Genomic DNA, 576,716 nt, shown 5'->3' on the forward strand with positions numbered 1-576,716 from the left:
GGGTGAGAAGTATACTTCAGCACTATACCTCTTGAATTCATAATATGTGCGAAATGGCTACTTTAGAGTAAAATATTACTGATGCATCCCTTTGACAGAGTTCCAGCGGATACACAACACTTGAGTGGCAAAATGCAAATCCGGAGACAATTCGCGACTTACAGTAGTACTCACTGGTCTTAGCATGGGGCGAGTGATATATTGGTTATGTTGCATAAAACGGTGATTGAAGAGACAAAGAATACTAAGTATTACATTCATAGAGCTTAAAACTACATCGAAATCTATGGTTTGTGGTAGAGGATACTTTTTTGGCACTAGTATCATTTCCAACTGAGCATTTAAGAGCACCTATCGATGAAGCTGCGTGTGAGCTCCTGTTCCTAAAATTTCGTTAATTTTTTTCTTTTGTGAGACGAATTTCTCAAGAAATAGTAAGTTGTTGGACATTTTTGAGAATCTCAATACTAAAATTCATCATAATTCACAACGTCTGCTACTGGAGTTTCTTGAGTACACATTTTTGTGTACCTCAAACATCTTATCTCATTTAACACTATCAAAGGCTTTCCCTACATCTAGGAAAGCTATGTATGTTTTCAGGTTCTTATCTAGTCGTTTCTCTATTATTAGAGCTTGGGGCTCTAGTTCTCACTAAACGAATGTATGACGAAATTCTCTCTCCTCTATTGGACAACTTCGTAAGGATCCAAGAGTGGGGAGGAGTACTCAAGTATCTGTGAAATCAGTGTCTTGTAGCCGTTTCCCGCATTGATGAGTTACATTACCTCAAAGTTATTAGCGTATTAACAGCCGTTATGGGGTCATTCTACTTTTGTCACCCTGCGCTATTACTTCAACTTATTTAACTACTGTTGCTGCTCTTAGTTTCTTAGCAGTGATAATGTTATCGAAAAATAAAGGATCTCGTCACCCATTTTACGCTGTACGTTACATTTACTTGCGTGCAATGTCAGTTGCCTTTTCTGACAGTGGATCCTCAATATATGTTCTTCCACTTGGCTACAGTTCACAAGTTTCGCAATTTTTTCACAGGTAACAGTGTGGAACGCTAATAGCTTCAAGGAATTCCGACGTTATGCACTAAAATAATTATATGTGTTCCTAATAGTATCCGTCCTCTAAACAGCCTTGACGCCCCCAGAAATTGTTTTTAGATTCCGACTTTGTCCTCTCAAGAAATAAGTTTTGAGTTCTGTCTATCAGGACGTCTTGAACCCACATTATTCGATACTCGGAACACTCATACTTAGTGCAGTAAACGTCAATGAGAAATTGTATCAAATGCCTTTGGAAAATCAAGGAAAAGGATATCCACCACTGTGTTCTGATTCTTATGGACAAATAGAGTGAACTGTGCTTCACAAAATCTGTATCCGCCTTAGTGAAACCCTTGTTGATTTTGTAGGTGAAAGACTCGTCCTCACCAAAAGTCATAAGTCATCAGCTAAACACGTGTTTCATAATCCTATAATACATCGATCGCTTGATAACCTTCGTTGCTTCAGTGCGTTACGATAAACTATCTGCCAGAGATTGACGATGATAATTCTTCAGTCTTAGTTAGAAGCGTGAAAGGAAGAATATTCCGTAGTGAAGCAGTTTCGGAAGACGAAACACGGTAATTTCGCCTTTTCTCTGTTAATTTACCATTCAGTGAAAATATAATCACTCAAAGCCTGAACAGTGTTGAAGATCCACTGAATGATTCATCTCTAAATGTGATAAAATTTGTTACAAATAAGTTTTGCACCTGACCAATGGATTGGGCGCTCAGTGCATAAGAATAGCGCTTGGAAAATTGCTCAGCCAAAAAACAACAACAGAAATAAAGATCTCTCAAGAAACACGTTTTAAAGAATAATCCTCTTTAGTCTAAAGATGGTGCTGTGTTTCGTAAGATGAGTGTCGTAATACGCTCCAGCCCCTACACGTACTTCGATGTTAGTTCACGGACTAACAATTAATTGACATGAGCTGTATTAGACATATGTCTACTACATATGAAAATCTGTGCCACGTCGGTACTCGAACCCGGATATCCCACCTATCGTAAGCGGTCGCCTTGCCTTATTGACCTCGTCTCCCCGTTCTTGCCCCTGCCGCCCCTCTTTCCCCTGTCACCAGTGCGAGCGCGACTTCAATATGTCAAAGTGTCTCCATCCTTTTATTGTAGTCCACTAAATTCATCACCTAATGCTCGCAGCATTATATGGATTCCCTCGACAGAAAAATGAAACAACGAGGATTCGAGACCAATATTGTTATCCTCGTGTGCCTACTTAGGCTTGCTGTACATGTATGCACGGCTGAAAGACAAGACACTGTTAGCGTACCACAGCGTTACGAAATAATTAGAATTTAATTCGCTGACAGTGAATTCTTTGATATCAGCTGTATTAGATGTATAACTAACACCCAACATTGATGTTCGAAAACTCGTGCCGGACTGGGATACAAACCCCTATTTCCGCGCCGACCGCAGTGACCGAGCGGTTCTAGGCGCTACCGTCTGGAACCGCGCGACCGCTACGGTCGCAGATTCGAATCCTGCCTCGGGAATGGATGTGTGTGATGTCCTTTGGTTAGTTAGGTTTAAGTAGTTCTAAGTTCTAGGGGACTGATGACATCAGAAGTTAAGTCCCATAGTGCTCAGAGCCATTTGAACCTATTTCTCCCTTATCACGAGTTTAGACTTAAATACTTGGACATTCCCAACGCGTTCTCGACACCGGTCCTAACTTCCTTATGCCATACTATCTAGCACATCTATACCTAAGACATTTGATGACTATAAAACGGCAGTGATCGAATTACCCGCGACGAAAAGCGGCCCCACACAGGCTCGATTACTCGACGGAGGAAACTTGCCGTAACAGATTCAAGGCGATGCCCCTGCGGCCAGAGAGCAGCAGAGTAATGTTTCTTTCAGTCTGGACATACTACAGCGGAATCTGACATGGGAGCCTGACATAATTCTCTGTCATTAATCCGTCGAACTTTGATTCCAGAAGGATAGAGGAACCAGAGAAGCAATATTTGCTCTAAAACTAATAATAGAGAAACGACTAGATAAGAATCTGAAAACATACATAGCTTTCCTAGATGTAGAGAAAGCCTTTGATAATATTAAATGGGATAAGATGTTTGAGGTACACAAAAACGTAGGAATAGACCATGAAGATAGAAAAATGATATGGAACCTGTACAAGAACGAGACAGCAGTTATCCGTGGACGGACAAAACAAGAAGAGGTGCAGATACGGAAAGGTGTCCGAGAAGGTTGCACACTATCCTCTGTTATCTTTAACGTATACATTGAAGAGGCGCTGAAAAAAAGTCAGGCAAAATTCACAGGCAGGTGTAGTAATTTATGGCCAACGAATAGATATGATAAGATATGCCGATGATATAGCTGTCCGGGCTGAAAGTGAAGAAGATCTTGTAGTCCTACTGAATAGAATGGATAAATTTATGGGTGAAGAATATAATATGAGAATTAATAAAGCAAAAACAAAAGTAATGGCATGCGACAAAGAAGATCAAGTGAAAGTCCAAGTTCATATAGGCAATGAACTGCTTGAACAAGTTGATAAATTTACTTATCTGGGCAGTAATATTATCAGGGATGGAAGGAGAAAGGCAGAAGTGAGAAGTAGAATAGCTCAAACAAAGGCTGCTTTTAACAATAAGAAAAACATATTAACATCTAAGAGCATCACTCTTGAAATCAGGAAAAGATTTTTGAAAACATATGTGTGGAGTGTGGCATCCTATGGGTGTGAAACATGGACTCTCGGGTCAGAGGAAGACCAGAAGCTAAATTCTTTTGAAATGTGTTGCTATAGACGCATGCTCAAAATAAAATGTATCGACAAGGTCACAAACGAAGTGGTTCTGGAAAGAGCAGGTGAGAAGGGAAGCTTTTGGAGTTTCATTGTTAAAAGAAGAGTGTAATTTACAGGCCATCTATTAAGACATAAAGGACTCCTGAACAAGGTCATAGAGGGAGATGTCGAGGGAAAAATACCAAGAGGAAGACCACGACTGAGGTACATAGATCAAATCGTGAAAGATGTGGGATCTAACACCTATAAAGGAATGAAGAGAAAAGCTGAAAGACGCACAGAATGGAGACAAGCTGCCATTGTAGCTGTTGCAAACCAATCCTTGGATTGACCACTACAGAAGAAGAACGGTCCGTCGAATAAAGTCGTCTCACAAAGGAGATAAATACTACTATTTGTAGGATAACTTGTACAAAGTGTGAGATAACCATTCATTTCAAGACTAAATACATTAGGACTGCAGTCCGAAGTAGTAAGTTTCGATAAGTACTGTAGAAATCGGAAATGGATACGTGGTGTCGATTTCAAAAGATACAAGCACGGTGCACATCCTGCACAGATTCCGCAGCTCCATCTATGCGAGAAAAGATTTTCCATTTACTTTAGAATGACCAGTGAATGTTTTGATCAGTTCTTAAATATCATTGAAGATAAAATGGGAAGAGAGGGCACAGGTTTTCATCTAGCAATCGCCCGTGCAGAATGCTTTGTAGTTTCTGAACAGTATGTAACACTACAGTCACATATGCAATGAAGCAATTGTTTATTTATACAGCTACAAATGAACTGTACATAACACAAAAGCAATAAAGTAATTTTCTTAAATATCAGAGAGACAGTGCGAAAGGTTCTGATTTATTGTGAATGACTGCACATGCGGTGCTACTTGGTTCTGTGACTTCAAGTCCTTGATGGATTACATCGATAGCATTCGCAAGCCTATTCTTTGCATTCTTGTCTTAGGTTGATTGAGTGGGGATGTTACTGTTATGTGTTGCTATTGCCTCCGTTTCTTTCTAACCTAAGAACTCTTGTTCAGATATTAGCTGTACCATTTTTACTTCAACCAAAGATTCTGTTCTCGGTGAAAACGACTTCACTGTTTAGGAATCTGCTGATAAAACGCTGTTTATTTCATGTGGCTACTTAGTAGTACGTTTTGTTTATTGACACGCTATGGTGTGTTTTATGGAGGAGGGCACTTTTGAGGAGACCCTTGAAATCCTTTTCCGGGCGGTATGTCGATGGAACCTATCGCATTTGTTTCTGCGGTGGTGATTCTATTGTCGTTGAGTGTGCCGGTATAGTAGGCATTTCATTTCTGCTCTCTTCCGCATCACAGACATCTAATTCCCTTTGCGGGGAAAAGCTTTCACATTACTTTGTTCCTTCTTCAAATATATCAACAGCTGCAGTGGCAGATATACAGTCCTTCGAGTCTACAAGAACTGACAGCGTTTCAAGTCGAGGTTAACGGATTTGACAAAGAGTAGCAGAATGTCCCTGTTCGTTTAGAATTTACTTACCTCTTGTTGTCAACAGACCACCTTGTTTCACTTTTGCAGTTTCTTAAAAATTTTATGTGGCTGTTATGAAGATTTTTCTATCTCTTTTTAACGTCTACCCCAGAAAGTAAATACGAGGCATATATTACGAAACATAAATCTTCCAGATAAGCTATTCATTTTGCAGCATCAGTTATGATACCAGTAATATATATCACTAATATTAATTTCTGTTAATGCTTTTTTCTAAGTATCTCGCTACAGGTGACACGTTTTATTTCTTAGGCCACAGTTTCCAAGTGCAAATTTTCTTCAAATGCTACAAAGCAGATATAAAAAAAGAAGCCCATACGTTTTCAGGAATCTATCGTTGAAACCTCGAAAAATTGTGCTGCAGGCTTTAGCAGTTCGTGGGGATTTTCGCATTGTATAGTTAATATTCACCAGAAACTTGTTTCTATCTACAGTCCTTAAAAATCGGGCCAAATTATTGTGCAATCTGAAGACATTTTCTTTCGTGTCCATGGCAGTTCTTGGGCCAGATTTCAAATTCGTTTACGTCGATACTGATGTTAATGCAATAAAACGAAGATGGGATTTCTGAAGTATCTAACTTGGGTCAGAGATCAGAAGAGAAATCATTTAGCGTTCCAGCTCCTGAAAACGTCCCAGACAGAGTACATCCTCCCTTAATGTACTGACTGGTGACGAAGATTTAGTTCTTACGCTACACCTTACGCACCCTTTTCCACGGAAGCAGTTTAAAAATTATCCTTCAAAAGAAAATTAAAATATAAGACAGATGTCACTAGAAGGACAGTTGAAAATTGCTTTAGCATGTTGACTCGTAAGTGGTGAATATTATGTTAACCAATAGAAATAAAGGTATCGACTGCAATTCAGATTGTAAGGGCAGTATGTACCGGGTGATCAAAAAGTCAGTATAAATTTGAAAACTGAATAAATCACGGAATAATGTAGATAGAGAGGCACAAATTGACACACATGCTTGGAGTGACATGGGGTTTTATTAGAACCAAAAAAATACAAACGTTCAAAAAGTGTCCGACAGATGGCGCTTCATGTGATCAGAATAGCAATAACGAAGTAAGACAATGCAAAGATGATGTTCTGTACAGGAAATGCTCAATATGTCCACCATCATTCCTCAACAATAATTGTAGTCGAGAAATAATGTTGCGAACAGCACTGTAAAGCATGTCCGGAATTATGGTGAGCCATTGGCGCGGATGTTGTCTTTCAGCATCCCTAGAGATATCGGTCGATCACGATACACTTTCGACTCCAGGTAACCCCAAAGCCAATAATCGCACGGACAGAGGTCAGGGGACCTGGGAGGCCAAGCATGACGAAAGTGGCGGCTGGGCACACGATCAACACCAAACGACGCGCGCAAGAGATCTTTCACGCGTCTAGCATTAGGAGGTGTTTTTTTTTTTTTTTGTTCTAATAAAATCCCTTGTCATTCCAAGCATGTGTGTCAATTTTTACCTCTCAATCTACATTATTCCGTGGTTCAATAACTTTTCAAATATATACTGACTTTTTGATCACCCGGTTTATTACACAATTTGGTAAGATCAAAACTCTTAGACTCGCCATACAAAGAACACTAAGTCTTCAGAAATCATCTCTGCAACAGACGACAGACTAGCATGTCAGCATTCGGTTCTAGAGAAAATTTTGGGAATAAAAACAATGTAGACTGAGGGAACTAAAAGGGCAACAAGCAGCTCACAGAATCTATTTCATCCCGTCTATACAATTCTTACTGTTATTGATACATCATAAACTAACATACTACTCTTTATGTTACACAAATTATTTATGCTACATTTTAAAATTTAACTACTACAGTGTTCCAAATAGTGCTGGTTTTAAAATAAAAGCTTGTTCACGCAACCAAGGATCTTCGAATCAGAATATTACTTTTTGGACGTAAAATTTGCTTTTGTTTTTTAATTATTGACGATTTTTGTAGACTAATATTGCACTCATTTCAAGCACTTACCGCTGTTGCTATAACATTCCAGATGTCATCTTTCTCTCTGGTGTTTTTCTAGTCATTGTGCGACATAGCGAACAGAATAGCAAAACGCTTCACCGCTTCAATAAGCTGATCTGTAGACATCGTGAGCCGTGGGCATATGTACTACCTGGCGCGTTTCTGAGGCTGTGCGGTAGAAAAAGCGGTTTGCAGCAAACAGGCAGCATCGCCTGGCAGACAGCCACGTCAGTGTGGGCAGCACCTTTAAGTGACACAGGTCACAAAAATCTCAGATTTTCCTGCAGCATTGGTGTGGGTAATACGTCATCGAGTTGAGATTTACTTTTCTATGGACTTCAGAATGACATGCGAAGATTAACCTTCAACTTGGAATGTTGTTAGAAACATTGTGTAACAGAAGGCAAATTGTCGTGAAATCGTAGCCTCAAAAAAGACACAATCCATTACATTGTGTATACGTTTTCCTATCTCTTAATGTCAGTTTCCCTTTTTAGATTAGACAGTGGCTGTATCCAACAGTATGTAGCACTGGTACGCCTGCCCTATTACGGTTAGGCCCCCCAAGAGCACGCCGAAGTGCCGCAACGTGACGTGGCATGGACTCGACTAATGTCAGAAGTAATGCTGGAGGAAAATGACACCATGAATCCTTCAGGGCTTCCCATAAGGCTTTCCGAGGGGATTGGAGACCTCTTCTGAATTGCATGCTCCGTGACATTACAGATATGCTCAATAAGGCACATGTCCGGGAATCTGGAGACGAGTTTTCCTGGAGCCACTCTTTAGTAATTCTGGACGTGTGGAGTGTCACAGTTTCCTGCTGGAATTGTCCAAGTCCATCGGAAAGCACAATGGACATGAATGGATGCAGCTGAACACACGTATGTGTCACCTGTCAGAGCCGTGTCTAGACCTACCACGGGTCCCGTATCACTCAACTGTCACGCCCCGCAGCATTAGAGAGCCTCCAACAGCTTGAACAGTCTCCTTCTGACATGCAGGGTCCATGGATTCATTAGGTTTCCTCCATACCTGTACACGTCCATCCTCTCTATACAATTGGAAACGAGACTCTTCCAACCAGGCAACATGTTTCCAATCATAAACAGTCCAATATCGATGTTGACGGGCCCAGGCTAGCCGTAAAGCTTTGTGTCATGCAGTCATCCAGGGTACACGAGTGGGCCTTCGGGTCCGAAAGCCCATATCGATGATGTCTCGTTGAATGGTTTCCATGCTGACACTTATTGATGGCCCAGTATCGAAATCAACAAAAATTTGCCGAAGGGTAGCAATACTGTCACGTTGAACGATTTTCTTGAGTCGTCGTTGGCCCCGTTCTTGCAGTATCTTTCTCCGACAGTAGAGATGTTGGGGATTTGATGTTTTTGAATTCCTGAAATTCACGGTGCGGGAACATCGCCACTCCATCATTACCTTAGAGATGCTGTGTCCCATCGCCCGTGTACCGACCATAATAGCACGTTCAGTCACTAAAATCTCGATAACCTGTAATTGTAGCATTAGTAACTGATCTAATAACTGCGTCAGACACTTGGTGTCTTACATAGGTGTTACTGAACATAGCGCCGTATTCTGCCTATTTACATACGTCTGTATTTTAATACGCATGCCTATATCAGTTCCTTTGGCAGTTCAGTGTACGTTTCGCAGAAGTACTCCATAACCACAGGAACCGGGGCTGGTTATTTACGGACCGCATGCCTAAACCCCTCATACCTTTTATTCCTGCGGCGGTTGCTCTTCTCTCCTTGCGCTGGCTGCTTCGATGTGTTCGTCAATATTTATTCTCGAATAGGGGGGAGAGGCACGCACACAACAACGCTAGGTTAGTCGGGTGGAGATCAATACTTTCTGTTAAATACACAATCAGGATTTGTCTGCACTGTTCACAGTTAACAAATGGCTCTGAGCACTATGGGATTTAACATCTGTGGTCATCAGTCGCCTAGAACTTAGAACTACTGAAACCTAACTAACCTAAGGACATCACACACATCCATGCCCGAGGCACAGTTAACATTATTCCACACCCTATGTAGTCGGTATTTACATTGAAACCTCGTAATCCGTTGTTGTTGTACCAGTATTATTGAATTTAAGTACGTGCGACACATAACACATATGTCGAAATCACGGTTCTTCCAGTAAGTATGAAACATTTCCTTTGCTGGTCACAGAGCGTGCGCGTGATCGAAAAGCGACGCACATGTTTAAAAAGGTAGGAAACGAAAATATACCTACGCTCGTGTTGTTCAAACAATCCAACCATACATGTTGCTTTCACGTGGAACTTGTAATTAGACTGAAAACAGTCCACGTTATCCTCCAGTTACCGTCCGGATGCGGTTGATTACTGACATCCTATCACGAGACAATAGATCGAAGGTAGCCACCATTAGATAAACATAAATACTAAATCGTAAAGACTGATATGAACTGTACAACTTGCGTCCCACATTTTTTAAATTACATCAGAATGAGTGGAGAAATGCGCACTACAGCCTCGGCATCAACACTGCTCATTGAATGCGTCCCTCGGTAATTAAGCTACGACTACTAATGCTCTCTACCGTCACCAGAGAGGAGGCAATAGATAGGTCAGCGATGCAACAGCATGCTCACAAGTGATAACCTCTTTCTTGAAGTTGCTGCTCATATCTCGCTACCAGTAACAGTTACTCAAAAAATGGCCCTGAGCGCTATGGGACAACATCTGAGGTCATCAGTCCCCTATAACTTAGAACTACTTAAACCTAACTTACCTAAGGACATCACACACGTCCATCCCCGAGGCAGGTTTCGAACCTGCGACCGGAGCAGTTGCTGGGTTCCGGTCTGTAGCGCCTAGAACCGCCCGGCCACAGCGGCCGGCAGTAGCAGTTACAAAAAATTATTTTGGTAAGAAGTCTTGCAAACACCAGACTATAACATACAATACCAGTCTTACAGACAAATGTATCACACTATGTTGGTTTCTGCAGCGCTATTGCAGAGCGCAGTGGTATGCCTCAACAACTGGAAATGCGTTCCGCCTGAACAGGAAATACAGTCACGTGACAAATGTCGTGGAAGTCCCCGCAGAAATATTGATCCATGCTCCCTCTATAGATGTTAGTAACTGCGAAAATGTTACCAGTGCAGGATTTTCTGCACGAACTGAATTCTCAATTTTGTGGCATAAAGGTTCGATGGGATACTTATCGGACCACATAGGTGACCAAACCATCCTCTCGAATTGTCTACAATGTTCTTCAAACCAGTAGCGAATAGTTGTGGCTCGGTGATATGGCACATTGTCATCCAAAAAACTCCATCGTTGTTTGCGTACATGAAGTCCATTGAAGGCTGCAGATGGTTTCCAAAGAGCCTAAATTAACCACTTGCAGTCAATGATCGGTTCATTCGTTTCAGAGGACGCAGTCCATTCGGCTGGCCTGGGTGGCCGAGCGGTTCTAGGCGCTACAGTCTTGCAACGCGCAATCGCTTCGGTCGCAGGTTCGAATCCTGCCTCGGGCATGGATGTGTGTGATGTCCTTAGGTTAGTTAGGTTTAAGTAGTTCTAAGTTCTAGGGTACTGATGACCTCAGATGTTGAGTCCCATAGTGCTCAGAGCCAATTTTGAACAACCGCGTCTTGACTTCGCTCTCCGGTTCCCCGCAAGGACTGAATATGACGAGGCCTGCCGTTGGACCATGCTACGGACAGTTGAAGCTCATTTTACTTTCGCAGCTGAGGTGAACACATGGCATTGCCATGTGTGGGGACCTCACCTCCAGTCACTGTCATGAAGTTTCTCTGTATAGCGAACGTGTCACCGTACGGTATGGCTTCACGGCCAAATTCATCACTGGCCCATTCTATTTTGAACAGGTTGGAACCGAAGAACTAAACACGTGCAGTGTGAGTGGTCAGAGTTGCTGCGATATGGTTTGCCAGCATGTCACACCCGCCCTACTGCAGAAAGACGCATTGACATCCACAGTTTTCATGCAAGTGGGGGCCCCACCGCACATCGTCCATGAAATTCACCAGCTCTTCCGAAACGCATTGCAAAGATCGAATTATCATCCGATCGTTTTCAGATGCTTGGCCGGGGCGATCATCTGATCTCACTCCCTGTGAATTCTGGTTGTGGGGCTATCTGATCTCCCAGGAGAACACTTTCGCACATATGCTGATCTGAAGCACAGTGTATTAAGAGAGGCAGACAGCATACCTGCGGACATGTTTTGTTCTGCTGTGCAGAATGCAATCTTGCGATTTCAGACTGTTCTGGTCACTGATGGGCACCATACTGAGCCTCTTTTGTAGCTGTAATGCTACCGGTATGTAAACGTATAATGCATCCTCTCTCTCGATGTTTGGCGGAAACACTCCTAGAGCGAGTACAAGCTGCTTTGCCCGTATACTGAACGCTTTCGTCCCTCGCGGACGAGAGCGATAGGGACGTTCTAGGGATTCGCAGATATTAATAGCTACAGGGATAGCGGTGAAGTCGGTAAAGACTGGAGCTTGAGTGCCTATTTTTTCATCAGTCTTCTGACTGGTTTGATGCGGCCCGCCACGAATTCCTCTCCTGTGCTAACCTCTTCATCTCAGAGTAGTACTTGCAACCTACTTCCTCAGTTATTTGCTGGATGTGTTCCCATCTCTGTCTTCCTCTACAGTTTGTGCCTTCTGTAATGCCACTTGCTCGGATGAAAATTGAAAAAAGAAGAAATAGCAACCAATACTACAAAAATTTTCCCAAAACAACTTCGAAATTCCATGAAAAGTGAACAAGTAACCAAAGTTCCATTTAACATTGTTATTTGGATAATAACCAGTAATTGAAACAAGAAACGTATACTTAGTAATTTATCAACTTACAAAAGAAAGATACAATCGCAGTAAACTCAAACTTAAAATCTTAATAAATCGCAAAATCATTATAATTAAAATTAGCAAAGTAGAATCAACGATCTCAAAGAGTACTTCGTGTGAGTACTCTTCGAAAATCGTCAGTAATGGCTAAGGAAAATTTGATCCATTGTCACTACGTTACGAGATTTAGCCGAAGCTGGTCAGACTTGCTTGAATACTCGTATATGTAGCCGCGGTTAGATTGTTTTTCGAGGATTGATAATTGCTATCTACTATGACGCAGTGAAACGAAACATTGACTTCAACTATAAAATCGTTTAGAATTCAGATAGAGGACTACCTTATATTACACCGAAGTGAACTTTTTAGTTAGATAACTCAAACTCAACTCTAGTTAGGCATTGAACAGTGATAGACAGTTAACTTCATTCGTAACTGCAAATGGACTCTGGAATTTGGCAATAGCTTTAAAGAAGCCAATTTATAAATTAACCCCCCCCCCCCACCACCACCACCACCACCGTCACCTTGGAAAGCTTCTTCCTCACGGCCCTGTTAGGAAGTTATTGTAATTGAGAAATAAACCACTCTTTCGTGCCAATTTACGCATTTGTGATTCCAAATTACAAAATTGTTTAGAGACATAACTGTAATCTTTTGCGTGCTGCGATAGTATTTGACTGAAATGCTCGGCGCCTATATAGAAACTCTTGGACGTTGGGAAGCAATTGCAGTCTTACGACCAATTAGAGATTTGAAATTACAACCAAACTATCGGGAAGTTGGTGTCAGTGGAACTGATTTGAATTTATCATTAATATTTTAACAGCAGCTATTAAACCATCGAATATAAACGAGGTTAGTTACGACGAGTAGCGTAATATTGGTCACAATTGGAAAAGTAAATACCACGAACACGTCGAGAGTTCAGTTCAGCATCGTTTTTTATAACGTCGTCTCTACCTAATAACAGTATCATCGCTCTACCGACTATCGCCGATTTTAGCCAGGGCCGATCGATACTAATCTATCAACTACCAACTAGAAAAACCGGTGACGCTACACTTCTTCATCTCCATCTGGTAACATGAAAGTCATTTCCTCATGTCTCCACAGATGTACTACCACCCTGTCCATTTTCCTTATCAGTATTTTATGCTTATCCTTTCCTCTCCGATTCTGTGCAGAAACTCCTCATTCCTTATCTTATCAGTCCACCTAATTTTCAGCATTCGTCCACAGCACCACATCTCAGATACTTCGATTCTCCCTAGTTCCGGTTTTCCCACAATCCATGTTTCACTATCATACAATACTGTACTCCAGAATATCATTCTCAGAAATTTCTTCCTCATATTAAGGCTGATATTTGATATTAGTAGACTTCTCTTGGCCAGGAATGCCCTTTTTGCCAGTGGTAGACTGCTTTTGACGTCCTCATTCCTCCGTCCGTAATTGGTTATTTTAATGCCTAGGTAATTCCGTAACTTCATCCACTTTTTGACCATCAATCCTATGTTTAGTTTCTCGCTGTTCTCATTTCTACTACTTCTCATTACCTTCATATTTCTTCTATTTACTCTCAGTCTATACCTTGTACCCTTTAGGCAGTTCATTCCGTTCAGCAGATCATGTAATTCTCCTTCACTTTCAATGAGAATAGCAATGTCATCATGGAATCGTATCACTGATATCCATTCAGCTTGAACTTTAATTCCACTTCTGAACCTTTCTTTTATTTCCGTCATTGCTTCCTCGATGTACAGATTGAACAGTGTTAGCGAAAGGCTACATCCTTGTCTCGCACCCTTTTTAATACGATTACGTCGTTCTTGATCGTCCACTTTTATTATTCCCTCTCGGCTCTTGTACATATTGTGTATGACCTGACTTTTCCTATAGCTTACCGGTACCTTTCTCAGAATTTCGAACATCTTGCACCGTTTTGCATTGTCGAATGCTTTTTCCAGGTCGAAAAATCCTATGATCGTGTCTTGATTTTTTTTAGTCTTGCTTCCATTATTAACCGCAACCTCAGAATTGCCTTTCTTGTGCCTTTACCTTTCCTAAAATCAAACTGATCGTCATCTAGCGCATCCTCAGTTTTCTTTTCCATTCGTCTGTATGTTGTTCTTGTAAGCAACTTGGATGCATGAGCTGTTAAACTGATTGTGCGGTAATTCTCGTACTTGTCAGCGCTAGCCGTCTTCGGAAATGTGTGGAGGATACTTTTCAGAAAATCAGGTGGTATAACGCCAGACTCATACATTCTGCGCAACAACGTGGTTAGTCGTTTCGTTGCCACTTCCCCAAAAGATTTTGTAAATTCTGATGGAATGTTTTATATCCCTTCTGTCTTATTTGATCTTAAGTTCTCTAAAGGTCTGTTAAAATCTGATTCAAATACTGGATCGCATGGGTCTTCTAAATCGACTCCTGTTTCTTCTATCACATCAGACAAGTCTTTCCCCTCATAGACGCTTTCAATGTATTCTTTCCACCTATCCGCGCTCTTCTTTGCAGCTAACAATGGAATTACAGTTGCGGTCTTAATGTAATCCCATTGCTTTTAATGTCACCGAAGGTTGTTTTGACTTTCCTGTAAGCTGAGTCTGCACTCCCGACACTCATATCTTTTTTTATCTCTTCAAATTTTTCCTGCAGCCATTTCGTCTTAGCGTCATTGCACTTCCTATTTAATTCATTACTCAGCGACTTGTATTTCTGTATTCCTGAGTTTCCAGAAACATTTTGTACTTCTTCCTTTCATAGATCATTAGAAACATTTCTTCTGTTACCCATGGTTTCTTCGCAGTTACGTTCTTTGTACCTATGTTTTCGTTACCAACTTCTGTGATGGCTCTTGTTAAAGATGTGCATTCCTTTTCAACTGTACTGCTCACTGAGCTATTCCATATTGCTGTATCTATAAACTTAGAGAACTTCCATCGTATCTCGTCATTCCTTAGTACTTCCATATCCCACTTCTTTGCGTATTGATTCATCCGGACTAATATCTTAAACTTCAGCCTACTTTCTAGACTACTGTATTGGGATCTGAGTCTATGTCTGCTCCAGGGTACGTCTTACAATCCAGTATCTGATTTCGGAATCTCTGTCTGACCATGATGTAATCTAACTGAAATCCTCCCATATCACCCGAACTTTTCCAAGTATACCTCCTCCACTTGTGATTCTTGAACAGAGTATTCGCTGTTACTAGCTGAAACTAGTTTCAGAACTCAATAGTCTTTCTCCTCTTTCATTCCTTGTCCCAAGCCCATATTCTCCTGTAACCTTTTCTCCTACTCATTCCTTTAAAATTGCATTCCAGTCTCTCATGACTATTAGACAATCATATCCCTTTACATACTGTATTACCCTTTTGAATATCCTCATACACTTTCTCCACTTCTTCATCTTCAGCTAGCGACGTCGGCATGTATACCTGAACCATCGTTGTCGGTGTTGGTTTTCTGTCGTTTCTGATAAGAGCAACCCTATCACTGAACAGTTCATAGTAACAATCTCTCTGCCCTAACGTCCTATTCATAACGAATCTTATTTCCCTAATACAATTTTCTGCTACTATTGATATTACCCGATACTCATCTGACCACAAATCCTTGTCTTCTTTCCACTTCACTTCACTGACCTCTACTATGTCTGGACCTATATTTTGAATTTCCCTTTCCTGATTTTCTAGTTTTCCCACCACATTCAAGCTTCAGACATTTCACGCCTCGACTCGTAGAATGTTATCCTTCCGTTGATTATCCAATCTTTTTCTCAACATAACCTCCTCCTTAGCAGACCCCTCCCGGAGATCCGAATGGGGGACTATTCCGAAATCTTTTGCCAATGGAGAGATCTTTATGACACTTATTCAACTACAGGCCACATATCCTGTGGGCACACATTACGTGCCTTTAATACAATGATTTCCATTGCGTTCTGCATCCTCATGCCGTTGACCATTGCTGATTCTTCCGCCTTTAGAGGCAATTTCCCACCCCTAGGATAAGAGAGTGGCCTGAATCTCTGTCCGCTCCTCCGCCTTCTTTGGTAAGGCCGTTGCAGCAAGAGGGATTACTTCCTATACCGGAAGTCCTCGGCCGCCAACGCTGATCATTAATCAAAATTTAAGCAGCAGTGGTATTCGAACCCGGGACCAGAGACGTTTTGATTATGCATCGTAGACCCTACCCATATTATTGTTTATTACTATCTGAATGACTTGGTTCTATCATGAAACCTCAGTAGACCATAGTCAAATCATCATGTAATATAAGCTGCTAGTGGGAGAAAACATTAATTATGATGGCAGAATAATACAGTAAAGAAAATGAGAGGAAAAAAGTAACAAGAAACCGAGAACTTAGCCAGGAAACCACCACCAAGCTCACATGATATGCATCAACATCTATTTTTATTTGTTTTTTTTCGCAATTTTTAATATTTTCATTTTTTTCTTAAATATTTTTATGGTTTGTAATAAAATCTAAAAGTAGAAAAAACACGAAACAAGATTACATTTGAAATAGCAAACTAAGAAAATCCCATGTTGATTGCAAGGATTGTACACCCTCAGGTGTATCTATACTTCAACTATACACATTTTACAATAGAACTTGTGCGTTGCTGAGTCAAAACAAAAAACAAAACAAACAGGGAACCAGGAGAGGGCAAGCCGAAGCAAATGAGATGCGAATATATACACTCCTGGAAATGGAAACAAGAACACATTGACACCGGTGTGTCAGACCCACCATACTTGCTCCGGACACTGCGAGAGGGCTGTACAAGCAATGATCACACGCACGGCACAGCGGACACACCAGGAACCGCGGTGTTGGCCGTCGAATGGCGCTAGCTGCGCAGCATTTGTGCACCGCCGCCGTCAGTGTCAACCAGTTTGCCGTGGCATACGGAGCTCCATCGCAGTCTTTAACACTGGTAGCATGCCGCGACAGCGTGGACGTGAACCGTATGTGCAGTTGACGGACTTTGAGCGAGGGCGTATAGTGGGCATGCGGGAGGCCGGGTGGACGTACCGCCGAATTGCTCAACACGTAGGGCGTGAGGTCTCCACAGTACTTCGATGTTGACGCCAGTGGTCGGCGGAAGGTGCACGTGCCCGTCGACCTGGGACCGGACCGCAGCGACGCACGGATGCACGCCAAGACCGTAGGATCCTACGCAGTGCCGTAGGGGACCGCACCGCCACTTCCCAGCAAATTAGGGACACTGTTGCTCCTGGGGTATCGGCGAGGACCATTCGCAACCGTCTCCATGAAGCTGGGCTACGGTCCCGCACACCGTTAGGCCGTCTTCCGCTCAAGCCCCAACATCGTGCAGCCCGCCTCCAGTGCTGTCGCGACAGGCGTGAATGGAGGGACGAATGGAGACGTGTCGTCTTCTGCGATGAGAGTCGCTTCTGCCTTGGTGCCAATGATGGTCGTATGCGTGTTTGGCGACGTGCAGGTGAGCGCCACAATCAGGACTGCATACGACCGAGGCACACAGGGCCAACACCCGGCATCATGATGTGGGGAGCGATCTCCTACACTGGCCGTACACCACTGGTGATCGTCGAGGGGACACTGAATAGTGCACGGTACATCCAAACCGTCATCGAACACATCGTTCTACCATTCCTAGACCGGCAAGGGAACTTGCTGTTCCAACAGGACAATGCACGTCCGCATGTATCCCGTGCCACCCAACGTGCTCTAGAAGGTGTAAGTCAACTACCCTGGCCAGCAAGATCTCCGGATCTGTCCCCCATTGAGCATGTGTGGGACTGGATGAAGCGTCGTCTCACGCGGTCTGCACGTCCAGCACGAACGCTGGTCCAACTGAGGCGCCAGGTGGAAATGGCATGGCAAGCCGTTCCACAGGACTACATCCAGCATCCCTACGATCGTCTCCATGGGAGAATAGCAGCCTGCATTGCTGCGAAAGGTGGATATACACTGTACTAGTGCCGACATTGTGCATGCTCCGTTGCCTGTGTCTATGTGCCTGTGGTTCTGTCAGTGTGATCATGTGATGTATCTGACCCCAGGAATGTGTCAATAAAGTTTCCCCTTCCTGGGACAATGAATTCACGGTGTTCTTATTTCAATTTCCAGTAGTGTATAAGAAAGAAACACACCTATCATCTGAAAAATTTACTTAACCAACAACTTACCGACAGAAAACAAGTGACACACTCAGTGGTTACGGTTACTACTAGCCACTACACAAGTTGGGAAACGGGGCCAACTTTCTAGTAGTTTACTGTCGAGTTGGGATTTTCACCAATGTTTTATTCGTATCTTACAGAAACTGGCTCTAGGGGAATAAACAGCCTTTTAAACACGCTGCTAACAGCAATCAAGTGATTTATAGCAATACAACAGTTTAAAAAATTTAAAAAAACACAAAGAAGCTAGCAGTACGGCAATAAACTACCTTTTAAAACACGCCGCTAACGCCAATCAAAGTAATTTATAACAATACAAAAATTTAAAAAAATTAAGTACATTAGTAAACAGGCTACTAAAGTAAATATAGAACTTTTATAATAAAGTACGGTGACATAGTGAAGCTATCAACACCGCCATTAAAAAAATTTAACAGGTCTCAGCAAACACACGATTAATGGCAAAAAAAGGAATTTACAAACTTCAAGGAATTTAAAAAAATTTTAAGCAAATGTGCCCTGGTATATCATTAGAATATAACAAATATGACGGACCCGTGTAAGGCGGCCACAAATCCACAAATCACTCACTCAGGGATGTTCTGGCTAGACAGAATACTGACCAATTTAAATACGACCGTAAACATAATTGCCACTCTCAGGCTGGTCACTGCACCGACTTTTAGCCAACGAAAACTTGTTATAAGGTGGCTTAACTTGCTGGCAGAATTAGAGCTAACCTCGCGGAAGGAAACATTACACCACACAGTCATGAATGAGCGACCACATGATCAACCAAAAAGAAGCATGAATTTACTCATAACCCACGACAGAATACCGAAACAATAAAACTGCCAAAACTACACCTCCCATCGGACAGTAACGAGAGGAGGAGGAAATGTCACTGTCTTCAACTTCACCGGTGCCAGGGACAGGAAACCCGGTCGCCGGAGGCCACAAGGCGGAAGAGACGGAGGTTACACAAAATTATTACCTAATGATTAAACCTTCCACGAACGTAACTTGCAATTATGCTCGAACAGGCAGTACACGACCTCCGATGGCAAGGATCCACACATCCGACCGCGCACCCGTCGCCAGCGTACCCAACACGCCACGGTCTCGTGACAACATTCTCTGTCACCGGAGTTCACGTCTTCTCTGCAACGTTGACGGGTAGTAACCACTCCTTCATGTGAGGTGTCTCCTTTTAAACTCCATTGTTGAAACGGAGAACTTAAAGAAGCTTGTTAACGTCCCACCAAGGGAAAATGAACAACAACTACTCGTGGTGCGATTCTGTATACAACCAACACGCGGAGAGCTCTTCCGTCAACTTGACCCGCTCGTTACACACAAGCGACATACATCACATGGCGACTCGGTACAACCGACCACGCCTGCTTCGCGCTGGAGAGCCACACTGTCCTCCTATGTCCACCACACTCTCTCCCGGCAACGCCCCTGCTTCCGTGCCACCACACGAGGTTACAACCGGTCAAAGATCTCACTTCCTCCATAGCAGTTTCCCGGAAGCAAAAACGCAGATATCGATAGCAGAGGGTAAAGACAACCAAGCAGCCACTTAATCACAGACAGCATATCAAACGAACATGTCAGGGGAAGAAAAGGAAAACCAATGCAATCTAAACACAAGGTGTAGCACGAGTCGATACACGGCTCAACAAGATTCAACATGTTGGCGAAGAGGTCTCGTTATCGGGGCATTCTCAAGCATGTTCAACAGGCCGTGATCATGTACTGCATTAAGTTCATGTGATATTCTCCCTCGCCTTCTACAACATAATGAACGAAGTGTTTCAGCAACCACAAAGAGGTATGGGTTTTCGACCGTGGAAATAAAGAAGAATCTGGGCGCAATATGATGTTCGTAATATATGCAGTCTCAGAAGATTGAGTAAGGAAAGCCAATTGTGTCCTCATCCAAGACCAGTTTGCCATATGACCTCCACAAGTAAAGCGATGTTGTATCGTATCGGGAGACGTACAACGACTACATAAATCGGAGTCACTAAGCCCACTACGTAAAAGGCGCTCTTTCGTTAGAATCAAGTTATTTACTACAGTATACCATGGGGACGCTACTCGCATCGGCAAAATCGGAAGACTTATATTGAACCAAACTGTCGTCCAGGTTGTTTGCGACGATTCTCTTTCAACGAGGTTCGGGCAAGGGACTGCTTCTGCACGAGTCGATAGGAATTTCATGGTAAGGACAGATCTCCAAAACAAGTCAGCCCCTAAATAGCTCAAAACAATACAGAAGTCACGAATGTTTTATAATGTATGCGACCAACATCAGTAGAGGGTTCATGACAAGCAGGAGGGTCACACAGAAATAAATTAGACGTTGATGGGTGAGCTTCTAGAGTCATCGTCATAATAGTACGACGCCCATACAGCATCTGCGACTTGCTTCGTATGTCAGGTCCAGTCCCCCCAAAGGAGCCAGGCTTCGTGATCACTTCATACCGTAAGCGAAATACAGGGTGAGTCACCTAACGTTATCGCTGGATATAATTCGTAAACTACATCAAATACGGAAGAACCGATTCCACAGACCGAACGTGAGGACAGGGGCTAGAGTAATTGTTTAATACAAACCATACAAAAATGCACGGAAGTATGTTTTTTAACACAAACATACTTTTTTAAATGGAACCACGTGAGTTTTGTTAGCACATCTGAACATATAAACAAATACGTAATCAGTGCCGTTTGTTGAATTGTAAAATGTTAATTACATCCGGAGATATTGTAACCTAAAGTTGACGCTTGAAACCTCCGACGTTCAGTTGCGTGTTGTAACAAACACGGGCCACGGTCGGCGAGTAGCATCTGCAGGGACATGTTTACGATGACGACCGTGTTTACGAGTGTGGCTGTAGTGCACTGTTGTGGATTGGTCTAGCTGTCGCAGTGTCCGCATGTAGCGCTTGCTGCTATTGTTATTCTGCATTCGTCTCCGCACGCAGACCAACTGTAGTACACCGTGTTACCAGACGTCTGCGATTGTGTAGGGTTGTAGGAACTGTGACCATGGTGTATTCGAACTCTGAAAAGGCTGAGATGATACTCATGTATGGCGAGTGTCGACGAAATGCAGCTGAAGCCTGCAGGGTGTATGCAGAACGGTACCCGGACAGAGAGCATCCAACGTGCCGCACATTACGAAACATCTACCGCCAACTGTATGCAACAGGTATGGTCGTAGCACGCAAACGGGTCCGTAACAGGCCCGTCACAGGAGAAGCGGGTGCAGTTGGTGTGTTAGCTGCTGTTGCCATGAACCCACACATGAGTATACGGGACATTGCGAGAGCCGGTGGACTGAGTCAAAGTAGTCTCATGCGCATACTGCATCGTCACCGCTTTCACCCGTTTCATGTGTCGCTACATCAGCAATTACATGGTGAATCATCGAGTGCAATTCTGTCAATGGCATTAACAGAGAATTCGTTGCAGTTCTACCTGTTTACCGATGAAGCGGGTTTCACAATCCACGGGGTAGTGAACTACGGAACATGCATTACTGGTCCGTGGACAATCCTCGCTGGCTCAGACAGGTAGAGCGACAGCGACCGTCGACTGCATATGCATGGTGCGGAAACATTGGCGACCACGTCATTGGTCCTCACTTCATTGCAGGGGCCCAAACAGCTGCAACATACATCGCGTTTCAACAGAATGATCTGCCAACGTTGCTCGAAAACGTCCCACTGGAAACGCGTCGACGTATGTGGAATCAGCATGATGGTGCACCTGCACATTCCGCAATTAACACTAGGCCGACCCTTGACAGGATGTTCGACCGGCGATTCATAGGACGTGGAGGACGCATAAATTGACCAGCCCGTTCTCCTCATCTCCTTCGTTAAAGGAGAATGTGTACCGTGATGTGCCTACAACCCCAGAGGATATGAAACAACGTATTGTGGCAGCCTGCGGCGACATTACACCAGATGTACTGCGGCGTGTACGATATTCATTACGCCAGAGATTGCAATTGTGTGCAGCAAATGATGGCCACCACATTGAACATATATTGGCCCACACTCTATTCCACTCCGTAATTGAAAACGGAAACCACGTGTGTACGTGTACCTCACCCCTCATGGTAATGTACATTTGCGTCAGTGAAAAAGACCAATAAAAAGGTGTTAGCATGTGGGCGTAATGTGCTGTTCCAGTCTCTTCTGCAACTAAGGACCATCACCGTTCCCTCTGGATCCCTACGTTATTCGGTGCCCTCCGATACACACGATCAAACAGCGGAGGAGTGGTATTCAAGCGTCAACTTTAGGTTACATTATCTCCGGATGTAATCAACATTTTAAAATGCAACAAACGGCACTGATTACGTATTTGTTTATATGTTCAGATGTGCTAACAAAACTAACGGGGTTCCATTTAAAAAACGTAGGTTTGTGTTAAAAAACGTACTTCCGTGCATTTTTTTAAGGTTTGTATTAACCAGTTACACTAGCCCCTCTCCTCACGTTCGGTCTGTGGAATCGATTCGTCAGTATTTGATGTGGTTTACGAAATATATCCAGTGATAATGTTAGGTGACTCACCCTGTATGTGTCTTTTCCATAAGAAGCGTCCAGGCAATTGTTGTAACTTCTTCGTCACCATAGAGGGAAGCGGATACCCTTGGGCCACGTAATAAACTTTGCATAAGACATATGTATCCACTATTCGGACTCTCTGGAGCAGAGTAAAAGAACGCATTTCATGCTCTAGTATCACTCCCTGAATTTCTTATGCAACGGACTCCCAGTTGAGCGCCACCATTTTGAGTGGACAACGATCAATGGTGATACCGAGAGACGTATTCCGATTCACCGCAGTAGTCCATGGAACAACCACGTCATCAAAACTTCGCAAGGCAAAAAGCTTGCACTTACCTTCATTACGTTTTGTACCTGAACTCCTACAAAAATTATCGATTACAGCCTCTAGTCGAGGTATCTCAGCAGGATTTCAAAGTAGAACAATCACGTACGCGAGGGCTTCCTTGAGGCACTCCTCTACGGATAGTTATTGGGGGCGTCAGTTGGCCATTAACAACCACCGAAGCCAAAATACCCTTAAACAGATTTCAGAAAACTCGCACTGTCTCAACAGAGAAACCAAATGCCTCCAGAATCCGAAGCAGAAACTGTTAATTAACAATGCGTTATCGAAGTCTAGAAAAGCAAGGGCACGACGTATGGACGTTACAGCAGCAACCGAAGCCACTTCACGACACTCGACTATAGGTTTAAGAATGGTACGACTAGGTACTCAGCTTTGATGTTTTGCAAAAACCATCCCCATCAGAGCCGACATCATACTATTAATTGCCCTCGCCCCAGTCTGATAATCAATGTTTATCAAAGTAAGTGAGCGTAAGCTATCAGGGGCAGCTGTTTTTCCCACTTCGAACGAGGTCGGCACTAATCTACCCTGTAACACTTCCATCAAAAGGGAGGTAAAGGTCTCACACAACAACGGCCAAAAGCGAGCGTAAAATTCCTTTGGAAGTCCACCCAGATCCGTAGACTTTTGAGAAGGCGATCCCACAAAAATTTTGTAAACTTCCTCAGGATGAAAGGCAGCTAAGGACATTGCATTATGTTCAGGTGTAATTGTCGTATCGAAGATGCTGATAAGTGGGTCGTAATAGGTTTCATTGAACGCATCGATATGGTACAAGTCTACATAGTACTGGTGTAAGACACGCACTACATCAGCTTGCGCCATTACGATACGTCCATCATTTGTCGCGAGAGAATGGATACAAGCGCATCAGTGACGGGTCTGATGCCGAAGCAAATGATAAAAGGAAGTCAGTTCTTCCGTCACCAATGAACGCGGCTTCGATCGGATTTACAAACCTTCCATTTGTATTGTCTACAAGGTTAACGATTTTGCCTTTATACGTCTAACATCTGCAATTTGCAGAGGGGCGTGATCCGAAGCAGCATAAACTTCACGCACGATGGAACAGTAATATTCATAAATTCTCCGAAAGCCTCGCGCTATGGCAGCACAGAAACGTATCAAAGTTTTCCTAGCTGTGTCCACGAGTCAAGGGTGGAAGAGTACTTCCCAGCGGACCGTAGAGTACGCTCCCACACAACTCGCATCACGTCATCGAGACAGGGTCAGCTAGGTGAGCGACGTTTAGACCCACGGAGGGCCAAAAACTGTGACTGGTTGCCGTTCTAGATTGAGAGTAGTGGTCACAGCATAGTGATCCGTAAGGGAAGCCGTGATGACTTCAACATTAAGAATACTACCGCTCAGGCAGTCTGATGAGTAAAATTTATCTAGTCTGCTACTAGACGTTGCAGTAAAGTGGGTAAATTTAACTAACTTCGGGGATATACATGTCCTGAAGTGTATTAGGCGCAAGGAGCGCACCAATTGATTTAATTTGCGGTAGCAATTGAAATTGGGAGATTGATCGGCTGAACGCAATACACAGTTAAAGCCCCACCCAACAGACTATCCAGAGGACTCTTACGCAACAGATAAACAATTACCTCTTTATAAAAACGAGAACGATCAACTGTGTGAACAGTGCCAGAAGGGGCATATAAAAGAACCAAGGTAAGAGTAAAAAGTTGACAACCTGTACCCCTGCCAGAATCCAACATTTACACCTCAGCAACAGGAATGCCTTCTCGAAAGAATAAGGCGGTCCCCGTAGAATATTCGGGTGCAACATTAAAGAACATACGAAAACCAGCTAAGGAGAAATTACTAAATAACACTTCCTGTAAGAAGACTATGTCCGCACATGAGTCATAACTGAACTGACGCAGCGAAGCCAACCGCAATTCTGATTTCACACGATTAACATTTAAGGAAAGGAACGTGTAGGCTTGGGTCGTTGATAACAGTTACACAGGGATATACAGAACGTATTGAGCAGGATTAGGTAAGAAGCTGAGCGTCAAGGTCCATTGCGGAGTCCACAGATGAATCAGACGTCGGGGGTCCATAATTCCCATCATCACAACCCTTTTTCTTAGATTTCGTACGTGTCACCGCACGGTCAGGTTGCATACGCTGTTTCCATCGGCTACGTGGCACGGCAACCTCTGCAGACGGAGGTTTGGGAGGGTCATAGGCACAGCCTTCTGCTCCTCAGAACAAGGGTCATGTACTTCAGCTCCAGTCAGTGAGGCGGAAGCATTCTGTGGAACTACCAACTCAACTGGTGATACTTGGTCGCTAATTTTATTCTCCTGAGGAGTTGGTATAGGCGGAAAATTCGAGAAATCGTCGGCGTCTGACGAAGGAGCAGGAGGACATTCCGTTGTCTCATACTGTACCGGTGGACACGAAGGGGGGGGACTCGGCTCTCCCTCCACATGCAGGCATCTCAGGTGAATCCACTTCGCGAGCAGGAGGGATGCTGGAGATAAATTCTTCCCCACTCACTGTACCACGGATGGTAGGTGGTATCGAGAGGAGCAGGGTATACAACTGATGCGGAGGAGTTTGGGACAGAAGGCACAGCCAAATCCTCACTCTCACCATCTTGAGTGCGACGTCGCTCATTTGTCACTGTTACGGGTTGTATCCTGGGGACAATAGGAATCTGAACCTGTCGCGGAGGTAAAGACGGAAATTGAGTTACACGATTATCAGAACTGACTTTTCGTTCATTTTAATCTGAAGGAGAAGTTAACCCGATGTCGGAAGTGGAAGGAACAGGATCAGCAACCACCAATTTGCGACGCATCATTTACTATGGCTTTAATACAAAAACCCTCCGCGTTAAATTAGACGGAACGTGTCCACTTTCATTCCATAGGAAGCAGGTTCCTTCTTGGCCAGTATTCATGACAAGAACAAGATAATCACACACCAGTAAATGTGATGAAATATTGCGTTTGACATGCATTTCCAGGGAACGAATTCCACTATCACTGTCATCTGTGCTGAGTAGACCACCGTTCAAGACGGGTGGTTTTGGCGTTACTATAAGGATCAATATGTCCTTGAGAAAGTTGTCATCAACCTCCCGCCTAGGGGTGAACACTCGAACATTGGAATAGTTAATTCAAGCATCTGAGAATGACACCATACAAACGGAATTACAGCAATGCTAGAACGGGACTTAAGAACGATGTCGCGACAATAAACTTTCAAGGTGAAGGGGATCCATATATTTCACGTCAAACACGTACTCGTCTGCGTCAAAATAAGCGGTGTGCACCTGATCAGCGTTCACATGAATTGTATAGACAAGCCAACCGTGTATTTCTAGAGACCCTGACTGCACGTGTCGCGTTGTTTTATCGAAAGTGAAGCCCACAGTACCTTTTCGTGAAATACTCGTGGAAACCATGGTAGCCATAGCTAAGCGGCCGACGCCGCTGCAAGGAGACGAACACAAACAGGCAGCAAGGCGGAGCGGAGTCGCTACGACTCACTCGGCAGACAGAGCAACACTAACGAGGAAAACATCACACAAGCAATGCTGCGGCAAGTGAAATTAACAAAAACCTTCCCACTCGGTGCTCGAAGGGGAACTACCCCTAGACCACTGGTGCCTATTTACCACAAAGTACCTCCACCGAGCAACTAATGGCGGCTTCCCTGCCTCTGCACGTAAGCTCGGTATGAGGCCGTCCTATAGACTCCTGGGGCCAATATTATGCCCTCGTGATGTACAGTGTCCAGCATCTTTAAATATGTTGGTCGTGCCGAGCCATAGACCGAACAACCACAGTCAAGACGTGATCGCACGAAACTCTTGTACAACTGCAGCAATCAAGATCTAACTGCACGCCAGTTCTTCCCATTCTAGCACTTCTTGATATACAGCACTTTAAGGGATCGTGTTTTGGGCTCCTTGAGATGTGGCAGCCAAGTAAATTTGCTATCAAATAAGAGGCCTTAAAGCGACACCGTCTCCATAAAGTGTAAAACAGTATCCCACACACAGCCTTAGTGCTGCAAATGTAAATAGACAACGATCACAATTAAGATCAATTCATATTGTTTTCTCTGGAGAGAAATTAAGACCTGTCCGAGCAGACCATTCCTGCAGCCGCTTAAGTATCAAATGGTTCAAATGGCTCTGAGCACTATGCGACTTAACTTCTCAGGTCATCAGTCGCCTAGAAATTAGAACTAATTAAACCAACTAACCTAAGAACATCACACAAATCCATGCCCGAGGCAGAATTCGAACCTGCGACCGCAGCGGTCGCTCGGTTCCAGACTGTAGCGCCTAGAACCGAACGGCCACTCCGGCCGGTGCTCAAGTATCAACTGTAACTGATGGGAGGAAGGTATGAGACTAGAAGTGGAACATAATATTGAAAAAATCATCCAAAACTGTGAGCACTGTACAGGACCCTCACTGCAGACGATACAGCATCGATACTAACTGCGAACGAAGTCACACTTAAAATGCTCATCCTGTGGGATAGCATGAAGTCGAGCGAATCGATCAGAAATTTTCGCAGCCTCTGGTAAAGTTTCATGGGACCAAACTGCTGAGATCCACCGGTCCCTAAGCTTCTCCACTACTTAATCCAACTCAACCTAACTTACGCTAATAACAAGACACACACCCATGCCCGAGGGAGGACTGGAATTACCGACGGGGGGAGCCGCGAGGACCGTTACAAGCCGCCCTAGACATAGCGGCGTAGCAAATCGATCATAAAGAGTATTCCTGACTCTGTACCGAAAACAAAGATCACAAAGAAAGGACTACAGGAAAATGGGGAGGCGGCCACGAAAGCCCCGTTCATGTTGCTGACAAAGTGTACTGTGTCTCCTTGTAGTATCGCTTGCCATTTAAGTGTTCATTACGGTGGCTGAGGAAACTTCTTTGTGATAAGTTATTTATTCTAATACTCTAGCACTGTTTATTTCTCATTTCATAAATTCTTTAATTATTTTCTTCATAAACTTGGTCGTTGGTATTGTGTAAATTACGTTCTGGCTTTTTCCATGATGAAGTACGTGTGGCCTGCATGGTCTCACAGAATGCGAAACCTAAGCTGAGCTATGAAGAGGTCTGCGATATCTGTGGCTAAAGTCCTGGTTCAAACCGTGATGTTGTGGAATGTGGCTTAAGTCCTAGTATGGTGTAGCCTGTCACGTCGGGTTCAAGAGATAAGCCGTGCTTACGTGGAGTCTGTTTTCTCACCTCTCACTCGTTGGTCGTAGCATTCAATATGGTGACTCTGTTTTCCGTGGCGTCAGATTATCTAGAACTGAGAGATACGGACTCCATTTCAGGGTGACGTCAGCTGCCGTTATTAGTCTTTAGTGAGGAGCCACGGCGGAGAAAGTTCGTGGCGTGAGGCAGAATTATATTGATTTTTATTGTCGATAATACTGCTTTCATTCCATTTACGGCCATATTGTACACTTTTAGTATGCTTCACAAAACAGTCCTCTATGGTCACCCCCCCATGAACCATGGACCTGGCCGTTGGTGGGGAGGCTTGCGTGCCTCAGCGATACAGATGGCCGTACCGTAGGTGCAACCACAACGGAGGGGTATCTGTTGAGAGGCCAGACAAACATGTGGTTCCTGAAGAGGGGCAGAAGCCTTTTCAGTAGTTGCAGGGGCAACAGTCTGGATGATTGACTGATCTGGCCTTGTAACATTAACCAAAACGGCCTTGCTGTGCTGGTACTGCGAACGGCTGAAAGCAAGGGGAAACTACAGCCGTAATTTTTCCCGAGGACATGCAGCTCTACTGTATGATTAAATGATGATGGCGTCCTCTTGGGTAAAATATTCCGGAGGTGAAATAGTCCCCCATTCGGATCTCCGGGCGGGGACTACTCAGGAGGACGTCGTTATCAGGAGAAAGACAACTGGCGTTCTACGGATCGGAGCGTGCAATGTCAGATCCCTTAATCGGGCAGGTAGGTTAGAAAATTTAAAAAGGGAAATGGATGGGTTAAAGTTAGATATAGTGGGAATTAGTGAAGTTCGGTGGCAGGAGGAACAAGACTTTTGGTCAGGTGATTACAGGGTTATAAATACAAAATCAAATAGGGGTAATGCAGGCGTAGGTTTAATAATGAATAAAAAAAGAGGAGTGCGGGTTAGCTACTACAAACAGCATAGTGAACGCATTATTGTGGCCAAGATAGACACAAATCCCATGCCTACTACAGTAGTACAAGTTTATATGCCGACTACCTCTGCAGATGATGAAGAAATAGTTGAAATGTATGACGAGATGAAAGAAACTATTCAGGTAGTGAAGGGAGACGAAAATTTAATAGTCATGGGTGACTGGAATTCGTCAGTAGGAAAAGGGAGAGAAGGAAACATAGTAGGTGAATATGGATTGGGGGGAAGGAATGAAACAGGAAGCCGCCTTGTAGAATTTTGCACAGAGCATAACTTAATCATAGCCAACACTTGGTTCAAGAATCATGAAAGAAGGTTGTATACCTGGAAGAATCCTGGAGATACTAAAAGGTATCAGATAGATTATATAATGGTAAGACAGAGATTTAGGAACCAGGTTTTAAATTGTAAGACATTTCCTGGGGCAGATGTGGATTCTGACCACAATCTATTGGTTATGAACTGCAGATTGAAACTGAAGAAACTGCAGAAAGGTGGGAATTTAAGGAGATGGGACCTGGATAAACTGAAAGAACCAGAGGTTGTAGAGTGTTTCAGGGAGAGCATAAGGGAACAATTGACAGGAGTGGGGGAAGGAAATACAGTAGAAGTAGAATGGGTAGCTCTGAGGGATGAAGTAGTGAAGGCAGCAGAGGATCAAGTAGGTAAAAAGACGAGGGCTAATAGAAATCCTTGGGTAACAGAAGAAATATTGAATTTAATTGATGAAAGGAGAAAATATAAAAATGCAGTAAATGAAGTAGGCAAAAAGGAATACAAACGTCTCAAAAATGATATCGACAGGAAGTGCAAAATGGCTAAGCAGGGATGGCTAGAGGACAAATGTAAGGATGTAGAGGCTTGTCTCACTAGGGGTAAGATAGATACTGCCTACAGGAAAATTAAAGAGACCTTTGGAGAGAAGAGAACCACTTGTATGTATATCAAGAGCTCAGATGGCAACCCAGTTCTAAGCAAAGAAGGGAAGGCAGAAAGGTGGAAGGAGTATATAGAGGGTTTATACAAGGGCGATGTACTTGAGGACAATATTATGGAAATGGAAGAAAATGTAGATGAAGACGAAATGGGAGATAAGATACTGCGTGAAGAGTTTGACAGAGCACTGAAAGACCTGAGTCGAAACAAGGCCCCCGGAGTAGACAACATTCCATTTGAACTACTGATGGCCTCGGGAGAGCCAGTCATGACAAAACTCTACCATCTGGTGAGCACGATGTATGAGACAGGCGAAATACCCTCAGACTTCAAGAAGAATATAATAATTCCAATCCCAAAGAAAGCAGGTGTTGACAGATGTGAAAATTACCGAACTATCAGTTTAATAAGTCACAGCTGCAAAATACTTACGCGAATTCTTTACAGACGAATGGAAAAACTGGTAGAAGCCGACCTCGGGGAAGATCAGTTTGGATTCCGTAGAAATGTTGGAACACGTGAGGCAATACTGACCTTACGACTTATCTTAGAAGAAAGATTAAGAAAAGGCAAACCTACGTTTCTAGCATTTGTAGACTTAGAGAAATCTTTTGACAATGTTAACTGGAATACTCTCTTTCAAATTCTGAAGGTGGCAGGGGTAAAATACAGGGAGTGAAAGGCTATTTACAGTTTGTACAGAAACCAGATGGCAGTTATAAGAGTCGAGGGGCATGAAAGGGAAGCAGTGGTTGGGAAAGGAGTAAGACAGGGTTGTAGCCTCTCCCCGATGTTATTCAATCTGTATATTGAGCAAGCAGTAAAGGAAACAAAAGAAAAATTCGGAGTAGGTATTAAAATTCATGGAGAAGAAGTAAAAACTTTGAGGTTCGCCGATGACATTGTAATTCTGTCAGAGACAGCAAAGGACTTGGAAGAGCAGTTGAACCGAATGGACAGTGTCTCGAAAGGAGGATATAAGATGAACATCAACAAAAGCAAAACGAGGATAATGGAATGTAGTCAAATTAAGTCGGGTGATGCTGAGGGAATTAGATTAAGAAATGAGACACTTAAAGTAGTAAAGGAGTTTTGCTATTTAGGCAGTAAAATAACCGATGATGTTCGTAGTAGAGAGGATATAAAATGTAGACTGGCAATGGCAAGGAAAGCGTTTCTCAAGAAGAGGAATTTGTTAACATCGGGTATAGATTTAAGTGTCAGGAAGTCGTTTCTGAAAGTATTTGTATGGAGTGTAGCCATGTATGGAAGTGAAACATGGACGATAACTAATATGGACAAGAAGAGAATAGGAGCTTTCGAAATGTGGTGCTACAGAAGAATGCTGAAGATAAGGTGGGTAGATCACGTAACTAATGAGGAGGTATTGAATAGGATTGGGGAGAAGAGAAGTTTGTGGCACAACTTGACTAGAAGAAGGGATCGGTTGGTAGGACATGTTTTGAGGCATCAAGGGATCACAAATTTAGCATTGGAGGGCAGTGTGGAGGGTAAAAATCGTAGAGGGAGACCAAGAGATGAATACACTAAGCAGATTCAGAAGGATGTAGGTTGAAGTAGATACTGGGAGATGAAGAAGCTTGCACAGGATACAGTAGCATGGAGAGCTGCATCAAACCAGTCTCAGGACTGAAGACCACAACAACAACATGGTCACTAGTAACTGGTTCCGTCTTGTTGTTGAGATTTTGAGTATCACGGAGAGATTGAGATTATGTTAACTTCCTCTCAAATACATTTACTCGTTTGGTGGGGGGGCGAGGGGGGGGTGGAATCTGAACTGCTGTGCTACAGTGATATCCGTTAAAAGCCTCTACTTGTGTCCTCGGAAGCAAAAATTAATTTAATACGAAGGAACGAAAAGTACCAAGTTTACGTTTGAGCAATGCTTTGAAGTTATAAAATCAGTGATTTCGTAAGTATATTTTCATGCCTTGAGATTCTACGCCGCGCGGGATTAGCCGAGCGGTCCAAGGCGCTGCAGTCATGGACTGTGTGGCTGGTCCCGGTGGAGGTTCGAGTCCTCCCTCTGGCATGGGTGTATGTGTTTGTCATTAGAATAATTTAAGTTAATTAGTGTGTAATCTTAGGGACTGATGACCTTAGCAGTTCAGTCCCATAATATTTCACATACATTGTATCATTGTGTAATTGAGATTCTACCTTTAATGAAGGTTTACTTTCTGTTAATTAAATGCTGTCTACTTAGAAGTAAATTGTTACCCTTTTTTAAAAATATAAACACAGTAACATTAAGCATCCAATCGAGGAAATGGTGAGCTTTCCCCTCTAAGTTTTGATAAAAGAAGTGAAGAATCAAGCTTGTGAAGCGAAAAGCTTTAAAAATTTTTGGGGTTTCAGTGAACTGTAATTATAATCAAATTGTGCTGTATTCGCTACTGACACCGTTCGCCATTTTGCCGGACTTTCGGATATCTTGTCGGTAATTCTCATGCAAGATATCTATGTGCACGAAACGTACCTAGACGATTTGGCGTTATTTCCTTGTCTTCAAGTAAGAACGGTGCTCAATAAGTTGTGCTACATACATTTTTTCCATATCCCAACTCCCCCGAATGGGGCCTCCCAGCTAACAGTGCCATACGATCATTTAATTTCATTTCTACTGACAAAATGCGGAATTTTTTGTGGAACTTGATGAATTATTCCTGCTACAGTCCGTGTAGTTTCATGAAGTTCCGATGGGTGACGGCGCTGTAAGTGGCCTTGAAAGTCGCGTCTGTACCAGAGGTGCATTCCCAGCAGACAGCTGTTATGAGTTTCTATTGGCGGAAACCAATATAATAGCAGATATAAATGGGCAATTGTGCGTTCCCAAAAGACAGCTGTTACGAGTTTCTATTGGCCAAAAACAATAGAATTGAAGAAATAAATGGGCAATTGTGCGTTCCCAACAGACAGCTGTTATTAGTTTCTATTGGCCGAAAACAATAGAATAGCAGATATAAATGGGCAATTGTACGTTCACAAAAGACAGCAGTTATGAGTTTCTATTGGCCAACAACAATAGAATTGCAGATATAAATGGGCAATTGTGCATTCCCAACAGACAGCTGTTATGAGTTTTTAGTGACCGAAAACAATAGATTAGCAGATATAGATGGGCAATTGTGCATTTCCAACAGACAGCTGTTATGAATTTCTATTGGCCGAAAACAATAGAATTTCAGATATAAAAGGGCAGTTGTGCGTTCCCAACAGACAGCTGTTATCAGTTTCAATTGGCCGAAAACAGTAGAATTGCAGGTATAAATGGGCAATTGTGCGATCCCAACAGACAGCTGTTATGAGTTTCTATTGGCCGAAAACAATAGAATTACAGATATAAATGGGCAATTGTGCGTTCCCAGCAGACAGCTGTTATAAGTTTCTATTGGCCGAAAACAATAGAATTGCAGATAGAAATGGGCAATTGTGTGTTCCCAAAAGACAGCTGTTATGAGTTTCTATTGGCCGAAAACAATAGAATTGCAGATATAAATGGGCAATTGTGCATTTCCAACAGACAGCTGTTATGAGTTTTTAGTGGCCGAAAACTATAGAATTGCAGATATAGATGGGCAATTGTGCGTTCCCAACAAACATCTCCTATGAATATCTATTGGCCGAAAACAATAGAATTGCAGACATAAATGGGCAATTGTGCGATTCCAACAGACAGCTGTTATGAGTTTCTATTGGCCAAAACCAATAAAATTGCAGACATAGATCGGCTATTGTGCTTTCCCAATAGACAGCTGTTATAAGTGTGTTTTGGCCGAAAACAATAAAATTGCAGACATGGATGGGCATTTGTGCGTTCCCAACAGACAGCTGTTATGAATTTCTAATGGCCGAAAACAATAGCATTGCTGACAGAAATGGGCAATTGTGCGTTCCCAACTGACAGCTGTTATGAGTTTCTATTGGCCGAAAACAATAGAATTGCAGATATAAATGGGCAATTGTGCATTCCCAACAGACAGCTGTTATGAGTTTTTAGTGGCCGAAAACAATAGAATTGCAGGTATGGATGGGAAATTGTGCATTCCGAACAGACAGCTGTTATAAGTGTGTGTTAGCCTAAAACAATAAATTTGCAGACATAGATGGGCATTTGTATGTTCCCAACAGACAGCTGTTATGAGTTTCCATTGGCCAAGAACAACTGAATTGCAGATAAAAATGGGCAATTGTGCGCTCCCAATAGACAGCTGTTATGAGTTTCTATTGGTGGAAAACAGTACAATTGCAGATATAAATGGGCAATTGTGGATTCCCAACAGAAAGCTGTTATGAATTTCTATTGGCCAAAAAAAATAGAATTGCAGATAGAAATGGGCAATTGTGCGTTCCCAAACGACAGCTGTTATGAGTTTCTATTGGCCGAAAACAATAGAATTGCAGATACAAATGGGCAATTGTGCGTTCCTAACAGACAGCTGTTACGTGTTTCTATTGGCCGAAAACAATAGAATTGTAGATATAAGTGGGCAACTGTGCATTCCCAACAGACAACTGTTATGAGTTTCCATTAGCTGAAAACAATTGAATTGCAGATATAAATGGGCAATAGCGCGTTCCCAACTGACAGCTGTTATGAGTATCTTTTGGCCGAAAACAATAGAATCGCAGATACGTATAACTGGGCAATTGTGCGTTCCCAGCAGACAGCTGTTATGAGTTTCTATTGGCCAAAAACAATTGAGTTGCAAATATAGAAGGGCAATTGTGCATTCCCAACACACAGCTGTTATGAGTTATTAGTAGCTGAAAACAATAGAATTTCAGGTATAGATGGGAAATTGGGCGTTCACAACAGACAGCAGTTATAAGTGTGTGTTGGCGAAAACAATAAATTTGCAGACACAGATGGGCATTTGTGCGTTTCCTACAGACAGCTGTTATGAGTTTCCATTGGTCGAAAACAACTGAGTTGCAGATATAAATGGGCAATTGTGCATTCCCAACTGACAGCTGTTATGAGTCTCTTTGGGCCAAAAACAATAGAATTGCACATATAAATGGGCAATTGTGTGATCCCAACAAACAGCTGTTATGAGTTTCTATTGGCCGAAAACAGTAGAATTGCAGATATAAATTGGCAATTGTGCGTTCCCAACTGACAGCTGTTATGAGTTTCTTTTTGCTGAAAACATTAGAATTGCAGATATAAATGGGCAATTGTGCGTTTCCAACAGACAGCTGTTATGAGTTTCTATTGGTCGAAAACAGTAGAATTGCAGATATAAATGGGCAATTGTGGGTTCCCAACAGACAACTGTTATGAATTGCTATTGGCCAAATACAATAGAATTGCAGACATAATTAGACAATTGTGCGTTCCCAAAAGACAGCTGTTATGAATTGCTATTGGCCGAAACAATAGAATTGCAGATATAAATGGGCAATTGTGTGTTCCCAAAAGACAGCTGTTATGAGTTTCTATTGGCCAAAAACAATAGAATTGCAGATATAAATGGGCAAATGTGCGTTCCCAACAGACAGCTGTCATGAGTTTCTATTGGCCGAAATCAATGGAGTTGCAGATATAAATGGGCAATTGTGCATTCCCAACAGACAGCTGTTATGAGTTTTTAGTGGCCGAAAACAATAGGATTACAGATATAAATAGGCAATTGTGGGTTCCTAACAGACAGCTGTTATGAATTGCTATTGGCCAAAAGCAATAGAATTGCAGATATAAACGGGCAATTGTGCATTCCCAAAAGACAGTTGTTATGAAATTCTATTGGTAGAAAGCAATGGAATTGCAGATATAACTGAGCAATTGTGCGTTCCCAACAGACAGCTGTTATGAGTTTCTATTACCCGAAATCAATGGATTTGCAGATATAGATGGGCAATTGTGCATTCCCAACAGACAGCTGATATGAGCTTTTAGTGGCCGAAAACAATAGAATTGCAGGTATAGATGGGGAATTGTGCGTTCCGAACAGACTGCTGTTATAAGTGTGTGTTGGCCGAAAACAATAAATTTGCAGACATAGTTGGGCATTTGTGCATCCCCAACAGACAGCTGTTATGAGTTTCCATTGGCCGAAAACAACTGAATTGCAGTTATGAATGGGAAATTATGCCTTCCCAACTGACAGCTGTTATGAGTTTCTTTTGGCCGAAAACAATAGAATTGCACATATAAACGGGCAATTGTGCATTCCAACAGACAGCTGTTATGAGTTTCTATTGGTCGAAAACAGTACAATTTCAAATATAAATGGGCAATTGTGGATTCCCAACATACAGCTGTTATGAATTTCTATCGGCCAAAAACAATAGAATTGCAGATAGAAATGGGCAATTGTGCATTCCCAACAGACAGCTGTTTTGAGATTCTATTGGCCGAAAACAATAGAATTGCAGATATAAATGCGCAATTGTGCATTTTCGACAGACAGCTGTTACGAGTTCCTATTGGCCGAAAACAATAGAATTGCAGATATAAATGGGCAATTGTGCATTCCCAACAGACAGCTGTAATGAGTTTCCATTGGCCGAAAACAATTGAATTGCAGATATAAGTGGGCAATTATGTGTTCCCAAAAGACAGCTGTTACGTGTTTCTCTTGCCCGAAAACTATAGAATTGGAGATATAAATGGGCAATTGTGCATTCCCAACAGACAGCTGTTATGAGTTTCCGTTGGCTGAAAACAATTGAATTGCAGATATAAATGGGCAATTGTGCGTTCCCAACTGACAGCTGTTATGAGTTTCTTTTGGCCGAAAACAATAGAATCGCAGATATAACTGAACAATTGTGCGTTCCGAACAGACAGCTGTTATGGGTTTCTATTGGCCGAAAACAATGGAGTGGCAGATATAGAGGGTCAATTGTGCATTCCCAACAGACAGCTGTTATGAGTTATTAGTGGCCGAAATCAATTGAATTGCGTGTATAGATGGGAAATTGTGCATTCCGAACAGACAGCTGTTATAAGTGTGTGTTGGCCGAAAACAATAAATTTTCAGACATAGATGGGCATTTGTGCGTTCCCAACAGACAGCTGTTATGAGTTTTTTTGGGCCGAAAACAATAGAATTGCACATATAAATGGACAATTGTGCGTTCACAACTGACAGCTGTTATGAGTTTTTTTTGGCCGAAAACAACTGAATTCCAGATATAAATGTGCAATTGTGCGTTCCCAACTGACAGCTGTTATGAGTTTCTTTGGGCCGAAAACAATAGAATTGCGCATATAAATGGGCAATTGTTCGTTCCCAACAAACAGCTGTTATGAGTTTCTATTTGCCGAAAACAGTAGAATTGCTGATATAAATGGGCAGTTGAGGATTCCCAACAGACAGCTGTTATGAATTTCTATTGGCCAAAAACAATAGAATTGCAGATAGAAATGGGCAATTGTGCGTTCCCAAAAGACAGCTGTTATGAGCTTCTATTGGCCGAAAACAATAGAATAGCAGATATAAATGTGCAATTGTGCGTTCCCAAAAGACAGCTGTTATGAGTTTCTATTGGCTGAAAACAATAGAATTGCAGATATAAATGGGCAATTGTGCATTTCCAACAGACAGCTGTTATGCGTTTTTAGTGGCCGAAAACAACAGAATTGCAGATATATATGGGCAATTTTGCATTCCCAACAAACGTCTCCTATGAATATCTATTGGCCATAAACAATAGAATTGCAGAAATAAATGGGCAATTGTGCGATCTCAACAGACAGCTGTTATGAGTTTATAGTGGCCGAAAACAATAGAATTGCAGGTATAGATGGGAAATTGTGCGTTCCCAACAGACAGCTGTTATAAGTGTGTGTTGGCCGAAAACAATAAATTTGCGGACATAGATGGGCATTTGTGCGTTCCCAACAGACAGCTGTTATGAGTTTCCATTGGCCGAAAACAAATGAATTGCAGATATAAAAGGGCAACTGTGCGTTCCCAACTGACAGCTGTTATGAGTTTCTTTTGGCCAAAAACAATAGAATTGCACATATAAATTGGCAATTGTGCGTTCCCAACAGACAGCTGTTATGAATTTCTATCGGCCAAAAACAATAGAATTGCAGATAGAAATGGGCAATTGTGCGTTCCCAAAAGTCAGCTGTTATGAGTTTCTATTGGCCAAAAACAATAGAATTGCAGATATAAATGGGCAATTGATCATTCCCAACAGTCAGCTGTTATGAGTTTATAGTTTCCAAAAACAACAGAATTCCAGATATAGATGGGCAATTGTGCGTTCCTAACAGACAGCTGTTATGAGTTTCTAGTGGTCTAAATCAATACAATTGCAGATATAATTAGGGTATTGTGCGTTCCCAACAGACAGCTGTTATGAGCTTCTAGTGGCCGAAAACAATAGAATTGCAGATATAAATGGGCAATTGCAGAATGGCAATGGAGACCTGGTAGTGAACAAAACCACGGTGAGTCTTTGGCAAAGCCGTATGTCAGCAGCGAAACAAGCTCGAGCACAGCTTTTCGATCTGCCGTATGCCAGCCGGCCGCACTTAGTTCAGACTCCTGCAACGTTGGAGCGTTAGGACACTCTCATTAGAGGTGAGTGACGGATCACAGTGAAACACATCGATACACAACAGGACGTCACTGCTGGTAGTAGCGACACACTCGTCCACAAGTTGGGGTATTGAAAGTACTGTGCCTACTGTGCGCAGCGTAGCAGAGGGTCATAAAAAGGAACAAACCACCATCGTTGTGGAACTGCCTGCCCGTAAGAAGTATGGTCATGGAAATGTTTCATCCTACATTGAACAGGCGATGAACCATGGGTACATCATTTCTAACCGCAAATAAAGCAGCAACAGTTGGAGAAAAACCATACCACCACTCCTCTGAAGAGAAAGTTCAAAAGCGCTCCCTCCGCCGGTAAAGTAATGATCTACGACGTATATTTCAGTAATTATTTTCGTTTATTTGTCAAGGGAATACATCAGCCCATTGTTTCTCGTGTGATGTAAGTTACGGCAGCGAATGTTTTCAACGATTTATGGATTTGTTCTGAACCACGAACGGTATGTTAGACATCCGTACTCTTCTAACTCCTACTCAAGTAATAGCAGCAACCTCATTACTGATAAAGCTATTAATGTCTATGAACTTCAAATTGCGTATCAGTTTTCCGGATTCCACAACAAAAAGTGTATTAGGGTCTGTTAGATTTGTACTCAGTTTATCTACAGTCATTTGTTAAATTCGTATGGTGAAGACTTCACGAACACTCCGTCAGCAGCAAATATTGTAGCATTTTCTTTTTGGAGTATGGCTGTCACAGCATCTCTTAGTTTCCTCGGATGTAGGGAGGATGTCGCTTGTAATTCCCGGTAGATATCTTGTACAGGAGAAGTACTAAGCCCCTTACTGCAAAGCTGAAAAGACGTGGTGGAAGCATGAATCTCGCTGTGCCCAGGAACACAGAAACACACACGTACGCACACATAAACACAGACACACGCAGAACAACGCACACTCACACATACTCTCTCCCTCGCAAACACACACGTACACATACACACTCACAGACACGCCACATACACTCAGAGACACACAGAAACGCAGGCGCCCTCTCGAGTACACACACACTCACACACAGTCCCTACCGCCCTCCCTCCATCCCTATCCGCCCCCCCCCCTCTCTCTCTCTCTCTCTTTCTCTCTCTCTCGGAGAATATGTGGAGAGCCACAGAGCTAAGTGACACTACCGAAGTCAGGTAGTTTCAGTTTTCAAGACGGGTCGTCGAGCATATGCTCAAAATTATAGGACTTCACGAACACTCCGTCAGAAGCAAATCTCTAACATCGATCTGTTGTAGAATTTTAGAACATGTTTCTCGCTCGCGTATCATGTCATTTCTGGAAACCCAGAATCTACTCTGTAGGAATCAACATGGATTCCGGAAACAGCATTCGTGTGAGACCCAGTACGATTTATTTGTTTATGAGACCCAGAAAATAATAGATACAGGCTCCCAGGTAGATGCCATTTTACTTGACTTCCGGAAGGCGTTCGATACAGCTCTTCGCTGTCTCCTGATAAACAAAGTAAGGGCCTACGGAATATGAGACCAGCTGCAGCTGTGTGGCTGGATTGAGGAGTTTTTAGCAAACAGAACACAGCATGTTTTTCTCAGTGGAGAGACGTCTACTGACGTTAAAGTAACCTCTGGCATGCCAGAGGATAGTTTTATGGGACCACCTCATATATATATATATATATATATATATATATATATATATATATATATATATATATTTGCTGATGATGCTGTAGTATACAGAGAATTTGCAGCATTAGAAAATTGCATCGAAATGCTGGAAGATCTGCAGCGGATCGGCACTTGGTGCAGGGAGTGGCAACTGACCATTAACATAGACAGATGAAATGTATTGCGAATGCATAAAAAGAAGGGTCCTTTATTGTATGATTATATGATAGCGGACAAAGACTAGTAACAGTTACTTCTGTAAAATATCTGGGAGTATGTGTACGGAACAATTTGAAGTGAAGCGATCATATAAAATTAATTGTTGGTAAGTTGGGTGTCAGGTTGAGATTCATTGGGACAGTCCTTAGAAAGTGTAGTTGATACGTCAGCCACAGACGGCCCCTGCCAGGTAGACTACACTCAGGACACCCCTGTGTACCATATAACATGCACAATTACTTGCAGGCGCAACCAAGAGAAAAATAATTCTTCAAAATTAAACAGAAATTGCTAAAGACTAATGTGAACCTCTTTCTGCAGAGGTCGCGTCACAGACACAGGGAAGTTGGAGTACTCCGCCGACCTCAGCCGGCTTTATAAGGCCAGCACAGCAGCAATACAGCCAGTTCCTCGCCGAGCTAGGACCAGCTCCGGCGGACCTCACCGACGCTCTTGATGAATAGTCGTCTACTTGTTATTTGTTTTATTTGTGTGTATATTGTTCGAGAAGTGTAATTCAGTTTCAATAAAGGACATTGTACTGAGTGTTCTATAATACTGAGTATTCTTCAGTAGTCGATCAACAAAGAAGGTGGCTTGCAAAACACTCGTTCGTCCTATACTTGAGTATTGCTCATCAGTGTGGGATCCGTACCAGGTCGGGTTGACAGAGGAGATAGAGAGGATCAAAAGAAGAGCGACGCGTATCGTCGCAGGGTTATTTGGTAATCGTGATAGCGTTACGGAGATGTTTAGCAAACTCAAGTGGCAGACTCTGCGAGAGAGGCGCTCTGCATCGCGGTGTAACTTGCTGTCCAGGTTTCGAGGGGGTGCGTTTCTGGATGAGGTATCGAATATATTGCTTCCCCCTACTAATACCTACTGAGGAGATCACTAATGTAAAATTAGAAAGATTCGAGCGGGCACGGAGGCTTTCAGGCAGTCGTTCTTCCCGCGGACCATACGCGACTAGAACAGGAAAGGGAGGTAATGACAGTGGCACGTAAAGTGCTCTCCGCCACACACCGTTGGGTGGATTGCGGAGTATAGATGTAGATGTAGATGTAGATGTAGTGGTAATTTGTTTCAACTGAGCAATCCATGCACCACTGGAGAGTGGTTTGTGCAGATCTCAGTCAGTGCTGACACGCTCATTTTCTGAAGGGGTCTTTCTCTATAAACTTTAGGCCGCTGTGAAACTTCTTGAAAGAGTAAAACCCAGACTAACGTGGGCAACGATAATTCCAACTGAGTTATTCATGCGCACCTCAGATTTCTGATGCTCGTTTGACACACCTGAACATGATCCTGACTTGCATGCTACGACTCCATGTTGTAACCGTCACGTTGATGGTATCTACGTTACGTCATGTAATGAGTGATATTTGATATTCTGGGATAGGAGAGGTACTCTATCGGTGGTCCACATAGGGAGTTGTCCATACTGAATCTAGTCGAACCTAGTTTTCCCAACATTAAGAATGGAATTATAGTTCATTTAGAAAACTTGTTAATTGGTAGCTCATATACATCTAGACAAGTAATGAATTATTTTAAGAACTAATCTAAATCTAATAAAAGGAACACATGTCCATTGATGGCAGCCCCCTCCTATTAATTTACCGCTATAAAGCCATGAACGGACCGCATGCTTATTAACATAAACACATTCGTCTCAGGACAAAATATCGCTATATTGTTACCCACTAAAGCTGAATAGAGTTATACTTCTGCATATTTTATATGCTGAAATTTAGTTTACTGTATAAGAATTTATTTTCAGCATGAACAAAACGAGAACCATTTAATGTACGTTACTGAAACGTTCAGTATATAGCACAACCTTGTATAGTCTCTTTGCTGGAATAACAGAAAAAACGTTTCTATCCCTTCTTCACTCCTGCACAGATCTCACGAAACCATTTAGGGCAAGACATACAATGAATCATACCTTCTACTGAGTATACATTGCACATCTTTGAAAACCAGCATTCCGCCTCTTCGTATCGTTATCCACAATGGAAAATCTTGAGTCTAGTCATACCCTGAGTTTCCTCTTCCCCTGATTCTTGAGAACTGAACTCTGTTGTGACTGCTTGTCAAGACCTGCGGCTGTAGCATTCAACTACATTCCACATTTTTCACGGTGGAAGAAGCCTTTCGCTAAGGTGAAATTTGGCTAACCGGAACACAGGAGATGGCTCATTTGTGGGAACGTCTATTCATGGCTTGCAGATAGAATGGCGTCAAGAACTACGAGAACAAAGTGAGGAACTGAGGAAAGACGATCGCTGAAGACTTCGTAAGTCACTGTCCAAACGTCAATTCCTGCAAATCAGCAGATAATTGTTGAAATGATAGCTGCTTTCCCGTAGGCCTGACCAAAGATCTGTACAATTTGAAACTGTGTGATACATATTTCAGTGTTCTCCAGTCACCGTAACCAAGTCTATATGCCAATGATGTAGTAAGACCTCAATGTCATGAAAAATGCGACGTTTAATGTTTGGAGCCTGTGAGTCGTATGACGTGGCAGTGCGAAGAGAATAACAGTCATGTGGTTCCATATTTTTAATGATCGTTGAATGGCCATCTAAGATAGGAAGCCCACGGTAGAAGTTACTCGATGAAATGCTTTAACCACAATACAGAAAATCCTCCTTAGCGCACCCGCCTTCTGGATTGAAGGCAAACATGGTATCTAGTGAGATTTTAATTCTGAGTGCATCATTTTCTCTATCACGTGTGTATTTCATCACTGATGACACCTAGTCACCTGCTGCACTGACACAGAAGACAACTATTGTATTTGTTCCCCTTCCGCCACGTGATACACAGCCGATTTGTTCTTTACCTTTCTGTGCTAACACTTCCCTTAGTTTCTTTTGAACATTTTATAGCCCTTACACACGGGAAGCATCCACATGATTCTCTTGGTCAAATTTCTCATAGATGACAAGAGTTCAAAGAACCTCGTTTTATTAAAATCCTTACCTCTAGCAAGAGGAGTAGCCTCAGGTTGCCTTAAGCTGAGTGAGATATGCCTTTTCATGAGTCGGGAATACAGATCTTTACCCGGTAACTATTTCTTCCCCTTGAAATTTGTCGGTATGTTATTTTCAATAGCAGCTTGATGAGCAGGAGATCGCAAATGACTCTCCAGCTCTAAAATTTGCTTCTCCATCTCCTGCCCTGAGTGACAGATCACTGAGGCTTTCTACTACCCTCTTTCCATAGTGGCGAATAGGCGTTGCTTGGGGAAAGTTGTAGGTTCTTGAAGCTGCGTTTAGGGGCGTGCCACCATTCCGAAGTGCACATATATTATTCTTCCCATTTACGATACAGCTGCCTTCGGTATTTTGAAAAAATACGTAGGTCTAAGGTGGAAGAGAATAGAACATTTTATAACGAAACCACCGAGACACATTGTCCAAACTTATCTCAAGAAATATGTTTAGGTTCCACATTCAAAACACTGTTATGGAATGAAAGAAAAAATACACTGATTAGAAACACACATCAATTATGTTTTTATAAGAATGTACGCCACTTAGGGCTAATCAGCGTTATTATTATATAATTATTTTGAAATTCTCTTTGCAGGGAATTGCGATTATATGTTGAAATTCGTTAAAATGCGCGGTAAATAACCTGAAATTAATCGGATACATTATAATAACGAAAAATATAATAAAAATATTGTAACTGAACGTACTCTAAATGCCTTGCCGATTCGGGGTCAATTTGACATTTATTTACAATAATATGTGGTGTCTTCTCGTTTAGATATGTCCGAAAGAACAGGAGCAATTTTGATTCATCTGACAAATTAATTACGGTACAAATGAATTACAGACATTGCTGAGCGGTCATAGGATATTTTTAGGCCATATGTGTATAAAATATATACTGGTATAATGAATCAGTAAATAGATTTAAATGTGATGAGATTAACGATTCGTTGTATTTTTTTAATATAAATTGTAAATTTTGAACTTATAGACAATTTAACATCTTATTGTATTATGGAATGTGTTTATACACTCCTGGAAATGGAAAAAAGAACACATTGACACCGGTGTGTCAGACCCACCATACTTGCTCCGGACACTGCGAGAGGGCTGTACAAGCAATGATCACACGCACGGCACAGCGGACACACCAGGAACCGCGGTGTTGGCCGTCGAATGGCGCTAGCTGCGCAGCATTTGTGCACCGCCGCCGTCAGTGTCAGCCAGTTTGCCGTGGCATACGGAGCTCCATCGCAGTCTTTAACACTGGTAGCATGCCGCGACAGTGTGGACGTGAACCGTATGTGCATTTGACGGACTTTGAGCGAGGGCGTATAGTGGGCATGCGGGAGGCCGGGTGGACGTACCGCCGAATTGCTCAACACGTGGGGCGTGAGGTCTCCACAGTACATCGATGTTGTCGCCAGTGGTCGGCGGAAGGTGCACGTGCCCGTCGACCTGGGACCGGACCGCAGCGACGCACGGATGCACGCCAAGACCGTAGGATCCTACGCAGTGCCGTAGGGGACCGCACCGCCACTTCCCAGCAAATTAGGGACACTGTTGCTCCTGGGGTATCGGCGAGCACCATTCGCAACCGTCTCCATGAAGCTGGTGGGCTACGGTCCCGCACACCGTTAGGCCGTCTTCCGCTCACGCCCCAACATCGTGCAGCCCGCCTCCAGTGGTGTCGCGACAGGCGTGAATGGAGGGACGAATGGAGACGTGTCGTCTTCAGCGATGAGAGTCGCTTCTGCCTTGGTGCCAATGATGGTCGTATGCGTGTTTGGCGCCGTGCAGGTGAGCGCCACAATCAGGACTGCATACGACCGAGGCACACAGGGCCAACACCTGGCATCATGGTGTGGGGAGCGATCTCCTATACTGGCCGTACACCACTGGTGATCGTCGAGGGGACACTGAATAGTGCACGGTACATCCAAACCGTCATCGAACCCATCGTTCTACCATTCCTAGACCGGCAAGGGAACTTGCTGTTCCAACAGGACAATGCACGTCCGCATGTATCCCGTGCCACCCAACGTGCTCTAGAAGGTGTAAGTCAACTACCCTGGCCAGCAAGATCTCCGGATCTGTCCCCATTGAGCATGTTTGGGACTGGATGAAGCGTCGTCTCACGCGGTCTGCACGTCCAGCACGAACGCTGGTCCAACTGAGGCGCCAGGTGGAAATGGCATGGCAAGCCGTTCCACAGGACTACATCCAGCATCTCTACGATCGTCTCCATGGGAGAATAGCAGCCTGCATTGCTGCGAAAGGTGGATATACACTGTACTAGTGCCGACATTGTGCATGCTCTGTTGCCTGTGTCTATGTGCCTGTGGTTCTGTCAGTGTGATCATGTGATGTATCTGACCCCAGGAATGTGTCAATAAAGTCCCCTTCCTGGGACAATGAATTCACGGTGTTCTTATTTCAATTTCCAGGAGTGTATGTCAAATAAATTACTGAAAGTAAATATGTAATATAATAAAAATTTACCTTTGTTTGTTAACTGTTATTGGTGTTACCTCAGACGACGAATACCATTTACACACATAAAAGTAAAATGGAAAATTTTACAGGTTCCATGAAATTAAACACACACAACATGTCCTCGAAAGCGAAGAAGAAATAAATCACCACGAGCAAGCACGTAATATATTACACTTTGAAGCAGAATAGGTGAAAATAGGTGTTGGAAACATTCATAACTTGCAGTAAAAATGCAAAAACACTTACCTTGTCGTAATATATTACACTTTGAAGCAGAATAGGTGAAAATAGGTGTTGAAAACATTCATAACTTGCAGGAAAAATGCAAAAACCCTTACCTTGTCGTTCCTCGTCATTATGGTGCATCCAGAGCTACGCAGATAAACTTGGCTAATCTGTTTCATGAAACTATCACCAAATGTCAGATCACTATAACACAGTTCTCAATAAGCTAATGATCTATCGAAAGCAACTGTCCATTGATAGCGCATCTCACCTATATGACCTTGTAGGTAACAACCATGATGCTGTCCGCAAGTAATTTCGTTCTGTGTAGAGGAGGTGTAACTGTAGAAAAATCTAGCGAAATGCACTATCGACCCTTCACGCAGAGTTCTGGAGGAAACCGACATAAACAAATATAGCCTTTTGCGCATTGAAAGATGGAAATACTATTAATTGTAGGATATAATGATTGCCAGACAGTTACTGGAAGCAGCCATATTAAATTACATCTGGGATTAGGACTAACGGGGAGATTTAAAGTGGAGCGACTACACGAAAATAATCGCAGGGAAAGCAGATGCCAGTCTCAGATACGTAGAAAGAACCTTCGGGAAGTTTAGTCCACAAGCAAAGAAGGTCGCTTACAAAACCCTAGTTCGCCAAAATTAATACTGCTCGTCAGTATAAGGCACCTGCCAGAGGGGACTGACAGACATAGCGTCGATGAGAAGAGCAGATGTTTTGTTATAGATTCTTTTAATAAGCACAGCATCAAAATGATACTCATCCAACTCCTGCGGCAGACACTTCAGGATGTTGTACATGCGCTGTTAAAATTCCCATTGCATACCTTATTACAGGACGTAAAACAGTAAACGCATTACCGTGAAAAGTCCACGGAGGTAAAATTAGAGAAAGTCGAGCTCAAATGGAAGTTTATCGCCGACTGTCCTTTCCAAACATCATTAGCCGAGTGAAATCGAAAACAGTGAAAGTAAAGTGGCACGAAAGATACACACCACTACACGCCATAAAATGACATGCTGGGTGGAGATGTACGAGTGGGTGGAAATGTAATTTCAGCAACTAGTGTTTCATTAACTAATTGTATGTCAGGAAACTGCTTACATAAATACATTCGGCTCATCATGACGACGCAAGATGGTAGTTTTGCGAACGGTGTATGTTGTTGCAGTTGCGGATTGAACCATGACATCATTCCGAAGTGCACAAAAAGCTTGCCGCATATTCTCGTGTTACAATTTACAAGAAGGGAGTGAGTCTAAGTGAGATTTGCTGCCATAGAAGCACCAGAGAGCGAGCTCTTTAATTGTTCTTCAAATTCATTGAGATTAGAAATATCATCAGATAGTCTTACTATGAATTTAAATATCAATCTTCAGCCTTTCCGTCACTGTCTCCTAGATGTAGGAACAGTATAGGAGGACGGCTTCGTCGCTGTTTTACTCTCTTTATATTGCTTCGTTCTTGACCTTCGTTTCTTATTGCTCCACCTTGGTTCTTGTATCTATCGTTCATTACACATCTTTCCTTGTAGCTTCCTCCTATTTTCTTAGACTTTCGAAAATGTTCCACTGTTTTTCATAGTCGACTGAGTTTACGACGTCGATAAAAACCTTTGCATGTGTATTCACTTTACTTAAGTCTTGGTTCATCTCCTGTGCTAAACGATCCATTTCAGAGTAGCACTTGCGGCCTACACTCTCAGTTATTTGTTTCTGTATTACGATCTCCGTCTTCTTGTATTATTTTAGCCTGTAGTGCCCCCGCTGTTTTGTGGGCGCTACTGTGAAAATAGCAGCTTAGCTACGGCTGTGTTAAGAGATATGGCAGCTCACGGGCTCTAAGGCACTGGTGTGCCGATTTCATCAACGGGCTTGTTTACCCATAACGAGACGGGAAAGGCCGCGTGTCATTAACCTGGCTGTATAGCAGAAGTCTGGTGCAGCTACACAACGATCCCCTACATCTCCCTCCCGTGGTTCAAATGGCTCTGAGCACTATGGGACTTAACTTCTGAGGACATCAGTCCTCTAGAACTTAGAACTACTTAAAGCTAACTAACCTAAGGACATCACACACATCCATGCCCGAGGCAGGATTCGAACCTGCGACCGTAGCGGTCGCGCGGTTCTACACTGTAGCGCCTAGAACAGCTCGGCCACTGCGGCCGGCAATAGGAGTTATTCCCTAACGTCTTAAGGGGCTCCGGAAAGGCTCAAAATCATGAAAAGTTGAATTTTTACTTTTTTGCGTTTTCTGAATCTGCAGACTATTACCTTTTAATAGATATATAATTTATTCAATTCCGAAGACTACAACTATTTTTAAATTTTTTTAAAATGTGTTCTACATGGGCGTGACCCACTGTGGCGCTGTTAAACTGCTGTCAAATGGTGTTATTATTAATGTCTGTGTTCATCAGGTACATTTTAGTGATGTGAGATAAAGTATGTGTTGTGGCTAACCTGTGATGTTTCAATATATATCGCTGGTGTGATTGTCGATAGTTTCATGTTTATTTACTCTGTCGTTATCTCGAAAATATTCGTAATTAATGCTGTTTCTTGAGTCTCTGTTTTGTTGAAGTATAATAATGAGTAAAAGAAAAGTTATTAGAAATCCCCTGAAGGCTTTTAAGAAAAGGAGAAATGTTGGAAAACCAAAGGTATTTAGAAATATGGGAATGAAGATAGGTTCTAACAAGGTATGAGCGATGCTTGCTTCAGACAAGGAACGCCTTCGGGCTGCAGACAGGGCTGTAAAGAGTCTAGAAATACAAGCAAGAGTAAACAGGAGGAGGAACAAGAAGAAGCTAGAGGAGGAGTTTGCAGAGGATGAAGATAATCCATCCTATGGACCTGGAATGCGCTAAAAAGTTAATCCAATCTTTGTCACTCGATTCCCAAAACTTTTATTTTCTCATACTAATTACATGTTTTCTAAGGATCTTCCAAACATATTTGTTTCAAACTTTCAATAAATGTTACACAGTACCTTCTGCATAATTTAACACAGCCATTTTCCAAAAAACTGTATATTTTTGAATATATAAATAAAAAATTGCAAAAAAATGTTGTGAATTTTCATTACAATTGATAAAAAATCATGTTTAATAACTGAACAAAATTTTTGTAAAATCCCTGTGCTAAGTTGTAGGCCATATTCCAATAAATAATCTGTAAAAAGTTCTACTTCCTACCTCAAATACTTTGTGAGGAAAGATGTAATTTATAAGCGTTATTTTAACATTGCAAGTATAGGGCGTTCCGGAGCCCCTTAAATCATGTACTACCATCCTGTCTGTTCTTTTTGTCGTTGTTTTTTATATGTTCTTTTCTTCTCCATTTCTGTGGCCGGACGAAGTGGCCGCGCGGTTCTGGCGCTGCAGTCTGGAACCGCGAGACCACTACGGTCGCAGGTTCGACTCCTGCCTCGGGCATGGATGTGTGTGATGTCCTTAGGTTAGTTAGGTTTAACTAGTTCTACGTTCTAGGGGACTAATGGCCTCAGCAGTTGAGTCCTATAGTGCTCAGAGCCATTTGAGCCATGTCTGTGAAGAACTTGCTTCTTCCTTATCAGACGATTGTGTTTTCAACACCCTTGTACAGCAGCAGATCTCAGACACGTAGATTCTCTTCTCTCCCAGTTTTCCCACGGTCCCCTAATCACTTCTTTACAATGGCCTATTCTGTACGTACTTTCCTAGAAAATTCACCGACCTATTATCGACCAAATCCCGTACAGGGGATAGCAGCGTCACCTGGCGAGGAATGACTGCAGGTCAGACACATGCACGGTGCCTTAGTACCAGTGAGCGTGCTGTCCGTGAGTAGAATAGGGAAGACGCGAGGTCTATCTGTTTGACCGACAGCAGATAGTGATGTAATGGAGGCGGGGTACGAGCATTTCGGGAACTGTACTTACCAGGGGTGTTTGGAGTGCCGTGGTGTGTTCAAGTAGCGAAACCAAAGTGAAAGCACGTCCCCGGGGTTATTCGGCCACCCCTCATTACAAATTACAGATGACGGACGTCGTAAGATGGACAGACTGATAAAACAGGACAGCCCGCGAAGAGTGGCGGAATTAACCCTAAGAGTTTAATGCTGGACAGAGTGCAACTGTATAAGAACACATAGTGCATGGAACACTCCTAACGACGGTTATCCGCAGCCGACAACCCCGGGTATGTGCCAATGCTAACACCACGACGTCGGTGACAGCGACTGAAACGGGCACGTGACCATCAGCATTGGACGTTGGCGCAGTGGCAGAGCTTTGTATGATCTGACGAATCTCAATACCTTCTTCATCACGCCGACGGGAGGGCGCGATTCCGTCTTGTTCCAGGGAAAAAGCTCGTTGACACCTGTACTGGAGGGATACAAGGTGAATATTCACTTAGGCACCTATGGGTCCACTGGAGCTCGTGCGAGGCACCATGACGGCCAAGGAGTACCGCACACCACTTGGTGACAGTCATGTTTCCGGACGGCATTGGCATTTTTCAACAAGATAATGCGTTATATCAAATACAAGTCGCCTAATTCCCGTACATGCTGGGAAGGGGGCGATGAGCTCTGAACCCTCATTCAATCACATCTCAGATGTTTTCGATCGTGTTCCGATCCGTCGAGTTGTGGAGCACGCACATCAACTGGGATTCGCCACTGTGTTCGTCGAACCAATCCATTACACTCCCGGCTTTGTGACATGGCGCATTACCTTGCTGGAAAACGTCACTACCGTCGGGAAACATGATTGTCATGAAGGGGTGTACGTGGTCTGCAACCAATTTACGATACTCCTTGGCCGTCATGGTGCCTTGCACTATTTTCGAAGGTCCTCGCATTTATCCCCGGAATTCTGTCGGTGATAGTTGTCAGAAAATCCGACGGTGTTGTGACGGACATTCTCTGCACCCCAACTAACACAGAGTGCTTTCAGTGATAAACAGTATACGTTTTGATGACGTTATGTAATTTGTACACTACTGAAACAATTTTTATTAGAAAGTAAGTGAAACCAGTGTTATATCTAAACGTGTTATGTACCACATAATTCTGTATGTAATTCATACCTACAAGTGTATGCCTTAGTCCGGTAGAAGAAACTTAATCTGAGCAGACTGAGCATGCGGAGACAGGAAAGGCGAAGAAGTAGTCAGCAAATTATCATATCAGCAGTGTTCCAGTAAAGTATTCCAAGTAACGAGTGAGACGTGCAGGCTCCTATCTATTTTATTTACCGCCAATGGTCGTTATCTTTGACTGAGTGTCATACAGGAGATACTAGAGTGGAGAGCTCAGGGGAGCGGGGTATGAGACAGTCACGGACCGGCCTGCGGGGTACTCGTGGACTGACGGCTCTGCTAAGTGCCAGGAAGTAAGGCGCCATATCGAGTGCGTGTGCAGCGAGCCGGTCAAGTTGTTGAGTGTGGCCGTGCGAGTGGATTTTGTACAGTTAGCGGCCGCAGATCGTTTACCAAGAGCCACAAGCATGGTTACTGGGAAGTCCCACGTAGCTCTGGCCAATGGAATGCGTTGGTCTGAGTTTCACGCACTTTTATGTCCGTTACCCGTGTCGGGACTGTGCGTGTAATAACCTACGTGGCCTTTTTGTCAAGGCTAGAGTTATTTTGTCTGTTATAGTGATCTCATTTAATTGCCCTTCTACACACGTCTTTGGGTCCTTCTGGATGATCTTGTTGTGGTGGCTGGTTCGACTGTGTTGTGGCCGTCTGTGTTGATGTCTGTTGATATATTCGTGTCCGGAATTTAATATTGTATTCCATTCAAAACTGTTACAGTCAAGGTGCAACTATTTTGATAACAAAGAACGTGTACGAGGGACGTTTGAAAAGTCTGTGATAAAAATACCACTTACGTGTTTGGGGTATACCTTTTTTTCGAAAGAGTCTCCGTTTAGACCTGTGCACTTCGTCCAACGCTATTCTAATTTGTTGATCCCTTCAGAATAAAAAGGAATTGTCGAAGTCTGCCAAATAGCTGTTAGCTGCTGCAATCACATCCTCATTTGAATAAAATCTTTGTCCCACCAGCCATTTCTTCGAATTAGGGAACTAATAGTAGTCCGAGGGAGCCAAGTGTGGAGAATAGAAGGATCGTAAACTAGTTGGAGTCCTATTTCCATTAATTTTGTGACCACACCGGCTGAGGTGTGTGCGGGTGCACTGTCGTGATGGAAAAGGACGTTTTTGCGGTCCAATCGCTGGCGTTTTTCTTGCAGCTCGGTTTTAGATGGTCCGGTAACGATGAATAATATGCACCTGTTATAGTTTTACCCTTTACCAGACAGTTGATGAGGATTATTCCTCACGAATTCCAAAGACAGTCGCCATAAACTTTCCGGCCGGAGGAATGGCCTTTACTTTTTTGGTGCAGATTCTCCCTTGGTAAACCATTGTTGACATTGTTGTTTGGTCTCAGGAGTATACTAATGTATCCATGTTTCACCCACAGTGACAAAACGACGTTTACAGTCCTGCGGATTCTTCCTGAACAGCTGCAAACCATCCTTGCAACACTTCACACGATTCCGTTTTTGGTCAAGCGCGAGCAGTCGCGGAACCCACCTTGCGGATAGCTTTCTCATGTCCAAATGTTTATGCAAAATATTACGTACCCGAACATTCGAGATGCACACAGCACTAGCAATCTCACGCACCTTAACTCTTCTGTCATCCATCACCATATCAAGGATTTTATCAATGATTTCTGGAGTCGTAACCCCCGCAGGACGTCCAGAACGTTCAGCATCACTTGTGCCCATAAGGCCACTCTGAAAATTTTGAAACCACTTATAAACTGTTCTAATCTGAGGTGCACAGACCCGTAATGTTTATCAAGCTTCTCTTTACTCTCGTGAGGCGTTTTGCCTTTCATAAGGTAATGTTTAAACACCACACGAATTTCTTTTCCGTCAATTTCTTCACAAACACTTAACTTCCTTGTTTCTCACGAATGCCAAACACAAAGGAATAGACCGTTACGGCTGAAACTTGGTGTGCGTTTTTCCCAAAGATAATACTAAGTAAACATGACCTCGATACTCACCAGAGGTCATTCTCCCGAACTTTGAACGGACATTTCAAACGCCCCTCGTAGAAAAACCTTTTATATGTTGCGGCCTGACTCTCCCACCCGGCAGCTAATTTTGCCGGCGCCAAGGTGGCGAACCATACCAAAGAGGCGACCACAGTTTTCCATATTATGGACGAAGAAGTAGACAGAAGAGGGAAACGGCGCAAGAGTCAAAATGAAGAAAAATTTAGTGGAACATCTACAGAGAAGAACAGAAAATTACCAAGAGGAAGAATGAAGGCATAGAAAGTATGATAACGGTCCCGCCGACACTTTTAAAACGCGAGTATGAGCTGAACTAACAGAATAGGTGAGGGCGTTATTTTGACTGCGACAAGTGGCGAAACAGTGAATTGTAATGCAGGCCGTATTTGAGGAGATGGACTGTGTACGGAGCAAGATTTACAAATATTTTTATTCTGAGGGCCATGTCAACTGCTAAATTTAACAGTGAAATTTTAATAAACTAACGACACGCTTATCAAATATATTGTTACATCGTCGTCAATTGTTGTGCTTCAAACAGTGTCCTCTATATATCAACCCAGCACGTTCCATACCCATTTTCCTTCAAGTACAAAGCAGGTTTATCAAGGAAGCTCATCAGTTGTAGCGGCCTGGTGAGCGATCGATACTGTGAGTGGTAACGATGGGTATGGTAGTTCTAAAGTTTTCCTCACCCTGTGGAGTGGCTGTAGTGGTGTGCGACAGGTGCCAGGCGGTGATCCGCCATGGAATCGGCAATGATTGAAAGACACCTTCGCTTCATAACAAGCTACAGCATAGGAGTTGCTACTGGAAAGGCAGTCAGTGCGCTCCGTGCTGTAGGCTGCCATTGGTCCGCCGGTGTCAGCTGCGGTCCGGCAGACGAACAACATGTGGAGTCTTCCCTCAAACCGCGCTAGCTGTTGCTGTGAACAAGAGACACAGCTGCCAGCATCGATAATGAAGGTGGTTGGTGCCTGTATAAGCTTCGCAGTTAAGTCGCATAAGATTTCTCACACATTTTTTTGACTTATTCCTGTTTCTCTTCGAAGCGATATGTACATTACAGGAAAGTCCCAACACTTCCCACACGTCGAGTTTGAGCGACGTACTCTACAGTCACCGCTAACACGATAGACGTAGTTCTCCGATATCTTAACACACGTTATATCACCACATACCTACTTCTAGTCAGTTTTCCAAATTAAACTCACCAGCTCCGGTATTCCATTCTATTTACCTTGTATGCAGCTACCACAGTACACAGAACCAAGTCTGAATTGCATTTAAATTCTTTTATTTTCTGAACAGTGTTAGGCTTTGTCACAGGTTGTGTAAGTAGAGAAACCCTTTCTCAGTTAGAAAATCTTTAGCAACTTTATTAATGCACAACTTAGAAAAAAACTCATCATAAAAAGAAAGACTTAATAAGTCTACATAGCATCTTAGAATAATGGCTGTCACATCAGTGTGATATTAGCGAAAACAAGAGCAATGTGGGAAAATAGGACTGGTGGTACCCAACACGCAATGCAACAATGCCGCAACCAAATCAAATTATCCATTGGAGCACCAAAAGCACCATATATAATGCTTAAAGTATCACTAGAAAGAGACAGAGCAATTATAAAAAAACACAAACATAAAACGTGAAATAGTAACTATATATCTTGAGGTACACATTGACGATCGACGTTGCTTCAACGAACACATGCACTACTCACAAAAAAAGGCCAAAGGCTTACTGCACAAAAGAGCGTCATTAAATTCGGCGCGGTAGAGACTTCCACACACACACACAAGAATGTAGTAATGTGCACGTTTCGAGTAGATTTTGAGCTTTGCAGCTTGTCCGTGAGCACACAGCTCTCATCATTACCAGGATCATTGTTATGTGGGAGCAGTGGAGTGTGATACATAGATTACCTAGGGCGTTCGGCACCGCATCAGTCGTTTCGATATACGTGGTGCTTGGAATATGCCCGACTCATATAACCATCGGATACCTTGCTGCAACATACCATCTGAGAATAGGTAGACCTGAGAGAGTGTTGCATGAGAGATTGTTGCATTATTACTGGCAACACACAGAACCTAGGAGCCAACTAAAAAATAGGCGTGTGGACACTTAGTAAAACGAGTGGGACAAGAGTGATAAGAGCTGTCGAGTCTATTCACTTTTCCCCAGTATCAGGGAACGGTTACGTTTGCGCCATGTCAACCCCGACCGAGGTATCGTTCATTTTGCGACTGGACATGGCCCTTACACCAAGCACTTGCAGCTCATGTCACTTTCAGAAAGCATTCGTCGCACATGCTGGGAAAATGGTTCTCCAGAACAATAGTAACGAATTATGTATAGGTACTTACATAATAACACACAACATATAACGGTATCAAGACTAAATGTTGCACTGAGGAACCCAGATACAGGGACCCACTTGGACGCAATCGCGAACAACATCTCAAAAGCGGAAGATGCCATAAACTAACAGACTCATGAACGTAGAAGGCGAGGAGGATGAAGAGAGGCCGATATACACCCTAGATATCTCGAGTAGCTCTAGTACCGACGGTGAAATGAAGAGCAATGACAACACGACGTAACATAGACACACGAAGTATATGTAACACAAACCATGTGAAACATGCACAACTGCTCATGTGAACATTAATCAATGATTGCAATTTATGTCTTACTATGAATGAATCTAATTTAAAGTACAAGTAATTAGAATATCCAGTGGATAGATATTGCTAAAAAATTCACAGTATGTCAGTATTAAAATGGCTATTAGCTCTATGGGACTCAACATCTGAGGTCACCAGTCCCCTAGAACTTAGAACTAAATAAACCTAATTAACCTAAGGATTTCACACACATCCATGCCCGAGGTAGGATTCGAACCTGCAACCGTAGCAGTCGCTCAGTTCCGGACTGAAGCGCCTAGAACCGCTCGGCCATCGCGGCCGGCTATGTCAGTATCCTACATTGTTAAGTTGTTACATAAATGAACATATCATTTAAATGTAATATATGAATTCAATATGAATTTAAATACAGAAAGCAAGCGGAGTAAATACAGAACAGAAACAGATCACGCAAATTACACATTTACACAAAATTAATCGGTCCACTACCCAAAAAAACTAGTTTTATTCTACAAAAATATTTTCACAAGATTAATGACAGGTTAGTGGTGGTTTGTTGTATCACCTACAGCTACGTAGGAACAGTACATAACGTGATTAGAATACAGCGAGGCAGTATATTGTTCCAGAACCTAGTTCTAGTAGTTGTTGTTATTTAACCTAACAAACATCAGCTCACACAGAACTCTAACAAACAACACCGACATAGATTAGATCCCCATGAACTGAAGAAATTGAGTTTTTCAGAAGAGGGATTTTAATTTGTAAAATACTAAAAATAGTATTACTGCATGTGAACGCTGGACTTGAAGCTAAGTACCAAGTCCCCATCCTCACGTGGTTTTGGTGAAAGAATATCTTTATATATTCTTCCCTATCTTATTTTATTCTCTTCTTAAATTATTCCAAACTTTTATAATTTCCTTTTCCAAAATTCCAGTATTTTTCCTTAAATATTGCTTGTAGTTTCCTGTAACAAATAAATCAAAGTTCAGACGAAAGTACCACACGCAGTCCCCCCCTCCACGTGGAGCTGCATGGTCAACAGTGCCCTTGGCCTCAACCGCGTAGCACAATTTTGTTGCGCATTCGTGGCCATGGGTACTGGCTAAGAGGTCTGTGTGGAGCACTACCGGCCCGCATGAAGTAATACGATGGCAGGCCCTAGTAGTCATAATGCTGCTTAAAAAAAAATGCAGCTGATTCCATCAGCGAATCTTTGCACTTGTCTTACTTTCCCTTGAACTTTCGTTCCTATTCTGAAATCTTCTTGAGCTTCATGAATTGATTCTTTGATGTATAAATAACCACAACGTTACCCTACACTAGAGTTGTACTCACATTCGTCACCTGTACAACAAAATACATGCACGTTTGCATGCTGTCATTCGACATTCTGGTGGATACTCCGCTCATTCACGTGCCGTAGCTCATATCGCGCTTAGAATAACCAGTGACGTAGCAGTTCTATTCACTTAAACATGTCACCAATGCAAATATTGTCACGAAATTTCTTTCCTCAACATGTTTTTTTTTTTCTTTCAGTGTATAAAGGGCGGCGTAACGTATGGGATAGGCTCGTTCTACATAGTTATCCTTCGGCCTGTAACCTAAAAATAAAAATCATTTATAGCAAAATTTCAAATGTATATGATCAATTCAGTTTTTATTCTGAAATTGTTGATTTGTAACTGAAACAGAGGAATGATGTTGCACAAATTAAAAATTCCTCAAAAATGGTAAATTATAAAAAGAAAATATCTAAACAAAAATATTTCCGATATCGTTAGAACAATTCATCGAGTTTCTTTAAACCATGTTTCTCCTGTTAATTAGAAAATATCGTACTTATCAATAATAACAGAAAACTCTTGCCTTTGATCGTGGTGAAGGTCGTTCTGCTAAGTAGCATAAAAAACAATAATTACAAGTTTGTAGGTATTTGTAGGTTTGAACATGTAATCAGTACCAGTAAGAAAAATAATTACTTTAGTTACATAAAAGCGCAGAATTAATGCAATGAGCAAATGTTTATTACTTACAGAATCCAAAATTTTTTGTAATGATATACAGTGCACATTGAAGTAACAATAAACAATGTGCGTTTGCCGTTATGTGCAAAACAAACATCCAGAAAACAAAGAAAATTCGTCGCCTCCCAGTTTGCCTCTCACACATTCATTTACTTGTCCTTCCCTGCCAACACTACCAACAAAACAGGTAATCGTACCTTTTACTACCTCATTTATGTGCTGTGCCAACTGCCGAACCGTAGTTAAGGCAGAGCGCCACTCTACTCTATACTCTTCGTAACACGAACGTGTCTTCCTTAAACTTCCACTTTCGTTTGCCGGTGCAGCAGATTATATGTCTGTACCTGCACTTTCGACGCAGACGTCTCAGGGCATCCTGAAATGAGGAATCGCGGTCAACATGGAGTCACGGTCATTGCTCATATAATCAACCCATGACCACATCTAACAGTACGGGTTCTTACTAAATTGGCAATACACCGACAACGTTACTCCTGTGAAAGGACTTGGAAATGACCGTGATTGTGCTCAATGAATAAGGCGTCGTTTCTTGAAAAGATCACTATTGAAAGGAGGCAATAGCAGAACAAACGAGAATATAACTAAGGTGCTATTAGTAATGAAGTACACTGTCATTATGTAAAAGATAACGGTTGCCGGCCTCATTAGGCAAAACTGTAACAATTACTAGCTAGCACTGTTCTTAAAGAAAGTTAAGTATTGTTATTTACTTTACATGATAGTGAAATTATACTTTAGCGTATATGACAAGAGACGGGAGCATACTTCAGCAAGCAGTGTAACAGGATTCTGATGTTAAGGAGTATTAACATGTTTTTGTCACAATTGGCTCTAAGTAATACATACTGCCTGTAAATCAAACTTCAAAATTAATTATTGTCACAGATAAATGATTATTAATGGTGGAGTGAAAGTCATGCAGACGAGAACTTCTTATTTTATCAGCCACATTATTGTGGAATACTGTTACGAAATGGTTCCTTAATAACTCAGTCTCTATTCAGATTATTATTTGTATCCTCAAAGACCATTCTCTTCCTTATCTATACAGTGGAAATGAGACATGTGGTTCTTGGATCTAACACAGTTTGAATAGTTGTAGCCAGCTGCTAATTATAGGACACGTATGCTATAGAATTGGCTAGTTCGTTTCAAATGGTTCACATGGCTCTGAGTACTACGGGACTTAATATCTGAGGTCGTCGGTCCACTAGAACCTAGAACTACTTAAACCTAACCTAGCGGCCGCGCGGTTTCAGACTGAATCGCCTAGAAGCGCTCGGCCACAGCGGCCGGTAAAGTTCGTTTCATTAATGTTGTACACGTAATACGAAATTAAAGTCTGGTTCAATAGTCAACATGGGGACAGAGAAATTAATCTATCAGTAGGCTCAGGTCTAACATATCAGTAAAAACACAGTATGAGAAACACTATTAATTATATAGACATGGAATTATAAACATTGTTACCTCCAATCCTACACATTAATTAATCATCCTGCTGGCACTTCAAGTCAACTAGCTAGTCACTAAAATCAGATTTTCACTCTGCAGCCTAGTGTGCGCTGATATGAAACTTCTTGACTGATTACAACTGTGTACCGGACCGAGACTCGAACTCGGGACCTTTGCCTTTCGCGGGCAAGTGCTCTACCAACTGAGCAACCGAAGCACGACTCACGCCACCTCTTCGCAGCTTTAATTCCGCAAGTTTTAATCTACCAGGAAGTTTCCGCTAGTCACTGTTATGAATAATCGCAGTTTTTGCAAGTAACTGTGTTACCTTACTGAGATTTCAATGAGAATTGACTTTAAGCAAAATGGTTTATATCATATGTTTGAAATTTTTCTTTGGTGAAACTCTATCTTCTTACAAAAAATATGTGGAGTATTTCAAAGATACGGCCCACTGAATAATTATGGAATTTGCAATTCCAAGTAGTTTATTAACTATAGTGAGAGAAGTTCATTAGAACTGGACGCTCAGAAATATCGTAGCATTCGTGATAGGACCCTATGTAGGTAAATTATTAAGAAAAAAATATAATTGCTCATGACACAGTTTAAAGACCACAAAGGTGTTATTGGATAATAAAAGTTGTAACTTATCCATGCAGCTATACGTTACTCAACTGGTTCTTTGAAACGAATGTGATGGCACTGTCGATCTGTTCTGGCTATTCAAAAATGGTGGCAAAGTATCAACTGCTCTTGCTGAATAACAGGCTCTGTAAATAATCTTCGTAGCGTCGTTTTTTCGTATTTCAGAGATAACCAATGCATGCTTTGAGTAATGAGCTTAATTTCTTCCACCCCTGAGACCACCCATAATAATCCTGCAAAACTTCTTGCAACATTCTCCCCACAAGGTGAGAACGCTTTGGATGCTAGTAACCGATTGAGTCTTGCTAAAACCAGGCGTTAGAATGCTAAATGCACTGTGACTGAAACAGTGTTACAAGGAAAGTTTTAACATTTCCATTGGTTTAGAGAACATTACTTTTAAAACTGCGCCCATATACTAATTACCTTGACGTAATTGCTCGTAATATCGATAACTGTGTTACACATGCACCAGGTTTCAGTGATGTTTCCTGTTAGGGATACACCAGTGAAACATTCAGAACACCTCTAACAGCGTTGGTAGGAAATGAAAAAAAATTGCAAATGCATCAAAACAGCATACACTTTGTATTAACTGCATTACATTAAACTTTGATTTATTATACTTACATAAGAATATCCTTAGTTACATCGTAGAAAACTAATTAGACCACATCATAGGAATGAAATCTTCATCTACACATTGTGTTGAATAACATTGGGAACAATCACGTTAGTATGAGACGTATATAAGAGGACACATAGTTTTATCGTTAAGAATCTGAAACTTATATACATATATTAGCAATATTATAAAAGCGAGTCTTAACGAGAGTTCTCCATCTGTTACAAAACACATTTCGTACGAATAACATTTTATGAAACAGTACAAATTATTCAGATCATATTTTAATGCACTACTTCTTTTCATTCTACTCTGTGGGAAAAAGTTTCATGTCAACTGTATTAAGAACATGTAGCAGCTACTTTGATGTTAGATTCACCGGATAGTATGAGTTAGTGCGAGGAGTTTCTTGCAATGGGCCATTGTATACGTAAGTTTGGAAACATCGTTAATTAATTCACTAGATATTTTCATGGTATTTGACAAGAAAAAATCTCAGTTTTGAAGATAATTTCGATAGTGATTTTACTTTTATTATTTCGCCGAATTTATTCTGGTGTGAAGCCTGTTAATTCATGGTGTAGGGCACTGATGATCAAATTCTGAAACAAATCTGACACTTGCCCTATGTCTGTGGTGAGAGTATGTTTTGCATAATCTAATTAGATCACACATGTAGCAGTCAATCGAAATATTTGCTGGGTTGTAGGCCGAAATATATTTTACTAGGAATACGTACTGTTCCAAACCCTCTTTCCGAATCTTTAGCACACTATCTAGTAGCACTTATTTAGGTTTTCCTATAGCATGAAACTTTTCTACCATCCTATTGAATACTGTTAAATTATCTCTTTTTTATATGGAAAAGTCTAATATATTTTGAAACTACTTCTAATATTTCCTGAATGTTTTCGTAAGTGTGCTGTACAAATCCACAGACTGTATGCCCATTGTATCCTGTATTTCTTTGCTGCCTTTATTCTTTGGCAAATATCAAGAGTCTTTCTACGTTCGGTTACCTTCTTTGTCACATTACTGATTATATTTGAAAGCTCTTCGACAATATTTCCTTTACACTTCGGCCTAAAACAAGGTAAACTGGTGTATCATCTCAGATTCAGATTGAGATGGCCAACATCCTTTCCATTCGTATCCATATTTTTCTATTTATATAAAATGCTTTAAAACATCATGTAGTATTTAGCAATTTGAAGATAATTAACACTATAAAAACTAGCTTTTCAAACTTTGACTCGATTTTGGTAACGCCTCATTCTTTACATATTTCTCCAATTTCAGTTTTCTGGATTAATTCTTTAATGAACCTCATTTTGAACTTTCTGACTTCATTACTTTCTTTTCGCGCACAGTTTAGATATTCTGGTAATCTCCATGGGTTATCTGCTACATAATTGCCAGTAACTTTGATGTAACGTATATCTTAATCGAACTGTCGAAAATACAATGCCCAAAGGATTAATCTGTCGGTTAATAGGCTACAATTTTTCAGAAATTTTAATGTCATGTAGTCTGTATGGATTACACTTTTATGCCCCTATAGATACTATCGGAATTAATACCACATGATAGCAAAGGCTTCTTTCTCCATTATTGTTTATTCAGAAAAAGTGCTACTTGCGAAGGCTATCATTTTGTGACCTGATTCTTCGGCAATAATGTTTTCTTGAAAAATTCTGACCCTGATCGCATAGGCACTGCATTCTGCACTCATGTGAAGGAGTTCTATTTCAGCGTGGTGGTGCAAAACAGTATTTCTCGCTAGCTCACTTTTATATCTTCTGAAGTTATACTGACATTCTTCGGTCCTAGTAAAAACACTATTTTTTCTACGTGCGTTGTTGAAAATACGACTGTTAAATGCTTGCCCCATAGCAAACTTGCATTATAGCGCATAAAGGCCAAGCACTCTTTAAGATGCTTTTTGTTCTTTAGTAGTGGGCATTTTTATATAGCATTTAATTTTTGTGTGTCTCTGCCAGAACTTGAAGCAATAATGATAAGTCCCATAAATTTCTTCTTTCTTTTAATGAATTCACATTATTCAATTTTGATGACAATTCTCTTGCTAGAAGAGCAGAGAAAACATTTTAAATAATCACATTGTTCTTGTCATTCTCCTATGGTGATAAACAAATCGACTACATATACTGTCAATCTAGCACTTAGTTCCCAGATGTCCAAAAAGGACAAGTCTCTACTGGTAAGATTAACTGGCAAATGTAATGCTGCATATTTGCGAGATTCTGCATTCAATAGAATGTGCCCGTATACAGTCATTAAATGAAGTCTGGTTAAGTACTGCATATCATGAAATATTTGCATCTCATCTAAATTTTCGGGATGGTGTATTTCGCTTGTGACAATCTTGTGTAAAGTTTGTTCACCACTCGTGAAACCTCATTCTTATCTACAATAAACCATTTCCTCTGTTTCTTGCTGTACAGCTTTTTTTTTAGCCAACTAAACAGAATAAGTTCTCACGATAAACGATTCGTGAGCCAGTGCTTCGATACGGTACTCAAAGATCTTAACCATCCCAGTTGTCACCGAAAATACATCCCCAGTTATTTCTAATACGTTAAAGAGTTCACATTTTCTTTTGGTGCAATTTTCTTTGAGTTCTCAACGAGGTCTTTAAAATCATCCTCCTTCAGATCGTCATAAATTAAACATTTAATAAGGTACATTTCGAAACTGTTAGAAAACCTTCATTCTCGTTTGTAATTGCATACATTCAAACTTAATTTCTCGTGAGGCTTCAATATCTCCAAACCTTACCTCCAAACTACCACATGTACCTGTAATTTTGACAACGTCTTTACTACAGTCCATAATTACTTCTTCTTTATCCTGCCAATCGGTCCGCAAAATCGTTTCGGCGCTAAAATATGGAACGATCAGGAAACCAAGTTCGAATTCTCGTCCTTTAATTCTGAGTTCTGCCGATACTAGACTTTTCATTGCCTTACAGGTTTTACCAGTAACCGCTACGACCTCGACGACAATTATGGACATCATTATTATTCCGGATTAGTCTGAAATGTACTCAAAAATGACTGTGAGATGGCACTGATTTGTGATCCATTCTCTAAAAGGACTTGTAATTTAATACTGTAAATATTGAAATAAATTGACATAAATAATTAATCATATATTTACACAGATGTTGCATGTAAGAGCTTGATGATGCAGAGTGTAAGAGCTTGATGACGCAGAGAGCCCATTAAGTAAAAACAGACAAAGAAGTTAGATAAGATAAATACATGTGATATAGGTAACAGTGTTACACATCAACACTTTTTTTGCCAGTAAGTTCGTTAGAGAGGAGTGACGTGCAAAGATAAATTGAAATGTACACCACCATCCTTTGTTCAGATTTCTCTTTCAGGGAAAAGGATGCTCGGCTAAATAGAACCATTCAGAGTACTGACCTGAGACAATGGATGTTGAGAACAATGCGTTAATACAGGGGCTCGCTTATATGCGTGCAGTTCCCAAGAGATGAGTTGTGTGGAGGACGCTACAAACTCAGATCGCTAAATTGAATTGGGGAAGGAAGCCACGTCACAACATTGTCTAAACCAAATGACGATATTGCATTGCCCTCAATGGTGAAAATACTGATTTTCTGAACAAATGGGAACTTGTGGTAATGACAATACCACACTATATTTTGATCATGGTGTAAAGTTGTTTTCATTTATTCTTCAAAGTAAATCACTCTCTCTCTTTTTTCGTTTTTGACGGAAAAATCGTAATTGAGGCTGTATGTGAAGAAATTTTTCGCTTCAGTAATCATCTGTAAAATTGTATGTTCGTAACTGATATATTTCTTTGGACCAGGCTGATGTTGTCAACGAATTTAGACACATGTTTTTGTACACCAAATAAGAAATAATACTTCAAACTGTGGAATATGTGCAAAATCGTACTCCTAAAATTTAATTAGCAATTTAAAACGATTCATTAGTGAGTTCAGTGAACAGCACTGGGTTAGTTTGGAGTTTATTATTAAATCGTTACGTCCTCAGTCAACAAATGATGAATAAAATACTTTGTACTAAAGGCAATATACCCATGTTTGTGTAATCTTTCATGCAAGTATCCTACATGGTGCATTTTTAATGCCACCACTTTCTTCTGTCTCTTGTCGTTGTTCGTTTTAGTTTGATGTAACTGTCACATCCTACCATTTTCTTGATGCCTTGCATATACACCTTAAGACAAAAAGAAAGAGCCATATACACCATGAAGAAATTATTCGGATGTGACGGAAATCAGCATATGTGATGAACATGTAGTGCCAAACATTTTAACAGAGTTTCAGAAAAATTCTATGATTTATTCAGGAGCGGGAGCTTAATAAAGTAAATGACAAAGTGGTCCACCTCTGACCCTGATGCAAGCAGTTTTTCCGGCAAGCCATTGATCGATAAGTTGTTGCATGTCCTCCAGAGAAAGATCGTGCCAGATTCTGTGGAATTCTCACGTTATGTCGTCAAATTACCGAGCTGATCGGAGGGCACTGCCCATAATGTTCCGAACGTTCTCATCTGGCTTGAGATTCTGCGACCTTCCTCGCCAAGGTAGCGTTTGGCAAGCACGAAGAGAAGCAGCAGAAAATAACATGACGTTTGGGTGAGCACTATACTACTGAAATGTAAGCCCAGGATGGCGTACCGTGAAGGGAAACAAAAGAGCGGTACAATACCATCGACGTACCGCTGTGCTGATAAGGTGCTGTGGATGAAAACGGAAGAAATTCTGTTATGAAAAGAGATAGCTGCTTAGAGCATTACTCCTACGGCGGGCGACATTCCGTCAGGTGTCACGCCACTGTATCAAGACATGTCTTCGCTGGTCATCGGAGAACTGTTCAAAGCGAGACTCGTCACTGGAGACCATTCTATCCCAATCAATTTAATTCGAGGCTTGATGTGTTCGAAGCACTGTAAACGGACTTGTTGGCGTACAGATGCCTGCAGTAGCCGACGCAAGGTGGACCGTGTGATCAGCCCCCTTTCTGTGAGCCGTCTATTAATGGTCTTCGTAGTTATTGAAATACCAGTTGTAAGCATGATCGACAGTAATGATGAATGTTGGGCTCTGAGTGTCTCTCTGACGATTTCTCGATCCTCACATTCTGTCGCCAGTCGCTTCCTCGTCGACACTGTGTCCACCAATGATCCACCCATTCTGGCCGGCATCATCGAATAATATCGCTCCGATTCAAATGTCGATCGATTCGTCGATAACTCCAGCCGGCTTGCTTTAGCCCAACTACACGTCCTCTCAGAAATGCCGACATCTGCGTTTATTGTTCACGTGCCGTCAGTGAGGCATAATTGCTGATCAGCTGAGTACACAGAAATGAATTCACAAAGACCTCGTGCCCTGGTATCGATATATCTCCTGTCAGCAGTTCTTGCCATCTGCAATGTTATGCATTAATCCATCGGCCGCCAAAGTTGACCCTTTCTTCATTTTCCTCCGTGGAGCATCTTTTTCTCTTTCATAGAGTGTACTTCATCTAAGCCGTCCTCTTCGATTACTTCCCAACACTTTCCTTTAATGATGAAGTTATTGAGCCTGATGACATTTACAAAAAATTCTGTTTTTCTCTTCGTCATTTTCTTCAATAATCTTCTCTCTCCGTTAACTTCCCTCAAGAATTCCAGGTCTATTTTTCCTTCTGGGCAGCTCGTCCTTGTCGGTTTTCGCCGTATAAACATTTCAGTATATTCAAAACGGTTCCTTTCCAGTTCACTCACAGTCAACTTCTACTTTCAAAGAGCAATGTGTTCCATTCAGATCATTTTACAAAGGAAAGGTTAAAATATTTTTCTTCATAAATGACTGCATTACCTGTACTATCCTTCTTTTCCCTTCTATTAGGCATATGTTGTCCTCAGTTGTTAAACTACCGCTTCTGACACCATCTAATATTATACTGGGTTTAGTATCTCCCATACTTTTTCGTATAACCATTACTTTTGTTATCCTATAGTTTCCACAGTCGAAGAGCGTGTGGTAAGGTTTGCAATATTCTGTTCATTGCTTTTATCGGAGTCTGCAACTATCACGGTGTCATCAGCAAATCTAACACAATTTATGCTCTCACCATAGGCCATAGTTCCCTTTGTCTTCTCCTTCGTGATCTGAACATGTTCCTCAATCAACACCTTAATAAAATTTAGGGATATGGGACAACCTTACGTAATTCCTTATCTACTCGTCGCCCCTTCCTCTACGTTACTGATGTTTATTTTTGCTAATAATCTAAGTTTCCCCTTAGAGAAGTTTTATTTTCACGGATTGCATTAATTATATATATGGACTACTCGTTTCCACAAATTTCAATTCTGACCTGCAGACCATCTACACTATCTAACATTGTGCCAATCTGTGTAGTACACTTTCACCTAATCATGAACATACAGGAGCTCAACTAGCGTCATACGTCAAATAATAAAAATATAACTGAGATAAACACAAAGACGCCACAAAAATTGCAGACGAACTTCTTCTTCTCCATGACAACGCAAGGCATCACACAGGTATGCGGTCTCGAAAAACTCAAAAGATTTTAGTGGACTCCCAATCCTCATCCAACCTACAGCCCGGCTACAGCACATTCCAACTCCCACCTATTTGGCCCACGGATGCACTCCGCGGGGAGCAGTACGTGGAGGACGGGATAGTTATTGATGCAGCGAGATGTTGGCTCCGATGTCGACTAGTAGAGTGGTACCATGCGGTCATACAGGCCCCCGCTGTATAGTGGCGTACGGCCGTCACACTGAACTGAGATTATGTTGCAGACCAGGATTTAGCAGCCAGATGAATTGGGAACAATATGGTTTGCTGGAACCCTGAATAAAAGCAACAGCTTTTAGAAAACTAATGTGTTGCAGTACATATTGAACGTCTCAGGTACTATGAAGTCGCTTAGACCGGTAGTTGCTGAGAGAACGGTGTATAATTTGTATTGCGAACTCCGTACTTAACACAAAATCACCAACACATTCAGCCGTAACAAGCTCTGCACACATAAAAGCAAAATGTCTTCGTTTCTTTCCTGATGCTGTAGCTTGAATGGCCTTCAGTATATGATATGGACCCCGGAAGCTTATGTGCCAGTTTGACGATAAAATCGTTCCCTTTACCAGTTGTTAGTGGGAATACAGTGTGGGTCTACCATAAAGAAAGAAAACTACATGTAGTGAGTTGTCTCGGAACACAGAGATGAGCGGGAGTGGTTACGCTGATCTACACTGCTGGAAATGGAAAAAAGAACACATTGACACCGGTGTGTCAGACCCACCATACTTGCTCCGGACACTGCGAGAGGGCTGTACAAGCAATGATCACACGCACAGCACAGCGGACACACCAGGAACCGTGGTGTTGGCCGTCGAATGGCTCTAGCTGCGCAGCATTTGTGCACCGCCGCCGTCAGTGTCAGCCAGTTTGCCGTGGCATACGGAGCTACATCGCAGTCTTTAACACTGGTAGCATGCCGCGACAGCGTGGACGTGAACCGTATGTGCAGTTGACGGACTTTGAGCAAGGGCAAATAGTGGGCATGCGGGAGGCCGGGTGGACGTACCGCCGAATTGCTCAACACGTGGGGCGTGAGGTCTCCACAGTACATCGATGTTGTCGCCAGTGGTCGGCGGAAGGTGCACGTGCCCGTCGACCTGGGACCGGACCGCAGCGACGCACGGATGCACGCCAAGACCGTAGGATCCTACGCAGTGCCCTAGGTGACCGCACCGCCACTTCCCAGCAAATTAGGGACACTGTTGCTCCTGGGGTATCGGCGAGGACCATTCGCAACCGTCTCCATGAAGCTGGGCTACGGTCCCGCACACCGTTAGGCCGTTTTCCGCTCACGCCCCAACATCGTGCAGCCCGCCTCCAGTGGTGTCGCGACAGGCGTGAATGGAGGGACGAATGGAGACGTGTCGTCTTCAGCGATGAGAGTCGCTTCTGCCTTGGTGCCAATGATGGTCGTATGCGTGTTTGGCGCCGTGCAGGTGAGCGCCACAATCAGGACTGCATACGACCGAGGCACACAGGGCCAACACCCGGCATCATGGTGTGGGGAGCGATCTCCTACACTGGCCGTACACCACTGGTGATCGTCGAGGGGACACTGAATAGTGCACGGTACATCCAAACCGTCATCGAACCCATCGTTCTACCATTCCTAGACCGGCAAGGGAACCTGCTGTTCCAACAGTACAATGCACGTCCGCATGTATCCCGTGCCACCCAACGTGCTCTAGAAGGTGTAAGTCAACTACCCTGGCCAGCAAGAGCTCCGGATCTGTCCCCCATTGAGCATGTTTGGGACTGGATAAAGCGTCGTCTCAAGCGGTCTGCACGTCCAGCACGACCGCTGGTCCAACTGAGGCGCCAGGTGGAAATGGCATGGCAAGCCGTTCCACAGGACTACATCCAGCATCTCTACGATCGTCTCCATGGGAGAATAGCAGCCTGCATTGCTGCGAAAGGTGGATATACACTGTACTAGTGCCGACATTGTGCATGCTCTGTTGCCTGTGTCTATGTGCCTGTGGTTCTGTCAGTGTGATCATGTGATGTATCTGACCCCAGGAATGTGTCAATAAAGTTTCCCCTTCCTGGGACAATGAATTCACGGTGTTCTTATTTCAATTTCCAGGAGTGTATTTGTACGCAAATGTGGTCAATATTAAGTACTAAAGTTCGCGAAAGACAAATCGCTACTAGATTTTAATTTACGGTTTGAAACGTAATCGTAATATGTGTTATTCTCTGTAGGTTTCCTGTTCCAACGAGATAGTGCACTGTACGCATGGCCAGCGATGACGAATTAGGCAGTCACATGCTAGGAGAGTGATTTTTCTGTTTGCGGTGTAATAATTTTATGCTGGATATACATTAGATATTAATACTTTGTGTTTTCTGTCCGTTAACGTAGTATTCCTAGTCACCAACAAAACAGAAATACCCTACTCTAGTGCTCATGTGAGCGCCAATCCCTTGCGTTCCCCAATTTGGAATTTAAATGGGTACACTTTTGTACTGAACATCGTTTTGTTATCTCAGTTGATTTGGTGTCTTCAATCCGAAGAATGGTTTTCTAAAGCTCTTAGCGCTTGTCCGTCACGTGTAAGCGTCTTTCTCTCTAAATCCGTATGAATCTGCTTACTGTAGTCATTCCTTGGTCTCCCTTTAGAATTTGTACCCAGCAGCTTTTCCTCCAGTACTATACCTATTAATGATTCTTGACTGCTACATAATTTGTCCTATCAACCGATCCATTTCATATGCACAAATCTTTATCCCCGCAATTCTTACCTCCTCACTAGTTATTCGACCTATACATCTAATATTCAGTATACCTGTAAAGCACTAAACTTAAAAACCTTTAATTCTCTTATTGTCTGAACTGGTTGTCGATAGGGTCTCAACAATATACAGCTGTACACTAGACAAATACCTTCAGAAAATATTTCGTAAAAGTTACATTTTGTTTCCAGGTTCGATTCAGTACTTCCTCATTCATTATCTGATTGACTCATGTGATCTTTAGCACTCACCTTTATCAACAAATTCCAAAAGCTTGTTCCCTCTTCTTGTCTGAACAGTTTGTTCTCCACGTATCTCTTTCAACAAGGCTGCAGTGGAAACAATTGCCTTTAAAGAAAGACATCTCAACACTAAAATTTGTAGTCGATGTTTAGTAATTTCTCGTTTTGAAAAACCTTTCATTGCTATTGACAACCAGCATTTTATTTCATCTCTACTTTTGACATCGTCACCTACTTTGCGAAAATCATCCATTTATTTTATCATTATCAAATATAATTTATTCTGCGTAGCCTGATTTAATGACACTACATTCGATTTATTTTGCTTTACTTTCGTTAATATTCGCCTTTTCATCTGCGTTCATTACGCCATCCACTCTTTCCAGTCGCCTTTCCCAATTCTTTGCGGTCTCTAATAGAATTACGAAGTAATTAACAAACATTACAGATTTAATTTCGTCTTCGTGGACCTTAATTCCCTTTTGTAGATTTAGCCTCAGGTTTCTTAACAGCTAGCACCAATGTAAGGACTTAGTAACGTTTGGGATAGGCTACATCACACTCTCTTCTCAACTACTGCTTCCTCTCTATATGCTTGGCGTCACAACTGCAGTCTTGCTTCTATTTAACTTAACAGAAAGACTTTTCCTCCCTACCGAGTGAGCTGGTGCAGTGGTTAGCACATTCGGGAGGACGACGGTTCAAACCCGTCTACAGCCATCCTGATTTAGGATTTCCCTGATTTTCCTAAATCGTTCCAGGCGAATGCCGGCATGGTTCATTTGAAAGGGCACGGCTGACATCCTTCTCCATCCTTCCCTAATCCGAGCTTGTGTTCTGCCTCTAATGACCTCGTTGTCGACGGGACGTTAAACACTAACCTCCCCCCCCCCTCGTCCTCTCCCTATCCTTAGGTCGTTTTATTTTTCCCCAAACTTTTTTATTTCAAGATATACCTCATAATCGCTTGGTATGGGAACTGCTTTTTCTGCCTTCTATCATACATTAAGGTCATTCACGTAGATGGTTCGTGTAATGTAACATAGGTAGCAGGAATCAATGACGAGCGTATAAATGGAATTCACGTAACATTTATCTAATATAGTGTGGATGTTTCGACATGGAAGAGATCCGTGTACTTTTAAAAGCATCAACATGTGATGCCGAACAAGCATACAGTCTAAATAATGGTGTTAGATTTATTTAAAGTATTCTCCAGGCAAAATCTCAGATATGGGTCCGAAATTTTACTTGTCAAGTGAAAAATGAAATTGGCGGTAATGTGACAGCTCTGTTTTCGGCTGCTAGAGGAATGTCAGTTAATGTTGTCATTTTCGGAGCCTAATTTCCCGTGCACCACACACACTGCGTCTAATTGATGTTGTCGCTCTGATGGTATTTATTTTACATTTAAATTTCGAGAGCTCTTCTGAAACCAACTTCTGTCGAATTATAAATGCATCATTAATCTAAACAGTCTCTCTGTCTCTCTCTCTCTCTCTGTCTCTCTCTCTCTCTCTCTCTCTGCGCTCGCGCGCACGCCCCTTTGTGTGTATGTGTCTATGTGTCTGTGTTTGTGTGTGCATGTGTTTGTGTGTGTGTGTGTGTGTGTGTGTGTGTGTGTGTGTGTGTGTGTGTGTGTATGTTTCTTGCGAAACTAAGCCAGGTGAATTCATTGAGAGACAGTGAATTCATTTTACTGAGGCAGCACTGAGAATGACTTTGAAATTCCTGCCTGACCATCAAGATATAGAATTACCTTAGGTTTTCATGTGGAAATGTTGTTACTCAAAGAACGACATAGTTTTCATCAAGGATTTACTCTGAAATAGTGGCCTATGAAGCACTGCTTGCTAATTTTAAGACTTTATCATGTGCATAATAGACGAGTATAAATATTCCTCGTAAACTGCATAAAACTATATCGTGCTCAAAGCCGCCATTACCTCACTAACATCTATCCTGTGAATACAATGCATGTCCTGTTCCCGATTTTAATGCCTTCTAACTGTTCATAGTTATACAAAATTTTAGCCCCAAGTGAACAACAACACAGTCAGGGTATTTTCATTGAAAGAAGAGTTAATGTACAAACTTTTAAAACTCAATGGAACGTAAAGGGGCCTTTACAATATGCTAAATCAAGATATATTGCAAACATGATCTTGTAACAGTTCCAACCCAATCTATTAGTATCAATGTATCCTTCCTTTATGGGAGAAATAAGCGCACTGCAGACTTAACAGCACACGGTGTGCTGTAATGCCCAAGAATGGTAAATAAATCATTTATAAGCAAAGTGTCCAATTGAATTTTCTCATTTTGAGAGAAATGATGGGCGATCTGTTTACTTATTTAATGCCATGCAACAGCCAAGGTCGCATAAAATATTTATTTTAGACAACCAATTTCAACAGACTATGGTGTGATTTTCAGGTCTTAAAATATTAAAACATTTTCTTACAACAAAAGTATTTTGAGATCTGAAGATGACAGCATAGTCTGGTGAAACCAATCTTAGATATAGAAATATTTTTAGCGATCTTGGCTGTAGAATGTTTCCTCCAAAAACGGTTCAAATGGCCCTAAGCACAATGTACTTACCATCTTAGGTCATCAGTCACCTAGACTTAGAACTACTTAAACCTAACTAATAAGGACATCACACACATCCACGCCTGAGGCAGGATTCGAACCTGCGACCGTAGCAGCAGCACAGTTCTGGACTGAAGCGCCTAGAACCCCTTTGCCACATGGCGGCAGAATGTTTCTTTAAACAGAATGTCAATACATTCTTCGTTCCTGCACATCCTTTGAGTATGACAGCAACTTCCTGTTCAGTTACCTGAAAACTGAGTATAAGTCAAGAAAATATCACTGCACATTCTAGCAATGTTTTGTGTGTTGCAGACAGCTCAGCTGAAGAACATTTGAAATACATTCTACACTTAAGGGCCTTACAGTGGTGAAAAAGCTGAACTGAGCTATTGTATTAATAAGCATTAAATATCGAAGGATTAGAAAATGATATCGCGAAGAAAAGGATGCGTGAGAGACATGCTTTTAAGTTGAGTTATCCTTCAGAAAATACACACAGAAGCTCATAATTAACACTTTCATGGGAGCACTTATGACATACTTACAAAATATCTATATTCACAGTAAACCCTTAGTATTACCTAAAGAGCAAGAAAATAATGAGTGAAGTGACATACGCTCGGTGACTCATCGAAAAATAGATATTATCATGGGATTCTAACAAAGAATCATCATCCCGCAAGAGAAACTACAATTCACTAGTAGTGGAACGGAGCTGGTTGTCCAGTTCCATATTTTTCTCAATAAATTCCGGTACTGGAGAATTCTAGTGAGAGTGTTTTTACTCTGCAGAAGTAAGTCTGTGAGTAACAAGCAGAAGAGAATGGATCAAGCGGTGTTTATTTATTTATAAATTTTTTATTTCGTGTGTGCCACGTTTCCTTGCCTCCTTTCCCTTGTGACCCCGGACTGCATGAAAAAAATTATTCAAATTGCTCTGAGCACTATGGGACTTCTGAGGTCATCAGTCCCGTAGAACTTAGAACTACTTAAACCTAACTAACCTAAGGACATCATACACATACATGCCCGAGGCTGGATTCGAACCTGCGACCGTAGCGGTCGCACGGTTCCTGACTGTAGCGCCTAGAACCGCTTGGCCACCCCGGCCGGCGGACTGTAGGAATGAGATATTATGTGAAGTAGCAGAAAACTTTGGTCAGAGTTCGTAGCATAGCATGATGAGAGTGGTTCTGTGGTGGGATAGTACCAACCCCTAAATACGAACAAGTTTGTCAAAGATAGTGTGCAGATCAGGTCGGAGAGGTGGCGAAGGCACGAGAATGGGCTCTGTCAGGTTGTCGAACCATCCCCTCCACCACGTTTTGAGCGAACAACGGTTAAGCGACGTATTCGCAGGCCCACTTGTTCCTGGGTAGCGGCGCTGGACAGACGTGGAGACGCAGCTCTCGATTCTGGTAATTTTAACAAAGGTATCAAAATATCTCAGAACTGCTAATAATAAAGTCCAGACGTTGAAATTAGATGTGAGATTACCACCAAACGCCCATAAGGGAGTTTAATTTCATAATTTAGTCACATTTCAGTAAGAACTTTGCATTTGTGCTATGGTCAGCCCACGCACCTTGAGCCTTAAGCTCACGGTCGTATTATTGCTCGGTGTTTAACGGAAGTTCACTCATTTAACATATTTTAATGTGGTCTTTCTTTTACAGTATTATTTTGAGGGATTTTATTTTTCATATGTTCGCTTTGTGTACTTGCTTTCCCACCACGTGGTTGGTTGGAGCAACCATCACTTTAGTGAAGGGCAGTTTCGGTCTGAAAATGTATAGTAGTCGAGTGAATGAACATACAGTAGTGGGTGGGTGCAAGATAGGGAAGGAATAATCACGTATGTCTGTACTTTTTTGTATTTCTGTTGGCTAGCGCAACTGGTCCACATATGAGGATTAGTACTAATCTGATAATTATTTAATGTTTATTGTGCCCACCGCCCCCCAAAACTATTTCATTTGCTGGCAATGTTGCGCGTTATATAAAATATACGGGTTAAACTCTTGTACCCAGAAAAGTTCAGATTTTAATGCCTATTGATGGAATAAAGACTTGCAAAGCTTTCCGGCCATATGGTAGTAACTATTCTTCCCCCAGCTCAGGAATGGTGTTATTTCTCAAAGTCAGATTCATTCATAGTTAAGCGCACCACTTGCTACCGATTCTTCAGCGTACGTTTAAACGAAAATTGAAATATTTATGCAAATACTCTTCCACCCTGACCAAGTTCGCTGGTAGTGTCTTTGCTGAACTTGCTCTGTATTACCTTTAGTAATTGGTTGTAATAAGCATGCGTTTAGTTATAATTGTGTCTGCATAAAATTACATGGAAGTCAGGTCTGAGCTCCCCTCCCCCTTTACATAAATACGTGACGAAAGTGAATCATGTTAACCGGAGAGACCAGTTGTGATGATGTGTATTCCAATAGATACACGGCTGTTTATTGAAATGCCGTCGGTATTGAATAAATATCAATTAACCTATACCCTATGACTGATTAATTCCTCCCTCTATCGTAAAGAATAGGTGAGAGTCACTACCACAGTTCAATACTGGGTCATGAAAGTAAATAATAGCTCTATGCTTCCTGTTAAGCCACGCTTAGGTGCCTTCTATAGTGATTCAAAAAAAAATTGTGTTATCCGTTGCGTTCAAATTTTTACCGGCTGGTTAAACCCACTCGCTAGAAGTTACTTTTTCCCCTTCAGTAACTCGCAGGGGCATGTAATTCCATGGACCACACAAATTTGTTTAACCATTACTACATGGGTAGCTTGCAGGAGCTGTAGGATGCTATTCAATCTGTATATTGAGCAAGTAGTAAAGGAAACAAAAGAAAAGTTCGGAGTAGGAATTAAAATCCATGGAGAAGAAATAAAAACTTTGAGGTTTGCCGATGACATTGTAATTCACTCAGAGACAGCAAAAGACTTGGAAGAGCAGCTGAACGGAATGGACAATGTCTTGAAAGGAGGGTATAAGATGAAAATCAAGAAAGCAAAACAAAAATAATGGAATGTAGTCAAATTAAGTCGGGTGACGCTGAGGGAATTAGATTAGGAAATGAGACACTTAAAGTAGTAAAGGGGTTTGGATATTTGGGGAGCAAATTAACTGAAGATGGTTGAAGTAGAGAGGATATAAAATGTAGACTGGCAATGGCAAGGAAAGCGTTTCTGAAGAAGAGAAATTTGTTAACATCGAGTATAGATTTAAGTGTCAGGAAGTCGTTTCTGAAAGTATTTCTATCGAGTGTAGCCATGTATGGAAGTGAAACATGGACGATAAAGCGTTTAGACAAGAAGGGAATAGAAGCTTTCGAAATGTGGTGCTACTGCAGAATGCAGAAGATTAGATAGATCACATAAGTAATGAGGAGGTATTGAATAGAATTGGGGAGAAGAGGAGGTTGTGGCACAACCTGACCAGAAGAAGGGATCGATTGGTAGGACATGTTCTGAGACATCGAGGGATCACCAATTTAGTACTGGAGGTCACCGTGTAGGGTAAAAATCGTAGAGGGAGACCAAGAGATGAATACACTAAGCAGATTCAGAAGGATGTAGGTTGCAGTAGGTACTGGGAGATGAAGAAGCTTGCACAGGATAGAGGAACATGGAGAGAAGCATCAAACCAGCCTCAATACTGAAGCCAAGAACCACAACAACAACAACCTACAGACCCTGTGGCCAGGGTATACATTACGGTTGCCGCAGAGGAGGAGGTCGAGGGACCAAATAAAGAACGTATTCTCAACGTATCGACAGAAAGAACTAGTCTTTAATTGCTCCGTGTCTATGGCAATATCCTCAAAATTCTCCACAAAGACAACCGCAGACGTGCTTTAAAAGGTATTTGCTTTCTTGCGCTTCTGTGGATCTATGTAGCACAATATAGAACTTATGCTGAAATGACACGTTAAACTGATCTTCGTGCTCCGATGGAAATTCAATACTTATTGAGTCCAGTTAAAGATGCAGGAGGTTTCAGAACACCTGGTATTTAGAAGATACCCAAAGAATGTGGCTAGTCTTACGTCGGACCAACAGTACCCGCTGTAGCGCAACGACAGGAAGGAGCATGAGAGGTTTTATCGACCATGCTTCCCAAGGAAACCCGCTTCCTTGAGTAGGTTTTAAATAATTGTTACAGGATAAAATTCGGCGGAACATCCGTCGTGGCTCTCACTAACGGCTTCTGTGTAATGAATGAAGCGATTGAAATAAAATCGTCGATGTTAATCGAAACAGAGACTTTTGTCTGCAGCTCAGCTTGGTTTCGGATCCAGCGATCGTGCGGTTGAAACGGGCACATGAGACACTCAGTCAACGTGTGTGTGCCCATGTATAACGATGCCGCGAGAACCAGTGTTGCCACAGCCGGTGGATAAGGTACATAAGGGGTGTACCAGCAACTCAATGGGAGTTCTACAACTTGACAATTGCCAAGGAGTGCTTGCCTGAAAACTAGTGTAATTTTAATTGCTTGATGCACCTGAAAACCCGATAACGTTATATTTATATTGCCACCTCGAGACTCTTCATTCTTAATTTGTGATTTTACTTACTGGATGTGCAGGTGAGTGAAATGTTAACGTGGGAACCTTAGGATTATTTTCCTGTCCTGTCGGAACAATCCAAAGTCACATGTGACAGTTTCAGTACAAACAGAACTAAATTAAGGGATTACTTATCATTACTGTTCCTCTTTAATTTTCTTAATAGAAGTATGCCTAACATTAATTTTTTTCTCGGTCCTTGTCCACCTACATTTTTTGGAAGCATGGTTACTCTAAATCCTGTTAACCTGCGCAGGGAAAGTAGACGTATCAGATCAACTTTTTTGGTGCACTCGCAAGTCTGGTTTTAAATATGTCTGTAATTAGAAAGTTATTACATTGATGTACTTCAGATTTTGAGAGACTGCGCGACTGACAAGTGAAGACCCAAGATATTTGTTAAATCGCAGTGCCACCATTCTATCATTCTACAGTTAAACATTACCTTTCCGAAACCAGTAATTTGCAGTGATTTTCAATAAAAATACAATTACAGCACATTATAGTAGACTTGGTCTGTGGGGCTAATCTCAGTGCATTTTTGCTGTTTTCTTGAGTCGTCAGTCTTCCAACTGGTTCGATTAAGCCTGTCACGAATTCCTCTTGCAACTAACTACTTCTTCAATTATTTTCTGGATTTAATCGTATCTCTGTTTTCCTTTGCAGTCTTTACCCTCTACAGCGCTCTGTTGTACCATGGAAATTACTCCGTGATGTCGCAAAATATGCATTACCTCTATGCCTACATTAACGATAAGAGCTAATCTGTCGTTGTTAAGGCCCTCACAGAATTCTGAGTAGAATGTTGAGTCCATAGGAATGCAACCGACACTAAGGGTACAGGTAGCAAGGCACTAAAGTATCCTCTGACACGGAACCAGATTTCAAGGTAACTTCCAGTCGTGTTAATAGGATGTACGATAATTAGCATTACTACTGACATGCAGATGTTCCACACTCGGTTCGTTAACTAACATACAATATATGCAGAATAACCCTGTGAGCATCATTGTTTGCTAGTTCAGAGCGTGAGAAAGTCTGCCTAAACAACTGCCTCGATGTGTCATTAATAGTGATTTAGCGTTCGTATCAGTGGTCCACGCGTGCATGCAAGTGAACTCTGTTTCCTGGTCATGGCACTTCGTTTACCCATCGTCCGTGCTGAGTGGAATTTTGTTGGTAAATAACGCATAGTCGTCTGCAAACTCGATGCTTGCTTGAATGTATGCGCAAATAGCCCCCGAGTGTGTGTACTTTCTGAGCAGTCTAACACTGTTTGCGTTTCAATGCACGTTACGCATTCTGGTGTTGGAACAAGTCACTGCTTATCTTTGAATGTGTACAGCTGTCAGGAGTTTTCCTGGCGCCACCGCCGAATAATTGCGTAGAACGAGCGGAAGCCAAATATTTTTCATGAACTGTTGTTTCGGAAGGTCGTAGTTATGACCAGTTTATGAATATCACATCATCTACACTTATTTCTAATAGTGAATCCTTACGCTGGAGAAGCACCTTTACTCAGTATCACTTATCATAGCCTGTAATTGCTGTTAAACCGAAAGTGTTTCGCAGAAAGTTTATTACGTAGGCCAATAAAATAATGAATTCTTTTGTAGAACTCTTTTTAAGGTCAAATGCTGCTTCTCTGTTACCCAATGCGATTGGTTTACTAGAAACATGAATGGATTCGCAGATTGCGAAAGCTATTACACATCAGCTGTACCATTTCTACATCTACATCTACATCCATACTCCGCAAGCCACCTGACGGTGTGTGGCGGAGGGTACCTTCAGTACCTCTATCGGTTCTCCCTTCTATTCCAGTCTCGTATTGTTCGTGGAAAGAAGGATTGTCGGTATGCCTCTGTGTGGGCTCTAATCTCTCTGATTTTATCCTCATGGTCTCTTCGCGAGATATACGTAGGAGGGAGCAATATACTGCTTGACTCTTCGGTGAAGGTATGTTCTCGAAACTTCAATAAAAGCCCGTACCGAGCTACTGAGCGTCTCTCCTGCAGAGTCTTCCACTGGAGTTTATCTATCATCTCCGTAACGCTTTCGCGATTACTAAATGATCCTGTAACGAAGCGCGCTGCTCTCCGTTGGATCTTCTCTATGTCTTGTATCAACCCTATCTGGTACGGATCCCACACTGCTGAGCAGTATTCAAGCAGTGGGCGAACAAGCGTACTGTAACCTACTTCCTTTGTTTTCGGATTGCATTTCCTTAGGATTCTTCCAATGAATCTCAGTCTGGCATCTGCTTTACCGACGATCAACATTATATGATCATTCCATTTTAAATCACTCCTAATGCGTACTCCCAGATAATTTATGGTATTAACTGCTTCCAGTTGCTGACCTGCTATTTTGTATTTACTACAAATACTTGAAAATTTGTGCCGAACCGGAACTCTAACACGGATTTCCACTTATCAACAGCAGTCGCCTTAACCACTTCGGCTATCTGGGCACGCCTGGACCGATTGGACCATCCAGTAGGAGCCGACCGAGACAGACGCAGCAACAGCGAAGTACCCACATTTGTCATTTACGAGTTCCTAACCAGGCGCGAATTTTATTATATCATCTGTGTGCTTTAAAATTTCAGTGTATTTTGCTTCTGCGTGTAAATTTTAATATGTGATAGCCACAGTTGTCGAGTTTTCATTTTGCGTCGGAAAGTAAACCGATTTTGTGACATATTAAAAGTTCCTAATCAGAGGCAAATTATTTACTTTCACTTGAGTGCTTCGATAGATAGGTTTTTGAATACCTGCGTATTACTAGAAACTGTTGCGCAGCACGTGCCGATAGTCCGTTTATATGCGTAGTATAGTTTTCCACGGCCTTTAGTATGGACACGGACTGCGATTGTTGAGTGAGGATGCGAGCCGCCGAGTTGATGACACTTCGCTCTCAGCTTCAGGCTGTGATGGCGTCGGTTGCACAGCTGGAGGCTGCAGTGGATGGGCCACTGTTGCGGGCTGGCCATCGGGATCCAACAGACATCCACCACGTCCGAGTCCTCCGATCGGTCCTCACCGGTGGCGAACCCAGTTACTGCTGGCGCTGAGGCTGACCCCTCACCTGTGGGGGAGTGGGAGGTCGCCCCAGGGCAAAGCAGGCGGCGAAAGATTTCCCAGGCGGCCGCACGTAAGGCCTACCCTCTTTGTCTGACAAACAGGTTCCAAGTGCTATCTGTGGCTGACACTGTCACTGAGCCAGATGCTGTCATGTTTCAGAGGAAACCACTCAGCCTGCAATCGTAGATGGTGGGATTATTGGTAGTTGGGGGCTCCAACGTTAGGCGCGTTATGGCGCCCTTAGGACTTGGCTGACAAGGAGGGTAAGAAATCCAATGTGCACTCCGTGTGCATACCGGGTGGAGTCATTCCAGATGTGCAAAAGGATCTTCCAGGATGCCTTGAAGAGCACAGGGTGCAGTCAACTCCCGGTGGTGGCTCACGTCGGTACCAGTGATGTGTGTCACTTTGTATCAGAAGACATTGTCTCTGGTTTCGAGCGGCTAACAGAAGTGGTAAAGGCTGCCAGTCTTCTTGCCAGGTGAAGCTGACAATTTGCAACATAGTGGACAGGACCGATTGCGGACCTCTGGTACAGAGATGAGTGGAGGGTCTGAATCAGAGGATCGGACTGTTCTGCGACCGTGTAGGCTGCAGATTTCCCGACTTGCACCATAGCGTGGTTGGGTTTCTGGTTCCGCTGAATAGGTCAGGTGTCCACAATACGCAGGAGGTGGCTACACTGGTAGCAGGAGCTGTGTGGCGTGGACTGGGTGGTTTTTTAGGTTAGAGGGTGTCTGGAAAACATAAAAAGGGCTTCAGTCACAAAGGGTTCAGCTTGAACAAGGGAAAAACGTAGATACAGGAACCATTGGTATAACAATTGTAAACTGTAGTAGCTGTACTTATTTTGCAAATCAAACTGCTTTTCCTGCTGCTAGTTATTTTATTTATCCCATACGCGTTTCGCCTTCACCTGTTCTAAGGCATCATCAGTGGGATCTATAACGATACAGTTTTGTTAGTTACATATTATCAAAGAGTTCACTTCACGATTTTTTGTAAAAAAAGTAATTACTTACGATTTTTTGATTGCGTTTTCTCACATCTGGTATGGAGGTCGCACTACCACTTTTATCACTGCCATGGCAGAGAATGATACAGGTGTTCATTCTTTCCACATATTGTACAAGATTTGAAAAATAGAGAATTGTGAAGGTAGTTCGATGAACCCTCCTCCTGGCACATAAATATGATTTGCAGAGTATCCATATAGATGTAGATGTACACTCACATCCTATGTTACTAATATTGTCAAGAGAGTACTGGCTCAAAGAGTAATTCTGGGTTAAATTTCCAGGAAGCTGACCAAAAATTCAATTTTTTCAGTTTGCTGCAACCAAAAACTCACTTTGTCTGTATCGAAAAAACTAATTTCTGCATACATATAACTGAAACAAACGGAGTTGAGCTATTTTAAAAAAAACATAGAAAGTCATAGTAAAGGAAATCTCAATTTGAGTAAAGAAAAATATCAAATTTAATAATGTGAATAAGTGTTCCTCATTTGATCTTTCCTCAGTAAGCAAAATGTAGATTCGCAATGTTGTCTAATTTATCATGAACATATATAAAGATTTTCATATATTGACCTGGATGAGTAATTTTAGATTTTTGATATTAAAGTAATAAAATTTTCCCCCAAAAGTAGTAGATAAAAGTTCAGCTTTTCAAATTACTTAAAATTTGTGTTTTCTAAGTTCTGTTAATTTATTGAACACTTCTGAGCAACCATTAATGTAATTTTTAAGTTCGGTTAATAGATTTTCATTGCTAATGTTCATGGATATTATTATTCACATAGAAAAAAATTAAATAACATTTTCATATTTCAAAAACATAATTTTCAATTTCTATCTTCCATAGTTTTATGAAAATATTTCAAAAGGAAATGAAAACAGGATGTTAAATGATATTAATTTTTTTTAATTTGTAATTTATTTACTTAAACAATAATTTTGAGTGGGCACTCCATGTGGTGAATCATAAGTTAAATTCTTTTTACCATACCTAATTACTTAAGCAATTGTATCATTTGGAATGTTTCCTTCAGGAAATTTCATTGCTGTTCTTTAAGTAGTTAAATCATTCATTCTTCTTGTCATATTAATTAGTGGAGGAGATAATTTTTAATAAAATTAAGCGGACCTACATTAACACATGTACTTAACTCAGTTATTCTTTTAAAATTTCTAAAAGAACTATAAGATATTAAGAAAATAGTTGGTGGATCAACATTCCATAATTCTTGCGAAAAGACTTCAATTCATCCATTTTTAACATGGATATTTTATAATTTAACATGATCGAATAATGAAAAACCAAGCAGCTGATTATTTTTTCAATTAGTTAGAAAAACAATATAAAGAAAGGCATATGAAATTGTGAATGAAATTGGTAAATGTCTTTGGTATTCAATAATGTGAGATATTTCATGGTTTGGTTCACAAGTTTGAATATCTTTTAATAAAATTTCGAAGTGGGGATGAATTACAAAAGGTACATGCAATTAATGATTATAAATTTGAAATTCTATTTTCTGAACATTAAAAGACATATTTGTATTTACTTCGTTTTGTTATTTACAGTCCTTTTCTAGAGTGCTTAATTTTTCCTGCAAATCAAAATATCTTAATCATTTGTCACAGAGATAAATCGTTCAATTGTGTTTGTTTGTGTACTAATAATCTAAAAACATATTTTATCCAACAATAATGTGAATTATTTTCACTTCAAATAAAACAAGATTAACATGTTTTTTTGCTTATTTTGTGTATAGTAAAGATAATATATATTTTTTTTCCTCAGGTCCTTCTTATACATATATATTAATTGAAATATTTGATTTCTTTACCTTTTTTTGGAATACCTGTTACCAGAAGAAAAAATTAATTTTCTCTTTTTCAGAAAGTTCAACTAATTACAGAACAATAATGTTATAATTACTAACTCTTTTTAAAGGATATAATGCAGATTTCATAGACAGATAATTTCTTTCTCTATTTCTTACATTAACTACAGATCTTTTGTCTTTAATAACTTTTGGTAAATCGATATAAGAATAACCAAAAATTGCATTGTGTCTATTAACATTTAATTCTAAACACTTGAATAAAGAAAGGAACAACCTGATTTTTTCCTCTGCAAGTCTTCCATTTCAGTTAATAGTTTACTCATTGATTTTTGATAATATCTTCTAAATCTGTTATTTTTATTAATACTTTATTACCAGTTTTGTAATTAAATTATTATATTTCATGTTTTCTTTTAAAATTATAATAAAAATTCAATTAATTTTAATTGCTCTTCTTTGAATTAAATATTCTGGTGAGTATTTCTTCTTAAATTTGATTAAAAAATTCTTGTTGTTCAAGATATTAACAATATCATTAATGCCATAGGTTATTAAAGTTAATGTGAAAGCAGAAGCTTTTCTATAAATGTGTTTAGCTGATTTGAGAATTCTTCGACTTGTAGAAAATCGAAACCAGGTAAATTTTGCTGACAGATTTTCGTTTATTTTCTTGATATTTATCTACATGAAGTCTCTGATATTAAGCTACATTATCATTATTGTTTTAATTATTTTTCTCAGATTTATGGATTAGATAAATGGTTTATTAAGATTAGAATAATTTTTAATATATTTAGATTTACAGTTTTTATGAAGTTCACTTAAACAATTTTTACTCAGATCGTCTTCATTATTAATTTTACCTTCAGATTTTTAATGAGATCAAATTAATTGAGTTTTTCTAAATTTAAAAGAATTTTTTTTCCTTTCAGATTTCATGAAGTTCTTTTACAAATTATTTACTCCATTCATTATCATTACCACCATTGTTAACATTGTCAAGAGCTTTTACAATAAGATCAATTAATTTTTGTTTGTAAAGTCATGAATAATACTCCTATTTTTTCTGTTTTAGTAATTGCTCATTATTCATTTCCTTCCTATCAAATGAATCAATAAATTCAAACAGATTTTACTTTTGTTACATATGACTAAATATTTTCTTTATAATTATTATGTAAATCTTCATAACTCAAACCAAATTTTTTGCAATAATCTAGTAAGCTTTTAAATAGTACAGCATTGTTTGTAATTTTTGTCCATTGTGATTATAGAGACTGACATTACATTTTTTCTTATTTTAAACATTTTTGGTTAAATGTACCTTTTGATATATTACATTTGGAGGTTCTTACTTATAATGATTAAATTGTGATATACTTGAAAATTTTATAATGAGAAAATTAGAATTTGATTTTTCGATGTGGGCAAATGAGATTTTTTGTTATTATTTCTAAAGAATAACTGTCATTACATTTGAATTTTGTTAAATGAGAAAATGAGAATTAAGTTTCTACAAAACAGGCAAATCCGATTTTTTGGGTTCTTATTTATAAAGAATAAGCTTCATTAGATATGAAAATTTTAAAATGAAAAACTGAGATTTAGATTTTTACGAAATAGGTTAATGAGATATTTGGCTTGTGGAAACTGAGAAATTGGATTCTTGGTCAGCATCTGCAAAATTTATCCCAGAAATACTCTTTGTACAAGAGCTCTCTTAATTAAGCTGGTCGTACTTTTGACATTGTGTTGTCATTATATACAACTGTTGTGGTGCCTGCATAGTTAGATGCAAATGTCCTTCAGAGATGCCACCAATTAAAGGGTATGGAATGTGGTGAACAAGTAATTTCTACTAGAAGATATTTTTATTAGAATGGTCTCTCCATATGTAAAGGAAGTCGCATAAAGATCATTTCCAAGGGATTTCTCCAGTCCTCAGTGTTATGTGGTAGAAAAGACATCACAGGAATTCAGAGGTGTGCTGCCAGAATCTCACCAGGTGGTTAAAGTTGATTGTAAGTCTGTCAGATATATTGGTGGAATATCTTCAAAGGAGCAGAGACAAATTTTGCGTGAAAGACAGGTGGATATGTTTACGGTATTTAGGGAGTACTGCATGACAGTTCTACTGCCATCGACTTGTTTTCTGTGGAGGTTCATGTGAACAAGATATGAATAGTTAGAGCGTATACAAGGAAATGGAGTAAGTCAGTTTTCCCCATCTCCTATAAACGATTGGAACAGAAGATACTATTACGAAGTACCCCCTGCGACGCACTGTCCTGTGGCTTGTGGTGTATACACGTAGATGTGGATGTAGTCTTTACTAGTTCAGTAGTTGGTAGTTCAATTACGTTTCAGAAATCAAACATTTTAGTGTTTAAAACTATTATTGATGAGATGTAAGTGTTCGTATAGAAAACGAAATAGCAGATACCCAACAGATGACTCTATGGGATCCAAAATTCTTGTTCGTATCAAAGACATTTGTGGATGCTAATGACTAGATTTTTAGACACCAATAAATGAAAAAGACCTATTAGACGGCAAGTCACAATAGATAAACCCAACATTACGACCCTTGCACTAAATGTCCCCACTATTGTGACATCATTACCTCGCTATAAGCGACTTTGGAACAGCCATTGTGCTTTGAACAGTGGCTTTGCAGTGTAAAAGAGAACCAACTGATATGACGCGTATGGGGAATACAGCACGACTTCTCAAGCTTTTCCTCTGTGGCCCACTTCTGAAACAATTTATATTACCCCCCCCCCCCCCCCAGGGGCACTTCTCATGCCTGGCACCAATATGGCACATGATATCAATTTATTTCTCTCTAATTAATGCCACTATCATTTTTAATAGTATGTATGTGGAGTAAATCTGGGAGAGTTGTACTACTAGGTGAGACAAAATGGTTCAAATGGCTCTGAGCACTATGGCACTTAACATCTGAGGTCCCCTAGAACTTTGAACTACTTAAACCTAACTAACCTAAGGGCTTCACACACATCCATGCCCGAGGCAGGATTCAAACCGGCGACTGTAGCGGTCGCGCAGCCCGAGATTGAAGCGCATAGAACCGCTCGGCCACAACAGCCGGCTAGGTGAGACAAACCAGTGGCGTAATTCACAAAGCACATCCATTAATTCCAGATCCTAACGACGAAGCTCTTTCGTGGACAAACGTCTATCAAAAGTGTTGCTGTTATTTCCACATTAATTCTGGAGCAAATCGTATTCGTCGTTGTGGTAAGCCAAAAAGTTTTATTATGTTGATACGTAATTTTAAGTTTTAACTGTTAGTTTACTCTGTATTGTTGCAGTCCTTTTTTTGTACTGCGAGACTGACAAATATGTAAGCGTGATACTAACTTAAAATGGCCAATGATTTCGGTAGGTGTAGACGGAAGTCATGGTTTTCAATCTCTCCCAGACAATCAGGACAGATGTACATATGTTATTTGCGACATATGGACCACGTGTCTCTATTAGATGATAATGGAAGTTTAATGTATATTTTGAAAGAAGGGCTGAATAACATCTGTTTCTTTCGTGGATGGTACTGGTATTGTTTAAAAACCGATTTCACGCCCAGAAGCCAACTGGGAAATTAGTGCTTGTGCTTGTTAACACACGTCTTACACAAGCTGTTTGAAAATATTAGTCTGCAGAGGAACGAGGAGTCATTTTAATTTAACACCCTTCACATATACATTCGACTGCTTGCACCACACTGGACCGCTGATTTTTCAAATAATTGAAAAGCTATTGTTACAACGCCTGTAGCACTTTCATAATAAATAACAAACCTGGAATTTTATTTTATTTTATCTTTTTTTATTTGCTCTTCCCCTGTGCTAACCTCTTCACCTCAGAGGAGCCCTGGCAACCTGCGTCCTCAACTATTTAATGGATATATTCCAACCTCTGTCTTTCTCTACAAAGTTAGCCCTCTACAGCTCCCTCTAGTACTGCAGAAGTCATTCTCTGGTGTCTTAACACATGTCCTATCGTCCTGCACTTTCACATTGTCAGAGTTTTCACATCTTGCTTTCCTCTCTCTTATTCTCCACAGAACTTCTAATGCCGTACTTTATCGGTCAACCGAATTTTCACCACTCGCCTCTACCACAACATCTCAAACGCTGTGTGTTCTGGGTTTCCCTCAATCCAAGCTTCACTGCCACACCAAGCCATGCCCCGTACGCTCATCCTCAAAAATTTCTTCCATAAATTAAGGCCTATGTTTGATACTAGTAGACTTCTATCGTACCTATCGCTGGTGCCCGTCTGATTTTGATGTCTTCCTTTCGCTGTTTTTCATCGTTGTTTTGCAGCATAGGCAGTAGAATTCCTTAACTTCATCTATTTCGTGACCATCAATCTTGAAATTCAGTTTCCTGCTTTTCATTTGTGCTACTTCTCATTACTTTCTTCTTTCGTCGATTTACTCTCAATCCATATTCTGTATGCAGATCATGTAATTCTTCTTCACTTTCACACAGCATACCAACGCGAATCGTATCATTGATATACTTTCGCCTTGAATTTTAATTCCAGTTTAGAATTTGCACTTCATCCTTGGTTGTCGACTCGTATAGTACCGTCTTGGCTGTTATACATGTTGTATATTAGCCCTCTCTCCGCATAGCTTACTGCCATTTTTGTCTGAGATCCGAACAACTAGCACCATTTTATATTGTAGAACGCTTTTTCCAGGTTGACAAATCCTACGAACGTGTCTTGATTTTTCTATAGTCTAGCTTACTTTATCAACTGCCTCTCTCGTGCCTTTGTCTTTCCTAAGGACGAACTGATAGTCATCTAACACATCCTTCATTTCCTATTCCATTTTTCTGTATATTTTTCTTGTCAGCAATTTGGATGCATGAGCTGTTAAGTTAATTGTGCAGTAATTGTCAATTACTTCGGAATTTTGTGGATGATATTCTTCCGAATGTCGGACTCATACACTCAGCACACTAAGGTGAATAATCGTTTTGTTACCACTTCCCCCAATGATTTTGGAAATTCTGATGTAATTTTATCTACTCCTTCTGCCTTATTTGACGTTAAGTGCTTTAAAGGTATCTAAAATTCAAATACTTGATTCCCTATCTCTTCTCAATCGACTCCTGTTTCTTCTTTTACCACATCAGACAAAACTTCCCCTTCATTGAGGCCTTCAGTGTACTCTTTCTACCTATCCGCTCTTTCCTCTACATTTAAGAGTGGAATTACCGCTGCACTCTTAATGGTACCAGCGCATTTAATGTCACCGAAGGTTATTTAGAATTTCCTATGTGCTGAATCAGTCCTTCTGATAATCATTTCCTTTTCGATTTCTTCACATTTACCATACAGAGATTTCGTCTTAGCTTCCTTACTCTTCCTACTTATTTCATTTCTCAGAGACGTATATTTCTGTATTCTTGGATTTTCGTGAACGTTTCTGTACTTCTTTCTTTGAGAGGTCAACTTCTTCTGTTACCCACTGTTCCTTCGCAGTTACCTTCTTTGAGACTACGTTTTTCCTTCCAACTTTTGTGATTACCCTTTTTAAAGATGTTCATTCCTCTTCAATTGTCCTGCCTACTGAGGTATTCCTCATTGTTGCATCTATAGCCTCGGATAACTTCAATCGGATCTCTTCGTTCCGTAGCACCTCCATTCCCTCTTCTTTGCGAATAGATGCTTGCTGATTAATCTCTTAAACTTCAAGAAATTAACCGCCTTAAATTTTGGAAACCACTGAACTTAGAGTGGGATAGGCAAGTGGCCAGTGGAATGATAATACCGAAAATGGCCGCTGTCACACATCATGCCCATTTGCCAGAAGATTTGTACGAGACGGCAAATGGAACAGCTGTATCTCACACACAGCCAACTAACCATTCCAAAGCTGATCAAAACATCTAGTGAATTCAAGCACATCATTAGAGCACAGTAACCTGCAAAAGTTAAGTTGCTTCACTGACACAACTTCGGTTTCGCCTCCTATTAAACCTAAAAGTTCCAAGACTACACTTCTAAACTGACTGTCCTTAGCCCAACATCTACGAAAAGTTTGGGAGACATATAACCTGTTCCTTCTATTGACACAATCATGAATTTTAAGACGAAGGCAACAACTGTATCCAGAGAGCCAAACTCTGCTGAAAACATTGAAACGGTAAGGAAACGGAGGTATTAGAAAGGAAAGGAAGCGCTAAGCAGACGCTAAGAACATGACCAAAGAAAATTACTGGAGAAGAGGAAAAGAAAGCGAAGAAGTTTAGAAAAGAAAAATGCCACAAATAATTCATCATGATCATAAAATGTGGAACACTAAAAACATTGTGGAAGATAACTAATGTAGTCATGATGAGTGGAGTGAAAACGAATGTGTTGGGTGTGGTGACATCTATTACTGAACTTATAAAAGGGTTGACTGGATTCCCTGAGTATCCTGTTCACGATGGTCGCATGAGTATTGTTCAATATTTGGTAATAAACGTAATTGCTGTGGCAAGAGAAAGATAGGCTACTGCTTGAACAAAATCAGAAATTCATTACAAAAGCCAATATTCACTCAAGCTTTACAACAAACTGATAAAACTGTTTGGGGATAAAATATTTGATAGTATAATTCAGCACTCATTGCAATGAATTCCAAATAGGAATATGTAATTTTAATTTGCTCATTTCTTCATGTATTATTTTTAAAAAAAACTACAAAATTCCACCTGAACTGGCCATGAACGCCCCAACGGCACCGACCGGCCGCCGTGTCGTCCACAGCCCACAGGCGTCACTGGATGCGCATATGAAGGGGCATGTGGTCAACACTCCGCTCTCCCGACCTATGGCTGAGATTGAAAGCTGAATTGTATTTACATTTTGTCACATCTCTCGTATTTCAAACGGCTGTTCATCAATAACGTATTGTACATAACTTTAAATGACTCTCAATACCAACATGCTGCCCGAAGTTCAGAAATTCCCAGGGCGTTAGGTTATCTGAGAGAAGCACCACTAAGGAATTATCAGAATGGGGCAGATGTACGTGGATGTGATAAACATGTGCAAACAAACAAATGGTTACCGTGTGACTATGTAGGCTTTCCTCGAGTAATAAGTCTAGGAAGTCTCTTCAGGTTTGCTACCCGATATTAAATACTATTTCACTCGATATTTCGACGATCCAACAGGTCGCCATCTTCAGGAGAATGCTGCTTCTGCTGATGAGTCCCTCTGAGAACCGACACCAGGCTGCAAATCGACGTCCTATATAGCCCACTGTTCAGTAGACGGCGCATGCGCCGTCCACCACGGTTGTTGCCCTGTTGCCCTCCAAGAGAGGAAGGTGGCGCCGCCCTTAGTACAACACTGCTGGCAACGAGGTATCGCACACAGGGCCTCACCGAAGAACGTTCAATTTCGATGCGAGATAATACAGAATTCCACGTCTTCCTAAGAGGAAAACCATTGTCTCCATTGATCAAATTACCCGGCAACCTGATTACAATCGCCTTTTATAGACACTGTTCCAAAAACCGGAAATTTTGGCAACTACCACAGTGTCATTAAATTTCATACCTTGTCCCTCATTTAAGCAGTGTTCTGCTATTGCCGATATTTCCGGCTGTTGTAGCCTCGTATGACGGCGATGATCGAACTGTACGATTCGAACGGCCAATGTGAGCCTCCCCACATTTACACGAAATTTTATGTACACCGGGTTTCCTAAGCCCCAAATAATCTTTCACAGAGCCGAGCAGCGCCCTAATCTAAGAAGGTGGACGTCTCTTCATGTTAAAATTCCTTAAAATTCATCCAATCTTAAACGATATGCCTCCAGCACAAGGAAGAAAGAGATGGGGCTATGGAATTGAACCATCTCTGGAGGTGCATGAATAGGAACATAGATCGGTGGCTTTTCTTCCTTATGATGGAGGCATATCCTTTAAGATTGGACATATTTTAAGGAATTTTTACATTAAAAGTGTGTTCCGTCCACCTTGTAAGATCAGGGCACTACTCGGTTCTGTGAAATATGATTTCAGGCTTAGGAAACCCGGTGTATACAAAATTCCGTGTCAATGTAGAAAGGCTTACATTGGCCGTTCGATTCGCACAGCTCATGACAGGTGTGCGGAATATAATCGTCATACGAGGATACAACAGCCGGAAAAATCGGCAGTAGCAGAACACTGCTTAAATGAGGGACACTGTATGAAATCTGATGAAACTGTGGTAGTTGCCAACATTTCCGGTTTTCGGAACAGTGTCTATAAATAATCGTTTGTAATTATGTTGGCGGATAATTTAATCGACAGAGACATTGGGTTTCCTCTTAACAGGACGTAGAATCCTGTATTATCTCGCATCGAAATTGAACGTTCTTCGGTGCGGCCCTATGTGCGATACCTCGTTGCCAGCAGTGTTGTACTAAGGGCGGCGCCACCTTCCTCTCTTGGAGGGCAATAGGGCAACAACCGTGGTGGGCGGCGCATGCGCCGTCTACTGAACAGTGGGCTATATAGGACGTCGATTTGCAGCCTGGTGTCGGTTCTCAGAGGGACTCATCAGCAGAAGCAGCATTCTCCTGAAGATGGCGACCTGTTGGATCGTCGAAATATCGAGTGAAATAGTATTTAAAATCGGGTAGCAAACCTGAAGAGACTTCCTAGACTTATTACTCGAGGAAAGCCTACATAGTCACACGGTAACCATTTGTTTGTTTGCACATGTTTATCACATCCACGTACATCTGCCCCATTCTGATAATTCCTTCGTGGTGCGTCGGTTTTTTGTTACATTTGGTTCTATTATAAAGATTCATCACGTAGAAAGTGTTGCCAAGTAACCGCATATTCTAGGTCCACCACTGGACTCTCTATCTCGTTAGAAAAGAAATCTGCATTGGTATTGAACCATACACGTCTGATGCTGTCCCATACATGGGGCTCTACTGTGCGTTCACTTTTGGCTCGGGCCCGACATTTATACCTCGGTGTACAACGCCACATATAAAAAGAGATTACATTAATATTTTTCCCTTACATATTTGAACCTTAGGGAGGGTCGAATCGGATTAATAGTGTCTGTAATGTAATCCCACTTATAGACAATCAATACGCGAACCGCAGCCCAAAATCTTTGACTGTGTTCAAGTGTATGCAATTTCGACCATTCGACCCGACGAATTTTCGGAACCGTACTGATGCCAGTCTTCAGTATTTCCCGCTAAACACGTTGAGAATTATTTGACTGACCACTAAAGTTGCTAAGTAACATATCTGAATCTGATGCTTAATCGTGCGTGATTTCAAGGTCAACTGCTAGCGTGTCAACCTCCAACAATGCGTTCACCGCCTGTAGAGTGAGACCCTGAAGCTAACACGAACTCCACGTTAATCAAAGCGAATGTCTGACAGCAACGCAATTGTTAGCCGAGTTTTACAGTAAACCGACCAGGTCTTCTGCTGATGGCATAACACTCAACAGCGATATTAGAAGTCCACTCCTTGATGTGGACGTATCTCGAGCTGAGTACTAAAATGTACATAAAAAGTACTTATGGGAAGTGATTGTTGCACTACTGAACAAGAGTTTCAGTTAACGCTCTCATATCTCAGTAGTTAAGAGTTACTATAATGCTGATACAGCACTATGTAACCACGATGGAAATCTGTATAGTAAGTTACAGTACAGCACGCTGATCAGGGAACTGTAGAGTTCGCAATACAGTAATTTAGAATCTAAATACGTACGATAACCATGAAATTAGGTGTAAATGTTAACTGACGTCTCCAGTAAAGAATCGCGAAAGAACATTTAAATCAATTTAAAATTACAACTCTTCCATCATTATACTGTATATGAATGCCCTTTGTTATATAGATACATGGAATTTTGGACATTGGGGAGCCAAGTTTCCAGTTACGGGACTACTGAATTACAATTAATTCTAGAGGGAAATCCTAACCAAGATCGTATGTCACAAAATCATGCTGCTACTCCAATGTAAACTAAGATTAATTTCACTGTCTGCAGAAGAAAATAACATAGAACCAGTCGGTTTGTTTAAAAAATTATTGAAAAAGTTAGGAACATCTAATAGTTTCCATGACACTGAAGAATACGTAAATCATTCACATTGTTACTGGTCAGCCATATAGAGTGAGAATATATGTGATGTGTTCGCTGTGTCCTCCGCTTGTAGAAGAAGATCTAACTACTTCCTACAACACGACAGATAGTGGGACTTGCTTAGAACTGAACACATTATCGTCTATGATGTTTCCCCTTTGAAGCTTACCTTCGTTTGTTGTTCTTAACACATATACCAATCTGGAGCAATAGCTGTCACACGATCTTCAAGCAAGCATGTAATGAATGACGCAAAGGTCGCAGTAGCAGGGAAGTCGTAAGAATATACAGAGGCAAGTTTCAAGTTTGGCGTGACGTATTAGGTTAAGATATACTGCGCCATTCCTAACCACAGAGAACAGGCCAAGAGCTGCAACAAAATACGAGAGTTATCCCAAAAGAAAGGCCTCCTATTTTTTTATAAGCACAGAGACCTGTTTATTTCTACAATAGCTTACATGAGTTTACACCTTGATCATTTAGCTATTTTTCGACATAATCACCATTTCTGTCGATGCATTTTTATAAACGCTGGGGCAGTTTTTGTATGCCCATGTCATACGAGCTTGCCACCATGCTGTTCAGAAAGTTATGAATCTGTTTCTCACTTCGACGTCGGAGCTGAATCACTTTCCGGCCAAATGTTCTTTTAACCAGTCCAGAAATTTGTCCCGTGCGGCTGCTAGAAGGTGGAGAAACGCGCGGGAAGCATCAACTCGTTGCCGCATGTGGTCTTCAGTCAGCATGCGTGGCACCCATGTACCGCATACTTTCCGGTAGTACAATGTTTCCGTTAAAATTCTGTGAGCAGTGCTTCGGGAAACCTCAGGAACCAACGTGCAGAGATCATCCAGGGTGATCCGCCGATGTTTATTACAACAAGTCTTCCAAACTAATTTGTATAATGTTCGAATATAACTTTAGTTTACTATATGTGCAATTATGTTACCACTCTATGCACAGTACTTTACGTTTCATTTTCAACTTCCTTCTCAACTTCCACTGTTGCTCTAGCTGAGCAGCAAGTTCCCAAGTCAGCTCTTCCTTCGCTTTTTCTTAGTTTAACACATAAACCCCAAGCCTGTTTTCGTATTCAAGAGGTACTGTATCGCGTTTCAGTAACTGTAAACTGTAGATCTGCGCAGTCGGTAGCAGAGATGTCATTTCTTCTGACGGTCGACTTAACAGCTCTGTAAGACGTTAGCGCCCGTTGGCGACATATCAAGGGAGCCAAAGTTAAATATTTAGCTTTCCCTGTGTGATTTTACAGTTTCTTCTTAAGTTAGTGGTACTAATGTCAATATCATGCGTGAATGTGGCCTGCGTACGCAGAAGCAAATGGACGCAATCCGCTAACAGCTGAGACGCTTTGGACCCCAGTCACCCGGTGTAGCGGTGGTGGAGAATCTGGCACATCGTATGGCACACTTCAGGTATCACCCACAGGGTCTGTTTCAAAGGCGCTTGCTGTTGCACCCGACGGGGTTGGTCCGCCTTCACGGCGTGGTGAACAGCGGGTGGTAACGCGTTCGCCTTGCAAGAGGCTGTGGGCCGATGTGGAGGCTGGCCGATTGACCTTGCCCATTCACTCTGAGTGGGCAAGTGGCCCTCCTTCTGCGAGGTCCTAGCAGGAACACTGGGGGAGGAGTTTGCTAGAAGTCGCGAATTCCGATGTTATGGAGCCCATTCTGGAAATAGCGTCCAGGGCGGGAAAGAAATCCATTGTGCGTTCGATACGTCTGCGAGGGGCCATCACGCTGGATGAAGAGTGGGCCCCGCCTGCGGCTATCGGGTGTACAGAATGTAACAGTCTGCAAGTAGTGGCTTATATCGGCACCAATGATGTCTTTTTCTTGTGTACTAAGGTATTCTCATTCGTACGTGCCAATGGCACACGTACCGCTGGTCTAGATCATGGGGTCCAGGCAGAGATCACAAGTTGCTGCATTGTTCCAAGACATGATGGGGGTCTTTTAGTCTGGATCCAACTGGAGGGTCTTAACCAACCTGCAATGTGAGATGGAGAACTTTACGACTCCTCTTGGTAGTTCAGGGAACTCTACACAAAGGAAGAAACTACTCAAGCAGTAGAATGGTTGTGGAGTACACAAGGTTTTTCTTTTAGCCTAGACGTTAGTCTGAGGTCCTCAGATGAACGTCCGCTAGTTACTTCGCAGAGATCAAAATTAAAGTTAAAACACTTTCGTCCTCAAAATTTTAACGCATAATATCTAAGTATTCGTGAAAAGGTTCGTGAACGTACTGCCCTTCAGGAACGCTGTCGTGCTCAATTACCTTCGGAGCTGCGAGTTGCCTGAAACCCAAAGTAGAACATCTGAGATTCTTAGTGAGGTATTGAAGGTATATCGGAAAGACAGATTCGACGTCACAGGAGGGAAAGCGTTCATTGCAGTCGACAAAAATACTGCGTCTATCGAGGTTGAGACTGTGCCTGAGTGTGAAGTTAACTGGACGAGTGCAAAACTCGCACGTCAAAAGAACTTATTATTCGGATGCTTTTACTGGCCACCCAATTCTGCCGTGAAGGTCTTACAATCAAAGGAAATCTACGGTTAATAGCGCGGAAATACCCACATGATGCGGTATCATCTGGAGGCGGCTTTAACCTGTGGAATACAGACTGGGACGTCTATGGACTCATTGGAGGCTGCTTGTGAAGTACTTTTGAATGCACGCTCCGAAAACTGTCCTGAGCAGAAATTTCGACAGCCCTCAAGCAACAAATGTATTTGAGGCCTAGCACTATGTAGCGTGAAGCAGTGTAAGTATAGAGTCGTGGATTGGCGACCATGACATCATCTTAGTGTCGATGGCACAAAATGTAATAAATCCATCCAGAAGGCAAGGAGAATATTGTTGCTAGAAAGAGCAGACACACAGTTGTTAGCATCCCGTGTAGACAATGAATGGAAATCATGTAGTCGCAGTTTGATAGTCGTAAAGGAATTACTGGCAAAGTTTAATAGGATTATAAATCACGCTAAGCAACTGAATTAACGATGGGAAAAATACCCGTCGTTGGTTAATAACAAACATGGAAAATTCGGAGGAAACAGAGACGATCTACTCTTGGTTCAAAAGAGAACACGCAATTGACGACAGACTAATTTTAGTAGAAACACGTGCGGCCGTATAAAAATTGTTACGCTAAGCTTACAACAGCTATCACAATCATATCTTAGGAAAAGGTCTAGCCGAGGACGTGAGAAAATTCAGAATCGCCAAGGGCGTCGAAGGTTTCGTTGACGAGTCTGGTGTGAAAATGGAAGTGAGAAAAGGAAGGCTGAAGATTTAAATTTCCCATTTCGGAAATCATTGACGCAGGGCGATAGTGCAGACATAATGTCGTTTGACTGTCCCACTGACTCCTGTGTTGAGTACATAGTAGCAGGCATCTCTGTCTCTGAGAAGCAACTGAAAAAGTTGAAAACAAAGTAGTCGCTCGGTTACGCAGAGATCACATTTCGGTTTTACCACTTCTGAATATAAGACGGACCAAATCTTTGTCATAGGTTTGATGCAGAATTGATGACCGTATTCCCAGTTCGTTATTAGAAATTTCCTTTTGTCTGGACGGTTTTTCTCTTAGAATCAGCATGGAATTCGAAAACTTAGCTCGTGCGAAACTCAGCTTGTCCTTTTCTCGGACTATATTCTTAGAAACTTGTGCAAAATAACAGGCACTTTCCAAATTCCCTGATTTTCAGAACGCGTTTGACATGGTTTCCCAAAGCACACTTTTGACGTAGGTACTGACGTGCGGTGTAAGTTCCCAGATATGTGAGGGTCTCGAAGATTTCTTAAGTAACAGAACGCAGTACGTTACCCTCGATGGCGAGTTTTCATTAAGGACGAGGTTATGTCAGGAGCATTGCTCTAATTCTTTGCATACATAAATATGGCGACAGACAATGTGAACAGCAATCTGCGGTTGTTTGATGTAGAGTGTGCAGTGTGCGTGAAGACGTCGTTGTTGAGACTGTAGGAGGATGCAACATGACTTAGGCGTAATTTCTTGTTCCTGTGATGAATTGCAGCTTCCTCTAAATGTAGGAAAAATGTAAGTTATTGCAGAAGAGTAGAAAACACAATCCCACAATCTCCCAATACAGCATTGTTAGTGTGTGAGTTGCTGAGTCACGTCAATAACGTATCTTTGCGTAACGTGACAAAGCGTTATGAAATGGAACGAGAACGTAAGGACTGTTGTAACGAAGGGGAATTTTCGACTTCGCTTTATTGGTAGAATTTGAGGAAAGTGTGGTTCATCCGTAAAGGAGACAGCGCACATGGCAGTAATGCGACACATTCTTGAGTACTGGTCGCGTGTTTGGGATCCCCATTAGCTTGGATTAAAGGAAGTCATCGAAGCGATTCAGACGTGGGTTGATAGATTTTGTCCCGCTGATTCTATAACGATTCTACTGCTGCCAATTTACATTTAGCGTAAGCACCACAAAAGTAAGATAAGAGCAATTAAGTCTCGTCCTGAGGCGTATAGACAGCCGTTTCTTTCTCGCTGTGTTTGCGAGTGGAACAGGAAAGGAACTGACTAGTGGTAGCAGAAGTTACTCTTTCCCATGCACCATACGATTGCTTGTGGAAAACGTATGTTGAAAGCTGTAACGGCACACAGTACGTTCTAATTTTCATCAGCTTTCTTGTCAACGTCCGTAGCAGTTTGTGACAACACACAGAACATTTTAATATATCCTCTGTCTGGTCAGAATGACTGAAATCGTCAGGTACTTTTGGTAATACAATAAGGGAAATTTATAGATTACGTTCACCAAATCACTCCAGTTCATCAACACATAATTACTGTTAAAAATAAGAACTTCGGAGTAGCTGATGACTTTCTGTCTGGGTCCATCGTTCAGTAACAGTACTAACATCATTGTCGAATGGTACTCAGCCATTCACATTTAGTACTTTCGTTATGAAGCGGGAAAATCCTGTTTGTTGCCTGTATACTTGTAAGCTTTACTGTCAAATCCGTGCGGCCTGAGAAACAATTTCAGTTGTGCGCATTATTATTCAGTTGCTACAACAGTAGTTGATGTACAAAAACACTTTCATAGTCTCCTCACACATAATTATTTGTGTCACGTAATTAATCTAGAAAGGAGATAAGCCCTTTTAGAATGGTAATCGCTTCTGCAGGGAACAGATATTTTCAAGAGTATTTACTGTGTACTGTTAGCGAGAAGAGACTGTTTACTATGAAAGACTATGGTATCGTAGGCATCCCTTCAGATGTACACATGATGCCTCGTTGATATTTGTCAACGAAGAGTTCACACATTCACATTCGTTACAGTTCAGTATTGCGAGATTCCAGCACCTGCCGAGCGAGTGATTGTGCAACAAACAGATGCTGTTATCATCGACGTAAATCAATAACACTGTCAAATACAATTAGCATGTGCTACGACGACATACTGATGCTTCGTGTGGTGCTTCAGAGTATATTAAAAGCGGAAACTGTGTACAACACAAACTCAAATCAGAGATACTTGTTCATGTCCCTTGTTTACTCGTGTATGACGTTATGCACGATGAACCACGCAGCCTGAGCACACACAATATTTAGTAAACGATTCTAAATATGGAAACAAGGTGTTCGGGATATCATAGTACGCAATATGGCAAGAGATTTTATTTTACTAACATTTCCTTTCTTCTTTATTTAATGAAATACTGAATGGCTGAAAATGGAAATTTTGTGTTGTTGGAATTAGCCTATTCATCTCAGAGACGTACAGTCACCCAATATCATCAATTATGTCTTGTATATGTTACAAATTTTATCCTCTAAACTGCCCTAAAGTACCAAAGAAGTGATTTTTTCATGTTTTGTCAACCCATCCGCAACTGTTTTCAATGTTTACTATGATTTCCTCTTTTCACGATTAGAGAAGCTCATTATTTTTGTCAGTCAGACTAATTTTCAGCATGATTTCATAGTATCGCATTTCAGACGCTTCGATTCTCCGTTTTTTCAGTTTCCTCATAACCCATGATTCATCTGCACCCAATACTATAGTCCAAAGGTACGTTTTCAGAACTTTTTGCCTCAGCTTAAAAACGATTTTACATACATGTAAACTTTTTTTTCCGGTGAAATGCTCTTTTCTCCTGTAATATTTTGATTTTAATGTCCTCATTCCTTCTTAAGCCATGTGTCATTTTAGTTCGAAGGTAACGGTACTCATTCACTTATTCTAACTCGTAGTACCAAATTTTGATGCTAAGTTTGTCGGTAACTGATTTCTACTATTGTGCATTATTTTCATCTTAATTCGGTTCACTCTTGATCCGTTTCATGTGCTAATCACTCCATTTAACTCGTAGTATGTCTACGGCGAAACCTATCACTAATACTTTTTCCCACTGAATTTTCATCACATTGCTGAACTTTTCCTTTGTTTCCTTGTCGTATTGATTGAACAACAGAGATGAAACACTACATCCGTGTTGCACAACCTTTTAATTCAGATATGCAGTATTGCATTCATATGTTTTCGTCTTGTTTCTTATAAATATTATGTATTACCACTATTTTCGTATAGTGCACAGCTATTTCTCTGAAAAATTCAAACATCTTCACATTGTTAACAGATTTTTTTCAATTCTACAAATCCTATGAAAGTATCTTTATTTTTCTTAAGTCTTGCTCTCAATATCAAGTGAAACGTCAAAACTACCTCCCTGCTGCGTTTACTTTCCCTGAAAACAAAGATATCAAACTGATCCTCTTTTGTTCCCTTTCTTTTGTGTATTATTCTAGCCATCAAGTTAGATGTATGAAACGTTAAAGAGATCGTTCGAGAATTCTCGGAGTTCCCTCCTCTTCCTATTTTCAGGTTTGTTTGGACGCGGTTTCTTGTGTCTGGTGGCATGTTTCCAGATTAACTGACTACACAAAACAGCTTGAAATGTCGCTTGGGTAACATTTTCCCCAAAGTTTCTCTTAAGTACCGGCAAACTTGTCCGTCTCCCAAACTGACTGTCTGCGTCTCTGTCATGTGGAAATACGAAGTTTAATTTCCGGTACAGCCAGGCTGTATTAAAGGATGAGAGAACTTACCGAGGCGTTCTCAGTCACGTGTGGCCACTTAAGAAGCCAGCTGAAATTGAAGTAGGGCCACTTAACAAGCCAGCCGAGATTGAAGTGTCTGTAAGGTACAGGACATTGATGACGTTTGTGAGAGCTGTGTCCCACTTACGTGCAACACGACACCACACCCAAATCAGGATATTGGCAGAGGACGACACGAGCGGCATAGTGAGATCTCCAGCACCATATTATATAGCTATTTTCTGCCAGTAATCTTTGATATCAGAGGAAATGAGTGCGCAAAAGAAGCAATAGAAGTCGCCTGCAAGACCCATTCTGCAGCACAGTGTATACATGTCATTTACCGTCTTGTTTTTGAGGTAGTCAATCATCCGTAAGAGGAAAAGTGGTAATAGGTGAGAAGGAATTAGGTGCAGCCTCGGCATACATTTCTTAAACCACTGGACTGAAATGAGGTTACATTGTCCTTCGAACTGAGCGCAGCATTATTTTTCGTGGAATCCTTCTCCGTAGAAACGTCCTACCAGTATACGTGTAGAATACAGAATTCATTAGGCATATCGTAACTACACATGTTTTGCAGCATGATCCAAGGCGGCAGCCGGGTTAATCAGCTGATATGCTCGTATTTTGGTTACACCGAGAGAATTTAGTGGGCGTTTAATACTGTCTGTTGTGTGTGAGACGTCCTTTCAGAAGTGTTACGTAGAAAAGTGTAGTGTTTTCTCAGGGCGAATGGATCATACAGTTTTTATAATAGTAATTATAACCCTCTGTTGACTCTTCTTGCTGTGCATTTGCAGTTAAAAATATACTTTATGACAAATAACTCTTTACTGTTTTGAAGCTTGTAAGCTAGAACGTAATGAAGTGCGAACGAGACGACATTTAAAATTTTTTTTTGTTCGTGGATTGAACTTGTTGTTGGCTTCTTATAACAGAAATGTCGGAAGATGTTTTGCTCAGTCTACTGCATTCCGTTCGATATAAATGTCCGAAAAATGGAGTCTTCTTCGTCTAGTTTCTTTGGATATGTTTTCTATGTTTGATGAAATTCATCATTACACGTAATTGCCATTTTCCATAGTTTCCTGAGCACCTAATATTTTCCTAAAAAGTCGGCATTTTACTATTCTTAATTTATATAAATTATATTTTCATGCTAGACATTCGCTTGTATATTTTTACTTTAGCAGTTTAGACAGGCATGTTTTGTTGTAAAAGTTTTTCGTTACAATATCTGAAAATTCCTATTTTATGTATCCTTTCTTCTACAGCAGCTTTTCTAAATCATTCTCCTCGATTATCTCCCCAAATATTTAATTTTATGAAGCTTGTAAATGTAGACAATATCGTCTTGGAAGAGTGGGTGCATTCTTAATGTTTGTGTATTACTTGGTATTTTTCTGCAGATCTTAAGCAGGTCCTACTGGCATCCTACTGGCTATTTCTTCTAAAAGATTAATTAGAATAACAGCGGATGCAGGTGCCACGTTTTCAGAAGATTCACGAAAGTCGTCTGCGGATGGGAGACAGTTGCTTACGGTTCCTTCATATCTCCTTCCCAGCCATATTAGTGAAACCTTACATTCATTCAGGTTTTAAGTCCTATTTATCGCTATTTTTTCTAGAATACAGTTAAAAAGAATCGGTATAGGCTGTACACCTGGCCATACACCTCTCTTTATTTCAAAGTGCTTAGGATTTCCCCGATTAATTTCACTTAAGATACTAAGCCCTTACTTGTTTCACGAAACGGATTTGCTAGTAGCGACTTTCCTCCAACTTATTTTATCTATATTCTGTCGAAAGACTCAATTAATATTTGTGATATCATCATGTTACTGTGATAAGTTTTGAATTCAGCACCCTATGGCGAATTATTGGTGTGAGACGAAACATCTGATCAGAATATGACCTGCCCTTCGAAGAAATACCTTGGTATTCACCTGAATGATGGGTCAGCGTAGTTTCTCCTCTGTTTAACAAATTCATGGGAAATGTTTTATATGTTATTGTTTGCAAATTGCTACGCAATTAATGAGCTAATGAACTAGGCTGAAGAATGTGTGATACTTTTCTTCGAAATTCATAATACTTTCATTTCAAAAAATTCACATTACAACAAAACAATTTACCTCCTAACTCGGATCAAATAAATTTAAAAGAACATATAATTTTAAACAGTTGAATATATATACTTCCACGACTTCCTCGGCAGTTACGACAATAGTTTTGGATAAGGCTACATAATAAAAGAAATTTATAAACCCCCCCTCATCCGTGCACGGAATAAACTTGTGCGACATGAATAGCATCAATCCTTACAACAGCAAAATATTTTTCTTATCGCACAGTACCAAAGGTGGGGTGGGGGGGGGGGGGGTATTTTGCGCCCACCATAAAATATTCATAATTAAAATTTCTTTAATTTCTGTTGACCATTATTAACAAATTATTGTGTAAAGAGCTACTTATATGTTATGAATATCCAGAAACTGTAAATTTCTTTTAGTACTATCTACAAAAACGCATCTAGTATTATTGACTGTTTTCAGTTTAAGTTTATTTAGCCATATTTTTCTTGAGCAGTATCCCTTCACATCGACGGTAAAAGTCATTACAAAGTTACTGAAGATGATTTTATTATAAATAAAAAATATTACATTTTGATCGATCGTGTAAACGCCACCTTTCGTCTCATTCTGATAGAAGTTTATGACTTAACAGTGTCAGTAAGCGAACCAATTGCATCGTCACAATGTTGCGTCGACAGCAACAGAAGGATTTCACTGAAAGCAAATTTGTTGGAATACAATTCTCTTCTTGAGAAATCTTTCATTTCTTGAAGTGTATCCTACTATTATATTTCAGAGTTATCGCCAGAGTTAGCCTGTGTCAATCCAAAAATCTTCGGCCAAATCAACTTAAGTTTCATATTTCTCCAAGATGGCATTACGTTCTGAATTATGCACACGAAAAACCAAGCGTTTCACTACAGCTGTTGCGCAATTTGATTGTTGGGCACTGTAATTTTTCTTCCCTGAATAGGGCCCTATGCTGAGGACACAGCTATTTTTAGAGACTGTGTGCTTTCTTATAAGTATACCATATATTCCATGTGCGTACAACATGAAGACTTTGAACGGGCACCATCCACGGAACACTGACAACGTTTCACCAGTAGCAGTGGGCATCCCAGCAGAATAAATCGTTCTGTCAGTAATTAATTTATTTCGTCAAATACTTTTCGTATTGCAGAAAACATGCCATGTTCCCTGCGCTGATTTCGCGTCTTTCTGACATCCAATCTTTTTAGTTTTAGTGAGCTGATGGAATCTAGCTCTACTCACAGTTTCAGTATAAACAAACCTTCCTGAAGCGTTAGACCATAAATGAGGGATAGGTGACTTATTACCGCCCTCCATCCCCATAATAGTGAGTAACCCTTTACATGCCATGAATTCAAGACTGTTTTGGGCAATAGCATGCTGTCCTTTAATCCAGTTTTATACTTTACTTCTTTAACCTCAAATAGTCTGCTAATTAGCACATCCTTTAGTTCTTCACATATGTTCCCAACCTGTTTCTTTAGATTGGCTTGTAAGTGTTGAAGATAATAAATTGGAACATTATTACCAACTGAACTAGTATCTTCATTCTGACGCCATGATCTTCCATTCGCTACATGCTTATAAAACTTCATCCTTTCAATCTCATAGTAAAACTTTCCCTCATTCAATTGCCTAACTATCCCAACGTTGTAGATGAAGTCAGAACCCGCAATGGCCAACAAATACAGATTATGTGTCACCTTAAAAACTTGAAATTTCCACGTAAACACAGTAATTTGAGTCTTTAGTTGTACCCAAAAATCCGCATCTTTGTGAAAGTGGGCAGCTTGCAACACTCAGCCCCACTGTACAATCCCAGGATATTACAATGCTGTCGCCAAGTGGATGCTCAGTGATCTCTGATCATAAAACAGAACGTCCATTGTCGAGAAGACCACGAACGGGCTTGTCACCTATTGCCAACACATACAAACGAGACTGCATAACTAGGAATAGCAATAATCCTTCTGCAATGAGTCCTCCGCCCGGATTCCCCTTAATTCACCGTGAGATATCGCTTAAGCTTCTCAGACCTGTAAACTTCCTTTGTGTGTGCCCAACCCCTTTGCACCTGAAACATTTTTTTCTTAATGAATTCTGACGCCGGCTTACGTTACTACCTTCTGCTGTGTGCTACTTAAGATCGAAATCTTCCTACGGCTTGTAAACGAATCGCCAACTCTTGTAAGTGGCCGAAGCTTCGCGGCTGATCACAAAAAAACACCCTGGAGCTTTCACAAGGACGCGTTTGTTCAAGGATATTTTCGACTGTTTTCCTTTACTATAATCCTAACACAATCTTCTAGAGCTTTCTTTGATTCTTTAATTTACTTTTCTTATTGTTCGTCATATCGTAACATCCCATAACAGCCCGTGGCGATTAGCTAATGTCGTGCACCGGCGCTCAGATGATATCGACAAATTAGCTTACAGAATTCATTAAAAGAACCCACTGCATGGCTCAAATATAGACTGCTCTAGCTACCGGCCCACGATTGCGCTCAAAAAGTGATAGATGTTCAGTACTTACGCCAAAATATTACCCTCAATCCCGTAATAAAAGAAACATTGATAAAAAGTACAAGATCTTACACTAATGAAATGACACAGTTTCGGAGAGCGTACTGCGTTCATACAGATATCATTTTATGTATATAGACTGAAACGGAGAGTGAAAATTTGTACCAACGCCGGGACTCGTACTCGCGTCTTCTGCGTACTATGCGTGCAGCGGTTCACAGCTTGCGCTGAGTATGTTGGTACTCCTCGCTCCACGATCCAAATTCTCACTGCCGCACCATCAGACTGGGAGGCCGAATGCATCGAAACAGTAGCGACTTTTGACCTTTGTAGTTTCTTACGTCTTATTTATTGCCTTTCTTTTGCAGTGGATGTATCAACGCTACGTATCACTATCCTGGGAATTATTGTGTTTTCCCAATTTCCTCAAAGATTAATCAGAGCTCACTTTCTATTTTTGTTAGACACCAGTTCAAAAATCTCTCCACTATTCTCCACTAGCTTAATTGATTATCAAGGTTCTTATTTTAGTTTTTTGTTTCAAGTTTATTGAATTATATTTAATTTCCGGACTGAATTTGGGATTACAGTTTTCCTGTTTGTAGTTATCATCTAACGGAAATGTTTTTGAGCTGGATATGCAAAATATTCCTTGCTATATTTCTACTGAATTGCGACCCAAAATGGATGAATGATAACAGTTTGCCGGCCGGAGTGGCCGTGCGGTTCTGGGCTCAACAGTCAGGAACCGAGCGACCGCTACGGTCCCAGGTTCGAATCCTGCCTCGGGCATTGACGTGAGTGATGTCCTTAGGTTTGTTAGGTTTAATTAGTTCTAAGTTCTAGGCGACTGATGACCTCAGAAGTTAAGTCGCATAGTGCTGAGAGCCATTTGAACCATTTTTGATAACAGTTTGTCACAACGGCCTCCACTGAACGGATTAAAATATCCATTTTCTTTCCGTTAGTTCACAGTTTCATCTGTGCAGCCATTGTAGATATAGCTAGTGTGGAAGTAGATCGGGGATGTTTAGCATCTACTGTATGTGGTGGAACTGATCAAATGTCAGTCGCCTGCCTATATTATGTAATAGTGGAGAGCGTGAGTGTGCTTGCTTGTCGTCCAACATTTGATCACGAAGAAAACAGCACTTTTAAAACAACCAGGTGGTCCTTAGCAAATTTCAGCAATCGTGAAATTGTTGCGAGAAGCTAACGCCCACAAGGTGAGAGCTATACATGGTTGGTGGGGAAATCCTGTAGCCAGCATGCGTCTCGATTTCTCTGGCCACCAGAGGCGTCGCATGGGCGGGGAAATGTTTCTGAAAGTGAATCAACAAAGACGTTGATTTCGGCAGCAGATGGCAGCTCACGATTGCGCACCGAGGGGGGGGGGGGGGCGGATGGGGAAAGGGGTTTGAAGAATCACCATCGGCCCCATGTGGCTCTCAGTGCCTGTCCACGCAAACGAAGGCGGACAACAAGGTGTTTGAACGCACTGGCGATAACGACTGAGCAGCTGCGATATACCGAACTGATGCCACTTGTGGCTAAAGTAAGCCTTCCACTGGCCCATTTGTAGGAGAGCATGAAGTCAGAAGCAATGGGCTCAGTGTGAATGGCAGGGCCGGAGCTAGCAGTGGCAGAGCCTTGGGATGGTGGCTAGCTGATCGATGCACACACTTAAACCATCGTTGCTCCCCATTCGGAGCTGGTGGCTGTCAGACTGCATGCTTCTATATTGAAATTTGGTGGGTTCTTGTTTTTCCGCGGCATCGATTTGTATCACTTAAGCCACAACAGATCTATGGCTAGAACGTGAAGAAATCAGGTCACCTAGCGATCGTGACTCTACCTTTCAGCTTCATCCCACTGGTCCCTTTGCTGGGCCGAGCTGTGTGGTAACTGCTTAACGCATGCTGACAATATCTGCTGAGTCAGCAGATGTATGCATCTGGACATGCCCGATCTGGCCCGCTTCCATTACCTGTAGTGGTTTGTTTATTATATTCAGCCGTACCAGGTAAGTTAGCCGTGGCGAAACACTATATCCAAATGCGTGTACAGCTGTTTTTCAATGAAAAGGGTATTAACCTGTTCACTTCCTTAATACGCATTACGTCGACAGCGGCAGCTTGAGAAGGCAGCATGTACACCTCACCCACAGGCGTTGGCATTGATTCTGTTTTCATTATTACGATAATACCTTTCTACTCATAACGAATCACACTTGCGTCTCACTTACTCTTCCTACTTTTGATATTCCCCTACATTAGTCTATCCAGAAATCTTCATCTTCTTCCCCTTTCTAGCTTGTCGAATGAGTTGTTATTGGCCACATTTGGGTTTTTTGATGAAGACCTCGATAGGGAAGATTTAGAGACGAGCCATAAGCAAAACGTCGATGCAGCGCAATTGAGGGGAAATCGGCCGCTGTGGCCGAGTGGTTCTAGGCACTTCACTCCGGAACCGCACTGCGCCTATGGTAGCGGGTTCGAATCCTGCCTCGGGCATGGATGTGTATGGTGTCCTTAGGTTAGTTAGGTTTAAATAGTTCTAAGTCTAGGGGACTGACGACTTCAGATGTTAAGTTGGTTGGTTGATTGGTTTGGGGAAGGAGACCAGACAGCGAGGTCATCGGTCTCATCGGATGAGGGAAGGACGGGGAAGGAAGTCGGCCGTGCCCTTTGAAATGAACCATCCCGGCATTTGCCTGGAGCGATTTAGGAAAATCACGGAAAACCCAAATCAGGATGGCCGGACGCGGGATTGAACCGTCAGATGTTAAGTCCTTTAGTGCTCAGAGCCATTTGAACCACCTTCCCATTTCAGTTCACTGACTTAGCCTTTGCATTTCGTTTTTCAGGTTTTCTAGCTACTGTGCCACATGCTTATTAAAATACAGACACATGCACACGAACATAATATGGTGATGCGGTTGGCAACGCCTAACAGTGTCTGGCGCAGTTGTTACAGCGGTTACTGTTGCATTAATGGCAGGTTACCTAGATTTACTAGGTGTAGAAGTAGGAAACCGGAATTTGGTTGCAATAATTCCACGCCTGTTGTCAGAAACTGATAAGTAATATTTAATTCAAAATAATCTCTAATGCCATGTACTCATTTTTCCGACCTCTCCGGCAGGTTATGAATGCCACGCCAAAACTCGGTTCTTGTTTTCAAGCGAATCAGTCAGCGAGCCATTTACTTACATATTGAATTGAAGCATTGTTCAGCGAGAGCGTATCCCAGTGACGAAAACAGATGAAAATCGGACAGAGCCAAATCAGGAGAACAAGCCGCATGCCCTAGTATTTTCCACCTGAACGCCTCGATCGTTTCCCTGACTCGTTTTGGTGTGTCTGATGCGGCTTTATCATGGAGAAATAAGACTTTTTGTTCCCTTTTTCGATAGGTTTTCACGTAATGCTCGATTTAAATCGGCCATTTGCTTGTGGTAGCGATCGGAGTTAACGGTTTCACCACGTTCTGGAGCTCCACTAAACACAGAGCATTGTCTTCTTTTAAAAGCGGATTGTTCTTGCAGTGGATGTCAATGGTTGTCCTAGATTCACCCATGATTTATGACGCTTAGGATTCTCAAAATATATCCATTTTTCAGCACCTATCACTATTCGATGGAGAGAAGAATTTATTTAGTACCTGGGGAGCAGCATTTCACAATTGGTCCTTCGATTTGCTTGCTGTCTTTCATTCAGTTCATGCGGAACCCACTTTTTCACTTTCTGTACTTTTCCCATAATAGCTTTCGACCGAAGAGAAACGGCTTTCTGTGTCACATTCAGTTGTTCCCCGAGTTCCTGTTGAGTTTGAGTATCATCTTCATCCAACAGTTCCTCCAACGCGTTGTTTTCGAACTTTTCGTTGGTTTTCCGTGCGCGTCGTCTCTCACGTAAAAATCAGAACTTTTTAATTTTTTTAACCACTCGAAAGACTGTGTTTTCCCAATAGCATATTCGCTGAAAGCTTCGACAAGTGTTTGATATGATTCTGGAGCAGTTTTGTGCTAATGATAACGGAAAACGAATGCTGTCCACAAAACGTAGTTTGTAGGCACAAAATTCTACTTGTTAACGGGTTTGGAACAGATACCGATATAAAGAACTTGCGTTACTGTTTGTTGACATTCGTCGTCAGCCGTTATAGGAAGCAGATGGCGTTGCAGACGGGCCCGACACTGACGGGTAGCACCATCTATAGGAAAATTCCGGTTTCATACTTCTACTCGTCCTAAGTGAGCTTGAACGTGATGTTATAGTCGGAACACGAGAAATGGGACACAGCATCTCCGAGGTAACGAGGACGTGGGGATTTCACGAGTTTACCGTGAATATCAGGAATTCTGAAGAACATCTAATCTGCAACATCGCTGCCGCCTGAAAAAGATCCCGCAAGAACGGGGCCAACGACGAATGAAAATCGTTCAGTGTGACAGAAATGTAACCCATCCGCCAATTTCTGCAGATTTCAAAGCAGGGCCATATACAAGTGTCAGCTTGTGAACCATTCAACATAACATCAATATTGGCTTTGGGAGCTTAAGGCCCACACATATACCATTGATGACTGCACGAAACAAAGCTTTACGCCTCGTCTGGGCCCATCAGCACCGACATGGGACTGTTGATGAATGGAAACATGTTGTCTGGTCTCGGTTGAAATTGTATCGAGTGTGTACGAATACGGAGACAACCTCATTAATCCATGGAACCTGAATTTCAGTACGGGAGTGTTGAAGCTGGTGGAGGATCTTTAATGGAGTGGGGCGTGTGCAGTTTGATTGATATGGAACCCCTGATAAGTCTAGATACGACTCTGACAGATGACAAGTACGTGAGAATTCTGTCTGTCCATCTGCATCCATTCATGTCCATTGTACATTCCGACGGACTTGGGCAATTCCAGCAGAACAATGCGACAACCCATACCTTCAGAATTGCTACAGAGTAGCTCCAGGAATACTCTTCTGAGTTTAAACACTTCCGCTCGCCACCAAACTCCCCAAACATGAACATAATTGAGCGTATCTGGGATGCCTTGCAATGTGCTGTTCAGAAGGGATCACCACCTCCCTCGTACTCTTACGGATTTATGGACAGCCCTGCAAGATTCAGCACTACTTCAGACATTAGTTGAGTCCATGCCACGTCATGCTGCGGTACTTCAGCGTGCTCGCGAGGGCCCTACACGGTATCACGCAGGTGGACCAATTTCATTGAATTTCCAGTGTATTTAACCATCGATTGATGTTGAAAGGTCTTTCCTTGGAGCCAGTACCGGCTGGAATATGAAGCACAACACGTGCCACATGATGAACTTTAGGGAGTTTGCATTTAGGTAACCCAAAACATTGTCGTTACATTCAAAATTACACTAACACGGTTTAATATGAACGACTTATTCCACATATCTTCCACTTGTATCTTCTCCTCGCGGGTCTAAAATTTCTAAAAGGAATAAATTATATTTAGAACAAAAAACTCGCCATTCAGTTTTATGAGATGAAACTTACGGGAACATTGATAAGGCACAGGGAGGGATTAATTTCCGTATCGCTTGCAGTTGTGGAGACTAAAAGCTTCAGGAGAAGAGCTCTGAATATATCAAATAAATTAGTACTTTGGACGTTCAGATGAGGCACAGGAGAAGAATCCGTGATGGGTCCCGAGGAATTACTGAAAACTGATGTCTCCTCATTGAAAAACACACTTCAGTTTTCTGGGATAAAGCCAACCGAAAGCTTCTAATTGAAAATAGCAACGTTTTTAAAGCATTCCAAATCTACCTCTGTTCTCCGAAAGTCGCCTCAAGATGTATGATGGAGGGTCTTTTCTCTTTCCTTTCCTATTCCATTCATCAAGGCACGTGGGAAGAACGATTTTTCGCATATGATTGGCGGCGAAGATACATATGACGTCTAAGTTGTTAGATTTTCTCATTTCGCAAGGCGTACATGGAAGGATGTAATGGATTTCAAGACTTCTTCTAATTTGCTCGGTTAGAATTACAGTTGTAAGCCACTCCGTATAACAAGCCCTGTATCATTTGCCGCTGCAGTATCTTAACATCTCCGTAGCACTCACGCTTACTAATCGAACCCGGTTCTGCACTCTAGGCTCTTCGTTTGATCTCCTGTATTTCTTCTGGTGATACTACTTGTAAGGGTCGAAGACGACTCAACAGTACACAAGAATCAGTCTAAGAAGATCTTTTGAAGCCCGTTTTCCGTGGGTTAGTTAAATTTTCTTGATTATCCCAACGAATTTTTCTTAAAATTTTTTCCAGGTTAAGAGCAACGTGTTTTCAGTGTCCTACGATGTCTTGAATCCAGTCACAAATCTAGACAGACACTCTTTAGCTCCGGTTTACTGAACGGAAATGTGGAACTGTGTCTAATGCCTTCCGGAATTCTAAGAATACGAAATCAACTTGGGTGTCACTGTCTACCGCACTGGATCTTACTGACAAATAGAGTGAGATGAGTTTCTCTTGATCTGTTTGCGTAATGCATGTTGCTTTTTATTGTTTTAACATCAGTGTGTAACCATCAACAATGGTCCATAATTATCGAACAGATTAACGTCAGTAGTCCGATCATGAGCAAATGTCCGAATAACCTTCAAAGCGGCAGCAACCTACGATGTTTTCAAATGTAGGTACCGCTTCTTACTCTAGCGACCTACAATAAACGAGTGACAGGAGGGGAACAAGTTATTTCACGTAACCTCTGTAGAATCCCAGGTAGTATCTCATCTATGTGGCTTTCTACTTTCAATTATTTGTTTTCCTATTCCGCGACAGCTTATCTCATTGTAAAATAGTTTCACAGACTTTCGGACTTCTACTGTGACCATAGTACCCACTGAAAACCGAGGTAAGACGGTGCAAACTATCTTAGACCCTACCTAAGCTTATGAGCTACTGTCTATCGTTTCCCCAGATCACAAACAAGTGAGTTAAGTATATGGGAGTATACTGGCGGCATCACATGCATGCGTTTAATTCCGCAATGCAGTTTTTATGTTTTCACGATATAATCCACGTTGACTTGGGACAACGTTCATCTATCCCTTTCGGCTCTCTAATCCAGAAAATTTAATCAAGACAATGGGACATCCCGAAACCCATGGAAGTAGTGCCGGTACCTATTAGAAAGGGCGGAAACCGACCTCTTCTCTCTTGCTGGCAATATGAAACACGACGTGACCTGAACACAAAATCAGTGACATTGGCGTACCTGTCAAAATAATACGCCGACGCATTGCATGTTACTCTGAAAGTAAGCCGATATTATAGAATTCTGTATGTCTGATTTCTCAGAAGTTATAGTGATTACCCGAGCTCCTACGTAAATTACGTTTTGAACAAAAAACTCGACATTCAGTTTTATGTGTTTTCCCTCTTATCTAATATTTATTCTAGTTCAGTCTACTGATACACTCGCTTCGTGATTCGAGCGAGCCTTACTGTCCTGCTCCACAGGATTCGAGATTTTATATATATATATATATATATATATATATATATATATATATCGCTTTGTTCCTAATTTCTTTATTCATAGGCACGGACCGTTTCACAGCATTTTAGCTGCAACATCAGTTGCAATAAAATCAAGCCATGTTCCGATCGAGAAGAGAGACTGGGATGACCCAGCGTTCACAGGCAGTTATTTTCGCTAAGTACGTGACGTCAAACAGAAAATAACATAGAACACTCCCGTAATACCGTGAGTAACAGCATCCCGGAAGCTAATGGGGTCCCCATGTACTGAAATAGTGATCAAAGCACTGACTGTATTGATCATCTACTGGATAATGTGAAATCTGAGCGGATAACGGTCGCTCATTTGCCCACAGCCAGCGCGGGCACTGGATTTGGTTCTTACAGCCTGCGTGTCAAGAATTATATATATTTCACTGAAAATACTCATACGAACGCATTCCACTGCGTGGGTTCCAAATCTGATATTCGTCTTCCTTATCCCTAGCATTCTTCTTCTACTAATTGAAAACGACTGGTGGGCTACGCAGTAGAAGCAAACGAAGCGTGAAGTACTGAAAGCATGCAGAGCCCTTGATTGCATTTGATACATCATCTGCGATAAAATTCACAATTTTAATAATGCAACGTCGCAGGCTATTATTAAGTTATTTTTTAAAAAAATTGCACGTTATGAATATATTTGCAAGAATAGTTACATCACACGGAAATTTAGTACTCATAAAACCCAAATCAGAGGCTTTAGCTTGTAAATACCTTAACCAGCGCGTATAATGTCATTCATAACCTGTTTAAAATGTTACTCTGCTTTCTGTCAATATTGTCGAAAGTAGTACCAATTTTTTTATTATTACTGTTGCTGCGTACGAGGCAATGTACTAGACACTAGTAGTTCCGCACGAAATATTCACTAACATTTATTGCAGCTGTCGTCAATATTCTGTTCCTATTCATATGAATGTTAGCAAATTCGACCCACAGTACTCGAAAACAGTTTCGTTCATACATTATAATCTTTGTTCGGCACCACGAAAAATGTATGGATGATGTGGATTGTAGGATATTTTCATTTTACCGACAGGCAATTGATTTGAACGCACTGCTATATAGGGTGGTCAATTGATAGTGACCGGGCCAAATATCTCACGAAATTAGCATCAAACGAAAAAACGACAAAGAACGAAACTCGTCTAGCTTGAAGGGGGAAACCAGATGGCGCTATGGTTGGTCCGCTAGATGGCGCTGCCATAGGCAAACGGATATCAACTGCGTTTTCTTTCTTTTTTTTATAGGAACCCCCATTTTTTATAATTGATCTCTATTTCCAGGTTCCTAAACTCTCGCAACCGAGGTGACGGAAACCTTTTTCTGATGTGTGTAAAATAATAACTTATCATACGGTAGTTCTAAATATTTGTAGTTAATGTCTTTCTTTAAATTTGTAACCTTCTTTCTTATAGATTTTTAAGTCTATGAGACCGCCTACGTCAGAAACTTCCGTCCCAGCTGGGTCCCCAATATCTAGGCAGTGACAAAGGCTTAAAACCTTCTCTCATGTAGTCATGCTTCTCTCTTGAAGTCCCAAAATATTGTCTGTTTTTCTTGTTAGAAATAACTGGATCCAGATCACTTACTGTATGCAGTGATGAGAGGAAGTACGTATCTGCACTTGCATAGTAAATATTTTTCCACTCCTCGATTATTTGCACTTGACAGACTATGATCGTCTTCATATTATCAGTCAGGCGTTTCAGATGGAAAGACGTGACGCATAACTGTTCCTCGTTTAGCACAGTAACGAGTGGAAGAATTCAAACTTCCAGAGTGTCAGAAGAGGTTGCAGATTTGATTATTTCGCCCAATTTCTGTACATTTCCCCAAACTGCGTTTTTTTTGTTTTGTTTTGTTTAGTAGTTAGACGACGTGCCTTAGACAACAGCGGATACAAATTCATCATCACATCGTTTTACGTGCAAAGTGAACCAGATTGATATTATTCGTTGGATGAATAAAACATTTATGAGTGTAATGATAAAGTCCGTAAATGTAAAATTTTCGGAAGACTATGTGCGCCACTCACAATTCGTACGAAATCGACAACTGGGTTTATCAGAGAGGAATTCTACAAATTACGACTGAAGTAACCGCAGAGGAGTTCCGACTGAAGCAAATGCTTGCCCAAACACTTGAAGAAGATGTGCTTATCAGCATGCTGAAGCCAACGGCCTCGCCGCAGTGGTAACACCGGTCCCCGTCAGATCACCGAAGTTAAGCGCTTGTCCGCTGGGCTACCTATCATGTGGACCATCCGGTCTGCCGAGAGCTGTTAGCAAGCGGGGTCATTCAGGCACTGTGAGACAAATTGAGAACCATTTGATTCAGAAGGGCCGACGGCTGTGGCCGAGCGGTTCTAGGTGCTTCAGTTCGGAACAACGCAGCTGCTGCGGTCGCAGGTTCGAATCCTGCCTCGAGCTTGGATGTGTGTGATGTCCTTAGGTTAATTAGGTTAAGTAGTTATAAGTATAGGGACTGTTGACCTCAGATATTAAGTCCCATAGTGCATAGAGCCATTTGAACCATTGATTGAGAAGTAGCGGCTCCAGTCTCGTAAACTGATATACGGCCGGGAGAGCGGTGTGTTGATAGCATGCCCCTGCATATGAGCATCCAGTGCCGTCTATGGGCTAAGGAGGACATGGCTACCGAACCTTCATGGCCTGTTAGAAAGCTTTGTAAGTAACAGCCGCTGCGGCACTTTAGTTACAAAATAAAGAATAAACCCACAGATAGATGTGAACTGAAACGCGTATTGGGAATGAATCAAACCTTAGACTGCCATCGAAGCAAAATACTATCAACGAACCAGAGTACACTCCAGAAGGTTGAGTTACTCACAGAAAAATCAGAGAGTGGGCTCCCTTCTTCATAGAATTTGCATTAGTTCCTTTGGGTCTGGGATATATTCCTTGCGATTTGAAAAGAGCAGAGGTCAGACCCATCAACACAAATAAAACCGAAAGTGACCAACAAGCTACCGACTTATACGTCACATTTACTTGTGAGAGAATATTCGAATATACTCATAGTTCAAACACTATGTATAATGTGAAACAAACAACTTTCGCCATGAAAATCACTATAGGTTTTTGAAACATAAATCATATGAAACTCAGACGAGCACGCAGCACCCATACTAATATCAGTACTACAGCACAAGGCATCAGGTTGGTGTAATGTTTCTCGGCTACCGAAAAGTTTTCGATGCAGTACACACGATACATTGTGAAGAAATCTGTATCCAGGTTTGCGACTAGACCAATAGTTACTGACAGGTAGGACGCACATCGTTGTTATGGACGGCGGTTCTTCTACAGACACTGAAGTGATGTCAGTTGTTTCCCAGCACTGGCGTCCTTAGCGACGGATGCGTTGCTTGGACATGGTCACTAATGCATGCAGCACAACAGATCAAGTTTGGACCACTAGCTTTTCTGAATCAGCCTCTGTGATTTCCTTGCTGTTACTTTTATTTATCACACAATATACGTTTATCCTACTAACATCTTTATTCAAAAATTTAGAGTATTGCAGATGCACAAGATGTGTTAGCACAATTTTTTTGAAATATAATTTGGTCTCCTTACTTTATATTTGCTGTATTGATGTCACAGACAGTACAGTTATTCGAATTTCTTTCTGAACCATGTGCTATTCGCCAGTGTTTTGCCTCCAGGTTCTGTCAACCCCAGAGAGCTAAGAATAGCTTGTGGGTTGTATCATTGATGTATCTATTGCTCTAAGTAATCTATAACAATTTGCAGTATCGAGATTGTTAATTTCAAAATGCAGAGTTAAATACATCATTGTTCAACAGCCGCGCGGAGTGGCCTTACGATTTGATACGCCATGTCACGGATTGCGTGGCCCTTTCTGCCGAAGGTTCGAGTCCTGTCTTGGGCATGGGTGTGTGTGTTGTTCTTAGGATAAGTTAGTTTAAGTAGTGTGTAAGTCTAGGGACCGATGAACTCAGCAGTTTGGTGGCTTAGAAATTCACACAAAATTGAACACCTGATATTTGTCCAACACAGGAATTACATGAAACTCATCAGATGTGGTTGGCGATAATGTAGAACGTTGAAATTATTAGCAATGTCGCGTAAAGTTGCTTCGGAGATTCCAATAGTAGATCCCCTTACGAACCCTTTCTAACCCAAATACCAAGGTATTGGTAACAGTTGATAATTTTACTTTACATCGGTTGTACATAGAACCTAATTATGAAGAAATTATTAATTTTATGATCACTTTCCTATTTTGTTTGTTGGTGTTTCTGTCGGTGGGCGATGTATGGCCGAACAGGGTCACATTTAAAACTGTGAACTACGACAGATATTATACACAAAAATCAATGTTCTCCATAGACGGAGGGTAGTTTTCACAAAAACACCATATGAAAGTAAGTCATTAAAGCACATTCACGAGTATGTTATGCACTTGTTTATTTCGTGCGTAACTTACTCGTATTGATTTCAAAACCAAAGTTACACGTTTTGCCCTACGCTAAAACCGTTGCCCAATAACCGTGATGTATTGCCAGAAGAGAGTACATGTGCAAGATTTCTCTCAGACAAGGTTCTGTTCGTATACAGTTAACGGGTGCATCACAATGGTGCAGCCACTGGCCACATACTCCAAATTGGAAGTCCACAGGCCACTACGATTCTTGTTGGTAAACGGTCCCGCGTAAAATATAGATGAATTGCAAACCCATTCAGCCGTCAGGTGGTTCCAACAATTTGACGAAGGGCGCACGGACGTAGATGAACCTCATCTGGAAGTCCAGTAATTTTCAAGTGTTGGGCGATCTGGAGGAACAACCCCGGAGGGGGGATGGAGCTGGAATACATTTTCCAGCAATGAGGACGTTCACAAAGCTGCCATTACATGACTCCATGACCAAGGGGAGGATTTCTACCGTAGAGAATCAGAACGATTAGTAGTACGTACTAATCGTTAATTACAAAGAATTGGTTAAGATGTTAAAAAATAGTGTCACATATCTTAATCGTTTTGAAGTTTAGTGCATCAGTCATTAAAAGTTACTTGGCCCGCCATTATAATGTGTAACTTACAATCTGAAGCACTTCGGACATCCATGCAGAATATCTGTACGAAATATAAACCGCATATGTAGCCGAGAAGATTAGTGTTTAACACCTCGTCGACAAGGAGGTCATTAGAGACGGAGGACAAGCTCGGATTAGGGAAGGATGGAGAAGGAAAGCTTCCCTTTCGAAAGAACCATCTCGGCCATTGCCTTAAGTCATTTTAGCGAAATCATGGAAAACCTAAATCAGGATGGTTGTTTGAACCGTCGCCCTCCGAATGTGAGTCAAATGTGCTAACCACTGTACTACCCCGTTCGGTACGAATGTGGCACCAGCATACGTAGCACCAGCACTGCATAAATAAGACGGAGCCTATCGCCAACCAATCCCCTCCCCCCCCCCCCTCCCCTACGCACACCTTGCACTCCTTATACAGCTCGAATCAAGGCGTCCCCACATTAAGGGAACATTGTACGTGAAATTCATTGAAATCTGGCATTTACTGTTTTCTACTCCATAATGTACTTGGAACTTTCCTGAACATTTTGGAATATAGTACATTAAAATCAGACAAGTGTGAGACCTTCAAATAATGTTTTGAACGTTGACGTGTAACTATCCAATTTCTCGGTTACGCATGTACTCCACAGTTCAGCAGTCATATCTTGGGAACTACAAAGGCCGTGAATTGCTTTGTTTTATCTCTCCGCAAATAAGGTACTTTGTCTCAAAACTGTTCTATCTCCTTTTCGTCCCTTCATCATAGTTAACAAAGACGAGCTTTCGTTTTGGTACCGTCTGTGAAGTCTTCTCTTTACTTGCTCTATTAGAATCAGTAACTCGTTTCTCTCTTTTGAGTTATTTTTTTCTCTTAGTTTTGTTGTCGTCTGAATGGCATGGATATCAATACATCACTTCTTTCTCCTCTTCTTCTCCTTTATAGGCTATAAAACCTATTTACAGAGATTAGACAAATCCTGAGCTACTAAAGAATTGTTTACATGGGAAGACCCAAAATGTGAATGAGACCTTCGACAATGTTGTGTGGTGGCGTGTGCCTAAAAATGTATCTGTTGGCCTTATGACTCTAAAGTTATCAGTTTCTGATGCTGTAATAACTTTTAATGGTGGGAAATATGAAAGACTTAAGGTCCTAGGTTCAAATGGCTCTGAGCACTATGGGACTCAACTGCTGAGGTCATTAGTCCCCTAGAACTTAGAACTACTTAAACCTAACTAACCTAAGGACATCACAAACATCCATGCCCGAGGCAGGATTCGAATAAGGTCCTAGGGAAGCTAAAGGAACACAGCTAAAGGACTCTGGGAAATGGATGAGCTTCGTGTACAGTCAGCAGTCCAGCAAATGACAAAAGAAGCAAGAAAGAAAAGGAGGTAGTAAGCAGTGGGCTGTTGTGACACTGAAGAAGACACAGACTATGGGCCAGGGCAATTCTAGTGTATTTAAGATGCAGAAATGTAAGTTTGTATAGAATTTGCAATGAAAAAATTTTAAACCTCAATGTCTCTGAACTACATGTTTTGCAATAAATAACCCGTTTTCTAAAAAAGTACGGATGGTAGAGACTTGGTATTTTCATAGCATGCCAAGTGTGAGATTCAACACACATGGAAATAGAATAATTAAAATATCCTTAGTTGGTTTGTTTTTATCTTCATTTATTTACAAATTTCTGTAAAAAATTGAGTGTTAAAAAAAAAGATAACATGCCCCACAATACAATTTTATTAATATAATAGATCAGTGTATGTAGGAAGGTACATTCAATAACTATGGAAAACTGTAAATTGCCGTCTTAAAATGTTTTCAAGACAGTGTTTCACAAAATTCCATTTAACATTCGAGGCATACGCCCCCAACGCCACAACGGCCCACGTTATTCAGTTCAATTGTTCAGTTTGACGGAGAGTGAGAGAGAGGGAGAGAGAGAGAGAGAGATCGTGATCGTCCAATCAACATTTATCCGTGACAAGGAAATGTTCAGTGAATACTATCAATGATATAAAAAGGCAGCTCACACTGCAATCAAAATCAGTGTAAAAGAGGATAGAAGTTCAATTGCGGTACTGTAGTACACACTGTGAAAACTACACACAATTTCCCAATTAAACATCATCTGTAAAAGTTTTTCTCGTAACTGAAATGTTAATGTAAACTGTTTGAATCTCTGTCACAGCTCTAATGTTCCGTGACGTATGGACTTCTGTTCCACCTGCCATCTTTCTCCACAGGTTGGCACAGCCACTACCACAGCAACCACCTGCACCACCCGGACCACCAGCACCACCATCGCCACAAACAGCACGAGCACCATTACGGCCACTTCCAGCCGCCTGTGCCGGACGGCATCAGTCACCGCCTCCACACTGGGGACAGCGACGGGGGCGGCGACGGAGGCGGAGGTGGAGGCGGAGAGCTCGTTAAGAGCAAGCAGTGGTGGCCGCCGGACAACGCCATCGTGCTGCCAGCACCACGCACGGCCGTTGAATCTCCGACAGACGACAAGGACGGCGGATCCGGCGGGGGCGGGAGCGGGGGCGGTGGAGCCGTGTTCCTCTCGGAGAACTGCACGGTGGTGCTGGCGCAGACTGGCACCACGCCGCGACTCCACTGCGAAGTCGCCGACGTCGGTGAGAGCGTCGTAAGTAACCCCCAGTTCACATAGTCAACTAGCCATACGGAGCTTTCTTACTACTGTGCCAATGACAAGAAACGTACATTCTTATTCTGACGCTTCAAGCTGGATGAGCATTTCATCGATTGTATACAATGCCTGATATTTAGCGAATTCTCAGCAGACACGGAGGTGCATGCATAATAGAAACTCGAAGGAGGCATAATAAGAACTTGCGTGGTCACAACATATCTGAAAGATTTACAAGATTGAGTAGTGGTATTAGACTGTTTTATGACGATTGTGCAGTATGTAGGAATGGATATCCTTTCGGACAATCGTAACAAATACGTCGATATATGAAATACAGTATTTTTAACATACAAAAAGAACACGAAAATATACGATGACAAGATAAGTGACGCACATCTCGAGCATTTCACAGTGTTTAAATGCTTACCGATAAAAATGAGCTTCGATGTGAAATGAGACGAAAACAGAAAGCCAGTAACAGGGAAGGTGAATGAGACACTTGGGTTTGTCAAAGTGGTTCTGCGAAAGTGCAGGGCATCTGTTAAAAGAACAGTTCTCAATTTCCTCATGCGATCATTTTTGTTATTCTAGAATTAGGTGCATTCATCAAAAACGCATGACAATAGACATCGAAGGAATTCAGAGCTATGCTGCTAGTTACATAATAGGCCGTTGAATCCCATAAAAATAGGTGTGTAATAGAATCTAGAAGAAAATACCTTCGTAAAATGGGAATCATCAAAAGAAATGCGATATTTTCCGTGTTGGCTCCATTCAGAGAACCTGCTCCGTGGAAGATGGTGCGCCTGCGACAATGCTCGTTCCTCCATCGTAAATCTCGCTTCCGTATCATAAGAGTAAAGTGAGACTGCGGCATATTGACAGACATCGTTCCCTCGCTTAATAAGCAAATACGGGGTATTCAAGACGTCTTTCCGCAGTGCCGTATAATTGTTAGCGGCGCGTGCCTTATGCGACAGTGAATATACCGAAATGAAACTCAGTGAAATACAAGTAATTAATTTATTTAATATTCATTTTCACTACAAATTTTCACATTACATATTGAAAGCGTCCCCCCTGCTGTTGAATACGCAATTCAATTCAGCTAATCATGTTTCCAAACACAAGCTGCAACATTTCTTCTGTAACAGAAGTAGTGAAAGTGGATATTACAGTTTTCAATTTATTGATGGCTTTTGGACGGTTTTAATAGAGACTTGCTTTCACTGCAGCCCAGAAGAAAAAGTCAGTTGGTGTTAAGTCAGGCGATCGTGTAGGCCAAAGTCCCCGTGAAATAATGCGATTACCAGAAACATTAGCAAGTAGTGACATTGAAACTTGAGCTGTATGAGCGGTTGCACCATCTTTCTGAAAATAACCGTTCAGTATTTCATTTAACACAAGTTCTCCTATGAATGGGTAAAGAATATCACTGCAGTATCGTTGTGCGTTTATGGCTTCGTTGAAAAACCCAGGCAGGCGAACAATCATACGGCACAAGCGGCTAACAAACATACGGCACTGCGGAGACTTTTTTTGAACACCCCGTAGAATAGGACGATAAATTACTCTTATAAGTACGACCACGCTATGTCCGAAAGATACAGCAAGCGGAGTCCGCAGCTGCGATGTATATAATGTAAACTGAAACTAGGGATAAAGGAGAGGAAAGGAAATATTGACGCCAGCTGCATCGGAATTTTATGCTTAATCTGCCGCGACGAGTGAGAGTTTTTGCAGGATCGGAATTCGAACCAGGGATCTCCCGCTTACGAGGCAGTTGCATCAGCCTCATCCCCACCTGGACACAGTGTTTATCGCAAATGTGTGTAGTATCACGGCACGCTCCAGGGCCTACTCACACTCCTACCTACCTGCTGTCACCATCCAAGTCCTCCATGCTCGCTAGATTTAGATTCCGGCTGGAGGTCGAACTTAAATGTGCATCTCTGCCGAAAGTGGTACATTCATTGCCCATGCGTAGTGTTTGTTGACACCTTTTGCATCACAGTATGAGCACAAGCATAGTTTATCGTTAAATCATGATGGAGCCACACTAGGCACACATCCCCTGGTTTTTTTCATTTCTTCTCTTTCTAATTATTGGCTTTCCGTTCGTGTCTATTTAGTCATTTCAATGGAAGGACTGTACGACAGTGTATTGAAGACGATTATCTTCTGAGTTGAAACTACTGTACGAACGTAACGACAACAAAACATTTAATCCTTGAGCGGAGAAAATCTCCAGTATGACCGGTAATCAGAGCTGGGCCCCTACAGTTAGCAACCTGCCGCACTGACCCCGCAGCTAATGAGGCAGACCATTCACTGGGCCCAACTCCTGAGCTGCGTCTCCTCCAACCATGACTCGTAGCCCCACTGCCCAGACTTTTAGGCGACATTGATGTCAGTCACTACAGTTTAGCAAATACTACCTCTGTTTATAATGATAAAATCTCCCTGACATCTAGACAGGCTCTAAATAGTACTCTTATGAATTCGCTACTGTCCGCCACGATAAAATATAAGGTGGACAATTTTTACAGTTACCTTATTCAGATGACGGACTGTTCACAGGAAACAAAGTGATGGGGTGTCCGCCGCCTGAAGCTACGACTTAACTTTTAATTCGAGTACTTTCTGAGTATCCTTGCACCTACTTGTATGCTCTGCAGACAACGCTGCCTGGCGACACTGGGCCAGCCAACCGCGTTCACCTCTTCAGAAGCTACCGTGCCTCATCGCGTTCGGTCACTTCTGATTAAATTCTGTTAGGCTCCCTTGTCAATCAGTAACTTTTCCTACTAATTCTTTGCCTCAGTTATTATGCCTTTGTGTAAATATTTACTTCGTTTAGTTTTCAAATTAAGCGTGCACAGTGTTACGACATTGCATAGCTGTGTCTCATACCGCAAAAATTTTCAATACACCTGAGAGGCACCCACATGCCTTGCTCATACTGTGGCATCAAGCAGTCAGGCCTGCAAGATGAGTGGTCTGCCAAGCGAGTGGATTCATTTTTTATTTATCAAGTAACACGAACTCTAGTACTCACAATTAAGTTAAAAGTTATTCTCCTGCTTGGATATATCGCAACGGAAACGCACATCTGACTATTAGTAATTTACACAACACCGACTGTTCGCTACGCACTGGCAATACCACATTTTCTTTCTTATTTAACGGCTTTTATCAACACGTGGCCATCGCACTGAATATGAATGGCGCACACATTATAAATTCTGGATATCATGACAACATACATTTCGAAGGAAAAGGCCACCAATCTTTTTCTTTTCACTATCTTATTTATTCCGGTAATTCTATAACCTAAACACACAAATTCATTAACCTACAACAATAACACATGAGAAATTCCGCCCAGTTGGCATGGCTTTACATTGGTGATTCTCTATCTTATGGTTTCGTAATTATTTAATGCTACAGTGCACTTTGTGGATAGGATGGTGGATCTTTTTTTATATCTCACACTTCGACTCTCACAACCATCATCACGAAACTTTCCTCCAGACCGAGCGGTACAAAAGGAACATGCATAGCCCACTACCTCTGAAACTACCTTGCTACTCTCCCATGCAAACCACACATACTTACACAACACGCAAAGTAATATTAAGAACATATTCATCACACATGCGAGTCCTCAACTGATACCATGGACGAGTACTTCTCTTTATCCTTTGTCTCATACACTGATTGAGACTCACACAGTACTCACCACGTAGAAGTACTCGTCTCTAATTTCAAGTCCTGCACACGCCATTTCTTAAATATTTGCAACTTATGGTACACATGCTAGTAATTCAGCTTAACTTAAGCACTCGGAAGTATTTCAACTTATTGCTGCACGTGGTTTCATTGTGACTGTTGGTCACTTCCGAAGTTACTACGATCCCATTAATATTACCTGCCTGACATTTAATTCTCCCCACAAAAGTTCGTGAAATAGAGAAATTATTATTCTAAACTACTCTTAAGTATTTCACATGCATACCATGTCTCCATTCGTTTGTCCGCACGGAGCACGCCTAAGACAGGTCTTACCAACACTAGATCCAGCGGCAGAGTGCTGAAACATGGCAGTTCTTCAGGTCATCTCGCACCTCTTTCGAGGTGGGGGAAGACCATGCTACCGTATTGGTCAGCCACATTGCAGGTGCTCAAAGCTCCGATAAGTTTCATCTCTTTGATTCCACCAAAGGTGGCCAAAGGATCGTCTCAAAGATGGTCATATATTCACATTCACTATCTGCAGTTAGCAGACGACCATACATTCATTCATTTCACAGATCTCACCTCACCGGATGTAGGGATTTATTTTGTGGGAGTGCACATGTGATTAATTAAATTAATAAATTGTCATTCTTTCCCACACTGGTATCCGGCTTCGCTGTATTAATTGAAATTGAGTTATTTTTACAAAAAATATGTTGTTCTGACAAGAATAATGAAGTATGTTGTACCTATTTTCAGTGTCGGGCGGTACTGTACCCTTTCACACCGCGTAACGGTTCCCCCTTCGTTGGCAATATTCCATTGAAATTTGACGTCAGTCTGAGCAGCGGTTAGATATATGCAACTTCATTTTGCAGTGTGTACCTGGAGACAGCTCAAAGAAATACTGCTCCATTCGACAAAGAGCATTTTTTTCCCATTGGAAACGAAATGATTTATCAAGGGAAATTTTATGTTCCCATTCGATATAACAGCCCGAAATTAATTTAATGCGATATTCGAATGGCTTAGAAATTGGTAGATGTGATGTACATAGGGTCTACATAGACAAACAAGCGCCGGCCGGTGTGGCCGTGCGGTTCTAGGCACTACAGTCTGGAGCCGAGCGACCGCTAAGGTCGCAGGTTCGAATCCTGCCTCGGGCATGGATGTGCGTGGTGTCCTTAGGTTCGTTAGGTTTAATTAGTTCTAAGTTCTAGGCGACTGATGACCTCAGAAGTTAAGTCGCATACGCTCGGAGCCATTTGAACCATTTTTTTGACAAACAAGTGATTTTAATATCAGAAAAATTAGATTATTTAGACAAGAGGTAGAGCTTTACAAATTGAGCAAGTCAGTAACGTGTTTGTGCACCTGTGACCAATATGCAAGCAGTTATTCCGGTAACTGGTAGAATTGTTGGGACTTCTCCTGACGGATATGATGCCAACGTCTGTCCAACTGGCATAGTACGTCGAGGATATCCTACGCTCCGTTTTGATGCCCTTCATGGCAAGCCATCGTGGGCTTGCAGTATGACCAAGATAACGCCCGCCCGCTTACACACTGATATAATTCCTACTGATTGTCTTCGTGCTTGCAACACCCTAACATGGCCAACAAGGTTGCCAGATCCCTGTCCAGTTGAGAACATTTCGAGCGTTATGCGCAGGGTCATCCCACCAGTTCGAGGTTTTGACGACTTAATATTCCATTTTGACAGAAACTGGAACAATATCGCTCAGGAGTACACCCAACAACTCTACCAATCAATGTCAAGCCAAAAAACTGCTTGCGTAAGGGCGAGAAGTGACCAATGTTTTTTGACTTGCTCTGCTTGTGAAGCACTCGATCTTGAGTGAATCATCTAATTTTTCATTAACTGTAATCATTTGTCTGAACATTATATCTCATGTACCTGTTTCCGTCTCATTCCGAAAATTTGTTCATGTGCGCCTTTTTTATTTTCTGGAGTGCGTGAACAGGGACAGTTACGTTGGAGAAAAAAGCAGCACTCCAATGGTTACCTAGTTGCATTGACTAATGGTGAACGCAAACAGCGCGGTGCAGAGCGGCTTCCAAATAGCTGTTGGCGTAATAGTTATTCCTCCTGCTGTTCTTTAAATGGAAAATCCCACTAGGCTAACTTGGGGACATATTTTGTTTGTATTTGGAAACAAACCCATATTTCCCATTGACACTAGGCGTTACGTGAAAGATCTGATGAAGAGTGTGTGTCTGTGCTGACATCAGCTACGTATTACAAAAACGAAGTGTATGCACACGAGCACCAACAGGTTGCCAATGTTGGAATTCCATCAGCTCTAGCAAAGTGCCTGCACAACTACACAGATTTACAACCATGCATTCAATGTATCGAGGTTACTGCACAGATTCCGTTCGTAGTCAAGCACAACAGCTCAATCTGCAGGATTGGCTAGAACCTTGAGTTACTTTTAAGCTTGTGTTGCTCGCAATTTTTTTGTACTTTTTTCATGTTTTTGCCTATACATGGTTGCGCTGTTGCACTTGACCACAACGGAATCTGTGCAATAGCCTCAATATGTTGATAGTGTAGCTATAGTTCTTGCAGTTGTGAGTGCACTATGCCGGAACTAAGTGAATTCGAACACGGACCAGCTGTTGGTGGTCGTATGGTGTGTGCTTCCGTAACCAAGGTAGCCAAATTGTTTGGTGTTTCGAGATGCACTTTAACGAAAATCCTCATCCGTAAAGTCACAACACGGAAGAGAGTGTTAGCTGTGTGATCATGACAGACGATTATCGAAGAAGACTGTGACGAAACATAAGAAAACAACAGCTGCAAAAGTCACTGCATTACTGAATGTCTCTAGTTTACCTGAGAGCCCGCGGCTCACTCAACGTTGGCTGGAGTGAGGAAGCACGCTTCTGACTTTTGAGCTAATTACAGCTATTGCCGTGGCACACACGTACCGTTTATTTTACATTTTATGCGAGTCTTTTGCCCTTTTGGGCGTTCTGCATTAATGCTGGACCATGGCTCTTTACGTAGTTTGTAGTTTTAGTGTGTTCCGAAGAAGGCGTGGTTATCCGCTCTGAAACCTTGGTCAACATCCGGTTTCTCTTTGCAATCGAGGCGGATTCTTTATAATCATTAAATTATTTACGGTTGCTGACGCGCTGCAGTGTTAAAAGTTTTCAATATCGAGACACATTGACGACAGTTGTTGGCCAGCTTGCCACACGGGATGATAGAAAGGCTTTATGTAACCCTTCCAAACCAATCGAACCAGTACACCCAATAAAGTCAGGGAGGGTGTACTGACATAGGATACATAGGCTCATGCTTTCAAATTCTTTACTAATCTGACCAATTTTTGAAATCACTGCAACAGCATCACACATTTTCTCAACCCGTGAAGTTTTATTCCATCATCTCTCCGTCTCCTGTGTGTTTCGCTATTTTTACCGGGCAGAGTGTGTTAGAATAACTCGAAGTTATCGTTCACTGAATGAACACATCAGTGTGAAGTGAAGCACATGAATGTTTCAGTTCGAGTTCAAACAGGAGCCTTAGTCGACCGCAAATCTAAGCTTAAGAAAAAGCTGTACAACTAATAAGAAACACAGCGGAGTTGCATCCGGTGTTTAACACTCACGGCGTGGGACTGTTATAGAGTGAGGTGACAAAAGTCATGGGATATCTCTTGATTTCGTGTCGGACATCCTTTTGCCCAGAGAAGTGCAGCAATTTGACGTGGCATGGATTCGACAACTCCATGGAAGTCCCATGCAGAAATAGTGAGCCTGCAGTGTCTACACCCTTCCATAGTTGCGAAAGCGATGCCAGTGCATGATTTTGTGAACGCATTGACCTCTCAGTTATGTCACAAATATGGTCTATGGGATTCATGTCGGGCGATCTATGTGGCCAAATCATTGTTCTGAATTGTCCAGAAAGTTCTTCAAGCTAATTGCGAACAATTATGGCCCGGTGACGTGGTGCATTGTAACCCATGAAAATTCCATAGTTCTTTGAGAACTAGAAGTCCATGAATGGTTGCAAATGGTCTCCAGTAAACGAATGTAACCATTCCCTGTTAATGACCAGTTGAGTTGAACCGAAGTACCCAGTCCGTTCCACGTAAACAAAGTCCATACCATTATGGAGCCACCACCAACTTTCACAGTGGCTTGTCGACTTGGTTCTACGGCTACGTTGGGTATTCGACACACTAGAACCCTACCAACAGCTCTTTAGAACTGAAATCGGGACTCATCTGACCAGACCACGGTTCTGTAGTCGGCTAGTGTCCAACCAATATGGTCGGGTGTCCAGGGGAGGCGCTGCTGACGATGTCGCTGCTGTTAGCAAAGACAGTAGTGTCGATCGTCTGCTGCCATAGACCATTGACGCCACATTTCGCTGCCCTGTCCTAACAGATAATTACGTAGTATGTCCCACATTGATATCTGCGTTTATTTCATACAGTGTTCATTGTTGGTCAGCATTGTCAACTCTGCGCAAACGGCGCTGCTCTCAATCGTTAAGCGAAGGCCGTTGGCCCCTGCGCTAACCATGGTGAGTGGTAATGCCTTAAATTTTGTATTCCCTGCACCCTTTTGAGACTCTGGATCACGGAATATTGAATTCCTTAATAATTTCCGGAAACGAAAGCTCCAACTGCTATTCCGCTTTCAACATCCGTTAATTCCCCTCTTGCGGACAAACTCACATCGGACACCAGTTCACATAAAACACCTCAGTACAAATGACAGCTCCGCCAACCCACTACCCTTTTATATCTTCTGTACGCGACATTGCTGCCATCTGTATACATGCATATGTCTATACCATGTCTTTTTTCACCTCAGTGTACAATATCTATGTGTTGGAATGTAGATGACATCTCGAAAGTTACTTCAGTTGAATTTATCAAAGTATTAACTCTGAAGATGCCAAGTGCTACAAAACGGATTAAAATTCTTTTCCTTTCTTAATTAGTGTCAAGTACTTTCTGTAGCGAATCAAATAACAACTAGGAGACAATAAACATAATACGTAATCTCCAGTGATGATATTGTCATGTTCAAATATTACAATACTTTATTTCCATTGTAACAGTACTGTTTTAAGTTAATTTCTTTGTCGTTTTATTACGATTCCCCACTCATCAAATGACTCCATGCACGTCTTAAAATATGTATACATTTCACGTGCATGTGAACATCGTTATAGGACACTGTAGACAATTCAAATTTTCACTTCTCCGTTTTAATGGCGTTACATCTTTAGCGTGTTGTATTTCAGATATAAACAGACAGGTACCCGCGGCCGGTGCCAGTCACATTAAATTTCTTCCACATATGCCGCTGCGTCATTTTAAGAACCACTTAACATTCGAACAAGACTAAGAAAGTCTCTGATGGCAAAATAATAAGAAGAGCTACCATGTTCACCGGGAATCCCAAAACAGAAAATGAAAAACAAGAACAACTCGAAGCGCATTAGCTTTCCAATAGGTGGGATTCTTCCAAAAGGAGGCAGCAAACCAATTTTCCGGAGTGGCCGCAGGATCCACAATGCAGTATGTTTCATTACAGACGTAGTAAAATACATCAACGCTGTAGCTGTAAACGTGATGTATTGGGAAGGTGTTGCTGCCTGTACTGGGGAAACTGAAATGGCTGTTGATAACCGCATGGCAGAGCATGAGCGCTACATCATGGCTGCACACCAGTTAAGCTCAGGCGATTACGAGCATCTTATAACTTTTCAGGAAGCACGAACACAAGCGAGACGGCTGTGGATGCGTGCGCGCATTATAAGACATGCAACTGACATCCCGAGCCAGCCAAAAATCATCAGAGGAACGGCTATAATCTCCCGTCGCTTATGTTGTCAGAAATTGCGGTAAAACAAGCAGAGTTTGAAGGCAGGGCTGCGGTCTCAAATGTCCAATGCCGCGACCGGCTTAACAATCAGCGGCTGCGTAACTGGCACAGTTTCCTGTGACTGCCAGCAGGAAATCACGACCCCCACAAGAAGCTGGTCGCCTACTCGTGATGGGCTACCAATTACCAGGAAGCCCTGTAGCCCACAAACTGCCCGCTATATATCCTTTGCCTCACTCCTAACACGAACGGTGTTATTCTAGGGTCAATAAAGCCTTTAATTGTGACACAGCTCCTCAAATAAACAAATATAGATGGTCCTAAAAACATTCACAACATTCAAGTTTCTACGATGACTGCTAAATCAGCTTCCTTTACTATGCATTCCTCATTTATTTGTTTCCCTAGTCTGGTAGTAACTGTTCTCCTGCGCCACATTTTATCATATAGAATAACAGAACTTTTATTCATTATGTTTCTACAGTACCGAACTCCTTTAACGATGTAGTATGTTAAGTTTTTGATTGTGATTAATTGTTGACATAACTAGCTCACAGAACTGTTGTAGTCGGAAACAGAGAATATAAAACCACTTTACTTCACTGAGACGAATGCGTTTACTCCATTGCACTGTGTTAACTGCAATGAAAATCTATGACACGCTAAAATGTTTTGCTGGGAAGAAACAGGTTCCCGTTTGCATCACCACACGAGAACTATTTTCGTCCCTCATATTCTATACTTCCCCTAAGCTGAGGATATGTATACAGACCCATTTGCGTAGACATAGCTTTAAAATTCGAATCCTAATACGATAATTTTTTTTCTAACTATACACTCATCATCTCCAAGCTATGTGCCAAGTAACATTCAAAAAGCGAACTAATAGGCAGTCTTGCGCAACGAGTTAGTAAGAGTTGTCGTATTCTCAGAATCAATATCCTCTGAGATTCCAAGGAATATCTCTTTGTTCCTTAGTATTTCCGTATCACTCTTCTTTGGGCTTAGATTCTTTCCGACTAGTATCTTAATATTCAGCTTACTCTTCATCATTATCAAATTGTGATCTGAGTTTATACGGGCTCCTGGGTACGCCATACTGCCCAGTATCTGATTTCTGAATCGGTGCCTGAGCATGTTATAAACAAAAGTGAAACCGTCGTATATCTCCCTTCCTTCCTTTAGCGTACTGCCTTTTCTTGCGCTCTTTGATAAAGTATTTGGTTCTACAGGCGGAAATTTGTTTCAGAACTCAGTCTTTCTTCTCTTTCATTCCTATTACCAATTCCATGTTCCTCCGTAGCATTTTTTTTTCTATTTCTTACTGTACAACCGCGTTCTAATACCCCATGACAATTACATTTTCATTTTCCTTTATGTACTGACTACCGGTTAACTGCCCTCGTACAGTTTCTCTATTTCTTCATCTTCTGCTTGCCACGTCGGCATGCATACCTGTTGTCCTCATGAGAACAACCCTGTCACTGAACTGTTCAGAGTAACACACTCTATTCCCTACCTTCTTATTTATAAGGAATACTATTGCTGTTATACTGTTTTATGCCGCGTTAATATTGCTCACCTAATCAGAAATTGTTATGTTCTTTCCTTTCCGCTTCACTGACCCCCACTACATCTAATCCGAGCCACGATCCATAGAACGTTATCTTGTCGTAGATTATTCAATCTTATTGTCATGGTCACGTCCCATTTCTAGGGGCAGTTTCTCATCCTAATGGCAAGTGATTGCCCTCCGCCTCACATAACGTAGCTGTTGGCAGGCTTAGTATGACTTCTTATGCCGGTAGTATTCGGCCGTCATTGCAGATGGTTTGTATTCGAAATTTAAACATTCCCGAGGTCTAACCAGGGAGTGAAAGTCTGTTGATTAGTAGTGAACCTCTCCAACACTTTTCTTTTTTCTTGAGTCATCTGTATTCTGGCTGGTTTGGTGATTCTCGCCACGATTTCCTGTATCCACCTTTATATCTCAGAGTAGCACTTACAATCTTCGTTCTCATATATTTACTGAATGTCTTGCTAACTCTTGCAGTCTCTGTTTTTAACCTCTACTGTTCCCTCTAGTACAATGGAAGTTATTCCTTCACGTCATACCAGATGTTCTATCATACTATCCCCTACATCCATACAGTGCATTCCACATATTCTTTCTTCGCTAAATCTGTGGAAAACCTCCTAATTCCTTACCCTGTGCGTCCACCGTATCTTCAACTTTCTGCTGTACTACCACATAAATGTTTGGAGTTCTTATATTCTAATTTTCCCACAGATTATGTCTCACTACCTTACAATGGTGAGCTCAAAACGTATATTCACAGAAATTTCTTCCGAAAATTGAGAACGATATTTGATGTTACCAGACTTCTTTTGGCCACGGATGCTCCTTTTGCCAGAGCTGGTCTGCTTTTTATGTGCTCCTTATTCCGTTGGTCATAACTTATTTTTCTGCCTCGGTACCAGAATTCCTTAACTTTGTCTGTGTCGCTGTCACCAACTCTTTTGTTAAGTTTTTGGCTGTTCTCATTTCTGCTGCTTCCCATTACTATCGTCTTTCTTCGTTTTACACGCAGTAAATATTCTCTACTCATTAGAGTGTAACTCTCCTTATGCCTCACTGAGAATAGCAGTGCATCAGCGAATCTTATCATTGATGTGCTTTCGCCCTAAATTTTAATCCCACTCTTGAACCTTCCTCTTATTTGTCCTTGGTTCTTCGATGTAGAGATCGAGCAGTAGAGGTGAGAGACAACATCCCTGTCTTACATCCCTTTTAATCAGAGCACTTTATTCTGCATATTCCACTCTAATTGTTCCCTCTTTGATCTTGTACATACATTGTACACCTAAGAGGTGTCTTTATCTCACATCAAGACCTCCGAGGCAGCTATCCCGAACTTGTTTGAAAAACTAACAACTGTATCCCTCATCTCACGTTTCATATTTGAAATGTTACCCAGCAACATTTTCTCCCTAGGTACCCCTCAATGTTGGAACAGAAAACACGTAGCAGGATCGTGAAGCCGACTAGTCGGGGCTCATGTACAGGGTGTTTCTAAAATGACTGGTATATTTGAAACGGCAATAAAAACTAAACGAGCAGCGATAGAAATACACCGTTTGTTGCAATATGCTTGGGACAACAGTACATTTTCAGGCAGACAGACTTTCGAAATTACAGTAGTTACAATTTTCAACAACAGATGGCGCTGCGGTCTGGGAAACTCTATAGTACGATATTTTCCACATATCCACCATGCGTAGCAATAATATGGCGTAGTCTCTGAATGAAATTACCCGAAACCTTTGACAACGTGTCTGTCGGAATGGCTTCACATGCAGATGAGATGTACTGCTTTAGCTGTTCAATTGTTTCTGGATTCTGGCGGTACACCTGGTCTTTCAAGTGTCCCCACAGAAAGAAGTCACAGGGGTTCATGTCTGGCGAATAGGGAGGCCAATCCACGCCGCCTCCTGTATGTTTCGGATAGCCCTAAGCAATCACACGATCATCGAAATATTCATTCAGGAAATTAAAGACGTCGGCCGTGCGATGTGGCCGGGCACCATATTGTATAAACCACGAGGTGTTCGCAGTGTCGTCTAAGGCAGTTTGTACCGCCACAAATTCACGAAGAATGTCCAGATAGCATGATGCAGTAATCGTTTCGGATCTGAAAAATGGGCCAATGATTCCTTTGGAAGAAATGGCGGCCCAGACCAGTACTTTTTGAGGATGCAGGGACGATGGGACTGCAACATGGGGCTTTTCGGTTCCCCAAATGCGCCAGTTCTGTTTATTGACGAAGCCGTACAGGTAAAAATAAGCTTCGTCAGTAAACCAAATGCTGCCCACATGCATATCGCCGTCATCAATCCTGTGCACTATATCGTTAGCGAATGTCTCTCGTGCAGCAATGGTAGCGGCGCTGAGGGGTTGCCGCATTTGAATTTTGTATGGATAGAGGTGTAAACTCTGGTGCATGAGACGATACGTGGACGTTGGCGTCATTTGGACCGCAGCTGCAACACAGCGAACGGAAACCCGAGGCCGCTGTTGGACCACCTGCTGCACTAGCTGTGCGTTGTCCTCTGTGGTTGCTGTACGCGGTCGCCCTACCTTTCCAGCACGTTCATCCGTCACGTTCCCAGTCCGTTGAAATTTATCAAACAGATCCTTTATTGTATCGCTTTTCGGTCCTTTGATTACATTAAATCTCCGTTGAAAACGTCGTCTTAATGCAACAACACTCTGTTCTAGGCGGTGGAATTCCAACACCAGAAAAATCCTCTGTTCCAAGGAATAAACCATGTTGTCTACAGCACACTTGCACGTTGTGAACAGCACACGCTTACAGCAGAAAGACGACGTACAGAATGGCGCACCCACAGACTGCGTTGTCTTCTATATCTTTCACATCACTTGCAGCGCCATCAGTTGTTGAAAATAGTAACTACTGTAATTTCGAAAGTTTGTCCGCCTGAAAATGTACTGTTGTCCCAAGCATATTGCAACAAACGGTGTATTTCTATCGCTGCTCGTTTAGTTTTTATTGCTGTTTCAAATATACCGGTCATTTTTGAAACACCCTGTAAGTTTGTAATGATCTAGGCATCTATGGCATATTAACGTTTTATCACCTTAAACTGAAAACTCGATTATGTCTCTTTTGCATTTCAAACATATTTCTTTGTGTTTTAGAGAATAACAACTTAGATGTACAACGGGTTATATTTGTAATTTGTGTGTTCCCTAAATATGGAAAACTTGTAGGACAATAGAGGAAGCTTGAAATCTACGAGATTTTTATTTGCTCTTTACACACTCAGTTCACATAAAAGTGCAGAGGACAAAATTATATAAAATGATTTCAACAGTAATTACACAATACGACACTAACTGTGTTGTGGGACCCCAAATTCTATGGAAGACTGCATGAAGAAAATGAAGCAACATTTCCTCATATGGGCAGTTCGTGAAATAGAAGTTAACGATACAAAAGAGGTCAAAACGTATAAAAAAATGGGCTATACAACTTGAAGGGCAGAGCAACTAATCTGAGAACTTCTCCGAATATGGATCATGCTGCCACCACTGTGACACTTACATTTCCCTAGTGGCCAGGAGACGAAGAATACAGCAACTTCCTGCTCCATCAACTGTCAACTTAAAAAAAAAGTAAACTAAATGAAAATAAAATAAAAAATAACTCCACATCAAGCGGCTACTCAATGATTTTGTCAGTAAGATACATATCACGAAAAAACGGGGAAACACACCAGAAACTTGTCACACAAAGCTTACCGAACGCACGTTAACAAACAAGAGCTTGGTACTGACCTAGATTTGTATCCCACCGCTTGTCAAGGGCGGAGACTGGATAGACTCAATCAATTGGATAAACCAAAAATTTCTCACGCCGCTCAGGCCTCTAAACGGCGTCCCGTCCTTCGGTGACCACAAAAAAAAAAAAAAAGATGGCTGAAATGACATACACATTTATTCTCTGGGGACTGCAGTCGTGGCAAGACTGTCCATGTCCGAAAGGGCAAGCGGCGGCTCTAGCCAATAAAAGCGCAGAGTGCGCCATGGCCTCATTTCCGCGAAACTGCTCATGTCCGTGTGGATGCCTGACCCTCCTAATAAGACTCACGGGTACTCCAGTGCCGACAGACTGGTACTCGGAACCACACCGGAAGTGCACCTTGCCATCACGAAAACCGTAAATCTCTCCTCCCAAGCAAACATGCATGGTACTCTCACTAAAATAACCACACAAAAGCGGCGGGAAAATGGAACAATATTACACAGTGATGTTTGGCAATTAGGTCACAGATTTATTGGGAACTGGTCTCACTGTATGGCTTGTGCGTGGTTAACAGAATGGAGGGCCATTTACAAGTGTTGTACTAGCCACATTCCAGAACAGCGATCAAACATCTGTCGTTTTCAATCTTCCAGACGAAAGGCGTTCTGTGATATGATCATTCTCAATAATAATTCAGGGAAAGGCTCACATTATCGGCAAAATCATGTAACGACAAAATAGTGGCCATTTCGTATTGAATGATTTACATGGTGTCCTACCATCACATCTCATTATTTATTAATACATCGTCTTTTTTTAATTGTTGAGTGTGCCTCAGAGATGAGTAATTTACTAATGCATCTAAAGCAAGTGGTTACAAGGTACAATGAATTGTATGAAAAAGTACAAAAATCCATATTTTGAGATATAAGAGCTCAAGTTGTCAGCAGTTCTGCCCACCATAAAATGATAACAAATAAAATAAGAAGTGACTTAGACTGCTGTGATTTATCAAGTAACATCATTACGCTTACTACATCACCACCAAGACACAAAATTGAGAAACACCTACAATTGAAACCTACAGATTTTTCCCAATACTGTTAAGGGAATTGAAAATCACTTAATAAGGTCCCATGTATTTGAGAAACAAAAGAGAAGCTCATTGAGGAAGATGATATCACATGCCCAGAAACTCCTTCAAATTTCCAGACCATCACAGTCAAAATTGGGACACGAAAGGAAGATGTGGTTCTACATCAGCTACCGATTCATAACCACATTCACATGCGGGAGGACTGTAAATGTTGATTCGATGTAGATGGATGGGAAAAGAGGCGCCGTTGAAAAGGAGCCAAATGATGGTGGATATCACTGATTGGTCAAAATCTGTACTCGTAAACCACGGCTTTACGGGAATTAAAGGTTGTAGCTACCTTTAATATCCTGAACATTTTCTGTATCTCTTGTCACTGTTGTTTTCGTGGCACTATATATGACCATTTTCTTAAAAGACATCTGTTATCTTCTTCTTGTCAGTGTTTCCCACATACTGTTGTCCTCGGCGATTCTGCGGTGAACCTCCTCACAGCTTACCTTATTAGTCTACCTAGTTTTCAACCTTCCTTTGCAGCACCACATCTAAAACGTTTCGATTTTCTTGTGTTCCGATTCTCCCAAAGTCCATATCTCAATGCCATACGATTCTGTACGCCAAACGTACATTCTCAGAAACGGTTTCCTCAACGTAAGACCTATGTTTGATAATAGTTGGCTTCTCTTGGCCAAGAATTCCCGTTTCGCTGGTGATAGTCTGATTTTTATGTCCCCCTTTCCCTTCCATCATGGGTAATTTTGCTGCCTAGACAGAGCATTCCATAACATCATCTATTACGTTATCACCAATTGTGATGTTCAGTTTCTCGCTGATCTCATCCCTGCTACTTCTCATTACTTTCACCTTCTTTCCATTTACTCTCAATCTATATTCTGTACTCATTAGACTGTTCGTTCCATTCAATAGAATCTGTAATACTTTCTCACTATGACTGAGGGTAGCAATATCATCAGCGACTCTTAACATCGAAAGGTTTCACCTTGAATTATACTCCCACACTGAAAACTTTTTTTTTATTTCCATGACTGCTGATCCACATTTTGTATATCATCCATCTACCCCTATAGCTTACGTGTATCTTTCTCAGAATTTCGAATATCTTGCATCATTTTACTTTGACGAAAGCTTTTTCCAGGTCGATATATCGTATGAACTTGTCGTGCTATTTCTTCATTCACGCTTCCATTATCAACTGCAACGTCAGAACTGCCTCTCTGGTGAATTTACCTTTCCTAAAAGCAAATTAACTGTCACCCAACAGATCCTTTACTTTCATTTCCATTCTTCTGCATTTTATCGCTGTTAGCAGCTTGGATGCATGAGCTGTGAAGCTGACTGTGTGACAGTTCTCGTACATATCAGCTCTTGTAATCTTACGAATTATGTGGATGATTTTTTTTTTCCTGAAGACTGATGATATATAGCCAGTCTCATACATTCTAAACATCAACGTGAATAATCGTTTTGTTGCAACTTCCCCAAATGATTTTAGAAACTCCGATGAAGTGGTATCTATACCTTCTGCCTTATTTGATGTTTAAGTCTCTCAAACCTTTTCTAAATTCTGTGCTAATACTGAATCTCTCCTTTATCGACGCATATTTCTTCTTACAGCACGTCGGCCCCCTCATAGAGCCTCTTTGTCTACTCTTTCCATATACCCGTTCTAACCTCTTCATTCAAAAGTGGAATTCGCATTGCACACTTCATGCTACAATCCTTGCTTTTAATTTCACCAAAGGGCCTTTTGATATTTCTGTGTGGTGTTCCAGTCCTCCCAACAATCGTTTCTTTTTCGCATTCTTCACGTTTCCCATGTAGTCATTTCACCTTAGCTTCCCTGAACTTTCTGTTTATTTCATTGTCACGTGATTTGTATATCTGTATTCCCGAATTTCTCTAAACATCTGTGTGCTTCCTTCTTTCGTAGCTCAACTGAAGTATTTCTTGTATTGCACATAGTTTCTGCGTTTTTACCTTCGTTATACTACGTCTTTCTCTTCAGTTTCTGTGACTGCCTATTTTAGAGACGTCCATTCCTCTTCATCTGAGCTGCTTACTGAGCTATTGTTTATCGCAATATCTACAATTTCTCAGAACTTCAATAATATCACTTTACTCATTAGTATTTCGGTATTCAGTTTCTTTACCCTTTGATTCATCCTGGCTAGTAACTTGAACTTCTACTGAAGCGTCCCCTTAGAAAAATTAATGAATTACTGTGCTGATTTTCAAACTGCTGAGCAGAACTGAACGTACTCAGACATTTCTCTCTTTACTCATTCTGATAACCACTAAACAGACACACAATATTTTTAGCGCAACGCAATCTGAATTTCAACAATCCCTACAAAAGAATGGCCCTGACTAACAATAACCTATAACTTTCATGAAACACTTACCTCACAAAAATCTTCGTTACTCCAACTACTGCAACACAGCGAGCGCCAATAATGCCAGCTAAATGATGCATTCTAACTACTAAAGGCACTAACTACTGATCGGCATAGTTAACGAATTAAAGATTTTGATAGAGAACAAACCATGTATTTACCTTAATATTGTTGAAAAGTCAAATTTACTCTTTCTGATGGACACACGTCCAGATCGTCCGCACTCAAAATTCTGCCATCTCTCTCCCCACATCCACCACTACTGGCGCATCACCTCCAAATGCGCAACGCTACGCGCTGTTCACATCCAACTGCCCAACACTACAATTAGGAAACGTCCCCTTAGAAAAATTAGAGAATTACTGTGCTGATAAACCTCTTACGTTATTTGATTTTCAAACAGCTGGGCAGAACAGAACGTACTCAGACATTTCTCTCTTTACTTATACTGATCAACACTAAACTGACACACAATATTTTTAGCGCAACGCAATGTGACTTTCAAAAATTCCTACTAAAGAATGGCGCTGACTAACAATAAACTATAACTTTCATGAATCACTTACATCACAAAAATCTTCGTTACTCGAACTACTACAATACAGCGAGCGCCAATAAGGCCAGCTAAATGAAAGATTCTAACTACTAAAGGCACTAACACACTAACAACTGATAAGCATAGTTAGCAAATGAAAGATTTTGATAGAGAACAAACCATTTTCCACAAGATTTCGGGATTGCAGCCGGATCTCGTTGACTTCTTTCCACGATATTTCGGCTGACAACCTTACAGCCATCTTCAGGCGAGTGTTTGACACTGGAGATTGCTACTGCAAGTCGCTCTATTTATACGTAAAAGTGCCGCAAGACGCGCATGCGCAAGTTACCGTTGCATGCGCGCCACCTGTCGATTCCAAGGCCCTCTACAATATTACTGCATCTATGGAGCGCAAACGAATGCGTGATACAAGTAAAAAATGCACGCAGACGTGTCCAAAACCATAAAATGCAAAATTTCCATATTAAAATTAAAAATTACTTGTCGCTCGATATGTCAGAAGCCATAAAAAGTTTTCTGTCGGTTGATATTAAAGAAATCAACGGGTCCCAAGCCTTATTCAATTGAAAGCTGCCATCACGATTAATGAGATTTTCCGCTAAACGTATTTCCACGGATTCCCTAACCACTGAATCCCAGAAGGATCTCTATGGGGCCAATGGAAATACAATGTTCGGCTATGGCTGACTTACTGGGCTGTAAAACGCGAGTGTGGCGCTCATGTTCAACGCAGCGGTCGTGTACTGTGCGTGTGGTCTGACCAATGTAGGCTTTCCCACACTCGCAAGGTATTTAACAAATTCCAGCCTTTCGTAATCCCATATCATCCTTGGCTGAGCCCAGAAGAGCACGAGTCTTTGTAGGTGGCCGGAAGATTGCTTTCACACGATGTTTCTTTAAAATTCGGCCTACTTTCGATGAAATGTTACCGAAATATGGGAGAAATGCTCTGGACTTAAACACCTCCTTATCCTCTTGATCTTGTGGGTGGTCATGTTTTTCATCCTTAAAGCAGTACTGACCTGTTGTGCAGAATATCCATTATGTTGAAATGCAGATTTCAAGTGCTCTAATTCGTCTGCAAGGCTGTCTTTATCAGACACGACATGCGCCCTATGCACCAACGTTCGAAGGACGCCCATAGTTTGTGAGTTTGTGACGGGTGATGATAGCTTGACGCCTGCAGGTACAGGTCGGTATGCGTGGGTTTTCGATAGACAGAATGCCCCAATGACCCATCCACCTTGCGATTGACCATGACGTCCAGAAATGGTAGGCAACCAACCTTTTCAACTTCCATCGTAAACTGAATGTTTGTGTGGATGGAATTCAGATGTTGTACATACCGTGACAGCTCTTCTTCACCGTGAGGCCACACTGCAAAGGTATCGTCCACGTATCGCCAGAAGACTGTTGGTTTAAACACTGAAACATCGCCCAATCGAGAGCCCTCTCCTCAAAGTCTTCCATATAAAGGTTTGCTACCAGAGGGGACAGAGGACTACCCATGGCAACACCGTCAAGTTGCTCAAAATATTCATTATCAAATAGAAAGTAAGTAGAGGAAAGGGCATGTTGAAACAGCGGCGTCATATCGGCCGTAAACATATTGCCGATAAGTGACAATGAATCCAAAAGAGGGGCCCTCATGAAGAGTGAAAAGACATCGAAAATTACTAACAAGTCCGAATCCTTCAGCTGTAGTGTTCTCAGTCTGTTGATAAAGTCAGCAGAGTTGCGAATATGGTGCGTACATTTGCCAACAAAAGGTCTCAGTAGCGAAGCCAGATAACTAGATAAATCATATGTCGGAGCACCGACATTGCTCACCATGGGGCGTAAGGGCACCTTATCCTTATTGATCTTTGGAAGACCATATAACCTCGGTGGAACAGAACTGTGAGGTCTCAATCTTTTCACAACTTCTTGCGGCAGAGAAGAGGAGTGTAGCAACTCTGACGTTTTCCTTTCTACTCTCCGAGTAGGGTCTTTATCAAGCTTCCTGTACGTTGTCTCACTCAACCAACTATATATCTTCTGATCATACATATCACGTGGCAATAGCACAGTGGCATTCCCCTTACCCGCCGGAAGGACCACCGTCTGAGGATCTTCCCGTAACTTGAGCAACGCAGCCCTTTCCATTGAAGAAATGTTGCTCTTCTGAGGCCGAGTTCTCGTAAGGACGCGACATGTTTCCCGCCTGATTTCTTCTGCTGCTTCACTGGATAGAGGCCTGACAGCTTCTTCAACAGCATTAATAAAATCTGTTAAAGGTAAGGTCCTAGGTGTCGGTGCGAAGTTCAGACCTTTCCCAAGTACCGACAGTGTCACGTTGTCTAAATCCTTATCCGTGAAATTTACCACAGAGCGTCGAAAAACATCTTCTTGTCGTGACGTTGCTGAGAGTCGGTCGAACTTCAATGATTGTCTTAAAGAATACTCCTGACGGACCTAGTCTGATTTGGCCCATGTTACACCATCGACCCATTCCCAGGAGAGGGAAGAAAGATTAGATGCAATCTTCATATGCAAATAAAACAGCTCTCTCGAAACCATGTCCAGTTCCCGGAGGGTGAAACGTATCCTCTCCTTCACAAGGGCTAAACTTGCTTTACGTGTGATGAACTTCGCCGCGGCGGTCTTGATAAAACGTGTCACTCTGGCAAACTTCGGAATTAGGCCATTATCCCGGCATTTCAGTAAGGAACGTAAAGCACATAACAATCTCACACGTTTGTTTCGTAACTTATCCAACTTCTGGATGTTAGATGCCATCTCCTCCCCGAAGAGGTATTTGATGTGACTCTTGAAGTTTTCCCGGCGTATCGAATATTCCACAAGATTTCGGGATTGCAGCCGCATCTCGTTGACTTCTTTCCACGATATTTCGGCTGACAACCTTACAGCCATCTTCAGGCGAGTGTTTGACACTGGAGATTGCTAGTGCAAGTCGCTCAATTTATACGTAAAAGTGCCGCAAGACGCGCATGCGCAAGTTACCGTTGCATGCGCGCCATCTGTCGATTCCAAGGCCCTCTACATATTTCTGATGGACACACGTCCAGATCGTCCGCTCTCAAAATTCTGCCATCTCTCTACCCACATCCACCACTGCTGGCGGATCACCTACAACTGCGCAACGCTACGCGCTGTTCACATCCAGCTGCCCAATACTACATAGCAAATATTCCAACAATGCAAACCAGCCACAGACTTCACACAGCACAGTCAGTGATTTCCGTATAGAGCGCTACGTGGCGTTACCAACATAAAAACCTAAACAGCCTACTTACACAACCTACTCTTTATCATTACCGGATTGTGTTCTCAGTCTATATGTGCCCCTGGGTACATCATACAATCCGGTAACTGTTTTCGGAATCTCTGTACAACCATGATGTTATCTAACTGAAATCTTCCTGTATCTTCCGGCATTTTTCTGCTGTACCTCTCACATTAGTAGTTCTTGAACACAGTATTCGCTATTACCATCTGGAATTTTCGGCAGAACTCAACTAGTCTTTCTTCTCTGTCATTCCTACTACCAAACCCATATTGTTCCGTATCCCTTTCTTTTATTCCTTCCCCTACAACCGCATTCCGATCCCCAGTGACTATTAGATTTTCATATTGTTTTAGGAACTGGATTACAGATTCAGTATCCAGACCTATTTTCCCCACTTTTTCATCTCCTGCTTACGATGTGGACATTTCTACCTGAACTGTTGTTGTCGATTTGGTTTCCCGTCGATTCTGATGAAACAACTATATCAGTCAATTGTTCACAGTAACTCATTATGTGTCCTACCTTTCTATTCGTAACTAAAGCTACACCCGTTACACTCTCTCTGTTGCTGTTGATACTTCCCTATGATTATAAGATGTGACCAGAAATCCTTGTCTTCGTTCCCTTTTACTTCAATAACGCCCACTATTTGTAGATTGAACCATAAGATTTCCATTTTCAGGTTTTCTAGCGTCCCTATCATACTCAGACTTCTAACATTCCACTCCCAGACTAGTAGAAAGATGTACCTTAGTTGGGTATTCACACTTTTTCTCATAGTCACCTCTCCCTGTGCGGTCCCCTACTGGAGATTCGAATTGGAGATTAGTCCGGAGGCTTTTGCCACTGGAGAGTTCAGTACGAGACTATTTCAGGCAAAGGCCCCAAGTCCTGTGGATGATTTTTATTCAACATTTAAGCAATGGTGGGGTTGGAAACCGAGACTGAGGATGTCTTGAGCACGAGTGGCCTAAAAATACAAGCGTCGAACAAATGCTGCTTGTATTCAACGATATAGTGTTGTGATCAGTTGAAAGTATCATATCGATTTAATAAGAGATCTTATAGATATCCTTTGGTACATAAAACTAGTCAGAAAACTATTACATAAGTAACGAAGAAAGGACATCAGATTGAAAAAATACGGAAAATGACAAGGATTGTCGATGTTTTATAGAAGCCCGAAACTTGGCACCGACTTCAGTGTGAAATTCTGTCAGTAATTTCCGCAATGAATCTCTGTCTCAAAAACTGGCAGCAGAAAATCTAAACACATTCTAGCAGAATGTAAGGTACGCCATGACATGACACAATCACAGTCTTCATTGGACGATATAGATGTTACTGACTATATGGCCACTCAAACAGAATTACCAAACTCAGTTTTCCGGTTCCTTTCGCCGAGAAAGATGTAATCAGTTATCCAGAATTCGAATCAAGAACAGCCCCCAAAATGAGTAACTGAGAAACAGATATACTTGGTGCAGCGAATAACCTAAATGACATACTAAATGCAAGTCTTTTAGTCCAGATTTTATAGCATTTTGGATCATTTTACAGTATGCTGTTACAGCAACTACATTTTTGGTAATAGTATACAACCGCTCTCTCGACAAGAGACTCGTACCTGAAGTGTGCTCCCTGCCGCCGTTGGATAAGCAGCTGCAGCAGCAAGTCGTATACTCCTAGCTCACTCATTTGTTAGATAGTTTAATTCTTAATTTCTTTGCGTGGTTTTGGTACTTGCATTGTTTAATTCATAAATTTCGGGCATATTATAGTATTTGAGAGTTGTAGCATCGCGTTTTAGTACCTGAATAGTGTAAAATCGCGTAGTCTCCTTCCGCCGCCGAGCAGTGCGTCAGCAGTGCACAGGTGGCAGCATTACTGCATTTACTAGGCAATCTCGTATTTTAATAACCGTTTAAATTTTGTGTCGATTTGTTTGCGCTCTCTGTAGATTAGTTCAGACGTTCATTGCACAACAGTTTTTAGCATGGATAGGGACTGCAACTGCTGTGTTCGGATGCAGGCTGAGTTGGCATCCCTTCGCTCCCAGCTTCAGGCAGTGTTGGCTTCGGTCACACAGCTTGAGGCTGTTGCCAATGGGCATCACTGTGAGGGTCCGGATGGGGGTTTGTCGGGGACGGCCAGCTCGTCCCACGCATCCCCCGATCGGGCTACAACTGTGGTTGCCCGGGATACTGCCCGCATTGAGGCTGATCCCTCACCTGTGGTAGAGTGGGAGGTTGTCTCAAGGTGTGGCAGGGGGCGAAAGACATTCCGGAGGGCTGAACGGAAGGCCTCTCCAGTTTGTCTGACGAACCAGTTTCAGGCTCTTTCTCAGGCTGATACTGATCTTCGGCCTGACATGGCTGCTTGTCCTGTTCCAGAGGTTGCCCCTCAGTCTGCAAGATCCGGGCGGTCGCAGAGGGTGGGCTTACTGGTAGTTGGGAGCTCCAACGTCAGGCGCGTAATGGGGCCCCTTAGGGATATGGCAGCATGGGAGGGGAAGAAGACCAAAGTGCACTCCGTGTGCATACCGGGGGGAGTCATTCCAGATGTGGAAAGGTTCCTTCCGGATGCCATGAAGGGTACAGGGTGCACCCATCTGCGGGTGGTCGCTCATGTCGGCAACAACGATGTGTGTCGCTATGGATCGGAGGAAATCCTCTCTGGCTTCCGGCGGCTATCTGATTTGGTGAAGACTGCCAGTCTCGCTAGCGGGACGAAAGCAGAGCTCACCATCTGCAGCATCGTCGACAGGACTGACTGCAAAGGCCTGAGTCGTGCTTCGGTAGCTCAGTTGGTAGAGCACCTGCCCGCGAAAGGCAAAGGTCCCGAGTTCGAGTCTCGGTCGGGCACACAGTTTTAATCTGCCAGGAAGTTTCATATCAGCGCACACTCCGCTGCAGAGTGAAAATCTCATTCTGGAAACATCCCCCAGGCTGTGGCTAAGCCATGTCTCCGCAATATCCTTTCTTTCAGGAGTGCTAGTTCTGCAAGGTTCGCAGGAGAGCTTCTGTAAAGTTTGGAAGGTAGGAGACGAGGTACTGGCAGAAGTAAAGCTGTGAGTACCGGACGTGAGTCGTGCTTCGGTAGCTCAGTTGGTAGAGCACCTGCCCGCGAAAGGCAAAGGTCCCGAGTTCGAGTCTCGGTCGGGCACACAGTTTTAATCTGCCAGGAAGTTTCATATCAGCGCACACTCCGCTGCAGAGTGAAAATCTCATTCTGGAAACATCCCCCAGGCTGTGGCTAAGCCATGTCTCCGCAATATCCTTTCTTTCAGGAGTGCTAGTTCTGCAAGGTTCGCAGGAGAGCTTCTGTAAAGTTTGGAAGGTAGGAGACGAGGTACTGGCAGAAGTAAAGCTGTGAGTACCGGACGTGAGTCGTGCTTCGGTAGCTCAGTTGGTAGAGCACCTGCCCGCGAAAGGCAAAGGTCCCGAGTTCGAGTCTCGGTCGGGCACACAGTTTTAATCTGCCAGGAAGTTTCATATCAGCGCACACTCCGCTGCAGAGTGAAAATCTCATTCTGGAAACATCCCCCAGGCTGTGGCTAAGCCATGTCTCCGCAATATCCTTTCTTTCAGGAGTGCTAGTTCTGCAAGGTTCGCAGGAGAGCTTCTGTAAAGTTTGGAAGGTAGGAGACGAGGTACTGGCAGAAGTAAAGCTGTGAGTACCGGACGTGAGTCGTGCTTCGGTAGCTCAGTTGGTAGAGCACCTGCCCGCGAAAGGCAAAGGTCCCGAGTTCGAGTCTCGGTCGGGAACACAGCATGTTGTTATCAACGGAGAGACGTCTACAGACGTTAAAGTAACCTCTGGTGTGCCACAGGGGAGTGTTATGGGACCATTGCTTTTCACAATATATATAAATGACCTAGTAGATAGTGTCGGAAGTTCCATGCGGCTTTTCGCCGATGATGCTGTAGTATACAGAGTAGTTGCAGCATTAGAAAATTGTAGCCAATTGCAGGAAGATTCGCAGCAGATAGGCACTTGGTGCAGGGAGTGGCAACTGACCCTTAACATAGACAAATGTAATGTATTGCGAATACATAGAAAGAAGGATCTTTTATTCTACGATTATATGATAGCGGAACAAACACTGGTAGCAGTCACTTCTGTAAAATATCTGGGAGTATGCGTGCGGAACGATTTGAAGTGGAATGATCATATAAAATTAATTGTTGGTAAGACGGGTACCAGGTTGAGATTCATTGGGAGAGTCCTTAGAAAATGTAGTCCATCAACAAAGGAGGTGGCTTACAAAACACTCGTTCGACCTATACTTGAGTATTGCTCATCAGTGTGGGATCCGTACCAGATCGGGTTGACGGAGGAGATAGAGAAGATTCAAAGAAGAGCGGCGCGTTTCGTCACAGGGTTATTTGGTAACCGTGATAGCGTTACGGAGACGTTTAACAAACTCAAGTGGCAGACTCTGCAAGAGAGGCGCTCTGCATCGCGGTGTAGCTTGCACGCCAGGTTTCGAGAGGGTGCGTTTCTGGATGAGGTATCGAATATATTGCTTCCCCCTACTTATACCTCCCGAGGAGATCACGAATGTAAAATTAGAGAGATTATAGCGCGCACAGAGGCCTTCAGACAGTCGTTCTTCCCGCGAACCATACGCGACTGGAACAGGAAAGGGAGGTAATGACAGTGGCACGTAAAGTGCCCTCCGCCACACACCGTTGGGTGGCTTGCGGAGTATAAATGTAGATGTAGATGTAGAAGTCTGAACAGCTTCACGGCTCGCACCAGCGCACATAAAAGGAAACAGAAGAAATCTTCTCAATTATAGGATAATTTCACTTACAATAGTCTTCATAGCCGAGGTCGTAGACGCACACTTAAGCGAGATATGCCGCTTCGAATACTGCTAATGCAGCTTTTTCCCTACTAATATTTGGCCGGCTAGATAAATGGGGTACACTTCTTTATCACCAGTGTTTGCACCGAAGTCCTGGATCCTGCTCGAAACCTCTCTGCAATCTGTCAAGTACTAAGGGCATGTGGCTTTTTTGACGGTGATCTGTACGTCGGATGTTGAAGTTAAGATCACTGGACCCCTTGGGGCTAATGTTAGCAGTAGGCTATGTGGCAGCACGAGGTTTTAAACTTTCCCCTCCTTTCAGCCATAACAACTCAAACACATCACTACCCTTTAAAGTCATTCGTAATATGCCTTCCCAGAAGGGTTTTGACTGCGTCTCCTATCAGACAGCTTATGGAGTATCTCAGTGGTATGACTGAGATCGTATTTTCTGAGAAACAAGTGTTATAGATGATCCGCAGTTATTAATGTATATAAGCTTTTTAGGAGACTATCTGAGGAGTCATCTTAGATTGTTTTAGACGATGCTATCGTTTAGAGTCTGGTAAAGTCATCAGAAGGTCCAAACTAAATCGAAAAAGATGTAGGCAAGATGTATGTACGATACGAAAGATGTAATTCAACCATAATAAGGACTGTGAGATCTTCTACACATGTACGTAAAGAATCCGACAAACTTCGGATATACCGTCAATATACAATTTTAAGGATTGTCGATTCGTCTTAATACCCAGGGATTAAAGTTACGAAAAATTTAAAGTGGACTGGAAAAAGTTCTAATTTAAATTAGAACTAGCACAAAGAAATTTTGTGTGGAAGGCGAACCGAAGACCTCTTTATATTGGCAGAACACTTAAAGATGCAACAATTCTGCTAAAGAGACTGCCTTCAGTACGCTTGTCCGTCGTCTTCCGAAGTACTGCTGCACAATATGGGATTCTAGACAGTTAAGATTGACGAACGACATATGAAAAGTTGAGAAAAAAGCTGTCTGTTTTGTATCATTGCGAGAATTGATGAGAAGGTGTTAAGGATATTATCTAGTTGGGGGTTCACTAATTAACACAAAGGTTTTTCTTGTTGCGACCGGATGTTTTAAAGAACTTTCAATCTTCAATTTTCTGTTCCGAAGCGAGCACGTTTTCGTGACTCCTACTTGCGTATGGGGAAATGAAAGTCGTAAAGAAAGAGAAATGAGTACTCGAACAGAAAGAACTCATTCCTCCCTCGTGTTAGTTGAGAACGTAACGCAAAAAGAAACAAAAAAAAACTGCAAGTGGTTCTGTGAACCACCTGGTAGGAACGTGAGTGAGATTTGCAGAGTAATCATGTAGAAGTAGCGAAACTCATGCCCCACAATTGTTTTATGAAAAAATATTGTTCCTCAACCACTCTACTACATTACTATGTTTCATATATAAGATTCGACGGATCTGTGATATAAAACCATTTAAATTGACACCTGAGAAATATACGTCATTAATTCGGGGCTTATATTACCTATTTATATCAACAGCATTCAGACATATGAAGCCCCCATTCACCTGACTTGTTTGTGAGTGTAAAGTTTGTACATCCGTACTGCACAGCATTCAAACCTTCTCGCATGATGTGCGCTGAGTTAATTTGCGCGCCGGAATAATGTGGCTTATTACAGTGCGGTTCAAAATAAACACGAGAATCCATTACGCACGTGGCTGCGTTTATGACAACAGTGTAGCAAATGCTTTCGCGTGTAACATAGCTCGGAACTTATGTAGTTTGTAGCAGAGATCATCAATCACCGTAAAACAAATTAGCCAGTCCCTTTGGCAACACAGTGTGGAGTTAAACCAGAGAATCAGTATAATTGTATAGCCCTTGTAAACCCGTGTAACGCTATTGTTTATGCCCTGGCATGAAGTAAATTACTTAATGGCGTGTTAACTCTAAACTACGATTGCTGGGTCCGTGTACCCTTGAAAATCTGTTCCATGCACTGGTAGTACCTCTTAGATTACGTATATCTTAACCGACGAAAACCGTCTATAAATAATCCTCTTGTGTTTTGCGATTCCCCACTCAGTCCTAACATTTTCTTTCTGTCACTTGTTTCTTCATTTGCTTGTGACTCAAATGGTTCAAAAGACTCTGAGCACTATGGAACTTAACATCTGAGGTCATCAGTCCCCTAGAGCTTAGAAATACTTAAACCTAACCAACCTAAGGACATCACACACATCCATGCCCGAGGCAGGATTCGAACCTGCAGCCATAGTGGTCGCGCGGTTCCAGACTGAAGCGCCTAGAACCGCTCGGCCACAGCGGCCGGCTCGCTTCTTGAAACTATTGGCCGATCTGAAAATTACTAAGGCTCACTGTGAATATGTTTCCCGTTTCAAATGTGGGTTTTCCGGTAACTGACTGTCGAAAGAAGGAAACTGCACTGTGCCTAGTACAAGTACAGCGGTGTTCAACCCATCCTGCTAGTTGGTGACAGTTTCGGCTTACTCTACTGTAGAAAACAAAAGGTGAAAGTTCTGTTTAATATAATTCATTTTCGATGACCACGATACTTACAAATGCACCAGGAAGCGTTCATTCCTGAGTTGTAAGTGCAAAAATGTTGAACTTCCTGAGTGTATATTGTGAACAGCTTTTCAACGTACCTAAAATTTACGTGAGCACCCATTCGGTTCCTGTTTAGTCCCAGTAGTCGTAGTGCTATTATGAATACTACTTCAGAAAGCATGTGACGAAAATAATGAAAATGCATTACATTATGGATTTCTCGGAATTGACTGACAGACAACCATTGAACTGCAAAGTCTCTGAATATGATTGCGTCATAAAATTAGTTATTCACATGCACTGTCATGCAAAATCCCATGAGAAATTATGGATTTCAGTTGTCTGCAGCTCAAACTTAAAAAAAAGCATATAAATCACGAGCAGTTTAATTGAAATCACATTGTTGCAGAAAACGATGCATTTATAATACGTGTTTCTTAACGTTGTCATTAATGTTCTGTTGCCTCTTCGGTATGACATCAGGAGGGCCGCTGATACCCATAAACGGTAGGCACTCTTGAAATTTTCTGTGAATATAATAGTGAATAAATACTTTAAAAAACTAGTTTTGTCAACCATAAAATTATCTTATTATAACAGTAGTACAGTAACGTCAAAATAGTATCAGAATGGTTGTGGGCACGATGTATGATTTCTGTAGGGCAACTCAGTCAATTAAAAAGAACATCAGCGTGTAATAAAAATTCGTTACTTGCACGAAATCCTTTTAGGTTTAAGATCCCAGCCAGATGGCGACTTAAATAACAACTAAATAGCCGAAAGCGGATGTTTCGACCGGACAGCTGTTGACTTTGGAGCGAGGATACTGAAAATGGCCCTTTCATACACTGTGTCCTAATTTGATTGTCACTTTGGACTCTAGGTGCCAGACAATTAAGGGCAGGAACTGTTCAGGGAGTAACAAAGTTAATCAGCACCAGAGTTACCTGAGCGCTTTGGGAATTCAATGGTGCGACACTCCTAGGTAATAAGACGTGTCCTGAATTGTGAATTGCAGCTGCCACACTGAATGCTTGTGGCAGCATCAAGAGCAAGTCGCAAGCATTCGTTTTCGCAGGAGGCATTTTCGACAGACGGCTTGATTCCTTTACGAAACGGTGTGACAGGTCTTCAATAGTCATAACCTAGTATTTGTGTCCGAAACCCAAAGTAGTGCCTAGTCAAGATGATCAAGGTAACCGAAACCTGAAGAGTGTAGGCGTTAAAGGGACAATAACACAAGTCACAAAAATAAAAAATGAAAGCTGCTTATGTGTTAGATGAGGGTTAGCTGCTTTCGGGAAGTAAAGGGACTAAAGAGACTGTTCTGACGTTGCGCTTGATAATGGAAGCAAGACTGAAGAAAAATCAAGACACGTTAACAGGGTTTTTCAACCTGGTGTAATTTGTTATGTTGTTTGCATTTTAACATAATTTCTTTGCTTCATCTAGTACGTGGTCATCAATTTTGATGTTCATTCTATCGCTTAATTCATTTCTGTTACTCTTCATCACTTTCGTGTCTTTTCGGTTTGCTCTCAGTGTGTACTCACTACTCTGTTAATTTCTTCCAACAGGTCCAGTAATTCCGCTTCGCTTTCACTGAGGATAGCAATGTCGTCAGCGGATCTTGTCATTGATATCCTTCCTGAATTTCAATCCCACTCTTGGAAGTTTCGTATATTTCCAGTACTGCTTTTTCGATGAAAAGTTGGACAGAAGTGGCAAAACAGCGTGTCGTTGTCTTCCAGATTTATAATTCGTGCTCTCTGTTTTTCGTCTTCCAGTCTGCTCCCCTTGGTTCCAGTACATATTGCATTTTTCCCTCTTTACCTGTAGCTCACAGTTTTCTCAGAATTTCGATGATTTTGCACCAATTTACATTATTGAATTCACATTTCGAAAGCCTCTATTCTCTTCTTGTCGCAAATGCTCATCGTCGTGTTTCACTTCTGTACAACGCTGCACTTCAGACAAATTCCCTCAGAAATGAGTTCCTAAAATTTAAATTTGCATTCAATCCAGGTAAATTTGTTTGCTTCAGAAAACCTTTTCATTCCATTACTCCGGCCATCGTTAGCTACTTTACAGTCCAAATATCAAAACTCATCTACTACTTTTAATCTCTCAGTACCTAATGTAATTTTCTCAGCATAGCCTGATTAAAGTCCATTTCGTTGCTCTACCTTCGTCTTACTTTTGTTAATTTTCACCTTATATCCTCATTTCAAGAAACTGATCCTTGATTGAACTGCACCGCCAAGTCCTTTGCTGTCTTTGGCAGAATTACAATGGCGCTTGCAAACCGCAAAGATTTTGTCTTTTTCCTTACTTTTAATTTCCGTTCCGCATTTCCCCTTGCTTTCTTCCACAGTTTGCTAAATGAAAAGATTCAATAACATCTGGAATAACCTATAACAAACTTCTCGCTCAGTGGATTTTACCCATGCTGCCGTCAGAAACTTAAGTAGGTTTTCCCCGCCAGCATTGTGAAAATCTTTCTCCAAATCTACACACACTGTCAATGTTGGTCTTTCACTCCTTAACCTATAATCTAAAATAATTCGAGTAAGGTCAGTATTACATCACATGTTTCAATATTTCTCCAGAACTCAAGTCTTCTGTGAATAATTCGTATTATAATTATACAACAATGACTTATTAAACTGTAAGTTCGTTAAAATTTTCATCTGTCATCACCTGCTTACTTTTAAATTGGAATTACTACATTATTTTTGAACTCTGGGGTTATTTCGCCTGGCTCATGGAGCTTGCACGGCACTTGGAATAGTTTAGAAATGGCTGGCTCCCCTAACGATATCAGCACTTCGGAATGAAGGTCATCCACTCCAGGGGCTCTGCTCTGGCTTCGGTCTTTCAGCGCTTAGTCTAATTCTTTTCGAAGTGTCATATCTCTAATCTTATCTTCATCAACGTCCTCTTCCCTTTCGGTAATATTACCTTCAGGTTCATTTAACTTATATAGCACCTCTAAATGTTCCTTCCACCTTTCAACGTTGCTTTCTTTGCTGGGTATTAGTCTTCCATCTAAGTTCTTCATATTCATACAGCTGCTTCCTTCCTCGAAGGTCCTCTTTACTTTGCCCGAAGTCTGTCTTACACCTAGTTATCCGCGCTCCTATTGGCTTACATTTGTTGTCTAGCCTTTCTCACTTAGACAATTCGCTCTGCCTGTCAGTCTCACTAATGAAACGTTTCCATATCCTTTCGTCTGCTTAGTTTGGTGCATTTCTTTTTATTTCTTGTTTCATCAATTTAAGTGAATATATCCTGTGATATCCAGAGATTTCTACAAAGCCTTATCTGTTTACTTATTTTTTCTCTGTTTCGTTGACTGTTTCATCTCTCAAAGCTACTCATTCGTCTTCGACCATATTTCTCTCTCTTTTATCAATGAATCGTTACCAAATGCTTTCAGTTATGTCCATGTCTCATACCTTCAATTCCATTCCTTTTTTGTAAAATCTTTTGTTTTAATTTACAGTTTATGATCAATAAATTGTGGTCAGAGTCCACATCTGTCTCTTGCAGTTTAAAATCTCGTTCCAAATTCTGCGTCTTGCCATTACATACTCAATATGAAAACTTCCAGTATCGCCAGGTTTCTTCCACATAAACAGTCCTCTTTCACGATTCTTAAACCAAGTGTTAACGACGATTAAATTAATCTGTGTGCATAATTCTGTCTGGCGGTTTTCACTTTCATTCCTTTAAGCCGGGGGCTTAAGTACCTTTGCGTCCTGGCTTATATTCCGCTGGTGTGTCTATGATTATCCGAAAGCTCAGCGACCTCTTGGAAAATGATGGCGTTGCAGTGTTACTAGTTGTGTGTTGTTTCCACACACCTGCACGTAGCGCTTGTGCTCCGTTGGGAAATTGCTTACAGATCTCTCTGTTTCGCTAGTAGAGACACAACAGAATTAATGCCCCAAACCTAGTGCCCGTGGGCAGTATAAATAGCCTCTATGGTATAATTTTGCTGTCCCAATAGTTATCAAATCTTTCAGGAGCTAAGAGATGATTCTTTGTATTTGCATGGCTTATACTTGCACGAACATTCGTTGACACAGCAAGTACAGAATTTTATCTTGGTCTCATTCACTCCTCATGTGAAACGGATACTGGTGTTGTTGAGCGACACATGTAGGGACGGATGCAACTGCCTCAAGTCGTATATGTGGCAATATCGACTTTGATATGATAACCTAGGATCTCGCGTTAGAAAATAATTTTTGTCTTCTCGAAGTGCACCGTGTCTGTCGTAATGTCAGCTGTTATTGCGCCTTCCGTGTGTAGTTTACAGAATAATTTGCTCCCCAACGCTCAAAAGTATTTCATTCAAACACAAATTTCCCCTAAAAACTACGAACATCCGTAAAGTGGATAACCTGTTGCGCTCAGCTTTTTGTTGAATTTTTTTCCTCTGCATGTATTTAATGCATACTGGCTGTTATCCGAATACACTAATGTTATTGTCAGATGCCATTAGGTTAAACCTATTCCTTTCCTGAGTCCCTGGTTACATATAAACTTCAACTTATGCGTTTCACGACTGATTAAGATATTCGTAGACCTTGAACAGATCTCATTAGGAAAAAGAAGAAAGACAGAAAAAAAGATACGCAAGGGAAGATTTAAAGCTGTCTAGCCACTACAGGAAAAAAACCTCACATCTCTCCTTGGTTAAAGAAAGATTCTCATTGCATAAAATCCGTCCATTCGCGATTTTTTGTTATCCACCAGCCACAATAAAGTAGCACGTACTGTACCGATGAACGTATGAAGTGTCACATGTTCGCTGCTCAAAATACAGTTTCATTGCGGGATTAATTTAACATAGGAATTGGCAGAAACAGGTACTTCTGGCTGCCAGAGTATCTGCACTATACGACATCATGAAAAATTATATTCTGCCGAGAAGGCAACGAAGAGGTTACCTGGTATGTTTTCATGCTTCTTAGTTTTTCCTACGATTTAGAAATTGTGAATTTCTTCTCACATCTTTCGACACCAGAGCATTTAGTATATTATTTTTTTTAAATTATGTTTAAAACTGTACTATCAGACTCGGGGACTCTGTTGATCACGTTTACGATAATTGTTAAGATTTTGAGTTGAATTTTGATACTAAATCAAGGTAAACAACTTGAATATGTCGTATCTATAGGACAAATAAATTTTTTAAAATGACTCTCCTAGTTTGACATTTTCAAATCTTTTTGATTGTAAGAAAATTTCACTGAGGGACAACATAACTGGAAAAGTAAAATTACTAAACGGTATTGTATGTTTCTAAGCTTTTTTTTCTTTTTGCCGAAATTAAGTACTAGTGTCCATTAACAATACAAAATACTTTTCATAAGGACCTCTGTATATCATGGTGATTATATCTGGTATTGGATTTCGAGTGATAAAAAGTCCCACTTAACTCAGCGTACAGGCGGAACATTACGTAAGGCAAATGTTGCACGGAAGTCGAAACTGACAGACACACTTTTAATAAAGATTTCTGATGAATTCACCAAAAGAAACCAATTCTGCAGTAAATTGTGTCTCGCTCTTGTGGTAGCAAACAACCCTTTTCAGAAACTTAGAAGACTTACATCCAAAGGTTTTCTTAAGAAGTACTGCATCAGTCTGCTCCTGCAGGGCCAACGTTGCGTAAAAATTATGTGGATTAAATTTACGCTGATGTATTGCACCGATTTCGAGAATATATTGGGGAGTCTTGTTTATGGATGTCTGATGTTGATGGCAGTCTTGGCCGGTGCAATGCCAATCACATTGTTATCAATTTGGACAAAGATCGAGGTCGAGGACTTATTTCATTTGTTCAAAGCAACTCTCAAAGACTAACCAGCAAAAGAAGAAACTGTACACTTTGTCAACAGTGGGCTGAAGGTGCAATGTCTAAATGGTGTGGATGAAACCGAGGTGTTGTAGTCTTCATTGATGCTGCTGAATATATGGTAGCAGCTTTTCAGTTGCTCCAATTATACCATCATTCCATGCTGCATGTAATTGTGTAGAACATGGTATCAATCGTATAACAGAGCAAGTAACGATTTCCCTATTTTTAAAAAAAATTAATGTCTACGGCAAAGAAAGTTGCTACTAAGGCACCATCTAAGATACAGGGATTTAAAGACCAACTTCCACATAACCCCTTACCAAGTAAATCTGTTGTTACCGCTATGGGACGTCGTTAGCAGCACTGGAATTCTACAGTAAGCATCTGCCAGAAGTCCTGAAGGTAACTGAAAATCCAGCGGAGGATGCAGCCACTGTCACTTCAGAAAAACAGTTGTTCAAAAGTCCCTCAGTCCAACGTGTCTTGGCTTATATTAGGGCCAACTGCATATTTATGGGAGGAATTACTTCCGAACTGCAAGGCTCAGGGAGAAATACTTACGAGAATATTTCTTTGCTGGAGGAAGTTAAAAAGAATATTAATGAAGCGCTAGGTCAGTTTCGAGATAATGTACGGGGAAAACTGAATAGTTTTGCAGAACACTGGCCTGAAGAACGGTTGAGCATCAACATACATACTTAATGGAAATATCAGCTTTTCCTATTGCAGAGGTTTTGTGTAACAAAAGCCGCCCTTCACTGTAGAATTTTTTCAACAAATAAATTAATGCTTAATGAGAAGCGCCATAGTTTTACTCTCGAAAACTGTAAAGACAACTACGGTCTAAATGCTTGATCCATTGGTTTATTCGGTATTTATTAAATTACCTATTACAATATTTCATCATGTGGCTATACGTTATTTATACTGTACCTTTATCTTGGAAAAACTAATAAATGGTTTGGGATCAGTTTGAACATTCAGGTAGTACAACCTTTGCTTTGTTGTACTACTGTGCTTATTTTCATTTTCCTTTTCTTGAATGAATATCAATACTCTCATATGTGAAGACAGTGTATTTTGAATTATGTATAATTTTAGGTCTGTATATATTCATATAACCTACATGAGGCGCTGAAAGCCTGTTCTAGGGCCCTGAAATACTCCTTTCACGACCTAAAAATCTGCGGTCCAGTTACTACGTAGCCATTTATGTCACGATCTCCTGGTTTTATTCTCCTCCCCATGCCTATGACTCTTTCTCTCCCCTAAACCGTTGAATTTAACATCTGCTTCTTGGGTATGACTCCATATTGTCGGGGTTGCAGTAGATCCATACCTGGAGATAAATATCGACCATCTGTTACAGAGTTAACCGTCGTTCCATGTACTAAAGACAGTATGAATCATTCAACAGCTCTCTGTCAATAAATGTTGAGTGGGATGTCAGTTCTCCCAAAAGCACGGAGTAGCACTTATGCTTGCTTGGTTAGTCGTCTCCAAAATCATCACCACTACCCCAACAACAAACTTAAAATCAGAGAAAACTAACCATTACAGCAATAAGGAATAAAGTCTGTTGCCCTACACAAGACAGTTTGTGATATACACTATTGGCCATTAAATTGCTACACCATGAAGATGACGTGCTACAGACGCGAAATTTAACCGACAAGAAGAAGATGCTGTGATATGCAAATGATTAGCTTTTCAGAGCATTCACACAAGGTTGGCGCCGGTGGCGACGCCTACAACGTGCTGACATGAGGAAAGTTTCCAACCGCTTTCTCATACTCAAACAGCAGTTGACCGGGGTTGCCTGGTGGAATGTTGATGTGATGCCTCATGTAAGGAGGAGAAATGCGCACAAACACGTTTCCGACTTTGATATAGTTCGGATAGTAGCCTATCGCTATTTCGGTTTAACGTATCGCGACATAGCTGCTCCCGTTGGTCAAGATCCAATCACTATTAGCAGAATATGGAATCGGTGGGTTCAGGAAGGTAATACGGAACGCCGTGCTGGATCCCAACGGCCTTGTATCACTAGCAGTCAAGATGACAGGCATCTTATCCGCATGGCTGTAACGGATTGTGCAGCCACGTCTCGATCCCTGAGTCCACAGATGGGGCGTTTGCAAGGCTACAACCATCTGCACGAACAGTTCGACGACGTTTGCAGCAGCATGGACTATCAGCTCGGAGACCATGGTTGCGGCTACCCTTGACGCTGCATCACAGATAGGAGTGCCTGCGATGGTGTACTCAACGACGAACCTGGGTGTACGAATGGCAAAACGTCATTTTGTCGGATGAATGAAGTTTCTGTTTACAGCATCATGATGGTCGCATCCGTGTTTGGCGACATCGCGGTGAATGCACATTGGAAGCGTGTATTCGTCATCACCATATTGGCGAATCACCCGGCGTGATGGTATGGGCTGCCATTGGTTAGACGTCTCGGTCACCTCTTGTACGCATTGACGGCACTTTGAACAGTGGAGGTTACATTTGAGATGTGTTACGACCCGTGGCTCTACCCTTCATTCGATCTGTGCAAAACCCTACATTTCAGCAGGATAATGCACGACCGCATGTTGCAGGTCCTGTACGGGCCTTTCTGGATGCAGAACATGTTCGACTGCTGCCATGGTCAGCACATTATCCAGATCTCTCACCCACTGAAAACATCTGTTCAATGGTAGCCAAGCAACTAGCTCGTCACAATACGCCAGTCGCTGCTCTTGATGAACTGTGGTATCGTGTTGAAGCTGCATGGGCTGCTGTACCTGTACACGCCATCCAAGCTCTGCTTGACTCTATGCCCTGGTGTATCATGGCCGTTATTACGGCCAGTGGTGATTGTTCTGGGTACTGATTTCTCAGGATCTATGCACCAAAATTGCGTGTAAATGTAATAACATGTCAGCTCAAGTATAATATATTTGTCCCATCAATACCCGGTTATCACCTGCATTTCTTCTTGTGTACAATTGTAATGGCCAGTAGTGTAGCTGAAAGTGCGGGCGGTTTGTGTTAAACGTGGAGACGTTATCAGCATTTATATCCGACCGAAATTTCTTTGGGGTTTGTGGAAGATCATTTGATAATATTCTGTACGGTAGTCATTGAATATTGGCAAACACGTTTAATTCAACATCTCTCTACGTTTAATCCTATGCATCGTTTTACATCTACTATGCAGTAATCTCTGTTCCTTTAGAAGTTTATTTATAGTGACTCTATACCGTGGAGGGTCTCTAACACTATAAACTGTTCTACTGGATACATATCTGTCTAGCGCATGGTCAACTATTCTTTTAAACTTGAGCCATAGTTACTCTACATGCTCAAGTACTATGCTAAAAATTTCAAGTTCCTCATTGAGATACCACACTACAGCTTTTCATCTAGTTTACTAAACACACACACACACACACACACACACACACACACACACACACACACACACACACACATATATATATATATATATATATATATATATATATATATATATATATATATATATATATATAATGTTTCATTTGCATTTGTCACTTAATCGTTGTTGCCTAACTGCTTCATGGTCACTGAAACCATCTGCAATGTGGACATCCTCGAAGAGATCAGGTCTGGTTGTTACCATTAGGACTAACATATCTCTGTCATGATTTGGATTCCAAACTATTTGTTCTAATTAATATTGATAGACGGCATTTAATAACGTTTCACGGGATTTCTTCTCACGACTATCACTAACAGAACTGCGATTTCCCCAACTGATTCTTGGATGATTATAGTCTCCGTAGTTGATTACGGCGCGATTGGAGAACTTAAGTACAAGAGGACTGAGCTTTTATCTGAAATTTTCGATTTATCAGGATATTAGTTCGATCAAATAAGAGTTTTACCCCCAAACTTGATAGTGAGTCTTGCAAAAACAGTCTCGCGTGGAGCTTCAGTTTCTATCTCAGTGGATTTAGGTGTTTCTTCTTCTGCGGCAAATGCATCTCCTCCATGCCCTTTAGCATATCCCTTCGGCATACACTTAAATTGTCCCAGAAAACCTCACTATTCTCAGTTTCTGTTTCTAACCGTCTTTGTGTACTTAATAATATGTGAGTTTCATTGCTTTCCAGGAAGGCTCCACACTCTGACACTTTGCAACGAGTGCTTCGGGTGTTACCTTCTAAGTTCTTAATACACTCCTGGAAATGGAAAAAAGAACACATTGACACCGGTCTGCCAGACCCACCATACTTGCTCCGGACACTGCGAGAAGGCTGTACAAGCAATGATCACACGCACGGCACAGCGAACACACCAGGAACCGCGGTGTTGGCCGTCGAATGGTGCTAGCTGTGCAGCATTTGTGCACCGCCGCCGTCAGTGTCAGCCAGTTTGCCGTGGCATACGGAGCTCCATCGCAGTCTTTAACACTGGTAGCAAGCCGCGACAGCGTGGACGTGAACCGTATGTGCAGTTGACGGACTTTGAGCGAGGGCGTATAGTGGGCATGCGGGAGGCCGGGTGGACGTACCGCCGAATTGCTCAACACGTGGGGCGTGAGGTCTCCACAGTACATCGATGTTGTCGCCAGTGGTCGGCGGAAGGCGCACGTGCCCGTCGACCTGGGACCGGACTGCAGCGATGCACGGATGCACGCCAAGACCGTAGGATCCTACGCAGTGCCGTAGGGGACCTCACCGCCACTTCCCAGCAAATTAGGGACACTGTTGCTCCTGGGGTATCGGCGAGGACCATTCGCAACCGTCTCCATGAAGCTGGGCTACGGTCCCGCACACCGTTAGGCCGTCTTGCGCTCACGCCCCAACATCGTGCAGCCCGCCTCCAGTGGTGTCGCGACAGGCGTGAATGGAGGGACGAATGGAGACGTGTCGTCTTCAGCGATGAGAGTCGCTTCTGCCTTGGTGCCAATGATGGTCGTATGCGTGTTTGGCGCCGTGCAGGTGAGCGCCACAATCAGGACTGCATACGACCGAGGGACACAGGGCCTACACCCGGCATCATGGTGTGGGGAGCGATCTCCTACACTGGCCGTACACCACTGGTGATCGTCGATGGGACACTGAATAGTGCACGGTACATCCAAACCGTCATCGAACCCATCGTTCTACCATTCCTAGACCGCCAAGGGAACTTGCTGTTCCAACAGGACAATGCACGTCCGCATGTATCCCGTGCCACCCAACGTGCTCCAGAAGGTGTAAGTCAACTACCCTGGCCAGCAAGATCTCCGGATCTGTCCCCCATTGAGCATGTTTGGGACTGGATGAAGCGTCGTCTCACGCGGTCTGCACGTCCAGCACGAACGCTGGTCCAACTGAGGCGCCAGGTGGAAATGGCATGGCAAGCCGTTCCACCGGACTACATCGAGCATCTCTACGATCGTCTCCATGGGAGAATAGCAGCCTGCATTGCTGCGAAAGGCGTATATACACTGTACTAGTGCCGACATTGTGCATGCTCTGTTGCCTGTGTCTATGTGCCTGTGGTTCTGTCAGTGTGATCATGTGATGTATCTGACCCCAGGAATGTGTCAATAAAGTTTCCCCTTCCTGGGACAATGAATTCACGGTGTTCTTATTTCAATTTCCAGGAGTGTACTCTCGCCTCTGGAGGGCATTGCTTTGGACACGTCTGGGTATCCTACAGCTGTCTGGAGTGATTGGAGAGTCTCCTAATTTTAAAATTCCTGCTCGTACGCCAGATGGAGTTAGTTTCCTGGGCAGCGGCGTCTGAAGTGTGATACACACCTAACCCATTTAACTCTACATTTCACAATCCTAACACCCAAGTCCAGAAAGTCGCAATCTATCTTGTTAATGAACGTTTGCAGTCTCTCTCTGGTTCATTCCTTACAATCGACACAGAACCAGTGGACCGCGATCAGTTCAGGGGACAATGCAGCAAATTGTGAGCTTTGTTGAAAAATATGTGTGCACGGCTGGTGTTCTCAACCCTTTCCGTCGCTCACTGGAGTTATCAAGTGTGATTTCAGAGCTCAGACGACAGGCGTCGTTTGTTCCTTACGTCATAATTGGCAGTTGGTTGCACCCGTTCCCTCAATGGCTGCAGGAAAAAAGTCTTCAGCATGTTTAATGAATACTCCAGGCGTAGTCTTTGTCTGCAAACTGTGTTCCTTTATCTCCCTTACTGCCATTTCTCTAAGGGGTACCATTATTCATTGTACGGGTATTACTGAACTGCCGACAACTATAGTAGACCTTACTCTTTTGAATCTACCTCCTCTTGACACAGGACAGAGCAGGTGAATTGACTACAAATGGCTTAATATCAGTATCATTGAAGAGGCTGCTTTTCGAACTAGTTGGTTACAGGGATCGATATAACGCCCTTACTTCTCCCTGGAGCCTGTCCACCCAGCTCTGGGCGCCTAAACCTGCCATTGTAACGCCATTTACAGTCAAGTGGACGAGTGTTAACAGATTCTCTAGTTCCTGAAGAGGAGACAGGATCCACAGGAGAGGTCAGCCGTTAGCACGAACTCCAGTTGCTTATGGTCTTCAAATAAATTACCTAGTGTTCGGTAAAAGCGGTCACAGTGGGACTGCATTGTGACTGGTGCAGTGTTTTACAGGACAGTGAACAAATAATTTTAAACTTAACCTACTGACTAGCTTTTAATCTACTGAACTACAAATATTAGTAATTCACTTTAAGTTAGGGCAGAAAAAGATTTCTATTAGGGCAACAAAAGACCTGAGGTGAAAACTACTAGTTTTGTAAAACTTTTTCAGATTTGCACTCCCCTTGAAAGGGAGAAACTAGACGTAAAACTGTATGTTATTTATAACACATACAGTAACTAAACCACAATCGCCTATTTGCTGCTAAACAGCTTCTGAACACGACAAGATAACTTCCTAAAATTCTCATATAGTGTGGTTCTTGACGTAGTAATACATTGATAGCCTAGATGAAGTAGTTTTTGGTTCATCTAGGTTTCGATATTTCTAAAAAAATCTTCTTCAGTGGGAGTGAGCCAAAACAAGGATTATCCCAAGCCATTTCTTTAGATAGCAGCTAGATTAGACAAAACGTACTTCAGAATTTCTGTCCACTGGTAAATGTTTTGCAGCTCGTTGTCTGATTTTTTTGAACCTCTTCATTTATATGTAAATAAACTTGCTAATTGCACGGATATTTTTTTACTTAGCTGATTCGGTGGCGTCCTTAAGATGAACGCTACAAGTCAGTGTATCTTAGTCGCAATCGAAAAAATTCTGGAAGACCAACAGAGCGCATCTTCTGCTTGGAGCTCCGTGTCATTCGCTGTAATCTACTGTTCCTTTCTTCATCGTCCTGACGGTGACCACTGTCACAGCTAGCGACAGAGCAACGAGTAAAATAGTTCAGGTCAATCTTGAGCAGCAGAGACTTATTTGGAACGTTTCCTACCGTTCTGATTCTTAAGGGAACTGTAAATGTACAGAAAATGCTTGCAACACTATAGACAGTGTGGCTAACTCTACATATAGTGTAGCTATAGACTGTAAGTTAGGCACCACGACGGACGTACATGTGTGTGAGGGAACGTAATGTTGAGTAATGGAGTACTGAAGAATTTAATAATGTGAGGAAGAAACAATGTTTAAATGGGAATAGTAGTGAATGCATTAAGTATGTTGAATTTCCTGGGGCAAAGCTACGTTATCAAATATGTATAATTGTACTGTGGGAGAGATTTTGTACAAGAGTGAGTCAAATGAATCGCTTGTAATAACAAATCGAAATTTCGCGCCGTTATCCTGTAAATTGGTATGTGTGCTACAAGCAGCATGCTGAATGGCCTGTAGGTGGAAGCATTGTGCAGACGCACACATACCGTCACAGTATCAGTATAAAGATGGCCGTCCCATTTGCGACTTACCCCAGGGAAGAACAGCGTTCTGTTATTCGGTTTTTGCGTAGTGAAGCTGTAAAACCTACTGAAATGCATCGACGAATGAAGGTTCGGTACGGTGATGCAGCAGAAAGTCTACGAATGGAGTAGGAAGATCGCAAATGGTGTGACTTCAGTGGAAGATGCATCTCGTGCAGGTCAGGCAGTTGCTGCAGTTGAAGCCATAGTGAAGGAAAACCGCCGAGTGACACTTAATTACATTCCAGCATGTTTACAGATTAGTCATGTGTCAGAACACCACATTGTGCATGATGTGCTTCAGTTTCACAACGTGTCTGCAAGATAGGTGTCACGGCAGCTGACTCCTGAAATGAGAGAACGACGTGTTGATGCTTGTGAAGAACTTCTTTGGCGCTTTGAACGAGATGGTGATGGCGTCCTTGGAAGAATCGTTACAGGTGACGAAACCTGGGTTCACTTCCACCTAGCGGAAGCGAAGAGAGCGAGCAAGGAATGGCGCCATTCCTCATCACCAAAACCAAAGAAGTTTCGAACAGAACCATCAGCAGGGAAGGTTATGCTGACCCTCTTATGGGACCAAAAAGGCGTCACTTTGGAGCATTATATGGCTAGAGGGACCACTGTCACCAGTGCATCATACACAGGTCTCCTAAAAAAATCATCTGCCGCCTGCAATCAAATCAAATCGACTTGGATTGCTGTCAGCAGGTGTCCTTTTGCAACATGACAATGCAAGGCCCCACACTGCCAATACAACAGTTGCAACAATCACAGATCTGCATTCAGAGTGTCTTTCTCATCCACCATACTCACCAGATCTTGCCCTAAGTGAATTCCATGTTAGGACCACTCAAAGACGCAATTGAAGGAAAGAAGTTCTGTTCTGTTGAAGAGGTACGCCACGCGGTGCATGAGTGGTTGCGCGGACTAAAAAAAGATTTTTTTTCTAAAGGAGTTTATGCACTTTGTAAGGCTGGAGGACTTGCATTGACCTTGGGGGAGATTATGTTGAAAAGTATTACAACTTTGTACGACTTCTCGACAGTAAATAATATTTAAAAAATTTTTAAAGTTTTCATTTGACTCACCATCGTACTTCTGTTAGTGATCAATAAACCGAGCTAAACTGTATTCACTTGCACGGCTTCACATTTTAAGAAACTAAACTAAACTCCGTCCTAGCAGGCCTCGGCGCAACGGTTCAGACCGACCTCCGTGCCTTCTTCAGCCGACACCTGCCTCGACACAGGTATGGAGCGGCACGTGGTCAGCACACTGCTCTCGCAGCCGTTGTCCGTTTGCGTGACCGGAGCCGCTACTTCTTACTCAGTTAGCTACTCATTTGACCTCACAATGGCTGAGGACTCTTTGCTTGAGAACTGGACTTCGCAGACTATAAAGGTCATGGTTTCAAGTGATAGCCTAGCCCGAGAGCGCTTAATGTAGGTGATATGACGGGAACATTTTTTATCGATGTGCCAAGGTCGTTGGCATTTAAGAGACTAGCACATTCCGTAATCAACCGAAGGAAACTTTAAAGGGTAATAGGCACCGGTAGTGAGGAAAAACTGTGCTAGTCAGTAACGCTTTCTTATTAGGTAAAAAGAACTTTCTATAGGTAGGATAGGCTAAATACTTGTTTATTGTCGACATCTGGTTTAAAGAAATTTTGCTGCCAACTTCTGCTCTTAACAATTTTTTTTACCAATAAAACATTTCGTTCCTTCTCATTTCTCAGCATGAGACAATTCAGCCTTATTATTAATCTTCTTCACTATCATTTCCTTAGGATTGGTAGTGTCACGACTAAGGGCCTCCACTCAACACAATATCCGTTCCTCTGCAGTTAATGCAAATTACAAAGGTTTGTTGTTCGTTACACTGATTAATCACCTGTTTCTAGACTTTCAATGGTCTTCTGTTACATACGGTTTTCTCGTATAACTCTTTGGTCATTTAATCTCTATTTCATTGGATGTCTAGTCTATTGTAGTATCCCGCTATTAAGAAACGTTGCCTTGTGGGATCGCTACTGCAGCTATGCATTGTGAAAAACTCTCCTGTCCCTGGATCCTCAGCATCTTGTCGGTCTGCAAAATTTTCTAAGGGCATATCTTTAAAAAGTGAGGATATGTTTCACGTCTTGCTTGTTTGTGCTCCAAAGCTAGCATAACGTACATGACGAACCAGAGGGAGTATAAGGCTATTGTAGTGTCTTGTTGGAGATACCCGTTCCGAAAGCTCAGCATTTTGTCATGAGCATAGATACATCTATCACTAGACTGCAGTCTGGCTTAAGTTTATGTTTCACTAATTGTGAGCACCGGCTTCCGCGTTGCGGTTGTCACATTCAATTAAATTGTTCTGCGTACGTGTCTATCGCCAATGTGCAAAATTCTTCGACGTTTCGGACACTATTGCTAATGGCCTTTCTCAGGACGTTTTGAGGATTTTGTTAACTATGTTATACTATTTTGTCAGATAACCACTGAAAGCAGTGAAAAAAATATTCGGTAATAGAGCAAAAATGCATTCGTCACAGATAGTAAGACTAAGGTTCACGGATGTCATAGGCCTAGTGCGTAGGAAAATTTCACATTAAGGATATCTTGAATTGAGGCAACAGAGTCAGTAGTTGGAGAGGAGGAAGTAAAAGTTAAACTTCATAATTAAATAATGAAGGCTGTGTAACAGTTTCTTTATATAACAATCAGGATACCCCATGGGAATTAATACCAGCTAAAATAATTTCAACACAACAACTATTCTAGTAAAATGGTGAAGGAGTTAAGGTGAATTTTTGTGAGACTGTACACCAGAAGCTCCGTATTGCAGTCGAGAATTTGTACTAGCAAGTAATGAAAGAATGTGTACTAGCAAGTGATGAATTTCACTGCTTCCTTAAACAACTATCGAAATACTACAATTTCAATCTTCTGAATCCGTAAAGTCGAAGAAAGTAACAGTAATCTACCATGAAGTACTTCTTACAATGCGTGCGTTTATTACTAAGCAATAATTCTGTTCATCTGAAAACGATATCTCATCTGTAATGAACACTGTAAATTGTTGCAGGCATATTCATTTTGATTACAATATGTCAGTAGACATTATTTGTCGTGCTCTAGGACAATGACACGCGTTTTATCCTATCTGGACGATGCACTCCTGCATGAACACAGTGTCTATGACAGTCACCAGTTAATGGATCTGTTGGGATATAAATCGTGTAGGTGTGTTTTTGTCCGTTCATCAGATTATCAGCTGAGTACAACGATGGTACACTCATCTACATAACAAACGGCATGCTTTAGCATCAACAAACCTACCCCTTTATGTGTCAGTGCAGAATGTAGCTATGACAAGCAGAATTTAAACAGTACATGTCAGCGATCACGAACGGAAAGCAGTTCTGTGCTACTAGCAACCATATCCCGACGGGAAATACTGATTCCACGTCTGTCGATTTACGGTCAGGAAAATTTTCACGTGTGGTCTATACGACTGTACCGGATAACCTATCATCGGATTATGCGTTTTGTTGCCAGGCTCACTGCATGAATTATTGATACTGTGATAGTTAGAAACATAAGGCTATTTTTCGGCATATGAGAAAAATTGACAGGTAACTGTGGCTAAAGAGATCATACAAACACTTATTCTCTTTAGAAGTAGGTGTGTAACACTGTGTGATAGGTCTGGATAAAAGAGGAGAGAGGGTATTTGTCATGTTGAATATTCAACTTTCTCGACCGTAATTACTCTTTACAGTCACTAAGGAAATATTGTTAACTGATGAAATGTAAATGGTTTAACTGCTTAAGGTACTAAACATTCCTCAGAGCGAATGTCGTACAAACACCTGAAAAATGCGTTGTAAGTTTCGTAACATTAAAGCTTCAGTATCACGTTGGAAGTAATTGCTAGCTGCCAATTATAGTCAGTTTCGTTCAATAGTATAAAGTGGAATTGCCTCAGCTGACGTACATTAAGAAGTAGCTAGATCTCCACTTAATGTTGTAACTAAACTACTATTAATGTTTCAGGTTTCCTGGATTCGGCGTAAGGACTACCGACTCCTCACTGTGGGTCTGGCCACATACAGCAGCGACGACCGATTCTTCACAGCGCATGTCAGAAGTCAGCAGGTAATTCCAGTCTCTGCATTCAAATTATAACTGTATCTGGTTTACTTTATACGTCTATTCGATCACCAATTTGTTGATACAGTGTTCCTTATTTGGAGCTCGTGAAGTTGAAGTATTACTTGAAGTCGTGTAATTCTGTAAAGATTGCTATCTCTGGCTGTCGCACCTAAAGATCTCGTCCTCGTTAGTAATACAGGAAGATACATTTGACTCTTTCCACAATTTATGTCACTCTCTACAATTTTTACCAATAAGAGAGCTCCTTCTGATCTGCTAACACGCTACCCCAAATGAAAAGACTTTGCATCAAGAGTTTCTGATAATCTCTCTCTTCTTGCACTTCCAATCATCTTAGTTATTAACGCCTATCTTTCAAACAGTTCGTCTTCCTCAGTGAATTGTAATTATGCAATACTTTTTTGTAAAAGTACTTTGGTTTTATTGAAAATTTCAATACACCATATTATTCCCTTCCCTTTCGACTAGAAAACACTGTGTTTCAACACAATTTGCATTCAGTTGGACGGCGTAGTAGGAGGACCTATACGCCGCAGGCGTACCACTCGATTGGTCGACGTTGGATCCAACGTCTTGTTGCATCATTACCCTCCCCATCATCAACATACTGCTCCTAAGGAGTGTATCTTTCATTAGGCCAAACATACGGAAGTCGAGAGGTGCGAGATCTATAGGGTGGATAAGGAAGAAAAGTCAAATGAAATTTAGCAAGCTCCTCACGGGAGCGCAGAGTTGTGGGAGGCCTTGCGTTGTCACGGAGAAGAAAAAGGTCGTTTGCATTTTTATGGTGACGAACACGCGGAAGACATTCCTCCAATTTTGTTAGGAAAGCACATAGCACTTTACAGTTGGCAAACACACCATAAGAGAGGACATCGAACAGAGTAAACCCTTCAAAGTCCCTGGAGGTCGTCGCTATGAATTTACCGTCTGATGGAGCGGCTTTGAACTTTTTCTTTGGTGGAGAGGTGGTGTGGCGCCAGTCCACGAATTGGCACTTTGTTTCCAGCTAAAGCATGAACCCATGGTTCATCGCCTGTGACAATGTTTGACAAAAGTTGTCGCCATCAGCCTCGTAACGGGCAGGCAGTTCCCTACAGGTGGTCCTACGTTGCTCTAGGTGCGGAGGAACCCAATGGGCATATACAGGGTGAGTCATTAACTAGTGCCACCAACAATAACTCCGATAGTATGACAGGAGCTGAAACGTTTGTTGGACAAATATTGCATGGGACAGCGGGGGCCATAATATGACGTTGGTTTCCTGTTGCTAGATTCAAAAAAAGGCTCTAAGCACTATGGTACTTAACATCTTAGGTCACCAGTCCCCTAGACTTAGAACTACTTAAACCTAACTAAGCTAAGGACATCACACACATCCATGCCCGAAGCAGGATTCGATCCTGCGACTGTAGCAGCAGTGCGATTCCGGACTGAAGAGCCTAGAACTGCTCGGGCACGGCGGTCGCCTCTGTTGCTAGATGGGGTTGCTTCAAAAGTATGAAAGTCAACATTGTTTCTTTTTTCTTTTCTTAAATGGGATACTATAGTTTGGTACTTATTTTCTGATAGCGGCTGTTGAGATGAATCCAATGATGTGTAACAGTAAGGTCTTTAAACGTCAACGAAAGACACAAAGGTGACATGAACGTCCTTTTACAGAAGGTGTTCGAAGTCATGACCACTGGTATCAATGCAGTGCTGCGATCTTCTTATCACATAGGCACTTATCGAAGCACATACTCTGACAGTTCTCTCTGGCATATCTTGAGGTGTAGTTGAAACGTCTTTATAAACAAAGTCTTGTACGAATGCCCGCAAGAAAACATCCAGAGGCGTCGAGTCTGGCGAAAGAGCCAGTTAATTGTTGGTGGAGAGTGATATGGTAAGAAATGATATTTATGGCGATGCAGAACACTAGCAACACTACTCTGGCTCTTGCCTGATACCCTTGTGATTTGACGTGAACTAACACAACGGTCTCGAACCACTGTGGAAAAGTGCCAATTTCCGTTTCCTCGTTAGTAACTTTCCTTCGCCGGATATGTTTCCGAGGCGTTAAAGATCCATGTGTTATCAGTTTATGATACACTTATTTAAATGTACGACATATAGGGTGAGTACGATGAGGGTATCTTTCAGCGTATAAGTCTCTCGATCTCATTGAATTATCTCCGTAAACGAGAAGCATATCGACTTGTTGTTCGAAGGAATATGTCATTCACTTTCGCTTGATTCGACGATACTAGTCTTACCGTCCGTATTAATGTTCTATTGCGAAACTGTCGAACGGTGTTTACATGTCAATGGCTCCTTAGATGGATACGCCATATTCGGCGAATATGTACTACTTGCACGATATACGAAAGAGAATTGTCAGAGCATTTGTTTCGATCAGTGCCGAAGTGATACTACTCAGTCCGTGATAAGAAAATTGCAGCTCTCCATTGATACCTATGGTCATCACTTCGAACACCTTTTGTAAACGGACATTCATGCCACCTTTGTGACCTTCATTGACTTTTGAAGACCATATTGTTACACATCATAGGATTCATCTTGACAACCGCTATTATAAATTAAGTACCAAATTGAAGAAAACCGTTTAAAAAAACAAAGTTGACCTTTATATCCCTGACGCGAACCAACCTAGAAAACAAAAAACACACATCATATTATGGCCCCTGTTGTCGCATGCAACATTTGGCCCACAAACTTTTCAGCTAGTATCTTACTTTCGGAGTTATTCTAGGTGGCAATAATTACTGTCCCACCTTGTATATTCGAGTACCCGTACTGGTGGACGAGTGAGTCATCACCACAAACAGAGACGTCCAGATGAGCAACGAGGTATTACGTTGTGATCCGTCGATCACACCGGACGGAGTGTCCGCGCCTTCCAACACTGCTGGAGTCACAGCCGAGTGCTCCGGGCCAGTACTCGGGAGATCTGGCACGTTTGCGAGACTTTGTTGAGAGTATGAGAGACACCGCTCACTACGACTCGCCGTGCTTTTGTTCACTGCCAAGTGTCTGTAGACGTTCTACAAGCACTTATGAATATGAGCAATGCTTTGGCTTTCCGCCAAAGGAACTCGATGACAGCTCTTTGCATGGAACGCACCTCTATTACAAACACCATTTTGAAGGCTACGTACAGAGCCGCGACCAATCGGAACTTCAGGAAAATATAGTGACTGAAAATCTGCTTGTGGATTCCGCCCACTTCGCCGTATTTTTCAGTTTTTCTCACTGAATAACAGATATCAGTTCAACATTCACTGCGTCGGTCTACAGCACATCAGTTTCTCCGATGTATTTCTATTCACTTACTTTTTTTCCCTTCTATGTGCTTGTGACTCATCCTGAATTGAAACTTCCTGGTAGATTAAAACTGCGTGCCGGACCTAGACTTGAACTCACCTTTGCCTTTCGCGGCAAGTGCTCTACCGACTAAGCTACTCAAGCACGACTCACAGCTTCAATTCCTCCAATACCTTTTGGGATGTAAGAGACGAGGTACAGGCAGAATTCAAGCGCTAAAGACGAGTCGAGAGTCGTACTTTGGTAGCTCAGTCGTTAGAGCACTTGTCCGCGAAAGACAAAAGTCCCGAGTTTGAGTCTCTGTCTGGCACACAGTTGTAATCTGCCAGGGAGTTTCATATCAGCGCACACTCTGGTGCAGAGTGAAAATTTCGTTCAGTTTAGGCTGAACTGTTGAAACAGCAGCCCCTTCTTTTCATGTAACCAAATCATTTCCTGGACGAGTATCTCCTGCACTCGCAAAATGGTTCTAGTCACTGACTAATGTACTAAAATGGTTGAACGTCAAGCTGATCGTCCTGAGTCAGTCATCACGGCATTCTTCATCCATATTATGAAAATACAGGCCAACTGCTGTAATCGAAAGTTCATTGCCTCTAGCAGAAATGCCAAGTGTTCAAAAAATGGCTCAGAGCACTATGGGACTTAACGTCTATGGTCATCAGTCCCCTAGAACTCAGAACTACTCAAACCTAACTAACCTAAGGACATCACACAACACCCAGTCACCACGAGGCAGAGAAAATCCCTGACCCCGCCGGGACTCGAACCCAGGTACCCGGGCGTGGGAAGTGAGAACGCTACCGCACGACCACGAGCTGCGGACAAACGCCAACATTATAATGATGTTCAAGTTCAATGCATTTAACATTTTTGTGGTTCTGTCATTAGGCAGTCCAAACCCATTTTGTCGGAATCATATTAATGGTAATTGTGACTGACATGTAGGGGACACCGGTAAGCTGAACTTTGATACGTTTTATACATTATTACTTCAGCTTCAATAAAATTTGGTCTTTATTAATCTTGAACGATCTTCAACAAAAGTATTAAAAGCTGAGCGGTTGTTGACATATGTATTGTTGTATATAACATAGTGCTCTGCTGCATGCTCTCTTATGAGAGAAGCCACCCACAATGTCATCCTCTTACGCCCAAGTCCTATCACTCGAAGTGCTATTGGCGGACATGCATGTCTAAGCAGTTTCAACCTCAATACCACACAAACCGCAGATGCCCAGCTCGATAACGGCGAACTGCCAAGAATTAAACATTTTAGTTATCTAGGAACGATAACATCAGAATGTCGATCAGCAGACACTGAATAAGTATTTCCATAATACATGGTATGATCACGTGGTGTTTGCTTTTGGGGGTTCTGTTTGGTGATTTTGGGTAGGAGGTGGAGGGAGAAAGGGAGTATAAGTCGTCCGTGTGCCCCCACGAAGTAGGTTCTTCAGCATAGGACGTGCGATCGCGACATCCCCCATCACCGAAATATTGAGTACGTTGGACTATAAACTGACAGAACACCCGTGGACTCCTCGATTATAACGCCGTCCCCATAAATGGAAAACTCTCGGAATCTAGGCTGAAATAGTACGGACACATATGACGCAGACATGAAGGACTTGTCATGAAAAAGACACTTTACATGGCTGCAAAGAGGAGAGGTGGACTCAAACCTGCTGGTTGAGAAACATCCAATGTAATATGAGTAAGCTAAGCCTCAGTGAAGACGTCGCTTACTAACGCTACAGACTGAAAACATCCCAATCTTTATAAAACGTCGAGAAGATCTAAATATTGATAATTGATTTTTCCGTGGGATATACTTTTCCTTATGGATTTTCAGTAGGTCCTTTCCATTGAGATATTCCCTTTTGCCCAAGACGGAGCTGAGCGTTCGTGATGTATATCGGGCAAGGTATTTAGTATGAAGTCAAAAATTCGTTCCTCACATCTCGTGGGTCCCCCATCAGACAACAGCACAGTGACTACCCAGCGATTCCCAGCTCCGCAATACGTCCAACTGCAAATGTTGGAATGGGTGAACCAACCAATCGACAACACTAATTTTTCAGTAGAACAGACGACTGGTTTTATCATAAACGGAATAAACAATGCCATGTTCCATTTCGTCAAAAATTTTATGCAGTTCATTGTCTAAAATTTGAATACGCAGATGAGTTCCGCGTGGATCTGAGGGAGCCAATCGTGAGTCCACACATTCAAGAAACGAGGAAAATTAATGACTCGCCAGAGTGGCGTCTCAAGCCATCTTTGAAATTCGAACTCTCGCCTATTAGCTGGACCTGCTACAAGGCCGATCCGAGCAAGTACACCGATAGTCGTCAACGTGCATGCGTTTGTAATTACATAGCGGTTCATACACTCTATCACTCATCCTTGTTTCGGTAAGTAGGAAAGGTAGTTGGGATGCCAAACATCAACCGTAACAAAAGTGGTAATAAAGCTCACGCAACTCGGTTCTCATCGTTGTCTTTCCTACTGGCATAGTAAAAATATGAGAAAACACAGGCAGAGAAAAGACGCTACGCAGAGCTTGGTAATTATAGAAGATCCCATCCAAGGTGGGTTTACTGGCGCCTTTCAACACGACCCCACGTGATTGGCAAGGCCGATCTCGAGTAACGGGAAAAAGCGAGTAGAAAGACGACTGAAGCAGCGTTCGGAAAGCGAAATACTTACAAAAATCAGTAAACCTACTTTGTCGGTCTTATTTTCGGGTACATATGTTTCTTAATCAGATGGTTCAAATGGCACTGAGCACTGTGGGACTTAACATCTGAGGTTTTCAGTCCCCTAGAACTTAGAACTACTTAAACCTAACTAACCTCAGGACATCACACATCCATGCCCGAGGCAGGACTCGAGCCTGCCACCGTAGCAGTCGCGCAGTGCCAGACTGAAGCACCTAGAACCGCTCGGCCACATGGACTGGCGTTTCGTAATGTTATAAGTTGCATCTCAGTATTTCAGGAAGCCAAAACGTAGACATTTAACATGTTTAACTCCGATAAACAACAATTTCACCTCTTCAAAAATGTCTTTACTTAAATGCCATCGAATTTTTCAGATTTATCTTTCACTATCTGACATTTTAATGTGGACAATCACGTGGAAAATTTCTGCATATGGGCGATTAACCCTAAGAAATGGATAGTAAGTACTGAATGACGTTGTAGTAAAACAGCACTCATCACACGGCACTCTGAATACCTCTTCTGGATATAACTAGCGTAAATTCATAGATACGTAGCAGGTAAACTTGGCATCTGTCTCATTTTTCTTAGAGGAGAGTGTTTATGTGTATCTCTTCTAAAGACTTTAAAGTTCTTTATTCATAGGTCTATTACACCCCTTATATAAGGGTGAAGTTGTCTTTCCTTCTCTTTTTCATATCCATCGTCACAGTTTATCGTTTCTCCTAACTTCGTTTTGTGCATTTTTTTCCACAGCCAGGTTTTAATGATTCCGTAATTTCTCATCTTTTTCTGCCTAATTAAATTTTTGAGCTATGTAGGACTGCAGTTCAACGTCTGAATTTTTCTGCTACCTTACGTGTACCAATTCCTTTTCAAATCCTTGTATTCTTTTAATGCCTTCCATTCCGTATGCACCAACTACGTTTCTTCATTTCTTTGGTGCAAATTCCATCAGCGGTAGCCATTCATCGTAAATAACTGTAGTTAACACCGTTTTCTCTAACACCGGTGCTGGATTGCATTGCTATTTCCGTTACTTTTGTGAGTAGTGACATGACTGCTCTGCATTTCTTACTGCCCAACTCATTTTCTGATAATCTTCTTCAATTAGTAACACTTGTTTAGTAGTAACAGTTGATTAGCCACAGACTTAGTAACTCCCACTCTCCGTCCATCAATAATTATTCCACATTTTGTATACAAGTCGTTATCTGCACCTTTGTCACCATCTATATTAAACTGGGTGAGAAAATGACAACAATGTTGTCGCACATTTCCTTTAAACACTTCTCTTATCCATTTCTGTCTCCTGAACTCTATGTTTCTGATGCACTTCTCATATCAATCACCTGTCCTTGCAGTCTACTGTTGCTTAATGTAAAGGTTTGAATTTTACCATCCACTTCACTTCATCGAAAGTATTTTCCCAGTCGGCGAAGCAAACCTGTTACTGCCTTCAGCGTAGATTTTCAAAGTTTTGGTGTACATCATGTACTAGTCGGTCATTATACACGTTAACCAGTGGTGTACATATGCAACAATAATGTAGCGAACGTCTTACTTGCGTTTTTATCCGATTTCTTATGCTGAACTCTCCGTTTTAAATATCCTCCTCTCTCGATGTCCATTTGCTTAATTAAATATTTCAAACTTTACTATCCGTTCCAATTAATCCAAAGCATTCTTCTGATTAGCGAAACAATAATGCATCTCCCTTTGCTGTGAACATCGCGGATGTGGTGTACAAGACCTCATCTACGAGTCTGCCCTCATACACTTTGCTGATCTCTTTCTTTCCTCTAGAACTCTTGAACGTATTTGTCTTCCGAGCTATTCTATCTTAATTTAGTATTTTAGACTATCATCCAGCTTCCCTTGATCAAAAGTACTATTCCTATTGTACAATCATGCATCTCCATTAGCTACAGAACTTCACAAATTGCTCATATTGTAACTTCCCCACAGTAAAATAATATAAATAATATTCTACTTTAGTGTAACCTCCCAATAAATAAATTGCGCAACCTATCAATAATAAAATGCGACTAATCTCTCAATAAAATTGCGACTCACTTACAACCTTTCAATAATTGACTGTGAATTTAAACTGGTAAATTTTGGACGTCAGCAGTGCTGCGTCATGGCCCTGAAAATTCATTCTGAATAAATTGAAAAATCTTACCTCAATTAGGTCGCCGGATAACGCGTATATATCTGCTCCTATAAGAAACTTTTCTGGCGCAGCTAAGTGTAATGGTGGCCGATAGATTTGTCATGTATAAAAAGAAACAACTGATTTTTCTTTTCAATAATCGGGATGTCCAAGCATTGGAGAAATTAGTAAATTCTTTAAATTGAAATGAATGATTGTCAAAAGTTATTTTTCATGAGAAAAATTATTATTAAGAGACTTTTTTTAAAAACATTTACATGGGACATGATATAACAATACTACATATGCGTGAGGCTGCTTTTACCTTATACTACAACGCTCAGGCTCCGCCATCGCTCCACCACGACCGGCCCAGCCAACATGATACACCAGTTTGCTCGCTAGCAACAACTACAACTGCTACACAGTTCCTACTGTTGACAACACTGCTCTCTGGTGTGAGATTCTCTTATAGCTTACATATCGCAGGCAGCGCGTGAGCAATCCATCGAAATTACATCTGCTCGAGTGCGCTAGCAACAAATTCCTTAACCATGGACCTCTTACATAAGCCTCCACTGGGTTGGGGAGTGGGGGGCAAAAATTTGGCAGCGATGGTGAGTCGATTGGACTTGCCATGAGCACAAATTTTTCTATAACCTATTTAGTTTACTAAGTCTTCAATCACCGAGTATATACATGTAATTATCATTATTGATAGATACAGAACATATTAAGAAATGACATAAAGTGCATACGCAGTGAGTACAGAATATAGTAAGAAATGACATAAAGTGCACACACACTGTATACGTCTTTATGATTTTACAAGAATTTAAACACATTGAGAAATGAAATAAAGTATACATGCATTGTATAAGTCTTTACCATTTTGAAAGAATTTAAACGTATTGAGAAATGAAATAAAGTGCATACGCACTGTATATATCTCTATAATTTTACAATAATTTAAATGCACTCTATAAGTCTTCAGCATTTTTACATGAACTGATCACATTAACAAATGACATGAAGTGCACACAAAGTGAATAAGTCTTTAGTATTTTCTTACAAGAACTGAATACATTAACAAATGAAATAAAGTGCACGCACACTGTGAAAAGGTTTTAGCATTTTGTACAAGATCGGGATACATTAAGAAGTCAAATAAAGTGCATATGCACTGTAAAAGTCTTTAGCATTTTTATATGAATTAAATACATTAAGAAATGGAGTAAAGTGCACACACACACACTGTAAAATTCCTTATCGTTTTTACAAGAACTAGGAAAGGAATGGGAAGGATAGGATCATGGTTGTAGCACAGTAGGTTGCACGTAGCTGCACTGAAAGTCCATATCTTTCTACAGAAGCACAACACCAAGTGAGACAATCTGAAATTATCTTCCTCAAGTATTTATCAGTGTGGCCAGGCATTGAAATGTTACATTAATTTTGTATGTTATCATTTTGTTAGTACATTAGGTACACCAAACTGGAGGACCTAAATAACATCTCCATCGTTCAAGGTGGTGGACAGCTTGATACGTCGACACCACTTTCTTGTAGAATCCATCCTCTTACATCAACGTAGAGTTAGTGCAAAAACCGAGTATAGTGCTCCATGATCATGAGGATGGACAGGACATACGGTTATTGCAGTATTTGCTGGTAATTAGGTCAGATGGCGAATGATACATAAAGTCTTACGCTAGACATCATTCAGAATTACACTAGTGTATCAACCGATCTGAATAATTATTGGAATTCATTGGCTATTAACACAGGATTTAAGTAGTATGTATGGAGTATTACAGAACATTAATCATAAGTCAACTTATTACAGTAATTATTGCCATAGATTTTATGCATAAGTCATCTAGTTACAGTAATCATAGCCATAGCATTTATGCATAACTCATCTCATTACAGTAATTATTACAGAATATTATTCATAAGTCATCTAATTACAGTTTTAGTCATCTAGTTACAGGAATCATTGGCATAGCATTTATGCGTAACTCGTCTCATTACAGTAATTATTACAGAATATTATTCATAAGTCATCTAATTACAGTAATAATTGGCATAGCAATTATGCATAAGTCATCTCTTACAATAACCATTGGCATAGCATTTATGCATTAGTCATCTCATTACAGTAGTCAGTGGAGTTCATTTATGCCTATATCATCTTGTTACAGTAATCAGTGGCATTCATTAATGTGTAAGTCATCTCATTACAGTAATCAGTGGCATTCATTGGCCAGTTACTAAACATGTAGCAAGTATTGAGTATTACAAAACACTACTCATAACTCATGTCATTCCAGCAATTATTGGCATTCATTTATAGTGTATAACAAAATATTATTTACAGAAATTATTGGCATAGCATTTATGCATAAGTCATCATATTACAGTAATCACTGGCATCATAAGTCATCTCATTACAGTTACTAAACATGTAGCAAGTATTGAGTATTACAAAACACTACTCATAACTCATGTCATTCCAGCAATTATTGGCATTCATTTATAGTGTATAACAAAATATTATTTACAGAAATTATTGGCATAGCATTTATGCATAAGACATCATATTACAGTAATCACTGGCATCATAAGTCATCTCATTACAGTAATTATTGGCACTCATTGGCCAGTTACAAAGCATTTTTATGCATTATTCAGAAGTCATCATTCAAAACAAGAGTTAATTATTGGCATAGCATTTGTGCATAAGTCATCTCATTACAATAATCATTGGCATAATATTTATGCATTATTACAAATCATCATTCATAACTCATCTCATTACAGTAATTATTGGCATCATGTCATCTCATTACAGTAACCATTGGCATTCAGTTATGCATAAGTCATTTCATTACAGTAATCATTAGTATTTTTCAGAAGTCATCATTCAAAACAAGAGGGTGTTCCCTCTGCGGTCCGCGCCCACCAGTCCCACTTCTGGGTCTTCCATCTTCGGTCTGGTGCGCCTGGAAGTCCGTCACGGGGTCGTTTTCCATCTCCATGTCTCTGGTTAAAATAGCTGATGATCTTATGAACTGTGACACAGGGTACCAGCTAAGCAGAGCCTGGGATCCAGCTCTGGAATGGTTAAAGGAGCAACGGGGCCAGCTGCAACCCTACACAAACAGAAGAACCAGAGACATGGAGATGGAAAACGAGCCCCTGACGGACTGCCAGGCGCACCAGACCGAAGATGGAACGCCCAGAAGTGGGACTGGTGGGCGCGGACCGCAGAGGGAACATCCAGAGCCGCAGCGGACGAAAAACGGAGCGGCAACGCTCCAACAGGTCATGGTGAGCGGGCGCGGACCGCAGGGGGAACGCTTGGTACCCGAGACCGTAGATGAAACCCCCAGACCTTGAGTAATAGATACAGTGTCTTACATTTAAATATGTCTTATGTCACTTGGTGGGCGCGGACCGCAGAGGGAACACCTAGAACCGCAGCGGACGGAAAACGGAGCAGCAACGCTCCAGTAGGTCGCAGGCGGGACCACAGTGGAAGCGCTTGCAGCCGTTGGTGGAAGGGGAAGGCCATAGGCATAAATACTGGACCAGGTCCACTCGAGGAGCAGTCTCAGGTCGCACCTGATGAAGGTCACTAGCTACATGACCGAAATATCGTGCAAGTACGACGCTGATATCCGGCAGAACACCCGACAACCAGAGATGTCATTAGATCGCCGGGAGAGCCCGAAGAGTTACAAGTAGAGTATATGTCATCACATTCATAATTAATAGGCACAACTGGGTAAAAGAAAATGCAAGTACTAGAACAGGTTTAATATCTAACTGATGATAGGATATTAATATCATGAGAAGCTTCTCCTGGAAAAAATACAAAATGGATTATTGAGCTGAAAGAAGAAATGTATTCATATTATGCAGAAAAGTAGTAAACTTCGAATTAACAGGTAATGAAACGTGTACTCAATATGTATGTACTCTTGCTGTCTTTCCCAAAACATTCAGTCATTATAATATGTGAGTTAAGACATACTGTCAAAAGGAACTGCCACAAATACTTAAATAACTACGTAGCATATCTTAACTAACAGAATATATATAAACTTCATCTTCATCCTCATCTGCAAAGAAAAACTTCATTATTCATATTACCATAACTTCATAATTATCATCATCTGCAAAGCAAAACTTCATTATTCATCATCGCATTACCATTCTCCTCATACAACTATTCATTATCATTCATTACTTCATACAGTATAGGGTTTTCTTACTTCCAGCATATTTCATCACTAAAATTAACATGTGTAATTCTGTCTAACAGCTTGCATCTATCGCCTCGTATTCTGAAAGAAAAACAATTAGTTAAGACTGCTATTATACAGTGTGTATAGTATATTCTGGTTAATGCTTGTTAATTCTGATCCATTTATTCTTCATGACAAGGTATTGCATTTTCTTTCTTTCATTCCAGTTGTGAAATTTCCATTTTATAGTAAACCACTGTGGTTGTATAATTTATTTCCTTTGCATGGTATTGCTTTCTGAAAATGATGAATATGGATTAATATTTTGCATTTAACTCTTATACCCATTAAATAAAAGCTTGTTTCTAGTGATGTAACTAAGCATACACCATAGCATGACAGAAAACGTATTATGTCATTATGTCAAAACATAGACAGTTTTCAAGTGCAAAAAATGTACACGCAGTATCATAATGTAGTAGCAAAAAATGTAGAATAGTCAAGATATTGAGATATCATTAGGAAAAACGTCAAAATCAACTAATGTTTGTTACATCTTAAAAATTTCATAGTGGATACAGATAAAATCTACTTTCGATTCGAAAACAATCAAACACACACAAAAAATGGAAAGTGTGCACGGTCTGAAGTCTAACGACGAGAAAAGCGACCTACTAACCTTACCTTGCAGAGCACTTGCCAAAAAAAGAAATACGATAATTATCAGTAATTGGCCACATAAATATAATGGCATAAGAGGTCATATATATATATATATATATATATATATATATATATATATATATATATATATATATATATATATATCAGGAAATGGCATTACAGTGTGATAGATCATTGAGTATGTTCATTCAATAAAGGGTTTAATATTGGAGACATGGTGATTGCCTTTGCTTTTTCTGGTTCTCAAAGCTTCGACATGTACTACATTGGGGTGAGGAATGCTGTGAATTCTATATGGACCTGCGTATAGAAGCTCAATTTTACTGCATCTACTCTTTCCTCTGTTGGATAAATAGTGTGTGCGTACAAATATCTTCTGTCCTATGTGAAAGTCACGGCATGTACAAAACTGTTTTTGCAGTTTTCTCCGGCGCTCTGTGGCACGTTTGATGTAGATGAGTGCAATGTCAATTATTTCATGGTGGCGTAGTCGACGAGATGTAGGAAAGGATACTTATTCTTTAATTTTTTTAAGTGGTTCAACATTTTTTCAAAATAACAGTCGGAGATAGCTTAGTAGATTCATTTGGTATCGTATTAATTACATCCTGGAATGAGAGTATGTGTGCGTCCCAATCAATATGTTTTTATGGCAGTATATTCTACATAGTTTACCAATTTCTTTCATTACCCGTTCACAAGGGTTCGAAGAAGCGTGATACCTGGATATATAGAGCGGAGAAAAGTTTCTAGCTCGTAACATACGTGTCCATACCGCAGATCGAAAACGTGGTCCATTGTCGTAAATAACTTTCATTACATGCCCTACATGAAATAAAAAATGTTTTACAATTGCATTCGAAATAGATTTAGCAGTAGCTTTGCGTAACGGAGTGAAGGTTACAAATTTCGAAGTGAGTTCAACAGCGACAAAGATGTAGCAAATCCTCTATTAGATCTGGGAATCGGACCAAACATGTCTACAGCGGCCATGTGTCTCAATTTAACGGATACAATGGGATGTAACGGAGGAATATGTGAAGTCGTGTCTGATTTAGCTTTCTAGCAGCTTTTACGTGACTTTAAAACTCGTCGAATACGTTTCTCCATGTTCGCAAAATAACAGTTCTGTCTCAGTAAAAGAAAACACTTTCTGGCTACATAATATGCGTAACTTAAATGTGTATACCAAATTAATTTGTTAACAAGTTTGTCAGGAATACATAGTAACCAGTTATTGCTGTCAGTGTGAGAGCGGCGAAACAGAATATTATTGCGTACAGTATAATGGTTTCTAATGGTAACGCTACTCTTATCCTGCCAAAGGTGTTTAATTTATTTCCATACGTTGTCATTGCTCTGCTCTTGTACTATGTCTCGTAATGACGACGAAATGAAATTTTCAAATGCAACTTGTTGAATATACATGACGCTAGAATTTGCTTGGCAGAATTTGGTTGCGATGTCTTGCTGATTGTAGCTGAGAGAGCGGGACAGTGCGTCTGCTAAAATATTTTGTGTACCAGGAATATGTACAATTGTAAAATTAAATTCCTGTAAATAAAGTTTCCATCTGCTAAACCTGTCATGTCTAAATTTAGCGGAAAGTAAAAACTGTAGAGCTCTATGTTCTGTGTAAACGGTAGTATGTCTTCCATAAAGAAAATGCCTAGATCTCGTAAATGCCCATAGGACACATAATGTTTCAAGTTCTGTGACAGAATAATTGCGTTCAGCTGGTGACAGAATGCGACTTGCAAAAGCGATGTTTTTAATTAGCGTCTTCCTCAATTTTCTGAAAAATGTGTACGCCTAAAGCGGTGTTAGAACTGTCGGTGGCCATGGAAAATTTCTAGTAAGATCTGGGTGTGATAAAAGAGGTGCATTCAACAGGGCATGTTTCAAATTAACAAATTCAGAATGTGCTGGGCTATCCCAGGACCAAATAGCGTGTTTACCCAGCAGTTGGCATAATCTAGGGGTGTCTAAACCAGAGTAATTAATAACTTTACGGAAAAAGTTAATTAATACCAAAAAGCTGCATAGTTGTTTCTTCGTCGTTGGAACAGTAATGTCACGTAAAGCTTGAAGTTTTTCCGGGTCAAGCACAATACCTTCTGCTGAAATTACATGTCCAAGAAATTTTATGGAAGTTTTGCCACAGTGCGATTTGCTAAGATTAACTGTGAGTCCTTGTGCACGAAAAGTTTGCAACAGTTATTCAAGAATCAGATTGTGCTCAGTCCAATTAGCTTCTGCGATAAGGATGTCGTCTACATATGTTGTGATTCTGTCTTTCAGTTCTGTCGGAAGTATAGTACTCAAACCGCGAAAAAATGCAGCTGAAGAAATTGTCAGACCGAACGGTAATTTGCAAAATTGATAACAATCATCAAAACAGAGAAAAGCTGTGTACTTTCTGCAGTTCGGATGGAGCTGGATTTGCCAAAATCCCGATTTCAAATATAATGTGGAATAAATAGCAGTACCATGAAATTTCTGTAAAAGTTCTTCCCGTGTCTGTGGGCGATCTGTTTCATTAATAATAATGTCGTTGACATGACGCGTATCAAGCACGAGTCGAAGTGAACCATCCTTTTTCTTAACAATATGGAGCGGGTTTATGTACGGACTAACTGCCGGTTCAATAAGTCCTTGGTCTAGCATAGCTTGTAATTCTTGCTTAACTTGTACTCTGTGAATATAAGGAATGGGATAATGTTTAGCTTTAAATGTGTCGTGCTGTTTAACTTGAAATTCATGAATAAAACCGGACATAGTACCAGGGATGTTGTCAAAAACTGGAGCTTGCTGTAAAAGAATATTGCATATTTGAGTACGTTCGACGTCTGTATTTGCACTGCTTTGTTTTACTTTATCACAAATCATCTGCATAACGTCATAGTCAGCTTCGTCTGGTGTATTATAATTGTGTACGTACGTACCTGTGCACAATGTGGAATGACAGTCCGTGTTACGCGATGTAGAAAAGACCCGTATTCGGTTAATTGCCTGTTCATCTGCAGATAAAGCGTGCTGATATTCTAATTCCAGTTGTACATTCTCATCGTTTAACATTAAACAGGAATTTTGAAAGTCAATAATTGCGTCATGTTGTACCAGAAAATTCGTACCTAAAATAACGTATGTTGTCAATAAGGGAACAATCCAAAAATTTTAGTGGAACGTATGACCTGCAATACATAACGATAAGTGTGTCTGTAATTTTACATCTACTCCTTTACCAGATACTGCTCCTTTTACTTTAGTTTTGCCTAATGGTGACGTAGGATAAATATTCCCTTTGTTATATTCGTTGAAGGTTTCTTCATGTATAATTGACATAGGTGATCCAGAACCGATTACTGCTGACAATGTGGATGATCCAATCTTTACTTCAATGACAGGGTGGGAAATGGTTTAATGAATAACTGGTTTTTCAAGCAAAAGAGTGTCTCGGATGTCGCCAAAAGTAATAACATTTTCGTGAACAAGAGTCTGCGTGTCAAAAGTATTGTTTACGTTGCTGGAAGATTCAGTCTCTGCTGTATCTAGTCAAATTCTTTCTGATGTGCTGTTATTTGAGGGAGGATGCTGTGGCATCTCGACTATTTGTACTGTTCTGTTATTTCTTCCTGACGTATTAGGTTCGGGATGATACCGACTGTCTGGTTCATTCATAATAATGTGTTGTTGTGGATGATTCTGCTGCTGGTAAGACCGACTGTGCTCATTACTTTTACGTCTGTCATAATAATCATTGCTATACGGCGCGTTGCGATACGAATTGAAATGATGTGTCTTCTGTACGTAGTGATTTCCTTGCTGCTGTGCGTTGCTGTTTGGTGTGGCCGACGCCATACGTGTAGGCGGCGAAACATTAAAGCTCGGTTGACCTTTTAAATCACATTGTTGGTTAGGTATGCTAACCGGCTGGTTTTGTTGCTGTTGTGGGAGAAAGCCTCTATTGTTACCAAAATGCGTTTGCTGTTGCTGATAATTTTGAAAGTACTGATAATTAAAATTTTGTCTGCTGTTAAAATTCTGGTGGTTGTCAATCCGAGATCGTCTATCACCTTTGCTATTAAAATAGCGTGGCTAGTCGTAATTACTGTATGCTTGTTGGCCTTGGTTATGATGTGAAAACTTTTTGTTAATGAAAGAATAGTCTGATTGCTGAACTTCCAAAAGCTGTAGCAGATCTCTAAATGCCGAAATATTTTCTTTCTGCTGTTCTGTTAAAACTGATACTCTTAACGATCGTGGTAATTTGGAAATACATAATTGCATACGTGCTGATTCACTGTATGGCTCACTTAAGTATTGGTTTTGTCGGACCATGTGTTCAAAAAATTGCGTGACAGTGGGAAAATTTGAGTTCTCATAATTCGGTAAACGAATTAATTGATCCTTGATTCCGCGCTGTGTCATCTTCGACCAATACGCTGACTGAAAAGCATTCTGAAATTCTTATACCGAATAACATCGTCTCGCGATCGGTCTCATACGAGTTGCCGGTTCGCCTTCCAAACAACTGCAAATAAATTCAATTTTGTGTTTTACGGGCCAAGCTGCTGGAAAAGCAAAACTAAATTGTTGTATCCGATCCAAGGGGTGAATCTGCGTTCTGTCATTCTTAAATACCTTAAATTTTCACACGGATAGAAAGTGCTTATAATCAAAATTATCGTCTCTGTATGTCTGAGCAGGTTTGTCTGTGACTGTTCGGAATCTAAGTCACGTACACTCTGTAAATTACCTAAATTACACTGGCTGTTTGAATGTGACAAATGTTCACAATGTGGCGTATGCTGTGACGTGTTAGAGGCTGAAACGGTTTTAATTTCTGTCACTTCTTTCAATAAAGACGACACTTTTCTACGCAATGTATTGTTGGACGAACTTATCTGACTGATTGTCTGCTGTAAATTTTGGAATTGGGGTGTTTGATTGAAAGAAATTGGTGACGTATCGTCTGATTTGGTGTCATTGTTATTTTTGATAACGTCAATACGACTGGCCAATTCATCAAATTTTCCAGTCAGTGTTTTTACGTGGTTGTCGTTTTTAGTGTCACAAGCATTAATTTGTTTTTGTATTTTACATGTGGTTTCGTTCAATTTCTTTACGTCTGCTTTGATGGCATCAGGATCCTGCATTAATTCTAATTGTTCAAGTCTGTTGGTCACTGTCTGAAAGGCTACTGTGTGTGTGTCTGTTTTTGTTTTAAGATCGGAGATTTCATCATGCAATTCGGTGATCAGCTGTTTGATTTCGCCTGATATTGTAGCAATATTGTTGTCTACGTATGTTTTTGCCTTCGTAAACAATTTACGCTAATCTTCCTGTCTCTGTGCAGTAATTGTTTCCATGACTTGTTTCTTTACTTTGTTCTGTTCCTGTATACATTTACGGTAACGCGTTTGACTGTTTTGTAGGTGGTGATTAAAATGTTCGTCAATTATGCTGTTTTATTGTTCAAATTTCTTGTCGACTTTCGCGTCCAGCGTGTGTGAAAGTTCTGCTGACATTAATTTAAACTCTTCGCGTAACTGTGTTGCGTTTTCAGAACATTGTTTAGCGACTGCACTAATTTCATCTCTAAGTAATTTCGTTGTGGCTGCATGTGTAGTGCGTATCTCTTCACTATTATTCCTGGCACAGGCCTAAATTTCCTGACGTAATTGTTTTTTGTTCTCACTACACTGCTCCGCAACGGCTGTAATCTGGTCAGTAAGCTGTTCAATAGAGGTGTCAAGTTTTTCATTAATTTGTTTGAACGATCTGTCGTGTTTTTCATTCGACTGTTTAAAACCTTCATTAAGTTCTTTGAAATTGTTGTCTTGTTTTTCATTCGATTGTTTGAGATTTTCATTAAGTTGTTGTTTGAGATTTTCATTAATTTGTTGTTTGTGATTTTCATTAAGTTGTAGCAATAATGCCATACCTCGATCCATGCCAAAATTAGCTGCTGTATTCTCTTTGCTGTGTGATGATGTACCTGCATGTGTCTGGTTTTGTGTACCGGTAATCATTTGGTCATTGTCTGATTCACAAAAAGGTTTGCTAATCGGATGTGCACTGTTGGTCACTACATCGGAATCAAATAAATTTGACGTGTCTTGTATATATTGTTCACCTTCGTTAGAAATATTTATCTGTTCACTGTGTAAATTTTGCAAATCAGGTGTCTTAAACTGGGCAGCGTTCATTGTAACGGAAAGTGCCGCGTCATCAGTTGTTGTTAAATTTACAGTGGACGCAATTGAATTCCTTTGCTCATCATTTAGATTAGAACCATTACTAGTGATCGGCACGCACTGATTATCTGTAATTAGAGGATTATCACTATTACACTGAGTGTCGCTAGTACTATCGGTCAAATAATTCGAGTCGGCTTTTTCACTCATTGAACATCGCGATGTACTGTTAGCACATTTCCGCGGCATTTTTCACAATTCAAAGTTACGCAGAAAATCAAACAAAGACAATGCAAAATGGAACAAATACACTTACAACAAAGAGCAATAAATTGCTGATGATCTGTGAAAGAAAGAATGACAAGTTAGTAAATGCGTTGCGCCAGATGCAAACTACCTTTAACAATAGTGCAAATAAGAGCAGATATATAACTGACTACTTCTCATAAATTCACAAAAATACGATCCTGGCCGGTTGTCGCCAAGTGTAACCTCCCCACAGTAAAATAATATAAATAATATTCTAATTTAGTGTAACCTCCCAATAAATAAATTGCGCAACCTATCAATAATAAAATGCGACTAATTTCTCAATAAAATTGCGACTCACTTATAACCTTTCAATAATTGACTGTGAATTTAAACTGGTAAAGTTTGGACGTCAGCAGTGCTGCGTCATGGCCCTGAAAATTCATTCTGAATAAATTGAAAAATCTTACCTTAATTAGGTCGCCGGATAACGCGTATATATCTGTTCCTATAAGAAATTTTTCTGGCGCAGCTAAGTGCAGTGCTGGCCGATAGATTTGTCAATTATAAAAAGAAACAACTGATTTTTCTTTTCAATAATCGGGATGTCCAAGCATTGGAGAAATTAGTAAATTCTTTAAATTGAAATGAATGATTGTCAAAAGTTATTTTTCATGAGAAAAATTATTATTAAGAGACTTTTTTTAAAAACATTTACATGGGACATGATATAACAATACTACATATGCGTGAGGCTGCTTTTACCTTATACTACAACGCTCAGGCTCCGCCATCGCTCCACCACGACCGGCCCAGCCAACACGATACACCAGTTTGCTCGCTAGCAACGACTACAACCGCTACACAGTTCCTACTGTTGACAACACTGCTCTCTGGTGTGAGATTCTCTTATAGCTTACATATCGCAGGCAGCGCGTGAGCAATCCATCGAAATTACATCTGCTCGAGTGCGCTAGCGACAAATTCCTTAACCATGGACCTCTTACAATATTACAAAGTCTTTTAAACAAGTTCCCGCCGACGAAGTCCCTTCTTCGCAAGGTCCTCCAAGTGTACTTTACTATGTTACCGACAGAAAGCCCGTTTCTGAAATCGCACAGCAATTACGCACTGCGGCAAGTGGCGAGTCGTTACGGCCTGATACTGCGACACACGCCGGTCGTTTCTATTACTGTTATTTCTTGCGCAATATCTCGCAAGCTTTATAGTCTCGGACGCATGGCTGTTTCCCGCCTAACGTCCCCCATGGGGGCAGTTGTCCGTCCGTTCGAAGCACCCGCAGCCCTGCTCCACGAGAGACACGAGTCCTGATAAGATCTCACCGGCTGTATGCCGTTCCGGCGAGATTCCATTCCGTGTCTGCCGCCCCCTTCGTCATATCACACACGGCTCGCGCCTCGCTTGTCTCACCACAGGTATAATGGCGCACACTCCTGTTACTGCTCATAACCATCCCTCTGTGCCCAGTCCATAGGTAGCTCTGAATGTTGTGGCGTTACCTATGCTGGTAGTCTGACCCCATTCAGTATATCTCAAGTACCCCACAAATTCAAGTTGAGTACTTTAGCTGTGTAGTATGACCAATTTGATTGACGTAGTCAGTTCTACGCTATGACAGTGAAGTTCACTTGTACTGTCACATCTCGTTACTACGTGCAATATGAACATTGGTAAATCAAAACTATCTTCACAGCTCAGTATTTATTGTGTAATCAACCCTCAAACGTGGCTCCTGAGTGACATCACATATATTTTTACACCTTTCCCAATTTACGTTTAGTTGACATAAACAAAAATTATAAGTATTTCCAGTCCAATTGGCGTACAAAAATCTCAAGTCACTCGCTAGTGACTCGTGACCTGTATGTAAACAAGTCCCTCACCCCTTCATTTTAAAGGACGTCATGGCACAAAACAGAGTAAAACAAAATGCCTTTAACAACATATTTGAACCTCCTGACTGCGACCTCCATTTGTAATAGTATTAGTTGAAGTCTTCTGTTGGATATTAAATTTTTCTGTATGTATCACAACGTGGTATCAACCATACTTTCGTCCACTGCTACATCCACAAAACTCTCAGCCATTTGTAAAGATAAAGTAGAGGATTTTCTCTCTATTTAAAATGATTGAATTCTTATGTGTCTGTCGTCTTAAAGTAATTATTCTTCCAAAAGTGCTATCAGATAGCGCGTCTGTAATATTTCAGAAGTTACGGGAATTTGAGGAGATGGGACCTGGATAAACTGAAAGAACCAGCGGTTGTAGAGAGCTTCAAGAAGAGCATTAGGGAACGACTGACAAGAATGGGAAGAATAACAGTCGAAAAAGAATGGGTTGCTTTGAGAGATGGAATAGTGAAGACAGCACAAGATCAAGTAGGTAAGAAGACGAGGGCTGGTAGAAATCCTTGGGTAACAGAAGAAATATTGAATTCAATTGATGAAAGGAGAAATTATAAAAATGCAGTGAATGAAGCAGGCAAAAAGGAATACAAACGTCTCAGAAATGAGACGGACAGGAAGTGCAAAATGGCTAAGCAGGGATGGCTAGAGGACAAATGTAAGGATGTAGAGGCATGTCGCACTAGGGGTAAGATAGATATTGCCTACAGGAAAATTAAAGAGACCTAAGGAGAAAAGAGAACCGCTTGTATGAATATCAAGAGCTCTGATGGTAACCAAGTTCTAAGAAAAGAAGGAAGTATATAGAGGGTCTATACAAGAGCGATGTACTTGAGGAGAATATTATGGAAATGGAAGAGGTTTAGATGAAGATGAAATGGGAGATATGATACTGCGTGAAGAGTTTGACAGAGCACGGAAAGACCTAAGTAGAAACAACGCCCCGGGGGTAGACAACATCTCATTACAACTACTGACAGCCTTGGGAGAGCCAGGGCTAACAAAACTCTACCATCTAGTGAGCAATATGTATAAGACACGCAAAATACCCTCGGACTTCAAGAAGAATATAATAATCCAAATTCCAAAGAGAGCAGGTATTGACAGATGTGAAAAGTACCGAATTATCAGTTTGATAAGCCACAGCTGCAAAGTACTAACACGAATTCTTTACGGACAAATGGAAAAACTGGTAGAAGCCGACCTCGGGGAAAATCAGTTTGGATTCCATAGAAATGTTGGAACACGTGATGCAGTACTGACCCTACGACTTATCTTAGAAGAAAGATTAAGGAAAGGCATACCTACATATCTAGCAATTGTAGACTTATAGAAAGCGTTTGACAATGTTGACTGGAATACTCTCTTTCAAATTCTGAAGACATCAGGAGTAAAATACAGGGAGCGACAGGCTATTTACAATTTGTACAGAAACTAGATGGCAGTCATATGAGTCGAGGGGCAAGAAAGGGAAGCAGTAATTGGGACGGGAATAAGACAGGGTTGTAGCAGATCCCCAATGTTATTCAATCTGTATATTGAGCAAGGAGTAAAAGAAACAAAAGAAAATTTCGGGGTAGGAATTAAAATCCATGGAGAAGAAATATAAACTCTGAGGTTCCCCGATGACTGTAATTCTGTCAGAGACACCAAAGTACCCGGAAGAGCAGTTGAATGGAATGTACAGTGTCTTGAAAGGAGGATATAAGATGAATATGTACAAAAGTAAAACGATGATAATGGAATGTAGTCGAGTTAACTGGGGTGATGCTCATTGAATTAGATTAGGAAATGAGACACTTAAAGTAGTAAAGGAGTTTTGCTGTTTACGGAAAAAATAACTGATGATGGTCGAAGTAGAGACGATATAAAATGTAGACAGGCAATGGCAAGGAAAGTGTTTCTGAAGTAGAGAAATTTGTTAACACCGTGTATAGATTGAAGTGTCGGGAAGTCGTTTCTGAAAGTATTTGTATGCAGTGTAGCCATGTATGGAAGTGAAACATGGACGATAAATAGTTTAGACAAGAAGAGAGTAGAAGCTTTTGAAATGTGGTGGTACAGAAGAATGCTGAAGATTAGATAGGTAGATCACCTAACTAATGTGGAGGTATTGAACAGAATAAGAGAGAAGGGAAATATGTGACATAACTTGACTAGAACAAGGGATAGGTAGGTGGGGCAAATTCTGAGGCATCAAGGGATCACCCATTTAGTTTTCGAGGGCAGCGTGGAGGGTCAAAATCGTAGGAGGAGAACACGAGATGAATACACTAAACAGATTCAGAAGGATGTTGGTTGCAGTAGGTACTGGGAGATGAAGATGCTTGTACAGGATAGATTTGGATGAAGAGCTGCACCAAACCAGTCTCTGGACTGTAGACCACGGCAACAACATGGAGGATTTAGTATCGGTAATATTATTCTGATAATATTAATTCAGCTGATGAGTTTAGATTAGAGTTGTAGGTGTAGAACAAAACTTTTTGTCCTTCAGAATGTGCTGAAAAATATGTTGCTATTCACAACAGCCTTTTAACTGAATGTGAATCTTACACAACAGCTTCCTTTATTCACATGAAAAATAGTTTTGGAATGAAATAGGAATAGTGCAACTATAACGTTATTGCAAGAATATTACTTTATTTTCATGTCTCACCCGATTCACCAAGAGTATTTGATCACATCTCCCTCTCTCTCTCTCTGACTACTCTGTTGTGAGTTGTTGTGTCTTTTAATAACCAGGGTCTTTCTCTATCTTTACTCCCCTGTTATGTTGTATGTTTCATGGGTATTACTTGTTGTCGTAATTGTCAGTCTGATGACTGGTTTGATGTAGCTCTTTATGCCACTCCATTCCTGTGCCAGACCATTCAGCTATGCGTGCTGCTGCAGCATACATCCAATTGTACCTGCCTATCATAGTGTCAAAACATGGCCTCTTTCTACATTATTTAGCCTCTGGACGCGTATGCATCTCCAGTTTGTCGATTCATTTTGTCCTAGCAATGAATTCCACCAGGTTCTTTTTAGTGAAGTTGAGGTCAGAAGCAGTTCAATTAATTGTCTCAGCAATAATGTTTCGATGAAGCCCTTTGATCTTCAGAATATTCTTCTGATGCAGCACATTTCAGCAGCTTATCTTCTTGTTTATGCTACTTATCGTCCACGTTTCACTTCATTATAGGGCATCCAAGTAGCTGACGGGAATAATATACGGGAAAATGGAAAAGGAAATTCAGAATCTGTTAGATAGCTATAAGTTTTGGTTTAGGAAAGGTGAAGGCATGAGTGAACCATTTTTCACGTTGCGCTTGATAATGGAGGAAAGACATAAAAAAAATTAAGACAAAGTGAAGGGTACAAAATGTTAGAAGTTCTGAGACAAACAGCAGTAAGCTAAAGGAAGAGTTTGTCGGCCCATCTGTTAAATTTACATATCTCATATCAATGATAGATATAAAAAAGTTGAAGACTGGGGTTAAAGTTCATGGGGTAAAGATATCTTTCATAATATTCGCTGATAAAACTGTTATTATCACTGAAAATGAGGAATAATTACAGGTCAAATGAACACACACTCAGGATTCGGAGTAAACCGGAGAACGAGGAAAGCAATGAGGAAGTGAAATGAGACTACTGTAGAATTTAACATCACAATAGGTAACCAAAACTTAAACAAAATTAAGGATGTGTGCTATTTTGGAAGTATAACACCCACATTGAAAGAAGCCAGGAGTATATAAAAAGCGGATAGCCCTATAAAAGAGGGCATTCCTGAACAAAAGAGATCTGTTAGTATCTGAAGTAGGACCAAGTTTGAGCAATAATCTTCTGAAAATGTAATTCTGCAGCACAGTATTGTATGTTGGTGAAACATGGACCGTTGGGGAAGTGGTACAATAAGACAATCGAAGCACTTGAGATGTTAATAGTATCTGACGCAACTGACGAATCACAAAGACCTTCCTTCACGTTTCAGCAATAAAAATCAGTGTAGATCGCTGTAAAGTTTGATTTTTAGCTACGGTAACTAGTTTCAGTCTACATGGCCATCAACAGACCAAAGTCTCTGAAATTCACTCGTATGACATTCATAATGAGTCATGTATGACAAAACGTATCCATCTAAAAACTGACATAAATGAAATGGTAAGAGGAAATGGTGAATTATACAGATGAGGTGTGCAGCCCGTTTACTGAGCCTGTTGTGAAGCGTCTTATGGAGCCTGTCACACACAAAGTGTACTTCAATCATGTCAGCATGAAATATGTGGACAATATTCTGGAAATCATAGGCCTGTTTTTCGAAGTAAAAGGTACCAATGTAAGTTACGTCACCAGAAATGCTTTAGAGATGAAACAGAAACAAACTTAGTTAACCACTGATATATGTTTTACCAGTCTGGTATTTACAATACTCAGTGTTACACCAGTGATAAACAACAGTGCGACATACACACTGCAGTTTCTTTATCCGGTTCAGGATCGTACCACTGGAGTAGCAAGAACCAAAGCTATAAGAAGTTAGCTCCTTTTCAAAGTGAATATTCTGTAGGCACCAGAAATGACGTTTAGAATTATTAGATAACTCTCAAAAACGTTTATTACTGGATGCATTAGAAGACATAGAAATTTATAGCCATAGCAAGTTTCGCCTCAAAATTTGTTAAACGAGCATTTGTTAAACGAGCAGGTAGGCTTCATTTACATGTAGTTGTAGTTTTGACGTTCTGCCATTTTTTTACATTTTACAGCATCGCTTTGAATGTAAATAGTAGGACATAGTGAAAAAAACTGGTTTTTAAATAAACTTTGATTTCAGTTTCACTACATCATATTTTTGTAACTAGGTACTATCATGTTAAATTTATAGATTGGTTCGATGATTCGGGGGGAGGGTCCCAAGCAACGAAGTATGGGGAAGGAAGTCGGCCACGCCCTTTCATAGGAACCATACCGGAATTTCCCTGAAGTGATTTAGAGAAATCACCGGAAACGTAAATCAGGACGGCCGAACGCGGGTTAGAACCGTCGTCCTCCCTATTGCGAGTCCAGTCCGCTAACCACTGTGCCACCTGTCTCAGTGCTTAATTTACAGTGAAAGGTTAAGAACGGATACTATAACACTTAGAACTGTCACGAAACCATAATATTTGTTTATTATGTTTCGTTGGAGCCGTAGTTATTTTAGTATAGTAGCGTTTAATGAAAGAGGGTCCAATGGCAGCGAGTATAAAAGTTGTAGCTAGACACGGCAATGGCAACGCGAAGCACTAGGTTTTGAGCATTGTTACACTGGACCAGTAGCGACGGGAGCTGCTACTCTGTTACGTGACAGACAGCAATATTTCTGTGGGGCAGTGATTATCTTTCATTGTAATATGACTCTAACTTTGTTAAGGCACGTATAATTAGTTGACTGTCTGTCTCTGCAAGTACACATGATGTGTCTAGTCACTATATAGCATGAGCCAAAGGGCAGATTTTAATATTTTGGGTCTTGTTATCTGCCCATTAAATGTTTTTACAAATATTAGTTGGTTTTAAAGAAAGTTGTACTTCATTTTCACGTGCAGCGTAATGTTTTTCTGTTTACAAACACGATATTTGTGAAATTTTATCGTATTTGGTAAAGATCTCGTAAGAAATAGCGGGCAGACCTTTCCCTCTATAACGCCTGACCTTCGATAGCTAGATTTTTCCGCATTTTATAACACGGTAATCTCAACGGGTTGCTATCCTGAATTGTGGCCAGACTTTGAAATCCCACATTTCATCAAACCTCTCAAACTCTCTACCGATACCTCCCTTTAGCGCACCATCACACTCATCTCTCAGCTTAGCAAGTCCTCCGAGTTTGTATTTACCGACGCACCCACCAACATCTGAACCAACACAATCTTCCTGTTAACCACTGTGGAGTCCGTCCTAATTTCTCTTCTGCTAACCAAATCCTGCACCTTTTCTCTATTCCACTAGCTCCACACCCTAAAATCCGCCATTTCTGTCTCCCTGAACCTGGAGAAATCCATGACCACGTATGGCATTCCGGTCTCCTTCTCGAACGATACTGATATGGAATGCCCATCTCTTAATGATTCAAAAGATAACCCACGGTAAACTACTAACTGACCGAACGTGGGGATTATATCCCTCCATTATCGTCCACACCTACAAAGCTCTTATCTGAGCCATCCTCTAGAGTGCAAACGTTGTATGGATATCCGACCCTCCTAAGTCTTATCAGCGCCTCTAAATCCTTGAACGTCTTAACCTATTAGCTATTATTTGTTCTCTAAATTAAAACGAAGGACCCAACGTCTTATTTCGTAAATGGGGCGTACAATCAACTTTTCATACATTTTTTAGAATAACTTTTAAATTCTATTTCCGTAACTCTTATTGTAATGTCTTTATTTACATTTTGTAAAATATATAGGGCGATGAGGATGAAATGACCACAAAAGGAAAGAAACACTGTGTAGCTTGCAGTGTTACAGGCACCAGCAGGTGCTACATAGCAGCTCATTAAACGGCCTCCACAAGTCACCTGCCTCGCCTGTCATTGTATTTTATGTTTTCTAAGTTAGTTTATAGATGGATGAGATGCTTATACATGACTGATTATACTCGTACAAGTAAGATATCTATAGAGCCTATGGTCTGAATATAGTCTTACAAACAAACCAGTTTCTGTAATTAAAAATAAATAATTTATATCGATCTGTACTGCTCTTTGTTATTAAAACACATGACATTCTGTGCTATAGAATGATATCGAAATTTAGACGTAATGGTAAGATGAGTAATGTGGAGAACCTGCGTAGTGTTGGCAATGAAAGGATCGTGTGGAAGGCCCTGACAAGACAAAGTGGCAGGATGATGGAACATGCCTACAGTCACCAGAGCAGTAGCGTTTAAAACTGAAGGGGAGAGTAATGACCGGACAATAAATAACTGCGGGCGTAGGTTCCGAGTTGAAGAGGTTTTCGCGAAATAGGAATTCGTGGCGAACCATATTGGCACCTCCTGAAAAAACAAAAAAAAAATCTACCATTTGGGTTTCTTGCTACACTTTTGCAGTCCATTGTCTCTTCCTTCGTTGTCAGATGAGGCTGGAGCTGTAAGAATTCGTGGCTCCACAAGAACTGAGTGTGGAACGGTTGAACTATTGTTCGATTTCTGTGAAACCCATCATTTGAAATAGAGAAAGTCCAAGAGTAAAAAATCTCTAATGCCACAAAAGAAAATTTGAGTTTGTAAAACCTGAGAAACCTGGAGAAATAAATGTACGACCATGGTTTATTTCAACTCCAACCTCCACCAACAATGCAGAAAAGAGGAGTGGACTTCAAAACCTGTAAACAGGAGGAGGAGAACCAATCATCACAGAAGACTGTTTATAAAGACATACAAAAAGCGTCCGGGAAAAATCCTAAAAATGGCAGGAAGCTTAAGAAAGAAAGAAGTAATAACTTCAAATGATGAATTATTATTCTTCAGGTTCTTATAGCCCAACTTTTCTAACCGTCATAGGCGAAGACACTTCATGCACTTTCCATCATAAAAACAGAAACTGAAAGCTAACTTCAGAAAACGATTATGAGACATGACAGACGAAGGAAACGCGTCAGTCTTCCTCCACAAACGAAAGTAAGCCGCTGTTAATCACAATAACACCATCCAAAGCTTGTAAAAGTAAGCTACTGATGTCTTCAAGTATATATTATAACCAGTCTCATGTCACAGTTAAGATATATATCGATAGGGGTATGTGAAAACCCGGCAGAGTAACGAATAGTTAAGGAAATGGTGAAGAAACGAGTACTTACCTACATGTCACCTCTTTAGGATCACAGTGACCAAAATTTCAACCAGGATGTAAACATGTTTAACACCTTAAGAGAAGTTTACAGGTCTTGACGTATTTTGTGTTTTAAAAAGTAATGCAGTCTGTAATTGTTGGCGATGTTATTTAATCCCTTCAGTCACTGTAGAAATATGATAATGGACAGACTATAGCGGTTATGCTTAGAAATGAATGGACGCAATGGTATGAAAATTTTGATTCACATTTATTGAGGCGAATGTACCACTTAAATAACAGTGCATCCTGTGGAAAAATTTTATTGATTTTAAGGCAGTTTGTAAACGATGCCAGAGGCTGCCTTGTACATTATTCGAAAGATGAATGTGTATGGAATTCCATGTGAGTGTGGTGGAAGGAATATACGACAACAATACACACCGTAAAAGAACATTACATTAAACACCAGTGTTGCATACGCCAACTACAACGTTATTGCTTCTAACAGTATTATCTCTTATGCATGTGTGCCTATAATTGAGGACGGCTGAAAGGATTTCGTCTAATATATCGGAACAAGAATTTAAAAATTTGGTGGACGCATGCCCGCAAAATGGTGGAATACTACAGATGCATTATTCAGAGTTCTCCAGAATGAGATTTTCACTCTGCAGCGGAGTGTGCGCTGATATGAAACTTCCTGGCAGATTAAAACTGTGTGCCGGACCGCGGGCAAGTGCAAGGTCCCGAGTTCGAGTCTCAGTCCGCCACACAGTTTTAATCTGCCAGGAAGTTTCATATCAGCGCACAGTCAGCTGCAGAGTGAAAATCTCATTCTGGAAACATCTTCCAGGCTGTGGCTAAGCCATGTCTCCGCAATATCCTTTCCTTCAGGAGTGCTAGTTCTGCAAGTTTCGCAGGAGAGGTTCTGTAAAGTTTGGAAAGGAGGAGACGAGGTAAAGCTGTGAGGACGGGGCGTAAGTCGTGCTTGGTAGAGCAATTGCCCGCGAAACGCACAGGTCCCGAGTTCGAGTCTCGGTCCGGCACACAGTTTTAATCTGCTACGAAGTTTCAGAGGTCTGCCCGACTTTTACAGAGGTGGAAAGTCTAGTGACCCTAAAAACTAAAAATAATATGAACAATAATGTTGCTTATGCGTCTGAGGATGAGAATACAGATCAGATAATAAATAATGTTTCAAAATATAAAGATTAAAAAATATTCTTTCCTCACACATTGTCTGGAATGTGAACAATGGAGTTAGTGGCTGAAGTCGTGCGTTTGCTATATATTTTTGCATTACTTTGTGAAATATCTGACTTCTTGCAGTAAAATTGCCGTGAAGATTGGCGTATGGTTCTTTTATGTTAGGACTTTATATTTTTCCACCAGATTCCACACAAATCTTCGCCATGTGGCAGCCTCTTACATCACTGTTAAAATACTAAAATAAAAAAAGACATAGTGATTAATAAAATATATATTCAAGAAATCATATAGATTATGAATAGACACGTATAAGTAATGATTTTTACTTGGCAGCATGTTAATATAAATGAGTATGTAGACGCGCCTCTTTAAATCTGCCTCTGCTCAGTGTATAACAATATTTCTGGTGTTATGGAGTAATGATAAAATACGTTCGTACAGAAATAGATTATCTCACGATTTGGATTAGCGTAAGATGAGTCAAAGCTGAAGTACACTATTAAAACATTTGGTGTTGTTTATCGACAGCGCTTCATATTGTGTATTTGACAGCGAGAAAAACTATATTAACGCTTTCGCATGCAGATGAGCCCTTAAAATACCCACCTAACTGAACAGTGTAACATTGAAGATATAGCAGTAAATAGGAGGCTGAAGTTCATTTTGACTCCTCAGCTTTTCCTCCTCAAGCCCTTCACGTCAGCTCTCTTCTTTTGAGAAGTTTAAAGTACAGTTTGGAATCAGCAATGGAACTGTACCTGGTTTCAGATGTGGTTTTCTGGAGTGGGTCATTTACTGATTGGCCTGTCCTATCAGCCCAAATTTGCGTTTCTTGAAGAACATCATCCTTTTGAAAGTGAATGTGCCTTAACTCATCATAGAATGCATAAATAATGAGAACTGCACAACCAGGTGTTTTCATCAAGATTTATATACTTTTTAACAGATTTAACAGAATACTGCAATATTTATCCATGAATGATCACCAGAAACTTTATGACTGTGTAATTGCTCTACACACAGAAGGATAGTGTGAAACTCAAGAAAAAAAGTTAAAAAACTGGACTCTCAATTCAAAGCCAGAGAGATACTGAAATATCCTGAAATGTTAATCATGGTTAAGAGACACAGCTACTCCATAAACTATAGAAGTTCAAATACTTGGTCTGGGGAATAGTCTCTACTAAAAACCTGAAAACAACTGGAAGACGAAACAATGTGACTTGTCTTTCAAGAAATTACTGGTATTCCGTATAATAAAGAGCCAAAATATTGCAAGTTAATGATGCTGATAAAACAAATTTAATACGAAGATCATAAACATACTGGGGGGCTAACTCACTATGAATTCACCAGAGAGAGAGAGAGAGAGAGAGAGAGAGAGAGAGAGAGAGAGAGAGAATTTCTCTCAGAAACACACTCACTCACCTACACACCCACCAATCCATCCCCACACACGCATACATACACACACTCTCCCTCTCTCTCTCTCACACACACACAACACACACACAAAAACAAACACAGGCATTAGACAGATACAGAAATATGCAATAGGAGCTGTGGCGAAATAAACTAATTTAATCACTAAAAGTCGCGAAGTTGGGTACCAGCCAAAACGTTCGTGTACCCTGTTTGACTATGAACTGTTTTAAATGATAGTACTTTTCAACAAATATCAGCAAAGCCCTTTTAAATCAGATTTCAACTATAATGTCGTAGCCTACATTTTAATTCATACACAAAAATCCGACAACGTTAACAGAGCTCAAACACCGCCACTTACATGCTGCATATTAGCAGCAACATACGTATACTGTTATTTTAAAAGAGTTTAATTACGTATTTACGAAGGAAATATAAGGCACTTGCATGTATTTTCAATTCACACCCAAGAATTAAGGGAATTTGCAGAAACAACTGACAAGATACACTTTTAACTTTTTTCACATGAGTTCCCTGATTTGCTTTTTTTTGTGTTTGTTGACTGACTATAAAATCGTAAAAAAATTTCCTACTTTCTCCTTAGCTATATTCACATACTCATGCCTGATGCATTTACTCCTTTTTCAAACGTATATTTAAAGAAATACAGTTATTTAGTTCAGAAGTGTTTTTCGCTTAGTGTGTTATGCCACGAAGTACTAACAGGGATTTTGGACATCATGTTTCTACATACACATTTATGAAACAAGTACTGACACGGTATCTACTTTTAATTTACCTTCGATGTAGTGGGATGGATCCACACAGAATCTCTTGCATTTTTCAACAGACAGCTTACTGAAAGTTTCTGCAGCAGAAACCAGAACTGAATACTTCAGCTAGTCCATATTAGAGTGACATATATATATATATATATATATATATATATATATATATATATATATATATATATATATATTGTGCATATAACACACTTCATCATCATCATCATCACTATTTATTATTATTATTTCTTTCTTTCTTTATGTCTGGTCAAAAATGGAAAGTGACACAGACCTTGATCAAGCGTGACTTCCTTTTAACTGTATGGTATACGTTATATTGCATTTAGGAACTTTTGGGTAATTGAACATGTATCAAAAATTACGGATTTCTGTAGTTGTATACATAAATTTGGATGTAGCTGTATTGCATTGATGTACTGGTGGATATTGTGTGGTATGACTCCTGTAGTTGATAGTATAATTGGTATAATGTCAATTTTATCCTGATGCCACATGTCCTTGACTTCCTCAGCCAGTTGGATGTATTTTTCAATTTTTTCTCCGGTTTTCTTTTGTATATTTATTGTATTGGGTATGGATATTTCGATTAGTTGTGTTAATTTCTTCTTTTTATTGGCGAGTATGATGTCAGGTTTGTTATGTGGTGTTGTTTTATCTGTTATAATGGTTCTGTTCCAGTATAATTTGTATTCATCATTCTCCAGTACATTTTGTGGTGCATACTTGTATGTGGGAACGTGTTGTTTTATAAGTTTATGTTGTAAGGCAAGCTGTTGATGTATTATTTTTGCTACATTGTCATGTCTTCTGGGGTATTCTGTATTTGCTAGTATTGTACATCCGCTTGTGATGTGATCTACTGTTTCTATTTGTTGTTTGCAAAGTCTGCATTTATCTGTTGTGGTATTGGGATCTTTAATAATATGCTTGCTGTAATATCTGGTGTTTATTGTTTGATCCTGTATTGCAATCATGAATCCTTCCATGTCACTGTATATATTGCCTTTTCTTAGCCATGTGTTGGATGCAACTTGATCGATGTGTGGCTGTGTTAGATGATACGGGTGCTTGCCATGTAGTGTTCTCTTTTTCCAATTTACTTTCTTCGTATCTGTTGATGTTATGTGATCTAGAGGGTTGTAGAAGTGGTTATGAAATTGCAGTGGTGTAGCCGATGTATTTATATGAGTGATTGCTTTGTGTATTTTGCTACTTTCTGCTCATTCTAGATAGAATTTTCTTAAATTGTCTACCTGTCCATAATGTAGGTTTTTTATTTCGACAAATCCCCTTCCTCCTTTCTTTCTGCTTAATGTGAACCTTTCTGTTGCTGAATGTATGTGATGTTTTCTATATTTGTGGCATTGTGATCGTGTAAGTGTATTGAGTGCTTCTAGGTCTGTGTTACTCCATTTCACTACAACAAATGTGTAGGTAAATATTGGTATAGCGTAAGTATTTATAGCTTTTGTCTTGTTTCTTGCTGTCAATTCTGTTTTCAGTATTTTTGTTAGTCTTTGTCTATATTTTTCTTTTAGTTCTTTAATATTTGTATTATATATTCCTATTTTTTGTCTGTATCCTAGATATTTATAGGCATCTGTATTTTCCATCGCTTCTATGCAGTCGTTGTGGTTATCCAATATGTAATCATCTTGTTTAGTATGTTTTCCCTTGACTATGCTATTTTTATTACATTTGTCTGTTCCAAAAGCCATATTTATATCATTGTTGAATACTTCTGTTATCTTCAGTAATTGGTTGAGTTGTTGATTTTTGCTGCCAGTAGTTTTAGATCATCCATGTATAGCAAATGTGTCATTTTGTGTGGGTACGTTCCAGTAATATTGTATCCATAATTTATATTATTTAGCATGTTGGATAGTGGGTTCAGCGCAAGGCAGAACCAGAAAGGACTTAATGAGTCTCCTTGGTATATTCTACACTTAATCTGTATTGGCTGTGATGTGATGTTATTTGAATTTGTTAGGATATTAAGTGTGGTTTTCCAATTTTTCATTACTATGTTTAGGAACTGTATCAATTTAGGATCTACTTTATATATTTCCAATATTTGTTGTAACCATGAGTGGGGTAAACTATCAAAAGCTTTTTGGTTGAAAAATGGTTCAAATGGCTTTGAGCACTATGGGACTTAACATCTGAGGTCATCAGCCCCTGTAACTTAAAACTACTTAAACCTAACTAACCTAAGGACATCACACACATCCATGCCCGATGCAGGATTCGAAACTGCGACTGTGGCGGTCTGAAGCGCCTGGAACTGCTCAGCCACACTGGCCGGCAAAAGCTTTTTGGTAATCAATGTATGCGTAGTGTAGCGACCTTTGTTTACTTTTAGCTTGATATGTCACCTCTGCATCTATTATCAGTTGCTCTTTACATCCTCGTGCTCCTTTGCAACAGCCTTTTTGTTCTTCATTTATAATTTTGTTCTGTGTTGTATGTGGCATTAATTTCTGTGTAATGACTGAAGTTAATATTTTGTATTTTGTTGGTAGACATGTTATAGGGCGATATTTAGCTGGGTTTGCTGTGTCTGCTTGATCTTTAGGTTTCAGATGAGTTATTCCATGTGTAAGTATATTAGGGAATGTGTATGGGTCTGCAATGTAACTGTTAAATAATTTAGTTAGATGTGAATGTGTTGAGGTGAACTTCTTTAGCCAGATATTTGCTATTTTATCTTTTCCAGGGGCTTTCCAATTGCTCATAGAATTAATTGCTTGGGTGACTTCATGTTGCAAAATTATCACTTCAGGCATTTGTGGTATCATCTTGTATGTATCTGTTTCTGCTTGTATCCACCATGCATGCCTGTTATGTTGTACCGGGTTTAACCAAATTTTGCTCCAGAAGTGTTCCATGTCTGTTATGTTTGGTGGATTGTCTATTTTAATGTGTGTGTTATCTATTGTCTGGTAAAATTTCTTTTGGTTTGTGTTGAATGTTTGGTTTTGTTTCCTTCTATTTTCACTTTTTTTGTATCTTCTAAGTCGTTTGGCCAATGCTTGTAATTTCTGCTTCTTTTCATGTAATTGCTCTATCGCTTCTTGTTGTGAGATTTTACCTAACCTTTTTGGTTTTTTTTCGGACATTTCATTTCTTATAAATTATGTTAGCTGTCCAATGTCTTTTCTCAGTTTTTCTATTCTGATCTGTAGCCTGTGTTGCCATGCTGGTTTTGTGGGTTTCTTCTGCATGTTGGTAGGTTCTGATCTCTGCCTAGTGTGTATATTAAGTGTAGTGAGCGCTCCTATATAAACCAGTAGTTGTAACTCCTCCATAGTTGTGTTTTCATTTATTTTGTTGTGTATGATTGTTTTGATAGTGTTTATTGATGTTTCGACTTGTGGCTTATTTGGCGGTCTATGCAAGAATGGTCTAATGTCTGTATTTGTGTCTTTGTATTATATATATGTCAGCTGAATTTTCTCTTCTATATCTAACATCTGTGTCATTTCGTGTTCTATTTGTGCTTGTTCTGGTGGCTGTCTTAAGATTTCGTTTTCCTCTGATTGTTTAATTGATGCGTGTTGGTCTTTGTTTGTTTGCTCTGAGATGTTTGAGTCCATTACTGTATTTTCTTCTTCTTCTGATTGCACATGATTTTGTTGCAGTATTTGTTGTACTTAAATCCAAATAGAGGTGTTTTGTGGAATATTCTTCCTGCAACCACCCTAGAAGGAAAACAAAGACAGAGGATGAGATGGTCAGATGAAATTAACCGACACCTCATGTTCTGTTATTACCAAGCAACAAACCTAGGAACCAACACAACTGGATACAGATCACAAGTATACATAAATTTTATCACCAGATACCAAGAATGAAAATTTTTAACAGAACAACGACTAGCTGATCAGATCCGTGTAATAATCAAAAATAACAGGATACCCCAGTCAGAACTAGAAAACATCAAACAACAAGTACAACAAATTATTATTATTGTTATTATTATTATCATTACTAACTTTAATTCCCAATAAAGGGAAACACTAAAACACAGTCAGTTTTCGTGGCATTTTCTGTCTTTCCTTCTAAAAAACCTCTCACATATTGACTGTGTTGTTCTTCCTCTCTTCTGTCCAGTTCTTTCCTGTTATCGTCTCTTTGGCGTTTGTGAAAATTTCTGTTTTCTGATTTTCTTCTCTGTATTTTTCCCTGTGTGTCATTATTCTGTTGAGATGTTCAGTTTCTTGAGTCTTCCATGGTTTCCTTAGCTGAGTTAGTTTTCACTGTGTTTGTTGTCACTATGTTACAATTGTCTTGGTCAATCTATTTTCGTTCATCCTACGTATATGTCTGTTGAACTTTGTCCTTCTTTTCCTGATGTTGTTTCAAATTGTCTCTGTCTGTTTGTACAGTTCTTTTGTCGATCTTTTTAGTCAGATCCCCTCTTTCTGAACTGGCCACAGATCTTCCTCAGTATTTTATCACTTGTTTCTCTATCTCGTTAATTTTGGTTCGTATCTTAATTACAAGGCCTCTGGTAAGACTACTGTACTGTAGTGTCGTAATTTGGCATTGATGGAAACGCTTACTTTGTTGTAATTATCCCATATAGGTATGTATGCTTTTATGGTTTTGTAGTCCCTTCTTCTTTGGATTTGCGTTCAGTCCAGTTTTCTGTATAGTCTCCCTTAGGTATCTGAAACTGCCTGCTTGTGTTATCTGTCCATACTTAGTTAGCAGTGGGTGTCTGTCTGTGGATTTTGTGTGCATGTATGGCGTTCTTTCGTTCGAGATTTATAGTCCTGTTTTGGCTGAGATGTCGTGTATTGTCTCTATAACTTCGTTTTCCTTCCTTTCAGTTATTTGTTATGATGGCCATATTATCACCAAAGGCCACGTATTTTATGTTGACAGTTTTACCCCTTCGTCTCCCCAACTTTACCCAGTGACTCCTTTGTCCCGTACCCTGATTATTTACTCTAAACCCGAAATAAATAGAATGGATGACAGCTCATCTCCCTGCCTTACACCTGTCTTGATATCGAATGGTTCCGAGACATCACCACAAAATTTCACTTTGGATGTTGTATTTGTTAATGTTTCCTGAATTATCTTCCTGGATTTTTGTCCATCTTCGTTTCTTCCAGGCTGTTGCAGAGTGTTTCCATGTCTATGCAGTTGTAGGTTTTCCTGCGTTCGATGAATGGTATTTTGGTGTTCCTGGCGTCAATATTTTTCTCAGGTGCCATACTTGTTCACTACATGAAGTTCCCTTTGAACCCTCCTTCTTATTCTCCTTTTAGCGGGTCTACTAGTATTTTAAGCTCTAACCGATTTAATAGTGCTCCTGATAGAATTTTGTATGTCAGAGGCAGTAGTGGAGTCTGTCTGTAGTTGTTAGGGTGTGTTCTGTCTCCATTCTTATGGATGGGGTGTATGATCGCTGACGTCCTTTCTTCTGGTACCGTTTCTGTTTCCCAGATGTTTTTGACGATTCTGTGCATTTCGGGTGTAATGTATTCGTGGCCTTATTTGCACACTTCCGCAATCAGTCCATCTCCTCCAGTTGCTGTATTATTTTTGAGTGATTTTATTATTTTCACTATCTACTCATGTATTGGAGGTTTGGAATCGACGTTGCGTTCTGGCTTCACGAACTGTAGGTTCTGCATCGGTTCATCAGAGTTCAGTAGTTTGTTAAAGCACTGCACAAATATTTCACGGTTCTTTTTTGGTTTTGCCCCAGTTTTCCGTCTTGTCTTTTGAAGCATAAGTTCAGCGTCTGGTATCCCGTCTTATTTACTGTGAATGTTCTGTAAAAATTTCGTGTGTTGCTGTTAAAGTCGTATCTCTTTCAATATATTGTTTTCATAACCTCTTTTCTCTACATACTATTTACAAAGTGGTCCTCTGCATCATATTTCATTTTTCCCGTTTCTCGGGTGTTCTTTGACTTATATTCTTTTCTCTGCGGCTGCGTCACGTGTGATGTTCCACCATCTGTGTTTCCTTTTTCTCGGTGTTTGTTCCAGTTTTATCAGTTTTTTTTTCCTTTAACATTTTCTAACAGTTCTGTGTAGTCGTTACTGTCGGTTTTCTTACTTTTTCTGTTGTTCCTTTCGTGTTTTATTATAGGTACTCAGGGTCTGTTTGGAAATTTCTGTTGATTCTCTTGATCTGTCTACTGGGTATCAATTTTGCTTTAATTTGGAGTAGGTGGTGATCCGATTCGAAAAATCCTTTCCATGTTCTTACAGTCATAATTTCTCTGGTATATTTCATGGATATCGCCATGTGGTCTACCTGAAATTCTCCTGGGGTGTTGTTGGGGCATTTCCAAGTTCAGAGTTTCTTGTGTAATTTCTGGAATTCCGTAGACATGATTTTGACGTCGCAATTACTGCACGTTTATCAAGTTCTCTCCATTCTTGTTTGTACGCTTGTGGGCTGAATGTTTACCTTCCTAATTAGGCATTGTAATCTCGTAGTAAAACTGTCACGTGCTTATTGAGGACTTTGTTGGTGGTTTCTTCCTGATCTTCCCAGAAATATGTTCCATCTTTTGGTTCTTCTTGTTGTGATTGTTTGTGGGGGCATGTGTGTTGATTAGTGTGTAGACTTTGTTTTCAGATCGTATATTGAATATTGACATTTTCTGATTTGGAATTGCAATCTTTTCCAGGGTCCAGAATTCTGGAATCGATCTGTGTACTATTAATCCCGTCTCGAAGAACTTGATATTTCTTTCTGTAATAGTTATGGTTGGTTTACCCTGTATATTCCGTAGTTCTCCTAGTCAAAGTGAATCTGACCTGGGATCCTATTTTCTGTATTAACAGAATTTTGATATTGAACTTATCCCTGGTGTTTGCCATTTGGTTCAGTTTAACTGGTTTCAGTATAGTGTTCGTGGTGAATGTTCACATGTAAAATATTCTCTTAGTTTTGAGGGATTTGAGAAGGTCCAATTTTTCTCTTCATGACATGGCTGATTCGCTGTTTTCCGATGATCAGGTCTGTTAGCCAGTCCTACTGACTGGGGCCCGGGGTAGTGCTTTCTCTTCCATAATTGTTCAGTCATGATTGTTGGTTTGTATTGCGGGTATGGAGGTGAAATCCCAAAGGATCTCACGTAATTTCGACTAGAGTTTTGAGCTCCAGAAGATTTAATCACAGCCGAGCTCACAGAGCCAGCAGACGCTGACCAGAGTATCGGTGGCTACCACAGAAACGTGTCAGGATGTTGGGGTTCCACTTGTAACCCTTGGCAGAGGCCCTCACAGGGTGCTACCTTCCGGAGCCAGATGGTTACAGGACTTTTTACTCAGGTTGTTCCTCCTACCCCTCCTCATTCCTCATCACTTGCAGGCCTCCCGCTGGGTACCGGCAATGGCGGAGTTCATCACTATTATGGTTAGTACTATTACTATTGTAAAAAATACTAAAGAGGACATGTGGTGCCATGTGAACGTAGGAAAGCATATGTTCTTGGTTACGCGTCTTTATGAGATTCAGTTATCTCAATTATAAAAACTTCTGTTGCTTCCGACTGCGGTATAACGAATTTACACAGTGTAAACAAGCCAATGTCGAGGGGTCGTCAGGTTAATAAAAAATCACAGTAAACGGTGCTCTTCGTCATTAAAATGAAACTCTTTTAAGAACGGAAAAAAACGGAAATCTCACCCTTGATCTTGAGGGAGTACAGTTGTTCCTGTGTGTTCCTATGTATACGTAACAAAAATTTCTGCTACAGAAGAATGCTGAAGATTAGATGGGTAGATCACATAACTAATGAGGAAGTATTGAATAGGATTGGGGAGAAGAGAAGTTTGTGGCACAACTTGACCAGAAGAAGGGGTCGGTTGGTAGGACATGTTCTGAGGCATCAAGGGATCACCAATTTAGTATTGGAGGGCAGCGTGGATGGTAAAAATGGCAGAGGGAGACCAAGAGATGAATACACTAAGCAGATTCAGATGGATGTAGGTTTCAGTAGGTACTGGGAGATGAAGAAGCTTGCACAGGATAGAGTGGCATGGAGAGCTGCATCAAACCTGTCTCAGGACTGAAGACCACAACAACAACAACATGTTTCATCCTCTGGAAATTTATATACAACAACTTATGTTCCTACATCGTAATGTCATCTGCAATTTGGCACATAACAACGAAACGGTACGTAATAAGTAAAGAGAAGCCCACAGGTTAAACGAAAAACACAAATCGTCCTACCTAGAGCACAGTAAGTAAACAAAACTACAACATTTCTTTTTGATAACTGTCTACAGCATCTAAGTATTTGAATGAATGCATGATTCACACTGTGGTGTCTTGCTGTACATTTATTAACCGCCTGTTTCGATCATGGATCATCTTCACAGTGGAAAAATATCTATTGCAATAACTTCACATGGCACGCATGCTATTTATACAGGAAAGTCCACGCCACTGCTGACCTGAAAACGTAAGAAAATTGGTATTTAATACCATAATATAGGCTTCTCCAGGCAGAAACCAACGTTGAAATCACGGAAACCCGTAAGAGCAGTATTTGAAGAGCACATAGCACGTATGGAATTGTCACAATAAATACTTTACACTGCGAAGAAGGTCCATGATGAAAACCGTTAGCGAATAAATGTAGAGTAAAAGAGCGCAGCGCGTATAATGCAATGCATTTTTCCAAACAAAAAAATTACAAAAAGTAAAATAAATAAATAAATAAAATGAAACAAATAAAATTCACGTTCACTCAGTTAGTAACTATACTCGCGAACGAGCTCAGTTACGATAAATATCATGCAATGGGAACGTTTACAGATTCTGTTGACTTCGTATGACGCCCAGATGTGACGTGACGCACTACGTGCACAGGCTTTCTTTTCTTTACTAGGCGATTGCCACAGCGTACCAGAACAGAACAACAATATCTAAAGAAACGTTCAATACCGAAAAATAATTTCAGAAATGTCTCCCTAAAACTTGATTTTAAATCTGATACTATCAAGTTTTTATACCTGGGAAACGATTAACTTGCTTTTGCCAATCTGCACTTTATATCCTCTCTACTTTGTCAATCGTTATGTATTTTTTGCCTAAAAGCGAAAACTGTGTAAAACCTTTGCTATGCTATTTCATAGTACTCTTTTCTCACTATCATCTGACCTATTTTACTACCTCATTAACCTAGTTTTACTTTTCTTAACATTCATCTCAGACAGTTTTTAAGAGACAACTCAGTTCAACTGATTATCCAAATCCCTTCACGTCGTCACTCGTATTTTTTGCCCAACTAATCTTCGTTGGCTGCTACATTAGATCTCGCATTGTTATTGTAAGCTAATACTAACGTAAATCTGCGTCATGAGAACAGAAATACGAAATAGTGTGTAACAGAAATACGCAGTGCTGTGTGAACAACGGGACAAATGGAAAATATTTAACAAAGTATTGAAAATCATTGAGAGTGAAGAACAATGAGGAAATAAAAGTGGTAGACGATAAGAGAACATTACAACATTATCCACTGTATTGGTGTAGAAGTAAGACAGATGTTTTTTCCTTGCGCAACAGTGATTGCAAAGCTGGTGATTGAACTGCGTAAATTGGTTAATTTCATGTAAGTCTGCAGACTTCTGTGCACGTTTTCAATGAAGTTCAAATCTTCAGGGTTTTTACGCAGCGTCATGTTTACTTTGCTTTTCATGGCATTAGGCAATACCTCGCTACAGTAAAGTTAGTTTACGAGTAGATGGCATGTAACGTCTTCATGTAACATCCCGATACGGTGCCTCTGATCCGTTAAGCAGTGGTATAACGAGAGGGACGATGCGCGAGAGATGTCCAGCGTATTGGTTATCGAGAGAGGTATATGCATCATTTATCGGTGAGCCGCACCAATAATTGTCTGCCCAGAAACGCTCACTGGCATAAATGTTTTCTAAAACATTAAATAAATATTAATCTCGTAGTTTTAGTGTGGGCATGAATAATTTACCTTTTCTCCTCAACGACATACAACAACGCCGGCGTGGCTGTTGCGGCTATCTTCGAGTTGACTTCCTCTACGAGGAGCTGAATTTTAAAATTCAAGTCGTCGTCGCATGGGGAAAAGGAAATTAGGACGTGGCTCGGTATTAGGATGAAGAACTTGCGACTCCCACTTGTCAGAACTTTTACTTAACACAATACTGAGGCAACTCGACTACATACAACTTTCTCGCACCAGCTCAGAAGGCTGACTGACAGCCAGCTCGCTGAAAAAATACGAATCAGGCACATAAAATAATTGCTAATTTTGTTCTTCCACTTTTTTGTCAGTGGAGATATAGTCACACATCCAATCCATATCTATGCCGTTCGGCGACGGCGCGAATATTTATTTATATGTGTAGGCGATTTAAAGAACCTACACACTGACTGTTGGGAAATGTATTCATCTAGCAGTGGAAACTATTATATCTTCTTCATTCAGTCAGTCTGTGCCGGGTCCACTTAAAAGTTTGCCATGGAGTATCTAGGCCTGTATAACTTGCGACGAAGCACTTGTACAATTACCTATGATTCCATGCACAATAAAAATTTTCATTCTCTGATTTTGGCATCAGGCTCCACTTGGACGCTGTGGAAGTCAGCGTAGACCGAAAAATTAACATGTACAAGAGCTATATAGGGACACAAGAGGTCGATTCCATCGATAAAACGGCGAAAATTGCATACTACCTCAGCGAGTCCACAGCTGAAAAATATCTATCAAGGGGAAGAGAATTTCTAGAAGGCTGTAATAACCAAGCATTAAGGCGGGTACGAAACTGGAGTTATAACAACACAGTGTTATTAAACACCGTTAGATGATACTACTCCTCAAGGTAAAAAAGGTTTTTGGAAAGTATCTGCTTACTCAGTTACAAACAGGTCGACGGCTACACCACAATGGATGTAGAATACGCATCAACTGCCACCACACGGTAACCCAGCTGCAAATCAACAACAATACAGACTAATGAGGTACATTCTTGACAAGGATAACGATATTGTCGATTATCATTACCTGCAACAGCATCCACATCAAAGTTCTGCAGGAATTAGGCCTGTGAAGCATACCTTAATTAATTAACATACATTGCTGGAAAACAATAATACACCCTTTTACAGGTGCCCAAATCAACCGAGATTTATTGTTGTAACAGTGCATATGGCTACATGGAATGGTTACATTTACAGATCAATAGAACAAGCGGTCCTCAGGTAGCAGGTGCCGGCCAATCCTAAAACACACATATTAGTACATGCTGTAGACTCCACGTGCGGCAGTGCAGTCACTGAGTCTGGAATCCCTTCGGCTATACAGAGTGTCCCCCCATGAACCATGCACCTAGCCGTTAGTGGGGAGGCTTCCGTGCCTCAGTGATACAGACAGCCGTACCGTAGGTGCAACCACAACGAAGGGGTATCTGTTGAGAGGCCAGACAAACATGTGGTTCCTGAAGAGGGGCAGCAGCCTTTTCAGTAGTTGCAGGGGCAACGTTATGGATGATTGACTGATCTGGGCTTGTAACACTAACCAAAACGGCCTTATTGTACAAGAACTGCAAACGCCTGAAAGCAGTGGGAAACTGCAGCGGTAATTTCTCCCGAGGACATGCAGCTATATTGTGTGGTTAAATGACACTTAAAATGGTAAAGGAGTTTTGCTATTTGGGGAGCAAAATAACTGGTGGTGGTCGAAGTAGAGAGGAAATAAAAGGCAAGGAAAGGGTTTCTGAAGAAGAGAAATTTGTTAACATCGAGTATAGATTTAAGTGTGAGGAAGTAGTTTCTGAAAGTATTTGTTTGGAGTGTAGCCATGTATGGAAGTGAAACATGGACGATAAATAGTTTGGACAAGAAGAGAATAGAAGCTTTCGAAATGTTGTGCTACAGAAGAATGCTGAAGATTAGATGGGTAGATGACATAACTAATGAGGAAGTATTGAACAGAATTAGGGAGAAGAGGAGTTTGTGGCACAACTTGACTAGAAGAAGGGATCGATTGTTTGGACATGTTCTATTGCATCAAGGGATAACCAATTTAGTATTGGAGGGCAGCGTGAAGGGTAAAAATCGTAGAGGGTGACCAAGATGTGAATACAATAAGCAGATTCAGAAGGATGTAGGTTGCAGTAGGTCTGGGAGATGAAGAAGCTTGCACAGGACAGAGAAGCATGGAGAGATGCATCAAACCAGTCTCAGGACTGAAACCACAACAACAACATACGGAGTGTGAATGCGTCTTGGTCTACGTTACGTCACGCCCACTAGCCCTCTTCACGTAGTTCTGCAAGAGTTGTTGATTGATGAGTCCCACGCGTCACTTCTCATCCCATCGTATGTCACATGTGCTCTGTTGGAGACAAGTCCGAAGATCGGGCTGGCTAGGGATGTTGGTGTCGGTCTTGCAAAGCCCGTTGATATTCACGGCCAATGTGTGGGCGAGCATTATCCTATTGGAACAACACATCAAATTCCTTTTGCAAGAACGGCAAAAGAACGTGCCTAACAACATTCTGCATACACCGAGCGCTGGTTAGCGTCCCCTCCAGAAACAAAGGTGAACAAGGGTTGTAGCTTATTGCATCTCAGACCATAAGGCCTGGGACAAAAAAGTGTGTTTTGGATGAATGCACACTGCGAGACAGCGATCACCAGGTCTACATGCGTAAGCGCAAACGACCATCACTTGCATGCCGGCAGAATTTGCTTTCATCGCTGAAGACAACACTGGTCCATTCTGTCTTACGAGTGATCCTCTTACGACAACAATCAAGCCATGAACGTCGATGCTGTGGCGCGAGTAGAAGACGGGCTAGATGAGTTGATGCTCGCAGTCCCACTATTAGTTTCAGTATTGCCACAGTTCATGTTGACACGTGTGGGCTGACGAGCCCTCTCTCTTATCTACACTTTGGTAGCCTGGCGGGCATTTGTGCTACGCAGACGTCCAGAAATTAGCCCACGGCTGTGAGAATATTAACGTTGGAATGTTCTTAATAAGCTTAAATACTTAGCCGAAGCTTGAACAGGGAATTCACACGAAACAGGAGTTATCTTGTACCGTGTTGTACGAGTAACTGCATGTGGTGTGTTACTCTGTGTTATTGTTAGCAAAACATTATACGAATTGATTGGACAACGCAACGCCCAGTACTAATAAAGAAGTACAGTCAATGAAAAATGCATTCAGCCCCTTAGGTACTGAATCCTCTGGCCCTGCTCAAAACTGATAACTTTGGTCTCTGTGCATATAACAAATACGACGGCTATTCGGAAAGAGTGTTTCGATCGGTCACGAAATGGAAACCACTGTGAAAATCCGATGCAGCTTTGCACATATGTGCAGGGCAGTGTGCCCGTCGATAGCGTCATGTAGCTCTTTTCAATGCTTATCTCACGCTGAGCACGTAAAGATGCCTCGAAAACAGTATCTCCCACCCTTTATGAGCGCCTAACGAGATGCTTCGCCTCTTGTCATGCAACCCACACAATATACCTGTCATGCGTTTCCTTCTTCGTGACAGTTCTCCGCCATACTCTGCAGGGGCATTAAAGATGTTCCTGCAGCGTTTTTGAAGGGAAGTTTTTGGTCAGCCACAATACAGCCCGTAATGAGCTACCGTTGGGTTTCATGCCTGCTCATATGTACTGCTGACAATTAAGTCGACGTTTTGGCAAAGGCAACGAGCTGTAGATCAGCGTAGAAAATTGGTGGAAAGTACTGGCGGCTGCCTCCTATGGCGAGGGTATTGGAAAGTTGATACAACGCTATAACAAATATCTAAGTTGGAGGGGTGTCTATCTAGAGACTTTGCTGGAAGGTGTAGTTAACAGTTGCAAACAAATCATTTTTGATATAAACAGTGGTTTCCATTTTGCGACCTACTGGAAGGTATTTCTGAATAGCCCCCGTAAATAAAGTTGTCTTACCTCTAAAGCAGCAACAGTGGATCGCGAAATACACTATTCTGCTCTCTCATTAACAAGAATAAAATATACTAGCTGTAGGCTCAGTGGTGTGCAATGCTGACTGTAACACTTTGAAATATACAGGAAATTCTTTTGGCTGATAAATGAAAACATTTAAGAAAAATTGAATGTCTTTGAAAAACATATGACCTGAACAGGGAGGTGGCAGTGTTGTGGGTGAATTACTAACACTGACTGTTTCAATAGTGAAGGTATATTATAAGTTTAGTTTGGCTTTCGAAATCATTTGACAACTGAAATTACATCATTAACAAAAATTACACCCTTTTTACTAAATAATAACTTTCCTTTGCTGACGTAGCCACAAACAATGTGATTACTGCAGCAAGTTTTATCTAACATCACTAAAAAGCATATACACTCCTGGAAATTGAAATAAGAACACCGTGAATTCATTGTCCCAGGAAGGGGAAACTTTATTGACACATTCCTGGGGTCAGATACATCACATGATCACACTGACAGAACCACAGGCACATAGACACAGGCAACAGAGCATGCACAATGTCGGCACTAGTACAGTGTATATCCACCTTTCGCAGCAATGCAGGCTGCTATTCTCCCATGGAGACGATCGTAGAGATGCTGGATGTAGTCCTGTGGAACGGCTTGCCATGCCATTTCCACCTGGCGCCTCAGTTGGACCAGCGTTCGTGCTGGACGTGCAGACCGCGAGAGACGACGCTTCATCCAGTCCCAAACATGCTCAATGGGGGACAGATCCGGAGATCTTGCTGGCCAGGGTAGTTGACTTACACCTTCTAGAGCACGTTGGGTGGCACGGGATACATGCGGACGTGCATTGTCCTGTTGGAACAGCAAGTTCCCTTGCCTGTCTAGGAATGGTAGAACGATGGGTTCGATGACGGTTTGGATGTACCGTGCACTATTCAGTGTCCCCTCGACGATCACCAGTGGTGTACGGCCAGTGTAGGAGATCGCTCCCCATACCATGATGCCGGGTGTTGACCCTGTGTGCCTCGGTCGTATGCAGTCCTGATTGTGGCGCTCACCTGCACGGCGCCAAACACGCATACGACCATCATTGGCACCAAGGCAGAAGCGACTCTCATCGCTGAGGACGACACGTCTCCATTCGTCCCTCCATTCACGCCTGTCGCGACACCACTGGAGGCGGGCTGCACGATGTTGGGGCGTGAGCGGAAGACGGCCTAACGGTGTGCGGGACCGTAGCCAAGCTTCATGGAGACGGCTGCGAATGGTCCTCGCCGATACCCCAAGATCAACAGTGTCCCTAATTAGCTGGGAAGTGGCGGGCGGTCCCTACGGCACTGCGTAGGATCCTACGGTCTTGGCGTGCATCCGTGCGTCGCTGCGGTCCGGTCCCAGGTCGACGGGCACGTGCACCTTCCGCCGACCACTGGCGACAACATCGATGTACTGTGGAGACCTCACGCCCCACGTGTTGAGCAATTCGGCGGTACGTCCACCCGGCCTCCCGCATGCCCACTATACGCCCTCGCTCAAAGTCCGTCAACTGCACATACGGTTCACGTCCACGCTGTCGCGGCATGCTACCAGTGTTAAAGACTGCGATGGAGCTCCGTATGCCACGGCAAACTGGCTGACACTGACGGCGGCGGTGCACAAATGCTGCGCAGCTAGCGCCATTCGACGGCCAACACTGCGGTTCCTGGTGTGTCCGCTGTGCCGTGCGTGTGATCATTGCTTGTACAGCCCTCTCGCAGTGTCCGGAGCAAGTATGGTGGGTCTGACACACCGGTGTCAATGTGTTCTTTCTTCCATTTCCAGGAGTATAGAAAAATCATGATATTACTTATACCTGTGTTAACAACTCCTAGAGACGTTACGAAAGGGGAATATCCAACTAGCCTATACATCAAATCGGTTTACGTACATTCTGGGGTTACTCAATATATAACTATCGGTTACTAGTTATCAGCCAACTTATTAGCCCCAACGCGTTGGCAAAAGGAAAGTAATAAAATTAGCTTATTTACCATAACTGCGAGCAGACTTCTGCGTCCACATTTATATTTCCAATAATACATGTACTCGTAAAACTTCTTTGTAATATCAATGCGGTAGTCGTTTTTTGTAAGAATTAAATTAACATTTCATTGTAAAATCTCTCATCGTTTTTAACTACCTATTTTACGTGCGGTGTAGCACGGAATATTGGAATGAGAAAACTCCCACATAATAATCCAACACTTCGAGGCTACCTAGACAGTAAAATAACCAATGACGGACGGAGCAAGGAGGACATCAAAAGCAGACTTGCTATGGCAAAAAAGGCATTTCTGGCCAAGAGAAGTCTACTGATATCAAATACCGGCCTCAATTTGAGGAAGAAATTTCTGAGGATTTACGTCCGTCTGGAGTACAGCATTGTATGGTAGTGAAACATGGACTGTGGGAAAACCGGAACAGAATAGAATCTAAGCATTTAAGATGTGGTGCTATAGACGAATGTTGAAAATTTGGTGGACTGGTAAGGTAAGGAATGAGGAGGTTCTACGCAGAATCGGAGAGGAAAGGAATATGTGGAAAACACTGATAAGGAGAAGGGACAGGACGATAGGTCATCTACTAAGACATGAGGGAATGACTTCCATGGTACTAGAGGGGACTCTAGAGGGCAAAAACGGTAGAGGAAGACAGAGATTGGAATACGTGAAGCAAATAATTGAGGACGTAGGTTGCAAGTGCTACTCTGAGATGGGGATGTTAGCACAGGAAAGGAATTCGTGGCGGGCCGCATCAAACCAGTCAGTAGACTGATGACCAAAAAAAAAAAAAAAAAAAAAATAATGGATGTCCGTCGCGGACTGTGGGAAAAAAAAGATGGAATCGAAGCGTTTGAAATGTGGTTCTATGAAAGTACACTGAAAACTAGGTTGAGTTATAAGATAAGAAATGGCAAGGTTCTGCGTAGAATCGGCGAGGAGAGAAATATAAGGAAAACACTTACGAAAAGAAGGGACTGGGTGATAGGAGGTAAACCGCAAAGGAGTAGCTTCCATAATACCTGATGGAGATGTAGAGGGTAAAAACTGTATAGGTAAACAGAGGAGCCTGGAATATATCCAACAAATGTGAGGTACAAGTACTACTCTTCTGGTTTCCCGGCCTGTTTATTTTGTAAGCCCGGCGGACGGCCGTTAGGTGGCAAGTTACAAATGCAAGCGAAAGCCGTGCCAATGAAGCACTGGCTGTACAGTTATGCCTATCTTGCCAGATACTTAATGCCCACATCCACATAAAGCTAGCGGCGGCTCTGTCTCCAGTTGTGATTTTTCTGCGGCCTTCTACCATTGTCTTTATACATAGTTCTTTTGGTCTCTAAAATCCGTATTTTCGTTGTTGGATACTCGTTCCGACTTATTAATATGCACCGCCCGCTTTCCTCTTATCACTGCCTTCCTGTCCACGATCAGCGAATCGTTGTTGACGGCTTTTCGTTGGTAGGCCATTTTCTGGCGGATCTTGAGTCGTTCCTAGCCTTGTCAAATATTGGTCACAGTAACTTTGAGATTAAAGGATTGGCACAGGAGCGTCATTAAATCAGTATGAAGACTGATGATTAAAAAAAAAGAGGAGTGTATAAAAGGGACGACTTTCTGAACTGAATTGTAACACAATTAGATAAATTGGTTAAGAGTGGTCCAGCATATTTCATTTCATAACTACACCATTCTGCCGTGTTGCTAGCTTTACGATAGTAATGAATTATTTAATAAGTCCGGAACCAGTTATTCTTCAAGGAACAGTAACGGAGGACTTCTTCACACTTGGGCACTCTAAAAAAGATTATCACATGCAAACCATGACAAATATTTTCCATTAGAGACCAATGTATTACGATATTTATAGTTCTTTTTGCTTGCATGTTGCGGCAGAACAATTAAGGAAAAAGGGTTCATTTTAACTAGAGGTCACAAGAGGTAGAATGATGATCGACTGTGAATTTGTAGTAGCACCAAGCAGTAACAGCACTGCACAAAGCTCTTGATCTGTCGGAACTACAATACTTGACAACCGCCACAGGAAGTCACAAGAGATAACTATAACTATATTGTTAAAAGACAATGCGTGGAGCACTCTACTGAACCACGCAGGAAAAATGAGGCGAACCGACGCCAACTAGCGACGTAAACAAAATTTTATGAGGAGCATCTGAAACTTATTCTTTGATTGTCATTTTCCTGCAGAGAAAAACAGAGTGGCAAAGAACTTCCGTAACGCTATAAACATACGGTGAATTAGTGCTTGGGCTCCAGACGAGACAACGGGATCCCTTCCCGTGCCACTCAACGTGGCGGACGTCTATGTCACCGCAGTTTGTACGGCCAGTGCAGACAGCCAACAGTGTCTAGGTCAGGGTAGGCTTTCATGGCACACTGACTGTGTTTGTTATCAGATATATGATCGAGTGGACGAATCTGCACGGGATTAGACTCACTCGTGGTTCCACCGCATCCTATATGGTCCCTTGCCAAAGTTTAATATTTTCGACGAAAATTCTTGTGTGATAGACTAACTCGCAGCCTTAGAATTATCTTGGGCACTTGACCCGATAGTGGGAGCTGGATAAATTGGGAGAGGAGAGGAAGCTGGAAATTCTGACAGCTCTACTTTGCCTACGGTCTTCACTGAATTAACTAGTTTACTGCTTGTTCTGCATAGAACTTTTTACCGGTTTTACTCAGTATAATAAACTGACAATTGAATCTGCGCAGTGTGCTGAGAACATAGATGTAAATAACGAGAGCTGATATAAATTAATTTCCTTGGAAATTGAGGATTTCGTGAAATCTCCGTGACTTGCGGAATCGGTTAAAAAAACGCGAACTGGTCCTATCTTGGTCATTTACAACACATCAGTATAAGGAATAGTGTGGGGAACTAACTGAGCCTGCATAAAAAGTATATAATTTGATGAATGAACATGAGCGATGAAAATGCGAATAGATCTAGCGTTACTGAAGCGGAAACCATCGCTCAAAACATGTTCTTGAGAGTAATACCAACAAGCCTTTCTCGCAAGGGGAGATCAGTATTTTCAAAGAAGCTGTAGCTCACTATCTATTATATATCTTCTACTGAAGAAGAATTCGTTCACCGCATCTGCTTTTTGGTCGACAGTTTCCAAGTTAAGTTTATCGCTGATTTTATTTCAGATACTCGTCATTCCCGTAAACTTTCTTTGGCTCACTCTCAATCGATATTCGACACTCACTAGAACTTTGTATTTAACATGTCCTACAATGTGTCCTCACATTCAGTGATGACAGGAACGTCATCAGGTGAATTTTATCGTTAATGTACATTCAACATAAATTTTAATGTCACTCCTAAGCTACTCCTCTATTTCTGACATTGCTTCTCGATGAATAACTTCAACAGTAGGGGTGAATGACTAAATAGCTACATTCCTGTCTTACGTTCTTCCTAATCCGAGCACTTGCTCATCCATTCTTACTGTTCCCTCTTGGTTCCTGTACGTGTTGCATATCACCCATCTTTCACTACAGGTTAAACCTATTATCCCCAAACGTCTCAAGTCCTGTTCTATTTTACGTTGTCGAACGTACTTTTTATCGTTCGACAAATTCGATGAACATGCCTCCAGGTTTTTAAGCGTTGCTTCCACCATCAAGCATTAACTCAATTATACCCATCCTAAATTCTGATCGTCATGTAACAGATCCTCGTTTCCATTTCCATTCAATCGCATATTAATATTGTACAGCAATTTCGATCATTGAGCTGATTATGCGATATTTATAGCACTTATCTACCATTGTTATCTTCATGACTGTACTGATATTGTCCTAAAATTCTAGTAGTATTTTCACAGACTAACAGACTCCATAAACTAAGTTATGGACATGTTAAAATATTTTGTTCTTGGTGGTATGATTTACCCCCACAGTGGTTCCTCGTCGTGGAAGGTACAATGAATGTAAAGGAAATACGCATTTACCTGTCAAGTAACTCTAAATAAATTTTTTTATAAGATTGTGTCATTCGTATATCACGTAATTTTGATTTTTTTTCTATGAGTTAGGTCATGTTTTCATCTTGTGCTGAGAAGGTGGAAGCATTTTATTCAGAACACGAAATTATTACTTACAAAATGTGCGTGCGTCCTAAATCAACATTTCCTTACTTCATCAGAGAAGTTAATGTTCATTTGTCCATACTATGCAATGTCTGAAGTTTGCATTAAGCTGTGCTGAAGGACGGAAATCAACTGTTCCAAATCGGTAATTCTGTAAATTTTCGTAATTTACAGGCGAAACAAACACCATAAAACCCGCTTACTACCTGTTTGACTTTTACCTCAGAACGTAACTGGTATGAGATTTGTATTAATGCCCTGAAAATATTCCATTAGAGATGCAAAATTTTGACCTATAAATGAATGATACGCACCTAACTGCTGTTAATGTAATGTTCGGTAGAGGACATTCATAACACAATTGAAAATGAGGGTGTTGTGTAATTTTTTGAAGTGTTTAAGTTATGCTAAATTACGACAAAGATGTTCACTTATTCAAAGGCATTCTGAAATGATTCAAATCATTTTATCGTTTAAAGAAAACACATTTTTTCAGATAAAGACTACACTTTGTGGCATGAATCACAAAAGCCATCATCAACATATTCAGGGTCGCAGCACGTACCCCCAAGTTCTCTACAAGTCAAAATTACGTTTTGTTGATAGTAAAATGAACGTGCACAAAGAAACGTTTTGTCTGACAATGGTATTTTATAATGATAGCAGTCCTCTGAAGGCAGAACATATTCAGTGAAGTGTACTTCTTTCAACTACGAAGGTTGAATGTTCTTAACAGGTAGAACCATGTTACATTTAGTAGCTTTGGGTAGCGTCCACCCAAAGAAGCAGAGAACAGCCAGGACCAAGGGAAAGCGGAGTACAACCATTGTGTGCTAATCCACATGGTCAACCGAACCCACCATGTTATCTGAATAGTTTTTTCTTATGTCGTCAAAACCGTAGCTGACATCATGGGACCCATTATCTGTTCCTCTTCTGTGCCAGCTTCCATCTCATAGTAGCACATGCACAAAATATCACCAATTATTTGTCGGACATACCGGATTTTGGGAAATACTTTTACAGACTTTGACAACAATTTTCTCACATAAAAAGAAAGAAAAAGCATATTAATATATGTCCGATAAAGAAAGTTGACGTTCAACAGATTTCGAGCTGAAACCCAAAAAATTGAATGCCTATGCATCCTTTTGACTCATTGTACCCTAGATGGTGTTTTATTGGCGTGGAGACGTGTCTACGTTCGGCATTCTTCTATCTTCAGCGTTCCCACTGTGCACATAGGCTACAGATAGTGAGTTAACTGAAACTGCTCCGTTAAAACATGAAACAATATTTTTTTCGTGAGCAGGTAGACATAGTTTTCTGTTCGGCCACGCGAATGGTAATGGGCACTTACTACACGGCTGTATCAGGCAGCATTTCGGCATTTTCATACCGAAGACAGACGACTAATCCAAGGTTTGGTGATGCGTATCGCTACGTTGTCGACGAAAGATGCGATCATCCGATCACAATTTTTGAGAAACCAGGCAACGTATGGAAGAGATGGAATAGCAGATGTCCATAATCAACACATATGGCCTATCGCAATCCTCGTTCTACAGCACAGTCTATACTTTAGCGTCAGTTTAATGACTACAGTGAAATTGTAGGCGAATGTTTGGTAGGGCCATATGTTCTCCCAAGACATCTTACAGGCGCTGTCTACAAGGACTTTGTTCAGTACATTCCGTAAGACTTACTAGAAGATGCGCCTTTGGCAATAAGAAGTATGCATGATGGAGATCCAGCACGCTTCAGTCTCAGTGTTCGAGGCGCACTGGCTGGTATCTACCACGACAGTTCGTTGAGGAGCACCAGTTCGATATCCTGCACATTACCCTGTCCTAAGTCGTTTTGATTTTTATCTCTGAGGCACCCTAAACAATTTGTCTTCGCAGCAGACAACCTCGACGCAGAAACGTTTTACCAATGATTCATTGTATGCTGAAAAACCATTCGCAGCCCTCAGAGAGTATTTGTATGGAAACTACAGTCCATGATGCGACGAGTACATGGGTGTTTAGCAACAAGAGGAGAACATTTCAAGCATTTATTATGAATTTATTTGCTGATGGTATTCATTCACGGAAACTAAAATAACTCGAAAACGGAAAAATTTTCGGACATGGATCGATACGAACTTTCTTCTTGCTTTGTTGCCAGGAGACTGCCCCCAAAGTTTGCAAAAATACTTTTGAAACACAGTGTATTCCAGTCTTCGTCTACAGTTTTTGCCTTCTTAACCTTCCTTTAATACCACGGACCTTAATACCACGGATGTTAATCCTGGATACCTTAACTCAAGAGGTGAAAAGTTTAGCAAAGGCAAGGAAATCGTGGCGGGCAGTATCAAACCAGTCAGAAGACGCGTGACTTTTTTTCTATTGTTACATGTAGAATGTATCCCAGAAGTTATGCCATCGAGTTTTGAAACACCCCATATAGAACTAGATGGCAGACGGTCGTGCCGCAATGGTCACACTGGTTCCGAACAGATCACCGAAGTTAAGCGCTGTGGGGTTTGGCTAGCACTCGGTTGGGCACCGTCTCGGTCTGCCTAATGCTGTTGACAAGCAGCACACATCGCTTGTGATGCCAATTAAAGAGCTACTTCACTGAGAAATGATGGCTCCCATCACAAAAAGTGATAGCAAGAGAGCGGTGTGCTTACCACATGCCCCTCTGTATCCACATCTGGTGACGCCTAAGGGCTGAGGATGGCATGGCAGCGGGTCGGTACCATTGGGACTTCAAGGCCAGTTTCCGATGGTGCTTTTGGTACAGAACTAGATGACCCTCCCCCCTCCACCCCGCCGTGGCGCAGCCTGGGGGTTTACTTAATCTAGTCCTCTAGTACACCATCTCCTCCAGTCCCCCTCTATCAGTCTCTACCTGCCCCTTATCACAGTCTATGCTCCTCTCCCATCTCTCTTTCCGTGTGGTTCTCCTACTCGTCTCTCATCTTATGCGTCTCTCTGTATATCTCCTCACCTGCTCTTGTTGTTCACTCCCTCCTACTCATCATTCTGCTTCCTGTCCGACCTAATTTCTCTGGATGTGTAATCCTTCCCCTCTCTCATTAGATCTCTTCCTTCCCATGTCCATCCCTCTTCCTCCTACATTTCACCAGCTTCATCTCCCCCACCCATTTGTCAATACCTTCCGCCCATGTCTCTACCCATCTCTTCCCCCCCCTCCTCCCCCCACAGTTCGTGTCTTCCCGCCGCCTGTCCCGCCCCCCCCCCTCCCATACTCCCTTTCTAACCCCTATCGCTACTCTCTGTTCATCTTCTCCTCCTACCTCACCTTCTATCTTCTCCTCCTCCTTTATCCATTCCATACTACAATCTCTACTTCTCGACACCTTCAACGCCCTTTTACTATTCATCTCGTCTTCCCCTCTCTCTTTACATGTCCTCCTCACCCTCTCCATCTCTTACTCATCTTCCCCATTTCACTGTCCAACCTCGCTTCACTCAGCAAAATTCTTTCCCTCCTTCTATCTGTCAAATTCCATAGCCCCTGGAGAGTTTTTACTTAACACCTGCTTTGTTCAACCTTTAAAGCTAAAGGGAATGGAAAGGATGACTCAATAAAGTGAACATCTGAATTTTATTGTGTTTATTAACTACCAAAAACAACCTGACATAAAAAATTGACAGACGGCACTCAGGTAAGATTATTTATGAAACACTCATTACATAAAATCACAAGCAAGTTAATAAATCATTAGCCAACGATGTCCCATGAACATTGAGAAACGCAGCTAAGGCTGAATTTGACCACAGCTTTATCAAAACAAGTCTAGTTAACATACGTTATTTAAGACCCTTTCATTTCCATTACTTTCACATTGTATGTAAAATAACAGTGGACACACGCCTCAAATTTAATACGAGTACCTACAACATATTTATTAACGTAACTTGGGCAATCTTGCAAATTACTAGACTAGAGAACCTTGCAGATGAAGCACGAAAGTATTCAAATGCCCATTGACTTGTAACATGTGCTTTTAGGGCACAGAAAGTTACAACTTTGTATAGTCATGAATGTGTAACATCAGAAGTAAGGTCCAAGCTTGTAAGGCCGAAGTTTAACCACGAACGGTGAAACCGACTGAGGAAGTAATACTTAACTTCGAACCAGGAATTGGCTCCGTTTGCAACCCCACATCGAGTAGGGCACCGAAATGTGGACCCAACAAACGTCACCGAAGAGGAACAGACGAGCTCAGGCGAAGTCTACCGCCCGTAAGCCAAACTTGTAATCTAAAGGGAAGCTCTGCGCTTCGGTTTTCCGCTGCCTTAGCTCACTGAAGTAGGGCACCGAAATGTGGACCCAACAAACGTCACCGAAGAGGAACAGACGAGCTCAGGCGAAGTCTACCGCCCGTAAGCCAAACTTGTAATCTAAAGGGAAGCTCTGCGCTTCGGTTTTCCGCTGCCTTAGCTCACTGAAACACAGACCACATCTGACAACAGGAGGCCCAAATAAACTTTTCATTACTTTAACACTCAAGGTTGACCAGTAAATTAACACTATAAAATCAACGATAAACACCAACTAATAACACTCGCCAGGTTTTCCTTTACGTACTTGAGAAACAAACGCTAAGAGTGGGAAATGAACTGGCTTACGAGAACCGACACTCACTAGAACTTAATGACACACATATTGGCCACCTTAAGTGGGCCTGCAAAGCTCAACAAGTTAACCTTTAGAAACAATAACTCAGATTGCCCACAGAGGACATATTGACATGGATTAACCGATATCGTAAGCAAATTGAACACTTGCTAATAATAGCTAATGAACTAACATCAATATTATGCGAAAGCAGAGCACACGATTAGTAAGAGGCATCAAATGAAATGGAACATAAATAACATCACGCGTCCGACAACGTCTTACTATAACAAGAACGATCACAATCACAGTTAACTAAGCGCTCTTAGAAATTAGAGTACTTAACTGGGTGTATTGATGCTCGGGCGATTTTGCGAAGATGTCAGACCATCACTTCGCAAGACAGCGTGTCCCTCCAAGGAAGCAGGCAAATTCACAGCTCACGAGGTTGCCAGAGAATGCACAGGGCAGGCCAACTCCCGCCGCCTCCACTATAACCACGTGATAACCGCCGCCCGGCCTCAGGCACGCTGTCTTCGCTTCTGCCCGCCAGCCAATCGCGGACTCGCGCAACGCCGCCTTCCGTTCTCAAAGCATTGGTTCCATTGCTCGCGGTCGGCACTCGCTTATAACACGAGCCGGCCCAAGAGCCAAGACAAACGTCTGTACTAGGGAATCGATCGTACTCATGTCAGAGACACTACTGGCGCCGGTCCCGCCACGGCTCAACCCCACTTTGTCCATCTCCTCCTTCCTTCTATGTCTCATCACAACCTCCTCTCTCAGCCCAGAACTTCCTCCTTCTTTGTTATCCTTCTCCACGCTCTCTCTCTCTGTCCAGCTTATCCTCCCACCTATATCTGTCCCTCACCGCTACCCCATTTTTCCATATCCTCCTCTCCCCTGTCTCAATTAATCTTCCTTCCACCTCTCAGTGTCTATCTTCCTTTCCTCGCTGCTCAGCTGTGTCCATCCGAATGAGTACTCCATAAAACACATTGTAATACTACATGCACAAAGTGCTTGTCATCCAGGACAGCCTAGATGTCAGGGATTATCAACGATAACCACCCCCACCACACTACTACGGGACTTGAAGTGGATCTTACATCTGTAGTATACCTTGCCAGTCAATAAGTACTATATGTTCTTCCAAATTATGTTCAAATCGATCCTGTAGTTTTGAGGGTATGTGGATTATACACACAGGTACAACTACCTAAATCTATGAGGAATGGTGAACTGAAAGTCTCACAGCTCTGTTAATCTCTATATCTTATCTTCTTAAAATCATTAAGAGAAAGACTATGTATAATTTTTATCATAATTGTTTCAATCTTTATGATTAATTGTTGTAGTTATTTTAAAATATACTACTATTGCTGATGGTAAAGTACTGCACGCAGTACCAAATGTATTTTGCTCACTGCAAAGCGCAGTTAAGTGTAAATTCGTCTTACTAGCAAAATGATGGCGAAGAATTTAATTAATTTATAAACTGGGTAGAAAACTTATCATTACTTCCAAAACGTGAGAATGTGGTTGGGGCCCAATAGCACACATAACATTAGTGATCACAGACCTGTGGTATTATCTCTCTGTTTTCACACTCCCTCCCTCTCTCTCTCTCTCTCTCTCTCTCTCCCTCACGCACACACACACACATCTACATGTCTCCACAGAGAATGTGAAGAATTTATATATTGTACCATTCAGGTGAGTTAATAGTGAACATGTTCTATACTGCCCATCCAAGCCTACTCTCTTCACAAGCGCACAAAGAACACAACTCCACACGTGAGACACGCTTTAAAGTCTTGAATGAATATGTGTAAATTTCTACTTCAAATCTAACTACAGGGCTATTACAAATGATTGAAGCGATTTCATAAATTCACTGTAGCTCCATTCATTGGCATATGGTCACGAGACACTATAGATACGTAGAAAAACTCATAAAGTTTTGTTCGACTGAAGCCGCACTTCGGGTTTCTGCCGCCAGAGCGCTCGAGAGCACAGTGAGACAAAATGGCGACAGGAGCCGAGAAAGCGTATGTCGTGCTTGAAATGCACTCACATCAGTCAGTCGTAACAGTGCAACGACACTTCAGGACGAAGTTCAACAAAGATCCACCAACTGCTAACTCCATTCGGCGATGGTATGCGCAGTTTAATGCTTCTGGATGCCTCTGTAAGGGAAATCAACGGGTCGGCCTGCAGTGAGCGAAGAAACGGTTGAACGCGTGCGGGCAAGTTTCACGCATAGTGATGTGAAAGATTCATTGTTTAAACCTCCTCTACCAAGAAACGTGCCAGAACTGCGAGCTCGCATCAACAATGCTTTCGAACTCATTTATGGGGACATGCTGCGCCGAGTGTGAGAGGAACTTGATTATCGGCTTGATGTCTGCCGAATCACTAAAGGGGCACATATCGAACATTTGTGAATGCCTAAAAAAACTTTTTGAGTTTTTGTATGTGTGTGCAAAGCATTGTGAAAATATCTCAAATAATAAAGTTATTGTAGAGCTGTGAAATCGCTTCAATCATTTGTAATAACCCTGTATATGAAACTAAGAAACACGTAAACTACCCAATTTCTGTGAATGGTTAATAGACTCGTATTGCATTTTTGCCGATCGTCTGCATCTTACGATACCGTTGGCTTCCACTGAATAGTGGAGGCGGACTGCCCAGACAAGACTCAAACTAGAGCGGTTTTTGTGTGCTTTAAAGACGCTGTCCATGTATCACAAAGGAGTCACCTGGGACAGGAAGTCAAAGAATCCATCTGGAATACATTACAGACTCTGTCGTGTTTGCTCAAATCGATAAGCAGGTACAGAAATACGTCTTTTAAGTAAAGCTGTGACTTATTAACACGCAAATATATTTATATCTTAATGTTACAACGGTACCAGAAAAACGTGTAACGTGTTTCTGTTGTATTCTTCTACTTATTTAATTAGGAAAAGAACGAATGCCGCAGTAAAGCAGTGGATAATTACTTTCGAGCGTAGGTGCCCTCCCTGTATAAGCAGTGTTTGTTTTCCTTTGTAACCTTCCAGCGACTTTAAGCTCTGGCCCTTGTGTGCGCCTGTTACAGAGGGCTGGCCCATGCGGGGTCGCCGGAAGCTAGTCAGCGGCGACCACTGTCGCGTTATTTACTCGCCAGCCTAGCAGCCCCCACGGACCACCATGGCTACTGCGGTCGTAAGCGGATTCCCCAACCACCGCGTTTGCTGCAGACGGCAGTTGTGCCCGACTATTGTCTCAGGCGGACCGTAGTCCCAGCTTCTGTGTGTATGTGCGTGTGTGTATGTGTGTGTGCGTGCGTGCGTGTGTGTGTGTGTGTGTGTGTGTGTGTGCGTGTACATTCCCAGCGCAGGCGCTACATGCAACGTAAGGTGTCAGGGAAACCAGTAACTCGTTTTGTACTAAATACACTGTTGTCCTGCTGCCAAGTTTGACATTCCAAAGTTAATCAAATTTTCTCATAAATCTATGAGACAAGAGGTTTTGATGCTTCTTCGAAAGATTACGATGTTCATTTATCATTACAGCTGCAGACTATCATACGGTAAATTGTAATTAGTTTATATCTTTTTAGCATTGATGCCATCATACTACTACAGTTCCTATAATAACGTCACACTTACTTTTCGCCGAGTATTCATTCACCATAACTGGCGTGTTTGAGGGTTACACTAAGGTGGTTTTTATATCGTTGTTAGCGTATATACAAAGATATTGTAACTAATGATAAGAGCATATCTAGAAAACGGCTGTCATTAATTTAAGGTTCAAATAAATTCGGGTATAGACCTGATAATCGCCGTTAGAAGTAAAGTTTAGGGAAAGATTAATACAAGTGTTTTCGTGCTTCTTCTTCTTCTTTCTTTATGTGTCAGCTAAGAACTAAACTTAAACCACTAAGAAAGCTTTACATTTTTCCCAATACATATTCATCTCTTCCCTTTGCTCTTTCCTACGTTCTAATATCCAGTCTCATCCCAGGCTTTCTGAAAGTATTTTGTCTTGTAACATTCCTAACTTTTAATTAAATTCGTATATATTTCCTGCGTTGAAAATGCTGCTTATTTATACCAAACTCTTGTAGGTCTATATGCACATTCCTCAGTCTGTTTGTGTTTGTCTAAGTTTTTCAAATTGCTGCAGAATTTTTCTGGTCGGTCGGAGGAAGAGAATGAAGTGGTGGGACATGTCTAAACTCCTGGAAATTGAAATAAGAACACCGTGAATTCATTGTCCCAGGAAGGGGAACCTTTATTGACACATTCCTGGGGTCAGATACATCACATGATCACACTGACAGAACCACAGGCACATAGACACAGGCAACAGAGCATGCACAATGTCGGCACTAGTACAGTGTATATCCACCTTTCGCAGCAATGCAGGCTGCCATTCTCCCATGGAGACGATCGTAGAGTTGCTGGATGTAGTCCTGTGGAACGGCTTGCCATGCCATTTCCACCTGGCGCCTCAGTTGGACCAGCGTTCGTGCTGGACGTGCAGACCGCGTGAGACGACGCTTCATCCAGTCCCAAACATGCTCAATGGGGGACAGATCCGGAGATCTTGCTGGCCAGGGTAGTTGACTTACAACTTCTAGAGCACGTTGGGTGGCACGGGATACATGCGGACGTGCATTGTCCTGTTGGAACAGCAAGTTCCCTTGCCCGTCTAGGAATGGTAGAACGATGGGTCCGATGACGGTTTGGATGTACCGTGCACTATTCAGTGTCCCCTCGACTATCACCAGTGGTGTACGGCCAGTGTAGGAGATCGCTTCCCACACCATGATGCCGGGTGTTGGCCCTGTGTGCCTCGGTCGTATGCAGTCCTGATTGTGGCGCTCACCTGCACGGCACCAAACACGCATATGACCATCATTGGCACCAAGGCAGAAGCGACTCTCATCGCTGAAGACGACACGTCTCCATTCGTCCCTCCATTCACGCCTGTCGCGACACCACTGGAGGCGGGCTGCACGATGTTGGGGCGTGAGCGGAAGACGGCCTAACGGTGTGCGGGACCGTAGCCCAGCTTCATGGAGACGGTTGCGAATGGTCCTCGCCGATACCCCAGGAGCAACAGTGTCCCTAATTTGCTGGGAAGTGGCGGTGCGGTCCCCTACGGCACTGCGTAGGATCCTACGGTCTTGGCGTGCATCCGTGCGTCGCTGCGGTCCGCTGGCGACAACATCGATGTACTGTAGAGACCTCACGCCCCACGTGTTGAGCAATTCGGCGGTACGTCCACCCAGCCTCCCGCATGCCCACTATACGCCCTCGCTCAAAGTCCGTCAACTGCACATACGGTTCACGTCCACGCTGTCGCGGCATGCTACCAGTGTTAAAGACTGCGATGGAGCTCCGTATGCCACGGCAAACTGGCTGACACTGACGGCGGCGGTGCACAAATGCTGCGCAGCTAGCGCCATTCGATGGCCAACACCGCGGTTCCTGGTGTGTCCGCTGTGCCGTGCGTGTGATCATTGCTTGTACAGCCCTCTCGCAGTGTCCGGAGCAAGTATGGTGGGTCTGACACACCGGTGTCAATGTGTTCTTTTTTCCATTTCCAGGAGTGTATAACCCCACTCCAGAAAAATAAAACCTGAATTTTTTTTACTTTTTTAATCTCCAGTGTTCTGACTGGTTTGATGCTGCCTGCCGTGACCTCCTCTCCAGTGTCAACCTCAACTCTGAGAGGCACTTGCATCCAACGTCCTCAGTTATGGGGGTTCTGATTTTTTGGGTGTATCGCAGCCTCTGTCTTCCCCTGCAATTTTGACCACCTACAGCTCCGTAAAAGTGAGGAGGCGACTGGAGACTCGGTTTGGATTTAGAAGTGGTTTCTGGACTCGGGTGACGCTAGTCAATTCTCAGGCACCGAATCAAGGATGTCGTGATGCTTATGTCGCTTTGCATGCTGCCTGTTTAATCGCTTATGAAAAGAGTTTTGACAGCACGATAAATTGATGCATATCTTAGATGAACTGGAGCTGGATGGTCGTGACGACCTGTTGATCGTAAAGTGCTGATGCGTGAGTCGTTAGTCAGCTGTCACAAAAAAGGAGTTCGCGAGAGTTGCACACTCTCCTCATTCTGCCCATTACTTTTCTATACCTGTTCTGAAAAGAATTTCCGAGACCCTCTTGACGCAAAGTATCAAGCAGTGGTGATGTCAAGCAATAGTGTTTAATGAGTTATGAATATAACGTCAGGTATGCTGATGACGCAGTCTCACTTGAAACCATGTTGGAAGATCTACAGATGAACAGCTGGACCCAGTTACTGTAGAGAGCAACAACATAGGGTTGAGTTTGAACTTTAGGAACACAAAATCGATAACTTTCAGCGGAAACCAAGACGAATTTCAGGCTACTCTTACACTCTTAAATGATAAGATCGAAAAAGAATCGCCATATATTTGGTGTGCCAAAAAATGGCTCTGAGCACTATGGGAATTAACATCTGAGGTCATCAGTCCCCTATAACTTAGAACTACTTAAACATAACTTACCTAAGGACATCACACAAATCCATGCCCGAGGCTGGATTCGAACCTACGACCGTAGCGGTCGCACGGTTCCAGACTGAAGCGCCTAGAACCACTCGGCCACAACGGTCGGCTTGGTGTGTCGAATCAACAGTAACTCTTCTCAGGAAATTCGTTGCAGAATTGAAAAGGGCACAAGTTATGATAGTTTTCGGGCTTTCTTAGTCGTCGCCATGGAATGTCAACTAAGTTAGAGCGCATTTTTTCCCTACCATCGAGGTTTCGTCTCCTCTGCTGGATGAGCTTATGGTGTTCACGGTTAGATGAACTCCACCAAGGAACAGCGCAACTTTTACTTACAAACGGAAGTATTCCCTCGGTTACGCTCAAAAAGTGGCGTTCTATGGTAAAGTTTCTTTCGCGATCAGGATAGAAAGCGAAACAGGCAGAGTACAGACTAGAGTATTAAAATACTGTAGTCATTCCACAGAGGAGGCTTCCCGGTTTCTGTCTGGGTACGTCATGCACTGTGTCTGCATATTTTACTCTCCCGATAGCGCGAACCAAGATGCTAGAATCCTGTATTCATCTTCCTTGTTCAAGCTACATTGGTATAGTCTCTCCGACTTTCCTCCTATGCAAGGTGATTTACAAAGATATGCAAATATTTTAATATGTTATTCTATAAGTAAGACCAAAGAAAAAAGTTCATTTAAACATAGGTCCGCAAATGTTTAGTTACGGAGTTACGGCTAATAAAAGGTTTCGCCTGAAATTTAGTAACTTCGCTAATACGAATCAATCGCAAAACTGTACGTGGTTGAAGTATAGCATGATTTCCGTTTATTAGTTTATGATGACAAAGTCAATGCACGTGAGGCATTACTTACTCGCATTATGAATGCAATAGATGAAATGAAGAACAACATCGTGAAACTAATACGAGAAACAAAATCTGTTCATACCACGTGCACCTAAATGCGTTGATCTCGGTGGAGTCATTTTTGAACATTTATCGCGAATGTATTGTGAAATTGTTGGTACATTGTACAACTTCATTAACACCGAACTTCGTTTTTTCCGGATTAATATGAATTCACAGGTGCTATGGTATTAATAAAAGCACACTATCTGACACATTCGTACAGTAGTAGTTAATGTTATTAGCACCATTTTTACAAAATTAAGTCCTCTACAAATTCTCTTGAAATCTTTGTGCAATTGTCTGGAGTTTAAAGAAAGCATGCTTGAAAGGGTGGTAACGTGCTTGCCTGTCATGTAAGCGGGCCCGGATTCGATTCCCGGCCGTGTTGGAGAGTTTTTCCGCTCGAGGACTGGCTGTTGTGCGGCCCTCGTCATCATTTTATCCTTATCACCTGCGCGCAAGTCGCCCAAAATTGCGTCGACTGAAATGGGACTTGCTCTTGGCGGCCGAACATCTCCGGATGGGGCCTCCAGGCCAACGATGCTTTACGCTCATTTTCATTTTTTTAGGCCAAGTGGTTAATAAATTAAAAAATTTACGTAATTACGTCTTTGCTTCTCTTGACTTTCTGGAAAACAACTTCATAAAAACGTTTGGGACATGTTTTATTAGATTCACTGTATCAGTAACATCAAAATAAATCAAAATCGTGCTTAACTTTATCCTCGTAAAGTTTTGCGATAGCTTCGAATTAGCGAAGCTGTTAAATTTCAGGCAAAATCTTTCAGTATCCGTAAAAATTTCAGGCAAAATCTTTTAGTATCCGTAAAAATTTTCTGAATTGTGTATATATGTGCATATTAAAGTACTTGCATATCTACGTAAATCTCACTGTATATGCTGATTTCCTTGAGGTGATGGCTTGGTTCAAATGGCTCTGAGCACTATGGGACTTAACTTCTGAGGTCATAAATCCCCTACAACTTAAAACTACTTCAACCTAACTAACCTAAGGACATCACACACACCCATACCCGACACAGGATTCGAACCTGTGACAGTATCGATCGAGCGGCTCCAGACTGTGGCGCCTAGAACCGCTCGGCCATCCCAGCCGGGCCTTGAGGTGAACATGTACGTTGTTGAAATCAATGCCTTGGCTGCAAGACTTCTGATGTTCAAAAACCCCTGATTTCAAAAATGGTTTTAGGAGTGTGTGGCGTTTAAGTTTGTTGATACGTTCTTCTACCCGAGCTCTAGGGGTAACGTCTTGGATCAGAAATCAAAACATCCTCGAGACAGAGTTTAAAAATCATAACTCCTTAAAATTTGAATAAAAATTATCAGCAGTGGCAACCAAAAAGATCCAGCATAAGAAGCTATCCTCTTTCTGTCGAGGAACGTGTCGAAGAGAGTGAAGGGGAGGGCAGAGGTTCTATTGCCTTTGGAGCGGGAAACTTCCCTTCCAAGACGGAAGAATCAACAATGATCAACAACATGAGGATGCAGAAGCTAATGGAAACCACAGGACTATTTTTTTTTTAGGGACGGGGGGTGCGGGGGTCCTCAGTCTCCTGACTGGTTTGATGCGGCCCATCACGAATTCCTCTTCTGTGCCAACCTCTTCATCTCAGAGTAGCACTTGCAACCTACGTCCTCAATTAATTTCTCTATGTATTCTAATCTCTGTCTTCCTTTACAGTTTTTGCCGATTACAGCTACCTCTAGTAACATGGAAGTCATTCCAACATGTCTTAACAGATGTTCCCTTCGCCTTATAAGTGTTTTCCGCATATCCTTATCCTCTCCGATTCTGAGCATGACCTCCTCATTCCTTACCTTTTAATCCCACCGAATTTTCAACATTCGTTTGCAGTACCACATCTCAAATGCCTCGATTCTCTGTATATTAACCGTCTCTCCCCATAGCTTACCAATATTTTTCATACGAATTTAGAACATCTTGCACTATATTACATTGTCAAATGCTTTTTCCACGTCGACAACGTGTCTTGATTGTTCTTTAGTCCTGCCTCCATTATCAACCCCAACGTCAGAATGGCCTCTCGCTTGCCATTACCTTTTCTAAAGCCATACTGATCGTCATCTAGCACATTATCAGTTTTCTTTTCCATTCTTCTGTACTTTATTCTTGTCAGCAACTTGGATGCATGAGCTGTTAAGCTGATGGTGCGATGGTTCACGCACTTCTTAGCACTTGCAGTCTTTGGAATTGTGTGGATGATATTTTTCCGAAAGTCAGATGGTATGTCACAAGACTGACACATTCTACACACCAACGTGAATAGTCGTTTGTTGCCACTCTTCCCAGTGATTTTAGAAACTCTGATGGAATGTTATCTATCCCATCTGCCTTATTTGATCTTAAGTCCTCCAAAGCACTTTTAAATTCTGATTCTAATACTGTATCCCCTATCTCTTCTAAATCGACTCCTTTTTCCTCATCTATCACATCATTCAAATCTTCCTCCTCATAGAGGCTTTCAATGTATTCTTACCACCTCTCTTCTCTGCACATAGCAGTGGAATTCCCGTTGAATTTTTAACGTTACCACCGTTGCTTTTATTGTCACTGAAGGTTGTTTTGACTTTCCGGTATTCTGAGTCTGTTCTTCCGACAATCATTTCTTTTTCGATTTCATCACGGTTTTCATGCAGCCATTTCATTTTAGTTTCCTAGATTTCCTATTTATTTCATTTCTCAGCGACATGTATTTTTGGATACTGATATTCCGGGAACACATTTGTACTCCCTTATTTTATCAATTAAATGAAGTATCTTTTTATTTTACCCGTGGTTGCTTCAGTTACCTTCTTTGTGCCTATGTTTTTCTTTCCAGCTTCTGTGATGGCCCGTTTCAGAAATGTCCATTCCTGTTCGATTGTATTGCCTGCTGAACTATTCCTTATTGCTGCATCTTTTGCCTTAAAGAACACCATGTATCATCTCGTCATTCTTTAGTAGTTCAGTATCCCACCACTTTTCGTATTGATTCTCCCTCACTAATGTTTTAAACATCAGCCTACTCTTCATCACTACTGTATTGTGATCTGAGTATATACACTCCTGGAAATGGAAAAAAGAACACATTGACACCGGTGTGTCAGACCCACCATACTTGCTCCGGACACTGCGAGAGGGCTGTACAAGCAATGACCACACGCACGGCACAGCGGACACACCAGGAACCGCGGTGTTGGCCATCGAATGGCGCTAGCTGCGCAGCATTTGTGCACCGCCGCCGTCAGTGTCAGCCAGTTTGCCGTGGCATACGCAGCTCCATCGCAGTCTTTAACACTGGTAGCATGCCGCGACAGCGTGGACGTGAACCGTATGTGCAGTTGACGGACTTTGAGCGAGGGCGTATAGTGGGCATGCGGGAGGCCGGGTGGACGTACCGCCGAATTGCTCAACACGTGGGGCGTGAGGTCTCCACAGTACATCGATGTTGTCGCCAGTGGTCGGCGGAAGGTGCACGTGCCCGTCGACCTGGGACCGGACCGCAGCGACGCACGGATGCACGCCAAGACCGTAGGATCCTACGCAGTGCCGTAGGGGACCGCACCGCCACTTCCCAGCAAATTAGGGACACTGTTGCTCCTGGGGTATCGGCGAGGACCATTCGCAACCGTCTCCATGAAGCTGGGCTACGGTCCCGCACACCGTTAGGCCGTCTTCCGCTCACGCCCCAACATCGTGCAGCCCGCCTCCAGTGGTGTCGCGACAGGCGTGAATGGAGGGACGAATGGAGACGTGTCGTCTTCAGCGATGAGAGTCGCTTCTGCCTTGGTGCCAATGATGGTCGTATGCGTGTTTGGCGCCGTGCAGGTGAGCGCCACAATCAGGACTGCATACGACCGAGGCACACAGGGCCAACACCCGGCATCATGGTGTGGGGAGCGATCTCCTACACTAGGCCGTACACCACTGGTGATCGTCGAGGGGACACTGAATAGTGCACGGTACATCCAAAACGTCATCGAACCCATCGTTCTACCATTCCTAGACCGGCAAGGGAACTTGCTTTTCCAACAGGACAATACACGTCCGCATGTATCCCGTGCCACCCAACGTGCTATAGAAGGTGTAAGTCAACTACCCTGGCCAGCAAGATCTCCGGATCTGTCCCCCATTGAGCATGTTTGGGACTGGATGAAGCGTCGTCTCACGCGGTCTGCACGTCCAGCACGAACGCTGGTCCAACTGAGGCGCCAGGTGGAAATGGCATGGCAACCCGTTCCACAGGACTACATCCAGCATCCCTACGATCGTCTCCATGGGAGAATAGCAGCCTGCATTGCTGCGAAAGGTGGATATACACTGTACTAGTGCCGACATTGTGCATGCTCTGTTGCCTGTGTCTATGTGCCTGTGGTTCTGTCAGTGTGATCATGTGATGTATCTGACCCCAGGAATGTGTCAATAAAGTTTCCCCTTCCTGGGACAATGAATTCAAGGTGTTCTTATTTCAATTTCCAGGAGTGTATCTGCTCCTGGGAAAGCCTTACAATCCAGTATCTGAATTAGGAATATCTGTCTGAGCATGATGTATTCTAACTGAAATGTTTCCGCATCATCTGGCCTTTTCCAAGTGCATCTCCTCCTCTTGAGTTTCTTGAACAGAGTATTCGCTATTACTAGCTGAAACTCAGTCTCTCTCTTCTGTCATATTGTCTCAAGCCTATTTTCTCCTGTATCCTTTTCTTCTACTCCTTCAACTAACACTGCATTCCAGTCTCCCTTTACCTACTGTAGTCCCCTCTCGATATCCTCATATACTTTCTGTTTTTGTTCATCTTCATCTTGCTGCGTCGGGATATACCTAAACTATCGTTGTTGGTGTTGGTTTGCTGTCGATTCCAAAAAGAACAACCTATCGCTGAGCTGTTCAGAGTGACACATTCTCTGCCCTACCTTCCTATTCATAACGAATCCTACTCCTGTTATACCATTTTCTGTTGCATTTGATATTACCCTATACTCATCTGACCAGAAATCTTTGTCTTATTTCCATTTCACTTCGGTGACCCCTACTATATCTTCCTGGAGCATTTGCACTTAACTTTTCATATTTTCTAGTTTCCGTGCCAAGCTCAAGCTTCTGACATTCCACGCCCCAATTCTGGGAACGTTATCCTTCCGTTGATTTTTCAGTCTTTATCTCATGGTCACCTCCCCTTTGGCAGTCCCCTCCCGGAGATCCGTACGGGGGACTATTTTGTAATAGTTTTTCAATGGAGGGATCACCATGACACTTTTCAATACAGGCCACATTTCCTGTAGATACACGTTACGTGTCTTTAATGCAGTTGTTTCCATTGCCTTCCGAAACCTCATGCCGTTAATCATTGCTGATTATTTCGCCTTTAGGGGCAGTTTACCTAGGACAAGAGAACTTCCTGAACCACTGTCCGCTTCTCCGCCCTCTTTGACAAAGCCGTCGGCAGAATGAGGGTGACTTCTGATGCCGGAAGTTTTCGGCTGCCACAGCATTACAGACTCATAATGTGTAGCCACAGGGGATGTAACCTGTAGTTAGAAAAGTATCATTACCGTCTCTCCATTGGTAAAAAATTGCAGACTCGTCCGCCATTGGGATCTCTGGCAGCGAACGGCCGGGGTAGTGTTGACCATGTAAAAATGATTGAAAAGCAAAGGAAAGGGTAACGTTCTACGAGTCGGAGCGTTAAATGCCAGAAGTTTGAAAGTGATAGAGAAGATATAAAATCAGAAAATTGAAATGCTGTCGATCAACGTAGATTATGTGGTGGTTAGAGACGTGAAATGGAAAGAATACTCGGATTTCTTGTTGGAAGAGTGTATGTTAACATCAACAGCTGCAGAAAATGATATAACGGGAGTAGGACTTAATATAAATAGAAAAATAATGCAGAGAGTGAGTTACTGTGAACAGTACAGTAATAGGGTCGTTCTCATCGGGATAAGCAGCAAACCAACGCGGATACCGATACTTCAGGTATACTTGCCGATGCCGCTAGCATATGGTGACGAGATAGAGAAAATATATGAGGGCATTGAACGGGTAACTCACTAGGTGAAGGGAGATAACAGTCAGTAGCGGTTGTATGGCGAGGATTCAGACCAAACACAAGGAACTAGATAAGAAGAAACAATGCAGAAGGAAGTTAGATAAGTAGGAAAATAGATAAGAAGAAACATTGCACAAGGAAGTTAGTTAAGTAAGAATTAAGTAACGAAGAGATACTCTTTAAGTTCGCTGGGGCTGTAAATACTGCGTTAATGATTAACTCAGTACATAGTTAAGTTGAAGAGAAATGGACATCTCTAAAAAGGGCAACGACAGAAATAGGAAAGAAAATTGTAGAACAGGGAAACTAACTTCGAAGAAACCATGGATAACAGAAGAAATATTTCAATTGTTCCTCGAAAGAAGGAACTACACAAACTTTCAAGATAATTAAGAGGTGTAGAAAAACAAGGCCTTGAACAACGAAATACATAGGAATTGGAGGAAACAAGGCGGAATGGTTACGTGAAAAATGTGAAGCCATCTAAAAAGAAATTATTGTTTGATTGCTTGAAGTAAAATCGAAACAACGTCCGATGAAATTCCAAGCAAGGATGTTAGCATTCAGAGTGTAATGGAATTTCCACTATTTAAAGCAGAGGAGAAAGCAGGTGGATGGAAAATACATTTACGACCTCTATGGCCGAGGTGGTTGGGGATTGGGGGGGGGGGGGGGGTTGGCTTCTGCGATAACGTGATAGATGGAACAGAAGGCGACAGTGAATAAATAGGACATCCATGATTAGAATGATAAAATTAAAAGAGCTTTGGATGATTTAAGCTCGAAAAGGTCATAACGGATAGACAACACTCCATCGGAATTTTAAAAATCTTTGCGGGAAGTGGCAACGAAACAACTTTTCACATTGGTTTGTGCAATGTGTGTGATTGGCGAAATACCATCTGCTTTCCGGAAAACCATAACCCATACAGTTTCGAAGATAACAAGAGCTTACTACTGCGAGGATTATCGCACAGTCAGCTCATTCATCCAAGTTTCTGGCAATAATAATATAAAGAATACTGGGAAAGATAATAGACAATTCGTTACATGACGATTGGTTTGGCTTTGGGAAAGGTATACGTGCAAGGTTTACCACCCTTATTGCATAACCTCAAACCACAAAATTTTATTGTAATTCAGATAGTCAGAATGACTAGGACATTTAAAGTAAATTATCCACCGGGTCAAATTACAGAAAAGAAACAAACACGAAACAAAACAGACAGTGACAGATGATGTTGGTGACTGGGAAAGTTATTAAGGGGAAGCGGTCAAGCTAAAACGATGCCTCCTTCAAAATAACAACGCTTTCTAATTATATTCGAGTTAGTAACCGAGATTGTGAAGTGCTAGCTGAACGTCAATACGGCATATGTTGGTTGAAGTACAGAACTGCAGATTAGATGGACTTGCTGCATTGAAGACCAAGTCCTCAAACAAAGTTTGCTAATTGGACCGCGTTGCCGATATGCTCAGCACTGAAATTCCGAATGGGTGATATGGCCTGCGTACTCACCGAGATGTGCCGAGAAACACGACTGGACCGCCGGAAAGGCCAAGACTGTCCTCTGTGGCGGTTCTCCGCCAGTTTGCCGAGCCTGCAGCGTACCTCCACCGAACTGCCCAGACCATCCTCCACGGTGGACATCCACCGTATCCCACAAAATTCTGTCTTCTCTTTCTTCCTGTGGCGCCCCCTATTGCTGCCCACTGACACTTTCGCGATCAGCGAAGAAGTAATGTCTTTCCTCTATGTGCAATCAGTATTCTCCACCTCGTCGAGATACGTGAAAGCGAGGAGGTTAACTATTTCTCGCAGTGGCCCATGAACTTAAGAGTCGCAAATATTCAGAAGAACGACGCTAAAAGCTCGGACACTAAAATATCGAGTATAAAAACACACACATGCTAAAGACGTTAACAATACGTGCGTTGAGTTAATATAATAGTTCGTTAGAAGCTCTTTGAATAAAGCCCCTGTATATTTTGCATATATGAGGGTTGTCCAGAAAGTAAGTTTTGCACATGTGTGTTGGGCAGTGGTTCTAGTATGCCCTTCGATCGTGTCGTGTCGCTCTTTTCAATTTTGAGTGAACAGTGAGCTCGTAAAGATGCATAGGGAGTAGCCTTTCCCACCTAGTATGATATGACGGCCTGGTTAGAGATTTCACCCGTGTCACGCAGCCCACATAACACAACTCTCGGGCAGTTCCTTCTTCATACCAATTCTCGGCCACACACTGCAGGGGCAATGACGACGCTCCTGCAGCGTTTCCGACGAGAAGTGTTTCATCACCCACAATACAGCCCATTATTGGCTCCCCCTGAAAACACAGGTGCCTGCTTTCTACGACGAGGATATTGGAAAGTTGACAGAACACTACGACTAAACTCGAAGTTTGAGCGGCCTATATGTAGAGAAGTAAGAGTAAGGTGTACCTAACTGTTGCAAATAAAACGTTTCTGGTTTTCACTCTGGTTTCCATTTCGCGACCGATCGGAACTTGCTTTCTGGACAACACTCGTAATACGCTATGCCATTGGCACTTAATATTCTGTTATTTAATTTTTCTGCTTTAAAACGAGACTTCGTGATTTTATATGAAATATGAGAAACTTTCAAGGCCAGTTCGACTATAGTATCAAAAAAGATGTCACGAGAGGTTACGCTCCTCGACACCAAAATCAACGCGGAGTCGCCAAAACCTGTCCCCTCCCATGGCCAAGTTGCCCGCGGAAACTGCGCCAATGGCGTACTTATAACACCGCGCCAGAACTACCGCTATAAAAGCCGTAGTCGTATCCCTTCAATGAAAAAGTTTTCCGCCATAATCTAAACTTTGCGCCAGAGGAAACCTCGTGCATTCCACGCCTGCGGTTGACAATGCACTCCTTTCCAGAGCAAATCATAAAGCTCGGCGCCCGTCTTTCGGTCGCACACCCGAGATGCACAGTACTCCTCCTTAATGCAGGCCTCTGGTCATTATCCTGCGGAAACCGGGCTGCCCTTGTGGTCCGACTTAATGGCGAGGTGGCACCACCTGCAAATTAATTTTACAGCCAACAAAAGTTATTGGCCCACTGAGAATCTCCTGTTGAGCAACATCATTTGGTGTCTCATCAAAGCTGATAACAGTCTTGTACACTGGCATTCTGCTCCTCCTTGCATATCTCCTACGGCGGTACGGCATGGCTGTGTGCTCCGAAATACTAGGGCCCATGTTGCGCTCTCTCTCACACAATCGAGCAACTCCACTTCCCCCCCAAGCTCGCTCAGTGGCTAAGTCCGCTTCAAGGTCATGCTGTTGCCTCAGAACAGGATGCGAACTTCCTGCCCCCACTCACGCGCACAGCGCCAGCGCGCCTTATCGCTTCCGGTTGCGTTATCACAAGTTTGATTTTCCAGCAACATGGGCCTAGTAATACTAGGGCCCGTGTTGTGCTCTCTCTCACACAATCGAGCAACTCCACTTCTCCCCCGGGCTCGCTCAGCGGCTAAGTCCGCTTCAAGGTCATGCTGTTGCCTCAGAACAGGATGCGAACTTCCTGCCCCCACTCACGCGCACAGCGCCAGCGCGCCTTATCGCTTCCGGTTGCGTTATCACAAGTTTGATTTTCCAGCAACATGGGCCTAGTAATACTAGGGCCCGTGTTGTGCTCTCTCTCACACAATCGAGCAACTCCACTTCCCCCCCGGGCTCGCTCAGCGGCTAAGTCCGCTTCAAGGTCATGCGCCTATATGGCGACACACACAGCCATGGTATAATACTAGGGCCCGTGGCTGTGTGTGTCGCCGTATAGGCGCATGACCTTGAAGCGGACTTAGCCGCTGAGCGAGCCCGGGGCGGAAGTGGAGTTGCTCGATTGTGTGAGAGAGAGCGCAACACTGGCCCTAGTATTACTAGGCCCGTGTTGCTGGAAAATCAAACTTGTGATAACGCAACCGGAAGCGATAAGGCGCGCTGGCGCAGTGCGCGCGAGTGGGGGCAGGAAGTTCGCATCCTGTTCTGAGGCAACAGCATGTTCATTCGACTCGAGGCAGCCGCACGGCTGTGTGTGTCGCCGTATAGGCGCATGACCTTGAAGCGGACTTAGCCGCTGAGCGAGCCAGGGGGGTAAGTGGAGTTGCTCGATTGTGTGAGAGAGAGCGCAACACAGGCCCTAGTATTACTAGGCCCGTGTTGCTGGAAAATCAAACTTGTGATAACGCAACCGGAAGCGATAAGGCGCGCTGGCGCTGTGCACGCGAGTGTGGGCAGGAAGTTCGCATCCTGTTCTGAGGCAACAGCATGTTCATTCGACTCGAGGCAGCCGCACGGAGCACACAGCCATGCCGTACCGCCGTAGAAGATATGCAAGGAGGAGCAGAATGCCAGTGTACAAGACTGTTATCAGCTTTGATGAGACACCAAATGATGTTGCTCAACAGGAGATTCTCAGTGGGCCAATAACTTTTGTTGGCTGTAAAATTAATTTCTCTTGTACAACAAATGATGTTGTACCAGGTAATTCATGGATGACCATTGCTGTAGTGAGGGGCGATGAGAAGCCTAAAGCTGGATTGGAGTCGTACTATGGCGGAGACCTTATCTCTTATAGAACATTAGCAATTGAAGTAGTTGCTGACAGGAATTATGGTACCTGTGTTGTTACAACGGATAAGCCTTTTTCATTGTATACAAGGAACAGGAGAAGAATTAATGCAAACGAGGGAGTTAATCTCTGGTGAAAAATTGATGCAAGCAAAATGGGTACTCTTTTGTTGAAACCGGAATGCTTTCCTAGAAGAGCATGCGGCTCCTTCTTTGCCTTCTGCCTCCCTCGTCACGACTCCCTGCTGTCCTGGCCCACACAGAAAAAAACCTAGTGACACAACTATTATTGCAGCGGCAATCAAACTGTGTCACTCGAACTCGTACCTGCAATTACTCGACCTGATGGGTCGCTACGGAACTGAGATGGGTACAATGCCTCTGCAGAGATTACATAGTTAACAATGCTTGAAAGATGGCTTTCCCAAAGTGACACCACCTTTCACTGTCTCCTGCTGGCAGGAATTATTTATCTTAGGAAGTGTCACACTTGTGCCACAATAGGATGATACGGAAAAAGGAAAAAAAAAATGCATACTTGCCTTGTTCGGTTTAAGTAAAAGAGGAAAACGTGGGTAATGCTTTGCTAGTCATCTGATTTTGCATTCTTAATACTACCCAATACAGTTACACATGCAAGGAGGTCAACCCACTCATCACTTTCACACTGATCGTCTGAATACGTGGGCTGAAGGCAATGTGGGAATCTGCAGTGCATCAATTCATGCACTTTTTGGTCACAATAAGTACTTCTAACAATTTTTGTGTTGACAAACAAAATTAACATGGAAACACAAAGGTGTCCAGGGAGGCAATACTGACTCACTTACTGAAGCCAGTTCTTTAATTATTCCAATACGATCAGACACATTACGTCTACGAAAATACTTATCCGCTTTGATAATGATTTCTCTCGAAAATCCATATCAGTACAGAATTTATCCTTTTCATACCAAATACCTTTCACAAAGGCACTGTTGCAATTCAATTTACCTTGAATAGCTTGCCTAACAGTGCAACAAATATTGAATATTTCCTGTGAACATCACCTGTCACTGTGTTGCATGTGAGAAGGAAATCATAGACATGACAGCCGCAGAACAGAATTTACATGAGAGACAACTTGGTTACATCATAATTAATGCAGACTATCCCAAAAACTGACACGTTATCGCTGTCATATCGATGCTGTAGGCATGGAGAGAAATGTTACCGACCCAAGAGGTTTCCGTCACTAATTCACACGTCACACAACACTTCTTGGCATCTCACTTACTTACAGATGTCGAAGAAATTTGCCCCTGGATGCGATGTCGAAGGAAGGGTGCAGATGTCACAGGCAGAGGCAGTACTGTCTGCGGTTCTACCACAGAGTTTGATGTATTCATAACGGTGAGGGACACCCTTTCTCCAGTCGTAGGATTAGGCTCAAATTGACCATGTGGCTCTCGGTGGAGGCGGGGCCGCACATGACGTCAGCAAACAGCGAGGCCGACACTTCCCGTCGCTGTATAGGGGTCTTTGACAATGACAACACTGAGAGCTTTTCATTTCATGATGAAGAAATTGGTCTTGTCTGGGAGATTGGTGTTACTTTCAGTTATCACATGCAGTGAGACAGAATGTCTTTCGTGTGAGCACATAGGCTGTGGGTGACTGGAAAAGTTCTTGAGGAGTCAGAATACTGCCATAGATTTTGAAAGATGTGTTGATAGTGGTGATGAGAAAGGACATCAGTAAGTCTAACGCTTTGTTGTTCCAAGGAGAAAATTGGATTCTATAAGAATTATGTTCCTAGGACAGATCTGTGCAACCGTTACAGTCTGGCCAAATAATCACCTGCATATACTCTTAACGTACGGACGTAGTGCTGTGTCCTTCTTCACTGTAGTCGAGCAACTGGTCCTGCAGTGGGCCTTTAGCCGAGAAACCGGTATACATTAGAGACCTAGTAACGTAGCAAGTAACAACTGAATAACAATTATTACAGTAAAGTACGCAGCCGTATAGCCCGGTGGCTGTAGGATTTTGTCTTCACTATGACTCACAGCGCAGCTGACGCTACTAGCCGTGAGGACGGTCTCAAGTAACATATAGTATGAACTATGAATGTTAATTCATACCCCCTACGGATCTAAAGAAACTATAGTAATTTTCATCCGATTTGCCTCAAACTTGGTATACAATCTTCTGTTATTACGTAAGGGATCTACATCTACATCTACATCTACATGACTACTCTGCAATTCACATTTAAGTGCTTGGCAGAGGGTTCGTCGAACCACAATCATACTATCTCTCTACCATTCCACTCCCGAACAGCGTGTGGGAAAAGCCAACACCTAAACCTTTCTGTTCGAGCTCTGATTTCTATTATTTTATTTTTATGATCATTCCTACCTATGTAGGGTGGGCTCAACAAAATATTTTCGCATTCGGAAGAGAAAGTTGGTGACTGAAATTTCGTGAATAGACCTCGCCGCGACGTAAAACGTCTTTGCTGTAATGACTTCCATCCCAATTCGCGTATCATATCTGCCACACTCTCTCCCCTACTACGTGATAATACAAAACGAGCTGCCCTTTTTTGCACCCTTTCGATGTCCTCCGTCAATCCCACCTCGTAAGGATCCCACACCGCGCAGCAATATTCTAACAGAGGACGAACGAGTGTAGTTTAAGCTGTCTCTTTAGTGGACTTGTTGCATCCTGTAAAATTTTCAGACTTTTATCTCTTATAGTTCCAGAGATTGAGAAAATTACTTAAATATCCAAAAACCGACACTTATGTTTCAAAACTCGGTTAGGAACACTAGCAGTTTGTCTTTCATTATCATCTAAAAGTCATAAACAGAGTTCTTAGTGTATAAAATCTCTTAATTGGAATTTTTATTTTCAAAACTTTAATTACACTGTCATTTCGTAGTGTAAAAATAGTTGAAAATTATTATCTGCTTATTATTTTTTTTGTATGTATACATGGGAGTGATTGAGAGAGTGTCTGCGATACATACATTTAAACTTAATATGTAAAATCTGATAAAATTGAATCGTGGGGCCCGCATCTCGTGGTCGTGCGGTACCGTTCTCGCTTCCCACGCCCGGGTTCGATTCCCGGCGGGGTCAGGGATTTTCTCTGCCTCGTGATGGCTGGGTGTTGTGTGCTGTCCTTAGGTTAGTTAGGTTTAAGTAGTTCTAAGTTCTAGGGGACTGATGACCATAGATGTTAAGTCCCATAGTGCTCAGAGCCATTTGAACCAACCATTTGAATCATGGGAAAATTGTGATGCAACCACGAAGTTGATTATGTCGGTGTGTGCTTGCTTTGGTAAGAGAGCAGACAGAATAGCAGTCGGAACTGGAATAAGTTTCAAAATTAATTTTAAGATTATTTGGCATTTAGATGTAATTTATTAAATAATCATATTAGAAATTGGCACTGGAATGACGTAAATGATTTAGAGATTAGTGATTGGCTCATGCAAGAAGTGCTGAGTTCCGGTCCGTCTGGTAGGTATTCTGGCTGTTTCTTTCGTGTGAGAACATTTTGTAGAGACTGAGAGATGGGAATGGTAGAGCAGTTAAAAAAAGTAAATTCGGACTTGATAGCGAATTTAGGTGCTTCCTTAAGAATAAAAACCAGTTTACTAAAATTTCCGAAGGCATTCTGCAGGTAAACTACATTTACCCACCACCCGAAATTTGTTAAAATAAACTTACAGGAACTGAGTAACTTGAGTTACGCGGCCTCTGTGTGGTAGATATTAGGTCGTGGTTTCATCAACGCTGCTTTACACGGTCTAGTGAGTATCTACTACTGCAGAGTGAAGGGATGTCGTAAGGAAGCCTTACTGAGGTAGGTGGGCAATGAATGTGAGAGGGTGTACGAACAAGCAACGACGACCCAACCCGCCCGCCGCAACCTGCGTTGTCGCTGCTCCACGCTGGCCCTCGTGGTGACGTAAGTCCCATCATTCTCGCATGTGTCAGGCCACCTCCCGTCGTCTTAGCTGCAGAGCCGGTACGGCTCGTGGCTGCGAACGTCTCTCATTATGTCGGCCAGGGATAACTGCTGCCGTCTCCTCTGCAGGAGGGCTGCTTGTTGCGGAGGCCTTCACCTGCACTCTGCAGCACGCCTGCCCTGCTCCGCTCTCTAGGAAACTGGTCCTGTGTTGACTTCTCGTGCCGCGAATCTCCTGGACGTCGCCTGGACAAATCTTCGGCGTGCCACGTAAGCGGTCGGTCTCTTGCAACCAATATACATAATACAGATGATTAAATGTCCCATACTGAAGTATACATTCCTTAAGGGAGAATCAACCACTAAACTCCATAATTTAACTTATTCCTAGTAGTACATTATAGGATTAAACTGGTGCACATGTAAAAGCTTTACAGCATAAAAATAATAATGCGTCCTGGGAGTAACTATGAGAGGTGTTTACGTCCAGTAATTGGTTAAATCTTAAATATTTTATCTACTAGCCCAAAATGGGTCGAAATGACCCCAATCTCACATTCCTGTAGCCTTCCCACCACAGTTGAAGCTTTAGCGCCTTTACCATAAATAAATGAAATGCAGTTTCTCTGGACATTAAGCAGATCAACTGAGCCTAACATGCACTACACCAAATAAACGTAATACTAGCCGGGATCCTGCCTACTCGTTAAATATGGGGTGCCTAGGAAACCTACTTTCTCGGATCTGTAGACAACAATCCAGGCACAAGGTATTAGCGAATATTATTACAAAAAGGAAATGAATACAAGATTAACTTCGTGTTAAACAGATGGGTCGCAAGCAGAGGCGACAGACGGAATGAGAAATCTTCTCAGTATATACAATATTACATAGTAGAAAGAAATGACTAGTCTTGATGCTAATCTTGAACTTGCTGCTGTGGAACTTGCGGAACTCCTAGAACTCGCTAGTCTTCAACTGGGCCGCGGCCAGTGTCGAGGGGGCTGCCGTCGGGTTGTCGTCCTAGAGAGGAGTTGGTCCACGTGCCATTGGCTAACGTCTCCAGCACAGACTTCTCTGCTCTAACGTTCCCGACCGGCGTGCCGGAGCTTGACTTTACGTCGGAACTCCAATTACACCGGTTTCACTTCTGTTACCAACTAATTGTTGTCTTCCATGGTCAATCCCTGATGATTCCCTTCGTCCCTCTGCGAACGAAACAGGGCGAAAAAATTGTAAATCCGAAAATCATATTTGCCCTCGAAGGTTCTGGTCGACATTCTATTCCTACTTCTTATCGTTCAGTACATAGTTACCGTCTAAGAACTATCATGTGCCTTGGGTCGTCTGTGCTGTAGCTACGTCATTAAAGTGCCCATTTGTATATAAGTTGATGACTTCCTCATCACGCCTTGTTTCTGAAACTCACAAAACTAAGTTACCCAAATGCTTCACATTTTAATTCAATAATATAAAATACATTGATGAGACATTACATGCATGACGGTGTTCATTTGTGCAATGCAGTAAAAGCTGCTCCTCCCATGAGAACCAAACCTTCTTATTCCCCCTTTTAATCGACCTATGTTTCCGTCGTTCGGTTCATGGACTCAGAACAAAAGGAGCCCTGCCCTCAGTGTGCGATAAACGACGTCTCTAGAGAGAGAGGGAGAGACCAACAGTTTGATATCCTTGCACACGTACTGAGACTTGGGGTGTTCGCAGATCTCTCGCACATCAGCAAAAACGCGGTCGGACCTCTATTGTTGCGGCAATCAAGCCCTTTAGGCTCACCTCGAGTAATACGTGCTCCCACGGCGCTGACACATCAACGCAGCCACGAGGGAAAAAATCAGTGGCACAGTGCCTTAGCGTCGTGATCAAACACATTATCACAAAGCGGAGTACCAACTATTCTATCAGCCAAAAATGAGGGAGCGAAGCCCTTTGTGCTCATCTCGAATAATACGCTCATCCTTGTCGTAGACACAACCGAAACACACATGAAAATATAAAACGTAACGTTTCAGTGGCGTGGCCAAATGGCGACGACACAAACGAACGCAACGCTGTCTCTCAGCGGAATGACGACGAAGTCATGGAACTTAAACAGTTTAAAACACGGAATGTGTGTCACGGCAACTAATTCCCTCATAGAACACGCAATGTGAGTAAAATGTAATTGTCCAGCTCACTTTCCTGAATCATCTCTCCAGAAAAGTAACACCAATGACGTCTGACTCGGATTTCTGCACGATAATTATTTGTTTCTCAATTGATGTATTAGCCACAATTTACAAATAGCGTGGTTAATTTAGTGCACTGGACAAATACCCAATCTTTTAATCACAGAATTTCACACTGTGATCAATAATGCACTAAGTAGCGACCTCAAATATTATTTCATCCCATACAGTAATCTACAACATACTTTAAAACTATTAAATCTAACACAATAGCAAAAAACACGCAATGTGAGTAAAATGTGAGTAGATACCTTCCATCTTCTCCTTTATTCGATGAAATGTTTTATTTGGCTGACATTGTGGAAGTCTATAGTCTTCCTAGATTTTAATGTTTCACTTTCAGCAGTATCCTGGTGTGCAATTCTTTCGATGCTTTCAAGTATATTGTAGACAGTAAAGGATTTGTGATATAGCTGCTTTTGTTTGTTGGACAGGGGAAACGCTCTAGGAAAACTTTTTATCCAATGAGAATTTGTTGTTCTCCAGCGTTCCTTCCTTCCCCTACCTGCGGTCTGTTTCCTGTGCAGTGCATCACTACCTTCTTGTGGTATTCTCGGGTTCTTAGGGAGAGAAGGCAACGATATCTCATATCAGTTCCGTAGAATCAAAATTGCTAAGTACAGTAACCGGGGACAAATTTGTTATTCTTTGAGGTCCTTCGTCAATAATATTTTGAAACTCTTTCACGAAGATATCCCATAACTTTTTTTTTTTTCTAAATTTATCTGTAATAGATTACTCAATTCCTTCATCATGCGTTCCACCAGGTTTGAGCATGGATGATGTGATGATATTTAGGTCGACTGACTCGTTCCGATGTTTTGGATTGACAATGCGACCTGTTCTCAGGAATTAGGCTGTCCAAAAACCTCACCTCAAGCAGAAAATCTTTTTGTGAAAGTCCTTGCCACCATTGGTCCCATTTCCCCTATTAGAAGAGTCAGTGTGACTTACTTTGATGTCAGCTCGCCGACTACAAAAACTTAGCAGATTCCTCTTCGGGCCCAAGGAAGGGGTCCCATCACACACGTCGCGGCTAACTGTTTCAATTATTTGGCATTATATATATCAGGGGTTGCACCCTCACCGTCGTGTGCTTTCGCTTCTGGAATGACTTACATTTGGACTATACTTATCTTGTCGTTCCTTCCATGCTGTTAAAACAGCGTCAGGTTCGCAGCTTTAGGTAACATTTTTTCGGTCCATAACGGACGGCAAATTTCTTATAAAAGTTTGTGATTCCCTGAGTTCCTCTTGACTGCTTCTTTGTAGAAGAAGATCGATAGCCTAATTTCTTTCTGTGTTTGGTGCTATACCTTCAGCCGAAATGATGTGCCAGAGGAATTGTACCTTCCCGGACCAAAAATTTGCATTCTCTATACTAGCCGTCTCAGCATGTTCCCGGAATGTCCGCATAACACCGCTGAAGTTTCTCTGGTGTTCCTCCCAATTCCTTTCGGCTATTAGCAGGTCGTCCACATAAGAGGTGATTCCTTGTTTAAAATGTTTGTGGTCGAAATCCAGGTCTTCAGTGGCGTCTTTCTGTTCACCAGTTACCTCCATACCTCTTTTGCTTCGTCTGCTTACCTCTTGCAAGTAGATACCTCTCCTAATATATCCTTGATACATTGTGTTAACCTACCTCAAAATTCTATCACCGCTAATCTTGTCTCCTCTGTTTCTCTGCGCCATTCCTCTGCTTCTCTTCTCAAAAATTCAAGGATGCAGTTCGTCGCACTGTTACTTGCGGTATTTGTTCTCAGAGATGGGACAGTCTTCCTACCGTCAGCCACTGACGTGTTTCACTTCGACGTGACATGTGTCGTCCATACCTTAGTCCTTCACTGTCGGCTTCAGAGTCCTCTAAACGTGACACTTAACCGTGCCAATAAGCTACATCTAAATTTGATTGTTCAATGAAAAAACGAATCACCCCCTCTCCTCATTCGTCCCAATCTATACTCAGATGGTTCTCGGTGTTAAGAGGGCCCGCTACTTCGTGCTTTGCCTTAACTACTCTCGCCCTTCTACAATTTATCATTCAGATGTCAAGCAAGCATCTGAAATTACGAACCTATAGTGAACGCAATTCCTATATGTACTTTCGCTATTCAAAGTACATCAGGATAGTAGCCCTCCCAAAAATTCACGACGCCATTCTAAAATACATTAATAAAAGAACACAAGTGGAGCAGAAACCGTAAAACACAAACATACAATAATTTAAACACCTGAAAAGAGAGTAGATGTATTAATACAAATCGTGCCAGCAACTTAAGATTATTGCGAATGTAATTTGTTCCCAAACTCTTTCTAACAGAAAATATTGAAAAGCGATCGCTAGCTGTCTGACTGCACATCATTCGATTCTAGCGGTAACATCCTGGAAGGGGTCGCCAATTTGTAAGGCTTCGTGTCCTCAATACGTACCCTCAGCTCACAAAAATTTATTATGATTCAAATGGTCAGGATAAGTAGGTTATAAAATTAAATATGCTCTTTTCAGACAGTCTATTACAAATCCAACATGTTCATTCAAAGAATTAGCAAACAGGTCAAATTACCGAAAAGTGCATGGAAACAGGTAATGCTGATGACCAGCAAAGTGACTTAAGGGGGAGGCGTCAAGTTAAAACGATGCCTCCCTCAAGATATCAGCAACAACGCTTTATGACTGTAGGTGAGTTACTAACTGAGATTGTGAACCGCCAGCTGAAAGTCAATACCACATACGTTGGCTGAAATACAGAGCTGCAGAGCAGATGATCTCGCTTCAGTGAAGACTAAGTCTTCAAACAAAGATTGCTAATCGGCCTCGGCTTCTTATATGCTCACCTCTGAACTGCCAAATGAGGTGTATGGAGACTGGACCTAGGTAACGAAACTGAAACCGAACTGTCGAGACCTTCCTCTACGATGGACAACCACGGAACACCATGAAAATCCCTCCTCTCTTTCTTCCTGGTCACGAAACCCTTATGCAGTCACCAAAAATTGTCCCCTCCAGTGGCAAACCTGCCCACGAAAATTGCGCCAGTGGTGTAGTTGTAAAACTGCGTGGGAACTCCCGCCTAGACACACCATAGCGGTTTTTCCCGCAGTGCGAAAGCTTGCTGCCAAAGTCGATGTTCTCCTCTACTAAACTAGGCGCCAGAGAAACGCACACGCATTCCACGCCTGCGGTGGACAATATGCTACGTTCCAGAGCAAATCATAAACCTCGACGCCTGTCCGTCACTCACACACCCGAGGTGGACAATACGCCTGAGGAATGCAGGCCGCTGGGCACTGCCATACTGAGGACTGGGCATCCCCCGTGGTCAGACTTTATGGCGAGATGCCACAATATGCGTTCACAAGCAAAGCAGTCACGCTTTTGTAGAAGCCCAGATGTTTTCCTGGAAAGGTCTGAGGCTGTTGCTTTGACTTCTGCCACCCTGGCCACGTCTCCCTGCCGCCCTCGCTGACATAGAAAAAAATCTGGTGCGAGAACTAGTATTGCTGGCACCAAACAACTCTGTCACTCCCTGTCATACCTGGAATTAGTCGTCCTGATGGCTTGATATGTAGCTGAGATGGCTGAAATGCCTCTGCAGGGACTAATTAACGAGCGGTGAAAGATGGCGTGCAGTTAGAGTCACCACCTGTCAGAAGCACCAGAGAGGCAATCCTGTTGTTTCCTCTGAAAGTGGAAGCAAGACTGAAAAAAAGTCAAAAGGCATTCATAGGATCAGTCGACCTGGAAAAAGCATTCTACAATCTACAATGGTGCATGATGTTCGAAATTCTGGTGAAATATGGAGTCTGTTTAGGGAAAGACGGAAACCTACGATACATACAACAATGAAGGGGGACTAAAAAGAGTAAAAGACCAAGAACGAAGTGCTTGCATTAAAAACAGTGTATGACAGTGAGGCAGTCTTTTGGCTTACTGTTCAATCTGTACATCTTACCTTCTACACCCTGAAACAATCATACGAAAACGCTACCATTAATCTTGTGCTGGAACGATAAGTCCCGACTGTGCAAGCAACTCTCAGTGCTGGAGGCACAATCTCATAGTAGAATGTAGAATTTTTAAATGAATACCGTCAACTTAATAATGGCAAATTATGTAAGGTTCAGAGTGGTCGGGCATATATTATTATTTCAAGTCATAACACAGCTCGTAGCACATGGGAGAACATTGTTGTTTTTACATGAATCAAAAAAAGTTTGTGAATTCTTAAGGGACCAAACTGCTGAGGTCATCGACCCCTACACTTACACACTATTTAAACGTACCTAAACTAGCTTATGCTAAGAACAAGACACACTCCCATTCCCTGGGAAGGACTCGAACTTCCGGTGGGAGAGCTGGCCGCTGTGGCCGAGCGGTTCTAGGTACTTCAGTCTGGAAGTCCGCTGCTTCTACGGTCGCAGCTTCGAATCTTCTCTCGGGCTTGGATGTAAGTGATGTATTTAAGTTAGTTAGGTTTATGTAGTTGTAAGTCTAGGGGACTTATGACCTCTGATGTTAAGTCCCATAGCGCTTAGAGCCATTTTGAACCGGCGGGAGAGGCCGCGCAATCCGTGTCATGGTGCCTGAAACCGAGGGGCCACTCTGCTCGGTTTACATGAATCATGCGGCATTCTGTACATCACAGATGGGAATTTACTCACAAAATACGCAATAAAGCGACGAAAATACCAAGAACATTTAGTTGAATGAAGAATGGATTCATGTTGTTCGCCATTGCTTCAGATGCATAACACCCAGAAAACGAATTCTGGTCCGTGTAAATCGAGACTTCGTACCCCACAGTACGCAACGTGTTCAATTGTACCACTTATAATAGCTCAGTACAGTTGTGAATTCTTTGCACTATGCGAAGAATTTCGTCAATTCCTTTATCTTTTAACCAGAGAATGCAGGAAGAAAACGTCATTGCAGGTTTTCGCACACAGACCCACTCTGTGATGGCTTATCTCCATCTCCGTCTACATTCATCAGACCAGCCATGGACCAAGAACATGACGAGATGAGACGTTCCATCGAAAGCTTTCTTCACTACAGGCACACATTACGATAGCAAAATTGCTAACGAGTTTACAGACGGAAACCTGACTACTTGAAAGTGTCGAATGTCATTGGGAATTCTCAAGTTGAGTCATCAAGTTGAGTATTAGGTAAGAAACTGGTGGCCCTGGAAACGTATGCTTATCGAAAGATATAACGCATACCGTGGATAAAATAATGTCGTGAATGTGGCAGTAATGTGGCGTATGAAAAAAGAAAGAAATATTCCCAGTACCAACAATGGAAGAAATCTCCAACACTTTGTCCATATAACGCACAAAAGTCAAATAAAATCTGTTGCAACTAATACACCAAAGAAAGATTTGGTGGTTATCATGCTTATCATGCACCCCACTGCGCATATTTTCAGTCATAACAGGACGTCATGTGGCTGCACGAAAGGCATCATTCAACATGGTGGTGTTGCTCTCAGGGTTCCTCCAGCCATAATCCGTAGGTAGCGGTCATCCACTGTATTACTAACCTTTGGGTGGCCTAAGCGAGACATGAAATGGACAGTTCTTTTCTCTCTCTGTATCTTCTCCATGCCAAAGTAACATAGCTTTGGTTCACTCCGAGAGGCCAGGACACTTCCCTTGTTGAGAGCCCTTCCTGGCACAAAGTAACAATGTGGATGCGATCGAACCGCGGTATTGACCGTCTAGGCATGGTTGAACTACAGGCAACACGACCCGTGTACCTCCTTTCTGGTGGAATTACTGGAAGTGATCGGTTGTCGGACCCCACCGTCTAATAGGCGCTGCTCATGCATGGTTGTTTACATCTTTGGGCGGATTTAGTGACATCAGAATTGTTCAAATGTGTGTTAAATCTTATGGGACTCAACTGCTAAGGTCATCAGTCCCTAAGCTTACATACTACTTAACCTACATTATCCTAAGGACAAACACACACCCATGCCCGAGGGAGGACTCGAACCTCCGCCGGGACCAGCCGCACAGTCCATGACTGCAGCGCCCTAGACCGCTCGGCTAATCCCGTGTGGCTTAGTGACATCACTGAACAGTCAATGCGACTGGGTCTGTGATACAATAGACACAGTCAACATCTATCTTCGAGAGTTCTGGGAACCGGGGTGATGCAAAACTTATTTTGATTTATGTGCAATATGTACAAGAACCAAAGGGGAACAATCAGACCGGCAGACCAACAAGGAGGCGCTTGAATTAAGAAGACTGTGCGGCAAGAAAGTAGTCTTCCGCCCCTGCTGTTCAATCTGTGTTTTGAAGAAGTCATATCGAAAATAAAATTTTCGAGAATAAGATTAAAATTCAAAGTGTAAGGGTATCAGTGGTAAGATTCGCTGATACATTGCTATCCACGGTGAAAATGAAGAGGAATTACAGGATCTGTAGAATGTAATATAAAGTGTAATGCATACATAATATGAACTCATAGTAAATTGAAGAAAGACGAAGAGCAGCAGGTATGAAACTTAACATCAGGACTGGTGATCAAAAACTCGATGAAGATACGTAATTCTATTACGTAGCAATATAACCTACGTCTGACGGACCAAAGAGGACGTAAAATGTAAACGATCAGTGGTGAAAAGCTCGTTCCAGACGAACGGAAGTCTGCTAATATCAAACACAGGCTTTAATTTGTGTAATAAGTTTCTAAGAATGTACACTCCTGGAAATTGAAATAAGAACACCGTGAATTCATTGTCCCAGGAAGGGGAAACTTTATTGACACATTCCTGGGGTCAGATACATCACATGATCACACTGACAGAACCACAGGCACATAGACACAGGCAACAGAGCATGCACAATGTCGGCACTAGTACAGTGTATATCCACCTTTCGCAGCAATGCAGGCTGCTATTCTCCCATGGAGATGATCGTAGAGATGCTGGATGTAGTCCTGTGGAACGGCTTGCCATGCCATTTCCACCTGGCGCCTCAGTTGGACCAGCGTTCGTGCTGGACATGCAGAAAGGCGTGAGACGACGCTTCATCCAGTCCCAAACATGCTCAATGGGGGACAGATCCGGAGATCTTGCTGGCCAGGGTAGTTGACTTACACCTTCTAGAGCACGTTGGGTGGCACGGGATACATGCGGACGTGCATTGTCCTGTTGGAACAGCAAGTTTCCTTGCCGGTCTAGGAATGGTAGAACGATGGGTTCGATGACGGTTTGGATGTACCGTGCACTATTCAGTGTCCCCTCGACGATCACCAGTGGTGTACGGCCAGTGTAGGAGATCGCTCCCCACACCATGATGCCGGGTGTTGGCCCTGTGTGCCTCGGTCGTATGCAGTCCTGATTGTGGCGCTCACCTGCACGGTGCCAAACACGCATACGACCATCATTGGCACCAAGGCAGAAGCGACTCTCATCGCTGAAGACGACATGTCTCCATTCGTCCCTCCATTCACGCCTGTCGCGACACCACTGGAGGCGGGCTGCACGATGTTGGGGCGTGAGCGGAAGACGGCCTAACGGTGTGCGGGACCGTAGCCCAGCTTCATGGAGACGGTTGCGAATGGTCCTCGCCGATACCCCAGGAGCAACAGTGTCCCTAATTTGCTGGGAAGTGGCGGTGCGGTCCCCTACGGCACTGCGTAGGATCCTACGGTCTTGGCGTGCATCCGTGCGTCGCTGCGGTCCGGTCCCAGGTCGACGGGCACGTGCACCTTCCGCCGACCACTGGCGACAACATCGATGTACTGTGGAGACCTCACGCCCCACGTGTTGAGCAATTCGGCGGTACGTCCACCCGGCCTCCCGCATGCCCACTATACGCCCTCGCTCAAAGTCCGTCAACTGCACATACGGTTCACGTCCACGCTGTCGCGGCATGCTACCAGTGTTAAAGACTGCGATGGAGCTCCGTATGCCACGGCAAACTGGCTGACACTGACGGCGGCGGTGCACAAATGCTGCGCAGCTAGCGCCATTCGACGGCCAACACCGCGGTTCCTGGTGTGTCCGCTGTGCCGTGCGTGTGATCATTGCTTGTACAGCCCTCTCGCAGTGTCCGGAGCAAGTATGGTGGGTCTGACACACCGGTGTCAATGTGTTCTTTTTTTCATTTCCAGGAGTGTATTTATAAGTGATTTTTAAGGCCGCTCCAATCATGAAGTACAAACGCCATTGACTGGCCGCTCCTCTGAAGTACAGACGCCACCCAAGTCGCTAGTTTTGATCCACCCAGTTTACTTTCCCGTTGTCGCTCACATCTGGGAGATTTTCCCGTTCCGCTGCCTGGGGAGGCACCCAATAGGGGGACCTAACAATCCTGCACGGGTTAAAAATGAGAGCTGATTGGAACTGGCATGTGGAATCTCAAGATCGGCAGAAATGGAAAACCCTGCACGGATACTACCCCGCACGCCCACACAAAGAGGCCACGTCATCAGGTGATCGAACTGGTCAATTATTTTTTATATTGACTTGGAGATCAAACAGCGATCTGTTGCAATTTATCACTTGATGAAACATGAAGGATTGCACATAACTGTTAGTTTAATGACCGGCTTCGGCCGTTATGCAAGCGATGTTCAGATCACGGTGCCATATGTCTGATGTCGCTGGCGCACAGAATAGCTGCGTGATGCCACAGTCGCTTACTGCTCACAATATTGGCCAGCATGAAGTGCGAAACCGGTTGTCATTTTTAAATAAACAATTATATGCCATCTTCACTGTTTCATTAAGGTTCCATAAATAGTATTTTTTGGGTGTTGGTTTCCCGCTGGTGTTTTTATGTGGGGAAAGTCAAGGATAGTGTTATGAGGAGGAGGACATATGTGGCTAACAGGTTACGAATAGGAGCGTGGAACGTCAAACGCTGTACGATCTAAAACGAGTTATGAGCTGGCCAAAATTACGCTAGATAAGGATTACTTTACTAAAATCTAAAGAGGACAGGGGTATCTGATCAATGGGCATATAAAAGTAGCATCACTGGACAATGTAATTGGCTTATCTTCGTCCTCCGACTACAAGCTCTGTAACTTAAGATCGTCGCTCTCGAAGAAGCATTCAGCAGGAAGCACTCAAAGACAGTTACGTAGCAGAGCTGCTGACGTCATGGAGCGCATAAAATTGCTCGCTCTTCAAGACACTGACACACTGAATACTACAGTACTCCATTAAAATTCCCTCGCAGACATAGTGCTTAAGCTTCAGGCTATTTACGTGGACTTTTCTGAGGAAAAATGTCCGTATAGGTAACTACACTTCTGCAAAAAAATTGTACTGGTTACCACTTCGCATAACTCTCTTGCACAGCAAGACCACGACGACCTACGAAATGGTTTTTGTAAACTGACTGTTATATGTATAGCAATCCAAACTCTAGAATGAAATATACTTCTTAGATTGTAGCTGTAATGTAACAGGAGTTCGCAACACTAGGAGCTGGAATATAGGTTATATGGGAAGTTACTACGAGCATCGCAGTGAGTGATCAGTTCATCTGAAGACTGGGACTAACATGGGGACTGTACCTACTAGTCATCATCGATTTCGTCGATATTTGAGGCGTATGCCAGGCTTCACTAGAAATGAATTTGACAGAAGAGAGAGACCAAGAAGGTTAAGCGTTTAGAAAAATAGAATTTTTGGTAACGGTCGGGCGAGGCATGGGTTACTTATTTTAGCTTAGTTTCCAGTCAGGCGCCTCGGAAAGAGTGTAGAACGGTAATCAGAATGTCGTGGGGTCAAGTCCTTATGCTGAAACTCATTTATTCTCAGTTCGTAAGTTACGTACACAGCAAATAAACTGAAATTGTACTCAGTGCATTATATTCATTAATCCATTCATGGAAGGCCTCAAAAGGAAATCCAAAGGTAAATTTTTTCATCGAGGATTCAGATGATGGTAGATGAGTATGCTGGAAAATGTACAAACGTCGTCATAAAAGTCTAGGAAACCTACAACAGCCTTAAAAAAAAAGTTTTTGTGATGGCCCACGTGGAGGAGAATAAATTACATTTGTTAATTACACGACCAGACATTTCAATATGAGTACTGAATCCCATCGTGCAGTATTAAAGCAGTAAACGCATACAACTGGAAGTAGGCGATACTAGAAGCAAAAAAGTCCCGGTGCCCATGACCTCTACAGCGCATATCTTAAGAGATATGGGGACTTCTTCATCTTCGGTACTGTAAAGAAAATCTCCTATGCAGCAGAGTCTTCGCTTTCCGTATCTTAAGAGTCAGGTATGGACAAAAATAACGATTCCAGTGAACATGGACTCTAATGTGCATAGCTTAAAAGCTAGGAACACTGCTTATCTTCACTACTCTGAAATCGTGTCTTCCACTGGAGAATGCACTTTACTCATAAGGTATACGTTTTAAGGTCAATGTTTTCTAGACAACTTTTTCTTCACATCGTCTCTACGATCTGTCCCCAAAATAAGGAAAGTAAAGACCTAGTCAAGATGTTTATTTCAGAGTATCGAATATGAAGAAGGTATTTTAGAATCCATGTTCACTTATACCCTTTTTGCTTCTACTATCGTGTACTTACCTCCTCCCCCTCCCACAAGAACCACGGAACTTGCCGTTGGTGTGGAGGCTCGCGAGCCTCAGCTTTACAGATAGCCGTACTGAGGTCCAACCACAACTGAGAGGTATCTATTCAGACAAACGTATGGTTCCCGAAGTCGGGCAGTAGCCTTATCAGCAGTTTCAGAGGAAACAGTCTGGATGATCGACTGAAATGGCGTGGTAACATCAACGAAAACGGCTTTGCTCTGCTGGTATTGCGGACGGCTGAAAGCAAGGGGACAACAGCCGTAATTTTTCCCGATGGCATCCAGCTTTTTCTGTATGGTTAAATGACGGTGGCATGCTCTTGGGTAAAATATTCCGGGTGTAAAATAGTCCCCCCCCCCCCCCCCCCCCCCGTGCACCGACCTGATCTACGGGCGGGGACGGGACTGCTCAGCAGGACGTCGTTATCAGGAGAAAGAAAATTGGATTTCTACGGATTCGAGCTTGGAATGTCGGATACCTTACTCGGCAGGTAGGTTAGAAAATTTAAAAAGGGAACTGGATAGGTTTAAGTGAGATATAGTGGGAGTTTGTGAAGTCAGGTGGCTGACTTCGTGTAGCGTGCATACAGGGTTATGAATAGAAAATCAAATAGGTGTAATGCAGGAGTAGGTTTAATAATGAGTAAAAAAATGGGATCACGGATAAGCTACTACGAACAGCATAATGAACGTATTATTGTAGCCGACATAGACACGAAGCCCACACCCATCACAGAAGTACAATTTATATGCCAACTACCTCTGCAGCTGATGAAGAGATTGAAGAAATGTACAATGAGGTAAATGAAATTATTCAGTCAGTTAAAGGAGACAACAATTTAATAGTCGTTGGGGACTGAAATTCTATAGTAGGAACAGGAAGAGAAGGAAAAGTCGTAGGTAAATGGGGACTAGGGGAAAGAAATGAAAGGGGAAGTCGCCTGGGGGAATTTTGCACAAAGGACAATTTAATCATCTTTAACACTTGCTTTAAGACTCGTAAATGAAGGCTGTATACGTACAAGAGACCTGGAGACACCATAAAGTCAAATGTGGGCTCTGACCACAGTTTAGTGGTAATAAACTGTAGATTTAAACTGAATAAACTGCAAAAAGGTAGGAATTTACGGAGAAGGGACCTAGATAAACCGAAAGACACAGAGGCTATAGAGTTATTCAGAGCGAGCCTTAGGGAACTAATGACAAGGACAGGGGGAAAGGAATACAGTAGAAAAATAATGGATAACTTATGAAATTCTGAAGGTAGCAGAGGATCAAGTGGGTAAAAGAGTCGAGGACTAGTAGCAATCCTTGGGTAACATAAGGGAATAAGGAAATATAGAAATGCAGTAGATGGATCAGGCGGAAGGAATAAAAACGTCTCAAAAATGAGATCGACAGGAAGTGCAAAATGGCTAAGCAGGAATGGAGGGAGGACAAATGTAAGGATGTAGAGGCATATAACACTAGAGGTAACATAGATGCTTCCTACAGGAAAATGAAAGAGACCTTTGGAGAAAAGAGGAAAACCAGTCCTAAACAAAAATGGGAAAGCCTAAAGGTGGAGGGAGTATATGGAAGGTCTATACAACGGAGATGTAATTGACGGCAGTATCATGTATATGGAGGACTACGCAGATGAAGATAATATGGGTGATTGATACTGTGTGCAGAATTTAACAGAACACAGGAAGACCTAAGTCGAAAGAAGGCCGCGGGAATTGATAACATTTCGTTAGAACCACTGATAACCTTGGCAGAGCCAGCTCTGACAGAACTCTTGCATCTGGTGAGAAGGATGTACGAGAGAGATGAAGTACCCTCAGACTTCAAGAAGAATATAATAATTCCATTTCGAAAAAAAGCAGGAGCTTACAGATGTGAAAATTATCGAACTATCAGTTTAATATGTCACGGATCCAAAATACTAACACAAATTCCTTACAGGCGAATGGAACATCAGGTAAAAGCATACCTCGGGGAAAATGAGTTTGGATACCGGACAAATGTAGGAGCACGCGAGGCAATGCTAACCCTACGACTTCTCATAGGACATAGGTTAAGGAAAGGCAAATCTACCACTATAGCATATCCACACTTAGAGAAAGCTTTTGACAATGTTGACTTTAATACCCTCTTTCCAATTCTAAAGGTGGCAGGGGTAAAATACAGGGAGCGAAAGGCTGTTTACAATTAGCAAAGATATGAGTTAGCAGTTATATGAGTCGAGGGGAAGGAAAGGGAAGCAATGGTTAAGAACAGAGGGAGACAGGGTTGTAGCCTAACCCCAGTGTTATTCAATCAGTACACTGAGCAAGCAGTAAAGGAACCAAAAGAAAAATTCGGAATAGGGGTTGAAGTACAGGGAGAGGAGAATAAGATTGAGGTTTGCCGATGACGTAATTCTGTCAGAGACAGTAAAGGACTTGGAAGAGCAGCTAAACGGAGGACAACCTCTTAAAAGGAGGACACAAAAAGAAACATCAAATAAATAAATACGAGGATAATTGAATGTAGTTATATTAAATCAGATGGTGCTGAGGGAGTCAGCCGCAGTGGCCGTGCGGTTCTAGGCGCTAAAGTCTGGAACCGGGCGACCGCTACGGTAGCAGGTTCGAATGCTGCCTCGGGCATGGATGTGTGTGACGTCCTTAGGTTAGTGAGTTTAATTAGTTCTAAGTTCTAGGCCACTGATGACCTCAGAAGTTAAGTCGCATAGTACTCAGAGCCATTTGAACCATTTGATGATGAGGGAATTAGATTAGTAAATGAGACGCTGAAGTAGTAGATGAGTTTTGTTATTTGGGCAGCAAAATAACTGATGATGGTCGAAGTAGAAAAGATATAAAATGTAGTTTCACAATGGTAAGAAAAGCGTTTCTGAAGAAGAGAAATTTGTTAATACCGAGTATAGATTTAAGTTGCCGGGAAGTCTTTTGTGGAGAATTTATACGAAGTGTAGCCATGTACGGAAGTGAAACATGGACGATAAACAGCTTAAGGAAGAAGAGATTGGAAGCTTTTGAAATGTGGTGCCGCCGAAGAGTGATGAAGATTAGATGGGTAAGTCACACAACTAATGAGGAGGTTCTGAACAGAATTGGTGGTACAACCTGACTAGTAGAAGGGATTAGCTGCAGGACACATTCTGAGGCATCAAGGGATCACCAATTTAGTACCGGAGGGAAGTGTCTAGTGTAAAAATCGTAGAGGGAGATCAAGAGATGAATACAATAAGCAGATTCAAAAAGATGTAAGTTGCGGTAGTTTCTCGGAGATGAAAAGGCTTGCACAAGATAGAGTGGCATGTACAGCTGCATCAAAAGAGCCATTAGGCTGAAGACCACAACACCAACATCGAGTACTTTTTACTGTATATGTTTACGCCATTTATTATGATACACCTTGCACTTTCCATTGTACGTCACCAACTGATGGGTTACGCGTGATGTGATGTCAAACTGTACGATGAGAAAGACTCTTTTATGACTGTAAACCAAGTTCGGTTTTCACTAGAAAATGTAAAACAATCTGGTAACTGTAAACGAAAGACGTCTGTAACGTTTGAAAGGTACTGAGAAAATTACTCGCTTCCGATGTTTTACGATGAATATCATCCCAGCATGTGTAAATTATCAATTGGAAAATATTGAAAGTATCTCATTTTATATGCGAATCTCTCGTGTAGCATTGCAATCTCTTCCCATAAATTTCGTTGCAGTCCCCTAATTTTCCTCTTACTTTCCTTTTCAGGACCTTTATACAATATAGTGATCATTGTTTCTGTTTGTCTTCAGTGTAGGTTGCATAAAAACTGAAAATAAATGAAAAAAGTTTCTGCTTCGGGACTCGACCCTACTACAATCTGAATACCATTCTCCACTTATCCCGCTGTGCTAATCGCTGCCTGGAAGCTGCGCTAACGTATGTGGCTTATGCCTTTCCTCACCCGCCAACAATTCTACTTTTGCTAAGCTTTTGGTCATCTGGATCTCCCATAACTATCAACGCTGCATATATTATACGAGTCAGTGATGACTTACGTATGAAAGAAGTTTACACAAGAATAATGCAAATAATGCAGGGCTGGACAAGGCTTCTTGCGAATAAAATTTGCAGATATTGCTAAATTTTAATTAATGAGACAGATGTATAAACATACTTAGAACGACATGATAGTAGCAGAAGTCGGTTGGGTATACAGCAACATTAAACTCGAATTTGGAGATCAAATATTTTTATTAAATAGAGAGTCAAGGGGGAAATACGGCACCAGGACATCGAAGACGTTATAATGGAGAGGAACTGCCCCAAGTGTGATGAGACGAGGAAATTGATGTGGAAGACCAGACAGTCCAAGAATGCGGTCCGTTCGGTCAGTTTATTTAAATAACATTCGCTATGAAGTATTAATGAAGAAAAAGTAGCTTATGTTTGCACCTGAAATACTACACAACTCGTAAAAGTTTGTCGGCATGCTCTTTTTTCTTATTCCCAATAAAATTTACTTTATCTAATGTAACATAAATTTTACCATAGCTGCTGTTATGAGCTAAACAATAAAAGCATACCAATCATTGCGAATCGAGCTTACGAACGTGTAAGTTGATTGTCACCACTTCTGCAAGGGGTTGAAAACACTAATTTTTCGGTTTTTAGAAAAAATCAGCCTACATATTCTGTGGTATGAACATAATTACACTGTTTTTCGATGTTCCTACGATTCAACATGGTCTGAAACAGAGACTGCGTCTTGTCTTTTGACATAAGTATATATATTTTTTCATATAGGGAGTCAAAGAGCAAAGTGACGGAAACCAATTTACAAAAGTTACTTTATTTTACACTTCACACAAACGCTGACACTTCACTATTACCGGTTCCGGCTACTGCCATCTTCAGATCATAAAATTTCGTGACATAGTAACAAAGTCAAACTAAGCATGTAGGTAGATAGTGAGCACTTACTAGGTACCAACATGTTTAGTTTGACGTTGATACTACATCAGAATATTTTATAATCTGAAGGTGGCAGTAGCCGAAACCGGTAATAGTGAAATTTTGTGGGATGAAGACGGACCTTTAATATGAAGTTCGAAAAAAATATGATCACGGAATCATTTTAGACTTTATATTTTCAGCTGATTACAGCAGTTAGTCAAAATCTTTGAAGCTCAAGATCAGGTCTTTGGCTGCAAGCTCGAATAAGTCAACAGGAGCCGATAATAAACATTCAGAGTTACTGAAATGTGTGATGAGAAGTTAATTTGATGGAGGGGGGAAAAATTTATCAAAATTGTGAGTTACCTCCGAATTTCTATAAAAGCATTATCATCAAACTACCAAAGAAGAGTCGCGCATGTAAATTTTGAAGCTATCAAACGTTACGTCTAAAAGCTTGCGCTAGTAACCTGCAAATCAGAATAAAATACAAATCGAATAAGAAAAATGGAAAATGTATTTGGGAAAGTAGTTTCGTTTGAGGAAGGACGAAAGTATAGTCAAAGCAATTCCGATAATGTGCAAGCTAATGGAAGGCAGACTGAAGAGAAATTACAAATTACAACACTTTTCTAGCATTTGAGAATCTAGAGAGAACCTTCGGCAATGTAAGGTAGAGTCTGATGTTCACAATCCATATAAGAGTTGAGTCGAAGTACAATTACGGACAAATAACATCTACAAAAGATGAGTGGGAGTAATAAAATTGTGAGGTCTAGAAATACAATATTGTGTGAAGAAAGAATGGAGGCAGGCTTGCAGCTTCAGTTGCTAAGCTTACCCATCGCAAAAGCCGAAAGGTAGTGAAAAAATAAAATATGCAACTAAAGTAAATTTCCGAGGTAAGTAAATGTCAATGTCAAAGTTTACAGGCGTTATTTTGAACATAGCTACACTTCAGCAACGCTAAAAACCAGCAGGTGAATAAGGTGGTCAACCAATTGCAATAAATGAAGGTTTTGAATTAACTTTTAGCATGGTTTCAACGAATATAAACTCGTCTTCTTCCGAAGGACAAGATACAACTTCACATTAGTAAACAGTCAGTAAAGCGATCTAACATCTGCACACAAAATGTATCGGCAACGTCCTGTACACCCACTTGCACAAGTTTAGGCCCCTAAAGTCAGTGACTTGTTACTACTGAAAAATCATTCACATAAAATGCCAGACCATGTTAGGAGCTACATACCGTCTCCAAACGTTTCTGCAAAAGTTTCTTGTGTTCCACCTTGGAGGCTAAATTTGTGCTTTGTTCGTGATTGGATCACGACTGTAATTTAGAACACTTTTCTGTCAAGTACATATCTACATAGATTTTTCGTAGAATATTACATGGAGCGCCGTACCGGTCCGAATATCCAGATGGAAACTTACCTTCAGTAACCTGGAAGATATACTGTAAAAACGTTACAAGCAACAAACTTTGCGTAAATGTCTAAACCACCTGAAAATCAATTCAAATTGAAGAGATAGCCAAGTTGAAGGTAGGTCACAGAGAGACCCATTGTTGCTAAGACGTATGCCTGTCGCTGTACGGTATGTTGACGGTAACCAATATACAGATACATCTGCATGTAATGAGCGTCGGTATGTGAATAAATGCAAGAGATACCGCATCACACGGTAATTACTGATGCCCAGAAAATATTGTTAATTTAGATGAAACAACATAATTACTATTACCGGAGCCACATGGTAACTACGCCACGATAAGACAAAGGCTGCCTTTACAAAGTATTCGTGAAACCAACAAAATCTCAATAAATAAATGTTGGGTAAATGAAGATCGTATTTACTCAGTTTGGTTACGAAACAGATACACTGCATGTAGAGAAGAGTACTGGCCGAGTACTAATCCAAACTGCAATTCTCATTTAGATCCTCACAACTGATCGGTACAGGCAGGATGACTTCGAGTCAATGTAGCTCTAAAGGTACACTATAGCAGCAAATATTACCTTGTTTTCCAGCGTCGGTCCACAGAAAAGTTTTCCTTGTATTTCTCATTAAAGCATCACACATACAAACTCATATGTCATGAATAATTCTCCTTCATTCTCAACATAATTCAGAGCAGCCATCGCAGTACACACAAAAACGAACAGAGGGGAAACTGGAACAGAAGAGGAACCTTTGTTAGCGTCCTAAACGACTGCCACCTCCACTTTACACTAACGAAGCCACTGTTCTGTCCAAAGGCGCTAATTAAGCCAAACACTCGTTGCTGATCCATGAGTAACTACATTCATATCGACTAGCGGGCACAGATACGAGAGCGAAGACTGTTTGCGAGCTGATATGGCCACGTAGAAGGAGACAATTATAGAAGGCTACTTTCAGTATGCATGAAATTTTGATTTGGAGCTGTGGACGAGTGTCAGGCATCCCTCAGAGGGGAAACTGCGAGCGCTGGAAATGAGAAGCTTTACAATAACGTTAAACACTCAGAATACAGATAAAGTACGAAATGAGGGGGTGTTAAAATGAGCTGATGTGGATAGAAGTTCGTAGAAGTGCGAAAAGTTTCTTTTTCTTCTTTTCTTTTTGCCGTTAATCTCTTGACGGTTTGATGCGGCTCACCACGAATTCCTCTCCTATGCTAACCTCATCTCAGAGTAGCACTTGCAACCTACGTCCTCGATTATTTTCTGGATATATTCCAATTTCTGTCTTCCTCTACAGTTTTTGCCCTCTACAGCTCCCTCTAGCACCATGAAAGTAATTCCCTTATGTCTTCACAGATGTACTATCATCCTGCCCCTTTTACTTATCAGTATTTTCCACTATTCCCTCTCCGATACTGCGTTGAGTCTCCTCATTCCTTACATTATCAGTCCCACAAAATTTCAACATTTGGCTGTAAAACCACATCTCTAATGCTACGATTCTTTTCTGTTCCCGTTTTCGCACAGTCCACACAGTCCATGTTTCACTACCATACAATGCTGTACTCCAGACGTATATCCTCAGAAATTTTATTCCTCAAATTAACTCCGACATTTGATATTAGTAGACTTCTCTTGGCCAGGAATGCCCTTTTTGCCATTACCAGTCTGCTTTTGATATCCTCCTTGCTCCGTCCGTCACTGGTTATTTTACTGCCTAGGTGGCAGAATTCTTTAACAGCATCTATTTCGTGACCATCAATCATGATGTTAAGTTTCTCACTGTTCTCATTTCTACTACATCTCATTACCTTCTTCTTCCTTCGATTTACTCTAAATCAACATTCTTTGAACATTATACTGTTCATTCGATCCAGCAGATCATGTAAATCTTTAATACGAGCACTTCGTTCTTGGTCGTCCACTCTTATATTTCCCTCCTGTCTGTCGTACATACTATGTAAGACCCGTCTCTCCCTATAGCTCACCCCTACACTTTTCAGAATTTCGAACATCTTACAACATTTTACACCGTCGAAAGCTTTTTCTAGGTCGACAAATCCTATGAAGGTGTCTTGATTTTTCTTTAGATTTGCTCCCATTATTAATCCCAACGTCAGAATTGCCTCTCTCGTGCCTTTGCCTTCCCTAAAGCCAAATTGCTTGTCATCTTTCGCATCCTCAATTTTGTTTTCCTTTCTTCTGTATATTATTCTATTAAGCAACTTGGATGCATGAGTTGTTAATCTGATTGTGCGATAATTCTCGCACCTGCCACCTCTTGCCATCTTTGATATTTTGTGTAAGATGTTTTCCCGAAAGTCAGACGGAGTCAGACGGTATGTTGCCAGACATATACATTCTAGACACCAAAGTGAATAGCCGTTTTGTTGCCAATTCCCCAAATTATTTTAGAAATTCCGATGGATTGTTATCTTTTTCTTCTGCTTTATTTGATACTAAGTCCTCCAAAGCTCTTTTAAATCCTGTTTCTAATACTGGATCCCCTATCTCTTCGAAATTGACTCCTGTTTCTTCTTCTATCACATCAGACAAATGTTCCCCTTCGCAGAGGCTTTCAATGTATTCTTTCTACCTATCCACTCTATCCTCTGCATTCAACAGTGGAATTCCTGTTGCACTCTTAATGTTATCACCCTTGATTTTAATGTCACCGAAGGTTGTTTTGACTTTCCGTCATGCTGAAACTGTCCTTCCGACAATCATTTCTTATTCAGTGTCATAAAATATTTCCTGCAGCCATTTCGTCGTATCTACCAAGCACTTCCTATTTATTTCATTCCTCAGCGACTTGTATGTCTGTATTTTTGTAGTTCCTCCTTTCATCGATGAATTGAAATATTTCTTCTGTTACCCATGGTTTCTTCGCAGTTACCTCCCTTGTACCTACGTTTTCGTTCCCAACTTCTGTGGTGGCCCTTTTTAGAGATATCCATTGCTCTTCAACTGTACTGCTCAATGAGCATTGCTGTATCTTTAGCCTTAGAGAACTTCAACCGTATCACGTCATTCCTTAGTGCTTCCGTATCGCACTTCTTTGTGTGTTGATTCTTGCTGACTCATGTCTTAAACTTCAGCCTACTCTTCACCACTACTGTATTTGGATCTGAGTCTATGTCTGCTCCAGTGTACGCCTTAGAATCCAGTATCTGATTTCGGAATCTCTGTCTGACCATGACGTAATCTAACTGAAATCTTCCCGTATTACCCGGCCTGTTCCAAGTATACGTCCTCCTCTTGTGATTCTTGAACAGATTAGTCGCTATTACTAGCTGAATCCTGTTCAGAACTCAGTAAGTCTTTCTACTCTGTCATTCCTAGTACCAACCCATATTCTCCTGTTACCTTTTCATCTACTCCTTCCCCTACAAGTGCATTCCGGTCTCTCATGACAATTTGATTTTCATACATCTTTACATACTGTATCAACCTTTCAATATCCTCATATGCTTTCTCTATGTCTACATCTTCAGCTAGCGACGTAAGCATGTATACCTGAACGATCGTTGTCGGTGTAGTTTTGCTGTCGATTCTGATAAGAACAAACCTGTCACTAAACTGTCCATAGTAACACATTCTCTGCCCTACCTTCCTACTCATAACGAATTCTGCTCCCGTTTTTTTATTTTCTGCTTCTGTTGATATTACCCTATACTCATCTGACCGGAATCTTCTTTCCACTTTACTTCACTAAGCACTACTACATCTGTATTGAGCATTTGCATTTCCCTTTTCAGATTTTCTAGTTTTCCTACTACTTTAAAGGTTACGACATTCCATGCCCCGACCCCTAGAACGTCATCCTTCCGTTGATTATTCAGTCCTTTTTCCATAGTAGCCTCCCCCTTGGCAATCGCCTCCCAGAAATCCGAATGCGGGACTTTGCCAATGGAGAGATTATCATGATACTTCTTCAATTACAGGCCACGTGTGCTGTCGATAGACGTCACCTGTCTTTAATGCAGTGGTTTCCATTGCCTTCTGCACCCTCATGCCGTTAATCATTGTTGATTCTTCCGCCTTTAGGGGCATTTTCCCAAACCAAGAGCAAGAGAGTGCATTGAACATGTGTCCGCTCCTCCTCCCTCTTTGACAAGGCCGTTGGCAGAATGAGGGTGACTTCTTATGCCGGAAGTGTTCGGCCTTCAGTGCTGATTATAAATCAAAATTTAAGCATTAGTGGAACCGAAACCTGGGACCGAAGAAGTTTTGACTATGAATCAAAGACGTTACCCCTAGACTACGGTAGTTGGAGAAGTTAGTAGGACTTTACTGACGTTATCCGAGAAACGGTTAACCTTGGACTGCAAAACGCAGCAGAGCGGTGATAGTATTAGTTCTTGGCCAAAACTAGAATATGGATGTCACATAATACATGATTTTGATAATTGTAATTATGATCACATGAAAATAAATAGAAGAAGACAGACACAGACAAAATAAGGTATCAATGTAGTGGAAAGGCTTATGTTTTATAGAGAAGTAAATTTTTTTAAAAATTAATTTAAGTCTAAGTCGTAAATACATATACAATATTTTAGTTCCCCCTCCAGATTAGTATATCTACATCTACATCCATAATCCGCAAGCAACCTTACGGTTTTTACCCTTGCCCTGTTCCTCTCTCTTACGTTTCGCAGGAAGAATGGTTGCTGGAAAGCCTCCGTGTGGGCTCTTAAAATCTCTAGTTTTGTCCTCAACGTCTATTCGCAAGGTTTGAATAGGAGTAATCAATATATTGGTTAACTCTGTTACGTGTGTAAGCTGTCGGAACTTTAATAATAGACCATATAGTGATGCAGAAAGCATCTGCAGCTGGCTCAGCATCACCGTGGTGCTTTCACTTATACTACATGAACCTGTTAACGAAACGTGCCGCTCTTCTTTGGTTTTGCAAGCTACTTCTTTGGTTGATGGACCGAGTTTTCTGAGGATTCTTACGATGATAGTCTGACAGTTGCCTTACTCGAGACTTATTTTATTCGGTCGGTGCATTTCGATCCGGTCCGTACGCATATCCTAGATATTTTGCGGAAGTAACTGCTTCCAGAGATTATAGTGAAGTTTAGTAACCATGCAATAAACGGTATTTCTTTCTGTGTATTAACAATACATTACGAATTGTGTCTGCCGGGGACCAAATGACGCTCTGTGCACAAAGGGTTGATCCCCTGCACGTCTACCTCTGTTTCACTACAAGTTTCTATGCTGCGACTTCTCTCTATACAAAGACTCGTGTTCCTTCAGAATGACAAGCTTTGCTCTCTTTCTTCCGGTCACACAGTTAATATTCCGTACGCTTTTATTTTGATCATGAGATGGCAGTGCGGAATTGTATCAAATGCCTTCAGGAAGTAAAGGAACACGGTGTCTACCTGGGCGCCCGTATATACTGATTTCTGTGTGTCGTGGTACAAACACAGCTCGCTTACGGAACCGATGCTGATTCCTACTGAGGAGATTTTCGGTCTTCACAAATGTCATAATACGGGAGCATGTGCCGTCATGCTACAGTTGACAGATGTCACAGATAAAGACATATAGTTTTGTGCGTCTGTTCGACGACCATTGAAAAAAACGGTAATGATCTGTGCCTTTTTGCAAGCATTAGAAAGGCTTCACTCCTCAAGAGATTTACGTTATACTGCTGTTGGAAGAGAGGAAAGTTCTTCGCATACTCTGTCTAGAATCGGATTTGCATCCTGTCGGCTCCAGTGGCCTTTCATCTGTTGTTTTTCTCCCTTTTGGTAACTTTGCCGTTCGAGCGGCTATTTAAAGGAGGAAGTATAGCGTGATCTTCCTTTGAGAAACAGTTTTGGCACAGACTTTTCTGCGGCAATCTCTGTTTCAGACCCGTTACGGTCACCGAATATCTGGGCAAGATGGCTTCGATTCGTATTCTGAGTTACTATAAGACCAGAATGTTTTTGGATTTTCTGTCTAGTTAGTAGCAAGAATTTCGCTTTGGTATTCCTTTAACACTTCACACTTTATGCTAGTTTTTGCTTAGTATGATTTTTGTTTATCTGTGAAGCTTTAACTCCGTTTCAAGTTAAGCTCTTTCCTTCGTGGCAGCTTCCAGAGACGGTTGTCGAACAGGGTTTCAAATGTCTTTGTGAACAAGGTGTTGAACAAGGAACATAAAGATGGATTAGTATTTCGAAAGTAGGCTATACCCCACCCTACCGCAGGAAAGGTTAGATATATAAGTACCATCAACAGTCATTCCAGTAATTTTACGAAAATTGTGGACCCGGCACTATAATTCAGTTTCCCGAATACCTACCTTCCACACCATTAATATTTGTACCTCAGCTCGAATGGTATCAGGAATTTGTTACCCAGAAAGTGCATATCTCTTGGAGTAAAGCGTTTCGCGACCTCTTTTAACAGAAACCGCTTTCGGAACTATGGTGAAACACACGCGCATGTACGCACGTTCACATACACACGACACACACACACTAACACACACACACACACACACACACACACACATACACACACACACACACACGCATTCACACAGACACACACACACACACACACACACACACACACACACAAACGCGCTCACCCGCAGATGCACTCACATATCAAAGGATATCACTTACGTTGTTGCTGTATGCATGTACGCATAGTTTCTCATAATTCCTTACTCGACATATTTAAGTCGAATGGGAACTACTATTATCACGTAACTATGTACAGCTACATGCCATTTCAAAGCAGAGTGTGTCTGTAGATCTCAGTTCTAAGTATGGGGAGCAGTAGCGAAAATTTCCTTCGCTGGCATCCACGTCGACTTGCTGTCACTGTCATACTTATTAGCGGTGAGAAAGAAGTAAAAAGGTGACGGAACATGCAGCTTAAGCATTATACATGAGTAAGTCGATAGTGTACAAACTGTGACAGGAGGCACTTGATGCTAAACAAGAGGGAGTGAAATGTGCATAGTAATTACCCTATCAGTTAGCAATTTCCTAAATGTTATGTACAACACATCGGAATATTATATTTCAATATTATCTAGCCGTATACTGTAAAAGATAGCATCCAAGGAATACTGAGAAACAAATAGCTGGTCAACGTCTAATTTTTGTGCTTGCAGCGCACTGCCGAATAGACTTGTAGCAAGTGCCAGCGGCCTACGTATAATATTATTGGAGTATCCTCTGTTTAATCCCCTACTTGTTTCTTGGTTTTATTAATAACGAAGGTTGTTGTTGCTTTATTCATCCGTGGACCATTTTCCGGGGGGAATTGAACGTTTTGTGGTAATACTACTTAAATGCAACATGAAACGTACGACACGTAAAATAAATATACATGCATTTAAATATCAGAAATGGATGAAAAAAGTAGTCGTGCCGTTACCTTCTAACTGGGAAAAACTCGGTGTGTGTCTGACGTAATCTAGGAAACTTAAATTAGTCCGCAATGCATGACACACCCATCAAAATATCTTCTCCTTACATTACATGCACTGAAAGTTAATAATCGATATACGGATAACATCTAAGAATCTGATGACAGTAGAATGCTGCCAAAACGCGACGTGCCAATAAATATTGTATAAAACAGAGGGCGCAGTCAATATGTTATGTCACATACATTATAAATTTCAGGAAACCAAATTTAACTTAAATCAGGATGATCTCATGGGAAGTTAATCTACATCTCTTAGAACACTACTCCAACCTCATGATAACAGCGCAGTCTTTAAATATGAACAGACCACGACCTTGGCGAGATCTCACCTGCTCGCTTTGGCAGGAATGCAAGTCGTACGGGTAAATGACATTTCGATGAGTCTAGTACACCTCTAATGAAAACAGTTCTTAGTTGGTTTATGTGTCTTGTCTCTCCAGCGGCTCACCATTTTCCCCATTTGTATTTCACAAAGTGCTGCTCGATCCCCTTGTGGACACCCGCGACGCCGCAATTTTGTAGGACTGTTTACCGCCATAAACTGACCATCCGAACTCGCATTTCTGGCAGAGCAGGAGGCCAACTTTGGTACGCTGGCGTGAGGCCGGCTGGCGGGCTGGCAAGCACGCCTTACCTGGTCGAGGCGACCGCCCTTTGCAGGAGATTTAATTAAAAACGCCCCACGGTGCGGCGCTGGCGCCGGGGCCGTAAATAGTCGGAAAATGAGCGGATGCGGGCGTAATCCGGCCGCCGCGCCGTACCGGGTAGCGGGCGGGATTTTCAGGGGCCGCCTGCGTGCGCTGCCCGGCGCCCGTGTCTGGCTCTGCCCGGGCTTTAGGACGCGCGCTCCTGCAGCGGCCAGCGCGCCGGCGAAAGCGTAATGCGCCAGTGCGTCTGTGACAGGTGGCTCCCTATTATATGACATTCCACATGGAGGATCTTACAAACGCTGTAGCATCACTAAGTCTCTCTCCCTCTCTCTCTCTCTCTCTCTCTCTCTCTGTCTCACACACACACACACACACACACACACACAGATTGTAATTAGTCAAATACAATTTCTCAAACTAACGCACAGTTGATGAGCTATTCTCCGTGATCAGAAATACACACAATGCTTCACAAAGGTGGCTTACATAATGATTCTAAACGCGCATCTTCGCCTGCTCACTTTACGACTAGTTACCATGCGGCTGTGTTTGCGCCACACACACAAAGAGATGCATGCGGGTAATTGCTTGCCTTGTCCAACAACATGTGATTTCATTCGCACCTGCGCTTACACTGGGCACCTCTACTTGCGTATTGAGCAAGCACAGCCGCACGGCGCTAATCGCAAGTGGCAGAGGTGTAAACGTACCTTAAAAGTGGTGGAAGAGATGTACCACTTGTACATCTGAAAGAGAAGTGCTCAGTTAAGTGATGCAGTATATTTTTCTTCTGAAAGCAGGTTGCTTTTACTCAGGATTCCGATACGCCGTGATATTCCCTACGTTTCTGGCTACAAACCCCCATTTTTCAATGCTGCGACTTACGCCACCTAGCTGGGAGGCCCTCTATGCCCACGTGCTACCACTGTACTGGTCGCCGTCTGAGTCAACGTGTTGCTGCCTCAATAACCTTCCTATAATCGCCATACTGCTTCCCGTGGAGTGCATTGGGCCACACAGATGGAAGACGACAGGTGCGAATCTGCGCTGTAAGGTAGATGAGAAACACCACTCCAATTAATTTCTGTGAGCTGCTCTCGAGTGCGCAGATTTGTGTCAGGCCTTGAGTTGTTCTACAAAAGGAGAGAGTCTGCAGTTTTGTGGTGACGAACACGCTGAAGTCGTTTCTTCAATTTCCTGCTGACACTATTTTTTCACTCGCTGCTTATATTTTATGACCAACCGTCTAATTTCATATGGTGGGTCGTATGTTGCCACTTAGCCGCTGTGATTGGGTCTGGGGTCAGGAGTGACTGAAAGTAACACCACCCCGGCTCCCGTCCCCACTCACACCGTAGCCCGTGTCCCGCCACGTGGAGGCGGGTTGTATTTGTTTAGATCCATTTGATATCTTTGTGCAGCATTAGAAAAACTTATAACTAATACAAAATCAAGTAAGATATTAATAAACAAAACGAAATTAAATATTTAGAAAGAAAGAAGGGAGAGAACTGAAAAGAGAAGGGATAGGTATAATATTGCCCGTCACCTGGTTGTGGGCGGCGGCCCGGGTCTTGGAATGACCCTCAAGACGCTGGCCGTCGCTCGCCATGCCTTTAACATCTACCATTCTAAAAACTAACTTAACTAGAGGAGATTAGAGTACGTTAAAGCTAGAAACTAAGACTAAGACCTCCATGTCCAGCCTGCTATTTACGATATACAATAGAGAGGTTACTGATTTTGTGCTTGGCTCAAAGTTGCTAATGAAAGGGTACTTGTGGTAAAAGTAATAAGGTAAGGACGCTAACGGTTTGTGTTGAGCCTACAAGGCTCCTAGTAGAGTACATCAGGCGCAAGCACCTCCCGGCCCCGCCGACAACACGACTTGAACGGTGGTTTTCCCCGATCTACCATTGGTATCCGTCGGGTTGGGCTCAGACGAGAGGGACCACAATGAAGATCCTTCCATCCAGACTGTGCGCTGCCTCTTAACGGAAGGCGTATGTCCCTTGAAGAGGAACCCAGCTTTAAGCTCTTATTAGACATGGAGATGCTGTTAACTATTTACATGTAAGGTGCAATCTGTTTTTAGGATTGTGTGTGACTTGTGCACCTCTTGTCGGTTGTTCCACTCTGTTCTTTGAATTTGACTTGGTTGACACTATGTATCATCCGCGCTGGACGCTTCAATATCTGTGTTGGTGCCCTGGTCTATATCTGTTTCTTCTTCGTCACTCGTGCTGCTAATCATATCTGTGTCCCCCTGGGCATCGTGACGTCTGTTTGGACCGACTTGCCTTCGGTAGGGTCTGTTGCGCAAGTATTCTATTTGTTGGATTTTCGAGATTTCGTCCGTTAGTTTGCTAAGTTCAGTCCACCTTGCCGGGTCCTGCGGACAACACAATACGTTCAATAGTTGATCGTTGCACTATGATCGAAGGCAAAAGACACCGTAACCCCTTCAGAACCGTAAAAGACTCTCGCCATGACTTTATCGACTGGTGGTGTGCCTTTGAACTTCCTATTCGAGGGTGAGGTGGTGTGGCGCCACTTTACGGACTGTTATTCTTTGTCTGGAGAGATACGTGATCTGTTAATTTAGAACATTTGTCGATAAAAACCCTACGTCACGTTTTAGATTGCTATGACGATGGCTCGTCAATGAGAGGAAGCCGGCAATCAATAAAGAGAATTTGTGATCTAGACGTACTCTTTCTATCCGCAGATGTTTTACTCCATAGATTGCCGTTTTGTTATCTATTCGAAGTGTTGAATCTCCATTTCACCGCCTGTGACCATGTTCGACAAGAAATTGTCAGGATAAGCCTCGCAAAGCGCAAGCAGTTCCGCACAGATGGTCCATTGTTGCTCTTTATAATCTACTGTTAGGCGGCGAGGAACCCAGTGACACACACCGCTTAATACTTCAAGTGATGGGTGTCTCAGCACAACCAACATAGACGTAGACGTGCATGTAAGCTTAAACTGCAACGCGCTCAGCAGAGTTCCCAACTCAGTGGCCGATTTTTTATGATGCTGTCCTAAATCTAATGTACTCACGCCAGCCAGCCGATTAGTTAAATGCGCCAACTGTGCCCGCACCTGACTCAACTGCCACTAGGCTGCGTTCCTTCTAGAAGACCTTTAAGGGCCTCACCAAAAAATTGGATGGCCGCACCTGTCTCACCCATCGCTGCCGAGGTGAAGTCAACCGGCTGAAGCACGGCAACACGCAAACAGGCTGCAAATTCTGGAACACTGCCCTTCGTCAGTTGACGCCTTACTGCCAACTCGTAAACGAGATGGTCTCTCCTCAGCAGGCCGATCCCTAGACACTGTCTGACTGCATTATGTAACACCTGAAACAATACAAGCCAAACAATACGATGCCACAGACACAAACGAAACAAGAGTGGAACTGACCGCCACTAACTTGGTAAACATAAACGTAACCACGCTCTGCTATCAGTGAAACACCCGCTAAACTCTCTGGTCAGAAAAGGTGGCTAGGATTGTGGAAAGGGCCAAATATGGTGTATGTCAGTTTCACCTTAAAATTGTAATTTATTGTAATTTAATAACACCTTTGAACCGAAGCAGCACATAACCCATCTTTAGAACTACGAGTTTCAAAAGACAATTATTTCACTGCTGAAGGCCACCAAATAAGAAATCTTAAACCAACAAGATAACACTCAAGTGGTAAAAACATGCAATTAAAATTGTAAATAAAAAAATTAATATATACCCTCCTGGAAATGGAAAAAAGAACACATTGACACCGGTGTGTCAGACCCACAATACTAGCTCCGGACACAGCGAGAGAGCTGCACAAGCAATGATTACACGCACGGCACAGCGGACACACCAGGAACCGCGGTGTTGTCCGTCGAATGGCGCTAGCTGCGCAGCATTTGTGCACCGCCGCCGTCAGTGTCAGCCAGTTTGCCGTGGCATACGGAGCTCCATCGCAGTCTTTAACACTGGTAGCATGCCGTGACAGCGTGGACGTGAACCGTATGTGCAGTTGACGGACTTTGAGCGAGGGCGTATAGTGGGCATGCGGGAGGCCGGGTGGACGTACCGCCGAATTGCTCAACACGTGGGGCGTGAGGTCTCCACAGTACATCGATGTTGTCGCCAGTGGTCGGCGGAAGGTGCACGTGCCCGTCGACCTGGGACCGGACCGCAGCGACGCAGGGATGCACACCAAGACCGTAGGACCATACGCAGTGCCGTAGGGGACCGCACCGCCACTTCCCAGCAAATTAGGGACACTGTTGCTCCTGGGGTATCGGCGAGGACCATTCGCAACCGTCTCCATGAAGCTGGGCTATGGTCCCGCACACCGTTAGGCCGTCATCCGCTCACGCCCCAACATCGTGCAGCCCGCCTACAGTGGTGTCGCGACAGGCGTGAATGGAGGGACGAATGGAGGCGTGTCGTCTTCAGCGATGAGAGTCGCTTCTACCTTGGTGCCAATGATGGTCGTATGCGTATTTGGCGCCGTGCAGGTGAGCGCCACAATCAGGACTGCATACGACCGAGGCACACAGGACCAACACCCGGCATCATGGTGTGGGGAGCGATCTCCTACACTGGCCGTACACCACTGGAGATCGTCGAGGGGACACTGAATAGTGCACGGTACATCCAAACCGTCATCGAACCCATCGTTCTATCATTCCTAGACTGGCAAGGGAACTTGCTGTTCCAACAGGACAATTCACGTCCGCATGTATCCCGTGCCACTCAACGTGCTCTAGAAGGTGTAAGTCAACTACCCTGGCTAGCAAGATCTCCGGATCTGTCCCCCATTGAGCATGTTTGGGACTGGATTAAGCGTCGTCTCACGCGGTCTGCACGTCCAGCACGAACGCTGGTCCAACTGAGGCGCCAGGTGGAAATGGCATGGGAAGCCGTTCCACAGGACTACATCCAGCATCTCTACGATCGTCTCCATGGGAGAATAGCAGCCTGCATTGCTGCGAAAGGTGGATATACACTGTACTAGTGCCGACATTGTGCATGCTCTGTTGCCTGTGTCTATGTGCCTGTGGTTCTGTCAGTGTGATCATGTGATGTATCTGACCCCAGGAATGTGTCAATAAAGTTTCCCCTTCCTGGGACAATGAATTCACGGTGTTCTTATTTCAATTTCCAGGAGTGTAGATTTGTAAGCACCAAAAACTAAGGGGATTGCGACTTACTGCTGTGTGCCTTTACTCCGAGCCGGAAGCCCTATAGCGTGCACTCCCCAACCCCAAACCACCACCAATGGTACTCCGATGGGGTCATAAGAGAGCTCATAGGCGGGCAGGAGGTCTGTTGTGTTATCTGGTGAGGTAAAATAAATTGAACTCCATGCCACAAGGTGACATCCGGCATCTGCACAACAGAATGAACGCACGTTTGCATGTTTGCATTCACATTCGGGCAGCTACACCTGTTATTAATGTACCAGCATTTCACGTTTGTAATGGTTTATCTCTCGTTTACATTAACGTGTGATCTAGCAGAGTTAATCACGTACATATGTTTCCTATACTTAGGTAATATTAAATTTGTATTACTCTATAATAATGATTTTTATGGACATTGTTTCTTATCCGGCTACGGTTGTAGGATTCCTGATATATCACTGAATACATTAAAGTAGGTGCCCCAAGTTGAACTGAAGACCATCGGAGACTGAGTTATCTACCAGGTGATGCCGGCCTCTTAGCGGCCTAATCCAAGTCGATCCTGTTCGATGGCCATAACATTTAGGAGTGGCTATCGGAGTGCAGACCAGCGGCTCTGACGCTCAGACATTATGGCTTAGCTAGCGCCCCTGTGGACTAGTCGTACGTTCGATTGATGTTTCGCCAGGAGACTACGCCAGGAGTGGTAGGATGCGACCAAAATTTGCGGGCCAAGCCAGAAATATGTATTCTCCCTCGAGACATATGGAAATAGGCTCTCTCCACATATTCAGCTGTAGAGTCACCGTTTCATGTCACACCAAGGAAGAATATACCACGCCAGCGAAGGCAGAACGCAGCTTTGCTGATTTTCTGGTGGCGTGAGAAGCGCATGGGCCATTATTATGACAGAGTTCAGCTGTATACTAGAGACTTGAGACTCTAGTGAAGCAGGCTTTATCCGTGAAAAATCTAACGCAGGAATGTGAGGATCGGCAGGAAGCACTGCAAACAATTTAGGCTGAACACGACAGAGGATGGAAGTCACCAAGAGGCAAAGCACGCACTTTCTGTTCATGGCAGGCGTAGCTGCAGTTCCCGTAATTACTCGCCACACATTAATCTGCAAAACATTTATTTCACGAGCAACTGGTGAATACTGATTGCTGGTGCATCATCCACTCGAGCACGCTCTTCATCTACTAGGTCGGGAGTCACTCAGTTCGTCGTCCTCCTCGGTCGTCGCACTGTGGTTCCAAGTAACTCGGCTGGCCGTCAAGATCTTGCATCCTGAGTCGCAAAATTCTTTCCTCTTTTTACGCTGTATACCTTCAAAAAATGGCTCTAACACTATGGGACTTAACATCTGAGGTCGTCAGTCCCCAAGACTTAGAACTACTTAAACCCAACTAACGTAAGGAAATCACACACATCCATGCCCGAGGCAGGATTCCAACCTGGGACCGTAGCAGCAGCGCGGCTCCGGGCTGAAGCGCCTAGAACGGTTGCAACTCACTTTGTATATATATCCGCTATTTTATACATTACTGGGCGTATGGTTTATGGTACAAATATGCTTGCACTCTCTTTTCGGTCCGTTGGGTTGTTAGACAATTGACTAGAAGACTGCAGGGGCGAATGCCTCTCCGCCGACAGCATGCTTAGACCAAGATTATGTTTCCGGGTTCGACATCCACACTATTATAACATACCCACTGTGGTATTGCTGAATAATCTGGAATAAATGTTTTGAGCGATTCCGTCCGATCTACGCTGCTAATAATCTGTCCGTGGGACTAAGCAGAACTAAAGAAGGAGAACTAAAGGGTAGTTTTATGTAGGTTAGGTCCTTGGCTAGCGTGTTCGAGAAGAGATTATTGGGTAGATACATTAAAATCAAAGGATCCGTTGGTTGCAGAGCAGCATGTAACCAAAAAGTCGGACGTGAGATATCACACTGAGTTCCATTCAACTGAATCGCAGTATTCCATAGTTTTAATCTTTCCGTACCCTCTGAGCTTCCCGGCATGTAGCAGATGATGACAGCTACGGATGAGTGGTGCACTGAGTATGTCCGTTGTTGTCCCACTTTCTGAAAATATGGGTGCGTGGAGGGATGCGGCTGGCTATACTGTGGACATCAGCCTGTGTCTGTTCTCACGAGGCGGCGAGGAGTGGCTGCTCGGTTTCAGGCGCCATGTCACGGGTTGCACTGCTCCTCCCGCCAGAGGTTCGAGTCCTCGTTAGACATGAGTATGTGTGCTGATCTTAGCATAAGTTGGATTAAGTTTGTTCAAGTAGTGTACAAGTCTAGGGACGGATGACCTCAGCAGTTTGGTCCCTTAGCAATTCACACACTCTTCAACATTAATTCTCACGAGGAACAGTTGCATGGGGGCTTAATTAAATATTTATTATGCAAATATTTTTTACTGTCTGTCCGGTTACGCAGTTTCGTAAACGGCTGGCCCTGACTAGTTTTAGTACGCAATCTGACTGCATAGAATAACAACAAAGAATGAAATGAAAATTTTCTGTTAACACAATTAATTAATTAAGTCACCAGCAACTATAAAATCTACGAAGCCAACAAAGCACAAGTGTAGCTGTTCTGTATGTGGAAGTATGACTCAACGCACATCTGGCACGGTTATTCTTCAATAAGACAAGAAATTTCAAATACCATTTATACTGACATGATAAAAAAAATTAGAAATACGATAATTGCGCAAGGAAACCAGAATTACACTCTAATACAAGAACACAAGCCAGATGCTTTGTTGACTGAACCTGTAATGATGCATTACTTGAGAGACAGAAATAATAAAAAGAAAATAGAGTTTTGTTACCTTCATATATATTGACGAAATGCACTCTGATCATTACAATATCTCCATTGGAATAACATCTGCTATCTCTCCCATCAAATAACTGCATAAAACATGGAACAAACACTCCCTACTACCACATCTCCACTCCGACTTCACGACAAGCAGTGTCCACCACAACATCTCGGCAAGAACTGCTTGCCGCTACTTCTCAATAATCACAGCCAGTGGAGGTGGCGGAACAAAACTCTCTGGCGCGATCTCTGGCGCTGTGGCTCAGTGTAGCCACCTTTCATATGCCCTTCCTCCACGGGCTAGAATTTGATGGTATTTTTGCCAGCATTGGTGGTGAAAATACCACCAAATTCGTCAAAAAAAAATACAGACAAAAATAAAGATAATATTAATACGTAAATATCATATAACTAGATAAAATTTTGGCTTTGCACTGACCTTACAATAGCCTAATATATAAAATACAGTAAGGAATACAAATTCTTTCATACATACGAATTTACATAACAGTTTACACAAATATCATGTGGTTAAACAATTCAATCGATAGCATCAGCAATGACGAGTATGTGCAGGTAAGAGTCTCATAACTTTTCACAAACAGTAATACACAAAAAATCAGTTTATACAAATATTCACATAAAATGCTTTCACAACAAGTAGTTGACAGTTCCAGCAGTAGCACCCAGCAATGTTGAATAGGTGCTACAGAAACAAGTGACATCATCTCAGTAGAAGCAGTCCATCAGTGGCACCCAGCATTGTGGAATAGGTGCTGACACCAACAGGTGACATCATTTCAGTAGAAGCAGTTCCATCAGTGGCACCCAGCATTGTGGAATAGGTGCAGACACCATCAGGTGACATCATTTCAGCAGAAGCAGTTCATCAGTGGCACCCAGCATTGTGGAACAGGTGCAGACACCATCAGGTGACATCATTTCAGCAGAAGCAGTTCATCAGTGGCACCCAGCATTGTGGAACAGGTGCAGACACCAACAGGTGACATCATTTCAGTAGAAGCAGTTCCATCAGTGGCACCCAGCATTGTGGAACAGGTGCAGACACCATCAGGTGACATCATTTCAGTAGAAGCAGTTCCATCAGTGGCACCCAGCAATGTTGAGCAGGTGCAGACAGCAAGAAGTAACATCATTTCAGTAGAAGCAGTTCCATCTGTGGCACCCAGCAATGTTGAAGAGGTACACACAGCAACAAGTCACATTTCTCAGTAGAAGCAGTTCATCAGTGGCACCCAGTAGTGGTGAGCAGGTGCAGAAAGCAGTCCATAATATTCACTATCACTGATCACACTGTTCATCAGAGTTTATAAGCAGAAATTAAACATGTCCTAGTGGCACCAATCGTGTAGAAAAAGTACAAGTAACAGTCCATAATATTCACTATCACTGATCACACTGCTCATCAGAGTTTATAAGCAGAAGGTAAACATGTCCTATTGGCACCAATCATGTAGAAAAAGTACAAGTAACAGTTCATAATATTCACTATCAGCGGAAATTAAACATGTCCTAGTGGCACCAATCATGTAGAAAAAGTGCAAGTAACAGTCCATAATATTCACTATCACTGATCATACAGTTTATCATCAGAAATTAATCATTTCTAACTGTCACACATCACTGTTGAACAAGTGCAGGTAACAGTTCATAATATTCACCATCACTACTCAGACAGTTCAGGCATGAACAATAGTTTGAATCCACATACAAATGCTTTTACACTAAACATACAAATTCTAATAAACACACAAATGATATCAGATAATTGTCATATTAACTATTACAAATACACAAATACCAGTAAACCTATAATATTTATGGGTGTCAGTGCAAGCCACTACAAACAAATAAAATAATATTTAGGAGATAGGTGGGTAGGATTAGGAAAGGAAAACACACAAAACACACTCACTCATCTTTCATCCACATTAAGTACTACTGTGTAATTGAATAGTGTTAACTGTGTAAATGCAATTCTGTCAAAATTTGAAGTTCATCATGTGTATCAAGTGGTAGTGGCAGCAATGTATAACGGTCAATAATAGTTAAGTCAACGTCATAGTCATCATGTCAAGACCAATGTTTGCCAAGCCAAATAAAAATGTACGGTTGCTGAACAACTGTCAGTGAGCCAAGATATGCTATTACTTCCTCTCTCCAAAAAAAAAAAAAATATATATATATATATACTGCTTAGTGATTTAACAAGGTGTGTGTGTATACAATCTTCTTTCTACTTGAGTGTTCTAGTCTGCCATCTTCATCCTCCTTGTTCCATAAAAACCAACAAAAAAAAACTATACTCCTCACTTACTTCACCTCTTATCCACCAAAACTCCAATAATCATCAGCATCACATAATCTTAATACTTCAATAATACCTCTTACGTCGATACATATAAACCTTATCGTCAATATCATTTACCTTACCTCTTGTCCATAAAAACTCCAATAATCTCAACTTCATATAATCTCAATACCTCAATAATATCTCTTCAATACGTCGACACATATAAACCTTATCGCCAATATCATTTCACTTCCATAACAACTCTTTCCTCTAGTCAGTCTCCTCGAACAAGTACAGATAAAATCCTAATGCAAATCTCATCATCCCATACAATCCGAAGACACACTGTCAACACACAACCTCTGTGTAATCCATCTGAGCCAAAATCTTCTACTCATTATGAATTATGAACAAAAGAAATGCATACATGACCTCTAACAGACTTAGTTCGAATAACTCTCAGTAATTAAGTACGATTACGGAGTGTGAATGATCATAATATTTCACAGTGTGTACACCACTTCAAGAATTATGGCAAACAGAAGCAAACATGTGGAGTATTTCTTGTGTCAAGTGTCACTTCCTATTTCAGTTGCTCACGAAAAATGCAGTGTAATAACTGTCAATGGTCTAAACCTAGTTTTGGTATGTCATGTCGTTAGCTTCCTTCCTATTAGCATACATTTATACAGCTTCCATAAAACCTCAGCTCATGTGACTTCTATGAAGTTTCTTGTACTAATGTCGTTCGTCGAATTATAGCAGTTCATTTTCTTATCTTAAAATTATAAGGCACTGAGCGTAAGCAAAACAAGCAATAGCGAGTAAATATACCAGTAGAGAACAGAATGTCAACAAGTGGATGCAGCACAATTTCTACAACGAGGCTTCGCCAAGCGAACAATCCGTAACCGATACCACAGCGTAACCCAAACTCCATGTCCGTACACTGTACATCAGCATTGCTATATACCAAATTAAAGAGTAGTTGTGACGACAAACAGAAATGTATAAATATGCAATCCATACGCATAGCAGTAAACATATATCTTACGTAATAAACAGGTCATTAGCATCATATCAGCGTAAGCAAATAAATGTTCATATGTAATCTTAATAAATAAACATGAAGGCGCAAGCAGATAAATCACAAAGTATAACTTACATACATAATCACATCAGCACAATTAATCAGGTGACAATTACAGTTTAAATAAGTAAGCACAGCAGACACATAATAAAAAATAATATGACATCAGTGAAAAAGCAGTGCAGTCAAGCGACGCATAATATACACAAGTTACAACCCAGTTCATTAATAATCATTGTCAAAATCAGTTAACGTACGCAAGCACGTCGCTTCACAAGTAAATTCATAGAACATGAAATTAGCACAAAGTATGAATCACGTAATCGCGAGCAGCGAATTACGTCTAAAGTACGTACCTAAGTGGAAATATGTTACCTGAAAAATAAACTCAATTAATCGTTACCTTTTTAATTTATTAGTTTCTTCTTCGAAATTACGTTCTTCCTGAAAATTTCTCGATAGCAAGTCGTCTTATCATCGGACACGCACAGAATTTACCTGAAGGTCTTAAATGTTTTATACAACCGTATCCTGAAAAATACTGAACGTTAATAACATAATTCATCAAGTCACTATAGCTTTATACTGAATTTAGTCGGAGAAATTAAACACTGTCTAATTGTTTACGGCTGTCAGTGCATTCGCACTGAGCGCTCGATCAGCTGTAGGCGCGTGACGTAGGAAGCAATTGTTTGCGGTCAACGACTGTCTTGTGCGGCGCGCAGACTTGACTGTTGCTTTGAGTACATGCCGCCGCCCAAACACAGCGTGGTATCCTTGTACTGTCTGCATGTTTACATGTAGCTGTTAGTTTCTCAAAGGTATGTCATTCCACAAAAATTTTAACGTTAGATATATGATGTATTCCCTTAGAGCGTCGTGATTTCAGAGTTTCTACTTCGACAGTGTTATCATGAATAATTTTACGAATTCTATATGGACCGTTATAAAGCAGAAAAAATTTCCGACACAAGCCTTTTCCTTTGTGAGACAAATGATGAGACTTAATTAACACCTTTTGACCAACTGACAAGATTTTTAAACGACCAGGATGCTTAGCTGATTTCTCTCTTCTAGCAGCCGCAGATGCAATATTTTGCAGAGCTATGTTCACAACTTCAAAATGCCGCAGTTTCCGCGTAGGCGGAAAAGGAACGATTTCAGATATGCGATTTGTCGGTGCTTTGTTTTTTAATATCATTATAGGCGGTAAAGAAGTTGAGTCATTAGGAAGTTCATTCAGAATGTTTTGAAAAATATGAAGATACTGATCCCACGTTCTGTGATTCTGATGACAATAAAGACGACACAATTTATTGATTTCCTTCATCCATCTCTCTGAAGCGTTAGATTGGGGGTGAAAAAGTGAAATGAAAATTGGTTTAATTTTATGACGCCATAGAGTACGAAGCCAAATTTTAGAACGAAACTGTGATCCATTATCTTTTATAACCTTATCAACATGACCCACTTCTTTAAGAAAATGGTTAATGAAAGCATTAGATTCTGAACGAGCTGTTGCTTTGCGTAACGGTGTAAAACACAAATATTTTGATGTCAACTCCACTGCTACGAAAATGTACGCAATACCATTAGTAGATCGAACCACTGGACCGAACAAATCAACTGCAGCCATGTCCTTTAATTTCGCTGGAATGATAGGAAACAACGGTGCTCTGTGAGAAATTGTTGGTGGCTTAGCCTTTTGACATAATTTGCATTTGGCCAGAACAGATCGAATACGTTTTTCCATATTACTGAAGTAGCAATTTTCCCGTAATTTATGAAAGCATTTTCTGGGACCAAAGTGTGCATAACTGAAATGCATATACCAAATCAGCTTATTAACCCACTCATCAGGAATACAAACTAACCAAACAGAGTTGTCGACCGATTTTCGTTTAAAAAGAACTTTCCAGATAGATCGCAAAAACGAGGTGTGACCAAATTGTCCAATCTAACAAAGCGTCTAAGAAAATTACAGACACCAAGGAAACTACGAACATCACGTTTTGTGGTAGGAACAGCATAATTACAAATAGCGTCTAGTTTCTCTGGATCAGGAAGAATACCTTCTGTAGAAATAATGTGACCGAGAAATTTCACCTGAGAACGACCAAATTCAGATTTTTCTAAGTTCACTGTAATGCCAACTCGTGCAAAAATACGTAATAATGAATCCAAAATTTTGTTATGCTTACTCCAAGAACGTTTAGCAATAAGAATATCGTCAACATATGAAGTAATATTGTTACGAAGATAAATTGGTAAAATTTCGTTTAAGCTACAAACGAATGCTGCCGAAGATACAGTAAGTCCAAACGGTAATTTCCGAAATCACTTTTGGGTAAAATACTCATATCCGGTTTTTTTTACACGCTCTCTAGATAGATTGATAGTTGAAGAGTTGTTTCGATAGATGCAAAGAATAGTAAAAGAGTAGGCAGCGGTACAGAAAACTAAAAGGGAAATAGCACCACTACAGCTCGTGGCCCTATGCTCGCTATGGCACATATTCACTTAGAGTAGTGAATCCCCTGAGGACTTTAATAACTGCACATAAATTTCAGTTTGTGACTTAGTGGCAAATTTGGCGGAAGTGCGTACATAAATTGATCTAACCATGCACATGGATGTATGTCATTCTTAGAATTGCGGAAGATCTTAAATTTCCGAACAGTCAAAAAGTGTTAATAGTCAAAGTTTTCGCCTCGTGGCGACAAAGACCTACCGCGTCTGTCCCAGTCACAATGACGATTATTGTTAAATTCACGCGCCTGGCGCTCTCTTGTTGCATCACGTAAATGAAACAAATTATTTTCTTCAAACCCTTCTGCTAAACTAACACTTGTCAATTTATCTGAGATCTCCTCAACTCTTTCCGATGAGTCACTTAATTGTTCTTTCTGTTTATTTACGTCTTCTGTAAATGTCACGACTCGGGTTTCGGTGTTGTCACAGTAGTTAACTGTTCACACTGTTGCGTTAAGTTATTTATTCTGTCATTTGGTACGGATTCCTCGAATCTTTCAAGTATTTCTTCCTTATCGATTGCACGTTGTAAAATTAATTCTGAAAATTTTTGTACTATCACGCGATCTTTTTCTTCCTGTTCTCTGTCCTGTTCCTCTTGCCTAATCTCTACTGCAATTAAACTATTGTTGTGAGCATTCAAAATCGGTTGTACTTCATCTCTGATTTCTTTCTTTGATTCATCTTGCATGTTTTTGAAACATGTCCCTCTTCGTGAGTCTAACTGTGTTTCCATTGTTTCCATCTCGGTTTTACTTGTTCCTATTTGTGAGTCTAACCCTCTTATTATTGCACTTAATTCAGATCCTAAATTTAATATTGCACTCATCAACCGCTGCATATCTTCTGTCGTTAATCTCGTATTCTGAAAATTTTTTGATTGTGAAAAATTTTGAAATGATTCCGGACTATTTTCCCGACTTATTAAATTGTTTTCAACTCCATTATTCATCATACTGTTGCCTGTGTTGGCGAGTTCGCCATGTCAACAATTTCGTTACTCTCACTATTCATCATTTTTGCCTTTTCCATTGATCGTGTAATGATTTACAAAACATACAAAACTCGTCACTGTACGAAAATTACACACAATGACTCTTTATCTCCAACAATACCATTTACATGAAATTTTTTCCTCAAACACGATTAATCGAAAAATTGAAATAATTGCACTAAATTGTCAAACGCGTATACATGACAACAAATCAAATTCTGAGAAAAAAATACCATTAGAAGAATGACAATTACCAAATCTACATATGCAAAATAGACTACAATTACTAAACTAGAAATTACTACAACAATACTACTGTCTACTATTTTTACAATCAGAAGAATTCCAAGGGACTATCAGAAGCAGCTGTCGCCACATGCATGGGGGCTTAATTAAATATTTAATATGCAAATAATTTTTACTGTCTGTCCGGTTACGCAGTTTCGTAAACGGCTGGCCCTGACTAGTTTTAGTACGCAATCTGACTGCATAGAATAACAACAAAGAATGAAATGAAAATTTTCTGTTAACACAATTAATTAATTAAGTCCCCAGCAACTATAAAATCTACGAAGCCAACAAAGCACAAGTGTAGCTGTTCTGTATGTGGAAGTATGACTTAACGCACATCTGGCACGGTTCTTCTTCAATAAGACAAGAAATTTCAAATACCATTTATACTGACGTGATAAAAAAAAAATTAGAAATACGATAATTGCGCAAGGAAACCAGAATTACACTCTAATACAAGAACACAAGCCAGATGCTTTGTTGACTGAACCTGTAATGATGCATTACTTGAGAGACAGAAATAATAAAAAGAAAATAGTGTTTTGTTACCTTCATATATATTGACGAAATGCACTCTGATCATTACAATATCTCCATTAGAATAACATCTGCTATCTCTCCCATCAAATAACTGCATAAAACATGGAACAAACACTCCCTACTACCACATCTCCACTCCGACTTCACGACAAGCAGTGTCCACCACAACTTCTCGGCAAGAACTGCCTGCCGCTACTTCTCAATAATCACAGCCAGTGGAGGCGGCGGAACAAAGCTCTCTGGCGCGATCTCTGGCGCTGTGGCTCAGTGTAGCCACCTTTCACAGTTTCCCATGTCCTTATAACAGTTTCGACCATTACAGAGAGGAACATAGCAACTTTCACCCTCTGGCATCGCCGCTGTTTTCCTATTACCATTAGGACACTGAGTCTTCCCAATTGATGCATCTAACAGGATCTCCTTCGTATTAATTGTGAGGATCACCTTCTTTTTAAGGTATTCTGTCATCCATAAAGTCACTCATTTTACCGAATGTCGGTCTATCAAATGATACTGTTATCTGCCTTCAGCGCCTGATGAAGGTGACCGTTTTACTACTTTGGGTTGGGCCTGATCAGCGCTCACATCCACTATTGCGAGAGGTTAGTACAGCCGCATGGATGAGGTTAGGAAACGTCGCCTCAGCAGCATTCTGCTAAAGACACTGTAGCACAATCAAATATAGTCTGCCTACGTTGGTGATGGTGCAAGACTGCGACGATCAATGCAATGATCCTTTCCTTATATTCAGTCTTCTACCTGATCTGAATCAGTGGGACACCATTTCCACTCCCGTGCATACCCTTTCACCTGTGCGTAGAAGTTACACGCTATCTTTTCTGTTATGTTGAATACATATATTATTTATCTTCTCCTACAATTGTTATCTCCAATGGTTCTTTGTAGTATCACATATATTAATTGTTGAATTTTTAAAAGTGGAATCATCCTGCCCTTTCTTCTAGTTCTTGGCCTCAATTTCTGTACCCTTGTTATTAGTGCCGGCCGCGGTGGCCGTGCGGTTCTACGCGCTCCAGTCCGGAGCCGCGCTGCTGCTACGGTCGCAGGTTCGAATCCTGCCTCGGGCATGGGTGTGTGTGATGTCCTTAGGTTAGTTAGGTTTAAGTAGTTCTAAGTTCTAGGGGACTGATGACCACAGCAGTTGAGTCCCATAGTGCTCAGAGCCATTTGAACCATTTGTTATTAGTGAAATCATTCTGTCCTTTCCTCTAGCTACTGTTCTCCACATATTTCGTACCATGTTAATTCTCCATAGTATCTTTTCATTTCTTGATAGTCAAACTTCAGCATCTCATTTAAAAAAGGCTTCGCCGCTATCCTTTACAGGCTCACTCATCATTAATAGTTCTTTAATCTGTTCAATATGCCTTGCAATTCTTTCTGCCTTTGACTGATGATTGCTAAGTTACGTGTGAATGTTATCATTGAATCTCTCTCACCTTGAGTTTTAGGAAAAATTATTCTCATCTTTTGTTTTACTTCATTCATTTACTGTTCACATGTAACAGGCACATGGCATTCAGTAGCAGTCAACTGTCAGTCATTAATGATTATAACACTACACACACACACACACACACACACACACACACACATATATATATATATATATATATATATATATATATATATATATATATATATATATATATAGGGTGAGTCATCTAACATTACCGCTGGATATAATTCGTAAACCACATCAAATACTGACGAATCGATTCCACAGACCGAACGTGAAGAGTGGGGCTAGTGTAATTGGTTAATACAAACAATAAAAAAATGCACGGAAGTATGTTTTTAACACAAACCTGCCTTTTTTTAAATGGAACGCCGTTAGTTTTGTTAGCACATCTGAACATATAAACAAATACGTAATCAGTGTCGTTTGTTGGATTGTAAAATGTTAATTACATCCGGAGATATTGTAACCTAAAGTTGACGCTTGAGTACCACTCCTCCGCTGATCGATCGTGTGTATCGGAGAGCACCGAATTACGTACGGATCCAAAGGGAACGGTGATGGACCTTAGGTACAGAAGAGACTGGAACAGCACATTACGTCCACATGATAACACCTTTTTATTGGTCTTTTTCACTGCCGCACATGTACATTACCGTGAGGGGTGAGGTACACGTTCGACGGGCGTTTCATAGGACGTGGAGGACGACTAAATTGGCCAGCCAGTTCCCCTGATCTTACACCTCTGGACTTCTTTCTCTGGGGTACGTTAAAGGAGAATGTGTACCGTGATGTGCTTACAACCCCAGAGGATATGAAACAACGAATTGTGGCAGCCTGCGGCGACATTACACCAGATGTACTGCGGCGTGTACGACATTCATTACGGCAGACATTGCAATTGTGTGCAGCAAATGATGGCCACCACATTGAACATCTATTGGCCTGACATGTCGGGAAACTATTCCACTCCGTAATTGAAAACGGAAACCACGTGTGTACGTGTACCTCACCCCTCATGGTAATGTACATGTTCGTCAGTGAAAAAGACCAATAAAAAGGTGTTAGCATGTGGACGTAATGTGCTGTTCCAGTCTCTTCTGTACCTAAGGTCCATCACCGTTCCCTTTGGATCCCTACGTCATTCGGTGCTCTCCGATACACACGATCGAACAGCGGAGGAGTGGTACTCAAGCGTCAACTTTAAGTTACAATATCTCCGGATGTAATTAACGTTTTACAATGCAACAAACGGCACTGATTACGTATTTGTTTATATGTTCAGATGTGCTAACAAAACTAACGTGGTTCCATTTTATAAAAAATTAGGTTTGTGTTAAAAAACATACTTCCGTGCATTTTTGTATGGTTTGTACTAAACAATTACACTAGCCCCCCTCCTCACGTTCAGCCTGTGGAATAGATTCGTCAGTACTTGATGTAGTTTACGAAATATATCCAGCGGTAACGTTAGGTGACTCATCCTATATATATACACTCCTGGAAATTGAAATAAGAACACCGTGACTTCATTGTCCCAGGAAGGGGAAACTTTATTGACACATTCCTGGGGTCAGATACATCACATGATCACACTGACAGAACCACAGGCACATAGACACAGGCAACAGAGCATGCACAATGTCGGCACTAGTACAGTGTATATCCACCTTTCGCAGCAATGCAGGCTGCTATTCTCCCATGGAGACGATCGTAGAGATGCTGGATGTAGTCCTGTGGAACGGCTTGCCATGCCATTTCCACCTGGCACCTCAGTTGGACCAGCGTCCGTGCTGGACGTGCAGACCGCGTGAGACGACGCTTCATCCAGTCCCAAACATGCTCAATGGGGGACAGATCCGGAGATCTTGCTGGCCAGGGTAGTTGACTTACACCTTCTAGAGCACGTTGGGTGGCACGGGATACATGCGGACGTGCATTGTCCTGTTGGAACAGCAAGTTCCCTTGCCGGTCTAGGAATGGTAGAACGATGGGTTCGATTACGGTTTGGATGTACCGTGCACTATTCAGTGTCCCCTCGACGATCACCAGTGGTGTACGGCCAGTGTAGGAGATCGCTCCCCACACCATGATTCCGGGTGTTGGCCCTGTGTGCCTCGGTCGTATGCAATCCTGATAGTGGCGCTCACCTGCACGGCACCAAACACGCATACGACCATCATTGGCACCAAGGCAGAAGCGACTCTCATCGCTGAAGACGACACGTCTCTATTCGTCCCTCCATTCACGCCTGTCGCGACACCACTGGAGGAGGGCTGCACGATGTTGGGCCGTGAGCGGAAGACGGCCTAACGGCGTGCGGGACCGTAGCCCAGCATCATGGAGACTGTTGCGAATTTTCCTCGCCGATACCCCAGGAGCAACAGTGTCCCTAATTTGCTGGGAAGTGGAGGTGCGGTCCCCTACGGCACTGAGTAGGATCCTACGGTCTTGGCGTGCATCCGTGCGTCGCTGCGGTCCGGTCCCAGGTCGACGGGCACGTGCACCTTCCGCCGACCACTGGCGACAACATCGATGTACTGTGGAGACCTCACGCCCCACGTGTTGAGTAATTCGGCGGTACGTCCACCCGGCCTCCCGCATGCCCACTATACGCCCTCGCTCAAAGTCCGTCAACTGCACATACGGTTCACGTCCACGCTGTCGCGGCATGCTACCAGTGTTAAAGACTGCGATGGAGCTCCGTATGCCACGGCAAACTGGCTGACACTGACGGCGGCGGTGCACAAATGCTGCGCAGCTAGCGCCATTCGACGGACAACACCGCGGTTCCTGGTGTGTCCGCTGTGCCGTGCGTGTGATCATTGCTTGTACAGCCCTCTCGCAGTGTCCGGAGCAAGTATGGTGGGTCTGACACACCGGTGTCAATGTGTTCTTTTTTCCATTTCCAGGAGTGTGTATATATATATATATATATATATATATATATATATATATATATATATGTGTGTGTGTGTGTGTGTGTGTGTGTGTGTGTGTGCAGACTATATCGATGGATGGAACTTTGTACCACGGCAAGGATTTAAACCCAGAAATTCTGCTCACCAGACAGATCGGCTGACGACAAACCACCCTCGCATAGTGACTTGGCAAATCTGCACCTACTAGCCCAGCACGCCTCCCTCCCCAATCCCAATTCCCGTTCACAATGGAACACTATTCTTTCGTTTAATTAAAGCACCTATTCCTGACTTTGAGACATTACGTCCAGTTTCTTTCGACGCTGCAATGCAGTTTGTGTTCAGTGGTCTGAGGGGTAAAAATGAATTGCGACTGAGGAAGAAGGCGTGCTAGGTTGTCTGTGGAAAGGCACTGTGCCAGGATGGCGTAGTGTTTGTTTGATCCACCTAGTAAGAAGCAGACCCAGGCTAGAATCCCAGCCTCGATACAAATATTCATTCGACGCTTCATTTTGTATATGACTGCTACTGTGTGGCGTATAAGCACTACTCATGAGCAACGACATTTACCTTGTCCTGTAAGACGCACCATTTCAAACATGTAAATCTTACCACTTAATTCGCTCATTGTCGCTGTAGTTTGTGGTCCTTACCTGATGTAAATACATACAGTACCGTACACGAAGTAAGAATACAGCACTAATATAAAACATCCCATCAATTGAAAGCAACAACATGTAATGAAACTTGGAAAAAATAATCTGTTAAGCTGTTAACTGGCCCAGTTGACTGGAAACAAATAAATTTGGTTTCCTCTGGTTCTCAGACCTCTGCATGGCAACCGCACACTCCATGCTCAGCTTTTAAAGCAGAGTATACATCCGCAGATTATCCTGTTAAGCGGATCATTCTTCCAAAAGAAGGAGACATTCGCGCTCTTTTCAGGGAAGGAGCTCGGTGGCGCTGTTTACTCACTGCCTCGTTAAGATGGCCATCTGTGTCATGCACACAGTTTACCCCGCGCCCGCCGTTTTAATTAAAAGAGCGGCTGCCCCTATGTTTCTTCTAAAGGAGGGCGTGCGTAATTACTTGGCGCATACTGCTGAACCACATGCTAGATGAAATCTTTTGAGATTGTTTATTGACACGCAGCGTTTTGCACGCCAGAGATAATGCTCCACACAGAAAAATATTAAACTTTGCAGTAGCAACCATTGTTTAGTTAAGGGGCTCCGGAAAGGCTCAAAATCATGAAAAGTTCAATTTTTACTTTTTTGCGTTTTCTGAATCTGCAGACTATTACCTTTTAATAGATATATGATTTATTCAATTCCGAAGACTACAACTATTTTTAAATTTTTTTTTGAAATGTGTTCTACATGCGCGTGACCCACTGTGGCGCTGTTAAACTGCTGTCAAATGGTGTTATTATTAACGTCCGTGTTCATCAGGTACATTTTAGTGATGTGAGATAAAGTATGTGTTGTGGCTAACCTGTGATGGTTCAATATATATCGCTGGTGTGATTGTCGATTGTTTCATGTTTATTTACTCTGTCGTTATCTCGAAAATATTCGTAATTAATTCTGTTTCTTGAGTCTCTGTTTTGTTGAAGTATAATAATGAGTAAAAGTAAAGTTGCTGTTGCGACTTTCAATGATGGCAACATTGTAAGGTGCAAGGTATTTAGAAATATGGGAATGAGGATAGGTTCTAACATGGTACGAGCGATGCTTGCTTTAGACAAGGAACGCCTACGGGCTGCAGACAGGGCTGTAAAGAGTCTAGAAATACAAGCAAGAGTAAACAGGAGGAGGAACAAGAGAAAGCTGGAGGAGGAGTTTGCAGAGGATGAAAATAATCCATCCTATGGACCTGGAATGCACTAAAAAGTTAATCCAATCTTTGTCGCTCGATTCCCAAAACTTTTATTTTCTCATACTAATTACATGTTTTCTAAGGATCTTCCAAACATATTTGTTTCAAACTTTCAGTAAATGTTACACAGTACCTTCTGCATAATTTAACACAGCCTTTTTCCAAAATAACTGTATATTTTTGAATATATAAATAAAAAATTGCAAGAAAATGTTGTGAATTTTCATTACAATTGAAAAAAATCATCTTTAGTAACTCAACTAAAATTTTGTAAAATCCCTGTGTTAAGTTGTAGCCCATGTTCCAGTAAATAATCTGTAAAAAGTTCAACTTCCTACCTAAAATACTTTGTGAGGAAAGATGTAATTTATAAGCGTTATTTTAACATTGCAAGTATAGGGCGTTCCGGAGCCCCTTAAGCTAATATGATTTTTAAAAATGCGATACTGTTATTGCTGCGTAGTCACCTATTCAGTTTCCGACGCAGGGAGTCATAGTCACGACTGGTTCCCTGCCAGTCCTATGCCGCAACGCTGAGACACTCAGCAGCAATGTGCACAAGACATAGCGCAGACCATTTCATTTTGCAGTATTTTAGAAAAACGAGCTGGTTGTTTCCTTTCATTTATGAGCTGATATACAATGAAGAGTCAAATAAACTGGTACGTCTGCCTAATATCGTGTAGGGCCACCACGAGCACGCAGAAGTGCCTCAGCACGACATGGTATGCACTCGATTAATGTCTGGAGTAGTGCTGCAGGGAGCTGACACCATGAACCCTGCGGGCTGTCCCTACATCCCTAAGAGTACCACATGGTGGAGCTCTGAACAGCACATTGTAAGGTATCGCGGATATCCACAATAATCAGAATGAGATTTTCACTCTGCAGCGGAGTGTGCGCTGATATGAAACTTCCTGGCAGATTAAAACTGTGTGCCCGACCGAGACTCGAACTCGGGAACTTTGCCTTTCGCGGGCAAGTGCTCTACCATCTGAGCTACCGAAGCACGACTCATGCCCGGTACTCCCAGCTTTACTTCTGCCAGAACCTCGTCTCCTTCCTTCCAAACTTTACAGAAGCTCTCCTGCGAACCTTGCAGAACTAGCACTCCTGAAAGAAAGAATATTGCGGAGACATGGATTAGCCACAGCCTGGGGGATGTTTCCAGAATGAGATTTTCACTCTGCAGCGGAGTGTGCGCTGATATGAAACTTCCTGGCAGATTAAGACTGTGTGCCCGACCGAGACTCGAACTCGGGACCTTTGCCTTTCATATCAGCGCACACTCCGCTGCAGAGTGAAAATCTCATTCTGGAAACATCCCCCAGGCTGTGGCTAAACCATGTCTCCGCAATATCCTTTCTTTCAGGAGTGCTAGTTCTGCAAAGTTCGCAGGAGAGCTTCTGTAAAGTTTGGAAGGTAGGAGACGAGGTACTGGCAGAAGTTAAGCTGTGACTACCGGGCGTGAGTCGAGCTTTTGTAGCTCAGATGGTAGAGCACTTGCCTGCGTAAGGCAAATGTCCCGAGTTCGTGTCTCGGTCGGGCACATTGTTTTAATCTGCTAGGAAGTTTCATATCAGCGCACACTCCGCTGCAAAGTGTAAATCTCATTCTGTAAATATCCCCCAGACTGTGGCTAAGCCTTGTCTCCGCAACATCCTTTCTTTCAGGAGTGCTAGTTCTGCAAGGTTCGCAGGAGATCTTCTGTAAGGTTTGGAAGGTAGTAGACGAGGTACTGGCAGAAGTAAAGCTGTGAGTACCGGTCGTGTGTCGTGCTTCGGTAGCTCAGATGGTAGAGCACTTGCCCGCGAAAGGCAAAGGTCCCGAGTTCGAGTCTCGGTCGGGCACATAGTTTTAATCTGCCAGGAAGTTTCATCCACAATAATATTCACGTTTTGGGAGTTTGGTAGCTAGCGGAAGTGTTTAAACTCAGAAGAGTATTCCTTGAACCACTCTGTTGCAACTGGACGTGTAGTGTGTCCCATTGTCCTGCTGGATTTGCTCAAGTCTGTCGGAAAGCACAAAGGACATGAATGGATGGAGGTAATCAGACTGGAGGCATACGTACGCGTTCCTGTCAAAGTCGTATCTAGTCGTAACAGGGTTCGCATATCACTCCAACGACACACGCCCCACACCGCTGCAGAGCCTGCACCATCTTGAACATTCCCCTGCTAACATGCAGGATCCATGGATTCCTGAGGTTGTCTCCGTACCCGGACACATCCATCCGCTCGATACTATTTCAAATGAGAGTCGTCCGACCAGGCAATGTGTTTCCGGTCATCAACAGTCCCATGTCGGTGCTGACAAGCCCAGGCGAGACCTACAGCTTCGCGTCGTGCTGTCATCAAGGGTATACGAGTGGGCCCTCGGCTCCGAAAGCCCATATCGAACATATTTTGTTGAATAGTTCGCACACTGACACATGTTTATGGCCCAGCATTGAAATCTGCCGCGGTTTGGGCTGCCCTTCTGTCACGCTAAACGATTCTCTTCAGTCATCGTTGCTCCCGTTATTGCAGGATTTTTCTGCGGCCGCAGCGATGTGGGGCATTGGATGTTTTACCGGATTCCTCACATTCACGGTACGCCCGTGAAATGGTCATACGGGAAAATCTCCACTTCATCGCTACCTCGGAGATGCTCAGTCCCATCGCTCGTGCGCCGACTATAACACCACGTTCAAATTCACTTCAAGCTTGACAACCTGCTATTTAAGCAACTGCGCCACACACTTGCTGCCTTATATAGGCGTTGCCGACCGCAGCGCCGTATTCTGCTTGTTTACATATCTCTGTGTTTGATTAGGCATGCCTAAACGAATTTCTTTGGCGCTTCAGTGTATGTTCCAATGCAAAGTGTAAGAAATATGTCACAACTTTAATAAGTTACTCTAGAAGGCAGGCATCATGTAGTCAGCAGGAATAACTCCATATTCGTATGCCATCGGTATCAAATTCATAAATAGATATTACCCTCTTTGGTATACTGATGATCGGAGACTTCGCCGAAAATAGTTCGGTGGTTGTTCCTTAGTGCCATTTACCTCTGTATCAATTCTACTGAAAATATCTCCTAAACAGTGAAAACATCAACCCCATCAACTGAGTGTCTTGCCAGGAAACAAAGTGGTTACATACATTTTCTATTCACGACGGTAATACCCGTTCTACTAATCGAGCAATAGTGGATTGTGTGGTGAAGTCTTATTCCACGCCAGTTTGGTTATTAGACATGACACCTAAGCACTTTTCTTCTAGGGTCACGTAGTGAGCCAATTCTCCGAGACTCCGGCTTATACTGATGTGGACCTGGTTGCTAGGATTGTCTCAGAGGCGGAAGTATTACGCCTATCCTCTGAGTTTCTTGATGGTGTAAGACAGTTGACGGTACGTCGCTGAACACACTGCCGCAGTCATGGTGGTTGGTATTTTCAACAATATCTGCAAGAGAGAAAATTGGCGTTTGTTTCGTATTGTACTGTACACTGGCAGGACTGTAACCTGCTGTAATTTTGTGCTTGTCTCGTATGAAATCTGTTGTATTACTCTGTGTTTTGTGTGGTACCTTTAAGCTTTTTCGCTGCAGAGAATATATTTTCACTGGATCAACATTATTTAGGTTACAAAAATCCATTTCATCATTATTTTATTATTGTCCAGTAACTATCCACAAAGATCACTTGTCTCTTGTACCAAAACACTCAGAAAGTATCTCCAAGCAGACTACAAAATTTGGTCGTTGGAGTTTTGTTTTACTCTGCGTTATGTTCGCGTCTCATTCCCCAGCTTCAAATGCACACAGCGGAACGCTACGGTAAAGATATATCGTTAATTGCAACTGAAAATAATACTGTTTGAAGGATTTAGTTTGTACTGTTGAGATAATTTGTGCTATTATGTGCGTTAAACTGCTGTGGTCCGGACTTAAGTGAACTTGTCTTGCCATCGAGTGAAAGCGCATGGCTCATTATTGACATTTATTCCTATTGCTATGTATGATGTTAGTCATTGAGTTTCTCTAGAGGAATTTTTCTTTCATACTAGTTTGTGTGTTAGACCGGTTCTACATTCTAATGATCTAGGCTGATTTGGATTTGGCGACATGGTTCTCCTACGAAGCTTAATGTATTCAATTTTGTTGCTACATCATTTCAATTGCAATTGTATGAAGACATGTGTTTCATGACGGAAATGACAAAACCGGTATGCATACACAGCGATGCGTTTTTAAGCGTCACTTTATTTCCGATGTGTACCCACTTTAATCTCCGGGTGTACCGATTTTCTCATTAAAAACGCACTCTTTTATATCACTCTCAATCCGTCTTTAAAATAATGCCAGCTGAGCAAAATCTTTTCAGAAATGTGTCAGGTTACTATGAGAGATATGTTCACTGTTTAAATTACGATTCTACCGCTATCGTAAACGTTTTGTCTTACTTAAAACATTTATTGATTTCAGTACGGGTTTGTTTGGGCCTTCTAGCCATTGTCGGATGTTACATCCCTTCACATGTCAATGCAAAAATCTGGTTATAGCTCATGGTTTTCATCTTCACAAAATTCCTACCGACTGTAGTACTGAAAGAAAGGAAAATATAAAGCTAAATTATCCGGTCCGCAACAGAGATAATGCTGTTAACACTTCAGTTTTGTTTTCTTGATATTTGTAGGTATAGTATATATTAGGTATAAGAAGCGCAAGCGATATGTTGTGTATACTGTGATTCTGACAGGTATACTGGACGCTACGACTTCATATGATTGATAATTTGGTCTAATGGCTAGCGTTGCTACCTCTGAATCACGGGGTTCGATTCACCGCTGGGTTGGGGATTTTCTCTGTCCGGGTACTGGGTGTTTGTGTTGTCCTCATCATTTCGTCATCATTCGTGAAACTGGCTAGTCTGGCCTGTGTACAGATTAGGAATTTGTACGGGCGCTCATGAGCACGCAGTTGAGACATCATCATTCATTATTTGCATCGTATGTGAACATTTTTATGGGATCGACTTCTTTCAGTAGATAAAAAGTAGGTTGCCGTACGGAAAAACGACTATTGTCTCTCTAATGAAGTACAAAAAATACCAAAGCAGCAATGACACAAGGAAACATCGACTAAATGCACCATTCATTACTGATTGCTCGAATATTAACAACGTATGAAATAGCTGACATCACACGAGTACCAGATGAAAGAGTATGGTAATATTTTACTAGATGAAGTATTCTACGCCAACTTCGCGTAAGTTAGACAATTATCCCTTAATGTCAGGTGTATGGAAATGCTATCTGAACATCTCACCGAGCGAGGTAGCGCAGTGGTTAGCACACTGGACTCGCATTCGGGAGGACGACGGTTCAATTCCGTCTCCAAACATTCTCATTTAGGTTTTCCGTGATTTCCCTAAATCGCTTCTGGCAAATACCGGGATGGTTCCTTTGAAAAGGCACGGCCGATTTCCTTCCCAATCCTTCCCTAACCCGAGCTTGGGCTCCGTCTCTAATGACCTCGTTGTCAACGGGATGTTAAACACTAACCACCCACCTGAACATCACAGCCATGCCTAAACTAACTACAAACTATTACTTGGTGCGCTAGTTTGTTGTTTCGTTTGAGTTCTCGTCCTATTATTTTCACACGCAACGTGAAGCGGTTGACAACGAAATGAACGGAAGCAACACCGAGGAAGACGGAGATATTTATATCTAACGGAAAGGTAATAGTCACTGTTTTCCGAAATGTAGGTACGATTCTCTTTACTGAATATGTCTCAATAAGTTTGCATAGGAAGGCCACAAGATAAACAGTTCATCATTGATTAGAATAATGGATTATACATTAGCAATTAGAAAACTGAAGAGTTTAAAATATAATTGTCTTTATTTCCACCCCACCTAATCATGCGTCTAGATACGTTTTGAGTAAATGAGGGAACTGAGGAAAATTTCAGACGCTGTTTGTTCAGAAGAATCTGAATAGCCATTCTGGGAAGATAGCTATTCACTGGAAGAGTATTACACAATATATACTAACGCTGAGTTTGAAGCGAATATTCGCCAAAAATGCTAATTTTGTTTTATCCTAGTAATATCTGAGTGGAACAGTCAACAGTTTCAGGTTCTATACATGTGTTGTTTGTTCTTTTGAACATGTCTGAAACAGTGGATACCTTTTTGATCCTTCAGCCAGTATGAATCAAAACACAGAGGAATTAAAGACACTATATGTCACTGAACATAGATTTATATCAATGGGGCAATATGAAAATTTGTGCCATAGTTTTATTCGAACCTAGGTTTCCTGCTTACTAGGCAGGTGTGTTGTGTGTTGGACATTACGCCATCGAATCGTAGTGGTCCCCTCATTTGCACTATCCCGGCATGCCTCCTGTCACAGGCTGGGTTGGTCCATTGATAGTGACCGGGCTAAATATCTCACGAAATAAGCATCAAACGAAAAAAACTACAAAGATCGAAACTCGTCTAGCTTGAGGGGGGAAGCCAGATAGCGCTATGGATAGCCCGCTAGATGGCGCAGCCACAGGTGAAACGGATATCAACTGCGTTTTTTTTTAAATAGGAACCCCAATTTTTTATTACATATCCGTGTAGTACGTAAAGAAATATGAAGGTTTATTTGGACCAGTTTTCCGGTTTTTTATAGATGGCGCTGTAATAGTCACAAACCTATGAGTACGTGGTATCATGTAACAATCCGCCAGTGCGGACGGTATTTGCTTCGTCATACATTACCTGTGTGAAAATGGAACGTTTACCAGCTGCGCAAAAGGTCGATATCGTGTTGATGCATGGCTAAATGGTTCAAATGGCTCTGAGTACTATGGGACTTAACTTCTAAGGTCATCAGTTCCCTAGAACTTAGAACTACTTAAACCTAACCAACCTAAGGACATCACACACATCCATGACCGAAGCAAGATTCAAACCTACGACCGTAGCAATCGCGCGGTTCCAGACTGAAGCGCCTAGAACCGCTCGGCCACTCCGGCTGGCGATGTATGGCTATTGTGACCAAAATGCCCAACGGCCGTGGGCTATGTATGCTGCTTGGTATCCTAGATGACATCATGCAAGTGTCCAATCCGTTCGCCGGATAGTTACGTTATTTAAGGAAACAGGAAGTGTCCAGCTACATGTGAAACGTCAACCACAACCTGCAACAAATGATCAAGCCCAGGTAGGTGTTTTAGCTGCTGCCGCGGCTAATATCCGCACTTCAGGTTCGAATACCAGTCGGGCAGACAGACAGACAGACTGCGTGAGAATTGGGAATCTCGAAAACGTCGGTGTTGAGAATGCTATATCACCATCGATTGCACCCATACCATATCTCTATGCACCAGGAATTGCATGGTGACGGCTCTGAACGTCCTGTACATTTGTGCTACTGGGCACAAGAGAAATTACGGGACAATGACAGATTTTTTGCAAGCGTTCTATTTAGCGACGAAGAGTCATTCACCAACAGCGGTAACGTAAACCGGCATAATATGCACAACTGGGCAACGGAAAATCCATGATGGCTCTTGGGTTAATGTATGGGGAGGAAGGATAATTGGCTCCCATTTTATCGATGGCGATGTAAATGGTGCAATGTATGCTGATTTCCTACGTACTGTTCTACCGATGTTACTACAAGAAATTTCTCTGCTTGACAGAATGGCGATCTACTTCCACCATGATGGATGTCCGGCAGATAGCTCGCGTGCGGTTGAAGCGGTATTGAATAGCATATTTCATGACAGGTGGATTGGTCGTCGAAGCACCATACCATGGCCTGCGCGTTCACCGGAACTGACGTCCCCGGATTTCTTTCTGTGGGGAAAGATGAAGGATACTTGCTTTCGTGATCCACCGACAACGCCTGACAACATGCGTCAGCGTATTGTCAGTGCATGTGCGAACATTACGGAAGGCGAACTACTCGCTGTTGAGATTCCTTAGACGTATTGCCAAATGTATTGAGTTTGTCGGACATCATTTTCAGCATGTATTGCATTAACGTGGTGTTTAGAGGTAATCACGCTGTAACAGCATGAGTTCTCAGAAATGATGAGTTCACAAAGGTACATGTATCACACTGGAACAACCGAAATAAAATGTTCAAACGTAGCTACGTTCCGTATTTTAATTTAAAAAACATACCTGTCATCAACTGTTCGTCTAAAACAGTTAGCCATATGATTGTGACTATTACATCGCAATCTATCACAAAGCTAAAAAAGTGGTCGAGCTGAAACGTTCATATTTCTTTGAGTACTACACGAATAGCTAATAAAAATGGGGTTTCCTATTTTTAAAAAAATGCGCTTGATATCCGTTTGACTTATGGCAGCGCCATCTAGCGGACCAATCATAGCGCCGTCTGGTTTCCCCCTTCAAGCTAGACAAGTTTCGTTCTTTGAAGTTTTTTTCGTTTAACGCTTATTTCGTGATTTCGTGAGATATTTCGCTCGGTCACGATCAATGTACCACCCTATTACCTTAAAGGAATCGTTGAAACCTTGCGGATTATGAGCGTAATGAGTTGGGACATTACATAAGTAGAGTGTGATATAAGCTGAGGAGTTTGGTATGCCTGGAAGGATGCTAAGATAGTCTATGCAGTTGAGGTAATCATTGTGTACGGATGACGTATTGGCCGGCATATTCTGCCTAGTTAGCAGGAGCCCCAGGTTCGAATACCAGTCGGGCAGAAGTTTTCCACTTGCCCCACTGATATAAATCAGTGATCACTGGCATCCAATGTCTTTAATTGATTTGTGTAATCTCAGGTTCGGTATTCGAAATTCGATGACTTGGAGTACAGCGATAAAGAATGCAAAATATCTTTTATTAGCCTAGAACTGCTTTCCTTCCAGCGTTCCTTATGAGGCTGACTTGTTTCACAGGACTGGGCGCTGCACGTGCGCTTCTCGGAGCCTAGCGACGCTGGCCTGTATGAGTGCCAGGTGTCAACACACCCGCCCAGCAGTCTCTTCGTGGAGCTGCAGCTCGTCGGTAAGTACCTGCAGATTAACACCAAGTACGAGTGGCTGCTAACTAGTGCTCAACAAAATTTCAAAATAACAAACTACCAAGGTACGTCTCAGGTCCGATTCACACCCACCATTCTGTCGGCGGTGTGGACTGTGGCTCATTTTTCGGGCGATTTCAACGGGATCGTACAATGAATGAAAATATGTGATTTGCACTCGCCCAGTGGGTAACCGAGCCATTGCTGTATCAACAATGCTGTAGACGTCAAGTTAGTGTGATTGTCGCAATCCTTGCGAATGGTTCAAATGGCTCTGAGCACTATGGGACTTAACATCTGTGGTCATCAGTCCCCTAGAACTTAGAACTACTTAAACCTAACTAATCCTAAGGACATCACACAACACCCAGTCCTTGCGAATGATTTTGCCGCCATGACCGCAGCGTGATTGTTAGATAACTTGTTGAGGATATTTACCTTCCACAACATTTGCAACTCGTGATGTTTGAAATTTCTGACAGTCATTCTGAAAACACTGTCCGACAAATAAAGTGAAGCACCCAGAAGACATGGTACTACCTCAGTGTACCTTCGTACACGTACACACCATCAGTGGCTATGTAAATGATTATAGAGTTGCAGTCCTCAGCGACAGGTAGCATGGTCACCAGAGTGCATTAGCTTTATCCATATTTAGTGTGATTACCAAGCCTGATTGGCTACATAAGGGCCGTGAACCGCGTCACAATTTGAGTGATCACTGTGAGGAACACAAAGACGAAGCAAACTTGTGTGAGACTGCTCATCAGCACCTGATACGGTTTGAAAGGAGCATGATATTGGGTCTCTATTTTTCTGGTAGCGGAACGTAATATTTAGATTTGTGAGGAAACCTGATGAGACAGTGGCCCGATCTTCGAATGTATGGTAGCGTCAGAGAAGGCATCATCGCTGTCATGGTACTTGACGACCACATGAGATCCTCACAAAGACAGGATTTCTGTACTGCGCACCAAGCACTTTGAAAAACCCCATCAACTCTGAATATGCCATCTGAGAACAAATAATAGACTCACTGCCGCTCTCTGTGTCGTCACATACCACTGATCGGAGACCTGCAGAACAGGTGCGTTTGGAATGATGCTGTGTCCGGGAAGCATCAACTACTGATGAACTGAGGCGTATTGGGTTAAGTAGTCGTTTGGTTCTGCATCACTCCAGATGAACATGGTCAGCGACCATGGCGACGACCTGGGGAGAGGTCCTGTTCTACCAATTTTTGGCCAAGGCACAGTGTTAAATATAAGAAACTATCAGCCTCGATTGCAGAAATGAAATCAACCTTTAGCTAGGTTTCAGCCCAAATAATTGAGCCTTCTTCAGAAGATTATCTGAATCTATAATTTGTCTAAGTGGGCATGGTCTAGGAATAAAACTAAAACAGCCCACTTAAACAAGTGGCTGAAGAAGGCTCAATTATTTGGGCTGAAACCTAGGTAAAGGTTTAATTTACTACCGCAATCGAGGCCGATTGTTTCTTTTATATTAGTATCACGACTGCTGATTGTGCTGCAATGCACAGGGTTATGCCTGGCGCCATGGTGTGGGCAGCCGTCAGGTATGACTTCAGGTCAAGGTTAGAAGTGATCGAAGAAACTCTGGCACAACGGTACGTCGCGGACAATACTGCGTTCTTAAGTGTTACCTCTTATACTGCGGTATGGTAGAGCTACTTTGCAACAAGACAATGCTCGTGCACTCATGGTATGTGTTTCTGTAAAGTGTCGGGGTGGTGTTGAGGTACTTCCGTGGCCACCTAGACCCTCAGATCTGTCTCCAGTGTGTGGGAGGAGCATGGACCTTAGTCATATTTTCGAGGTACGTATTATCCAGACGACAGGTTTCAACGCTGCATTTGCGACATATTCATGACCTGTTTATCAAAAAACCAACTTATATAGTTGTAACGTTCGTACATCATAACTTAACTGATGTAAAATATAGTTTACCACACTTGTTGTACCTTCATGAAAGGAACAAAATACAACCAAGGCACCGTATGAGTTTACACATGAATACATGGGAACACTTTACAAAAAAAATTTCCATTTTTAATGGAAACCTGATACACAAAATGGATTAAAGTAATTTAACATAAAAACATGCTAATGCGAAAAACGTGGAACCTTCTAAGGTAACTGTTAGCTTACTTTAAATCTAAGGCGGTATACAACAATGTAATTTGCAACAACTGTAAATAGTGAAAAGACAAAATATCTAACTTGATCATACAGTGATAGACAAGAAACAAGAAACGTAAAGGTTGGTGGAAGTGGCTTACGGTACGGAAAACGGTAGCAAGGAACCCACGTGCTGCAGGTCAACTGCAGTCATATACAAACGCGTAACATCACACGGAAATATGTGGTTTGCGATACATGACCTGCAAGAAAAAACGTTCATCTAAAATATTTGTAAATAATTGTGAATGCTGGAATCTCAGGTGCCATGTGCACTACATTTTCGATACCTAGTGAAGGAACTAAAAATGGAAAACTAATATTACTTGAAATTCTGTCCTTAACAGACACCAATCAAAAAATCCTAACCTGTTCCTTAACGACCGAACACAGTTTCATTGCTCACCTTTATTACAGTAGCACGCAGTTATTATTCCTCTCACCATTACCTAATAAGCTTGTTCTAACTGTTCCTCACCCACATTACATGTATGTCTTTCTCCCTTTATTATGTCTGTTCATCACATTCACTAGTTTGTCTATATGACATGGTAACCGGTACAATTACTCACTGGTAGAACATTGCTGTTTTATACACTCCCACTACTTTAATATCTCAATATACTGCAACGTTAAATTTATTTGTTCAGTGTCTCTTTAGACATTACGCCACGCCTGTGTTTTGAATCGATATAGCCAAAAAATGGCACATATTTTTGTACAGCTATGAATTCTTGATGTTCAGCACTAAGTTTTCTGACGATGGCTTAAGAAGCCGAAAACAGGTTCATAACGAACTAATAAATATTACTGTTGGACATTAATACGTTGTATTCAAGTTATCAGTATGTTTATGTTCCTCCAAGACCTGATGGAATATTCTATAAACATTGAAGCAAAGGCTCCTAATTTGTAAGGGAAGTAAAACAGAAATATATCCAAAAACCATGTATTTGTATCTAATCCACTTTTAATAAAAATTATTCTTCGTAAAATTGGATGAATAATCACACAACCAATGTACCTCCTGTGGTACTAGGACGGCGTATACCTCTGTATCAGTCTGCCCATAACCAATGATTGATCAAAAGTGGGAGCCAAGTATGGAACACTATCTGGTAACGCATTAAGCTTTTACCACATATGGCAGAGAAAAAACTGATCAATCTTATGTGTTGCATCACATTGTACGAGAAAGATGTAGATGGTAATAGAACATAAAATACTTTTGGAAGTTCCACGCGGAGGAACGTCTTATTTATAAATGTGCAAATATGTGCAACAAGAATATAATTTCAAAAAGATGATAGTTGCATTATATGTATTGGTGGTATGGACATTTACATACAGGGAATCACAAAGAAAAGGAAACGCAATTTAGACCTGGACCCTCATGAAACCACTAAGAAAACTATCCTGAGATACGATGTAGAAAAATGTGTAGGAAGTGTTCCAAGTAGCTTGGGTATGAGAATATCGTCTTCAGTTTAGAGTCATATTGGCTCTGTGCTTTTGATGTTCAAATTACAAGTACTTTTAACACAGATTCGTGCATGTGCTGCCGTTTTGGTTTATTTGTTTCATTATAACATGGATCTTAATTACATTTTCGTGACTGTGTTTTCTGGATGAGGTGAACACTGGCATGTGAGTTGCTTTCCTTTACGAATATGGAAGTATGTTCATATGTGTTGTGGAGGATTGGTTGTACGCATCTTTCTCTGTTAGAATTTTTCTTTAAGATAGAAGGTTAAATTATTCTTTATCCAGTCAAATGGTTATATGTAGCATAAACGATTGCGGACTTAAATATTTCTTTTTATTGTATTTTTCGCTGTTACTTAAATGTCGCCGGTGCAGAGGTTTATGTGCTACGTGTTTGCTTAGAGTTTATCAGTTTTTGACGATTTTGCGTTAAACGTGGTACAATAATTTTCTCATGTTTTGCTTAAGTAGTGTTAGGCACATTTTGCATCCCAGTTTTTTCTTCATTGGGCTTCGCCATTACAATTTTTATATCATAGATATGGGCTCAATTTGACCTTTATGGTTTCTGTATAATCGACGTACCCACATTTGATTTTGACATATGCATTAAGTAGCATAATTTATTCTTAGCTCTTTATGTATCATTTACATAAATATTTTTTACTTGCAGGTTGTTTACCCCAAACCTCATATTTACGTATAATGTTACGGGTTTATACTTTGCTTGCTGTTGACCCGCTCCACATGAGTACCTTGCTCATTTTTTTTCGTCCCGTACGCCACTTTTACAAACTTTTACGTTTTATGTTTGTTGTCTATCATTGCATACGTTTCAGTTTGACAAGTTTAAAATTTTGCCTTTTCAATAGCCACAGTTGTTGGAGACAACATTGTTGTAGACGTCACAGTTTTAAAATAAGCCAATAGAAGTTTCCAGCTTTTTCACACAAGCGAATGACCACACGTATGATTACTCAAAGACGTTTTTCTGCTGTGTATTTTTATGTTCGTTTATTTTTATTTGTTTTAAGTATCAGGCTTCTACAAAAAAAATAATTATATGTATAAAGTGTTTCCATATATTGATGCGTTCACTTACAGGGTACTTTAGTTATATTTTGTTCCTTTTATGACGTTACAACAGTTGTGGCATATTATATTTTGTTATCAATTAAGCTATGAGGTACAAGCGACGCAACTATATAGTACTTGAAGATAACGCTAATTTAGCGTTGAAACTAGTCTTATGAATAAAAAACACTTTGAAAATACTTGTGTGGTGTTCCATTTACATTACTCATACTGTCAGCCGCTGTCTAAAGTCAGCAGGGGGACGGAATTTCACGATTTACAACAGTGGTGGGCCCACGGGCGTAAGGAGACGGTACAATGGCTGGCGAATAAGTGCACGCATCAAGGCTACAGTGTGTGAAACATTTTGCTGATAAGTAATCGCATATTCCCTAAATTCTGTGTAAATTTAACTCGGTGTGGTAATGACTGAAATAATGTGGCATGCCCTCCAGCCTTGAAAATTTTCATTTTGTTTCCCTCTCCCTTCTAGGTGTTTCACATTTTTGTAGGCTGTATACGAGTGCGTTTTTCATCCACCAACAGAAACGTGAATGGTGGAAGGCTTTTTGAGTCAATGCGCAAGTGTTTCCAGCCACCCGATCTGTGAAATTCTAAATACATGCTGGCCGCTGTGGCCGAGCGGTTCTTGGCGCTTCAGTCTGGAACCACGCGACTGCTACGGTCGCAGGTTCGAATCCTGCCTCGGGCAAGAATGAGTGCGATGTCCTTCGGTTAGTTACTTTTAAGTAGTTCTAAGTTCTGGGGGACTGATTACCTCAGATGTTAAGTTTCATAGTGCTCAGAGCCATTTGTACCATTCTAAATTCATGGTCACAGACAGCAACATCATTGGAATATATTCTTTTTATTTCCGTGTATAATTACAAAACTTTTTGGTCTCAGACTATAAGTTTCTGTCAGCGACGACCGTCGTCAGTTTTGTTTTCAAACGTATTAATGTAACTTTGGCTTCATTACAGTAAGACATATTTTGAAACCTAGCTTAATGTGTCTTCGCTGACCGAAACGGTTAGTCTAAGGACCAAATGTTTCGTGATCATAGAGGGATGTCAACGAACTCTATTCTACACTTTCTGGACAAAAGTTTTATTCCCGAATGTGAAGCAACTTGAGAAAGAAATAATATTTTTTCTGGTGGTGATGTGTGCAAATATAAACTTACGGTATCAGATTAATGTTTTTTTCAGGTTTACATTTATTACATTTTTAAAAGACAACTAAAAATCCATGATCATAGCCTTTTCAAAAATTGCTCACTTAATTCTCACAATGTATTTAAAATCGACGTTTTTTATACTTGATATAAGTATTTATTAGTACAGTAAATTTAACCTGTCTTAGATGACATCCAAATAAGACAAAATCCATCATATATCACTGCTGTCAATTCAAAAAACTATCAACACAATTACATACTGCAGCCGGCTTCTAACTATTAGTGTGAATTACATGCTTGGGCAACCATGTAATTTAAGGCACTGGTAAAAAGTAAGACCACATCGAAGCTGACTAGTAAATCCGAATGGCTAAGTCTAGCTGTCTTCAAGCGATTGACAAAATCCAGCACATATCCATGTACAACTTGAATAGAAAGGCCAAATTTTTGCAATAGAATAGGTCGAGGCACCAATATTACGCACTATTAATAGTAGTGGGACACCAACCTTGTCAATCTTGGGAAAACTAAATAGTCTTGGTAGTACTGCATTGTGTGGTCTGGGCCTCTTGGTAGCTACTTACCGCAAAATCGAAACGGACTCAACAAGTCGTATGTCAAGAAAAACAACTACTCTTCCGAACAACAATTCTCTAACTAAACAAGTTGGCATGAAGTGGGGACGATACAGTGCAGTACCACCGGGACTATATGGTTCAAATGGCTCTGAGCACTATGGGACTTTACATCTATGGTCATCAGTCCCCTAGAACTTAGAACTACTTAAACCTAACTAACCTAAGGACATCACACAACAGCCAGCCATCACGAGGCAGAGAAAATCCCTGACCCCGCCGGGAATCGAACCCGGGAACCCGGGCGTGGGAAGCGAGAACGCTACCGCACGACCACGAGATGCGGGCGGGACTATATGGCCTTCGCAAGAGTCACAACGGAGGTGTACGACTAGAATTAATAGTGAGTAATATTTCTGTCTCTATCTATTTTACTGCTAAAAATCAGGCCTCTCTACTGCAGCCGTGTATGAGTAAGTGTTGTCACACTATATGTAGTTCTGTGGATTTTGTCAGTCGCTTGAAGACAGCGAATCTTTCCGGCTCCAATTTACTAGATAGCTTTGATGTGATCTCACTTTGGTCAAAGTCGCTTTAATGAACATGATACATCTTATTGGTAACTTACTCAGCGCCGACCTGGCGGCCTTATTTGAACATACTCTCTCCTCAACCTACTTATCTAATAACGAATTCTGTGAACAAACAGACGGCGTCGCCATGGGGAGATCTTTGTCACCTGTGGTGGCTAATCATTTTATGGATAACTTTGAGGAGAAAGCCCTTGAGTCTGCTGTTTTAAAGGCCACGGTTTTCTGGTCTTACGTAATTTTATTGTTTAGCTTAATGGCAGACAAGAACTGAAGAAATCCCTTTGTCAGTTAATCTCATTGTGCGAGAACTTTAAGTTTACGATGGAGATAGACAATGATGGGATTTTTACCTTTCTAGAGACGCTAGGACGCCGTGGGAAAGATCGGTCATTGGGACATTCAACGTACAGAAAACGAACGCACACTGATACCTCCAGACGTCTAGCTGCCATCAGCCCTTACAAACTGCCGCTGTTCTCAGTAGCGTAATACACCTAGGGCACGTAATATTCGACAATGAAAACCTCCGCGCAGAATTAGAAACCTTGGGAAACGTTTTAAAGAGAATGGCTACACTTCATGGCAAATACGGAAGACCACGCATAGCTATAATAACAAGAAGCAACGCACAGTGGACACTGATGACGACTATAAATCTACTGTGTTCCTTCCAAATGCCAGGAATGTGTTTTCTAAAATAGGCAAATTTCTTAGGGAAAAAATCAAGGTTACCTTCCTTCCACGAACGAAGATGTTGACCCTGGTTGAATTCGTTGAGGACAAGAAACCGGTTGTTTACAAAATTCCCTGTGAGTGTTGCATATATCGGCCAATGGGAACTGCCCAGGAGCGTTGTACAGAACAGGAAAGATACAACCGTCTTCGGCAACGGTTGAAATAAACAGTAGCAAAACGCTGCATTCTCACGGGAAAAATATTTTGCTTCAGATTTCAAATTTTGGGATTCAGTAGTCAAAGAATCGGTGGAAATACAGCTTGCCGATAATTATACAAATCGTGACAACGGCTTTACTCTGGATAAAAATTGAAATTCAGTATCTGAAATTATCCAGTCACAGCAGAACTGAAGGGGTCATTGGACACTTAATGATTAGATCACCTCTTACTTCCAACACCGAGGGCAGCACTCAGAACTTGATCTCACACGCCGAAAGACGCTAGCACATTTCATATGCTCGACATGCGGCATAAATACCGTAAATGTACCTGGGCTCTACAGTAGTTTTCTAATAATCTGAAGATGGCGAGACGTTTATGGGCTGAAATATCGAGAAAGAATGTCTACGGGTTCCTCCTGTACACGCGAAAATTATTAGAAAAACATCAGGTTTAATGAAATGCCGGCTGAGAATAAACAACATTAAGTTCAATCAAATATTTACACATAATTATACAATTTCAATTATGAAACCGCTCGTGCCTTTAATGAGGTATTTGCAGCACCCACAGCAGGTTTCATTCATCATGGGGAAGTTTGGACGCCCGTCCAATAAATGTATGTTAAAGACTGCCAGGCTCGGCGAAAAGTGCATTTTATAAGTATCTGAATTTCAAGAAGGCTCTTGCAAGAATAGCTACAAAAATTAAGTTTAACAATGAAGTAATTTAAGTTACGAAACCGGTCCTGCCTTCAACAAAGGATTGACCACAGTTGCAGCTGTTTTGATTCGACTGGAATAAACAATTATTCAGGTGCTGCGCATGATGGTGGAAATATGATGTTTCTCAAATACTTACGAGATATCTATTTCGCACAATGATTTAAATTTATCCATTTGCGCATTTGACACACACATCACGTAAGGAGTGTGTCATAACTCTCCATTACATCGAAAACAATGTCCAACGTAACGCTATTCTTTGTATTGTTCAAGCACTCAGATATCGATAGTCACAATCTGAGGGCGCAACATGGGAGCGTGATTCTAAGCACTGTTGTGAGACGAGGTCTGTCTGCGAGAGTGGGAGAGTAGTGTCGGTCGAGATCTCGGAGACGGAAGACGTGCCACGCTGCCCTCACTTCGGTGATGGCAGATCTTACCTCACTCAAGGGCTGATTTAATTTATGTAGCCAGGAGGGATTTATATGGCTTAACTGCGATTAAAGATGGAATTCAAAGGTAAAATCCGCTAGCATAGCACAAAAGCTATTACAGTGTTAGGATGGAGATTGTTAATTCGAAATTGCAATAATCCCATGTTTTGCTTGTCAGTTCAAGAAGCCTCCTTATTCTCGAAATAATAATAATTTTTCTCCACATCTAAATAATATGCTGTTTTTACTAAATGTTTGTGTAACTTTGAAATTGAAATATTTTATTAATGTGGCATTCAGCCATTATTAAAACATATGTTATTTGTCATTGTCATTATCAATGTTTGTTCATAATGATTCTGAAGTTTTAAATAGACTTAATTAATAAAATACCTTCTCAAAGGTTACTTAGTAGTTAACAGGACCAAAGCAAGCTCCTTTTTATTAAATTCATTCTTAGTAACAATCAGCTTTAGCCGCTGCTACTGCATGCTGCTGCACATTGCTGTAAACCACCTGGAAAAAGGTAGTTATCTAATAAGGTGAGTGTAAAACCTAGGGCCAAAACAGATACATTGATACGCAACAACATGTCATGCACTCTATTCCATTAAAGTCCTTTGGACAAGTCAGATTCTGCATCACTTGTATATTATTGTTCAAAGACGCAGTCAGATAGCTTATCCAAATGTTAGTTTTAAGTTTTTCAACTAGAGATATGTTGGTGGCTTAAATAACAGTGAAACTGACACTAATACAACGCGCACAGTGTGTTATGAAGGTTAGATTCATTTTACTGACAACTCGGGCTGCTTATGGATTCCAGTTTAACAGATGAGCATAGGCAGTATTGGCTGTAGCTACGTTACATATTTGTTGCATATACGTTACAATTATTTCGGATACTCTTTCGACTGTTTCATTCCCTGAGCAACTGGCATCATCAGTAGTTACGGTTCAGTTGGGAGATTTCTCTGGTTTCAAAAGTAAATGCACAGGGAACGCTAAGAAATATAATTGGCCAGTAAATACAAATGTCAGGTTCTTCCTTATGCAAGGGTTTTCACTGAGGGTACATAATCAGACAATATTTAACACAAAAACTAGATAAAAACTCTGTAGTTAATATATATGTAATAAAGAACATCGACAATTCATATTTTTCTTCGGGGAATCAATGAGCCGTGACGTTATCTAGCATGATATTTACTGAATATCACTATGCATTGTGATTTTATTTGCTGTAGATGATTTTCGAGGCAATAAATGGTCTCAATCGATAGAAATGATTTCAGCGAAATCAAAAGTCACTTTGAGATTTAGAGACCAGGTGACATTACGAATTCCCGTTACCCGATTTTTTGTTGAATCACTGTCAACCGGAGCAACCGATTTATTGTTTGCTAGAAGAAGGAATCTGGAGCAAACGAGCTTTCAACCGCTGCGAATGAGTCATGGACTTGGCATCCCTGCTTAGGATTCAGGCCACCTCTCGGCCTTAGCAGAGAGGGTGGAGTCTGCAAGGGGGGCGGCTGCGCGCCTCATAAAAACAGCCAGCCAGCCCCGAGCCGAGCAACAGTCCCCCGCAAAAAGCAGTGCCTGCTCTAGCAGGGGCCGTAATGGCGCGGCCAGTCTCAGCGTCGGCTAACGACTGATTACTTTATTTACAATTTCGTTTCTTAGCTATAGGCAAAGGGTGAAACTAAACACAATGAGAGTTCGTGAAGCGAAATGGAAACAAGTTTAGGCTTTCCAGTCAGACGAATGTAGGGCATTATCAACAGCAATGGAAAATATCATAATGGCAGTATAGTGGGCATTGAATTACGTTGAAAAATTCAGAGACTGCTTTGTTTTTAACAGAAGCGATAACAAACTTACGCCAATGTAAATAATTCAGGTACGCATGCCAACCTCATAAGCAGAAGATGAAGAGACGGGTATATAAGGATTTTGACTGACAACACAGTATGAGAAAGGACATGATAATCTAGCAATCACGAGGGACGGGAACGTTTCGGTCGGGAAGGAAATGGAGACTCCATTAATGGTCGAATATGGGTTTAGCAGTTGGCTGACAAGCGACCCCTTGAGTGGGAGGTGGCACAAGCCCAGTGAAGTTTGCGGCCCCACATATTGTCTACCATGCAAAGGACTTAACACCTGAGGTCATCAGTCCCCTAGAACTTATAACTACTTAAACCTAACTAACCTAAGTATATCAAACACATCCATGCCCGAGGCAGGATTGGAACCTGCCACCGTAGCGGTCGCGCGGTTCAGATGCCCAGTCGACGAGTAAATCACAACGGTGTTACAGTGAAAGTGGTGTTGATACAAAGCAGAGTAATGGCAACTATAAACACAGAATATACTGCAATATATCTACAACAATAGTTACCGAAGTTGACAGTTCGTCTGGAAGAAACCCAAGGAATCTCACAGAGTGAGCAAGAAGTGGCGGATGATACATTAGCCTTTCTGCAAGTTGAGTCAGTGCAAAGTGCGGACAATGTACATGAAGAATACACTGATGACGAAACGAGATTAATAAGTGAAAGAGATAATGAAACAGGTTTCGATCTACGTAGTTCATAATCTTTGTCGGACAGGGAGTCACAAATGCAGTTTCCAGTGAACCGTAATAAAGGAAAATCGTTGGCCAAGTAGTGGGCAATAAACATAATTACGTACATGGAAGATCTTTCGCAGCATATTAAAAATATTATTAACATATAACTCCGCTGCTAGATGTCAGTGTAGTGCATAAGCAAAATTATGGGTGTTCAAGGGAGGACAAGGCGCACTTGATACAAAACTGGTGTTTGCGAGTTTGAATAATGTTTGATACAATTTACAGGACATGCCTGATAGTGAGCTAATACGTTATGCGCATCACATTCCGCGAAACAGATCACAGTGACTTCAAGGCAAGCAGGGGATGGCTGAATAACTTCAAACAGTTTTACAGAATTGGAAGACGTTAGATAACGAAATTTCAAACGAAACGACAATTTGACAATGTACAGAAACGTGGGGAGTTGACCCGAAAATTTGTGGATTAGCTAAACAAGCTTATTCTATAGTTCAGCAATCTTTATTTCAACAGGGATTGCATATGAAACGAACCCCGGAAATTCTCCAAGAGAATTGCATCAAGATCTACCAACATCAGTGCCTCAACGCATTTGTATACAATTATAAAACTAAATTAAACTCCTTCCGAACAGGTCAAGAAGGCCCAGCGGTACCGACTGGCCGCCATGTCATCCTCAGTCCATATGGGTCACTGGATGCTAGTGTGGAGGGGCGTGTGCTCAGCAGACCACTCTGCCGGCAGTAGGTCAGTTTCCGAGACCAGAGCCGCTACTTCTCAATCAAGTAGCTCATCAGTTTTCCTCACAAGGAGTATAACACGAAGGATAAAGAGAAAAACAGCGTGTGCACCGTCGCGATTCTAGTACAAAATGAGGCACTGATAAAATATACTCGTTCTCTATGTGTCATTCACTTACTTCCAATGCTGGTTAAGTTGAAAAAATAAATTTCTCCCACAAAATAAGAGGAGCTATATACGCTACTATTTTTTACTTAACAAAGAAGGAATAATCCGAGTATAGCTGAATTTGATTTACCCTGAGGCATCTTGGCACAATATAATCATCGTTTGCAGTCTTAAATTCGATCAATAAAATACTGTCTTTGGTAATGTTGAATTTCTGATACTGAAGAGGTGAAATAGGATGTAGAGATGAAAGAAGTGCTCGTTAGTAGTGACTTCACTTTCTTCAAGACGATTGACGAGTTGTGATAAACGGTGAGGAAATTGCGTCACATGTAATGGAGACCAATTTGCAAAGCAACATCGTGTGATGTAAGATACACTATTGTTACAGATGTATGATAATCATCAGCTAATAAAGTGGATTCATGCCAAATTCACGCTTCGTCTCTAATGAAGTCGCAGTCGATGTGACGTTTAACCCTAATCTTCCCACCTTCCTTCTTTTCAATTCATATTCCGGTTCCATTCTAATCAGGTTTCCTCATAATTTGAGCTGTCCTCTGTCAATATTGCCGTTCTTGCAATTGTGGCTTTCTAGAGTACTCAGAATTAACCTTCCATTATTCATGGAAACTTAACGCTTGTTCCCTTGGTTAAACCCTGCTACTGCTATTCTTTCTCCGCTATTCTAATATCTCTGAACTTGAAAATACGACAAATCTACGGATGAGTATCCAAGCGATCTGAGATAATACGGTGACAAGGAAATATAATAAAGCCTAATTAATTTCGATAGAATTCCAATTTACAACAAGATGAGGAAACGTTTCCAAATAACTTCACAATACAGTTGTAGGTCTTGTACTTGAAACCAGCGATTTGGCAGTAACATTGACAAAAATGAGTAAGTTTCATCACTCTTCCATTACAAAAGGAATCGTAGTAGTAACTGCAAAAACGCTAGATCAATGGCATGAAATTCTGATGAGTTCGATTTATTGAGACGTGCTTATGTCTTCTGGTAAAACGTACAACAACATAACCAAGTGGTTTGATTTCATTTCATTTGATTTGATATTTTACTAGTCTCAGAAATCTCGTTGTGTCGCTACACATAGATATAAGATAAGTCACACTTTAAATTACGTACATACATAAATGAATACATTTTTGAGATCTTCATTTACATACATGCATAAGTGTAAACATTTTTTAGATCTGCAGCTACATAAATTATATGTTGTTAATAGATATATGCACATACAGTCGTGAGACAAAGATTACAGAGTAATACATGTATGCACTATTTACATTATGGTGTCATGTATGCAAATAAGTCATAACAAGAAACCAACAGTTACATTTATGAAGTGAGGCAAGTCAGTCAAGTGAAAGTGAAATAGTAATGCACACTTTAATATATATGACACAAATTGGTTTAGATTAATATTCATTTCCCTCCACAACAGAAGCAGTGTTTCTGAAGCATTGAGTCTAATTTGCATCTGAATCCTTTCTGGAAAGACTTTACACTTTCAGGTATCTTCTCGTACAGACGTACTCCCTTATACATTACACTTCTATGTCCTCTGCATATCTTTGATCAACTACAAATATGCCGTTGGAAGGTCGACTATTATGGTGGTGAACAACTTTTTTAGTACAAATGTGGAAATTTTCATGAATGAAAGACTCTGTTTCGTGATTATAGATACAAAGCACTGGCAAATTAATGAGCTCCTTAAAGAGATGTCTAGTGGTAGACGATGCCAAAGGCCTTGCCGCAGTGGTAACAGCAGTTCCCGTCAGATTACTGAAGTTACGTGCTGTTGGACTGAGCTAACAAGTGGATGGGTGACGTTCCAGTATGTCTAGCGTTGTTCGCAAGTGGAATGCACGCAGTCCTTGTATGGCCCATTGAGAAGATAGTTGACGGGGAAGTAGCAGCTCCGGTCACAAAAACTAGCAACGGCTGACCACACACCCTCCACATCCGCATCCAGTGACACCTGTGGGCAGAAGATGACACGGCCGTTGGTCGCTACCGTTGAGCCTTCAGGGCCGGTACAGACAGTGTTCAGCGTTGAGGATAGGGCCACTTGTTTCATTGCCGTAATTATTCATTCCTACATAATGGTTCACCGCGAAAATAGCCGAAATGATTACAACAGAAGTACTCAGAATGAGGCATAATATATTTAACAATTATTTTTGAAAATATTGTTGGGAAAAGTCAGTGATCACAATAGCATGTTTTAATTTACTAGTAGGCTAGTCCAGATTGCAAAGGCACGTTTATTATGATATGACAGGTATCGATTACCACATGATCATATTCAGCCCCTCAAAACCATATTGATGAGCAATAGCTGTACACGGAGCAGGAACCGCTGAATGACGATAATCAGCTGTTGCTTAACAGCCACCCAATAATAGATACTCACCTAAGCGCAGACTAAGGACTGATATCACTGTCTTCTCTCTGCTTTAAGCATAACCCCGGTCGTATAGATGGTTCAAAACTACTTGCATAAGATAAGATACAATTGCTGTGCGTCAACACATTCGCACACCTCAAGTTTCTGCCCTGATTCGAAATTTCCGACAACCAGCGGATTCATAGTCGTCTATACCAAAAAGCGTTGGGCGTGCCACACTTCCTCTCTTCAGACACACATTCTTCTTATCGGTCACCGACTAGACTACGGCGCCTCCTTTGACCGACCATGTGCTACCTATTTACCAGTTTGGTTGTGGTCTCGGGTCCCTCTCATATTATTCGCTCGGTCGCACTCCCAGTTCTTTCCGATGTGTCCTGTAGGTCTTGCACAGTTACTGGTGTCAGTGCTGGCGTCACAACGCACTCACTGACAGCGCTGTGATAGCCACAACTGCCCGTGCGTTAGAGCTTATCAAACTACCACGACTGAGTGTCACTTTTTTAATTTAAAACACCTGGAGATGGGCAGAAGTCTGAAACCGGTCATGTGTTAAATAAAAGCACCTTTGGTGGTCATTGATAGCAGTCACTGGTAGCAGTTATTATTCTGCTTCCTAAGCAGTTACATTATGACTATGTAACCATCTACCGGAGGCCACTGGTCCCTCGTACTAAAATACTTTCTATATCTCCTGAATATCCATAGAATTTTTCGGGTTTACCCTAAATTGCTTTAAGATATCGTTTCATTTTGCCCACTGTGTCACGGGACCCATCACGTAGAGACAAAATTGAAACTTAAAAATATAAACGAGTGCTGATGTATTAAAATGGTCCCTCAGCAGTACAGTAAACAGGAATATATCTCCGGAAAGCGCGGTTCCTGCTCTGAGGTAATTATAATTGGCCACCAAAATGTACGTGTCTGCCCACGGCGCTAACGAGTAATAGTATCCGTACAGCAAACGAGATTGTGTGCAGCCGCCGAATGTTTGTTAGCTGATGTGAAGTCAGGAACCCGTGTGTAGCAGTGCACAACGAGTTATCATTACGAATTACGCTACCAATCAGTAAAAACAAATTCACCGACATTTCAGCAACACGCTACTGCCTACGGCAACATGGAGGTGCATACATCCGTCCATGTATCGTTTAGTAAGCTGAAATTCTCTTTGTTCGTTTCCTGCTGATTGAACAAAACCAGCACTGGATTCGTGTGCATCGTTTGAGAGATTTTGCTCACAGTTAACAAAATTATCAAGTGTAGCGCATTAGTTTACTGAAACCAACAAGAAACTGTGGCACTGCGTTCTGCCCACACATACTGTATGTATACCACGTGAGACAATAAATTACATTAAATAATAAAGAAAGCAAAGGAGCTATAACGTTAGACGTTATATCTTATTAAATACAGGTGTTGGACAAAAACAAGGTAACACTAAGAGTGGAATGGGAGTTCCATTGTTAAATCCAGATGAGAGGATCGATACCTGGAAAGAGAATATTGAAGGCCTCTATGAGAGAGAGAACATGTCAGAAGACTCGACAGAAGAAGAAACAGGAGTTGATATGAAAGAGGTAGGGGACCCAGTTTTAGGATTAGAATTTATATGATCTTTGGATTTCTTAAGATAAAATAAATCAGATGGGATAGACAGTATTCCTTGGGAATTTTTAAAATCAGTGCGGAAAATGGCATCAAAACGACTATTCACGTTGGTGTGTAGAATGTCAGACTGACGATGTATCATCAGATTTTCAGAAAAAAAAAACATCATCCACACGATCCCCAGGATAGCAAGGGCCAACAAGTGGGAGAATTACCGCACGATCAGCTTTACCCACAGGCATTTATGTTTTTCGTAAGTATAATTTCCACAGAAATGGAAAAGAAAACTGAACATCTGTTAGATGACGATCAGAGTGGCTTTAGGAAAGGTAAAGGCACCGGAGAACTGTACTGACATTGTGGTCGACAATGAAACCAAGACTGAAGAAAAATCAGGTCACAGTCAAAGCTCTCAACAATGTTAAGTGGAAGAAAATGTTAAACATTGAGAGGGAAATAGTCGTAAGCTTGAAGGAAAGACGGGTAGTACATATGTACAAAAAACAAAAGGGAAGAATAAAACTGGAAGTCCAAGAACGAAGTGCTCTTATTTTAATCGGTGCAAGACAGGGATGTAGTCATTTGCCCTTAGTGACGCTATCAAAGATGCTATCACGGAAGTAAAAGAGAAGTTCAAGTCTGGGATTAAAATTATCGGTGATAGAATATCAACGATAAGTTCGTTGATGACATTGCTAGCCTCAGTATAAGCGAAGAAGTATTACAGGATCTGCTGCATGGAATGAACAACCTAGCAAGTACAAAATATGGATTGAGCATAAATCGAGGAAAGACATAAGTAATGAGAAGTGGCAGCAATGAGGACAGTGAGAAATTTACCATCACGGTTGATTATCACAAAATAGAAGAAGTTAACGAATTACGGTACCTAGGCTGCAAAAGAATTCACGAAGGACGGAGCGACGCGGATATAATAAGCAAACTAGCTCTGGCAAAAAAGGCCACACCTGGCCAAGATCAAAGATGGGCTAAAAACTGAGGAAGAAATATCAGATAACTTACGTATGGATCATGGCATTTTATGGTGTAAACGTGGACTATGGGACAAGTATAACAGAAGAGAATTGAAGCATCTGAGATGTGATCCTACTAAAGAATGTTTAAAAATTAGGTAGTCTGTTAAGGTATGGAATGAAGAAGTTCTCCGCAGAATCGACAAGGAAAGGAATATACAGAAAACACCTACAAGAAGAAGGGATAGGAAGAATTTACATCTGTTACGACAATATGGAATAATAGCTATTGTACCAGAGCAGGGTTTCCCAAGTGGAGTTCGGTGTTTCTTAAAAAACTGTTTTGATTTTCATTTTATGCAAACAACTTTTAAGGAAATGAACTACTGACAAATTTTGATGAATTATAAAAAATGCTACGAATTACTATAGCCGAGACAACGTTCTAAAGTTTACTGGAAGCAACTGAAATTTTACAGCGAGACGTTTGTTGCAGATTGATACTGAATGTTTACATTTTCAAGAAAAAATACTAGGATATATTTAATTGAATTTTAGTATTTGCAATTAAGTAATAAAGTAGAACATGCAGCTGCGGTGTGGGGCAGCTGGCTGGGTGGCAGCTTGGGAAGGGGGGAAGGGGGTGAGTTGGGGTGGCGTTCGCTCTGCAAATTGATCCTAAACCAATACGAAATTGCAGTGTACATGTCATTAAGAATTACGACGCAGTGGTCCTTCGCAAATGCTAAATTTTCATAACAAAGGATGGGGCCCTTCCACGCCCACACCAACGTGGTGACAAAACCAAAAGTTCTACTGTCACCTCCGTATAATACGTTAGTTTTTGAATCAGGAGTCACAGGATGCGGGCTGTGATGTTATACATGCATCTGTGTAAAATTACTCACTAACACGGTCCATCAGGAGATAGAAAGTGGACGAAAGCGATCGAAGGGTAGCGGTTGTAAGGGCAGAGAAAAAAAGTGCCAAGGCAAGCGCCAAGGGAAGAAAAACCTCTGCGACAGTAGGACGGGTAGTAAGGACAGTAGCGGCTTGCTATCTGCGACAGTGCATGCAAGGTGTGGTTATGTTAGTGAGAGGTATCGTGCACCGTTACCTTTGTCGTTGCTGGAGCTCGTTGCGGGGCTTGTTGCAGTTGCTGCAGTTGCTGCGTCCCTGCAACAGTTCAAGGTCGTTGTACATTAGTGGGCGATCGGTCATAGATCGGCTCACAAACAGTGTAGGGTGTGTTTGGTTGGTTTGCGTGCTGTGTACAGTACAGTTTCCCTGCGGTTGTCTGTTTTTTGGCTGGTCGAACATCTGGGGTTACCAGCAGTAGCTGTGTTGCATGGGCTCGCCAGTACTGTCGTGTCAGCGTGCTATGGACCATAGATGTTTAGTTCCTAGCCAATAGTGTCTTTGGTCTGTCATGCTTCCATCTATGGTTGTGGTCGTACTTATCCAGAGAAAGGATAAATGGGTTGCGCGATTGTCTCGTGTTATTGTACAGTCATGTGGAGAGTTTTTGGAATACCTGCAAGATGGTATCTAGCAGGTATTCCCGCCAAATTTTCATTGTCGCCATTCTAATACACAGCCGGTTCATATCCGCAACTGCGAATACGAGGTACATTTCCTGTGATTGTGAACAGACCACTGCTTCATAATCTACATCTCGGTGTCCAGAATGCGTACAAAAATCCTTTTCTATTTACTCTGGACTAGCTTAACGAGATAAACACGAATATTAGATTTACTACAGCGAAAAGTCTTGCAAAGATACTTCATACTTTCAGCAAGTGTTAAAGAAAACATACGATACCCCAAATTACCTGGAAGACATCATTGCAATGGGGACAGTTGCGGCTCAACAGGAGACAAATTATTAAAAACTGTGAACTTTGTTGACCACTCTTTCACCCGTAAAAACAATAAACCACTCAGAGTTTGTAGGGCTGTTGTGACTGTCGTTTGACCATCCCCATTACTGCGAAATATCTCCAAAACGAGTGACCATATTTTGGTATACGAAGACAGGAAAAATCGCACCAGGGGAAACAGCAGTATGTGTCTCGAGTAACACATAAATGATGTGAATGTACGTGATAATATTTGATTTACCATCCCAATTTTTAATGTGCTATTCTGTTGTCAGAGAATTGGTCTCATTAGTGGTAAATTAAATTCTTCATATCGATAGTCATGGTGATCAAGTCGCTTGATAATTAATTTATTCCAAATTTGTTTACGCAAGCAGTTGTACTGAAATATTTTAAATGCCTTCAGTAGCTATGTATAAAGCTGAAGTCAAATGCGAAAGCCAAAGTACAATCAGGTTCTTTAAGTACATTCAAATTCGAAGTAGGTCTGATAATCCGTTGTCGAGCAAACCTCTCACGTATATTACCGAGGAACGAATAATTCACTTTCTTCTAGTAACTCGGAATTGCCTAATAGCGAAACAGAACGATCATTCAAAACATTGAACTGTTCAATCTTTACAATACATTCCGCGTCGGAGATGAAAAAATTAGAAGTGATGTTACGTATAACGGTGCCAGCGTTTCCAATTACAAGTAAATACATTTGAGATCACTCACAGTTGCTTCTAAAAGGTTGGTGATAATAAAAACGGCACAGCGAGTAACTGTTATAGCCGTGTATAAATGTAACACAAAACACCCCTCGCACGCATAAAAGCCTTGTAAAAGTAAAAAGAAACACGTGAGCTAGAAAAAGTAAAAAGAAGTAGCCAGTTTAAGGACGTCTAATCACACAGCTATATCGTTATCCAGAAATGAAATTAGCTCTATGAAAGTCGATAGTACCATGCATTAGGGATCAGCGATATTAAACGCATGTATTACAATTACACTATACCTGTGTCTTAGCTATTAAGGAAATAATAGCTTGTACGCTGAATCCTATCAAAATTTTAATAGGATAGGATAAACCGCCGGCCGGGTGGCCGAGCGGTTCTAGGCGCTATAGTCTGAAACCGAGCAACCGCTACTGCTAACGAAAAGCTGTCGATCGCTGCGGAATATCCAGCAAATTTTACGGAACACTCGACCATAGAAAGTAGAAAACGATGTAGAGCATGAGACATGTTGACTGTAGCAATCCTGTGCACGAACACACTGTATGTGTTCTACATTTCACACAGTACAGTGTTTGACGAAATTTGTTGTGGAGGCGGTTAGTGCTGCATTCCGTGTGGTACGGCAACAGGTCTGCAAGACATCATTTGAGTGCTTGCAATCGTGGAAGAGCTGCTGGACGGCTCGAAATCGGTCAGATTGTTATTACAGTGACCACAGTAATGCGTGTACCGAAAAATGTCGTGCCGGTGTGGCCGAGCGGTTCAGGGCGCTTCAGTCTGGAACCGCGCGACCGCTCCGGCCGTAGGTTCGAACTCTGCCTCGGGCATGGATTTGTGTGATGTCCTTAGGTTAGATAGGTTTAAGTAGTTCTAAGTTCCAGGAGACTGATAACCTCAGATGTTAAGTCTCATAGTGCTCAGAGCCATTTGAACCGTTTGAACGTACCATTCAAAGAAGCCGCTGAGGGCCTGAATGGTATGCGAAAGTTTGCCGTTGGTCGCTGGAGGATCACCACACCGCAAGAGGATCGATACGTAGCCCTAGTGCCGAAAAGGGGAACTTCGGTCCTAGCCTGATCGCTGCAGACATTGCAGCCGCTACCGGTGCACGTATTTCCACAAAAACCGAATCGCGGCGGTTTAACCAGGCTGGACTGAAAGCCTGGAAGCTTCTTAAGTGCATCCCATTCCAGTTACACAATCGCCGAATAAGGGGCATGTTCGGTAGTGTTGAGAGAGAGAGGAACACGTTACACATCACAGAATGTTCTTGAATGTCATCGGTATGGCGGAGACGTTGTGATACGGGCGAGCACTACGGCCATTCCTCAACGTCGTTGCATATTCTTGCGCGATGTACTGTTACGGCACAGCAGTATTGAAGGAAGATTATTCAGAACAATGTATACTGGTGAGTTAGGTCCAGACCGCCTGGTTACGGACGACAATGTCCTCCCACACAGGACTCAAGAGGTTTCGGACACCCTGAAAAGTGAAGGTACTGAACAGATCAAATGGCCTGCGAAGCCCCTCGGACATAAATGCTATCAATAGTTCGGGGGATAATCTTGGCAGACATATTGCTGAACGAAAATCCCCTCCCTAAACCGTGCAGAAACTAATAACCGCCTTGACAATTGTATGGGTCAATAACCCTAAGGATTATTTAACACTATTTTCATCGTGAATTAAAGGCGCAAAATGTGTTTTAGGGACCAAGGAGGGCATATTCCTTAATGAGAATCCGATATCAGGATTTTTGTTGGGAGTCTGACGTACGTCAAGCGTGAAAGTTCTTTATGTATGGTATCCTGCTTTCCCACGTGGTGAAATCTGTACCTTTTTCTGTTGTAAGTACAGAGTGCACTAAAATACCCCTTACAAACTTCTAGGATTTGTAGAAGGAGCTGAGTTAATGATATTTGGAGCTGGAACACACGTCCGGAAAGGTCTCGTCTCTGTGCGACAGCCATTTCAAAATGTGTTGCTAATGCGACCACTTTTACAAGTAACTTATTAGACGTGACGCAGTATATCACAATTCCAATCCTTGAATAACAAAAGAAACAAAAAGAAACTTAGATTTCACGAACATTGTTGTTAACAGTTGAACATATTTTTCCCTTTCATAAGGAGACTAGGATTCTAATCCATTGCAAGCAAGGTTCGGTGTGACGAACACCTCGTTCGGTGCACACGTTCTAACAACGAATGATGTGGTAGAAACAATCTTATCACATTTGGTGTCTCTGCACTCTGTCCTTCAGTGCACCACTCGTGGCAGTAAATCTTGTTCTGTCTCTGTAGCCTCTCACAAACCAAACGCCTCATCTGACCCCAGAGGAAAAAGTCCAACGAAGTCAACTCCGGTGATCGTGGAGGCCATGCGACTGGATCACTTCGGGCTATCCATCTGTGTCCCAATTCGTATTCCATACGTTCCCGAACACGAAGTGAAAAGTGAGTGGTGTGCAATCATTCCGAAACCGCGTGGCTTGACGGAAGTTCAATGGCACAGCATGCAACAACACTCCTAAAACTTGTTGTGGAAAGGTCGAGCTGCTCCATTACCGTGAGCTTTGCCGTACTGAAGGATCATGTCAGCGTAGTCTCCAAACGTGTACTGAATCATGTAGCTCTAACACACATAAAAACGAGAATGAGCTTGAATCAGGCCAGAGAAAAAGGATAGAAGACTTCAAATGACATCAGCCGATCAGATGTAAGCGACCCCCCCCCCCCCCCCATGTATTCTGCCTCAGTACCCACAGCAGCTTGTATCCTAGCCTTCAGTTCGTCGACGTCAGCAACTGGTGTGACGAAGAGTCTGTCCTTGATACAGCATAAGAAAGAAAGTCAGGGGGCGTAATGTCTGGAGAGGGGAGTAATGCCCGGATAGGTGGATTGGAAGGAACGGTCCATCATCCTAGCCACCAAGCTCTCCAGACATTAAGCCCCTTGACGTTCTTTTCTGGGGTTATATCGAGGACAGAGTCTTCGTCACACCAGTTGCTGACGTCGACGAACTTGAAGGCTAGGATACAAGCTGCTCTGGTTACTGTGACAGAACGCATCTTACGAAATACCTGAAGGGAACTGGAATACTAAGTTAAGTGGTCTTAAAAGATACTAGTAACACTAAGCTATGTAATGGCATCAAATGTAACTTATTATGTCAAACGGTTATTCTGTTACAAATTTTTATAATCAGGGCAAGACTTTGTGCTCACCCTGTACATTTCCCAGCTCATTCCGGGGTTGATAAAGCAACCAGTATGTGTGATATGAAGAAACAGGCAATTCTGGTTGCCGAGTCAAATTTTTTTGTTTCCCAATGACGGGTTTCACCTTTATTTAGGCATCTTCGGATTGGCCGTCTGAAGAAATACAAAATTTCGTAATAGTGGAGTGACTCCATTTATTCAGACTGGATTACAAAGCGAACATAAAAGAAGTTATATTTTGGTAGTGGTCTGTACATTAGATACTGCGCATAAAATATCCCAGCAGATAAAAGCCCATGTCAAAGCCTTGGAAACATTGAAATGTTTCAAATGGCTCTGAGCAAGATTGGACTTAACTTCTGAGGTCATCAGTCCCCTAGAACGTAGAACTACTTAAACATAACTAAACTAAGGACATCATACATATCCATGCCCGAGGCAGGATTCGAACCTGCGACCGTAGCGATTGCGCGGTTCCAGACTGAAGCGCCTAGAACCGCTCGTCCACCCCAGCCTGCCTTGAAAATATTGCGCGGTGTCCCATAAAGTTGATTAAAACGTAGGATGATCATCAAATATTTTTAGAAAATGACAACTTGACAATTAGAAGGAAACTGCAGATTATCTCATTGCAGCCTGTGGCGTAGTCAAGTGCAAACCTAACGGGATCAGGGCTACAGTATATATTCAGTCCACAAACGTGCCAGAGTTCTACATATTCAGGCTGCACACATCGTACTGCATATGAAAACAACAAGAGTTTATTAAGCTTAAACAATGGGCAATTAACTGCTGGGATTATTAGTAACTTCTTTTATATTTTCTTAGTAATACAGACTCAAGAAATGAGCTCAGGCCTAAATTATTAAATTTTGAATTTGTTCCGTAGGCCAATCCAAAGATCTCTAAATAGTTATGTCTATATCTACATTTACACTCCGCAAGCCACCCAACGGTTTGTGGCGGAGGGCACTTTACGTGTCATTGTCATTACCTCCTTTTCCTGTTCCAGTCGCGTATGGATCGCGAGAAGAACGACTGCCGGAAAGCCTCCGTGCGCGCTCGAATCTCTCTAATTTTACATTCGTGATCTCCTCGGGAGGTATAAGTAGGGGGAAGTAATATATTCGATACCTCATCCAGAAACGCAGCCTCTCGAAACCTGGACAGCAAGCTACACCGCGATGCAGAGCGCCTCTCTTGCAGAGTCTACCGCTTGAATTAGCTAAACATCTCCATAACACTATCACGCATACCAAATAACTCTGTGACGAAACGTGTTGCTCTTCTTTGGACCTTCTCTACCTCCTGTGTCTACCCGACCTGTTACGGATCCCACACTGATGAGCAACACTCAAGTATAGGTAGAACGAGCGTTTTTTAAGCCACCTTCTCTGTTGATGGACTACATTTTCTAAGAACTCTCCCAATGAATCTCAACCGGGTGCCCGCCTTACCAACAATTAATTTTATATGATCATTCCACTTCAAATCATTCCTCAGGCATACTCCCAGATATCTTACAGAAGTAACTGCTACCAGTGTTTGTCCCGCTATCATATAATCATACAGATCCTTCTCTCTATGTATTCGCAATACATTACATTTGTCTATGTTAAGGGTCAGTTGCCACTCCCTGCACCAAGTCTCTATCCGCTGCAGATCTTCCTGCATTTCGCTGCAATTTTCTAATCAGGTCTTTAGGAAATAAAAAGGAAATGAAAGAAATTAACGCTGCAATCAAGACTGTTTGTTTCTTCAAGTCCCACAAGTGTATAAGGGGAATTTTAGAGCACTCTGTATACAAGTCCACCTGTATTCCGCAGGCACATCGTTTCATGTCGTCCATCACGGCCCTGTGAAACATGTCTTTGGGAAACAAAATGAAAGGAAAATAAATTAACGCTGCAATCAAAACTGTTTGTTTCTTGAAGTCCTACAGGTGTGTAAGGGGAATTTTGGAGCACTCTATATACAAGTCGACCTGTATTCCGTATGTACAGTGTTCCATGTCGTCCATCACTGCCCGTAATTATTCCTGTCAAGCAATGCCTCTGTTCCTTAGCAGTTGTCAACCAGTGCAAGACACTTGTTAGAAACGTGTCTCCTAATGATAATTACTCTTTAAGTGCGCTCTATCAACCCTCCAATCCTGCCCCCCATCCCCCATCCCCTCCCCGTATCGCGTCCCCACCGCTTACAATTGTAGATTGTTGGACACCACCTACACAAGCTCTTTCAGTTACCAAACAGTGGATTAAATCAGCAGAAGGGCATCCCTACCCACCCCTCATTATGCTTTAGCTGCCTTAGGTCTCTACTGCACGCATTCTGCTCATGTGCGAGGTGCTCGGCCCCGTGGTCACTTCTGACTGGTTTACATGATATAGACTTGATTCTCTGATCGTACTGAATAGATCGATGATTGGAAATACTTACGTTCTGCCACTTTGTGGCAGTATGCAGTCACTATCTGACGTCACGTCTTGTCACTGGGCCAAAGTTGTTCGCCACTGTTTTGAAGAACATTCTGGACAGTTCGAGAGAATGATATAGCCACCCGGATCGCCCAACATGAGTACTGTCAAACATTTATGGGACATAATAGAGCGGTAAGTTCATTCTGCCAACGGCCTTGTCAAAGAAGGCGGAGGAGCGGATAGAGGTTTAGGGCACTCTGTTGTCCTATGGGTGGGAAATTGCCCCTAAAGGCGGAAGAACCAGCAATGATCAACGACATGAGGACGCAGAAGGCAATGGAAACCACTGCATTAAAGACACGTAACGTGTATCCACAGGACATGTGGCCTGTAATTGAAGATGTGTCAAGATGATCTCTCCATTGGCAAAAGATTCCGGAATAGTCCCCCATTCGGATCTCCGGGAGGGGACTGCCAAGGGGGAAGTTACCATGAGAAAAAGATTGAATAATCAACGAAAGGATAATGTTCTACGAGTCGGAGCGTGGAATGTCAAAAGCTTGAACGTGGCAGGGAATCTATAAAATCTGAAAAGGGGAATGCAAAGGCTCAATCTAGATATAGTAGGGGTCAGTGAAGTGAAGTGGAACGAAGACGGGGATTTCTGGTCAGATAGGTATCGGGTAATATCAACAGCAGCAGAAAATGGTACAACAGGTGTGGGATTCGTTATGAATAGGATGCTAGGGCATAGGGTATGTTACTGTGAACAGTTCAGTGACCGGGCTGTTCTAATCAGAATCGACAGCAGACCAACACCGACAACGATAGTTCAGGTATACATGCCGACGTCGCAAGCTGAAGATGAACAGATAAAGTGTATGAGGATATTGAAAGGGTAATGCAGTATGTAAAGGGGGACGAAAATCTAATAGTCATGGGCGACTGGAATGCAGTTGTAGGGGAAGGAGTAGAAGAAAAGGTTGCAGGAGAATATGGGCTTGGGACAAGTTATGAAAGAGGAGAAAGACGAGTTCTGTAACAAGTTTCAGCTTGTAATAGCGAATACCGTGTTCACGAATCACAAGAGGAGGAGGTATACTTGGAAAAGGCCAGGAGATACGGGAAGATTTCAATTACATTACATCATGGTCCGACAGAGATTCCGAAATCAGATACTGGATTGTAAGGCGTACCCAGGAGCAGATATAGACTCAGATCACAATATGGTAGTGATGAACAGTAGGCTGAAGTTCAAGACATTAGTCAGGAAGAATCAATACGCAAATAGGTGGGATACGGAAGTACTAAGGAATGACGAGATATGTTTGAATATCTCTAACGCAATGATACAGCAATAAGGAATAGCGCAGTAGGCAGTACAGTTGAAGAGGAATGTATATCTCTAAAACGGGCTATCACAGATGATGGGAAGGCAAACATAGGTACAAAGAAGGTAGCTGCGAAGAAACCATGGGAAACAGAAGTAATACTTCAGTTGATTGATGAAAGGAGGAAGTACAAACATGTTCCGGGAAAATCAGGAATATAGAAATACAAGTCGCCGAGGAATGAAATAAATAGGAAGTGCAGGGAAGCTACGATGAAATGGCTGCAGGAAAAATGTGAAGACATCGAAAAAGATATGATTGTCGGAAGGACAGACTCAGCATACAGGAAAGTCAAAACAACCTTTGGTGACATTAAGAGCAACGGTGGTTATTTTAAGAGTGCAACGGGAATTCCACTGTTAAATGCAGAGGAGAGAGCAGATAGGTGGAAAGAATACATTGAAAGCCTCTATGAGGGTGAAGATTTGTCTGATGTGATAGAAGAAGAAACAGGAGTCGATTTAGAAGAGATAGGGGATCCAGTATTAGAATCGGATTTTAAAAGAGCTTTGGAGGTGTTACGATTAAATAAGGCAGAAGGGATAGATAACATTCCATCAGAATTTCTAAAATCATTAGGGGAAGTGGCAACAAAACTACTATTCACGTTGGTGTGTAGAATATATGAGTCTGGCGATATACCATCTGACTTTCGGAAAAGCATCATCCACACAATTCCGAAGACGGCAAGAGCTGACAAGTGCTAGAATTACCGCACAATCAGCTTAACAGCTCATGCATCGAAGCTGATTACAAGAATAATATACAGAAGAATGGAAAATAAAATTGAAAATGCGCTAGGTGACGATCAGTTGGGCGTTTGGAAAAGTAAAGGGGCGAGAGAGGCAATTCTGACGTTACGGATAATGATGGAAGCGAGGCTAAAGCAAAATCAAGACACTTTCATAGGATTTGTCGACCTGGAAAAAGCGTTCGATAATATAAAATGGTGCAAGCTGTTCGAGATTCTGAAAAAAGTAGGGATAAGCTATAGGGAGAGACGGGTCATATAAAATATGTACAACAACCAAGAGGGAATTATAAGAGTGGACGATCAAGAACGAAGTGCTCGTATTAAGAAGGGTATAAGACAAGGCTGTAGCCTTTCGCCCCTACTCTTCAATCCGTACATCGAGGAATCAACGATGGAAATAAAAGAAAGGTTCAGGAGTGGAATTAAAATACAAGGTGAAAGGATATCAATGATACAATTCGCTGATGACATTGCTATCCTGAGTGAAAGTGAAGAAGATTTAAATGATCCGCTGAACGGAATGAACAGTCTAATGAGTACACAGTATGGTTTGAGAGTAAATCGGAGAAAGACGAAGGTAATGAGAAGTAGTGAAAATGAGAACAGCGAGAAACTTAACATCAGGATTGATAGTCACGAAGTCAATGAAGTTAAGGAATTCTTCTACCTAGGCAGTAAAATAACCAATGACGGACGGAGCAAGGAGGACATCAAAAGCAGACTCGCTATGGCAAAAAAGGCATTTCTGGCCAAGAGAAGTTTACTAATATCAAATACCGGCCTTAATTTGAGGAAGAGATATCTGAGGATGTACGTCTGGAGTACAGCATTGTATGGTAGTGAAACATGGACTGTGGGAAAACCGGAACAGATGAGAATCGAAGCATTTGAGATGTGGTGCTATAGACGAATGTTGAAAATTAGGTGGACTGATACGGTAAGGAATGAGGAGGTTCTACGCAGAATCGGAGAGGAAAGGAATATGTGGAAAACACTGATAAGGAGAAGGGACAGGATGATAGGACATCTGCTAAGACATGAGGGAATTATTTCCATGGTACTAGAGGGAACTGTAGAGGGCCAAAACTGTAGAGGAAGACAGAGATTGGAATACGTCAAGCAAATAATTGAGGACGTTGGTTGCAAGTGATACTCTGAGATGAAGAGGTTAGCACAGGAAAGGAATTCGTGGCGGGCCGCATCAAACCAATCAGTAAACTGATGACCAAAAAAAAAAAAAAAAAATGTTCGTACACAGCATCCTGGAACGGCATCAGTTTCGTAACTGTGAATGGATATTGAGGCAGCATGAATTAATATTTCTGCAGGAGATTTCCAATGGCTTGTTGAGTCAATGCCATATCGGGTCGCTAAACAATACCGGGAAAAATGAGCTCCGACACGAAGTTGGGAGGTATCCCATTACCTTTTTCACCTCAGTGTACAATTCGTAATGACTTTTAGTTATAACACACTGCAACAAGAACAGTAGTTGCTCCCGAGCTGGAACGGCCAGGTTTAAATACTAATTTTACAGAACCTATGACGCTAGTGCCCCTTTTGGGACTAACCACCTGCTGTTGCAGAGGCGCACGCCGAGCTGCTGGGCGGCCCGGACAAGCTGGTGAAGCGCGGCAGCGCGCTGCGGCTGGTGTGCGCCCTGCGCGGCGCCACCGAGCCGCCCGTCTACGTGTTCTGGTACCACGGCGGCCGCATGGTCAACTACGACGCGGCGCGCGGCCTGCACGTGCGCCACGCCGCCTTCTCCAGCGAGCTGCTCGTCCAGGACGCGCAGCGACACCACTCGGGCAACTACTCGTGCGTGCCGTCCAACGCGCGGCCCGCCAGCATCAGCGTCCACGTCATCAACGGTGCGCTCTAGCCATTTCTGGGTTTCAGAAACCTGCAAAGTCTTATTATGCTATGTTAACCGGGGACCTAGAAACGACGGAGAGGCTCCGACCCCGCCGCAGCCGCAGTGGTCAGCAACCCCTCGACGACCTCCGCTGGTCCACTTCACCCCTCCGGCGACCCACACCGAACCAATCGATGGACCCCCCAGGGAACGTCTCACAACAGACGAGTGTAACACCTCTATGTTTGCGTGGTAGAGTAATGGTGGTGTACGCGTACGTGGAGAATTTCTTTGCGAAGCAATCGCCGACATAGTGTAGCCGAGGCGGAATAATGGGAACCAGTTCGCTTTTGCCGAGGCAGATGGAAAACCGCCTAAAAACCATACACAGACTGGCCGGCTTCACCGGAACTCGACACAAATCCGCCGGGCGGATTCGTGTAGAAGAATGGCGCTCCTTCCCGCCCGGAAACCCATGCGTTAGACCGCACGGCCAAGTCTTACTTGCACTTACGTGAGGGCGTTCCTGAATTATACCGAAACTGTCAATTTTCAGTGTACTTTTTATTTATTGGTAGAACTCATAGATAATATGTGCCCAAACTTTCAATGATAAAATTGCATCCAAAGTGGCTTAAAAATGATTAAATCCTCCTGTCGCACCTAGTTTTTGAGGCAACACTTCAAGTCTACACTGAAGATACAAAGTAACTGGTATACTTGCCTAATATCGCGTAGCGCCCACGAGAACACGCAGAAGTACCGCAACATGACGTGTCATAGACTCGACTAATGTGTGAAGTAGTGCTGACACCGTGAATACTTCAGGGCTATCCGTAAATCCGTAAGAGTACGCGGGGGGGTGGGGGGTGGGGGTTGGAGGTGGAGGGAGATCTCTAGTGAAGAAGACGTTGCAAGGCATCCCAGATATGCTGAACAGTGTTCTTATCTGGGACGTTTGGTAGCCCACGTAAGGTTTTAGGCTGAGGAGACTGTTCCTAGAGCCGCTCTGTGGCAATTATGGACACGTGGGGGTGTCGCACTACCCTGCTGGTATTGCCCAAGTCAGCCGGAATCCACAATAGACATGAATGGATGCAGGTGATCAGACAAGATGCTTACGTACGTGTCACCTGTCAGAGTCGTATTTAGACTCACCATTACAGAGCCTCCAGCAGCTGACATGCAGGGTCCATAGATTCATGAGGTTATCTTCATACCCGTAAACGTACATCTTCGCGATACAATTTTCAGTGAGACTCTTCCGACTACGCAACATGTTTCCAGTCATCAACAGACCAATGTTGGTATTCATGGGCCCTGGAGAAGTGTAAAGCCTTGTGTCGTGCATTCATCACGGGTACAGGAGTGGGCCTTCAGCTCAGGAAGTCCATATCGATGATGTCGTCGCAGCTCTGAAATCTGCAGCAATTTGCGGAAGGGCTGAACTGTCACGTTGAACGAGTCTCTTCAGTCATCAATCCCATTCTTGCAGGACCTTTTTCCGGAGGCGGCGATATCGGAGGTCTGATGTTTTACCGCGTTCCTGATATTCACTGTACACTCGTGCAATGGTCGAACGGGAAACTTTCCACTTCATCGCTATCTCTGGATGCTGTGTCCCATCGCCCGTGCGCCAACTATAACACCACGTTCAAACTCACATAAATCTTGATAACCTGCCACTGTAGCAGCAGTAACCCGTCTAACAACTGCGCCAGGCACTTCTTATCTTACATAGGCGTATTTGAATACGGTTGCTTATACCAGTTTCTTTGTTGCCTCAATGTAGCTCAGTGAACCACAACTACCTTTTGCTTTGGTAGCGGCTGCTGTGTCGGGCGCTCTTGTTCCGTTCACGTCAACCAGAGATGCAGATGTGGTGCGAAATGAGTAAATGTCCAGTGACAAGTAACTGGTATCAACAGCCAGTTTTGTGTACGCTGCTTGGAGTGCTGTATTATTTTTGATTACTTACTTCTTGGAGTCGTGTTTATTTGGTTCTCTGCTATAGCAATTGATTCTTTCCCTTCTGTTATTTCGATTTCATAAAGCTGTTGAAGCCCATTCTCAGCGTGTGACTGTCCACTTATTAAATACGTGTAGCACTATACGCTCTATCATTCCCGTCACTTTGAACCAAAATTGCAGTGGTTCCATTTAGGGGCTCAAGACATCTTGGGAAAAATAGATTTGCAGCATCTCTCTGCGGTTGAAAGGTGAGTTGAAGACTGAGTAAAGGAAAACAGGCAGAAATCAAGAAATCATAAGAGAAGCCTTCTAGGAAATTAAGAGCCTTAGTACAAAACTGGGGCCTTCTGAACATAAGTGGTGACACAAGAGAAAACGTTAGAATGAACCTTAAATTGAAACTTCCTGGCAGATTAAAACTTTGTGCTGGACCGGGACTCGAACTCGGGACCTTTTCCTTTCGCGGGAAAGTGCTCTACCAACTGAGCTACCCAAGCACGACTCACGACCCGTCCTTACAGCTTTACTTCTGCCAGTAGCAGGAGAGCTTCTGTAAAGTTTGGAAGGTAGGAGACGAGGTACTGGCAGAAGTAAAGCAGTGAGGACGGGGCGTGAGTCGTGCTTGGGTAGCTCAGTTGGTAGAGCCAGAGGCAAAGGTCCCGAGTTCGAGTCTCCGTCCGGCACACAGTTTTCATCTGCCAGGAAGTTTCATATCAGCGCACACTCCGCTGCAGAGTGAAAATCTCATTCTGGAAACCTTAAATTGCATTGCCTAAAAATTGTCTTTTTTTAAATTTTACGTACCCTTTTCTCAGAATTTATAAAGGCTATAATCATGAAATATTGTACAGTTATTTCTATTAACATCATAAAGGTTGTCTCAAGAAGAAATTTTGAAATTTTGAGTGTAAACTCAGATGTAATGGAAGGTGCTTCGAATTTCACATAAATTTTATATTATACTCCCGGAATTCTACAAATAAAAATGTTATACTCTCCTATTCTACATATTCAGAAAACCACATGAGAGGAGCTTACTACATGCTAAGAGAAAAGTTGGTAAACATTTCTTGAAGAGTGTCTGAGAAACAGACATGTATTATTTTTTTATAATAAAACCAATACATTCCATAAAATCTTAAATAGATATAACCCAAGGAACTTAACAGTAAAAGCGCTAATTTCTTGTAAAGTTTGGTAGATTGCAGTACTTTCTATTTTGTGGATTTGGTGCATCTTTAAAATGCGTGTGTGTTGTCATGGATAGCCGCTCTTAAGCTGTCACTTATCGGACCGTACCTTGGAACGTTGAACGTTGAGCCTGACGAGCGTCAATCATAGAAATCCGGCGCGCACAGACAACATCTTACGTCACACTAGTCGTGTTGTCCGCAAACCATTGCGAATTCTCCGCTCCGTGCAGGGCCCACAGGAAATCCGTATGACAATAAAAGAGGACCTACTAAAAGTCTTAACTTTGTCGTACGTTATCAAAAGATGTTTAAACGCTCTGTTAAGGAATGTCAAATTTTTCACAAACACTCTCTCTCGGCCGTAGGCTGTCGCTCGCAATCGAAGACCTGTTGTGTCACGCTGTGACGCGCCGCACAGGGCCCGTATAATTCGCTGGCCCCGGTGCCAAGTGGTGATGTCATAGCGTTTGGAATGCACGTTGGGGAGCCATTTCGAAGGTGCAGAGCTATACATAGCGAGTCAGATATTCTGAACGTGCTTGTAAACGTACGCCAACGGCATCGAAGAACGCCACCTACGTCACATAAAGCCATTTCTCTTGAGTCAGAGCCGCGAGTCGCAACGCCGGCTTTCAGTTAAAGCCGGTATATACCGGGTAGTTTTAGTTAAGCTTTCCCTATTAAACATGGGAACTAATTACCATACGAGGACCACGTTTGGTAGCATCAATGTCAAGGATATGGGGAAAAGAAATAATCAAGATTCAACTGAAACACTTTAAAAGTGCTGCTACGGTACGTCATACCTTTACATATTGACATCATTACTTCTACAAAAGATGCTCAAAATCGCTCCCATCATTGTCCAGAAGAGCCTGAGAGGGCAGGATTGCATGTTCAAAAGGTTCAAATGGCTCTGAGCACTATAGGACTTAACATCTCAGGTCATCAGCCCCTAGAACTTAGAACTACTTAAACCTAACTAACCTAAGGACATCATATACATCCATGCCCGAGGCAGGATTCGAACCTGCGACCGTAGCGGTCGCGCGGTTCCAGACTGAAGCGCCTAGAACCGCTCGGCCACCAACGCCCGGCTGATTGCATGTCCGTAGGAATGCTGGCTACCTGTGTTGATACGGTGCGCTTCAAATCGGCACACGTGTGAGTGTTCCCCTGGGAAACAAAGTCCTTCAGGTAGTCCCACAGTGAGATCACGTGATCGTGCCGTCCAAGCATATGGGAACGATTGGCTTATAATTCGAACGTTTCCAAATGAAAGCAGGTGAACAGACGAGCGATGCGCCGTGGGGCCCCATCTTTGTTGAGTTCAATGCGTCTCTCTGAAAAAAAAAAAAAAAAAAAAGTTCAAATACGTGTGAATTCATAAGGGACCAAACTGCTGAGATCATCGGTTCCTAGACCTACGCACTACTTAAACTAACTTATTCTAAGAACAACATACACACCCATGCCTGAGAAAGGAATCGAACCTCCGGCGGGCGGAGGGGGGGGACACGCAGTCCATACTTGACGCCTCAAACCACGCCGCCACTCGGCGCGGAGTCTCTCTCCTTTAAGACGGGTATGACATGCTGGCGGAGCGTATCGCAGTACTGCTGGCCAATCACACTGAACGTCTTTGGTCCTTTAGCGGAAAAATGTTAAAAAAAATGGCTCTGAGCACTATGGGACTCAACATCTTAGGTCATAAGTCCCCTAGAACTTAGAACTACTTAAACCTAACTACATCACATACACCCATGCCCGAGGCAGGATTCGAACCTGCGACCGTAGCAGTCCCGCGGTTCCGGACTGCAGCGCCAGTACCGCTAGACCACCGCGGCCGGCTGTTCAAAAAAGATTGGGTCAGTGATGAACGTAGCTGTGAAGCCACACCATACGGCGACACGTTCGTCATACAAAGGAACTTCATGCACAGAGATTGGATGTGAAGATCCCCACACACGGCAATTCTTCCCCCTTTCCCGTCGGAGAAAAATGAGCTTCGTCCGTTCATACAGTGGTCGAGGGCCAGCTCTTGTCAACTTCAATCCTTGCGAGAAAGTGGAGACCGAAATCAACACATCATTCTGCGCCCTGTGGTGCAAGATGCTGTACCATTTGAGAATGGTTCGACATTTTCCATACAGTGGACCATGGGCTGTTCAACTGTCATGGCACAGCACGCGCACTCACTGACGATCGGGCATTGCGTGTAATGGTGTCTGCCATAGCAACAGCAATTTCATCAACCACCTGTGGTGCAGTCAGTTGTCAGCCACTTCGTGGAACGACGCCCAGTCCTGCAATTGATTCGAACTTCTACGTCACGCTCTGCACAGCAGTTGGCAAAAGAGGACCCATCCGTAATCCTTTCAGCAGGCGATATTCTCAGAGGTGCTGCTGCAGCATTACTCGTATTTGTGATAATACAGCTTCAGCAATAAGGCCTTCCCCTTTTTGTCCCAACTCATGTTGTCACACAACAGTTGCACTGAGACTATAATCACCATGACTAGTCGCGGCACCTCGTGGCCACAGTTGGAACTGCACGGTGACATTGTGACGCATGGAAATGATGCACCCCACACTCTGGACTTTAATGCTACGAAGTTTGGTATTCGTACGGTATTTAGTTTCCGTGTTACAACTTGTTATAGGGGAAGTTTAATTATAACCCTTCCTAAACAATAGAAAACTGAGGATCTCTCGGAAACCCGTCGTTAATTGTACGAGTACTTGTAGTAAAATGAGGGAACGTCATATTGATGGTTAATTAATTATCGTAATTCGCATATTATGACGGTATGCCGTTTCAAAGCAACGTCACGTATAGCATAAACCAACAACGCTTTCTTCTTGGTAGAATTTGTAACAATTATATGTCACTTAATAACATACTTACGGTTAAGGCGTTGAATAAATAGTAATAGGCAATGTATGGCGTTACATGATTCGTGTATTCGTTAGCGTCGTGAACGGGGAGAAAAATGTAAGGTAATATATGTTGCTGGTTCAAAAGTTGCTGGATCCCAATACCTGTTATTAATCTACCTGTTTTATAATAGGTTGTGATACTATCTTATTATTTTGAGACAAGCATATCGGTAATATTCGATGACACGTAAATATAACTAAGTTCTTTCCCAGGAGTGACTTCCTTCGATTGTCTTTACCTTTAAGACAGCTTCAATACTTGCAGTAATGTACGATCCACTGTCTTATTTCAAGTTTGTTTTTCACGTGTTGTTAAGATGTTGTTAATGAATAGGAACGGTGTTGAGATAAGAGCGACCTTAGGATGTTTCCAAAATGTGGGAACGATGATGCAAATTTTATCCTATGTGGAGGGCTATGGTAAATTTGTATCGCACTGTTTGTAATGGAACTTTTATGAGCCGAAGTCCTTACTGACGGAAATGGAACTTTCCTTTTCGCCTCATAACATATTCATGGATATTGAAGTTTTATTTATGGAGACCACAGCAAAAACAACAAGACCAGAGCATGGACAAAGGAGGAAATGCGCGCTTTAGTAGACGTAACAGAGGAATTTTACGCTCGTCCATTTCGTAAACAGCGTGATTGGCGAGCCATGTACAGCCAACAACTTCCGCTAGAGCGCGCACAGATCGCATATACAATGAGAGACACGTACCGTATGCAGAATCCGAGTCGTTTACGAGCATCCTGCACCGACTACGCGAAATACTCGTCGCTAACTGTGTGATTTGTTGTAATAAAGTGGCGGGAAACGTCATACTGATGGTTACATTGTTCTCGAATTGTGACTTGAGTTTTGGGGATCCATCAAATATTTACTGTTCTTGTTGCAGTGTGTTACAACTAAATGTCATTACGTAATGTAGACTGAGGTGAAAAAGGTCATCGGATACCTCCTAATATCGTGTCGGAGCTCCTTTTTCCCGCTATTGTTTAGCGAATCGATATCCCATTGATTCAACAAACCATTGGAAATCTCCTGCAGAAATATTAATTCATGCTGCTCAATATGCATTCATAGTTACGAAAGTGATGCCGCTCCAGGATATTGTGTAAGAACTTACCTCTCGATTATGTCACATACATTTTAGACAGTACTTATGTTGGGCGATCTGGGTGGCTAAATCATTCGCTCGAATTGTCCAGAATGTTCTTCAAAACAGTCGCGAACAACTTTGGCCCAGTGACAAGACGTGAAGTCAGATAAGGGCTGCGTACTGCCACAAAATGGTCGATTATAACCATTTCCAATCAACGATCTATTCAGTACGACCAGATAATCAAGTCTATTTCATGTAAACACAGCCCACACAATTATAGAGCCACCACCAGCTTGCACAGTACCATGTTGACAACCTTCGTCCCAGGCTATGTGCTGTCTGTGCCAAACTTCAACCCCAGCATCAGCTCTTACCAGCTGAAATCAGGGCTCATTTGATCAAGTCGTCGTTTTCCAGTCGTGCACGGTCCAGCCGATAGTATGGGTACTAGGCTGGTGCCACCCCATTGACGTCATCCAGGATGGCGGGTTGTGACGTCAGCTGATAATGCTAGTAAAGTTATCCAAGATGGCGGCTTTTGGCGGGAAAGTGCCACAAACCCCTTGCCATGCACCGCATGGCGGGAAGTTTAAATTTCGATGGGAAATTAAATTACGTGCTTCTAAGGGTCCCCTACCCCTTCTTTCCGACTTTTTTGTATGATGGTTCTTCATCCTCTTGCAAATTGGGCTGTAATTAAATTTTTGGAGGGAATTTTGCTCTAAGAGCTTACTCCTGCAGCTGAGGAGAATGAGTATGGTGTTGTCCCCACCAGAGGCTTCTCATGATGTTATTCAATTCGAATAAAATTGCTTTCAATTTATATAAATTTGATTAATTTCGTTGAAATTTGTTTTAATTTATTATCTACCTACAACAGTATTGGCTTAGTTTGGTATTACCACCACCACAATATCAGTTATGTGTGGAAAGAGCGTGAGGAAATGTTGGTGCCAAACAGGGGGAGTCCTAATAACTGTATCACATGCATTCATTCAGCCTAGGAGTGCATCCACAGTTCACTGCATGAAGAATGGAAGCAAACATTAATGCTTGAGCATATGAAGAGGACGAATACGGTCTTGCAAATGAATCCCACCACAAAAGAGACAACTTCCTCCAATCCACCAGACCAAACAACTGACCTAGTTCTCGAGTTCACCGCCACGGTGCCGCGATAGGTGACGTGATCGTGCAGTTAGGTCCATAGGAGCACAGTATTATGATGACATCTCGTGTTTTCCTCAGCTCAATGTGTGCCCCAGCCTCCTCATCATGCCCAGCGGTCTGGAGTTGGAAACTGGTAAAGGATTCAGCCTGTTCTGGGTCACCAGAGAGAGGAAGGAGTGTACTTCATTTATTTTTTGAACAACAATATTTAGAGACGGATTTCATGTAGATTATTCATTATGCTGATAAAAAACACTCGCCCTGACGTGCTTGGGGTCACAATATACAGTTTACAGAAATGGAAACTACTCTTAAATAATGTGTTACACCTATGAGGAGAGACGCAGACAACTCGTAAATTACCGAAGCAATTCAGTACACAGCATACAGATGTGCACATTACTCGTAGATCACCGAAATAATACATACAAACATGCTCACAACGCTTAAACACCCGAAAATAATACAGTGCAAGAACTCTCAGTTCCTGTAAAAAACGAAACTTATCAGCGACTCGCACCCTGATTCTACTGGATGGAAGGCCTAAGTGCACCCCATAACACATGGAGACCGTCCAGATGTGGGAGAGGAAGGTTAGGCTAGTGTACTTTATTTATTTTGGTCAAGAAACTAACGCTAATATCCGTGCTAATTACATAATTAATCACAAAGGTCGGTCCTAATTACTTAACTACACGCATAGCACTGCACGAGAATGGTTTAAAATCGCGAAAACTAACGATACCATACAACTGGTGTTATCCTGCTGGGAAAAGAATCTCGCAGTACCACTCGAAACCAGCGACAGAAACACTAAAACTTTACCCTACACCAACAAGCTAGGGGGGAAACGGCTGGGATGCAAGGTACAATCTGTATTCTTTTTGGTGGGAAATACATTCAAGTGACTAGATGCTGATCTACATCTACATCTATACTCCGCAAGCCACCTAACGGTGTGTGGCGGAGGGTACCTTGAGTACCTCTATGGGTTCTCCCTTGTATTCCAGTCTCGTACTGTTCGTGGAAAGAAAGATTGTCGGTATGCCCCTGTGTGGGCTCTAATCTCTCTGATTTTATCCTCATGGTCTCTTCGCGAGATATACGTAGGAGGGGGCAATATACTGCTTAACTCCTCGGTGAAGCTATGTTCTCGAAACTTCAACAAAAGCCTGTACCGAGCTAATGAGCGTCTCTCTTGCAGATTCTTCCACTGGAGTCTATCTATCATCTCCGTAACGCTTTCGCGATTACTAAATGATCCTATAATGAAGCGCACTGCTCCCCATTGGCTCTTGTCTGTCTCTTATATCAACCCTATCTGGTACGGATCCCACACCGATGAGCAGTATTCAAGCAGTGGGTGAGCAAGTGTGCTGTAACCTAGTTCCTTTGTTTTCGGACTGCATTTCCTTAGGATTCTTCCAATGAATCTCAGTCTGGCATCTGCTTTACCGACGATTAATTTTATATGGTCATTCCATTTTAGATGACTCTTAATGCCTACTCCCAGATAATTTATAAAATTAAATGTTTCCAGTTGCTGACCTGCTACATTGTAGCTAAATGATAAAGGATCTTTCTTTGTGTGTATTTGCAACACATTACACTTGTCTACATTGAGATTAATTGCTATTCCCTGCACCATGGGTCAATTCGTTGAATATCCTCCTGCATTTCAGTACAATTTTCGATTGTTACAACCTCTCGTTGTTCTACAGCAACATCCGAAAAAAGCGCCAGTAAACTTATGATCCACAAGGCCATTTATATAGATTGTTAATAGGAACGGTCCTACGACACTCACCTGCGGCAGACCTGAAATCACTCTTACTTCAGAAGACTTCACTCCATTGAGAATGACATGCTGCGTTCTGTTACCTAGGAACTCTTCAATCCAATCACACAATTGGCCTGATAGTCCATATGCTCTTACTTTGTTCATTAAAAGACTGTGGGTAACTGTATCAACCGCCTTGAGGCAGTCAAGAAACACGGCATCTATCTGGGAACCCGTATCTACGCCCTTCCTCAGTCTCGTGGACGAATAGCACAAGCTACGTTTCACACAATCTTCTTCGAAACCTATGATGATTCTTACAGAGTTCATTTCCAGTCTCCAGAGAAGTCATTATACTCTAACATTTGGATGAAGAGCAGTTTTAAAAAAGTGTATTACTTGCAAGCATACAGCATCTATCGCTGTTTGACTTCAGATTTCACTCCAGATGACCACTAAACATTACTCTACACCCCAGCTAACCGAAGTCAATACACGCTATCAGAGTTGATGGCAAAAAAATTCGTCACTATTATAATTACACATTAAATCGTGGTTTAAAAACCAGCACTTGTAACGAACGGGTCATAATGCAGCACATGTGCTGGAGAAAATCGCCATCCTAAAAGACTGCAATTGAACTTGCTGTCTCCTCAATGTACAATCGCCAACTGCCCAAAATAGAACTACAGGATGGAAGGACTGAGGGAGAAACTACGCTAGGAGCCTTGTGACATATGCTGGCCGCCGCCTGTCTTATACGATCTCTCTTCGTCAACACAAAAACAGGTATAGTTAACTGGAAGATAAAATGGCGGCTTTCCCAAATGAATCTTCGCCGTTTAAAGTATAGTAACGCAGCCGCCCCTACTGGCTAGGAGACACCGCCGTCACAGACTATAGAGGCCCACAAAGACTCTCGTTCTTGGCTGGGGCAGAGCTGCACTCTTGTAGTGAACTCGCCTGCGGTTCTGAACTCAGTTATGTATCATCAACTCGACTCCTATAATGAAGCGATTATTAGAACATTCCCCACTATCATGGATCACCTATTTCCAGTTTCATTTAGTTTTATGAGCAAAACAGTATAGTTTTTTTTTTTTTACTTTCGACTGCATTTGCACCTCCGATTTTGTGATGTCCAGTGAAGTGTACCGCCACCGATCATAAATGACCAGCAGAGAGGAACGTATTCTATTTGTGAAGACCCTTACGTGGAAACTCAAAAAGGGAAATATAGGAAATTGGTATGTCCACTCATGAATGCCGATGTCGGTGATGTAACAGATTCCAAAACACCCCTATAATTTACAAAGTCAAATAAGGTGTTTCTCATGTCTAGAGAACAAGCAAACGAGTCTTCCAACTGCTAGATGCAACCACCACAATCGATGTTATCTCAGCCAAATAAGTACGGGAAATGCGAAGAAGCAGTCCACCGCAATTTATATGGGGGGTGGGGCTAATGCCTCAGCACAATTGCACATATAGGATCTTCTCAAATTTTCACTTGATCACGAAATCTGTCCAACACATACTAAGTATTAGTTCGCTATTCAGCTGTCTCGAGGACTTCACAGTTAAGTCAACTACATTCCTGCATTGCAACAGGCCTCTGCATTTGGAACGCTCCAGCGTTAGCGGGGACGTGAGTAATTTCCGCCACAGCTCAGCGCCTTGACAAGGTCGCGTAAACAGAATCATCCTGCGAAATCATTCACATATATATCTGATGGCTATACTTACAACTAAATGTTAGGATTGCGGTTTCAGATGAATGACATTCGACAATGAGTGAAGTATTGGAAATACACTCTGCCAAGATCTGGGCCCTGGAAATAGAAATATCACCATTTTTATGACTTGACATTCTCCTCCCTTTGCTATCACGGCATTTTACATCAAATCCATACCTTCCATACGACTGAACATAGTCATTGCCTTTGCACATTTCGCAAGACATCACACACACTTTATAAGCCTGATGCTCAAGGTGAACCTACCACACATCCACTACTACTAAGTATCATACATCATCAATAACTGATTGCTGGAGTTACGAATTAATACTGTCTTAAAATCAACTATGTACGGTCGTGTCGCATAAGTTTTCTTGCGAGTGGTACCACTGTGTCCTAGAAAGAGAGTTGTAATCGTCTTAAAAACAGTGAGATGTTAAAAAACATAACCATATTACCATCACAAGCGGTCTTAGTTCTACAGGTGCAATCAAGTATCCATGTTAAAAGCTATACCCGCTTTATAAATCGAGGTATGGCATTAACTCTGAACTAAGTGATTCTTTTTTCAGACAAATTCTGTGACACTGAATAAAGACATTGAACGCTGGAGTGTATAGTATCAGACAAACATTGTGGTTACACGTCACTAACAGTGCAACTTCACAATAAAATTACCGAATTTTGAAAGTCATTCTTCTATGGACTGTGGTATGAGACCGGTACAAGCAATTCTCCCACGCCATCGCCGCTAGATATGTCCCCTCCAGTATTTGTTATGCATTTCTTCTCGATGCCCTTTCAGAGGTTTGGTGATATATCGACTTGGTTATAGGCGATGGTTGATTGACAAAATCACAAGCAGTAGTAGGTGATTTGCTGATTGATGTCATAAGAAATGTACACCAGCAATACATATCTCTAGTGCTACGCTATCGGTAGAAAGGCTGTCTCCGATTAGGAATCAAGTCTTAACATTCAAGCACATACTTGCGTTGGATCCTCTGGAGAAGTCCTTTAATGACTGCAGCCACTAGTGAATCATATTAGTGGCACTCTCATACCTTTAAACAAGTCACCTTTCTCGAATCATTCTGCTACAGTAAAATTCCGTCCTCATTTTAGGTAGCCCCTATGCATCCTGCAACTGCCCCCTCAGACTCTGCGCTACCATCCCTGCAGCTCTGTGCATGTGATCATTCAAATGTAGGTCGGAACTGAGTAGAAGTCGGAGAAAACTATATCTACCACTTTCTACATACTGCGTAGAAACGGACTAAAATGCAATATTGCGACACAACTGTGTTTTGTCGTTTTGATGGAAACGGGAACGGATAAGGACTAGGATATTTGCTAATGCACTGTGGTGCATCCCGAAAGTAGATACGAGGGTCACACCAAAATAAATGCATACTATTATTGTAAAAATACAGTTTTCATTCTGCATGTGTGAAAGTTTTACAGTGTGTAGATACGTCCTTCCTGCTTGTTTCAAAACTTAGTTCAACCTGTTCCCGAGAGTGGCGCCGTTTCAGCATGTCTTCAAGGTAGCTGCTACACTTGACGTTCGTCAGAAGCAATGTGCTGTCATAGAACTCCTGTGCTGTGAAAACGAGACATTGGGAAACATCCACAAGAGGTTGAAATTGGTGTATTGGATGATGCTGTCAACCGCAGTACAGTTAGTCGATGAGGAAGCAGGTTACGTCATGAAAGCGGGCACGGCAATATTGAGGATTGTCCTCGCAGTGGCAGGCCTCGTACTGCGTACACTCCAGACAATGTGCAGAGAGTAAACGAATTGGTGACTGCTGACGGGCACGCCGCAGTGAACGAATTCACCAGAGACGAAGAGGCAATCAATGGAGTGACATCATGCAAATTCACCGAAGAAAAAAAATTCAAAACCACAGCTTCTGCGGGAAAAGTTATGGCTACCGTGTTTTTCGATTCCGACGGACTCTTGCTTGTGGACATCATACCGTGGAACCACCATAAATTCTCATGTATATGTGACAACACTGTAGAAACTTCAAGCTCGACTGAGTTGTGTTCGACCACATCGGCAAAATCAGGATGTTTTGCTGTTGCATGAGAATGCACGGCCACACGTAAGTCAAAAAACCACGAAAGCGATCACAAAACTCGGATGGACAACACTGAAACACCCGCCTTACAGTCCTGACCTGGCTCCATGTGACTATCATCTCTTTGGCAAACTTAAAGACTCTCTTCGTGGAACAAGGTTTTAAGATGATGAGTCCCTTGTGCATGCTGCCAAACAGTGGCTCCAACAGGTTAGTCCAGAATTTTACCATGTAGGTATAGAGGAGCTGGTTCCAAGATGCCGTAAGGCAGTTGAGAGGGATGGAAATTATGTGGAGAAATTAAAATATTGCTCCTAAGGGATGTGTCTACGCTGTACAACTTTCAAACATGTAGAATAAAAAATATATTTAAAAAAAAAGTAGTGCGCATTTATTTTGGAGTGACTGTCATGCAAGTGCCACAGATCCGCGTCCCTCAGGGCCCATTCACATCTATCACCCTACATGCAATCTTCGTTATTCTGTAACATCCAACAGAAAAATTTCGAACTATAAAAGCTCTACTAACTTCATCTGATAGAGAACACGATAAGATTTTTACAGCATCTCTCTCCTCCCATATATCGAAAACAAATACCACATGAGTCCCGGCATCGAGCACATGTGACTATCTTATTAAATATACAGGTATTGAGCAACTGCACACACCAGTTTAAAGTTTCATCACCTGCACTCTATCAGGATGATCCTGTCCCACAAACTATACTGTAAATCGCAAGAGAACCTCCTTGTCACACTGTCTCGTTGTTTTAAACATTGTTTCTTTTCTGTTGTAATATCTTTTGTGCACTGCCATTCATTTTGTTTTCCCGTAACTACTTCGAGGTCTGTGTTATGTTCTAAAATGACATTAACACGTTCAGATCCATGGCCTCCCACAGAAAACTAGACATGTAAATTATATATTGCAACTATCAGCCGTCCTATTTTCAATTATCCAATGAAGTGAGGGTGAAGCCCAATCAAAAGAGACACACATACATTGCTCGAAAATAATAGTGCATTGAGAATGTCTAGCTTGAAGCCGTAATCTCGATCTCCATAATAAAATTTAAAATAGTACGACTGGTTGCTACAATTTATAATTTACAAGTCAATGTAACAGTCACTGAGTACTACAGCATTCTGAATGGAAGGTAAGCTGATGGATAAAATTAAACGTCGCACGGTGTAAATCATGTTGTTACTGCTGCTACGATAACACACCACACACACACACTGGATGATTTTAAATAAAAGTCAGTTACAACATAAGGGAAATGGAAGAGTTATGCAGCATTGTGGAGAGTTTCCAACCTACAGTCTGAAGGTGATTGATTTCCACTACATTTAAACACATCTGTCACAGTAACGGAATAGCTGATGGCTTTGCATACCATTTCGACTGATTCCTCATATTGCAGTCATGTACACGATCACTGTTTCGGCGCTAGCCAACGCCAGAATGTGTTGACCCTCCACAAAACTCTTTCTCCAACTGAAACAAACGCTGTCAGTCAATCATTATGTGGTAACCAACAGCATGCCTGTGGACAGATGGGATGGAAAAGACACCATATATGCATTGAAATAACAAGCATCAGAGTTGATAGTGCAAACAAATTTAGCAATTTTACAGTAATTTCAACAACGACCAATGATGCGACAGCACGTTTCCCAATTTCAGTATCAAAGCTAATACACCCCTTCTCCAATTTGCGAATATTGTTGCGAATGTAGATACATGACTGAGCAGTCATTCTCAGTTCTCGAACCTATACATCATCAAAGTATACCAGACAGTACTCTACATGTTTCTAACACCTTGAGCAAAGTGCTTTATCTACGACCTATCTCTATACAGATGGGACTCACAGAGCATTCTCGCAGTTTTAGGATAACATTAGAGACTGAAAAACCATCTCACATTGTCAATGACCAACCCCCCCTGCAGCACCATTATTGATTTAATCTGCAACCTGCGTCTTGTGAATGAATGGAGCTTGCCGAGTCCTCGCCCTTCCAAGTGCACAAGATTTATCGAGACGCTTCCATGTCGAAGAGGTTAGCACTCCTTATCGATGTACAGTAACAGATTTGAAAGTGTTGTGATGTAATAGCAGACGATTAAGGAGAACAAGAAACATGTGATTTTTATGCGTGATGGGGCACCAGACGGATGGAGGTCGAAGCATTTTTATGTAAATCAACAATGCTATCAATTCTATTGTTCTAGAGTTTAGGATCAGTACCTGGAAGGTATTAATAAGAGAGAATATGAACATACACACTCCTAAGGCTACAATTTTCCACTCTTAAAACATGCTGTAATGTTAGATCACTTGCATTTCCGAACCATCAGTCATATGGAATGCAGTGCTGCTAGTATTCCAGTGTAAGAAATATATTTCTAGAGCATGACATATATCCTTCTTCCCGGTTTCTATACGATAAATTATGATATCGAACCGAAAAAGCAAACAAACAAAAAACTGCTTCCTGAAAACATTGTCTCCGTGTTGGTTCAAATGCCTCTGAGCACTATGGGATTTAACATCTCAGGTCATCAGCCCCCTAGAGCTTCGAACCACACTACTGGCCATTAAAATTGCTACACCAGGAAGATGACGTTTTACAGACGCGAAATTTAACCGACCGGAAGAAGATGCTGTGATATGCAAATGATTAGCTTTTCATAGCATTCACACAAGGTCGGCGCTGGTGGCGACACCTACAACTTGCTGACATGAGGAAAGTTTCCAAGCGATATCTCATACACAAACAACAGTTGACCGGCGTTGCCTGGTGAAACGTAGTTGTGATGCCTCGTGTAAGGAGGAGGAATGCGTACCATCCTTTTTCCGACTTTGATAAAGGTCGGATTGTAGCCTATCGCGAGTGCGGTTTATCGTATCGCGACATTGCTGTCGCGTTGGTCAAGATCCAATGACTGTTAGCAGAATATGGAATCGTCGGGTTCAGGAGGGTAATACGGAACGCCGTGCTGGATCCTAATGGCCTCGTATCGTTAGCAGTCGAAATGGCAGGCATCTTATCCGCATGGCTGTAACGGATCGTGCAGCCACGTCCCGATCCCTGAGTCAACAGGTGGGGACGTTTGCAAGACAACAACCATATGCACGAACAGTTCGATGACTTTTGCAGTAGCATTTACTATCATCTCGGAGACCATGGCTGCGGTTACCCTTGACGCTGCATCTTAGACAAGAGCGCCTGCGATGGTGTAATCATCGACGAACCTGGGTGCATCAATGGCAAAACGTCATATTTTTCGGATGAATACAGGTTCTGTTTACAGCATAATGATTGTGGCATTCGTGTTTGGCGACATCGCGGGTAACGCACATTGGAAGCGAATATTCGTCATCACCATGCTGGCGTATCACCCGGCGTGATGGTATGAGGTGCCATTGGTTACACTTCTCGGTCACCTCTTGTTCGCTTTGACCGCACTTTGAATAGTGGACGTTACATTTGAGTTGTGTAACGACCCGTGGCTCTACCCTTCATTTGATCCCTGCAAAATCCTACATTTCAGCAGGATTAATGCACGACCGCATTTTGCAGGTCCTGTACGGGCCTTTCTGGATACAGAAAATGTTCGACTGCTTCCCTGGGCAGCACATTCTCCAGATCTCTCAACAACTGAAAACGTCTGGTCAGTGATGGCCGAGCAACTGGCTCGTCACGATACACCAGCCACTACTCATGATGAACTGTGGTATCGTGTTGAAGGTGCATAGGCAGCTGTACCTGTACACGCCATCCAAGCTCAGTTTGACTCAATGCACAGGCGTATCTAGGCCGTTATTGCGGCCAGAGGTGGTTTTTCTGGGTACTGATTTCTTATGATCTATTCACCCAAATTGCGTGAAAATGTAATCACATGTCAGTCCTAGTATAATATATTTGTCCAATGAATACCCTTTTATTATCTGCATTTCTTCTTGGTGTAGCAAATTTTAATGGCCAGTAGTGTACATAAACCTAACTAACCTAAGGACATCACACACATCTATGCCCGAGGCAGGATTCGAACCAGCGACCGTAGCGGTAGCGCGGTTCCAGACTGAAGCGTCTCTGTGTTATATGAGCACAATATAAATTCCCACAGATGTATACCATCCACTGTTCAGATCCAGTCATGGTTCAGAAACTATACGATGCCTGCATCAGTCCTACATAAAATGATCGTCAGTAACAGGGAATACCTCTTACAAGGAAACAGACAGACGCATAGCAGCAGCATCCAACCTGTGAAATTACATGTCATCACGCCACTAACTCTGTAAAGAGCACATCAGTCAGGCAAATGCATGCACGAGGATTGCAGTGCCTCACAAATATCTATCGCCACTTATAATCAGCTTAGTTATGAAGCTGAAGTCTCGATTTTACACCCAAGATGCTACAGAGGGATGTAGTACATCACATAAATCATAGTTCATTTAGAGGATTGTGTCACGTTTCATCACACACGAGATGGAAGTCCTCTCTTGACCGACAGGTTTGCCATTAACGGTCGCAGGTAGAGAGTGCTCTAAATCACAAAAGAGAACACGTGCTTGTATACGAGTCGAACGCAGGCCATGTCACGTGACTTATGCATATTGACAGAACAGCGACAAAATTGACCTGCAGCAACTTCTCTGTCTGTAGAATGCATCATCAGTCTACCATTAAATGCTTCCTCGTCATAGCTCCATCTCTCTCGATCACGCCGTTCATTCTCTGTTATCCGATAATGCAGATGTACGAGTATGTAAGTTTAGATGCAGATGGCTCTCTGTCTTGCTCAAAAGCGTCAAATACAGTAGTCAACTCGCGTGAATCACTGTTACCTCAGTAGATGTACAGTAAAATACTGCCTCGATGGAATAAAAAGTGACTGCTAGCCTAATTCCCTTCGCTTCCATGTAGACGTTTTCTCGGATTTCTCTTGCTGCTGTGCGCCCAAAAACCCTATACTACTACTGCTACTACTACTACCCTTGCTGTTGCATACTTGTTCCCATGTACAAAGCATTCTGCGCCAACCAAAAGATACGCACATATTGCCTGAATTTCCCCTCATTTCACTGTATATCCGTTCATTTATACGTATTCCCCCATCACTTTTCTCTATTCTATCGATATGATGTCATTTATATCCAGGAAATAATGAAATAACTACTCGATCTGTGTTCTAAAATTGTGTCTAAATGTAGTACAGATGCCAACAACTAGCCCAAATGCACTGATCAGGAGGCATAGTATAGCACTCTACTTGACTGCATACAGTCGCCTTCACCCCACATATTCCTCAATTGGAGAGCGTTTGCTCTCTTTTCTGTATGCCTGTGTATATGCATGTGTTGCGGACAGCTCCCAGGACCCATTCCCCCACTGGTCAACCAATCTTCGAACATAGAACACGTGTTCAGACGTAATTCATGACTGGTCCACCTGTGAGCCCTAACCCAGATGTGACGTTTGGTGGATCCTCCTGCAAACATTGGTCCAGACATATATAGTGCACAGGAGATCAACAGTCGAATGCTACCTCGGGTCTGGTATATTGTTGACTTGAATTGCAACACTGCTCCATACATTATGCATGGCGGATCAACCATCAAACCCTATCCCGTGCTCGGCATAGTCTGGATTCGCATCTCAACATGTCTCTGGATATAGTGCACATTGGACCTACACTCAAGTGCTAACATGGGTCTACTGTGAGTCGTGGGAGCCATTCATAACACATGTATGTACGCAGACATAAAGAAAATAGAGCAAACGCTCTACAAATAAGGAATGTGTAAGTTGGAGGCGACTGGATACTATCTTGTACACAGCTATACTACACCTCCCGTTCAGTGCATTTGGGCTAGGTGTTGGCAGCTGTACTACACACTTCAAAAAAGTTTTGCCTCATCCCGGTTCCCAGACCTCCTGTACATAGGCGTTGACTGTGGATACAGTCCCTTTGACTATTCTCAGTCGTCACTCAACCTACCCAAAGATGTAAACAACTCTGAATCGGCAGCGCCTATTAGACAGAGGGAGTCTGACAGCCAATCAGTTCCAGTCATTCCACAAGGAAGGAAGTACATGGCTCTGTTGTTCCCTGGCGCCAGGAAGGGCTCTCAAAAAGGGTAGTGACCAGGTGTCTCAGGGTGAACCAAAGGGATGTTGTTTGGACTTGGAGGAGAGACAGAGAGATAGGAACTGTCGATGACATGCCTCGTTCAGGCCACCCAAGGGCTACTACTGCAGTGGATGACCGCTACCTACAGATTATGGCTCTGAGGAACACTGAGAGCAACCCCATCATGTTGAATAATGCTTTTAGTGCAGCCACAGGACGTCGTGTTACAACTCTAATTGTGCACAATAGGCTGCATGATTCGCATCTTCACTTCTGAGGTCCATGGCGAGGGCCATCTTTGTAACTACGCCATCATGCAGCGCTGTACAGATGGACCCAACAACATGCCAAATGGACCGCTCAGAACTTGCATCACGTTCTCGTCACCTATGATGGCGCATATGACTTCAAACAGACAATCAACAGAGACGCGTTTGGAGGCAACCCATTCAGGCTGAACACCTTAGACACACTGTCCAGCGAGTGCAGCAAGATGGAGGTTCCCTGCTGTTTTGGGGTGGTTTTGTGTGGGGTGATGTATGTCGCTGGTGATCATTGAAGGTGCCTTAATGGCTGTACGATACGTGAATGCCATCCTCCGACTGATAGTGCAACCATATGGGCAGGATATATGCGTGGCAATTCGTCTTCTTGGACGACAATTCACTCCCCCACTTTGCACATCTTGTCAATGACTTACTTTAGGATAACGACCCGCTGCGTTAAAGGATAACAGAGGATGGACGGGGTGATCAAGTGAGATGGACCTGTAACGAGGTACGATTTAATGCTAGACTGATGCATTATAGAGACAGAGAAGTTGCTGCAGGTCAATTTTTCATTGTTAAGCCAGGATGCATCAGTCGTGTGACATAGCCTGTGTTCTACTCGTATACAACTATGTGTTCTGTATTTGATTTAGAGTGTTGCATCTTGGATGTAGAATCAAGACTTCAGCTTCATAACTGAGATGATTCTAAGTTAGTGATAGGTGTTTGTGAGGCACTGCAATCCATGCGTATACATGTGCTGTTTACAGAGTTAGTGGCAGAATTACTCGTAATTTTACATGTCGGACGCTGCTCCTAGGCATTTATCTGTTTCTTTGTTACTAATGATCATTTTATATAGGACTGATGTGGGCATAGCATAATTTCTGAACCGTGATCGGATATGAACAGTGGAAGCTATACCTCTGAGGTGCTATATTGCGCTTATATCACACTGATCCAATGTTTGAATGAAGTAGTTTCTTTCTTTTTATGGTTAGAGACCATAGTTTATCGTAGAGACACAGGGAGGAAGGATGTATGTCATGTGCTTGAAGTAGATTTCTTACATTGGAATATTAATAGCACTGCATCAGTGTGCCATCATCAGTGCGTTTTTATTTTTAATTACTCTGCAATGTGAACATTTTTGTTAACTGATTTTTAATTCAAACAACAATGCACATAATTTACAATCATTTAAAAAAATGTTTGATTGCAGAATAAATAAAAACGAAAACCCACTAATGATGGCATAGTGGTGCCGAAACATGTTTGGGTACTGAGAAAAACGGTGGTTTGCATAACTGGCGGACCTCACATCCAACAATTTTAACTGCAAACACGGCCAATACAAGGAGCTGCAAATGAAAATGATGGATACAGGAGTCGAGTTTATGTTAAATAATCGAGTGCTGACCGCCGGGCCAGCTTCCTAATAGACCACAGTTCTGCCCCTGCACCTGCTAGAGTGTCCTTCATGGTGTTAGACAAAAGTGTTTTCCATCCCAGAACGAGAGGCGATGGGGGCCTCTCTAGTCTGTGGCGCCGGCTAGACATTGGGGGCAGCTGCCCCACTATACTTTAGACGGCCAACATGCGTCTGGGAAGCCACTCTTTTATGTCCTAGTTAACTATACCAGCTTTGTGTTGGCGAAGGCCAGCACATACCACGAGGCTGCTGTTGTAGTAGCTCCTTCCGTCCTTCCACGCCGTAGCTTGATTGTGGGCAGTTTGTGATAGTACACTGAAACGAAAGCAAGTTCGACTGCAGTGGTTTAGGGCGACGATTTTCTCCAGCTCTTGTACTGAATAATGACCTGTTCGTAACAAATGCTGGTTTTTTAATAACAATTTCGAAGTGTAATTATAACTGTGACCAATTTTTTTCCATCAGCTGTGATAGCGTATATTGGCTTTGGTTAGCGGGGCCATAGGGTGAATTTTAGTGTGTGTCTGTAGTGAGCTCTGACGTCAATCAGCGATGGATGCTGTATGCTTGCAGGTAATACACTTTTGTTAAACTCCTCTCTGTCCAACATCAGCATCTAGTGCAAAAAGAATAAAGATTGTACCTTACACCCCAGCCATTTTCCCCCTAGCTCGTAGGTGTAGGGTAGATTTTGAGTGTTTCTGTCGCAGGTTTGGAGTGGTATTGCGAGACTTTTTTTCCCAGTGGGATAACCCCAGTTGTAAGGTACTGTCAGTTTTTGTGGAGTATTGTCGTCCTTGTGTAGCGCTATGCATATAATTGTGTGATTTATCCGATGTTTGTGGTTAATTACATAATTAGGGTAGATATTTGCCTATGTTTCGAGTGATATTGCAAGATCTTTTTCCTAGCACGCTAACAGCAGTTTTATAGTATCGTCAGTTTTTGCGGTATATTGCGATTTTAGGCTGTCCTTGTACAGCGCTATGCATATAGTTGTGTAATTATGTCCAACATTTGTGATCAATTACATAATTAAGATCGATATTTCCGTCAGTTTTGAGTGGTATTGCGAGATTTTTTTCCCAGCAGGGTAATACCAGTTGGATGATATTGTCAGATTTTGTGCTATACTGTGATTTTAGGCTGTCCTTATGCAGCACTATGCATATAGTTGTGTAATTGCGACCTATCTTTGTGATTAATTACGTAATTAGGTTCGATATTGGTTTCAGTTTCGAGTGGTTTTGCTAAATTTTTCGCAGCAGAGTAAGAGCAGTTGTCTGGTATCGTTAGTTTTAGCAACTTTAAGCCATTTTTGTGCAGTGCTGTGTATACAGTTCATTAATTAATACAGATCTTTGCCATTAATTTTGTAATTTTGGTAGATACTTGAGTCAGTTTCCTAACCTAAATAAATAAAGTACACTAACTTATCCTTCCTCCCCCGCATCTGGACGGTATCCATGTGTTAGTGGGTGCACTTAGGCTTGCCATCCTGTAGAATCAAGGTTTGAGTAACTGATAAGCTGCGTTTTTTCGTGTACTAAGAGTTTGTGCACTGCATTATTTTCGGGTGTTTAAGCATTGTGAGCATTTCTGCATGCATTATTTCGGTGATCTATGAGTAACTGTCACATTTATATGCTGTGTACTGTATTATTGCGGTAATTTACGAGATGTTTGCTCCTCTGCACGTAAGTGTGCTGTATTATTTACAAGCAGTTTCCGCGCCTGTAAGCTGTATATTGTCACCCCTTGGACATCAGGTTGAGTGTTTTGTAACAGAATAATAAATAAACTACATAAAATCCAACCCTAAATATTGTTCAAAAATAAATAAAGTGCACGTCTTTCTCACTTCGGCAGCTTAGAACAGGCCGATTCCTTTTCCAGCCAATTTTCCCATTCGGAACGCCAGGGAGGGGGGGGGGGGAGGGGGATGAGGTGGCTGGGGCACACGTGCAGCTGGGGAAACATGTGGTATCATCATGATTCTGTGCTCCTATGGACTGAACTGCACGGTCGCGTGACTTATCACTGCGCCCTCTAGTGTTGAACTCGAGAGCTATGTCAGTTCTTTGGTCTAGTGGATCGGAGGCAGCCGTCTCATGTGTGGTGTGAGCTGACACAGGTGTTTCCATTCATTGTCGTTATGTAAATCATTTATTTGCAGGACTGTGTTCATCCTCTTCAAATGTTCAAGCATTAATGCTCGCTTACATTCTTCATGCAGTGAGCTATGGATGCACACCTTGGCTGAATGTGTGCATGTAAAACAGCTATTAAAACTCCCCCTGTTTGGCACTAACATTTTCTCACGTTCCTTCCACACCAACAACTGATATCTCAGGCTCCTGTAGTGGTAACACCATACTGATCCAATAATGCTGCATGTAGATAATAAATTTAATCAAATTTATACAAATGTAAACTAACTATATTCGAACTAAATAACATTACGACCAGCCCATGGTGGGGCAACACCATACTAACTCCCGTCAGCTGCAGGAGTAAGCTCTTAGAGCAAAATTCCGTCCAAAATTCTAAAATCCCCCCCCCCCTCCATTACATAAGAGGATGACGCACTGGATTGCAAAAGACTCGGAAAAAGGAGGAAGGGGACCTATAGATGCACATAATTCAACTTCCCTCCAAAATTCAAACTTTCCTCAAGGGGTTGCGGGGCAGGGAGCCATTGCACTTGCCCACCAAACGTCGCCATCTTGGATAACGGTACTCCCAATATCAGCTGACGTCACAACCGCTATCTAGTAACATGTCAGGCGCTGTTTGCCATGTTACAGGCCGCCATCTTGGATAACTGAACTTGCGTCTTCAGCTGATGTCCGGCCGCCATCTTGGATAATGGTACTTGCGTCATCACCTGACGTAACGGCCGCCATCTTGTGTAACGGTACTCTCGTCATCAGCTGAGGTCACAACCGCCATCTTTGATGACGTCAGTGGTTGGCATCGGCCTAGTCCCCCTACCACCGATATGGTCGTGAGTCCAGGACAGGCACTGCAGGTGATGTCGGGCTGATAGCAAAGACAGTCACAGTGGTGGTCTACCGACATATCCCATTAACTCAAAATTGTGATCCTCTGCCCTGCTGGATACGTCCATCAAGTTCCACATCGATTTCTGTAGTTATCTCATTCAGTGCTGCTAGTCTGTTAGCACTGTGAACTCTATACAGCGGCACTGCTCTCGGTTGTGATTGGTCTGTTAGTCATTGTGCTTCATTGTGCTGTCCATGGTGAGAAGTAATGCCTGAAATTTGGTATTCTCGGCACACTGGGTTGCCTGGATCTCGGAATATTGAACTCTCTAACGATTTCCGAAATAGAATGGTTCTCATGTGGCCATTCCTTGTTCAAAGTCTGTTAATTCCAATTACGCTGCCATGATCACCCTCGAAACCTTTTCATATGAATCACCTCAGTACAAATAACAGCTCTTCCAGAGCACTGTCGTTTTCTCCCTTATGCACACGAAACTACCATCGTCTATGTATGTGCGTATTTAATTAACCTCATTGTATATACGATTAAGGCTTTCAGGAGATTGTAACGCGAAAAGGGTGGTCGCAAAAAAAATCATGATCAGGGTAGTGGAGTGATTGAAGCTGCAGAACTGAAAGATAACAACTGCTGTTTTGCTAGTTCTCGTCTCACTGGATCCAAATATTTCTTTTACAACCTCGCCTTTATGTAACACTTTCTGATACTCTTTTATTACTTTGATAGAAATATATTTTAAAAGACTTGATGTTATGCAAATATATGAGCGCTCTTTCTGAGGAGTGATTCTGATCGATTGTGTTCATCTAGAGGATAGGTATATAACATTTGCACTTTCCTTTTTCCTATTTTGTATTTCACCTGTTGTAAAGATTCTGCTTCTGAATACTAGCAATGATCTAGTGACAGTGACCTAAGGTTTTTAGCAAAATGTGGGAACGATGAAATAGATTTTATCTTGTGCGGTGAACTGTTGTAAATTTGTATCACACTGTTTGTAATGGAACTTCTATAAGCCTTATTGAGTGGGCATAGTACTTTCCTCTTTTCCATATAAATTGTTCATTGACATTACTTTTATGTGAGGAGACTACAGACTGAACAACATGACTAGCATCTGGAAAAAGTTGGAAAGATACGTTTTAATATTGTTATCATGGGAATTTTACTCACACCCACCTAACAACTTGAGCCTGAGTGTGCTGCAATTGCGTATACCACGTTGAGGCACATGTGTGCAGATGCCGCACTGTTTTGGAGAATTCAGCAGCACATCGAACACAGCACACTCGAAGTTGGCATTCGAAAGCCATCCTCACATGGGATTTATTTCGCATCGCGAGGAATGCAAAACGTTTGTTCTGAAAGGATCTGCTACATCTCACGGAATGTGCTCCAAAACGTTCTTCGAGACCACAGCATGCTCCAGCGGCAGTTGTCTGCTTTGAAGCACAAATCACGCGGCTTATTTACGAAAATGGGTGCGCATAAAATAGTTATATTATCTTTGGTATACAAGGGGACAGCGCAGCAGATAAATTCGGGAAGAAAATTCGTAACTCCAGAATTAACTTTAAACAAGCATGCTGTTAGATTACGGAACAGAGTTTTTAGCAAACAGAACGCAGCATGTTGTTATCAACGGAGAGACGTCTACAGACGTTAAAGTAACTTCTGGTGTGCCACAGGGGAGTGTTATGGGACCATTGCTTTTCACAATATATATAAATGACCTAGTAGATAGTGTCGGAAGTTCCATGCGGCTTTTCGCGGATGATGCTGTAGTATACAGAGAAGTTGCAGCATTAGAAAATTGTAGCGAAATGCAGGAAGATCTGCAGCGGATAGGCACTTGGTGCAGGGAGTGGCAACTGACCCTTAACATAGACAAATGTAATGTATTGCGGATACATAGAAAGAAGGATCCTTTATTGTATGATTATATGATAGCGGAACAAACACTGGTAGCAGTTACTTCTGTAAAATATCTGGGAGTATGCGTGCGGAACGATTTGAAGTGGAATGATCATATAAAATTAATTGTTGGTAAGGCGAGTACCAGGTTGAGATTCATTGGGAGAGTCCTTAGAAAATGTAGTCCATCAACAAAGGAGGTGGCTTACAAAACACTCGTGCGACCTATACTTGAGTATTGCTCATCAGTGTGGGATCCGTACCAGATCGGGTTGACGGAGGAGATAGAGAAGATTCAAAGAAGAGCGGCGCGTTTCGTCACAGGGTTATTTGGTAACCGTGATAGCGTTACGGAGATGTTTAACAAACTCAAGTGGCGGACTCTGCAAGAGAGGCGCTCTGCTTCGCGGTGTAGCTTGCTCGCAAGGTTTCGAGAGGGTGCGTTTCTGGATGAGGTATCGAATATATTGCTTCCCCCTACTTATACCTCCCGAGGAGATCACGAATGTAAAATTAGAGAGATTAGAGCGCGCACAGAGGCTTTCAGACAGTCGTTCTTCCCGCGAACCATACGCGACTGGAACAGGAAAGGGAGGTAATGACAGTGGCATGTAAAGTGCCCTCCGCCACACACCGTTGGGTGGCTTGCGGAGTATAAATGTAGATGTAGATGTAGATGTAGATGAACAGTTTTTCGATCCAACATGCATCTATGGAGTTCGGAAGAAGGCTGGCTTTGTGTACTTAAATGTTAATAATACTGCAGGTCATTGTACCTACCGCCATCTCAAACACTGCACTCTCTCCTTGCCTGCAGTCCTTGCCGCCCTCTACACCGTAATCCTAGACAGTGGCTTCTATCCTGACCTGTGGAAAACCTCCCACATCCTGATGATCTTCAAACCCAACAAGCCTCAATCTGATGCCTCTTCCTGTCACCCTATATGTCTCACCTCTTCGTTCAGCGAGCTCTTGGAATCCATCCTTACCCAGTCTATCCATATCCACCTCCACTGACACCACCTTCTCCCCAACATCCGATGTGGCTTTCGACCTTCCTTCTCTGCTGATGACCAACTCCTACTCCCCATTCATCTACTCTCCCATCACTCCGCCCTTTTTGTCTCCATAGACCTCGAAAGGCCCATAACCAAGTATGGCATCCCAGTCTCCTGTTTCAATACAGACCCACACCCTTCCCAACAGCTACGTCCATCTGATTGCCTCCTTCCTCTCCCATCGCTCCTCCCACGTTACCTTCCATAACGCCGATTCCCGCACGCTCTACCCCTCTGCTGGTGTGTCCCAGGGCTCTGTCCTCTCCCCTCTCGTCTACCTACTCTACAGCAGATATGCCCCAACCACCACCTCCAGCTCATCTCCTGCAGTATGCCGATGGCATCACCTTCCTTTGCCCTCGCCTTTGCCCTCGTTCCTACCCTCCAATGGTGGCAACTGGAGAATCACCTTGACCCTTTTGTCACATGGTGTAAAAAGTGGTTTATCAAAATCAATCCTTCCAAGACGCAGGCTTTCATTGTAGGTAGTACCACTCACTCCTTCTGGCTCCTTGATATTTTCCTTACCATCCGCACTCGACCTGTCCTTCTCTCCCCTACCCTCATCTACCTTGGACTCACCATTGACTGTCACCTCACCTGGATCCCTTGTCTCCGCTCTATCCAATACAAAGCCCACAACTGTGTCCATCTCCTTAAACTCCTATCTGGCTGGACTTGGGGATTGCACCCTTCTACCATCCTCCACACCTACAAATCCATAATGTCCCATCCTCTGTAACGTCAGGCCTGCCTGGACATCCGCCCCCCCCCCCCTCCAAAAAAAAAATTCTATGTCCCTCCAGATCCTCGACTGACATGCTCTCTGCCTCTGCCATATATGCTTCCCATCCCACATGCGAATCCTCTATGACCTGAATCCTTTCTCTGATATGATCCTTTTCCTTGAACATGTCCACATCCTTTTGACCTTCCACCAACTTGATCCCCCTCATCCGCTGGTTGCTCCTCTCCTCTCCAATCCCCACCCACTGCTACACCTTCACCATTGTGTCCCCCCTACCCTCCACCACCTATACACCCTTCATCTCCTTCCCTGAGGTGGCTTCCATCAACTACCCCTCCTGGATGATGACCTCTCTTCCTCCATTTATCCCTCCTCTCAGTTCTGATCCTCAGCTCCCCCTTCCTGACTGTCCCTTTCCTGGGCTCCCTCTCTCCCCTTCCATCCTGCTTTCTCTCCACCTACCCACTCCTTGACTCCATTCTCTTCAACAGAGTCCATTTTATTTCCCCTTCACTGACTTCCCTACTCCTATCTCGTGTCCGCCCTGCTCTCCCACTTTTTCTGTGCCCTCATCCTCCATCAGCTCCCCCACTTTCCAAATCCCATCGTCTGTCAGGGTCTTCCCCCTTACCCATACCCATATGCCTTTTCTCCTTATAGTGCAGTGTTTTCCGTGAGTGTTCAGTGTTGTGTGTCCCCTTCTCAAAGTGCTGCAGACAAAACCAAACTGTGGCCATGTTTTTCAGTTGTGACTATTTCCTATGTGTTTTTGATCAGCACCACTGACCTTTTTGTTCTTTGTGTTTTCTTCATAACTTTTTCTCTATGTACCTGTTTTAAAAAGTCACCTTTTTAACATCTCTTTTTATTGTTATGTCTCCTCATTATGTTTTTTAACTTTATCTGTCGGCTGCAGAGCGGCGTATTACGCTGCTGCTAGCCTGCCCCCCTCTCCCCTCTTCGGAGTATCGAAATTCAATAAGGAAAAAAATAAAAAAAAGAAACAGGACACTGTCAACTTTGAGTACATGCACGTTAATAATACTGCAGGACGTTGTCAAATTTTGTATTGCGAAGGTATCAGGAGATAAATGGAAGCAGTTGGTCACCTTTCTACATCATCTACAGTTATTGGAGCAGTGTTTTACCTACGATTTAAAAGCAACTGGGTCACATGTATTGCTGTCTATGACCAACGAATAGCAGACATATAACAGCCAAAGAAATTATAAGAAATCAGCTCACGAGTTTCAAATGATAATATGATTTTAAAAGAAGACTTAATTTGGAATGTGATTTGAGAGGTGGAGCTAACGCGGATTCACTAATTTCCCACTACTACAGCGAAAATGATGGTTTCTTAGCTTTTCCTGAAGAAGATTCTGAGTTGAAAGTCACACATCGTTATCAAGAAACAGCGACGAATTCAGGAGGTAGGTCGTATAACGGAAAATTTTCGAAAAATGTACAGTTTCTGATGGGATTTTTGAAAAGAAGAGTTGCTTTGAAAACTAATTTTAAACATGCAGAAGGTACATTCGTTTTTTAAGTGACTGAACTGGAACAATAAATGATATTGAATTACATATTTGCCTATTATTCATGGCATCTTTTATTGACATATTACGAAGAAGTGTTTCATTTGTGAATAATGTTTCTAACTATACCTATTATCCACGTATAACGAATCGTAATTAATATTTGTATCGTTATCCGCATAAATTTCTCCCACTTGTGGTCTTAAGCGATCTGTTATATGCATGCGTGCGCAGTAAATTCGCACCCTATGAGCAAGTAAATGCAGGCGTGTGAAATCTGCGTGGCTGCGAGAAAGCTCGCATGCGGCAGTGCCAGCAAGCAGAATAATTCATCCTCCTTTTCCCTCTCTGCCCCTCTCGCACATCGTAGACACGCGAGGGTCAAGCGGGTAGGGTTCCAGTACATGGCAGAGGGTATTTCCCACTCAGCAGTTACGCTGTCTTCCCATCCCATTCTCGTACAGACGACGGGCAGGATGATTGTTTGAACTACTCCGTTACTTGTATCTAATCCGCCTGGTCGGCTCGTGAGCCGGTCATCCTGCATCTAGTTCTTAGCCAGTTTTCCACATCCGTGGTCTAAAGAGTTTTTTCGTTAATCCAGTGGGTTCGTCCCCAACTGTGGAGGACATATTCAAGAAGTGGATGGAAATAATGTTCGATTTCTAGTGGCCCCGCGCAGGGAAGTCATTGTTACCTGCCTTCGCGAAATCTGCGGCAGCAATACGTGAGTGTCTGCAGTATATTCCTAGATTCAACTCTTAAAGTAGGTTCTTGGACTTTTGCGGGGTAGTTCATGTCTGTCTTCATGCGCCTCCCAAATTATTTTCTTCAGCATCTCTGTGTCACTCTCCCATGCGTCAAATAAAGCTGTGACATCCGTAATCTACTTTTTTGTATACGTTCAGTTTTCCTTGTTATACCTACCGCTAAGTGTCTTACGCATTTGAAAAATATTCTAGGATGGATCGCATGATTGTTTTGTTCGAAACCTGCTTCTTACACCGTTTCCAATTTTATGGTACTTCACCCATGATCATGAACCATGGACCTTGCCGTTGGTGGGGAGGCTTGGGTGCCTCAGCGATACAGATGGCCGTACCGTAGGTACAACCACAACGGAGGTGTATCTGTTGAGAGGCCAGACAAACGTGTGGTTCCTGAAGAGGGGCAGCAGCCTTTTCAGTAGTTGCAAGGGCAACAGTCTGGATGATTGACTGATCTGGCCTTGTAACAATAACCAAAACGGCATTGCTGTGCTGGTACTGCGAACGGCTGAAAGCAAGGGGAAACTACGGACGTAATTTTTCCCGAGGGCATGCAGCTTTACTGTATGATTAAATGATGATGGCGTCCTCTTGGGTAAAATATTCCGGAGGTAAAATAGTCCCCCATTGAGATCTCCGGGCGGGGACTACTCAAGAGGATGTCGTTATCAGAAGAAAGAAAACTGGCATCCTACGGATCGGAGCGTGGAATGTCAGATCCCTTAATCGGGCAGGTAGGTTAGAAAATTTAAAAAGGGAAATGGATAGGTTAAAGTTAGATATATTGGGAATTAGTGAAGTTCGGTGGCAGGAGGAACAAGACTTCTGGTCAGATGACTACAGGGTTATAAACACAAAGTCAAATAGGGGTAATGCAGGAGTAGGTTTAATAATGAATAGGAAAATAGGAATGCTGGTAAGCTACTACAAACAGCATAGTGAACGCATTATTGTGGCCAAGATAGACACGAAGCCCACGCCTACTACAGTAGTACAAGTTTATATGCCAACTAGCTCTGCAGATGACGAAGAAATTGAAGAAATGTATGATGATATAAAAGAAATTATTCAGATAGTGAAGGGAGACGAAAATTTAATAGTCATGGGTGACTGGAATTCGAGTATAGGAAAAGGGAGAGAAGGAAACGTAGTAGGTGAATATGGATTGGGGCTAAGAAATGAAAGAGGAAGCCGCCTGGTAGAATTTTGCACAGAGCACAACTTAATTATAGCTAACACTTGGTTTAAGAATCATGATAGAAGGTTGTATACATGGAAGAACCCTGGAGATACTAAAAGGTATCAGATAGATTATATAATGGTAAGACAGAGATTTAGGAACCAGGTTTTAAATTGTAAGACATTTCCAGGGGCAGATGTGGACTCTGACCACAATCTATTGGTTATGACCTGTAGATTAAAACTGAAGAAACTGCAAAAAGGTGGGAATTTAAGGAGATGGGACCTGGATAAACTGAAAGAACCTGAGGTTGTACAGAGTTTTAGGGAGAGCATAAGGGAACAATTGACAGGAATGGGGGAAAGAAATACAGTAGAAGAAGAATGGGTAGCTTTGAGGGATGAAGTAGTGAAGGCAGCAGAGGATCAAGTAGGTAAAAAGACGAGGGCTAGTAGAAATCCTTGGGTAACAGAAGAAATATTGAATTGATGAGGATGTAGATGAAGATGAAATGGGAGATACGATACTGCGTGAAGAGTTTGACAGAGCAGTGAAAGACCTGAGTCGAAACAAGGCCCCCGGAGTAGACAACATTCCATTGGAACTACTGACGGTCTTGGGAGAGCCAGTCCTGACAAAACTCTACCATCTGGTGAGCAAGATGTATGAAACTGGCGAAATACCCTCAGACATCAAGAAGAATATAATAATTCCAATCCCAAGAAAGCAGACGTTGACAGATGTGAAAATTACCGAACAATCAGTTTAATAAGCCACAGCTGCAAAATACTAACACGAATTCTTTACAGACGAATGGAAAAACTAGTAGAAGCCGACCTCGGGGAAGATCAGTTTGGATTCCGTAGAAATACTGGAACACGTGAGGCAATACTGACCTTAAGACTTATCTTAGAAGAAAGATTAAGGAAAGGCAAACCTACGTTTCTAGCATTTGTAGACTTAGAGAAAGCTTTTGACAATGTTGACTGGAACACTCTCTTTCAAATTCTAAAGGTGGCAGGGGTAAAATACAGGGAGCGAAAGGCTATTTACAATTTGTACAGAAACCAGATGGCAGTTATAAGAGTCGAGGGACATGAAAGGGAAGCAGTGGTTGGGAAGGGAGTGAGACAGGTTTGTAGCCTCTCCCCGATGTTATTCAATCTGTATATTGAGCAAGCAGTAGAGGAAACAAAAGAAAAATTCGGAGTAGGTATTAAAATCCATGGAGAAGAAATAAAAACCTTGAGGTTTGCCGATGACATTGTAATTCTGTCAGAGACAGCAAAGGACCTGGAAGAGCAGTTGAACGGAATGGACAGTGTCTTGAAAGGAGGATATAAGATTAACATCAACAAAAGCAAAACTAGGATAATGGAATGTAGTCGAATTAAGTCGGGTGATGCTGAGGGAATTAGATTAGGAAATGAGACACTTAAAGTAGTAAAGGAGTTTTGCTATTTGGGGAGCAAAATAACTGATGATGGTCGAAGTAGAGAGGATATAAAATGTACACTGGCAATGGCAAGGAAAGCGTTTCTGAAGAAGAGAAATTTGTTAACATCGAGTATAGCTTTAAGTGTCAGGAAGTCATTTCTGAAAGTATTTGTATGGAATGTAGCCATGTATGGAAGTGAAACATGGACGGTAAATAGTTTGGACAAGAAGAGAATAGAAGTTTTCGAAATCTGGTGCTACAGAAGAATGCTGAAGATTAGATGGGTAGATCACATAACTAATGAGGAAGTATTGAATAGGATTGGGGAGAAGAGAAGTTTGTGGCTTAACTTGACCAGAAGAAGGGATCGGTTGGTAGGACATGTTCTGAGGCATCAAGGGATCATCAATTTAATATTGGAGGGCAGCGTGGAGGGTAAAAATCGTAGGGGGAGACCAAGAGATGAATACACTAAGCAGATTCAGAAGGATGTAGGTTGCAGTAGGTACTGGGAGATGAAGAAACTTGCACAGGATAGAGTAGCATGGAGAGCTGCATCAAACCAGTCTCAGGACTGAAGACCACAACAACAACAACCCATGATTTACGTGTAGCGTCTTTTATTAGTAATCGGAACGTATTCGGATCCGGGTTCGAAAGGCACCCCCCCCCCCCCGCCTAAAATTTCGAGTAACGATCATCAACATTGGCGGCCGCAGATTTCCTGAATATGAAGTCACCTTAATACTACAAACGGCCTTTTCTAAGAAAGCGAAAGAAGTGACAGAGGTTCACGGGAGTTTGTTGCTACTGAGTTGGGAAACTGTCCCCAAAAACAGAAGAATCAACAATGATAAACGGCATGAGGAAGCAGAGAGCAATGGAAACCACTGCATTAAGGGCCCCTAATGTGTACTCACATGTTGCCTGTGATTATAAAACTGTCACCATGATCTTCATCATGATCTCTCCCTTGACAAAAGGTTCCTGAATAGTCCCCCATCTGGATCTCCATGAGGGAACTGCCAAGGAACTGGTGGCCATGAGAAAATATTGAATAACTAACGAACACATAGCTTTCTAAGATTCAGGACGTGGAATGACAGAAGCTTGAACGTGGTAGGGTGGCTAGAAAATATCAAAAGGGAAATACAAACCTCACTCTATATATATAGGGGGTCAGTCAGATGGAAAGAAGACAAATATTTCTGGTCGGATGAGTATAGGTATAAAGTGGTGTAACGGGAGTAGGATTGTGATGTTTAAAGCTTTCCCGGCGTACTGATTGTTCCATAAAAACACGGGAGAACTGCCGGATATCAGTAACTTCCTGCCACGATATTTCGGCGCAGAGTCTTCTGGCCATCTTCAGGTGAATGCCACTGTAGTAGTACTGGCGAGTACGCGCTGAGCTCCGCTATTTAAAGCCTTCTGAGGTGACATTGCGCATGCGCTGCTCAGCGTGCGCGTTCATAACGGCTCCGTGCGCTGCGCCTCGCGCCCTCCACCGCGAAAGCCTGGCGTATCGGTGTCAGGTCGATTTCCATCTTTATGCAGGTAACTACGTCGACTACGAAGTTTCTCTATAACAGGATTCCAAGCGGAGTTCAGCTGATAACCGCTATCTCGATTGATGAGAGTCCTGTTGTCAGACAATCTTATTTCCACAGATTCATTGATAATCGAGCTCAAAAAGTTTGATGTATGGGCCAAAATTTTTGTGTCGTTGTAATTCATGGAATGGTCTGTGGAAATACAATGTTCGGCGATTGCGGACTTGGTGGGTTGGAGAAGGCGAGTATGCCGTTGGTGTTCCACAATGCGTTCCTGCACAGTTCGTGTTGTTTACAAAATTCCGTATGAATGCGGCAAATCATATATAGGGCAAACAACACGAACTGTGCAGGAACGCATTGTGGAACACCAACGGCATACTCGCCTTCTCCAACCCACCAAGTCCGCAATCGCCGAACATTGTATTTCCACAGACCATTCCATGAATTACAACGACACAAAAATTTTGGCCCATACATCAAACTTTTGGAGCTCGATTATCAATGAATCTTTGGAAATAAGATTGTCTGACAACGAGACTCTCATCAATCGAGATAGCGGTTATCAGCTGAACTCCGCTTGGAATCCTGTTATAGAGAAACTTCGTAGTCGACGTAGTTACCTGCATAAAGATGGAAATCGACCTGACACCGATACGCCAGGCTTTCGCAGTGGAGGGCGCGAGGCGCAGCGCACGGAGCCGTTATGAACGCGCACGCTGAGCAGCGCATGTGCAATGTCACCTCAGAAGGCTTTAAATAGCGGAGCTCAGCGCGTACTCGTCAGTACTACTACAGTGGCATTCACCTGAAGATGGCCAGAAGACTCTGCGCCGAAATATCGTGGCAGGAAGTTACTGATATCCGCCAGTTCTCCCGTATTTTTATGGAACGGGAGTAGGATTAGTCATGAATAGGAAGACAGGGCAAAGTGTGTGTAACTGTGAACAGTAATATCAACAGTACCAGAAAGTAGTCTAGAGGGAGTAAGATTAGTTATGAAGTGGAAGGTAGGGCTGAGAGTGTATTACTGTGAACAGTTCAGTTATTGGACTGTGCTCATTACAATCGACATCAAACCAACGCAAGCAACATTAGTTCAAGTGTAGATGCCGACATCTCGAACTTAAAACGAAGAACCAGAGAAAGTAGATGACGATATTGAACAGGTAACTCAGTGCATAAAAGGATACGAAAATCTAAAAGTAATGAGGGACCGTAATTCGGCTCTAGAGGAAAGATTAGAAGAAAAAATTACAGGAACATGGGGTCTTGGTAGTAGGAGTGAGAGGGTAGAAAGTCTAATCGAGCTCTGTAATAAATTTCAGCTAGCAGCAGCTAATATTCTAAGCACAGTGTAACAAATTTTTGCTAGTAATAGCGAATGCCCTTTCAAGAATCGTAAGAATAGGAGATGTACTTGAAAAACGTCGAGATACGGGATGATTTCAGTTACATCATCGTAAGATGTAAGGACTAGTCACGTTGGTGAATAGAATGTACGATTCTGGCGATATACCGCCTGACCTTCGGAAAAATGTCATCCACTCAATTCCGAATTGTGTAAGAGATGCGGAGCGGGAGAATTGTTCCACTTCGGAATCAGATACTGGACTGTAAGGCATACCCAGGAGGAGATGTTCACTCAGATCACAATGTAGTTGTGATGAAAAATAGGCTGAAGTTTAAGAGATTAGTCAGGAATCATCAATACGTTAATAAGTTGGATACGGAAGCACTTAGAAATGAAGAGATACACCTGAAGGTCTCTAAGGCTATAGATACCGTAAGAAGCAGTTGCTCACTAGGGAGTACAAATAAAGATGAATGGAAATCTATATAAAGGACAGTCACAGAAGCTGAAAAAAAAACGATAGGTACAAAGAAGGTAGCTGCGAAGAAACGATGGGTAACAAAAGAAATACTTTGGTTATTCGATTTAAGAAGGACACAGAAAAATGTTCATGGAAATTCAGAGATACGGAATTATAAGTTGCTTAAGTATGAAATAAGTTGTAAGTGCAGCGAAGGCAATACGAAATGGCTGAATGTAAAATGTGAATAAATGGCAAAAGAAACGATTGTCGGAATTACTGACACTGCATAAATGATAACAGCAGTCGGTCAGATTACAATAATGGGAAGGAGCATTAAGAGTTAAAAGGGAATTCCATTGTTAAATGCAGAGCTAAGAGCGAATAGATGGAGCGAGTACACTGAAGGCTTCTTTCAGTCTGAAGATTTGTCTGACGTGATAGAGGACGAAACAGGAACAGATTTCAAAGACATTGCACCCAATATTAAAATCAGAATTTAAAAGAGCTTATGAGACTTAAGATCAAATAAGACAGAAGGGATTGATAATATTACATCAGAATATCAAAAACCATTCTGGGAAGTGGAAACAAAGGGAATAGCCACATTGGTGCGTAGAATATGTGAATTTGGCGTTATACTGTCTCACTTTCGGAAAAATATCATCCACTCACTTCCGAATTATGTAAGAAATGAGAAGTGGGCTTAGCAGCTTTTGCATCTAATTTGCTGACAGGAATAATATACAGATGAATGGAAAATAAAATTGGGCATGTGTCATATGATCATCAGTTTGGTTTTAGGAAAGGGAAGTACTCCAGACGGGCAATTATGACCTTACGGTTGGTAATGGATGAAACAGTAACGAAAATCAAGACATTTTCATAGGATTAGCCGACCTGGTACAAGGGTTTCACAATGTTAAATGGTGCAAGATGTCTGAAACCAGGGATAGTCTGTAGGGAGAGACAGGTAATTACAACATATACAAGAACCTAGAGGGATTAATAAGATTGGAAGACGAAGAACGAAATGATCGGATTCCTAAGGAAAGTATCTTTCGCCCCTACTGTTGAATCTAAACATCAGTGCAGCAGTGACTAAGATAAAAGGAAGTTACAGGGGTGGAATTAAAAATTAAGGTGAAAGGATATCAATCAAACGATTTGCTGATGACATTGTTATCGCCAGTGAAAGTGAAGACGAATTACAGGGTATGCTCAATGGAATGAACAGTGTAATGGACTGGGAGTAAATCGAACCACGACGAAAACACTGAGAGGCAGCAGTAATAAGAATAGCGACAAAATTAATATCAGGATCGATGGTCATAAAGTAGATGAAGTCAAATAACCCTGCTAGCTAGGCAGCATAATAACCAATGACGGACGGAGCAAGGAGGAACTCATAAGCTCGCTAGCACTGAGGAAAGGGGCATCGATGGCCAGGAGATGCCTACTAGTATTAAACATAGGCCTCAATTTGATTAATACATTTCTCAGAATATGTATTTGAAGCACAGCGTTGTATGGTAGTGAAATATCGACTGGGAATAGCGGAACAGAAGAGAATCGAGGCGCTAGATGTGTGGTATTACGGAATTCGATGATTAGGTGGACGGTTAAGGTTCTACGCAGGTACTTGGAGGAACGTTATATGTGGATGACACTGTCAAGAAGAAAGGAGAGGACGATAGGACATCTGCGGAGACGTGAGGGATTGACTTCCATGATATTAGAGCGAGCTACAGAAGGTAAAAGCTCTAGAGGAAGCGAGAGACTGGAATACATCCTGGATATAATTGAAAACGTAGGTAGCAAGTTCTATTACGAGATGAAGAGGTTGGCACAGGAGTGGAATTCTTGGTGGGCCACAACAAATCATTACCAAGACTGAAGAATCCAAAAAATCCGTCCAGTGAAACGAACTCTGCTATGTTTCATCTTAGATAACGTGGGAGGCTTATCCTATGCGGCATGTCCTCACAATTCCATTTCTTTGGAAATTTGTGGTAAGGTCGTATGGGACCAAACTGCTGAGGTCATCGTCGCTAAGCTTACACACTACTTAATCTAACTTAAATTAACTGACGTTAAAGACAACACACACACCCATGCCTGTGGGAGGAGGAGACTCGAACTTCCGAGGCCTTGACCGCGCGGCTACCCCGCGCAGCGATTTCGTGTTTTTTTTCTGTTTTTTTTTTTTTTTTTTTTTTTTTGTTTGAGATAGTGGGGACCAAAACAACGAAAAACCGTCCACAAACTTGGTCTCTGAAATGCGTGGAGCTATGAGCATATTTTCAATAGAAATCATGTGTTTCACTGTATCGAAGATAGACCAGTGTCATCGTTCTTAAGGCATGCATTTCAGAGACAATCTGTACCAGACAATTTTTTGTTCTTTTGGTCCATACTAACTACTTCCAAAATATGGAAATCAATGAGCTTGCAGTAGATTTGTTTCACAGTATCGAATATTAAGATGTGCCCTCAACACTTAAAGAATGTATTTTAGAGCCCGAGTTTAATAGATTTTTTCGTCTTGTTGTATGGGGAATCCCTTACTGAAGTTTTGTCGTCGATTCTGGAACACCTTTCAGCTGCCGCGAATAGTCTCATATTACTAATAATACTGTCTGCAAGGTCATAAAATTCACAGTGAACAGCAAGGATCCCAAACCTCTTGGCAGGGACACACCTGATAATCTATCAATGACTCTCCGTCCAGTAAAACACGCTTTCTTCTCCTTAGCCTAATCACAAATTCCGTTGAATGATCCGTATGATGCATCTTTTGATTAAAAGCATAGGAATGACACTGAGTCAAATGCTTATCGGAAATCAAGAAATACTGCACCTGATCACTGTCTTAATCTATGCTTTCAGCATAATAGGGGAAAAATAGCGCAAATTCCATTTCGTATGACCTTGTCTCACTAGGGGTAAGATAGATACTGCCTACAGGAAAATTAAAGAGACCTTTGGAGAGAAGAGAACCACTTGTATGAATATCAAGAGCTCAGATGGCAACCCAGTTCTAAGCAAAGAAGGGAAGGCAGAAAGGTGGAAGGAGTATATAGAGGGTTTATACAAGGGCGATGTACTTGAGGACAATATTATGGAAATGGAAGAGGATTTAGATGAAGACGAAATGGGAGATAAGATACTGCGTGAAGAGTTTGACAGAGCACTGAAAGACCTGAGTCGAAACAAGGCCCCGGGAGTAGACAACATTCCATTTGAACTACTGATGGCCTCGGGAGAGCCAGTCATGACAAAACTCTACCATCTGGTGAGTACGATGTATGAGACAGGCGAAATACCCTCAGACTTCAAGAAGAATATAATAATTCCAATCCCAAAGAAAGCAGGTGTTGACAGATGTGAAAATTACCGAACTATCAGTTTAATAAGTCACAGCTGCAAAATACTAACGCGAATTCTTTACAGACGAATGGAAAAACTGGTAGAAGCCGACCTCGGGGAAGATCAGTTTGGATTCCGTAGAAATGTTGGAACACGTGAGGCAATACTGACCTTACGACTTATCTTAGAAGAAAGATTAAGAAAAGGCAAACCTACGTTCCTAGCATTTGTAGACTTAGAGAAAGCTTTTGACAATGTTAACTGGAATACTCTCTTTCAAATTCTGAAGGTGGCATGGGTAAAATACAGGGAGCGAAAGGCTATTTACAGTTTGTACAGAAACCAGATGGCAATTATAAGAGTCGAGGGGCATGAAAGGGAAGCAGTGGTTGGGAAAGGAGTAAGACAGGGTTGTAGCCTCTCCCCGATGTTATTCAATCTGTATATTGAGCAAGCAGTAAAGGAAACAAAAGAAAAATTCGGAGTACGTATTAAAATTCATGGAGAAGAAGTAAAAACTTTGAGGTTCGCCGATGACATTGTAATTCTGTCAGAGCCAGCAAAGGACTTGGAAGAACAGTTGAATGGAATGGACAGTGTCTTGAAAGGAGGATATAAGATGAACATCAACAAAAGGAAAACGAGGATAATGGAATGTAGTCAAATTAAGTCGGGTGATGCTGAGGGAATTAGATTAGGAAATGAGACACTTAAAGTAGTAAAGGAGTTTTGCTATTTAGGGAGTAAAATAACCGATGATGGTCGAAGTAGAGAGGATATAAAATGTAGACTGGCAATGGCAAGGAAAGCGTTTCTCAAGAAGAGGAATTTGTTAACATCGAGTATAGATTTAAGTGTCAGGAAGTCGTTTCTGAAAGTATTTGTATGGAGTGTAGCCATGTATGGAAGTGAAACATGGACGATAACTAGTTTGGACAAGAAGAGAATAGAAGCTTTCGAAATGTGGTGCTACAGAAGAATGCTGAAGATAAGGTGGGTACATGACGTAACTAATGAGGAGGTATTGAATAGGATTGGGGAGAAGAGAAGTTTGTGGCACAACTTGACTAGAAGAAGGGATCGGTTGGTAGGACATGTTTTGAGGCATCAAGGGATCACAAATTTAGCATTGGAGGGCAGTGTGGAGGGTAAAAATCGTAGAGGGAGACCAAGAGATGAATACACTAAGCAGATTCAGAAGGATGTAGGTTGCAGTAGATACTGGGAGATGAAGAAGCTTGCACAGGATAGAGTAGCATGGAGAGCTGCATCAAACCAGTGTCGGGACTGAAGAACACAACAACAACAACAACAACAACATGACCTTTTCTTTCGGAATCCAACCCGATTGGTATGTAGGGTGTAATTACGTTTGAGATACGTCGTTATGATTGACCTCAAAACTACTTCTTTGATTCTACAGAACATGGGTGTCGATATTCGATGGCAGTTTCGTCGATCACAGATGATAGATCGCTGTGATCCGGGCTTACTTTCAACTGTTGGAAATAGTTTTCTGTTCCAAGTATCTAAAGCATGTGACGGTTAAAAGGCGGGTGAATTCAGTTGAAATATTGTTTCGAATCTGAACTGGATTCTATTGACCCATGGAGATTTTTCCAGTTCCTTCGACGTCAGCTGTTTTTCCACGCCACTAAGACTATCATTTACTCTTCTAATGTCTCTAGGGGCGCTAGAATTAACTCATGGGAATATTCCTGCATTTTTGTATGTTAAGGAATGTTTGAAACTGGATTCCAGCATTTCTGCAATTGTTGAAAAGTGCACGCACATTTATAACTCCAAAATATATTACGCAATGGATTTCAGTCGTTAACACACAATCATCTTGTAGTGTAAACAGTAACAAAAAAAAACAAAAAAGGCACACTGTGTAGTCTCAAACATAGTCATGAATAAAGTAAACAACTTGCGCAAAGTGATAGGAACTTACTTTTTTACATCGTAATTAGACGGGATGTTAGAGATAATCGTCATAGCTCTTCCATAAAATTAAACATAAAAGCAAAAATAACGTCTTGTAAGTTTCCTGACGAAAAACAGGACATAATTGAATTCATAAGCCCTCTTCAGTACATGACAAATCATCGATGATGTTGGCAGGTAGGAAGTTATCTTACATCTCGTCTAGGTGCAGCCGTATCATTACAAAGCGCAGATAACCATCGAGTTATGTTACTTTAATCTTACGGAACGATGATAAAAAGGAAGATGAATAACTGGAAAAAAAATGTGAAGACAAAGTTTTCGGGTTCGACTCAACTCGCAAAGTTCAGATGGTTCAAATGGCTCTGAGCACTATGGGACTTAACATCTGTGTTCATCAGTCCCCTAGAACTTAGAACTACTTAAACCTAACTAATCTAAGGACATCACACACATCCATGCCCGAGTCAGGATTCGAACCTGCGACTGTAGCAGTCGTGCGGTTCCGGACTGCGCGCCTAGAACCGCTAGACCACCGCAGCCGGCATTTAAAGAAGTGTATACAATGAAGTGCAATGTTAGTTTACATAGTCATGCAATACATACAAAAGACCGAATGAAAACATGAGGCTGTAATTGTTTGTAGAAATCGTCAAACATGAGCGAATGAAAACAATAGGACGTAATTGTTTTCAGAAATCCTCAAATATCGTTTTGCAAAAAAACAAAATTTGACAAATAGCTTGCCTGACAACTATTTGACAGCCGGCCGTTGTGGCCGAGCTGTTCTAGGCGCTTCAGTCTGGAACCACGTGACCGCTACGGTCACAGGTTCCAATCCTGCCTCGGGCATGGATGTGTGTGATGTCCTTAGGTTAGTTAGGTGTAAGTAGTTCTCAGTTCTAGGGGACTGATGAACTCAGATATTTAATCCCATAGTGCTGAGAGCCAACTACTTGACACGGGAATAGCATAACATTGTACAAATTGAAATATGGTTAGACATCATGACAAATCAGCAAACGTATAGTATGCCATTCTTAGAGGTTTCATGTTATCTAGGATACTATTCTCATTGCATGTATGTGAAAAAAATGTAAACGCTTTCATGAAGATCTTAATTACTCAACAAAAGAAACAAATAATGGAAGAACCAAAATCTAAGATAGTAACAGTGAATACGTGGAAAGTACAAACCAATCTGTACTGTTATAAAGTGGTTTTGTCTTTGTGTGCACTCACTTGTGTTACATTACTTCTCTAGATTCTGGTGTTTTAATTATTTGTCTTTTATGAGTACTTATGAGAGTTGTGGTAGGAATTTAAAATTTCTTTGCACATACAAATAATTCGTGCGGTACGTTAGGTTTGTTGATTCGCCGTCTACTTCTATTCTTCTACATCTACGACTACGTGGATACTCCACAAATCACACTCAGGTGCCTAGCAGAGAGTCGTCATGTGTGTATTTCGGTTTTCTAAATGTTTCAGTTTATGAAGTATTTGTCTTATGTCATGATGATTTATTACGATTATGACTTATATTAAAACTGATTACGGTGTGAAAAAGTAAGTTCCTATTACGCTGTGTAAATTATTTTCTTTATTACCAATTAGTTTTCTGATGACACAATATGCCCTGCTTTTGTTTCTTGTTATGTCCAGACACAAGGAAGAGGTCTGTGAACGATTGAAACTGGTTGTGTGCGACATGTTGGAGTAATACAGCTGGGCACAGATATGAGATTTTAACATTCAGATCATCGGCTTCTTAAAATAATTCCTTGCGGCGAATTTTCTGTGTCGAGGCCATAAGCGTACTCAGTGAGTAACCAACAACAAAGACTGTTTCCAATTATTGTGTTCCAAACCAGCTCCCGCCAGAGGAGATTGTTTACACGTGGTACAATAAATTTCATATTCGTTTCCTACCTCGGTGCAGTTCATTGTGACCTCATAGAAAAGTGATGACCACACTCCGATGGCCCCCAGGCGGCAACCCAAGTGCCGCCAGGGGTCACTAACCCCGCCGACTTTTTTCCTCCAAGGGCCTTGTGACGAAACGCGTTACCTGCAGTGTCCTCGTTCTCGGGCGGTGTTTAGGATGGCGTCTGGGTTACGCTCAAGCAGTTCCCTCCGAATGAGTTTCCTGGGCCAGTCGCCTATTTTTAAAGCATTCCTACAACCAGGACTTCACTCTGGAGCCGCCACCATGACGACGACGGAGTCCACGTCGAGCTTCATGTCCAGCAACTGCCAGCTATGAATCGACACCATTCATGAGCTCCTCTACAGAGAAAATATTTGACCTCGATGCCGTCATCTGCAACTGAACTTTCTTACATTGTCTTTTTCATCGGCAAAATTTCGAATGTAGGCTTTCATGTGTCGCTTTCGGACTTAAAGTTTCGCTCGTCCACTAGGGACATTAAGTGTTATACGTCAGGTCTCAAGTTCGATTGTGGCATGATTAATTTATAGAAAATGGATTTCGTGACTGTCAGTTCATTGCGACATTTTCAGACTTTACGCCTTCGTATTTTGTTGCTGTTCTTTCAACATTCAGGAAATGACACGTTTTCAATTTTTGTGTCCCAAACCGACTCCCGTGGCACAAGACTGTTCATGTGTGATACAATAATCTTCACATTCATTCCCTATCTAGGTGTGACGAATTAGTTTTGCTACCTATGTTTCCAGTTCCTGTGTCCTCCATTTGTGTCTGTACACTGACTTTGGTATCGACAGCAGCCATTACACATGACCGCATTTTATTTAGATTTTATGAGAGATCTGTCGGTAATATTCAGCTGCATCAGTCGATGAAGTCTTCAAGCATAGCCATTATGACAGCCGAACTCGTGTCATTCAACATGCCTTTGTTAATAGCACTTTATTTTACACGTATTATTCAGTAGCCCCTGTTCATTTAAAAATTTTGGTTACTGTGACTGTATGCCATGGAGAGCCCTCCCATTGTCAATTGTCCTACTACAAACTTATCGATCCACTGCACGCTAAAGAGTTCTTTCAAACTTGAACCATCGTCGTTGATACCAATTCCAGTATGAGTAACCTCGAAGAGGTTAGGCCTGTTTCTATCAGAAATTTGCTCCTGAAATGTTCTGTTTCCAAATAAAGCAGTTCGTATGGCTGTGCAGGATGTCTCGTCACGATTACCATTTACTAACCTAGGTAGTCCATAAATGCGAGAAATATCTACACATTTGTAGTCAATAAACAATGAGTACTATTTGTTCGTTAAATAATACAAAAGAATAAAGAACAAGAAATACTGTAGAAATTGAGTACTATTTGTTCGTTACATAATAAAAAAGAACAAGAAGTACTGAAAAGCAGGAAATTTAGTCCAAACTGGAGACAGCACTTCATTAAATACACGAAAATTAAAGAACATTACTGATCAACAGCCATAAAATCGTAATATTGAATATTAGGACAAAATAAATCTTACCCCGAGGTCTAGGTGACAAATGCAACCAGCTCGGTAATCGGATATGACAACCAACACTAGTACTACTAAATCATTAAGTGCTACAGAAGATAGAACATAATATCGAAAGAGAATATTTTTATAAAAGTGACCTTTCCTCATTTTAGGTAAGTCATTTCATATCATTCACCACATATTTTTGCCTTTTTTATTTCGTCACCTTTGTCCCATTATGCACATATGATGTTTTTCATTTAACTAGGGCAACGTATCTCTAAGGATACGTCGACGTGTAATGATCGTCACGTACTGAATAACAATTTACATTGGTATGTACTGCAGATTTGCAACTGAAATATTGAATGTATTTAGCATTGTTCATTTTTCATATTCAATTTTCTGTGTTGTGGATCTGAAGGTGACTAGTCAATGAACGGAAACCGGTGATCAGTAAAGCAAATATGTGATCTTAAGGTTGGTTTTCTGTTCAAACATGTTTTATGCAGCACAGTGCGTATCTGCCTACTGACAGTGTCAAAGAATAACGTATCACAGGAATACCTACTTACAAAATTTCTAGAAGCGTTCGCATGGGGATCAATGGTAGCAGAATAGATTAGTTACAAATTGTACAGATACATTTAAACAGTTATTACTCCCACGCTCCATACCGCTGAATGGAACTGGAAGAAAGCCTAATAATGTGTTCAGTGAAACGTACCCTGTGCTATGCGCTGCACAGTGGGTGGCAGAGTATGGATCTAGGTGTAGATGCAGATATTGATAGAAAACTTTATTGTCCCCAATATGGAACGGAAGCGGTAGGTTAAGGTGAATCTCAGACATCTAACAGTATGGAATAGTTATTAAAACTATGGGTTCGGGTTCAGAAGTAGCGGAGTTTTAAACCACGCCTATCGTAATAGTGACTAATCACTTCAGGTGAATGCTAGGATAGTTCCTTAAGCATGGCATGCTAACTCTTATTCTTCTGAGTGCTACGTCTTTTCCATCAGAGACAGCGTCGCCGGCGAGACGTTCAGGCCCCTTTCGAATTTGGAAAGTACTTACGATTCACTGACATTACGCAGACGCTTTCTGCCGCCGCCCCCGCTGATAAAAATTTTCTTGCAACTTTACTGCTTTGCGTTATTTCGTGTTATTTATGCCGACCATTAAATAGTCGTTTTCTATGTAATTTGCTCTTTGGATTGCTTGCCGACCGGTACCGTCTTGACATTTGGAGTCAAGAGATGTGATTACTGATGTCAGTTTTATGGTTTCCACAGTTTACAGTCTGCCCCCGGTAGGTGAGTGGTCAGCGCGACAGAACATCAGTCCTAAGGGCCCGGGTTCGATTCCCGGCTTGGTCCGAGATTTTCCATGCTCAGGGACTGGGTGTTGTGTTGTCCTTATCATCATCATATCATCCCCATCGACGCGCAAGTCACGGAAGTGGCATCAAATCGAAAGACCTGCACCAGGCGATCGGTCTAACCGACGAGAGGCCCTAGTCACACGACATCACTCACCATACAGAAAATTTACTTAACGCGTTGTTCTCCAAGAACTTTCTCTCTTTGTAAGCATCTTAGGTTGATGCTGAATCCTCTTAGGTGTGAATAACAAACAGCAAATTTCTTTACTTGGTTCTTTTTTTTTCTTTCCATGCAAATTATTTTTCGTTTCATTTTCTTCTTATATCCTACGAGTAAACAATTTCTTAATTTTGCAACATTTGTGACTGCAGTTTTTCTCATGCTGTACGTGGAACTTCAGGTAGCCGGCATAGAATTAGTCATTTTGAATAAACGCTGCACTGCAAATACACAAATCAGCAGTCGCTACGCCTGCTCAAATTTCTGAACTGTAGGCTGCCAGGCTGAATGTCTCTGATATTAACATTAGTACGCTTACACAAAAGTACTTCCCAGCAGCACGCTATTAACATAAAAGTGAAAAATTCCGCACCATTGTACGCACGGGGTAACTAAGACAATAGTCACATAAAGGAAGCCTTTTCACACAAACGTGAAAACAGGAATCAAGACAGTTTTATCACAATATTGAGATCATTAAGTCGTATTCACAACACTGCTGTATCAGAAAGTCATGTAAATGGAGGTGAGTAGCACATATCTTGTACTCATGTGACCACATACGTTGCAGAGTGACATTAATGTGATCACTTTTCAAAAGCCTGAATAACGAACTTTGCAGCACAGAAGGCTGCGAGACGTGTAGGACGAGAGTACATAAGTTTCTGAAAGGCACCGACACAGATGTGGAGCAATGCTAATTCCAGCGCCGTGCTTTGGAAGGTTTCTCGATTGAGAATAGGTGGGGCGAGCAGCATAATCGATGTGGCCGCACAGATTCTCTATTCGCTTTAAATTCGTGGAATATGGTGGCCAAGAAAGTACGGAGAACTCAAACTGTCAAAGGTACACTGACGAAGATCGTGATAACTACTGAAGAAAAACGTCTTACCTGGACTGCCCCAAATTAAAAATAGAGATCGTACCACTGTACCCAAAACCTGGCACCACTGAGTGTGTGGCATAGATAACAGCAAATATAAAATGAGAGGAAGCAACAACACCGTTATCACAGTGAAACGATGCGTCACTTAATAACAGATCAGGTTCTATTGAACATGTTAGTATAACAATGTTGCAACTGGTTGGTAGTGCAGATAGTTTGAACTGACGCGACACCTTGCCCTGAAAAGCTATGTGCTATAGTGCTGACGCCAACTGTTCACCTTTTTAGCTTACCTTTGACAGCAAACGAAACAAGGCCGACTTAATTGCTCATTATGTATTTACAAATACTCTAGAAATTCTCCATTAACTTCAGACAAACTGATACATTTTCTCGCCCCGTGATTTTCCGCCTGCTTCAAATATACAACAGCGTAATAGTTTTTTTCTTTTTTGTACACAATGTGTTTGGCAAAGTGTTGTGCGTTTCCCGCTGTTTCATAGGATAACATTCGTCCTCAGTGGAAGCAGATATCACCGGTCACAAAATTTGTTACTGGTGCGAGTTGTGTTTTTCTCGTTTTGTAGCGTTCCCAAGTTCGGTCAAGCTGTTGCTGTTTTTATAACTGTCATAAACTGTGTAGAAATTTCAGTGTGCTGTACTTGTAATTGGCGCACTGTTCGTATTTCACAGGCAAACTAAGTTTGAGAATTAGTATTGTAGCGTGCCTTAGCACCATTGATAGTTCTTCCTTCCTGTTTCATATTCCGACTTTTATGCACACTATTTCGTGAGCGACATACTCATCCACTCAGTTCACCTTAACATCCTGCTCCGCTATTTTCAGTACTTTTTGAAGATTTGTTTATATTTCCTTTGCTTGTAAGGAAAACTACCGGTGATACTCTTCAAATGTGTGTGTCTGGAAAAGGGAGTGTCTCTCATCATTACTTCCCATTCTCTAATAATTATTCCGTAGATTTTTTTCAGAAGAAATCATTTTTCGCCACGCTCGAACAGCATAACGCGATGTGCGCCAGTTTGTGGGGCAACCTGGCAGCCTGGCAGTCTGGCAGCCAACAGTTCAGAACACCTGATCCGTGTATTTGCAGTGCAGCGTGTATCAAAAATGGCTAATTCTTTACCGGCATTCTGAAGTTCCACGTGCAACATTAGAAAAATTGCAGTCACCAATGTTGTAAAATGAAGAAGTTGTTTATCCGTAAGATATAAGAAGAAAAAAAAAATGAAAAGTAATTTGCACAGAAAGAAGAAAAGAACCAAGTAAGGAAAGTTGCTGTTTGTTGTTCAGGTTTAAGAGAATTCAGCCTCAACCTTACATACTGAGAGAAAGTTCTTGGAGAAGAACACGTAAAGTAAGACTAGGACAGAAACCGCGCGGCGGATTGACGACTGTGGACTCACTGAATGGTCAATCCCAGTTTCGTTTCCAGGCCGTTTCTCACGCTCGTTTAGGCAAATACTGGATTTATCTTCAAATTCCTCCTCGGCAGTAAAATTCGATAGCATGTAGAACTAAATTTACACGATTCACAGACAGATGAGGCATATAGCTCTTGTCCATCAGGTTACCTAGACGACTGTGGCGTTAAATACATCAACTGGCTCCACAAATAAGTGATTAAATTAAATTTAACAAATACTGGAAAATGTGGAAGCCATACAAGATAGGATGGGAGCTAGGGAAATGAAGAGGTTGAAATCACTCTTCCGGTTTACGTTTTTTTTTTTTTTTATGTCTCTTAATTTCTCCGTTCCCCCTCCCTTCTAAATATCATTTTACTTCTTCCGATTTTATTACCAAACAATGTCATGTTGTAGGATTCTATTCATTAGTCTGATCAGTTGCTTATTTTCGCTTTTATAAAGGTCAGTACTGTGCTCCTAATATCAGAAAACTTATTTTCACTTAATTACTCGAATGAATAATGTCCAAGCAAAAATCTTAATAGCTGCCACTGGGACGGTTTTCATGTTAGCGGCCTTATTTGTAAATTTCACTTGTGGATACCCATCTACACGCATACTACGCAAGAAACCGTAAGATGCATGGTTGAGGCTATCTTCTACCACTACAAGTCACTCCACTCCCTTTTACGTTTCAGTATCCAATGGACGGAAGGGAAACGATAGTATATAGCCCTCCGTACGAGCCCTAATTTCTCTTACCTTGTCTCCGTTGTCGTTATGCGAAGAGTACGTTATCGACAGTAGAATCATACTTCAATCAGCCTCAAATACCGGTTCTCTGAATGTTCTTAATAGTGTTTCGGAAAAAGAAAGTCGTCTTTTGTCCACGGACTCCCATTTGACACATCTCCGTAATGCTCGTGTGTCGGTCTAGCCTACTGGTAACAACTCTAGCAGCACGCTCCTGAATTCCTCCAATGTCCTACTTTAACCCAATCTGATGGGATCCAAATTACTCGAGAAACACTGAATAATGGGTCGTACAAGTGTTCTAAACGCGAGTTCTTTATACATGAGCTACACCTATCTAGAATTCTCCAAGTAAACCGCCGATCCTACTGCTGCCCTCACGTGCTCATCCTATTTCATATCGCTTTGCAAGGTTAAGTCTACGTTTTTAATCGATGTAACCGTGTCAAGTAGCACACCTCAAACACTTTAATCGAACATTGTATGACTGTTTATCCTTTTCATCTACGTTAACTTTAGTTTCCTACATTTGGATGCCATTCACCACACCAAATACATATTATGTCTACGTCCTCTATCGGCCTAGTCATTCAACACAAACAATTTTTCATACACTACTGCGTCAACAGCGAAGTTTGGCAGGTTACTTCACACACTGTATGTAACATTGTTTATGTATACAGAGAACTTAGTGTTCCTATCACACATGAGTCAGAATCGGCGTACATGCTTCAACCGATTATATATAAGATGCAAAGCTGCCCTAGAGGTCGTCGATGCACGCGAAGTGCACACATGATAACAGAAAGTAATTAAAAATATGATTATTTTGAAAGTACAGTTGTTTAAAGTATTCTCAATAGTATGCAAGAAAGCAATTCTCTTAACCATATGAAAAATCAATTCGTAATTTGAGAGTTTAAAACTGATCAAATTTTAAGAAACTGTTGTGTGCCAATATCTGATAACATAAATCAGTCAAAAATTGAGTACAATGCGTTGGCCCCAAAATTAATCTCATAAAGAAGGCATAAACTTTGAGGACACATATAGGTCTGTTTCTCATACTCCAACTTATATTGTGATTAGAGCAACATATAATAACAACGCCAATGGAAAGAAAATGGCCAGAAAGTAATAAGAAGTAACTTGCAACAGCATTTCAATAAAAGAAATGAGACACAGCATAATTTAAAAAAATCTAAATTTTTCAGCAAATTATTTCCTCACTAATTCCTACTACGAAGTTTAAACGTTGGCCATCGAAGGTTCGCAGAGGTAACCAGTGCCGTCGTCGTCTATAGATCGTTGTGGACGCACGATCCCTGCAGGATCATCCGCTTTGTTCAACAGCACAACAAGAACTGCAGCCAAGACAAACGAACTTGGAACTAGTAGTAGTCAGCGCCATCGTGTAAGGACCGCTGCACTTCAGTATCTTCCCACTACAAAATTTACTGTCTCTCATTTTATTTTATTGAAATACAGTTTTACTTTTAATTCCCATTTGTTATTTTACTTCTCATTCCTTTCCATTTTCGTTTTTATTACTTATTGCTCTAATCACAATATAATTTGAAATATGAAAACCAGACCAATATACATGTTCTCCAGGTATATTCCATGTTCCATCTTTACAAGACTCATTCAGTAGACATCACGACACGAATACAAATTCATTACATCTCCCGCAAACTGGATCCTCCCAACCCTTTGAGTTCCCCCATCCTCTACCACCTCAGCCTGCTACCACACCTGTACCACAGTGTCCCACCTGGCCATCTTCACATGCTCCATACCCTCACCCAACGTGGCTTCCGTCAACTCCCTCTACTGGACAAAGTCCTCGAGCCTTCCATCTATCCCTCCTACCAGACCTAATCCCCCCTTCATTCTCCCCCCCTCCTCAGACCTCCCTCTCTCCCTCCCGCCACCCTTACCTTCTTTCCCCTTTTCCCTTGCTGCAAACCTTCTTTCTCCTTTCCACCCCTCCCCCCCTGAGGTTTTACTTTCCTTCTCCCCTCCACCGCCCCTCCCTCTCTATCCTGGTTTCTCTCTACCGTCTCTCCCCCCCCCTTTTCTTCTCCCGTCCTACCCTTCACCCAGTGGTAGGTCCCCCATTCGGTGCACTTTTTTTCGACGTTTTTGTTGCGCAGTCAGTGTTCCTCCAGTGCTGTGTGCAGTGCTACATTTCATTGACACCAACAGTGGCGCCAGTGTTGTCACTCATTTGTGTTCCTGCTGTGGTGCTTCTTTGTTTTCACTTCAGTCTACAGTGATAATTCTCTGCATGTGTGTGTGGCTCTCATCTATGTTGGTTCCTTTTAAATCTACCTTTTATACAGATCTGTTTTTCTATCATTTATTCAACCATTTTTACCATTCTTGGTTATGTATTCTTTTCTCGTGTGCTTATGTTTCTTTTGTAACTCTTTTGGCTGAAGAATGGGGTATTTTGCCGCTGTCAGCCCACCCCGTTATGGAGAGTGAAATAACAATAAAAACTATCACAATGTATTCCCTTTTAGAGTGGCATCTGTAATCAGATTTTATTGCAGAAGAGTCTGTTAAATTCTGATTAGCTTTAAATTGTTGAATGACAAATAAATTTTTCTAGTGGTTAAAGACAAAATCTTTTGTTTATTTGCATAAAACTCAGAGTACATTAAATAATAGTACTTTCAAAATAATACTCTTTTTAATTACTTTCTGTCATCATCTGAGAACTTTGCATGCATCGACGACCTCTAGGATAGCTTTGGGTCTTATGTATAACCAGATGAAGCATGTATACCAATTCTGACTCATGTTATCCTTACCTGGTTATGAATTGTTGCATTCCAATAAAATGAGAGCTATACACGTTTTTATTACACTTCCTATCCATTTTTTCAATCTCTTAAACTTATAGCTAGCAATTTATTTTCATTCATTTCTGTAGTAGATCCGAAACCGGTAATTCAGTTCAGAAAATTTTGTGATCAAGTCAATTAAATAAAACATGATGTACATCATATAATAGCTCTCCAAATTGTCTCGAAGCTTTTACATCTTCATACTGAATTTTAATTCCTTTTCGCAATTTCTTCTTCATTTCTTTTATTGCTGATCTCGAAGTAGAGGTTACATAGCATCGGGGGATGGCCACAGCACGTTGTCACTTACTGCAGAACTAATTATTCCTTTCCTGGATGTCTCCTCGGTTACCTTTACTGCTTACTTCAATGTACCAATTCAACAGAATCGGAGGTATGCTGGAAATCTGTCCTACTCCATTCTTAACAGCTGATTACCTTTCATTCCGTTCCACTCTCTTAACTGCATTCTAGTTCCCTTAGAAATTGTAAACAGTCATGGTATATCTTGACAAGTTTAAAAAAAAAAAGGCATATCTGAATGGAAAAGGAGCAACACCAAAAAGTGATTAATGTAGATTACTAAAATTTCGGATATATATTTGTCTAGACAAGATACTTAAGTGATTATTATTGCAAGATTACAGGTTCATTTAAGCTTGAGATTAGCTACTGCAAGTGTAAAGCGCTGGTAATTTAATAACAGCCAGAATGTTAAACTTTTGTACTTTCAACATTGCAGCACAGACAGAAGTCGCCATAATCTAATACATGAGAAAATATCAGCCTCGATTGCGGTAATGAAACCAACCTTTACCTAGGCTACAGCCAAAATAATTGAGACTTCTTCAGAAGATATACATGAAGCTATAATTTGTCTAAGAAGGCATGATCTAGATATAAAACTGAGACAGCCTGAATAGGTATAGTCACATTTTAAAAATGCAGTACATAAATACTAAGTCAACACCAAGACTTAACTTACGCTCTGGCGTGCTCCTCGTCTCCATGGACGCCGTGCCGTGGGGCTCGGGAGTTCCCGTGAAATTAAGTATGACTAGATAACGCGCTGCAAACCAACAAGGCGGGGAACATTGCGCATGTCTAACTGAGACCATGACTGTCAAAGATAAAAGACCAACGCAGTTATATCTTCAGACTAATAACTTATAGAAAGGCAGAAAATCTGAACCAAAAAGCCTCTGCACCACGTTATGACTAATATGTAACAAACTATGCATAGGTTTATCAGTTAATGCAGATATACTTCTAATTACTCACACGCACTGATTGAATGATATTATCAGTATTATTGTTTTTTATATAATTACTACAAATAGCGCGTGAGTGAACTAACAACGCCACTATATCGCCATGTAATAGCAAATTACCAGCATAGGTCAAATTATGTTTTACGTGTGAAAAATATGGCAATTGTGTGAACGAATATGCAACGCAATTTCATCGCCCTTACACTCTATCGACCGACAGAGGTCAATTTCACTACGCGCTACAAAAGAGAATTATCGCCTCTTATATTAAAGTTTATTGTTAAATAGATATGATAAAACGTGCTTGACCCGAAAAGAGACATAGGAATATTTTATGGACGCTTGATATAGGAAAACGGCATGTTCTTCACAAGGAAAAATTAAAAAGAAATAAAAGATAACTGCTAATATGCCCATGTGCATGCCATAAATGGACAAGAATGAAATCGTCTCTGGATTGCGACCGCAAATAAATGTAAAAGAAATTAAATCCCAAAAGATCGAGACGGACCAGCTAAACTTCATCTTGTCACCTGATGCTCCATTTCACCGCTCGTGGGCTAGTAACCACCTATATGAACATGACTATTGTCTGTGAGACATATGCGGGTATCTTAATTACTTAAAACCCATGTGTGCCACATTATGTAAGCACCGTATGTGGAAAGACCACCTAATGGAAATCATATACCAAAATGTCACGTGCTCATATGCACGCATGTTAGCCACTACCTTAAGGGAAGTCTAAAATATAAATAAAATTAATCTTCATAATATCCTTCATTCAGTACGTGTCAGCAAGAAGAGGTATATCTGTATTAACTGATAAAACACCTACTCGATAAGCTGTGTACAGGTTAACCGAGATTATTGCATTATGGCGTTTATATACTACAGTTACGCTGTTTTAAGTCCTATGTCATATTTCATTAATAACGGCTGGTGCGTTATGCAGCATTCTTTGTGAAAGGACCGATATAACCTAATAGGGTAAGTCGGGCTCGTGTGTTCAAGCCTATACATATATCTATGCATAGTTTGTTTCATATTAGTCATAACCTGGTGCAGAGGCTATATGGATAAGATTTTCAACCTTTCCGTAAGTTATTTGTTTTAAGATATAACTGCGTTGGTCTTTTATCTTTGACAGTCGTTATCTCAGTAAGACAGGCGCAATGTTCCCCGCCGATACTCTGTAAATCATGTTGGTCACAATAGCGGTATGTGGGAGGACGTTATCCTATTGGAAACAACCCCTGGAATGCTGTTGATGAATGGCGGCACAACAGTTCGAATCACCAGAGTAATGCACAAATTGGCAGTTAAGATGCGTGGAATTACGCGTGAGTGTTCCTGCTGTCATTCGAAATCGCACCTCGGGCCATGACTATAGGTATCGCACCATGTCATTCTCAATGGAGAGAAGTCTTCCGAAGTAAGAGTGATTTCAGGTGTGCCGCAGGGGAGTGTCGTAGGACCGTTGCTATTCACAACATACATAAATGACCTTGTGGATGACATCGGAAGTTCACTGAGGATTTTTGCAGATGATACGGTGGTATATCGAGAGTTGTAACAATGGAAAATTGTACTGAATTGCAGGAGGATCTGCAGCGAATTGACGCGAGTTGGTGCAGGGAATGGCAATTGAATCTCAATGTAGACAAGTGTAATGTGCTGCGAATACATAGAAAGAAAGATCACTTATCATTTAGCTACAATATATCAGGTCAGCAAGTGGAAGCAGTTAATTCCACAACTTATCTGGGAGTACTAATTAGGAGTGATATAAATGGAATGGTCGTATACAGTTGATTGTCGGTAAAGCAGATATCAGACTGAGATTCATTAGAAGAATCCTAAAGAAATACATTCCGAGAACAATGGAAGTAGGTTACAGTACACTTGTTCAGCAACTGCATGAATACTGCTCAGCAGTGTGCGATCCGCACCAGATAGGGTTGACAGAAGAGAAAAGGGAAATGCAAAGGCTCAATCCAGATATAGTAGGGGTCATTGAAGTGAAGTGGAAGGAAGACAAAGATTTCTGGTCAGATGAGTATCGGGTAATATCAACAGCAGCAGAAAATGGTATAACAGGTATAGGATTCGTTATGAATAGGAAGGTAGGGCTGAGGGTGTGTTACTGTGAACAGTTCACTGACCGGGATGTTCTAACCAGAATCGACAGCAGACCAACACCGACAACGATAGTTCAGGTATACATGCCGACGTCGCAAGCTGAAGATGAACAGATATAGAAATAGTATGAGGATATTGAAGGGGGACGAAAATCTAATAGTCATGGGCGACTGGAATGCAGTTGTAGGGGAAGGAGTAGAAGAAAAGGTTACAGGAGAATATGGGCTTGGGACAAGGAATGAAAAAGGAGAAAGACTAATTGAGTTCTGTAACACGTTTCAGCAAGTAATAGCGAATACCCTGTTAAAGAATCACAAGAGGAGGAGGCATACTTGGAAAAGGCCGGGAGATACGGGAAGATTTTAATTAGATTACATCATGGTCAGGCAGAGATTCCGAAATCAGATACTGGATTGTAAGGCGTACCCAGGAGCAGATATAGACTCAGATCACAAATAGTAGTGATGAAGAGTAGGCTGAAGTTCAAGACATTACTCAGGAAGAATCAATACGCAAAGAAGTGGGATACGGAAGTACTAAGCAATGACGAGATACGTTTGAAGTTCTCTAACGCTATAGATACAGCAATAAGGAATAGCGCAGTATGCAGTACAGTTGAAGAGGAATGGACATCTCTAAAAAGGGTCATCACTGAAGTTGGGAAGGAAAACATAGGTACAAAGAAGGTAGCTGCGAAGAAACCATGGGTAACAGAAGAAACACTTCAGTTGATTGATGAAAGGAGGAAGTACAAACATGTTTCGGGAAAATCAAGAATACAGAAATACAAGTCGCTGAGGAATGAAATAAATAGGAAGTGCAGGGAAGCTAAGACGAAATGGCTGCAGGAAAAATGTTAAGACATCGAAAGAGATATGATTGTCGGAAGGACAGACTCAGCATAGAGGAAAGTCAAAACAACCTTTGGTGACATTAAAAGCAACGGTGGTAACATTAAGAGTGCAACGGGAATTCCACTGTTAAATGCAGAGGAGAGAGCAGATAGGTGGATAGAATACATTAAAAGCCTCTATGAGGGTGAAGATTTGTCTGATGTGATAGAAGAAGAAACAGGAGTCTATTTAGTAGAGATAGGGGATCCAGTATTGGAATCGGGATTTAAAAGAGCTTTGGAGGACTTACGGTCAAATAAGGCAGAAGGGACAGATAACATTCCATCAGAATTTCTAAAATCGTTGGGGGAAGTGGCAACAAATCGACTATTCACGTTGGTGTGTAGAATATATGAGTCTGGCGATATACCATCTGACTTTCGGAAAAGCATCATCCACAATATTCCGAAGACGGCAAGAGCTGACAATTGCGAGAATTATCGCACAATCAGCTTAACAGCTCATGCATCGAAGCTGCTTCAAGACTAATATACAGAAGAATGGACAAGAAAATTGAGAATGCTCTAGGTGACGATCAGTTTGGCTTTAGGAAAAGTGAAACGACGAGAGAGGCGATTCTGTCGTTACGGCTAATAATGGAAGCAAGGCTAAAGAAAAATCAAGACACTTTCATAGGATTTGTCGACCTGGAAAAAGCGTTCGAAAATATAAAATGGTGCCAGTTGTTCGAGATTCTGAAAAAAGTCAGGATAAGCAATAGGGAGAGATGGGTCATATACAATATGTACAACAACCAAGAGGGAATAATAAGAGTGGACGATCAAGAACGAAGTGCTCGTATTAAGAAGGGTGTAAGACAAGGCTGTAGCCTTTCGCCCCTACTCTTTAATCTGTACATCAAGGAAGCAATTATGGAAATAAAAGATAGGTTCAGGAGTGGAATTAAAATACAAGGTGAAAGGATATCAGTGATACGATTCGCTGATGACATTGCTATCCTGAGTGAAAGTGAAGGAGAATTAAATGATATGCCGAACGGAATGAACAGTCTAATGAGTACAGAGTATGATTTGTGAGTAAATCGCATAAAGACGAGGGTAATGAGAAGTATTAGAAATGAGAACAGCGAGAAACTTAACATCAGGATTGATGGTCACGAAGGCAATGAAGTTAATGAATTCTGCTACCTAGGCAGTAAAATTACCAATGACGGATGGAGCAAGGAAGACATCAAAAGCAGACTCGCTGTGGCAAGAAAGCCATTTCTGGCCAAGAGAAGTCTACTAATATGAAATACCAGCCTTAATTTGAGGAAGAAATTTCTGAGGATGTACGTCTGGAGTACAGCATTGTATGGTAGTGGAACATGGACTGTGGGAAAATCGGAACAGAAGAGAATCGAAGCATTTGAGATGTGGTGCTATAGGCGGATGTTTAAAATTAGGTGGACTGATAAGGTAAGGAATGAGGAGGTTCTACGCAGAATCGGAGAGGAAAGGAATATGTGGAAAACACTGGTAAGGAAAGGGACAGGATGATAGGACATATGCTAAGAGATGAGGGAATGACTTCCATGGTACTAGAGGGAGCTGTAGAGGGAAAAAACTGTAGAGGAAGACAGAGATTGGAATATGTCAAGCAAATAATTGAGGACGTAGGTTCCAAGTGCTACTTGCACAGGAGGTTAGCACAGGAAAGGAATTCGTGGCGGGCCGCATCAAACCAGTCAGTAGACTGATGACCAAAGAAAAAAAAGAAGAGATAGAGAAGATCCAACGGAGAGCAGCGCGCTTCGTTGGAGGATCATTTAGTAATCGCGAAAGCGTTACGGAGATGATAGATAAATTCCAGTGGAAGACTCTGCAGGAGAGACCCTCAGTAGCTCTGTACGGGCTTTAGTTGAAGTTTCGAGAACACACCTTCACCGAGGATTCAAGGAGTATATTGCTCCCTCCTACGTATACCTCGCGAAGAGACCATGAGGATAAAATCAAAGAGATTAAAGCCCACACAGAGGCATACCGACAATCCTTCTTTCCACGAACAATACGATACTATAATAGAAGGGAGAACCGATAGAGGTACTCAAGGTACCCTCCGTTACACACCGTCAGGTGGCTTGCGGAGTATGATTGTAGATGTAGATGTAGGGTGGTTGGAGGCGCTCACCTGGCCTCCTTCTAACCCAAAAAACGGCCTCACTGGCTCTGAGGCAATATCAGCTGTCATCAGAAAACACAACAGACGTCCAACCTTGCCTCCAATGAGCTCCCACTTGACACCACTAAAGCCACAAACGGCGGTGGCTTAGCGTCAGTGGAGTGCACGCTATGGAACACCTGGCTCGCAGCTCTCGTTGAAGTAACGTTTGGTAACAGTTCTTTGTGTCATTCTGGTTCCAAATGCTGCATGGACAGTACGCTGTGCCAAAGCCATATACCGAACACTGCGGCAGTACCACGCAGCCCTATCTTCTCACGACAGTACAGTATTATAAACACGGATACCAGCAGTCATGTGCTGCCAAGCCTTTCAGAAATATCGGTGAAGGAATATTCACCTTCTCGTAGTTCTATTACATGGCTCCGTTCAAACTCAGTTAGGTGATCACTAAAATCACAAGGTCCATTCTTAAATTGATCTAGCGCTCATGACTCGCATGCGACTGGCGCGAAATTTGAATTGGCATCATTTTTCAGGTGTAGGAACACGCCTACCAACTTTAGTTTACGTTGCAAAACTCCTGCTTTGTAGAGCAATATTTTCCATTAGTGTATTTCACATTTGTATGTATAAAAACAGGCAAGGCGATTTTTTTAGTTTATGTCGCTAAAATCCTTATTGGTACTGAATTTTTTCCATCAATGTCTTTCACATTTGGGTATATACGAAAACAGACAAGGTGCTATTTTGAGTGACACATTAGCAGAGCACTGGGCGCATACTTCAGCGCGGTCCGGCTTTATTCGCTGCACGCCTGCTCCTAAACAGGCGCTTGGCCCTGTGACGTGATTATGGGCTACTGCTGCGCCTCTCGAATCTGCCCTGTGACCGAACGGGGCCATAACCGAGTTCCGGCGGTCCAGGGCGGCGTGCGGTGCCTTCGATTAACTTCGTTCCGCTCTGACGGCAATGACGGCGCGGCTTCCGCATTAGCCGCGCAGAATGGTGCCACCCACGACGCTTCCGGCACCGGGGTTAAATTTAGCCTCGGCGGCGGAGAGGCTTTACACGACTGGCAGCACTCCCTAAGAGCTCCTTTCCTGTTAACAGTCGCAGATTAGGCGTTCTCGTTCGCCTAATTTAACATTTAATAAGCGTCTTCTTCATAATGAGAAACACAGCCTTAAATTATTAAATAAAGGTAGCATTTTTCCACTCAGGCTATTTTTATTGAGGCCTCGCCTTCTTTACACAACTGATTGAACCATAGTAGGCAGGCATTGCTACTTGATCAGTTACTAGCCAATTGTTCGCCTGATATTTGCGAATTTGCTGCGAAATTCCAATTACCGGTTGAGGCATGGCGTAGTATTGACCACTGTGACAGATTGAAAGGCGCGAATGTTGGCTTATATCTCACCACTCAATTTTGTTAGCCATGTGTGGGCTTCGTGTCTATCTAGGCCACAATAATGCGTTCACTATGCTGTTTGTAGTAGCGTACCCGCACTCCTGTTTTCCTATTCATTAATAAAGGTACTTTACGCCTATTTCATTTTGTAATTATAACCCTGTATTCACCGGACCAAAAGTCTTGTTCCTCTTGCCACCGAACGTCACTAAATCCCACTATATCTAACTTTAACCTATCCATTTCCCTTTTTAAGTTTTATAACCTACCTGCCCGATTAAGGGATCTGACATTCCAAGCTCCGATCCGCAGAACGACAGTTTCCTTTCTCCTGATAACGACGTCCCTACCCGCATATCCGAATGGGGGACTATTTTACCTCAGGAATATTTTACCGAAGAGAACGCGATCATCATTTAACCATACAGTAAAGCTGCATGCCCTCGGGAAAAATTACGGCTGTAGTTTCCCTTGCTTTCAGCCGTTCGCAGTACCAGCACAGCAAGGCCGTTTTGTTTAATGTTCCAAGGCCAGATCAGTGAATCATCCAGATTGTTGCCCCTGCAACTACTGAAAAGGCTGCTGCCCCTCTTCATGTGCCACACGTTTGTCTGGCCTCTCAACAGAAATCCCTCCGTTGTGGTTGCACCTACGGTACGGCCATCTGTATCGCTGAGGAACGCAAGCCTCCACACCAACGGCAAGGTCCATGGTTCAAGACTTATATTAAATGAGGCCGATAAAAATGAGATTTCAATAAGTGTTGTTTTCTTCTCTATTATTTCTCGTAAGACTTCCGGAATTCGGAAGCTCGTTTATCTAATTCATTTCGGAGGTTTAGTTGATGATCTGAGATTAGTCTTAGCCTCGACTTAAGGGTGATTTTTCGGCACTGGCAGTGCTCTCTAATGGTTCCTCTTGGATAACAATCGCAGATTAAACCAGAATGTTCAGCCTAATTTAGCGATTAATGTGTATCTTGAGTCACAGTAGGCTCAACAGAGATGAATATTTATTAAATGAAGTCAGAATTGATAGCCGGACGTTTTGGCCGAGCGGTTCTGGGCGCTTCAGTCCAGAATCGCGCTGCTGCTACGGTCGCAGGTTCGAATCCTGCCTCGGGCATGGATGTGTCTGGTGTCCTTAAGTTATTCAGGTTTAAGTAGTCCTAAGTCTAGGGGACTGATGACCTCAGATGTTAAATCCCATAGTGCTTAGTCATTTGAACCATTTTCAGAATTTGTACCACTTGACTGTATTTGTGCGAAGTCCTTCTTTATTACACTGGACTCTGCATTTTAACTCGTTATAAACTCAATTGTGTAGAAAGCACAAAAGTCAGCCGCCAATGAGTTTTATTCCTGGATGGCTGTGCAATTGGGAGACGAAAACAGAATTGACTCTAAGACAGCCACGTTTCATTGAGAATGTGCAACTGAAATTAATGAAGAAATATTTTAATTTTGTTAAATGGGTTAAGAGTTCCGTACACAGTCGGTAAAAAAGGAATCCGTACAGTATCTCTTTTTTCATGTCTGTCTATCCAACTGTTCAAAACACTTTCACTCTGAAACGGGCACTCGACTTGAAATTTATGTCACGTATTTGGGTCTAAATAACCTTGCCGCTGTAAAAAAGTTAAGCTTCTAAGTCAGTGAAACCAAAAGATACGGCCATTACTGTCGGAATATGTTGTCCTCGATGGCGAGTGTTCATTAGAAGGAAGGGTATCTACACGACTTCCCGACGGAAGTGTTCCCTATGTACACAAACGATTTGGGACTTGTGGGCGGCAATCTGCGGTTGTTTGTTGATTATGCCGTGGTCTACGGTAAGGTGTCGAAATTGAGTGACTGTAGGAAGATACAAGATGAGTTAGACAAAATTTCCAGTTAATGTGATGAATGGCAGCTAGCCCTAAATATGCAATAATGTGAGTTAATGCCGATGAGTACGGAGATGAAACCGGTAATGTTCGGATACAGTATTACTTGTGCCCTGCTTGACTCACTCAAGTCGTTTAAACATCTGGGCTAACGTTGCGACATGACGTGGAACGAGCATGTGAGAAAGATAGAGGTCGGTTTATTGGGAAAATTTTGAGAAAGAGTGCTTCACTTGTAAAAGAGACCGCATAAAGAACGCTGGGCCGACCCGCTCTTGAGTACTGCTCTTCAGTGTTTGGGATCCGTACCAGGTCGGACTGAAGCAAAACATCGAAGCCACTAAGAGGCGGGCTGCTAGTTTTCTTACCGGTAGTTAGAACAACACGTGTTACGGAGATGCTTCGGAGACTAAAGGGTGAATTCCTGGAAGGTAGGCAATGTTCGTTTCCAGAATCGCTATTCAGAAAATTTGGAGAACAGGCATTTGAAGTTGACTGCCGAACGATTCTATTGCCGCCAAAAAACATTGCTCGTATGGGCCATAAAGATAAGATACGATAAATTGGGGCTCACACGGAGGCGTACCGACAGTCGATTTTCCCTCGCGCTATTTGCGAGTGGAACAGGAGGGGAAATGGCATATAGTGTTGCAGGGTGCAACCCTCCACGCGCCGTACCGTGGCTAGCGGAGTGTCTGTGTAGACGTAGGAATTTCGATGCTCGTACACTCAGTCATAAAAGCCTACGGGTCAGTTGCCGTTGATCTAGAATCTTTAAGTTTATCAAGAAACAAGGTCTCACGCTACAACCAAATGAAAAAGTCTGAAACATTTTAATTTGTAATTATATAACAAGAAAACAAGTATTTCATCATTTGTTATCACACTGTCTTCCTATTTGTTAAGACCCCTTTTTCTCAGGAACAAATTGACCTATCAAGTTGATATTTTATGTTACATTAAAATAAATGTAATATACGGCAATTTATGTCACGTATTTTGATACTCGTGAGCCCCCCTCATTAAAACCTGTAGGTTACATCGCCTAGACATAGAGTCATGAAATTAAGCAAGAGAAAGGTTTCACAGAAAAAGAAAAAAAGGCAGAAAATTTTTAATTTGTAATTAGGTCAGATGAAAAATATTGCTTTTGTCGTTTGATATCTCACCTCAAGGGTGAAAACGTGGTCGACTGTCTTGGTATCCGTGGAACCGATATCTTGCCGGTATCAGTGTCGACATCAGACAGAAATCGTCGAAATACTAGATACTGAATATTGATGAACTGTTCATACAGATGATTAAGTTTGTACGGAGCCCTCAATACCCGAGTCCTCATCGCACCTAGGCAATTTTAATTTACAGACTAACGAGGAAACCCGGTCTTGGTATTTGATATGTGTTGAGTCATCTAAAGCCATTGCTCAGTAGAAAATATCAGTACTCACATCAGAAATTGGTATCTCTATTGCATGTCCATTTGTTGGATTTCATCAAACAATGTTTCCTGTTTCGTAGTTTAGAAGTGTAAAATAGGAACAGCTCGTGGAAATTCTTCATATATCCTTCCTACGTTCAATATTTCCTTGACAGCGTTGCCTGCTAAATCTGTTTCCTTTGTAAACATGGATATGACTCGTACATTGCGTTTTATCTTTCACTGATGTCAGTTTAGGATTCTTTACTTAAATCGCTGCGTTCAGCACAAAAATGGCGTTCCAGTTTACCGGCCTTGACCTCTGACAATGTTATTTGACAAAAAGAACATCTCTCTGTGCAAAAACGAATTCCTCTTACCACTGTCGACCACTCTATTCTCTCCCTCATATTTGGGCTTTTTAGAAAACAAACGATAATCACTATGTACCTTAGACAATGTTACTGCCTGAAGAACAGGTGTCACATTACTCCCTACGAGTACGACTAACTGTCTGCTATAGTCTAATTTAAATTAGTAGTCATTTTCTGTTTAAGGTCAAGAGTTGCAAAGTTATCGTCACTTTATTACATGAAGGCGACCGCCACACGCTTTACTCTCCATGACGATAGAAAATTGCTTTAAAGTCTGTCTACTACAAAACGCAAATAAAAAATTGTAATTCAAGTATGGCATAAATCTCTACAATGTCTCTCTAAGTGCGGAAAAATTTTCTCGTTTTAATTACAGCAGCCGCGCGGGATTAGCCGAGCGGTTTGAGGCGCTGCAGTCATGGACTGTGAGGCTGGCCCCGGCTGAGGTTCGAGTCCTCCCTCGGGAATATGTGTGTGTGTTTGTCCTTAGGATAATTTAGCCTCAGCAGAGTGTAAGCTTAGGGACTGATGTCGTTAGCAGTTAAGTCCCATAAGATTTCACAAACGTTCCAACATTTTTGAATTACGGCAGGGGATTTGTTGATGCTTTTGAAAATGGTGAAATCCATCTGATTAACAGCTTCATACTTTGGAAACTATAGACCTCTTTGAAACATTTTTTTTTACTGTTAGTAAAATATCTCACTTAACTGTGGATGCTTCTAAAGTGGTGCATGTTACAGCTATTTCTACGTGTAAGTTCCGGAAAACTCGTAAGAAGGAGGTACTAAAAAAGTGTCTCTTAGGAAAAATGTAGAGCTGTAATTCACAAATGTGAAAGCTCAGGGTATCAAAACTTGGTATAATTTCAGTCACGTTTTCTTCAACAGATTAAATTTTCACATCCGGGAAATTTACTACTAGAGAACCGGCAAGCAGCTTGCTTCGCGCGGCTTAATTGGCATCACATTCAGAAGCTACAAAGTCAGACTTTCGTTGGTGTATTGCAGGCAGGAGAATGGCAGTCTGCTCACTGTCCAATGCTAGCTAATTTAAAGTCGAGTGTAACTGCTGAATAGAGCGTTATCAAGGCGACAAGAAGGTTTCGCGTTCCAAGTCAACAAGTGCCGCTCTAAATTTGAGAAATCGGCGAGCCGCGTGGACACCACATTCAATTCTTCCAGCGACAGTAATATTTATAACACAAAAGCATAAAAATTTAAAACTACTAAATCAGCTTTGTGTCTCGTAACGAAAATAGTATTAAAAATGATTGAAGACAAAAAGGCCATAAAACAGGAATAATAAATCAAAGAGTAATATAAATTTGATATGATAGCGAATCACACTCCTAGATGAGCGGATGCACGGTGAGCTTAGGACTAAAGTGAAACGCAGGACAGGCAAGGGTGTTCTATATGTCTGACGAGGGAACATAATTTTAGCATGGTACAGGGGAGGGTAGAAGAAGGTAATTAGGTGGGGTGCACGTCGTTAAAGAATAAGACTGAGTATTCTTACGAAGTATACGTGCAAGAACATGTAGTGATCGACCGGTTTCATACATTTAGGGCAATCGTCAGACTTTTTTTTAATTTCATAAAACAACTGAATAGCGATGACGATTTTGTGGCAACCCCTCTGCCACACTCCCAGTTCTGTGGGTTTGAACAAAAAGAATCTCGTCTCTCGAAACGGCAGCGATCGAAAAAGCAGAATATATCTCCGTGTGTTTGTCATGCTGTACCGTATCGACATGAGCCTCTCTAAATGTCATTAGCTTCATAGTGCCGAAAAGTCCCGCTAGTAGCCACGCAGCTTTTCATAGCTCTTGATGTAGGCCTACTTCCAACGAATGTTCCGAATTGGCGTTGTTTTCTTTCTATAGCGTCAGAGCTTCATGTTTTATTGTATTAGTTGTTATATCTTCATAGGATCTTGTCATGACCTAAGAATATTTTAATATCTTAATTAGATATCAGATCATAATGATAAAACTGGTCCTTCTGTGCAAGCCGACCAAAGTACGTGGCAAGATGGAAAGGCCAACAGCATAAGTGGGAAAGATAACGTGTTCAGACTTAGCTGTCCCTAGTTGTCTCGGTCAAAGCGCCCGCATAAGGCTAACACTCATCACCTCGACAAATGAGGCAACGATCAAAGTGAAACTGATGCAAGCAAGAATCTAGAGACGAGTGACTGGAAGCAACCAGCTTTGAATCGGGACTGCTAAACAAGAATTAAGGCGATCTCGTGTAAATGGAATCTATCGGAAAGATAAGTAAGAGCGTCGTGTGAGACCAGAGTCATACCAAAACGACATAATAGAGTCTAGTACACACTGCAGCAGCTAATGATGGAGTCTAACAAACTTCGACTACACGAAGACGGTAACAGCCTCTGGCAGACACAATTGCGTCTGCTAACTAAATATCATTTGCCGCTTTCACTGGAGTAACCTTGAATAGAGGCAGCCTGTTGAACAGAGACAGCCTGTCTCTGAATAAAATAGTAACTGTAGAGGACTTCAGTTAATACCAGGAACAATCAATATTTGGTACTTTTCTATGGTAAGGTAGGCCAACATATCGTTGAATGGTAGAGAATAAGATCAAGAAGCCTGTGACTGATTACTTAACCCAAGTAGCAAGTGAATCATTGTTTCACAGAACGAGTGGCAGTGAACACACTCATCTGTGATAGAAAATGTACCGTGGATAACGAGAGGAGGATCTCGAGAAGCTGTTATGACTGCAGCTGTAAGAAACTATGTGCCATTATATGTACATCAAGTGGAAGTTTTCGGACATCTCATATGTGAATATGTTTCAAAAAATAAATAACTTGCTACTTCAGCACATCATTTCTGCCACCAACTCTCCAGCACCAGCTGACTACACCAAAACAACCAAGAAGGTCGCAATAGCTCTTATCTCCTATATAAAGAATGAACAGAGTAATTAAAACAACATCAGAGACCCACACTGCCATTAACATTCTGACGGCATCACGCAAGCCTCACCAAATCTATATTGGTGGATTGCACCTTTGCCAGATTGTGACATTCCATAAAATGTGGTACCAGGTGATTGGGCTGTGTGGTTGTATACTGTATGTGTAAGTGTGTGTTTACATGTGTTTAGGGGTCGTAGTTAAAGGAATCCAGAAATCAGGAAAAAAATTATCACTTGTGTCACAATAATCAATGCATGAAAAAAAAAGAGATTACCATTAGACCTGCCGAAGATTACAAGTAGCTGCACCGAATTTTCCAATAATGATAGAAGCTTCATACATAACGAGGATGGGTTGGTATTGATTCCTAAGACTTTTGAGTATAACAATAGGGAGCTGCAAGAATTCACTAAATGTGTGAATGCTGCGTGCGAAGTGTCGTACAAAAAGGCGAGTATGCGACGTTATTGTTCCACTATATCTAATCCAAAATAACAGGAGATGCATATGACAGGTTGTCAGTAAGGCATAAGACAAATAACTGAGCAAAGGTGTGAATCACTTTGGAAGGGAATTACTCGGACAAAACGGCAATTAATTTTTCTTTTTTTTGCGTTCACAGTGTTTCTAGTTAGGTAGTATTGAGGGGATCAATACCCACATATGGAAATAGGTTAGACAAGTTATCCGCGTCATTTAGGCTTTCCGTAATGCAAGAAACAGGAAGAGAACAGTTACAAGGAGCGGTGTAAATAGTTTCTGCACTAAGTTACAGATGCTTCATTCAGGGAATGGCAAATGAGAAAAATACAGATTATTTCCTCATTAGAGGCGAAGGCTTCGGCCTCTGCAATGGTACTGAGATGTTACAGAAAAGAATACTACTATAACTTACATGAGAGAAAAGAATCAAGTTCCTAGGGGAATCTGTTGGCAGGGTAATAATAATAATAATAATAATAATAATAATAATAATAATGGTAATAATAAAGTAACACATACTAAGTGTTACAATTATGGTAATCCAGAACATATAACCAAACATTGTGACAAAGTGAGACGGGTAGAGACACCAACCAGGCGAGAAGTCAGGAGTTTCCCAGGTTTTAGTTACAACTACAGTGTGTCTAGGCATACAGTTGCATAATGTACCTAAGTAATAATATATGAACATTGTCACAGTCGTAAACGTAGTATTAAGGAATTAGAACGGCTAAAAGTTTTCTATGTAATAGGTACTGACGTACTGCATATATATTTATGAAAAATCCGGCGAAACCTCGAAAAAACGAGGTGGTAAACGAAGCAGGTGGTACACACAGCAACCAAGAGCCACCATCATCAGACGGCCCACGGTTCGGTAATGGGCTACGACGCAGAAAATGATGCAATTGGGTAAATAGTCGAATTTCCTAATAGGTGCAATATCCTACATTAGTCTAATGAAAGAAGAATTTGTGATCATCGATATATAATAAATAAGCAAGGGTTAATTAGCTAAAAAGTAGTAACCCATGGAACAGTGAGAACACGTGGGAAAGCGGCAATGAATTTGTGATTAGACGGAAATGTGTTAGTAAAGCACCAACGACATATTTATGGAAGGGAACAGACATCATGTAGAGTGGTTTGCTACGCAGGGATTTTCTACTAAAACAGAAAGAAATCAGTGACTATCATGAGAGGACTGGAATTAAATGGGTGTGACATTCCGTTGTTGTCAATACCTGAAGTTGCGGTACCTACGGGACAGACAGGACCACAGGACGCTACTGTACATGTGGGGACATGAAACGTCTGTCAGATAGGCAAGGGTATGAGAAATGTGTTCTATGAGAAGAAGTAGTGGAACAGGAACTTACACGGACTGCTCACTGGCAGTGGCAGTAGTGGAACGAAGCAAGTGTCTAGTGAAGGAGATTAACATAGAAGAACTCACGGTGAGGAAAGGAAACTTCATGGTCAAAAAGAAACAGTGAGGGATCCGCCCAAAAGAAGATGATAACAGAAAGCAAATAGGTTACAGCACTGAAACAAGACGTATTACAGGGTGTATGCGTCCAAGAACCTCTAGTACGAAACACAAACGTTTGTCAATATTAAAATTTTATGGGGAACTGAATGGTCAAAGAAATTTCGGGCTTACAGCATGTGGCTCTTTAATTCAGCCCACGATATTTCACCTGGGCACCTCTCTTTAGGTGAGACTTTGAAGGCTTCCTAATCGAAATATCGTGGGATGTATTGAACGATGACCAGAAATTTGTTTGGACATACAGAGTGTTGGTGAATTATCAGTATGATGAATACATTTGAGGTAGGGGTGAAGTTGGTTCTATATGTTCAGTTACTAAAACATTATGCTGAGAAGCAACAGTAAGGTGAGCACTAGAAACGCAAGAAGAGACACAGGATTACAATATTAACGTAGCTCAGTTCAGATGTGCTTTGCGAATGACGCACCTCAATGATGAAGAGAAACAAACTACAGAAACTATGTAGTGCATACTGTGGTGTGTTCCATTTGAAGGGTGACACTGTCATTTACTGCAACAGAAAAGCACCCGATTTCTGTAATGACCGAGTATGAAGGCAAGACTGTAAGTGGCAGGCAATATTGGATCCTGGAATCACAGAGGATACTCATATTAAAGTATATAGAACGAATGTTAGCTCATGACAATGTGGAGACCAAAGTCTGTGGGATGCATCTGTATTATTCGTTCTCAAGAAAGAAAGTGCCAGTGGTAAACTACGAGAGGCGTGAAATAAGTAATGCAACATATTTTTCTCCAGGATTCCGATATACAATATTATTCTCTGTCTCTTTGACTACAAAATCCTATTTCTCAGCGTAGTCTCCGTTCAGTGCGACCGCCATATGTTTTGCTGAACCATGAATCTCAACTTCCACACACTGCTTCCTACAGAGTACGACATTCATTGGGCCAAACACAGTCGGAAGGTGCGAGATCTGAGATACGTGGTTGATGAGTACCCCAACTGGTACATGTGTGTGTCAGCACCACCAACAAAGTCGTCCAGCTGTGCGGCAACGCTCTTCATTGCGACCCATCGATCACCTGAAATGAGAGTGTTGGCACATTCCAGCACAGCGGGAATCACAGCTGTGTGGGGCCAGCTGACACGGGGGAAATCGGACAGGTTGGCCTACCGATCTTCTTGCGATGAAGACAGACACATCTCCCTGTAACCCACATGATATTCTTCATCGCCATGTCCCCGTAGACATTCTGGGACTACCTATGAATATCTGAATGCATTGATTTAGCACCTCCATTACCGACGCCATTTTAAAGGCTACATATAGCACCGTCACCTGCTAGAACTTCATGACACTAGAAACTCAAGCTTTGGTATTCCGATGTGTCCCACAACAAATTCCGAATGTTTTCAACCAGATATGGCCCAGAAAAATAAATGTGTTGCATTACTTACCGAATGCCTCTCGTAAAATTGTATGTTGGTGACCAATTGCCGTAAAAGTAAACGAGATTTCTGCAAGGGACGCATTCCCAGTCTTAAACATATTGAAAATTCTGGGCTGTCTAGGAAAAGGCAAGTATTTTTCGATGTTGGATGTGCTAATTATCAACGCGACAGGCATAAGAGGATACCAATGGGACTAAAAGTGGTACTTAGTGGTTTCGAGAGCCTGATGAACGTCACACTAATAGGATTACAGGGTACAAAGTTCTTTGAGTGTTTAAATGATATTACTTGCTGTGATTGTTCCCTGCAAGAGATTTTAAACAGGCTAAGGGAATATCGGCTGAAGTTCCATCCAAATGTGTGTGTATTTCTATGGGAGGTATTACTATTTTTTGAACATAAAAATACAGATACCAGAGCAAAGAGCGGAAAGGTTGAAGATATTCCCAGTGATAAGGACAACAATAGAATTAAAGGGTTACCCAGGCTTAGTAGGATGCTACCGAAACTTAATATATGATGTTGGGGAAATTGTACTTGCTTTGTATTAGTTGCTAATGGCCAACGAAAATTATGAGTGGGGGGAAAACAAACGAAAGAGGATTTCAAAGAATGAATATCAAAGCTAATCTATTCTCCCATTCTACAGTATCATTACGACAGATGTAGGTGTAGAGGCAACTGGGGCAGTGATAAAGTAAGTGACCTACCAATAGCGTATACCTCAAGGTCACTGAATAATGCAGAGACAAACTATTCAGTCACTGAGCTGGTGTGTTTAGCATTACATCTGACAATGTAACTTCTTCGATCATACGTGGATGGAAGGAGATTAGCGACAGTGACTCACCACAGGACATTATTTTGGATTTTTTGTGTGAAAGATCCATCCGCACGTTTATCAAAATAGGGAACCATCCCCACATTTATTGAAGTGGGGACTAAATCTTGAAGAATATTCATATCAGACTGTTTATAAGCAAGGCCAAATGACTGCCAAAGTGGATGCAAGAATTAGAATGTGACAAGTTGATTTGGAAAAATCTATATGGAAAATCAAATAGCAAATAAGAATAATAACAGAGCATCATGGATTAGATGAATACACGGTAAAACCCAGTGATGAACAGGGCGCAGAATTTATGAAAGAAGTCCACAGCAATCCATTGGGTGTTCATCAAGGGACACACCAAACTATCCATCATTTCAAGAAATACAGTTCAGGGAAAGGAGTGAAAATTAATGTCGAGAAGTACGTCAGGTGTGTGACAAATATCTACGAAATAAATTAACCCAAAACGAAAAAAAGTATATTAATAATTACAGATATTGCAGAAACTGTTTTTGAGAAGTGTTACTTGCACATAGTTGGGCTGTTGGACTTGACATCAAAATGCAACATATGTATTTTATCATTTCGGGATGATTTGAGCAAGTTTACAGTATAAGACACTTTGGAGAGGCAAGACACAGTCAAAAGTAGCAGAAAATTTCATAGAAGGAACTATATTGCGGTATGGTATTCCCACAGTATTGTTGACAGATCAAGGTTCAGACTTTCTAAGTGAGGTGTTGAAGAGAATATGCACAACATTAAGGATAAAGAATATACAGACAACTTTTCACATCCACACAAATAGAGCGTTAGGAGGGTCACACCAGATTGTAGTGGAATATTTGATGCACTACATAAATGAGTATCATAGGAAGTGTAATATAGTACTCTCGTTTTAAATACCAGACCACAGAGCAGCATAGGGTATACCCCTCTTGAAGTAATAATTGTGAGAATAGTATATTCACGAGGAGTATTACGAATGAAGACAGCTACACAAGGATATAGATACGATGATTATGTGTATCAATTGGAACCTTGGCTGCAGGAAGAGCGAGTAGTGTGAGAGAAAATAAAGGAGGCCAAAGAAGCAAGCAATGTCTTGTACGTCAAAACAGCACACTCTACAACATTTCAGGTAATAGGCAGTGCGTTACTGTATGTTGAGACAGTGGGACGTGGGAGATCAAAGAAGCTCGCTTCCAGGTTCAGAGGCCCATAGGAAGCTGTAAAAGTAGAACTGCCTAATATACGAACTATAAGAAATGAGAAGTACGAGTTGGAAGTGCATGTCAATACACTAGAGCCACAATTAAAAGTCTTAAGGCACTAAGATCAGGATTTCGCTTGCAGGTCCATCATGCTGCTATGGAGAGCGATTACTTGTAATTTGATACTCACTGACGGATGATGGATCTAAAGTTGTGAAGTGCATGGAGAGTCGGATAAGATCATGGAGATTCACACGATAGTGACATCCCCAGGAGTATTTTACCATCATCAACGAGAAGTCTACATTATGAATAGTTTGGTAACCCATGTGTATCTTAAGACACTAGATGACAAACTGCACGCCATGAAATTGGTAAGACTGATGGCAGTATAACAGTTAAAAGATAGATTAGACGGAACTAAAAGTCAGCGAGATGGAATGTAACAAGCAAATTGATGGAGTTATGAACAATGTAGAACGGCGGCAAAAAACCAAGACCCTGACCATTTAACATGACAGTGCCGCGACAGAAAATGACAATTCTCAACACTCTAGGAGGAATTAGTGAATAATTGTTTTGGACCTTGGACGAAGCAGATGGTATTATAATACATTCATAATATGGAGGTCCAGGTCAAAGCAGTTGTTGAAATTACACACAGAAAACGACTGTAGCCAGGGCCACATCATCTGATTTTGGATCGGACGGCAGATTAGATCGCCATGAGTGCGAAGTTTCTCAAGAATGGAATAACAAAACTGGAGCGATTCATTACATACACACTGCGGAATACAGACCCTCGTCTAAGGAGAATCGCTACCTTCATGACGATCAATGAACAGTTCTACAAGGTACAATGAAGTAAGTAGTCAGTATGAACAATTAGTAAGTGCAATACTTCATGCACAGAAAGCCGTTCTAACACCTCAGACTGAAAAATCCACTTCAGGTTTAAAATACCTAATACTAATTCAACATGGTTAAGAGAAGTAATGTTTACGATATCTCTAATAGAAGACATTGAAAATTATGCGCCTTGATGTATTTGTAACCAGTGGTGTGTCAGGTCATTTAATTAGTATTCGACTAATTGAGAATAAGCCGTTTAATTTTTATGAACAAAGGGTAAGTACTAATGAATGACTGAATGTAGTACTTAAGGAAGAAGACATGACTGGTCTGTGAGTTACATGTCCACCTACAGATATTAAACTGAATGAAATGGGAATAATCAGATTTAAGAAGAACTGACAAGGGCTGACAAGGGTTTGGATCACACTTATATATTCAACCGGTCAAGTTGGTCGAAACTACACCTCTTGAGATGTAATAGCAAATGTAGTTAAGAACATAGATTACTGTAAAGAAACTAAAACGAGTAACAATGTCTGAGAGATACTATTGGAGTTACCTTTAAAACCAACCACAACAGCCTTAGATGGCTTAAGAGGAGCATGTAAAATATTAAAAGACGGTGCTAAGATCATAGATAAGGAACGGCCATAATTAGAATGAAAATAGAACATCCAAATCGAAATTCTTACCTATTTCGGAACAAATTTAATTGTACTTTTTATTGTGTTATTATGCTGTTCAAAATGTAATTGCTGTGAATATTTGTAACAATAATTGTTCGGTGAGCCTGGACGAGGCAACAGCTGTCGTTCCATTTGCGTAAGAACAACTGTGCGAAAACACTTGAAACAAGCCTTTACGAACGGGATACGGAGGCGACGAAGTAGTTATAACTGACATAGATGCATACGGCAGAGTGCTCATACAAAATAAACTTTTATATCGTCTTTCCTTTCAGGTACATTACAATAGTTTATATTAAAAAAGGTCTTAAAATTCAGTTCGATTAATGACATTTATTTTAGTTCAAATTACTGCACTTTTTGGGGGGAGGGGGTATTGTTATGAGCTTAGACCAATTTAATATTTTAACTATACGAACCAGCCCGAGTACATGACCAGATGGAAAGATAGACAAGTTATGTGAAAATGTTAACGTTTCTGAATAAGCTGTGCACTGGTTACCTCTTGGAGGGATGTCAGTGCACCAACGTAATGCCAATAATTGTCACATCACCAAATCAGCCGATTTTCGAGATCATACAAGTGAGAGAAAAAATATAGAGATACGTGTCAGGAGGAAAGCAGTGATGAATTAGGAATGTTAAACTAGACTTAAAGGACTCTCGTGTAGATGGAATATTGCTCAAAGATAATGAAGAGGGTCGTCTGCAACGAGAGCCAGTTACGAGCGATATATAACAATCCAGTATTCAGTATTCACCACTTACCTTCCCGTTTCGAGTGCCGAGTATCCTGTGGACAGTGAGACATGGCAACAGCTACTGATGGAGCTTTAGAAACTTCGACTACAAGTAGACAGAGACATACTCTGGTGAAGACAACTTCAAGTGTTTAAAATAGTAACTGTACGGGGCTTACCAGGAACGCGTCATTGTTCAATACTTGTCTCCTGTTAAGCATGCCAAGACGCCATTGATACATAGGATTTAGGCCAAGAGGTCAGTAAATGAGTCTTTAGCCCAAGCGGCCAGTGAATCAGTTTTTCACAGAACAGGTAGCAATAAACGCTCTTGTCTGTGATAGATATCGTAGACGGCATAGGTAAGAGCAAGTTGCTTTGTTAGGGCTGTGACTGAATCTATAGGAAACTGTTTGACTTTATATGTACATCACGGGCTAGTTAGTCGGACACGTCACATACCAGTATGTTTAAAGAGAAATATGTTTCAAGAAAATTAACAACTTGCTACTTCGGCAGACCGTTCCTGCCAAAACCAAATCTTTGAGAGCAGTCGCCTACACCGAAGCAACCGAGGAGGTTTTACTCCCTCACATCTCTGTTATAAAGGTTGCCGAAAGAAAATAAAACAGCGCCACATACCCACACTGTCGAGAATGTCGCGATTGCGACACTTACCTCACCAATTTACTAGTTGTATTGGACATGTACCCGGATGCGAAGGTCCGACTGGATTTTGAAAACTTCTAAGATGTCATTTCATTAGCAGTGATGTACAATTGAAAAACTAAGCAAAAGTGTCACCTTTAAACTTTGGAACCAAGAACAATGTTATCTAGTTTTTGGCGTTGTCTAGACGGGATTATTATCAAAAAAGGTTTTGATAATAGTACTATTTTTTTTATTATTGTATGTGATGTAACATTCTTAGAATGTCAAACAAATTTTTTTAACTGATTGTGTTTTACTCTAGTGCATTATATAATGATTTAATGTGATTGGTTGCAGAGTTATACTGAGAAAGTTTGACTTCACCCAATGGCCTTCCTGTTATGCCATCTGATCACCTTTCATCGATCAACTCTGAGCTGTTTCCGGAAACTATCTTGTCTCCACGCTTTATGGAATGAGAATTGGAATAGTACTGCTTGTGGAAGTTAGATGCCCGTGCCTGACACACCTTTCTAATTTGTCATATGCATTAAATTACTGTTGGTGATGTAACAATGATACTCCTGGATTACAGATCGTATTCAGTTTTAGGACAATCCTGACTGTGAAATTCATGTCATTTTCGCGACTCGAGAGTTGAATTACTAGTAAGTGCGAGATAATAGGGTGTTTTTGGAAATACATGTACAATATTAAGACCTGTTAGTTGAAACTAGTGAACTTCCACCCAATGTTCTTCATTTAAAATGTTACCTTTTTCGATCGGTCGTTAATATTTAGTTTCCATTAATTTAATGTTGACAGGCGCCACCGAATATTCAAGGCTGCAGTTTTTGATTTTAGTCTTGCTAAATGGATGCAAAAAATTAATTCGTAAACAAATAAATTATTGGAGTGTGTTACCTTATCTTTGGCCAAGTAACTCTAATAGTCGTCGTAAAAATGTATGAAAATGGTTGATCAATCCCTCGAACTGGTAGTGTCCTTAATAAACGACGCTGTGATATTTAAGGATTTTGAATATATATTTAATGACTATCAAGGCTACATCTCGGCAAAACATGAGTAATCCGATATTACAGTATAGGAAACGTTGCAGCAAATACAAACGAATGTTATGTAGGACAGGAATAAATTCCTTAGAATAAGGAAAATGAAAATTCACGTTTGAACAACCCTTGGGTAATAGACAGTACCGACGAGGGTGCCAAAGTTTGTCCCGAAAAAAATGGGATTTCCGCACACCTTCTCCCAATTTTATTCGTCATTATCTCCATGCATCTTTTTTTTATGCGATTCTCTGCAGCTGCCTCTGTACATCGAGTACTGTGGCTTTCGCTACCCCGTTTAATTGTCTTTTTCGTCAAATGAGAGTCGCAGCCTGGAGGGCATAGGCATCCATTACTCGCAATCGTTTAAATTAACAACCTGTCCTTTGTCCCTCGGCGAGAAATTTGACGAAATTTACGAAGATTAATAAGCAGACGGACTGCATCGAGACCAAACTGGTACCGTATAGCAATTCCTCACTATTCCGCTAGATGCATGAGCTATTTCAGTAATTATGCAATTCCGTTTTCCAATTTATTTACTGTTTCCGCTTCCACTAACTGTACGTAAACGTTCTGACTTCGTAACTAAAATAATGTAGGGCTGAAATCCCGAACGTAAAATAAATAAGACCATCCTTCGCTCCAGATTAAAACAGCCATAGCAGCAAACCAGTTCACCTCGTTAGAGGGATTTTAAGGGCCAACTTTCAATATTATGTATACTGAACATAGCTTCGAAACTATTCCTCAAAATCAAAGCATAATTTGTACATCGATGGCTGTAGGTAATGATTACATCAGTGTGGTGTATTTTTTTCATCGTTTTGCTGACTGGTTTGATGCAGAATTCCACGAGTTTTACTCGCGTGCACGTGTGCCATCCCCTATATTTCAGAGTAGCAATGGCATCCTATGTCCACATTTACTTGCACGTTGTATTCCAATCTCTGTCTTTCCCTACAGTCCTTACCCTCTGCAGTTCTCTGTAGTGCCGTAGAGGGTATTGCCTGATTCCTTAATACCTGTTGTTTCATCCTGTTTTTTCCTACTGTCGCTGTTCTCCATTTCCTCCTAATTTCATAGATTCAGCGGAAAACCTCCTCATTCATTATCTAGTCAATAAACTTAAATTTCAACGTTCTTTCTGTAGCAGCACATCTGAAATGCTTCGTTTCTTTTCTGTTATGGTTCTCCCACAGTACATTATTGACTATCATAAAATGCCGTGCTGAAAATGTACATTCTCAGATATTTCTTCCCCACATTATGGCCTAGGTTTGGTACCACTAGAATTCTCGTGCTCTATGATAGTCCTTTTATAAGTGCTCCTTGCTTCATCCATTGTGACTTATTTTGCTTCAAGACAGCAGAATTCCTCAATGTAAATCAAAACCACTGTAATACCTTTTGCAAAAAATCCGTTGCTTCAATATGGCGTACGTAAACACTGCACTGATTTTCGAATAAAAAATTTGTTATCAGCGTGGAATATGTAGTCCCTAATCTCGTACCCATATCACTACAACGGTTTATGACAGAAATGGAGACAACTGGATGCTACATAATTCTCAAAAATATTTAGGTATCACACTTGACCTCAATCGCATCATACAAGAGGTATTTCCTCAACACAGGGCAGAAATAATGTCCCAGGAACTTAATCCACAGTAAACGAGAATATCAGACTCAAGCGTGAAGAACGATGGCATGTGGGCTTGGTACTGGTTCTCTGAGCTCTACCCTTGACTTGCGTGAGACTGCTACCAGATTGGAACGAATTGACCTGTTCACCAAACATCGTCATCCATTAAATGAGCACGCACCAAGCGTCCAAAGATTGTCCCACAGGAAAGGTATCCTATAAACCGTCAACAACATTCACATAGCTTCTTCTAAAGCAAGAATTGAAGTGATGAAAGCACAGGCTTTTGTCGACTGCAATGAACACTGCACTTCCAACGACGCCTAATTTGTCTTTTCGAATTTCGCACCTCTTCTTCTAAAGCAAGAATAGAAATGATGAAAGCACAGGCTTTTGTCGAGTTCAATGAACACTGCACTTCCAACGACGCCTAATTTGTGTTTTCGAATTTCGCCCCTGCGCGTTAAATATTTCAGAACTAAATACTTCGTATCTTATCCACCTCTCGGCTCCGAGAATAATTTGAGCGCGACACCTTTTCTGGTGGGCAGTGTATTGAAGAACGTTGGTACGAATGTTTCGGCCATTTAGTGTTAACATTTTGACTGCCAAAGTATCTTTACTTTGTAGGCTTTCTGAAAACTACGCTAGATAGGATTCTTTCACTCCTTCCACAAACGTGTTTTTCCAGTTGCGATCTTCAGCATTGTTATGCTTCTTTCTGCAGCTCTGCAATATTTTCATATTTTTGTCTATCCTTACACTCCATAAGACACACTGTGTGTTAACTGTGCTCTCCATTTATTTTAACACGTCTTCCAAGACTTATTTACCTTCAGGTGAGCTATATCAACTGTGAAACTCATCATTTTCATCTGTTCTCTTTCTCAATTTTCTCTCGTGTAAGCTTTGAGGTTTAGCGGCGCAAGCTCCACCCTTGAGGTACAGCCGTCATTACTTCACGTACTTTGGGAAATAACGGTTTTTATTGCATCCAGTTGAGATCGTAGAGATGTAAATCACCCATCTACACATTTTGAAAGGCGGCCGAAAATCATCTAAACTCTTCTGCTTCTATTCCTGATTTTTATTCGTATTTGATTTCTTATTTTTCAGGTCACACTTTTGTCACATGCCACAGACCTTAGATAATTAGTATGACTCTTATCAGTAGCATGTAGAGATTTAATATATCCCAGTTCCATCGTAAGTTTTGTTATTTGAAGTCTCTATGAAGTTTCTTGTATTTGACGCAAGGAATTCTTTTTTAAAAGAAGACAAAGAAAACAAAATCGCATCGGAAACTGGTATTGAAATTTACGGGTTTCCATTTAACGTTCTTCCGTTTAATATCAGCAAAGGGGCTTTGTTTGAAGATGATAGCATACGAAAGTTCTTGGGAATTAATAAAGCCTGTCATTGTCAGGGAGAAGACGGCAGTCTTAATGTAATTTATGAAACGAAATTTTTAATTAAAATTTTTTAATACCTAGACCGTAATTTCATTTTTCGTATGTAATAGAAGCACATTAATTAGTTTCAGTTAGTTTCTACAACCATCCTCAGACCAGTAAACATTTGGAGGAGAAGTAGACCAAAACATTTTGTAGAATAAAGCAGGATATAAAACAATTTAACATAATATATGAAGGGAGCTAACTCCAGCTGTAATAGTGAACTTGCAACAAATCCAATTAACAGTAATGTATAAGTAATCTGTTACTGCATTTAAAATTATGTAACGTCCAAACAGTACAGAAGTGATGAATATGCAGTAAAAACTATCATCATTAGCTGTAATCTTTCAAATATATGCATTCATATTGCGAGCCAACAAGACTATGACATTATGCAGTTACAAACTTCATCGTGAGTGTTCCAGGTTCTAAACCTGCAGAAAAATTTAAGACAAAAGAATGCTTCTTAAAAGTTTACACCTAAACCCAAGTTAAATTGAAAATAATAAAAATAACTAGGCGATTAAGTTAAAATTACAGGCTGGCAATAGTTTATTGTCGACTGGCAATGTGTAGTACATAGGAAACAGTTCCTAGGCAATTATCAAAATTCAAGTCAAAAATACCACGATTATAACAAAGGAAAGAAGTTAAAATTATGAGCCAGGGAAGCTGCCTTATATAGTTAACTGGCAACAACCCATATGTAAAAGGCAAATGTTATGTGACAGTCAAATAACAAAAAATATCGAAGTAGAGGATAATGATAAAAATATGAATAACATACCATAATCACAAAACGACCAAGGCGAATGGTTAATTTTATTGCTAAGACCTGTGTGACAACCCACTATTTGTAGTTTTCCTCAGGTGTTATTGTGATAACACAATAAGCCAAGGCTATAAAAATTATCAGGTGTTCCATAGGCATAAAAATACAAAGTAGACAATATGTTCCAATTTAATAACTAAAACTATATGATCATTGCTGATAACATGCTCGTTCATCTTATATTTAAGTAATTTATTGCTTTTTCTGTGATTATTTCTTTATAAGGAGGAAATTCAATCTCAATGAAATTCTTTGGTTTTATGTACAGTAACAGTTCTTCTCGAGTGAAATCTCTTTTAAGGAAGGCATGATACTCTCAAAGCCACCTACATACATACTGCAAGACTGTGACTGATGCAGCAGTACTTATGATATAAACTCTTTATCTTAAGAATATTTATTTTCACAGGGTTACTGTCCGTACAATAAGCTGAACTACACATAGTTTGGATTGGAATTTTAGCCATTTCTTCTTTCTATAATTTCCAACAAAACTGTGTGCCATTGTCAGATAAAATACTTTTTTTCCCATGTTTACAAAACAATCTCTTGGAAAATTTTATAGACTGCTTTGACTCTCCCTTCTTGCAAAGTGTACAGTTTAATATTCCAAAAGGTAGGTAATTTCACCAACACACAAATAAAATTTACAGGTTCTTTCTTACAATGGTACCTACAGGACCACAGCAGTTACTTTCATTCTGGAGATGGCTATGAAGGTGTGCATAGGTCTTTCTTTAGTAGAATCTGTGTCTTTTGCCACTGAGTATATCACAAGATTTCTTTCCTTCTGCTACTTTCCATAGCAAAATTTTTAAACGCATTTAAATCTGTGGGTTTCCTTGCACAGCAGTGCCCATATGCTAAGTGACAATCACCAGTCGGTTCGTTGATATTATGGGAAGGCCTACGATTTCTACAGATTTCAGATCATTACTCCTTCCTCAAATGTAGAACAACTCTATTGATTACATAAAGCTTCCTTGTTTTATAGGTTTTCTGTCAGCAAAATCTTTGTTATTTCTAATTCCAGATAATAATTTGCATGCTGACAGTTTTGTCCTTCACTTTCACACCCTTGAAATATGTAATTTGGAGAGGGACTTCAATTTCGGCTTTTCTACCTAGGTTGTTAATAACATTTGGGAGGTAAGACAAACCATTCGATAACATCTGTAACTTTTTTTTTTCTTCTCCAGATCGAACTGTTGTAAGGGGAGTGTGTACTAGTTAATTGATTATGTAGCAAAAGGCAAATTTTGAGAAAAGTTAAGGCTCCATGAGAAGTGTGGATAATATTGTTTCGCAGCCATAACCCCCCCCCCCCACAAATAATTTTGAACTCTATAAGCCCTGTACACTTATTAACTCTTCATTTTCAGAATATATGTGGGTTTCTTATAATTTTCTTACAGACATACTGGCAAATGTACTTGGTTTATGAAGCATCTACCCTCTTTCTTGATATTCTAAAAAAAATCTGAATTATGATCAAAAAATCAGAACTATCTGTATTCATCAGAAACTATTAATTTAAGTTTGGACAGTACAAAGATAGTTTACTAATAAACTTTTTTCCTCTGTTCAATACTAGATTGCCCTCTTGGGTTCATGTGAATGTGCTATTGTTTTTCAACATGTGGCTTAACCAGAGGTCATTAAGTGCTGGTAAGTCACATGCTTATGGTAAGAAGAACACATTCCTAGAAATGCTTTCTATTGTTTTGAGAACTTCGATACAGAATATCAGCTTTCTACTTCTACTTCTTTAATGATACTTCATGGCATGCCCCAGGAACCTGATTTAATTTTCCCAAAAATTACCCTTTTTGATATTGGTGTCATCCCTTAATGCTTTGAATCCTTTATCCACATTTAATCAGTAAATCTGCTGCATATAAATTAACTTTGAACTTATTTCATTCTTTAAAGTGTTCTAATAAACACCAACGAAACAGTGTTTAATCTAAGTTCAATCTAAAATGCAATGCTTTGTAACATTAACTCTCCCCAGAAACAAAACTAAAGTGAACGTTCGTCATTTAGGCGCCAGATGCACCTGCCATTACACTATAGTCATACCCAGACTTGTCATACATTGATCACTGTATAACGTTTGAATCATTTTATCTAAGTTCTCAAGACCATCCACATCTGCTGTCCATTTTAAGCCACATTTGCTTTTGTATTTCAGCATTCCTGGATGTGGGATTCAATAACATGGCACGAAAAATGGTCCATGTTAGGAGTCATCTACTTGATATTAATATTCTGCAGTCCATCCTGGCTTATCTGAAAATACCTTCTCACATTCATTCAGCTCTTGATGTAATTTTCACATTTCTTTGTAATGACAAATCTTCAATTTGATTTACATTTTCACTTGAATTGTGTACTTCCTTATCCAGTTTCTTAATCGCTTGAACGTGGTGTTATTCTGAACTATTCCCTAAGTCATCATCTTGAGTTATCCAAATAATTTTAAGGGATCACGCTGACATAATTGATGATTTGCAGTACACAAAATCAGTATCTGACTCAAGTTAACATTCACTCATTACATTATCATGGCGTCTATTCGCAAAACATTTTCGGCATTCGATTCTGGTACCACTATAACTTATGGACAAAATTTTCAAATCAACAAATTTTGGATTTTTAATTGTGTTGCTCACTCTGCTGGTAACTCTTAGTAATTTGATCACTGCCCCTGTCTAATTACTGCATCAGTTTGATTTCTAATAACTTAGAAGAAGATATTGGAGAGTGGACTTATCTGTGCACCTGCGTCCATAAGAAAGTTCAAATTACTTACATAAATCCATTAAATTTCGGGCATCCAGCCGCGCGTGCCCGAAATTTAATGGATTATTCATTTCACCGCGAGAAGTTGTAAATGCATATACTTACATAAATATTTGTAGGAATTAAGGTTGATCTTTGTGTATGTTTTCCTTTGTTCTCATTCCTTTCCCATAGCAAGCCCTTCTGTACTGCCAGAGCACTCAATGAATTGTGTCGTACGTCAAATTTTCTCTTTATCTGGAAGTTTTTCATCTTTTTGACCTATATTGGTTTAGCAGCTTCCTGTTTATGCTGAAGATACACATCGCGACCAGCCTTCGTTTTGTTTGCTTTTACTTTCTCTAGTATTAAATCTTCCAGAACTATAGTAACTTTTGGAAAAGTACTTCTGAACCAAGCCTCTTTGCTGTCATTGAATAAGAAAGTATCACACTCTCAATGACTTCTGAATTGGATTCGTACTTCGGTCTTACCCCATGAAGATTCGAATCTGATTGACTCTTAACCAGCTTCATATTTCGATTGTGCTCAATATCTTGAGCAGCTACCTTCTCTAATGAATCTGACATATCTTAATATAATAATTTTGTCTTTTTTACGCATTTTTGTGTTATGTCCTATCTCTGTCCCGACTTTTCATTATTTTCAGGTCACTTCCTTCGTTATACCTCCTTAAGTTGCTCTGCTTCAGACATTCTCTAAGGTTGTCATGCGTCTGACTGAGTTTCTTACCAAATTTATGAACATCTTCTGACTCATACTTTTTTGGCAAATAATGCTAATCTGTAGAGATTTTCGAACTCTTTTTTGCACTCAACATGAACTCCACCTCCTTTACTGCCAAGTCTGATGAACTGCTCGTTTATCTCTATCTTTCATGCGCGAAATTTTCCCTTTCTTAGCAGTTTGCACCTCAGCAAAGTCCGCATTATATTTTCTATTCTGAAATTGATATTTATAATGCCAGTACTTAACTATCTTGTCTCCTTATCTCATTGGCAAAGTAACCAAGCCTTATGTTGCTTATTGGTCATGCACTTCTTTCCTTATCCTAAAAGCTCTCAACCTAAACAGCTTTCATTTCTCCACATTACCTTGCTCTATGTTATATTCATAGCTACAAGGGTCACACTTCACAAAACTGCCTCTGTTGCGTCCTTTCGTCAAATTAATTTGGCGTCCATTTTAGCCGACTCTTAAAATTACATTGAAATTACTGAAATTTCAGTGGTTGTGAGTCTCTGAGCATTGATTGTCATTTTCAAGGTATTCTACAAAGTCGGCTAATCTTTTGCGGATGATGCACAGGTATGTTTTCGAATCATGATGCTGTTCTTTCCATAGCTGCTACAATATCTACGATTCTGTCTACTTCTCAGATATTCTAGCTTTGAAACCAATTTTCACAATAATCCTTCATGGCTTTCTTTGTACAGACCAAATTTCTCCCAAGAATTTTTCGTTAAACTTGAAAAATGTCAAATTTGATTTAATCACTGTGTCGATTTTCACTTTGACACTCTTTTCATCAGGTGATATCCCTCTGAAACCCACTGGGAGCCAACTCCCTTGTGGGTCGCAATTTTCTTCCTTGTTTGAGAGATATATTTTGTGTTCAGAAATGGTTCAAATGGCTCTGAGCACTATGGGACTTAACATCTATGGTCATCAGTCCCCTAGAACTTAGAACTACTTAAACCTTAATAACCTAAGGACAGCAGTATATTTTGTGTACTACTAATGGTAGACACTTTGTTCCCTTTTATAATCATTATCACAGCAATTCCACATCACTGGGATTTTCTAAAGTAGTTTCCCCAGGTCTTTCTACAGTTTCCGCTAGCTCCTTTTTACACGAACCTACGCAAATATCGATTTCAGTTTTTAATTCTGAAATATACTCCCGTACCTCACTTTCCACAATGAGTTCAACAGTCTCCTACAATCACTGTACCTACCAGTCAAACATGCGTCATATGAAGTAAACTGTATTTCAAGTTCAGCTATTTCAGTCATAACAAAACCTTTAGATTTACGAAGTTCTATAATTCTTGGTCTGTTTATTCAGGACAGATAAATTGGGTTCTATTTTTTTAATTAGGATTAATCTCCATGTCGCTACACTAACATCCCTAGTACTATTATTGGCCTCCATTTCAGTATTAAGGTTAGCCTCTATTTTGATGATATAGACTTCCATCTTATTCGTAAGACAATTCCGTAGAATTCACATGTTAATTTTCCTATTAATATTACAATTCAACAACTCACTTTTTTGTTTTCTAGTTACCTCATTTCAGAAGTTTATAACTGCTGTTCGAAACCTACATCCTGATTAGGTTCAATTGTGCATATTCATAATCATCTGGTTCTGTCTTATTTCGACCCGAAATGGATTGCGTCTCTTTCTGTCTTCCTATTACGTGAATACAGTCCAAAATAGTTTTACACAACGTTCTGAGATATTTAGTTTTGGGGGTTTTACTAAATTCTAGTATATCACTATCATGCCAAATGATGTGTGTAACCAAGAACACTCTTTTGGACCACTATATGACATGCTGTAAAAGGATACCATGTAAGATCCAGAGCGTTGGAATGATATGGAGTTTGGTTATTCCCTTACAAGCTACAACCACAAACACATCGGAGCACTGTCTACCTGCGTCATCGTATTGATAACTTAGCTATATTCATCTATCAACAGTGACAATATTCAGCCAAAGGACGAGAGCAGAAGCTAACTTATTATTCCTATTTCCATCTGAAGCAAATCGGAGAGTCTAACGGTCACTATTCTGGCTGAGGGGCCATTCTATACTTTGCTTTTGTAATTCATCGAAAGTTATTATTCGAGGCTTTACTTTTAATGTAGTAGACTGACTTAAGATCAAGATGGACGCAAGCAAGTTTATCATTTCATAGGTGTTTAGCTATGATTTTTGACAAAATACTTATTGGAATATTTTAAAAATGTTACTTACTATGTAACTAAGAAACTGGATTTAAAGCGAAAGTAATCATGGATATATGAACGGTAAAAACTATTAAATTTTTTTAAATTTTTTATAGTTACCACAGTTTTTAGAGTAAAAGGCATGTTAACAACGTCATTGGAATGAAAACACTTACTGAAATCACAGCTCATCTATAAAATATTTCTGTTTAAAGAGGTAAACGGAAATATGACAAGTTAATGTTTGTTGGTAAAATTAATAAGAAGAACTGCTTGAAGTAACCAAGTCGTTCCACAAAATCAAACTGCACACACAGTTAAAGACGAAATCATTCCTCACTCAGTTCTAAATAATGGAGCACTTGGAAGTACACGCCTTGTTACGGATGAGTAATAATAATCAGTGGTGGCGAAGAAAATAAGAATTTCTTCGCATCTTCGTTAATACAGAAAATATTACTTATCGTGATGTCTTCCAAAGTTGTAATTCTTGACGTACCAGTGTCGAAATTACTTCGCCACAGTTTATATTCAGAAAATTTTCCATCCAAGACAAATACTTTATTGAGACGACGTATGAAAATGGAGTTTATTTCCTGATCACTTGCTTGAACTTGTTAGTGAAGTTTCGGAGCACTACAATGAAAATTCTGTGGTGTACGCTTCAGAACATCGACTGTACTGCTTTTCAGCCCACAAAAGAGTCCCCCTCAGTCCAGCTCTGCTCTCATCTGTTAAGTGCATCGAGGACACAAAAAAAAAAGTCTAGAAGGAAAACTCATTGTGGTTCCATGGCTTACATACTGGATGAGCTTCCTCAGGGGTAATGCATCTAGAACACATAGATAAGTAAGTTCGCAGTTAGTGTCATAATTCTGCAATCTTCCTTGTCTGGTTACTATCGATTAACACTATCATCGATCTTGAAACTCGTGAAAAATTTTAGGAAAAATTTGAAATGTATGGTGTCCGTTCATTATACAATTTTTTTTTTTAAACTGTCAAAGCCACTCAAAATCTACACTTTGAGGTAAACATATTGAAGCATTAGCTCGTTAGTGGACAAATTTTTTATCTTGCGTTTATTAAGAATTCAGGCTGAAACAGAAGAAATACTCGGTGTTGACACATCCTGCTTCCGCTTTTTTCTCCTGTCTTCAAATTGAAATCTAAGTGAATTCGTAGCCTCTTTAAGGCCAGTCTATAATTTTTACTGTCGCAACTAAGATGTAATATGCTACGATTCATCGACAAGGATTCTAATTACGATTTTGAGTACCAATGGAAGTGTGGCTATAATACAGTAGTGATTATAGTGCTTTCGTCAATTTGGTATCGCTATAGTGAAGAAATACATTTCCTCTGCCACTTTGTTCAGTGTACGTCCAAATCTGAGAACTTATTTCAAAAGTCACACAGGACCATTGGCATTAGTAATCGGTCCTCGAGAAAGTACAGCGATTGAATGCTGCTGCAAATATCATAATCCTCTCCACCCTATTGTTTGAGAAATGTCGTATAATGATTTTAGAAGTGTGACGAAGAGACTATTTCTGGATACACACAACGTAGTACAGCAAAGAGATCGTCATATCCCTCCCCAAGATGGTCTAGTACACTTCCTAATAATCTGTAAAGCAAACATGTTGAATGAACGGTTACAGGAAGTGAACGTGAATACAGTTACATGACTTTGTTAATGAAATTCCTTGTCCGTAACTGTGCTTGATCTAGCTTATAAGAAAAAAAATGGCTTTGGTGAAGCGAGAGGGTGAGACGCAGTGGTAAAACAATTGTCACTCATTTGGAAGGAACGGAAATAAAATTCCTGTTCGGCCATCTTTCCTAAATCTGCAAGCGAAATTTCGCAGTGGTTAATTTAAGAAACTGCAGCGGCTGTCTTCCTTACCATACTTTGGCAGTCTTGATCCCCATTTGTAATGACCTAGTTGTAACCTGTCAACTTCCTTTCCTTCAATGAAGCGTCATGGTCTCATGTTCCACAGACATTGTTACTATAGTGATATTGCAGGGACTAAAATATTTACACAGAGTTATTTGTCTGTGGCCTCACAATAGCTAACGAGATTAAACAGTATGACAATAGGAAGGAAGATCTGTCCGTATGTGCGATGTGACATGTAATTCACAAGTAATCTGAAGCAAGTCCCGTTTGGGCATCAATTACTTGCGTCGCGTGCGCAGATGGAAACTACTGGGCAGAATGCGCCGTTCACACAGACCAAACATACTGGCTGGCTTAGCGTGCCATCGATCCCACAAACACAGCAGAGTGAGTCCATCGCGGGCATCAAACCGACAGCCGGCCAGATCGGTAAACACCATCAGCAGAGCCTGCAATTAGCTTGTTGCCGCCAGTAATTGCTGGATGGGCTCCCTGTGGTGGCCATGCGTCTAACATTACAGCCTCACGCATAGAAAGGCTCTTTGTAATGGGACAATTGTCGCTATTACAGCCGAGAACACACGTCAGCTACGTTCAGAGACTTTGTTCATTTATCCGTTCATATCTGGTGCTCATTTATGGTATCACTTAGAGGTTTTCTTATATTTATGTGTTGGTGTCGTCGGCCAAGACACGCTGAAAATGAGAAATGTGGCTTAGTAGTAGGAAACTGACCATGAGTTTGGGAATGTGGCGTTTTAAATCCCCGTTCGTTGATAAAGATGAAAGATTCACCGTGGTTTCCCTAAATTTATATACGAAGCTACTGCTCCGTATCTAGTGACATCGTCGTTGATCAAACGTTGAGGGGACCCCACCGTCGTTCAGGTCGAAAAAAATAGATTTTCAGATTTCATAATATTTCGATAAATTAAGTTTTTATTTAAGTACTCTGAAAAGGATTTTGCTGATAATTTTTTTTTCGACCATTTAAAGAGCATTTTACTACCACGTGTATTTATGTGCCACGCCCACTTATGTGTCACCCATATTTCTGCATATGTTTTACATCTTTATATCCACTACATTGGACGTTAGGGACTTTTTTTTACTCCCGAGTGTGTTGGCTATCCTTGGTATGCAACGGTCGGTATTCTTTTGTTTCTGCTGTTTGTAAACAACACGCTTTCAAACACGCAGTTAGTTTTGTTCAAGTGCGATTGCGAGTAGTTGTTATAGAAAACTTACAGGTATACTATGGGCAGATAATTAGGGGAAATAAAGAAAATCTGGAGGCAATGAAGAGAGATGTTTTGGCCATATTCTTCCATAAGTCCACTACTGATGATTGGCCATGTCATGGATTGTGTCCAGCAGGAGAAAATTCCTGGTGCACATACAACAGGGCTCAGGGAACTGGAGAATCTTATTCTAGCCAGCATTCTCTTCCTGCTGCTGTTATTACAGCAATTCAACCTATTTTCAGAGACTTGGCTCATCCTGGCCTTCTAAGGAAATGTCTGCATGGGGAGACACAGAACCCAAATGAATGTTTCAACAGCATAATTACTAAAACTGTATTTGTACTCATTCAGACAATGAAACTAGGAGTTGATGATGCTGTTATTACATTCAATTGTAGTAATATTGGAAAGTGTTGGGTACTTAAAAAGCTGGGAATTAATCCTGGTGAAAATATGGTCACAGGTCTGCAAAATTGCGATAAAATGAGGATAGCAGATGCAGACAGGTCTGCATCTAATATGGCCAAGAAAGCAAGACAAACATCCAGGAAGGTGAGAAAGAAGCTGGAAGACCTGCTAGAGGCTAAGGAAGGGCCATCATATGCAGCAGGATAGTTTTAATTAACTGTAAGTAACAAATTTGAAAAGTTTTTTCTTTAAAGTCAATTACTCGCAAACTAAAATTTTCATTACATATGCCTCATAATATCAGAAACTATAATAGATAAAGGAATGAAATTTTTACAGACTCTGCGTAACACAAAAAGTCATCTGTGGTACTACATTCATTAATATTCCCCTATTAAGAAGTTCACAAAAATATTTTCTGCATGAAAAACTTAATATTTTTTGTTAGTAAATTCAAAAAAGTGTTTCTTAAAAACCGTAAAATAGATCAAGTAGATTTTAGTACAGTTGACTCTGTTAGTATTATGTAACATACATTGAAAATATTTAGGTCCTGCATCAAATAGTGTTTTACAGAAATGGGTCAAATACATGCCTAAATAGACATGTTAGGTAGGCAGGGTGTGGTCTCCTTTAAGCACAACATTCCATTCCCACACAATTCTCTCTTCGATTCAGTTAGTTTATTCCGACAGTTCGTATTGTAATGGTAGATAGAAAGAACCATAGTAGGTCATGCAAGCAAGGCTTTTCAGTTTTGGCGTTAAAATATGTAAATTCTTAAAGTTCATTTTTTTTCGATAAGGCATAATATAGCGATAATTGATAGTTTGTAGAAGCAGTACTTCTGCTACTGGTGTTTCTTCTTCGTTGCAGTTATTTATCTTTGGACTGGAAATTCATGTATTGTACTTAAAATGATGAAACAGCTGGTATGAGAGATTTTCTGTTTTTTAGTAATAGTAGGTTCTGTCTCGCTGATGACACAGACATTCTCTGCCCCTTTTAGTTCATGAAGCAACAATTTAAATCTCTTATCTATTTTCGTACTCTTCTTGCGATGTCTGCACGTCTCGTGAATCATATCTCAGCCTCCTCTTTCGTTTTTTCTCACTGATCATTTCAGTACCACTCTCCGTCCCTACCCTTAAATCCCAGCACTCACCATCTGAAACGCTTTTTACATAAACGTACGACGCAACAGGCACTACGGCTGCTAGAGCCCTTATGAAATACTTAAAATGTATTCACATTTGTGAATATTGGCAACCATCAGTTGTATAATGGACTGACGACAGTAAAAATATGTGCCACACCGGGTCTCGAACCCGGAATTCACGCTTATCGCAAGCTCTCGCCTTAACATTTGACCATCTGAATACGACTCACGGCCAGACTAATCAAGTATACGTGGTTAACGATATGTGAAAGTTTATATCTTAGCAGTCAGTCGCGCTCGGATAACCTAATGTTCGTCGTGATTAGAGAGAAATCCAGGTCAGTGTCACAGTCCGCCATTGATTTTCACTGTCGTCATTCCATCATCCAGCTGATGGTTGTCCATATTCGCAACTGCGAATGAATTTCATGTACTTTTTTATATTTTCGCCCGTTAACTAGGCTTTTCACAGGATCCTATTCGGTGCTCGACCTTCCTATTTCCATGCTAATTTCCACTATTTTCATTTCACAGTATAAAAATTACTCAAATACAGCATTACTTTTAGCATTGTTGCAACAACATAATGGTTATTAATATTAAAAATCTCGTTGAGGAAATTGCTTACGTTTGTCATGTTTCATCCTTTTACTTACGTAGTACGTTATTCATATTTCATGTATTTTGAAGAATATTCCATTAGATGTGAAGGCAAGTGGTAGAAACTGAAATGTGAAGGCTTGTTATTCCAAGGATGCTTTGTTAATACAGCGTTGACGCGAATTATATGGCGTCTCATTTACCCAACGGAAGTGTCAGCCAATTAAACGTAGGTCAATTAAACAGGACGGTTGCTGGTACAGAGCCTAGAAACAGCAATTCGAAACCCGCCGTCCCATCACACATTTCCGTTCCCAATGTATTTGGTATGAATCTCACTTTGTGTTATCCTTTTTCCGGACGATTTCTTTTTATGGGCAATATTCTGTTTTTACAGAGTACTGAAGTTCGACATACAGACGCGACGTCGTAATAAGTTACAGAAACTTAGATATTTACGATATGGTCCAGTGCCTTTAGCTTCTGTTATGGTCAACAAACATCTAATACAAAATTAACTTAATAACTCTTCGTCGGTGTTAAATAAAGTTGTGCACAAATATTATGAATTTAAACACCAAAATGGTCAGATCACAATGGCGTAGACTGTAAACTAGCGATATCGTACATAATATTACACAAGTTCGTGTGATTATGGGATTGTACACCAGCTACGACTCTCAATATTCAGTATTGTGTTAAAATGGAGTTTCCATACACGTTGCCCTGGGCGCAAAGAGGACCTGGGTATGTTCCTATATCTGTCTTTTTCTCGGTTTTTGTGAGGCCACAATGATTCAACATTAGCTGTTGGATGAACTTTATACTTTTCGTATTAATGGCGAGAGAAATGTTAGAGCACATACTCTATAGCGCGGATAACACTTGATCCATTGATCCAGTGATCAGACAAGACACAGCGATCACTGTCCACCGAGAGGTTGGATACCGCCTTGTTGAGGCAGTGGATGTACCAGGGGATATTGCTTAAAACGTGCACAGCAAGTATTCCGAAAATAGGAAGTGCTACTGATGCGCGATTTTGACAGAATGGATTGGTAGTCAGGGACTCGTATTGTCATCAAATAAAAAGATTGTAATAATACTTACAATGTGTGTTTTTTGTGACAGCATACACCTTTTTCTAATTTGTACGTTGTCTGTTGACATTAACAGACGAAAAGCAGGGTAACGTAGAATGTCAGTGGTGCTACGTTCTAGTGTTATTTGATTAGGAGATGTCGTATTCTGAAAAGCTTCCACACCGAAACTTGTTTTTGCCATTCAACTTCGTAGTTGCTAAGTACGATGATGATATGTGCCTTAAAGTGTGCTTTTGTATTCCTTCAGTGCATTGCGGCTTGACAGTCAGTTAGTGTGTGACTATCCAAGCAGTAGCTTGTCAGTTGATGATAGGATTTAGCAATGCAGAAAAAGCAAACATTCTCATGGTCTATGGAGAGTTTAGGAAGAATGCTGTTCGTTCGTACATCGTGTTTAAACCGAGATATCCCCATATTAACGTCGATATCCACAGGCCCAGATCGTTAACGTCGATATGCAGCAGGATTTTGGGACATAAATTGTGTTCGAACTTTATGAATTACCTCGAAGGGGACGGTCTATTGATACACAGTCAACATGGGTTTAGAAAACATCCGTCCTGTGAAACACAACTACCTCTTTATTCAAGTGAAGTGCTGAGTTCTATTGACAGGGGATTTCAGAGCGATTCCGCATTCCTGGATTTCCGAAAGGCTTTTGACACTGTACCACATAAGCGGCTCGTAATGAAATTGTGTGCTTATGGAATATCGTCTCAGTTATGTGACTGGATATGCGATTTCCTGTCAGAGAGGTCACAGTTCGTAGTAATTGACGTAAAGTCATCGAGTAAAACAGAAGTGATTTCAGGCGTTCCCCATGGTAGTGTTATAGGCCCTTTGCTGTTTCTTATCTATATAAACGATTTGGGAGACCATCTGAGCAGCCGTCTTCGGTTGTTTGCAGATGACGCTGTCGTTTATCGACTAATAATGTCATCAGAAGATCAAAACAGACTGCAAAACGATTTAGAAAAAATATCTGAATGGTGCGAAAAGTGGCAGTTGACCCTAAATAACGAAAAGTGTGAGGTCATCCTCATGAGTGCTAAAAGGAACTCGTAAAACTTCGGTCACGCGATAAATCGGTCAGATCTAAAAGCCGTCAATTAAACTTAATACCTAGGTATTACAATTACGAACAACTTAAATTGGAAAGAATACATAGAGTATGTTGTAGGGAAGACTAACCAAAGGCAGCGTTTTACTGGCAGGACACTTAGTTATGTAACAGACCTACTAAGGAGACTGCCTACATTACGCTTGTCCGTCCTGTTTGTAATACTGCTGCGGGGGTTGGGATCCTTACCAGATAGGACCGACGGAGTCCATCGAAAAAGTTCCAAAAAACTCAACGCGTTTTGTATTATCGCGAAGTATGGGAGAGAGTGTCACAGAAATGATGCAGGATTTGGGCTGGTAATCATTAAAAGAAAGGCGTTTTTCGTGGCGACGGAATCCTCCCACGAGATTCCAATCACCAACTTTCTCCTCTGAATGTGAAAATATTTTGTTGACACCGACCTACATAGGGCGGAACGATCACTACGATGAAATAAGGGAAATCAGAGCTCGTACGGAAACATATAGGTGTTCATTCTTTCCGCGCCCTTTACGAGATTGGAATAATAGAGAAATCAGAATGTGGTTCAATGAACCCTCTGCCAGGCACTTAAATGTGATTTGCAGAGTATCGATGTAGATGTAGATGAAGATATGCCAGTAGATGTCAACTAACCAATTTCATAAATGTGGTACTGTAATACCGAGACAATATAACACAAGGAAAAACTGACGGCAGAAGAGGGGGGAAATAATGTTCTTGCTGCTGTAGCAGTTGATTCACAATTTAGCTCCCTCTTAATAACACGAGGGACTGGTATAAGTTAGTCAATTGTCCTACGCATTCTCCATCGGCATAGGTTCCATCCCTGTCACATCTCTCTCCATCAAATACGATGGTTCAAATGGCTCTGAGCACTATGAGACTTGACATCTGAGGTCATCAGTCCCCTAGAACTTAGAACTACTTAAACCAAACTAACCTAAGGACATCACACACATCCATGCCCGAGTCAGGATTCGAAATCTCTCTCCATCAGGATTGGTTCAAATGGTTCAAATGGCTCTGAGCACTATGGGACCCAACTTCTGAGGTCATTAGTCCCCTAGAACTTAGAACTAGTTAAACCCAACTAACCTAAGGACATCACAAACATCCATGCCGGAGGCAGGATTCGAACCTGCGACCGTAGCGGTCTTGCGGTTCCAGACTGCAGCGCCTTTAACCGCACGGCCACTTCGGCCGGCATCATCAGGATTGGGTGGAAGTGATTGTGAGAATCGTGTTAACTTCTATATATGAGCGTTAAGGCCAGATACTACAGATGTGTTATGTATCATGTTTGATGATGAAGCCACCTTTACCAGTCGTGGCCAGGTAACATGCTTTGTCGATCCGTTGACAACCCATGTTGGCTTCGTAAGGTGGAACGTCAGCGCCCATGGAGAGTAAATGTGTGGTACGGAATAGTGAACCATCAGCTCATAGGCCCGTTTTCCATAGCGGAACGCTGAACGCGCAGAAGTATGGCGGCCTGTTAACACACCATCTTCCATGGATGCTAGAGGACTGGCCTCTGTAGACTACGAGGAAGCTGCAGTACTAACATGATGGTTCTCTAGCTCATAATACACGAAGAACTGCTGAATTTTATCACGATTTGTTTCCAAATGGTTGGACAAGACGCAAAGGACCTGTACTTGGCCAGCCGTTTTCCCAAGTTTGACCATTGTAGACTTTTTTCTGTGTGAAAAGCTAGAAGATAGTACACTACTGGCCATTAGAGTTGCAGATGATAAACGGGTATTCGTTGGACAAATATATTGAACTAGAACTGACATGTGATTAAATTTTCACGCAAATTGGGTGCATACATCATGAGAAATCAGTACCCAGAACAACCACCTCCGGCCTTAATAACGGCCTTAATACGCCTGGGCATTGAGTCAAACAGAGCTTGGAGGGCGTTTACAGGTACAGCTGCCCATGCAGCTTCAACACAATACCACAGTTCATCAAGTGTACTGACTGGTGTATTGTGACGAGACAGTTGCTCGGCCACCATTGACCAGACGTTTTCAATTGGTGAGAGATCTGGAGAATGTGCTGGCCAGGGCAGCAGTCGAACATTTTCTGTATCCAGAAAGGCCTGTACAGGACCTGAAACATGCGGTCGTGCATTATCCTGCTGAAATTTAGGGTTTCGCAGGGATCGAATGAAGGGTAGAGCGACGGGTCGTAACACATCTGAAACGTAACGTCTACTGTTCAAAGTGCCGTAATTGCGAACAAGAGGTGACCGAGACGTGTAACCAATGGCACCCCGTACCACCACGCCGGGTGATAAGACAGTATGGCGATAACGAATACACGCTTCCATGTGCGTTCACCGTAATGTCGCCTAGTATGGATGCGACCATCATGATGCTGTAAACAGAACCTTGATTCATCCAAAAAAATGATGTTTTGCCTTTAGGGCACCCAGGTTCGTCGTTGAGAACACCATCGCAGGTGCTCCTGTCTGTGATGCAGCGTCAAGGGTAACCGCAGCCATGGTCTCCGAGCTGATAGTCCATGCTGCTGCAAACGTCGTCGATCTGTTCGTGCAGATGGTTGTTGTCTTGCAAACGTCCCCTTTGTTGACTCAGGGATCGAGACGTGGCTGCAAGATCCGTTACAGCCATGCGGATAAGATGTCTGTCTTCTCAACTACTAGTGGTACGAGGCTGTTGGGATCCAGCACAGCGTTCCGTATTAACCTCCTGAACCGACCGATACCATATTCTGCTAACAGTCATTGGATCTCAACCAACGTGAGCAGCAATGTCGGGGTACGATAAACCGCAATCGCGATAGGCTACAATCCGACCTTTATCAATGTCGGACACGTGATGGTACGCATTTCTCCACCTTACACGAGGCATCTCAACAACGTTTCACCAGGCAACGCCGGTAAACTGATGTTTTTGTATGAGAAATCGGTTGGAAACTTACCTCTTGTCAACACGTTGTAGGTGTCGCCACCGGCGCCAACCTTGTGTGAATGCTCTGAAAAGCTAATCATTTGCATATCACAGCATCTTATTCCTTTCGGTTAAATTTCACGTCTGTAGCACGTTATCTTCGTAGTGTAGCAGTTTTAATGGCCAGTAGTTTAACTATAAGAACACAGCAATTACACCTGATGACTTGCAACGACGTATTACTGCAGCATGGTCGGACATCTCCGCTGAAATGATAGGACGTGTGGAGCATTCGTTGTATACAAAACAGGATATGGCAGTGGTCATTTTGAACACAACCTGTGATGGTCAGCTGTCTCGTTACTGGTCAGAATTCGCATAATTAGTGTATGCACTTGTATTGCGCTTTAGTGTGCACTACCACAGGAACTTACACATGTGGGTGTTGGAACTTTTCAAAACACAATACCTCGTAAATGACTCGTAGTAGAATGCTTTAACAGGCGCCACTGACATTCCAATTTACCTTACTTTTATTTTGTTGGTGTTAATAGGCGTTATTTCATTTAAGAAGTGTTTGTTAGCACAAAAATACATTTTCTAAGTATTATTACAATCGATTAGATAACAATACGAAACTCCGACTACCAATCCATTCTGTGAAAAGCCCACGTCCGTAGCACTTTCCATTTCCGCAATATATTGGTACAAGTTTCAGGTGATTTTTCGTGAATAATTGGAACAGAGACGTTTGTGGAATCTTTCCAACGCAAATATGGATTGGAAATGGGGAAATTCACTAACATAAGCGAATCTGACTAAGGGCAGATTATTGCCTGTTGTCTGGGAACGATCATCTGTAAAATGGTGAACTGGTAACACGTTGGCACTCTGCTGTTACAAGCGTGTGTGGCAAGTGGTTTCAGGAGGCTGAGACTACGAGCACGAGTCAGCGACAGCGTGAGATAGGTAATGTCTCGTCGTGTAGAGGTCGGAGATTTGCCCATTCTGGAACGTTGGATGAACGGCAATTGGCGGAAGATCTGAAGTCAGGGGAAAATGCTGGTGTAGGTATAATTACTTCGGAGAACACTGTTCAGTGCACAACGCAGGCAATCCGTACCAAATTTCGCGAACGACATCACCAACTACGACTTCTCTGGGCATGGGATCATGGAACTGGGCCGTGAAACAGTATAAAGTTCACCCGGTTCGAAGAATAAAGTTTCTACTACATAAATAATATGAAAACCACCTAATGGTGTGTGGCGGAGGGCCTATTTACGTTTGGCCGGACTCGATTTCTAACCGCTGATCTCCCGAATGCAAGCCTAGTGTGTTACGTGGGATGTCAGTTGTGCAGTTTTGCATAGAATCCGACCTCTGGTGACCTACAGAGCAGGGAATCAAGAGACGGAAACCATTCCACATGATCATGCAAAGTAGTTAAAGGGATTGGTGATATTGCACAATTGAAATGTCTTAATGAATAATTGATAATATGGGTGGCCCAATCAAGGAACAGCTGAGGAATATGAACTAATACTGCGTCCGTACGGAATTGTTTATCATAACACTGGCCCAGCTCACCGAGCTCATGGTCTAAATACGGAAGGTGGAGGCAGCGGCGGCTGTAGACCCTCACTACCCAAGTGAGCGGAGTTTTCTGTATGAGAGCAGGGTTCGCCTCATTAATCCTCCGATAAAAAATTTTTACTAAATGATCACTCAACAAGTTTCTTCAGTGTACATGGTATGAAACGTGAGTTCATCGGCCAGTGGAAGCGGACATTTTGAGTTCCATTCAGTGAATTTCAGTAGAAAGCCTAAACATTCTCCTGCTATCCCAGAATTTAGTTATTCATTACAAATAGTGCTCTTAGGTGGGGAGAAACGCAGAAGATGTCTCCCAGTCCATGGTACAATACCCAGACATACCTGTGAGCAAGTCGGCTCAGATGAGGAAGTGTGTGCTCTTTGTAAAATAACTGTAAGACCCTATGAGAATGCTGAATTCTCAAATTTAAACGAAACGGTGTGTGACGTGTTTCCTGAAGCAAATGGCTGTTCACGTGCCAGCTGTGGCTTGTCTTGCTAAAAATTATGTGGAAACACATTGTCCTTCACATCTCAGACGAGACTTACCGGCAATCATATTGAGTGCACACTGGGTTCCTTACACAACCCTTCTCACATTTTCTTGTGGTCTACATTACCCACCTAACGTTGGAGCTCCAGCGACCTACACACCGATCCTCTACTGATGTCTCGTCTAATAAGGAAAATCGTCCATTTGCCCGTTTGACGAAGTGTCACTTCGTGTCTTAAATTTGTTACCAACCCAGAGAGAGCTACAAAGCCACCTACCGTTTCAGCCTCCTGCCCCGATATACGCAATGCCCCTACACACACACACACACACACACACACACACACACACACACACGCCAGCGCGGGCGCATACGCACTTACACAGAGTACGGGCAAACCGTTCAGATGCTACGATTTGAAAGACTGACTTTTAGTAGTGTTTTTGCGGCGCAGTGGTGTCATAGCTTCCGCCACAGTAAGCACAAAGTCGCGGTAGCTTATCGCAGTAGTCTGAGCCTATCGGTCATGACCAACGTTTCTTCCAGCCGTTCATGAGCATCGGCCAATTTTCTATGTATCTGTATAAAAGGAAACACTATTCTTATCCTATTCCTATGGTAATTAAATCAGCCACATACTAATTGAGTGAGTACAGGAGGACCACAATAAGGGACAAAATTACCCAACTGCGTGATTGCAGGTGGTACAAATGTGCAGTATCAATAGTACGATACGCATTAAATATAAACAATAAAGATTAAACCCAATGTTAAAACTTATTAAAAAATGTTGGTTCCCAGGATACCAAAGATTGAAAAATACGTCAATTCACAGAAGAAAATTAACATTACAGACAAACAGGTAGTCACCTCTACTTCTTCTCAGAAACACTTAACGGAACAACCAGACATAACGATGCACATGACTAGGTACTAATACTACTGTACTGTTGGGATCCCCTCTCTAACATACCGTACTTAGATAAAAGCTTTGGAAGAGTCTATACGTGATTAAGGGTTAGAGTCAGAAATAAATAAATATTTTCTTATTCTAAACCTTATATCATTGACGGTAGCAGTGTCTCAGATTGTTCCCAATCTGACCATCACAATACCACAATACCTCAGTCGAACACACAAGATAACCGAGAATAGTTTCTTCCTTCAGGCAGTGATAATATTTCGGCAAAGGTACGAAAACTTCAGTGTTAGTGAAGTATTTCATGTGTTTTGTATCTTTAGCGTCTTACTCTTGGAAAAAATTGACATGTATTTGTGATACTAGTCGTGAAAACCATTCTCTGTCTCCAGATGTATGCAGATCTGTTATCAAACAGCATACTGAAGGCTATAATCTTTTTAATAACCTGTAGAGTACATGTCTCTATGACAATGAGGTGCAATATCCGCTGAAGTGACGAAAACCACAAGATGGCTAGATACACACACACACAGACGGCGGTAGTATCACATAGAAGAGGTAAAAAACCACAGTGCATTGGCAAAGCTGTCATTTACTCTCTGGTGAATCATGCGGAATGGTTTCCGACCTGATCACGGCCGAACGGGAAGGAATTAACGGACTTTGAACTTCGAGTGGTAGCTCGAGCTAGACTCACGGGACACTGCGTTTAGGAAATAGTTGCGGAATCCAGAATTTCGAGATCCATAGTAACAAGTGTGCCGAGAATACCAAACTTCAGACATTATCTCTCAGCACGGCCAACGTAGTGGCCAACGGCTTTCAGGTAAGGACTTAGAACAGCGACGTTTGCGTAGCGTTTTCAGTGCTAACAGACAAAAAACACTGCGTGAAATACCAGCAGAAATCAATGTGGGACGTGCGACGAACGTATCGGTTAGGAAATTGCGACATCGCCTGTAGCACCTCTCCCGGGCTCGTGACCATATCGGTTGGATCCTAGACGACTGGAAAACTGTGGCCTGGTCAGACGAGTCCCGATTTCAATAGATGAGAGCTTACGGTAGGTTTCGAGTGTGTTGCAGACCTCACGAAACCATAGACCCAAATCGCCCACATGCACTGTGTTTGCTGGTAGTGGTTCCGTAATGGTGTTTATATGGTTTGCTCTCGGTTCAACTGAAACGATTATTGACTGGAGACCATTTGCTACCTTTCATGAACTTCATGTTCTCAAACAACGATGGAATTTTTATGGATGACGGTGCACACTGACTAGGCTGAAAGGAGTCAGGCCAGGGAAGAAGACAAACTTCAAATGGCAATACGTTAAAGTCGTCTGCGAATATGGACAATGTGGTTATGATTTTTTAGACTTAGATACTGACGTAAGAGCCGTAAGACGGTAGGCAGCTTCAACGGGTTCAGATTCTTATGAGCCGGCCGGTGTAACCGAGCGGTTCTAGGCGCTTCAGTCTGGAACCACGCTACCGCTACAGTCGCAGGTTCGATTCCTGCCTCGGACATGGATTTGTGTGATGTCCTTAGGTCAGTTAGGTTTAACTAGTTATAAGTTCTAGGAACTTTTCTGAGGAGTTTCTGAAGAAGAGAAATTTGTTAATATCGAGTATAGATTTAAGTGTAAGGAAGTCGTTTCTGAAAGTATTTGTATGGAAGTGAAACATGGACAATAAATAGTTTGGACAAGAAGAGAATAGAGGCTTTCGAAATGTGGTGCTACAGAAGAATGTTGAAGATTAGGTGGGTAGATCACGTAACTAATGAGGAGGTATTGAATAGGATTGGAGAGAAGAGAGGTTTGTGGCACAACTTGACTAGAAGAAGGGATCGGTTGGTAGAACATGTCCTGAGGCATCAAGGGATCACAAATTTAGCCTTGGAGGGCAGCGTGGAGGGTAATAATCGTAGAGGGAGACCAAGAGATGAATACACTAAGCAGATGCAGAAGGATGTAGGTTTCAGTAGGTACTGGGAGATGAAGGAGCTTGCACAGGATAGATTAGCATGGACAGCTGCATCAAACCAGTCTCAGGACTGAAGACTACAACAACAACAACACGTTCTAGGGGACTGATGACCTCGGATGTTAAGTCCTATAATGCTCAGAGCCATTTAGATTCTTATGAGCGCGGAATACAAGTCTCGCCTATGTTTGACAAATGACCGATGTCTGTGGAAAAATGAGAGCATATAGCTTGAATATTGATGTTTCACAGTGCAGTGTTGCCTTCTGTATCTGTTTTTCCATGAATTCAAAACTGGATGCATTTGCCTGTTAACGAATCTCATGATTCCTTATTGTTATTCGAAAAGGTGAAAAACTAATTTTCCTTCTTCCTGGATCGTACATACGTATTGTGCTTCATGGACTTAAAGAAGAAACATTTCACGGATGACAAGCGGGTGGCACAGGAAAAAGCGGTAAGGGCCTCCGAAGTATGGTGGAGGCAGCAGAGCGGAACGAGAGCGCGTAGCAGCCCCTATTTTCCGCTTCCTGGCTGGGGGAGCGAAAGGTCGTAGACCGGGGGCAAAGGACGGCCGATACGTGCCGTTTGCCGCCAACAGGGCGTGACCCGCCCCTAACGGCCCAAGACGCCCACCTACGGCCCTATCAACGCCGCCAAATTGAGTGGAGGCGCTAAAGTTGCCTACCTCGCTACCGACTTCCCGCGCTCAGCCAATCGTGAGAATTTAGCATCAAGATGGGCAAATATCGTGCCAGTCGTAATACCGACACTTCATGCCGTTCGTAATTTTCAACTGTTTATAGGTAACGTTTGACCCCTAGTCTGCGTATCCTTTGTTACTATCTATGTTTACCTAGGATTTTGCCGCGAATAGGAAAAATTCTACACCTTTTATTGACCTGAGAAATATTATATAGTTTACTGAACTACGTACAAGATGTACAGAACTGTAGCTCTGGGGCAGGAAAAGCTGGAGGGTGATATCTTCGTCTTAGTGGCGCGAAAGCTCGCCAGTGGAGACGTGGAGAGAAGAGGAAAACTGAGAAAAAGTACCATTCAATTGTTAATTATCAGACCAAGCACATTGCAGCTATGATGCGATGCTAAATTAACCACAATTCCAGGGATTACAGCCTCTTCTGAAAGTTTGTTAAAACATATGAACATGTGGAGTGACATTATTTTGCCTCTTGCCAATTGAGAGAACTTTAATCTATGTCTGCTATATCAAAGCAATATTTGCCTAGGTCGAGACAGTGCTTCGTTTCAACGCCTCTACACAAAGTACTGATTTCTTTGTATTGTAAAAACACGTGGGGCTGGCCGATGTGGCTGAGCGGTTCTAGGCGCTTCAGTCTGTAACCGGGCGACCGCTACGGTCGCAGGTTCGAATCCTGCCTCGGGCATGGATGTGTGTGATGTCCTTAGGTTATTTAGGTTTAAGTAGTTCTAAGTTCTAGGGGAATGATGACCTCAGATGTTAAGTGTCGTGTTCCTCCGAGGCATTTGAACCATTTGAACCAAAACACGTGGGTCAATATCAACGTGTCGACCCAAAGCGTGTTATGTGTGACGGGATTAAGGTCATGTTGCTGAAATACGAGGAGCAGTCAGATGAAGAGCGAGCACCCACCACAACGGGATCATGGAATGTTTCCATTCAAAAGTAATCACTACACGCCATAACACTATTATCCGACCGGTTAACGTGACGATTACTTCTTGTTTGTTAAGTGTGACGGGATTCGGGTCATGTTGCTGAAATACGAGGAGCAGTCAAATGAAAAGCGAGCATCCATCACAACGGGATCATGGAATGTTTCCATTCAAAAGTAATCACCACACGCCATAACACTTTTATCCGACCGGTTAACGTGACGATTACTTCTTGTTTGTTATTTGCGATGGGATTCGGGTCATGTTGCTGAAATACGAGGAGCAGTCAAATGAAAAGCGAGCATCCATCACAACGGGATCATGGAATGTTTCCATTCAAAAGTATTCACTACACGCCATAACACATTTATCCGACCGGTTAACGTGATGATTACTTCTTGTTTGTTAAGTGTGACGGGATTCGGGTCATGTTGCTGAAATACGAGGAGCAGTCAAATGAAAAGCGAGCATCCATCACAACGGGATCATGGAATGTTTCCATTCAAAAGTAATCACCACACGCCATAACACTTTTATCCGACCGGTTAACGTGACGATTACTTCTTGTTTGTTATGTGCGACGGGATTCGGGTCATGTTGCTGAAATACGAGGAGCAGTCAAATGAAAAGCGAGCATCCATCACAACGGGATCATGGAATGTTTCCATTCAAAAGTAATCACCACACGCCATAACACTTTTATCCGACCGGTTAACGTGACGATTACTTCTTGTTTGTTATGTTTGACGGGATTCGGATCATGTTGCTGAAATACGAGGAGCAGTCAAATGAAGAGCGAGCACCCACCACAACGGGAACATGGAATGTTTCCATTCAAAAGTAATCACTACACACCATAACACTTTTATCCAACCGGTTAACGTGACGATTACTTCTTGTTTGTTATGTGCGACGGGATTAAGGTCATGTTGCTGAAATACGAGGAGCAGTCAGATGAAGAGCGAGCACCCACCACAACGGGATCATGGAATGTTTCCATTCAAAAGTAATCACTACACGCCATAACACTATTATCCGACCGGTTAACGTGACGATTACTTCTTGTTTGTTATGTGTGACGGGATTCTGGTCGTGTTGCTGAAATACGCGGAGCAGTCAAATGAAGAGCGAGCACCCACCACAACGCGGTCATGGAATGTTTCCAGTCAAAAGTAATCACCACCCGCGATAAGACTTTTATCTGACCGGTAGACGATTAATTCTCGTTTCGTAGAACGCGGTCGGCCGCTGACGGATCAACAACCGCAGCCACTCTTGCTCTTCCTCGTACAACAGTAACCGATGCCCACGTATGCCTTTCCTCAGGTCGTTAATGATCTGAAAACCACATGGGAAAAGTTGCGGGCTGTATGGACAATACTGCATTGTTCCCCGATCTAATCGGTGAAGAGTAACCTTCGTCCGATTGACAGTGTGCAGGTGGGAGGTATCGAGCTACAGGATGATTTCGTCCGACAGCCCGAGGGTGAACCGCCAAGTCACGAGTGGAAGCGTCCCACATCTCCCCACCGTACAAGATTCGGTAGGGTCACGGCGACGATCTCCTTCCACTGCATGCTCTCTCTGCTCATCGAGTTCCTCGAACGCCGAGCGCCTGCTACAAAAATCAATTAATCGCCTTGTCACACTGTGGCATAAACACCTTAACACGTGAGGTGACTACTTTTGAACGGAACTATTCCATATACCTCTCTAGTTTTCCGTATCGGCGACTTGAAGCTTAGTACCTGGTTCAATGAACGAAAAATGTTTATGTTCATTTATTCCGCAAATTTTAAATTGAATTTGAATATCATAAAAAGTGAAACATTTCTTTTAAAACAGCCTGCATCTGGCAGTCCTATTTGATTTACAGTTAAGATAAATGTTCAAATATTGTTTAGCAGTTCTTTCTTTTATATATGTGTGCATACAATATACACTACTGGCAATAAAACTGCTACACCACGAAGATGACGTGCTACAGACGCGAAATTTAACCGATAGGAAAAAGATGCTGTGATATGCAAATGATTAACTTTTCAGAGCTTTCACACAAGGTTGGCGCCGGTGGCGACACCTACAACGTGCTGACATGAGGAAAGATTCCAACAGATTTCTCATACACAAACAGCAGTTGACCGGCGTCGCCTGGTGAAACGTTGTTGCGATGCCTCGTGTAAGGAGGAGAAATGCGTACCATCACGTGTCCGACTTTGATAAAGGTCGGATTGTAGCCTATCGCGATTGCGGTTTATCGTATCGCGACATTGCTGCTCGCGTTGGTCGGGATCCAATAACTGTTAGCAGAATATGGAATCGGTCGGTTCAGGAGGGTAATACGGAACGCCGTGCTGGATCCCAACGGCCTCGTACCGCTAGCAGTTGAGATGACAGGCATCTTATCCGCATGGCTGTAACGGATCCTGGAGCCACGTCTCGATCCCTGAGTCAACAAAGAGGACGTTTGCAAGACAACAACCATCTGCACGAACAGATCGACGACGTTTGCCGCAGCATGGACTATCAGCTCGGAGACCATGGCTGCGGTTACCCTTGACGCTGCATCACAGACAGGAGCACCTGCGATGGTGTACTCAACGACGAACCTGGTTGCACAAACGGCAAATCGTCTTATCTCGGTTGAAACCAGGTTTGTGTATAGCATCATGATGGTCGCATCCGTGTTTGGCGACATCGCGGTGAATGCACATTAGAAGCGTGTATTCCTCATCGCCATACTGGCGTATCACCCGGCGTGATGGTATGGGTTGCCATTGGTTACACGTCACGGTCACCTCTTGTTCGCATTGACTGCACTTTGAAAAGCGGACGTTACATTTCAGATATGTTACGACCCGTGGCTGTACACTTATTTCGATCCCTGCGAAACCCTACATTTCTGCAGGATAATGCACGACCGCATGTTGCAGGTCCTGTACGGGACTTTTTGATAAAGAAAATGTTCGACTGCTGCCCTGGCCAGCACATTATCCAGATCTCCACCAATACAGTAGAAAACGTGTGGTCATTGGTGGCCGACCAACTGTCTCGTCACAATACGCCAGTCACTACTCTCGATGAACTGTGGTATCGTGTTGAAGCTGCACGGGCAGATATACCTGTACACGCCATCTAAGCTCTGTTTGACTCAATGCCCAGGCGTATCAAGGCCGTTATTTCGGCCAGAGGTGGTTACTCAGGGTACTGAGTTCTCAGGATCTATGCACCAAAATTGCGTGAAAATGTAATGACATGTCAGTTCTAGTATAATATAATTGTCCAATTAATACCCGTATATCATCTACATTTGTTCTTGGTGTAGCAATTTTAATCGCCAGTAATGTATTAACTCACATTTATGTGTGCTGGCAGATCATATGTCTAAGGAAAGCCAGAAATGAGAGTGGTATGGCATAGTTGACAGGAAGGCCCGGAAATGCAGGTTTGCGGCCTTATTGGAAAGCGTTTCTGTCGTTCGCTCGTAATGACTGCTTTCTTTCGCTTAGTATGAGAGTTGTGTTTTTAAGCGTATCTGTTAAGTATAGGCGGCTGTGATGGGTGTTTGCAGTGTAGGGTCTTGTGTGTGTTGGATATTGATGAGAGAGGGGAGAGCTTTCTCTTCTGCCGTAGCACTAAGTGGGTAGCCGAGTTTAACGTCCTCATCCGACGGACAGTACACCAAGAACAGTGTCACAGGCCCCCACTTCACGAGTCATTAAAGAGAAGTTTGGGATTTAACGCAGGACGTTGGCGCAAAAACTGGTGATCAGGCACTTTACGGCACCACCCATCCTCTTCTTTGTCGTAAAGGCAAATTGAAAGCAGGCAGAAGCACGTGGCGTACCCCAGCAGTTACCCATCGAAGTACTGGCCACTGTCGATGTTGTTTAACTTCGCTTATATGATGGGAAACGATCTGTTCTACGAGGCAAGGTCTTATGTTGCAAAGGGCGTATACCTGCAGGTTATCTTCCATGTTGTTTTACTCAGAACCATCTTGGATATTTTCGTATTCAGTAAGGTGAGTGAGTGATGTTAGTGAGTATCCTACAGAGAAAAACTAAATCAGTAGTATAGAGGTAAACTGACTCTATGAAATAGTTTTCTCGTGAAGTAGTTAGTGAAGGAATCCGCTTACGTATTGAAATTTAATATGTGAAGATTAAAATTACCTGGCTTAGTAAAATGTTATACTGTATGGTTTCACGACCTTAAAGTTACCTTGCTACAACTCGTAACAAAATGCTTGTGTTACCTAAGCGAAATTTTTTGCTATCAGCATTCTTTTGTATAATGAATACGGCGTGTTTCGGAACGAATAAATAACTCGTACTTGGGCCTCCCAACAAACTATTAGAAAGACAATCATAGTCAAAATTTGATAAAATAGTAATTCACCCGTTACAGAACTGTGAGGTTGAATTGTAATGTTAATTATCGCCAATAAATCTTTGAGAGCCCCAAGGATATTGTATTTATATTATGGAGAAAGAGTGGGCTTCCTCCGAGGGTGATAGGTGAAGCAGGGTGGGTCATAAGCAGCTCGATGAAAGGAGAAGCCATTTATTTACATCCAACATTTGGCATTGGAAACTCATGCCCAAATGCATCGAACCCATGGACCTCAGTGGCGAAGTCTTGTCGTAACGATACCAGTAGTTACAACGTTATTGCCGGGACTATGTGATTGAGGTTAGTCAGCAGCTGGCACGCGAGAGAAATACGATCAGGAGGTCAGGAGGAGAATATGAAATGCCGAGAGGCTGCCCCAGATGTGGCGTGTGAAGGATGCATGGCAGACACTGGTCCAGAGTCCGTCGGCTGGCACCTGGCTGGTGACATCTTAGTGCAGGCGCATGTGTCAGCATTGCGACAGGGGCACTTCAGCTCCACTCCTCGCCCTTGGCCCATCAGTGCTGTGACCGAATAACGGTGCATATGGTCCTGACAGAACGATAGTTGAGCGGTTGGAGCCTCACGGCAGAACGGTGGAAGCTCATACTCTAGTGGACGACCTTTTTTTTTTTCAGACATCATTCTTCTGGCTCGTTTCATGTGGCCCGCCACGAATTCCTCTCCTATGCCAGCTTTTTCATCTCAGAGCAGCACTTGCAACCTACGTCCTCAGTTAAATGCTGGATATATTCTCATCTCTGTCTCCCTCTACAGTTTTTCCCCTTTATAGCTCCCTACAGCACCACTGAAGTCTTATCCTGATGACTAAACAGATGACCTGTCATCCTGTCCCTTCTGCCTGCCACATATTCCTTCCTCTCCGATTCTGTGCAGCACCTCCTGATTCCCTACCTTATCAGACTACCAAATTTTCAACGTTCGTCTGTAGCACCATATCTCAAATGTTTCGATTTTCTTCTGCACCGGTTTTCCGACAGCCCATATTTCACTAACATAGAATGCTGTGCTCCAAACGTACTTGCTCAGAAATGAGCTTGTTGTGTGGTGATCGCCACAAGCGTCACGAGCTGAACTATCCTTCATTGCAGTAACTCGCTGGTCACCGAGCAAACAGGTGAGGTTGGTGGCGTTGCGTAAAGCTGCATCAGCATAACGCACGGCAACGATGCCCTTGCCTTTGGCTAGATTCCTTGTACTCTATTTGAACAAATACCATTTCTCTTACTGAGACTCAAACATCCAATTCTCGGATGATTTATTACTGTGATTGCAATTTCTCACGATTTTAATCTTATTCGGTCACAGGCCACCCGATATGAGATAGGCAGTTGATTAGCATGGGACAAATTCAGCCGATGTTGTCTGTATTGCCCTCAGCTCAAAGATTGGTTTTAAGCTACTCCCCAGTGAAGTCTGATATATGCAAGTCTCTTCACCACTGTATGATTACTGCAGCCGGCATCCATTTGTACTTTGCCTTCTGTAATCAAGCACTGATTGCCATCTGCAGTTTTTTCTCTTCATAACCATGGTGATATTGTTTCTTAACATCTCAACCAGCAGCTTAACTTGTTTCAGTAAAATTGTGGCACAACGCTGCTATATTACAAAAATAATTAATTATCTCTTCTCTATCCCTCTTATCCTTACCATTCGTCAAGAAAGTCACATTTCAACATCATCTACCCACGTCTTATCTATAATTATTGTTGAGCATGTTTCACTTCCGTACAAAGCTAGGCTCCTGATGCGCAGAAACGACTTAGTAATACTGATTTAAATTCGGTGTTAACATATTATTCTTTTTCAGAAACACTTCCCTTACTGTCAGCATTTGGAATCGCCTCTAATTCTACCAACGCCCGTCATCTTGCTGCCAAAAACGCAAATCCTATATACTACTTTCATCGTCTCATTCCAAGTCTAAATTTTCATCGTCATCTGACTTACATTTGCTATAGTCCATTATCCTTAATTTTCTTTTGTTGATGTTCGTCTTGTACACTCGTTTTAGGTCCCCCTTAAACATCCTAACAACCACCACCATCATCACACTATCCATTTCGGCCAACGAGTCTTCATTGTCCTTTGACGTCCCTGTCAGTATTAGCACGTTCTCACTCATCTTAAAGTTTTATCTTCTCCCTTATGCTTATAAAAAATTCTCATACAGAATATATCACCAAAGAGCATGCCATCAACATTCAAACAAACAGAGGAGTTGCATGTCCTCAAGGAACGCAGAGACTTCCTTGATTTCAGCCGTTCCAAGTCTCACCTAAGAAAGCCATGTTGGCTAATGCTGCAGTGGTACAACAGTCAGTGATGTGGTTCAAATGGCTCTGAGCACTATGGGACTTAACATCTTAGGTCATCAGTCCCCTAGAACTTAGAACTACATAAACCTAACCTACCTAAGGATATCACACACATCCATGCCCGAGGCAAGATTCGAAACTGCGACCGTAGCAGTCCCGCGGTTCCGGACTGCAGCACCTAGAACCGCTCGGCCACCACGACCAGCCAGTGATGTGGTCACGCTCCTCTGACGCTACTGGAAAGGCACTCTTCAGGAACCATATGCTATTGTAGATCCTCCACAAGCACGCCTCCGACGAGGTCACGTCACTGTTGTTTTTGAGATACTCATGTCACCCGACCGAGGCCATGTCTGTGGTTCGTTTCCGTGTCATTGGTAAGGAAATCGTTTCGTTCCTGTCAGCAGCTCTTTATAAATTACAGAAAAACTTGAAATCAATGTGCAACGGGAATTTTACAACTGTATTAACATTTAGAGTTAAACTTCCTCAGTTGCTACTTAGATTATCTTGTAAATATGAAAACCATTATTCTTGAGCAACTGAACTGTACTTTTTTATTTTTTTATGAAGGATATTACATTTAACAGCTTCTGTACTATTCATTTTTCTAAAAAGTAATTGACTATTATAGTATTCATTTGTACAAACATATATATTTTGTATACAGTCGTTTAGATTTAGATACGTTATTTTTCAAAGCATCCATTGGTTGTTATGAAATCTGTTTAAGAAAAATACAATTACACACTCGTAAAAACTGACACTCCTGTGCTTTGCAAAAAACAGAGGAAACGACATTCTAAAATGCCATAAAGAGCATTTAGCACATGGGGCCATAAAGAAAACAGAGAAAATGTACAATGATCAAAGACGCACCCATGCGATATTTTAATAACACACACAAACAGACACTCATATTTGCACACACAGGCGTGCACACATACACATACATACACACACACAGACACACATACACACACAACGCAACGCTACTCCCACTATAATACATCCTTTCCAAAGACGAGTATTACTGCTTCCCAAATTAAGCAAAGGCCCTTATCTTCATCCCCTTTCCTTGACTGTTGGTAAGCTATGTAATGTAACAGAACTTTGAATGCTAAATACTCATTATTATTACCTTTGTTATTATTATTATAATAATTATTATTATTAGTAGTAGTAGTAGTTGTTGTTGTTGTATTACGTAATTCAGTGCTTTTATGTTAGTCTTCCAGTGTGATGCATCGTAGATTACACGTGCTGTCAGAGAGTCATATTGATTAAAGAACTATCTGATGTATTAAAGAGAACTTATTTCAGATATTGTGTAAACATTTTTTTGCGTCGGTGATTTTCCTTTTATGGGCTTTAGACCATGATCCCAAACACCTTTAACTGATTAACTTTACAACTTCCATTACTGGAGATACCACCAGAGGCTATGAGGTAGACAACAATTACAGTCTCAGATAAGCTTACCAAAGTGAATCCTTTATACTGTAGTGAACTCGAGAAATTGTTTGTGACATCACATAACATGAAAATTACCGGTGAGATCGCCCCACACTGGGAGCCAATTATTGATTGAAATCAGCAATTAAATGAAATGAAAGACGAAAGGGTACGAGATTAAGGGGTTAAGGTATGAACGGGAAAGATTGCTTAGTTGACTAAAAAAATGCAAAAATGTGTTTGTTTACACAGGCCGATACAAAATACGTAACTCGGGGCTACTTTTCACTGGGCATGGACACGACTCTTTTATTAAGGGGAAGGACGGAGGCATGAATCGTCTCGCCATTATTCGTGATCATTCTTCATGTAGTACTATCGGCGGCAGGCGCTGCATTGGTGAGGCGTATCGTCTCGGAGCTGTGCGGCGCGAGTCCGCTGCTCTCGTCGGCAGTCGCTAATTTGCGGCGAAAGCCAGGTACGGTCTCCGTTTTGTCTGCTCGTTGTGGTTTACGCGGCCAAAGCTGCGGTATCGCGTTGTCGAAAGGCGGATGTTGGTGGTGGATGGAAGAGTCTCAATGTCCTCTTCCTTCCGCATTGTCTCACCGACTTCATCTACACTTCGCTCAGTTCAACGGTTCCTCCAAATTTACTCCTCTCGCGCCGTTATCACTGGCGGACTGAATTTGCAGTGGCGCCCAGTTACTAATCGCCATTTCATGACCGCGCCTCTCTGCAGGGTGAAAACTTCATGTCTTGCTTGGACTGGAGTGGACTCTTCCTTACGATTTTACCAACGTTGGGGCCTAAGTCTTCCGATGTTTCTCTGCATTCCAGAGTTGTTGTGAGAGCAGCCACACAGCATATCTTTGTAACTGCTGTCTCTACGTGAGGGCTGGACGGACTCATGTATGTGCTTTGTCTTAGAATCTGCCAGCGTCTGTGATTTATAAGGAGAGTCCTTACATTCCAAGAAAAATATTTTAAAGAAGGCTGACTTTTTTCAAACGCCTCCCTGTGAGAATTCTGCTCGCTTTGTGTACGCTCTTCCCAGTGGCTGTGTGGTGCTGGAATTGAGGACTCATTCTTGTTTGATAAAGCTGGTAAAGCGATTGCTCCCAGGCTAGAACTCACATACCTCCGTATTTTTGACGTACCATTCTAATGACGGCAGGGATTCATCAGTTTTTGGCACTCTTGTGAATGTGTATCAAGCTCTTCGCAACGAGCCCATTCTTAATTGTTGCGAGAGTATTACCCCACCTATCCCCTGTGTGACAGCAGAATGTCTCCAGTGTCCACTTCTAGAGCGCTTGCCGCATGGGGTCCCGTCGGCTTTTTCCTCGGTCGCTGGTGGTATGAGTGAAACTAGGAGGTGTCACACAGTTCCTTGTCCTGACTATGAAGCTTTTGCTATAGAAGATTGAGATTCATCGCAAAGTGGCCCATCTACGTTCCCTTGGCCAGTCGCACACATTCTAGAAAACTTAAACAAAAAATTTTCGTTCGGGCAGGGGTGAGTGAACACCAAATGCTTCTGTTTCGTGTTTACTAACCTCACACAGAGGTGAGAAAATTTTGCTTCGCCAAAGTGTTTGCGAGTTTCTTCGCTTCACAAAGTTAGTATGGATCAATATGCGTCACACGGTTGTCTAAGAATAACTTGTGCACAAGAACTGAGCGTAGTATTTGCAATGTAGACCCAGGATCGTGGCAACAGTCATTTTATGATTCTTTTAGGAAAAGCATACTTTATAATCAATTACAAATGGTAAAAAACAATTAATTACCGATATTCAAACAGAAAGTGTAAGTAAAAGTTGGCGGTATTTTCCAAGTTTGTAATCTATCAGTTAGCAAGACACCTGAAAATTTGTCTAAGAAATAAGAGAACGTAAATAAAAGTATGGGATGTTAAGCCTCCTAAACCGGAACACGACAGAAAGCAAAGAAAAACGACCAAAGCAAGAAAAACAACAAGAGTCGCGAACGCCTATGCCAACAAGATAGTACAGCTAGCCCCGCATGACACACTTTAACATTCTTCCCATTAAATCTCATTCTGTATCACGTTCTGGATATAAACAAAGTTTATGTACATAGGTATACTCAAAGCATAAATACATATGCACACGAAAAAAACATATCATGTAATACATTATAGTTAACAGATATATCGTAGAGTTTAAAATTGAGTACTCCCGTGGCACGAGTTGACTTTGTGATGTATAGATGGGTACTTCTGAAAACAAATTGTGTATGCAAATGGTTCAAATGGCTCTGAGCACTATGGGACTCAACATCTTAGGTCATAAGTCCCCTAGAACTTAGAACTACTTAAACCTAACTAACCTAAGGACATCACACACACCCATGCCCGAGGCAGGATTCGAACCTGCGACCGTAGCAGTCCCGCGGTTCCGGACTGCAGCGCCAGAACCTCTAGACCACCGCGGCCGGCAAATTGTGTATGCAACCAAATATTTTACACCTCCCTTCCTTGAGGAAATGGTCCTTTAGTGTCAATGGAGGCGAGTGCTCCACCTTTAGTTGTCAAAATCGGACGCAAAGGAATTTTACTATTTTACTGGATAGGCTCATGAAGCTATTCTTCTGACAGACAATGTACGCTCGCAACAAATGTTGCACACGTCTGTGTGGTACACACACACACACACACACACACACACACACACACACATACACACACACACACTTCACTCACTAACGCGGCTGTTGCGGTAATATTACATTTTCAATGGTGCCCTAACATGTCAAGTCCATTCGACTATTTACACATATGGTTGCCCTTAATAAATAGATACAAGACCTGCATAGATAAATAAAGATTAAAATGACTAAACAATATATGAGGAACACAAATCATATTGAACGTTTTGATAGCGTTACAGATGTACGTAAGACATATGCAAAATGAACATGTAATAATCTAGATGTGTGAAAATCAAAAATTAACTACTCACATTAATACTGTTCATCTCATCTCACATGAGTACACTATAAATCGAGTCAACACACAGAGTTAAGACATACGAATCAAATCTGAACTGTACACTGCAATGATGCTTATCACAGAACTTCACTCACAGACGCCAGCATGGGAAATGCGGAAGACACTTAGAATTAAGTTTCAAATGGTTCAAATGGCTCTGAGCTCTATCCGACTTAACTTCTGAGGTCAACAGTCGCCTAGAACGTAGAACTAATTAAACATAACTAACCTAAGGACATCAGACAGATCCATGCTCGAGGCAGGATTCGAACCTGCGACCGTAGCGGTCGCTCAATTCCAGACGGTACCGCCTAGAATCGCTCGGCCACTCCGGCCGGCCATTAGAATTTAGGCACGCGATACAAAAGTTAACTTTACACCGCAATAATATTTATAAAAGAGTTATGTGCCAGAAATGCTATCATGGGAAACCTTACAGGCACATAGAATTAAGAAAGTATACATAAATTTGACCCTATAAAGTAGTACTGTTCATGAAACAGCTGTACAAAATGAATAAAAATCGGGTTTCAGTCAAAGGCTTGGTCACACAAAACAGTAAGTTTCTGGTGGCGTTCATTACTCGACTGCATTGAGCCAAGACGGAGAGGGCTATATGGGTAACGCCTCAGAGTTTTCAACAATGGTGCACTATGTTCCTTCTCAGTGAATTTGTTTTCCTCATATAAAACACATACAAAAATAAGTTTGGCACCTTCTTTGCTACCACACAACCTACAATCATTATGAACGTGGTACACATCACTGATAAATGTACCAATAACTGATATGTGATATGTGGGAGGCCACGTTGTTATTTGCTAGGCCGCATTTTGTCAGCCGTACGAGCCACATGAACGTACTCAGACGCCTGATCTTGTACCTTACTTTGTATACCATTATATTCTTCAATAATCTTATTCACTAAGTTTAACAGCGTCGGCTGTGTGAGCCATACAAACGAACTCGAACATCAGTAATATAAAAACATATCTTGCGGTACCTAACTTTTCACCCCCGATTGATGTTAACATGCCCAATTCAAACATGAAAAATAATCCCTGCGCGCTTCAATCCACATTTCATGGACTGTTTTGCAAAGATAAGATGGCTACGACTCCCAACGCACTGTACCATTGGTGCGCCTCTGTACGCTGCAATACAAATCTCATCAAATTCAGTTTTCGCCCATGACTCTGGCGTCATTATATTGAACACCTGCCAAGGTAGTACGGCAAAAGTTGATGCAATACTCTGTGTTAAAATTATGTGTATACAGCAACAAATGAAACATACATGTAAATCGCAATGCGCTTCCGAGATTTGCATGATAACCCCACTATATACAATTATCACGCTGACGAAGGCATGCGGTTCCTATTATCCTCGTCCTCTACGTAGCGAAGGCGCACGGAACGCAGGTACACACACACACACACACACACACACACACACACACACACACACACATACACTTGCAACCGTGACATTACATATCTACATTCACGCAAAGTGTCCCACAATCTACGAACGCACAGGAACTGACTACCTAGGCACAACGAATACCAATCACTACAACAGAGAAACTATTCACAAAATACAACGTGCCGTTAAAAGCATTCTTCAATTTTCGATACTGATACTGCTGCACACTACTTTATTGAGCCACATAATGCTCTTCTGCGGACGTTAGGTACCTTAACCACGCTCTCGTCGTCATTAACAGTTTAAGTTTTCGGTATTGTATGCCGTGTCCCCTGTTTCCGAGGGAGAAGTCTTCCATTTTTCTCGCCACTTCCACCCATGGAAACACCTGCAGTTCTCCAAAAGCTGTCTGACTTCTGTACATTTTGCGTGCGTGAATGGAACAAAACTGTCTTTACTTTTGGTGAGTGAGCGTATGCAACGCGCGTACTTTCGTGGCGCTCCTTCCAGTGCTTCTCAGCCGCTCTACAATCTCTTTCGCATTTTCCCCAGTGCTTCTCAGCCACTCTGCAAACCCCTATGCATTCTACGCTCCACATGAGACTCTCTCGTGCAGTCTAATCGTCTCGACGCGCTTGTCGCCGTGGCATTTAACTATGGGCACTCTCTGGATATTATTATGTTCCCTTTTGAGCATGTCTTCCATACTCACATGGGCGTCTTGGGACGTCTCGGAAGCGTACTCTTTTAAGGTCTCTGGCCCTTTGAATCCTAATAGTGCATGTGTGAGGGTCAGCAACTGACACGTTACTACCCCTAAAAATGATTCAAAAACAGTATTATCAGTTACTTAACATAAATTGAAGGGAAAGAGTAACTGTCACCAGAAAGTGGTTGCGCGTACTGTCGTCCGCAATACGTAGGACTCACTTCGGTAATACAGCGAATGCTTGAATCTGAGCATGAAACGTGTAAGATAAGTTAACCACTATCAAAAACTTTTAAATGTGCGTTAGGCCTGCGTCTAAGTGGTGCAAGCCGCAAAACGACGTCACTGATAGTAGACGAATGACCGATCATTCTTTACAAAGCTTGCGTGAAAATCCTACTAGGTACAAATGAAATTATCGGTCCAAGCGTCTCAGGGACGTATAACGTAAGACGCAGTGGAAAGTAATGACTGAACACGAAAGGTATTTGATCATTAACGTCAACGAACAATGTGCCGTCAGCCCCTCTGTTCCAGCCGCGAGCCTCTGAAGACACGTCATACAAATTGAAAATCATATAAATGTCACATGATTTTTATTAGAAACAGAAGGAGAACATATTTAACGTTATAATACATTAGGAAAACGAGATTGCCATTTACAGAAGAATCTATACGATAAGCACAGCAGAATGACGTCCGTTCCTTACGGGAGCGAGATAGCAAAAGAAAAATAACTTAACAGAAGATAACAATACAACCAAAGTACAATAATGTCAGGCGAACGAAATTAGTATAGCTATTAGACATGAGATTTTAGGAGTCGATACACTCAAATTAACGCGTAAGTGTAAAGTACTACAGAGTTACTTCACTAACAGTCCATCCATACAAAATATGATGAAACAAAAAGTAATAATACATGCCCCCCTCGAAGGCTTGAAGGTATACGAAACACCGAATACTTTCAAGTCTTCGACCAACGTTAGGGTGAAAACGATTGCACCATGGGTTTCCATATTTTCATTCCACAAAGCACTTGAACACATAACGTAAGTTGACACACAGATGAAGTGTGCATATACCATAAGAAATTCAGAGCGTGTTACATACAGTAGAGTCAGAAAACGATTTTCATTTAGTTAGCAACATAAATTACAGTTATGTCAGTAAATTATAATTCAAAATCAGTCTTAAAGTAAATGCATCTTTATAACACCGATCCAGATATCGGTGATAACTTCAAGGGTTAAAACGTTTCATAGAGGTACAATGTTTTACAAATCAAATACTTCCCATCAACTTGCTTAGGTAAAGATCTGATGTACTAACTTGCTTAATTAAAGATGGCACGTAGCGTAGCATATTCCAATGATTTCGTAGAAGTACCATGTTTTACAAATCAAGCAAAATGTAAAAGTATATGCCCCCCTCGAAGGCTTGAAGGTATACGAAACAGCAAATACTTTCAAGTCTTGGACCAAAGTTAGGGTGAAAGCGATTGCACAATTGATTGCGATATATTCATTCCACAAGGCATTTCAACACATAACGTAAGTTGACACACAGGTCAAATCAAAATCAAAATATTTCACATCAACTTGGTTATTTACAGATATCACATATTATGATTTGTTTCAGTTATTTCATATCGTAGATTTGCGAAGGATGAATTTTGGAATGATCGTGCTTCGCATCACTACTATTTCCTAGAAATTTGGCTCTATACAATGATAACTAGAATTGACGTCGACATAGACCGACAGCCAGAGACGATCTGAAGAAATGTTGGACCTATATAAACTCAATGTAGACTCGATTTTTCCTGTGGCTGGATCAGGTTTTTCGATTTAAGAAAGGTGACGATGATGATGTTTGGTTTGTGGGGTACTCAACTGTGTGGTTATCAGCACCCGTACAAAATCCCAACCTTTGCTCAGCCCCATCTCGCCACTTTCATGAACGAGGATGAAGTGATGAGGACAGCACAAACACCCAGTCATCTCCGAGTACGAAAAGTTAATTTGTGTAAACACAAATTGTAATCGTAGTCTTCGGGCAACGGTTGACGTAGAAAAGTGAGAAGGCAATGGATTTATACAAAGTCGCGGTCTTCTAGTTGTCGAAGAAAATATCCAAATTTAAAGGAATTTCTATAAATCTAAGTAGACTCGTGATCATCTTATGCTGACTAACGTCAGAATAGTCTGAGAAAATGAATGTATGCAATAGCGAATTAGACTCGTGGTCATCTGGTGGAGTGGTTCATAGAATTGCTTAAATGATGTAATCTAACTGTAGGCTTGTTATTGATATTTTCATCCTGTGCATCAGAGGCGGAGTGTTGGGTGGAGGAAGGGGAGAGGGGGAAGAGAGCCAGGTGTCCCCTCCGGTGAATGGCTGATGACTGCTAGTAGTTCCCTCCACCGACACCGCAAGTGCGACGGTGCTCAGGAGCCATGAACTTCGATAGCACAGGCGAGTGCTGGTAGGCTTCGGAGTGCTGCCAACTATTTGGTCAGTATTCCACATGGTTCATGAACCAAAGTCAGAACCCACCATCGGTGCTTAATAAAGACTTGTTCACGCATTGCTACGAACGCTGGTGCACTTTCTGGTTTTATGCGAAACTTTGGTAGCGATCCACTTCACTGGGGACTCGATTTAAATTTAGTGTCCGTAAAGTGGTACTATAAGCCCTATGTGCTGACTCAGCATTTACTACTGTTCAAAACGTTTGATCCTAAACAAAGCAACACTGCTGTAGAGAGCATAAATATCTCTTTAATTCATATTTATGTTAAAATGACGTCACATGCTCTGCTGTAGCGTTCATGTATGGCATTCATGTAAATTCTTGCTGCCATAGCAGAAAGTATAGGGTACACACGGTACACACGGTGACAACAATCAGATTTGCAGTTGAGGTCATGTCCGTTGGCTTAACGTGCGCGGAAGGCGACTCTTGAGTACTCACCCTATTAAATCCGTGACAGTTTTCGCGAAGAGTGCACTACCTGCAGGATCACAGCATTACAGTGTCCAAGGGCTTCACAATGCATCAGTACATTACTTCATCGTGGTCGGGCAGGGGTGAGTAAACAACACTACTATACACATGCTTCTGTTTCGTGTTTGTGGACTTCACACAGAGGTGAGAAAATTTTGCTTCGCCGAAATTTTTGCGAGTTTCTTCACTTCACAAAGTTAGTACGGACCATTATGCGTCACACGGTTGACTAAGAAAAACTTGTGCGCAGGGACTGAACTTAATATTTGCATTGCAGACCCAGGATCGTGGCAACAGCCTTTTTAAGATTCTTTTTCGTAAAAGCGTACTTTATAATCGATTACAAATGGTCAATAAGTAATTAGCTATCCTCAAACAGAAGGCGTAAGTAAAAGTCGGCTGTATTATCCAAGTTTGTAATCTATCAGTTAGTCAGAATCTTGCAAATTTGTGTAACAAATAAGAGAATATAGATAAAAGCTTGTGATATCAAGCCTCCTAAACCGGAACATGGCAGAAAGGAAAGAAAAACGACAAAAGCAAGAAAAACAACAAGAGTCTCGAATGCCAACGCCAACAAGATAGTACAGCTGTCCCCACATGACACACTTTAACCTTCTACCCATTAAATCACGTTCTGTATCCCGTTCGGGATATAGACAACATTTATGTACATACATACACTCAAAGCATAAATAGATATGCACTTGAAAAAAACATATCAAGTAATACGTTATAGTAAACAGATATCTCATAGTATTTAAAATTGAGTATTTGTGCGGCACAAGTAGACTTTATGATGTACAGATGGATACTTCTTGAAAACAAATTAGGTATGCAACCAAATATTTTATACCTTCCTTCATTGAGGATATGGTCCTTTAGTGTTAATTGAGGTGAGTTCTCCAGGTTTAGTTGTCAAAATCGGACGCAAAGGAATTTTACTGGGTAGGTTTATGAAGTTATTCTTCTGACAGACAATGTAAGCTCACAACAAATGATGCACATGTCTGTGCGCACTCCGCAGGTAACGGTATGTGACAATTTCCCATTTCCACTTCTCGATCCCACAATACCCCCAGCACACATGCATGTACTAGACCAGGTGATCCTGGCATTCACGGATGCACACACACACACACACACACACACACACACAAATACCAAACTCATTGTCTATATTACTTAAATGCAACAATACATCATTATGCAAGGTGTAATACAGACTCAGTGCGTAATCTATCTGAAGTACCAAAACATGTTTAAGTTTTGACCACTTAGAATCTGAATCCTATCGCGCTTCCATATTATTACACACCTCTAAATAATGTCATCAGTGGAGAGTGTCCTTCAGAAGCAACACTTTCTGAACTGTTATGTACTCCACAAGTTGATTAAACTCGAGATAAAGGGTAATCGGCGACAACGTTTTCACTACCTTTCATATAAACAGTTTCTAAATCATATTCTTCTAAAATAGCCTACAGGTTAAAAGGTAATTTAAAGCTCAGTGGTTGCATAACAATTAAACATGCCGACTGCAAATAATGTTATTTAACTTCTTAAAAGACCAAACCATGGAGACGTCCTGTAATTCCATGGCCAAATATGACATTACACACTCAGTCAGCCCCCTAGTAGCAAAACTGGCGACGAGAACTTCCATTTGTCATTCATCCTCGACTGTCTGAAATATACAATATCCAAAACTTGAGTATGACACATCTGACCCGATACAAAAATCATTCTCCATATCAGTATGGTGATAGATTTCAGCATGGACTAGCACATCTTCAATTTCGTCAAAAGCATCCTGGCTCTGGAGAGACCAGGACCAGGAAACATTTCTGTTTAACAAAACCAGTAGGTCTTGCTGATTTAAGAGTTGATGCGAATTTAACCGCATTAAAGCTGACGCTTTAAGAGTGTTTGGGACATATCGTACCCCCGGCAGGTATAGAACCTGATCCAAACAAGATACAAACTACAGCCAAGTCTCTGCCACCGACGTCTCTAAAACATCTGATAGGGTTCCTGCTCAGGAAATCTTTCAGCTGCTTTAGTGACGTTGGTGTCAGGCATTTAGCTATATGTGCCGGAGGTGTGATGTGTCCTAAATACTTAATATATTGTTTACGGAATTCCGATTTCTCCAAGATCCTCTGACTCTGGAAACCGTTGCAAAACGCCGTAACAGCTGTATGTGCTCCTCCAAGGAAGCTGTGGCTATTAGCAAACATCAACAGAGACGATAACCCTGTCTAACAAGCCCGTCCCTAGGACGGAGTGAAGGGCTGTAATAATTACACCAGAGTAGACATTCAAACCAAACACTAGCAACTTAAACTGGTACGACCATCCAGTGAAGACAAAAAAAAAAAAAAAATTAAAAAATTGTGTGAATTCCTAAGGGACCAAACTGCTGAGGTCATCGGTCTCTAGACTTAAACACTACTTAAACTAACTTACGCTAAGAACAACACACACACCAGTGCCCGAGAGAGAACCCGAACTTCCGTCGGGAGGGGCCACGCAATCCGTTACATGGCGCCTCAAAGCAGCGAAGACAGAAGCAGTATATTTCTTTGAATACTCTAACAATGGGATCTGCTAGTACGATGATCGGGATCGAATGTCATTAAAAAGTTCATTCCCGAAAACGTTTATCGTGCATCTTCGAGTGCTTTCAGATGGTTTGGTAAGTACCTGATGATTTTGTTAGTGTAACGTCAGAACTAAGCACACGTCCCGTCCTGGCATAGCTATGGCTAACAAGGTACTGCAGTAGGGAGAGAACGAGGTCTCAGTAACGCCCCACGCGAGCAGCTTACGTAATTCTTTTTTCACCATATCCCTCCTGGTCCAAGGAATGGCTTAGGTTTGATTACAGTAATTGTCATGGGGAACAACATTCATGTGATAGACGTATCCCTTTTCAATACCAAATCCCTTTGCAATAACAGGCTTTTCAGAGAAAACACGTATCTTCGTCATCAGTAAATGCATAAGTTCAATCTTTTGTTGTACATCAAAGCATACAGATTCCTGAACCTTGCTGCGACATTTGTGTGTACTGGGTAGATCTTCACTCACATTCACTGACGCTGTTTCTGTTTCAGTGTTGATAAAATGACTGTGTGGTGACAGTACAATTACACTAACTAATTTGATTGACTGTTTCTGGAATGATACGCTCTGACGTTCATTAGTATCAATTAATTTTAATTACACCTCCTTCTCAATAACAAGTTGGGTACATGTTGCATGCTGGAGGTTGACATATGCACTCCTCAGTCTCAGGAACTCCATCCCCACCAAGCAAGTTGCGGTTAAAGCCTCAACCACTAAGAAGGTGCACTCAACTGCTCCGCTCTCAAATTCTACTAAAACCAATACTTGCACCTTTACTCTTTGCGTGCAGGCGCAATTCTGTACCAGTAAAGTAGGAACCTTAGTTTTTTCCAAAATTCCATTTAAGCAATAAGTGTCCTTCACACTCATACTAGCACCGGTGTAAATCACTATGTGACGGCAATACCTCCGACTACATCGTTCACAGACGCTTGTACTTGATGTACCCAGACTTAACTACGTGATGTCGCTTAACTACACAGTTTGTAAAAGATATCTTGAATTCCGTTGCAACGTAGCAAGTTCGTCGGATTGAAACAAGTGTTGCCCCATTATTTCCCACGATCACAATCAAGGAGCGTGAAGAGACTGTATTTGGTGCGACGCACTGTTGATTTGTGGATGCCGCTCATCCACGCACTCCACAATCTGTGTTATCCCATTTCGAGGGGTTTGTGAACATCCATTTTGTGGTCTTGGCTCGGAAACAGATTGATTCCAGCCGTGATTTCCGTTTGGTTGATTACCTTTCTGTGGACAGTTTTATCTCTACTGGTTACCATGGTTCTGCCCCGACAACCACTGCCCTACATGTGGCCAATTCCTACCATTCTGGTAACCAGGGTGAAACCCATTATTTCGGTTTCTACGCTGGATTCTAATATATATTCCAGCGTAGAAATCGTATATATATATATATATATATATATATATATATATATATATATATATATATATATATATATATATATATATATATATATATGGAAGCGGTAATCTTACATGAACGCTATCTGATGAGAGGTGTCACCAAATCCATCAAAACTATTGTAACTGTATTTCAGTTAACTTTTATTCAAAATAATTAAAAATCCTTAACACTGTGTACTAAAGAAGTTGTCATGTGAAACGCTGTGTTATGCAGTGCAGTGAACAGTGCTAAAAAGCGTGACGTCACAGTATATATATATCTTGCAGTTCTAACATGTAAAACTAAAAGAGTAAAAATCTGTCATAAAATTACAAACTGAGTTTTGAAAGAATAACAGCCCGAAATTATTCTGTTAAAATGGCCAGAAAATTTGCGTACCCAAACTGAGTACAGTTCGGAACAATTGTACACACGCGAACATGCAAGACAGCTCTGTAAGTAAGAATGTGTACCAAGGAAATGACATCTAAACTAAACCCTAACTGAAGTGTCTATGATGCCAATTTGTAGTGCAGCGCTTGACTGTAAATAATGTTACTGCGTCCTACCATTGATGTTAAGCTGGCCCTAACAAACTTTCGTGACTTATCGTGTGAAAACGGAAACTCAGTACTGCTCTAAAGTGCCGAATGTTAGAATGCAACGCAGCAGAAAACGAGCTAAGGAAACCTTTCTCAAGTGCAATGTAAGGAACCCCAACTACATTAACCAAATTGTGGATTAAGCTTTAAGTTCTTTCACATAAAATGCATTTCAACAATCAGGTTCTCATTGTCCCATAGTCATCAACCGATTTCAGTTATTCATCATCATACAGAATGTAGGTGGGTAATTGGACAATAAAATGCTGATGGTTGAAATGGATTTTATTACATATTGAACAGCTGTTGAACCTCACATTATGGAAACATTACTAAGCTTTAATTAAGTGTCTTCCGCTAATTGCAATGTGATGACACGCGAATACAAAATAAAACTTTTGTAAGGGGACGCTGACATAAACTGAGCGTATTGACAGATGTAGAAAACTGTATTATGAAACACACTTTTAACAATTACAAACGATCTTCACTAAATTCACAAAGAAACTAACTCTGCCAAATAACTCGATAATGAAATGGTAAAGGGGTGGTGAATTTACGGCTCCGATTCCAAGCCATGTGAGCAGATAAGTTTGTTTAACCTCGTTACTAGAAGCAAATTAAATGACCTGAATGAATAAAGACAAATTATAACGAAAACATGCATTGCTTAGACTCGTCAACAATTAAGCGCAAACGAACAATGAAGTGGCAACATTACCTAAATATCTTCGCAATTGTACAGCCAATCTTTGAAAAACCATGTTTCCAAATTTTCCCTCCCTACTTTGTGGTATCAGTATCTGATCTTCGCCACAAAGTAGGAAGAACTTCAAATTAATGACAAAGAAGTTAGTGGAAATACTTGAACGAGGCGGGATTAAAGTAAATATGAGCGAAACAGAATATCTAGCAGCGGGAGGAGATGGAAGGGATGTAGTACTCGAGAAGCAGATGTCGATGCAGAAGCCAAAATACTAGAGGAGCAGTTAAAATGGTAAATGGCGTTCAGTGGAACCGGACGATATTAAAAGAAACAAAGACGAGGATTCAGCAAATAGTAGAAGAAGGTACACGATCACAAGGTGCAGAAGAATGGAAACTGGGGAAGAGGCAGAGAAGCAGAGTGCAGGCAGTAAAGATGAATGGAATGAGGACAGCAACGATACCCACTACAGAGCGGAGAAGAAATGAGATAAATAGGGAGATAATGGATATGGAATAACCAGTCTTAAATTGTATAGCCATTTACGCGAAGTTATGCAAGGACGATAAGCAAAAGCAATCTTGGAATGGTAACCACCAAGAAATATGAAGCATGGACAGCCAAAACTAACATAGAGAGCGGAGGTAATCGGAATGATAAGAAAGATTGGCATGAAAGAGGATGATTGCTACGATTGTGGAAGCTGACGAGTGGAAACAGGGAACCGCTGAAGAGTAGAGAAATCCTTAAAAGTAAAAGCAAGTATATTTCGAAAAACCAATGTTCTCTGTGTCCACATCGGTTCGTTCTGCTGGTTATTTTCCAAAGACGCTCAGCACCATGACAGGCACCAGCCTGTGCCACTTAATGGACTCAAGTGCTACACTGTTACGACAAACTACTTATAACCGATGATCACATTGCTTGTACTCTGAACCTCTGTGGCGTAAGATATCGACTAGTACAGACATCGGGCTTAAGAATATCGAGTATTCGAATATGACTCTTCGATAATGATAGAGTTCACGTCTCTCTCTTCCACTGCAAAAAAATAAACTCGATACCTTCGATCACCTTGCACATTAAGTTAAAAAAGTGTATGAGGTGAAATGGACTCTGCAGGAAAGCAAATGACATAAAATAGAATAAATATTGTCTGCTGTTCGGTCAGGCCGTAAACGGATCCACACGGCGTCGCCCTCGTTCAGTGAATATTACTTTTTGTAGGAGATTTTAGTTTTTGAACCGCCAGGGTAGCCGAGGGCTATAATGTGCTGCTCCCTCTACTCGGGTAGGCGCGCCGGGGCCTGGATCGAATCCGCCTAGCGGACTGACGACGAGAGCCGGTGTGCCGGCCAGCCTGGATGTGGTTTTTAGGCGGTTTTCCACATATCACTAGGTGAATACCGGGCTGGTCCACACGTTCCGTCCCAGTTCCACAGCTCGCAGACATCTGAACACAATGACACTATTTCATGGATTCCATTGGACACCGACAGTTGGGGTACACTAATTCCGCCCGGGGGGGTACGGGGTGGCGGCAGGAAGAGCATCCGGCCACCCCTTAAACTTAACATGCCATATCCGATTAACCATGGTTGACCCTGCGTAACCGCGGGACAAGGTGCAGGCGGTAGAATAGGATATTTTAGTTTTGTAGAAAGTTTTCCTGTTTTGAAATTCCCTGTTGGAATGGACCTGATTAGTTCTCTTCGGTCACTCCCAGTGCGTGACACGGAGCTTGCTCTTCTTTGCAGGAGAGGAGCCGGCCGCGATGCAGCACGGCAGCAAGGGCCCGGCGGCGCGGCCCGCCGAACTCCGTGCGCTCCTGGTTGCCGCCTGCGCCTGGGCGCTGCTGGCCGCGGCGACGCGGTGACACTGCGGCCCGGCTCGCTTCTAACTGCCGACTGCGCAAGCGCGTCGTCTCCACTGGCTGGCTGGGAGACCGGCTAGCCGCCGCGGCTACCCGAAGACTTTCGAGGAGGAGGGGCGCCTCAGCAGCGTCCACAGGCCTGGCCTCCGCAGTCGGTCCTGGACTTCCGAGAGGCAGCCTGCTCGTTATGTTACCGCAGCGACAGTTAACAGTGCATCGCGCAGTTCGTCCTACAGTGACCAGCCAGTATTTTCAGTATTCAGATCCTTGCATTATGCCGAAGGACAATTTCCAGAGGACAATGTGCAGAACGTTATACCGTTATAAAACAAAGTATTTTCTGCCGCTTGAATATTTGAAGCATTGTATTTGATCTATTGGTATTTGCATTATGTACGGAAAATAGCATTTGTTAACAGAGGTAAATAATATGATAAATAAATCACATGTCCTTTATTCGTCACTTTATTTAAGCACTTTGTGACACTACATCTGTATTTTAACGCGTGCCTTATGACAGAGTAAGTAGATTTATTGATGGAAGTCGAAATAGCTCCCGATATGAAGTCCACTGTAAAAAGGAGTCCTAATAGAATGAAAGTCTTTCACTAACTATAAAAATTCATTGTCGAAGAACAATGCTAGGTACTGCTATGTAGTTTGTTGCAAATGGCAACTTATCTAAGAAAACGTTTTTCTGAATACTTTCCACGTGCTTTTTTTATTACCCATGGAATGTCTAAGAGGTACACAATTTCTTTCCTGTTCTTCGCCAACATCTCTTCCACAACATCTACAGCGCCTCATATTCTTGCCGTCAGCCTGCATATCAGGAACTAGTGAACTTTTTTTATCCATAATGCAACCCCACAAACAACTCAAAAATAATTAATTATGACGAATGTAGTAGCCATGATGTTGGACTATCTCTGCAGTTCAATTTCTCCAGAGATTTTTAATTCAATAACCTGTGAACAATTAACATTCACTCTGGCGATGCACCAATTTATGGGAACACGCCCATGGCTGAAATATCTGTGCTAGAAGTACGACACCCTGTTTCAACATATCGACTCAAACTGTTGCCGTAATGTCAGCATAGGCGGCTTTTAGTTTACTGGGTTTCAGGACACACCATACAACGATCTCAATATTCTACTGTCAGTAACGACGATAGGCATGTAACGGGAACACAACATTCAGTCCCCCAGCGGAGAATATTTGCCGCCCGACGTATCACTTCAGTTAACAACCTACTGCACTGATCGCTACGATCGGACGCGGACTAAAAAGAGCAGTCCAGTAATATTGTGCTGTGGATCAAGCCACACCACATATTCACTTTCAGGCAATACATTATCTGCTGTACCACGATACCTCGGTTCTCCCAATTCCAGATGCAGACGTTATGACTGTTTAACTTCTCGTAGGAGCGAAAAATTGATTTATGAGGAAAAGAACCCTTATTAAGGTAACCATTGCCAGCATTCTTTCTTTCAAGCATTTTCGTAGCAAACTCAGCACGGCTGTGTCTTTCATCTGTCCGCAAACCTTGGTGGAGAGGCACTTTGTATGCACTGAAATCATCCGTATCTGTAAAATCTTCACTACAGTGCTCTGAGGTATAACTACTGCAGACTTATGCTAACCGTCGACTGCAGTTCATGAGACCCCTTACGAAACTGCGCTTTCACTGCACAGGTGTCAGTAACAACCCTAACTACACTACTAGGGAGAAACAGAAAAGAAGTCAGATTCTGTGGGAGCATATAGAAATGTATCCAAAAACCTACATGAGCTAAGGTACCATGCGCAATAATCCGCATATGCATGAGGTACTGATCCATAAAAAACAACAACAACAAGCTGCATATCTATGTGTAGTATTCTTTCTTGGACATAAATTTTGTAATCAGGAAAAGACTTTGTACTTACCTTGTACACTATACTCTTCATGGGAGGAAATTATACAAAATAATCCGAAACTCATAGAACTTAAAAGAATGTCGGTAAAGTGAAGACGAAGACATAGTGAAGAAAAACCTGACAACTTTTTCATATTGTAGGATCCTGGGACCAGACCGACAAGATGGTCATTACAACCGTTGCCGAAACGTCGGATTCTTCAGTTGACCCATACCCAGAAAACATTCATCTTAACCTAGCAACGCTTGCGTTCCCAGCCAGAGGCCCAGCAGCACGTGCAGTGGATACCTGTACCAGACTTAACCGGGTGGAGCACAGGTAAGACGCTGGAATCGTATCCGAAAGCACGACAGTTTAGGTCTCTGCCGGGTCATCTTGATATAGGGTCTTGTGACTCCCATATATCACTTCCGGCGAATGCTGCAGTGTATCTTACGAAACGGCACGGTCGATTTGTTTTCCGAATCCTACGTTGTTCTCCGCCTGTACTCAGGCGATTTTATATCATCATTCTTCATCCTTTCTTTCTTCGATCCTTCCTCCCTTCGCTCCTTCAGTCACCGGACCTGCAACGGAGGGAGGGAGAACAATATCCTAGCACATAATATGAATCCTGAACATAGTCTTTTATCTTCTTCAAATAATAGAACGAATTGTTATTCTCAACAGTGTAGAAAAGTAAAAGACACACAACGTTCTACTCAAGCGTTAACGCATTAAATTACAATGATACATGCTTAAATTGGAATACCACATAAACGAGGGTACTGTCAGTAACATACTTGTTACTGGGAGATTATAATCAAAGCTACAGAACGCACAAGGAGTGTAAAAATTATTTTAAATGAAGCAAAGTGATATACCTAGAAATTTACCATATTTTTTAGGCCTTGTATGAGAATTAAGACTATGGCAAGATCTTCCTACAGTATATATAAATAACACATTCCTTCTACCACTGACTCTCCACACAGAAATTGATGGGACCACGTCAAGACGGCGTAAAACTGACAACGAATTCTTCGAGTTAGTGGCCGGGTTCAACTTCTTCCACCTAGCAACGTTCTTTCCATTTCCTTTACTTTGGAGGGAGGACGGTCTCCAGCTCATCCTGTCGGACTGACGAGTACTTCGACAAGCGTTCGTCGAGCCACTGAGTGAACGAGTTAATGCGACACAGTTGCGGAGCAAGAAAACTACATCACAGCGGACTGTAGCGATATACGATAATTCTAGGTCCCTGTCGATCAGCATCAACCTTACATTCCCTGCCAACATGGGAATCTACAGAAATATTAAACACACCAAAAAGTCGCATTTCTTATGTATCCGAATCTGTGAGTGTGAAAGCGTACCGCGCATCAACACCAAGATTTGTCGGAAAGTACTCAAAACTATCCGTGCCTCAAATGATTGGGAATTCACTCAATATTCCTTAGATTACCGTCATCTATAACCAGTAGGGGTATTTCGTTGGTGAATGCAAAACAGTCTGATTTGTTTTATTAATATGAATATGAGTGAAACGTCTTCCATTCAGCGATTAGAAACTACATTCATCTGAAGATAAATGAAGAGAGTTCAAGAACTAATTCACAAAGGGTATTTTTATTCATATGCTAGTAATTATGCATGGACATTTAAAAATTAATTCTTAAACAGATAAAAATCTCGGAGAGTGTGGAAACCATAGCGAATGACAACACAAATAAATGCAGAAAAACGCACATTAGTATTCCTTGAAACTGAGAAACACAAAATGAACTTTCAGTAACACATTCTCAAATCCGATGCAATCTGTAACGTTTTACAAAACCGTATATTTGGTAGTGCTAATGGAAGTATAGCTTTATTTTCATGTCTTCTGTCCTTAACGTCGACTGACATAATAAAAGCTAAAAGATTTGTAATCTCAATCGACATTTGTTGATATGGTAAGGAAAAGTGCAGCTCAGGGCTGGGATTCGACTAGATGAACGTGCGAAACCTACAGTAACCTCCCTAAAATTGACCAATAGAAACGAACTCTAAAAGCCAGTAATGGAGCCAAAACTGTCTTCAGCTCTCCTGCTCTTTCGCGACGGATCACTTCGGTTACATAGATATCTAGATGTGCACTCCTCCGATATACTAGTAGTATGGACGTGTTCTTAACACTACAATAGCTCTGCCTTGCAGAGTTCGACTGAGAAAGTGGCCAAAGGTATTCGTTGTCCACAAAGATATGTTATTTTTCAGTTTGTTGCGGTCCACCACGAATTCGTCAGTTGCAGCAATGCCATTATTTCAGAGCAGCACTCGAACCGTTTGTCCTTTATTACTGGGGGGATGAATTCCAATCTCTTGTCTTCCTCTGCAGTTTTATCTCCCATAGGTTCCTCCAGTACCACAGAAATTGCTCTCTGAACTCTTAAGACGTGTTCAGACACCTTGCCTTCTCCGTGTTATGTGCTCATCACCGATTCTGCGTAAATCCACCATGTTTCATATCTTATCAGACTGCCTAGTTCTCGGCACCCTTCTGTAGCAGCACATTCTAAACGTTTCGATCCCCTTCTATCTCCTTTCCTCCCAAAGTTCACGTTCCATTACCATACAAAGCTGTTTTGCGAACATACATAATCAGGTACTTCATTCTAAAATTAATGCCTATGTATGGTGCTACTAGATTTCCTATGGTCAGGAATGCCTTCTTTTATGCCAGTCTACTTTGTATGTCCACCTCGCTTCTTCCATTCTGTGATCCAGAATGAAATTTTCACTCCGCAGGGGAGTGTGTGCTAATATAAAACTTCCTGGCAGATTAAAACTGTATGCCGAACCGAGATTCAAATTCGAGGCTTTCGCCTTTTGCGGGCAAGTGCTCTACCGACGGAACTGCCGAAGTACTACCCAAGACCCGTCCTCACTGTTTTACTCCTACCAGTACCTCGTCTCCTGCCTTCCAAACTTCAGGCGGTAAAGCACTTTCCCGCGAAAGTCAAAGGTCCAGAGTTAAAGTCTTGGTTGGGCACACAGTTTCAGTCTGCCAGGAAGTTTCATATCAGCGCACATCCCGCTGCAGAGCGAAAATTTCTTTCTTGGAACATCCCGCAGGCTGCGCAAAGCCACGACTCCGTAATATCCATTCTTCCAAGCGTGCTAATTCTGCAAGTTTCGGAGGAGAACTTCATTGAAGTTTAATAGGTAGGAGACGAGGTACTGGCGGAAGTAAAACTGTGAGAACAAGTCCTAGATCGTTCTCGGGTGAATAAATCGGTAGATCACGTGCCCGGGGAAGGAAAAGTTCTGGAGTTCGAATCTCGGTCCGGCACCATCTGAGCTACCGAAGCACGGCTCACGTCCGGTACTCACAGCTTTACTTCTGCCAGTATTGTAAAGCTGTGAGTACCGGGCGTGAGTCGTGCTTCGGTAGCTCAGATGGTAGCAGCCCTCTGTAATAAAAAAACTGAGCTAATCGATCAACAACGAACTTAAACGGATGTCTTACGACGTCCGTCCCGAGCATATTCAACGAACGAAAACGAACAAAATGAGATAAAAAAAATGATGGTAGAGCACTTGCCCGCGAAAGGCAAAGGTCCCGAGTTCGAGTCTCGGTCGGGCACACAGTTTTAATCTGCCAGAAAGTTTCATAAATAGTGTATTTTCGTTAAGGATATCAGTAATTGTGGAGAGGAAGGTTATCTGTTTGGTGACATTATGCATGGCACTTGAGTCGTTGTGTGAGACTCAGATTCCTCAGAAGTCAGATTATGATGTGTATCCATCTCTGTCTGGCAGAGAACAGTGGAAGGAAAAGAAAATAAAGTTCACAGATCCGCACAGCTATTAGCAGTTGCACTGTAGGATTAAGTGATTGTATCGTGTCTGCAATTTGCTCATCTCATCTCCATCGTGTCATACAATGCTTGAGACAAGTCATTAGTGGCCGTTATAACACCCATCTTGACCCGACCCAGCAGATCTGCTGAAGATCGCCACATACTACCTGCTCAGTCATCTTCTGCCGCCCGAGGTCTTTAGATAGCACTATTTGAATAGGCCTGCTTTTTTGCTTTTTGCCCACGTCCGCGAATTGGTTTTGGTTTACCGGTGGCGTCCCTTGCTTCTCCTTTTCTCTGCAGCTGTGCCATTACCCTCCTGTTCCATCTGCACATCATGTTGTTGCTTCCAGAGTGTCTCGCAAAAGTTTCTTTCTGTGAAACCTGTACTCACTGTTACATACAATTAGTTTTCGATTTACACAAAAACTATACAATACACAGCACAAAATCACACACATATATATATATATATATATATATATATATATATATATATTTATATATATATATATATGATTTGTAATTAATGCGAACTTTGTGTGGTGAAATTTTGTTCAGAATAATACGTATCTTATATAAGATACACTCACCTGTGACAACATTTATCTTTACATTTATTATTGTTCGAGTTGTACAATCAGCCAACATGTTGACGTATTTACTTTTATTATTCTGATCAAAATTTCACCACACAAAGTTCGCATTAATTATAAAAGAACAAATTACTCAACCTGTGTAATTTAAATATTAAATATCTGTCAGCACCTGTATATCTTTAAAAAAATACACATAACAGTGGACTTATGATCATCACCAGATCCCAATGTTAATGATTAGAAATACTACTTATTGAACTAATTGTTGAACCACTGATCAGCAGGATGTTTATACGAATCTAACCACAACCCTCTTCAAAGTACTACACTGACGTTGGGTATCACAAGAGCGCCCAATCTCATGGCTCTTGGTTTCGTTGTGGATGTCGTCGTGAACATCTGTGAACAACAGAATGCATGTCTGCAATGAACATATACGAATGAATGATTAGGCGTCCCTCTTCTTCATTTCATGCTTAGGCGTGCCTTATAAACTACATAGTAAGTTTAGTATACTGATACTTTCCTTAAACATACTGTCGCATAGCTTCTTTCATGTTTTTATTCAGTAATGCCTTCTCTGTCACTGTCCAATTTCTGGAGCTGCTGCTATTACCTTTATCTGTCATTAACTCTTCCTTTTATGTTAATAAAGTTATATTTTATTGTACTAATGGTACCAGCAAATGTAAAGATTTTAGTACATTATATAAAATAACTGCTCATCAACATGACTGCCACACCCTTATGTATTACCTACGATGTCATGTGCTTTGAATTTTTATCATTTATTACTTTCCTTTATTAATTTTTACATGTCTATATCTACTTATTACACTTCCATTCCATGTCGCTATAACACTCAAACAATATTTTCGTGCGCTCATGCAGTATTCTGCAGAACTGGCCACCATTTACACAATTATTCCGTTCCTCTGAACAGTATAAATACACTTCCATATACAAATAACGGCGCGCTATCGAGCAGCCACGCAGAGCAGGCCACCTAATGAACTCTGATATCTCTGAATGGAGACAAGCTATATTTGGAGCACAGATCTGTATGTCACTGCAAACCACTACTAGCAAGTCACTCATTTGTGACCGCATTGCTAAACATGGAAAATAGATATCCATTTCATGAAGTAGTTCTAAAATCTTTTCAAAATTCACTCATTCTATACTACTACGTTCCACATCAACTGGATAACAAATTTACCTATTGCAACATCTTTTGTTTCTTATTTCTTTTCTTTTTGCAGTTCCATACGTTTCTCATTTTGAATTAATTCCTTCATCGACAGATAGTGCAACTTAAACTCCAAACACCTTTTAAATTGTACGCTCAGCATGGATACACATAGAAATATATCCTAATTTTCTCACTCTCGACACCCTGCCCTTTTATGCACTGTAATATATCTTTTACCATGATAATAACAGAGAAAATACTGATGAATCTACATATCCCATCAGTGAAATAATTTAAATTAATTTCTAACTACATAAAATATACTTTATTTCCACCATGAAAGCTATTTCTAAACAGGGATGAGTACAGGACAAATTTAGGGATAAGATAGGTACTGCCTACAGGAAAATTAAAGAGACCTTTGGAGATAAGAGAACTACTTGTATGAATACCAAGAGCTCAGATGGCAACCCAATTCTAAGCAAAGAAGGGTAAGCAGAAAGGTAGAAAGGGTATATAGAGAGTCTATGGAAGGGCGATGTACTTAAGGGCAGTATTATGGAAATGGAAGAGGATGTAGATAAAGATGAAATGCGATATAGGATAGTGCGTGAAGAGTTTGACAGCGCACTGAAAACCTAAGACGAAACAAGTCCCCGGGAGTAGACGACATTCCATTAGAACTACTGACAGCCTTGGGAGAGCCAGTCCTGACAAAACTCTACGATCTGGTGAGCAAAATGTATGAGACAGGCGAAATACCCTCAGACTTCAAGTAGAATATAATAATACCATTACCAAAGAAAGCGGGTGTTGACAGATGTGAAAATTACCGAACTATCAGTTTAACAAGTCACGGCTGCAAAATACTAATTCGAATTCTCTACAAACGAATGGAACAACTGGTAGAGCCGATCCCGGGGAATATCAGCATGGATTCCATAGAAATATCGGAACACATGAGGCAATACTAACCCTACGGCTTATCTTAGACAATAGATTAAGGATAGGCAAGCCTACGTTTCTAGCATTTGTAGACTTAGAGAATGCTTTTGACAATGTTGATTGGAATGTTTCAAATTCTGAAGGTGGTAGAGATAAAATAGAGGGAGCGAAAAGCTATTTACAAGTCGTACAGAAACCAGTTAGCAGTTATGAGAGTCGAGGTACATGAAAGGGAAGCAGTGGTTGGGAAGGGAGTGAGACTGGGTTGTAGCATCTCCCCGCTGTTATTCAATCTGTATATTGAGTCAGCTGTAAGGAAACAAAAGAAAAATTCGGAGTAAGTATTAAAATCAATGGAGATGACATTAAAACCTTAAGGTTCGCCGCTGACATTGTAATTCTCTCAGAGACAACAAAGGACTTGGAAGAGCAGTTGAACGGAATGGGCAGTGTCTCGAAAGGAGAAGAAGAACATCAATAAAAGCAAAACGAGGGTAATGGGATGTAGTCGAGTTAACTCGGGTCACACTCAGGGAATTAGATTAGGAAATGAGACACTTAAAGTCGTAAATGAGTTTTGCTATTTGGGGAGCAAAATAGCTGATAATGGTCGAAGTAGAGAGGATTTAAAATGTAGACTGGCAATGGCAACGAAGGCTTTTCTTGAGAAGAGAAATTTGTTAACATCAAGTATAAATTTAAGTGTCATGAAGTCGTTTCTGAAAGTATTTGTATGGAGTGTAGCCATGTATGGGAGTGAAACATGGACGATAAGTAGTTTGGACAAGAAGAGAATAGAAGCTTTCGAAATGTGGTGCTACTGAAAAATACTGAAGATTAGATGGGTAGATCACATAACTAATGCGGAGGTATTGAATAGAATTGGGGAGAAGAGTCGTGTGTGGCACAACTTGACTAGAAGAAGGGATCGGTTACTAGTACATGTTCTGAGGCATCAAGGAATCCCAAACTTAGTATTGGAGGGAAGCGTGGAGGGTAAAAATCGTAGAGATGAATGCACTAAGCATATTCAGAAGGCTGCACTACTTACTGGGAGATGAAGCAGCTTGCCCAGGATAGAGTAGCATGGAGAACTGCATCAAACCAGTCTCAGAACTGAAGACCACAAAGACAACAACAACAAAAGCTCCCTTAATTCTTCCAACTTATTTTATGTCATTTTCCCGTACTCTCTCAGAGTTAGGTGGTCTATTTCCAATTGACTGTTCCCGATTCCTACTCTTAATCCCTCCTTCCTCGATCAGACCGTTGGCGAGTTTCACTATTGTGGCCCTATGATGCCCCATTACTTTGTGGCTCCCATCTGCGTTCATTTTGCTTTCTGTATTCTCTGCCATAGTTCTTCCACTGGACATCGTTCCCACTACGATATCTATGGTCTATGATTTGCTGAGGCGGCGGATTTACATTGTTTTGCCAATTATGGCCTGTGTTGGTTCAAATGGCTCTGAGCACTATGGGACTGAATATCTATGGTCATCAGTCCCCTAGAACTTAGAACTACTTAAACCTAACTAACCTAAGGACATCGCACAACACCCAGTCATCACGAGGCAGGGAAAATTCCTGACCCCGCCGGGAATCGTACCCGGGAACCCGGGCGTGGGAAGCGAGAACGCTACCACACGACCACGAGCTGCGGACAATGGCCTGTGTTATTCCCTCCATTGTTCTCCCATCTTTCACTTTGCACGTCTCTCTGCCTACGTTTTTCTCGCGCCTGATGCTCATTGATTGCGAACTCCAACTCTCTTAGGATACCCTTGAATGTTTCTACATCACTTCCACATCGGCTGACGAGCGTTTGCTTGTAGGAAACTGGCAACTTCATGTAACACAATCTTGTGATCTCAGCCGGTGTGCATGGGTCGTCCAAATACTGATTTTTCCTAATACTGGTTTTTCTTGGTCAAGTGTTAGAATTACTTCACCAGACAACGGAACCCTAAACTCTCCTAGTCACTGCTCATCATTATTTCCTGTTTGATCCTGTCCTGTGTCTCCTTGGACCAGTGTTTGTTTGAAAATGTGTCACGATAGTCTTCGTACGACGTGCACGTTTTTGCAATGTTCCGCATGCATTCGGCCGATGATCCCTCGATATGTGAACATTCCCATCAGGATTGGCCGTATTTTGCGGAAATATGATGTGAAATGTGTTTTTCGACATCCATCTAAGATTAAGGCCCTGTTGGCATCCATAGAAGACGATCTTGGTTTGCGTAAGGCTGTGGTCTATCGTATTCCTTGCAGTTGTGGCATGTGATATATTGGTCAGACAATCAGGACTGTGGACGATCGATGTGTTGAACATAAGCGTCACACACGCTTACAACAGCCGAGCAAATTCGCTATTGCAGAACATTGCCTTGACACCGGTCATCCTATGGAATACAACAACACGGAGATTCTGGCTTTCACGTCAAGCTATTGGGAGGCTGTTGAAATCAGACTATCAAGCAACCTTATTAACAGAGATGGAGGATTTTGTTTAAATGCTGCTAGGAATCCGGCTCTGTCTCTGATCAGAAAACAGAGGGACAGAATCAGTGCTACCTCACCTCTTGATTAATAGTAACCATCGATATTTTTAATATTGTTTATCTTTGACTGTCTTGACACTTGTTCTGTGTGTGGTGTCTTCCTTGATTTTCCTCTATGAACCGAGGTGTTAAATTGCACATTTTTTCTTCCTTGCATTTGTGCCTAGAGAATGGCAGGGTGTGCTCCTGTCGAAATATCGGCGGTGTTCTACGACTTCACCCGGCAGCCAACCCGTAAGTTATTTGAACATTCGATGCGCCGGGAAAAGTCCATTTTGTACATCGGAGTCCAGAGAGGAGGTAATGATAAATCAACACATCCAATAAAAGTTTTTGGGTGTAATACATTACCGTCGTCTTTGTAATGCTGGAAGTTTCATACTGAGATAAAGTGCTTAAAATTTAAAATTTCATTAGAATTTCTTCCCATGCAGCCCACCATATTCTCAGTTGGCGCCATCGTTTCCTGTCTACCATAACCTTGTGCATCCTCTCTTCCACTCCCTGCCACATTTTCATCACTGGAAAAATGTTCCGTGATGTGAATTATCGGGTAACAATTATGCATATGAAATAACTCTAATTGCTGTTCTCTGTATTCGCAATTTGCGACCCAGTCATGCCCTGTGCAGACATGGGGGCCATATCTCCAGCAATATTTCGTTGCTTTGCAGATACGCCTTCAGTCTGTAGTTGACAAGCAACTCTTACATTCGAGCATATGCTAGTATCGTCTGAGCTTGGACATGGTCGTGCTGATTTTGAATTGGCTCTTACTATTTCTGTTAGTTCCAAATCGCCTACTATTTCTATTTTGAGATGAGATTTTTGACTATGTTGCGACCTAACTTCCTGAGATAACTGCCTAATTCCGCTTTGTTTGTTTTGTTTAAATTGTGCCTTATTTGGCCCAAATTCTGTCTTTTGTAGTGGCGTTATTTCTACTTGTTTCACGCCCCTCTGCAACTTCGTTAATGCACTTCTACCTATCTTTGTCGTATTTTCTGTCTTCTCTAATGTTTCAAGAGCAATCTGCTTTGCCGTCATTGATAGTAATAGCGCCTTATTCGCGGTTCTTCTGATCTCCGCATTCTCTCGTTCTAGTTTTGTTCGGAGAATATCTACCTCATTTTTCACTTCCCTCGTTTCATGTTTTATCGACTGAATCTGGAAACTAAGGTTTTGAACTTTGCTTCCCATTTCGGCACAAATATTTATAATTTTACCTCCGATTTCTGAGCGTACTACATCATTCCCCTTTTTTATTTTATCTCCCAACTCAGCGTGTACTTCATCATTCCCCCTTTTTATTTGGCTTCCCAATTCAGAGCAGACCTTTTGAATTTTATTTTCCATTTCACTTCCCATTGCTTTTAGGTATGCAAGGATGTCCAACACAACTGTGTTATCGAGATCTTCTCTCCTGTTGTGACTTTCCCTTCCTCTAGTCTTAGGTGACTCCTGCCCTTTTCCATTTCCATTTCTTGGTATTCAAGAATGTCATCACCGAGCGCACCTGATTTGCTACCCTTTGACGAAGCCGCTGACTGCGATCTACCATGATTCTTAGTTGTTTTACTTTCGCTTGGACTCCCTACATTACAGTGCCGTATTTTGATGATTCCCCCAGTGTGTCTCTGTTTCTCATCTTCACTATCAGATTGCCCACCACAGGCTTGACTGTATCATCTTCAAAATGTTCCCTAGGATCGATATTCTCCTCACGCGATCCTTGTGCTGCTAACAAAGGTAACTCTTTCTCATCCCATAGGCTTTTTGGAGTGCCCCATGCATCTGCAATTTCTGTATGGTTACAACAAGTGAACTGTTGTGCTACTAAGCGCGCTTTCGCCCTAGTTATCATGGAGTGATTCCTGGTAACAATTCTCTTTTAAAAGTACACACAATTTACAATATCCACATTTATTATGTAATGGGCACGTAACATAAAATATTTACGAAAAACAGGCTAAACTAATGGCAACGTCGTGAACGAGCAGTGTCATTACAATAAAAAAAAGTAAAACGACAAATGACATAACATAAATATCAATAAATTTCAGCCAGCGAGCTGAAGAGCAATGTCTCTGAAGAGAAATACATTAAAATCAGAAATAGTATTTAATGTTATCCCGTGACTTTACCATGAAAACTATACAAGCGGACTGATGATCACTGTTAATAACACCTAAACTTTATAAATTGGACAAAAAACCTTTTTGAAAATTTTCGAGTTTTCAGACAACTTAATGACTACTATCAGAAGACTGTAAGTATGATCCAGGTAGTGTAAGCCATATCCAAGATGCCACTCCAGGTGGGCATACAATGAATGTGCACAATGAGCAATACTAAACGCAAAAATAAAGATTTGGCCCTGTCTGGCTACCACCGGAAGTAGATCTTAGGGTCTCTTAATGCTGATATTACCTCCTCCTTCTTGTTCTTTAACATGTAAATTACAACATAACCATAAATGAATGATAAAGGGAACTAGTAACTACTAAATGATAAATGTTGTTTCTTATTATTCATCTATAGTGGATTAAAACCCCTCTTATACATTACAAACGTTTATGTATCAATGTCCAATGTACATAAAGAGATAGAAATGAATTTCCTAACTAATACTACCGATCAATTGCCCAAATCTGCCACTTTTTATGGCTATGGGATCTAATATAATTAGTCGCCCGGAGCGGCCGAGCGGTTCTAGGCGCTACAGTCTGGAACGGCACGACCGCTACGGTCGCAGGTTCGAATCCTGCCTCGGGCATGGATGTGTGTGATGTCCTTAGGTTAGTTAGGTTTAAGTAGTTCTAAGTTCCAGGGGACTGATAACCTCAGAAGTTAAGTCCCATAGTGCTCAGAGCCATTTTTTTTCTAGTATTATTACCACGAGATGACTGACATCATCTACGTTCAAAAACTAGAAAACACTACTTTCAAAGATGCTCTACAGTGCTGTGCACCCTCAGTGGAAATGAAACTCACGTGATCACAGCTGTTTGGCTTTATAGCCCTAATTTGCTGAAGCAGTTAGCAGTGTCACCATATGTACTGCGTCCGGTATGTCGGAGTGATGGTTCTCGTGCTTCGATGCGACGATGGAAGAACTCCAGCCAGAGAATAAAATCCTTTTCAAACACTAGGAGGGCAGATGGTTCAAATGGCTCTGAGCACTATGGGACTCAACTGCTGTGGTCATAAGTCCCCTAGAACTTAGAACTACTTAAACCTAACTAACCTAAGGACAGCACACAACACCCAGCCATCACGAGGCAGAGAAAATCCCTGACCCCGCCGGGAATCGAACCCGGGAACCCGGGCGTGGGAAGCGAGAACGCTACCGCACGACCACGAGATGCGGGCTAGGAGGGCAGAAGGCGATCCTCTGAGTAATATAATATAATACTGTCTTCTCCTCTCTGTGTTGTACAGAGAAGAAGCACGAGCTCCCAGGCACAAGGGCGGAATTTAGATAACGTCTCTACATGAGTATAGACAGAAGAATTGCTTTCAGTCACTGAAAGTGCATACTCAATGACGACTCCCTACCCGGAGGCGAATTTCAGAATCTTATAAGTTCGCAACAGTGCAGTACCTAACCGTCTAACTATAAAAACTCCTGAGGGCAAAGACAGAAAGCCTGTCTATACCAACAAAGCTGGTACTGAGCGATCATCAAACACGGGTGCTCAAAACGGAGGACCTCTTTTTTTCCACCACTGGATTTCCAGCAAAGCTCGGCTCTCCTAACTCGTAACCGAAGAAGGCGAATCATGTTCTCGAAACCACGGAATATTCACCCTCTCCACAGATACTTCCGAACGCCGACCAAAGATAGTGTAGTCTTTTGTTCTTCAGCGCGGAAAGTTTGCAAGGAAATACCTATACCCGTTAATTAGGAATTAATACAATGGTACGCTTCTCAGAGTAAAATTCATTTTAAATAACCCAGCCTGCGTGATTTCCGAGGTAACGCTTCCTTGACCCTCTCTGTTGCGTCCAACATTATCAGAGTTTTCGAACTATTATTTAGTTATCCTTCTGGCTCCGTTACAAAACCGGCCAGTCGCCGCTGTATTGTGCTTCAGCGCTCAGGTGGCCCGACCGTCCGTCTTGGGTTCCCTCCTGTGTTAAGCAGGACCAACACACCTGTGAGGGCTTTTTCACCCACGGCCTGAGTTACCTGTGCCGGTTTATTTCCACTGGCGTTCCAACCCTGCTAGTATAGGCAATAATTCATTACGCCCTCTTGATAATAAATACACTCCATCACCTTTCATGCACTAAGCGTTAACAACTATTTACAAGGTGTACGTGGCAGTGTCTTCTTTAAATATTCATGCATACGATGAATAGCCTACCAATTCTTATTCTGATACTTAATTCCGATTGTAAATCGCGGCAAAGTATGTAAATGAGGGTTATAAGGTGCTAAATTATAGCCACATTACATATTAATTAGTCAGGACTGATGGCACACCAATGACACTCACAGTTTGTAGGATGTTGCAACCTCATCGAGTATTAACATGTTAGCGTCTTATCGATTCTGTATTCAAGGATAATCCTGTTATTCCTCCCTCTTTAGTACACACTGTAATTGCGTAGAAGAAATCTTGATTAAATCAGTAAGCTTGGGAACTAGGAAATTAGCTACAAATAAAAAGATATAAGCAGCAACGAATCGTCAATTTCTATTGACAGGCGCACTGTCATCTCAGAGTCTGCATCTAAAGGTAGCAAATTTTTAATTACAAAAGCTTTAAGACATTTGTATTTCATGAATGCTTCCTTTACGAGCCATTACGGATATTTCTTTCTGTCATGTTAATCGTTAACTTTAGCAGGAAACAGTCATTCACTAGAGAAATAAATTATCCAATCATTAGCAGTTTATAGAACCGAAGAAAACTACCACAAGCTATTTGAAGTTAGAAAATATTTAAAATTGTAGAATAGTATGTGTCGAAAACTTCACTTCCATACTGGGCTTTAAAAACAGATTCTACAAGAAACTTATCTGCACACTTCGACCCTACAGAACTGGAGAAAAAGTCAGCACTTAATACTCTGAACAAGAGGCCAGTCTCCCATCTCTGTGTGTGAATAGTGACGACCAATTATCGGAAACACTCGCAAGTGCAAATCCATACTTTCGATTACTTTACCCATTTTGTTAAAACAGTGTTTAACTCGACAACGCCGACCTACCACCGTCCTAATCATCGACAAAATTAGAAACTATATTTGCACAAACAGGCAACAGCCGCTTTCTACATCTCCGACATGTTACTTCTGTGTAATTATTCGCTAATAATAACCTCGAACTCTTCATAATCTGTTTCAGGCACTCGGAGCAGTTTCCGAAAAGCGATATCACTTTGAAAAATATTGTACCAGCTTAGAAACGATCAATGTAAGCTTGGCATTCATGTACATGACCTACCACTAAGACATTTCGGTGGCGACTTGTGGTTATGATTGCACCAACACCACATCTGTTACCCCTTCCCGCTAGAAATATGATTCCTCTCAATGAGTCACATTAAATATAAAGGGGTGGATCTATATTAAATCTAACAGAGGCAACACATTCATTATGTTATGTTCTAAGATAACTTTGACAGTATGTTCTTAAATTAAACAGTTCTTAATGTGTTTGATATCGCTAGAAAACATCACACCCATCTAACTTTTGGTCACGTTAACTCAAGCATAGTATATTACTGCCTGCTGTATGTAATGTCCAAGGGTCCGCCTCGCTAACGTCGTTTCATGTGCTCTCTCTTACGTGACTATTGTAATTTAAGACATCATTAAGTTACTAAAATAAAGCGATTTATCCGCGTAATTTTATGGCTTGCATGATTTCTTATCTTTTTATTTAGGTGCAGTCTTTTCCGCTATTATAATTACCAGTAATTGTGACTTGAAATAAAATAAAACAAGACGAATTGGAGACGTTTAAACAGTAATAAGCAATGTAGCTGAAATGTTGCAAACTGTATCGAGAATTCCCAATCCTGGCCACAATAAGGTGAAGTATTGTTAATAGTGAGAATCTAGAGTATACCATACATATTCAATGCAGCTTGCTCCAAACGAGCTATCAGTGTTCCAAATCAATATAAACACTTGATTTTGTTCAAGTTACAGTACATAACTGCGTAACTAGAACACTCAATTGTAAATAATTGCCAATTTTTGAAATGCATTCTAATACCTAAATGTTTAAGAAATCATATTGTAGCGTCACAGTTTAAATATGTAAAAGTGACTCATTACAGCCCTACAACTAACGTACTCTGCGTAATTTAGCTGCAATCAGTCAGTGATATAGTTTTTAATCTGGAATCCAGCATCATGAACACTAGAAGCTACCTGGCTCAGAAATGAGCCGAATCTGTTACTAGTTTACCCTATGACTCCAGTAAATGTAACTTTTTTGCAGTTCTTGGAATTTCACTTCCAGTTTATGTGGAACTATGCACAGCCGTCTCATCCTCAATCACTTTCGTGTGACTGAAAGTTGATAATCATGAACGTTCACGGAGTCGAATTAACACTAACAGAATAAAGTCAATAAATATCCTTCTGGCGCTAAGTAGCATTGTCAGTTTATTGTATAAGAGAAACAGCACAAAGGAAGAACTGTGATTCGGTTTACTCATGATATAGTTGAGATCAGTTCCTGTTTTTGTGCTTTAAAAAATGTTTTGGAAAAGAATTCCGCTTTGAGTAAACAAAATCTCCTTCCGTTTCTACCCACATACATTTAAGCGATGCTTAACCTTTTGCAATTGTTCCCCTTCACATTCCTTAATATTGCATAGTAGCAGCTGCCTGTGACATGGGTTGTATTTAGTTACACTTTCTACTCAGTAATAGTCCGTAGTCATTAATTTTTTACGAGATATTCTCTCTACCTCATTCTTTAGGGGATAGTTCGCGGCTCGTGGTCTTGCGGTAGCGTTCTCGCTTTCCGCGCACAAGGTCCCGGATTCGATTCTCGGCGGGGTCAGGGATTTTTCCTGCCTCGAGATGACTTGGTGTTGTTTTGTCCTCTTCTTCATCATCATTGATCCACACTACGGTCGGAGGAAGGCAATGGCAAACCACCTCCGCTAGGACCTTACCTACTACAGCGGTGCGGGTCTTCCGTCGAAGGCGCTGCAGCCATGGACTGTGCGGCTGGTCCCGGCGGTGGTTCGAGTCCTCCCTCGGGCATGAATTTGTGTGTTTGCCCTTAGGATACTTTAGGTTAAGTAGTGTGAAAGCTTAGTGACTGATGAACTTAGCAGTTAAGTCCCGTAAGATTTCACACACATTTGAACATTTGGATCTTCCGCATCGTCCCCTACGCTCCTCAGCGTATGGGACCTCACTACCATCGTCATCATAATGGGATGTGAACATCTACATAATAACTTTGCAAGCCACCGTAAGGAGCGTCGCGGGAAGTATCCTGCACCACTAACAGTCGTTTCCGTTTCTGTTCCACTCACAGAGAGAGAGTGGGAAGAAAAGGCATATTTATATGCCTCTACATCTTCTGGTCTTTATGCGAAATATATGTAGACTGCAGTAGGATCGTTTTGCAGTCAGATTCAGATGATGGTTCTCTAAATTTTCTCAGTAGTTTTCCTCGAAAATAGCGTCGCCTTCCCTCCAGGTTTTCCGTTTGAACTCCCAAAGCATTTCCGTAACACTTGCATGCTGTTCGAACCTACCGGTAACAAATTTAGCTGCCTGCCTCTGAGCTGCTTCGATATCTTCCTTCCATCTGAACTTGTGTTGATACCAAACACTCGAGCAATATTCAAGAATAGGTCGCATCAGTGTGCTATATGTTATCTCCCTTACACAAGAACCATACTTTCTTAAAACACTCCCAATAAGCAGAAGTCAACCAATCGCCTTCCCTATCACATTCGTTAAATGCTTGTTCCATTTCGTATCACTTTGTAACGGTAACACAGACATTTGAAAGAAGAGAATGTTCCGGGCAGCACGCTGCTAATTCTGTATCCGAACATTACAAGTGTGTTTTTGCTAGCCGTGCGCATTAACTTACGTTTTCCTACATTTAGAATCAGCCGCCGTTCATCCCATCAACAAGAAATTTGGTCTTAATCATCTTGTATCATCCCAAGATCACTCGTCTTCGACACCCTCCCATACGCCATAGCTTTATGAGTCAATAACTGGAGATAGCCCAACCTGTCTGCCACATCATTTACGTGTACAGAAAATAATAGCCGTAGTTTCAAATTTTCCTGCGGCAGTCCTGATGACTCCCTTGTCTGATGAATACTCGCCGTGCTGGGTTCGGTTAGTTAAGAACGTTTCTGGGAGCCTATTCCTATGATCGTAAGTTTGTTAACAGTCTGCAGTTGGGTACGGTGTCATATACTTTTCGGAAATCTAGGAATATGGAATCTCCTTGGTGCTCTTCATGTGGGAAAGGGCAAGTTGGGTTTCAGTAGGATGTCCGCAGCTCGTGGTCTTGCGGTAGCATTCTCGCTTCCCGCGCACGGGGTCCCGGGTTCGATTCCCGCCGAGGCCAGGGATATTCTCTGCCTCGTGATGACTGGGTGTTGTTTGTCTTTCATCATCATTTCATCCCCATCGACCAGCAAGTCGCCGAAGTGGCGTCAGCTCGACAGACTTGCACCAGGCGAACGGTCTACCCTACGGGAGGCCCTAGCCACACAGCATTTCCATTTACAGTAGAGCGATGCTTTCTAAAACCGTGCTGCTTCGTTGTCATAAGATTTTCTGTCTCCGAGAACATTATTACGTTCGAACACATGAATGTTCTAGAGTTCTGCAGCAAACTGAGATTAAGGACAAGGGACTGTGATTTTGCAGGTTCGTTTTTTTATCCATCTTATGTACATGAGTCATCTGCTCTTTCTTTCGGTCGCTTGGGACTTGGTCCAGTGCATGGAATTCGCGATAATTGCAAGCTGAGTAAGGGGTCACTGTCGTAGAGTACTTTTTGTCAAACCGAATTGGGATTCTATTGGGACCTGACGATTTGCTTCTTGTCGTTTACGTTGCTTCTCGACGTCAGGATTCTTATTATTATGTTGTCCATACGGGGATCTGTGCGGCATGCTCCATCTGTCAGGTTGTTGGAGACACTCCTCCACCACTGCATTGCCCTAGCTGATTTGGTTGCTTCCTCCCGAAGTCTGCCGCAACCTCTGCCGTGGGCCACATCCAGCCCCTTCTCGCCCTTATTTATGCCGTCCACGACATCGCCGGCGCCCAGTAGTAGGTTCCGAGCTGTGTCGGGCGCCTCACTTATTCGCGAACATCACGCAATTTCGAGCGGACCAGCCGGTGGCTGCGCGCGTAATAAAATAGGCGAGGTGCGAGCGCGCCGGCCGTCGCGCGGCGCCCACGGGCCCAGGGCGCTGCGCCGCGCCGCGCCGTCGCGTGTTTCTCGCTAAAGCACAGTGCGCCGGGGCGCCCTGAATACTGAAGCCGTCTGGGCCCCGGCCGCCCGTGTTGAATATGCGAGGCACGTGACGGCGCGCCGCAGGTGTAATCGCCACGGGACCAGCCGGCGACTTCCCCTACTCGCCCAACTCCCCCCCCCCCCCACCACCGACCAGCCTCACCCCTTCCCCTTCCGTTCGCTCCCACACGCTAACCCTTCCAACCTCACCGACACCCTCGCCGAGCTGCACACGAGCCCAGCTGCCACGCCCCCCCCCCCCACTACTGTGTGTGTGTGTGTAACTCTCTCGCTTCGGACTGCTGCGATTCCATCGCACTGGGACAATATCGCCAGAACGTTCTGCCTGTCGGGATGCAAGGGCCGTTCAGAGGCGAGCTTCGTTTCCCCCTGCCTTTTGCCTTCGCCCCACCCACCAAAACTCACTCCTGTCGCGAGGGCACCAGTTACGAATCTAGTTACCCAGCTCCTCAAGATTCTGTGCTCTGACATGGTTGTGCTTCATCTCAGTCGTTGGAAGGTTCCTTAAGACTAACAGTGCTGGATGTCGATACATTAGATTTCAGGTTCTCATTGCACATATATTCCAATAAAATCCTAGAGCTGTTGACAGCTGGTTATAACTTTTATCGTCAAGAACTACTAACAAGGGAACCTCCCCATCGCACCACCCTAAGATTTAGTTACAAGTTGGCACAGTGGATGGGTCTTTAAAAACTGAACACAGATCCATAGAGAAAACAGGAAGAAGTGGTGTGGAACTGTGAAAAAAATTAGCAAAATATACAAACTGAGAAGTCCATGCGCAATATAGGCAACATCAAGGATAATGTTACCTCAGGGGCACCGTGGTCTCGTGGTTAGCGTGAGCAGCTGCGGAACGAGAGGTCCTTCGTTCAACTTTTCCCTCGAGTGAAAAGTTTACTTTATTTCCGCTACGTTATGATGTGTCCGTTCGTTCATTGACGACTCTGTTCACAGTAATAAGTCTGTGTTTTGCGACCGCACCGCAAAACCGTGCGATTAGTACACGAAAGGACGTGCCTCTCCAATGGGAACCGAGAACATTTGATCGCAAGGTCATAGGTCAACCGACTCCTCCACAGGAGCTGGCCGCGGTGGCCGTGCGATTCTAGGCGCTCCAATCCGGAGCCGCGCTGTCGCTACGGTCGCAGGTTGGAATCCTGCCTCGGGCATGGGTGTGTGTGATATCCTTAGGTTAGTTAGGTTTAAGTAATTCTAAGTTCTAGGGTACTGATGACCACAGCAGTTGAGTCACATAGTGCTCAGAGCCATTTGAACCACCTCCACAGGAAAACACGTCTATTATATTCTATACGACACTGGGGATGGCACGTGCGTCACATGACAGGGATATGTTGTCGACCCAAGTAACTTGTACACTTGGCGAATGGGTAAAAACATTCTTCTGCCTTGCCCGATTTAGGTTTTCTTGTGGATATGATAATCACTCCCAAAAAAGTGATGAAAACATAAGAGTTTGTCACATAAACTGCGGCAAATGAATCCAACAGTTTCACAGTCGCACAGTTTTCCCTGTGCTCTGTTAAAACATATGTTTTTAACGTTTTAAAATTTTTCCGTGTGTAGACCGTCAAATCCTGCATATGTCGAAGCAACTCTGAACATGTCCTCGAATTTTGGAGAGCGAAGTCGATTATGTGTGAGTGCCTGAACTTTGATAATTGTCTGAAAATAAAATATTAAACTTTTCACTCGAGGGAAGACTTGAACCAAGGACCTCTCCTTCCGCAGCTGCTCACGCTAACCACGGGGGCACTGCGCTCATGAGCTCACACTGTCCCTGAATTTGCCTATCTTGCCCATGGACTACTCAGTTTGTATATTTTGCTTATTTTTTCATAGTTCCACACAACTTCTTCCTGTTTTCTCGACTGGTCGGTATTCAGTTTCTCAAGGCCTATCCACTGCGTCAACTTATAACTAAATCTGAGGGGGGTGCGATGGGGAGGTTCCCTTGTAAGTATTGGGATTTTTGTGCCGTATTCCTTATAGATCAGACTCCGGAATCAAGATTAGCAGGCCGAGCTCGGGAATGCTCAACACTTGAGCTCTTCGTGCCCTAACAGAGGATAGACTGATAATCTCGGTATTCGTCATGAAACTGATAATGACGACTATGGCAACGGACTAAACTTCAAGCTTTTGTTTGATTTCATTAGACATAAAATGGGTCAGGCATGCTGGTATGAATGACGACTACAAAAACAGTTAACGGATACGAAATTTACGTTATCCTGTTTTAAACTGACATACTGCGACACTGACTGTATGAAAATACAGTTAAATTCTTACAATAAAACAAAACTATAACCATCTATTATTAATAATTTGGTCTATTAACAATTAGCATCGTTACAGATTCCGAATCGCCAAGTTCATCTTCAGACTTCATTTACAATTTAAAACAACATATGATTAACGGCACCACTGCGTGCCTGTGTGGCCGATGTGTTAACATGTATGTGCAGTGTTGTAAACGGAATTAATCTTACAACTTCAAAAATTTTATAAATATTGCTTACTATTCGGCGAAATATGTAAATGTATTCAGCAGTGCTATGAAAAGCTTCTTAGATGTTACTAACTGCATCGTCTTTTGTCGTAGGGCATCACCACATCAGAGGACGATTGCCACAACGAAAATGAGATAATATCCTACAATATCCTATGTACAGCATAGCGTAAGCTATACTGGGTGGTAAATTGATCGTGGCCGGGCCAAATATTCACGAAGTAAGCATCAAACGAAAAAACTGCAAAGAAAGGGGAAATGAGATGGCGCTTTCGTTGGCCCGCTAGATGGCACTGCCATAGGTGAAACAGATCTCAAATGCGTTTTTTTAAAAATAGGAACCCCCATTTTTAATTAAATATTCGTGTAGTACGTAAATAAATATTAATGTTTTAGTTGGACCACTATTTTCGCTTTGTGAAAGATGGCGCTGTAATAGTCACAAACGTATAAGTGCGTGGTACACGTAACATTTCGCCAGTGCAGACGGTATTTCGTTCGTCATACATTACCCGTATTAAAATGGACCGTTTAACAATTGCGGAAAAGGTCGATATCGTGTTGATGTATAGTTATTGTGATCAAAATGCCCAACGGGCGTGTCCTTTGTATGCAGAACGGTATCCCGGACATCATCCAAGTGTCCGGACCGTTCGCCGGATAGTTACGTTAGGTATTTAAGGAAACAGGAAGTGTTCAGCCATATATGAAACGTCAACCATGACCTGCAACAAATGATGATGCCCAAGTAGGTGTTTTAGCTGCTGTCGCGGCTAATCCGCACATCAGCAGCAGACAAATTGCACGAGAATTGGGAATCTCAAAAACGTCGGTGTTGCGAACGCTACATCAAGATCGATTGCACCCCTACCATTTTTATATGCACCAGGAATTGCATGGCGAAGACTTTGAACATCGTGTACAGTTCTGCCACTGGGCCCAAGAGAAATTACGGGAAGATGAGAGATTTTTTGCAAGCGTTTTATTTAGCGACGAAGCGTCATTCACCAACAGCAGTAACGCAAACCGGCATAATATGTACTATTGGGCAACGGAGAATCCACGATGTCTGCGACAAATGGAACATCAGCGACCTTGGCGGGCTAATGTATGGTGCGGTATTACGAGAGGAAGGATAACTAGTTTCCCTTTTTTTTATCGATGGCAATCTAAATGGAGCAATGTATGCTGATTTCCTACGTAATGTTCTAGCGATGTTACTACAAGATTCTTCACTGCATGACAGAATGGCGATGTACTTCCAACACGATGGATGCCCGGCACATAGCTCGCGTGCGATTGAAGCGGTACTGAATATCATATTTCAAGACAGGTGGATTGGTCTTCGAAGCACCATACCATGGCCCGCACGTTCAGCGGATGTGACGTCCCCGGATTTCTTTCTGTGGGGAAATTTGAAGGATATTTGCTATCGTGATCCTAATACTTCTATCTGGAACACCGCGAAGAATATACATATACACTACTGGCCATTAAAATTGCTAGACCAAGAAGAAATACAGATGATAAACTGGTATTCATTGGAAAAATAGAACTGACATGTCATTACATTTTCACGCTATTTGGGTGCATAGATCCTGAGAAATCAGTACCCAGAACAACCACCTCTGGCCGTAATAAGGGCCTTGATACGTCAGGGCATTGACTCAAACACAGCTTTCATGGAGTGCACCAGTACAGTTGCCCATGCAGCTTCAACACGATACCACAGTTCATCAAGAGTAGTGAGTGCCGTATTATGACGAGCTAGTTGCTCAGCCACCATTGAGCAGACGTTTTCAGTTGGTGAGAGATCTGGAGAATGTGCTGGCCAGGGCAGCAGTCGAACATTTTCCGTATCCAGAAAGGCCCGTACAGGACCTGCAACATGCGGTCGTGCATTATCCTGTTGAAATGTAGGGTTTCGTTGGGATTTAATTCCTACGTATTGAGTTGAATTTAGGTCCTTTAGATTTGTCTGACTTATTGTGCAACCAAAGTTTGACGGATTCCTTTTAGCACTCATGTGGATGACCTCACACTTTTGATAATTTGGGGCCAACTGCTAATTTTCGCACAATACAGATATATTTTCTAAAACGTCTTGCTAATTCAAGAGGTAAGAGTGCATAGGGGGCCTGTTATAATTATAATTATAATTATAATACCGAGCTGTGTGGATATAGAACGACTCGGAGTACACGAAACCTACACACTACAATCTGTGTTTGAATTATTATTAGCTGGGCTTGTTTCGGAGCCATATATGTCCTGTTTGTATTGTGGAGTTCGTATCATTGTTATTTGTGAGATATCATATACGACTCGAAGAAAGTGTTAGGGAAACAGTGTGGCGTTGCTTTGGAATGTAAATGGAGGTCAAGCATCATGAAATTTGTCTTTCTGTAACAGGTTATTTCTTATAAATTGTTCCTATTCCAGAACATAATGGTATTGTCTTTCCTACGAAGATTTTGTTATAAAGAGTTTGGTGACGTACTAGATAAATGTAATATGAATGCTTCATAATTATCACTCTGTAATCATTTTCCAAGTTTAATTGCAGTAGTTGAAGTTCCACTGCACAATAGTAACCGCCAACGTTGCTACAGACAGTACACCAATGAAGCGTGTTCTGTTTCATACTTCCAAAACACCCGGTGTCTCTTCCATTTCCAGTGCAAAGGCCATAACTCGTGCCAGTATTTCTTCCTTTTTGTCAACAGGAATCACGTAACAACGGAGACATTAGTGACATCAGGTGGCCATTTGACGCAGTCTGTCCTGCTGCATACCACCACAAGCAGCTCTCTAGCTTTTCTCTTTGCTTCAGTAGACGTGAACTGGTTACACACCTGAATTTGAAACCATCGTAGAACGGAAAGGGTATATGGGATCCTATAAGAAATATAATGTCCTCGCACCCCTCTACAAGTCCCACAAAAGGGCAGGGCGTTCGCGGAGCTATCACATATGATGTCGTCCTCGCCGTGTCCGGCGACAGCGACTCCGTCAGTCTTCTCTGTCCTTGTTGTGGTAGGCTCGGATGTGGCTCGCGAATCCGAATTTCGCTTTGAATATCCTGTTGCATGAAGCACAGTGAAGTTGACCAGCAGAGTTGTAAGTATACGTGTAGACAGGCTTGAGCTGAGATTTTCGGAGCTCTCTTTTAGCATCCAGGTTCATTAGACGCTTTTGCTCGAATTGTTCGATGCTCTTATGTACAGTTGATCGCCACTCCGATCGGCGCAATGCTAGCTCCTCCAAACGGTTGCTTGGAATGCCACAGGCTGCAAGGTGGCGTTTAATGGTGTCTTTATATCGCAGGTGTTGACCACCTTTCCTCCTCTTCCCGCACGAGAGCTGCGAGTAGAACACCGCTTTAGGTAGCCTACTGTCATCCATGCGTACTATGTGACCGCTCCATCTCAGTTGATGTTTCATTATTAAAGCTTCAATACCAGCCAGTTTCACGAGGCGCAAAATCTCCGTGTTTGGGACACGGTCTTCCCATTTGATGCGCAGAATTGATCTCAGACATCGAAGATGAAATTTATCTAGCTTCTTAATGTCAGCTTTGTAACAGCACCAGGTTTCCGAGGCATAGAGTAAGGTGGATAATACTACTGCTTTGTAGACTGCAATTTTTGTTTGTAGTTTGAGATCATGTGATTTCCATACTCGGTCATTAAGCTTACCGAAGGCTGAGGCTGCGCTGGCTATACGCGCTGCGATTTCCGTTGTCAGGCTGTTGTCACTTCTAAATTGGCTTCCCAGGTATTTGAAATTTGACACATTTTTCAAGGGTTTGTTATTTATCTCAATACTGGAGTCATCTGCATTAAGACCTCTAAGTGGCTGTTGGAGAACTTGCGTCTTAGTGATGCTAATGGCTAAGCCAAATCTTCTGCAGGAGGCATTTAGCAGATTTATGTAAGTCTGAAGAGTTTCGCAAGAATTAGCCATCATGCATACATCATCCGCGTAGAGAATCTCTAAGATGGATAGTTTGGTTACGCGACTTTTTGTTCTGAGGCGAGAGATGTTGAAGACACTTTTGTCTGTCCTTGTGTCGAGACTAATTTGATTACTACAGGATTTGGTCGCGCCCTCATAACAACTGCGAAGTAAAGTGAGAAGAGTGTGGGAGCCAGAACACAGCCTTGTTTTACACCACATGTCATGGGAAACTGTTCTGAGAGCTTGTCCTCATGGCGGATTTTTGCCATCATGTTTTCATGAAACTGCCGAATCAAACTGACAATTTTGTCAGGGCACCCAGTTTTCTTTAGTATGATCCAGAGAGCTTCCCGTGGGACACGACCAAAAACTTTTTCCAGGTCTACAAAGCACATGAACAAAGGCCGAAGTTGCTCTAAGCTTTTCTCTTGCATTTGTTTGATAACAAATATGGCATCCACTGTGCCTCTGTTTGGGCGAAAGCCACACTGGGTCTCTGGTAGCAGTTTTTCTGCAAATTGTGTTAACCGGGTGTTAATTATGTGGGCAAGGACTTTTCCCGCTGCTGAGAGACGAGAAATGCCCCTGTGGGAGCTGCAGTCTCATATGTCACCCTTGCCTTTATAGATCTTGGAAATACAAGCATCTTTCCAGTCTTGTGGAATCATTTCTTACTCCCAAATCCTTAAGATCAGAACAAACAATGGTTTCTTGATGTTTGGCCCCCCATATTTATATAGCTCTGATGGCAAGTTATCTAATCCTGCTGTTTTGTCATTTTTCACCTTAGCCAGTGCTGAAATGAATTCATCGTAGGAAGGGGCATCCGCAAGTTGTTCCTCAACTGGCAGGTCTTCAAGTGCTTCTATGTATGGAATATCGGTTGTCTGATGGTCGGGATTAAGAACGTCATTAAAATGTTCCGCCCACCGAGACAGGATGTCACTCTGTTGCGTCAGCCGACAACTTTTATCTTTGTTATAGACTGGAGCTATCTTCCCAACTCTTGGACCAAAGATAGTTTTCAGGGACTCAAAGAATCTACCCGTTTGGTGTGTGTCGGCATATAACTGTATTTCATTTGCTTTATTTGCCCACCAGCTGTCTTTGAGAGCACGTAACTTCACTTTCAGATTGTAATGCGCTGCTCTACGCTTGTTATCATCAGGGGTGCGAACAGAGGTTCTGAAATCATTAATTAGCTTTCTGATCTCTGGATCTGAGTCGTCAAACCAGTCCTGGTGCTTCTTCTGAGGCTTTCCCAAGACTTCTGAAGCACAGCCACGCAGTCTGCTAGCGTATGCACTCCACTGTTCATCCACAGGGGCAGATTCAGATATCAAAAGGCCATCGACACCAAATTTTTCATCCAGTTTTGCTCTCATAGTCTGATCATTGGCCAAGATTTTGCAGGACAATTTTGTTGGTATTTTGTGTGAAGCTCGGCGTGGTGCCTTCAAAGTTATCTTTAATTTGGACCTCACGAGTCAATGGTCTGTCCATCCCTGAGCGCCTCTCATTGCACGTGTGACCAGTACGTCACCAAGATTTTTTTCCGTACTATCACATAATCTAGAAGGTGCCAGTGTTTAGATCGCGGATGCATCCATGTCGTTTTATATTTTTCAGGCAGACGAAAATATGTATTTGTCAGACAGAGTTCAAACTCGGCACATAGAGTTAGAAGATCCAAACCATTCGAGTTGCATTTTCCAATCCCATGGTGACCGAGGACTCCATTCCAAGCACTGAAATCATTCCCAACACGAGCATTAAAATCACCAAGTAACAGAAGTTTATCTGCAGAAGGAATATCCCTAAGGACATGTCGGAGGTCTTGGTGGAACTTGTTCTTCTCTTCATCCAGAGATGGCAATGTAGGTGCGTATACATTGATCAAGTGAAGATATTTCTTGGATGCCAGGTGAAGTCTGAGTGTTATTGTTCTGTCACTGATACCTTTTGGGAGTTCTGTTAGTGAGCATGCCAATTTATTGCGTATGGCAAAGCCTACCCCACTTTCCGCCGTTTCAGTGGATGATATTCCACTCCAGTAGTAGGTATAACCTCCGAGCGGTTCACATAGCTGTCCAGGGTCACTAAGATGTGTTTCACTTATGGCGGTAATGTCGATGTTATATCTAGGCAATTCCCTTGCGATAAGTCCTGTCTTTCTCTCTGGGCACTGATTATGGTCGTTATCCTGTAAAGTACGGACGCTCCAGACTCCTGTTTATTTTATTATTTTTTTGACCGCATATGTTAGTGAACAAGTGACCACAGTTTGCCACTTGTGCTGGGTTGAGACGAGCTACGTTTAGGCCACCTTTTCTAGGCCCCTCCCTGGATTAGGGAAAGCGGAGCGATCCTAAATAGGGCTGCTTTGTCGTCTGACGAGCTGCCGAACCAGTCCTCCCGTCTCTCACGAGTACCAGAACGACCATCACCGTCCGACCCCCTAACGTGCAGAGCACCAACTAAGGTTCAGGTACACCAAACCCTTGCCTCACCATCAGTACTCCATCGCCGCAGGACTTTCAGAGCTCATAGTCCATTGAAACTTTGTCGGAGTCATCTGCGCGTGAAGGTATTTAAAGTGGACAAGCAGTTGCGCAGATGCAGATCCAATCTCTCGTCCTCTGCCTCTGGTTGGCAGTGGATCGTAGGGGCGATACGACTGGCAAGATGCAGGGGCTGCAGTCAATGGCCATATGCCATTGGAAATATCCTGACATACGCCCTTAAGGCACATCACAGGTGCCTTGCTTCGTCGGTACAGAAGCCGTGAGTGTTTACCTATCGATATTACCCGCCTCCTACACCGATGAAGAGACTGACAGAAGGGAAGAAGGAAAGGGAAGCGACTGGAAGGGAAAGGGAGGAAAGGACGGTAGGTCGTTGTGAGGCACACTTCGTCTGGCTCCTCTGCTGAGACCTGACCGGCTAGGTTGAACCTGCCAGTAGCTACGCTACCACCGGTATAGCTCTCAGCATCACAGGAACACGCAAACTCTCCCACCCGCACGGACAGTGCTACGATAAGGTGGTGCCTCCAGGGCACATATACACTACTGGACATTAAAATTGCTACACTGAGAAGATATCCAGATGATAAATGGGTATTCATTGGACAAATAGATATACACAAATACACGGATGGACACTAAAATTGCAACACTGAGAAGATATCTAGATGATAAACGGGTATTCATTGGACAAATGACATGTGATTACATTTTCACGCACTTTGAGTGCATAAATCCTGAGAAATAAGTACCCGGAACAACCACCTCTGGTCGTAATAACGGCCTTAATACACCTGGGCATTGAGTCAAACAGAGCTTAGATGGCGTGTGCAGGTACAACTGCCGATGCAGCTTCAACATGATACCACAGTTCATCAAGAGCAGTGACTGGCGTATTGTGACAAGCCAGTTATTCGGCCACCATTGACCAGACGTTTTCAATTGGTGAGATGTCTTGCGAATGTGCTGGACAGGGCAGCAATCGAACATTTTCTGTATCCAGAAATGCCCGTACAGGGCCTGCAACATGCGGTCGTGGATTATCCTACTGAAATGTAGGGTTTCGCAGGGATCTAATGAAGTGTAGAGCCACGAGTCGTAACATTTCTGAAATGTAACGTCCACTGTTCAAAGTGCTGTGAATGCGAAGAAGAGGTGACCGAGACGTGAAACCAATGACACCCCATACCATCACGCTGGGTGATACGCCAGTATGGCAATGACGAATACACGCTTCCAATGTGCATTCACAGCGATGTCGTCAAACATGGGTCCGACCATCATGATGCTGTACACAGAACCTGGATTCATTCGAAAAAATGACTTTTTGTCATTCGTGGATCCAGATTCGTCGTTGAGTTCACCATCACAGGCGCTCCTGTCTGTGATGCAGCGTCAAGCGTAACCGCAGTCATCGTCTCCGAGCTGATTGTCCATGCTGCTGCAAATGTCGTCGAATTGTTGGTGGAGATAGTTGTCGTCTTGCAAACGTCCCCATCTGTTGACTCAGGGATCGAGACGTGGCTGCATGATCCGTTACAGCCATGCGGATAAGATGCCTGTCATCTCGACTGCAAGTGAAAAGAGGCCGTTGGGATCCAGGACGGCGTTCCGTATTACCCTCCTGAACCCACCGATTCCATATTCTGCTAACAGTCACTGGATCTCGCTCAACGCGAGCAGCAATGTCGCGATACGATAAACGGCAATCGCGATAGGCTACAATCCGACCTTTATCAAAGTCGGAAATGTGATGCTACGCCCCGGTTCCCGGGTTCGGTTCCCGGCGGGGACAGGGATTTTCTCTGCTTCGTGATGACTGGGTGTTGTGTGATGTCTATAGGCTAGTTAGGTTTATGTAGTTCTAAGTTCTAGGGGACTGATGACCATAGATGTCAAGTCCCATAGTGCTCAGAGCCATTTGAACCATTTTTGTGATGGTACGCATTTCTTCTTGTTACACGAGGCATCACAACAACGTTTCTCCAGGCAATGCCGGTCAACTGCTGTTTGTGTATGAGAAATCGGTTGGAAACTCTCCTCATGTCAGCACGTTGTAGGTGTCGCCATCGGCGCCAACCTTGTGTGAATGCTCTGAAAAGTTAATCATTTGTATATCACAGCATCTTCTTCCTGCTGGTTAAATTTCGCGTCTGTAGCACATCATTTTCGTGGTGTATCAATTTTAATGGCCATTAGTGTACTTTGGTGATTCATGTGAAAAATAAAAAAATTGTTTCAGGAAAATGTCATCTGTAAACTTTCGTTGTAACACAGCACAGAGTGTATCATGCATTTATCCCACTCACGTGAAGTGGTTCCCGATGTGATCATAACCGGAATAGTAGCTGGAGCTAGACGCATGGGATTGCCTCGGCGAGGTAGAGCACTTGCCCGTGAAAGAAAAAGGTCGCGAGTTCGAATCTCGGTCCGGCGCACAGTTTTAATCTGCCAGGAAGTTACATAACAGCACACACTCCGCTGCAGAGTGAAAATCTTATTCTGGGCACATGTAAATTGTTAAAAGAAAAAGAACAACACTATCCGTGTATTTAGAATCGGGACCCTTGGTACAACGATCTGACGCTGTACCAAATCATCTACCAGAGTTATCCAGGTAAACGCCTCATAGATACGCTTTTCCCGTACTCCGCAATTCTGGTTTTACTTTCAATCATTATTTGTGAATGTTCTACTGGACGACAGCACACAGCATGCACTAAATCGGTGTTTTGGTTGATACTCTATGGACAGTTAACGTTTGGCACCGATCTCAGTGTCTGACATCTGGAGGTTTGTTTATATGTAAATGTTCTGTTACACTTCCGGCATGTCCTAAAGTGAGATTAGTGTCACAAAGCAAGCCGGTTCATATCAGCACCTGCTTTGTCTATAATTGTGCTATGTTAAACTGCGTCTTTTCTGCACCCTGTCGTTCTTAGGTTCACTCGGAACTGATGTAAATATCGAATGTGTGATTCATTCATGGGTAGTGTGAATTTCTGTGTTCTCATATACGAATGAATTCCATGTGTATGTGACTGCTGGATTTTTCACTTAGACGTAAGTGTGTGTAGCTAGTAGTAGTCGAGCAAGGAGTAGCAAGTAGCGATTTTACACAGTATTCTATCATTATAGATAAGTTAAAACTTTTATCAGCTAAAACGTTATGGCCACTTACCCAGAAATCGGTACATCCACCTTAGGTAAGCATAACAATGGCGACACGTCGCAGCATTGACGCAATGAGGCCTTTGTAGTTTGCTGGGGGGACTTGGCACCACATGCTCACACAAAAATCACATTATTCCCGTAAATTCCTGGAGGGGCTGATCTGATGCGTTCGATCTGGTGAGTTTTAAGTGAAACTCGCCACTGTGTTTCTCTAGCTACTCCATCACACTCCTGGCCTTGTCGCTTGACGCACTAACTTGCTGTAAAACGCCACTACTGTTAGGAAACGGGATTGTCATGTACGTGGTCTGCAACAAGTGTTCGATACTCCTTAGACGTCGTGCTGCCTTGCACGAGCTATGCTAAACCCATAGATGTCCACGTGAATGTTTCGCAGTGCATAATGGAGCCGCCGCCAGCTTGTCTCCGTCCCACAGTACAGATGTCACGCACCTGTTCCCCTGGAAGACGACGGATCCGCACCCTCCCACCAGCATCACGAAGAAGTTATCGGGAGTCGTGAGACCGTGCTACGCTCTACCACTGTGCCAATATCCAGTGCCAATGGCACGTGCCCATTTCATTAATAGCTGCCGATGTCCTGGTGATAACGATGCAACATGCATGGGTCGTCGGCTGTGGAGACTCATCGTTAGGAGTATTCGGTGCACTGTGTGTTCAGTAACACTTTGCCCCGCTTTAAAGTCTGATGTTAGTTCCGTTACAGTTTTCTGTCTGCCTGTTTTACCAGTCTGCCCAGCCTACGATATCTGCCTTCTGCAATGAGGCTCCCCACGACGTCTGGGCCTGGTTTCACCTTGGTTTCGCCACGTGTTGGAGGCACTTACCACCTCTGCCCGCAGCTCGTGGTCGTGCGGTAGCGTTCTCGCTTCCCGCGTCCGGTTTCCCGGGTTCGATTCCCGGCGGTGTCAGGGATTTTCTCTGCCTCGTGATGGCTGGGTGTTGTGTGATGTCCTTAGGTTGGTTTAAGTAGTTTTAAGTTCTATGGGACTGATGACCATAGACATTAAGTCCCATAGTGCTCAGAGCCATTTGAACCATTTGAGCCACAGCACTTCATGAACCCAAGACAAGTCATGTAGTTTCCGAAATGCTAGTCTAGAGCTTCCGGGCTATCGCAGTTTGCCATCGGTAACACTCAGATAGATAGGCGCCTTATCCACTATACACATGGACAGGACGCTCAGTGATAATACAGGCACAGTACGTGTCTCTGGCAAGCAGTCATTCCTCGCCAAGTGACGCTACTATCCACTGGACGCTGGTCATAAAATTCAGGATGATCTGTATATTTGCCAGTATAATATATTTCTATTGATGTGTTATTCCTTTAGACACATCGAAATTAAACACGTAACCATTTTGTAGCTTCCATACTCTTCTGTATTACAAACGCGCGCCGGCCGTTGTGGCCGAGCGATTCTAGGTGCTTCAGTGTGGAACCGCGCGACCGCTGCGTGTGTAATATGTGTGTAATATCCTTAGGTTAGTTAGGTTTAAGTAGTTCTAAGTTCTAGGGCACTGACGACCTCAGATGTTAAGTCCCATAGTGCTCAGAGCCATCTGAACCATATTTTTTGAACAAACAGGTGCTGCAAATGAAATCAAAGGTAACAACTGCAATAAGCAAATGTATCTGCCCCACAGAACCAGCAGCAGGACTCAGATCCTGACACTAATGAAATTAAGTGTGATAGGCACAGATCTTTCAAAATTTACTCAACCAATTTTCACTAATTATACAATGTTAATAAAACCACCATTAATCAAATTTAACTGACATAAATGATTGCTACATGACTTACAAAGAAACTTTCACGTAACTCATATCAAATTCAAAAACTGCTTCCAGCAACTAAGACATTTTCCATGTACTGATCTTCAGCAATTGTAACATATTAAAAGTATTATCAGATTAATACACTCAACCATTCTGCTCTTTAGTATCACTTACAGGAACGAGGTTAACACACATTTCATCCCTAGAAAGAATAATAGCGTATTAAACAGTTTTAAAAAGGAGCCGTTTCAGTTTCACGTTGGAAATTAGTGATGGGCGCGAGCAGATCGAAATGTTCTACCAGTTACAGGAGAATCACGGACCAAAAGGTGAAGTAGAACTATACCCAACTTTGAGCTACAATCAAGCCTCCAGAAAAACCACCGGTAGGCTATAGACACCGATCTAGGTTCATATATTTCCCCCTTCCATCGTGATAACCCGATCGGAGTTTGCTCGCGTCGACCACTGCCAGTTATCTGAAACACAAATACATCAGTGGCAGACAACATTTTGGCGCAACTGCTACACAAAGCACATCTGCCGAACTTGGTATAAATGAATCTATAATTATACACGGCACAAATGAACCCAAGCAAAACTAACCTACGTGATCACTTGCCTTGTAACGGCTCTTAAAATCTGATTTGTCAGTTCTCCAGAAAAAACAAAGAAAATAATAAAATAGTAAAAAGGAAAAAGGGAAAATAATTTTCGCCTGCTGTTGAACGTCAGGCACAGACCTACGTAATACTTGGCATGATCTTTAGCTACACATTAAGCACGGCTTCACGTCTATTGATTGTGCCTAGCACTGCCTTAAATGCCATCAATATATCAGGCAGCGAGATCAAATACAGTGACAAGTAATTGAAACAATGAAAATAGTTTTCAGTGCAATCGGGTATTCAGTTAACATGAACAGAACCCACCAAGGAACAATTCGACGACTCCAGTTCATTTACTTTGAGTAACATGTAACAGACGCGAAGGGCTTCTGTCCTTCAAGTCTCAAGGAAATCCCAATTACCGTCGGCAGCGGATCTGCATTCAAACGGCTAAACACACCGCAGCAGCTGCCCACGTTTCTCCGTCGTACCGACTCGGCCACTCGCCAGCGCCACACGCCGCTGTAGCTCTCTCACCTGATAGCCGAACGCCAGCCCCTGCAGAGCGCGAGCACCGCAGTTAAATAGCCATCCGCCAAAGATGCGAAGAAGACAAGCAGGCATCGAAAATCGATTGACAACGATCAGGATTACAATCGATGGAGACTGGCGCCAGCAGCGCACCAGCTCAATTATTACCACAACCATAGAAGTAATAAGGCATTATGTTATAAAATGTGCCGTTGTTAAGTAGGGTGACAATGTGGGGGCAGACTGAATCGTATTGTATTAATTATTATTATTACTTTAAAAGATGTTTTGTGCTATTCAAGCACTGTTTAAGTTTATTAAGAGCTTAAAGAATTTAAATGCGTAGGCACCCGCGGACAGAGTCAGTCGACATAAAAGTTATATGGGAGTAGTACCGCGTCATAATGTGTAAAACTACTGCTGCTGGAGAAAAACCAACGTTTAGGCCACTGCAACCGTGGCCGAAACGTTACATTTCCTCGAGCAGCAGTAGTTTTACACATTACGACGATGTACCATACCCAGAAAGCTATTACGTCAGTTTAAAAAATACTTTGTTTGTACTAGAGTTTTCTATCTCGTTAAATTGATCTTTGCATGGTAAATAAAGTAATAAACCTACTGAACCCTTCATCTATACAACTTCCACTCCGAACTAACCTGAATCCTACGTTACACAATTCTGTACAGCACATTAACGCAAGAGATTTTATCAATTACTGAAGAAATTACTTGTCTCAGTCGCTTAATCAACTGCCATACAAACTGCCGTGCCGGAGTCGGGTGTCATACATTTCAAAGAGTACCAGCGGCAACATTCGGTGTTTTCTGACCGTGTTTAAATTACGTGAAACATTCATCACGCTGCTGAACTCTAGTTTCACGGAAGGAATTTTGCTGTAACTGCGGCGAAATAACGACCGAACAACCAGACGCAGACCGCAGCGACGGAGACCGCCGGCCTAATTGTATCGGGACACGGAGGACAGCGGTATTACTGTCCCAAAGATCTGGTGCAGCCATTAGCGCGGCGATGCACGGAATACGCGTTATGCACGTTATATTCGGCCAGATACTCGGAGCCGGCAACATGCACGCAATCTCCTCGTTAACGTGTAGCGGGGATCCGCGCTAGCGGCCACGAATACAGGTCGCGCCACCGCAAGCCAATTGGCATCCAAAATTACGCAACTTACTGGGGTGGAACCGCAGCAATCAGCCGTGGAGCAGCAGTGTACCCAATACAGGTAACCACAGGCTATCGCCAGGTAGCGTCTCACGACGAAAGCTCCAGCTAGGTCATTATTGGCGAAAGTCAAGAACGGCTTTCGTATGCTGCTGAGGAGGCGACTGTACAAACTGAAATACGGGAAACGGGGCACCAGAATAACATGTGACAAAAGCAGATTGGATCCATAGACATTTACTTATCGTCCTGATAATATAAGGCTAGGTAATTTATATTTAATCTCTGCTGAAAAAAGGAATTATTCCAATGAGATGGAAATACGTATATGTGATTAACATGTACATACAAAATATGATTATATTTTTAGAAAAGCTGTATGCTATGTTCACAAAGTGAGGAAGTCCATAGCATGTTGGCCCACATCTGGTACTTATGCAAGCTGTTATTCGGCTTGACAGTGATAGAAAGAGCTGTTGGATGTCCTGGGGGATATCGTGCCAATTTTGCCCATTTCTCCCTTCAGATGCTCAAAATCAAGAGGTCGTTGGAGGCCCTGCCCATAATGCTCCCAATGCACTCAATTGAGGAGAGGTCCGGAGTCTTCCTTTGATCGAGGTAGGTGCTGGCAAGCACCAAGACAAGCAGTAGAAACTCCCGAAGTGTACAGGATGTTCTTGTTGTATTGTCAGCTCTGGATTGCTTTGCTATGAAGAGTAGCAAAACGTGGATTAGAATATCTTTGAGGCACCGCTGTGCTTTAAGAGTACCAGGTAATGTGGTGTCACCACCAGACACCACACTTGCTAGGTGGTAGCCTTTAAATCGGCCGCGGTCCGCTAGTATACGACGGACCCGCGTGTCGCCACTGTCAGTGATTGCAGACCTAGCGCCGCCACACGGCAGGTCTAGAGAGACTTCCTAGCACTCGGCCCAGTTGTACAGCCGACTTTGCTAGAGAGAGTTCACTGACAAATTACGCTCTCATTTGCCGAGACGATAGTTAGCATAGCCATCAGCTACGTCATTTGCTACGACCTAGCAAGGCGCCATTATCATTTGCTATTTATCTTGTGATGCCTGTACCGTCTGACCGATGTACACCAATTATGGATTAAAGTTAAATATCCCAGCTGCAACGTACCTTATTGGCTATATTAATTACATTGTCCTGTTCCAGACCTCACGCCAGCCTGCGTGAGTTAAACGCGTGCCTTTCGGCTACCGGTCATAGTGGCTTGGCTGTCTTGCCAAGTCACAACAGGTACAATATCCAAAGAGGTCATGCTATGAAAAGAAATTGCACCCCGGGTCATCACTCATGTTTGTCTGTCGGTAAGACGTGCGCCATGTGCGTCTCAGACACGAGTTCGATAGTAATCGGGGGTCAATTCGAGCGAGAGTCGTAACAGTTCTACTACAGCCGGTGACATTCCAGGTCGAAGATGTGGTTGGAGACGCCCTTGACACCTGTGGAATACCAACTTCACTGACACCCGCCATAAGGCTGACGAACAGGTTTGAAGCGCCATTTGCCGGCCGGTGTGGCCGTACGGTTCTAGGCGCGCCAGTCTGGAACCGCGTGACCGCTACGGTCGCCGGTTCGAATCCTGCGTCGAACATGGATGTGTGTGATGTCCTTAGGTTAGTTAGGTTTAAGTAGTTCTAAGTTCTAGGGGACTGATGACCACAAATATTGAGTCCCATAGTGCGCAGAGCCATTTGAACCTTTTTTTTTTTTTTGAGACGCCATTTCTTTTCATAGCACGATTCCTTTGGTGGCCAACCGCAGCATCCTTATAACAGAGTAGTACGTCGATGGTATTTCACCATCAGTTTTATTGCCCTCATGGCAAATCATCCTGGGCCTACAATTCAGCAATAGGATGCTGTCCCGCATCCGGCGAGGGTTCTACTGTTTGTCATCGGGATTGTCACACACTATTTTGGCCTGCAAGGTAGTAGGATCTCTGGCAACATTGCATACCCATCTGCATTGGCGGAGGTCGCGTTAGCATTTGGAAATCTGAAGAAAAAGGAGGCTCCCAGCCTGGACAACTTCTGTGTAAAAGCACTGCATTGATGTTGTCAGGGCTGGGAGATCCTCAGTCCATTTTACATCAAAAGAATAGATGAAGAGCCTTGGGGACTCTGTATAAATTAGCATACTACGCAGCAAGCAACCGAGCTTAACGACATGTATGAGAGGTACCGGAAGGTTGTGTTACACATATTGCAGTGGGCGACATATTACATCGTTACAACATCTACCGAAATTTGAAGTTGTAAGAATAGTCTAGTACATAAAAAGTAACAGCTATATCTATAGTGGAATCGTGTTAGACACTCAGCCGGAAAAATATACTAGAAAAGAATGTGTTTGTTCCACCAAGGAAAGAACAATAAAATGAAAAAAGTTGGAAGAGAACGGGAAAGAGTAGCCAGCCCAGAAAGGGGAGATGTGATGGAAACAACTATTTCACAACTCCTTCAGAGGTAAGGTGTTGGTCGAAACGCAAGAAAGTTCAGGCAATCAATACTGAAATCTCAAATGGTTTCGACGCTTATGAGGCACCGTTTGAAGTAGAAAACGTTCCCCTCATTAAGAGTTTGATTTATCTAATATCCGGGAAAGTCTGGAATGGATAATGTGGATATCTCTAATTGTGTTAGGGAAGAAATAAATGAAGAGAAGTGTTAGGGAATTCAAGTCTGACCATACGTGTATCGCACAAAGCCTCTCAAGCTCTTTGCAGTTTTGTACAATTTTTGCTTTTTGATCTGAATTGTCTTCACTTTTATATCGTTCTGCAAATTTGTTAGTTCACTGGAAAAAGACGAAAGAGAAACAAGAGAAGAAGTTGCGCAGTGGCTCGAGAAAAAAAAGAAAGAAAAGAAAATGGTTTGAGGTGATTTAATTGTGAAGAAAGGAGAAAATGGAAGAGCTAATGAAAATCTGAATTCGGAAAGCAACTGTCAACTGTCGTGTTATGAAAATCTGAGTTATAGTATAAGAGCTCTATTAACATAACGGTTTGTACCAAAGGCAACGATGTCAAGGAAGGTCAAATATTAGTGACTAAAATACGGGAATGACATTAGAAATGGTAATAAATAGGGGGTTAATCTCAACTAAAAATGTAAGTTGAGACGCAAGCGTGCTTAAAATACTGCTGGATACATTAAAATCATAGACTGAAAGAAGTAAGGCGAGGAAAAAGCGTGAATGAATGGATTTCAATGAGGAAAGTAGGGAACAGATAAAGAATAAGAAGGAGAAGGAAGAGATTCTGCTTGAGGAATGGTAGAGCATAAATTAACTAACTGCCACGAAGAAATCCAGAAGCATGCCGAACAAAAGTATAAGGAGGAAAGCTGACGCTCAGGAAACAAATGGAGTGAGAAGACGGGAGTTCCTAATGAGATATAGCTTATGAAAAGGAAATACATTTTTTGAGCGTTATTGGAGCACCCAGATGGAAGGAGGAAATGTACTATATAACATCGAATGGCCCTAAATGTCGAAAGAGAAATTCGAGAATTCGGAGCATTTTAAAAACCTCTCGGGCGGAACAGTTATGTGACATGGGTTCAATGAACGCGATCTGAAGTCATATCAACAATGAAATCAAACACACTTTATACAGAAGAAAGATCATAATTTTTTTCTAGAACGTGAAGTAGATCCAATATCAGGGTCACTGATTCTGCAGTGAGAGGAAATACTTCAAGAACCTACCACAGCTTATCCCGAGTAGGCATTAAGTAGTCGTATTAAAAAAATAGAAAATAAGTATTTCAGTGGTTGTAGTAAAAACTCTCTACAAATCGACCGTGGCTGTTTGAAATTGTTACTGCTTTTCCAGTATTAATCAAGATCGTTCCCTAATTGTAATAATGTCAAGTATATGTAGTAAACATTTGAGCTACATAATCGGTGACGAATGAATAAGAGCTGCTATGGGAATAACTAATGTAGGAGTAACTAAACTAACACCGGAATAACTAAACCAACGGTTTATTGTAGAAACATATACATTACGTTGTTTTCATTATTACTTACTCCCAGTCAGCATTTTGAAAACAAATTAAATTTGTACAGTGAAAAAATTACAATTTTTTTCTTGTTGTTGTTGTTGTTGTCTTCAGTCCTGAGACTGGTTTGATGCAGCTCTCCATGCTACTCTATCCTGTGCAAGCTTCTTCATCTCCCACTGCTTACTGCAACCTACATCCTTCTGAATCTGCTTAGTCTATTCATCTCTTGGTCTCCCTCTACGATTTTTAACCTCCAAGCTGCCCTCCAATGCTAGATTTGTGATCCCTTGATGCCTCAGAACATGTCCAACCAATCGGTCCCTTCTTTTAGTCAAGCTGTGCCACAAACTCCACTTCTCCCCAATTCTATTCATTACCTCCCCATTAGTTACGTGATCTAATTTTCAGCATTCTTCTGTAGCACCACATTTTGAAAGCTTCTCTTCTCTTCTTGTCCAAACTATTTATCGTCCATGTTTCACTTCCATACATGGCTACACTCCATACAAATACTTTCAGAAACGACTTCCTTACACTTAAACCTATAATCCGGTGTTGACATATTTCTATTCTTCAGAAACGCATTCCTTAATTCTCTATAAATAATAGACAAGTACAAGGAAAAATTGCATCTTAATTATTAAACTGTACACTTAAAACGAACGTTGATAATGTAGGTGTTCGTATTTAACATACTATGATTATTGTTTGGTCGCTGTTCATGCTGCAGATTAAATGTAGATTTTTTTTCTGAAAGAACACGAGTTAGAACTTGTCCAGTTCTCGCAATAAAACTCTCAATTGAATATTTTGTGTTTAAAGGTCCACCTGTCCACAACTTTGCAAACTTGATTTATTACTCAGCAGGCAATTTACCATTAAATACACCTTCTGAGAAGAAATAGCACTTCTAATTACATCTATTGTGCGTTTGAGTACGACAGCGAAACAACGTTTGGTTTTAAAAGGACATCACTTATGCATTCGTGCCGATTTTAAAACAAGAAGCCGTGTTTGCAAAACGGCACACTGCACTGAAACTAAATTTCATTCGCCTAAAGACAGCAGCATAGCAGCAATTCTTCAAGGAAAAGTAACGTGGTATTAGGAGCGAAGAACCATATCAAGTGAATGTTCTCAAGAATGCAACATTATCCGGTGCAGAGTACGTTATCACAGAGGAAAACGTGTAGGAGTGAAGATACCAAGGAATACTTGTAGGTAAGTAGAACTTATAATAGTAACTTTTCCAGGTTCATACGGAAAATAATATAGTCTTGTAATAAATTTTAGATTTCTTCTTTGCAGAGGTAAGGATCACTGAAACACTTCAATGATGGTGAAAGACTAGAAATATTTTCTTATATCTACGACATGACTATAGAAACAAAGAAGACGAATTTCTGCTTAGTGTGATTGAGGCTGAACAGTGTACCGGAAACGTTCATGCACAGAAACTCATGTGGAATTATTTAAACCAAGGTCCTCTAAATCTCTTTCTTATCTCTCCAGGGAAGGGTGTAGATTTCAAGTGTGTAAACGATATGTGATGTGTGTGTATAATATTTCTGCAAAGAGATTTCGTCAGTTCTCTTATCTCTTGTTTCAGAATAAATCTTGGAATAACTTACGAGGGGAGATTGTGAAAAGTCACGCGGATCCTAGTGGAATCTGTGACCTTGTGAAAGATGACACTGAATACATTCCAGTGAGAGAAACCCACTATATTAGCTTATGTATGAAATATCTCCATGCACAAGAGTGCACGTGCTTTTTTGTCACGACATCCAGATGTAAGAGTAATTTCACGTTCTACTATACGTATTTCAAAGATGAATATGGATACCGGTTTGCGAGACCACTAACCGACGTATGTTCTAAATATGAAGAAACAAGAATAAGGTTGAAACGTGTTTCATTGAATCAAATGGCTAGCATGGCCAGAATGGAAGTTCATGTAAAGCGTGGTCGAAATTTCTATGCAAAAATCAGAGAAATTAAGGAACTCCGTACTAAAACCAACGACGTGTGCGGAATAATTGTGGATTATGTGCAAAACTTGCCATTACCACTTATTCCAATTGAGGAAATATTTTACTTCGTGCAGCTACTGGTGAATGTAGTTGGAATACTTAACCTCAAGACAGGAAATACCGTAGTATCAGTGTACCATGGAGGACAGGCCCGGAAAGGCCCAAATGACGTATGCATCGTCATTCAATAGTATATAAATGGTTATATTCCTAACACAATAACACACCTTCATGTTTTTTTCAGTTGAGAGTTTATGACGAAACCGTATTCACACTGTTTCTCATTTCTTTACACTCAAACAGTTATCGGCAGATCCGAATCTGTGAACCAGTTTTTCCACTCAATGGACTGACTTTCCTTCCAAGTCGTCGAAGTTCCAGTGCTATAAAAGTTCTTTGCGAAAAGAAGAATATGCTAGAGATGTTGCAGAATCAAATAGATCTGGTAAATTTACTGTAACACTGATGACAACTGAAGACATCAATGATTATAAACGATTGTGGACAAAATGTAAAAAAAAAAGATACATTTTGTGTAGAGTCTTTGGGTAAACGTGTTCTAAAGGAAAAAAATAGCAGGCAGCCAATTTTCTCACTTTGTGATAGCAGGGAAGTATCAGGAATTGTAGTGTCATACAAGTACATGATGGAATTCTAAGGAACACAGTCAGAATGCTGAAAAGGTCTGAACAGGATAGTGATAACATGCAGTTACAAACATCCAAGATCTTCACTCAGAAAATACCTATCAGTTCAAGTAAACTACAAGACATCAGCAGGGTGATACAATGCATCTCTGAAAAGAATGAGGAATTTGGCAAGGACATTCTGGCATGACCTGCAAATAATTGTTAACACTATCCTATTAAGTAGCAACACTTTATATTTTATACTGAAACAATAATATACTATTTAATTAAAAAATCACACATGTGTACAAAATTAAAATGCCGTGATTGTGAAGAAAAATATTTATATTTGGATGCATATTTTTGTAAACCATTAAATATTGATATTTGTACGTATATTATTGTAAACATCACTATGCAGCTTATACTAATAGAAAGAATTAAGTAAAAAGTAAAAATAACTGTATGTCAAGTATATACAGTTTTTTGTCTCTTCGGTAATGTAGATTTCTGTCGACAGGTGCCCCCTTAAAAACAAATGATTCAGTTGTGGTATGTGACGTTAATCTGGGCATTGTGAAAATAAAAGTAGCAATAACCGGAAAACTGATTTACAGAACTAATTTCAATTTCTTTTTTTAGAAACATTGGTGCTGTTATGCAAGTGATATTTGTAAATGAAAATATTAACTATTGGCTTAAAGTCGAGAACAAATAGCTTTTTGACAGACTGTCTACAATTTGGATGGATGTCTGGTGTATCTTTGGTGAACATAGAGCTTAACTGACAAAATATAGTGCAGTGTTATTGTAATTTACTCAGTAAGTGGGTTGATTCTGCTTCCATGTGGCCGTAAATAACACAATAAGTGATTTCTGTCACGTTCTGGTACAGAAAGACGAACGATGCATGACTGCATGATTTCTTTTTCATGACTTCAAAAAAAACAATCACAAACCATTCGATGTATACTTGTGCAGACGTACATGCAAGATGGACTTGGGGTACATTTGTCTGAGACCTTGTACATGTATTTTTATCCATCACATTGTAAGTACGGAAGGAAGAAAGGAGGAAGGAAGATTAAGGTTAACGTCCCGTTGATGATTAGAGACGGAGCATGAACTCGGGTTGGGGAAGAACGGAGAAAGAGAACGACAGTGCCCTTTCGAAGGGACCATCCCGGCGTTTGTCTCAATCGATGTAAAGAAATCACCGAAAATATAAATCTCAATGGCCGGGCGCGGGTCTGAATTGTTGTCCTCCCGAGTGCGAGTCCTGTGCGCTCATCACTCAGTCACCTCGCTCTGTACACGTTGTGATCATAACATACAGCAGAGCTAGTTTCTGGTTTTTCGGGGCTCAGTTTACCTGTATAGGATGAAAAAATCGTTGTGAGACAAATTATTACACCGAAACACAGTAAAATGACGTCTCTTCACAATGCTGTACAGACTGTCAGTCTGTTGTTCAAAGAAACTGCTATGGAAATCTAATTGGTAGTGAGCTCCGATTTATTAGTTTACGGCAAATTTTTAGTCCGTTGAGGGTTTAATTGCTATTTTAGGGGATAAAATTTTGCTAGGGCAAGCAGAAAATTTTTATAGTGGACAACAACATGTAAAATGTTGGCTTACTATACACAAAAAAATAAAATAATGAAAGCAATTGATAAAGAGAACCTTTACAAACCAATAAATGAGTTCTTTAGAAAGCTGCGTTTCCAGTAGTTTATCGTGGTAACTGTATTATTTACTCGTCTTTCAGTGAATATTTTACAAATTAAAACTTTCCTGTAACCCGTATAATGTTCTGAATATGTGTCGCATAAGGGGTAGGAACTAACTAACGAGGCTTTCCCCCCAAAAGGAAATGCAAAGGACGCAGGAGGGACGCCAGTGTGATACCATTCATCCGGGCGACACTCTGAGACCACGGCCTTGCGAGGGACTTTCAGAGGGGATCCCCACCATCTTTGCTTTCCTCTTAACGTTCTTTTAATTAAAAGACTCCGCGGCTCTCCCTTTTAAGAGAGGATGTCAGGGCTGGACGCACTCTTTCGCTATCGCGCCGCTCTCGGCGTTGCCGAACCAACGAAGCGTGAAGTGCACACAAGTTGAAAGCCACTGACTTTCCTACTACGCTGAAAGTCTCCGTCCCTTGCACTCCACTGGAATCCCAACGTTCCGGATCCTCTGAACGAAGCACTGTACTCCCGTTGAGTTATCGGAAGACTTTGAAGACGGCAGCTCCAATGACACCCTTTCAGATCATTAGCCTACTGGAGAGGCTACTATTCCCAAGTTACGACGACGAGGAGGCAGTTTCTAATACTGACTCATAATGAGTGTTTTACATACAAATTTACTTACTTCTGCAGATACACCACTTCAAGAGCAGCGCACTGTGTCCGACATTTCAACAAAGCGCAGGATCCATCACTGAAGTACTATCGTGGTAAGTTTGAAAATAAGCTCCTGTTATCTCACATGTATGACGTGTTCAATATAGTTCCCAAACCACGATTTTTTTTATAAACAGGGGGAGCTGTCGAAAGACGAATGGCGACAATTGCAGAGAGAATAAAGATTTACAATTCTTACATTAAGACATGAATGTATAGTCCATTAACAGGGCCTCTGGCGGACCTTAAGTTAATCTTGGTAAAGTACTGATCTTAGTACCGCCCACATGACGTCATGCGCACCAGTTTCCTACTTACAGTGGTAGGTTGCGTGGCGAGTGCAGTGACCGGAAAGGAAAGGTGACGCATGTGCACACGTGCACCAACACAGACACACACACACACACACACACACACACACACACACACAAAAGCTCGCGCGTGTGCGCAGATGCATTCAGCTCTCTCAATACCAGCCCACTGTTTTACCGCCATAAACAATGAAAGTCCAAATAGTGTGTATATCACAGAGGACTATATTGTTGTCTGTACAGTGATTAGCGCCCTAAAACTACCGTTGTTCACTCTTTGAACCTACAAGGGTTTAAGGTACAGTGAAGTGCCCCAAATGCCACAATGGTATGTCCAAGCTACCCATATTATTGTTCTATAAAAGTGCAAATGTTATGTGGCTAACTTTATTGACACTAGTGATGTTAACTTATAGGTTAAGTTTCACTTGGGGTCTACGGTAGTTTGATGTATGTACCCCACCTGATGTGAGGCACAGTGTAACCCAGAATTAAGTGTCACAATCGAATTTTCACACTTCAAACATTCACAATTACATCATCACTCACAATCTCCTGGAACAGATAAATTAGCTCTTTAATGTGGTATACAGCTCTTTTATGTGTTATACCATGTAAATTGCGTATTCAAACAAGGTTATACGATAACATACTTACTCTAGCAAAAACTTCCTTGGTTTTCAGAGGACATCGAGAGAATTTAAATCAGGGGATTTTCGCCCGGTATCATCATGTTTTGTGGCAAGTTTTGGATATTCCCAAAGGTAATCACTTTTATTTTTTAGCATTTCATTTTTTTAACTTTTTTAATTGCTTACATTCGAAACCGTTTTTAAGATAACACCTTTCTGTTTTAAGGATCTACGCAGTACCTTAGGCCAATAATTTTCAATGGAATGATTGAGTGCTTAGGTAAGAAACTAGAAAATCTGCCAGAACAAATCAGAACATCAGACTCTTTCACGATCACAATGGACACTACACATGATATGTTGAAGGGTGCTGAGATTATCATTGTTCTGACATATCTAATAATAACTAGATCTGAAAATGTACAACCAGTCGATAGAGAAGTAAAATAACTTTCTCTAAGCTTTTATGCTGTCATCAAAAACAGTGCAGCAGATTTAGTCAAACTGTTGACCAAAATATTTTTTATTGACAAAAGTATTATGGATCATGGTGTGGGTTCCTGTTGTCATGTCCTAGTTCGTGGACCACGGGCAACGTATGAGTGGCCAAGTAAGTGGTCGTGACAGTCAGGATACCAGTTACTTTCGAATAAGGCTGGGCATCTCGGACATATTCTGAGTCGTGGTCACCTTTGTGCTCATACGGCAAAGGCTACCAAATCCACCGGTTAGTCCCTCAACCGTTAGAGGTAAAACTCAATGGGACTCAGGGCAAGTAAGGCTAGCAACCTGCTTCCCTGGTACTATAAATATGATGCTGGCAACAATCAGAACAAAATGCCTCGGACTTTTGGAGGTGACGGAGTCCCAGCTCTAACTGACACACCACGGACTCCTAAGATACGACTTGTCAAACAAATGGCAATGAGATGGTGAGCTATTTATATCAATGGGGGCTACTCTGGGAAGAAGGTAGAGCTGGCAGAGGCTGCAAGTAGGATGGGGCTGGATGTTTTAGCTGTTAATGACATTCGGGTAAGGGGTGAGAAAGAAGAGGAAGTGGGAGAATACAAGGTCTACCTGTCAGGAGTCAAAGCAGGAATAGCACAATGGGGTGTAGGGCTTTACATCAGGAAAGAAATGGAACCCAGCGTAGTTGCAATAAGGTATGTAAACGAACGACTGATGTGGATAGGTTTGACAGTGTCTAGCAAAAAAATTTGGATTGTGTCAGTATATTCGCATTTTGAAGGGACATATCTAGATAAGATGGATAGCTTTTATGATGCATTCAGTGTTGTAGTTGTTAGAGTAAAGGGCAAGGACAGTGTTCTGCTCATGGGTGATTTTAATGCCAGGACTGGAAATCGAACAGAAGTGTATGAACAGGTTATGGGTAAATTTGTAGAGGATATGGAGGCCAACAGGAACGGGAAACAACTCTTGGATTTCTGTGCCAGTATGGGTTTAATAATCACAAACTCCTTTTTTAAAGATAAGAACATTCACCAGTATACTTGGGAAGGCAGGGGAACCAGATCTGTCATTGACTATATAGTAACAGATCAGGAATTCAGAAGGCTGTGAGGCACACACGTGTATTCAGGGGATTCTTTGATGACACTGATTATTATTTAATCTGCAGTAAAATCGGTATTGTGACGCCGAGAGTGCAGGAGGTAAGGTCCATATGCAGGAGGATAAGAGTGGAGAAACTTCAGGATAAGGAAATCAGGCACAAGTACATAACAGTGATCTCAGAAAGGTACCAGTTAGTTGAATTTAGTCAATTACATTCATTGGAAAAGGAATGGACAAGGTTCAGGGACACAGTACTAGAAGTGGCTAAAGAATGTCTTGGAACAGTAGTGTGTAAAGGTAGGATGAAGCAAACAGCTTGGTGGAATGACACAGTCAAGGCAGCCTGTAAAAGGTAAAAGAAGGTGTATCTAAAATGGCTACATACTAGAACTGAGGTAGACAGAGACAGTTATGTTGAAGAAAGAAACAAAGCCAAACAGATAATTGCAGCATCCAAGAAGAAATCTTGGGAAGACTTTGGAATCAGGTTGGAGACTTTGGGTCAAGCTGCTGGAAAACCATTCAGGAGTGTAATTAGTAGTCTTAGAAAGTGAGGTAAAAAGGAAATGACAAGTATTTTGGACAGGTAAGGAAAACTGTTGGTGAATCCTGTGGATTCCTTGGGCAGATGGAGGGACTATTTTGAAGAGTTGTTTAATGTAGGTGAAAATACGATCAGTAATGTTTCAGATTTCGATGTACAATGGGATAAGAATGAGGATGGAAATAAGATCACATTTGAGAAAGCGGAGATAATGGTCAATAGATTGCAGGGCAATAAAGCAGCTGGGGTGGATGAAATTAAGTCGGAACTCATCAAATACAGTGGAATGTCAGGTCTTAAATGGCTACACAGGATAATTGAAATGGCCTGGGTGTCGGGACCGGTTCCATCGGACTGGACAAATGCAGTAATCACACCAATCTTTAAACATGGAAACAGGAAAGATGTAACAACTACAGAGGTATCTCTTTAATCAGCGTTGTGGGTAAAATCTTCTGAGGTATTGTTGAAAGGAAAGTGCGGGTATTAGTTGAGGACCAATTGGATGAATATCAGTGTGGGTTTAGGCGTCTTAGAGGTTGTCAGGACCAGATTTTTAGCTTACGGCAAATAATGGAGAATTGTTATGTGTGGAACAGGGAATTGTATCTATGCTTTATAGATCTAGAAAAGGCATATGACCAGGTTCCTAGGAGGAACTTATTGTCTGTTCTACGAGATTATGGAATATGAGGCAAACTTTTGCAGTCAATTAAAGGTCTTTACATGGATAGTCTGGCAGCAGTTAGAGTGACGATAAATTGAGTTCATGGTTTAGAGCAGTTTCAGGGGTGACACAACGCTGCAACCTGTCTCCACTGTTGTTCATATTATATATCGATCATATGTTGGAAACAATAAACTGGCTGAGTGAGATTAAGATATGTGAACTGAAAATAAGCAGACTTGCATATGCGGGTGACTTAGTTGTGATGGCAGATTTGATTGAAAGTTTGCAAAGTAATATTTCAGAGCTAAATCAGAAATGCAAGTACTATGGTATGAAGATTAGCATGTCCAAAACGAAAGTAATGTCGGTGGGAAAGAGATATAAAAGGATTGAGTGCCAAATAGGAGGAACAAAGTTAGAACAGGTGGACACTTTCAAGTACTTAGAATGCATATTCTCACAGGATGGCAACATAGTGAAATAACTGGAAGCGAGGTGTAGCAAAGATAATGCTGTGAGTGCACAGCTACGATATACTCTCTCCTGCAAGAAGGAAGTCAGTACCAAGACTAAGTTATCTTTGCACCGTTCAATCTTTCGACCAACTTTGTTGTATGGGAGCGAAAGCTGGGTGGATTCAGGTTACCTTATCAATAAGGTTGAGGTTATGGATATGAAAGTAGCTAGGATGATTTCAGGTACTAGTAGATGGAAACAATGGCAGGAGGGTGTCCACAATGATGAAATCAAAAAAAACTGGGAATGAGCTCTATAGAAGTAGCAGTCAGGGCGAACAGGCTTAAATGGTGGGATCATGTTGCACCCATGGGAGAAGCAAGGTTACCCAAGAGACTCATGGATTCAGCAGTAGAGGGTAGGAGGAGTCGGGGCAGACCAAGGAGAAGGTACCTGGATTCGGTTAAGAATGATTTTGAAGTAATAGGCTTAACATCAAAGAGGCACAAACGTTAGCACTGAATAGGTGTTCATGGAGGAATTTTATAAGGGGGTCTATGCTCCAGACTGAACGCTGAAAGGCATAATCAGTCTTAAATGATGATGATGATGATGACAAAAATATTGATTTACGAAAGTGTGTAAGTCGAGGTTATGATGGGGCCAGTGTGGTGAGTGGTGTTCATAATGGTGTACGAAAACAGATTAAGAATATTCAGCAAAATGCGGAATACGTACATTGAACCAGTCACCCTTTCGAATTTAGTTATAAATGACGCTGTACGCAGGTGTGTGGAAGTGCAGATTTTGGACCCAACAATGCAAGACTTACATAATTTTTTCGAGAATAGCTTTAAGGGTCGGAATCTAGCTCCGAAACTCACTAGCGAATCAGAAACTACGCTTAAATAATCAAATCCAACTCAATCGTCTAATAGAGTTAACACAATATCTGCAATAAAACTTATTTTTTCTGTAACCAGAGCATTATTAGAGATATTACTCAAGAGTTCCAGCAAAGAGGAAAGTAGCGAAGCAGTAAGTATTAAAACCAAGATGCCAAATTTCGACTTCATATCCCTCTGTGAATTCATGCTGAAAATATCGAATGACATCAATTATGCATCCAAATTTTGACAAAAGCGCGAAATCGAATTGAACGGGGAAAGTAGACCCTTTACAGGTGTTAAAAGGGAAATGATATTTTATACAAATAGCATCGAATCATTCAAGAGCAAAGCCAGTGAAACTGCAAAAGATATGACATAGATCACAACTGTCACGAAAAAGTGAAAAGAAAGTTAAAGAATCTTTTGATGAACTGGCTTCTGACCATCAATTTCGAAACAGAATAAATTTTTTTAGTTATTTGATTCAAAAATGTGCTAGACTCAGTTATAGCTCAGTTACATACACATTTGTCTGGCATGAGTGCAGTCTGTCAAATACATATTTACCTCACACCATCATTCTTGTTCGCTGTAGATGAAACAGCTTCATTACAGAAACGCGTTCAGTTCCAAAGTAAGTATTTTGGTAGAGGAGGCTCCAATTTTTCACATTATTTATACTTATCACCTAGGTCTACCTAAATTTACTCTGACATGGACTGTTCACCAAATGTGCGACTTTACGGAAGTGTTTACCACAATTTCATTACTTTATACAATAACAGTCACATCTGCAACTGCCAAAAGACCATTCAGCAAATTAAAATTAATCGAAACTTATTTAATGAATAGTATAAGTCAAGGTCTACTCCGACATTTGGTACTCATAGAAGTCGAAAATCAGGCTCCATGAAGTCTATATTTAACTGTGCTTATTGATGATTGTCTACTTCGTTTTATTGTCTACCTATATTATTAACTATAGTGTACTACACCCACGAAAACATGGCTCCTGCCTCCGACAGTTACCGACAATTACCGATTGGAAATCGTTGCTCTAAACGAAATTAGGCTGATCGATACGGCGCACTGATCTCATACTAGTGTATCGAGACTGGGTTGCGGGCACAGACAATAGCCGTCCTCCCGGTACCTCCGGGCCACCGAGGACGGGCAAATTCTAGCTTGACTGTTCCCAGTGTGCTTCACAGCAAGGAGCATTGTTTTCGTGGTTAAGTAATAGTTCTTCATTGTTTATTTTTTCCTAGCTTCTGCCCCCGACTTCGTTCGCCTAGTAAGGACCACCATTGAAAATTATCCCACAGGATCCTTTTATCAGTATGGAAGTATATTACGTCGTAACTAGATCGAACTTTATCAGTGTGCAAAATTTCATTTGAATCCAGCCAATATTTCTTGTGTGAAATTGTGACAAACAATTAAACTTTCACATTTACGTTATGATTAGAAAGTACGATTAACATTATCTGCTGCGTTACACATATTAATTTACTTGGTAATAAGTAGGTTTGTCTTATTATGCCATGCAGTAGGCAGCATGGGGTGATGATGAAATAGTTTTGCATGTGTAAAGTACTTAGTTTAGTTTAAACTGAGCAAGTTTTACTTTGGCTCTTGAAACGTCCCCTTAGAAGAATTGTATACGAGACTGTGCTTAACCTGACACACAATAATTTTAGTGCAACGCAATCTGACTATCAAAAATCCCTGCAAAAAGTGGCCCTGAGTAACATTAAACTATACCTTTCAGAAATCACTTACCTCACAAAAATCTTCGTTACTCGAACTACTGCAATACAGCGAGCGCCACTACTGCCAGCTAAATAAAAGATTCAAACTACAGAAGGCACTAACTACTGATGACATAGCTCAAGCAGAAAAAATATTACAGTAAAAACAACAATGCAGACAAAGGGAAATGTCTATTCACATCTTAATGTCTATGTAATTAAAGTGGTGCACCACAACAAATTATTGTAAAAAGAAATATTACCATGTACTTGAAAAGAAAATTATGTGTTACTGTTACTAGTACCTTCTTATTGTTCTTTCCTTTCCAAGTGCTCCTTTTTTAAAGAATGTGGATCATAAAATAATTATTTAATAGATCTGTGGACAGAAAGTGTTCACATTAGCAAATGCATTTTATTTTATAAAAGCAATGCTGCAACACAGCTGGAAACCAGATATCAAATGAAATAAGCAACTATGAAAAGCAAAGCATAAAAATATCATTCAGTAGTCATGTGACATTTCATAAGTTAGTAGAAATTCTCTCAACTCTCATAGAAAGACGCTTGTCATAATCAGGTGTGCAGATGTAAAATATTTCCCATCAATTCATAAGCATTTCAGTAATTAGCACTAAGTACGAGTAATCATACGTTTTCAGGTAATGAGCGTGTAATATTTGCGATGCTTTCTACAAAGGAATGTCAATAGCAAGGTTAATGGAAGTAATGAGGGTGTCGCATTTGCAATATTTTCTCTAAAGGAATGTCAATGGCGAGGATAAAGGCCTGCCTTTTTTCTTTTTTTCTACCTGTGCTTCCGGAAAGGCACACCCTAATGGCTTGTTCTCCAGGTGTCTGACACAGCTGTGTGCCGATGACGCACGTGCAGGTGGTCACTTAACATTCTTATGGAAATATTTACGACATTTTTCCGCTACAGAGACAGTCTCATATAAAAATTTTTCACAGGTCAAGAATTTGCGTTGCAAATGTGTAGAAACAAAATCCTATGAATATAACAGTATCCAAAAAAATTTTCATCGGCATTGTGATACATTCACGCATTTACACACATTTCATAACTCTTAAAGTACGATTCTTGGTTTCCAACATCCTTTTTCACAAGTCAAGAGTCCCTAACTTCTATTCATTATCCATATACATATAAACACGTAATCACATTCCTCATATATGGTAGCATCATCTTATTGACATAAACATACCTCAACAGCATAATACACATCGTCGTCGTAAAAATAACATCATAACACCTCAGTCAAATCTCAAAAAAGTCGTAGCTTCCTCCAATATTTAAAAAAAATTCTCTGCTCATGTCAAAAGTATCATCTGCCTCAAACGTACTTTAAAAATCGTGATCCCATACCAAATACATCATTCAAAGCTCTCATAGTATCATAATGGTTCCGAAAAAATATGAACAATTCACAAAGTACAGACAAAATACAATTTTGTAAGTGTGAAGTTATACAATGGTGTAATTACGTAAACATGTGTCACTGACGTAGTAAAAAGTTTTTCTCTCTCAGTTAAATGATCAGATATCTGTGTAATTTGTGTTAGAGAAATATGGTACCGATGTGTAAAGTTGTATAAGCAAATACCATATTAGCTAGGGCTCCTTGTGCTTGCCAAACACATGGTACATAAAGTAGGCGTGTACCCCCCTGAGGATTATTGTAATTATACCCTCAGGTGTTACAGATTACAAAAATGGAATAAAATGTATCACAGAAAACTTTCTTTGTAATTCAAAAATCATTAAAAATAAATGTTATAAGTACAAAATTAATCACTCAAATACATGTCCTGTAGCGCTAAATGTGCGTCTTGCTGTAAGATAATATCTGTGGGAGTGTCGTAGTTATCGTCCTCCAAAAGCTAAGTTCAGCAGAAGCCAATGTACTTACCTCATGATAAACAAAAGTGAAATGCTTTGCGTATAGATTTCTTAGTTATTACGCTTATTATTGTGATGAAGAAATTATTGTGCTGTAACGTATTGTTGTGCTATAGAAAAGGCTGTCTCCTTGTAGCTATACCACAAAAGTCATCACTAAAACATGTCTCACTTTATAGAAGAATTCAGAAAAAACTGTGCAGATATAAAACAGATACACCGCAAAAGCAACATCGTAAATTGTCGCTCATTACTAACGTCGTGATATAATCATGTAGCTGTCACATAAACTAACCACTGTGTCTCATTAGCAGTACCAGATATAATGTTATTTTTCTCGGAGCCAGCCGGCGCATGTTTATTCCTGCGGTGCGAGTCATTGCCTGTCTCTTTGTTGCCGTGCGTCGTTACTGGGATTAGGAGGTCTAACTTCCACAAATTCGCCTTGCCGAGAGTACCCAGCTCTGTTTAAAGCTCGCCAGTTCTGATGGAATTAAGGTCTGTCGTTTTGTCGGTAGTTTACACAATTTCTTTCGTGTCGGTCACGTGGTGGAGAATTTCTCCCTGAATCGTAACTGCGCGCTGAACTGTTGTGTCTGAAATTATTCTGTCTCCCTTGACAATAATAGTTCTGATTACCATATTGTCTGTTTCTATGGTTATCTCTGTCATATTCATTACTACGGAAATGCGATCTTTCTCTGTAACTATTACTCTGCCAGTGGTTGTCATACGGGTGGTGTCTGTTTTGGTCACGATTTGTGTTGTGAGAATAACCTTGTCGTGTCCAGTTATTATTTCTGTCATCACGGAATTGTGACGTATGTGACCTGTAGTGATTGTTTTCCTGTTTTCGCATCCGGCGACTGTCTGTGTCAATTTCTAATTCTTGTAAGAGTCCCTGAAAAGCTTCAATGTCGTCTTTGCAACGTCCTGCTAAAATAATATGTCGTAAATGTTCAGGCAGTTTGATTAAGCAAATGCAGATGAGTTCTGAGGGGCTGTATGGGTTTGACAGGTATTGATTCTTGTGCAACATGTCTTCAAAATATTTCACAAGACTGGAAAATTCAGATTGTTCGAAGTGTTTCATCATTATGATGCTATGTTTTACTCGGTCTTGTGTAGCTTGAGACCAATATGCTGAGAGGCAGGCATGATAGAAATCTCCTTCACTGTGACAATCGTGAATGACCGATCACATTCTTACACCTGGTTCATTCTCTAAGTAGCCACACATAAATTCTAACCTGTGCTCCAATGACCAGTTGGGAGGGAAACAATTAGAGAATTGATGGAGCCACGCTTGTGGATGAAAGTCGTTGGCAGAATTCTTAAACGTTTTGAATTTACGTGTAGTAATGAACAGCTTATAGTCAAAACCATCGTGTCTGTGAGTAGCATATCGGTCATTGTTATGTCGTGTCGGCGGTTCCATCTCAAAATTCGGTGTACCTTGCCAATTTCTTTCATAATTACCGAAATGCCCTGTGTTATTATTTTGTGGCTTTTGCGTATTTCTAAGTTCCTCTTCCCGTGTTGGAGCGCGAGTGTCCTCTGAAATACGTAATTCTTGTATTACCTGTGTCAGCTGATCTTGTACTTCCCGGATTTCTCTTTGGTGTTGCGTATTAATTTGATTCTGATTTAGTTTGAATTTCCTAATTTCTTCGCACTCTTCTGTGTCATTAAAGACTACCGGTTTTGTGTCATTCAGATTATCATCTACCTTCGTAGATAAATTATTTAGCTGATCCGAAAGTTCAACTACTTTCTCTGATAATGAACTAATTTCCCCCATGTGTCTTTCTACTGTGTCCTTTAAGTTTTCCTGAGTTTTTGCAAGTTGCGTAACCGAATCGGTAGATGCAACTGAGTCCATTTTAGCTTGCAAGGTCTCATGATTTTCATGAACAGTAGTCTGCAGTTCTTTTATGGCTGCTTCGTGATTCTGTAACGCATTCTCATGACGCGAAAAAATAGGTTGGAAATGCTCACAAATTTGTGTTTCTACGTCATTACAGACCTTTTGACATTTCGATTCGATGTTATGTAACTCAGTAGTTACATCAACTTTACACATGAGCACTTCTCCCCACATCCACCACTGCTGGCGGCTCACCTCCAACTGCGCAACGCTATGCGCTGTTCACATCCAGCTATAGCAGTCCATGAAAACAATGGCAGACAACAATGCAAACTAGCCACAGACTGCACACAGCACAGCCAGTGATTTTCATACAGAGCGCTACGTAACGTTGCCAGTAAGAAAATATGAACAGCAAACTTACATAAAGAAAACATAAACAGCCTACTTACATAGAGAAAACATAAACAGCCTACTTACACTCTTGGTTACATAGCTACGTCACTGCCCATTACATTACTTCAGCTCACTTAGTAAGGGATGCCCTACTGAAAAGTGCTAGAGGAGGAATAGCTTATTGGGCTTATTGCTGATAACGAGCAACTTCAATCTATAGAAAGAGGCATGATGGTACCGTTAATTGTTTATGTAGATACGGTATTGCAATCAACAGGTTTATGGTCAGTTGTCTTAATCAAACATTTGAGTTTTACATTATATATCAAGATGCTAATAGCCCTTACAGTCGGGCGACGGTACAGTACCTTCTAATCTCCAGTTTTCTAAAGTTGCTCTAGAATGGTTTGAAACACTTGATGTGAATGAATTACCAGACAATTCTCAAGAAGTATATATTTTATAATATCGTGTGAGTATTCACAATTTTCTTTCTGATTTGTTGAAACGTTCTGAAAATAACCTCAGTCTGATAACAACAAATATGGTGTGAAAACAAAATTAATTTTTACTTCTATAATAATAAAAACTACAAAAGGGTTTATCGGAGGCCACTACCAGTAATAAGATTTGTTGATTTATTTCAATTATTTAATGAAGCAAAATCTTTCCATGTATAAACATCGTCTTCGGGCTACAGTGGCAACATAAAAGTATTTAACAAATTTAAGAATATACTGCAATTTTTCGGTACAGTCTAGGTAACTGCTATAGTGGTCCTACGGAGAAATAACAGAGTAAACTTGCTGTTCACATAAATAGGTTCAAAGAACGAATAGGCATTGTTCATACGGAATGACATTGCCGCTGTCAATATCTCTTTCAAGAGAACAACTTTGTATTTCACTACACAATTCTAAAACAACTTTCGGATCATAAACTGGTATCAATAAATTTTTATAGAATTTCGCCATTTTCACACTTCCCATGGATGAAACTTTGCTCACCAATTAATGGACAGATATGTACGAATGGAAGTAATGGATTCAAGACTATGCAGAACGTAGATATAAGACTTGCAGCACCTTGGAGGTCTAGATACGATGCTGTTGCACTAATGATAGGAGAAATAAACGTTAATGTAATACACTGGGGTGTGAGCGAGAGAGAGAATTGTTCGTATGTGAGTATTTTATAACAGCATTTTCCAGGCGCTGTTTTAAAATTTCGGCTACCATGGGAGTAACGAAAACCGTGCTTTATTTTCGAGTGCTAGTGTGCATTACGACAGTGACATTGGTCTTTTATGGTGAAAGATGGTAATGGATTGCTTTTAGTACTATAGGCTTTAATTTAATTTGCTGATTGTATTCGACTTGTGTACCATTTTATATATCATCATAATAAAATTTAGTCTCAATAGGGACTACGAAATTCTGTCATTCCAATTATGATCACGAAACAGCTCATGAAATTAGTTAGATGTCCCTTTTTCAGATTATCTCCTTCATGTCTTAAATAACTCAGTCATGAGGATAATCACTACAATGGTTAATAACAACTATCTGTGGCCCTATTCACAATAAACATACGTAATCTTACAATGGATTCCTCCTATCAGCATATCAAAAATAAATTAAACTTTTGACTAGAAATTATTGTCAAGATATACGTTATCTGATCGATTCAGTAAGCTCTGATGATGAAGTAAAGCCTAAGCACAAGTAGGTTTCCACAGAAGTGAACTCTAAAGGAGAATGTGAGGCTCACAATACGGCAACTATGCCGTTTGTATTTTCTAATAGTCAGCGAGTAGAACGAAAATGCTTACAGCGATGTTTGAATTACGTGCGGAAACATCTGTGGGACCTAACCGACCAACAGTCAAAGAAATAAAAAACATCTAAAAATGATTCGACATGATATACTGTACAGTCCCTAATGGTAACAGAGTTTCTTTGCTGAGTAAACAAGTATGTTGCAAATTTAATTGTAGTCGCCATTTATTTCATTTCATGGCATCTTTGTTAATTTCTTTCTCAAGTGTTCGTGATAATACTTTGGGAACTTTTATTTTCATTGTCGTTTGAAAGGTATCTTTTGTTTTTATTTATCTGGACAAGGGTGCCATTTCTGGTTTACGTTTGTTTACATGCTGTTCTGCACGTAGAGATGGAGACAGTTCACGATAAAGTTATTACCCTCTTGCGTTATATCGTGTGATTACATTCCATCGAGTAACAAGAACCACAAATTAATATTTCTTTTCGTGCTTACGGTGTGTGAATACAGTGCCTGCAGTCTGTGTTGACAATATATCAGCCTCATCGTTGTCATGTTTCTATTATTGTAAGGTTGGAATTTAAATATACATGGGCTCGAATTTATAAATCCCCCCCCCCCCCGCCCTCAACCTTTAATCAGTCATGGTCCGAGGAAATGCCGGGAAAACCTGTAACGTGGCCTCAACCTAGAACAACATTTGTCAAGTTTATGATCCATGAAAGTTAACAGTAAGATTTTTATGAATAATAGTTTTTCCAGTACAGTTCTTTTTAATCATGGATCGATGAACATTGCTTCTTTTCTGAAAGATTTACAGGGTGAGCACAAAGTCTTGTCACAATAAGGTATTTCGACCTTTTTCCTTCGCGGAAAAATCCATTGCCGCTAACATTTACTTAGACGTTTTGCTACAGTTCATGGCCCCACAGTTAGAAGAATATAAACCATGGATAATTTTCCAGCAAGATGTGGCACCCCCACCCCCAACTCCTAGGATTTGACAGTGCGTGATTTCCTGGATGAAACATTTCCGGATCGTTGGATTGGAAGGAACGGTCCAACATCATGGCCAGCCCCACTCTCCAGACATTACGCTCCTTGACTTTTCTTATTTTCTGGGGTACATCAAGGACAGAGTCTTCGCAGACCAGTTGCTGAAGTCGATGAACTGAAGGGTAGGATACAAGCTTCTGTGGGTACTGTGACAGAACGCATGTTACGAAACGACTGGCGGGAGTTGGAATACCACCTCGACATTCTCCGAGGTACCAAGGGAGTACACGTTGAGGTTTAGTAAAGTAAGTGGTCTTAGAAAAAACAACTAACACTGACCTATGTAACGGCATCAAATGTAAATTATTATGTCAAACTCTTATTCTGTAATAAATTCTTAAAATCAATGCAAGACTTTTAGCTCAGCCTGTACTTCTATTGTCCTTTATCTTTCAGGACGTGGAGATACAAACATGTTATGATAGGTTTCTCGATTTCCAAATGTGACGTGCAACTGTGCTGATGGTAAAATGTTTCGTCGGTGAAGCAGATGTTGCCCCAGGCAAACATGCAACTCTTCTATCAGCAATTAGACCCTCAATACGACTGAATGTGCAACTTACAGATTCGGTGTCTAGGACGGGATGACAGACTTATGTGACTCAGTCGCAGAAAACCGTTGGCTTGGGAACTGATAACATGTCAATAACTTCTTTAGAAAGAAACGTGTGAATAGGCAAGCAAACTTAGTATGCCTCACAAAAAAAAAAATACGACTTGACAATAATAGGATGGATTAGAGAGGAGCTGTCAGTGTTACGAGTTTGATAGCATGCACCATAACTTTTATTCTATATGTATCCGTCGTCCATGTGGTGCTCATTAGCATCAATATATATTCATCATAGTAGATTTTCACTGTTGACTTTAAATCTGCTCTGTCTCTTTTCCAAAAAGGCAGTGAATCATCAGCTATTAACAACTTAAAACACTGTCTAAGTATGTTTCTAGCATACAGTTTGTCCTGCTTCGCTCGTAGGTTCGAATTCTGCCACGGACATGGATGTGTGTGATGTCCTTAGGCTAGTTAGGTATAAGTAGTTCTAAGTCTAGGAGACTGATATCAAACTCCGTCAAATCTCAACACAGTGTATAAAATTCTGAGCATTGGCTGAAACACTATATCTACAAGAATGAGAAGATTTAGGATGTTTCCCCAGTAGTACCTCATTTCCAACCCCATACTTTTGTAGCTTTTCTCGTCGATCAAAGTATTTTCTGTACATACAACTTTTTCAGATAATGCTATTATGGCTTATCTCACTTTTCCATCATAAACAATGTTACCCGAGTCATTTTAGGTAAAGGAGTGATTCATTCGTTTCTTTCTACCTTCTTAAAAATCACATCATGGAGAGTGCATGCTGTAGACATATTTAGAAAATTTTTAATTGTTTCTTCAAATAGTGTTAAATAGCTTATCCATCAATACTTTTTGGTGAGATACTATGTTCAAACACGTCGAATGGCACAGACATAACGACAGTAGGTTTCATTTAGGTAATGCTCGTATCATATAATCGCTACTGTTCCCGCTTAAAATATTTGGCATAGCTTGGCAAAGTACTTCCTCAGCTTCCGCCTTGCTCATGGTTTAAGTAAGTACACTGCCCTGCCTTTTCTACAGTCTCCTCGTTCATATCAGTCACAACACTCAGTAACTGTAATTGAACATGTACCTAAGTTTTCTTGCTGCTTATCATTCTGACCTTCAGGCGCTTAAATGTTTGTCGTGCCCTAATACGTCTATGTGTACCATGATTTCGTTAATAATCATTTCGCATTACCCCATAGAAAGGTCAATTGTTGCATCCCTTTCTCCGACAACTTCTATGCCTAGGATGCAGTACGCAAATTAAAATTCTACTACTAAAAGCGTGCATAGTATGTCTACATATCCTAGTGTGAATGGTACGCGGACCTGCTATTCAATGTTAAGTAAGTTTTGATCTACCTCCAAGTTCCTCACAAATACTCACTGGGAAAGGCGGTACATGAGTTTACTTGAACAGTTTCTTGCAAACGCCAGGCAAGAACCTGTTTATCCCATCCTCCTGTGTCCAGAACCACTGTGATTAGAATATTGCCTGTATAAACTATCAATGCTTATTGTGACACCGTCACACGTTGAATATTGCACTGCCAGTCATCAAAATACAACTCATTCCTAATGTCATTACCATGATCGTAGCGGATCAATTGCATACATTGATCACTACCCCTACTCTACCCCTCAACCACCAGAATCCGTTCCTTGCGGTCATAGACTGTTTTTCTGAAATATTGTAGACGGGCCGTTAACCTCGTCTGTCACATCACTAACCCTAACTATGCTATGCCACATCTGAACTGGTGGATAAATTTGTTAGTGTTGCTGATACTAACTACTATCATTGACATTGCCATATCTCGGATTAAACCTGGTATCATGACGCTTTGGTTTTCAAGTGTTCATGCTGCTGTTATAATTATTATGGTTGCCTGAATTTTCTCACTTTGCTAAAAACACTCTAAAGCCAAGATCTAATAAATATTTCTTTATTTGAAACAGTTGGCTTCGACAGATTTCGCACTGCTTTGTTGTTGACGCTACAATTCTGTCAGTCTTCTGCTCTACTTAGCAGCGTGCTCTGATAGACACTGGAATTTTGTTCCAAATTTAGATTGCGCCTTTCGCCATTACATTTGCCATTGTTAGACGCTGCCTTTGCATCGTTATGGTTTAGACCGATGGAGTCTAATACTGTGGGGTCTCCCTGTAACTTAGATTCCGGCACTGTGATAAGCTTCTCTTTTAAATGCATTGATACTGTTGCGTTTAAAATCCGTAACACATCCCCCGGTGTCTCCGGATTGTTATCTTAGTACAGTTCTCAACATATAAGATTACCTCCCCTTGCTTGAAACGATACGGGACTATAAACGGCTTTGCGAAGCTGTTCCTGAACTCCAGCAGACCAATACGAGTGTTACACTTTTCTGCAGCTTCAGTAGCAAATTACGCTGCAACACCCTGTTTATAGCAAATGATTAGGCCTATTTTCTTTTCATCTGCCAGGATATACAATTACTCATATCAAGGAACGAAGGAACATAATAGTGTGCGTCGTTGTTTTCGTGCGAAAGTCTTTAATTGCCTGTGGAGTATCCTATTTTCTTCTAACATTATCATATCTGATAGCGTCACAACCGGAACAAATATTTCTTTTGCAAGGCAGCTCAAGCAAGAATGACGTGGATTGCCCATACTTTCTGTGCTGCCACCGATTTAGTTTCTGTTCAGGAGTGTGTCCATTCTCACACCCTGGACCTAACGATTGCTTATCTGGCATGATATCTCTGATTCTAACTAGTTCTTTTTAGATCATCGATTCCTTCACTGACCTATTCCGGCCATTATGAAGACACATAATGTAGATGTATTTTTTTAAACTCTTCTGACTAGTTGGAAGCGCCTCGCCGCGACGAATCCTCTCCTGTTTTATTTGCTGAGTGTGTTCCAATGTCTGTCTTCCTGTACAGTTTTCACCCTAGACAGATAGTTCAAGTATGATGGAAGTTATTCCGTGATGTCTCAACATGTGTCCTACCGTCTAGCCCCTTCTCCTTGTCAGTGTTTCCCAAATATTCCTTCCTCGCTGATTCTGCAGAGAACCCCCTCATTGCTTACCTTATCAGTCCACCTAATTTTCCACATTCCCCTGGAGCGGCAAATTCAGATTTATTCCCCTCCCTTTCGATTTACCGCAGACCATGTTTTACTACCATACAATGTTATATTCCAAACGTACAATTACAGACGTTTCCAGCCGGCCGAAGTGGCCGAGCGGTTCTAGGTGCTTCAGTATGGAACCACGAGACCGCTACGGTCGCAGGTTCGAATCCTGCCTCGGGCATGGATGTGTGTGATGTCCTTAGTTTAGTTAGGTTTAAGTAGTTCTAAGCTATAGGGGACTGATGACCTAAGATGTTAAGTTCCATAGTGCTCTGAACCATTTTTTCAGATGTTTCCTCCGCAAATGATTTGATACATTTGGACTTCTCTTGGACAGGAATGCCATTCTTGTTAGTGGTAGTCTGCTTTTTAAGTCCTCCTTGCTCTGTCTATCATGGATTATTTTGCTGCCTAGGTAGAATTCCTTAACTTCATTATTAACTTCGTGATCACCAATTATGACGTTAAATACCTAGCTCTCCTCATTTCTGCTAATTTACATTACTTTCTCTTTTCTTCGAGTCAGTCTCATCAACATTCGTCACTCTTTAGACTATTAATTACTTTCATCTGATCTTGCAGTTCCTCCTTACTTTCTCTAAGGATAGCAATGTCAAAAGCGAATCCTAATATTGATATCCTTTCACCTTGAATTTTAATCACAGTTGAAACTTCCATTTGTTTCCGGCTTCTACATATAGTCTGACAGCAAGGGCGAAAGTCGAATTCCGTATCTTACGCACCTTCTAATCTGTGCCTTTCATCCATTGTTTTCCACAATTAATGCACATGCCGGCTCTTGCAGTCTGGGGAGTTGTTTATGATGTTTCTTCGAAAGTCTGATGGTATATCATCAGTCTCATACGTTCTATACCCCAATCATTCTGGCGCCATTCACCCCAATCATTATTCAAATTACGATGAAAAGTTATCTGTCGCTTTTGCCTTATTTGACTTTAAGTCTTCCAGATTTCTTCTAAATTCTGATTCTAATACTGTATCCTGTATTGCTTGCCCGTCGAGTCCTGCTCCTTCTTGTATCACGTGTCTCCCCGCCCCCCCCCCCGCCCCCCTCTCGCAACGCCTCTTCATACGGGACCTCAATGTAATCTTTCCATCTGTCTGTTCTCTCGTCTGCATTTAACAGTGGAATTCCCATTGCACTCTTGATGTTACAGCCGTTCCTTTTAATTTTACCGACGGTTGTTTTGACTATTCTCTATGCCGAGTCAATCCTTTCGACAATCGTTTCTTTTTCGATATCTTCACATTTTTCATATAGTTGTTTCACCTGACGTTCTTACACTTCCTGTTTATTTAATTTCTAAGTGGCTTGTATTTCTGAATTTCCCTGAAAATGTCGATCAGCTGATGTACTTCTTCTCTTACCCACGATTTCTTCGGAGTTAGCTTCTCTCTAATTACGGTTTTCTTCCCAACTTCTGTGACAGTCCATCGTTGAGATGGTCATACCTCTTTATTTGAACTGCCTAATGAGCTTTTCATTATGGCAGGATCTATAGCTTCAGAGAACTTCAAGCGTACATCTTAATTTCTTAGTACTTCCGTATCAGACGGTTTTGCTCATTGATTCCTCCTGACTAGTCTCTTAAACTTCAGCCTGCTCTCTATCATTACTAGATCGCGATCTTAGTCTATATCTGCCACTGGGTACACCATACAACCCAATAACCGATTTCGCAGCCGTTTCCTGACCGTGATGTGATGTGACTGAAATTATGCTGTACCTCCCTGCCTTGTCAAGTACAAGCCATCGCTTTGTGATTCTTGAACTAAGTATTCGCTGATCGCTGAAACTTACTGTAAAATTCAATTAGTCTTCTCCTCTCTCATTCCTAGTACCAATCCCATATTCTCCAGTAACCCATTCTTCTACACCTTCCGCTACAATCGCATTCCAGTCCCGCACGACTATTAGGTTTTCATCTTCATATTCTCTCCCTTTACGTACTGAATTATCCTTTCAATGTCCTCATACAATTCCTCCGTCTCTTCATCCTCTGCTTTCCACGACGGCATATGTACATTCACTGTTGTTGTCGGTGTTTGTCTGCCGTATATTCTGATGAGAACCATCCCGTCAGTGAACTGTTCAAAGTAAGTCATTCTCAGGCCTACCGTTCTACTCGTAACCAATCCCACTCCCGTTGTTGCTCTTGTTATTACGCTTTAGTTATCTGTCCAGAAAGCCTACTTTCCATTGCACTTCCGAGTCCCAGGCTCTATTTACACTGAACCTCAGCATTTCCCTTTCCAGATTTTCTAGTTTCCTTATCACGTTCAAAGTTCTGACATCCTACGCATATAGACCACTATTCTTCCGATGGTTATGCAGTCTTTCTCTCATGCCAACCTTCACCTGAGTATTCCGGTCCCAGAGATCCAAAGGGGTCAAGTTCGGAATCTGTCGCCTATGGTGAGATCATCGTGACACTTTTTTCAGCTACAGGCCACATGTCCTGTGGATACCATATGTCCTGTGGCTTCATATTATGTGTCTTTAAGGCAGTGGTTTCCATTGCGTTGTGCATCCTCATACCGTGGATGATCACTGTTTCTTCCACCATTTAGGACAGTTTCCCACCCAAGTTCAGGGGAGTGCCCTAGACGTCAGTCACCTCCTGCGACCTCTCTGACAAGGCAGTTGGTAGAATAAGCCGGCCATTGCTCATGATTTTTTAAGCAGGGGTAGGATTTTAAGCCGTCACCTAGGCCGTTCTGGTTACTAATCAAAGATGCTACCCTTTGCTTTACCATTTTCTTTTTCTTTGTAGTGGTCGTCATTCTTCTCGGCATTTAACATAGGCGGACGTCACACGACACCCATTGAAGTTAATCGTTGAAAACTTCACTTTTTATTTCTTAATGCGGGAATCCAGTTTTCAGCAAGGAATACGCTGAGCTACTGTGCCGGCAGACCCATCAATCACGGGTGTTCGTTGCCTAGGCTGTCTGTGCGGATTTTTTCCTCGTGGACATCTTTCATAATTTTCCCTCCCACTTTTTCAATATTCCTTTCAATATGATATCTATGAGCGCATTTTTTTCATATATGCACGTATTGATTTCTTATACGTATCGCTGGCCTTGCTGTTCAAATTCATTCAGCAACGATTTTTCCTGTTATGCCTCCATATTGTCCATCCTTGTAGATAAATCATTAAAAATACCGAATAAATCAGACTGTGCCTGCCTGATTTATTGGCAAATAATGCTCTACCGCTTCCGGAAAATGACGTGCAAAGGCTAATTTTTAGAGTTGGGACGCGATAACGTCTTGATTTCGAGTCATAATTTCCCGATTTCGTGACACATTTTTCATCTCTGATGAGACTTTATCCTGCTTTTGTAGCAATTTTCTCAACTCGAATGATTTCGTCACTGGATTCTGTGACAAGGTCGTGAGATGCGATGCGACTTCGTTTATCAGTAAAGACGTAGCAGCAGACTTTTACGTAAGTAAAGCGATCGGATCTGTCGGTAGGTTTTCTCACGAAATGGGTTGGCCCACTGCAGATCCCAATTTGACAGTATTATTCCCGCGGGATTCCATCGATTTTCTCTTAGACCTATTTCTTGGCATAAAATTACCGCGGGCATGGCAAATAAAGTATCTATTCTGCAAACACATTGAATTTTCATACTTGATATTTCCACAATCTGTTCACAAAAATGGCTGCTATTGGAAACAATGAAGCAGCGCGTGAGCTAGGAAAGTGTGCTTAAGATTTATCCCTCCAAATTTTTCATGTAAGAAATCTTAAAGCCTTTCTAATAAAACAAATGTTGCTTACATTCTACATCATCATCATGTCTACACGTTTGCAGCTGTCACGAGACGTCTCCGGACTGTAGCGTTTAACATGGCGGTGTACAACGTAACGGTGTTGGTACCTAAGAAAGAGTGTGCTGTAATAGAGTATAATGAATTCTAAGAGTTCGTGCCCACATGAAGCACCCTCTCCTTCGGCATGCAAATGCCAGACCACACATGAGTGCTTGGCGCTCTCCGACTTCTTGGGTTCATTGTCATCTACCATCCTCCATTAAATCCCGAGATGACTATATACGATTTTTATTCTGTGCCGTAACTTAAAGAACGCATTCGAGGACTTCAAATTGATAGCGATGAAGCGGTGTAAGCAGAGGTTAGGCTGCGGCTCGGTTAACAAAGGCAGACGTTCTACAGTGACGGTATAAACAAATAGATCTCTCTCCGGGAGACATGCGTTGGTCGCCAGGGTAACTACGTTGAGAAATAAATGTGTAGACATGAAGAATAAATATGAATTGTTAATGACTTTTGTATTATTTAAAAACGTTTAACAGCTTTTACATAAAAAGTGCGTAGGAACTACTTTCCTTCATGCTTTCGCAATTATTATGAGAACGCTCAAATTTCTGTAAACATTTCAAGAATTTCGTCATTGAATGTAATTGCACCTATTACCTACACAGATCTACTCATCTGGAGTTTGAGTTAATGTAAGTAGTTACCCGGTTACAAGTTAGTCTGTATGGAAAATTTGAATTTAAGCTTGTAGTTTTTATGCTTCACCGGCCAACTCCACTCTCAACTCTTTGTACAATGTTTTAAACGTTTTCCGCTCGTACGTTTGTTTTGTTGGTGCGTGAAACATAAAATCGTAAGCATATGGTTATACACCAGAGAATCCCCTACAATTTACGTCTTGACTCTAGGTCTACACTTTATAATAACACTGGCCAGGTATTATTATAAAGTTTCGTTGACCACAGAACTAGCGAGAACTTGCTCTATTTGCGAGTGCTGGTATTCAATATGACACTAACGTGCAACTTACCTGCTAGCAAATGACAGGGTTTAATTTGTATAGGCTGAACGGTTGCATGTGACCATATCAAAAATTAGTCTCATTAGCAACTATACAATACTGTCCCTCCGGAAAAGATAAAGAAACAGCTCATTAAATTAAAGCTATACGACCTTTCAAGATTTTCCCTTTCCTGTTTTAAGTAATTCCGTGATGAGGATAAGTAAGTAATTCACATTTACAGTTGATAACAACTCTCTGTTGCTTTAGTCACAGTAAACTTAAGCAGTTTTTGAATGGAAAGGTAATTGAAACTATGCCGTGAAATAATTGGCAATATACAGTGCACCTGTATAATTCATCTGTTCGATTCAGTGATGAAGTAGGTTCTAAGCAAAATCTATCGCAGAAGTAAGTTTACACAGGAGTGAAACCTGAAGCTGAAGTTAGACTCGTAAAATGATGGCTATATTTTTTATATTTTCTAATACTCGGCGAATACAACGAAAATGGTAGCAGCGATGTTTGAATTACGTACTGATTCGTCTAGGGAATGTAACCCGACCAACAGTCAAAATATGGCATACGCGTAAAAATTACCCAAAATAAATTGAGATATTGCAGTGTATGTATGTATGTGTTTGGGTGTGTGTGTGTGTCTGTTTTAGGTCAGGAGTTCTCTGGTAACTATAACATTTGGAAAACGGACGTGAAACGTTACTGCTTCTGTGGCAATTTTGGGGCAGATTTTCCTATGTAGCAACAGCTCTAACAGCCATTTGTGGCTTTTTCTGTGGTCGAGCAGATAAGCTGCACTAAAAAATATTTGTTTTTAACGTAGCCAATTTAAATGTATTTACAGACGGATCTCATAATTACGTTCAGTGAATGAATGCAGTGTACATCATTATCGATCTATCAAATATCCCACTGACAAAGAACATTTGGTACTCTGTTGAATGATACTCTGGTCCTGGAATCCAGGGCTCTTTCGATGTCTTTTGACGCTATTGGTAAAGAAACCTTGTGTAATACTGGCCAGTATTTTCCCAGTTTGCGAGTTACTAATTTTAGGAAACCGTTTTGTTCTCAGAGAACACAATGTAACACGGTTTACTTCCCCTCGGTTATGAAATTAACATGTTTCCGCAGTCTCATGCTCACGTGAAAAAGCAATCTACATATATAACGTCACAGATTAATATACCACCTTTATACAGGATGTTTCCGTAAGAGCGTGCAAAAATGTAACAGGAGATAGAGGATGCTCCACTGAACGATTTGAGGCAGCCAACGTGGGGTCGGAGAAGCCAGCTTAAGGAGATAAGAGGAATAGAATCACACTACTGCTTACTTTTTTGTTTCAATTAGTTAAAGTTAACTGCAAATGCCATTATTGACACAACGAATATATCATTTGTACTGTGTCTTGTGCTGGAAAGGACAGACATCAACCTCAATGCAAGCGTGACATCGGCGAACAAGATTGTGACGCATCCTCACAAATATCCCTGGTGTGTTTCGAATCACATCACAGACAGCTACGATTCCAGCAACTAATTCAGTGGGGTCTCATACACCAGTGACTTTAGGTAGCCCCATACAAGACAAAGTGCATTCAGGCCATGGAATAAGACATCATCTTCCAATCCAGAGACCAGGAAATACAGCAATGAGATGATTGACGACGTCCACACTGGGGTCAGGCGGTACACTGCCATGTTGTATCCACATCTCATCACGAACAACCAAGGATACGTTTTCCAACAACTCACGTAGAACACTTTGCACTTACCTGAAGTACAGGTGGCAATTCAAACAGCCAGGTAGCGGATTGTCGACTACAGTGCCGGGCCAGATATTAAAAGCAAAACGTACTTGATGGTGTGACTTTACTACAGCGTGAGGGTTTTCCTCATTCCACACATGGCTAATCCAGCTGTTGGAAATACCATCAAGATCAAATGAGACCTCGTCAGTAAAGAACATTATATGGAGGATATCTGGTCGATCAATCCATTGTTGAAGGAACCAATGAGCGACCCTTCGTGCAAAATCAGTCACAAGCATTGCATGGACTTGTTGTGGGTGATATGGGTGTAATTGTGGTTTGTGAAGTACTCGCTACACGCTAGTATGTGCAACGCCCATTTCACGCGCAATACGACGAGTACTTGTAGTGGGATCCGCTGTAACACGTTCCCCCACGTCTTCGTCAGAAATTTGGTGTGCAATTAAATCTCATGTTGCCAGGTCCGTCGTTTCTTATTTCCGATAAGCCAGCCTCCCGCATTCGTCGATCGAGATATACAAGCACTCATCGTGATGGATGATGCTTGTCAGGAAATCGTTCCCCGTACAGGCTTTCAGCAGCGAGATCATTGCAATGGACTTCTCCATAAACAAGGTGCACCTCAGTGAGTTCTGCGTAACGGTACCGGTACTGCTCCATCGTAATGCACTCTATGTCTCTGAGAAGCTCTGAGTAGTGAATGGGTCTATCATTGATTCATAGCACGTTCTGTCATGGGGAAATGTAAATAGGGTACAAGAAACCCATATTATTGGCAAGTAAAGTAACTAAAACCTGCATCATGACTTCCTCGTAATCAGGCACGTCCTACTTGTTACCTTGCGGGAAATCAAGAATGTACGTGTAAATAAAAAGAGCACAGTTCGTGTAAACTTGTACTGATGTTAGTTGTAACTAAGCTGAAAACCAGTAATGCTAGACAAATTTACTTCCAAATCTCCTTAACCCTTTCAGACCTGGCGTCCAGTATATTAGACACTGACTTTTATACACATTTTATATCATTAAATGATTTCATTCACCATCGAAACCAAGTTGCCTGTCTACTGGACATCTCTCGCGTTAAGTACCATGCATCAAGCTCCACTTTGTTGCTGGAACTGTGTACTACATCGAAAAGCATTCAAGATGGGAGACCCGTTGCGAAATGCTCCAGGTAAATCATATTTACGTCTTAAATACTGCAATACACACATTTTCTGGTGCTCAAAAAAATATCTTGGGTAAGAACTATCTGTAAAGATTGCGTGCAACGTAAGAGATGTGAGATTATGACCATAACTGAGCTACTATGATACTAAATTACGTCGTCCATAATTGTGGATTCAGCGGTAACATTGTTTTCCCAATAAGCTTCAGTGAAGGCATTGACATAATGGTTGTTTTCAACCTACTACTGCCTTATAACTTTCTTCCAATTAATGTTGCGTTTCTCTTTGGATTCATAGCAATGATATTGAGCCGTGTATGACTCGTTCCACACCTTGTGTTTAGATTGCATTGGTTTTCTTTTTCTTCCCCTGACATGTTTGTTTGATATGTTGTCCGTCATTAAGTGGCTGCTTGGTTGTCTTTTCCCTCTGCTATCGATATCTGCGTTTTTGCTTCCCGGAAACTGCTATGGAGGAAGTGAGATCTTTGACCGGTTGTAACCTCGTATGGTGGCGAGGAAGTAGGAACGTTGCACGCGGTAAGTGTGGTGGACACGGGAGGGCAGTGTGGCTCTCCAGCGCGAAGTAGGCGTGGTCGGTTGTACCGAGTTGCCACTTGATGTATGTTGGTTGTGTGTAACTAGCGGGTCGAGTTGACGGAAAAGCTCCCCGCTTGTTGGTTGTATACAGAATCGCCCCACGAGTAGTTGCTGTTCATTTCACCTTGGTGGGACGTTAACAAACTTCTTTAAATCCTCCGTCTCAGCACTGGAGTTTAAAAGGAGACACCTAACATGAAGGAGCGGTCACTACCCGTCAACGTTCTAGAGAAGACGTGAACTTCGGTGACAGAGCGTGTTGTCGCGTGACCGTGGCGTGTTGGAACCGCTGTCGACGCGTGCACGGTCGGCTGTGTGGATCCTTGCCATCGGAGGTCGTGTACTGCCGGTTCGAGCATAATTGCAAGTTAAGTTCGTGGAAGGTTTAATCATAAGTAATAATTTTGTGTAACCAGCGTCTCTTCTGCCTTGTGGCCTCCGACGACCGGGTTTCTTGTCCCTGGCACCGGTGTAATTGAAGACAGTTTTCTTTCCTCCTCCTCTCTTTACTGTCCGATGGTAGGAGTAGTTTTGGCCGTTTAATTGTTTCGCTATTTTGTCGTGTGTTCTGAGTAAATTCATCCTTCTTGTTGGTTGATCATGTGGTCGCTCATTCAAATCTGTGTGGTGTAATGTTTCCTTGCACGAGGTTAGCTCTAATTCTGTCAGCAAGCTAAGCCATCAAGTTTTCGCTGGCTAAAAGTCGGTGCAGTGACCAGCCTGAGAGTGGTAAATGTGTTTACGGGCGTATGTAAAGTGGTCAGTATTCTGTGTAGCCTGAACATCCATGAGTGGGTGATTTGTGGATTTGTGGCCACCTTACATGGGTCCGTCATATTTGATATATGCTAATGATATTCCAGGACAGATTTGTTTAAAATTTTTTTAAATACCTTCAAGTTTGTAAATTCCTTTTTTTTGCCATTAATCGTGTGTTTGCTGAGACCTGTTTAATTTGTTTAATGGCGGTGTTGGTAGCTTCACTACCTCACCGTACTTTATTAACAAAGTCCTGTATTTACTCTAGTAGCCTGTTTACTAATGTTCTTAAAATTTTTAAATTGTTGTATTGCTATAAATTACTGTGATTGGCGTTAGCGGCGTGTTATAAAAGGTAGTTTATTGCCGTACTGCTAACTTCTGTGTCTTTTTAATAAAAAATTTAAATTTTTGTATTGCTGTAAATTACTTGATTCCTGTTAGTGGCGTGTTTAAAATGCTGTTTATTGCTGTACTGCTACTTTCTGTAGTAAACGAATAAAAAGTTTGTGAAAATCTCAACACGACAGTAAACTGCTATTAATTTGGGCCCGTTTCCCAGCTTTGGTGTGGCTTGTAGTAACCGTAACCACTACGTGTCTCAAATATGTTAGCTAATAAATTATTTTATCTGTGGTATCCAGTAATTAGCTTTGCATTTTATGAAGTTTTCATCTGTAACATACATGGTAGTTTGCTAAAACTCGGTTTTTGTTTCTAGGTCACAGGAAGGTACACGACACAACAAATCCAGACAACATGAAGGAGATCCTGGGCCTCTTAGCAGCAGTAGATGTTTTTGATATCGATATTTCACATAACAAAGATCATGCTTAAAATATCCCAGTGCTTTTTCCACAACTCCAAGGATAGGAAGCGAGAAAATGACAGCGAAAGATGATTTTATGGTGACACAAATTGAATTCACAGAAGATGTAGTGGAGGTAGCGTCAGTTCATAATGTTCTAGAAGGTGACGAAGAGCCACATGAGCTACTTGTACTTGCAGGGACTGTACGTAATAGTGAACCAGAATATGACTATCTCATTAGGAAAGAAGAAATAAAGTGTAGACGTCACCGTTGGTCACCTTTAGAATCTGTGCTATATTCATGAAGAAATTGAAGAAGTACCTGTCTGTTACTTCATGAAATATGTAACTGAACAAAAATGGGAAATGTTTTCGAGAAACACAAATGTATATGCATTACAGTCTGGTTATACAAATTTCAAACCAACTAACCCAGATGAAATAAAAGCATCATTGGCCTGCGTATAGCGATAAGAAACTTGAAATTTTCTCGAGTGAGACTTTACTGGGACACGTTTGTTGGAACAGGTCTATTCTTAGATTTTATGACTAGAGATAGGTTTTTCCAGCTGCGAAATGCTCTGCATATTCTCAACAATTTGGAAGGCCTTGAAAACTCAAATGACAAATTGTATAAAGTTCGACCTTTGCACAGTGCCATCAGAAGATGATGTTTAGAACTCTCACTTAAAGAATCTATTTGTAATGATGAACATACGGTTCCATTCAAAGGTCAGCTTTCAATGAAGCAGTATTTGAAAGACAAGCCGTGTCCTTGGGGACTTAAATTATCTGTTTTGGCTGGAAGATGTGATGTTGCTTATGACTTCCTAATATATCAGGGTAGTGAGACTGAGCTTGATGAACAGAACATGAAACTATTTGGTTTAGAGGCGTCTGTCGTTCTCCATTGTGTGACAGAATTAAAAATGAAGGACACAAGCTATATTTTTTACAATTGCTTCTCTTCTTATCTCTTCTTCAAGCAGTAACATGCAGAAAAAGTTTTACTGCTGGAACAGTTCGTGTAAACAGGTTTTTTTTTCTCCTACGTTGATAAATGACAAAGATGTTAGAAAGAAGGAGAGAGGATTTTCTGACCAGGTTGTCAGTAGAGACAATAATGTATTCCTGACAAAGTGGCTTGATAACAGAACGGTGGTATTGGGTTCAAATTTTGTTGGAATAGGTAAAGAAGACACTGGTGAACGATAGGACAAAACCTCAAGATCATACGTAAAAATCAGGTGCCCTGAAGTTGTTAAATTGTACAACGAATCAGAGGGTGGAGTAAATTTTTTTGATCAGCTGATTGGACTGTACAGAATCTTTATTACATCCAGAAAATTGGCTCTAAGAATGCTTTTGCATGCTGTTGATTTTGCTTTGGTCAACAGCTGGTTAGAATATCGAAAACACTGTTCAGTGAAAAATATTCAAGACAACAAAGTACTCGACTTACTGCATTTTCGAATGATTGTAGCTGAAAGTCTTGTGAGATCAGGGGCAAACACAAAGAGAAGAAGAGGTAGGCCTAGCAGTGAAGAACCTGGAAAAGAGACTGAACAGAAAAGACCGAGAGCAGAGAGAATACCTCAATCAAATGTACAATACGATGGTACTAACCGTCTCCCAGTAGTAGATCAACGCAAAGATAGAGGTAGATTCAAACACGCACCATGTCAATTGAAATCAAAAATAATCTGTTCGAAATGTGATTTTCACTTTTTGCCTAAAAAAAGATGCAAATTGCTTTGTGGCCTTTCATACAAAATGCATGTAAAGAAAACTGTCTTCTGTAAGTGTTCAACTTATTAACTGTTCTCTAAATCATAATACCAGCAACTAAAATTATTAATATAACGTACAGATTCCTGTATATTGTAAAAAAAATTCCACTCTGGAAAAGATTTAGCACAATAGATATTGCTGTATTATTTGTAACTACTGACTTCTTATTTCACTTTACCAACACCTGGAAGACCCAATGTCCTATTTACTGGACAACATTTCATTTTTTAAACCACGTATGACTTATTGAAATTTTGCTCGAAAATACAATAAATAGGGCCATATTGACACGATAAAGTGCAATTTTTTTCTGTTTTTAAAATAATCCAGTACCGAAGGGGCTAAGCTGATCTCTCTGACCCCATGGTCCCTACCTCAAATTGTTCAGTTGAGCATTCCCTATGTCCTATTACATTTTGGCACGTTGTTCCGGAATCACTGTGTAGATACATAGTTTTGCAGCAAGAGAAAGAAAAAGTGAACTCACACATCTGCCATCTGCCTGGGACGGTAATTAGTGGTCTAATAGGAGTGTATTTCACTCTGCAGCGGAGTGTGCGCTGATATGAAACTTCCTGATAGATTAAAACTGTTTACCGGACGAAGACTCGAAATCGGGACCTTTGCCTTTCGCAGGCAAGTGCTCGACTGACTGAGCTGCCGAAGCACGACTGGCGACCCGTCCTCACAGCTTCAAGTCCGCCAATACCTCGTCTCGTACCTTGCAGACTTCACGAAAGCCCTTCTGCGCGTCTCGATCCGGCTCAAATGTCACTGAGCACTATGGACTTAACTTCTAAGGTCATCAGTCCCCTATAACTCAGAACTACTTAAACCTAACAAACCTAAGGACATCACACACATCCATGCCCGAGGCAGGATTCGAACCCGCGACCGTAGCGGTCGCGCGGTTCCATACTGTAGCGCCTAGAACCGCTCGGCCACGCCGGCCGGCTCTCGGTCTGGCACACAGTACGTATGTTCGTATACGTAAAATCGCAACTCATTATCAATCTACAGACAGATTTGTGATTTACGTTAATAGAAATAGTTAAGCCTGTATCTAATGTTGCAGTATGTTTTTATTCGGAGACTACTATATGTTTCTCATTCTATGTTGTGAATTGCGACAAGTTGATGGTATGAAGCAATTTGTGACCTGGTGTAGCTTTATTATGTTGAACGAAGTGGAATTTGTTAATTAGTAAAAACGAAATAAACTTCTGGATAAAAAGAAGAAAAATGTTATCCTTACTCAGGAAATGGTCATTTCTCAAGAATTTAGTAGCTGCCTTGATGCAATACATAGAGAAAGCTGCTAATTATTTCTACTTGTTTGCGTTTTTGAGTTACTTGTACATTTTAGGACATTTAATCTGTTTTCTTTCCTTACCCAGGCTATCAATATTCAGATATACCATCCAATATTAATCTCTATCGACATTAACGTGTCCCCTTTTGTTATAGTCAATCAAGTGCCACATTACTTCACATCTTAGACAGTCGAAACATTATTACTGATTTTTTCTCACATTCAGTAGTTCAGTTCAGCTCTTTTCCAAAGAAAGCTTCCCTAGTTTCAAACTGTTTCGTAGAAAAGTCAGTTGGTACGACTGTTTTTGTTACACTTCTCTAAATTTTGACATTGAGCACAATGACAGGTTCGAAGCTATAGTCGTTGATTATAGTAGCACATGTACACCTTGCTACACTCATACCTTGGGTATTCTCTCGACACGCATGTTGAATAAATACTGCTTCGGTGTCCCCTTACCATTGCATACAATTGTTTCATACTTATAAGTGTGCTCAGAGGAAATAATCAGCTGTTGTGTCGGCTAAAGATGAGTTCTCCAGTTCTCACACAGAGAGACGCTTTTTATGGTGTCCAGGTTACTACCAAAAGCGTACTGTCAACTTTTTGTCCGAGTGAAATCGACCCTTAGTCCTTCAGTTGTGGAGCCTGTGACATTCACTGTTGTGTCAGACTTCCAGATTCGAAGAGTTAAATATCTTCATAAGGTTTTTGGCATCTGCATATTTTGACGTATTTGAGAAACATTATGCGTAAGATTCGTTTTTAATCCATACATGTTCGACTCTGTTTGTTAAAATTCATTGCGAATTTCAAAGCAGAGATTTCCTGGAATTTCTCAGACAACTTACACGTTTTTCATATTGACATAATTCTTTTAATTTGCAAAATACAACGGCATGAAGAATTATTCATTAATAGGTAGCGGTGTTGCAATTCAGATATGAGTAGAGGCTGACTTCTGATGACTTCAATTAGGTGATTACTAAGTGATGTTAATGTTCACCTGTGTAAGGTACACCACGTACGTTTAACTGAAATACATTTTCTGAATTACTCATACACATGAGTGACTCTAATCTGTGAGGTAGTTCACATGGTTAGCAACCAGGATAAGAGTTTCTACCTACCCATGAATTATAACTTACTCTTTCCCACATCTCATGACACATAAATTCAGGAATATTCAAAATGAAGGAATAAATTTCACCCTTTTATTGATTCCAAGATACAAAAGATAAAAACACAGTTCCAACGTACTTACAAAGAGCTAAGTTCACATTTCTATACGTTCAATGTGAACACAACGTGGCTCAAATGGCTCAAATGGCTCTGAGCACTATGGGACTTAACATCTATGGTCATCAGTCCCCTAGAACTTAGAACTACTTAAACCTAACTAACCTAAGGACAGCACACAACACCCAGCCATCACGAGGCAGAGAAAATCCCTGACACCGCCGGGAATCGAAACCGGGAAGAACACAACGTGTTTCACGGCAAACATAATAAAGGGTTCTTCCTTCGTTCCGAACACGTAGTAGCTCGTCTGTCTTTATCGACTTCACAGCTTCAACAGTGCTATGTCCCAGACTTTCAAGAATGTAAGGAATACACTATGTGATCAAAAGTATCCGGACACCCCCAAAAACATACGTTCTTGTTAATAGGAGCATTGTGGTGCCACATACTGCCAGATACTCCATATCAGCGACCTCAGTAGTCAATAGACATCGTGAGAGAGCAGAATGGGGCGCTCCGTGGAGCTCACGGACTTCGATCATGGTCAGGTGACTGGGTGTCACTTGTGTCATACGTCTGTACGCGAAATTTTCACACTCCGAAACATCTCTAGATCCACTGTTTCCGATGTGATAATGAAGTGGAAACGTGAAGGGACACGTACAGCACAAATACGTAGAGGCCGACCTTGCCTGTTGACTGACAGAGACCGCCGACAGTTAAGGAGAGTCGTAATGTTAATAGACAGACATCTATCCAGACCATCACAAAGTAATTCCAAACTGCATCAGGATCCACACATCACGCCTGTAACTGCCAAGCGATGCCTCGCTTGGTGTAAGGAGCGTAAACATCGGACGATTGAACAGTGGAAAAACGTTGTGTGGAGTGACGAATCACGGTACACAATTTGGCGATCCGCTGACAGGGTGTGGGTATGGCGATTGCCCGGTGAACGTCATCTGCCAGCTTGTGTAGTGCCAATAGTAAAATTCGGAGGCGGTTATGTTATGGTGTGGTCGTGTATTTCGTGGAAGGGGCTTGCACCCCTTGTTGTTTTGCGGGACACTATAAGAGCACTGGTATACATTGATGTTTTAAGCACCTTCTTGCTACGCACTGTTGAAAGAGCAGTTCGGGGATGGCGGTTGCACCTTTAAACACGATCGAACAAAATGGTTCAAATGGCTCTGAGCACTATGGGACTTAACATCTGAGGTCATCAGTCCCCTAGAACTTAAAAATACTTAAACGTAACTAACCTAAAGACATCACACACATCCATGCCCGAGGCAGGATTCGAACCTGCGACCGTAGCGGTCGCGCGGTTCCAGAATGAAGCGCCTAGAACTGCTCGGCCACGACGGCCGGCCACGATCGAGCACCTGTTCATAATTCACGGCCTGTGGCGGAGTAGTTACAGGACAGTAGCATCCCTGTAATGGACTGATCTGACCTGAATCCTTGTAACGATCTTTCTTTAGTAAATTTTTTAGAAAGATTACGATTACGTTAAATGAAGTCTCATCTGTGGTATGTATATAGAACTCGAATTGTCGTGTGGCGTGTTGTAACTGCAAGTAGTGTGCTTACTCTATGTTACTGTTAGCAAAACTTTACACGAATCGATTGGGCAATGCAACTCCCAATAGCAATAACGGAATACAGTCACTGCAAAATACATTAAGCCCGTCGGGCACTTAATCGTCTGGCCCCGTTCAAAACAGATTACTTTGTCCCTGTGCACCCACCAAATAAATCAAATTGTCTTACTTCTGAAGCAGGAACGGAGTAATGCGATATATTGTGGTCTCTCATAAAAAATATGAATATGCTAACTACAGTCTCAGCGGTATGCAATGCTGGTCACAATACTTGAAATGCACTAGACATTCTTTTGGCTGATAAACGAGAACATTTAATAAATTTAAACTTTTTTAAAAAGGTATATGACCTGGACTGGGAGGCGGTACTGACTATGCTGAATTACTAACACTGAGTACTCTTAGCAAAAATGTATTGCAAGTTTAGTTTGTCTTTTGAAAATCATCTGCCAATTGAAGCTACATTACTCACAATTAATTCAAAAACAATGAGATTTAAACAGCAAGTATTATCTTACTTCATTAATCCAACATAAATGCAAATCATCAAATTATTTACAGCTCTGTTCACAAATCTTAAAAGCATTACTAAAATGAAGTATCTAACTAGTCTTTCCCTCAAACAATTACAAATTATCTGCCAATTCATCTATACTAATGCACTGGCAAAAACAGAAATCATAGTTATTTAAACCTTCACATTATTTGCCTGAAGACTTCTGCTTCCATGTTCAACAATATCGACATACCTACAGCACTCTAACTCCTGGTGGCTTCACACAGCACACCACAGAAACTGCCTGCTCCATCGTCTTTCCCTCACAGACAGCTACCTACAACTGTGCACCAAACGCTCTCTCACTCCAACACTAGCAGTGCAGTATCTTTGGCTCTGTGATCGCACAGTCAGCGATCCACTTTATCGAGCAAGTTTCATTTTAATTTATTAAAATCCTTATTCTGTTCTGGTGCCATATACAGGTGTGCCCCAGTATACTCCTTTCATCCAACAGATCATCTTTGGGATGTTTTGAAAAGCCGACTTCGTGTCAAGCCTCACCTACCGACATCGATACCTCTCCTCAATGCAGCAATCCGTGAAGAATGGGCTGCCATTCCCCAAGAACCTTTCCAGCACCAGACTGAACGTATGCCTGGGAGAGTGGAAGCTGTCATCAAGGCTAATGGTGGGCCTACACCATATAGAATTCCAGCATTACCGATGGAGGGCGCCACGAACTTGTTAGTAATTTTTAGCCAAGTGTCTGGATGTTTTTGATCACATAGTGTACGAGGGATAACAAACAAAAATTTGGTAAGCACGTCCTACATTACCCGAGTGACACCATTCCAGGACGTTGGACTGGAAGAAGAGGAGCAGAAGATGAACTACATAGCCGTCGGCCTCCTAGGCCTCCACACCTCACATCTTGTGACTTTTATGTGTGGGGTTACGTAAAAGACCGCCTCTTCATCCCACCTCCGCCTGACGCTATTAAACGTCTACGGCATTTCATTGTTGAAGCTGTGAATTTGATAACGAGAGATTAGCTGCCTCGTGTGTAGCAGGAAATGAGCCACCGTTTTGAAATTTATGGCGTAACACGTGGTATTTACATAGAATGCATAGAAATTTGAATTTTTTTCTCTTTCCAGGGACGTTAGAATTGTTTTTAATCTTCTGTGTTTTGTAAGCAATAAATGTCTAAAACCTGTTCCTTCTTTCTGAATAGCCCTGCACTCATGGTATGAGTATTCAGCCTTCTGGTGAAAACAAGTATATAGGGTGTCCCAGCTATCTTGTCCACCCAAAATATCTCTGGAACAATAACAGCTATTGGAAAGCGACTTGCACCGGTATCAATGTAGGGCTGGGGCCCATGAATGTACATATTTGGAAACATTCTAAAACGAAAGCATATGTGTTTTTTAACAAAAACTTATGTTTTTTGAAATGGACCTCCTATATTTTTTCTCCAGCAATCCATAGCATGACAAAGCACATACACAATGGCGTTGATTGCATCGCAATATTCCCATTACATCCCGAGATATTAAGACGCGAAGTTGACGCTTGAAACACCCGACATGCGCTGCTAGCGCACGTCCGGAGGTTCAGGCGTGAACCCCATGCTGCCCGTAATCGCGATGTGATTGACATGCGTAATCACACTTCCATGCTTATCAAGAGGTCCGAAACGAATAATACGGTCTGCTGCCATCCTGAATTAACGTCGTACATTGCAGCAGGTATTTATCCCATAGGGTTGGGGTGATGCGGTTCTGTAACATATCTGTGTACCGCAACGTTAGTCACAAAGCTAACTTCGCTTATCGTTAATCCGTTACCATAAAAGTAATGCCGTTCAACATTAAAACTTTACTTTACTGTAGATCTAGCGCAAGTGACAGTTAATCATTCACTCGTAATAGTAAAATTCATGTTGATGGTTTTAGTGAATCGAACAAGTGGACTAAAAGTTTTACCGTTGTTTAGGTAAATATGTTTTGATTTGGGAAGTTCAGGTAGGACATAGAAGATGAATGTAAACATGTTTAACCAATTAGTTTTATTATCACATAATTATCAATGTTATGTTTATCTAATGCGTTAAATGACAAATTGTTGCAAACATATGTTTCTTAACATCACTGGGTAAAATGGCCCTTTGTAGACACTTCCACTGTGATACCAGCACTACATACTAAACATAGCGTTCACATCTCATGCTCAAAGTGATGCCCATTGGCTTGCATACATAGGGTCACTCTGCGGATGAAAGTTGCTCTACTTCGTGCTACTGTTTCCTCTTTGATGGCAGTACAACCATCAATAATGCGTTGCTTCATGTCCTCTGGTGTTGTTGGTTCTTGTTGGTAAACAGCATCCTTCACTGCTCCCCAAAGAAAATAATCCAGTGGTGTAAGGTCCGGAGATCGGGCAGGCCACCTAACTGGGTCACCTCGTCCAATCCACCTACCAGGGAACTTACGGTTCAGAAGTCGTCGTGCTCGTAAGGCGTTATGTGCAGGGCATCCGTCATGCTGATACCACATGACCAGTCTCCGGTTCAGAGGTATGTGTCCAAGAGAAAAGGCAGATAGTGTCGTATAAATCTGGAGTATTGTCTGCCATTTTGGATGCCACTTATAAAGAAAGGTCTGATAATGGTATCTCCAATAATCCCACACCAAACATTAATTTTCCATGGACGCTGATGCTCTACCTGACGGAGCCATTTTGGATTGTCTGCGGACCAATAATGCATATTCCTCATATTGACAATTCCTTTGTTGGAGAATGATGCCTCGACGGTAAAGAGAACATCTGCAAAAGAATTTTGATTAGTCAACAGTTTTGGCTGAGCCCACCGACAAAATGTTACCCTATTGCGTTAAGTCATTTCCATGAAGATCCTGGTGTAAATGAACATGGTAAGGATGAAATATATGACGTTTAAGAATACACTGTGCACTTGATTTCGACACACCAACTTCACGTTCAATTTGACGTGTGCTGATTTGAAGATTCAGAGCTATGGTAGTGAGCACAGCAACTTCAGCACGTTCATCTGTGCGTGTTCTAGGATGATGTCGAGGTCTTCGATTTAAGCTTCCCGTTTCACGTAGACGAGATATGAGATGACCAAACATCCGGCGCGAAGGGGATGGCTTGTCAGGGAATCGTCTTCTGTACAGTCGTTTTGCCTGAACAGCATTTCGTCCACCTACAACAGGGTACAGTACAGGTATGTAGAGTAGGGTAGAAAACAGACATATTAACATAATAATCATAATGTTCGCTAGCACTACTATCAACAAATAAGCAATCTCATAACGTATTTCCCGTCAACGTACATACTCCATAGATCAGCAACATTTCTACCATATCTTCATGTGTGTACATTATACTGTACAGTATAAGTTCTACAACAGAGTGTTTATTCACAATGTGTACTACCTTCGTGCCGTCACTGGTTTACTCTGATGCACAACTACACTGGCAAGCGGTGTACTGCACGCCAAAGCAACAACAAATGGGATGCTCGGAGGGTGGTGGAGTACAGGAGTTTGCATGGGTCGCAAATCATAAACAAGGTGAAGTGGTAACTGTGGCAGTAGTGGGAACTACGTTGGACACTTGACTAGGTAGAGCAAGGCCCTGAGCGACAGGCACAATGGGTCATATAACGCATTAGATAAACCTTATTTTGGGTGTGCAGGAGAAATTAGACAACCTGACGGGTGTACACCGGTCGGTACTGGTTCATATTGTGTACGTAGATACGTAAAACGTGCAAGAGGGAAACCATTATGTGCTGATGAGAGTTGATGTCAGCAGACCGTATTATTCGTTTCGGACCTCTTGATAAGTATGGAGGTGTGATTACACATGTCAATCACATCACGATTACGGGCAGCATGAGGTTCACGCCTGAGCCTCAGGACGTGCGCTAGCAGCACATGTCGGGTGTTTCAAGCGTCAACTTCGAGTCTCAATATCTCGGGATGTAATGGGAATATTGCGATGCAATCAACGCCATTGTGTATGTGCTTTGTCATGCTATGGATTGCTGAAGAAAAAATATAGGAGGTCCATTTAAAAAAACATTAGTCTGTGTTAAAAAACACATATGCTTTCGTTTTAGAATGTTTCCAAATATGTACATTCATGGGTACCAGCCCTACATTGATATCGGTGCAAGTCGTTTTCCAATAGCTGTTATTGTTCTAGAGATATTTTGGGTGGGCAAGATAGCTGGCACACCCTGTATAACACAATAGCCGTAAATTTCGTTTCCGTCGCCAATGACATTATACTGTGTACTTTACGTTCCACTCTTTTCGATCATTTGCTCAACGTTCTATCAAAACAACTATCCCAAGTAGCAGTCTGCATCATTTTTCTGACAATCGACGATTTTTAACGGATTTACTCAAAAGTCACTTTTTAAGTATTTGCAGAGGTTTGTTCACACTACTATAATAAGATTACAATATCTACGACGTGATACCATATGGCAGGAGAAGAAAAATTTATAGAACCAAATACAGCATCTACGGACAGATTGAAAGAAAAGATAACTCTTGCAAAAAACTCTGAATAGAATCGAAATTGTTTCGTGGGCAGTCGGCGGATGCATTCAGTGATTTTCATTCGCGTGTTAACTAAATTTATGCTTCAATATGCTTCAGATGAATGTGAGCTCGAATTATTTACTTCCCAAAATCTTTTCTAATTAGCGTAAATTTTGGATCATGTGACGTAATGAGGGCTCTGTACGACTTTTTCGGAGCGGCAGATGTCATGGGAATTGATACATTGATGATACCACTTAATATTGATCGCTTGATTATGTAAACGAAATGGACCAAATAAGGCAATAAGACACTTAAATAGCACAAAAGTTGCACAAAACCGAAAATAACGTCAGACGTGTGCGTAACTGGAAATGTGGTGTTACGATTAATTAATATAATGTGAGGCAATCTGTTATGGCGTGTTTACAAGACGTAATAAGGAAATCATAATTTTGGTCATTGGCACCCGGACCATTAATACATAAGCAATGTGACATACATTTGCAAGATAAAGTTTCGACATGTAATGTGACATGAATCAAAACTGACTCCCGAGTAATATAAACATAAGAGAAGTGCTTGCATAATGCTACTGAGGTTGGTCGTATGCTATACTCGTACTTCGAACACTTATAGGTACCGTAACATGACTTATGTGATATTGTATATGCTGTCAACATCATTTCGACAAAAAACAGTCTTCAGAACTTTACGTAACGATCTATCTTCGCCATTGCTAACCGTCCCACTCTTCGTTGAACTATGGAAGTGCAGCAGTAAAGAGCGAGGATGGTCGCTATCGTTCTGCTGCCTCTTTAATCACCAAACTATGCTCCGCCCACATCCGCACGATGTAAACTGTGATTATGACAGCTGTATCAGCTTTGAAGCAACGCCAACTGTAATTTATGACCCCAATAATCGTATCCGTCCGAAGCCGATTCATGAAGAGGGCTCCACAAAATATAATGCTAACCGGAATTAATGAACAGTAATGAAGGACTGCCATTAAACGGAGCTCAGCCTACAAACACAATGAAGGGCTTAGTCCTGTAAAGCCCCTAAACAGAGCATTGTCCGTTGATTTACCGCTCGGTTGCTATAGTCGGAGCCTTCTGTTTGCAACCCAACGACACGCCACGTCGTTGGGGATTTCATCACACAAAGCGATGCGGCAGTGATGGGCACTTAGTGTGAACGATCTCTCCAAGGCGGCAAGACAGACTACTTCCATTCATCGCATAAGGACGAAATACGAAGTTACTACTCGTGTATTAGAGCAAGTAGAATGGTAATAAGCAGTTTAATATGTTTCGATTTTGGGAAACCTCACATACGAAGCTGTTAGTCTTCCACGTTACAAGGTTATCACCAATTTAAAAAGTTGACGTGGGAATTTGATCTGTTTTATGGTACTGCCTACATCATGACCTAATTTACGTATAGGAAACGCTAAAGTTCAAACCACGCAACCGGTAGGACGACGGTCACACTACGACCTATCTTGGAAGTTACCAAAGAGGCTAACATATTTGTAGTACTTGTAGATTCACATGTAGAGAAAGAGTTTGGTAATGTTAAAACGTATCCCTCACAGAAATATTGAAGGGTTGTGGTATGAAGCGCAGGATGTGAAAGGCTGTGTATAACTTGAACGAAAACCACATTGTAGTAATAAGAGTCGAAGGGCAAGAAAGGGCTGTGTTTTCCCGGGTTTTCTCGCAACGATTAATTAATGGTGTATTGCCTGCTGTTAAGCCGAGTCATCGTTTCTGTTTTATGCACAGTGATTCGACGAAAAAATCATTCGTTTTTCAGTTGTGCAAGTTGTGCTGTGATATGTTACTCTCTGCATGGACTCTAGCCAGTGCATCAGTTTGTGGCTGAGAGTGAGGTCCACTCCATTTCATGCTCCTTTTTTCTCAGATTCCTTACTGACATTCCGCGAAATGCACATTATGTCGGCGTTTCTCACCTCTGTTGGATAATACGGTCGACGAAATTTCAATAGATTTACTGTCGGACCTCAAGTAATTGTGACACCCGTTCCTGCTTATTAGGTCGTCGTGCGTCTTTATTTCGATACACTCCATAATTACATTGTCCCTAGAAGTTGGCTTTAGCACCGCGATAATGGTCTCACGGAAACTGAAATGAACTGTCATCTTAACACACCAAAGCATACCATTAGACATGGAAGGTCATTCGTTGAGATGTTTAAACTGTCCTCCATGTAATTCCACCTGTCTACTGAGCAAGCAGTAAAGGATACGACGCTGAAAACTGGAAACACACCTAAAGTTCAGCTGGAATAAGAGAAATTTGACGGTTTACCAACGACACTATAATTCAACCAGAGGCAGCAAAGTACACTTGAATGGAACAGCTGGTATCTCGGAACAACGGCAATAGAATTTAGTGGAATTAAATCGCATGAAGATGCGGATATGAGGCTAGTAAGCTACACACCAAAACAAGTAGACTGCATGAATGTTCTTATTGGTATAAAGCATATCTGTGAGAAGTCTTTCGTACAGGGAAATAGATTATTTGCCAACATATAACTCAAAAGTATAAGCTATAAAATTTACAATTGACCAACTATTAGATTTTTAGCTAGATCATTTTACATAATGTACACTCAAGGAAATATACAAACAACAACACTGGAACGTACAGACAAGTAGAAATATAAAAGGTTACATAATTTAAATTTATTAAGTGCTAGGTTTCCCTTCCGTAAAAATGCAAAAGGATAACTTTCCAAATGCAAACTGACACAAATAATAGTGAGCTGATAAATGAGAGGGTAAATATATATTGCGTTTAATTTTTATATTATTTGAATTTACTTTTGTTGCAACGTTAGAAGTATTTTAAGTATGGAAGCGATGTAAAGCAAAACGAAATGGAAATAAAGTATTCAGCGGAATACAATGTAGGATCTGGATACTCAGAAAGAGGAACTCTGGAATGCGAAAGAACAAAAAACGAGATGAGGAAATTCCTGAAGTTAGGAGAAGAGTCATCATTTTTTGACGTAGTAAATCTCTATTTTGTTATGTACAATGGAGAAGATACATGAAATGAAGATGCGAAATGCGACCAAGAGGAGGACGAAGGGAGAGATGTCTGAAAGATGTCGAAGAGTGTGTTTAAAAAAGCGATGAGTACTGGGCTGGAGGGAACACAGAACGATTGTGGGAAAACAGGACGAGATGGCGAGCCTTGTGCTGCAAACAGACCCTGTCTGGAGCTGGAAACCGGTCAACATGGTAATGATTATGAAGGCAGAAGGCTTACAATATGAAATATTTGATAAACATTTACTCACAACATCCATACAAATGGAGATTACCCTGTAAAACACTAAAAAAATAAAGATTAAGTTGAGGTACAAATGGTCACTAAAGCGTACCAGTGCCATTGCGTGTCTTTCGGCGGTAGTCGGTTCGAATCATGATGGTGGACGAAATTTTAACTGCCAGTATTTGGATGGCATGGAGAGGGGATATGGCATAAGGTTCCTGATCACCCATCCAAGTCCTGAATTTAACTGGAAACGTGCCCACACTTGAAGTAATGCGACAGATTTGATGGTGATGTCCACCATATGGTGCTGTTAAATTCGCAGGTCTGCTTGATACTCTAGATGAGTCTAGATGAGCTGGCTATGCACCAGCACCGGGCATTACTCTTTACTTCCTCCTCTCTCATTATCATTCTACGTATCTTAGCACAAAACTATACACGCCAGTACTTGCATTCCACGCAAAACTCTCACACGCTGCGGGGAAAGAAGGCGTTGTGCGTGAACAAACAAACTCTTACCTAATAAGTGTTTCTTTTTTCTTTTGTGGTAGTACCAAAACCATTAATTTGACTGGTGCACATGTCATCTAGGCGAGACGTCCTACACATTCATTTCCTCGAGATCGGTTCCAAGACACGCAGTGTGAATGGTAAGGAAAAATGTTATTTCGACTGAAATCTACTTCCCGTCCACTGTTCTGGAATAAATTAGTTTGTCATTTAAAAAACTGTTAATAAGTAGAATTATTTCAACAATAATAGGCTGCTTCCTTACTTTTACTACTTAGGCATCTTGAGACCTTCCATACATGCTGGCGGTTCCTACTCATAGAATTTGATAATCTTTTCAGTCTGCAAGAAAGTAGAATTTGTGTAGCCCGAAGATGGGTCCAATGGCTCTAAGCACTATGGGACATGACATCTGAGGTCATCAGTCCCCTAGACCTACAACTACTTAATCCTGGCTAACCTAAGGACAGCACACAGATCCATGCCAGAGGCAGGATTCGAACCTGCGACTGTAGCAGCAGCGTGGTTCCGGAGTGAAGCACCTAGAACCGCTCGGTCACAAGGGCTGGCTTTCCTGAAGAGATCAGTTGCTAATATGGGCTTTCTTTTAAGAGTTATAATTTTTTTTTATTGTGACCCCTGCTTCCGATGCTATCATTCGTCACCCATTGGAACACCTGCTCTTGAGTAATATATGCTTCCCTAAAGCTTCCTTGTTCATCATGGTTAACCCAGTTTACAGTGATATTTTCATCGACCATAGAAAAAAATTCTGATAGCAGCTCTTACGATCGCCTACTTTTTAGTTAGCTACCTGGGGTCTTTTATGAACAGAAACATAGAGAGACAAATACGGCTGTAATTTGCTCGGGGAACTAGTGGTTCATTCGGAAGCTGGCCGGTTCCAATGAGCCGAAGCCGATCGATTGGATGTCAAGACAGTGGAAGTGCATTTGGAAGATATAATAAGTTCTTGTTGGTTTACTAAATCGCTCATCGCGAATCACGCTACAGTTTCTTTGAAATCGATGAATCAGAATTTCTACGCTACCTAGCTCCATTAAAGCTCATCATTTGTCTCTAATCGTCGCTGATGACACATTGAGCACTGACAGACCTTCCTCCACTACTTCTCTACCACAGTGGTATTCACAGCAGTCAACATACACCCAAGACTTCCAGGTAAACCCTAAGATCGCAATTTCTTTGAGAGCTGGTCATAAACGTGGGTTCCGACACAATTTTATCCCAGATCACGTTTAGTCCATTACCTTCGCCGATTATTTGAGAGAATCTCTGCAGCCAATGGTCCGAAAACCACTGATCATCACATTGCAGCTGTGATAAACTGCGTCCACTCTTTACGGAAGTAGTAAGTGAAATATGTTAGGAAACCCTTAGTTCTATTGTTGTTCCCGTTCGGCAGTGCACTAATACTTCGCTGCGATATTTTTCTCCGGCATTGCAGTAAAATAACAACTGTTCTCCAAGGTGTATGCAATATTACAAATGCTAAGTACCCTAATTAAATTGGAACTATCAGTTGTTAAATCGTTACTTTGATTTATATAGTAGTATCTCTGAAACTCTAAAATGAACGTTACTGTATATCTTTTTCCCCTATGCAGTCATCCGATAATAATATTACTGTAATCATCCGAACACAAAATTACTGTAACAAATGAAAAGAAAATGAGATGGAAGAAGCAAAAAGTAAGATCATCTGGAGGGATTGGGACGTTTCTGGAGACTAATACTCTTAAAATTATCACATGAGAATGACATGGTGAAGAACTAATATTTCAGAAGACACCTTTCAAGCACGTGTTCAATTATATGCACGTCAGCCATTGGTTGCAGAAGTGCGGGGTTTGTTTGTTATATTGTGAATGCAATATGGTAACTCCGATGAATCGTCGAAAGGTTAATGATAACAGTTCTACCACGTATTAGTGGCTTAAGTTCGTTTTTGATAACCTTCTTACCAGAGACGTGAAGTAGTTTTGTAACCTAACATAATGCGAATGGTAAAGTAAATGATGACGATGACAGACACGTAGTAATCGATATCACACTCTGCCAGTGCGTGTAAGAATGTCGAATAACATTTCGAGAGCCGGGCCATTCAAGTTTTGCAATTAATAAAGATAAGATCTTTGCACCTTAATACTCTCTCTCATATACACAAACATACACACCCACACACACACACACGCACGCACGCACGCAACTGCTCAACAACTTTTGCTAGGACAATGAACACACGAAAACAATTTCCAGTCTACCACTTCCCAGAAAGGTCCCAGGAGAATTTTCTTTCAGTAATGAGGCGAATGTCTGAACAGCAAGTCCTTTCGTAAAACATTTTCTGTTGATATTTTCGGCTAAAAGATTTAAAGCTCTACAGCACATCTCCAGCTATGGTTGAAAGGAATCAACATCTACAACAGCCCATCTGACACCTCAGGACAGGATACGAAGAATTGCAACGAAACGTCTATCTACTTGTCCTAGAATCTCGTTTTTCAAATCTATGCTGTCTTCTCAGTGCAATAACTCACAACTGATACAACACTTTAGTCAAGGACTCTCCGGTACATGCACGCTGAGTTCTTAGTTTTGTGAATTCCTTTCTTCTTACCCAAAGTAAACCGTGCTGTTTCTTTAAACTTTTTACGGAGTGAAGTGGGCATGATAAGACAGTCGACTCGTATTCTGAGGAAAGGCGATTCCAGTACCTGTATGCTCTTCCAAATGTAGCTTGCGTGTGGTTTCTTTAAACAGGTTAAAGCTAATGACGGAATGATTTCATTGCGAGGACAGAGCAGATGCCAACTGACTAAAATGGGTTTGTTTACCATCGATGACGACAGTTGTTGACAGGATGTCTAACCCTATCGGTTCTTCCATCCATCCAGGCCTTCGTGTGTGGGATAGACGGTTTTAATGTGCAATGATCTTACCTGTGTATCCATTTATATCTTTTTCCGCCAGTTCAGTCGTTTCCTTCACTGCATTAAATACAAAATACAACAATGTACATGGTTTCCTTTTAGATTTGTTGGTAATATGCTATTTTAGTACAGTTATAAATAACATTGCAACTTATTTTCAACCTTAGATTATATATCCTACCAATCTCTGTCGAAACCTATTTGCACTAGGGCGAGTAGTATTATGACATATGCATTGTATAGGCGGTGTAGATTTATTCCTTCATCATCCCAACTTATGAATCTGAGAAGTCTTATAAGGTCTCCTGAAAGTTTGGGGGTTGGTACAGAAGCTTCTTTTCTTATTCCTCTTTCGGTTTTGAATGTTTCACTACCATGAGGAAGTTCAATGTATCTTACAACAGTAACGAACCGCTTTGCTTCTTAAGGACTAATGTTTTAAAAACAATCTATAGTAATTTCTTCGTTATAACCTCTTCAAAACGAGCATGATTAAAATCCATTATTCCATGTGGCTGGTAATTATTTTAATAAAATCATCTGTCGCGCTAGAGAGAGGAGGTTGACTGACTTTTTATCAGATTTACGAAGTTCTGATTCCACAACGGTTGGTTGAATTCATGAAGAACCGCTGTAGCTGCTGTTGGGAACCTCATAATACACACATACACACACACACACACACACACACACATATATATATATATATATATATATATATATATATATATATATATATATATAATATGTAACAGAATATTCTCAGACCACTGCAAATATTTTACGCTTTTAGTAAATCATAAAAGTAATTTTAGTCCTATATTTGTAGAAAATGCGGTTTGTAATTTTCAAATAAATCTTCTTAAAGCCAAAGATTAGCTATAGTGCAAATACTAAATTATACTCTGTTATACATTTCACACTGGCATATTCCTGACGATTTAAATGGGCACAGAATATTTTAAATCCATCTCCCTTGTAGTGTTATCAATTGGACGCTGTTCCTCAACATCTTAATGTGTTTTTTACCCTGCTTGTAATTATATTATACGTATGTAAACGTTGTTTGCTACCCTTCTGCGATATACATTGTCTGTATATCTATCATATTTTCTAAACCCCTTGAAAATAAGGTCATTTAAAGACAGAAACTACCGGTAGGTTAATTATGGTTCTCAACAATACTCGGTGAGGTTTTTAATTCATTATTACTGAAGGACAGTTCGATACTTTTCTTGAACAGATTCGTTAAAGTGTACTCATACGTATTTGTCGCGACCATTTTAGATTTGTTATGAATTACTGAACAGGGTGACTTTATTAAAAGAAACTCTGTATAATGCAAAAACTAGTGAGAAAGAAAAGCATGCTATATAACACTCTTAATTCTACGAAATGTGTGTAGAAAGCCAATGGCAATAGAGGCTCAATATATAGTGCTACGAAATAGATTATTTATATCTGTGACTCTTCTAGTTTAACATATGATTAGAAGGTCCGTTATGATAGCACCTTTCTCCTTGACATTTTGTCTGGCGCTGTTCCTCTGACATTGTCGTTCTTATGAGATCGCCCTTCATCTTCCAGGTCTGTAAGACTCTATTGTGTGTTATTAAGTGTGAAATAGATATTTGACTTAAACTGTTATTTAATGCTTTCATTTCGTGTGTCAAATAACGAAACACGAAGCATATCTAGTATGCTGAGAAGACAACGTAGCTTCGCAGAAGCTACAAGATTTTCGCCATTACCCATCAGATTTGAATTTTAATACTATCCTTTACAATCGCACAACTGCTTGCACTGCTAGCATAACATTTCTATTTCACAGGAGCCTGCGATTCTGGAGGAGATTTTATTTACAGTGAAACGAGTAGGTGTACAATAAATAATTGATTTTTCAGCTGGCCTGGTTACGAATCAACAAAAACGTAATTACACGTCTTGTTATAATGTTAAACTGTGGGACTATGCACTGTTAAAACATTATAGCAAAAATATTTAGAGTGACAGTCATTTATAATGGCACAGTTGATACTGTGGTTCGAAAATAAGAACTTTATGTAGAAATTGTAGTATCCACACCTGTCTTTTACTCAAAATAATATTCCTGACAGTTTTGTATTTGGAATACGACTGAACTTTGATGCTATCATCGTAATATTAATAAGACTGACTTGGTCGATAACAAAGTAATAAATAATTATTGTCAACCACATAATTTAATATTTGGTAAAAAACTGTATCACTGACAATAACCATGTAAAAAATAATGAAAATCTTAATTATTTGTATCTATGATATTGTAGAATAATCCCTCCTCTTCTTGTTCGAATCATTATAATCATAGGATGTGATTGAAATCACGTAACACAAGGATCCATAAAATACTGTGGTATGTTGCTAACCGATGTTTGAAGAAGGTGTTTATGTGTAACGGAAATGAATCTCCTTTTCTTGGAGTTTTATTTCATTGTCATTCTCATCTTATAGAAATGTTAAGTTTTCTGCTCAGCTATCAAAGAGCGCAGTTATTAACACAACTCATTTACAGTGCATTTTATTGGTAAATGGTGAATATTAATGTGTGTTGTAAGGTTTGATAGATATAATACTTATTACAAGTGAAACACAGCCTGAAGCAGAATCGGTAAGTGACTGTCTTATGTTATCCACCATCTTTGTGAAATATTGCCGCGGCTGCTTTAAACTGGTTTTCTTTACAGCCTTGAATGCTGTTGACTGTAATTGCTATAATAATGGTGTGTTAGTGGCCAAGGACCCACTCTGAGGTAATAAATTCCAGTTAGATTATGAATGCATTCAACTTCTATGAAGGCAACCAGCATCCTACGTAATGTAAATTCTTATCTGCTGATAAATGGAGACTGGTATTTTCGTACCAACGTTACGAATTATATTGACACGAAAATACATAAATGTTGTGTACGTGTGGTACTGTGTGACAAAACCGTTCCTTTTGCATAAAGAAAAGAGTTGCCACCTCGAATAACAGTTGAGTAAATTTTGATAAACTGTCTGCAACTAATTTAGAGTCTTTTAAATCACAGCACTGAAATTACAAAAAAACGGTGATCTTCTTTAGCTGAGATTACTTACCATACACTTAGTTAGGTTGTAGGTTGTAAATGATTACTTTTGTGAATAAACTCACTGACAATTATGCTGCTTGCCAGTCAACATTGCGTACTATAAATCTTTGATTTTTCAGACGGCCTGTCTATGAACCAACAAGAGACATAATTGAAAATCTCATTATAAAGGAAAGCTGTAGGTCCATGCACTGTTAAACCATTATAGCAAAAAAAATGTTTACAGTGATAGTCATTTACAATGGTTTAGTTGATTCTGTGGTGCGAAAATAAGTAGGCCTACTTCATGTGGAAATTTTAATGTCCGCGTCTATCTTTTATTCAAAATAATATTCACGACTGCATTGTATGTGGAATGCGACTGAACTTTGATGCTATTCTCATAATACTACTAAAATGGACTCTGTCATTAATAAAGTAATAAATAAATATTGTCAACAACATAATTTAATATTTGGTAAAAAACTCTATCTCAGACAATACCTATTTAAAAAGGTGAAAACTTTAATTTTTCGTTACCTATGACTTCGTAGAATAATTCTTCTTCTTCTTCGTACCATTGTACTCAGAGAATGTGATTTATGTCTCGTAACAAAGAGATCTGTAAAAAAACTGTGCTATGTTGCTAACCAATATTTGAAAATAGAGTTTATTTGTACTTGAAATGAATGTTCTTTGTTTAGAGTTTAATTTCATTGTGATTCTCATACCATATAAATGTTAGCTTTTTCTGCACAACTACCAAAGAGCGCAGCGATTAGCCCTATTGATCTGCAGCGCATTTTATTGTGAAATATTCAATATTAATGTGACTTGTAACAATCAGAAATATTTTCAAATGTTACTACATATAGTGAAAATGAGATAAGATTTAATATATATTATTTTTTACGAGTAAAACAGCCTGAAGCGGAATAGTTAAGCAATTGTCTTATGTCAGCTACCATCTTAGCGAAATTTAGCAGCGGCAGTTTTAAATTGATTTTCCATACAGACGTAAATGGCCGAGGACCCTTTCCGAGGAAATTAATTTCTATTTAGAGTGCGAATACATTGAACGTTTATAAGTTCAAACAGCATCTTACTGAATGTTAATTCTTATCTCCTGCTCTATGAAACGCGGTAATTTTGTAACAACTTTTGTTAAATATTTCGATAGGAAAAAATTTTTGCTATGTACGTGTGGTATAGTGTTACAAAACTGACCTTCTTGCTTAAGGAAAGAGTGGCCACCTCGAATAACAGTAGTGTTCATTTTGATAAACGATCAGCAAGTAGTTAAGAGTCTTTTAAATACCAGCACTGAAATTACCTAAAATCATTAATCTCGTTTAGTTCAGCTTACTTATCATACACTAATAACCATTAAAATTGCTACACCACGAAGATGACGTGCTGCAGATGCGAAATTTAACCGACAGGAAGAAGATGCTGTGATATCCAAATGATTAGCTTTTCAGACCATTCACACAAGGTTGGAGCCGGTGGCGACCCCCACAACGTGCTGACATGAGGAATGTTTCCTACCGATTTCTCGTACACAAACACTAGTTGACCGGCGTTGCCTGGTGAAACGTTGTTGTGATGCGTCGTGTAAGGAGGAGAAATGCGTACCATCAATCAGTGAGTCAACAGATGGGGACGTTTGCAAGACAACCACCATCTGCACGAACAGTTCGACGACGTTTGCAGCAGTATGAACTATCAGCTCGGACACCATGGCTGCGTTTACCCTTGACGCTCCATCACAGACAGGAGCACCTGCGATTGTGTACTCAACGACCAACCTGGGTGCACCAATGGCAAAACGTCATTTTTTCGGATGAATCAAGGTTCTATTTACAGCTTCATGATGGTCGCAACCGTGTTTGGCGACATCGTGGCGAACGCACATTGGAAGCGTGTATTCGTCATCTCCATAATGGCATATCACCAGGCCTGATGGTATGGGGTGCCATTGGTTACACGTCTCGGTCACCTCTTGTTCGCGTCGACGGCACTTCGAACAGTGGTCGTTACAGTACAGATGTGTTATGACCCGTGGCTCTAGCCTTCATTCGATCCCTTCCAAACCCTATATTTCAGCAGGATAATGCACGACCGCATGTTGCAGGTCCTGTACGGGCCTTTCTGGATACAGAAAACGTTCCACTGCTGCCCTGGCCAGCATATTCTCCAAATCTCTCACTAATTGAAAATGTCTGGTCAATGGTGGCGAGCAACTGCTCATCACAACACGCCAGTGACTACTCTTGATGGACTGTGGTATCGTGTTGAAGCTGCATGGACAGCTGTACCTGTACACGCCATCCAAGCCCTGTTTGACTCAATGCCCAGGCGTATCAAGGCCGTTCTTACGGCCAGAGGTGGATGTTCTGGGTACTGATTTCTCAGGATCTATGCACCCAAATTGCGTGAAAATGTAATCACCTCTCAGTTCTAGTATAATATATTTGTCCAATGAATACCCGTTTATCATCTGCATTTCTTCTTGGTGTTGCAATTTTAATAGCCAGTAGGGTACATTTAGCTTGTTTGTTGGTTCCCGAGATGATTTTCTTCTTGGCCATAGTTTCTATCTTCATTTACACCACGCACTCACAGTTATTCGATGTAGGGCTCAGTTCTTGACTACTAAGGAAATTTGACTAGTAATTGTACCGTTATTTACGTCGCCGACGGATGTGTTATGCTTAGATCTTATGCCATATTTAGGAGCTAATTTCCAGACAATAATTGGATTTGTGCGAGGAAAACCATGGAAGCATTTAATTACAAAAACAAAAATTATTTTCAAATTAGAAGCTCAACAAAGTTGGCGCCTTCCCTACTAGGGCCAATTGAATGTATGTTCCTTTTTCTTGAAGTACGTATCACATTGATCACAAGAAGATACAAATATTCCTGAGAGGAAGATACCAGCCAAAAATATACATGAAATACAAGATTATCCTCGACATGTAAGATGGGCATTGTATAATTCCGTGTTTTCGAGTAATTATTGAAGTGAATATACAGAAGATAGTATAATGTGTTGGTGCCATTGCTTTCGGCATTGCAGCACTCAACCATTTATTTGTGTGTTGGAATCGGACCAAGAAACAGTGCAAGATACTGAAGTAGATAACCTAACATGACTTACTGAAGCCCATACTCACCAAGGAACCGGCGTAATTAATGAACCTGGTGCGCTATCTTTTACAGAAATTAACACGATTGAATGCACGGGTGGTGAGACACCGGAAAGACGAGTTGTTGAAAGGGAAACGGTTGTGTTACAGACCAGGTCTATTTGTTCGCCTATACCAGATCCATTCACTGAACTTCTAGGTAAGTTAGGAGAACGTGACATAGAACGCGATCACTTAGCAAGCAAGAACGTGAAAATGATCGCGATCGTTTGCAGGTAAAACGTGAGAGAAAACGTGATAAGGTACTGGAAGAAAGGTAGAGGAACGTGTAACTGACCCGAGAGCTCACGAGAAAAACATAAGATAAATAGTGACAAGAAATTAATCGTTGAAATGAAAGAATTAAAGAATAAATTTATAGAAAGAAGATGAGAGTGCTATCTGGACGCTTTTTTTTTGCACAAGATGCAAATAAAATGTAGAACAAAACTTTGCTGAGGAAGCAAATGACAGACAATCTGAATACAAGAAAGAAAACGAGATTACCGACCGGATAGGAACTCAAGTACAGTGTTCGATACAGCGCCGAACAAGCGAAATACCAAGCAACAATGTTGGCAACATCGGTTCCGCTAGAGCTGTGTCAGATGACACAGCGCACAAAAACGAACATATCAGACTCTCTGGCAGCGAAGCGCTGCAGAGTGTTTTGACACGAATTGCAGTCCAGTAGACTGTAAAATTATTTCAGACTGTGGTGTGACATGTGAAAATACGTGTGGTAATGAGCACATTCGAGCAGCAATAGCATGCGCATAGATTAGTCACTGTGTAATCAATTGACATAATTCGTCAATTGCGGGGGCAGAGCCTCCGGTTTATGATTCATTGCTTGAAGAAAGCTTGATGAAACATACGCTGTGAAAAGACGTTTTTTACACCTGATTGTGTTCTTTCGAGGTTTTAAAAATATAGCACCTGGTACTTGGAGTGAGAGGCCGAAAATTTAGTTTATTTTGTTTCGCATTGAAGGTTCACCAGCAATATGGGCCACACAAGTGGCAGAGACTTACGATATACAACAACAACTCGAAAAAGCATTCCTAGCGAAATTCTAGTCAATCAGTATTCAAGAGTTTTTCCGTAAACAGACGTACAGTCCAGAATTACACAACTCAAAACAGGGTTCTTTGAGGAAATATTTCGGGAGGTACATAAAAAACGCTTTACTGGGATGAACCGATCCCTAATGAAGACATCATTCGCTTATTGAAAGCTAGGTTAGCTCGCAATATCAAAGAAACATTAATCAATGTATCCGAAAATGATCTGCAGCAATTTATGTCCATAGATGACTCTACTTACCTTATACAGAAAGACATGAGGCGTAGTACTGAGAATGGGAGGCATGACGCATGTGTATCCAAGAGAGATAAACGCAACCATTTGCTGCATAGCAACGACAATGAAAGTGGTGCTAAGAGCGATTACTAGCATAAAAACAATACATAATAGAACAGTTATGGCAATAAGTTATTTTACTTAAAAATGGGCCATAAGAAGAGAAACCATTCGAGCCCTAATAACTATACAGAATGGATAAATCCTAGGCAAGAATGGTATTCCTAAACCTGCAATACAAGCGTCTAGTAGTTCCAACATGCAACAGCTAAATAACTGAGCAAGGACTAAAGCCTTATGCATAACAACTGCAGAATTCTAATGAAAACGTGCATGTAGTTGAATTAACGAATGGAAAGCAGCCCAATACATCCGTTCCATTAAACTAGATTCGGCCGCTGTATGCTTTCCATTGTTGGCCGTGTGGTGGAGTAAGAGCAACATGACTCAATAATGAAAGTGACATATCTATGTTGAGACTCGACGATGGCCTCAACATACAGCAAAATTTGCTGAATGAAGAGCGTTCATGTCCTAAGACATATAGAGAACTTGCACAAGCCACAACAGATGGGAACACATTTGGAGTACCTGTCAATATAGTCATAGGCACAGAGCACCTACGAACGTAACAAGTGTAGAATTTCTTATGAAAATTTATCAGGGCCACAAGCGACCGACGTTACCTCTGAAAAATTTTAGGGTGACTACTACTATTGGCATCTAATCGCAACTGATAAAATATCACGTTCAGATTGTAATAATCATATGAGAGGGAGCTATTAAAAACAGCTTTTTCATAGTTCGAGAACACTCAGTTTCCTATAGTCGTAGTTTCCAGGTTCTCTGGGAGAGGAAAGCCAATAAACTTCTCCAAAGATGAAATAAGATTTATCAATTGAAGGAAGGGGAGCGTTACTGGTAATGTTGAGGACAAAGGAATTATGTGCAAATGCTCCCGAACTATCCTAATTAGTTGTAGGGATCCATGTGAGTAGGAAATCAGCAATACGAAGTGTAATGAGCGCTTCTACTACTCAAACACTGGGAAAGTAATTTACCGCAGTTGGAAAAGCTAATCATCTCGATAATACGAGAAGGAGAGTACCTTACTAGCGTCCAGCAGGTCGAATTAAGTCAACTTGCATGTACTCACGTAGTTGATGATGATATTAGGTTTGTGGGGCGCTTAACTACGCCGTTATCAGCGTCCTTACAAATTCCCAACTTGTGCTCAGTCTCATCTCGCCCCTTTTCATCAATGGTGATGAAATGATAAGGACAACACAAACACGCAGTGATCTCGAGGCGGGTGATAATCCCTGACCCCGCCGGGGATCGAAACCGGGACCCCATGCTCGCGAAGCGAAAACGCGACCCTGAGACCACTAGCTGCGGACCACTCATTCTGAGGTCTTTTCTGACAAATCCTGTATCAACAGGAAATATAAGTACAACAAGAGGTGATGCTTCACAATACATTTTGTCATGTCACTTACTCCATACCACCGACCGTGGTGGACGAGTGGTTCTGGCCGCTACAGTCTGGAACCGCGCCACCACATCGGTCGCAGGTTCGAATCTAGCTTCGGCCATGATTGTGTATGGTGTCCTTAGGTTAGTTAGGTTTAAGTAGTTCTAAGCTCTAGGGGACTGATGACCTCAGAAGTTAAGTCCCTTTGTCCTCAGAGCCATTTGAACCATTTTTTACGCCATATCGTGGGCCAAGAAGGAGTCAGTCACCATGAAACCAGGAAAAAGGTTAAATGGGAATAATAGAACCTTCCTTGTGAAAATATATTAGTCCTTTAGTGCTGTAGCTAAAGCTGATGGGAAAATCATTCTGGTTTTAGCCGCTGGAGACATAAATAAGATAATTGTACCATTTCGCTCCACACTGGAGAATCTGGAAGAACTGAAACACAAATTTTTTGGTGCTAGATTTCGTGATAGATTGAAAGTAATCTTACAGGCAGATTCCGTTAACTATAGCTGATACGATTTATACAGCATTCGTATTTTGTGGCAGTAGCTACCAATTTAGAGTATTACAATTTGGCCTGAACATTAGTGCAGGTGTATTTATGACAGAGATTGATATAGTGCTAGGCCCTTAGCTCCTGAGTAACGTTACATGTGGATAACGGGAAGAGCATGTACAGATTTCAGAGCTGGTACTGCGAAAATTCCCCGAAGCAAGGGTGACTGCAGACCTCGAGGAATCCATATGTGTATGAAGATGTATATCTACGCCTTTCGACAGCTTAGAGTCTTCATTTCATTATCATTTCATTTTATGAGAGCTGCATGGTCACCGATGGTATCTGTTCTATCGGACATGTCAGAAAGAACAAATACCATCTGCATATATTTCAACTGTCGCAGGTGATGTATATCAAAGCCTGTCGACAGCTTAGGGTCTTGATTTCATTGTCATTTCATTCGTCGAATCGAAGTTTGGCAGGCACCGAATCAGATTTCTAGGACATGTTATTTCACCCTTAGGCACCGTTTCCGGTTCTTTTCTCAATGGTGAACGACGAAGCAATTAAATCTTTTCATCAGTCTCATGTCGTTTTTGCTGCATTTTGTGCCTGATCATATTTTGAACAATGAACCACTGTAGGGATTACTAGAGAAAAACGCACGATTGTTTTAGTCAGCAAAATGCCAGAAAGCGTTTGCAACGTTCTAAGAAGCCTTGTTAAGAAGTGAACCTGCTGTGGCACCTGAATACGACGAATGTGCTCTGTATTGCAGCATACGCTTTTTCGTATGGGCTACTATGTTGTCTGTTTCAGGTAGAAAAAGTGAATGATTGCAAGGAAATATGAGTGATTGGTTTTTGGAAATTGTGTCGTCACAAGTTGTGATTGATCCTACTCGGTAGCGGAGTTAGAAGCCTTAGCAGTCGTTTGGACCGTTAACCCTTTCACGACGACGCCGTGATTGTTGCGTCGTGCGCTGTGGACGAGCTCCAGTCCCGCCAGGCTGTGCCCGCTGTACGGCGCACTTTTCGCGCTTACTGCGGCGCTACTTTTTCCAGTTTTCACACTCGTAGTGTTATCGCAATTACTGGATTTTATACTACATATTTATTCAGCAAAATATTTATACGAATCACACTTGTTTTTTGATATTGTATGTCGGTCCGTGGATAAATCCAAGTCTGGGGATGTCAATGGAACAGCTGGAGTAGCACGTGTACCTGATGTAGAAGGAGCTAAAACAGGTGTTTCATGTTCATCGTCAGATTCGGACGATGATTCGCCTTCATCTTCAAAGTCACTACACAGCTTTTCTGCCGTATCACTTCTAGTAGAAACTAACTGAGGTCAGCAACATGTCACTTCACATTACAAACAAGCCGGGAAATGAGCAGTGCAGCGACAGTGAAACTAACCGTTTGTAACAGAATGCAACTGCCATCTAGTGACTCTGTTGTTAACTACAGACTTTGAACAAAGCCGCTAGATGGTGCATAGGTCAAACTTCCACAGACGTCGAGCGCAGTGATGCAGGAGAGATACGCTGCGAGGCGGAACTGCTGCAGCAGTCCACCGGCTGAGCGTCACATTCGCTCCCGACTTCTACAGAAGTTCACCGTAGCGAAATGGTTTAAGTTCCTTTCTTACTTCTACGGTAAATCAGAGAAAGTGTACTGTGATCACCAAGCTCTGAACTTTTTTCTTACTTGCTAAATTTTACGCGACAGGTTGTCCCGGCGTGCTCTAGCCTCACAAGAGTACCAGCTGAAAATAATGTACTGGTATATCGAAGAACGTGACAGCGTAATAGCAGATGCTTTATCGTACCTACCAAGTGGTATGGACGCGCTTACCGAGCTGATTGAACAGGCATTTGAGTATAAATGTTGCTAATTAGGGATCAAACACTCAGGCAAAGGTTGTTGCTGATTTGTAAAGACATTCCCGAATTGCAAAACTCAGATCCTATTTGGAATGAGATACTAATAGACTTATCCCAAAACCAAGTCTATGCCCAAAGCGAGCGCTGTAAAACAGAAAATTCAGCCCTTGACTTGGAAGTACGTAGGAACTAGTAACTTGGTGACAATCACTGCCATGCCAATAATCTCAATAGGCAAGTACTCGTATAAAACGCAATACGAACCTATGAAATATGCCAGAAGACAGAACGCGTGAACAGATCAAGTAACAACGTGGTACATACGGTAGTACCAAATAATCCTTTGCCGTTAGTGTCAAACTGACATAGGAGATGCTTACCCAGGGCAAAAGGTGGTGTTAAGTATCTACCTGCTGAATACATTCAGAAAATATCTCAAATTTTACACTCTAAAAACATCCATAGCATCGCCATCGCAGTAGTACATACTATGGTCTGTCAATGAAGCTTATTTTACTGATTTAAGATGGAAACTATACCCAAGGGAACAAGAAAGTGAGATCACATTTCCACCAGGAACCCAGGCCACTGAAGAGTATTCATAAGATCCTATGTACCCAATCAGCACACTAAGTGAGCGGATTATGCGTCATTCTTTGAGAAGAATCATAATAATATACCACATGCTGCAACTGGGTACCCACCAGCTGAGGTGTTAATAGGTAGTGAGAAAAATAAGCGAAAGGATTGTTCCATTACCTCGATTACCAAGTGTAGCAAAGTCCACAGAAGAGGGATACTCAGATGTCTTGGCTAACTTGTTCAAGTGTGCCACAGTTAGGACATTAAAATATAACTACGGTGTGAGGAATGCACAATCGTTTGAAGTAAATGATTTACTGTTGTTAAGGACTCACCGAAGGTTATCCATTATGTGCAAAAGACGCAAGACATGGCAGTTGCTACGTGAGGAGCATTACGGGACGTTTATTCAAAACGGTTCTGAGCACTGTGCAACATAACATCTGAGGTCATCAGTCCCCTAGAACTTAAAACTACTTAAACCTAACTAACCTAAGGACATCACACACATCCATGCCAGAGGCAGGATTGGAACCTGCGGTCGAGCTGTTCCAGACTGAAGCGCCTAGAACCGCTCGGCCACAACAACCGGCACGACGTTTGTTTAGAAAATGTCCAAGTCAAATAAAGAAAGTAAAAGTTGCATCTAATCTGGTTACTTTCCAGAACAAAACGAAATCGTCAATGTGACCTGAAACTATGATTGGTAATATGTATGAAATGAAGAATGAACACTTCTTGGTAGAAAACAGTGTATATCGAACATTATATTTGAAAACTTCGACTACGTCGAAACGTCGATATAAGTCGGTTGTCTCGTTAAACCAAACTGTGTACAAAAACTCTGTGAAAGTGACAGTGAAAACTGTATAGGAAATTGTTACGTACGGATAGTATGAGGTTAGTCTGTTTGAGACTGCTAAGATTCACTCATAGACAAGAACCTGCGTACCTCGCAAACCGATGGCGACGCGGTGCAGACAATGCACGATCGCAGCACTGAATGTTTCAGGAACGCCATAAATCAGCGAGCGTCTGTGCTCTATGAATTAATAAACGATAGAAAAGTCATGCGACATCGTTCATTTACATACATAAAATTCTGCGTAGCGCAAACCGATGTATGTTCAATAAATGTGTATGATGATTTAGGATAAATCCCCGAGCTTAAAATCTGCCTACCTGGTCCTGAATAAACAATAACAAAGCATAATCCTCATGTGTTTCATCCCGCAGCATTCAGCCTCTAAGTTAATCGCTGTGTAAAGCTGTACTTTAAACGTTTTCATGACGTGTGCTGCAGAAAGCAGTCCAAGTTTCGGGAAAAGAGGCAGCGAAAAGTTGACGGCAGTAGCAGCAAAGCAGTCATCACCTGGGGATTCGAATTTCAACCCATTGTTCTTGCCGGACGTTTGTCAATGCCTGCACCACGACTAAAACGACGCGGTAGCAAAACTTCGCCTACGTCGGCAGATTTCATACAACGGAGAACTAGAAAGACCAACTCTTCGGGGAACTTCTGTAGAGCTTCATGCTAGTAGCAAATACAGTTATGTATTCATGTGTGATCTGTATATTAATACATAGCACTAAAATATTAGCATAATAGCTCTCATTTAATCAAATGTTTTACAAATCATACACAAAATGATATCTCAGCAAATTGGGAGTATTTTCCTGTTTTTTCGAGGCATTTTCCAACGGCTCGGGCTAATAAATCTCCACTCCAAGAAAAGTAGTCTATAAGAACAGTTGCTAAACTGTGTACTTTCTGGCAACCTTAAAAAGTAGATACTAACTAAACAGCAATAATATACATAACAAGAAGCAGCAGCGAATACTAATTTATAAGTTTCAAAAACTTTAACTGCAATTTGTTAAAAGGTAAATAAGATGAAATCTCATGCAAATTTTCAATTACTGCACCTTAATAAACGAACTACATATATGTTTTCAGAATGAAACTTTCACTCTGCAACGGAGTGTGCACTGATTTGAAACTTCCTGGCAGATTAAAACTATGTGACAGACCGAGACTCGAACTCGGGACCCTTGCCTTTCGCGGGAAAGTGCTGTAGCAACTGAGCTACCCAAGCACGATTCACGATCCGCCATCACAATTTTACATAGATGTTTTGTGTAAAAGTAAGTACAATGGTCGTAATATGAAGTGTGGTGAATGTGAACCCAAACCGTGAGATACTATTTATGTGATGCATCTGTTATGAAGATCAGGAAAGCTAGTCGAACGAACATTACAGACAATATTCATTAAAAGAGAACAAACTGACATGGAATATGTGATTGTTAATTCTACAAGATATTACTTTGTAGAGAACCTATGACAATAGAATCTTGACATAATGTGCTACGAAACGGTATATTTCTATCTGTGACTCTTACAGTTTAGTATGTATATTCAGAAGTCCAATGTGAATAGTGTGTCTCTCCTTCACTTTCTCAATTTGGAGCTATTTCTCTGGCACTGTTGTTATAAGATCGCCCTGCGTCTCCCAGATCTGCACGTCTGTATAATGTGTTAAAATTGTGAAATAGGTTGTTAAACTGTTGTTTAATGCCTTCATTTCGTGGTTGCAATTGCCCTGTGTCAAATAACGAAGCATCTACAGCAATTCTAGTACGCTGTGCAATCTAGACAACAGCACCATCGCAGGAGCTACAAGACAGTTGCGATTAGGGGGAAAATTTAAAATTTAACACTTTTGCACTACTGCTCGGGCATCTAGTATAATAATTATACTTCTCTGTAGCCTGCAGACATGGAGAAGATTTTATTTACATCGAAATAAATAGGTATACAATAAGTGATTGATTTGTCAGTTGACCTGCCTACGAATGAACGAAGACCTAATTTCAAGGTGTATTAAAATGGAAAGTTCTGGTACAGCACACTATTAAATCATTACAGCGAGAAATATTTACAATGATAGCCATTTACCGTGACATAGCAGATTTTGTGGTACGAAAGTAAGTGTTTTACGTAGATGCGGTTACGGAAACTTCTTATCACTAGATTTTTTTTCTTGGTCGTTGCTTACCAGGCCATTTACGCTACGCAAACACAGTAATTAGATGCAATTCTCAAATCACGATTATTAAAGTAAATGTGGCTAAGTATTTTCTTGTTATTTAAGTCGCAAACGAAACTCATAGGCTCCGAATCTATGCAATACTTTATCAGCTAATTTCCAAAAAGTACTTGAATTTATGTTAAGAAAATTGTAAAAGAATTTAGTAAGAAGACACAAAAATTATTTTCAAACTCGAGACATCACAGTGTCCCATTTGCCATGAAGTGAAAACATAACGCCGTTGATAGAGATTTGGGGAATAGTTTTCTTCTGGATATACATTGAAATTCATGTTTGAAATTGTTTATAATAACTTAATCCAGCTTTAGTAATCACTATTAGAAGAGAAAACGTGAATACATAGTATTTATATTACGCAATAACTTTTATTTAATAGTTCATTATGAACCAGCTGTCGGCTTCTAGGCCATTGCCAAATTACAGAACACAAGCTATACCTACATAGTTTCCCTAACTTTTACTACCAAGAACATCGTACTTCATGCCCATTCTAGAAAACATTTAAAAAACAAAATTACATTAACTGTTTATATAGGTTCTGATGTGTAAGTAGGGTTCAGAAACTGAAAGTGTCCTTTAGAAGAACGTTAATAGTACCAACGCATTTTTCATAACTAAGGATGAATACTTCAAGACCACGACAAAAATTAGCAAAAAATTACAAATTTCGTTAACTGATGTTCACCTTCACTCAAAACATAATTTTAAAATATATACTGATGTGGAAGAACTGTCCTGAAACTAAAAATACGAATATGACACATGATGTAAAAAGTTACATCCACTATTAAGAATAAAGTTATTGAGTTACGTTGTACCGATAAAACTTAAAACAGTTACGGAATCTGGTACAAGAATTGACCAAAAATTATAAAAAATTCTAAATTTTAAAACGTAAGGTACATGACTAGATAACAATGTTTTCAGAAGGTTGGATTAAAATTACTCGACTTGGTGTTCCAAAGAATAATTCTAAGTAAATAGTCCACACAACTTCAACAATAGTTCATAACTGGCGATAAATTGTTTTTCAAAAAAGTGTAATATTTTACAAGCGTATAGCGGTATAAAAACACAAGCATAATGTAATACCCAAAGAAGAGTCGACCGGTGTGGCCGCTCCGTTAGGGAAACTTGTCAACTTGTCACGGCCGCGCTGTTCCCCGCGAAGGAGGTTCGAGTCCTCCCTCGGGCATGGGTGTGTGTGTTGTCCTTAGCGTAAAGTTAGTTTACGTTAGATTAAGTAGACGTAAGCTTAGGGAACGATGAGCTCAGCAGTTTGGTCCATTAAGATCTTACCACATATTTCTAAATTTCCCACAGAAGCTCTCAACAAAATGATCTAATATTACACTATACTCAAAGATTAAAAGTATAGTAATGTAAGAGGGAAATAAAGTTGTACAAGTGAGTAACGACACAGATTACTATGTCGTATGGAGAAACTGGAGGATGTGATGAATAGGCCAAATGAAGGGGGGCGGAATGGGCAGAGGTTGACCAGGTGGTTGTGAAATGTCAGTGTGAATAGAGAAATACTAACTGACTGCTACACTGACTGCTACTACTTTAGTAAGGCTGATTAAGGTTGCAAGCGTATTGTCATATCGCCGGCAGTTGCAGAGTATCTTTGCGGGCAGGGTGTTTTGCAGAATCGAGCATGGGACACAGAACTGTTGTGTTGTGGGTAGCTCTTCATGTGAGAAGTATTGTTGTTAGAGAAGTTCAAGTGTTGCTACAAGTGCTATTACAGTAATGTGATGAAATATGGAAGTGATTCAGAGCAAAGTGAGTAATGAAGTATTTAAAAACGAGCAGTGCCGCTGATAACGTATTTGTGTATCCTCTCGTTGCGTGTCGCACAGCATCAATCATCCGCGCCGTGTTCTGTCTCCCAGATGAACTAATGTGAATCAGTAATATTATTTCCCCCCCCCCTTCCAAAAAAAAACAACATTTAAGTGCCAGTGTCTTCTAGTGAGCGTAAGAACGTGCGTTCGGTCATCTAGTTTCCGCATCATCAACAATCAACCGCGCTGAGACGGTTACGTGCACGCTTGTGCCATTGAGAACTGTGAACTGTAAATTAACTGAATGAGCATTGTTATATTATCACTAGTGTCTAGGGGGACTGGCACCAGAAATCCGTACGTGTGATGAGCGTAAGAATCCCGATCATTCGGCTTCCGCATCGTCAACAATCATCCGCGTCGTGTCGGTTACGCGTACGCCCGTCCAAGTGATATTGTGGACAGGTAATCATCTAGAAGTTGGCAACAAAACTCATGACTTAGAATGTAAGCAGGGCAACCTGTTGATTTCTTATCGTCTCAGAATATAGATGTTAATACCAGACGTAGATCAGTGTTGTGCTTGACGTTGAGTGGCTCCCCTAAACCAACTTGCATATTTCGATAGATAATTTCAGGCAAGTCAGCAGCAGTGTGAAGCAGAACAGTACGACCGCCGCGGGAGTATCAGGTAGGCGGTGCGGACAGGACGCAAGGTCCGAAACGAAAAACCAGTTTAAGGGTCCCCCGCCATTTGTACCTCCGGGCGTATTACAAGGTAACTGTGTTCCGATACTGGGGAAAATTCTAGAATTCTTTCATTGATCTTCATTAACGACCATTAGTTTCGAGTGAAGTCAGTTATCTGCCTGTAATTCCTCTATGAAGGACATCTTATTCAATATCTTAAGAATGACATTCATTCCCAGCATGTCCAGCAAAAATGAAATTTTCCTTTTTCTGTTTTCGGCACCTATCATGCTCAGTCAGTCTAGTACTTATAACCTTACTTGACTGACCTACATATAATTTGCCACACCTGTTGCAGGATATCCTACAAATTTTACTCTGTTCCAAAGGTGGAATCCTATCTTTAATGTTGGACAGAATGTGCGCAACAGTATTCCTAATGTAAAAATCTGTAGTAAATATCCAGGATTTTAGGTTACTGGCATACATTTGTGAATTTCTGCTTACATGTAGCATGGGGGCCTATTTATTATCAATGTGGCTTACTGCTGTCGGAGGGGGAAAGAAATGCAGTTATTCTGTGTTACTTCTTTCTACTGAGTATACTGTCAGTCAGAGTAGGGCTATAACCATTGACGTACGTTATTTTTAATTCACTTTCAAAATCTGGTTTGTATCATAGATAGTTGGTGGTGCACCAGGGAGCGGAAGGCCACAAGTTTATGTATTGTGGGATGCTGGGATCTGGCCACTATTAACGTGTCTCTAAAAATTCCTTCCCTGTATATCTTCAATAAATGTTTTTGCTTACCAAAGCCAATGGAAAGCTCCAACAACTTGATGAAGTCTCCTTCCACTAGATTTTACTGCGGAGTGAACTCAAATGTTGAAAAAAATTATGTTACTTTCTGGTGGTATCAGTCCTCAAGTACAGTACATCTTCACTGTACCAACCCCACTATTGTATTCTAGAACTTAGAGGTTCTTCGTCTAAAAATGTTTGTTCAAAATTGTCCACAAATATCTCAGTTAATAAGAGGCCACATAGGATCCAGTTGCTTATCCATGTGGCTGACCGCACAGATTCTGTTGAAATTGGATAAAATTTTCCTTTAAGTATGTCTCAGTTGTGAATCTAATATCTTCCATCTCCACTGCATGTGTTCAGCTTTCACATAACAATTTCATTAAAATCTCCATACCAGTAATATTGGAAAATAGTCTGCGTACATTAAATGACAACAGCTTAGCACAAATTGAAGTGGGGATATATTTTAATTCTTTCTTCCACTAACGCAACTGAATTTTTGGTCATATTTACGTTTGGTTTTAATTATTGAATCTAACTCTTCGGCTAATATCCCTTTGGCTAATTTATGGTAAAGCGCTGGAACTGAAGACACTACATGTTTTACTGGAGTATCCTTTTCATTTTTAAACTTAGGTTACCTACAAAATCTGCGCTCTGTTGGTTTCATGTTTGTTAGGTGTTTGGAATTACTATCAGTAAAAATGTATTTCTAGGTTTTACTGATGTTCTTCACTTCCAAAGCATAACAAATTATATGTGGGTCAATCAGGTAGGAGACTGAAAAAGAAAGATTCCACCTTTGCCCAACGTGCTCTGAATGAATGTCATTCTTTACATTTTAAATGTGATGTCCTCCATAGAGGAACTGAAGCAGAAAACAAATATTGCTCTAAATTATGACCATTAAGAAAACCATTGGTCATTAATAACCAAACACTGTTTCATTATTCACCCAAACCCAAGCAGCAGCCTGTCCGTAACATTCATCAGTTTGACCATATACCACAGTAATCGGTGCCATTACTTACTTGCACATCGTTTCTTTTTTTCCCTCGTACATTCCTATACTTTTCATCTCTGAGTAAACTGTAGTATAAAATTTCTTTTTTTCAGAGATTTTTGGGAACCAAAGTATGCTTGTGTTTTTGTATCGATATATAGGGTGTTTGTTTTATCTTTAGACAACTAAATTTCTCGACCCATCCTGAGAAACGAATGTCGTAGATGAAAAGTTAATGCCTGTCTGTGCTGCAACTGGTCACCTCCTAACAACCCTCCCCACCAGGGTGGGATTAACTTTGCGTTTTCAAATGGGAATCACCACCTCTTCCCATTTTTGTGCCATATGCGGACGCTAGGCGAGAAAAATACGTATTGTTCAAGAACGCATAGTTTGTCAATCGTTGTAGATGATACTGACAAATACCAAATGTGCCTGCTTTTGCAATTAAGATCCAACACATTTAATTCTACGTTTCATTTACGACATAAATGTAAAGCTTTATGTGCTAACAGTTGACATTTGTCTTCCAAATTTACTTTAGTGTTGCAAATTTGATTTACAGCACAATACGGTTAGACATTTCAACATCTTGTTAGGAACTTGTTTATTATGATCCAGGAGCAATGACGTGTACGTCACCTCTATGTTCACGGCGGAGTGCCTGATATCAGTGAATCCACTTCCTTCTCACGACTGGGGTACTTGATTTCTGGGTGTGCCCTTAGCTGTCACCATCCAGGTGCTTGATTTCGGTGAGTCTCCTTACCTCTCACCAGAAATGTAATTTGCAATAAGTGCTTAAACACAAAGGTTAACATGTACATCTTAAATGAAACTTAGAACCCACTGCATATGTTCTTCATTACAAAAACAGATGCACTTGATATTTACCTATTACGGTAAACGGAAAGAGGAGTAAACCGTATGCAATTTTTGGCGTAGACTCCGAATGTGTTTAACAGATATTGAGGGGGTTCTATTTTAAAATACAAAGCCGATACAAACCACGCATTAGGAATGGTTAGAAGGTGACCAATTGTATCTCTGGCAGATGTCCCCTATAATGTTTACTTTCTACGCAGAACACTCTTATTTTCGTATGATGCATTGTTGTCGAGATACTTAGCTGTCTAAGGTTAAAACAAACATAATGCTTATTTGTAATATGACACATATCTTGGAAGAAGAATCTTTGTAGAGAGACAAATTCTTGCTGAAGTTGGGTAGACTGTCTACTTAGTGTAAAGTTAACTGACGACGGCCTGGGAAGATGAAAGTCAGTTCATAACGATCTATTAAATAAATATTGCTGTGGAATATAAAGACTGCGTATTCAGTTTTGTAGTATGTGTTCAAATGGTTCAAATGGGTATGAGCACTATGGTACTTAACTGTAGTGGTCATCAGTCCCCTAGGGCATAGAACTACTTAAACCTAACATCCATGCCCGAGGCAGGATTCGAACCTGCGAGGCGTAGCGCACGGGCGGTTCCAGACTGTAGCGACTAGAACCGCTAGGCCACTTCGGCCGGCGTAATATGTGTGTCTTCCTCCAAGTACCGACCCAATATTCCATAAATACTACCAGAATGGTGTGTTTTAAGTAGGACGTGCCCCCATAGTTTTTAGAAAT

At 41.6% G+C, this 576,716-nt stretch overlaps 1 protein-coding gene across 1 annotated transcript; it reads left to right on the forward strand.

The window, feature by feature from the left end:
• The first annotated feature begins 115,043 nt into the window (after positions 1 to 115,043).
• Positions 115,044 to 464,282, forward strand: LOC126088457 (immunoglobulin superfamily member 10-like). The gene is made up of 6 exons (XM_049906598.1): positions 115,044 to 115,053; positions 120,760 to 121,169; positions 168,693 to 168,794; positions 306,710 to 306,818; positions 336,507 to 336,791; positions 464,164 to 464,282. Exons 1-6 carry the CDS (start codon positions 115,044 to 115,046, stop codon positions 464,280 to 464,282), a joined length of 1,035 nt encoding a protein of 344 aa, XP_049762555.1.
• The last annotated feature ends 112,434 nt before the right edge of the window (positions 464,283 to 576,716 follow it).

The sequence above is a fragment of the Schistocerca cancellata genome, chromosome 6 (genome assembly GCF_023864275.1).
Source record: "Schistocerca cancellata isolate TAMUIC-IGC-003103 chromosome 6, iqSchCanc2.1, whole genome shotgun sequence".
NCBI lineage: Eukaryota > Metazoa > Arthropoda > Insecta > Orthoptera > Acrididae > Schistocerca > Schistocerca cancellata.

Coding starts and splice junctions, on each gene's coding strand:
- LOC126088457 (XM_049906598.1), top strand. Junction 168,795..306,709: donor CGCATGTCAGAAGTCAGCAG/GTAATTCCAGTC, acceptor CTTGTTTCACAG/GACTGGGCGCTGCACGTGCG. Junction 306,819..336,506: donor CGTGGAGCTGCAGCTCGTCG/GTAAGTACCTGC, acceptor CTGCTGTTGCAG/AGGCGCACGCCGAGCTGCTG.